The sequence below is a fragment of the Struthio camelus genome, chromosome 1 (assembly GCF_040807025.1).
Source record: "Struthio camelus isolate bStrCam1 chromosome 1, bStrCam1.hap1, whole genome shotgun sequence".
Classification (NCBI taxonomy): Eukaryota; Metazoa; Chordata; class Aves; order Struthioniformes; family Struthionidae; genus Struthio; species Struthio camelus.
This window is the reverse complement of record NC_090942.1, coordinates 2,525,943-3,043,390: the sequence shown is the minus strand read 5'-3', so window position 1 is coordinate 3,043,390 and position 517,448 is coordinate 2,525,943. Positions and strand designations below refer to the sequence as shown.

General features: G+C 43.1%; 2 protein-coding genes across 7 annotated transcripts; both read left to right on the top strand.

Annotated features, from left to right (window-relative positions):
- The first annotated feature begins 52,128 nt into the window (after positions 1–52,128).
- On the top strand, positions 52,129–449,034 carry EXOC4 (exocyst complex component 4). Its single transcript, XM_068953333.1, has 18 exons — positions 52,129–52,245; positions 73,144–73,333; positions 77,215–77,409; positions 95,957–96,141; positions 98,400–98,509; positions 108,704–108,947; positions 115,797–115,974; positions 154,585–154,730; positions 159,133–159,221; positions 228,965–229,061; positions 331,459–331,678; positions 366,988–367,124; positions 374,414–374,569; positions 386,256–386,434; positions 407,710–407,851; positions 411,793–411,971; positions 413,964–414,123; positions 447,661–449,034. The coding sequence occupies exons 1-18, from the start codon at positions 52,160–52,162 to the stop codon at positions 447,896–447,898; spliced, it is 2,931 nt and encodes a 976-aa protein (XP_068809434.1). The 5' UTR covers positions 52,129–52,159; the 3' UTR covers positions 447,899–449,034.
- Positions 449,035–463,178: 14,144 nt separating this feature from the next.
- LRGUK (leucine rich repeats and guanylate kinase domain containing) lies at positions 463,179–517,226 on the top strand. Of its 6 annotated transcripts, XM_068952809.1 has the most exons (21): positions 463,179–463,508; positions 464,678–464,785; positions 465,460–465,541; positions 466,553–466,653; positions 467,413–467,494; positions 470,999–471,123; positions 474,547–474,690; positions 476,729–476,809; positions 478,338–478,424; positions 480,482–480,588; positions 484,805–484,924; positions 488,204–488,300; positions 489,451–489,564; positions 494,028–494,229; positions 495,303–495,416; positions 499,070–499,227; positions 501,944–502,032; positions 509,368–509,502; positions 511,512–511,541; positions 515,811–515,983; positions 516,419–517,226. In XM_068952809.1, the coding sequence occupies exons 1-21, from the start codon at positions 463,305–463,307 to the stop codon at positions 516,568–516,570; spliced, it is 2,505 nt and encodes an 834-aa protein (XP_068808910.1). In that variant the 5' UTR covers positions 463,179–463,304; the 3' UTR covers positions 516,571–517,226. The 6 variants fall into 6 exon arrangements, with proteins under 6 accessions (XP_068808910.1, XP_068809089.1, XP_068808998.1 ...); XM_068952988.1 differs by lacking the exon at positions 511,512–511,541 and having other exon boundaries at positions 515,817–515,983; XM_068952897.1 differs by lacking the exon at positions 511,512–511,541.
- The last annotated feature ends 222 nt before the right edge of the window (positions 517,227–517,448 follow it).

Genomic DNA, 517,448 nt, shown 5'->3' with positions numbered 1-517,448 from the left:
CAAGGGCTGTTGTTTGCCAGGCAGGGACGGCCCAGGGGCAGCCTGTCGCCCTGCGGGTGCTCCCGGCGCTCAGCTCAGGCCAGGTGGGCAGGAGGCCCTTGGCCACCAGACCCTGGTGATCGCAGCAACAACTAGCTCCGGCCACAGCCAGCCCAGAGCAGCCTGACACCCTGCAGTTAGGTCAGTGCAAAACCTGTGACCTTATACTTTTTATATCAAAAATCTTATTTACTGGGCTACAATATAAACATGACAAGGTCTACAGGATGGCAAATTAGACTAGCAAAAATACTTGGAAGAAATGGCAAAGTGTTTGAACATACAAAGCTGTCTTAAAATCTGGCACAGCACAGGACAGAATCTCACCTCATTTCAATTTCTAAAAGCATACAGGCAACAATGTAAATTCATTTTTATCTGTTTTTAATAAATGAGGTTGCTGTTGGTAGTACAGGGCAAAGAAGGAAGCTTTTTGCTTCCACTGTGTGTATTGGTTTTTTCATAGCTTGTCCCTTGAATAGACAGAAATGTCTGCAAAAATCAGTTGCTTACTAGAAGGGGTTTACGACAGAAAGTCAGACAGATTGTAGTGGAAGCCACAAAGAGATCCATGGATTCAGGTGATCGTTGAAGACAGGGGGTTGCCTGTCAGAGGTGGTCTGCTATGCCAGCTGATTGCAGTTGCCTTCGTAAATAAGCCAGTGGCTAGGACTGCAGCACATAGCTGGGTTCCAGCTGCTCTCATACAAAAGCAGGAGAATTTAGTATTTAACATCAATGTCAGCAGCAATGTTTCATGACCTTCAACAGGCCCCTGCCCCCTACCGAGTTATTCATCAGAAAACTTGGCTGGGCTGCAGCATCATCTTGGACACATTCAAGTGCCTCCTGCAGAGAGCATCAAGGGCTCGGGAACTTAGCATTGATAGTCTCTCTAGCCTCACTCCGCTGGGGCCTGAGTCACAAGGGCTGGGAGCTGCTTTCTCAGAAGCAGTTTTTTGATCATTATCTATCCCTTCTGCTCTGCCTGAAGAGAGATTTGAAGTAATCTCAGTTAATATTCGCTTCTCCTTCCACCATATCATTAGCCACCTCCCTCCCCAAACTTTTTCTGGCTGAAATGTACAATTCCTCTCCAGAAAATTAATATCTGATGCTTCTATTTATTATTTATGTTTCCTCGGCACCTAGGAACACTAGTCACGGGGTAGGCCTGCTTAGCGTTCAGAGTGGGCAAATGGGAAGCAGCAGGATGGTTGGTGTGAGCTTCATAGAAATGTGCAAGAGTTGCAGGCTAGGGGGATACACTGTCCACAGGAATCTGGAGAGCTATGAGGTTATATCGCAAGAGACATGTAAATCCTTTATGGCTGAGGAAATCAGCCTCAACCTAGTCCAGCCAGCATGAAAAAGGCACAGGAAAGGAAGAAAAGACAGGGAAGATTAGAAAATGAGCTACTTTTCTACCATGCAATGAGGGAGCAGGGATCTCCATGTGGGAGCACATGGAGAGGAACTCAGAGGTGGTAAAGGATGGGGCAGTCATTTACTGTCTCCCAGCAAGCTAGCAAAGGAGGTCAGAAAAATATAGGGTGATTTTATACAAATATTAACAGTTTCTACTCTTTTGCTGTAATGAAGGTTTCACTGTACCTATTAGTAAGCTGGGGAGATCCTTCTACTCCCACCCTCCTATCGCCCTGTATCCCATCCCCACACCCTCCAGCAGAAAGATTAAAGGGGTCTTCATGTGTTCAGACATACCCTCCACTGCCACCAAAAGGGACTTTGTTCCTTACTTTGATATGGCTTTTCAATTCTAATTGTCCAACATAGTTCAACATAGCATTCTAATAAGGAAACTAAGAAGCAGTAAAATGGTGTAGGATGTATGCAAAACTCTTCCAAGTTGGAAGATCGTTATTAGTAGCTTGATGTTAAAAAGAAAAGGAGATAGTGATCTTGGATATTCACTTCGCTGAAACCCTTCCTACAGTCATTGCATCAGGGAAATTCATACCAAGTGAGCTAGCCTGAATTTTATACTTAAGTTTGAGAGAAAAGCAAAGCTTTGGTTAAATCCAATCGCCTAAGCTTTACTAGAGTGAAAAGGGTCAACGTCACTTTGTTACAAAGTGCTTAAAGCAAGAAATATTTCATTTTTCAAGAGATCTTAATTTCGAGTATCCAAACAGAGAATGGAGTAGCAGTTAGATTATTTCTATATACCATTTTCTTGAAGAACTTCCCCCAGAGATATCATACTTCTTTAATTGAAATGTACCAGTATTTCTTTTATCTCTTTAAAGTAGCTTTAAGAAAGACGTGGTCTGTGGGAATCAATGTGGAAAAGTCTTCTATTTGCCATCTTGGGTATTGCATTTGTGCTGTTTACTTTTCCAATAGTAAATTTTCAAAGAGGCTGTCAGCTAGCTAACTTACTAATGTGCCATAGTAATTAAACAGGGGATTGAACTATCCAGGAGAGTAGCAACTAATTTAAGGAGGTGATTTTACCTCTGAATATAGCATAAGTGACACCAGTAATGGAATTCTGGACCAATTTTTTTTTTAATGTTGTAGAAGTAGGTACAGTGCAGAGAAGAATCCAGGAAATAAATTAATGGCTGAAACAAAGCCTGACAGTGAGTCAGAGGCTTCAGTGTTTCTGTCTTGAAAAAAAGAAGACACATAAGTGATTTGATTATGGTGCTTAAGCACTTTTACAGAGAGAAAATATTGGAGCTTTTCAATCTAATAGAAGAAGGCATAGCAGAGGATGGATGTTAAAGTAAGAGAAATTCTGGTTAAAAGAGCAGCAAGGCATTGGACAAGTCCAAAGGAACTGGTAGATCCTCTCTCTCCTGCCTGGTTGCCTCCTGCAAGGTCTCCTTCAGACAGGCAGAATTTATTGGCAAGCAAATGAAGCTCCATGGCAAGAGGTCAAACTAAATGATCTAATGACTTCCTGTGGTAGTCAAAATAATATACCTAGGACTTCATATTCATCAGCTAATCTGTATGTTGTGGGCGCTTGGAAGACCAAGACAGGGAACAGACTCTCGTACTGCTTTGAAGAGTCAGGACATCTGTTCAGATATGATTGCAGGTATTCTATGGAAACAACGTAGTCTAATTATGAGAGCTGTACTAACTGTATTATTGCCTGTGTTAAACATCTCAGATAGTCTATGCTGAAATTGTGATTTCTAGAAATTCAAGCTGCGTGAGCCTCACATGCCTCAAAGCAACCTGTCAAAGCAATTTCTGTCAAATATTTTTCCTTCCACCAGAGACCAGGACATTCAGTATTAGCTGTTACCACTAGAGCATCTCCAGTCCATTACTGAGTTTGACTCAATCTAATAGAGGGGGAATAATGGTCACAAACTGACCCTTACGTGATGATCTTAAAATAGCAAGAGCTTCAGAACAGAACGTCAGTATGACAGTGTGAGAGAGCTTTAATAATCCCTTTTTTGGCACAGTCTTGAAAAGGCCGATTTGCATTTGCTGGTCATGCTGTTTCCTACATCAATAGATCTATTCACGTGCCTGAAGCTGGGCATGTGCTTCAATGCTTCTTCGAACTGGATTCTTAGGAAGATACAATAAACCAACCTAAAATGAATTCTTCTGTGCGTGGTGGATGTATGTACTGGGGAATTCTTGATCATGTCATGTTTCTGCAGATGTTTGATCCCCTTTGGGAGTACTTTTGTCTCGAATGTATCACTCATGCACCCAGGGGTCTCAAGTACGTGCAGACAGTTTTCTAGCTTCTCCAGAGAGTAATTCTGTTAAATTTGTCAGTTTTCTTTCTGGAAGAGAGCATGCCGTTGACTGCTTGTGTGTGCAACAGAGACAACAATAGCAAAATAAAGAGTACTGCATTATTTGCCAGAACAGACAAGAATAGTAGAATCCCTTGTGAAATAGCAGATTGATTAATTATACATGGCCCAAGCAGATTATTTACTCAGTAAGAGACTAACACAGGATCTTTTGTTTTATTCTGAGTCTTGCTTGTTAATCTGTTTGATTTGGCAGTTTGTAAATAACTGGTTAATAAAATTTGGGAATATTAAACCTGAGTGATGAATAAAGGGCAGCAAATACTCACATAAAGGGCAGTAAAAGATTTTTTTTTTCCTCAGTTGAAATGGGGAGTAGCAGAGGTAACAAAGCAGGGAGAGAGAAACAGAGATAGCCATCAAAAATGCAAGTTATAGCCTGAAAAGCCCTTGACTGACTTATAAATACATCCATGTAACATACTGAGCTTAAATATCCTTTTGCCCATTGCTCGCAAGCAAGTTGAAAAGTTCAGCCCCCTTACCCCTATTTTACAGAGAGAAAAACTGAGGCACACAGCGTGCTCAAGGCAGAGCTGAGGGGACCTCAGAGTTTACACAGTGGGCAGATAAACTCTTTGGAGCATCCTGAACATCTGCATGAGCTCACACCCTCATCCTGGCCCTACTCCATCCCCAAGTGCTTTTGTTTCCAGCTCCATTGTGTACTCCACTAGGTCTCTTGCCCTAAACAACAAGGGGACCACAACTGGAGGCCCACATCAGAGCTCGCCTGCCCTTCCAGCACAGAGTTGGCTGGCAAGGACCCACATCTCCAGGCCCTAAGCCTGTGCTCTGTAGCCTGAGCATTGCCCTCCTTCCACTGTGAGTGAGTACTCTGAGGCTGAAATGAAGTAGTACAAACTATAACGTATCTTCTATCAATGCACTTTTTTTCTAGGAGCTCCAAATACAAAGTTTTCATACAAACTACATTGCTTAAAAAGAATGACGTTGCACAGTCAAGCACTCAAAAGTTAAGAAATGTCAGTAAGCTCGCAGTTCATTGCTCCGTGCATATGCATGATGGTAGAATGTTAATTACATGCTCCCATACTGTTTCTTTCCGCAGGACACCTGCATTCAGGCACAGGATAATGGTGCTCATTTAATGAGCAGCTATGTGATATTTTGTTTTCACATTGTGGTTCCATGTGTGGCCCCATGCTTTGTTTTCTGCGCACTGTTCCAACCCAGCTCTCAAGGCAGTGATTAATGCGCTCAAGGACTTCTCCATGGCAACAATCAATCTGGCATTCCCTAATTTTCGAGTGCTTTAGTTTGCAACATCAACAGTGTTTTCTCTTAAAGTGTTGTGTTGTCTCCTAGATTTTTAATACTAGGTTTTAATCTTGACTGGAAAACTTAAATTTATTTCCTTTGATTTCAAAGATTGCTGAAGTAGTAGTAGTGGGCTACTTTCCACTCAGTATGGTGTGGTTGCCTGTGATAACTGGGAGCCACATTCAGTGATGCAGGAGGAACATTTCTGTCCGGTAGTCCTATTTAGGATTTGTAAATAAATGATTACAAACTACGTGGATGCAGTAGCAGACAAGAATAGTGGGTCCGTTTGTAACTGCAGAAATGAAAGTCAAGAGGCTCAAGCAGAAATGAATGGGAACAGGAAGAAGCAATTGTCTCTTCAGTCATAATATCTATGCCCAGCAGTGTGCCCTCAGTCAGAGCCCTGGGGAGACTGCACAGCCAACCACTATGTAAATTCGGTTTCTATTTTCATTGCTTAGAGGTAACCATCAACAGATGGTGTTTTGAAACACTCATAATTTTGGCTAATAGAGTTACTGTTGCCAACTGTCCTGTCCTCCAAGTAGTGATTAGATTTATTATTATTAATAAATAATACCCAGTAATGCTACAAACAGTTCAAACCCTGAAGTTCTTAGTCCTGAGCAGCTCCCACATACTTCAAGACTTTGTGCTCATATCCTTGGATGAGTAAGTGTTTTACTGCACAGAGCCAAGTCCTGCTTTCTGTTCTGCATTACCAATCCCTTCTTTTTTAATACAGATCCTCATGACATCCTCCACATAAGCTCTCGCCAATGGGAATTCTATATGGTGATTAGAAACAGAATTTTCTCATGCAGGACTCAGGCATAGAAACTTTAATCAAAACTTCCATTAAATTCCTAGAGCAAAGGAGCCAAAATCTCTTGCCTACTTTATGCATTCGTATCCAGATGGCCTCTTCCAACTCCACAGATTCTGAGTGCTCATTTGAAATTAAAAGTGAAATTCCAGCCTTTATGGTTATTGCGATAACCTTCTGTACGTGGTTGGAAGGCAAGCTGATGAATTCTACCTGAGCAAATATGTGAGATGCAAGGCCAAGCTTTCACAGCAAATGAACTTCTTGTACTACTGACTGTTTGGAAACAGTACACAGTACACTGAGAAAACAGCAGAAGGTGGGAGAGGATCCAACCTAAGACCAATCTTCAAAACAGGAAAGAGAAAAACCCTGAAAGCCACTATTCTGTAAGAGTAACTCCTTTACGCAGTGAAATTAAGGGGTAAAATACTGCAAGAAAAAAGTGCAATCAGCATTGTCCTAGAAGATAAGGAAGAGGAGCAGCCAGGTGAAGGGCAAATATATGAGAATGCAGTGGCAGGTGTATTACATGAGCAAAAATAATTAAGCAAATCATATTTCAGGGACTAAGTGGAATACTATTCCAAGAGGAGAGACTGAGGCAAAGAAAGGGACAAATGACTTTTGCAAGGCTGTGAAGCTCATAACAGATCCTGAAGCTCCCCACAATCAGCCGCATGATACAACGAATACGTATTGTCCCTCTCCCAGTCAAAGCAGTGTAATTTAAATTCTATCATATTCAGTATATGCAACATTTTAGGCAACTGCATGAATAAAAAACTGCCTGCTATTTAATTCCTGTATTACTCTTAGTGACCAGGTGGGGCATATTTCCATTTCTTACAAAACTCCTTCTACTGGTATCCAAACTTTGATCATACGGACCAACTTCATTGGCAATTTTGCCAGAGTAAGGACTGATAATTTCAAAACTTGGCCCAGAACTGCAGAGCAGAAGAGACAATAAACATTAGTCGCTATGGTAAACTAATTTGTTTTCCATATGGAATTTCACTGGAGTGTGAAAGATTCACCAGTGAAATAATAATTACAAATGAGGAATATTTTTTTAAATGTGTTTTTCCCCCTGTGCGTCACCTAAAAGGATTTTTAATTAAGTCAATACTTGATTATGCTGGATACGACATTGGCAGCCAAATTATAGTTTGTGGGGTTTTGTCTCAATAAAAGACTGTTCTCAAGGGCAGTAAAATTCCTGCATCGATTCAGCCCTAGGTGCTGCTGTCATGTAGGAGAAGAAAGAGAAGTGCTAATTCCCTTTGGAAAATTGCATGGTGAACATTTTTCTAATAACATTGTCACAGCAGAAAATTTTGCTCAGCGCAATGAGGGGCTGGTATTATGGATGAACCCAAGTCAAAGATAGGTGCTTTAAGACAGCTTTGGATCTGAACCTGGCTAAACTTAAAGCCAAGTCAGAGGCTGAAATTATGCTCCAAGGCAAGACAGAACTACCTTCATGAGATCTCAGGCCTATGGTAAATAACAAAAAAAAAAAAAAATCCAAAATGGCCTATTTTCCTTAAAACATCTTGTTATGGGCAAAAATAAATGGAGCAGACCATATAGAGGGAGCCAAGAATTTGTTAGTCCAATTAATATTTGGAAAGCTTGACAGTCCAAATTATCTAATTAGTATTTTAAAAACCTCATCAGCAGCACAATTTAAATTGTTGTCCAAAAAGCCCTCCTAGTCTGTACCCCTTTTCTCTGGTGTGATGCTCACCCTGCCAGCGTCCTTCTGCCATTGTCAATCCCACGGCTGACAGGTTCAGTTTCCCTCAAACAGAATCAGGGAGAGGGTTGTGACGAGTTGTCACCACCCTGAGGTCTTCACCAGGACAACTGCGATATCCACAGTGAGGTTTCCTCCTCCCCACTGGTGGGTCCCCCGAGGCTGTTTCCAGCCCTCCTCTCCCCACCGCCGGCTCCCTTCTGCCCGGCCCCAGCTCCAGCGGGAGAGTTGCCCAGCGCCCAGCCCGGGTCACACAAGGGCTGTTGTTTGCCAGGCAGGGACGGCCCAGGGGCAGCCTGTCGCCCTGCAGGTGCTCCCGGCGCTCAGCTCAGGCCAGGTGGGCGGGAGGCCCTTGGCCACCAGACCCCTGGTGATCGCAGCTGGAACTAGAGGTTCAGACCGTGGCCAGCCCTGACACCCTGCAGTTAGGTCAGTGCAAAATCTGTGGCCTCTGCTAGTGATGGCAAAAATCTTATTTATCAGACTACTGTTTCAACTGGAAAATAATACAAACTATAAATTTGAAGACGATCTAAGATCTGTTTCAGATTTCAGTTCAGTCTAGTGTTTTAAAAGAACATTTTCTGCAGTGAGTTATGTGAGATTTTATACATGTAAATGGAAAGAAATATGAGACCTATGTGTTCACACTCCTGTAACCAAAGTATTGACTTCTTGTAGTCAAACAGGCCTTCCACATCTCACAAAGCAGTTTAAGGATAGTCCTTCTTTCAGATTTTCACTACCAGCAAATCACAGGGAACTTGCAGAAATGGATGCACTACACCAACAGACTGAGAAAAACAACTGAAAAGAGATCTAGAACCCATGACTACATTTTTTTCATTGGTAGTACAAATAGAGATTTTACTTCATTTTTTAAATGGAACTTAGGTCTTTTCTGTTCAGGTCTTTGTGTAAATTTGGATGATACTTCCCACCTCTTAGTAGCTGTCTAGAATACGCATAGAGTGGCCGTATAAGATCCCTGTTCTGAATGCAGAAAATCCTGCCAAGATTAGGCTCAGAACAGGCCACGGACAGCATTCTTTTTGCGGATGCATCCACTCCGTAGGCAGGTATCACTGGAAGACATGGCCTTTACCCGCCAGATTTGCTGATGTTATTTACATGCTTGATCCCTTACCTGCATAGGAATGATTTATACGACTTTCACCTGTATGTATTTCTTGACACAGAGGCACCCAAGAAAGACACCAAAAAGATACAATACCACTTCACCCGTGAAACGTTCTCTCTCAATCTAGTGCTGTTGGCTGAAAAGGGCTACTCGGAGGTGCTTGCTTGTGGTCTGAACAGGCACATCAGAGCTGTAGCTGACTTCCCAAAGTTGGAGATCAGCACAATTAATGATTCACATGCCATCAAGGGCCTTTCGTCAGAAGTCAGGAGCACCTCAGCTCCACAACAGCTGTTCCCGTTTCATCGAAGTATTAATTCTCCCTCAACATATTTCAGACTTCTTAGATACTGGCTGCAGTCACCTAGTTCTCATCACAACTCAGTCTCACACTGAGGCCCACAGCCTTTTTTCCACTAACACCCACAGCCAGGTGAAGTCCATACACTTTATGATGAACGACTCTGAGGATGAATGTGAAAGTAGTTTCTAGTCTCAGCTAGGACACTGTGCTAGTTTGCTAAACAGCACCACAATGTGGTTCCTTTTCGTGCTTCGCATGACTTCCCTGCTATGCTTTCAGAAGTTTAGGTATTCCTAGGATGCTGATGATATTCTTTCATTTCTTCCTTGGCACTGTTAATACTGACCATTATCAGCTAACAGCTAACGTGCACAGCTTCTGGTGTATGTAACTCCACCTGTTGTGATGTTGCTCAGGTGTGCTGTGAGATCCAGAACAGATCTACTGCGTGGGGATCTTTGCTGACAAGAAGCTGGCTGAGCCAGCCTGGGGGAATTGGTTAGAGTTTCTGCAGTTGAAATAATGTGGTTTATAAATGCCTTAAATGGGTCACAGTCAAACAGTGATACGCTGACATATTTTAGAGGCAAAAGGTGAAGCCCCCATCATAAAGACATAACGGAACTGAAGTGTCTAAGAGCATTTTTAAGGCAAAAGGCTAAACAAGATCACGGAGCTTTCTACACAAATGTGGGCAAAAACCTAAGGCAGGAATGGCTTCTGAGGATTTTGTCCAGCTTACAGAGTCAGACAGCAAAGACAGAGCTTGGCCATTGCCAAAGGCTCTGTTCTGATACCTAAGACAGATGGGTTATCTTTGCTGGAGTAATGAATAAGACAGTGCAGAAATGGATTGAGCACTATACCTCCATGCTCCACCACAAAGACAACAGAGGAAATAGATGCCTGTACAGAGTAACTCATGTAACCATCGGTCTGAGACATCTCTTTTTAGGATGTGATGCATTGTCTGGATGGGCCCGTTTCTCCCCACTGGCTATGAGGGGAACTCCGGGGTGATGAGCTTAGATGTAGACATCTAACATTTGGATACCTAAATCAGGGCAAATAACTACCACCACAGGACACTCATTATCCTTGGCTGCCTTGTATCATATGTTAGCACTGGAGCAGAACACCGCAAAGAAAAGGACACCGAACGAGATGTGAGAGGCCGAGGCGATTTTCCCCTTTTCACCGCATGCCTGGTTTGTATTCTGTGATGTATTAGCCATTCCTTGTGTCTGTAGGGCACGTAGCATGCAGAGGCCTTGATCTCTTACAACAGTTTTAAGTGCTTGGGGAATATAAATAGTAGTAATGGGCTGAGCTGATGCAAAATGGTACCCGTTTATAGAAGGGTTACTGAATGCATTTCCTGTTATGTATGTCTGGTAAAAGACATTGGAGACAGAAGCATGCAGTGTCCTTCTTCAGCATGTAATTCTGATAAACATGCACAGATATTCCTCTCTTGTCTGTGCAATTCAGTTCATGGCCCAAGCGTCTAAGCCAAAACAACTCAATATTAAAGTGATAAATTAGAACTATTAAATATTTAATGATGGGAGAAAAAAAGCTGCTAAAAACATAAAATATCTACAGGGTAATCTCAATTGTATCAGAGAGAAATGTTACATTAGCAAAGATGATTCTGAGCTTTAATATCTTATTTGAGGCTATTTCCTTTTTGAGAACATGCAGTGCAATTGCCATATAAATTTATGAACAAACTCCTAAGGCCACATTTGTTTTCTATCTATTGGTTTTCCTGGACTTTTATGGCACTGTAGGATTGTCAGTGCTGAAGGATAAGTGATTTTGATTTTTATCTTCTGGTGCTGAATCCTCACCATTTCAAACCTACTTTTCTGGTTGATGGAATTCCAGAACTTCATAATACTTGTAGGACATCTTCATCATTGTGGAAAGACAGCATGGTCCTCTAACATGACTGTCAGACATATTATCCATAAGGCATTTCAATCTGCCCCCTGCCCATTATCTTTCACCAAGGATTATGCTGCACATGACAGATTTGGGATATAAAATGCCTGAAGTGCAGCCTGCTCCAGGGAGGAGGAGAGACAAGTGGCCCACGCCAGAATGCATGCCTGTGAGCAGACAGCGAAAAAACCTTGCCCTTAGGACCCCTGGAGAAATAGGCATAATAAAATTAATATACATGTCCAGTTCCTGCTTAAAATAGAAAAAGACTCCCATCAGATTTAAAAGATGTTATAAGAGAATTCAATTGTATCATTGTGCATTTGAAGTCCTCAAAGAACTTTGCCGATGTTGTTAAGACTCACTACAACCTTTAACATTAATTAAGGGAGATAATACAGACAGCATTATGACACTGGTTAGGTTATACCAGGATTTCTGTTTGAAATGGCCCCTGTCAGCTGCTTAAGACCGCGAAAATGTTGCTTTTGGCACAAAATTTTTCACAAAGTTTGTTTCCAGATCAGGGGCAACATGTTGGAGAGCGAAAGAAGATGACATCCTATTATTTCTGGGCATATGTGGAAGCATCCACGAATGAAACAGTGTCACCTGAGAGCCAGCAGAGCAGCTGCTTAACCCTTTGCATCAACAGGACTCGATAATGGTGGAGCTTTGGAAATGAAGGAGAGATTATGTCATGTAACAAACCGCCAGGAGGGGATTTTACATAGAGATTACTCGAGCTGGAATTTGGCCAGGTCACTGAGGTTATCCCCCTTGCTGTTGTGAAATGCCATGGGATCTTTAATGGGTGTAAGTGTTGAGGAGCTTGTCTTTCACATCTCATCTGATGGAAGGAGAGCGGGGAATTAGTTTACTCTCTTTAACACTGGGCTTCTGTGCTGCAAGTGTCACAAAGGATATTTCTTTGCAGGCAGATGTCGGCTGCCAGTGGGAAGCTGAGAAATGCCAGTTTTAATTAAAAGCTTTATTTTCAAATACAATTCAGAGATTATAAGCAGTAAGAAGGACTTCTCCGCTGGGAGGCTTCAATGTGCGGCCCTGAGCAAAACAGCAGTAATTGAAAGACAAGGCCTAATTCCCCTTCTCCCAGCTGGGTCTAACCACGAGGCAGGGACATCAATCCAGCCCTTGAAGGAGGGCTGGGAGCGTCTTGGATTTGTCATTGCCTCTATTGTTGGAGGGAAGGAAGCCAAAGCAAGGCTTTAAGATCTTCCTATCCTTTTTCTCTAAAGTTGCCTTACGAAGGAAAAACAAAACCGCGGGGCAAAGCTGTTAGAAAAGGGTGAAAGGCACCTATCTGAAGGGGCTAACAAACACTGGCTTGTCTTATGCATCTTCATTGCGTGCACAAGCTTTTTCGGATTCAGCTTGCTATAGCAGCCTCACACTTTTTCTACATCAAACAAAGGCATTGCTGAAAATGGGACAACACGAGGCACGAGTGCTCTGTGCTGCCTTACTTAGATGGCTAATCTCAAGGGCTTTTATTGGCCACTTTTAAAGAACTCACAGGCTTTAAACAAAAAAAATCAACTCTTATCAACAGTCCTGTCTGTTCCACAAAATCAGCCTCCTCACATCTGCCCTCCGTCTTTAAGGATTTTTTTCTAGTGTCTGCATATTGGCGTCTACTCTTTTGATGGGTCTGTTTCATTGCTGCTCATCCTTAATAAAAGCAAAAATGATTCCTAGCGATCAGTTATCTCCGTTTTGGATGTAATGTCATTTCAGATTTCAGTTATCCACATATGTGCACAGACACAGATTTACCAGCAACCACAGTTTGCAAACTTTTGCAAAATTGCTATTGCCTTTGCAATTTAGTGTTACCCCATACAGAGCCTTCTCACACATCAATAAAGTCTGGCTGCTGCCTTGTGACTTCCCAGACCCACTTCCTCAACTCAGAGCAGGGTGATGTTCACATTTAGTGTTTCCCTCCTTTCCCTGGCAGTTGAAACTGAGCTTTTGCTGTCTTCTTAATGGCAACCACTGTGCCTTAGCTGCTCCTAGAGCCTTGCAGAGCTGCAGAATCACAGAATCATTCCGGCTGGAGGGGATTCAGGAGGTCTGTAGTCCAACCACCAGCTCAAATCTGAAACAGATTAGGTGGCTCAGGGCTTTATCGATAACAGTCTGGTCTTGAAAACCTCCTTGGAGGGAGGCTGCACAGCCTCGCTGGGCAACCTGTTCTAACGTTTCATGGTACTCATTGCAGAAAAGTTTTTCCATATATCCAATCTGAACCTCTCCTGCTTCAATTTATGCCATTATCTTTCCTCCTCCCGCCACGCACCACTGTGAAGAGCCAGTTTCTCCAGTTCCTCAATAAACTCCCCATAGGTATGGGAAGACTGCTGTTAGGTCTCATCCAAGCTTTCTTCTACCCCGCCTGAGGAAACCCGTCTCCTTCAGCGTAAGGGCAGGTGTTCCAGCCCCCAACCATCTCCATCGCCCTCCACTGAACTCGACCTGGTTGAACAATGTCTTCTATTGGGGGACTCAAAACTGGACGTAGTGTTCTAGACGTGGCCTAACAAATGATGACTAGAGGAAGATAATCACTTCCCTCAATCTGTGGGCAATATTCCTGTCCATACAGCCCAGGATGCTGCTGGCTTTCTTTGCTGCCTGGGCACACTGCTGACTCATCTGCAGCTTGCTGTCTACCGAGGTCCCCTGGCCCTTTTCAGCAGAGCTGCTCCCCAGCCAGGCACTCCCCAGGCGGTACTGTTGCAAGGGGTTGCTCCATCCCAGGTGCAGGACTTTGCTGAATTGCATGAGGTTCCTGTTGGCTCATTCCTCCAGCCTGTCTAGATCCCTTTGAATGGCAGCTGTGCCCTCAAGTGAATTAACTGGGTCTCCCCAATTTGCTAGCAAACTTGATAAGCGTGCACTCCAGCATGTCCACTTCCAGGTCGTTGATAAAGATATTAGACAGGACAAGTCCCAGTACAAACCCCTGGGATACCACACTTGTTACCAGCCTCCAGGTAGAGTACGATCCATCAGCCACGACCTTCTCGCCCCAACCATCCAACCAATTTTTTTAACCCAACTAGTTGTCCAGCGATCCACACTGGCATGTCCTAACTTGGGTACAAGAACATTATGGGAGACAGTGTTGAAAGCCTTCCTAAAGTCAAGGTAAATAACACCCTTTTGTCTACTCTCATCAGTCATTTTATCGCAGAAGGCAGTCAGGTTGGTCAAGCATGATTTATGCTTACTAAATCCATGCTGACTCTTCCCAGTCACTTCATTCTTCTTCCTGCGCCCATAAATATGTTCCAAGAAGAATTGCTCCAAGATTTCCACATACAATCCTGGGTTGTGCTTGCACCACATCACGCATGATGTGCACATGAGCCTTTTTCCTTGGAGCATCAGATCGTGTTCTCAGTTTATAAAGCTACCACTCGTGTGTGCATTTGGAAAGATTCAGTTATGCCAGAATCTAAGGTCTCACCCTGCTGTATCTAAACCTCATGTGCTTTTCCTCCTTTTTCTTCTCCTCCCTGCCTGTTTTTCCTTGTGTCTTCAAGCCCCACTGCTGTTGTACTGTATCAAGTTCTGTACATATATTTAAATGTAATAAGATAGATTACAAGAATTGATTTTCCCCAGGGTCAGGTCGATAAGACTGTATGAGCAGGGAATATACAGTGGTTCAAAAAGAGCTAGCTGTAGTAGATTAATTAATGATATGCAGTATAGAAACATCCACATAACTGTAGCTCTTCTCAGCTCACCCGAGCTATTAGCTGAATCTCTTGCAAGATTGAACGGCTTGCTGCCAACCTAACAATATACAAATTTCTCTTGGAGAAATCACAGCAGTAGCAGAGCTTTTGAAGATCCAAAGGTTACTTTGCCCTTGCTCTTTCAAGGAGAAATCACAGTATGAAGTAAATAAACTTTTGAACAGCACAGCACTGACCTACCTAATCTTTATTGAAATCTAACAGGGGGAAAAAAAAAAAACCTACTGTAAATTCTTATTCACTTTTTATTTTCCATAGATATTCAGCTTTTGGAAACAACAAAAAAAAAAGGGTGATCCTGCTTTCTGGCCATTTTGAAATAAAAATATACTGGATCATCTTTATGAAATAGTATATTTTTACTAAAGTGGTCTGATGGTTAGAAGAGGATTCAGAGACATGAATTCCCTTCCCAGCTCCAGGAGACATGTAATTTACAGCTGGAACCAGAGGAAGGAAGAATGAAATGTAGAGTACATTCAGCATCTCCATCCCTTGAAAACTGAATGGCAGCTTTCTACTTCATGTGGTCAAAGCCAACACTGGAATTTGCATACCTAAATCTCCGTGAACTCATTAAGATTAGGTGCTTAAGTGCGTTTCTGGATCTGACCTAGATACTATGATCTTAGTTTCAATGAAGCAGTCTAAATAACTGTGCAATGGAGATGAGAAGAATATGCATCAGAGGTATGCTTTATGTTTAACTGCATTCTGTAGCTCTGCTGGGCCAAGTTATACAATATATTTAATAGCGTAGATTTTTCTCCAGTGTAAGTGAAAGTAGAATCGGGCCCACTCTTCACAAGGTTCTGCTCAAAGGGGAGCTGAAGAAACTCTTTACAAAAAAAATTATTTTCTAACAAAGACACATATTTAGCAGTCCTGAAATGGTTTGTGAATTCCACTGAATTGTTTGCTTAAGCCCAACAGATTAATCTCAACAGATAATTCATTTCATCATTTTCCCAATGAAAGCGGCAATTTTCTTTGGTTTAGTTTAGTTTTTAGTTTGAAGTAGCTTTGTTTCAACAGCTGTTGAGCATTCAAAAATGTTTAGGATAGCTGGAGTCTGTCAGAAAATGTTTCATGTGATTTGAATTTTTTTTAATCGTGTTTTGATGAAAATAAAATAAAATAATGTAAAATAAAATAAAACAGACCAAACTTGCAACCAAACTTGCCAGTGAACTGAGACGTACAGTTTCCCACTTTCATGTGAGGAAGACTTTTGTGTCTTTTGCCCTTAACTATTTTTTTAAATACATGGTGGAAGATTTTTCGGGATTGATGTTTAGGATTGTATTTTATTTAAACAAATACAACACCGAAGAACTTAAAGGACTTCTGCAAGTTTCAATAAGCGCATCTATAGGAGAACCTAGTCCAGTAGCGGACTGCACTGGTGTTAAAGATCTGGAAAGTAACTTTCGAAATAGTTACAGCAAAGTGTAGGAGCTATAAAAGAGGAGTTAGTTAAACAATAATGAGAGGTGGTTTTGAATAACTATAATGAACGAGAGCTGGGGGTGGTTGTGCAGGGGGCCAAGCTGGCAGAAGTGCAGAACTCCTGGAGAAATCTCCAGCCTTGGGGATGTCACTTAGCTCCTACCAGCCTGGCTCTTAGGAGAGTCTGGAAAGCATCCCAGCATCATTCATTCTCACCTGCACTGCTGCCTGAGAACTGTCACTGGTCTAGAGATGGTTAAATATAGATAAGATCCTTATTTCATTCAAAAAATACCTTTTTTTTTGCAGTTTTCTGGAGTCCTGAAATTCAACATTTTGGTTTTTAAAAAAATAGGAAATGACTACAGCAGATTCCTCCCAATACAGTTGTCTCTCCCAATTCTATCTTTTTAAACTATCTTTTTACCTACTCTTAAAATGTTACTTTAAATGGAAAGATGAAAAAATCAACAAAATCTAATATTTCCTATTTAAATTTTAAACTAGCATTTTTCCAAAAGTTTTCATTTGACTGGGGGGGGGATAGTTCTATATGTTCATCTGTACTGTAGTTTTTTCCTTTCTTTGCTGTTTTTTTCCCCCCTAATAAAGTATTTGTTTTGAAAGTTTTTAAAAGTTTCACATTAAAAGAAAGGTGTGCTTTTTTAACGAATAAAGCATCCTTGTCGAAGAAACAGCTAACATCACCAATAAAAATGATTTAAAAGTTTTGCCTAGCCCAACTCTGACACGCTGTGCAGTCACCTTAGTTTCAAGATCATTTTTGATTGCAGTAAGTACGGTGTTTAGCAGCATGAATTGGGGCAGGTTGGACATAAATGAAACACAAAGCTCTAATACTGGGCTTTCATACTGGCTGTGATTCAGCAAGCTCATTCACTGAACAGTAAGATTTTCCTAACAGGTTGCCTGACCTTTTCATTACTATTATTTATGGGCTAGCAGTGTGCAGCATCTTTTAAACTCTTAAATGAGCACTGCTAGGTGAAAGGTTGATATTTTAAGGGAACTTTCTTCTGCTTAAAGTTTATTATCGCTGAAAGTAATGCTGTCGACATCTGACATTTATAGAGTATGTTTAACCTCTAACAATCCCTGAACACTTGTCAGATGTGTAAGCCAGATCCTCAGCTGCTAAAAGTTTTCATACCTTTACCAGTATCACTGGAGCCATCCCAGTTTACACCAAACGTCTAATGAGGGAAGGTGTATGGCAAGGCGAGGTGGTATCCTCAATCAGAACGGGTGACTGAGCTGGAGAAACCAAATAAACTTTTGGACACATAGCCGTTTTTTATGACTTCTCACACGATCTCCAGGGGAGCTGGGGAACGCCGGAGCTTGCCTGTTTTTCCCAACTTTGTTAGTTTGCCTAATAAAAATTATCGTCACTTCCTCTCCCCCTCACATCCTTCATATCATTAGATTGTCAGAGCAGAATCACAGAATCACAGAATGGTTGAGGTTGGAAGGGACCTCTGGAGACCATCTAGTCCAACTCCTCTGCTCAAGCAGGGTCGTCTAGAGCACGTTGCACAGGATCGCGTCCAGGTCGGTTTTGAAAATCTCCAGAGAAGAGAAGCAGCTGCAACACATCTACTACATGTATCTCCGAAGCTTCTGCAGGAGGTTTATGCTCTAGGAATGGAAGCTGCTCTAGGATCAAGATATTTCTTTAGTGACTGGTCCAAACCAAGAAATAAATATTGTCACGCTCTGGGAATTGTTGGATGTGAATCTGCAGTGGAACTTACCGTTCCAGAATCATCTAATTCATAAAACACCAGAATCCTTTTCCCAAGACTGATATGAAAACACCTCTGTAATCCTATATAGTAGATTTTGGAGAGGACTTAAGCAGTCAGACCAGCTTCAGCTTTGGGAGGACCACTGACTACTCTGGGGTGGGATCTGCAATTAGATTTTCTACTTAAGAGAAAGTAACACCGGCTCCACATCTAGAAGAAAAAGACTAAGGTCCACTACTGTCCAGCTCCTTCACAAATCCTGTCTGTGGATGAGGTTGCAGCTTCCAGCTCCTGTTTTTTAATTCTCTCATTGCCTGCTAGACTAAAAAGTCAGCCACTATCACTTGTAAACTGCGATCAAGTCCTTCTTCACTTTGCGACAACTTGACCTGCCTCACTTTCTGAACAAGCCCTGTTTTGTTGCGGGGCAAACCCACTACTGAATATGCTTCTAGTATACCCTGATATCCTCTGTCTCCAGGTAGGGAATTATCACTGTTCTTCTCTCTTGCTTTAGCAAACAGAACCCTGGGGCTGAATTTTTGTCTCACACCTCTCCTGGTCCGTGCTGTCTGGCTGCTGGGTCTGAGCCATGTGGCCACACTGAAAATTTTAAAGTATCAAGCTCCTAAAATCATTTCAAGTCTCCTAACTAAGTTAAAACCAGTATTCAAAATGCAACAAAGAAGTAGGAAAGAGGGGGGAGATTCTGACTGCACTGGCTTCCCAGGTCCCCTCTGAAGTCAAAATGTAAGGCAACATTTAGAAAACAGGGAATTCATGTAAGGACAATGTGTTAGAAACCTTGAAGACAGGAATTAGAATGAGCTTTTAAAATGTCTCACTGTAAGGCAGGGTTTTTTTGCATCGTTCTTGTTGTTCCCTTTACCCTTATCACTCTTTAACGCTTTTTTCAAAGTGTGGACATCAGAACTGGGTGCAGAATTTCAGTAAAGGTCTTGCTAATGCCGTATGTAGAAGAAGAACTGCCTTTCTTTGGTTTCTGTTCCCTTCTTTGTCCTCTCAGGGATCACATTCTCTCTCTGAGCTACAAAATCACTCTGTGAGCTCACCTTCAGATGATTCTCTGTCATTGCCTCCAAGTCTGCCGCAGCCTCACAGCAGTTTCAGATTCTGTCTCCTATCTTGTCAGTGTGACCTACATTCTTCGGAGCTGGATGTACGACCTGGCGCTGACTCCATTAAAAGGCAGGCTCAGGTGAGCCCATCTCACCAGCTCTCTCCAGCTCTGTCATTATTTACTTCTCCAATTTCTGAGTTATCTGCAGATAATTATTCTGCAGGAATTATTGTACTTTTTCTACCAGATTGCTGATAAGGAGGCTGAACGGTAATAGGTCCAGTAAGTTGTCTCTGAAACTCCAGTGGAAACATCTCCCTGAAACAGCAATTCCTCAGGTACAAACTCTTCTTGTGCTTTGTCGACTAACTAGTTTTTAATACTTTTAAGAAAGGCTGCAGTCGTTCTGCATGCTGTTGTGTTTTTTCATGCTGTCCTTTTTCAACCAGAACTGCATACAGGTAAATGCACATTTAAGTTTGGCAAATGGGTGGCAAAATCTTGGCGCAGGAGTTGAAGACAGTGCAACCTATAACCATCAGTGCTGCCCCTCTGCCAGAGGATAGTCTGCCCCTCGGAAGCTGGAAGAGACATACATCTTCCCTCAGTCGTTGCCCGGCAAAACCCTGGTGCCCAGCTCAAAGCACTGATGAGAATAGGATTGGGCTAAGGTGCAGCACCATGCGCACACGTTGCCTTTGTCAGCTCTGCTCCAGGAGCAGTAACCGTTGCAGAGAGGAGGGAAGCAGACATCCGAGAGGAGTCATGTCCTAAATTGCCACAGCAGGATTGTTCGGAGCCGGTCCGTCAGAGCCTTGAGGTCAAGCCGTTACGTTAACACAGTTACCTTTCACAACCAAACTTGCAGACCTGTAAAAAAATAATAAGTTTACTTGATGAGAGCTGTTTTCCACACAAGCCTACTGATTGCCCTCATTATCCTACCCCCTTAAAAGCCTGTGCTGATTGCAATCCCTACCAGCCTGTCTGTAATTTTATCCCTGGGTGGAGTTAGACTGAGCAGAAGCTTTCTGGGCCATCCCATACTCTCCTGTAGTATATTGGTGCAACATTAACTTTTACCAGTTCCTCTAGAACTTCCCCAGTGCTGCAAGATTTATTACAAATCAACATTTAATGGTTCAGAGAGCTTCTCAGCCAGTTTATTAATACTCTTAGGGGCTAGTTATATGGTCTGTCAGCGTAAGTATGTTTAAGTTTAATAGTTGCTGTTTAATATCCTTCCTAGTTACTCTTAAAATAGAAAGTATTTCCTCGTTACAGGAAGATATGAATACAAAATCTGACTTCTTTCTCTTAAAAAAGAATATTTATGAAACTTTTCAATTTTTCTGCATCTGCAAACCACCAACTTTACCAGCCTTATTTGGTATCATGCATATCCTAAAGGTTTTATTCATTTCTGATATCTTTAGGTTAGTCTTGTCCTTAATACATCTTCTCCTCCTAGGAGCTCCTGGCCATAGCTTTGTTGTTAATATCTTAAAATTCCCTTGCCAGTTGCTTGTATTTCCTAGCTGTTGCTATGTACTGTTGGCTATTAACCTAACCTCTCCAATCATGCTATTGCCCAAAATCCCAAAATAAACAAGGCCTTGCCATGGCTTAGCATGCAGGATTTTGTCTACCCCTAGCTCTTCTTCTCTGTTGTACGTTTACCCTTCCATAGTACCAATGTATGCTGTCCCTATGGCATCAGCAAAACAAAGCAGAGCATCCTAGTGTTCCTGGGGTATCCCCAGTGTGCCATGAACCCCGCGCATGGCACGGGATTCCTCGTCTTAGAAAGGATAAAGTGGAGCAAGTAAAGATTCAGAGAAGGCTGAAAAGTAGTGGAATGGCTTCCACAGCAGGAATGATTATATGGACTACACAGTCTCTTCAATGGGGAAAAATTAAGAGGAGGAGGAGACAAGAGAAAGTGGGAATGTGAATAGGAATCAGTTGTTCACTGACTCTTTTAACTCAGGAACTAAGGGATATCAATGAAGTGAGGAGGTGGCTAGTTCAAAGCAAAGAAGGAAGTATTTCACACAATGCACAGTTAAACTGCAAAATGCATCGCTGCAGGATGTGGGTGCTGAAGTTTTTCATAGACTCAAGCAAGAATTAGTGGATAAAACCCATGAAAGGTTATTAAATACAAAGGTGTCAATTATGGCTCACAAATTTCGTATTATCTGGAGATTTCTAGAGACTGGGAGAACACAGTAAGGACATCTGTACTTGTGTTCACTCTCAGCAGTAGGATATTGGAGGAAGTGGGCCTTTAGCTTGAGTTCGATTATTTGTTCTTTTTTTCTTACGATCCTTTCTATGCACTTGCAAAATTCAGATCTGTGCATGAGTATGAAGAGATCAAACCAACCACCATTTTTTGCAGTGAAACAACTCAGCTTTCCCTGTTCTTCTGTGTCTCATTTATGACAGATACCCGGCAATTGAGATGCATTTCATGTTAGAAGCCAGAGTCAATTCACCATGTAAACTGGAGTAATGGAGGCCACTGGGACAATCTCCTAGTGGGGGGTCATCATAGTGCATTTGATGCAGACCTCAGGTTCTTGATGTAATGTGTTGCTCCAGCTATGAAATGTTCCCTTTGCTTTTCCTCCCAAAGTTGGTGTTTTAATCCTGGATTTTGAAAGCAAACAGTAGTATCATGACATGAAATTTAGCAGCTGGGCATCCACTCAGCTCACTACTTTATTCTGACTAAATGAATTCCCTTCCAATTGCAACTGAAAATAGAAGAAAACAGTGGCTAAAAGAAGAGCTCCATTTTATTTTACTCTTTTTTATTGCTTTGTCTGACTCAGCGCACTGACATATTGCTGCATGTTCCCAGCATGTAGCATTAGGGTAACATGGTCTGTTAAGTTGGAGCACATCAGGTTGGGTCATAATGGCATCTAACATGACGTGTTATGACATAGAGCACTTCATTATACACTGGAGTGGTTAAAGTTTACGCACATACACATCTCTGCTTAGAGCAGACCGCTCTTACAGTTGTGTTATCAACAGGTACTTCTTGAGAGGTATTTGCATCTGCACATTAAACTACATAAGCTGAGAAGCGAGTCTTTGGTTTCTGCTGTGGAGGGGGAGAAGTTTTTCTCTCCGCATGATTCAGAGCACCTAACTCAAGCTCCTGCTCCGCAGTGCTCTTGGAGAAGCCGGTCTCTCTCCAACGCCTATAGAAAGAGGCCAGGCAGGCAAGTCAGCCAATGTAAAAACCCTCCCCACCGGGCTGTCTGATATTTGGAGATAGGTGGCAGAATAGCGTTATCAAGTATTCTATCTAAAGCAGTATTTTCCTGGCTCAGTATCAATGCAATGAATAGGAATACTGTGGGTCGTCCCCCATCCCTCTCCTCATTTCATCTTATTTGTTATACCACTGTTATTCTAGGTATCTTAACTGCTTGGTTTCTACTGCAAGTTTGAGCTTTGCTCATGTACAGTGCACCTGCTGCTTTGCTGAATATATCAAGCATGTCTGTGTAGACTACGCCTGCTGTGCTGGGCTAATGGGAACAGGATACGACTGACTTCTGATCCACTCCAGCTTTTCTTGGCTTGCCTCTGAGAAAAACGGCTTTAATGGGTAGATATGTTAGAAAAATCTGACAAAAAAGACAGTGGCACCTCCCCACCAAAATGTGATACGCTTGTTCAGACCTGACACTTCAGAAACGCAAGCTGATATGGTTGTAAGGTTTGTCTAGGTTTTATCGTTATTACTCAAATTGCCCACTTGTGGAAGCAGCAGAAATAGTTCTGGGAATAATGTGGTCCAGCTGGAATTAAATATGAAACATCTAAAGTTTTACTATTTGGCGGATCCTCATGTTCTCAGAGATAGCTTACTGCATCCGGATTGAGTGCATGCAGGAGCTACTGCTTTCTGCTAGTTGACATTCAAAATTACTACTATTATTTGTCACTCTCTTAGTCATAAAAGAGGTTACTGGATGTTTGCGGGAAAGAGACGTACCTCACCCAAACTAGATGGACTTTGGTCACTTACAATGAAATCAGCAATCCATTAAATGATTGCCTTTACCTGGCTAAGAATACCAAGCAGAACCTCTGCTATAAAATTAAGCACGTCGTAACCTGCTCTATAGCCTTTGACCACCTCAGAAATCATGAAAAGCAACTGAAGCATTTCAGTATGTCTGGAGGATCTAGGTAATATGGGACACAGATCAGGAAGCTTATGACTGATTAGTCACTCAGCATGGGTTTCATACCTCAACATGCTTTTGCTCCAAGAGAGGCACGTGCCTTGTCATCATTGCTACAGTAGCAAATTTTTAAGGACTGATGAAGCAAAGATAGAGGATGGCATGTTGATTTAGGAAAGGTGGGAAGGTAATTTAGCTGTCAGGACAAATAAATGGGGGATGGGGTTTTGCAGCAGTATATGGAGTAGGGGAGAAAAGGGAAGTCAAACATGATCTTCAGTTTAATCAGCCAGAATGAAAGAAAAAGAGTGGTGTTATTAAGTGTACTAGTTAAGAGAGGTAATACAAAGAGTTTAGAGCAAAGTGAGTCCTTTGGGAAGCCTGATCTGAATTCTACAGTTTCTGAAGGGCCGCAGTGGAAATTCAAATGAGCTTGTAAACAACTGCAGCTGAGTGAAAGGTGAAAATGAATGACAGATTAAATACAGCCCTGACCGAAATGAGACCTGCCCAAGCAGATAAATAAGCCACCTGAAGTGTGCTCCCTGGATGAAATAATATTCTGTCGGAGACCCAAAAGATGGTGGAAGTCAGAAGCTTTGGACCGGGGAGCAGAATGCAGATGCCCGCAAGCCACTGGCATACAGGACAGTTTTGATCCTGCCTTAGACTGAAACTATCAGTTGATAGGTTTAAAAAAAAAAAAGGAGAAGGATTATGAAATGCAGGAAGAAGTGGGAGGAAGAAAGCCACAGAGAGAAAAATACTCAGAGAGCACCCAGAGTGGTGACACCAAGTCACAGAGGCCAAGAGAAAGCAAGGACTCAAAAGAGAAAGCTCATAATGGGCTGTGAAAATTAAGCAAAGTTTTGGACGCTCAGCCAGGTAGATATATTCCAAAGCAGTTTCCATGGAGACAGAGAATATAGCATGTAAGTGGGTGAATGGGCAGGACAAAAATGAATACAGGAGATGTACATAGATAAAAGGAAATGAAGAGATATGGAACAATAGCTGGAAGGATAGATGAAGTCTAGGAGATGGTTCTTCATGGAGGCAAAAGTGGTTTTGAAAGTGGAATGAAGGCAGGTGAGGGAGACAAAATTGTTCATAGAGCAGACTCGAGAGAGCCAGGAAAGTTGGAGCTAATTTTAAGATTTGAAAATGAGGAGCGTGCGATGTTAATTCAAACTAATATGGGAGCTGCACAGCTTCAGAAAGAGCATGTTGCATCTGTGTGCTTGTGCTATCCAAAAAATTATGAAAAGCCACATTTGCACATAGAAGATGGCTTTTAAGACCAAACTGTTTTCAGCTTTATTCCCATCTGATCTCCATTCTACAGTAAACCGGACCGTGGCGGTGTCTGCTTGCTGGCAGCCATGGGTCTTTCCAAATCCCTCCATGCTTAAACTATAGTCCAGGTTTCATTTGGACAACCCGAGTTATGAGATGTGTCCAGATGGAAACAATTAGCTCGCCTCCTCTGCCTGCATCAAAAAGCTGGGCAGCGATAGTTCTGCAATGTGGCGGCTCAGTGAGAAACCAAAATCCAGGTGTCTTGAGAAGAGACGTATAAGTTTACTGCTTGATGGAGAGCAGGCAAGGAGGCCGACAGGCAAGGTGCTTTCCAGGGACTGGGAAAAGCCAATGGAGTTGCCAGCAGTTGATTCCCCTGCTCGTCACGGAAGCAGATTGCCTGAGAGATGAGCCCAGACTCTGTAACTCCGACATTTTGACAACGGAAAGGTGTCTACCCTTCCACAGCCTGGATTTTCCTGGTTTGTTTTAGTAAGGGCTCTAGGACACTAGCCAGCGCAAAAAACATTCCTCTTACCCAAAAACTAACACACCAATAGTAACTTAAAGGCGGAGTCCTGCCGCTTGGTGGCTTCCAGCTGGAATGATCTATGCTGGGGCACAGCCAGGATGAAGGATGCAAAAGGAAAAGCATGCCACCACTAAAACACATGATAGGGTCTGTGATTAGGCCCAAGTGCCAGCGATCAGCAGCATGAACATGCCACGCGGCCGGTGCTGCCATGACCAAAGCAAGGTGCTAAATGGCTCTGATTTAGCTGAAATCACTGCTACATCTGACTAAAAAATACATGATTATAACTGCTCCTTTGTGTGTCTTTGCATGTTCATTTGAAAGAAGTATGGCAGATCATAAAACACAGTAACATCCCCCAAACCCAGAGGGCTTAATGAAGAATTAAGGAGATTGTAACTGCATAGCTGAAATAATAGGGAGGAAATTGAATTATTCCACCCATATTAAATGCATACAGTCTTGAGTCTTTCTGCCAAAATTACTTTGCTAACCCACGGCGTGAAATACAGTCTGTTTTCACATGGGTGCATTAAACAAAGCTGCCTGCTACAGTACAACAGCTTTGAAGAGAATGGAAAGGCATCAGGATGAAAAAGCGCTCCCGACGTATGGTTATATCAGCTCTAAATTGTCTCACAGCTGTTTCTAGCTCCATTAGATGGAAGACCGGGTAATTCATAGAAGTCATTTTTAACAATTTGATTGTTGGTATATATCTGCTGAATTGATTGGCTGGGGAGACAGATCTTTATTTTTATAATAGCAATAACATCCTTTGCAGATTACTGCTCAATTTATCGCTGATGTTAACGGTGCTAGCCAGCAACTCTCCATTTATAATATGCTGTTATTTCTTAATTATCAGCCTAATTGTAGAGAAAAGAGAAGCCCAGGATGCATGAGATTGGCTGGGCTGGACAAGAAACGGCAGAAGCTAAGGGTCGGACTTTCTCACTTTAGATAAGCTCACAGCTCCGGCAGAGATCAGTGGGAATTAAACACTCTCGCTTGTGCAGTTTGTTTGAAGTTAGCTAATCATACGTGGAATACAGTGGTATTTCCTACCAAAGTCAATGGGAGTTTGGTCACAGATGAGAATGACTTATATAACGTACCCGCTTTTGCATATCGCGGTGCTGGAGGCAATCATCCTGAAAAAGAATTAGTTTCCTGTTCAAATCAGGAAGCCTTGGATAGGCACATAGGGCCGTTCAGAGATGACCAGCTCAGCGGGCTGTGTGACTCCTGAGGCTGTCTCTGGGAGCAGCCAGGGCCGAGTGCCTCCCAAGGGGCTCAGCTGTGACCTGTTACCTGTCCTGGGTAGGGTTTGTTCCCGGCCCCTGAGAGTCGGCACGTGGCTTATACCTTGAAGCTTGAGCGTATACGCTCTTCTCTAAGCTCTTTTGAAAACATGCATTTATTGCGACTGCATTTTTAGTCTGACACGAATGTTCCCAAACCCCTGACGTGAGTGCTTTGAGTCTCCTGGCCTCAGCACTGTCTGTGGCATTGAGATCCACTGATTAGCTAAGAAGAAATCTCTGATAAAGATTTTTCTTCAACTTGGAATTTGTCACCTCTCGATGTTGTCCCCTGTTCTCGTGCGATGGGAAAGAACTGGATGTCTCACTCTGCCTTCTGGGGGCTTTTTGTTTTTTCACATATTTCTGTCCTCATTAAATATATCTGCTCTATGATTCTCAGGCACAGTCTTCCACCAAGCATTTCCCATCACTTGAGAAGAGATTTAACTCAATGGAACAGATTTAAAGCTCAGGACTTACCAAATACAACGTCAACTTCCTACATCTTGTGCTATTCGAATTACCGTCCTCACTAGCTGAAATTCTTCTCATGGGTGTTAGTTTCTAAAGCCAAATCCCAGGAACGTTATTCAGTTTTTTCCTGACTTCAGTGAGAGTCTTGTTTAAGTGAAAATTTGGTGAGTGATCTGGGGGTCAATCATTGTTCCGGTAGCCAAGGGGCCCTTTGAAATTTTATATTTTTATTGGAATGGAAAGATGGGAGGAGACGGGAGACGGAGGGTCATAGCTGCAGGTAGACAGCAAACGCATGCTGCGGATTAATAGAAAGAGAACATCTCATTCTCATTTGGGTTTCTGAAATTTGTCCTCATGCATAATTTTGAAGCAATAAGGAAAAGCTCCTGAAACAACGGCTAATCATTCTTCGCTTGCTAGAAGGAGTGAGTTAATGCTAGCGTTATGTGAGCACTTAAAAAATCTGGAGTCATTTACCTCCTGTGCTATTTCTGGCTAGGTTTTATCCCTCCCTTTTCATGCCACACCCAAGTTTCTTCCAGTCAGACATTCAGTGACACAATTAATTTCTGTCATACGCTATTCATTGCCTTTCATCTTTTCCTCAAAGAGCCAACTGTATGTGTTGGGAAGTATTTTGTTTTCAAAGGTTTTTATTAACCCTTGGATTGTTTGGGGATAGTTGGAAGCAGGATCAGAGACCTAATTTTTAATAAGCATTTATTCTATACCTATTGAAAAGAATATTATCTATATCACCTAAACACCGCCAAGCCCAGCAGGCTTGCAGTGACATCAATGGCTTGAATGTATACGTGGGCAAGCTCCCCCAGAGTTTATCAGTGCAAATCCAAACAGTCTCCACTCAGCTTGTAATCCATGGCTTGTAAGTGATACTCAAATCCAATTTATTAAAAACACATTTGTTTTTCAAGCACATCAGATTCCTGATTAATTTCCAGCACCACGGGTTATTTAATGCTGTAGGTTTCATTGTCATTTTTGATTTTCCACAGCGTGCTTGATTGATAGAAGCTATTGTGAGCCTGTTCTTTGAGCACATTGTTCTTGTCAAATAACAATACAAATCTTATTGATGAAAAGTCAGCCTGTCTTTTCTATATGGCAAAATCATCATGCAAGCTTTGGGACCATGTGCTGAGCATATGCACAATGAATGAAGGAGTGTTATATTATGCCAAGAAAGTTTAATACCAGTAGAGGAGTTACCGTGCCAGCTGAATAGCCAAATTCAGCTGGCGTAACATACCCCAGCAATCTATGACTCGGATGTTAATCAGTGTTAGATGTTCTTTTTCTTTTTACGCTATTGCTGAACGTTACAAAACCAAGCGTCTGGTACCAAGAGGGCAAATCAATTTTAAATTAAATTAGTCTTTTGTTCGGAGGGCACATGGGATTTGTTTGGTTTCTGATAGCTGCTCCCAACAATGGCTTTGTAAAAAGGCGGTAGAGGTGAAAAGAAACCTGTTCTGCCCGGTCTTTTGGTTTCATCTCTCTTCCAGCCATAGGATTGCACCTCGTATGAGACAATCACCTGTGCACCTCGGAGAGCCCAGCTCTTCTCCTCCTGCTCTCCCCACTGCACGGAGGTGCTGAAGCGCAGGGAGTGCAAATTGCATCTTACGGGCGCAGTAAGATCCTCAAGCATGAAAAACAGAACTGACAGCGTCTCTCTGCTTCTGTCAAAGTAGCCTGGCAACTCTATGGGCTGTGACACTGATTTAACTCATCAAACTGCAGCTATAAAGGTCAGACAAGTTTGAAGCCAAGCTATAGTCTAGAGGAAGAGGTTTTTCACATACAGCAGTGATGCTTTTAATAGGAGGGGAAGTAACCTGTGAATATCAATAGGCACCTTCACAAGTCTTTCAGCTAATGATACTCTAGGAATGACAAAAGTAAATAATTTCCTTTTCTCCTCCTGTTAAGAATAAATACAGATATATATTTTTAAAATTGTTTGTCAACTTTATAGCCGTAAAAGTGGAAGGAATGTCCCACGATATCAGCACGTTAGTCCTAAAACAGGTACAGAGTACACTTACCTCTTCCTCCGCCAGGCTTCTTGCCCCAGTATAAATTTCATAAAAGGATTATTTCTGTTTTCAGATCAAGCTCCAGAGACTGTCATCAAACACTCACCGTTCTTGTCAAGAATAATGGATTCGCACCAAAAAAAACAAGAGAAAGAAAAACAAATTCAGTTTTCCATCTCCATTCAGGTAGCCTCACCTTTCTGCTTCCTGTCTTTGCTCACACAGCCTTTGAGGACGTTCTGCTAAACAAAAGGGGTTGAGAGGCCTAAAAACAATTCTGTCTTAGCCGTTTTATATCAGCCAAGTCTCCCTCGACCTTGTCCTTTTACTGTCCTGCCTCTCACCTAGGCTGGCAAGCAAACTGTCCTCTCTTGGGACAATGCCAAAAAGACTGCCTTACGCAGAAGGAGCTACCAGGCACACGTAGCACCCAGAAGGCCACTTTACTACTGAGCTGCTTTGGCTCAGACCGTGGTGAACTGCCATCATGAGCGTCAAGGCTGTCCCCAGAAGCTTCCATCCATACGAAGCTGTCACTAGAGAAAACGTGATTTAGCTGAGGACAAGGAAACTGAGGGAGCTACTAACATTGATTTTAAAAACACCGAGGGAACAGAAAGACAGATCTATGAGGAAATCTTTCCTAAAATGTGGCATGTTTTAGTCCTGAGCATTTTATTAGTGGGTTTTATTACCTGGCTTGTCTTCTCTCGGTTTATCTGTCTCAGGTTGAAGGCTTTTCAGGAGAGAGACCACATTGCTGATTTTGGAAGGAATACCTCAAATCTATTATGGGCAAATATATAACGATAGCCTCAGGAGACTGCGTTGCCAAAGTCTCCTTAGTTACTTCATCAGGCAATAGCAGAGATGAACAGTCTGTAGACAAATGCCGATACATGTGTTTGTTTAACACATCTGTGCACTTTTGAACTTCAGATGGCCTAAAAGCTCTTCTCACTCTAATCCCGTGTGATCAGATGGAGGACAGGTGACAGATTAGAAGGTGGAGGACAAGAGTTAAGCCTTTCTGTGGCCAGTATCAGATCCGAGGGGCTGTAGAAACCACAGTATTAACTTTTTCTGCAATTAAAAAAGAAAGAAAGCTAGTGGGGAGAGATGTCCTGATTAACACTAACTGAGCCCTCTGGCTCCATGCCTGCTGTTAGCTGAAGGAAAAGTGCAGTCATGCAGGATCTGGCTGGCACCCACCTACCTGTTCTGCAGTCTTTGGGGAGCTGCTGGAAATACCAGTGTGTCCTTCTAGCAGGTCCTCTCTGGAGCATCCTCTGGAGGACCAAGGACTTTGCGGTGAAAGTCAGCACAAAGATGCAAAGACCAGTGTGCCCTGTAGCTGGATACAGCCAAATCCTTTACCGGATTATGCAGTCGTGTGCCTGTGAGAGACGCCAGGCAGGCTGTTCTGAACTGAAAGTATATAAAAAACACCTGGAGTGAGGTGTGGTGGTGAGTGAGAGGGAGCAAGTGCTTTATCCCAGAGATGGGCTGGCTGAAAGAGGAAAACAAATGTGAGTGATGCCTATAAAAGCTGAGTAGATCCATTTTTAGTTATATTCACGCTATGTTGCTATGCTTTCCCACATTTAGGACCAATACAGATTATTTTGTCCGTCTACACCCTTGGAGTGCTGTGAGCAGAATAACGTTTATCAGCGGGCACTGCAGGTGTGCGAATTTCCAACACACTTTCCCACTTCCCTTTCCTCTTTTATTATTGTGATCAAAATTGTTTTTCTCAGGCAAAGTTTTCCCTTTATTACTTTGTGTGTGCTGAGGGAAGAATTTGGAGCGGCGGGGGGAATCCAGGTTATCTTTAATCTGAATCTTTGTCCTTACGTTATAGCAACTCCACTTCATAAGGACTTTGTAATGTTTGGTTTCATTTCCACTGGCAAGTCCATCTTAGCTTGACCTTTGGCAGTTCTCACTTTCTGACCTCCAAGATGAAGCTTTCTTGGCTGATCGAGCCGTCCACAGAGATGACAAAAAGTCTATCGCTTCTACTGCCATCAGCCGGGGAGACATGCATTTTTGGAGCCAAAAAGCAGGGTTCTCCTCCATGCTGTTTGGGTGTGTGAGGGATTTACTGCATCTATTTGCCAAACATGGGTTTGTTAGGAGGGTGTATGAGGCAGAATAAGAAAAATGGCTGGAACAACCCGCAACCTATGGAGGAAAATGGCTTAAACCTCATCAGCTACAGCGCAGCATCCTTGACTCAGGGCTTAGTTCCCGTGCGCGGATTCTAAGCTTGCCCTCGTGAATCACCCCCATTCCACAGCTGCTTGAAGCTTTGACATAAAGTTGTATAAATCTTCCGCTAAAGCCCGTGATTTTTTCCCAGTGCTGGTAAAGGAGGAACATTAATTACCTGAAATTGTCTCTGCTCCACTGAGGCACAGCATTTGCCTACAGCATAGCTGATTTGCCAGTATGAAAGAGATTCCAGCAGATGCCCTCCTTTCCTCTTTACTGTTACCTGAACTTTTTTAAAAAATCCCCCTCGCCCCAGCATAAAATTCCAGAACTTTTTTGATTAATCAAGGTATAAATTGCACTCCTGGGAGAGCAAAATCTCCCCATGCCTAGAAAAAAATCCACTGTTGCTACCGTGCTGCAGTCCACCGCCTAGGCTCCAACGGGCATGCAATGAACTAAGACCCAACAGATTGCCTCCTTTTAAAATGAGACACAGCAATGCATCAAACATGCAAATCTGCTCCGTTGCTGCAGCTCCTTGCTAGGATATTTGCCCAAAGGAGACAAGCAACTATCTGCCAGAGCCTCTGATAGTTTCAGCACAGTAAATCTATTATTCATATGCACACACAGAACCCAGGATTCATTTAGCTTCAGAGTTGTGCAAGGATATTCCGATGTTATTCTAAACGTCAGAGAAATCATCTGCTGAAGTAACAGAGAATGACGAGGGTCAGCTTTTGACGGAGGCGAAGATCGCAGTGCACCAGGTCTGGAGCGTGGCACCTCCCGCTGGATTACCATCTTCCCGAGAAGCCATTCGTGCCAGCGTACTCATCGCCCTGCACTATCACTGTGACTGGGTGAGAGGGAGGGCTGCCCCCTCCTTCCAGCTCTCCAGGCATACGTCCCCTCCTGAGATCCACAAACCTTTCACATGGGGTTTCTCATCCGAGGCACCCTCAGAAGCGCCTTAGTCCAATCTTCACACCAAAGCAGATACAACCGCAGTGTGTCCATCCAGACACAGATTCAAGTTGCAGAGTATGATACCTAGGTGCACACTCCATGCACACTAGGTCCATGCACACTAGGTCCGTGCACTAGGTGCACACTCCAATCATTTTGCGCACTCCGTGGCCTGTCTGCCTGAGTGTCTTGACTTTTAGCCCATCTGTTCATATCACTCCATTGTATCCCTCCATTTTACAAACAGGCACCAGTGAAACGCAAGAAATGGGGTCTTATTTGAAGTCTTTTGCTGAACAGATGACTACATCAATGTATGTTTAGTCACACTAATGGTAGGGCTTCTAAAAGGATGCGCAACTCTATTTTATAAAAATGACTTCTTCATGAAGAATTGGGGGATCGGAATGAAGGTTGTTCTTTCATCCTGTCCCAAGGGTCCCCCAGGAGTGTCCCTGCATTGTCATGCCCCAAAACTCTTGTTCGCCATCCTTCTCCCTCCCACAATACCATTATTTAGCATGCCTCCCATAATGCAACTTACCCTATTCCAATGCCTAAAAAAAAGGTAAAATGATTAACTTTGTTAGTGTTGCTGCAGAGAAAAGTGAATGTGGCAGGTGAGTGGGGAGCAGAGTTATGAGGGCGGGTAGGCTGGGAAATGTGTTTTAACGGTGGGAAGTGTGGAGTAGAGGAGGGAAAAACGTGAGCTGGGACGTGAGAGTATAAGGGTGAGACAGGGAGACTTGCAGTACTACGCACAAGGATGTGGAGGGCTTTTCTTGGAGCTGGGAAGGTGAAGGAGAAGAGCCGCTCCGTCCTGGCAGGAATCCCACTCCATTTGAATGCTGTGAGTTGCTCCGCTGATAACAGAGGGGCGAAACAGGCCATAGTGATGAGATAAAACGGCCGATGCCCTGTCGTACTGATGTCCTGTCTCTCAAATAATCAATGTTCACAGCATGCTCCAGGCCTCCATAAGTCACTTTGGGTATGCAGCACCTCAGGAGGTTATAACAGTGCCACAGCACAAACAAAAATAAATCTTAAAAAAGGCTGTGTTGGGTCCTCTAGCCTCGAGTCCTTCCTAAAGAGGACGGATGAGGCTGGCCTTTTTCTGCAGAAACTTTTTGACATTCTGATGCACCCTTTTTAATTCAGCAGTAAAACCCTATTCATCTGATCATCTGAATTTCCCTGAAATCCTGATTTCCCCAGAGCATCTTGCAAAGAATACAAAAATAAAGGAGGAAAAAAATAGAGGAAGCACCAGTTCTTTTCTCTTTAATGAGTTCATTTGCTGGTGTTCAACTCACAGATTTGCTATTAATGTTAAATTAGCTGGTTAAATTAGCTAATTATGTAAAATATGTACAATACTCTCCATTTGTGACAGAAGGAATCGGCAAAGAAGAGCTACACAGCTAAACCAGTCAAGAAACCACTTTCTGGACCAGATGAATCATAAGTGCTAGAAGTATGCAAATCAGACAGTGGCCTCTGTTTAATATCCTGATGAATGAAAAGGCCAGTGCCCCATGTTTTCGAGGGAGCTGTATTAATATATTACATATTTTTACATTTTTAACACATATAGCTATAGACTGCATATATTTGCATACACATATGTAAATAAGTGGCAGAGTCCCTGTTAGTCCAGCTCCACAGGGTGCTCTGGACCTCTGGATTCTCTCCCGGACTCTGCCACCATCCCAAGGCCCCAACCTGGGAAAGTCATTTTGGTGCTTTGTGCTTCCGCTTCCCCTGGAGCCGGTCTCTTCTGTTTAGACTCTCAGCTGTTTAGGGCCAGGCACGCATCTCTTTTTTAGAGGACATCACCATAGCATGGTACGACGATACAGAGATGCTGAAATGGGCCCCTGTGAAACTAGACAGCACTGCAAGGAGAGCTGCATTAGTTCAGCACAGACAGCTGCTAAGCCTAATTAGCTCTGCAGAGAAAAGCTGTTTAGAGCTGAGTTATGCTTACCTGGCTACACTATGTCATTTAGATATCTATATCTCACCCAACAGCTCAGTAGGGATCTCCATGCACTGCCATTATGTAAACAGTAGTATATGCTGGGCACCCACATTTCCCATCCGTGTCCTACAGATTTTAAACGGGTCTCTCTAAGCTCACAACTTCAGAAAACGTAGACCTAGGTGAATACAATGTACATGGGGGAAAGAGGTCTTCTGAAGAGAAAATGTTTCCCTCTGAAGTGGGCAAAAAGTGTTCAGGAAGCAGCAGAATAAGGCTTTTAGCTTACACATATGTGGCCAAATACAAGTGGATGTCACTCTTGGAGCTGCACGCTGATGACAGTGAGTCACCATATCCCTCTGTGTCTTTTGCATTCAGGCATGATACAGAACTTTGTTTCACTGGCATTTGTTGACATTTTAGCATAAATTTACACTTTTCAAGTCTGCAAAAGCCAGCAAATCTCATTAAAAAACGATATTGATACACCATTGTGCCACCTGTCTCAGGATGCAAATTCCAGGTTTCTCCTTGTTGCCATACCCTGTTGAGCAAACATATGCCATGGCCTTTGAATATGAAACCGGCAGATGCCTAATTGACCTGAATAAATTTCCAGCATATACTAGAATAGGTCAATAGAAGGTCTTAGACTCCCCCACCAAATTGTAATCCAAACTAACGAGATTAACAAGTGAACGAAGACGAGTTATGCGATGCAGAAAACAACGGGAAGCCATGCATCTAGAACCACATGCAAGTAATTCAAATGCAGTTTTCTCTTCTTGAAGGTCTGGAGAACTTTGCCAGCTGTGTGGCAGGGAAGAGGTTAAAGTAGAGCCATTTAGGAAGCGGTCCAGGTGGATCCCATCCCAGCTAAGGGCATAAAAGTTTTCTCTCTCCAGAGGGAATAGCTCTGGTTAGGAAGAAGGTACTGGGGATAAGCCTATCATGAAATAAAGTTTTAATCCAAGATCTGAGCCAGAAAGCCACTAAACCTGTCCTTCAGGACAGAAGTCCTCTGCTGGTAATGAGCTGTCTGCACTAGGAGGAGAGCCAGAACAAGATGTAATCCACGCATTATTGCCAGATCCTGGCTTTCCCTTGCAGCTACCTTCTGGTATGATGGAACGTGTCCTCCCAGCTCAAAAGGAGTTTGAATGCAGATGTACCTGGAATATATTAAAACTTTTTTGAAGAAGCAGGGGACTGTGGAGTCTCAGTATCAGATATGGTAGAAAAACTTACGTGATGCAGTCATACTAGGGTGGAATTTGATCCCTTGCGTGAGTCAGCAATAGGCAATGGCAATAGGCATGAATGTTTTCAGTCACATCCTCAACCAGACAAGGGAGCACCGCCCAGTGTCTGCCCAATGGCTTTATTTTTTAGACCTTTAGGTCTGGGCATTAGCAAGCCCCACAACAGTGCTTGGAGGCTGGTGCAAAGCACACGCCTCAGCTCATGGCGATTTGTGTCGGGTGGTAAAAGCTTGTGAGTGCAACAGTCTGCTCTAGTGTAAGTGCCCACATCTGCTAGATTAGTTGGGCATCATGACTGTTATCAGTGCAATCATCAGCTCTTCCGCAGATGTTTACAGCAATTGAGCAATTGTAACAAAAGACAAACCGGCATGTGCAGACCCGGCACACCACACCATCTTTTCACCACCTCTGTCTACTTACATCCATCAGTTCCAGGTAATTCAGCCATTCATCTTCTTCTTACGGCCACGCTTAGTTGTTCCAGCAGCATTGTGCAAAGCGCTGTACGAACTCAGAACACATTCATTACTTGCCTTGAAGAGTTTACGGTCTGCGTCATTAACTCAAGGAATAAGCTTGGACTTTCCGAAGGTCTTTGTGTGTGAGAATCAATTCGTGCTAGGTGCTGCATAGACTCAGAGAAAGAGAGATTTTTGTGTAAAAATTTGGTCTGTGATACAGACAAAGGGCAGAAAGAAAAATGAGGCCTGTATACACCAAGATGCAGGAATTGCAAGTACGGCACATACAAGGGAAGAAGGTACTAGGAAGAACAAGGCTTCTCTAGCTGTCATGCCCCATCCCTGACATTGTGCATTTGGACTATTGCTACAGCTAGTGGGGGATAGAAGGAAAGAGTAACTGAGCTCAGCACATTCTGCATAACTTTTACGCATGGATCTCTCCAAAAAATGAATTTCCACTCAGTATTTCCATCTGCAGACAGAGGGGTTTTTTGAGATCGGGCTGAAATACCTAAAGGATCAGTAACAGTTTTTATTGCTTTTAGTGCAGACAATGTTTGTGGACCAGGTCCCACTCACACTGAACCTTGAGCACTAAGTAAGTATATAACGAATGTGCCAGACTAGTCATAACTGTGAAACTGCTGAACCTCTGAAGCATTTATTGTCTGGGTATTCTGCAAATGTAAAATTTGTGTTGGAGGTTTACATACTGTTTAAAAAAGTCCTGGTTTGGGACCTTCTAAAGAACTTACTGGGTCCATCACGTTTTACGAGATGTTATGATTTTGGAAGAGGTAGTGTAAAACGTCACAGAGAGAGAGCACGAGGAACAGGAACAGACATTCAGTTCACTTTGAGGTACATTGTTGTGGCCATGACAAACACCAAGCATGTCCATCTGTCTGTCTGACCAGACCTCAGCAGGGGAATATGAGTGCCTGCCTCACAAAAAGTTACTTGCTGTTGCACACAGGAGAGAGATCCTAAGAGAGAAATCCATCCTCAAAGAACTGAGTAATAATTTGGACAAAAGTACAAGATCAGGGAGAAACAGTGGCATAAGACAACGCTCCAGAGCCCAGAAGGCACCAGACCCCAAGTGAGGAAGGGATCCAGGAGTCCTGCACTCTGGGCAATGAAGGATGGACCCTGAAGACCCTGAAGATGTCCCATGAAGCAGGAGGCAACCAGAGGAGCCTCTCAGCTGAAGGCTTGGGCTGCTCTGCATAGAGGAGGACCTCTTTCCAAATCTCGCTAGCTTTTAGTGAAGCTAAATTTGTTATTTCATCAGGGTTTTGCTTTCAGTTGCAGGGTCTTGTGATTTAAGCAAGCAAACACACAGCAAGATGAAATGCCCTTGGAGCCCTCTGGGAAAATTTGCGTCAACTTTTGGACCACAAAGCCTATGCATTGCCATGTGAATTGAATGTGCCTTTGAGAGATTTAATTAGATCATTTTTGTCATGGCTTCCAAAGCAGAAAAAAAAAAAAAAAACAGATGACCGATAGAAATCTGCCAGGTTTGAACAGGGCAGCCAGGAGCTGGAAGAAGGTAAAGCGTATAGATGTAGGTGTTTTCTGTTTCCTGCATTATTGCTGCATTACATGTGTCAATCCAACATAGCAACTCAGAATGCAGAGAGGCAGTATATTCAGATTTAGCAAAGCCCATTACAGCTACAAAGGCTCAGGAGAGATGTCCCAGCAAGGCAGTGATGTAATAACTACAAGAAAATGTATTTTCAAAAAGATAGGCCCTTAGCTAAACTGTATGCACCAGGGGATCTCTCTGCAGAAAGCGTCAGTTATTGCTTTCTTAAAATCCTTATTACATTTCCAGCTCTATAAAAACTGAGTAATTACTGTCTTCAATTACCTCTTGGCGCCAACTCGATTAATGTCCTTTATGCCGATTGCTTTTTGAACTGTTGGAGAGAAAAGATGATCTGGGTCAACTCTATAAATGTGTGTCTTTTCTGTGTCTTGTTAGCTGAAATGTAGTGACCTGTGTTTTCAGGGACGTGTCATCACCTGATTGCTCTGAGTAGGAGCTGGGCTTCACTTAAGGCCTGGTCTGTGGCTGAGAAAAGACCACACACGTCCAGGTGTCTTTCCTCGTGCAGCCTGGGACACAGTTGCTCTGGTGCCAGCTTCCCCCTCGCCCTGGTTGCACAAGAGCTTTTCATTATCCGGATCCAAAACTGAGGTGATGCCTGTGGATCGGCCATTCAAGGTGGTTTGTTCTTTCTCTTTCCCTGCAAGCTGCCTTGCTCTAAGCCCTTGGGGTCTGGGCTGGAGAGGTGGCACTAAGTGGGAGAATCAATGGTTGTCTACACTGGCTTTAATAATTAAAGCTATTGAGCCATTATGTCCTGGATCAACACACAAGGCTAACAGGTCAGTCATCCTGGCCTTGTCAATTGATTATTTCTCAACAGACAATATTAGGGTCAGAGGGATTGATTGACCTGCTCTCCCAGGTTTTGGTATCAACAACAGCTGATTGAGACCATCTGGCCATGATATGGCTCCGGCGATTCATTATTCTCAGCAGGATAATTCTCCTCTCCTCCAGCAGAAGAAAGCAGCGTGTTGGCACTGAGCCTTTGTCTCCCTTGAGCAAGATCCCCCCCCCCTGCACTGTGGAACGAGGTTAGTGTGTGGGATTTGCTGCTGGTAGGGCTCTCTTAGGGCTCAGGATCTAATATTTCTTTAGCATCTTACATTCTGTTTTCTGGGAATGCTTCATTCTGGGAATGAAGTGCTGGGAATAGCCAGGAAAATTCTCTGGGATACTTTATGAGCTGCTCCTCTTTTGCTTCAGCATCCAATGCAGATACTGTTTCTGTCAGGCAAATGCAGGAATTCCTTGAACTGTCAAGGAACGGCCTGGAAAGGGCTGGAAGAAAGGTGGGAGAGGACCGTGGCCATGCACCAGTCTCCAGGATGCTCCTAAATGATAAACCCTATACTTCTACGAAATCTCACGCTGCAACTTGCACTCCTGCTCCTGCAGAGCTCCTTCCCTGGTTCTGTTGGCATTTGGCCAGTTCCTGGGAGGAAACCTGGGCCGAGCTCCTAAAACAGCAAAGGAGTTAGGTCTCCTTGAAGGCTGGTGGCTCCTTCACTCAGCACAGCAGGGAGTGAACCATGGACCACTTCCAGACTTTGAGACTTCCCCTTACATCACAATCTTCTTTCTTCCTTGCAAAATCAGCCAAGCAGCTACCCTTCCTTACTAAACCTGGCTCTGTTTCCCAAAGGTTTCCACACTACTGGCCACTTGCTGCAGCTCCAGGGCGCCATGCAGGGCCTATCTGTCCTCGTAGTGCAGCCACAGGCAGAGGCCTGCAGCTAAGGACCCCACTGTTCTCTACCAGCTGACTTTTGGAGTCACCTGGGTCAAGATCCACAACGAAACCGGGCTGCTGGGCTCCTGTTTTAACCTATACAGCCAAGCATCGCCAGCACTAACTGAAGGGATGCTGCATGTGCTAAACACGCCAGCATTTGCGCTGTTTCTCAGGCAGGTTTTGCATCCAGCACTGAGCTCCACATTGTGGATGCTGCCCTACCCTGTGTCCCCAGGCTAGCTAGTTTAAAGCTCTCTCAGGCATATCTACATGGGCTGTATAAATGTACTGCTTATAATATTCCAAAAACCTTTCTTGTCCTCCTGCCTGTTTCCATGTGGCAGGAGAAGGTTAGCCGAAAAAGTGCTTTGCAATCTTGGAGGATTAAAGTTGTTTTGTAATGCCAAGTCCAGATGTGCGTTGTCAAAGGTCTTCCTTGGGTAAAGGATTTTCAAGCAGAGACAACCTGAAATACGCTCCTTGCGGTACAGTAAAACAATCCCCAACAGAATATTAATCCGTGCTTGGGTTTCATCATTTTATAATTTCCCACCTGCCTGTATTTTGATAGTCGTTTCTTGCTGTTTAACTCAAAGCTCTCTCACGGATTTGCAACGTTCTCATTCCTTCTTCGGGCCCCCAGTGCAACTTTCCTAATCAAGGCTTTCCTCATCCCTCCTCCTTGGCCTGAATTTTCTCTCTTCTCCTTTGATACTTGCTTGAGTTTGGAGCACTGGAATTTTACGTGCAACATCTTGATTTTTTTATTTGTTTTGCTTGTTTTGATTTAGGACCCTGCCAAAGGGATATGCTGCTTGCTTTCTGCTCTCCCAAGCAACCCAGACAGTGTGGGATCCTAACTACAGGGATGTCTATCTGGCACATTTCACTTCAGAGGAAAAATAAATGTCCTTTTTTTTTTTTTAATAGCAAAGTTAAATAGTAAAGAGTCATTGTAACAGAAAAGCTCAGCTGCATAACGAGGACTGCTCGTGTCCTTTCCCTGTTGTTCCTTGCTAACGCGCACGGCACGATTTGCAGCATCACTCTCCAGACTCTGCACCATCTGGCTTCTGCGGCTGCTGAATTCCCTGCTCGAATCCAGACACTGCAGTCGTGGCCATGCGGGCAGCTCGTGTAGACGCTTCCGAGCCAGCTTTAAGTGAGTTAGCGCCGCTGCAGAAGCAATACCCAGAAGGAAGCCTGACGCTGTCCTAGGATTCAGAGCATCTAGCTGGGAGGGATCCAGTCCTGGGGCCCAGGGCAAAACAGATAAACAACCCTGGAAATAGGATTCGGAGCGGAAGATCCCATCTCCTCTGACCAGGGCCCTAGATGTGAGGTTACAGAGTAATCCCCCCGACCCTTGCTTGTCTCTTTCTAGATAAATGGTCCTTGAATTAACTTATGAAATGCAGAAGAGCTTCAGAAGGGGAGTGCACCTTTACCTCCTCTGAGCTTCTACAGATTTTAATCTGTGGCTACATATGTCCCAGGAGGCAGGGGATCTGAACCACCACTTAGGCAGGGCAGGGAGGAGGGCTCTAACCCCTGTGCTGCTGCAGAAGCACCCCTCTTCCTTCGACAGAGGTTCAAGCAGTCAGTAGACAACACCTATGACTGTCTAGATGTGCAAAGGACAACTTAACATCTGATTTTTTAAGTGAGAGAGAGGAAAATGGTTCATTGTGGCTGAGAACAAGGACAGTGAACTGCAAATTCAAAACTTTACATACCAAGGGACAGTCACTGGTGAAAAGGTAGGCACCTCCAGAGCCTGCAGGCATTTGGGGACTTCACATGGGAAAGAGGATTCTACTCACATCCCTGCAGCCCGTCGTCTTGCCCAAGGTCACACCGGGAGACCATAGAGAACAGAGAGCTGAACTTCTTCATATCTTCCTGTCTGCAGAGGTTTCAGGTGCGTAGCGGCCCCCCGGCCTACCTGTCTCATTTACCATGCTGCTACAGAGGTGACTCATTGGTGACTCCAGACCGTTTTCTGTATTCATTGCTCTTCTCCAGCCCAGGAAGAGTTAAGTGTCTGGGAGCATCATGGGAACATGGGGAAAGCGTGAACCCAAACAAAGGAAAAAAAACTCCGAATTTTTGTTTTCATGACTGCAGCATGCTGTTTTACATTTCAAGCTGTGGTGAGTATAAAATGATTGCAGATATCCCAGCCCTATGTTACGTCCATGACAGTAGGGGAGTGTCTTCTTCATAAGGAATAAAGGCAGGAAACGCACTGAGGGATATATATGTCCTCATAGTTTTTCTTGCCGTCACGTCTCAGGGACTTCTGGACCCATTGTGCTAAATACAGCTTAGACAAGTGGTTTCTTATTGAAAATACAGCAGCAATTTTCCAAAGGTTCCAAAATTTACTAAGCTTCTAATGACTGCAGCCAGTTGCTGAGATTGCGATAGAGCGATCAAGATGTTCATAACCCAAGGCTATGCACATATTGCCTTTTTCCTTGGAAAAATTAAAGTCAATATGTGTTATATTATACCTTCCCCAGTTTCTTTTCACCTCGGTGAGAAAAGTACACCCACAAAAGGATGTTTGCTGTTCTGCTCTTTTTGACTGTTTTCTTATTGTATGTTTGAAATCATGGTCTATGACTTCTTTATCTAATGCACTGTGCGCCGACATGCATGGTGGCAGCCTGGCCCCCTAGGCCACTCCCTACAACAGTGTTCCAGCTCAGATTTGCCATGGGGCCATCTTGCTAGGAAAAAGGAGAATTTCCTTCAGCAAGTCGTCCTCTTTATCTTCTAGTCTGGCTGTGTCCTCATATCTAGACATCTAAACAGCAAAGACATCTGTAAGCAGACATTGCACAATGGCAACTTCTGAAGCTCATGGTGGCCACATCATGTACTTTGCAGCTCTTTACAAGATCAGACAGTATTTGCTATAACATCACTCATACTGACTGAAGTTGGATCAGGCCTGCTATGAGATGTACTCCTGAAGACTTCCTGATCAGGACTGATAGCAGAAAAGCACAAATCTAACATGGATGTTTCTTCTCACCATCACGGTTCTCAGCACGATGTACAGGTTCTGAGCATGTGGATAAAGTTCAGAGAGATTCGTAGCCAGATTTGTTGAGCCACATGCATTGGCTACAAGATCAGTTTGCCTCCTGCTTGTTGTTCCTCCAAAGCCAGGTTTACGTTTCATGCAGTTGTAGCACAAGCCCACATTTTCTGTTAATATCTGGGACACCAAAAAAGTCTGCAGCATGCTGGGGATGTGGCATACACAACATGAAGGCCCTCTACTGGGTTGTCCAGACATTTAGCCTGTGATGTTCCTCACATCGCACAGCCTCAGATTACATGATTGCATGAAGAAGTTGCAGCATTGAACAGAAGAAAGTTGTGAAGTCTGGAGATCTTCTGGCACGGTAAGATCTAACAGCCAAAGGCTGTGAAAAGACAAATAAAAATTGGACACATGGAACAGATTTTTAGTAGGGTGTACGAACTTCTATTGAACATTTATGACAGGACTTGGCGAGTTTCCCATCATAAGGTCATCTTGAGTGGTGGGTGTGTGCAGAACTCACTGTGTGAAGCCCTGTGGACCAAGTTATGCAGCAAGTTAGACAAGGTCATCACAACGTTCACCCTCCACCTTAAAAGCAACGAAACCAATGTAAATTACATAACTTACATTTCAACCGCCATGGAGGTGTATTTTATTATCCCACTTCATTATACTAGATAAATCCCCACTATGCTGAGGTTAAGATGTGGCCTCTGTCCTGATGGGTTTATAATCTAAATAGATGAGACATATGAGTTTAGGAAGGAAAGAGACAGAACATAGAAACCAACAGTGTGATGACTTGCAAATTTATACTGTGTCACTATTTTTAAAAATATATTGGTGGTGTTTAGTGGAAGAGATTAGTGAAATGTAAAGGTGAAGGAAGAGCTGAATCAATGGAAAGGCAGGAGATGAGTTGGGGAAGAGCAGGGAGTGGAGGGTAGTAGTGAAGAGATGATGAAAGAGCAAAAGAAACACCTAAACGGTCTTGTCTTCAGCACTTGTTGCAGCAGATATGTATTAGCTGTGCTGACTTAATTTTTTACCAGATCCCTGGAGCTGGCTACTCCTTGAAATGTTCTTCTTCAAACTCACAAAGATCATGGAGAAAAAGAATGTCAGATGAATGGTAGGAGATGTCTTTCCTGAAGGGGAATTATTAGAAAACCAACACTATTCTCACCAATGCCATCTTTTAACTAGACATGATAAGACTTTTGAAAAAATTTTATTGCATTCCATTTCATTTCATGGATGTACAATAGATTACGCTTCATTTTTTTTCTGAGCATTTAATATTGCCTTACCAACCTTGAAATGGGAACTGCAAACACTTTCCTGCATTGTTTGGAAATTACTTAGTTATACCACCATTTCTAGAAACTTTCCTGGTGCACTGATAGCTTTAGTTCCTGCAACACCATAAAGCAGATCTCCAAGAGACCAGGCCTTCTCATGTTTCAAAGGCCACCTGGGCCAAGCTTCTGCAAGTTTCCTATGCTGCACTCAATTGACATCTCTTAATCCACTGCCAGGTCTTTTGCTGACCGCAAAATCATTGAAGAAACACTATAAAATGCGATGATCTTCCATCCTAACTTGTTTGTCTTAAACCCTGCAGCGGTGGCGATGGCGTTGTGGGGTTCATCTGCAAGTATTTGTCTTACTGATTTGTCCTTCTTGCTGACAATAACAGCAAAAATTAAAGACATCCATCTTCAGCCTTATTCAGTGCCCACATAGCACTGCTGTACAATAAAGATGATTTAATTCTGGTCCTGAACATCTGGTGCTTCAGTTAGCTCTTTATCACAATGTTTTCAAAGAATAAAATTGACTGCAGTTCTCTGAGCATCCTCACTCTTTAACTACCCACCAGCACTCTTCACGATACCAAGTATTTGGGAGTTACCACCAGTGGCATCTTACAGATTGGTTACAATTGAACAGTTTCCTCTCTGAACTTGGAGGCTGCTTGATGGTTATGTCCAGAGATTTTAGTTTTGTCCAACCTGAGAGTCAGGCCATGACCACTTCTTGGCTCATCATGTTGTCCACCAAGTTGGAGAGATTCACCAGTATGGAGCAACAAGATAATATCCTGGAAACAAAATGATGTTCAACTGAGCATCACGTGTAGCTGCTTCTTCCACCCATTGGTCAGTATTAAAGCAGAACAAGGAAAGCGGTCTTGAAAGTTTACCTGATACAGTAAATTATAGGCCTTACGGAGGTCTATAAGAAGTTCTGCCAAAGCCACTTTCTCGGAAGGCTATGTCAGATTAGCGATCAGGCCGAAGGTACGCTGCCAACAGCTTCGTTCACTGTTTCTGAATTTGCTGTGGGTGCTTATGTGGAAGCCCCAAAGGTACCTGCCAAAGCCCACTCTGCCCCGAACCTGTAAACAGAGTCTCACTCCCTGTCATCTCAGTGCAGTATTGATAATATTCCTCTCAGAACTGAAATCCTAGAAAATGAGTTATCTATTGTCATCTTTTGAAGGAGTAATTTAGTAGTGATGGGTGGCAACATTTGAATCACTCACTAAAAGGGAAATAAAAAGGCACCGCAGCACTACAGCATCCTGCAATACTACTAAACATTTTGCACCACTGTCATTGGGACTCAGGGAGCTGCAGATGGGGACAGGGTCTTACTTTCTCCGGCTTCCCAGGCAATAGGACTTTGGTAGGGGGTCAGCACCTGCATCTGCGGCACTTTGTAACATGCAAACTGGTGCATGATGTTGCCTACCTGGCATAACCTCTTCATTCACCTACTCCTTTCTTGGACCTTGCTGAGCCGAAAGGAGCTGACCGGTGACTTTCAAGGCATCACAGAGCAAACAATGCCAAAAAACATAGCGGCAACACCCCATAAATTTAGTACCATCAGTATCATGCACATTTGGAACATGATGCTGCCCTCGCATTGCAATATTACGTGGCAGAAAGCCTGCAGGTTTCTTATTAAAGAAACCCTCCCAAAAGAAACTCTTTCTCACTGCTATGTTGTCTTGGTGAAAATGCAGAACAAGAAGGTGCCAGTCAGACTCTGGAGATGCTCAGATTTCTAACACGCAGGACACTGGAAAGCCCTCTCAGAGGCAACACTGACTTTCTGAAATGTCTTTCAAAAGCCCAATAACGTGATCTTCCATCAAATGTATTGAACTACAGAATGAATTTAGATTAATCCAGTTTCCTTTTCCTTCTTGGTAGTAAAACTTTGAGACTGTAAGGTAAATGGGATTTGTTGATTTTTGCTTGATTTTAGTATCACCGGGTCACAGTTTCTGCTGTAAAATGGGATCGCGATGTTTGTCAGTGATATATTTACTTAGTCAAAAGTGCCATGCAAGTGCAACAACTCTCCTATGATCCTTCTCTTATATCGCTGCATAGAAAATTAACTCTGAGGCCAAAAGGACTGCTAGTACTTATGCCCCATTTTCTGCAAAGCCTTGAAATTGGATGTCTAATGTCTCATGTCTGAAGGATTGATATCACCGCTGCTTTTCTTGAAAATACAAGAGCGAATTGCTGGTAATGGAAGTTATGCTTCCTTCAGTTCAATTTTTTTGTTATTTCTGTTATTTCAGCCTGAAGCTGCTAGTTACACAAAATAGAAAATATCCAAAGCTGTATTCAGCAGGATAGAATATTTCTCCGAGCAGCAGAATTTATGAACTCTTATCTCCAATGGGTTTGTATGTCATGGTTGGCTATGTTTAATAAGTGTTTAATAAGGTGGAGCTCTGATCAGAAGTTTCTTTCCTGAGGTTGAGGCGTTCGTTACATCTCCCTCCCATGTGAATTCTCTGAAATAGCCTAGCTGAGCTCACAGCTCCCCTTCTCTCTTGGTGGAGGCAGTAATTTGGATCTTTCTTTTCTATCCAGCCACCTATTTTCCCCCGAAACTGTAGGAACTTAATAGCTCAGATATCACCTGAGACAAGCGTTGTCGACATTGCCCAACAGGTTCGCAAGTCATTACGTGGAGACTGAGAGTCAGCTAGGCACGGGGAACTTAGGGGCTAGGTCAAAATGAGGAGTTTGTGGGCAGGATCTAAGAACTCCCTACAGAAAGGCTGAAACAAATGGGGTAGTTAGGCGTGACAATGTCAGAACGAGTCTTGTTTATGTTCCTTACGGACCTCAGCTTCCCTACCGCAGAGTGGACTAGTTCCAAATGAAGAAAAGGCTTAAAGATTTTAATTTCTGCCAGCCGTCATGCAGCCCGCAGCTGTTCAGCGGAACAAGATGAGGAGAGACAGGCTGAGGAGTTTTAATATCAAAGATATCTGAGGACAAATGGATGTCGGACATCAAACGGGAGGTTTGTCTTAGCCGTAAGATGGAAGAGAACTTTGGTAAATCACGTCTATACTTCCTAAGCCTAAGGTTTGGTGCCTGTGTCTACAATATCCACTAGTGTCAGAAAACCTAATTTCCCCCCTCTATTTATTGCTAATGCCAGAAAATTCTCAGTTTGAGTAAAATCCTCATGCAGACCTCATATAGACATGCTTTGCTGAGAAGGCCAGGGAGTGTGGTCAAGCTCCTGGAAGGCGAATGCTAGAGGGGTTCAAGGTTCACTCTGCTCTGTAACTGTGTTAAGATGTAGCAGATGAGACAGTGGCTCCGAGATGAGGGGACAGCAGCCCCCCCCCCGGGGAATGAGGTCAATTAACAAAAAAAGCCATGATAAAACATTATTCCACAGGATCGATTATGTGATTTCTGTCCTTTTTTCTGACATCTATCATTCTGGCCAGGGCTGAAAGAGGCTACCAGCTGCATGAACGAACTGTTGGGTTCAGTCTGGCCTCACTGGATTGCTATAGGTTGCACAATTGCAAAAACAGAGAATTTCCTTAGTAAAGATTAGAAAAATAAAGAGGAACTCCCTGCCTGGTTTTTTAATAGTTTACAGAAGGAGAACAGCTCATCTTTTTTCACAGTATTTTATCAGCTTCTGAAGAGAAATACCTCACCCTTCTGATCTGATTTCTTTCAGGAATTGCATTACCCTAGGTTCTGTTGCTTTGACATTGGAAAAGCGGCAGTACTTTTCCACTTAGCTTAATCTTAACTACTATTTTTTTCTGCGGCAGCAGTACACAGTACAACTTGGGAAATGGCAGGAGGCAAAAAAACAATAAGAGCACATTTGAATGCGCTCTTATCTCTGCCTTGATTCCCAGCATTGAGCCTGGCGACTTCTTCTTTTCCTGCCCCATGCGTTGCTTACTTCTTATTTGCAAACTGAAACAGAGAGAATGGATGGCAGCTGCGTGCTGGGAAGAGATACTGACTGTTGTCATGCAGGGAATCAAAAAAAAAAAAAAAACCCAAAAGCACCTTTAGCTCAGACTTGCATAATGGTGAATAGGAATAACAAGGTCATCCAGACAAACGACTTACATAGGGCCAAATCCTGATGTCTTTGCACATTTCTATTCAGTTCTTATTCGGACAGCTTTGTAAGGGCTGCTAAAGCTTTATAACAAAAACAGAATTCAGTTTACTGCAAGAAGTGGGGGTCTGGGACCTGATTCTTTGACCATGGACCAGTTTTGGCCAGCTGATGTCAGGGTGACAAGGTCTATAAGAAGAGGTAATATATTGTATTAAATCAACTGATATATGCCAACTGAATTACGCTTGCTTTATACCAGTAAAATTGCTCCTACAGTCTTAAATGGAAACTCTGGCCTTCAGTCTGCTCCCATTTACACTGACGCAAGCCAAAGGTAATTTCATTATAAGTAATATAACCGCGTTATGGACAAGGCAATTACACCTGTAAGATATTGGTGTGAGAGCATCACCCTTTTCCGTGACATTTCTACTAATGTTTGAAATGAAATAACAATGTAAAAATGTGATTTTTTTGAAATGTTAAACCTGTGGATGAAAGACACGTGTACAGCGGCGCTGAGTTTTGGTAAATCCGTTAGATTTCACAATTAACAAATAGCTGGAAAATAGCTGTTAGAAAATACTAGCAGAGGAATTCTGCAGTCAGCTACATCACACAGTGCAAAACATGGTGAAAGACTTTTGTTTCTAAAAAAAGTTCTTGCTTTGCCGAGCACCTAAACCGGGATTTGTAAAATATTGGTGCCGTCTTCCCACTGCTTCCCACATGGAAATGGTGGAATGTGGCTCAGCTGAATCCCAGGCCGTGCTAGATCCTGATGCTTTATTCGCTGAGTCTGTGGCACCGTCAGCCCATGGCAACGCAGTTCTGTGTCCTAGCTGATGAGCACTGTGGATAAGTTAATGCGGTCGTGTGTTTAACTCTGAGCCGGCTCGTCTCCACCGGCTTGGGATGCAGGTGAAGTTGGCTCAGGTCTGCTTCCAATCAGCTGGGTCTCCGCAGCCCTGAAGGAAGCCACTTTGGCTAGTCCCGGGCTGGCAGCGCTGCAGTGAGCTGCCATGCGCCCTTGCTGATGGGGCCACGGATGCAGCGCGCCGTGATACCAAGCTCTGGGGCTTCTCCTAGGCTGATCTGTACTGGGAAGAGATTGCAGATAAAACTGTCTGAGCGAAGAGGCGAAGCAAACCCCCGATATCACACAAGTTAGAGAAAAGAGTTCTCTGGCCAGTAGAGTTCAAAACAGCTTCCCAAAGGGAATGAGTCGTATCGGCCAAAGAACGGGCCTGTCTGTGTGTATTTAGGTTTCTTACTGGCATAGCTCTCTATCACTGTGGTGGGTTCTCCCAGAAAACTGGCCCGGTGATGAGAAATGGCAGGCTGCTGCTGCTCCACGCTCTCCTCCTCACCTCGGCCATTCCTCTCCTTTCCTTAATGATGGGAAGACGGGAAGGAGGGAGTGAAGGCATCTGGGCTTTCCAGTGGTTTTCTGGTTCCTCTGCTGAACTCCTCTGATACTTACAGACATTTTGTGATATTTACAGACACTTTGAGACACTGATTAATTCATTACAAAAGGAAATTTTGCGGTCACTTTGGACTTTATTCGATTTGAGTAGTAATGGAGCCCTGTAGATATACCCTGTAGTACTAAAATGTTGTACAGATATCAAAGAAAATACACATCTCTGTCCCCTCCTTCCAACCCATTGGATTTCAGGTTGAGATCATTTCTGGCAAATCGTATATACAGTAAATGCTGTTTCTTGTAACCTTTCGTCTTCATTGTATCACACATTACTAATGAAGAAAGACCTTGCTATTCATGTGCTGCATCAGCCCCACACTACTTCGATTTTTTTTGTCTTTCACTTAAAGAAAACATAAATTCACACCTATAGTTCTGCTTAGTTTGGGAGTGAAGGGAAATAACTTGTAAGTGGAACAAGGCTGTGGTTTAGCAATTAGAGCCAGGGTTTGAAAATCAGGAAGGTTACAGTTCTGGGGGAGATTTGCTGTTGTTTGTCCTGATGAAGTTCCTACTAAGTGAGGTGATTATTGTAGCCGACAGGAATGAAAAGGTAGGACACATTGATTCCATTCCCACTGCAATCTCTCTAATGTTCCCATACAGAACAGCCAATATGCATTGCCAATTGACCAAAAACCAATATTGGCAAGTTGGCAGTCTGAAAAAACTCCCTCCAGCCAGTGCATAAAACTCCTGCCATTCAAATCACCACTCTCAGGCAAAGGCATTAGCAAACCTGCCCAGAAAGTCAACGAAGATGAGCTATTTTGGGGTAGCTGAATAGCAAATTGTAGAGCTGAGAGCCTATCTGCACGGGGGAAATGGAGCAGAACAGCTATACGGGAATGCACTTCAAGTGGACACCCTATCTTGAGATAAAAATCACTTTACTCTGGAATAATTATTCTGCTCTAAAAACACACCAGTTATTCAGAAATAAAATGTCTCTTATGTCAGACTAAAAGAGTCCATGCTTGAACTTTTTCTGACATCCTGCTAATGATAATAGATACAGCCATTGATAATATATACACATTCTTCCACAATAGCTACTGTGGAATTCTTCCCCTTATAAATAAGCCCTAGGAATACTATGCTTCCAATTGCCTTATATTTCAATTGTAGAAATGGGTTTAAATATACGGTTAACTTCCCTGCAGATTTCAGCAATTTTCCTGCAATTAAAATCGTTCAAGTGCAGCTTTGGCCGGAAGAAACAACTCCGAAATAGCAGCGAGTTGAGCGAGTTGTAGTGTCTGTGACATGACTGAATGAACTTGGTTTAGGAAACACCTAGCAGCTATTAGCGTCTGAATATCTTATACTGCACCTGGTGAGGAATTCCTGCCTTTGCAGCGATAGCCCTAGGTCTTGCATGCATGGTGCTTTCAGCACAAGCTCTCAAAGCGCTCTGCAGGGGAGGTATCATTTTCTCTTCCTCTGCAAATGGGAAAGCAAGACAACAGCTGTAACATGACTTGTTTGGTGTCGCCCAGCCAGCCAGTGAAAAACAACCTAACCCCTGGCCAAGGCAGCCAAAGAAGGATGATCCTGCAGCAAGACGTGGAGCGCTCGGATAATAGGACACAACAAACTTGACTGCAGGCGAGTACGTCGGCTTTCGGTAAATATTGGATTTAGAAGATCTTACGCTTTGCAGCCAGTTAGTGAACTGATGGTCTAATTTGTCACATCCGCCTCTGCAAAGGGGGGCGAGAAACACAGCTCGGAGTAGGTCTACTTTACTTTCCGCACCAACTTTCCATCGCCGTGAATAAAAAGGGAAGTAAAAGATCGCCCGAGACATGTCATCTCACCTCCTGTCACAACTTTCCTGGGGCAACGAGGGGAAATCAACCTGTAAAAAACGCTGCAACTTAAAGAAATGAAACGAAGTCCTGTTTTGGCAACCCCTTGCAGACGTAATTGCTATCAGAGGCTTTTCAAGGCTTTAGGGCACAGTTAGTACTGAACATTAGCCAGCTAATACTATACGTATATAGTGCTCTTATGGTATACTACCTCATAACTGGGTAATACGTTTTTGTTGATTTTGAGTTCCGTATACAACTGTCGCTGCCACGTGAAGTTTGGAGAAGGGCTGAGGCCCGCTTAGCTGAGCCCATCTCGCATCCAGCCCCGGGGCCCGGGCTGACGCCGGCCCTGCCAGGCTCTTGCTCAGGGGCGCGAAGAGGAGGGCGCCCCACCACATGCTGCGACCACGCTCCGCGTGGATCGCGGGCACTCCTCTCCACAGAGTCACGGAAGGGTTGAGGTTGGGCAGGGAGCTCTGGAGGTCGTCTAGTCCAACCCTGCCCTGCTCCAGCAGGGTCACCTAGAGCACAGCGCCCAGGATCGCCTCCAGGCGGGTTTTGAGTGTCTCCAGGGATGGAGACTCCACCACCGCTCTGGGCGAGCTGTGCCAGCGCTCTGTCACCCTCCCGGGAAAGAAGTTTTTCCTCATGTTCAGCCGCTGTTGGTGTCACATGGAAGTATGAGTGTGGAGCGCTACAAATAACTAGCTGGGTGACAAATAAGGACAATAGGGGCGACGCTAGTGGGGAACAAGGTCACTCAATGGCGCCTCACAGCCGGCGGCGGCAGCAGGCCGCAGCCAGCGCCTGAAGACTACAACTCCCAGAAGGCCCCGCGGCGGCGCCCCCGCACGCTGCACAGCAGCTTGCTGCCGCCCGCCCCGCCCTCTCCCGCCTTCTATTGGATCACAACGCCGCCGCCGCTGGGTTCTTTCTTCTGATTGGCTGCGCGGCTGCCAGCAGGGGTGACCGCCCCGGTGGTTGGGGAGGGGGGGAGGCGGAAGATGGCGGCGGGCGAAGCGGCGGGGCGCTACCGGAGCTCCATGAGCAAGAGCAAGGACCCCTCGGGGCTGCTCATCTCTGTGATCAGGTAGGGGCGGCCCCGCTCCGCAGCCTCCCGGCCCGCCCGCCTCTTCCTCCCCCAGCGGGACATCTTGGGGGCCTGGTCCTCCCCCCGGCGGCCTGGGGTGGCCCGGGGCGAGGCGGGAGGCCCGGTGCTGCGGGGCCATCGCGGGCGGCCGCAGCGGCTGGGCCTCCCCCTGGGCCCCGCGGAGCCGAGGAGCCCGGAAGGGTCCCGCAGCCGGTTGCCGCCGGCCCCCGCGCCTCGGCCCGCTGAGCTCGCTCTGTTCTCCGGCTCGCCTGGCAGGAGCAACCGCTGGGTGATGTCCCTGGGCTCGGTTGGGGGTTAAAGGGAGTGAGTCCTGCAGTTAACACTAGCCATAATGCCAGCCTGGGAGACCAGGCACGCCGGTCTGGGTCTCTGCTTGACCTCTGTCCCCATCTGCAGCTACACTAAGTAACATAAGGCTGGGTTGGAAAGCTCTGGGAAGTCCTACGTGCGCGCTCTGCCCTGTGTGAGGGTGCAGCAGGGGGAAAAGTGCTGCCTGGAAAGTGTTTTACGATCTTGCAGTGGATAAGGACCCTAACGAGGACCCCCTAGAGGACCCTGCTTGAGCTGGGAGGTTGAACTAGATCATCTCCAGACGTCCTTTCCAACCTAAACCATTCTGTGATGAAAAGAAAGCACTTGCATCTAGTTGTGTTTGGTCTGTTGAGTTTTTGTCCGCGCTTATTCGCGCGCTCCCCTTAGAGGATAATCCTGTGAGAGGCTTTGGAGCCAGGCAAGCACCTGAGTTCACTTTGCTGTTTTCCCTCTGTGCCTTTCTAAAATGCTTTTAAATCTGTGCTGCTTATAACCAACGAGGGGGCAGCCACTTTCCCACACTAATGCTTCTAAATGCTGGCATTGGGCTCCCTCTGATTGTTTGCTGTCCATGCCCATGTTACTGTGGAGGTGTACATTACAAGCTGCTGTACAAACTTCCATTGCTACTTCAGCATCTTTCCTAGGGTGTACAGTCGTGGTGCTCCTCCAGAGAAATTATACAGTAGTTCAGGATCTAGCACGTGTTACGAACGGATTTTAAAATCCTTTATGATTGATAACGTGTAACGTAACATCCTGTTCTTGGCTGTTTTGAAAACTGTGATGTTTCAGATCTTGCAAAGACTTGAAGTAGATAGTGACTCTGAGAAAAGCTGCTGTTTCGCAGGCTGACCTGTCATACTTAAGTCTTTCTATGCTCCTGGCTTTGATCTCTGTAAAGTATGTCACAATAGGTGACAAAGAATCACACAGAAAAAGGAAGCAAGGTGACGCTTTAAGACAGGTTGTGACTTCTGTCTTTTTCATTTCAAGTACGTCTACCTCATTAGTTTTATAAGAAAAATGGTAATAAAACCAAACTTGTTTTGGTTAGAGTTATATATATAGCGCCAACTATTTTACAGGTGAAGAAATATGTACATAGTTGGTATAGCATCATCTAGACATGAGATATTACAGTGGTAGTAGTGTACTTTGATAGTTATTTATATTTTGTAAAACAAATGTTGAAAGAAAGAGATAGGAAGTTAACGGAAAATACCCAAGTGTGTGACTGTTAAAATGGGCCATGTTCTTCCAAATTCTGTGCCTGGGCCTACACGTATTCAGGAGTGTAACTGTTCATGAATTCACCTGGACTGCTTGCGTAATGAATACATAAATACTTGTAAAAAACTAAAAAAAGTTCGGTCTTCTAACCTGGATCCTTTGTTTTTCCTGGATACTTGCTCCTTACATTTGGGCAAGTATAAACTGTGTAGGTTTAAAGCGTGTTGTGCCTAGTGTTGCTTTAACAGCCTCAAGTCTGAATAACTCAGAGAAGCAAACATGATGGTTTGTAGCTAGATGACAGTAATTTACAAAAACTGCACTAAGTTACTGCGAATGGAGGAATGAGTTGATGTACGTGCATTGTTGCAGCATGTAACTTTCCTGTAGTGTCCCTGTAGTTCAAAGGCTGCAGCAAGAATTTATGTGAAAAAAAGAAGAAAGAGCTACACTGAAATTAAATTTTTGGAAAAACTGAAAAGATCACTGACACATTTTTTCATAACCTGCTGTAATTCTTTAACAGTGGTACTAATGATGCCTTCAGTATCAGTGAGGTCAGCTTTTTGACATCAGTAAGTAAGGATAATAAAAGTGGGTGCCAGTTTTACTTTCTGCTTTTCGTAATTTCTCATTTGTTTCTCAAACAAGCTAGCACATTTGTGATTTCAATATTGCGGTGATTTTTTTATAAATTTTTTTTGCATGTTTTCTATAATTTTCAGTAGAAACTGAAGTAGTATTATAGGGGCCTTTTTGTAAATCTAGACCTCTGTTTTAATAAATCTAAATGTGATTACATTTATAGTAACATTAGTTCACTCTCATTTATACTGTCTTTTCCAAATAAAATATTGTGTTTGTGTAATTATATTTGGCTTACAGACGCTGATACCTCGGGTAATTTAAGTCCAACATTCTGAGGTAACATTGAGCTCGTCAACTTTATGAAATTAAAATTATTCAGTAGAGCAGCTTTATAACTAAAAACCTAAATGTAATTAGAACTTAGTTTGGATCTAAAGGTTCTTCGTGGTGCCTGAAGTGTAGTGTTGAGCTAGACCATGGAAATCTGGAAGGAGAACTGATTGCAAAAGAAGGAAGACGTGTTGTGTTAACGTATTTCTTGGGTTTAGTCAAGTACGAAAAGCACATAGTGTGGAAAGGAAGTTAAATCACTTTCTTCTTTATGTTGTTTCTGTGTTAGTAACTTAGGTGAGGATGAACCTACCAAGCGACAGATTAATTTTTTTGCTATTTTGTATGCTCAGAAAATATCATTGCAAGCAATAATGGAAAAAAACTCTAAACTTACATCTGGGTGATTAAAGTTTATCTTAACTTCAGAAAGGTATTATAAGTCTTAACGTATGCTATCAGTTTGAAAAGTAGCAACCTTTTTTTTGATAGCTTTCTTTCCAAAACACTTGTGTATCGATTCTCCTGCCAGTTCTTGTGGTTTTGTACTTGCATTTTCCTGTTTATTTAAAAGACTGTTTGTCTGTTGTTGCTGTGTGAAAGACCCGTGAAAGGAAACTATGTAAAGGAAGCAGTAAGACTCTGTTTGACTGCGTTTTGCTACTGTAAACAAACAAAACCAGAGGGGCTTCTGCAAGTATCACAATATTTTACTCAATTATAGCAAAGGCAGGATGTTTTAAAAAAAGAAACATTGTTTAGGTCAGCAATATGCATATCAATATCGGCAATATCAAAGCAATAGCTTTGAAAGGTGAAGGTAAACCACATTTTATAAATGTAAATGGTTTTATTAGTAAAAAGGGTTAAATGTTGATATTTACTCGATATTTATTAAGTTGTTCTCAATTCCATGAGACTGAATAATTTCCTTGCCTCTGATTATTAGATTTAGGGAATTGTGACTCTCTTACTTCTCTAGGACTTCGGAGGAGCAAAGAGTGCCTGAGTTTCGGTGAGAGTATTTGGGGACAGATCCTTGTCAGTCTTTAATTTATTATAGCAGCACTGAAATCAAGGGAGAAATGATAATTTGTACAAGCTGAGGCTCTGGTCTAAAACGGGGGTGCTGTTGCTACAGGAAAGCTGCTTGCGTGAATGTCAGTAGAGTAGTGCATGTGTCACCACAATGTTGGGCATCGCTCTTTCACACCAACTGGCCATGAGGTTTCAGAAAGGAGCCTTAGAAAGTTTCTGAGGTCACTGTACGCACCGTAACACTTCTAAGCTTTGTGTCTGTGCCGCCTGGAAATCCTGTGTCATCCCCAGTCTCTGCAGGATTTAAAACTTTTCAGCAGTTGGGATGCAGATAACTCTGAAATGTAGGAAGACCCAACAGGAAAGGCGGTCTCGCTTTCAGTCTCTTTACTGTCCTTGTAAGGTGCCAGTTCATCCTGTTGTGTTGGGAATACGTTTGTTCTTTGGAAGTTGTTTCCTGTTAAAGGATTTGTGTACTGATGGAAATCACCTTGGTTTTTCTGGTTGTTGCCGAGAGTACGGATTAGAGGCAGCCTCAAGTGTTAACTCATTTGAAGCAAGTTGTTTCCTGAGCGTGAGGATACGTGCTGCTCGGTAGCTAGGGTACAGAAATGAAGAATCAAAATCCTGTTGCTTGAGCTGAACCAGGATCCCCTCAGTGTTGATAACGCTGCTAAGGTCATCTGCTCCTGAAGTCTGCCCCTGCTAAGGTCTTCTAGCATCCATAGTCCTCAGGACTAGCCCCCTCTCAAACAGACTGGCTGTATCCACCCAGCGAACGACCCAGCTCGGTCTCCTCTGGGACCCGTGTGGTATCTCACTGGCCCCAAAACCTAACCGTTTCCTTTGCATAGCTATGAGCTGCAGTTCCAAGTGCTCATGGTAATATAAAACCTGTCTGGCGGCCCACTGGTAGGCTGTTTTACAGTGTTTATGCTGAGACTGCATTTCATACCGTAAGCGATGGGAAACAGTCTGAGGTGGACGGAGCTGCACCTGGTGCTTTGTCTGGACTGCCTGTAGGAGTGCTGTGTGGAGGGACTTGCGTGCATCTCTGCCCCGGAGAGAACTGGTCCGCTCGGACGCGGGAGCTCCGTGGGGAGCCGAGTTACGAGGTCGCCTAGTCGTCTTCTCTGCGGTGCTGCTGCTGGGCTGCTTCGTGTTCTTGCAAATCTAAAGAAACCCTAAGGAGAAACAAAGGTTATGCAGCGCCGGTATGTTCATAGCAGTAAGTCTTTAGAAGCAAAGAGTATTTGGGAAGCTTAATGAATGTTTGCAAAGTATGCTAATGAAATCCCCACCTTTGTTGTGGCTTAGGAGATTTTTTTCCTCTCCCTGTGACTTTAGGGCGTATGACGGTATCTTCAGTTTGCTCTTGTCCTCAGGTGGCTGAGAGGAAGTGACCGTTATTTGCTACAGGAACACATGGCCCCTGGGGCTGTGACTTCTAGAGCAGAATACTGGATATCCGGACTCTTCAGGTCCTGTCCCATGTGCATCCGTTGGATGCTCTAAAGCACAGCACTTGCGCTCGTGCCTCTGTATACCTGCTTTCAAAATATGTACTAATTCCTTTACATATGAGAAGGTGCCGTGAAGTTCCTTAAGTACAAGATGCATTGTCAGGTGAAGGTGTTGCCACCAGAGACCAGGACCTTTTGCTATAGAAGTCTAATGCTGGTCATGTGGTCTTTCATATCATTTCCTTAAGAGTAGTGCAGACCCCGGAGAAAATTCGGGTCGTCTGCTGGAGGACAACTTGGAATATTTTCATCTTTCAGAGGACAAACATGTATGTATATTGATTTTTCTTAACCTTTTGTTTTGTTGGTAGCTGGTTGAAGCAGCTTTTATACTGTGAAACAAGCAACCTGGCATTTAGCAAATGCTATTTTTTGGAGAGATCTTGTCACGTTTTTAATTGGTGAATGTGTCTGCCTTTTATTTATCGTTAGGCATTTTTCTTTCCAATTAAAGGTTGCTATTTTTTTAAAACTGGCCTTTAATAGCTGCTTTTAATTGGGAGAAAACAAACTTTAGCAGTGACTCCATAAGACCTTATTGAAATCTTTGTGCTGAGCTTTCACAGAGGCAAACGCACCCGAGACAGATGTCAAGGAGAACTAAAAGTGAGGTAAGATATATAGTGCATTACCTACTTTTATGTCTGTGCAAGTTCGAATTACAGGCAAAAACCTGAACATATTTTATTTCTCACATGTGGAATTCTTCTTTTTCTTTGTAATGCTTTTTGACCATTATTTTCATTACATTTACAGTGAACTTTGTTAAATGGATTCTTTACTAATGACCTAGAATTTGATCTTCTCTTTCCGTCTAAAGCAATGGAACTGATGTCCCAGTTTGTAATGTATAACGAGTAAGACAGATATATAGCTGTTGCCCTCACTGTTACATTTGGGAAAAAGCTGCTGCGAGAAATAAAGCCGAGTTATTCTGATCTGTATGTGCTGTAATGGTCTCTTAAAACCACTTTTATTGCTAATGGTGTTTTGCAGTGTTTTGAAAGTAACAGTTCTTCTGCAAGACAAGTAGCTCAGAAATTCACTGAGAACAAATTCTGTATGGAGTACTATAGTTTTAAACTATTCATTTTCCTGAAATGGTCTTGGGGCACTTGTGTAGAATATATGCATATCTGGTAAGTGTTGTGTTGTAGCTCACATACTGGCACTTATTGTTGCTATTAAGCAATAAACATGTGAAGGATTAGAATGAGACCATGTCTTGTTAAAACTCTAGATACTTTATTCTTCGGCTTTTAGCTGTGTAGAATACAACGTGCAGAGAAGGAGTTTAGCCTACTCTTGTAAAACGAGGAAGCAGAAATAGTTTTGTTAATAAATGGTTACAAGTTCTGTGGTTTCTACTCTTTTAAAGAGCCTCCAACAGCGTGTTGTTCTGCTGAAACCTTCAAGTTAATAGTAAAATTTCCAAAACCATTTCTTAATTCATGGAGAGCTGCCGTTCAGCTGCTGACAGTGTGTAAGCTGGAGGATGGGCTGGTAGCACAGTGGCTCCTGAAAGCTGTTCCATCTCTTAATACTCCCAGTGGCAGGTCTAAGTAGCGTTGTGCAGCTTGTGCTCTAGTAGATTTGAAAATACTGATATTTAGGACTTAAGCGCTCTCTTGTGAGTGTGGTAATTCATGTAACAGCTGTGCTGGTTTTTTGCATCTGAAGTTAATTAAAAAAAGCTACCGAGTCAGTACCTGTGTCCCTCGATATACCAGGATTGTTCTGCAAGAGCAGTAGTTGAGTCACTCTGCCTATGACTGGCAGCATAACTGGTGTTTCATGTGTCTGTCTGCTGTCTGGCATAACTTTTCCGAGATGGAAGATGGTGTGCAGCTGGTGGTATGAGGGTTTGTCTGTGTGGTGGTTCTCTCATCTTAGCATATTGCTGTTGAAGATACCTGAAGAAGTGTGACTTCTTCTATTGAAGTTGCCATCTCCGATGAGTCTTTGTTTTAGAAGTCAATTGATCACTAACTATAACCTGCATCCCTTGTACTACCGTGGTGAAATTTGATTAAAGGCCGATTAATTTGGCAAAGCAAAGAAAGTTCTGATGATATTTATTTAAACGGCTGAAGGCTGCTTTGCCTTTTCACTAAAGCTACCATGTGTAAATCTGCAAATCCTCAATAATAAAAAGATCATCAATTTCTGTTGAAAATGTTCTAAGCAACTGTGTAAGCAGCATGAAAGATTAATAGAATGTAATCAGAAGAGGAAAATGTTTTATAGTGCTTTGTTTGTTTTGTATGTTTAAGAGCAGTTTGAAGAGTTCTGCTGTTTCTCGTACTGAAGGACTGAGTTATTTTTTTCATTTGCAAACCTGAGACCTGCTTATCCAGCGGCTGGGTGTCCCATATTCCCCTTGATGAGGATGGAGATTACTGGTCTCGGGAATTGAGCCTTTGACCCTCTTTTAAGAGGAAGATCTTTTATAACTTTCACAGAATCACAGAAGGCTTGAGGTTGGAAGGGACCTCTGGAGATCTCCTAGGCCAACCCCCCTGCTCAAGCAGGATCATCTAGAGCATATTTCCCAGGATTGCGTCCAGGCAGGTTTTGAGCATCTCCAGGGATAGAGACTCCACCACTGCTCTGGATGACCTGTTCCAGTGCTCTGTCACCCTCCCAGGAAAGAAGTTGTTCCTCAGGTTCAGATGGAACTGCCTGTGGTTCAGAAGAGACTGGCCCCATCCTCTTGACACCCCCTGCAGATACTTGTAGGCATTCATGAGATCGCCTCTCAGTCTTCTCTTCTCCAGGCTGAACAGGCCCAGCTCGGTCAGCCTTTCTTCACAGGAGAGATGCTCCAGTCCCCTCATCATCTTGGTAGCCCTCCGCTGGACTCTCTCCAGGAGTGCCATGTCTCTCTTGTACTGGGGAGCCCAGAACTGGACACAGTACTCCAGGTGAGGCTTCCCCAGGGCTGAGGAGAGGGGCAGGATACCTCCCTCGACCTGCGGGCAGCACTCTGCCTAATGCACCCCAGGATCCCATTGGCCTTCTTGGCCACAAGGGCACACTGCTGCCTCATGCTCAACTTGTTGTCCACCAGCACTCCCAGGTCCTTCTCGGCAGAGCTGCTTTCCAGCAGGTCAGTCCCCAGCCTGTCCTGGTGCCTGGGGTTATTCCTCTCTAGGTGAAAGGCCCTGCACTTGCCTTTGTTGAACTTCAGGAGGTTCCTCTCGGCCCAGCTCTCCAGCCTGTCCAGGTCCCTCTGAAGGGCAGCACAGCCTTCTGGTGTGCCAGACACTCCCCCCAGTTTAGTATCATCAGCAAACTTGCTGAGGGTGCACTCTGTGCCTTCATTTTATAGCCAATTTACAGTTTTGTGATAGTGATACCCCATTTTCCATGTCTGTTGACTTAATATGGTGCATTTTTTGGCTACCTTCTTTCCAGCATCTTATTGTCTCCCTGAATTGTGTGATTTATCTCATGAGCGTTTTGATTCATTTCCTCAAATCAAGAATTTGACAGAAGCAATCATCTAACCTGTGAAAATAATGATAAAACATTTAGCGTGTTGCTACTGAGTTAAAATGTTAAATACCTTTTGGATTTTTTTCTTCTTCCTAGAGTGTGTCAGGCTGCTTTTTATTTCATTAGGAAGCAACTTTTTATGACGATTTCAATAAGACTCTGCGGAGATTTCAAAACATGTATTATCAGACTGTGTTTTGAGGTTAAATAGTGCTGGAAGCTGTAGATCACCCCATTTGGGACTTAAGTTTAAGACAACAGTTTTCAATTATAAAATTCAAATCAGTCCATTTAGTTTAATGAAGCTCTGGAAATTTATAGAGCAGTATAGACAGTGGGCTGGAATACAGCTGTTCTTGTTCCAGGGTGCTTTACAGAATTTGTTCTTTGTGCCCTGTTGAGTTACAGCTGCTTGTGGGGTAAAGCCTACTGGCACATACACCATGGCATAGCCGTGGACAGGAAGAAAATCTGCCTAACTGCTCTGTACGATCTTTTTCTCTTTAGAGTGGTGGGTGTGTGGTTTTTTTATGTCCACAAAAATAAGGATTAGGGCAAAAAAGTTTCAGTTAGCTCACTGCCTTAAATACTAAGTAAATTGTCTCTGGTAAATATCTTCAAAGTGTGTATTTGACCGTAGGTGTTGCTCCGCATTGTCAGTGCAAGGTGGAAACCATCAGAATCCAAACTTCTGTGTAATGTTCTATTTCCCACTGTAGCTAATTATCCTTGGTATGAGGGGAAAAAGGTACTAACAAGTTAGCGTATTTTATCATGAAGCATTTTTTCTTGTAGCACTTGCATGCATCTTCCTTGCATCCATGCTTCCTCTATCCTCCAACAACTTCCAGCTCAAGCACGCTACGGTAATTGCTGTAATAATTTGCAACTTGATGATGTCTGAGTAACTGGCTAGTTTTGATTGCTTCTGCTGGACCACTGTGATGTGGACATCTCATCTTGGTTATTATCTTCTTTTCTCTTGCACCCTGACCTCTTGTCTCTTACTCATCTGTTGTTGTTTCTTGTCTATGAGATTTCCTGCCACGAAGAACTTGTGCTGTCGCTTTGTGCGTCTGAGCAGGGTCTCTCAGTGGGGCTGCTGTGTGGTTTGGCTTTTAGGTCCTAGCGCAGTACAAATGCCTAGTAATGGTTATAAATGATTTAAACTGGTATAATAAACACTGTAGCTGGTTGTCACCATAGTCTTTGGCAACAGATACCTTCTGAAAAGTAACTAGATTCTGATAGTGTTTTGCTTTTCTTTTTGAACACTGAAGTCTCCTTGGAACATTGCAGCTGTTTCCTGCATAGAGGAGACTGGTCTTTCTAGACATCCACAGCGCTCCACTGCAATGATTTTTGCTGCTTCTAGCAACTCCTTTCTTCATTTTATTCCGGGAATCTTTTTGTTGGTCACAAATTAGGTGCCTGTGTTGGCTAAGGCCGAGCTTTGATTTTTTTTTCTTTACCTCACAGAGGCTTGTCATGTTCTGATGTATATTTTAGGTCATTGATACAGTGTAAGTGGCAGGGGGGAACCCAAACACCTCATCTAAGCTTCCTTCCTGGAGGGTAATTTTGATTACTGTTCCAACTTAAGTGTCAACTTAGCCAAATTGTAAGATGTTGAGAGCTTGGTCCAATTTCTTTGAAAGGGGTGGAACCTCCTGTATCGCTTGAACTTCAGATTTTGCCCAAGGCTACAGTATATAGTTAAGAGGCTTATTCATGCAGCACAATTCTTGACGTTGTTTTAACTGAAGAAAAAGGTTACAGCACAAATGGGTCTCCTGAGTTGGCCACGCTTGTAAATGTACTTAGCTTTCACCAAAGAAGCTTTAAGCCAAGCTGTGTTCTGTGTGTGTAGATGATACCACAAGCTGTCTGTATTATCATAGCTTCAAATCTGTTTTGAAGTGAGGAGCGGGGAGGTTTAACAAGGCATCTGATGCATTGCAGAACAATATAGAAACAGGTGGCAGAAAGTTTACCGAGAAACGCTGTTAAAATTGGAGCTTTGCTCTCCTCACTGATTCAGCACACGGCTCAATCACACTTAAGTGTTCATTTTCCTGATCAGGTGAAAAATATTTCAAGTTGATTTGCTTGCTTTTTTTCTTGTTTGGATGGTGTTTCACACTGTCTTTAATGAGTGTTTTCATTTGAATAAGCAACGTTGAGTAGGATCCTCAGTGAAGACAAGTGAATTGCATGCTTAAAGAAACTTGATCCAGAAATAATAGAAGATTCCTCCTAAATTTCTGTATTGCACTTGTGCATTGTATTACACTCTTCTCCTCCTTTAACAACAAACATTTGTATGTGCGTCTGCTCCAGTATTGGGGGACAGAGGAAGAGGGGCTCTACAAGGACTTTCAGATGCTGAGAACCAAAAGCAGCGGGGTATGAATGCTCTTCTCCTGAAAAGTGGGCCTCATCTCCCCACAAGAACTGCTTAGCCTTTTGCAGGTGCTAACTTAATGTTAACTTTCTAAAATGAATATTTGCACACTCAGTATCAATTCTTTCATTGTTGCTAAATTAAAAAGAAAAAAAAAACAAACCACACACACAGAAACATGACGCCCAAATACTGTTACTGCAGTGTTCTTCCTTTGTGGGAGAGACTCCATTTGCTATCCAGAGCTTAGCAGTAATTGTACTTAACAGGGCTGGCTTAATGGGTAGGTAGATTAGGCAGGTGGTCATCCACCCAACCTAGCTGGAGGCATCAGAAAAAGTAAATTCGCAGAAATGGAACGTTTATTATTCATTCATGTTTTCTTGACAATCTAATTTGGTGTTTTATTGGGCAGGAGGAAGCTAACAGTAGGCTGGCAAAAAAAAAAATTACCCATCTGCCCTAGAAAACAGACTAAAGCCTTTGCTAGCACGGGCCATGTGATGAGATGCAAGACTCATCAGTGTAAACACTAATTCATACGCGGTCTCAAATCTGGTTGCGGCTGGAGCAGCACCTTTGTGATTGCTCACTATGTCTGTAAGCAAATAGTCTAAAAGGCTAGTGTTGCCTTCTTTTCCCCGTGGTGCAAAGTGTGGGGTGGGGATGAGCTGGGAGGAAAGGGCAACACGCTTCAGGATTTAGAGAAAAAGCACTATAGTGGTGTGAAGTCTGCGGCAGCAAGCAAGGGTGCAAGGTGAAGCAGGACTGGTGTGGCTTGCACCGTGAATTTGGGTTCAGGAGACTGAGAGCTTCTGTATGCTGTAAGGGCATTCAGCATGTTTTGAAATAAAGGGGTTTGGACTGTGGGCTTTTGGAGTTGAGAAATGTATGAATTTATCTCGAATTGACCTATTTCTCTTATTGGCCCTTGTGGAATAAAGCAGAGAGGATAATAAAACAGAGTTACTTCTCCGATGCCTCAGACTGAGGTATGCTAGTATGATGGTATGTGCTAATACTATATCTTTGCTGTCAAACAGGAAGATTATGCTGATGGAGGATACCAGTTCATTCGTGTATCCTTTTTTTTCCCTGAAGACAAGCAAACTTCTTTAAGCACCCAAATACTTCAGGATTTGCTGGACGTGTTTCTGCGTGGGAACACAGTACTCCACGTTGGTCCCCTGGCGGCTTCGGGGTTTGGTAGCAGGCAGGTCGGTCTGGGCTCTTTGGCAGAGCAGCTGTATAAAGCACCTGCGGTGCTGCTCCAGCTGGTTTTCCAAAGGCTTTTTGCACCAAGCATCCCAGGATGTCCCAAAATAAGCAGTTAGAAACTGCCCTTGCAGATCTCAGTTTGCTCTAAGCTCGGTCATATAGGGACCGAGCAAAGACTGTCAGTTGTGCGTTTCATTCGTATCCAGGCTTATCTTGCAGTAGCTGGTTGGTGTAGATAGGTCCTGCACGCTCGTGGGAACATGGATGTTCTGTGTGCTTGCCTCGGTACTGCGAACTGTGATGTTAAATCTGTTCTGGGTCTGGAGTGCACTTGAAGCTCAAAAACAACGCGTTTCTAAGGCAGGCGCGTTTCTTCGTAGTTCTGCAGCCGATTTCTTCATATCGTTTCTTTACTCCAGTAGTTATCTGTTGTGCCACGTGATGTGTATTACAATAGCGTTTGTTTTCTTCTGCTGCTGAAGAGCTTAGTAAACGTTTTGTTCCTTCAGTTCGCAACAAAGACAGAAATTTATTATCTTGTGAAGAAATTATGGGCTGTTTTCTGTTCTTTTACATCATCTGAATGTGTTCCTTTTTTGCATGGTTCTAATGCTGGAGAGTTGGCCACTCTTTTCTTTCTTTCTTTCTTTCTTTCTTCCCCACCAACCCCCCCTCCCCCCCCCCCCAAAAAAAAAAAATTATTGCAGCGCAGTGCAGGAGTAAGCGCATGGAGGCGATGGGATCCCGTGCTGGTTCTGAAGTCCTGGCGCTGTGAATCTTGGATGGGTCTGTTTAAAAATACTGACTCGTCAAAGCAAAAAGAAATCACCAATATTAAGTTTCTAGTGTGAGAATGACTTGGCATATAGTTTATGGAGTCTGTTGGTGCTAGTTAGCTGCTGCTGGCACTGATTAATGTCATTTCCTCTATCCCTACTTAATGGGTTGCGTGTTCAAAGCACTGTAAATTTTTACTACCATAAATATCCCTATAGTCTGCAGCATTTTCTGCGTTACAGAAATGGGATGTGGCATGACTTTCTCAAAGCTGCTTAGTGTTTTAGTAGCGGAAGCTTTTTGTTTTGTCGCTGAGAGAAAAATGCCGAGGGTCTGAAGTCCATGGAGAAAAAAAGTTTTAGCGACTCAAACGGGTTTTGAAGCTGCTTCTAAATACCATATCGGAGCGCTTACAGACGAACAGAAATTCTGGCTCCCAGTGTTTTGCATTATTTTCAACTTTTGAGGACTACGGTCTGTGGTGGGTCACTGAAGCAACAGATGAAGGTGGACTCAAACGTGCTTTTGGTCCTGGTTGCCCAGGGTGTTTGAGGTGCCCTGTTCCTTCATCTTGCAGTGTTCTGGGAAGGTACAGAAACGGTAGAGGTTGTGTTTGATCAACAGAAATATATATTTATTTTTGGAAAGTAGATATTCCTTTCTGTGAGAAGCTGTTGCAGCGAGTAGTTTAAGCATCTTGCTGAATGATGGTACTTGAGGACGCCGTTAAAAGTCTCTCCACCTACTCCCTCTGCTAGTTATTTGACTTGTGTGCTAGAGAGCAGAGATGAAAAATGCTTGTGATCTAAAGATCAAATTCTACTGAAATGAATAATCCCAATGGACGTTTTTTATTAATCTAATTCCAGTGTAAATTCACTGACCTCAGGGGAAGTAAACAAGGTTTAGTTTCTTCTTCTATGAAATATGGTGTACATCCCATGATAAAAACATTGCAGGGATCATCTCTGATCATCTTCTGTCCTATCTTCCTTATGTGGAAGTGGCTGTAGAGAATTAAGCAATTTGCATTTGTATGTAATCTGTATTTTTAACTATGTAAAATCAAAAGTCAGTGAGATCTGGCTCAATGAATTTTTGCTTTACCGTAGCATAAAAATGTCTCTTAACAGACTAACATCCAGTTGGAGTTATTCTAATCCTATTGAGCTCTTGCTAATGAGAGAGACATCTGCAGCCATCCAGCTGCCAAGTATAAATTACAGGTATCTCACAGGAGGGGCGAATTCTCATTTAGAAAAATGAAAATGGAAAAAAAGTGTGCTAATCAGGGAACTCCACTGCAAATCCTTGCTGCATTCATAACCTGTGCATACGTGGTACCTAGGTTGGCATCTGTTATTTTTGTCATATGTTTTGAATGCTCTTGCTCCTCAGGAAGTTTTAAGAAGCTAATGTATATTTATCGTTGTTTCATAATCCAGTCCTGCTTTGTAATTCCTTCTTCAAAGTTCTTTCTGCAAAGTTCCTTTCCCAATTTTGATCGTTTCTACTTGGCAAACAGTGTGTTGACTTTTCTTCCTTGCCACACATTTTAATAGACCTGAAACAAGCAAAGATGCCCTTGACTTACTTTTCTGCAGCGTTAGCAAGAACTTGTATAATCTCAAGAATATTAAGTATTTCTTGCTTAGCTCTTTGCTGCGCAGAGCAGGAAAGGAATGGCTTCTGCACCGGGGGGCTTAGATAGGGAATTCAGGTGAACAGGGTAATGTTTCAGATTCATAATGACGTTGCTCCGTTTTGGAGTAGATGCTCCTAGTTAATGATTTAATTTTTTTCTGTTTGAAGGAAGAAAAGACATGGTAGTGAATTATTGGAATAGAGAGAGAGTGGTATGTTAATTTTGGTTAAGTAGGTAAAATGAGGGCATAGCCAGTTAATGCAATGACTTGAGAAGAACATGAGCAGAATGCTTTTAGTGGTGGCTGTGAACGGTTGTAAGTACTCATACTTCTTATGGATGCACTGCAAAAATTAAAAAAAAAAAAAAAATCCAGAAAAGGCATTCTCAGTTTTACAGCATGCTTGTTTCTGGTGTTTTGGCCTGAAACAACTTCATTTCATTTTATTTATGTGTTGCCATTCATAGCCATTTAAAAAAATGGGTTGGCCTTTCTGTAAGTGCTCTTTGACAGTTGTTCTGACCATGGGATAGATCACCTGTGTGTTCCTATTTAATTCCCCAGCCATTATTCCAGATTCGTATAATGACTGGAAATAACCATATCTTAAAACGAAAAACATATCCTTCTGAAACTTCATGGCCTTTCAGTAAAGGAAATGAAAACGTGGTCTCTGATGTTGCTTCTTTTTTTGATAAGATCTTGGATGTGACTTTTATTCTATCTATAAGGTATCTTCTACAGGTATTTAAGGCAAACTCATGCAAGTGTGTGTGGGAAACGTGTTAGGCTTGAATTCCTTGTTACACAAAGAATTAGTTATACCTTTTGGCATAGTAAGCAGTCCCTTAATGTTTTGAACTGGAAAAGAGTAAAAGGCTCTAAGTTTTCTGGGCAAAATGGAAATGATATTTTTAGTGATACTTGTTTCCACAATATTTTTCCCCTAACAGGTAATTACAGAAAGCTACAGGTTCCCACTACAGTTGTGAAGTCTAGGAGAATTTCCCAGCTGCCCCATCCAGTAGAGCCGGATGGAAATCTTGGAACATGGCAGTCGGCTTAAATCTCAAACTTCCCCTGAATTCAAGTGAGGCAGCAGTCTTGCAGGTTAGGGTCGCAGCCTGGAAAGATATTTAAGAGACTGTTAAATAATAGCCTTGTCCTCGGTGAGTGCAGTTCTCTGGGCTGTATGAAGCAGTGTTTCACCGCAGTCTGTAACTCTTCCCTTCTTCCACCTCCTGCTGTCGGACAGTACAGTAGTTTAACCTGGAATTCTGCAAGAGTGGATCACTTGCCTTGGTCTTCTTGGAGGTTTGCATGCTGAAATGTCGTGGTAAGATGGAGGGAAGCACTGCGTTGTCACCTACTCTGGGTGTTTGTGTGTACACACACAGGAGTCCAGTGATACTGAAGACTCCCCCAAAATATTACTCAGCTTTAGGTAGTCTAAATCACTGGACTCCTTCTGAGGAAAAGAATGAAAAAAAAAAAAAAAACCTCCTGAGGCATATTAATGATTCATAGAGCTGAACAGTTTGTCTCTAACAGTGGCAGTACAAAATGTTAGAGAGGGAGTGCAGGCCTGGCCACTTGGTATCCAGTCTCTCCATATTTCCCTAGTGTCCAGAGTGAGGAGTTGTTATTTTTCTTGAACCTGCTGATGCCGTGAGCCTCAAAAAACTCATGCAACAACACGTTCCAGGAGTTCACTACCCACAGGATGAGGAACTACTCGCTTTATCCCTTTTTAAAGTGATCTGTTAGTTTTCACAAGTGCCACTCGTTCTAGTACTGCATGATTGGGTGAAGAACTGGTTTGCGTTTTTATTAATCTTCTTTGTGTCTTGTACAGACCTCAGTGATATCCCCTGTTAGCCTTTTCCAAAATGATGAGTCTCAGCCTTCTCAGTGTCTCGTCAGAGAACGATTGCTTCATCTCCTTGGTCATTTTTAGTTGCCTTTCTCCAGGAGACCAGAACTACACACATTACTCAAAATACGGGCATAAAAAGCTTTTAGAGAGCTGAAAAGTGGTTCCTTTGTCTCATTCTCAGCATCCTTTTTGATGACGCCCAACCTGTTGTTGGATTCTAGCTGCCACTGCATATTAAACTAATGTTTTCAGAGAACTGTAAATGTAGAGAAAGAGCATGGCAGCTACGTTCCCGACATCTACATCCCCCGGCTTGCATCTATATCACATCAGCTACATCCCCCGGCCTGCAGCCGCAGCTCTTAAAATGAGGTTGGATGGAGTTGGACTTTGATCCCTCTCTATTTCTGTTATAATTCTTTAATATGCGTTAGTAATGTTTTCATGCTGCTGCTGGTTTTGTTACGGGTTTAGGGTGAGGTCTTTGGACTTTAGACTGTGTGTGAGGAGGTGTGCAGTGCTTGCCAAAATGGGCTGCCTAGGTCCTCTAAAGCTTCTTGATTCTCTTGAAGATGACAGCAAATGTATGCTGTGTATCTAAGCAGAAAAACAACAAAATGACAACTGAAACTAGTATGTTTAGTTAGGCATTGTCGTCATGTATTTCTGGTAGGAACGAGCTTGTAGCATCTCTCAGAAGCCTCTGACTAACAGCTACGCTACCCTGCTCCCTTCTTTTGGCACGTTTTGTGGTTTCTGAGGTATCGGTCCAGTTGTGACCTCTTAGTTTGGGCTGTGCAGATGCCTAGTGGTTTAAGCAAACAATATTTTTTCCCATAGAGGGCAATTTAGATTCAATTACAAGGTCAAAAACAACTGAGCAGCACAGTTTGAACCTACTTAAAAATAAGAATTATGCTGGGAATTTGTTAGGAAGCCTAAGTTGGGCAGGAACTTGCTGGAGCGTTAAAAAAGTTTGTGATGTCCTCTGACGCTACCATCTCTTAGTCTTGCAGAAAAACCTTTAGCTTTTTTAACAAACTCCTCTCATTCTAGACAAATAAGTAAATCCTGAACAGCTTTGGCAGATCAAGAATTTTGAACCTTTTTTTTTGATACAGGTCAATTTGTATCAGCTTCTGTATTGTCTGTACTGATCCACGATTCTCCTGCAATCCATAACTCGGGTTAGAGAGAGTCGATATTTTTGTTAACTACTGAGATGACCAATATCATTCAGTTTCAAACCCAAACAATATGTCAGTTCCTGAAAAGGAAATACGTTAGTCTAGCATGCAACCGTGTCAAAGAAAATTCTTTGAGCAAAGATAAGCAGTTCTTCACAAATAAAGCATGTTCATCTGCAGGAGCTCTTAATGCAGTAAGATTTACTGTTGAACAAATGATTTCACTTGCTTTCTATTCATCTGTTACAGAAAGAACCCAAACTTCACTGTCTCTGTACACGTACTGTATATTTAATACTGTGTTGCCTTAACTCCATGCTTAGTTTTGCTTTCTCACACATCTTCATGCATTAGTTTCCATCAGCAGTGTTTGCATGACCTCCGCTAACACAGTGTTGGAGTATTTCAGTAATACTGTGTGTAATCGCAGCTCACTTGTTTGAGGAGCCAGTGCTGGTTATTTCCCAGGTGAAAAAGGGAAACTGGGGCGCCAGGACACAGATCTGTCTCCTTAGCCTGTTCTGTTGAAATACAGAGATATTTGCATTAGCTTAAGGAGAATCTAGGACTCTGCGGTCTCTAGGAGCGCTGTGTAACTCATGCTCTTTAGGTAGCAGTCTGCAGTGTAGGGGTGCTGTAAGCGCTGCGTCAGAAGTCTGCGGTGAAGCGGAGGCTTTAGCTCAGATTTCTTAATTCCAGGCTTGTTTTCTAACTGCTATACACCTGTTCTTACTTTCTCTACAAGTCCTTTTTGCATGATATTAAAGTTCTTAACATATACTATATAATAACAAAAATACCTTCTTTTATAGAAACCTGATGTAAGGCACAGATAAGACTTTTTGGGCAATAGGACAGTAACGTAACGACAATAGAAAGCGTTCCCGTTTGTGTAGCTACCATGAAACATGGCGTTTAAAACACTGTAAGTTTTATGCCCTGGAGGAAGATTTGATATCGGTCTCAGGCGGCTGGATGGGGCCCCAATACAGCATGTTCTTCATACAAGAAAACAGGTGCACCCACATCCCCTGTAAAACGTGCAGCCCTTGGTATTTGGGAGCGGGGAGGAGAAAATGAGGAGCCTATGCTGACAGTTTGAGGCACAAGCAGAAGAGCTCACTTCTCCTCATCTCCATGTGGTATCTGTTAAGGCCTCCTGCCGCTGCTATATGAAAGTGGAAGGGAACGTGAAAGTCGCTTAACATAAAATACAGGATCGCGCAATAGTTGGGGTTGTCAGGGACCTCTGGAGATCATCTGGTCCAACGCCGCGGCTCAAGCAGGGTCAGCTAGAGCAGGTTGCCCAGGAATTGCGCTTGGGTACTTTGTCCTGTTTCAGGATGTATCGTGGCTTTAATTCCTCTGTCCTCCTTCATAGTTGAGTAGGACAAGTGTCCTCCCATCTTGCCGTGTTCCATATGGTAGTACAGATTTCCCTGCTCATTTGATTTTCTTAGCTGCTCTTTTTGGGATCACGATCCTCTGAAATGGCACTTTGTTTTGTTTTGAAGATGGAGTCCTTGAGTAGGTGGTACAGCCTGCTGTTCCTCTCGGAAGGGAGGAATAATAGTTAACTGGAAGTTTTGGTTATGTCTCTCTTGCTTTTCTGAGAGAGAGGGAGAGTTTTTTGTACGTGTGTGTCAAGTTCTTTGTTTTCATTTATTTGAGAAGAGCTTTTGCAGTTGAGTTCTTACTACTTTCCTTACGGTATTTCAGAATTCAATAAACTCTGTAAAATATCAGCTTTATTAGGGTCCCACTTGTTGTCATTGAAAACAGATAAAACTGTAAGGAAGCATGTTTCTGTCCTTTGGTGTGTGTATGTGTTTTTTTTCTTAATGATGTGCAAGTAATTATCTCTTACCTTCTCTCCTTTACTGTAGATGACAAGTGATGGTTGCTCTAAGGAAACTTGGCATTTTCTTACTTCCTTGACTTCTGGAGATACTGATTTTTAGCTTGACTAGACCTGATTGCTTTAACGAGTCCAAAATGAAAGACAATTTTTTTTCCTATTATTTCCTCACCGTACATTCTTTAAAGTCATTGAGAAGTTGTCAGTAGAGCTACAGAATTTGTCTGTACTGGTTTTTAAGGTTCCAACATAGCAGTGTCTGGGTTGTAACTACAATAAATGATCCTGAATGACATTTTTCTCTTTTCTTACCGTGAATTTTTGTATTGCTGATATAAAACACAACCAGTGTGGCCCATAGCTGCCCGTCTCGCGCATAAAGGAAGAGGAGAATTCAGTGTTTTAACAAACACAGCTTTTTGTGTGCTGTTTACTGTAGGAGGTAAGATGATGTCTTTCTGGCTGTTGATCATCTCCTGGGCTGTTCATCCAAGCGTGCCAGCTCTGGGCTTCAGGATCCCATGGGTGGGTCTCAAGAGAGGGGGGAGGTGAAGAGAGAGGGGGAGAGAGCAAGAAAGAGGAGTGTGGCATTGATCCTTAAGTAAATCTGAGAAATCTGCAGTGGTACCAGGAAACTTTTCTTTTCTGTGTGAGTTTCATGGAATTTTCAGCAGCTATGTTAGAATCACCAACTCCATTGATTTAAGACAAAACAAAACCCCTGCACTACAAAGTAAACCTTGCTTTAGATTATCTTACTTGGAAGTTTAAAAAAAAGCGTGTGGGAGGGAACATGATACTTCCCTGTACTGGCGGCATCTTTGAAAGCAGATTGATTGTTGGAAGGAATGGGTAAGCTTTTACTGGCTTTTCCTATGTACCTGAGCTATTCCTAGGGTACTTTCGGTAGGTAAGTAGTGGTAAGTGCAGTACTCCTATCAGTTGCAAGGGTCTCTCAGTCTAAGATAGAATTTCTTCTTTATAGTTCTTAGTAATAAGTCAGGAGATATATTTCAAGTGTTATGTTCAGGTGGCCATGTTAATGACCATCTAGAAATACGGTAGCTAATAGATAACTTTTCCTCTTTGTAAATCCAGTGATGTAGTAAAAAAGCTCTGAAACATCTGTAAAGCAAGGAAGTAATAAAATGCAGTACTTCTGGTTTGGAGTTTTCTTTTTTGGACTGCATTATTCTCTACTAAACATTAAACACCACATTTGCTAGAAATAAGCTTCGCTCAGTGAAGAGTAGGAATAGTAACTGGTTTCTAGTTGGTAAGCTTGTAAAGCTTGTAAGCTTTTTTTTTTTTTTTTTTTTAAAGGAGAGGCTTCCTGTCCTTGTAGATAACTTCCAAATATTCCAATTTTTGTAATCTTTTTGTCCTTAGGACTCTCTCTACCAGTGATGATGTTGAGGACCGAGAGACTGAGAAAGGCCGCCTGGAAGAAGCTTACGAGAAGTGTGACCGGGATTTGGATGAGCTCATTGTCCAGCACTACACAGAACTCACCACTGCTATCCGCACCTATCAGAGCATCACAGAGCGCATCACCAATTCACGCAACAAGATCAAGCAGGTAAAGACTAACTTTGTATGTGTTGCTGTGTTTGCATCTGACACGTAGGTGCGGTTCTCCCTATTGGGTGGGTAGGGTGAACTCCGGGTACAAAGCTATGCAACTCTTGCATCTTTTCGCTGTCTACTTTCCTTTTACTAGTAGTGTAATGCTGTAAGTTCTCTCCCTTTTTCCAGCTACTTGTAATCAACCTGAACTGAGCTAAAAAGTGAATTGGGGAAGCACAGTTAGCCACCAGCTATGAAGCAGGCCTGCTTTTCAGGTCTGTCTGTATCATGGCTGGGAGCAGACTGTCCGATCCTGAAACTGTGGTCCCAGGCTATGTCTAATTGGCGACATATTTTCCATAGGATCTCTGTGTTGCTTGAGAATACAAGTAATTAATAAGTAAAATGAGAGGTGGATATGAAGAGCAAAGCTTTGTGTTACCCTCTGTTCATTTATTGTATGGGCATGTTGCTATCAAGTTTTTGAAGTCTAAAGGCTGCTAAGCTAACGCCTTTCCATTTAATCTCTTCAGGTCTTTATACGTGGGCCTCCGACTACCTCCTAAATAGATAGTCTGGGTGACTCATTAGCTTGCGTTTTCCACAGGGAATATGAATTTTGGTCTATTTCCATACTCAGTTCTGTTGTGTGAATGCGCATGAACTCTGTGCCACTATATCTTTCTGTATTTTGAGTGCTCACGCTTTAGTAGTGTGCCAGTAAATAGCTCTGGTGCTCTTTGTTGTGGACTTATTCCATCTGCTCTCTCTCTGCAGTTCTGATAACTGTAGCAACAGATTAGCTCTTTTGTCTCCAGTCCTATCATTTACTTCCTCTGTGGTTTGGTATACCCAAACTTTGCAAACGAGGTACAAAAATTATTCCTTTTTGTTTTTTTTTTCTTTCCTTCCCTCCTGGGGAGGGAAGCTTTAGGAGCAGTAGGCTGCAACCCTTCTGGGGCTGGATACTGACCCTTCTGGCTTTTAGAATTCATTTAGCATTTTCAAAAGAGAATGAGACCATTCTGATGCTTTCCAAGGGTAAGAGTTCATTCTAGGATTTATGTACAAAGCTCAGCACTTTGAAAGCAGAGATCAATTGCACTAAATTTGAAATAAACTGTAGCTTGTAACCTATTTTCACCCAGTATACTAAGCTTTGCAGAGGTCAGAACAAACATACAGAGGTGTGACCTTTTTGTCCTACCTAGAAGAATGACTGCAAGGGTGAAAGCCCTCTTGATATTTAAGTTTTTTTATTAGTTTTGGTCAACATGCATTGAAGTAGCTTTGACCTAATCTCACGGGAGGCACCTGATCTGACTTGTCATCAGTCTGTATTACACTATCAGACTTCCTTTTGATGTTCACCTCTAGTGGAAGGTGGATGATCGCATAGATATTAACTCGGATTAGGAATCACTTTTGCAGAAGTGACAAATAGTCCAGATACCCCTATGCATCTACCTTTTCTTTGTATTCAATTCTTGTACGTATTTTTGTTGGGAAAGCTGTGCTAAAGTGTTACCGCTGTAAAACTGAGTTATTGAGGAGAAACAACTGGGCCTGTCAAAAGGGGCTTATTTCTTAAAGACTTACTGGTCAGTCCTTTCCCCCACTCCCTAATGTAAGTATATAGTTGATCCCCTTTCTTGAAAGAGAGGGGTAAGAATGTCTTGTGAGGTTCCTTCTAGCTCGGTGATTGTATGGGTTTTTTCCTTGTTCCATTTGAAAAAAAAAAAAAGTACTTTTCTTCTGGCAATGTTGATGTCCCTAGTCTAGAAAAATACTGTCAATTTTCCATATTCAATTATCAAAAGATAGAAATGAAAAATACTGCACTAGTCAAAACGAACCTTTGGGTCACCTGTCCATTTTGTAGTAGGGAAACATTTCGTTCCCGTGCAAGGACGGCTTTGTCTCTTCAGGTGGCTGAATTTTGCACTATTTAACAGCAGTCAACTGATGATGATATGCTGGGTCAATGAAATATTCTAAATTAAGATATAGGGCTTAAGTCTGAAATGCACTCCATGTTTTTTAGTTTACTTCTGCTTTTATAGCAAGTTATGCCACTCTTAGATTAGCTTTTCTGTTGGCTGAGGACTTTGAGTTTTTCTTTTGAGAAAAACATTTCAGAATAATGTTGTTGTACTGAAATCTTAGTCTCTTCTGACTCTTGATGCAATCTGGCTTGTGTAGCTATTGTTAATCACTAGTCATCTGCGTATTGGTGTGTCTGTGTTTCGGCACTTTTTTTTTCTAAAATGCCTTTAGATGAATAAGGTAGGAGAATGTGTCACTGGAGTAGGATTTTTGAAGTGCTTTAAAGACTCATTATTTAAAAATAAATTGAAGGGCCTACTTCTCTGAATCTCTCTTCATGTGTAATTCAGTGAGAGTTCAGCCTGACAAGAGGTTAGACCCTAAGCATTCATAACTTATCACAAAAACAAGAGTAGTGTGAAAGCAACGTGTGAAGCTTTGTTGTTAATTGCTTCCATATTTTAATATGTGATTATTGATTTGCATTATGCAGGAAGAGCTTGGTTTTACTGACCTTCTTGTAGGATATTTGGAGAACCTGAAAGCAGGGAATGTAGGCTGTAGATTTCATCAGAGAGAAGGGAGAAGAAAAAGCTGTCGATGCCTCTTATTAAGAGTGAGATGGAATAGTATGGACTTTGCTCCGTAGACAAGCAGTTGACAAAGGATGGCGTGAGGCTTGGAAGCAAACTGAACGGTAGACACAAGCTGATGGCTTTGTGTGAGGGAAATGCTGAGGGGAACTGTGTTTTAACTGCTGTTTGTTCCGATGAAACCCTGTCTTATGCAAACAAACTTGGCATTGCTTGAGGTACTAGAGTACTTGAGGTACTGGAGTAGTGTCCAGTTCTGGGCTCCCCAGTGCAAGAGAGACATGGCACTCCTGGAGAGAGTCCAGCGGAGGGCTACCAAGATGAGTAGGGGACTGGAGCATCTCTCCTGTGAAGAAAGGCTGCGAGAGCTGGGCCTGTTGAGCCTGGAGAAGAGAAGACTGAGAGGCGATCTCATGAATGCCTACAAGTATCTGAAGGGAGGGTGTCGAGAGGATGGAGCCAGGCTCTCCTCCGTGGTGCCCAGCGACAGGACGAGAGGCAACGGGCACAAACTGCAACACAGGCAGTTCCATCTGAACCTGAGGAACAACTTCTTTCCTGGGAGGGTGACAGAGCACTGGAACAGGTTGCCCAGAGAGGTAGCGGAGTCTCCTTCGCTGGAGATTTTCAAAACCCCCCTGGACGCGATCCTGGGAAACACGCTCTAGAGGACCCTGCTGGAGCAAGGGGGGTTGGCCTAGGCGATCTCCAGAGGTCCCTTCCAACCTCGACCGTTCTGTGATTCTGTGATACTAAGAGAAAGGTTACACTACTGGATAGTCAGGTTTCATAAAAAGAACACAAAAGTTGGAGCAAGAGGAAGGAGAAATGCCACAGGATTTAATAGGCAGATAGAAGATGTTTACAGCAGAAAACTTACTAGTGGCTTATTTACTTTTGCTGAACAGGATTCTTGCTGTATACCTAAATCCTGAATTGATTGTTGGAGAAGCTACGAATAAGTCGTTGGTCATGGTTAATAGGATCCTACGTTCGTTCATGTTATGCTACTTCAGTTAAATTTTCACTAGCAGTATAAAGCTTATACTAAAATCCATTTCACTTGGAAAGCAGTTCCTGTTTATATATACTGTATGACTTCTCCTAGGTGAAGGAACACTTTACTTGGTTTTAGTTATTGCCTTGTACTGTTCTTAGAATTCCTAAAAAAGCGGATGTGGGAATGGGCCGATTTGTGTTACCGGTTCCAGTACGAGGGACAGATTTAATTGATCTTTTGATGTGTTGCTTTTAGGTGAAGGAGAATCTGCTGTCATGCAAGATGCTGCTGCATTGCAAGCGGGATGAGTTACGCAAGTTGTGGATTGAAGGGATCGAGCACAAACATGTCCTGAATTTGCTGGATGAGATAGAGAACATCAAGCAGGTGCCCCAGAAGTTGGAACAGTGCATGGCCAGCAAGCACTACCTCAATGCAACAGATATGCTGGTAAGATGTGGTACCTCATGCTGGGCAGCTACCCACCAGAAACACACTGGTCAGCTGTCTGATCATCCACAGGCAGATGTGCTGTCTGTTGTTTTTATCATTTGCTTTTTTTTCTTCTGAGTTTCTCTTCTATGTTTTGTTCTGTCACTTGTTGTTTTCTTATTCTGGAACTTCCATTTATGTCTTTACTTTTCTTTGCTCCTTCCTGACCTGAATTTGGGGACACAGTCTCTCATCGTGTTCAGTTATTTCTTATCTTCTACTTTAAAAGCTGTCTTCGTCTGTTTACTTGTCCTGGTCCTGATCCTTTCCATAACGATGTGGTTCCACACCCATTTGGCCTGCACATAGGATTTCTTCCTGCTTTTGCAACCTGGTATTTTTCTCTCTGCTGACCTTCTGTGAACTCTTTCTCTGATCTCTCTCTACTTCTCCTGTCTGAACATCCTCAGGTCTCCTCTTGAACTGGTTTTTATGCTAACACCATCTGAACTGACTGTCCTTTATTTAAAATGATTTTCCCAGACACCTGCTTCTATCATCACCTTTCTCTATTGCTTAGCAATTACCTCAAAACCAATTCACTTTGATGTGGAAGAACTATCCTATTTCTCTCCGATTTCATCTCCCAGCATGCACTCACAAATTTGGTCAACTATTTGGAGGGAGACTCTTTTTTTCACCACTCAGGTATGTTTACCTCTCCTTCCTTTCCTCTATTTACTTTACCAGGATTCTTGATCCTTTTTCCATATCTACAGTTCTTTTTCTCATCTTCTTTCTCCTTCTCTTCAAGTGCTTTCTCTTGTTTTCTTCATTTCCATTTCTTTTACAGCATACCTTTCAATTCCAGCCTTGCGTTGTAGGAAGAAGTTTCCTAAACTTCTCTAATAACTGTCGTTTTCTTTCTCATGTTTTAAACTCACCAAACATGCTTCTTCACCAGTCTTTAGTCTTTTCCTTCCTAAAACTGCCTTCTACCAGTAGCTAAAACCTTTTGAAAGTTAAGGCAAAAGGGATGTGTTTGATGTTCTTTATTTTTGCCAGAGAACGCCTTGGAGGAAATCTTTTCATTGCCTTCTTTTTTTATTGTTATCAACTTTACTGTTCTTTGTATTTCTCACAACTTCAGTCTTAGATATGCGTCTTTACTTCTTTTTAACAAGTCATTATTCAGCAGGATCAAGAGCTGGAAATCTTAATGTTGTCATTCCTAGGGCCAAAGCTTTCCCTTAATTTCCTTCTTTCTGGCTTCCCTCATTTTACCTTAAATGTGATTTTTTTTTTTTTCCACCCACTTTCCTTTGAAACGTCTTCAACAGCTTGATGTCAGTCTTGTCATCCCTTTCTGTGATGGCCCAAGTAACTCTATGTGGTTTTTTTTGTTGTTGTTGCTCTCCTAATCTCTTGCCTGACTTGAGCCTTTCTTCACTTTCCTGTTCTTTGCTGTCACTCATATTCTTTTTTCATGCCACATCTGGTACAATCATCTGTCTCTAATCTAGTCACAACATTCCCTTTCTTCCTTTTTAAACTCATCTTCCAAAACCCTCTCAATCTTATTCTTTTTAGATTTTCACTTTCCTAATTTGAACTATTGTCTTATATCTTTTCCTCCTTATTGTAAGCCCTCTAGGATGGATAATGTATCCATTTCTATTGTGTAATGTAGAGTGGAATTTTATGATATTTTATAATACTTTATAAAATGTTGTGTAAGACCCATTAGAATTACTGATCAGCAATGCAATGACTAAGACAGCATATACGAGAAGAGTGCAGTTAAGTTTTGCCAAGACTCTTGTCACTTTTTGATGTAGGATATTGGAGTGAGTGTTAGTCTGATATTTCCAATTAAGAGAGGTGAAGAAGTGGATGTAAATTTAAGGGTGTTCAGTGTAGGGGAAAAACAATATCCAGAATTAGCAGGACTATCAGTCCACACAGTAACCAGTTGATGCTTCCTTTTACTGATGAACTGCGATCAGCGTGCAAAAGAACTGGTTTGTCCTCCTCTAAAGAAGGGTTGCAGAAAGGCCAAGTACTCTGATTTAGCAGGTTTTTTTTTTTTTGGAAAATAATTTGTTTTTTCAGAAGAAAATTCCAGAGAAATAATTCCATTTCTGTCTGGATTACAGAACATCACTGTAAAAAGTAAAATAACAATACTTAGCAATTCTCAAATAAAAGGTTTTGGGAGTGGCTTGCAAATATAAACTCCTTTTGAGTAGGGTGTGGTGGTGTGTGTGTGTGTGTGTGTCACATGTGCACACATGTATGGAGAGGGGGAGAAGTACACATAAATTTACTTAAGGTCAATAGTAGCCTTCACTAAAGTACAAACTTCTGTAGGATACCATGCATGTTTTTTTTTCCCTCCCTCCAGAAATAACAATGATATAAATAGTTGCTGGTTTTTGAATCAAGGAATGCAGAGAAACCTTTACTGAAGATTGGTTGCATTATTTCAGCCATTCATTGCCACTTTCAATTCTCATTTGAAGACGAGTGCGGCTGTATCATCGCAGCAGTAACTTACCTGCATTTGGAGCTTTTCCATAGACAAAATTTGCTGTGGGCGCGTTGGCTTTTGCCATCTTCTGTTAACGCTGCCTCTGCAATACCACGATGTTGTAATCACTCACTGGCTGCGGGATAATTCCTTTCTCCTTCTTTAGGATATGAACATAGTGTAAAATAAGTCTTAATCTATCAGGGATGCCGGGTGTTTATAGCTCTCTGTCCTTTTGTTTACCTTGAGGAAGGAGACAGCCGCTCATGGCTTATAAAAAGCCCAAAGTGATCTGACGAGGAGCTCATATCCCTCACTTTGAAAATTGGAGAACTGATGGTTTTTTTTTTTTTTTCCTGTAGCTTTGTGATATGTACAGTCCAAGTTAGACCTTTGCAGTCGTCGCGTTGGGTTGATGCAGGCACACTAATGGCATAATTTCTGGTTGCTGCATTGCATTTCTGCAGTCTGTTCTTTGTATTCCACTCACATTAATTGAAGTAATTTTGCCACTGAAGCGTGTTTCAAACCTCTGCATTTAAATTGAAATTTTAATTCCCTTATTGTTTGGAAAAGACAGCTGAAGATGGCTTGTTGCAGGTTTCATTATCACTCAAAACACTCCAGCTGCTAGTTCTAATGTGCAATGACTGAGTAATGCTGGAAAGAATTATTAATATAAGAATGGCAGCTTTTCCCAGTAGTATGAACAAGATGCAAAGATATTTTGTGACAGCTTATATTTGTGTGAAGTTAAAAACCTTAAGTGGCTGGTTTTTTGTTTCTGATTCAGTATCCACCTAGAATAGCCCAGATGAGCTTTGAATATGATTTATTCAAGTTCTGGCATCTTTATAATATGCACTACTGTTAAGTAGGGCCAATAGGATCAGTTTTGCCGTCCTGTAATTGCAGCTTACACAGCCTGTGATTAAAGGAATCTAGTTCCAGTCGTCTTTGAATTGTGAATGCTAGGAGAAATTATGAACTTCTATATATGCCTTTTTTTAAAGAATGAGTTTGTATGGTTGTCTGTAAAGGAGCTGTTTTGTGACCCACCTTGTTGCTAGAAGTAACACGCGCTTGTATGTGATAATTGCGTGTGTGTGCACGTACGTATAGATGTGTGTTTTCTGTTTAATGTGAAACATGCTGAGGTGTTGCTAGAGGAATTCTGACCCAGAAGAACGTTCTTGATGAGAAGGCAGTGGGCAGTCCCAGAAAGGGAGAAGAGTAGAGCTGGATGATAGAGGCAAGCGTGCAGTAAGCTAGCACTTGGTCTAGAAGCATCATCAACTTGGTTGCCAGAAGTCAAGAATCAGCATAATTCGGATCGGCGGTTGGAAGAGAAGATACCGCCTGGCAACACAAGGCTCCAGCCAGGCCGGAAACCAGAAGAAGAAGGTGCAGGAGGATGGGCAGCAGTGGATGGGGCCAGAAGGAATCCTGCTCAGAAAAAATGGACTGATAACGGACATGCTGACAAACGCCTGTCGTGAAGTCCAGCGCTCCTGACTCTGATTCCTCGTGTGTCAGCAAACATTTGTGAAAATCATTAATACAAAGCCTGTGTCTGGTCTCCCCCAGCACTTGGTTATGTACTGCAGGGCGGTACTCTGTAGCTAGCAGTTACTTAATTAACTCAAGTAGCGTAGAGGTCTGTGTTGCTGATCTAACTGTTCTGGCTCTGCTGTTGACCCATGAGGTACCCATAGGGAGGAATTAATATTTTCCATTTGTTTAAATAAACTAAGGGATTAAATGCTAAAAACAGATGAAGGAAGAAATGTTGTTGAATCGAATAATTAAAGGTCACGTCGTAATACAACTGCATGAAAATTGCTTCGGCTACTTTCTTTGCATTTCTTGGCTTTTAAACGTCTAGCTTTGCAATTTTAATGAACTAATATCACTTTGGCAAAATATACAGAGGCCTTTTTTTTTTTTTTTTTTTTTTTTTTTAAATCTAAGAGACCGTGAAGAAAACTCCTATGATGGTGGGATCGATTGTATCAGGTGACAAAACGCAGTAAAGCTGCAGAAAGATCAGTAGGGTAGGAGTGAGAAAGGCTGCCATAGTCAGTTGATTTTTTTTTTTTTTTTTTTTTGGTTGGGAGGAGGGTAGGAAGCAAAAAAGTAAGTAGTATAGACCCCTCTGTCTGTTCTTAACTTAAGTTTAACATCACGCTTAGTTGTTTTACAGAGCTAGAGACTAGCGTGTATCTGTTTTACTCATGGGGGCATCCTTCTCCTGTAGTCTGTGCGTGTCTTTGTCCCAAGAAATAACAAGCTGAAAAGGCAAAAATTCGTTTCTCTCAGAAGTAGGCCAGGGAACCCTCCAACGCCTACTTCTTGTTCTTTATTTTTCAATGTTAAGGACTTCTATTTTGGTTTCGCTCTGTCAGGGGAAGAAGCCTATGTTTCTCCCATTCTGCTTTCCGAAGTGAGTAATAGCTTCGGCATCTTCTCAGAGTTGACTGTCTTAGTGCAAGTTTGCATTGTTGCCAGTTTGTTTGGTTTCTAAAGTTGAGCTCGTAGAGGTTATTGTGGTCATATTCAGTTAAAGATAGGCAGCATAACATCCATCTGTACAGAAAACGACCAGTTTGCAGGTAAATTAGGTCATTTTCAGTTGTGCTGATTCAGCATGCTTAGAGCATACTGCGTTCAGCATTTGCGTTCTTATGGTTTGATATCTGAATTTTCTCCCAGCCGCGTAGATTGCCTTATGAAAATCTGGGTTAATTTTTTTAAGTGTGTTACTTTGTTGTGAAATCTATCCCTTATAGCAGGAAAATTCTAGCTTAAACTAGAGAAGTGTACCGTCTTCAGTGTCTGCGCAGCAAAGCACATCTACAAAAAAGTTATCTTTTTTTTTTTTTTTTTTAAACTGCAGGGTTTTATGACACAACTAGGCTACGATCATAAAGCACCTGTGACAGTCAGAAGGGAGAAGGTGGTGTAGGCAAAGGAAACAGAGGAGAAACTAAGTGCAGATAAGGTATTTCGGAGAGCAGTATATGAGTACGAGGAATTTAACTTGCTGTGGAAAGTGGGAGGGAGTCAAAGAAGCAAGTTAAAACTTTGAGATGTTTCTCTAGGAGCAAAAATTGGATATTGCTGCATATGTGCACCCATGCACATGTATTTGCCCTCTCTTTTCCCATTCCAAAAGGGGGGCATCCTTCTCGATAACATGTTCCCTGTCTTTCTTTGTGTTTTATGCTAATGGTCTACAATTGCAATTGGAGCGATTAACTTCTTCCCAGATAATATTGGATGTTTGTAACCCTGTGCACGGTGGTTGAGGTGAGTTTGATTTTTCTTAACTGGAATGTAGCTGTCACCTATGGCTTTCCTCAGTTGGAGAGTCTTTACATTCAAAAATACCACGTAGTGAACATATTTCTTGGAGTATAAGTAGTCTGGAATAATGACTTAAAAAAAAATTGTAACTCAGTTCTCAGTATGCATTTTATTTACTGTCTGCCTTTCAACTTGAACAATGAAAATCAATAAAAGCAGTCTTTCATTTTGTTTCTGCATTTTTTATTGCAGTACAGGGAGACAAGTAATGCTTTGGGACAGTTTTATATTTTGGAATGAATGTCTTAAGTGAAGATAAGAGACTGCTTGGTTTGGGGTTCCACCGAAATGTTTTTATTACAAAATTTAAATTTGAGGCCTGCTTTAAGGACTTTTATATTACAAAAATAGCAGTATTAAGTCCTTTTTTTTTTTTTTTTTTTTTTTTTTTTGGTGACATCTTTCCCCGGATAACATTGCATCTTCTCAGTGTTGACCCTGGTGATTATAGAGAAGCCCTTAAGAACTGAAGGGGTTGTCTCACTTTAGATTACACTGGTGTGTAAGTTTATGGTTAAAGGAGCTGATTTTTTACTAGTTTTTAATGATTGGCAAACCTCACGATTTCTGATAGCTTTATGGATCTGGTACGGCAGAGGAAGAAGGCATATTTGTTTTCATAAAGTTGATGTACGGATAAGGTATGTTCTAGTGATTAACACACAAATATGGAAAACATGAGCTTTCTTCTGCTTCTGCCGCTGATTCCTTTTGTGCATAACTGAAAATGCTATACCTGTACCCAGATGCTAAGGATTTGATTAATATTAATTGTTTGCCTCAAAGGAGCATTGTAAGACTTAAGTAATTAAGTTTAGGAGGGTGATTAAAGTTCCTTGTATGACAAGCATTGATGCTGTATATTGTTAGAACATTTTTCACCTCGTTTGTCTATCTTTTCTTTCTTTTTTTTTTAAGTTCTGTTTAAAAAAAAATCTTTCTCTTTGAATAAACTTGCTAGGCTGGGTTTGAAACCATTTGAAAGTGGAGGGTTTCTTTCCCTTTGAAACACGTTATCATTTTTTCCCCTTAATGTACGTATCAATAACTTTATCTCATTCTTTTTAGAATGTAATTTCCATTATCTGAGGCAGTCTATTGCATTAAACTGTTAGTGCCTAATATTGCTTCATTTGCATTGACACATGCTTAACCTCAGCCCCTCTGCTCTTAGTTAATGCACCAACAAGCATTGATATCTCTCTAGAGTATTATCATGTGGCTGTTAGCTCAACTGATAACAACCATTCATTTAAGCAGATGAGAGTTTATTAAATAAGAAAACATGCTGTAATGAAGGTGGACTTGGGGTATCTAGCGTCTTTTTATGGTGAGAGTTAGCTGCAGCTACGTAATAGATGCTGCCCTTAATGTAAGGGAGAGCCATCTGTAAAGTTAGGAGCTGCACTTTTGGGAATGAGCATTTCTGCACATTACATTTCGTCTTTCCACGTTAGTGTGTCTACACTGTAATCAGAAGTTCTTTACTCAAGGCAGTTGCTCCTTTCAGTTCATGATGCATCCTTTCTTGGGTGGGTCCTCCAAGCAGCTCGAGAGTTCTGTGGTTTAGTTTAGACTTGCTTCCTTTTTAATTGAGGAACGTAACTCTATTACATAGCTTCAGGTTGATATTTCTTTTGCCATTGAGATCGTTGGTAATCTTTATTATCAAGGTACTTTATGGACTTTACTCTGTGAAACATTTGCATTTTTGTCACTTTAAAATTTGTCTTTGAGTACAGCTCCAGTTTTTCCAGTAATCACCGGTCTTTCTATGAATTGTTTTTTTGAACTCTGGATTGCACAGTGCTAAGTTTACCCGCAGTAAAATACTGGATCACATGCTGAGCGAAACTGTTGAGGATGTAGTGGGTAATGGAACAATATAAAACATAAATCTAGCCAGATAAACTTGATTGCATTTTTAAATGCAAATTTAAAGCTAGTGGATGGTGGGTGGAGAGGTGCAATAAATTTAGTTTTTTAGTAAAGCATTTGAAACACTCGGGATGAGTTTAGCGCAGATGATTTCTGCTAAAGTAGACTGATTTATGGCTGGTGAATTGGCATAATGCTACCAAATAACTTTCAAAATGGTTTGATAGAAGAAAAATTGTCATATAGACAGAGAGGAAGACTTGTGCTGAACAGCTCATAAATGGACTAACACAACATGTTAGCAAATTAACAGGCGAAGAGCTAATTAAAAGGAGTTAAAAATTCCTGTAACAACAGAGAGATGGGACACAGGGAGCTTAAAAGACTTAAAATCTCATCTTGAAAACTGCAGAGAATCAATTTGGGAAACTCCAGGCTTGCATAAAAAAAAAGTCTTATGTTTTACTTTAATGCATTAGGACCCCATTATTTGAGACATCATTCCGGTGGAGAGAAGACCTTTGGGACAGAAGGGGTCTGACTCTTGGAAGAGCACTCTTTTCTTGATGGCAGTAACGACTAAATGAGGATGCAGTGAATCACAGACCAGAAAAAAAAAAGTATGGAAATGAAAAGTGGAAGGAAAAGCTGTTTCTATTATTTTTTCCAGCTTTTGCAGTACCTGCAAGCTGAGTCGCTAGTCCCGGACCGTGCTCCGATGACGATTTTTGTATGAATGGCAGTAAAGGGTCAGGCCAAAGGTCTGCTGGGGCCGAGAGGGTGCTTAAAGGGGAGAGTGAAGACAGAGCGAGCAACAGCAATCCTTCCCCAAACGCTCTGAGCTTCCGACTGTCAGCGATACGGGGCCTCCGAGGCAGAGCTGATGCCTTCTGTGTTGAGTAGCACGCGCACGCGCTCGCTCTCTCTCTCTCTATATATACACATATATATATGTTTTTTTTTTTCCTTCCTCGAATTTGTCCTGTTGCTTTTTGAACCAATTTAAACTTTTGGCTTTAACAGTGCCCTTTGGCGATGAGCTCTGTAGCCGATCTGTCTGCCACGTGAGGTGCCGCTTGTAGGTGACGTTGAATCTTTGATGTGCTAATTTCGACGGGTCACCCCAGAGCTGTTGGGGATTGACGGCGTGCAGCTATCGCAGGTACAGGGGCAGTACTTGTCTCATTCCCATCAGGGTGTTGCTCGAATAGAAGACAACTCGGGCAAGGCCGTGTTGCAGATTGACACACTGACTTTCCGGTTTGGGGGAAGTCATTTACCCATATCACTGTGGAGATTGTTCACGTTTTGCGTTAAAGCCCAAATGAGCGGTTGGGTAATCCTCTCCTGTGGTTTTTAGCCGCTCTGTTCCTTGAGCAGCGCTTTTGGTTTCAACGCTGCGTTGCTAGAAAGGCATTGATGAATTGCAGCAAGCGGAGAAGGAAGTAAAATGATTGATGGGCGACAGCACTAAGGAAAACTTGAAAGAACTAAATTTATGTAGCTGGGATAAAGGACAGCAGGTAAGGAACATAATTCTCTAAGTATTTTAAAGTTTGCAGAGGAAAGTAGTAAGTTGGGATGGGTGACTGCTGTTTAAATAGGCACTTAGGGAAAATAGAGGACGATTGCGCTTTCCGTTAACCTGTTTATAAGAGGTTTGTTCCAGTGTTTTCATAAAGTAGGAGCAGGACTCTTATCGGTAAAAGACATAAAAGTAGGATGTATAAAATAATTAAAGCAATTCCTCAGTGGTATGGAAATTGCTACGTCATCCGGTAGACCTCCTCCATGTCTCTATCTTAAAATACTGAAATTTATTTTATTAAATACAAGGCTGGAGGACTCAGGGTTGACTGATTTAGAAGGTGGAATTGGGGAGTTCAGCTTGCTGGAGTTTGATTCTCTGGAAGACACTCTCTCTGCATTACAGAATCGCAGAATGGTTGAGGTTGGAAGGGACCTCTGGAAACCATCTAGGCCAACCCCCTTGCTCAAGCAGGGTCCTCTAGAGCATGTTTCCCAGGATCGCGTCTAGGTGGGTTTTGAATATCTCCAGGGAAGGAGACTCCACCACCTCTCTGGGCAACCTGTTCCAGTGCTCTGTCACCCTCCCAGGAAAGAAGTTGTTCCTCAGGTTCAGATGGAACTGCCTGTGTTGCAGTTTGTGCCCGTTGCCTCTCGTCCTGTCGCTGGGCACCACGGAGAAGAGCCTGGCCCCATCCTCTCGACACCCTCCCTTCAGATACTTGTAGACATGGATGAGATCGCCTCTCAGTCTTCTCTTCTCCAGGCTCAACAGGCTCAGCTGCCTCAGCCTTTCTTCATAAGAGAGATGCTCCAGTTAACCAAGTCTTATGTTATTTCTTAGCCTTCATATGCGCTTTCTTTCTCAGGGTTGGGCGCTATGCTGTATGCCGGCTGCTTGTTGCCTCCGTCCATAGAAGTGGTTGCGTCTCAGTACTGATAGATAGATGTGAATTGTGGAAATGTTAATGGAAAATGCCGTGTTAAAAGACAAAAATATCCCCCCAAACCCGCAGACTTTATTTGCTTCTGTTAAGTAACCCTTTTTCCCTGTTTATTTGTGTACATATACACCTCCCCTTCTTCACCAATGGTCAGCAAATCCTTTTATCTCAAGACCAGTAGTGACCTCAGCCGTTTCTAAAGTATTACCTAAGCGATTACCTCCTTCAGTCCTCAGTCTCTCATAACTCTTGCTTTTATAACTCTTACTTTGCACTGGCCCTTAGCAATTTGGTAGCAAGGAATTACCAAGTCCTGGATTTCGTAAATACATCTTGAGTGCTAGTTTTTTTGTGTTTATTTGCGTGTACTACCTTCAAGGGCAGCGACTTTCCAGCTTCATTCTAATTCACCTTGCCACCAAAATATTCAACAGATTCACAGATGAAATGCAGGTTTACTTGATAAAACTTATGTCAAGCTTCTAATTAAAAAGTATGAGTGCAGTTTCAAAGTTGGCTTCATCAGTTACTCATTAATTCTTTCCAGCAGTGGAGACTCAGAGCCTCAACAACCTCTTGCTCTGTGGATGATGTCCCCTTCTCTCCATAGTCTGGAAAATACAGGGGTTTTGCAGATAAAAGAGCCTTGTCTCGGGGAATTCTCACTTGATTTGTTGCCAATTAACACAAACTTCTGATCACTGATTTAGGTAGTGGGGAGTGGGAGAGAAGAGGATGCGGTCAAAAGAACAACGCTCAGGTAAACACCTTCCTTCCATCTTCCCCTGCCTCTACGTAAGTCCAACACCTTTCCTTCCCTCCCTGGTCTCAGTTTCCCATATTTTTTCCATGGGTTATGCTCAGTCCATCCTAATTCTTCTGGTGAGGCAATGGGTGGTACAGAAGGTTGGTGTCATACACGTAAGGGTTTCTTTCTGCTGCACTTTATTAGTTTCTTTCTGCTACTCTTTGCTCTTTACTGGTATTCTCAGCTGCTCTTTGGTTCACACTGGTTTCCTCTGCAGCTCTTGTCATCTTCAGGTTTTCCTTGGCTACCTTTCTCCTTAATGCGCCTGCTCTGGTTTGGTCCCTTTGACGTGTTTGAGCGGGGATGCTACGTCTGCTCTTCAAGTGATGAACCGTTATGTTCTCTGAATAGACACCATCATTTTTAGCTATTCTGACTTTTTCCAGATGCAGGATCCCTGCAGCTGGCCCCTGAGTACCCTACGAGTTTTTTATGGGCAGCAGCCTGGCAAACTTTCCATGTTAAATCCTTGTCTCATGCAAGTCAGGTGTAAATCGAATTCAGTGGACCTGCTTGTTTAGATCTGGCCAGACACATTTAAAACCATCTATTAGTCTTTTTCCTTTCCTGTACCTTTTGAAAGTGAGATCGTTGTAAAAGCCGTAGATCAATTCTCTCCCTTGTAAATGTCAACATTGTCTTTATTCATCTAGCTGGGCAGTTGAAATCTTCTAGGCTGCTGCTATTTATTTGCAGTTTTATTCAGAGGTTTTGGGGTTTTTTTTCCTTTTCTCATACTGTGTTTGTGTATGACTTGTTTTTTTTTTTTTTTTCTTCCAATTGTGACCTCTCACGTTGTTTTCTTTTAACCTTTCTCAGTTGTTTGTTCTCCGTGTTTTCTTTATCTGTTGTCTGCACTGAAAATAGGCTGGTATCCCGAATGGCAAGTCCTTCGGCTTCCTAGTCTGAGCAACCATTATTCTATTTTTTTTCCTCCCTGAAGAAGGAGCTAGTTGAGGGCTTTCATTTTATTTCTGTTCAGAGACTTCCAGGATTGTGGAGGTCTAAAATTAAAAACCTATCCTCTCTCTTCACACTTATCTTACAATGCTATTCTGAAGCTTGAAAAACCTTTTAAGGAAACATGTAGCTTAAACTGCAAGCAGACTGAAAAACTTTGAAATTTAGGAAAAAAGAAAAATTTTCACAAATATGTTGCTAGTACTTAGGTTATAATATATTCTAAAATGCTAAATAAAAACCCTCCGAATTGTATGCTAGGCAAACGGGCAAACGTTTAACTACTTTTTAAGGCAATTGAGTTCTGTGTGTGCCATCTTTACAAGCTGCATAATGGTTCTGGTGCCACAATTATTTTCCCATAAACCTGTAATTTTTTTAGATGATGTTATTTTTCAAATTTGTTTGTGTGCTTTGTTGAGCCTTATTTTCTAAAGGACCACTACTTATTATTGTACTTCACAAATGAGCAAATTTTAACTTCAGAGACGGCTATTGGATCATCTCACCTAAGTTCTATTGTAGCAGAGGCAACATTTTTATTATTTCACTAAGTACAGTAATTCTGTACTTATTGAAGTGCAGCTTTCAATGAGAGGTCCAGATTTCTTTCACAGATCACAAAAAAGTGGGAGGGGAGGAGTACCTACGACTTCCTTTGGCCATATTTGCGCTTAGTAAATGGCTTTTTAGTGAAGAGGAACGTAGGGCTGTTTGTTGCCTTCACTTTCCAGCTGCTTTCTCTTGCGGTGTCTCTTTTCCCTGCCCCTACCAAAGGAAGAAGGTTGAGGAGTTCTGTTACCTCAAATTTTCTTTGTGTGCAGGTACTCAAACAGAGTGCAATCACCGCCTCCCCATCACCTTTTCACTTTCATTTTGTTAAAGTAGGCAGGTGGAAGAGCGAGACTTAAAGGATCCTCAGACACTTTTAATGGACACTCGAAGCTCTCGTGCAGTTCTCTTTTGCACGTCTAATTTTCAGGTTCCCTAAAAAAGGCTGCTATTTCATTATCAGTCTTAACCGGAGTGCTGTAGTGATGAGAACGCTTCTCCTCTATATACAGTTCTACATCTATTAGTCCTTTTGTTAATATGAATAATACACAATATGTAATAGGAGTAATAAACCCCATGAAACGATTTTTAAAAATGTAGTTTAAGATGAGAATGAGAACAGGAGAAAGTCTAATTAAATGCGATACTGTTTTATGGCATCCTTAATCTTCATTATCCAACAGGCCTACCACTGCAGTCTGCAAAGAACAAAATGAATTAAATTTGAGGCAGAGTCGCTCTTCCTTGCACATGGTAGTTACTGCCACTGAACTGCATGGCTCAGATACTCTCTTGTGGGAGGTTCAGCCTTGCTTGTACAGTAGGCTTGCAGTGCGCAGCAGGTGGTGGATCCCACGCAGAGGGCTCTGAAGTCAGATTTTGGCCTCTGTTCTTGGCTCTGCTCATCCCACCTTGTGACACTGGCAAGCTTGATTGTCTTCTGTAAGGAGCAAAAAGTACGGGTGGTGTGTGTGTATTGTGCCCTTGGTTTGTCATGTGTGCTGTGTGGCAATGGCTAAGGGAAAACAGCAGCCCGTTTGAGATGAAGGAGAGAGATTTCAAATGGATGTTTACATGCACTGCAGCGGGAAGAAGGAACGCCCAGTCAGTTCACAAAAAAGCTGCGCTGCTTATATGTTAAAAACAAAACAAAAAAACCCCAAACACATTGTGACATCTTCCTCCTTGTGGCTTCACATTTCTCAAACAAGGTTCAGTTTTTCTGCTGACTTCTCAGGTGATACCATGTTGTGCAAAAGTGCACTGTATCGCCATCGTGATCGGTCAGGGTGCCATGGTAGGAACATAGCCAGTGGATCCAGGGAGAAGACTGGACGTTTGTGAGGCTGCATCTGGAGTACCACATCCAGTTGTGGGTTCCCTACTACCGGAAAGGTATTGCACACAGTCCAGTGGAGATCCCCCCAAGGTTGGTAGGGATAAAAGCATATGACGCATGAGGAAGAGGCTGTGGTAATGGGGGTTTATTCAGCCTGTAGAAGAGAAGGGGGAATTTTTATTGTCTTTGATTATCTGAAAGAGTTGCAGGAAAAATGGAGCCAGGCCCCTCTCGCAGGTGCACAGTGAAAGAGTGAGGGGCAACAGCCACACTTTTCAGTGGGGAAACGGGTGGACGTACAGAAAAACTTCTGCCCCGTGAGAGTGGTTAAAGACTAAAAGAGGGGACCAGAGAGGCTGTGAATCTCCATCCTTGCAGATTTACAAAACTTGACCGAAGGCCCTGAACAACCTGATGGAACTTTGAGGTTAGCCCTGCTTCAAGCAGGACGTTGGGCTGGAGACCTCCAGAGGTCCCTGCCAGGCTAAAGTAGTTTATCCTATTGATGACATAAATGCAGATTCTCAAGGAGTGTTTTTCTGACTTACTCTACCAGAAAAATTTGAAGTCTGCGCTTGCTGCCGTTACAAGTCTGCATTTACCCAGTGATCACAGAGCGCTCCAGAGCTATCACAATAATTTTTCATTCAAAATACGTGCAGACCAGGTCGTAGTACCTTTGAGGTCACGTCTTAGTAGTGGCGGATAGCTTTTGGCCTCGTTGCTACCCTGAAGGCAAGTGCTATGCAAAGTGGCTCACATACTTTTTAATTTTGGTGTACACCAAACACTGTGAAGCACAGAAATCTAGTAGAAGATAGCAATGAGAAAAGCTGGACCATCCTAGAAATAGAAAAAAGATGCTCGGTGTAACGTCCTTAAGTTTATTATTCGAGTGGGAAGGGAACAGTTGCCTTTTAAAATGTAAATTTAGAAAGTGGTGCCAGCAATACAAATACATCCACCCTAACACTTGAAGTTTCTTTCTAGAACAGCACCTTTTTGTTGATTTGTTTTTTATACAGTAATCAGGGAAGCATTATCTGCAGTAAAAATAAGAGATCTAGAAAGAAGAGGTTTGTCGCCTAAATGAAAGTTCTGTTTTATTGGAGGAATCAGTGCCAACTTGAGGAACAGCAGTACATTTTTAAGGAGTATTTGTGTTGTGCCGCTACAGGTTGTTACTGTGTGCTGTGCTTTACTGTAAGTCGTCTCACACTCATCTACGTTCTCCTTACCAAAGTCTGAAATGAGAAAAGGTTAAGGACAACTAACTAGTCGAAATGATACACAAGTTGAGTGATGAGTGGATGGAACAGCAGCAAGCAAAGACTCTGAGGTCTTCCAAGTTGAAGGTATTACTTTTATTGTATGTTTGGGTCTCTTGCATAAAGCGAGAGATGGCATGTTCCTAGCTGAGATGGGAGCATAACATTCTGATTTGATTTAAGCCTTGCCGGTGTTGGACAGTAATAGTCCCAGTTGTAAGTTCAGTTAAGAGGTCTGTTATCTGGTCCTGCTCTCGTTCCCCTTGGCTGCTGCCTCGCGTTGAGTGTGCTGGCAGGCGACACCCCAGGGTGAGTTTCCAAGTCCCTTTGTAAACCTTACTGTTTCTCAAGATCATTGTCCGTCTTACAAGTGTCACCTAGATGGACGTTTGGACTTTAAATAAAGGCAACTTTAAGTTACCTCTGCTTGTATTTCCACATAGTCAATAGAGCTAACGTTATTATTGTCCTTCCTCTTCACTTACTGCATCCCCTTCTTGTACATCCACCTGTGTTAACTCTTCATCTCTTCACTTCGGGACAACAAAGTTTTTTTTTTTTTTTTTTTTGGTTTAGAACGCATCAATGACAATTTGGTTATTTGCTGAAAATGAGTAGCAGAGTTGTAAGAACTCATCTTTGCCAGGACAGTAGAGTGAAATATAAATCTGACAGTGTTTTACTCATAGCAGTTACATTTTCAGATCTCTCTTTAGATTATTTTTAATGTTGTGCATGCTTTATAGACATCTTTGCATCATTTTAGTTGCTTATGCTCCCACTTTATGGTAAGTTATACAGCATACAAATTAGAAACAAATGTTATGATCATGTTTTTTTGGTATTTTGAAATATAAACTAGGGTACTATTCTATAGCTTACTTGTTGTCAGGACTTGAGACATCTTTATATAAGTAAAACTGCCCAAGGGAAAAACATTTCTATGTAACGTCTCTGCCAGTTGTCACTTCAGTCAATTCGAGACCTTATCTTCACTTCCATGAACTTGGACTGAGCCGCTAGTTATTTTCCAGACCCAAAATGTTCTAAGCGTAAAAGCTTTTCTCTTGAGCTCTGTCTTGATAATTGGTGGTATTGGGAAATGAAATATCGGGGAAGAAAACAGTGGTTAAGTGAGGGTTTGCTGGAGTGTGGCTGCATTAAGTTAAAAGACTCCAAGTGTGCACAACACGGAAACTAGCCTGTGTTGTTTACCTGTAGAGTTCAGTTGCTGTGAAAGTGGCATTTATCGAGGATGCAACTTCCAGGTTCTCTGGCTGCAAAAACAAAGTGTCGCAAAGGCCTTCCAAAAAAACAAACGAAAAAACCCAAACTGCTTTTTTTTCTGGAAGAAGAAAGTTCAGTCCATAACAAATTTTTTTTATTGGTGCAGTAAATGATTTACTGCTCTATTTATTTTTTCGGAAGGTATTTTTGAGAGCTCTCTCTTGATTTTTAATGATTAGTTTTGAGGATAGCTAACTTTTTAGAAACTGGGAATGTGAAAACAGAGCCTGAGTGATCTGAGTAGAAGGTGGAAGCGCTACGTTTTTGTTGCACGTGTTTTAGATGATACTTCTCCTGGATGTCTCGGAACCATTTTAATGTATTTTTCTTCTTTGCTTTCAGTTCTTTTCTTCTTTCCTCACTGTGTTTTCATCTGTCTGCCTCTCAGTTTAACAAAAGTTGTTCCTAATTTTGTTCGTGCTTTGGTGAGGTTGCTGACCGCTTCCTGGGCAGCGCCGAACGCCTGCAGCTCTCCGGAAGTGGCGGGGGATTATGGATGTAAAGCACCTTTGGGAGGGAGACTTCTGGGGTACACCTCTGCCTGCCGAAGGAGAAGATAAAATTATCGCTTATGCTTACTTCTACCAAATGCAAGCTCTGGTGATCCATGAAGAGAAGTGAATTTCACAGTTAGGGACTTCACAGCATTTTTCAGGCGGAAAGAAGAAATGCAACTTCCTCTTAGAAACTATTTTAATATTAAAAAGTCTGACTAGCCCAAAGCTACTTCAGGGTCATTCTTGACTCCAAGGCAAGCAAAGTAACACAATGTTGATCTATGTTCTTTCAGTATCGTTAATATTTACTGGTATTAAGGGACCAGACCTTAGCTTAGCTGTCTGCTGACTGGATCTACTTGCTTTTCATTTTTATGCTTAGCTGACAGGTTCACTATCAACTTAAATCCTGAAGTGTAAGCAAATGGCTTGTTTCAGTAATAATATCTTCGATTATTAGGGAAATGACTTTTTAAAATAACTTTTTAAATCTCTGCTTCTCTCTCAGTAAAGGATGCTGGTCAGCAAAACAAGTCAGCTTTTATGGTTGTAGCAAGTTTCTTAGAACAGCAACGCTGATGTTTTAGACCCTGCAGGGGAATGGCATATTTCTTAAATAACTCTGGAAGAACTGAAATATTTAGAAAAGCAAGTAAACTAGGAGAGATGCAAGTTGATAATGTTGCTTTGATGCATTAATTTGTCATTCTCAGTGGCTCTTGTCCATGTTCATTTTTAGGATGTAAATGGAAATTATTTAGGTTTTTCGTTCTAGTGCCAGCTAGGTGTCAGCCGGTCACTACTGAAGTACGTCGGTGGAGAACGCTACCTAAGGCCCTTTTACATTACTGCATACCTAGATCCTTGCCTGTTAGTCTGTTGCTTGTGTAAATTTTTTTTCCTCAATTTGAGACTTAATAATCAAACATTTTTAAAAAAAAAAAAAAAAAAAAAAAGCTCTTTAGAGTTGAAAAGTACTTTCAGGTAGCAATAGTACTTTGAACTAGCAAGAGCTTTCATTAATCTGGCTGTGTTTATTTAGATTGTGTAGTTACATGGTACAGCACTTACGTAGGCTAGAAGATGAGGAGTCCTAAGCTTTTTCAGGTATGTCAAAATATCACTTCAGGCAAATAAAACTTAAGCCATTTCTATCCATCTGTAGAAAAGGGAATAATGATGTTGCTGTAATGAAAAAAAATAAGGATGCTCAAACATAATTGCCAATCTCTTTTTCCAACACTTTTCCACTTGATAATCCTCTTTTTTGGTTCTCTGTGCTTTGATTTTATTTAACAAAAGTGTTTAAAATAGCTTACTTTATGCACATATTTAAAATGTTTGAAGAATGCTCATTAAATATGAATTATTTGAATCTCTGAGCCTTTCTATGTGTTAGGTTTTCTTGTAGGAGCATAAACAAAGAAATACTCAAACTTTTTCTACTCTAAAAGGGTGTTTGTTTAGAATCGTCATGGTGTTTAGACGTTCCTCTAACCAGAGAAAAAAAGTCCTGTGGATATATGGAAAGACCAGAAGAGCGGAGCATCAATCAAAGATGAATTAAGTGACCTTTTAAAGTTAACCATGTTTATTTTACTTCCAGGTGTCAGCAGTGGACTCCTTGGAGGGTCCCCTCCTTCAGGTGGAGGGACTAAGTGATCTGAGACTGGAGCTCCACAGTAAGAAAATGAACATGCATTTGGTCCTGATAGATGAGTTACACCGTCATCTTTACATCAAATCAACTAACCGAGTGGGACAACGCAACAGGGAGAAAGGGAGAATAAGGTTGGTGTTGTGTGATGCTTGCTGAAGGCTAGGAAGGTAAGAGGGCAGCACCTCCCCCTTGGCAAGCAGAAAATGCCATTGACTTTATGCCTCAACCTTTCATTTTTGGGTAGGTTGGCAAGCAGCTTCCTAGCATTCGTGTCTGTGAAGAACATAAAAAACAAAGTATGTTGATATGTTTTTGAGCCTGTGAACAGTCTGTTCTAGTTGTGCCTTTGCTCAGTGATTCTGTTTTTGGGTTTTTTTGTTTTTGTTTTTTGCTGCTTCGCACAGAATTATGGCAAGGTCAGTTCCTTTTAGCATTCTTTTCCTTTTGTGATGCATACACCCTCCCTACAGACACCCTGCTCAGGAGGGCTGAGGTCAAGCAAAGGGAAGAACACAGGGAAGAAGTGCTCATCTTATCTAGCAAAGTGCCTGGCTTTAAAAGGCTTCCAGCAAACCATAGGGTTACTAGCCAGAGCTAGTAGTGTCTTACCAGACTTGGTTCTATTTTGAGGGTTTTTAAGGTTTTGAGGCTCCTTATGTGGTTGGTGCCTCTGATCGGTGGAAATTCACCTCAGGTATAGGCATCTGGGGGTTTTTTGGTCTAATCTTGCAAATTCAAAGTTTGAGGGCAGTAGAGGAGCTGTTGGGAAGAAAGACGCTGGCTAGAAAATGGAAACAGCTTTAGGCAGTAACTTTTATAGATGGAAGAGGTAATGAGGGCAGGAAGCAGAAGAGGAGACAGCATATGATAGAGATGCAGAGAAAAGATAAATTGGCATTTTATTTTGAGAAAGACGGAAAAAAAATGTTTATCGCAAAATAAAAGGAGAGATAGTAAGCTGCGTTAAGTAAATTTAGGAAATAAAGGACTGATTGAAGTTAAAATTTCTAGGAAGGAGGGTTGTTAGCAAGTCCTCAGTCTTTTCCTTACTCATGCTGTTAATTAAAAACAGACAAAAAGCTTTGCTGTGCCCATACTCTGCATTTGCTAATTAACTTGCAGTTGCGTATGCCTGCTACAGGGACCCTTATCTTTTCCTTGCTTTCTGTCTTTTCCGCATTCCCTGTTGTGCATCATTTGATATTTTATAATCTGAACTCTTGGATCAAGGACAGTCTTGTTTCTTCATTTTAGTGTGCTGCCCTAGGCTGGCTGAGGACCAGGAAGCAATTATGAGTAAAGTTATTTGTTGTATTCTTTTTAAGTGCGTTGCATTTAACGTTGCTGAAGTGGAATGCCCAGGTAAATTTGGGACTGTAGGTGTGTAGAGAGTATAGGTGGTTCTTCTGCAGGTTAGGAAGTTTAGCTAGCCCTTGACTTTGCAGGTTTTGGTAAGTATTCTGACCTCTAAGGGAACATAGCAAACTCCTTATAGGAGCCCTCTCCACTTTCTCTTTAAAAAAATGATTTCTTGCTTGTATTCCCCTGCCACATTCAGCTTATTGCCTTTCATTATGCAGCCGGGGCAGCATGACACGTTCTTGGCAAATAACACTGTGTGAATTTATTATGGAAACAGCCAAGTAGATAACGTTTCCTTTCTGAGTATGAAGATCCTTTTAGAAAGGGATGCATGTAGGTGTGCACAGAACAGGAATTTGAAGGGGCAGAGAAAGGGTGGAGGTTTTCAGGGGGATCTTGAAGGATTAAGTGGTTGACAGAAGCCACAGAAATGGGAGCATTTCTTCTCCTCGATACGTGTTTTCCCCACAAAGATCTTAACTATTCCATGTCAATTTATCGTCATGCAAGCATAGGTTAATTGTGCTGGAGGTGAATGACATACTTGTGAGATAACTAAGTACTCTCCTTTGTGGAGAGGCTTCATATGTTCTCTTGCATACTTGTTCTGCCCTGCATGTTTGTGAAGGAGATGCACGGACATGCTACGGCAAACTCCAGTGTGTTAGCGCCCCGATCCTGCCGCTGCCACCAGTCAGACAGGCCTGGAGTCCTGTTGAATTTAGAGTGGCCCTGAGCTTCCAGATTTAGTCTTTGATCTGCTAGTGTTGCCTCATCATTGATTTGTGGGTTTTCCCCTCCCCCCGAAATGTATATATACACACCCATAGGCGTATATCCATCTGTGGACTTGCGCTTTAATTTTTTTTTTGTGGAATGTAAACCTGTCTATTCAAACTGTCTGCTATTGATGTGTCTATTTCTAGTGCTTAGGCTGACGAGTTTAAGCAATAAATGCTCTTCTTACGAACTAGGATTGCAAGTAATAGTAAATTGTTTGCTTTACTGTTTTTCCCCCCTTGTTCAGTTCACTTGTGAAAGATGCCGCTCCTGTACCTCTTATGGATGTTACTAACTTGTCTACACCTCGAAAGTTCCTTGATACTTCCCAGTTCGGTACTCCTGGAAGTTCCAGCAGTGAGTATTTAATCACATGCGTTCCTACTATGCCTATATTTTGATTTCCAGCTGCTCTTGTGGAGAGTAGTAGGCATTCATCCCCTTTTCATGAATGGGAGATGATGAGAGGTCCTGAGACAAAAAAGATATGAAGTGATTTGCACGAGGTCATAAAATGCGTGAATGGTATAGCCAGGAGTAGAACTTAGTCAAACTTGCAAGTTTTTCTTGGAAGTCTTTTGGTCTACTTCAATTAAGTTCACTTCATTTTCTGCCTGTCTTGGTGTTGATTACGTTCCTGATATCCTCACCAGGTGGGAGATCTGCAGTCAATTTACTTTGCCTGCAGCGATCCCCTCTATGTTATTTAATGTAAGAACACAGTATATAGAGGTTGCAGCATCGTTTTGTTATGTTAGTGCCGAGAGTGAAGCTTTTCCTTGTGGAAACTTTGTTTGCACAAAAGGTCTGCCTATACACACGATTAACCCTGTGGTGATCTTGGTATACCTGTTACTACAATGGACGCTAATGGGCAAAATACTGAGTTTCCTTGCCTCTTTTGTTTGAGGATTTGAAAACGCTGCACAGATGGGGACTTAAGCCTTGTATTGTTTCAGTGGATTAATAAGTGGGGTTGTCTTGTTTAACAAATGAATAAAATGAAGACTGAAGGAAGTGACCTACATTATAAACATAAAAAAACCTCCTCAAATTATTGCACTTTCCCTCTTCCTCAGATGGAGAGCATCTTTCCTTCCCTTCTTATCCTTATTAACTCTTCTGTCCCTTTTGTGTCTGCTTGTTTCTTTTTTTTTCTTGCCACGTTTGCCTCTTTGTCTCTTTGGTTTGATCATTCTCTGCTTTTGCTGTTGTAGTGGTATTGTCACTTAGCCGTGGTCACGTAGGGCTTGGCTAGCTTCTGAGTCTTATGCCGCATTTCTACGTAGCGGAGGTTTGTGAGAGGTCACTTGTGACATGTCAGCACAAGTTTTCCCAGCTTTGTCATGGAATGCTGGAATAGAAGACCCATGCGAAGATTCTGGGGGAAAAAATTCAGAATTCCTTTTTTTTTTTTCTTCTTCTTTTCCCTTCTGATCAGTGAGAAGTTCATTTTCTTACCAAATGTCACATGATTCAGGAGTCAGGAAAATAAACCGCAAAAAGACCAAGTCCCAGTCCCACCGCTGCAAATGTTAACTTCCTTCTTTTTGAGCAAGTTGTATAGTGTCTGCTATTGTTGATTATTTTCCACCTGAAATATCAATCCTTTGTATAGTTTAAAAAAAAAAAAAGCCTAAAGTTATGGAGCTGATAGGGATGTCCTGTGTCTTCAGAGGGGAATAAACAGCAGGAGATGTACCTAGAAGAGTGGAAGTCTTCTCTTTCTTTGACTATCCTTAGTGTGTGTTTTTTTTTTAATTTTTATTTTTTTTTAAATTACTAGTGTAGTAACAACCTTAAATAGGCTTTGAAAACAATTTTGTTGGCACTTTTCACCTTTGAAGACTTACACATTTTGGCCATTCCTCATCACATCTGAGATTGGTATTGGTTCATATTACCCAAAGCTAGGCAAGAAGTCTTTTTCTACCTGTAGCCAGTGCAAATCTATTTGTCAAGATAAATGCCTTTTTTGGTGTAAATGCTGAACTACTGAAATTTTATCTGTAAAGTTCAAAGAAATCCTGCTTTTTTCAGAGCCCAGGGCTCTATAAGCACTGCTGCCAGCATACCCGTTTATGCCTTTTTGTTTGTGCAGAGTCCAGTTCAAGTTTACTGCACTGTTTTCCACTGGAGAGGTCTTGTATTGAGCTGACTCTGACTATCCATGACAATCTTGCCCATCGTGATTATGACTTTGATAACAATGCTATACAGGAAAAAAACAGTGTCATCCAATATATAGACTCATAGTTTTTGGTTACAGAAATCTTCAGTGGAGCAGAACCAAAAATATGCAAGTTCAGTTTTGAAATAACAAAACTGCTTGTCTTGCTAGAGTTGGAACCAAATCTAAATCCCAGGTTTTGACAAAACTTCTCCAAAATGAGCTGAAAAGAAGTCTGGACTACTGTGGCAGCTATGTTTACAAACTTTTCAAAGATATTTTCTACAAATTATGAGTGACTTGAATTACATGAGACAGGAAGGTAAACCAACATGTGAACGATGCCTCTCCTGTAAGGAAATTTCAAAAAATTCTAAGTTGCAAGATACTTCGTTTGGTTCTTTTTTTTTTTTTTTTTTTTTTTTTTTTGGGCAGAGAGAAGGCCAAGATTTTTGTATTGTTTCTTATTTACAGGAGGATGTGGAACCACTGTTAATATGTTATCTCCAGTTACAATAGGGAGGCTTGGGATTTGCTTTCCCTGGACTGTTCAGACATTTGTTCTTACACAAATAGTAAGACTGTATTTTCAAATAAAAAGGTTATTCCTTTCTTTTTATTTTGATGGTTCTCCCCACAACATGCCAGGTGCTGTTTGCACGTGTAATAAGTGTTTTTAGGCACCTGTGATACCAGAACAAGAAATGGTACTAGTACTCCTAGTACAGAGCGAGGTGTGTGTTTGACTCATTTGAGACCTCTCTAAATCTCCAAATTCTAGTTTTATTTGCTTGATACAGTGTTGATGGTATTGCAGATCACTTGTCTTAAGTTTCCCTGATTTATAGTTATTTCATGCCATGTTTGAAAGAGAGTTTCAGGATACAAGCAGCAAGTAAGACCACAGCAGTGATCTCTAAGAGCTGGGCTCTCTGTGAGCATAAAATAACACAGCTCCTGTGACTCCGCATGCCTGGAAACAAACACTCTGATGGCCTCATCCTCAGTTACTGTAAAGCAGTATAGGTCAGTTGAGGATCACTCATCAAGCTTGTCATTTCTGCAGATCTGTTCTTGCTATTCATGCCCAAAGGACCAGAGCAATCTCTTACCTGCCTCCTGCTTTCACTCTCTTGCCATTCGGGAAAGTGCTGGGCAAGCGTCCCTCAGACTGGGAAAGATGGAAGATGTAATAAGTAACATTTGATCAGTATAAAATATGCATATGGTTTTGTGTCAAGTGCACAATGTACTTATGTATATTTTCTCCAGATAATTTTATTTGGAAGTAGCCTTTTCCAGGACTGTAGACCTACCAGCAAATTTAAAACTTATGTGTATGCATAACTGAAGCTGTTTCTGTCTTTAATTGTTTAAGTTCTTTGGCTTTTTATTGATGAAACAGAAGTGGCCATGCATATTAATGCATGTTATTATAAAGCACTGACTCATTCAACCCATCTCAGCAAAGAAGATACCAAGATTTTGAATCTCTTTCCGTATTCACTTCCCAAGGGAGATGTTACCCTGTGCTGTAGAATCTTTATAAGGAAATTAAAGCAGTTCTTGCTGCACTTAAAATAAACAAAACCTTTGGTAATGTGCATCTGAGGATTGTAGGTATGGCAATTCACCAGTAACGTTTTTCCCTCCTGTCAGTTCAGAGAAATCACGGGGTCACAGGATGGTCGAGGTTGGAAGGGACCTCTGGAGATCGCCTAGGCCAACCGCCCTTGCTCCAGCAGGGTCCTCTAGAGCATGTTTCCCAGGATCGCGTCCAGGGGGGTTTTGAAAATCTCCAGCGAAGAAGACTCCGCCACCTCTCTGGGCAGCCTGTTCCAGTGCTCTGTCACCCTCCCAGGAAAGAAGTTGTTCCTCAGGTTCAGATGGAACTGCCTGTGTTGCAGTTTGTGCCCGTTGCCTCTTGTCCTGTCGCTGGGCACCACGGAGGAGAGCCTGGCTCCATCCTCTCGACACCCTCCCTTCAGATACTTGTAGACATGGATGAGATTGCCTCTCAGTCTTCTCTTCTCCAGGCTCAACAGGCCCAGCTCTCGCAGCCTTTCTTCACAGGAGAGATGCTCCAGTCCCCTCATCATCTTGGTAGCCCTCCGCTGGACTCTCTCCAGGAGTGCCATGTCTCTCTTGTAGTGGGGAGCCCAGAATTGGACACAGGACTCCAGGTGAGGCCTCCCCAGGGCTGAGTAGAGGGGCAGGATCACCTCCCTCGACCTGCGGGCAGCACTCTGCCTAATGCACCCCAGGAGACCATTGGCCTTCTTGGCCACAAGGGCACATTGTTGGCTCATGGTCAACTTGTCCACCAGGACTCCCAGGTCCTTCTCTGCAGAGAGGCCAGAGGCCTCTTCCAGAGGCCAGCCTGCAGCCTGTCCTGGTGCCTGGGGTTATTCCTCCCCAGGGGCAGGACCTTGCACTTGACTATGTTGAATTTCAGGAGGTTCCTCTCCGCCCAGCTCTCCTGTCCAGGTCCCTCTGAATGGCAGCACAGTCTTCTGGTGTGCCAGCCACTCCTCCCAGTTTAGTATCATCAGCAAACTTGCTGAGAGTGCACTCTGTGCCTTTATCCAGGTCATCGAGGAATATGTTGAGCAAGACTGGACCCAGGACTGACCCCTGGGGGACACCGCTAGCTATAGGCCTTCAACTAGACTTTGCACCACTGACCACAACCCTCTGAGCTCTGCCATCCGGCCAGTTCGCAATTCACCTAAATTCACCTTTAAATTATATTTTTCTGCTTGAACTCTGTGTACCCTGACAGGTAATTGTGAAGGTTCCTGTGTTGCCCGGGCCTTGCTGGAACTATAAAATGTGCTCACCTAGTATACCAGGTCCCAGAGCTCCGTTGCCTGAAAAGCTTTTGACAGTTCTTCATAGAAACTCAACAAAAAAAAAAGCTGAACTGGTAACAAGGAATATTGTTACTGATAGGATAAGTAAATTTTATGCTAAATAGAGCAGAGAGTATAATTCAGTTACCCGTACCTCTCAGCTGTTAGAGGAAAAGGTAGCTTCCCGGTCCGAGCAGCATGGTGGCTTCTAAAATCAAGTCCAGTTACTATTCCAGGCTCTGTTTCATTGAGAATATAAGTACTTCTGTGTCAGCAAAAAAATGTGAAGATGTGATGTTAGACCTGTGAAATACTTAAGGATCCAGAGCTTTAAAGTCCAATTTTAAAGGTTGTTGCAAAAATGCCAATGTGGCATTCTCTGTTTATTGTCACAGTTGCTTCCACTTTTAAGTTTTTATTTTTTGTTCCTGTTAACCTCACCTGGGGATCTGATATACCAGTTGGGTGACTTCCTTGATCATAATTCATACTAAAAGTTAAATGATCCCCTCACTAAACCCAAGTTGTCCTGTTAGCCATTTTCCATTTGCATAAGTCCAACTGAGGACTTAATTGGAAGGTGGTGGGAATCCAGCAGTGAATCTAATTCCCTCCCTCCTCTATCCTTGCAGTGCTGCTTAAAAGGGCAAATTTTTTCTAATTGTCTTGAGGTAAATTTTCGTGCCTAGAATATTGAAGAGGAGGCTTGTCTGTGAAATTTAAGAATGTTTTTCAACATAAACGTGATAAACGTGAAAGCCTATGGTGTAACTTTATTTGTTTTTGCAGGGCCAGGCTCTCTCTCACCGGCCCTCGCTCATGGTTCGTGTTCAGGCTCGATGCTAAGCAATGGTTCACGTAGATTGTGTATGTATGTTTTGGGAAGGGAAAATCAAGACCAGGTGCCTGTGATGAAAGCCAAAAGGGACCCTTAGGTGTATCTTTCTGTAGAATTTCTTTAGATGTTCCTATACACAGTCACAAAAGAGGATATTGGGCTACTATGCGTTTTTTGTGTGGAGTTTTTCAGTTTTCATGGTGGCCTGTATCAGGAGAAATTTCAATATGAATAGAGTCAGTTTGTGTAATTTCTTCCAAAGAAACGTTACAGTGGATTTGGAAGAATAGCTATATTGCATTAAAATGTCTCTGCTTTTAAAGAGCTAACATCCTTAAAATTGTAGACAGAACTATCTGAACACAATTTTAGAAAGAGGAAATTTGCCTTGGGCTTGGAGGTTATTGATCTCTGAAACCCATTTTCTTTTGGACTTGGCAGTAAGGCAGATAAAATGACCAGAATCTTTAAAGGACTCGTTTCTTAAATAACTGTTCGTTTGTTGCCCATTGTCTCTGCACATGGGTCACAACAAGGTTTCGGCACCAGAAGTCAGCAGATGAAGTTTCTTCAGAGCTCAAATAATGCCTTTGGGATACTATGAACTTGCATCCTGTTCTCCAAAAGGATTGAAGGAAGGAAGAGAAGGACATAAATCATGAAAAATAGTACATTAAATTTTACTAGTTGCCCATAAAAGCACACAGCTAATGAAATCTTTTGTAATAAGTAGCAGCAAATTTTGGCCATTCATTGGAATGAAAAACAAGGCCCAAGAGCCGTTTCTATAGCTGCTGTGCTTAGATGAGTTATCAACAGTGACTTTTCTGGGGATCAGAATGGAGTTATTAAAATGCCTCTTGCAGCAGGTTTCTTGTGAAATGGCAGAATCATACAAATTAGGGTATCATCAATTGGAGCAGACGTTTTTATAGGGCATCGTCAAACTAGGGAGCCATCGGGGAAATTTCCGTCTTTGTAACTGTGGAGGTTAGTGGAGGTGATGAATCAATGATGAACATGATTCGGCTTTCTAGTGATGTAAATTTAATATAGGTTTTGATTACTTAAACACAATTATGTGTTTTCAGACGCACAGCTGCCATGATATAAAATTCTGAAAATGGCTGCATGTTTCATTGGAGAGGATGTGGCAAAGACAGTGCTCCTGAATAGAGAGCTGCAGGTTGTTGTCTTGGGAAGCTATTGAGAAACCATGTTTAAACGTTTTGCTGCTTGAATGGTTTTCAGAGGTCATTTGATGGAATTAAACCCTAAGAACCCCTTCAGATCATGAAGTGCTACTGAAAACTGCTTGCCCAAGGAGGGCAGTTTAGCTAGAAACATTCAAGTTGTGTATCAGAGTGATTCCCCAAAGCCTCAGTCAAATGACTAGACTTTAGATAGTCTGATGTTTCCATTGGTTTGCATGGGCAAAGAGTTTACATGGTACAAGGGTTTATAGCTGGGATGGGACAATAAGGCAGTATGTTGAACCTGTGTTTTTGACATAGATCTTCAAATCAGAGTTTAAAGTCATGAGTATGAGGGGGAAGAGGAAGGAAATTGTAATAATTTGATTTTTAAAAATATTTATTCAGCATCACATTTCATTTATTATACTCTTAAAGCAGGGGGTAGAAAAATTAACATCTTGGTGTCACTGGAGAAAGTCCTATGGAATTTTTCTTTGGTGTTTACAGCTTTATTATTTTGTGAATAATATGAAGCTGTTTTTAATTAAAATAGGATTTTTTCCCCCTTCTACTCTTTGAACCATAAAGGAGAAGAGGTTAATCAAATCTACTAGCAGAGCCACAGTTTAGAATAATTAAATTATCCTTTGGATGTTTACCGTGGTTATTTTTATGAATTTTTCATGACTTCTCTAGGTAAAGCAAGTGCTTACGGAATGAGCAATGATCTTACCTCTTTAAAGGAACATGTATTTTACAGGTAGAACCTGATGAAGGGAGAAGGCTAGGGATGGAGTCTTGACAGTCTTGATACAAGTGAATGACAAAGTTAATCTAATTCTCAGTTTCAGAGTAAATACAGCTGAAACGTTCAGTTCTGAAAGCCGATCTGCAGAGGCCTGTTCCTTCATCTGTGGAGCTCCTCCACCTGCGTGGAATAGTATGTGGGACTGCAATTTTAAAGATGAACTTTTCTGTAAACGTGTGCCTACTTTGATGCTTTTTTTGAAGGGGGTAAGGGGCTAGGGAAGCTTTGTGGTCAAATAACTCCTTGATGACATTAAGTTTTAGAAGAGGATGTTTGAAGTGGGGGAAAACATGAAAAGAGGTGCATTTCCAGTTGCATTGCAATGGGATCTTGCAGGTCTGAGAGATAAACGGGGCCCAAGAGCTCTCTAGGATACCTATTTAATAGGCAGAACATGCAGGAACCGTCCTTCCTACTGTTTTGCCAAAAGACCAAATCTAACAAAATTTACAAACCATTGTGTTGGTACTAGATATTGAAGTATTCGCTGGATTGTTGTTTGCAAGAGATGTTAATCGAGGTCCTGGCTATTTGAGGGAGTTAAAAATTGGTTTGCTCTCTTTGAAAATGTAAGTGTTCATCTAAGATTGCTGCCTTTAGTCTCCTTAAGTGCAGTCCTCCCATTTGGATGCTTCTTCCCTCTCTGGTTTTCGTTGTGTGGTATTAAGGATAATCTGCAACCCACCTACGAAGGGGCTGCAACGTAACGCCGGGAACTTGGCCTCTAAAAGGTTGTTTAGTCCAAGTTCAGCGCATCAAACTCATAACAACCAGGTTTTTTTTGTTTTTTTTTTTTAGAAACAATAATTTAAAACCTTTCTTCCTCTAGCATTTCCAGTGTCGTCTTTTCCACAGCTCTCATTCCAGAGAGCTCATTTTCGTTGTTTGTGCCTTGCATGCTGTGGCGTTTGGAGAATAACAAGTAGCATTAATGGGGTGGGTGGAGTGCGTATGCAATACACAGCACACAAAGTACTTTGCATGGAAGGTGTGCAAGAGATGAGAGCTCTGCACAGAGACGCGTGTGCATCCCCATGTAGCATTTAATAGCTGTTACGGTTTAGGTGCGTTCTAAACATCTCCTATACTATCATTGCTTTTTTATTTTTCCTTTTTTTCTTAATCAGAGAATTTTGGGTGTTTCTATCTAAGCTAACCCCTGAAGTAGACCGAATTACATGTTTAAATAGGCTTTCTTTATGACCTAATGAAATCCATCCTTATCTCTTTCTTACCTTACTGTGTTGCTTCTGCTATGGGTTGAAATGCATGTGAGCAGTGCATCTGATTTCAGCTAGGGATGCCACGTTTGGGATGATACTGATGGAAGGGAACTAAATCTCTACTAGGGAGATTGGTGCAAGCCTCCACCGAAACAAGCATTATCTGTTTATCATGATGGTATTTATAAACTGGCAGCTTAGGGACTCTTTGGAGCGTTGTTTCCTGTACTCCGGCGTTAACTTTTGCAGTGCCAACGCTCTTCTGTTCTCGGTGTTAGGTATTTCGATCGCTGTAGGCCTTCTGACATGCCGTTTTTCATTTCTACCATGTCATTTAAATCCTTCCGGTGGATCATTTGACGTTTATTCAGGTTCTTGGATGACTTTATATGTTTTGATTTAAGATTAAAAAAAATAATAATACAAAAAACCTGTTGAGCAGTAGAAGCCATGCGAGTCGTCAGTCATCCAGCAGCCCTCATCGGAGTTCAGTACCAGTGGGATGAAACACCCATTGGTTTTTGATTCCTGTGTTAGGAACTGGTCTGGTGGATGGCAGCACTTCAGCCACTGTCCACGTCCTGCTACGCCTGCTGTTAGCAAGCCACGTGACTGCAGATCTTCCAAGATGCTTTAGTTGGCTTTGCCTTGCAAGCATTTACTTCCCGATAATGTTTCAATACAGCTATTAAACGCTCTACCCAGTCTTTAACGTAGACATCCTTTTTCTGTTGCTGGGTGTTATCTGTAAATTAAGAAATGTTGATTAATGAACATACTTAAACATATTCCCTCTCGCCTTCCTATTTCTCATTGCCTAGCAACAGAATTTCTCCTTATGCAGTCCCAGTTATGCAGGAGGGCCCTATCCACAACATCCTTTCTACTTCTTCCAGCTTTTCCTTTCTAGAAGCCTCGCTAACAGATTTGAGTAACTCCATCAACCCCTTGACAGACGTAATAAAGCAAAATAGGATAACATCAAACAATCCTTCACTTTGACAGTGTAAACTTCGCCGAATTCATCAGAAGTCTGTTAAGCTCGATAGTGTTCATAATGAAAATTCCTGTTGTGTGAAGAATGCAGCAAAGAAAAACAGCTGGTTGAGAAATTCAGGGCTTTTAGCTCCGTTGATGTGCGTTCCGTGGATCTGTAGTGATATAATACCTTCACATTCATGGATGTCTAAATTGCAGCAGACTTCTTCAGTTTCCTAACTGATTTCTGAATCAGTCAAATTTTCAGGCTGTTGCATTTATGTAGGGAGAAAACTCCAAGCAAACAAAAACATCCACCTGCACCCAAAAATCTGAGTGCTGATAGTTTCCTTGTTTACTCCTTGGTCGCTCAAAGTAGCGGGAGTTAAGGGAAGGCACATGCGTTTATATCCTTTTCCTGCATGGTGTTAAGTGTTGTTTTTAATAATTTAAACCTTGGATTATGACTGTTTAAATGTATTGCAGTGCGAGAAACGAGCCTTCTGGAAATTAAGGAAGATACGGAACTGGATCCAGAGGAGAACAGCACTGTCTTCATGGGCATACTCATCAAAGGGCTGGCCAAACTGAAAAAAATCCCCGAAACCGTGAAAGCCATCCAGGATCGCCTAGAACAAGAACTCAAGCAGATTGTTAAGCGGTCCACAACTCAGGTGGCAGACAACGGTTACCAGAGAGGGGAGAATCTTTCGCAGGAAAATCAGCCTAGGTAAGGCTATCTCAACCACTGGAACCTGATTGCTGCAAAAGTAAGTCTGAGGGGAGGGTGTCATATCTGTTGATTGCCATTTAAAGGAGTGACAATAATCTTGCAATAGCAGAAATCTGAAATGGCAACATTTTCAGAAATGCCTGTGTCTCGTTGAAAGGCTGATGTTCCTTGAGCACCTGAAAGGCATGGGAATTGAGGAAGTGTATCCAGGAAGGGGAGGTATTGCTGCTTCTCAGCAAAGAATGTGGGAAAGGGAGATGTTTTCCGCTGTGCTTTGACCCTAGAAGAGAATCTGTTGTGTTTAAAACACTAATTGAAGGCGGAAGCGCGGAAGCAGCCAGCATACATTTACTAGTAAGAAGTACATAATGTTAAAGCACTTGATTGTTTTTAACCTAAACCTTTTGTTTTAAGCAGCTTTACAACAGATTGAATTGTAACACTGTCTCAAATTGCTGGTATGCATGGTGTAGAGAATGCTTGGTGCCAAAACAAAGACTCTCTGCCTTCTTGTGTTGCACTGAATCATGACTTTCCACTAGCGTTGATGCCAAAGGAATTTACAGTTCGTACGTAATGTGACTTGGAAAGAGAAGATTCAGCTCAGTTATTTATTTGAAGTGTAGCAGAGTCAAATTCCGCTAATGCAGGAGCAAAGCTTTGAAGTCATGTATGGAACTAATTGTATTGGTAAATATAGGGCTGAGCTTCTAATTGACTTGCAGCCCCATTTACATTAGTAGCAAGGTGGGGAAGCCCGAGAACCAAATTTCTGCTCTTTTTTTTTTTTTTTTTTTAATAAGAGCCTTCAGGAGTTGCTAGAACCGTTTTGTTGCAAATAAAACTCCATAAGGGTTAGCTGTCGCTTTTATCTGAAATCTTAATTTGTGATACTGCATGTTGTGATGATCACTCTCCAAAAATTAATGGTGGAAAAGAACCCCAAACAAAACTGTGCTTCTTCACTCTACGTAATATTTGTAGTGGAAAATCTCTCTCAAAGAAAACTTTATCTTACTGAGGACTTCTTTTTTAATTCCTAGCGTTGCTGTGGAAACAATCATGTGAAGAATTCAAAGAGTTATGGTACTGGTACCTCAGTGAAGTTACAGCAAGCTTTTTGAGAGTGTCTGAATGCAGAATTTTAATCTGTGATGCCAAGATGGTGCATAGCATATATTTGATACCTGTTTTACGAATCAATCTTGAGAGGCTGCATGATGAGAGGGTGCCCATTGAAACTGATAAATAGGATCAGATCATATTTGGTCCAGAGGGCTGGGTGAAGTAAAAAAGCCTGTAACAGGTTTTGACGCATGATTAATAGGACGAACGTGAGCCCTTAAGATGCTTATATAGGAAGTGTCTTGAATTCTTGTCAAGTAAGTAGATAATTAGAACTGTTTCTAAACTAAAACTGCATATGATGTTTGCAGTAAGCAGGCAAATTCATTTATATGGGAAAGAACAAATTACAGTATGGAAAGGTATACCGCCCCTTAAATTAGCTTCAGTTTTAAATCCCAACTAAGCGACTTTTTCCTAGTCTCAAAAACAAAACAAAAAAGAACAAGCGTCTGTTGTTTCAAGAGAACTCTGCGAGACCCCAAATTTGAGCCTGATGTAGCTCCTGAAACTGCTTAACTATTCGTTAGGCTGTCAGCCTCAATAGTTACTTGACCTCAGGATTTGGTGAGTAAACTGTTTTTCAGATCACCTTAAAACTAGTCACACATGAATGCCTCGGTCTCATTCGTATCAGTGAGCTCAGTGCCTGTACTCAGCTACTGTCCTTTAAAGGATATCCATAAAGATTTTCACTTCTGGCAAATGAAATAACTAATAAAAGCTGACAGAGAGGCCTAAAGGGCCTGGGGCTGTATATTGAAGCTTCTGCTGGACAGCTTCCACTCAGCTCATTAGGTGTGCACAGAACAAGTTATATGCATTCTTCTGTCCTGAGTGGTGGCTCTTGAAGGCTGACTTATGTTCTTCCCTTTGGTAAAGGGCGAAGCCTCACTCCCCTTGAGGGTGAGGCTGCTAACCTGCTTGTGGAGGTCCTGATGTGATTCCTTCCAGGAGCTCACAAAAACGAAGTAGAGCCCCCTCATCGTATGAGAGAGAACGTGGCCAGATAAGTTGCAGATCTGATAATGACCATCTGGACTCTAAAGTGGTCACCCACTTGTGTGACCACCTTCTACGTTTGTATAGCAAGGCATTGTGATTTAGTGCCCCCAAATTTCTAAGGCCCAAAGATACAGATCTAAAGTAACTAGTTCTCGGAGAGTAATATGTCTCATGCACAGTTCTGCCATGGGTCTGGATCCTGGATCCATGATCCTGGATCATTGGGTTCAGCACTGCTTTCCTTTAAAAGCAGCCTAGCTTCATGGATAGCTGATGTGAATTTGGAGAGGCTCATTTGCTGGATTGGACACCATGTAGAAGGCGATGGCACTAGCACACCTGAAAGACCTTAACGGAATGGCGAATTGCTGTTTTTCACCAATGGGGCCACAAAGGGAAGACTGGTATGGCACTGGTGATGCACCAGATTTTTAGGTTTTCTTTTCTATGGGGCATGGAAATGGGGGAACGCTCTCACAAAAGGTAGCCCCAGATGCTTGTAGCAGGAATGGCAGGGAGGCTGCAGCATAGATGCACCGATACATAAGGAAAAACTTCTCTCCTGTGAGGATGACTGGAACAGGTTGCCCGGAGAGGTTGTGGAGTCTCCATCCTTGGAGATATTCAAAAGCCGTCTGGAGACGATCCTGGGCAAAGCGCTCTAGATGACCCTGCTTGAGCAGAGGGGTTGGACAATCTCCAGAGGTGCCTTCCAACCTCAACCGTTCTGTGATTTTTGTGATACGGTATAGCTGCCTTAGAAGCAGCCTAACTGGGCACATGATGTTTGGCTGTAAGCGTAGTTTGCCGTGAATGTAAACCCTCCTGAATATGTGTGTTTGCCCCCATGAAAAGTGAATGACGTGAAGGATTAAAACCCAATAGAGAGTGGTAGCAGACTCCTAGCACTGGTGGAAGTGATTAAAACTTAAGGCTACAGTAGATTAGAAAATTATACTTGAATCCCACCAAGTTGCAATTGACCTTGGCTTTAATTGAAGTGTCCTTTTTTTTTAAGAGTCAATTTAATGTATTTCAGAGCAATAGGTAAGTTTTCTAAAGTTTTTGGATATCTGTGCTTGGAACAACTTTGTGAAAAAAAGGCTTAAATGTAGGAATTGCCGTTGCCTTACCATTAATGAGTGGCTCATTAGGGCATGCATAGTATCCACATGTATAGAAATATTTATCTTGGGTTGTGGAGGACAAGATACGGTAGAGGAGGTCATATTTCATGGGTATATGTTAATGAATTTGAGGGCCACTTTTGAATTATGGAAAGTTACTGACTTGAGAAGATTAATAATCTAGAAGCACGTCTACGAAAGGGCCAAATTTAGGGGACAAGATTTTGGTTGGAATAACTTGTCTTAGCTTTATTTTAGTTGAAAATCTGGGCCATGAGGAGGCGTGTTGACTATTTGTTACCAAATCCTGATGTTAGGATTTGATGCGTTTTTTCCCTACATGTTCCTAAGACCTTTACTTGCTTTTTACCAAATCTTGAGGCTGTGAAATAAATATTAAAAAAAAATATATGTGCCAGCACCCCGACCCGGCAAAGGACATTATTGTTGCTAAAATTCATGAATTGTCATCAGCAACCTCATTCCGGTGTTGGCAGTCACTTTGCATCAAGATGTTCTCATTTACTGCCCGGACAACAGTGGTTGCTTCTGGGTGTGTGTCGCTATCTCTCGACGTAACCCCTTCGCCGCAAAATATGGTAACTATGAGACTGCTCTGACAAATTGCCTAAGCCAGTTTTCTGTCATTTTGTTTGTATGTTCTGCTTAGGTCACTTGGTGCTGCAACCCCATATGCATAAAATCTAGGCCATATTATTTTATGCTGCTTTGTCTTCTAGGCTGTCTGACACAGACCGTGTCTGTGTCTCTTTTTGGGTCACCTTGTTTCAAAAATGACCTGACAGATTTAGAAGACGTTTAGAGAAAAGGAAATTAAGAAAAGATGGGAGGCAGCGAGTGATTTTTAAAATGGGGAGAAGTGGAAAACGTTATCACTTTAGGATGGAGAATGTAATGTGATGGTAGTTAGCTGCAGGAAAGGACGTGTTTTGTCAGTCACTAACATGAGAATAGGAAAACACTGGAAACTGAGAACAAATAACTTTAACCTTTTTTTTTTTTTTTTTTTTTAAGTATACTAGTCTAGTAATGGCCTCATAAGCGAGTTGATAACATGCAATAAACTTACTTAGGAACAGTAAAAACTAATTCTCCAAAGTATCCAACTAGTTCAGTTTTGCAAAATTGTGCTTTCCTGGGATAAAGAAGAGGTAGACGGACAGCTAGATTTTCGTTAATAATATGGGATGTTAATAGAAATTGGGCCTGCGCTGATAAATTTCCTCAACAACATATATTTAATTTGATTGCATAAGACATGTTTATAATTAATGTTGTCTTTTGGTGGTCCATTCAAAGCTAGCTGTCAGTTACTCAAACAGGAACTTAGTAGTCTTTCCAAATTCTTGTACATCTGGTTTCCTTCCTTGGTTTTCTGGCTTCTGTCTGACTGCTTGTCCCAGCTTCCTCTCTACCTGTTCCTGTTACCTATTTTTAACAGTTCTATGCATCTCTTATAGGTTGTCAGAGCAATAGTCACCTCTCCCATATCCCGGAATAGGCTGGAGAGGTACTCACTTAACAGCAGTGGAACATGTTTCTCAGGCAGTCTTGTCTGCGTATTGGCCCGTCTCCTTCACTGGAAACGTTAGTCAACATGAGTGAAGGGACAACATTAATCAGGGAAGGGGGAAGATATGCAGCTCTTTCCATGGGAGTAGCTCCTTGGTTTGACTTTGAACAGGCAAGTTATTAGGATTTATTTTAAAGAAAATACCCTAAGCCAGAGAAAAATGGCTTTTCTTCCGCAGCGGACTGCACATACTGAAGTTTAATACTGTTGATACTGATAATAGCTGTCTTTTCTGGTGCTATCTGTATCACCCTATTCTGTCCGCTTATGCTTTACCCTCTACCAGAGTCTTATTTAAATATGTAAAGACCTGTAGAAAGCAGTGTTTGCTTTCATAGTGCTGACAAGGCTTTTCTGTAGGCACCTGGTGCTGATCTGAAATATGGAGGAAATTGATTAAATACACTTGTTCCTTTCAGATTGCTTAAATGCATCTTTTAGTTCTGTAGCCACTTAAGATATAGCAATATTAATGTCTCTCCATACCTTATAACATGGGTATCATGATACCTTAACACATCTTTATTTTTAATATAACATGCATCTGATCGCTTGACCTGTTCTGCTGTGCCTGCTTCTGCCCTCCCAGACATGTGCAATGGCACTTCCGATTGAATCAAGGTGCTCTTCCACTTGGCTATTTGAGCTGTGTGGCTGCCTTGGTTGGTAGGTGAACGCTCCATGCGAGATCCCTGAAAGATTGCTGTATATGTGTATGTAAAACCCTGATATATGAATGAGGCACAATAAGCTGTTATGGTCCTTTTCTGAAAAAAGGACAGCTCTTGTCCTTTGCAGGGCAGAAGTTTGCTCTAGGATTGCTATGGGCTAAGGTAGGTTGGCACTTTTAGTTTTGGCTGCAACGTGATGCCGGTCTACTCTTGCTGTATGATGGCACCAGCAGCAAATGTGCAACAGCTTCTTAATTTTTCCAGATAGCTCTCCAGGGTCTAGCTTGAACAGCTGGTACCCCGCACCCTGAATTGAAGCGGCTGCAGGACGACTGCACACCTCATTAGTGATTTTAACTAATACAAAAGGCGGAAGTGTGGTGGTTGAGGAGTGGCCACAACTCTGCTTCTCCTCCAGGTTGTCCGTCCTGCCGTGGGATAGTAACCTCTGATGGGAAGACACAGCTGCACACTGCAGTTAAATGTGATAGAGCCTGTCTGTCAGAACTGGAGAGTGGCTAACATATGGGTTGGGGAAGCGTTATCTTCACGTTTTGCTGGGGTTGCATCGCTCAGTAAGCGGCAGTGAACTTAATCAGAATTCCCCTTTTTTCCAAATAATAAGATCAAATGTGATGAGTCATTGCCTTATCACAAAATATTTAGGACTTTGCAAAGGTACACTAGTTACAGTAATTCGGCAATAAAGCAGGTAATGTGATGTACGTTTTGATGAGGTTATAGCTGTAGCACCTTATTTGCAATAATAAAAACCTTGGTAATTGACACAGTTGATAAGCCTTTATGTTTTAGGTTTCTGATCTTTCATGATGTTTAAAACCTTCCATACTGCTCATTTCATAATCCAGAATTAATATCTTATACGTGATTTGTACATGTAAGTCAACAACACTCTTATTCTCTCCTGGGGAAAAGGCAGATAGTTTCCCTCCCCGTCTGTTACTCTCGCTGGGAGCTTGGTATGCCCTCTAATATCATGATATAAAGGGCTGGGTAGTTGCTAATGCGTTTATCTTTCCTATCCTCCCAAGTAGAATGCACTGAAGATCAGAAACTCGAATATAGAAGAGAGCATGAAAAGGAAAAGCCCCAGAAATATTTGGGTGCCAAACTTGAGCTGGTTTCTGCTGAAAGTAGTCACCTAAAGGCCATAGACTTGCCTGGTTGTACCCAGCGTCTGTCACAAAACAGGATATGAAATCAAAATCTTCTGAACCCTGGCCCGCTGCTTTGACCTGCTACGTTACACTGTGTTTGCAATATCTTCTGATAACTGAGTGGAGGTTGTCTTGATGGTTTATAGGTTACTTCTGGAATTGCTAGAGCTTCTCTTTGACAAATTCAACGCTGTGGCTGCTGCTCACTCCATAGTCCTTGGGCACCTTCAGCAGACAGTTGCCTCTCCTTCCAGCCAGTATGACGGTGATATCAAGCTCTACGACATGGTTGATGTGTGGGTGAAGATCCAAGACGTCTTGCAGGTAAAGATCCTTGGGACAGCGTTTATAACCAGAATAGCAGAGAAAACAATGCTGTCGTTCTCAAGTGAGAGCTGTGCTGGAATTAGACTTTTTTGATGGTAAGTGACCACATTTATTACAGACAGTTAAACTCCAGAGAGCTTAAATACCATGAATAAACTTTTCTGTGGTTTCATCCATATGGTGTACAGAAAGGTGGTTCCTGGTATCTACCAAGTGATTTATCGGAAGCTTTCAAACAATGACATTTTTGTTCTGTGTTACCATGGCATGCCTGTCTTATAAAGTGTCAGAGCTCTAATCGCTTGTTGTCTCCTGTCTTAGTTATAGTCAGCTGAGACACTCGCACTGAGGCTGCTGCCAGCGTGTTTTCGGGGAAGTCTTATTTGATTCTTCTTGTAAACTGCAACGTATTAAAGCTCTGCCTTGCTTAGGCCGTATTCTGATATCGCCTTAGTATCTGAGACTCGCAGTCAGCAGAGCTATCATCTGTCACATGTTCTGTTGTGGAGATGTGCACATTTGTGGTGTTGTGTTTTTTTTTTTTTTTTTAATTACGTTTGTATATAGTGCACAGATGTACATCTCGCCCATTATTTGATAGAGGAGGTCAAAGAAATGAGCTTGGCATTATTTACGAGAGGGGACAAGATTTATGATGGTCGTTCCACCTCTGGCCTGTTCCTGAAAAATACGCTCTGGCTCCTACGCTAACACGCTTTTCCATTACACGGCACAGGTCTGTTTTGCTTTTTCTCTAAAGCCTTATTTGGCTGTGCAATGATGCACATGGGTTTTTTGCTTGCATGGATATGGCCCGCTGTGTGCATGCTGTATAGATACTTCTTGGACACGGTAAATGTGACATGGTAAACGCGCCCTTTGAACTGGCCCACTGTCTCCTTACCCACACGTTTGTCTTGATAAGGGAGTTAGTGTTTTGTTACAGAAGCCTCGTTTAGTCTTCTCCTTGATATGAATTTTCAACTCCCTTCAGTATTGTTCTTGCAAAAAATTCGAGATTGGGACTATCCAGGCAGAAGTTAATGATGGGCTTTCTAAACAAAGCAATGTCTTAAAATTGAAGCTGACTGGCCCTGTTAAGGGGGAGAGTTGAACTTAAGGACATGAGGAAAGGGCTTGGCATAAGCTATCTGCTTCATGCTCCATGCTTGAGATCCAGAAAACCTTTAAGACCTTTGGGAGTTCAGCAAATCTTGCTCTAGGAGGACAAGGCCTGGAAGTAAGAAATCCACCAAGACATTATCTGCACTGAAGCAAAATCACAAGGCAACTAATTTCCCCTTATCAGCAACAGTTTGTGATGGTCTCACTCCTCGTGAGCGGTGAAGTCGGGAGTGAGTTAGGCTGGCTGTTCTGGACACTGATAAAACTTCTATGCAGAAGCACCTGTAGGTGTGCACATGTAGACAGTAAGCGTGCTTTCCGCATTAGGAAGAAAGTATTTGACCAAGTTTTTTACAAAAAAAACATACCAACAAAATGCAACAACCCACCTGTCTAAAGATTTCGTGGCTTTTGGTCTGACAGCAAAGGTGTCAGAGTCGTAAAAGCTTCCAAAGAAAGAAGCACAGATAGCTTTTTCAGTGCACAAAAAGCAGCACTTCCAGCTCTATAATCTCATACTGCTTTAGGGTAAGGAGCTGAGCAGTGACTGCTATGGAAAGGAGACACTTTTCCCCTTCTCTGTTCAAAATCTTGTGGGTTTTTTATTTTAGTTTCATAAGAATTGATTTAAAAATTCTGACTTTGCAGAATAGGAAAACCTTGGAGCCCAGGGCTAAATTATTTTTGTCCTATTTCTTGAATAAGAATAATTTTTTTGAGGGGGGATCTTACATATGTGGCAAGGGGAGCAGAAACTCAGTTTTAAGGGTTTTTTTTTTTTTTTTTAAAACGTGCCTGAGGGGAAGATGAGATTTCTGAGGAAGTGGGCTAATGGCAGACTGCATCAGAGATTGATGCAATGTATGCAGATCATAAAGAATGCAATTTATTCGTGCTGCTGCAACGTCTTGTGACTCTACAATTTGTCTGGATAAGCTCTTCCACATGTATGTTGTGCAGTTCTGCATGTGTAATATGTTATAGCAAAGTTTATTTCTTTATACTTTCATACATAAGTAATAATGTGCACTCGTGGTGGGTTGTAGATTGTCCTTTTTGGAAAAAGTGAGAAGGTTCCTTGGAGTAGCCTTTTTTTCCTGGATACGTGAATGTTTCCTAATAACAGCACGAAGCACTATGATATAATATTAGATAGGTGGCACGAAGATGTGCGATGTTAAGGTATTGAACATTCAGATATATTATGTTTTGACCTTCTCTGAGCCTGCAAGAAAAGTACTGAACTCATCAGAAGAAAAGCAGTGACATTTTGGAGTTGGGTGCCAGAGGAGTTGGGTGCCAGAGTGCTAGAGAAAAACAGAAATAATCAGTTTGTCAAAATACTAGAGCGGTCTTGTTCAGTAAGACACAGTTTGCAGTACCAGAGCCAGCATGTCCTATAGTTGTATTGCCATACCGACAGGACAGAGCTGAAATTTGTTTAAATTTTGACTTGGCGTTTTATATCTGGAACTAATTTAGTTCTTCAGTGTAGCAGTGGGTGGAACGTCCTTCCGAGGAGCGTAATCGCGACAGATTCCCGTGCTCGGTGGGAAGCACTGCGAGCTGTAGTGTAACTGCAGTTGGTGAGTAGTTGGCTCAGGACAAGAGCAATGGAGTTCTGAGATCTGCTGGCACAATTTAATGTATATGCTGCATCCTCCTATCCAGAATGACCAGGTGCTGGCATTTAGGCTATGTTGTGTAAAAGGCAGAGTGGTATACACTTGGGTACAAAGCAAAAGGTTTTAGGTGCAGCGTAGCCTTTCTGTATAGTTTCACTTTTTCCGTTTAGTGCAAAACTCTCCTAGCTGAGATAAGAGCTCTTCTGTCGTGTTGTATTAGTGTCAGGGGACTGACAGCTGGGTGACGTGCTCTAGCAGTAACTGATGCTTGGTGTGACGGTTCTTCCTTGGTGTTATCTGTAGCACAAAACTTTTAACAGTTCATTCACCTTGTTTTAGCACTGTTTTTGGATACCACGATGAGAGAGCGAGGCATCTGTCCCTGCTGAATAACACCAGCATTCACTCGACTCCTTCAGAAATGTCGTGTTCCCAGTGATGGGATGATCGCCCTGTCAGCCGCGTGGTATCAGTGTGCAATACCCTGCTGCCGGAAAAGTTACCAAAGAAACATGACGCCTCCATGCGTAGGTGGTCCGTGTGGTTGTCTCTTGGATTCGGTATCCCGTTATCAGTGTCGGGTGGTACTGTGTGCCTCCAAGGAAGAGATCTTTGTTCCCTTTTGTAGTAGTAATATTTGTAGCAAATGGATCTCAACTTTTGAAGAAGGTGGCCTGTATCTGTTTTCTTGCTCCTCCAGAAGAAGAAAGGCACGTACGTGTCCCGGGACATCTATCACATCTTTAGTACCACCAGGGAACAGAGCACAAGCGTTCAGGCTGTCTGAGAGTCCATCTACTGAGAAAACACTGTTGATCGCTACTTTCCTTTCATGGGGTCTTCTTTTTAATGCTTTGAGGCATTTTCCAAAAATGGGGTATTTTAGCAGCCTAAGCATTGCTGAAACACCTTAAGGATAAGGAAACTGGGGCTAAGGGAAATTGAAGCCTGCTCTGCCCGCTCTCTGCAGGTCCATTACTGCAGAGCTGGAGAGAGCAGAAAGCATTGGTTGAGGAAGCCTCTGCGTACAACACTGCTGTGTCCTCGAGGCAGTGAGACATTTCTTTCCTCGTAGGGAGGAACGGGATACGAGTTTGTGATTCAGGCAGGGAGATGGAGCAGTCCTGCAATATCCGACTAGGTCTGGTGGCCAGCAATGTGAGCGAGCTCACTGAAGAGCTGCACTTAAATCGTATTTGCGATGCAGTACATCTCAGGGAGTAGTGCTAGAGCGCTTGTGGGAATATCCCATGGCGCTGCTGCAATAAGCTAAGCCCTGTCTGACTCTCTGAGTGAGTTTCGGGAGAAGTTATCGGTCCTCTTAGGGGCACAAGGTCGCAGGGGAAAGGCAGAGGCGTTCAGCAGACAATTTAACCCACTTAAATCCTCATGGAAAAGATGTAGAGGGTTCATTTGCATGGCAGAGCGATGTCAGCTGTGCTGTGATCCCATTTCTTCCTTCTCCGTCTAGGGTGCCTCCCTTGCTCTGGCAGTGTTGCTCAAGCTGCCAAGCAATAAATTAATTTGAGGGAGGTGATTTGGCCAAAAAACGTTTGTGTTTTGTGCTGGCTGGGTTTTCTGCTTGCTCAGGTCCCTGAACTGGGCTGTTTCAGTGCTGACACAAGGGCGAGAGACGGGGAAGGCACCGCAAAGAACGAAGGTACCCGCTCATGCAAAGGCGACAGTTGGGCTTTGCTTTTACCCCAGGTGGCTCAGTACTGATCTGACAGCATTGCAAAATGGTTAGCAAAATGGATTTTGATGTTAAGAGCAGGAGCTTAGGAATGCTGTGCAATCACGAGCACTGAAGAGCTCTGCAGTCATCGTGCTGCTTCTGACTCTTCAGATAAACGTGTGTGTGTGTCCTGGGACAGGTAACCAAATCTCTCTTTGCCGAGGCTTCCTATTCAAAAGATGAATGAACCGTTGTGTGACACCGTTACTATTTGTAAAGCAGAATAAGATTCTTGGATGCGAGACGTTAGCGTTAATGTACCATAAATACTGGTTGAAGTGTCACTGCAGTATGTGAAATTGCTGTAGCATTTGGGAAGCTCGCCGAGTAATATTTTGAACGAAGGTAGCACTATTTTTCAGAAAGTCGCTTTACAGAAATTAATGGTTTTGTGGTTGCCCTCAAAATAAAAGAACGTGTCTGACAGGTCTCTCTGGTTCCTGTGAAACGGTCTTAAACATGTGGAACTGGAGCCCTTGGGACTGTGGCTGGTTCGTCTCGTTAATGTTCTCTCATTTAGCTGAGGACGACGGTTGCAAAAGAGGTTTGCCTGCAGCCTTTGAAAAATACAGTTTCAGTCAATCTGGAGTGTGTGAGGGAGAGCGAGGTGGTATTATACTCTCCAGGATGCTGATATATAAATTGGAATTCAAATAATTACAGAGTATGCCACTCGGCACTTTTTTCCCCCCATTTCTTATTTGAAATACACGTATCGGTTCCAGCGCAGTGAGTGCTACAAAACTTATGCTTTTTGGAAACAGGTACTACTATGAGCATGAAGCTTTCAGGTGACGTTTATAGCCCCAGAAGAATGTTATCTTTCTGAATCGAGGAACGGACAAGCTAACTTGCAGGAAGGTATTTCTCTAAATTTTGGTCTTGCTAAACATACTTCAAGGCGGGATGTAATGCCCTGCCTCCTCTTGGTTTTAAAATGATTTATAGACTTATTGCAGCTTACCTAACGTTTCATGTCCTCCCCTGGCACTTTGCGCAGAAAATAGTTTGGTGCCTTTCTTAAGAGACTGGACCAGGAATTCAGGATGGTGGAAACTGCCTTGATAAAGGTAAAATAGTGAATGAGTGGTCAAGTGCAAAGAAGTTTCGTAGCCTGGCATGTATTACGCAGTCAGAAGGGCACAGAGTAAGATATCAATGGCATGCTTTCCTTCTAAAAATAAAGCACATGGAGGATAAATGCACAAAATTGATCCGTGTGTCTTTAACTGGATGATTCCTGTTGAAGCGGTGTGTTTAAGACCAACTGAATTGCTTTGGTAGCAGGTACGTGGAAGAGGTCCAGAGCTGCGGTGGCTGTGAACGCGGGATTATTGTCTTTCCCGGGACCGCTCCTTGTTAATTGAACTGTGCTTTGTTACCAAGGTGCTAGGACAGAAGTTTGCACGAATGCTACTGTGTTACAGCTTTTATTTCCAAAGTCCTTTTTATCCCAGAGCTGTTCATCCAGTGTGTTTCATAAACACTAACATTTACTTTAAAGTTCAAAGAGATAAAGCCCTGCATAAAAATGAATTGTTTGGATCGTGTACAGTCACTTGTGCAGCTTAGTGCAGAAGAGGTCGCTGCACTTACCTTTTGGGAGATTTAAAGAAGATTAACTCATTTAATGAAATGTTTGCAGGTATGTGAGCAAGAAGGAAAGAACCTCACCCTGCAGCACTCACGCTGCAGAGCCTCGAGTTGCTCTATACTCAACAGGCTCTTCATTTCAGGTGGATTTTTCTTTTAATAGTTGCGCAAGCTGATGAAGTTATAATTTTAGGGTTGTTTCTTCTGGAGTTTATGCCTAAGTATTTAAGTAGCTAAATTCACTTAAGTGAGTTAAAAGCATATATTGATATTTTTCCCTTAGAGACTGTGCTCTAAAAGAGGAGAAAAGTGGAAAATTCTTGTAAAGAGTCCCATCATTAGATAATTTTGAAGTCAACTCTGTTGCTAGGTTGAGGGAAAGTCTTCTCTGAAGAAAATACTGAGAGTACAGAACAGGTTAATGACTTATTCCCTGCTTCGGTATTTGGCAGTCTGAGTGAAACCTGTCCCTTTTGAATCCTTGCCCGCTGTCCAAATGCTTTCTAATTCATATAGTTTGAGAGCCCTGAGTTGTTTTTCAGCCTTTGTTCCAACTGCGTCACCTAGAAGTCTGTCTTTCGCGAGTTGAAAGATCATTGAGAACGACGATGAAGGCTGTGACGTGGCAGTCGCGCTTGATGTGACGTCTGTGTTTCAGATTGCCAGCAGGAATACGGGTATTTTAAATAAAAGTATACAAAATTTCCATCCTGTAAGTTGCCTCTTAGCCTTCATCTTCCAGAACTGTTAATTAATGAGACAGTGTAGTAGAAATGGAAACTGAGCTGCAAATTCGGGCAGATTCCCTAGATTCTTGAGCAGTTGTTTGCTAGGTCTGATGTGCTTTTTTGGTTACTGTCGATATCAACCGCATTTTATTCATACTGTCAGCTAGAATTAGGAGAGACTACGAGTAATTCATCAGCGTTTGTAGACATGTTTTATGGGACTATAAAATCACGTCATCTTTGATGTGCGGAGCTTATTCACACTTAGTCCCTGTGTGACTAGCTTTAAAGTCAGTGAGACGTACTCTTACTAGCGTCGTAAAAATACTGTGAACGGGAAAAGGCCAAATGCTCGTCGCGTCCTCACTGCAAGAAGCCTAATCTGACAGCAGTGCGTGTGGGATTCACGCAGGCAAAATCCTGCTAATGTTAGAGAGTTGCTGCTGTCCTGGGGAAATATTGAGAAACTATTTTGCTTAAAAGCCTTTCCGCTCCTGAGCTGTATGCTTGTCATTTTTAGCATGCGTGCCACTTACAGAACAGGGAGGTGAAAGCTTTTTTTTTTTTTTCTTTTTAACCCCCTTTTCTTTTCCCCTCAAGTTAACCAGCTCTTGCTGTTTCTTTCCTGGTATGAAAGTTAAACTCTGCTTTTTGGGGGGAGGCCTTGCGTGTTTTTCTTCAGCAATTATTTGCGATGTAGCAAACTACTGAATTGCATTAAATTTCTTTCCTAAATTCCTGTCTTCCGTTGACTCATCTGCCTTGTTTTTTTGCGCATAGGCAGGCACGTTTGCTGGTGAGCCCCTAGCAGCGAACTCATCGGAGTGAGGCCACCTGAGGCAACACGCTCCACCCCCTGAGTTACAGACTGCCCGGCTTATATACCTTATGTTCAGAAGGGTACATGTGAACGTTATTTTCTTCTTTTCCTCCTTTCTTCATTCTGCAAGCCGTGTATACGCACCTTCTGCAGCTCTTCGCTCACACACGTCCCTTCGTCCTTTCACCTTTAAGCCTTGCTCCAGGGCTTAAGCCAGAAGAGAAGGTGTAGAATTTACGGAGAGCCATGTGTGAGAACCTAACCGTGTTTGTAGGTGGGACACGAGCAGCTTCTTGTCCCGGGGGAAGGCAACTGCAAGCGTGCACCCATAGAGTGGGAAGTTGTCGCTGCTGCAGCTCTGGACCCACAAGCGACACTTTGAAATGTGTCATATATCGCTAGTAGTACACATAAAACATTTTAGGAACATCTCCTTCACAGCATGCTTTTCATCACCAAAGCAACTTAGTCATCTACTCTCTCCAGGGTAATGCTATTCTGTATTTTACGCACGGGGAAGCTAATGTGTGAACGAGTAAAGGGAAGTGAAACGTGTACAAGTACCTGTTCCTTCGGGTGCCCAGTTTGATTCAGTGGAACAGGGGGAGAGAGGATATTATGTGGGGATTTTTTATTAAGTGTTTCTGAGGTTTGTGTTTCTCTTGATGTTACGGATGCTCTGCCCCACTGAGAATCAGGATGTGAAAATGCAGCGCTCCCAGCGCTTAAGGATTTGGAGATGATTGTCTTGCTGAAGATCGTGAGCTCCAATATTTTGTTTATCTTGCACTTTTTTTTATGGCTTTGCTGACCAGCTGCCTTTTGAAGCGGCTTTATTTAGGATTTCTGCAAATAGCCTGCGGTGATTTTGAATAATATATCATCAGGTTTATATATGGATAAGCTTTTCAATGGGTGGTGCAAACTGATTATAGATAATGAAGACTCGAGTCTGAAGTGGTTGGACTGCTATGCTTGTTTAGGGTACGCGCAGGACTGGGGGGGCCTGGTGAGAAAGTACTTAAACACAAAATCAGCCTGTCTATTTCTTTTTTATTTATCAAACTCACTTTTATACTTTGGCTCCAGCAATTTGCGCTGTAACAGGATTTCACCAAGTTTTGTAAGACACGCTCAGCAGCAAGAGGATATCGGCTCCGTGTCCATATGTGTTGTGCAAATGCGTATGTACAACCACCAGCAAGCGGCTGATGAAACTACCAGTGATTTGTGGCCTGAGAGAGGCCGAAGAGCTCGAAGCCTGTATAGTTCACAGTAAATATCAAACTCCCGATTTCCATTAAGACCAAAACAAACAGCTCCCGTCCACCCCCCAAATCCTTCCCTAACACTCAGAGGCGTTCTGGTCATGGCCTTGTAAGTCAGCATTTTTTGGCATCTAAACATGAATTTGAAAAAAAATTGGCTTGACTTATAAGAAATCAGCATGCAAGAAACTGTTCTCCCCATATATTCCAGGGGTTGAAATGGGAGATCGGACCTACGTTTTCATACCTCTGTTCTATCTTGTTTTCTCTGGGGGAAGTGCTGTTGTAGTACTAAAGAAACGCCAGTAGGACAGACATAGTCTCTGAAATATGCAGGTCTTTGCTATAAATGCTCTGATTTTATTTTTTAAAAGAATGGAAAAGAAAAGCTATTTTAAAAATCTGAACTATAATGAAAATCTAATTTTGTTTCATAAAGTGAGCAGTCTGCAGTCACTTTGATTTTTTTTTTTTTTTTTTTTGTTGGTTTGGGGTGCTTTAAGATCCTTTGGAGAAGGCGATGCGTTTACTAATCAGTAACTCTAGTTTTAGCTCCTGGTACATAAGGGTACAATGTGCCTGTTGATTGGACTCTTGTGTGATTTGCAACACCAAAAATCAAGTGTTAAACGTGAAGTATGCAGTTCTCTGCATTTTGAAGTGGGATACTGATTTGCATGATAATTTAATGGGTATTTCTCTAACCAGATAGCATGTAAATCTAGGTATTTTGATTGGCCGCGAGCCAGCGGTAGCTAATGGAAATTCAGACAAGGATTTGCATAAATTCAAACTGACTGTACAGTGTTTATACAAGCACCTTTTCCCTGGTAGGTTGTACTCTTTGGAATTCCCAACCCGTATGCCCACATGAAAAGTGGGTACCAAGACAGGATTTACAGAAGTCAAGAAAAAAAATAAGCTTGATGGTAACAGAAGTACGCAAACCCTGAACTTGTGGGAGCAGGCAAATGGAATTGATTTAGTCAATGCTACTTAGCTTCAAGGTAAATTATTACTGTAATTCTGAATTTACTCCATGTTGGCCTGACCGATACACCAGAACAAATGCGGAAGTGGGCAAGTAAGCCTGCTTGGTTTCCTGGTGTCGGTGCCCTTACGGGCTTGGTAGGCCAAGGAACAGTGTTATTCAAAGTTAAAATAATTTTGATATTGAAACGCGCACTTCCTCTTTCTGCACTTCGGTTTTGTTAATAGCAAAATGTTCAAATGCAGCTATTAAAAAGCCATGGCACAGGTTACAAAGTCTGAAGATCTTAAAGAAAAATTATGGGTTCTTTTAATTTTCGTTAAGTTTCTTAATGTTTTGTGCTCAAAACTTGAAAGCTTTTCTTCGAAGTCTGACCACTAGAAGTCTGCCACGTCTTTTAAAAGAAAGCTGAGAATCTTCTGTAACCAGCCTGTTTTCCACCAAAGTAATAGCAATAGCATCGATGGCACTTCTCTTTTTGTAGTTGCCATCTTCTGTCCACAGCAAATCTCTCATGTCTTTAAGGAGAAACAGCTTGAAAATGTTTCTTTTTTACTAGCTCTGGCTTTCTTGCCTCCTTCCTGTGTGTTGCTGTTCCACGTCCACGTTTGCCGTGGTGTGCACACGTCAGAGCGGGTGATGACTCTCGCATCGGTTTCACGTGCAAATTTGTTCCACTGGAGTGTACATCGAGCTCCAACCTGCTAAGCTTGGCAAATGGCAAGACAGCGCTTCAGTTGCGCGTTGTAAAATTGGCTTGCTGTGTTTATGGCTGATCAGTCATTTATCAAAGTTGCTAAGATTGGATGTTGAAGCTTCCTGTTTCATGCAGCAGCTACAGGTGGTGGTAGCCCTCTGGAGGGTAGCTGGTGACCGACCCGTGGACGTGCCCTTTGCTTTTCTCTTCCTAGGTCTTCAGCTCTGCGCTGTGGAGCGTCCAATGTTGCAATGCTGAAGATGCGTTTGGGGAACAGGAAAGACACACATCTATAAAAATACACAGTAGATGTAAAAGTAGCAGTATTTGTTCTAGAATCCACGTTAACTGCTGTCCTTAAGCAAATGACTGGAAAAGACATTAACTGTGTCCGTGCCAGGGACCATGGAAACCCATTTTCACCTGAGAAAAGAGGGGAGATGAGGGAATTAGTTAATTAAATGTGGCCTGTATACAGTCATTCTACTCTGAGTATGTAATTAAATGCCTCGTAAAGCTCTTTGGGGTCCCCTTTTACTGGAAGAGGACTAAGAAACGTGTGATTGTTGGTGCTCTCAGTGAAGCTGTGAGCTGGAAGCTGATTAAAATAATAATAAAATGTGTTGCATTGTTAATTCATTCTTTCCAGTAATAAAAGCTTCCCTCTGCTTTCCATTTGTAGCATAGGCTTGAAAAAATATCAAAGAGCAACACCAGGAGAAGAGAATGAAAAATACATGTATGCTTAGCTTAGATGCCGTGGTTTTGAGTGATGTGGCTTTGGTGCTTTTGTTCACTTGGGCATTGCCTTCTATTTTTAGTACTAAGGTGAGACTTAGTGTCACTGATCTTTTTGCCATGGTTGTTGTGGGTGAAATGTTTCCCAGAGCATTTTCGGTGGAAACCTTGGTGGTGGCAGTGTTATTACTCGCTGGGTAGTAGTGGCTGAGGGGCCCGGTAGAGTTCTATAAAAATAACTTTGAAACTATGTACAGCTCAGTATTCATTTTTCTAGAGGTTTTATGGAGCCAGCCTATGAATTTCTGTGATGGACAAGGTTTTCCACAAGAGCTGAAGGCATTTAGGCTCTAACTCCCTTGGTAATCCAGTGGGACTTTGGCATCTAATTACTTTAGATTCTACTGAAAATCCCAGATCTAATTTTGTATTACAATAACATGATTTTGAGGGAGGGGGAGGAGAACCACCAAGAAAAATAGCAGTTCAGGTAACTTTTTTATTTTTTTTAATGGATAGGGGAGCTGCTTGCTCGGTCTTCCTGATAGCTGAGTCTTTTGTGTCAAGCTGCCTTTAGAGGAGGCTAGTATGAGGAGGTCAGGTGGAAGAGTGGAGGTAGAAGAGTGATTTGTCTCTTCTGAAGTCTATGCTATGGCCTTGGTGCAATACCTGAGATGAAAGCGAGAGCAGGACCGTGTCTGCCGCTTGGCAGATACATTCAAATTGCAGAGAGGTTAATCGTGTCATTAATTTTCCCTCCTAGGCTGAAGCAGTCGGAAGTTGTTGCGTATTAAAAGTAGAATAATCCAAATCGGTTAAACCTCCCAGCGGGCTGGTAAATAGATAAATCAGAGTGGTCCCTTAAGCATGATATAAAAAAATCTTTCCCTTTTTTCTTGCAAAGCACAATGAAACAAACAGATAGATTTGCATGTTATTAGCTAGACCACAATAAAAGGATAATCTCACTTTATTTGAATGAGTTCCCTTGCAGTTTTATCTGTATGTCACGCATCTGATGCCCGGTTGGAGAAACTGCATTTCTCAGCTACGTTACCTGCCAAAGTGATAAACGATGGTGCCTTTGAATCATTCTGTCATGCTAACCTCTCTTGATAATTTGCCTTAGTTTGTGATGATGTCTTTCCCTGAGAGCCCGCCTTCATCCTAACGGTGGAAAAATTAAGATGTTACCAAAGATCTGTGAAGGTGAGGACTGCGTGGTTGACAATGTTCTGGAAACTCCTGTGATCTAACAGTCAAAGTGCTGTGACTGTCTTCCTCTTAATGTGTACAGATCCTTGCGTTTAACTAGTGATTTAACTAGTACTGTTGTCCTTGAGTTTGTTTGCAGTATGATACCTGATACGCAGTTGAACTATTCCAATTCCATCCGTGGAAGGCAGCGGCGTAGGTTTGTGTGGTTGGTACGTGCTCCGGAAACCTGTGTTGCTTGTAGCTCTTTAGTATTGTGTAAGACAAGCAGTCCTGTAATTTTTATTTTTCCTTTCCAAGTGAGCCATATTCTCACTCTAGAAGCTCCAACTTCCTTCTGTGCTGCGAGGCGAATTCAGTTGGATATTTCTGTACAGGACACCTTCTTTCAATGTGGCAGACAGACTTTTAAGGTGCCATGTTTCTCGGGCATTCGTCTCAACGTAATGCACACCGTTTCCGTTTCCTCGCTCCTTGCATTCTTCATCACTTAATATCCATTGTTCAGGCAATAAGGCAGTAGGTTCATAAGTACATTTCAGATCATCTGCTCATTTTATTTCTGTGCCATCATGCTCTTAGAATATCTAACAAAATAAATATTGCGGGGGATGGGACTCCTGTATCAACAGTTAAATTATGAAAATAATTTTCATTGCACGGCGAGGTTTTTATTCTGCTGTTGGTAAGGGCCTGGAAAACATCATGTTACAGTCTGAATTTGATGGTCCTTTTGATTCAGCTTTGTTGTGGGAAATAATTTTGAAATGAAAGACTTTGTTGTTAACTTCATGCTTGGGGTATGGTTTGAGAAATGACTGTAATATCAGCAATTAGCATTTTACTTAAAAAAAAAAAAAAAACAAAAAAACTATGATTTTCTTTGTGCATATGCTAATTATTAGTTTATGATTTTTAAATCTTAAGATCTCGGAGATATTTGGAAGGATGAATGAAGCTTCGACATCTCTGGACAACCGTTACTCTAATACGTCTTAGTAAGCTTAGGTTGAGAGAGGTGATTTCTACAAATGTGTACTGTGCCTTACAGGTCATAGTCTTCCCTTAATTACAGCCTCTGTGATTTCTTTAAATTCAGTGATGTTGCACGTTGTATAAAGCAAGCTAGAGGTTGATTCTCGTATTCCCAAATCCTGCCCTCCTTTCTTAACGATGATTCTCTTGCCATAATGTTCTTCAGTTTAGTATTCTTCAGAGACAAGAGTTTGAAAAACCTTCTTTTTTACTTATGCTTCGCATCTACTATTATGCCTATGTTCCCTGTACTTATATATACAGCATTTCCTGAAAACTAGTCAGATATTAATCTGAAAATTTGCGTTGATAGGCTTAAACGTATTCTGTCCTCAAACACCAGCAGAAGCAGAATGATTTCCTTGTTCTTACAGTCCACCTAAACGTGTGTTGACATTCTCTGCAAAGTCATTTCAACGGAAATCCGAACATCAAATACCCAAGTGAAGGGATCTGCAGGTGCAGATGCGAATGAGATTATGAGACTTATCTCCAAGGTCGCAAACCTGTGTTCTGCCGTTCGAGAAGTCTCTATTGGCGTGTTGAGCGGAGCGCTCGTTGCGTGCTGCAACGGGTGCCGAGCCGTTCAGTCTCCTGCGATTAGCTGGAAGCACTAGCTTTGTATCTTCTCTTAGTGCCTTTTTAAGACCAAGGGTTCAGGTTGAAGGTTTTGTTAAGTGTTCTTCTCTTTTGTGTTCGATTTTGCTGTGAGCTGTATAATTAACAGTTTCTTTAAAGATCGAGGGGAAGGTTCACGTATTAATTGATGATACAGAAACACAGTCTCCTGAACAAGTAGTTATTAACTATTTGTGGTCTGTATAAGATTGTGTGATCTGTTAGGGATATGTTCTTTTGGATGCATAATAGTATCCTGTGTTGTTGTTGTTATTATTATTATTATTATTATTTTTGTCAGAAAGGCTGTGTAGGATGAATTGAACCCCCTTAACTTCTCCCAGCCCTCAATCTCTGCAGCCCTCTCAGAATTATAACTGAGTCGCTGCTAAACAGGTGAGTGGTGGAAAGCAGAGTAGTGCAGTGAGCAAATAATGCTGCGTTCAGAGTGCAGCGATGCCGTTAACTTTGGGAGAAATTATATGAATTTAGAATTTTTTTCTTGGCGGGGGAACACCAAGCTTAAAATGCTTGGTTGTGTAGCTTAAAATAAAGACAAAACAGTACCTTTAATGAGAAGTAGCCAACAGGAGCTCAGTTTTAAAAGAATCTAAATGTGAAGATGCATTAAATGGCCCCTACAGCACCAGCTGCACTGTAGACAGTGCAGAGCCGGCTTTAGATGAGCAGTTTCACCTATTGGTCAGGCTAGTTGTTCAGAATAGCCCTATTTTACCAATACCTAAATAACTTTTTTTTTTTAAAATCTGTGCACCAGTCTGCTATGCAGACGTAATTTAGACTTGGGATAGACTACTTAAGTTATGTGCAACCATGTGTGTCTTTTGGCAAGGCAAGAACAAGGGAGTGGGTGGTATTTAAGTGGAGCTTTTTTGTGTGTTTTTAATCTTAGAATAACCTGCTGCTCCGCCGTATCGCGGAATGGTTTAATCACGTATATGTGGTACTGTTTGTAACTCTTCCAGCTTTAAATGCAGAGAGGTAATTTAACAGAAATACAGTTATAATCCCGATTCTGAGTGGGAAGCCCTCCCTAGTCGAAGGGGAGTGGAGAAGCAAACTTGTTTGAAGAATGACATGAATTTGTTGCTATCTAGTGGCCGAAAGGTCTTTTGAAGAGCTCCTCTCCTCTGTTTTCCCGTTCCTTTCTGTATTCAGGAGGGCTCTTTCACTCCTCCTTTCTGGTCACCTTGTATCCATGCCTTCCACGTACTGAAACTTTATCTTTTCATGGTAGTCCTGGCAAAGACGTCGGAAAGACGAGACTTACTTGAAGGGATGCAGGCTATTTACGATACTTCTCTGAGCACAGAATTGAAACTTTTGGATGCTCTGCTTACTATATGTCATTAATCTGCTTGAAAAGGCTCTGCATGGTATTGAAAGAGCTGCAGTGGCCCGGTGAAAACGCTTGTGCCACACTGAGGAGCGGCTGGAAGGGCTGTCGCTCCTTCTTAACTTCACGGTGGCAACGTCGGGGTGTTTTTAGGAGGTTGTATCTGTAGTACCAGGGAAAGGATTTTAAAAAAAAAAAAAAAAAGGGGGAGGAAAAGATTGATCATCTTGGGTGAATGTGTCCTTTTGTTAGATGCATGAGGCCATAATTGATTTCCTAGTTGTCATCTTTTGGCTTACTAAAGCTTCTGATTATGATGGCCGTGGTTTTTTTTTTCTTTTAAAAAAAAACAAAAACAAAACCCAAACCATCAATCACAGCACCTCAGTAAGATCTTGATGATACCAGCGTTTATGCACCTGCTTAATTTGGCTTGCGCAAGTAATCCAGCCAGCGAGACTGCCTGTGAGACTTCACTCAAACACGTGCTGGGTTAGCAGAGTCAAGCCAAGTTGGTATGCCTAATGATTCTGAAAGGAGATTCATGATTCATGAAGGATCATTAAACCTCAGCTTATTTTTACAGTCTTGATAACGATTCATTAATTAACGGGATCCTGACCATCCCTTTGGACAAAAGAGGTTAGGTGCAGGATTTTAGTTTCTCTTAAGCAGAGCTGACTCTCTGATTTTGATCTTCATTAGGGTGCTCCCATTGCCCCAGAGAGCTGTATTTGCTTTGAAGGAGCCTTTGGCTTTGAGACCCCCTTTGCTTTCTCGTCTGCCTCGTTCTGCCTCTGAGTTTCCCCAGCACGCGCCCTTTCTCCCCTGTCCTTCCCCGATTCTGAACCTGTCTGTCCTTTGATTGCGATCAACACGGCTAGTTTAATTTATTCATACTTGCATATTGCATACTTGCGTACTTCCCCTTACTTCTGAGGGGAAGATCATGAAATTGCTGCCATACTCTCTACCTATACATATCCATACATGTTGGAGATGCAGCTTTATGGTGACAGTCAACTTGCTGTGGTTGCTTACTTATGTAGAAGTTCTTCTACAGAATGGGAATATTTTGAATTGAAACCTTAAATGTAAGCTCTGTTAGTGCCATGGAATAACCAGGCAATTTATCGGTGGTTTTAGTCTCTTCTTGCCTGAAGAGGAACTTGCTGCAGTGGGTAGAGACCAGGTTGGAGAGCAGCAGGCATGATTCAGTCCTTAATCTGAAGTTAGTTTTCTCTGCAACCTTGGACGAGTTGCTTGTTTGAAATAAGGTAAACAGTTTGCCTTAAAATAATGTATGCTAAACTGAAGCCTGTAAAAGGCTATAAAAAGGCAACTTGGTTTAATGTTTAGATTCTCCAGTACTTATCTGTAAACTCTTAGTTTTGGGGACTCGATTCTGTAAATGTCCTTTCAAATCATTATTTTCTTATGGTCTGGTTGCTGAAACAAATTCCCGTTTTATTTTTGAGTGTCAGGTAGATGCAGAGTCTGATTAGTAGCTATTTTGTTGTTTAGCTCCCTCGTTTTCTTCATTCCCCAGACTCCTGTCTTTCCAGGATTTACTGTTCTGGTCCTTCCTTGCTACTGCATTGTTTTCTGGAACACTTTCCTATTGGTTTTCTGTTTTGATGATGATTTTCTCTTCTGAGCACCGTTATGAAGAATTGAAAGTAATTTGGTCAGGGAAGGTTTTGTGCTTCCTGAGATCTAGAGGACCATTTTAAATCTTTTCTGTAACCTGATTTGAAGAGGTTTGATATTCTTGTTTGTTTGAGTTGCCGTTTTATTAAGGTCAATCTGTGCATTCCTTTCTCGTTTGACGGCTTTGTTTTCCACAAAGCACGAGAAGCTGGGTTTTTTTAATCAGAAAATTCTCAAAAATCACAAAATATATTTAATATTCTGTTTTGATGCTAAAACCAACTCAGCAGAAGATTCTCAGAACAAATTATAAATAATTTGGTCACGATCTTCTCAGTGAAACCCTTCTTGTACAGATTATAGAGAAAACATTGTGACGTGGATGGATATTTATTGGAGAGTATTGATCTGCCAGTTCTGAATTGTTAAGTGATTAATCTATGCCGTGGCAGAATTTGAATGTGTTCATACCAGAATTCATATCAGAATTTCAATGTGTCCTGATTAGGTGTATCACTCATAGCAGAGAACTAATAGTTTAGAAATTATCTGTTACTATCTTAAGGTTTGCACTGATAGAATAGCAGTTGAGATCAGACGTCAAAGTTGTTTTTTTTTTTTGGTCTGACATTTGCATGTATGGAGATACCGGTGTTGTCAGTAAGTTCTTGATCTACAGTGTGTTGAGTGCTTTGGCCCTGATCCAGAAAAGCAATTAAACGTATGGCTTGAGTGGGACCGTTGACAAGTTTAAAGTTGTGCTGGTGCTTAAGTGCTTTGCTGGCATTTGGCCAGACTGCCCAGCACCTTGCAGGATGAAGACAATATTTTTGTGATAAGCTAAGGTGGAACCTCTTTCAGGAGGTGATTGAAACGTATTTCTGTATGCTTTACTGGGAAATAACCCAGCCTTGAATCTCCAAGATTCAGGATAGCTCAAGGGAATTTGCGTGTTTATTGAATGTCTCTGTCGCTTCTGTGACTTTTGGACTTGGGGACAATTAATAAGGTTGTCATTTATATTCTGCTACGTGCTGACTTACATGGCGTGATCTGTGGATAGCAGTTCATTTTCCATTTAACAAAATCTGTCATGCTGGGGATTAAAAATGTCATCCCCCTAGAAGTGAAGGGCTGGGAGTACTGATGGCGCCAGGCACCTGTGTCAGTGCTCTGTTGTTTCCATCTGTGAATGGATAACATAATTTTCTCCTTTACTTTTCCCTTTACTGATATTAGTATGCAGCGAAAATGGGGACGTGCGTTTTAAGACAGGGGCATCTAATTGCTCCAAGAAGTTGAACGTTGTGTGTTCACGCGTTATCCTCATCAAAAGCTCGGCCGTCCGCACAGAAACGTCAGGAAGTTCCCACGGGACCTGAGCTCCTGTTCTGTTGAACAAATCCCCCCAAAGTCACGGTCCTGCCTGACACCTAAAGTGACTAGACGAGGTGTTGGAGGAGAAACAGCCAAGTTGGTGTGCAACAAGTGCTGAAGTTAAATGAAAGAACACTGAAAAAAGTTTAAAAAATTTAAAAAAAAAATAAATAAATAAAAGTGGAAAGTGGTTCTCCACAGCAGAGGGTTCTCCCCCTGAAAAGGGAAGACTTTTTTGAGCTCAAAAGTTATTCAGCTTCTATGACATTCATTTCTACTGCACTTCAGAAGTACTCAGCTTGAAAAGATGACTTGGAGCACGGTACAGCTGGTGGCAGTTTGATCGAAATGGAACATTTTGCAGAAAATTTGCTACAGAATGTGAGTAGCAATTAAAGAAGGCATAGGGTAACTTCTTTCTAATAAAATCTAAGACAAGACTACTCGGTGGCCAAACAGATTAAGGGCACAGAGTGAAGGGTATTTTCTTTGCTTATTATTTTTTTTAGAGAGAGAAGATGAGGTGTTCATTTAAAGAAAAATGAATAATGAGCCCTTTCAGCAAATATAAATTAAATATATAATCTTAAAGATAGTAGGGCAGTGAAAAAGAAAATGTTGAATTCTAACACTTTTTTTGTATTTTTAAAAATTAAAATGTCTAGAATAGGTGATGACTCTTTAATCACAGGGGTGGATGAAATGCATGTTATATGGATGCATCTAGCTGTCGTGATAATTCAAGGAGGAGTATTTTCTTATCCATATGAAAATGGAGTGGTGATTGAAGCCAAATATTTGCCTTCAGCAGTAAAGTAAATATTTGCTGTTGAAGAATCCCCATCAGTGTACAAATCACTCGCAAACAACAACATACTGCAGGAAGGAGGATGCATGAAATTACACAAAACCTAAAGCTGAAGCAACTGAATGAAAAGCAGGTACCAAATAAGACTAAAAAATAAGTTAAATAACATTTAGGTGGTTGGATTCCTTTGTGAGAAAACCAAGTTATAGAGTGCATTATGCAAAGGTGATGCAATAGCAAATGTCAGTGGAAATCTGCAAAGCTGTTTGCAGACTCTCTATGAAAGACAGACTTTTTGTAGGAGGTGGGGGAACATAGCTTTATTTAAAGAACTTCCCTGTCTAGTGAGATAAAAATTCAGAGTAGCGAGGACCACATCAAGAGACAAAAATATTTTGCTGTAAAAATCTAAGTGTATTAGCATGTTTTACTAGTTGGTGGATTGAGGAACAGAAATACACTCTCTTTTTTGAAAGAGGTCAGCGACTAGCACATTTTAAGAAAGTTATGGGAGCTGACATCCTCTGTTATCGATATTTAAGTTAGTTAAGTGGAAGAGTCAGGCTATGTATCAAATAGTAAAATAGTCCTAAATAGGAAAAGGAAGCCAAATTCTTAGTTTGCCCTTGGTTTTATGTTGTGCAATCTTGAAATCATGTTGCTTTGAAGAGAAAGAAAATTAGGAAAGAGATTGAGATTGTATGGCTGCCAAAGCTGGAGATGGAATCATTTGGCACAAATAACTTTTAAGATTTAAAAATCAAACCTTAGGAGAGCCAGTAAGCTGAAACATATTTTTAGAGTGGGCAGTGAGAAGGAAGTGAAAAAGACCATTATGGGCTTTGGAGAGCAAATATATCCGATATGTCTTTAAGACCATTAAAAGCAAGAAGCCTGTAAAAGAGCTGCTGGTTCTGTTGTATCGCGCCAGATGATATGTTAAAAACAAGAGACATTGTTAAGAAACTGAATGATTTGTCTGCAACCGGTCTTTGCTTTTGAGGACGTAGGAGAGGAACCTATCGTGAAACTCTTCTGATGATCGATGTACAGGCAGAGCAAGAGACTTTAGAAGGAACTTTGAAATTAATTTAAGTTCAAAGACAGTATGTCTCAAGACTTTTCTTAGGGAGGAAAAGTATGAACTCACTGAGATGCCAGAAAGGATGAGCAGTAACAACCAGGGAAAAATGATCATCATAAAGAAAGGCTAACTCTGTTTTGCTGGTAAGCCTTGTGGTGGTGATCATGCTTATTAGTGGCTTTCAAAAAGGTCTGTGTAGGACGACAACAAATCTTACAGGTTAGCTGGGATAAGCGGAGACCGAACTTGTAAGACATGTAAACAAGCTAGCAATGTGTTTTGAAGGGTAAAATAAAATTATTTGTTCAGCTTCCTTGGTTCCAAATGATTTATTTTAGGAAGCTCAGTGGCAGCCTGCTCTTAACGTGCAAACTGTGGTCAAAACTGACAAGACGCTAGGGTGCCTAAGGAGTGCATATCAAATTAAATTTGATATTGGCTCTATAGAAATCAATGCTGCAAGCATCACCTGTAGTACTCTGCCCTGAATAGTCTGTGCTCATCTTAAAGGACGTTGCAGAACTAGAAGGGATTAGGAGAAGGGCAGTGGAAATCATAGCACACATGCAAACTTCTAGCTGAAGAAAGATTTAAAAAAATATTGGGTTTGTTTACCTTAGGAAGACAGTAAATAAGAAGGAAGAAGATAAAATAATGGATGGGATGGTAAGGGTAGGCAGCAGTTCCTGTTTTGTACTGCCCTGTTTTCATAAAACAAGGACTTCTAATGCAGTTGAGAACCTGGAAATACAGGATAGATAAAAAGTAGCAAGATTTTCATGCAACTACAGTTAAGTGGAGGATTTGCTGCTTGAATCGGAGCTCGCCCTGCAGAGGTCCGTGATCATCATCATTCATTATGTCTTTATGGGTTAGAAATTTATCACTAGAAATAGCCTAAAGAACGTGGGCACTTGCAACACGTTTTATGACCCAAGATCTGTCTCCAACAGTCCCTGCTTGCAACAAGCATGCTATGTGCACGTTTGCACATAAGGCAAATTAATGAAACGCATTGTCTACTCTACCTGACAAATGTTAAAGTAAAATAACAAGAGAAATCGGATCCACGTATTTAATATGCTTCTCCATGGATTCCGTTTTCTACTCGCACAGGATTTCATCCAATTCTGTGTGTCAGCCAGACGTCGTCTTACTATCCATTCCTCTTTCTTCAATACCATAAATAAATTTGAGTCTGAGGAATCAATACTGGAGTGAAAAATTGGATAAATCTGTTGAAGCAAATGCAGTGAAACCCAACGTTTGGAAGACCTATAAGTTAATGACTGAATCATTTTTAATGTTAATTTTGCACACACCTTTAATACCACTTGACAGACTGGACTTGAATAAAGATAAATGGGGGAATACTGTACTCTTTATAATCTTAATTCTGGGAGGTTAATACTGAATTAAGTTTGAGAGAAGTGGCCACCATAAATCTGAACTTTCAAAACAAGAAGAAGAAAGAAGAACAAATATATAAAGAAAAGAGGGAGGAGGGGGAACAAAAAACGTGCTGAAATATGCAATGTATTCCGACGAAAGCTGAGAACAGGAAAAATATAGCAGTTTAGATGTGATGTCATTTCTAGCCTGATTGCCCAAGTAGGTGAGAGGTATGCTTTTTGTGTTGCCTGTATTTCAGTCCCCAAACTTTTGAGCCCCTTCATAAGTCACATTTGACTGACAGAGAAAAGTTTAGCCTTGGATTTTTCTACGTCTTTGGTGAAGATACCTTGCCAGGTAGTGCTGCCTCTGAGCAAAAGGCTGTATGATAATAAATGTACAAAAAATATGCAGAGGAGAGTGATAGTGTGAATGACCTCACCACGAGAAAAGCTTCAACCAGAGCTTATGTTTTGCGATATGCATGAGATGAATCAGCCGTGAGAACCAATGCCACAGAAAGCCAGGCTTCTCACACGCCATCTGTTATACAGCCGAGAAAGAAGTGAATTCTGTATTGTCCTGGAAATGTAAGAATATGTTCTGTTGTTAACAAACAGCTAAATATGAGGCACCTCGGATACAAATTACAAAGTTTGCAGATAAAAATGCAAAGCAATAATGGGATGGCTTTTTCTACAGTTCGTTAATTTAAAGGTGAATGATGTTTCATAGCAGAAAATATATAGTCCTGCTAAAATTCATTGATCTAGTTTTTTTTTTCCAATATCTGCATGTGTTTCTTCCCTTCCCGTTCTTTTTTTTTAATTACGTACTGTCCACAACTCTGGTTCTCCTGTGACAGTGGCTTCCCCAAGATCTAACCAAGGATCACGCTGCAGTAGGACTTCACTGGGCTCTGTCACCAGCTCTTGTCCAGTCTCCGTTAAGAACCCTGCTGGATTTATATGGGGGGATTTGTAGGGGTTGGTTTTTTTTTTTTTTTTTCCCCCTCTCTCTCTCCCTTCCTTCCTCCCTTGGTCACCTTCATTGTTCTTCCTTCAACTTTGTGCTAATCATGGCATAAGCAAGATGTTCATTCAAGGAGAATAACTTTAAATGGTCAAGTTCTTTCAGTGTCTCGGGATACGCTGGAAAAGGGAAAACCTGGAAACAGTCTCCTAAAAAGGAGTCAAGGAAGAGGGGAAAGAAGCCCAGAGACTTCTAAAGCAGTTATTCTAACTCTGACTTCTAGAAAAAATGTAAAAACACCTAAACTATCGAAATAATATCCAAAATCAGAGGCTGAGTTGCTGTTGCTGTATGTCAAGCATAAACTGTCAACTGATTTAATTTCCTTCTGCGAGCTGGTGGCAGGGCTTGTGGAGGAAGGAGAAGCAGTGGGTGGCCTGTGTCCTGGCGACAGTAAGCCTTCTGTTAGCGTTTCATATGCTTTTTCTCATAACTGGCTTGGGGAACTATGATGTAGATGAAACTGTAATGGGAGGGGTGAACATCTGGCTGGAAAGTGAGCAGTTATGAAGGCTTTACTATTAAGGGATTCATCTAATGGCTCGTTTGAGTGCTCTGTCTGGGGTTTGGTACTCTTCAGGATTTTTGTTAATGGCTTAGATAATGCACTAGTGAATCGTTCAATGTGCGAATGTCAGGCTGGAAGGAAGGGCTTGGAATTATTTTGAAGGACATGATTAGAAATTTGGAAGATCTTGCTAAACTAAATTTGAAAGGACAGGTATAATGGCACAGTTGGTTATTTCTGTGCAAGTTTATGAACTGAATAGCTGAGCATCATCTTCAGACAAGGACTTGTGGGGTATGCTGGATCAGAAACTGGATGTGAATCAGTATGTCGCAGAATAGTCAAGTATCGCGCTGTTGAGTGCCAAAGGAGCACGGCCTGGATGGAGAGTTGGAAATAATCCTGTTCTAGTCATTGCTGAAAAGATTTCAGCCAGAGTCCTGTTTGGTCGACTCTGGACTGTTGCTTCTCAAGGAGAAAGCCAAAGAATCGGAGAGAATTCAAGGAGAACAAACAGAATGATCAGAGGTCTAGGAAAAAAAGACTTAAATGAGGGAAACACACAGCAACCCATTTATGTAGAGGTGAGAAGAAAAAAGGGTAGAGGGAGGCTGTTGCTTTCAAGTACATCAGGAATGTTGAAAAGAGGAGGGGAATCAACCATTTTTCAGGACATGAGATTTGGAAGTACTTGGCTTAAAGACTGCCAAGGGAGACTTAAACCTTTCTTATGTTAATGTCTAATCTAATGGTCATTGTATGTAAGCGGTGAATGATTTAGGGATGTTATATGTCGCGTAGCATCCTTAAAAACTTCCAAACGTCTGTCAGAAATGACAACAGAACTAGTTCTTTGGGGCATGGAGATGAACTCGGTGATCTCTTGAGGTCTCTCCCAACACTGTTTTCTGCAGCTCTGAGGAAAGCACTGGGATTACAGCCCTGCCATCTAGAATGATGGATGAAATACTGGAGATAGCATCCACCAGGCTGGCTTGGATATCAAGGCTTTGCGATTTTTCACTGTTTGATTTAGCTCTAAATACTGCCTTGCAAGTTGGGATTTGGAAGAACCAGACATTGAAATTAAATGTAGAATTAACGAAAGGGGGGAGGATATGCGTTGCATTTAACTTCACACTTCTGTTTTAAGTGCCAGAATTAAAATCATCAGCTCCCTGTGTGGTCTCCTTATTTGTAAGAATTGAAGTGACATTAAAATTGGATTAGTAATGAGCTTTTGGTTGAAGGACCAATATTAAAATCAAGGGAATCTGAAGGAGGAGGGAGGGGGACTGGTAGTTTCCTTGTGAAATCTTCGTTGGCAGTGGCAAACTGTGTGTGTGTGTGTGTGTGTGTGTTTATATGGATGTGAATATATCTGCATCTTCCTCCGGTTATAAGCTTTATCCTCATTTCAGCTGTGCACCAGAATCTTCTTTGCCTCTTGATTATAAATCATTTACACTTGCGCTGTGATGCATTTAAACTTTTGGAAAATAAAGGTGTATATTAGTCTTCCATCTCTGACTGATAGGATCATGGGGAAAAGCAGCCGACTAATGGAAGAGAATAAAGAAGCACTTGGGAGCTGCTGGCTCATACTTGACAGTGATTTGTATGTCTGTAGGTTATTAAAGTGCACAGTGGTTTTTAAAAATGTGCCTGTTGCCATTTCTTTATTTGACTGTAACCTCCTCTCACCCGGCATTTTCGGCTCGGAGCGTGGATTGCCCTTGTAGGGGTAGCTTGTCTTGGCTTTTCTGCCTTTCCCCGGGGCCGTGTGTACGGTGCGCCTGTTCTTAATGCAGTTTTTGTTATTTGCCTCTCAGTAATACCAAGAGGCTCCAGCAAAGATCAGGCCCCTGATGTACTTGACACTGAGCAGATACTCAGCAAAAATTGCCTCTGTCTGTTGGATGTTGGTTGAGGCAAAGGACCTGGGTAGAGAGAGAGGTACAGGAAAGTCAAAAGTGCTGCAGGCTGATGTATGAAACATGGTCCAGGTCTCTCTGATTCTTCATGCAGGAGCTTATTTCCATCCTGTGTGACCTCTTCTGGGCCTCCTTGTTTTTATCAGTAGTAATTAAAAGTGACAAATCTCGTTGCTATGTTGTCCAGTTGAGTGATATAACACCTGAGCAAGTTCTTCAGATTTCTCCTTCCATCCCTTTTGTCTCATTTCTATCAACGTCTGTGGATTGGTCTTTTTTTTTTTAAATTTTTTACTTATTTTTTTTTATTTGACAAATTCTCCTCCCTGGAAGCTGTGCGCACTATAAAGGGGAGGGAGAACTCTTTTAAGTAACAGCTTCTTTATCCGTTGAAGATAGATTGGTGTCACACATCAATAAATAGGTAACTCTCATAGCTGCCAACATTATTAGATTGCAGAAGACAGTAAATTTACAGACTCCCTTGTGAGTCACAGACGTCTTAAAAAAAAAAAAAACCTCACACGTAATTATCTGAAATGGAGACAAGTTAATGCAGGTTCTGTCTTTTCATTTTTTTCCATCGTTTCTTATAACTCTTGTTCGTGGTTAGAAGCCATTCAGTGCTTTATGCTACGGTTCATTTAACGTATATACCCATTACTTAAAAAATAAATAACTAGAGGCATAGACTCGGTTATCTGTGTTGGCCCTACGGAGTCAGGTTTGCATGGGCAGCTGCGGTTGTGTGCCGTGAACGATGGGCCTTGCAGATGGGAGCAGAAGAGATTTCAAATGAATGCACAGAAGCCGGAAATGGTAGGTGGTACTTTCAACAGCAGAGTTGAATTCGACAGGCATACATTTATGCCGTCTTCTGGGAAGTCCAAGAAGATGGTTTTAATTGTTGCAGTAGCATGCAGTGGTGGCCATAGCATCAATAAATTCACTTTTGATCTCTGCAGTTCAGGAGCAGGAATGGCTGGGTGCAGTGGGTTTGGTGTAATCTCGGAGGACAGGATTTTGCCAGGGTAGCGGCTGCTTTTCTGTTGAGAAAGCCAGCGCTTAAATGGTAGCAATATGGGCAGAGATCTGAAATTTATGTCGCAGCCATCTGCTTTACCTTGGCTCCACCCAGTGGTGTTAGCCTGCCAATTTCTCATGCGTTGCAGCCACTTCCGCAGCAGCGTAGGAGTTTTTTTTGGTGGGGGAGTGATGCTGGTGGCTTTTTTAAGGGTTCAGATGCTGTGCAAACCCGCTCTGCCTTTGTTTTCCTGCCCTGGACAACGTAGCTCCTGTTCTGATTTCATCCATGGTGGTCCATACGCTTGACGTTGTTCATATCTCACTGTGCACCCGGGAAGTGAATGTTCCTAGAGCCAAAGAAAGCAGAGATCCTGCCCTCTGGACCGGTGTATATTGCACTGGTTTCCTTCCAGTTTTCAACCCCTCAAAATCTCCCACCTCTGTTGTGCAATTGCAGTGTAATTGAAGAATATTATCATTAAAAACAGAGTATCCCATAGTACCCTAAGGATGTTCGTATAAGCTGGAATTGCAGCAGCAAGGACCGGGCTCTAGGATTTCTGCTGAGGCTCCTGCCGCCTCTCTCAAGCAGTAAAAGAGAGGACGTTTTGCAGAGCTTCTTCCTTAGTAAGATAGTAAAATGCCGGACAAAGATGTCATGTTTTTGGTCGAGAGGGGCTTCTTTCTGAACAACGGTACCGGTTTATTGTTTGCTTTAGAGAATATAAAAATACGAAGTGGCGGGTATTTTTGTTTGTGTGTTTGGTGTTTTTTTTTTTTTTCCCTGAGCTTTTAGCTTTAAAATGGATTCCTGTTGCTATTGCATTTACTCTTCCTTTTGGTAACCTAAAGGAATGTTTTTACTGAAGGAAACAATGCTGTGCATGATTGGGTTGGATATTGGAAGCCACACAGGGACTCCAGGAGCACTTAGGCTTTTCTGAGTAAACAAAAGCAGTGGTTGCAGGTCTTGCTGGAGAAAATTTATCTAAAATAATTTCTCTCGGTTGAACACTTGCCAAATCAACTGTGTTTCAACAGGGTGCAGAGCGCGTTCAGTGCTGAGAAGTGCTTCGTAAATGAAGCTTTAGGTTCAGCACGTCGCAATTTGGGGCCCGGGATGGATTTCCAGAGAGGAGTCCTAGTGTGTGATTGCCGGTAGTGTTTCTACAAGCAGTTGAATGGCACTACCTTTTGGGATTGTGGAAAAAGCAGAGCTCACGTGGCATCACCTTTTGGTAATCAATTTGCTTTTTTGCATGCCATTAATATAGGAGGAAGACAGGGTCTCCCTGGGAATAGAAAGCCCCTTCCTTCTCCCTGCCCGTTCCTCATTCCTACATAGGAATTCGTGCCGTTGATCGCAGTGTTTCTGTTCGAAGTACAGAGTAAGAAATCTCTTCAAGGTCACATTCCTTCTTGAAACTAATGATGATGTTTTTTCCTCATCCCATTACAAGGTCCCCAGTATCATTAGATGCAAGCATTACTGTTTAGCTTCATTTGATAAGCTGATGAAAGGGGGAGGAAAAGGCTCCCTGATGCAGAAAGATGTTCAAGTATCTCCTGTAATGGAACATGCTCGGAAACGTTATCATCTGCCTAATGCCGGCATTTGAGTGGCCCAGTGCTTTACCTTGTGTAGAGCAGCAAAAAGGCAGAAAGGATAGCGATCCTGAAGGGTACCTTAAAAAGGAGGAATGGCTCATGCACAAGAGCTTTGTACAATTTCAAATTTTTTGTTGTTTTTTTCCCCCCAAACCTTGAAAATGGGCATCTTCTCTATGCCACGAGCTCCCCCCTCTGGCATCAGTATACAAGTAATAACTTCTGAGACTCTGAAGCTTCACAAAAACATATATATCTCTTCCTAGAGTAAGTTGAGGGGCACTTTTTGGTAAAGCGCGATATTCAGCCTCCTGAGCTAGGGAAAAACCTGACCGCTGCTGCCAGCCCTGTGCTGAAACATGTTCCCATCCGTTTAGGGATGGGAGGAATACAAAATCAGACCTATTATAAGGGCGACAAAGAGGGTCTCTAGTTCTGATGTCCTTTCAAAGGCGTGAGCGGCTGGGCTTGAAATGGTGGCTGCTGGGTTGATGTCAAAGGGGAACATGCCCTTTTATCAACGTCTTGGAGGCCGAAGACCTGAGGTTTGCTGTCCCTGGTGTTTAGCTTTTGTGCAAACCTTTCACGCGACTAATTTTATGGGCTGCTTCCGTCTGTTAGGTGCTTCGCTTCTGGGCCACCGGTGTGGTTTCAGATAAAGTTGGATCTTGTAGAAGTTGAGCAATTGGAAAGCACTCACCTGTTTTTAAGGAGTCGGGAAGCATTTTTGGTTAGCGTGGTGCTTATTATCTAGAGTAAGGTCTAAATGTCTTCAAGTTAATTTTGACGAGAGTTAGGGAGAACGTATGAATTTACAAAACGTTGGCTTTTTTCGATGCGACTTCATAGCCGTTCTTGCTGCATCTGTTTGAGCCTTTTCTGTATAGCAGAGCAACAGCGCTAGGTTTAGCTATAGCAGATTTGCTTTTTAAAAATTTTTTATCCTCTTTTACTCCTCCGGATTCCCAAGACTAGTTGGTAAATGAGTTTTGTGGGTAATGCCTCCTATTACAGCCATGTAATATGAAAAGGTGGGTGGAAGCTTCCTTACTCTCCCTCCTTCTTTCAAGTCACCGTGACGAAGCGTGTAATTGGTCTGAAAGAAGATGAAGCAACTGGTGTCTGAACAGTTCTGTTAACACACTTTTATTAACTTTTGTTGTTCCTTACACCATTCCTTTCCCAGTATTTTATAGTGCTTGAAAGCAGAGTCTGTCTCCAGTTCCTATTGCTAAATTTCTCTTACAGGTTTGGGTTGCAAGTTTAATAGACACCGCCACTGTACGTATTTTTTTGTGACCGATTTTTCTATCCCATGTGACGTTGCTATAGCGGACTGGCTGTTGCTATAGCTATTATATAGCTTACTGGAGAAATACTTCCTCCTAGGATCAGGTGCAGCTGGTTAGTAAAAAAACAATTCAGCCCTGAAGTCCACTTCTAAGGATCAATTCTATAAGAAGCAAGTGCAGTTTTGCATCTAGTGATACAAATATTCAGATCCTTCCTTTTTTTTTTTTTCCTTTTTTTTTGAATTATCATGCATGATAGGATATGAAGATGGGCTGCTTTCCTTGCACTGGGGTGAAATTACCATATACGTGAAATACCTGGGTCTGTCCTTCTGGCAGCTCATCCCAGCAGCTTTACAACCCACTGTATGACTAAGCACTGGAGTGGCAGAGGTCTCTGGTTTTTGATCCTGAAGCTCCTTATTCAGGCTCTGAGATAATCCCCTGTGCGGTTGCTGCTCACTGGAATTAGAATTAAATCCTGAGTTGCGTGAAATACTTCTTATTTTATAATATTTTGGCATAAAGTATTTTACGGAGGCTATTGAGGTCTGTTTCTCACGACTATAAAGCCCACTGCGTAACCACAGTGTACCAATAACAGAGCTGGTGGTATCTCCAAAGGGATTTAAATTGGAGACCAGAGTCCTAGTTAATTGGAATGAATTTCGAGTCAGGGGCTAGGACTTCCGTCTGACCCAGGCATTCGGGTTTTGCCTGTAGTGTGCAGAGCCGGTAGGTACGAAAGCGTGAAGTTAGTTGTGGGCAGCGCTGCGGGAGAAAAAGTGACGGGTTGAATAACGGCGTTTCCTACTCCTGAACCTAATCCTAATCCTTCCTGGATTAGGTAATTTTTTTTTTCCTCAGTGGTGGGACAGGTGGCTTGGAGGACTCGTGGGTCTTAGCTAGCAGAGGATTTGGGAGATGCGCAGGTGTTTCTCCAGAGAAGAATCCCCAGGCATTTTTGTTCGTCTGCGCTGTAGGGATATTGCACATTTTTGTCAAGTGCCTGATTAAGTTTGACATTTGAAAATAGAACTTCACGCAGAAATAAGTACTGTACTTCTGAGTATTTAATTAAGATGTTTAGTTCCTGTCAAGTCTGGTAGTTTCTCTTTCCTGTTAAGGGCAATCCGTCTTCAGCTGCTGAAATTTCAGAAACCTGTACTTAACCTTTAATCGTCATTCCATTTACATAGAAATCTGATTAACAACTTTTAAAGTTCAGGAGCTGCGAGTAAATGCAATTAAAGCCCTTTTGGAGTCTGTTATTAAGAGCTGGCATTTAATGAAGACTGAGGGCACACCACTGTTACCAGCTACACTGTAGCAGGATGTCTTAAGCAATTAGTTGAAGGCCTGAAGTACATGAAGTGTGCTGTATTTCCCAGGAGTTAACATGGCTGGTATTTAAACAGCATGCTCCCGCGTCCTCTCTTTGCTGCTGGCTCCCTTGTAGGAGGCAGTTTCTGAAGAGCAGAAGCTCGGACGGGTTGGGTTTAGCTTAGCACTCTTTGGCGGGTGCGTTGGAATTGCACGTTTCTGCCTTGAGGTAGGGGCTGTTCTGCAGGGTGGCTGTACAGCGGGCGCTAAACGCGGCCCAGCCTTCCTTTCTTTGCGCTTTCGACGCCTTTGGCTGTAAACAGCGGTTGCGAACCGGTTCTTCCCCGCCTCCGAAATGTGCCGAGCCGGTCAAGTTTAACTCAAGTATGATCGCAGAGCCGAAACCTGCGCTCACTTAACCTGTTGGGCTGTTCCTCCCCTCCTTGACCTTTTTATGTGCCCCCCTGAACAAAAAGCAAGCCCGCTCGGGTGGGAAGACTGCGTTTGAAACTCGCAGGGAAGTACTTCGTTTGGTATGGTCCGTCAAGCAGGTGGTAATTACGCCCCTCGGATGCAGTTTATTGCTTTTCGGACCGCAGTTGGCTAGTTGTGTGTACCTTAGACGGTACTGGCCCGTATGTATTATACAGCTTGTCATTAATCATATTGGAAGGACCATGCACTAAAGATGGTGATTTTTTTGTTTCTTTGGATATATATTTAGCTCTATATCTAGCTATATCTATATATCCATGGATATAAATATCTATATTTATCTATAGATCTGTATGGATATATAGATGGAGATAGTCTTTAAGCGGTCCCAGGAGATACAAGTTACTGCCCAGAGGCCAATTGGGTTCATTTGTCAAAAATGACCAGTTTTTTTTTTTTTTTTCTCCTAATCGTCGTACAATATTAAGGCCAAACCCCACAAATTATTTAAATGTGTAGCTCTCGCCGACTCTGGTAGTAGTCTTGCGGATGAAACCTCAAGCTTTACTGTGCAAACAAGCCTAAGAATTTTACTTTTCATTAGAGGAAATGAATGATAATGAATAATCCTGACTCATTGCCCCCCCATCCCGTCATTCTGGTGTTTTGTTTTGTTTTGGTGTTAAGGGCCCGACACTGAAACCAGAAAGCAGCCTTATTGCTTGGGTCATTTTTTTTTAGCATAATCTCTATTTGCAGAACGGGGATGTGTCTGGAGAAAATTAAATGCCGTCCATTTGTTTTATGGCCCGGTTTTTCATGTTAAGTATTCACAGCTTAAATATATTTGCCATCAATGTTTGTCCCTCTTCTGTTACAATAAATCAAGCAGCAGAAGCCCAAAGAAAGCGGGAAGAAAAGACAGACTAGCTCCCTTTCTCTTTTGTGGAGGGAAGATAACTAAATTTCGGTGAGAGCATCTTAAAACTTTGTGCATCGATGAACTCAAGACAACCTTCATGGTGTACCTTGGAGTGAACTGGTACCATATTGTTGGTTATATAAATATTAAAGCCGCTAAAGTTAAAAAGCAGTTGCAAAGCACCCTGGAGAAGGCAACTGTTTCAGCATCGTGTGCCCACCCGCGCACATCCTGCAGCAGATCCGGTGACCCCTTGTCGTCCTTTTCAGCAGCTTTCTCCTCCAGCTGTTTATTTTCCGAGTCAAGCTGAAACCTCCAGTATTGATGCAGCACAGGTGAGTGAGGGTGAAGGGGACCTTAAGAGGCCTTTCATCTTGTGTGTTCGTGTCGGTGGTAACGCGCAGGCTCTCGAGCTCTCGGCGCTCAGCGGTTGAGGAAGGCAGCGAGCGCAAACTGCGTCCTTCCCAAGTCAGTGGTGGTTTTCCTGGTGCTTGCAGTGGGAACAGGACTTCACTTAAAGTCTATACAATCGCATAGTGATGTGTCACAGGAGCATTGATACGTCAGAGGGGTCAACGTTTGTAGAGACCGCTGATGTTTAAGTTGCTGTGCCACGCGTTTACTGCTGAAGCCAAGTCCCTCTCTTGATAGGACGCGTAAGCTGTTGTGGCAGCTCGCATAAAGCCTGGGAAAATAAAATGAACGCTGGGCAGTGTTTGCCCGTGCAGAGAACCTGCAGCCTGGTGCTGCTGGTTATGGCAGCACGTAATGGTTCTCCTTTTGCTGTGCTAGCAACCGTGGAGCCCATTATGTTAGTGTACGTATATCTCAAGTGACTTCAGCTCATCCATCCGCCAAGTGTAATCGGAGCCTGTGGTGTTCCCTGCCTTGTGTATAAAGTCCACGCTACGATAAAAGTAACTTGTGAAATGAAAAGATTCTCCTTTAAAACCCTCCAAAGCAATCTGGGCAGGTCTACGGTTCAGTGTCAATTAAAACAGCTTTTAAGAAGTTGTGTTTTCAAAAGTAGTTTGGGGGTTTGTTCCATCCTTCTCTTCCTCCCTGGAGGCGGAAGCACATTTACAGATCTACAGTAATAGTTGTGCTAATTGACAATTAGCATTGATAATGAATGTGGTAGCATTGTCTAAATATTTTCTTGTACTTTTTCCCAAAAATGAAAAACAATAAGAGAGGTTACTTCTTGCACAATAATAGAATTGGGCAATGCCCTGAGAGAATTAATTCTTGGAGGGTTTTTATTATTATGTTTTAGTCAAATTAATTTTACGGGCAATGAGGATTAGATAAAGCAGGTTGTACAGCATTAAACAGTATTCACGGCACCTAAAAAAAAATGTTTATGCTTTCAGAGTTACCTTATTGCATTGTCCTGTCACACGTGCCATACATGTACTCAGCCCCTGTTCTCTTGAGTTCTCTACCTAGCACAGTTTATGCAGAAAGCGCGATGGTCTTAAAATGCAGTTTAACCATAATTCTTTTTGTTAGATTTGACAATTACTATTATTAAGAAACTTGATACTGCAAATTACTAGGTAGTTAGCTATAGATTAGTCTCCTACTGAGTTCCACTGCTTTCTTTGCCTTATTTTGGTGCTTTGCTAGTAGTTATCTCCAGTCTCCAGAGTTTGAAGAACGATATCCTTTTTTATATGTTTACAGAGGGAAAAACGCATGTCACAGTAGTGTATCCTACTTGAACTCCCATTTTTTTTTCGGGATTCATTTACAGTTCCCTTTGTTGCCCCTGAAGTCGTCTGTGGTTGGATATTGCCATTTCTCAGGGCTGTTGCGTCTTTCCCAACGCGCGCACGGTGATTTGCTGTCGTCAAGCACTTCCTCACATCCCCATTGAGCTAGGGAAACCGTAGTAAAATTTGACTGCTGTGGGATGCTCTGTTTTTGCCAACTTTTCACATTGAAAAGCTCATTAGCAAATCTCTCTTCCGCTCTGTAATCTCAGCTTCCCATTCCTCCTGCTACATCTAACGAAAGTGTAACTCTGAGGAAATCTCCGAGGCTGATGCAACTCCGAATGAGTCAACAATATGTCAGTACAGTTGCAATGCCAACATTTCTGCAGCTGCCCAGCGTGTTAGAGCAATAAGCTGAAAATAAAGCACATTTTCTATTGTCACTACCACGCAGCAAAGCACTGGAGACGTTCTCAGACTCTGAGAACGTTATTTCTGGGTGGGTTCTGGGCAACCAGGCCAGCTCAAAGGCGCCCCAGAGGTACGTGCTCGAGGATTGCAAGACGAGAGCTTCCTCCAGTGCAAACCTGTCTACCAAACACAAACGTTAGCAGTGGCTAGTTTTGTTTCAAGTTCCAATGGAAATGGTAATTATAGGAGATGCTCCGTAATAATGCTTTGAACATCAGTAGTTTTTCATCCAGGAACCTGAGAGCTAGCACAGTGTTGCAAGGGCTTATTAAGAGTCAAAGAAGATAAGACCAAAGGGAACTGTTGTGATCTTCTTGTCTGACCTCTTGCATGAAACAAGCCGTAGTAGTTTCTTGAATTAATTTCTATCTGAATGAGGACGCATCCTTTCGAAAGGCATCCAGTCTTCACTGGGGTGAGAGGGAGTCAGTGATAGAGAAGACACTGTAACCTTTGATTTAAGTGGATAATTACACTCTCCAAATGTATGCCTAACTGTTAGTCAAAGCCTGTCCAGCTTCAACTTTCCCCAGGCTTTGGATTTTTTTTAATAAATTCATTAGTGAAGATTTTTTTCATCAGTTTTGTGCTGTGTTATGTGCTTGCGGATTGATTTAGTAACCTCCTAGCCTGCTCTTTGCTAAGCTAATAAGACCGAGCTCATGACTTCTTGCTGTTTTGCTATAAGTCATGCCTTCCAGCCTTTTAATAACTCTCATGCTTCTTCTTGCCTCCTCTTTCTCTGTTTATGAGTGCCAGGTTTCATCCACCATTCCAGGTGTGAGGGCAAAGGCAGAGGCACACTCTAAACTTCACCCCTTTCAAATTTAGCCATTTTTCATAAATTAATTTCCATTGCCACAGCGGGAATCTCTCTGCTGCTGATTATCGTCAGTGTTCCCAAATGTTCGGGAGTTGCTGCTTCCTCCGGTAGTCCCATACGTTTGGCCTTCATTCTTTCGTCCTAGGTGTAGAAATCTAACTCTGTGACGCTGAAATTCTCACAGTAGTTTGATTCCAGCGTGCCAAAAAATTTATATTGTTCTGTTAATGGTCTATTCCCTCTATTTTTTACCGATCTCCCTGCTTCTTCCCCAAAATAGAGACAGGAGCAAGTCTGGTCCATTCAGTTGAGAAAGGGTTGCTGCAGCCACTCGTATGTGTGCTTTCCTTCTCTGATTAAGCTTCTTCAGTAACTATTGTTTTAAAAACTAAGATGGACCAAAGTTGGGCTGAAAATTAGAAGATCTGTAACCAGCAAACGAGAAAGAAAGGTTCTGGAATAGGCTTCCATTTGGAGTATAGAGGACAAAAGGAAAAATATAATCAAGATTTCTGTGACTTTGCATAATCCAATATTGGTGAATTCCTTGTTTCTAGTTGCATGTTAAGGATCTTTTCACTAGCCTGCTGTGTTTTTTTTTTTTTTAGTGGATGCTGTGTGTGCTTCTGTTCTTTTGGCTTTTCTCTCAGATCCTTTGTGGAAACTTTCTCTATTTATTTAAAAGTAAATTTGTCATCTCAAAAATACCTATTAGCTAAGATCTGTTTTCTGTAAATCCATGTTAATGGACATGAATTGTGTTATTCTTCTTTAATTCTTTTTTAATAAAGTCCTCTATCATCTCTTCTGTTATTCTGTCTCTGATCGATGCTAGATTGAGAGGCCAGTAATTACTGGGCCTAGGTCACCTCATACAATTTGGGTACCATGTTAAGTTTTCATTTCATTTCATCTTTTGGTTCTCCCAAAGATCTGAAGGCATACTGAAAATCAACATAAATGGTGCAGAGAGCGTTTTGGACAGGTTTAAAAAATTGCATCGATATTTTTTATATAGCTCTGGAGATGTTGGTAGCTGCTCTTCAATAACTTCCCGAGTTCCTGTTGGAACGCGTCAAAGTTGCAGTCTTCAGCTGTGACTTTGTGGTGGTTGCATATGAGAAACACGTTAAACTAGAGTTTTGTGAATTATGCTGTCTTCCAAATTTTGTCACAGTTCAGATGGTTGTTTTTGACATAAATGACTTGGGACCTGCTTACCTGAAATATTTTTTTTTCCTCGAGGTTCCATTGTTACTGAGATCAGCAGAGGTACCTGAGGTGGAATCGTCTCAAAAGAGTTAATGACAGAATAGTAATGTTTTAGGAAGAGATCTTCGATTTTGAAACTGTCTCGTTTTTTCTAGTGGAGCAAGCAATTCACACCACATCCGTTTTAATGGCGAGTATGTGAGGATGTGGAATATCTTTTAATTGACGGAATGAAGCTTATTCAGAGCTCAGGCCTCCTATCTAAAAACCTCAGAGGAGGCAGAATAATGAATGAATTGAGCTGTCACCCTGTGGCTAGGCATGTTTTATTGTCCCTGTTTCATTCATAGGTCAAACTTGAGTATGATAAGACAAAGTGACTTGGACAGCTTCTCATGGGACTCGGCCAAAAAATGAAGACCGAGATCTGGAGAGTCTCAGCAAGTGCAAGCAGCAGTCAGACGTGTAAGCAAAATTTGCTCCTGCCCCACTGTGGTTCAGAGAAGCCGTGTACTGCAAGCTGTTACTGGGTCAACATGGTAGTCAGACTGCACATGCTCATGTGACCTTTTGAAATTTGAGAATGTAGTTAGGGCTCCAAATCCATAAATACTGCCTTTTTAATACAACATTTTGTCTTAATTTTCCTTTCCAAAGAGCAGTTGGGTAAAGAGTGCTTTGTTCTCTTGCTTTATATACAGCTTGCTATGCTTGACATTGATGTAAATATACTATATGGATGGCAGAATTCAACCACTGAACAGAAAGTCAAAAGTCCTTGTTATAGATGAATCGGATGTTGCAAACTTTGCAGTCACTCATAAATCTTGCCGTACGTGCATGTGATTAATGTCTAACAAGGTTTTTGATTGATGGCTGAGCAACCTCTGCTAAAGTGTTACAGGACCAAATCATGAAATCCCTTACATCGTTGTTAAGGAAAGCTCCTATTTGTTTTGGTAGGCAGAAAAATGCCTAGTTTTTCTTTTAAGTGAATTTTAAAGTTCTAGCTTGCTGTGGCTTTTAATAAGTACATGACCAGGCCACGACTTCTACTAGTGAAACGTGATGCTTATTAAAACCACGTAGGAGGACTGAGAGCAGAGCAACTGGATATCTTGGGCCATGTTGGCACACAGACTAAGTTGAGGTCAGTGAAGTTGGGTGGAAGGCCACGCGTTACACAAACTAATGCGACACTGAAACTTCACGGTATTTTTTCAGGCACGTAGCTGGCAAGAATTTAAGACCTTGCTACATGTTAATAGTATCGCTTAAAAATTATAAGGGTTCGAATCTTCCTGCTGCAGTTGTAAGCCAAATTGCCCTGTGCGTTGAAGGTCTCTCCCTTCGTAACTTCTCTTCCGCTTGGCGGTATATTGTCATGGGTCACCCCTGCTTGTACTTAATGACTTTGTTCTGAAGAAGTGGCGTAAGTGGTGAATACAGGACAGTGGAGCAGAAAGAGCGTTGAACTGGTCTGGTGCAGTTTCCACAAGATGAAATGCGAATATGAGAATACACAGTTGGTAAATCACTGTTAAAAATTAGCGCGACGATTGTTTTTCCTCTTAACGATAAGGTGCATTTAAAAAGCTTGCGGTCAGGTACAGTTTTAATTGAAGTGTTTTAGGAGTTGAAATCAAGTTGTCTTGTGTTTGTGTTTCTTCCAAGCTGTCCAGAATTGTTTCTAATTAGGGGCTTGATAGAGTTTGCCTAGATACGTTTTCCTGTGTAGTTTGTTTAACATAGACAGCATAGTACGGATATATTCTTTTCATTACAGACAGCACTCTTTGACTGGGTTTGACTAGCTCATTATTAATGAGTTGGACACAATACTAGTAGCCTCCAAGTAGGCAGAGTTTTCTGAGAATAACTAATGAATTTCAGAACGTATTAACAGAAGTTATTTTTGAAGGGTTTTCTTTACATCTTGAGAGACGATGAAATTAAAAGCGAATGACTTGGAATCTATCTCTGCATTGCAAAGTTGTTTAAAAAGCACCAGTTTTACCAACTCAACTTAGAAATATTGGTAACCTGTGCATTTTTAAGAACAGTATTACGTGATCTGTAGTCTGTGAAGGCTGGCCAAGTACCCATTATCTTGCTGCTGCTACTGATGACGGGCTGGGACCAGCTTTGGGAGGAGTGGGGAGTCCTTGCAAGGTGCTGTCAGTGTCAGCAGTGTTTTGTGGCAGACTGAATTGGTTAAATAACGCGACAAGTGCTTTTACCACTTTGGTGACCCATAGGCCACTAGGCTCTCATTTCTGAAAACGAAGCTTGGGTTTCTGTGCTAATTACAAATCTTGGAGATTTTTATTAGTTTTCTATATAGATTTCTCTACAGTAGCCTTATAGAGTACATAAAGATCCTTGACTTTTGCATTACGCTACAATGCTGTTTTATTTCAAATGCTGCCTTCCCCTTCCGTTTGCAGATGCTGCTGACAGAGTACCTGGATATGAAGAACACGCGCACCGCCTCGGAGCCGTCGACCCAGCTGAGCTACGCCAGCTCTGGGAGAGAATTTGCAGCCTTCTTTGCAAAGAAGAAACCGCAAAGGCCTAAAAACCCTTTGTTCAAGTAAGTGCGGGGATGGTCTTAAAACCGTCCTTAAGCTGTCTCTGGAACCAGGGGTGTTGCACAGCGCTAGCTGCTAATAGCAGCCTTACAGTGTTTGCGTGTTGTAAGCCTTCGGATGGAGTTGTAGTGCCCAGAGCTGAAGCCTCAGTAAGATCTCTTGTAAGGATTCGTCCTTGTTCTGTAGCGTTTAGCGCTCTTGGTGGCTCCGCTCAGGACTGAAATCCCCTTATACTAGCTCCTGCAAAGCAGGATATGCAGTGATACACTACTTGGATCTTTGTCCAAGTTAAAATCAAGACCTGTTAAAGAGAACAATAAAGAGGACTGGACAAAGAGAATTAAGATAACTGTATAATTGCCAGATAGACTAAGCTGTTAATCCTATCACTAGTTTCTTTAATTTGGAGTGCTAATGGAGTTCAAAGTGGAAGGAATTAAGTGACTGGGAGGAGGGCGTAAGGGAAGGGATGAGAGGCTAGGTGGGCAAGGGAGAGATTCGGAGGAGGTAAGCTGATGTGCAAGAATGAGAAGTGAGGAGTCATCGTTAGTGAGCGGCACTGTTAGGAGAGGAGAGATGGCCTTGTTATTTGGGCACTATACTTAGATTCAGGGAAGCTGTGCTGAATTTTCATCTCTTCTGTTGATTCCCTGTGCTGGTGATTCTCTTTGGCCTCTTAAGGGTTTCGGGGAGTACCTACGTGTGCTATTTTGGCAGCAGGCCCCCAAGTTGAAAGATCACAGCTTCCTCAGATCTGCCAGCAGAACTGCATGTATGCTTGCTCCGTGATGCAATCTGGACAAAATAGTCTTTTTAATGCCTTTTTTTTTTTTCGGTGAGGTTGATCAGGGAACAAGCACATTTGCGGTTTTAAGAGATTTGAGGGAAGAGCAGCAAGTGGAGCAGTGTTCGGGAGGTCAGGAGTGCCAAGGAGCTTGGGGCGGTAACCTTTTAACTGTGTTCGGCTGCAGCTGGACCAGCGTATCTGATGGGTCCTCAGCACCACGCCAGACTAAGCTGCTGCAGGCCTAGACTGTCTTTCACTACAGGTTTGTTCTGTGCATAGCCTTATGAGGCTTTACCCTCAGTTACGGAGAGAATCCAAGTTTAAAAAATAGCGAATGCTTGCTGGATAGGGTGACTGGAGGGCTATGGAAGTGAGAGGCTGTGTTTCCCCCTTTAGTTTACTGGAGATGAGGATCTTTGAAGTCTGAGTGGCCTTTTTAATATGCAAGCCCTCATGTATTATTTGCGGGATCTTTATATGGTAGGAAGAAAATGCAGGAGCCTCGGTAAGGGGAAAGGCTGGGAGTAACTGGCTGTTTTGGGCATGTGGAAGGGCAGCTTTGCACCCTGCAACCTCTTTACCGATCACTTGTGGGTTTCTCCAGCTACAACTTATTTCTTAATTATCCAAAACTTGCCAGTGGCCTCCTGATTCTTTGCCCCATTGACATGGGTATGTAGCGGCTGTATTTTCATAATACCTCAAGGCCCCAATTAGAGATTAAAGCCTCCTGCGCTTCCCTCTCTCGCTCTCGCTGGATTAGCTGTCAATATAATCTTCTGTTACTAGAAGGTTAAGTGTTAGATAGAGGATTCCTGAGGTGTCTCCTGACCCCCAGCCAACCCGTGATTATTCCCCCCACCCCTTTTTTTTAACACTCCCATCACTGTATGGGTTGAGAATTACGCTCTTGGAATTTGCTCTGACTTGCAGATGCACGTTGGAGGAGAACGGAGCTGCTCACCTTTTGTTATTGTGTCTGTTGTTTGGTGTGTTTGGGCCATTTACGATTGAGGAATAAGGATGTTCTGTTTCACCTACAGCAATTTAAGCCTGTATATTAGTTTGTCAGCGGAGAACGAAGATGGGTATAATTGTTTAAAGTAAAGGTGCCTAACCTCATAGGAAAAAGCGTGTCTTGCCACTCCATGTCTCGTCACTGAGTCATTGCCAGCACCTCCGTGACAGCAGCACTTATTGGGATCTCTCATTCGGTTATCTGTCTTCTGTCAGCTGTCACTGTATCTATGGAAATCTCTGTTGAAATGGAATTTCTCAGTCCACTGAAGGACGTGCATGTTTGATGGAGTGTTATTCTTGTCTCCTCTCCCATCTTCAGTGCTTTTCTCGCCAGGCTGCAAGGCTCTTTTTCTTGCCTTTCCATTAGCTACGTCCAAATCGGAGGCGCCACGCACTTGTCATCAGAATATCTGCATTTAGACACCTCGCTTCAGAGGTCTCTTAGGGCAGGGCTCCACCTTGTGTTTTACTCACAGATTGATAAAAGGTGTTTGTCCTGCGATAACTTGTTATAAGCTAATTTTATAAATACCGAGTACTGGTGCTAGTTGTGTGCTTACATGGAAGTATGTGATCTAGCCACGGTGGGAAGAACCAGGGCTCCTGAAATGTGTCCTGCTGTCCAGAAATCAGTAGCGAGCATTTGGAAGAGACTTTGAATCTTTAAAATGGGTATAATGCTCAAAAAAAAAAAAAAAAGTCATGATCTGCTTAAGTGTATCATGCTGGCTTTAATAAAAAGGGGGGGAGGCAAGGGAGGGGGACAAAAAGACTTCAGATGAGGGTTTTCTTGTGAATTCACATAGTTTCTCATAATAAACCTGACTGTTGTCTACTCCAAAAGGTAGCCAAGTGTATGTTTAGGTTGCCATCTCCCTACAGATCAAATTTGCAAGGCAGAAATCAGGCACGCGTGGGAAAGGAGTGGATTGTACGAGCAGATGTTGAACACCCAACGCATTAGTCTCCGTCTTGGTGACAGTTGTGTGTAATTACATGTTAAAAATAATTTGAAGGTTTTCTTGTTGGAGGATCAGCTTGGGGAAAGGAAGGGATGACAGAAGCAGAGGAGTTAAGTGGTAAAGGAGTTGTTACAAGAACAGATTAAGGAAGTGATAGAGGAGGGGAAGATAGAGGAGTGAAATGGATGGTCGTGGGAAAGAGATGGATGTGATGAGATCTAGCATCAAATGCCCGTGCAGTGAATCCGAGGAATAATTTGAATCACTGTACCAAAATAAAGTTGGTGGCAGTAGGAGGAGACTGAAGTTGTTTGCTATATTTTGCCTTGACCTGAAGTTTCTGGTTTTGATGCCTGGAGAAGATCTCTGGGCCGTGGTGATAATGTTACATTTAACATCTTGCTGCGGGCAAAAGGGAGCACCTCATAAATACAGAGCCAAGAATTTATTGTTAGCTTAATTAAAGTCTTAACTGTGTGTTGTGTTTTGATAGATTGTTATTAGTCCAGTTGCAATAACGCTAACACTCATAGTCCAAATTACTACAGAAAAGGCTCATTAATAATAATACCCTTTGGGGGGGAAAAAAAAAAGCTTGCTAATGTCTCTTTCCTTTTCTCTGGTGTGATGCTCACCCTGCCAGTGTCCCTCTGAGTGGGTGCTAAGGCTGAAACAATTCAGTCCTTAGCAGAAGGGCGAGGCAAAAGAGGCTACGGCAAATCATCACCACCCTGAGGTCCTCACCAGGAGGAGTGTGATGTCCAAGATGGAGTTTCTTCCCCAGTCATGGGTCCCCCTGGGGCTGCTTTTACCCCCTTCTCTCTCTACCCCTGCTCCCTTCTGCCCATCCCTCTCTCCAGCGGGAGAGTTGCCCAGCGCCCAGCCCGGGTCACACAAGGGCTGTTGTTTGCCAGGCAGGGACCGCCCAGGGGCAGCCCGTGGCCCTGCAGGTGCTCCCGGCGCTGAGCTGAGGCCAGGCGGGCAGGAGGCCCTTGGCCACCAGACCCTGCTGATCACAGCAACAACCAGCTCCGGCCACGGCCAGCCAGGAGCGGCTGGAGACCCTGTGGTGGCGGCTTAGCACAAAGTCCATGGCCTTCTATTAGCAAGGGCCAAAATCATATCTATTAGGTTACAGAGATGGAAAATACCTGTCTCTTCTCAGATTATTGCTTGTGGCAGATTGGAGCCACAGAATAAATAATCAGTATTTTATCACTCCGTAGTTTCCAGGAGAATATTAATTTTTAATCAGCGGCTGCATTTATATGCCAGCTAACGGTTTAGAAAGTGTTAGTTTATGGCTTTATTTCGGATCTTACCGGGCTTGAGCCATTGCTGCTAAAGCGACTGTGTGCTCCTGGCCGATGGCATGGAGGAGCGTGGCCAGACCTCGTGGGCTGGCACGTGCTGTTGGCAGTCGCTAGCAGAGCTGCCGTGGTCAGAGGTGGCGGAGTGGGGAGCATCAGCGATGGAGTTTTATAGGAAGAACGGGCTTTTGTCTGCCTCACCGTTTTGCTCTGAAATGGCTCCAGCATGCAGGGAAGCGCTGTTTGTTTAGAGCTGACTGGTGCTTACAGGAAAGACACTTTTACAGATGGCTCACTGACTGGAAACTTGCTGTTTTAATTACAGGTTTGAGTCCTCCTCCCATGCTATTAGCATGAGTGCCTATTTGCGGGAGCAGAGAAGGGAGCTCTACAGCAGAAGCGGAGAACTTCAAGGTGGGGGAAGAGAAAGTGTGTGCGTCTGGATAATTCTCTTTTGCAGGAGCTGCGTGTGCTGTCCGTACCGTGTCGAGGTATAAACACCTCTCTCAGTTGACACACAGACTGTCTAAATCGGAACAGGTTGTAACCTCTATTTATTTATTCTTATTATATTGTGAAACAACTGGGTTTCTTTTTATTCCCTCTGAACTTAGAGCTAAAGATCCAGGTCTTAAAAGACACTCATAAAATAGTGGGTTAAAGGAAAGCAGTCTCACCTTAAACATTGCTTTTGGGTACTTGGAAGTAATGTCTGCTTCCTTATCTGCAATTTATTTCCACCCACATATGCTGAATGCGGTACTTCTGCTGGATTTCTTTGGGAACTAAGCTCAAGTCATCTCATCTGAAGGCATAAGTTTCTATTGTATGGATTAAGTGAACAACTTTTTTGTACAACACTAAAAGGTGAAGAGTTACAATGTTTGAAAATGGTGAATTTGAAGGGTTGGGCTACTCTTAATAGTTTGTATTGCTCGTGAGAAGTGCTTTTTGCTGTATTTACACAGAGAAGTGTTCTCTCCTCTGATTGCTGCATCGTCTCTCTTTTTTTTTTTTCCCGCGTGGCCTAATGCACAAATGTGTGGGTTTTGGGAGCAACATCACGGGAGGATCTTAAGACTTTCATGATAACGTATGGCAGGAATAGTTCTTTTCTATGTAATCCTTTTGTTTCTTACCAGGCCTATCATAACAAGGAAAAAAATATGTCTTCTTCCAATACTATAGGGATGAGCAAGGGTAGCACTTTTCTTTGAAACCTTACTCATAATAATTCTGTGCTAGTTTTTAATTGAGGATGTTTAAAATTTTCCAAGTGAATTATTGGATGACTTTGTGTCCCCTGCCACCCTTCTTAGTTGTCCTCAGCAAGAATTAAACCCACAGCAGTGTTGCAAGAAACAGTGAGAGAGATACAGTGTTCTTGTGGATGCTTGCTTGCCTTAGGGAACTGTACAAAGGTGATCTTAGTATCAGTGATCAAGGATATAGGGATACGCTCTATGGGAAATGTTCGGATACTTCTGGATGGCACTGTGAAGGAAGAATCTGTGATAAAAGGACAGGTACTGAAGCTGATAGGTTCTCATGCTATGATCTGAGAGCCTATAGGATTAAAATGGAAGATATCTGTCCTTTAATTTGTCGTGTCCCCATTTAAGCGCGCTGGGAGGGTGTTTATCATGCGGTTCTTCACTTGTGAGAATGAGGTGCTCACCTTCAAAAATCTGTCACGTGTACTTATGACAGAGCACCAAAATCAAGGCACGTGCGTGGCTCTGTGCACCACCGTCGAGCAGCAGGATAAATGAAGCACTTGCCTGCTAGAGAGAGCCGAGGCATTAGGCTCTAAATTGATGGAGAAGTTGGAAGGATTTGCTGTTTTTTTTCGTGGCGGAGGGGAATTGTACAGTTATATTTTTAAGAAGTTTTTCACGTTTCGTTTTAGAATATATAAGTAATAGCATTTATTGGAAGAAGTTACCCAGTTCAGTAGGATGTTGTGTCGTGTAAGGTACTGTACAGCACAGTCGTTTGCTTATACCAGTGGACTGTAGGAGTTGAGTAGTCGCTTCTTCACAGCCGTTAGCTCTGTTCCACAAACCACGTGGAGTAACTGGATCCAACCCCAAAAACTGAGAAGCTCTTGAAGGGCATTTAGGAGTTTAGCCTAATGAAGGGGCCACTGGGCAGCCTGTTATACCTGCCTCAGAAAATGCAGGCGTGTTTGGGATGAATCCCGTTGCCTTCTGTTGACTGTAGCTGCCTCCACACCTGGATTTGGCCGGTTGTCTTTGCCGCTTTAGATGGCACATGGCCGAGAACAGCGTTAAGTCACTCCGCGTGTACGTCCTCTCCCAGATACGTGGCGGTTCGAGGACGTGTTTTCGGACGGCTCTCTTCCTTTCCCCGCGTGCAGACGGGCGCAGCCGGATCTCACGGAGGAGCGGCTCCGTACCGATGCAAGACGAGCCTCGAGCCAACATCGGTGGCGAGCGGGAGGCTGCGAGCGTTTTGAAGAGCGGGTCGAAGCGAGCCGCGCCGGCCGCCCGGGGGTTAGACAGAACAAAGCTTGAGGACTGACAAAGGAGGAGAGGACAAGGCAGAGGAATCAGCGTGCCGAGGGACAAGATTATATCGCCTTTTACGGGTGAATTGGAAGAGCTTGAACGTGACGCAAGAGGTGACAAAAAGTCAACGTAGGGAGTCGGTGGGGACAATAGATGAGATGACTCTGCGAAGAAATCTTTGCCGTTTAACCATCAAGAAAAGTTTCCCTTTGAACTTTATGTTAAAAACGCGCTACCGTCTCTTTCTGTTATAAGCGGCTGCTCCCTTTTAGGTAGCTCATTAATCTTCCTGAATCCCAGGCCACAGCAAGATCTGCATTTTGATTTTATTTTTTTTTTCTTAACCCCTTTTAAAGAAAAATACGATTTAACTGTTCAATCAGCTTACTGCAAGGCAGGCGCGTGACACGCTCGCTCTTCTGTGACCGCGGCGCCAGTTTCGCTTCCTGACGGCCTTATCCACAGGGATGTTTTTTCAGAGGCAGCAGGAGGAGGGTGGCTTATTAGGGAATCTTCCCCTGCAAAGATCTTCAAAGAAACGTATGCATTTACAAAAAAAAAAAAAAAAACTTCTACAAGTTTGGCTCATGCCAACTTTTTGAAATAAGAATTTAATTTAAATAGCCTTAAAAACGTCTGAAGAGCACAGCGATGCTTTGTCATTAACCTCTTTCGCTTGGACTGCGATAGTGCGTCAGGCTCACGTTATCCCTCCGTGGGGGCACGGGGACCTGCTGCAAGCGATTTAGAGATGGAAGGATTAATTCTTGAGTCTTTACTTCACTGAGATCGGAGGAGGAAGACGGCGGCCTTGTGTTTTTCCCTTTGAGCTGGACGCACAAGTCGTTTGGCAGTTGTCATTAAAAAGAAAAGGAAAAAATAAAAGAGCAAGTACATAACTGCAATATCTCCTTCTGAACTAACACAGATGCGGCGCCCCAGGATGTTGTCAGAAGTGCAATGTCGGAGGTGGCATCTTCTGTACAAAACAAAAAATGATTTGCCAGTGAACTTTTCATTTATTCTCTTTTCAGGAGCCCGGCTTGGCCGCGTTCTAGCTGGGGAATTTACACATTCTTTCTTAAGAGCCCTCCTGCCATTTCTTGGATGTGGTATTCTCGATATCCTGTCTTAAATAATAGAGTGATGTTTTTGAAACAAGTAAGTTTATGGCACGAGCAGTGCAATGACTGAAGCCTAGTTGACCTTTAACGCTTCTCCTGCATTAGCCCCACTTGTCAGCGTGTCTCTTCACCAGCTTCGCCCCCTTGCTTCCTTCTTTCCAGCACCCCTCAGCACCTGTCTGCATCCCTGGAAACCCCACTGAAAACCCACAGCGTGTGCTGGATCAAGCTAAGCGTGCCCTGACCAAGCAGCCCCAGCTTTCCCTTCCAGGAGGCCCGCCTTTGCCGCGCATTTGTCTGCGTGGCTGTCTGTGTTCACGAAACAGCCAGTCGGACGGATCAAAGATCAGATAGCTCTTATTTTCTTAAGAAACTAGGCTGAAATGTTGCCTCTTACTGTAGAGGCAGTCGCTTGCCACTGACTGGTGGGACGATTCCCATGCGTGCTCTAACTCATTCCGCTATTGCTTTCCATCACCAAAAAATTCTTGAGAATGAAAGAAAAATGTAGTTTCTTGCTGTTTACAGGGTTTGCAAGAGGGATGCTAGATGGTAGGAGGATGGCACTGGGCCAGTACAGTAAGGCAGAAGATATTCTGCAGGTACCTTGGGTTCATTTCATTAAACTGGATGTGACTGGTCTCTGGAAGACTGTACTGTGTCTTTCTCTTCATTTTGACTCGTAACTTTTCTGTACTTCTGTGAATTTCTGAAGTTGTATTCTGGTAATGCTTAAAAGTGCCAAACCAGATTTTGATTTCGTTGGACTGAACGTAGTACTTGATTCATGATGACAGTGCATGATACGTGCATTGGACATACCTGAAAATGGTTAGTTTTCATGCGATCTGGCTGCCTTCATGAACACAGCTGTGTTGCAGAAATGTCTTATAGCCTATCGTCCAGGGGTTTACATACTTAAATTTTGTGAATCTACGGCTAGGGAGAAGAGGAGGTGGCAGGAGATTCTGGAGAATATGTCAATCATTTAAAAAAAAAAGTCCATGCAAGCTAATAACACAAAACAAAAAGAAGCCGTGAAGAAGCCATATCTGCAAATGTAAAGCTCAGTGGATGATGGTCTTTATTTCAGAAGGAACCTAATCTGAACTAATCTAATCTGTTTTACTAGGATATAGTTGTGTGTGTGCAGGATTCAGAGCAGCCGGGGCAGGAGACCTTGGTGGACACGAGCTGTCTCGCCAGCAGTCACGCACCACGCTGCTTCTTGGTGACTGATAATTTCCAGCACGGTTTTATTTCATCAGCAGTGCTGCCGGTTATGGGCTCCTTCATCAGGTGTTGCTTCAGAGTCCTGTGGCCGTAGGGAATTAATGTAGCTCCCTATCGTGTTCGCAGTAACCGTGGCCCTGGTTCGGTTTATCAGCAGAAAGGGTAGAAGATGGGTTTTCATATATTATAAAAATCTGAAGAGCCTTGAGGGTACTGATAGCATGGAAAATAGCATCCAGCTTCTCTGTTATCTCTGCAAGCGCAGGCCCCCGTAGTTCATATCAAGGTCAACTTTGCTAGCGTTGTACATCGGGGCCGTTTTTAAGAATGAAGTGTTAAGAGCTCCCGAGTAGCTGCTGTTCCCACGGATGCTCATGCAATCCACAGCTGCTCAGCACCTCTTAAAATTTGGGCTTGTTATTTCTTTCACCCTGGAAGCTCGGTGCACTTCAACGTTAATTAAACTTCTCGGTGCCTTCGTGAAGGAGGATTTTAGTTGGATTGTAGCTGTGCAAGCTGAGGTACAAAATAGATCGTCCTAGGAAGGCCTATGGGAGCAGAAATCGAGTCGGAATTCCAGTCTGCTCTTCTGTTAAATCCCATTGTTTTAAGTCTGAATACATTAAAATGAACGCGGAAAACGGTAGTCTGGCCGTGCGTGACCCAGCCGCGTGTCGCACGAGGCGGCTCCGCAGCCGTGCGGTTGCCGCTGGGTTTGGCCAGGTGCTCGTGGTCCCTGGTGATGGCAGGAAATGGAGTGGCGTTGGAAGCTAGGGAGGATGCTACAGTGCGATGCCCCTTGAGAGATCACTGCTGTGAGTATTTCTGTGCAATGTCAGAGCACTGAACATATGTTCTCATATTGTCCTTGTGCCTTTGATTTTTGAGAAACTGTGCCCTCGCTGATCCTACTATTTGGGCATCTTGCAGATTTCCTCAGTTTGCGCTCTTACTGTCACTGTAAGGAAGGAAAGTGCTTGTTTTGCAGGGGAGGCAGAAAAAGGCTAAGTGACTTTGCTGAGGAGGTATTTAGTGGAGCAAAGACTCTGATTCATGCCGAAATGCAGTTTTCCCTGACTAGTGGGCACGTTTTTGAACTGAGCTACCATGGGGAAAATTCTGTATTTCTTCATGAAGTTATTTATCCAGTTTCTGTCCAGAACATGCTTGTGATGGCGTATGCTTGTTTCTGTTCAAATTTTTAAAAATTTTATGTGAGTTCTCTTTGCTTCAATTTTCTTAAGTTTTAGTTTGTCAGAGGCAATTTTAAATTCCGAGGACTCTTCTATAGTTAAACGTTCCTCTTGGTGGGATTAGTGGAGTGTTACATAAACTTATTTTATTAAACTCTAGAATAAAAATTGAATGCAAGATTGTCTTCTAGACTCTACTTAGGCTACACTCAAATATATTAAAGTTGGCTGGTAGCTTAGTTATGTATGTTCTACGTAAGATTTATTTTTTGCCAGCTACCACATGTAGCATCACGTTGATTATCTAAACGTCTCAATGTTGGCCGTGTGATCATCTTCTGAGTTGCAATGGATCTTGCTGGAAGTTTGGACCTTGGCTGAATAGTTTGGGGAAAACTGTTAAGCCATAAAATTTCCCAATTTCTGCAGGTTTCAAGTATCCAGCATAGCACATGTTATGGTCCTGGTGAGTCAGTAGGAGAGTTACAGAAATACGGGCGTATCATGTCCAGCTGTGATGTGGGATGGCAAATTGGGCTGTGGAACAGAGGTCTGTTGTAACGAGGCTATAAATATTAGACTTTTAGGTAGAACCTTATTTCTCATAGGGAGGACCTCTGTGAAATCTTTATTGTCCGCCAGGTGATAGTACAAATCCAGTGCACCAGTGATACAAATTTAAGGTTGGGGACTGGGTTTGGGTTACATGTCAATACACTGTTTAACTATTCTTCATCCAAGGCTGGAAATTTCTTAATGTAAGGTGTTAAGTAATTAACGAAATCCAATTGAAACTCTGCTAATTGAGATTTTGCTGTTGTTGAGACGCCGTGGTGGCACATGGTGTCTGAGATGACAAGTGCACGGTGTAAGGCCGGGTCCGGGGAAAATGCAGTTATTTGTAGGTGCCTTGTTCCATTTGAATTCACCAAAGGGCTGTCGGAGCAAGCCAGCTGTGTTGGCAGATGACGAAAACCAATCTTGACATTTTGGATAATGAAAATTTGGTTCAGCACCTCTTAGATATGTGTATGATAATATGTTGTCAGTCAGAGGCGACGAGGAAGGGGGGAAGCAATATAATCCTTGTCTTATTAAAGGAGACGTTGCGACTAGTGGACAGTGCCGGTTAAAAACACCCTTAAGAAGAAGAAGGGGAAGGAGCCGTTGAAGATGCAGAAAGCTGGTCATGCGAAGGAGGGGGAGATTATTTGATGCTAGGAACCTTGTGTCGCGCAGCTGCTTTTGTCTCCCCGTGATGCAAAGGATCACAGTGTCACTGGAGCTGGGCGGGAGGAGAGGGGAGAGACTCGCTTTTTTGTGGTTTGACAGTATTAATGCAATCATCTAGTTCAGACCGTGTAAGCCCACTTATTATTTCCTCTGCGTGTGTTTTTTCTGGTTTAGCGGATTAGCTACACTGTCTCTTCAAAGGCTATCCAATCAAGAAGGGGTTATTAAAACCGGGGCGCTTTATGACTGAGAATTAATTAGAGCCACATTTTCATGCAAAACATCCAATTTTTTGATTAGCAATGGAGCAGGGCCGCAATTAACACTCTAGGAAGCTTAAATTTCCAGCAATTTGATTCTCAGGAAATGAGATTATCAAACCGGGGTCAGGCACTTGACAGCAAAAGGGGGATTACGTGTAAGAAAATAATTTGTTTCTTGATTTTGCCTCCGAGATTGTTATTAAAGCTGTGGTGAATTCGGGGGGAGGCAAAGCGCGGGAGGAGGAGGGCGATACCCAAAAAGGGAAGCGGGAGAAACCCCTTGCTTTGTTAGCATCTTCCTTGCTGTGCAAAGAGCTTGCCTCATCCCGGTGGTAGCAAGAGCATGCTTTGCCTGTGATTTGCAGCGACAGGCTTTCATTGCATGGTTGGTCTTAGTCCGCCTGTTTGAATAGATGTGTTTTTGGGGAGTCTTCAGTGGTTTTTAAATATTCAAAAAATTTGTATCCTCCAGGAGGAGGAATGGTGATCCTTTCAGCAGGCACTCGGCTTTGTCTCTGCTTTTTAAAGCAAGTACGGGGCACGTACTGTTTTTTTCCTCCAACCATTTTCTGATCGCTAGTTATATCTGAGGAGGTATATTACTGCTTATTAAAGGCTGACCTTCGTCAGACCTCGGGGCCTGTGAAAAGAAACAGGGCATCTCTGTCGCTCTTGTAGAAAACGCTCTGGGTTTGGGGTTTTTTTTTTTTTTTTGAATGTCTCCCACTTAATTGTTCTCACTTCTCAGGAAGACGCAAGGTGCTGAAAGTCAGGCCTGGGCTGCGAAACCTGTTCTCTGGCTTGCGCCTGCGACTTCGAAGAGGCCAAGGAAGCACTAGTCGTTTTTGATAGCTGATCGATATTGGCGGCCTGAGCGGTCAGAGGCTGCCGTTTAGCGTCTCCTCAAGAGAAGGGGAGATTGGAGCCGTCTGGCTGGCTGGTTTTGCTTTTTAAAACGACCATACAATTCTCAGGCCGTTCTTTTCATTGTCTTTGTTTTATTATTTTGGAATGAGGTTGTTCGTGAAAGAGCGCAGTGGGAAGACGCTGTGGTTGCTTGCACTGCGCACGACGTGAAAGGGCATAGCATCAGTTGTAGCCACGTCTCAGTCTTTCCTGCCAGCGTGCGCAGCTATTGCTACGCGTAGGAATGCATAAAAGCTTTTCCGCGTTATTAAGGAATTAATTATTGAGGAAGCTCAGTCCTAGCTTGCAGCATCAATTTATCTTTACAGGTTGGACCAAGTACAAGTCTGGCAGCACACCTTAGTTATGCTGTCTTCCCTAATGTGGCCCTGCCAGTACGATCCAATCTTAGACCATGTTATTCTTCAGTGTCATGTTTTAGATCCCCTTTTAGGGCTTCTGAATAAATCCTCAGGCTTGGCTTCAAGCTTGTCTTGCTTTAGTCTTTGGCCCCAGATACAGCAGAACCAAATGACTTCTAGTACTCTGCTGCGTAGACTGTCAGATATCACGTTATGGTCTTCTATCAGTAGATGAGCTGGTGAAAGGCTGAAAATCAAAGCGGATGGGATCGGTTACGAGGGCCTTCACTAGCTTGGATTCAATCTTCACGACTCTCCCTGCATCAGCTACTAGTGTTTAGCTTTGGTCCCCTCTTGACATGAGGAAAAGCACTGAAAAAAGCTCATTTTAGAAAATAATTAAACAGATGGATGCTTCAGTCCTATTAATATTGCTGGGTGGCTGGTCTGGCCAGATATGTTTTGGGTCTTGTTAGAAGTCTGGCAGAGAGATGTTCTGGTTTGCTGGAGTTGCTCTGTCACCATGTCCCTTGTCTGGAAAGCTGGCATGGATTTTCAAGGTATTTATTTACAGCTGCTTTGCAGCTTTGGGTTTGGGCTTACTAAAGAGTTTGGAGGCTTTGTGGTGAATTTACAAAGATGTTGCAGAATTACTTTGTGCCATGCAGAATAGAGCAGAAAAGGTAGGAAATGTTTAATATCCTGTTTTGTATTTATTCTAGCATTTTTTTTTCCATGAGTCCTAGGCTTTTGGAGGTACTGAGCAATCTCAGTTTAATTCAGTGAGATACGCAAGTTCCTGATACCTGTTAAAACCAGCCCGTAAGTTTTTGTATTTCTAATTGGCTTTAAATTGACTTTATCTGAATTGGTGATATCTTCCCTCCTTTTTCCTTTTATCATCCAGTGCACAACTTTCTAGGGTAGCGTGTGCTGGGCAGTGCCTATGCTGCATCAGTAAGGGTTGAAATGTATAAATAATGCTTTCCTTTTCCGAAGGGTGGTGGAAACATTTCATCAGTACACCCAGCAATAAAATAACTACAATACAATCAGACAGGTCCTCTTCTCACTGTGATCTGAAATAACATGGTCTTCCTTTCTCTCCATATGAGAAGTTCCTGCACTCCTAGAATTTGTGCCTTTGCGTAATGGTCTGTAGTAAACCATTCATTTACAACAGTTTTTGTCTTGCTGCGTGGGATCAAGTTTCCCCCGGTTTTCAAGTTTCCCCCGGTTTGGTCTGAGCAGTTCTGGTTTCTGATAATCCACTCTTCTCTCCTTGAAGAATGTTCAATCCTGCACTGATGGAAGCAGGCTGCAACAAGCTGAAATAATGAAAAAGCATCCATAGGTCATTAAGTGGATAGTGCTGCTGTTGTCTCTTCTGAAGTTTAATCATTTCAAACCAAGATCCTCCTTCTGAGCTCTGGTGTTCCTCAGGACTGTATTTGCTGCAAAGCCATTTCCTTGACTGGTTTAAGAAGAGTTTTTAGATTGCTTCCTTGATTTTTTTTGTTGATACGATGGCGTTCCAGTGCCTTTTTGGTACCGCAGGTTTAGGTTCCTACAGGTATCTCCTGTTATTCTTCACGATAATAGCTTACGTTCATTTGAATCAGAATTTGGTAATTGCTGAAAGCTGTGCAACACCATTGTATGTAGAATGAACTTGGAGAAATGAAAGAATATGGCATCCAGTGGGAAGGCAGATCAGTTAAATTTAATTAACTGCCTTGGAATTTGACTTAGCGAACGTTAACCGGTCATCCTGTTCTTTCGGGACCTTTAGTGACCAGGTTAGCCAGAACTGCGATGTATATCCTTCAAGAGACTTTTTGGAAAAGATTTATATATTAAGAGTAGATATATTAAGATTATGTGTATTAATCTAGAATGATTGCTTTGCGTCAAATATCCGATTCATTCTGCAGCTGTTGTGATGGCGTTATATATCTTCTTTATTTAAATCTGGCTTGCTAAATAGTGTAGAGCTCTGAGGCGTTTACGTTTTGTGTTGAAAACTTGCTGATGTTTGGATTTTTCAGGTTTTTTAGAATCTTGCAGAAGTTTGTCCAAATCCATTCTTAATGCAAGTCAAATTCTCGTTTACTCATCTGCAGTTTCAGGGACTTTGTTTTCACCGACCGAATTAGCAAAACACTAAAATACGTTGCTAAAATGCTGCTTTTCTTTCTCCTACTTGACCGACTTGCTAATCGTAATTAATAATAATAGTCAAATAAAAAGTCGAACTGAGTTATCTGTGGAGACTGAACTGCTACTTGCCTTTTCTGCTAATTTTGTACTCCCCAAACTGAGGTGCCTCAGGAAAGTGGTTAGGTATCACAGGGGACTGGGGATTACAACAAATGCCGTCAGGGTGAGGATAGAGGCAGTAGCGGTTGCTCTTGCCCTGCCTTGGAGGCAAAGGCGTGTTTCGTCTCTGGCCCTGTCATCCTCATGCCTCTAAGCAGCATTTGAAGCCCCTTGAAAATGTGAAACCGTTGTTTTTCAAGTAATATAAAAAATGAAATGCACCGGGGACAGCTCTACTAGCATTTAAATTTTCTCCTTTTGCTTTGACTGATGTGTATATACATTTTTTACACTGAAGAGTTGTTTCTCTTGGTGATGTTGAAATGAAACTTTACAGTGACAGAGTAGTGGGCAGCCTTCGAAAGCCCTGCTTTCAAGGAGGGTTAAAGCCATTTAGGTGAGCATGAATTAACATTTCCCTTGTCTCATAAAGGTCACCCTTTAATTGAGATTCACCACGTTCAGCCCAAAACCTGGGTTCCAGGAGACCGAGACCTCTCTTTGCAGAGAAGGCACAAATTGGCAGCATAATCTCATCAGAGGCTTAGGTTATATAGTAATAAATCATTCAATTCGAAGCTAAAGAAGCTGCCACAGAGCATAAAACATGCCAGCTGCTTGAAAGACTCGTATGGCTTAGAGTTTGAATAACAGTTGGAGGATCTGTAGATGTCTTGAATTCTCCTTAATAAGGACAAACTGTTGGGGGAAGAAAGTAATTCTTACCTAATTAAAGGATGAAAGGATTACATGTTTGGTTTTATGTTAGCTGCTATTCGTTCTGTCCAACATGCGAATTTAAGGTGTAACGTCACAGTCCTGTATATCTGTTTGTGTATGATATTTCAGAATTTATTGCAAAAAAATTCGTATATCCATTATACCTTGTCTTTTCTAGAGAGATAAATGTGTGTTGCGAAGGCTGTTCTGTAGAATTAAGATGTAATGTTAATCAATAAAATATTGTGATTTAGAGTTATGAAGACACAGAGGCTAACACTTTCTGAAGTGCTGTTGGGACTAAGTGCATAAATTGTTGTTGAAGTTTTTACTTAATGTGTCATGTACAGTATTAGAATATTTTATTATTTGAAATTACTAGGAATAATTTTTTCCCCCCCCCACATGAGGAGAGTGTCATAGGAGAAGGTTTTGCATCCAGTAACAATGTGAGTATACAGATAGGCAAAAGTATTTTTGTGGAAGTTGGAGATGGAGAAAGAGAAGTACCTGTGAGAAGCACTAGAACTTTCAAGCCTCCGATCTGTAGGCTTTTAAATCTCCAAATCTCTTTTTCTTTTTCTCGTATCTTTTCCTTTTTGAGCTTGAAAAGAATGAAATTGTCCATTCAGGAGTTTGAGGGTGCTTGCGTGCATCTCACCGAAAGGTTTGAGATAACAGGGTGCTCGCTTTTTGTATGCGTTATGGCACAGACCTGGCACTTGGAATACATTGTGCTTGTTCTGCTCTTGGTTGACTCAAAATCTGCCCTCTTATCACCTTCCCAATTCCCCCCCCCTTTTTTTTCCTTTTCGTAGCCGCTCAGCAGATCAAGAGCTATATCACGTGTAAGAACCTGGCCAGTGAACCGTTACCCCAACGTCATGTTGTGTTTCGATCGGAGGGGATAAATGGCGTGTCTTCTGTCTTCTCTGTTGCGACCATTTTCTTTCAAGTCACTAGAGATGAGATTGTATCATTTCTTGAGTTTAACAGAGGAGTATTATTGTTTTTCTTCTGTTACAAGGGTCATCAGGTGAGGAGATAGTAGGACATGATGTGCATGAGGAGGATCCATCTTTAAAGCTAGGGGTTTCCTTTGGCTATATGGGTTACTCCCATATAGCTGGGACTATAGGGTGAAGCTTATCTTCCCAAGAGTTTGTCACGTGAAAGGACACAGAGTAAAGTTCAGTTACTCTTTATCATTTTTAATAGCCATGTTTGCATCTCATTTCATGAATAAAAGATGGCAGGGAAGGTGACCAAGCCCCATGTTCGAAGTGGAGTTGGTGGTTCCTCACGTGCGTGTTTACCCGAGGGGCTGGAATTGAACTCTGGCTCTATGTATAGTTTTCCCAAACTGTTGCATTTCCCTGGCCAGGTCTCTTGAGCCATCCAGTCACCGTGAATGCTGAGAAGTTGTTGAAACCAGATGTTGTTGGGTATTTTCTCCATATAAGACTTTTACAGCTGCTTGAGAGAAGTTGTTTCAGGTTTTCTGGAGAAATGCAGCCTGTTTTTTTTTTTTTTTTTTTTCCTTCTAAATACCGGGTATGGCAAATACTTTCTGAAGAACTCATTAGTGTTTTCAGATTTCATTGTAATTACTTAATAGTATAATAACAAAGACATGATGCGCAGTAGCTAGTTTCTTTTACGTGGCATCAAAAATATTCGAAGTGATTGGGAGCTTAGAGTGCATCTGTGCTCCTCTTTGGGAATTTTAATTGCGCTGATCGTGTGCTTGTGTTTGACTTAATTATCAGCAGCAGCTATTGGACGGGCTCCCCTGCCTAAGCGCTGTATTCATTGCACCTCTATGGCATCTAGAAATGTGTGAACAAATGGAACAAATGGCACTTTGTGTGTTTAATGAATATGTGAGTGATTTGAAATGGCCTCTTCCCTCAACGCTAACTATCTATTTCTTTGATAATGGGAGATATGTTGATATTATGTGGAAAAGCTTTAATTCCAGTAATAATTGGTTGATAATGTACTCGGTGCTTTTTCCCTCAGCTAGGTAAGATGCCAGTTTGACTTGACTCTTAAGTTAAGTAAGCACATCAGCAGTGTGCGCTTATAAGATAGCAGCAAGCCTGGGGTCACTTGCCGGTCTTGTGAAATAAGAATTACTGATTTTTTAGTTACTGTTGAAGTGTGAGAGTTAAACCATAGTTGGCAAAAAGTTATTTATTTTTAGCTAATGACTGCAGCATAAGCGAGCGTACTCTACAGTCTGTAGGAGTTCAGGGACCACGCTGTCAGATAGTTCATACGGTGTGCCTACACAGAAGGGAGTTACTAGATTTTAAAGATTTTAAAGATTTTTTTCCAATGCAACAGGCAGAAAGCAAGCAAAACCCACTTTGTTTGGAAACATCCCTATTTTTTCCCCATATGTTCAGTTATTTCAGCCTGACAGGACTGTGCAGTATCTCAGAAACCTTGTGGAGTCCTACAAAGGAGACCTACTTGAGCAAAACTGTCGTTTTTAACATTTTTGAAATCCATACTGTGCAAGTATTGAACAAAGTTTGATGAGGAGTTTTACAGCTGGAGAAACTAATATGAAGGATTGAGTTAGAAAAGATAGTGCTCAATCTTCTGTTGTAAATGTCCCAGCCAAGAAACGAACTGTGCGCTGGTATCATCTGTGTGTCCCTTCGGTGGGTCTCTCGTCCTGTTAACACAGTAAAGCCGGATCTGGCATCTGTGCAGAGTGCCTCTTCTGCAGGGTCTTCCAGAAAGCTTTAGGTGTTTTAAAATTGTGCTTATAATAGAGCATGTCTTGGGAAACGTCATATGGAGTCCCTGTACTGAGTCTGTGATTGTGCCTGAAGCTTGATGTTGATGCCTGTGTTGGTAAAGTACCTAAAGACTTTTTTGGAGGATCAGGGCTTATATGCAACAGAGAAACTTCTGAACTGTGAGATTTATAAATATTGGGGGACGGGAGGAGAAAAAGGTGCAGACATGTAAATTAGCCTGCAATAATAAACTATCACACATTGTATGGGAAGCAACCTTATGTTGCCAGAATCGTTCCATGCGTTGTTTTCATCTTTATTTTTTATCTTTCAAATAAATTCGTAAGTGGAGCATTGCGGTATAGCAGGCAAAAATTAAGTAATTCACCAACAGTGGCTTGTTACATTATTCCCTTCTTGGACTTAATCAACCATTAGATATTTCTAAATGCAACCTTCACCTCGGCATCTAGATGCCAATGTACATCCTGCAACCTTTTGCTTTCTAATTAGTTGCATGAAACAGAAGTGCTTAGGACTCTATTACCGTTAATAGCTGGCACGTGTGAATGTAAAAAGGGAAGGATGTATTGCCAGATAGCTTTCCAAACGTGTATCTGGTGCAGTTCTGGTTGTGTTAGCACACATCTGTTGTCCCTAATTGATGGCTGCAGTGCTGTGTTGGGTATTCCACGTATCTGAGGCGGGAAAAAAAAAGACTCAACAAAAGGCCTTTCCGTACTCTGTAAGCGTAGTAGATAACCGAAGAAAGTCAAATGTTTATTTAGAGGTGTGATAAGGAGGTGCACTGTCTCTGAATACCCAGTTGCATTACTCTCACAAACACAGATGTCAGGCTGTAATTTTTAGTTTCAATAGACCAGTTTTGTATTATTACATTAACCATAGCAGATTGAGCACTTATCTATACTGTTATATTGTGTTTGTAATTATATAGTGTCTTACTGCTGTTATATTCTCGGAGAGCCTGTTTGGAATATAGAATAGCGTATTGAAGATAAAAGCCAAGGGAGTTTTGTACTGAGATTCTTTACAGCATTCTCTCTTGTTGTTGTTTTAGGAGCTTATCTCATTTTTTAAAGTTTATATAATTGCTTTAGAGCTTTATCTTGGTTTGTACTGTAGTTAAATGCTTTATATTCTTTCTTATTAATAATCTTCAGGAACTTGATCCTTTCTCAGGGCCGTCGGTCACCCACTGTAACGTGGCCTTCACCTTTACGTGACAAAGGCATTTGCCTAATTTCAGATGCTACGACCGCAGAGGGAAAAAAGAAAATAAATGTTTCTTTGCCCTGTTGAGTAGGGATAGGGATCTGAAATTCAGAAAATACCTCTGTTGAAAGTAGGAGGAAAACAGGAGGTGTCTTGTCTGATGGCTGAAAGAGTGCCCAGTCAAAAGATGCTACAAAAAGTAGGTCAAGAATTGCCTCGTCTCTGATTCCCGTCCCGTGCTGATGATTTTACTCCATTGGAAGTCTGGAGTCCTTGCACAGAAGACGTGGTGTTATGTTAGGAAATGGTATCAAGTACTCTGGACATCTTAGGCACAATGCAAGTAGGTAAGATCTACTTACAAATATAGTTGCAGTGCAGCTGATAGTTGACAGTTTGTCTCTGTAAAATTTCATATGCTGTCTGGGATAAGGTTTGGCCTGTATATGCAATAAGAAAGTTAACATTAAGTGAAGGACTTTGTAATTTATAGCGACAGTCTTGCCTGGTCTGTTCATGGAGGTCCTAACGGTGGGAGAGCGTGATAGACAGGTACTGCTCTGTAGGTCTTGCCCAAGATACTGTTTCTGATGCCTCTTCTCTTACTTTTTCACGCAAATATTCTCGTCAAGACGGAAGTGATGAATTAAATGTTAGTTTTAATATTATGTTCTACTGGTGTAATAATGTATCTTCCGTTACAGTTACTTGTGTTGGCACTGATGTTCGAAGTCTTCCTTATGTCCGGTAACAGGTCCTTTTTTCCATTCTTTAGATCAAACTGTCATAAATTGTGGCTGCTTGTGCCAGGTTGTTACACTAGCTCTTCCGATAGCACGTTGTTTGGGTATTTATCATGTAAGTCTGTTTTCTCTTATGTGTTCCCACTAAGCCATGCTATCCTTGCAATACGTCTTAGACCTGTGCTATTCTTGTGATATGCTGGCTTTTACACGAATGTATGTATTTCAGGCCCTTTTTGATATATAGTAATGGTTAGATGCATTAATGACAAACTTTTGTAATTTCACGGTTAACAGTGTGTGGAAAATGTTACTTTTAGATGGTCCTGAAAAGCCTAGGGAACGGCAAGAGAAACGCCGTTTCTTTTGTATTTCCCAAGGAGTCTGGGTTAACTGACGCATTCTGAAATAATTTTTCAGAGGGGAGAAGTAGCTGTTAGACTAGTGCTTGGACTTGGGAAAGCTTTGGGCTCGCATCTATGTGAAAACTGCACATGGCCAGTTTGGGCCCGCATTATCCGTACTGGTATACGTTGTGCTGCAGGGAGAGGCAGGAGGGCTGTGGAGGACAGTGCTCACATAGCCACACCACTGGGGTATGCTATAATATATTTAAGGTCTTAACTCAATTTTTGTCAGCGCTCGCTTGCTAAGTGCACCTAGGTGTTACGTTTCAGGATCTGAAGTAACAAGCTGAAGCTCCTGAGGGCCGTGGGCAGCACCACACCAAAGTCAGGAGTAACTTTGAAGCCAAGATTCAGTGGACCTGGTCTGCTAATTGCAGAATACACTTTCAGAGCACCAGCTAGTTCCTAACAGAGGAGCAGGTGAAAGAAGTGATCACTTCCTAAATTAGGAGCGCACGCTTCAGATTTGTGACGTTTTGCATATACAGCCTAGGTGGGCTCTCGGTGCGCTTTTAGAAATTTTACATCACCTTGGTGCAGATGCAGTTCTCTGGCTTACTCTAAGTAGAAGAGCAGAACCCAAAGCTGGAAAAACCTGAATTGAGGAAGTACTTTATTAAATATTTAAATTCTCTAGAGATACTCTGAGAGCACTATGAATCCTGTAATAAAACACCAGGAAATAAGAACTTGGAGATTTTAGTTGCAAATTCCGTGTAGGTTTTTGGATTGCCTGATGTTTGTCATAATACAACGATCTCTACTATCTTAAAAGAGATCTTAATATTTAGTTAGTGTAATTTAACCGTGAGACATTTGTTTTATTTCCTTTTCATTACTAGGAAACTGCACCAAGCGTTCTTTGTTAGCTGGTTAAGTAATGCAAAGCCCATTTGTCATGGCTAAACGGAACCAGTCTTTAGGCGAAAACCGTGACCGAGTGTGGTGGGTAGGTTTTTTTTGTTCTTTTGTTTTCAGTAAGGGAAGTGCTTCATTTAATCCCATTTTGTTTATATATTCCTTTTTCCTTTACTGGATGTTGAGGCTTCTGAATTAGTCTAAAAGAAGCATAAACCATGTCTTATACACCCAGAAGAGTCATCGTAACTAAGTAAGACCATACAGTTGAATTAAATATGGGGAAGGAAGATTGAAACCTCTTCCTCTTCATTTTAATATGCAGTTGATGCAAATGGTGGTGGATAAGCACATTACAATACATTTTGATGAAAACGCGGCAAGCAGGAATGATAGGTTTGATCGTCTATATAGGAAGTTAATGACGCGGTTATGAAACTGTGCGAGGGGATGGATGCGGTGAGTTCGATACCAGTGAAATTAAGCAGGTTAATGTCAGGCCTTGCTGCAAGACTCCATTACTCTGAGCCCCAAGTGCAGATTATTACCGTTCTCTAATGTGTTTAACCCGCTTGATGCTTGCTGATCATGCATATGAGGAAAACCAAAGGGTGGAAGTATTTTGATTTCCTTTTTTTTCCCTTTCTTCTCAAAATGTGGATTTTTTTTTAAATTGGAAAATATAAGGTGCACTTGGTGCACAGTTGCTGGTGGAGAGCACAGTCGGGATTCGACCTGAAAAATTTACCCAGAAAAAATTGCTGAGTTTGATCTCCGAACTGTGCTTCTGTACGGTCTTGCTTATTATCTTTGTAGTGAGCTTTTATTTTCTTTTTTATTTATTTTTTAATTAGGAGTATATTGGAGGAATATAAGTGAGCACAGTGCAAAGTCAGCGGCGAGACTCCTATTTTGCTTCATAGGTTTTAGCCCTTCCTACGCACCCTCCGCTGTTAATACCAATGGATAACGTTCAGTCTGCTGCATTGCGTGCCGAGACTGTGAGCAGGAGAGCGAGGCCATGTTGATCCCTCTCTGAGCCTTCACTTAGCTCCTGGCATAAATTAACTCAGCTGCGGGCTCTGCTGCTGAAACTATGCTGTGATTTCCTAGCGTGGCTTGTGACTTTGCACTCGCAGGACTTTTGAAGGTCTGTTGTCCTGGTGACGCTACAGAAACGAGCAGGAACTTTCCTGTTGACCAAACTGTTGGAGCCCATTGCTTTCCAGTTAGGCTGTCAGCGGTAGCTGCGCGGCAGCATTGCTTTGGGGCGGGTTTGCTCAGGTTAAACAGATTGGGAATTAAGGTGGGATTTTCTTGGTGTCCAGAGGAACAGACCATCTGATTTTCTCTTTAGTTGTGCTGTTTCAGCATGGTTAAGTGACAAAACCAGGGACAGTATCGTTTCCTTGGGCGACATCAGTAGGAATCAGAATTTACCAGAGAACAGGAATGTTAAAGCTTTGCTGGGTTTGCCTAAGCACTCCTCAGCGTACGCTTCAACATTTAAAATGTTTTTCCTGTTTCAAGTAGCATCAGTCATATTACATGGAGCAACACTGTGTCAGAGACTATCCGGTTTCTCTGGAGATTGGGGCAAATGGGAAGTCATCTTCTCATCATCCGTTTTCCTTAACTTCTTAGAGAAGTTGACAGTACTGAATCCCGTTGTATTTCTTTTTTATAAAAGATGCTTCTGTTATTTCTAACCTTAAGTATCCTTGAAGTTAACCTTATATAAACTTGCCTATTAGTTTTAATTATTTCCGATTACCATATGTCAGTGGATTCTGATTTGCTTTATTTCCTCCCTTGTGTAACTAGCAAAATGCATTTGTGAATGTTCTCCAGCGCATCTTCTTGGTGGCTATACCAGTCCATAATGTAAAGAAATAGTGATCGCAGATTTTTTCATTTTCTGAATACTGGTGTGGATATATTTTATTCATAATTTATCAATAGTATTCCTTTTATTATGCAACTCCTCTTACTGCGAACAAAAATGAGGTAAATGGACCTAGACCTACTGTTTCTAGTGACAGGAGACTGTTGTTTTAGGAATGACTTTACGCAGACCTTGGCCAAAACTGGACACGACTTTGGTGAAACTATAATCTTTCTATACCCAAGTTATAGTGTTAACAGATAAAAACGTAACTAGTACTGCATGAAGGCAGAAAGCATTATTTTTAAAAAGGCTTGGTTTTTTGTCCCTTAATGGAAGTTAAATAAACAGATGGGAGTAAACTCTTGTAGCACAATTACAGTGCCCTACAGAATAGGCCTTGTTTAATGACTGGCTGCAAAGACATTCCTTTGAAAAGAGAATAAAACCTCATTTTTAATAATACGACAGGCTGCTGGTTGTTGAGGATTTACTTCCAAAAATGCCAATATAAATACTTCCTTCTAGCATTTGATGTAGTCTCTTGTGCTTAGGTTCACCTCATGCGAGCAAGAGGCAGCCCTCAAGCCAGGTGCTCCCGTTATCGCCGCTTAGCCCAGGTTAACTCCTGGCTCGTGCCGTTGCTGGCTTTGGGATACCAGCCTGGAGAGTTGGTCTCTTGAGGTTGATCAGCAGAGCAGATGGACAGACAGAGGAGAAATATTAGGCAACGTGGCACACAACTTATTGAGAGCTAGAGAGAAAGGAAAATGTCTTCAAAGAACATTAGTGCTTAGGACAAAATGCAACTTTCCTTAAATAGTTATGCTGTCAGAGATCTCTTCCGTCATGTTTTTTACTTTTTTGATCAACCAGTCCCTGGTTGACCAACCAGTCCCTGGAGAGCTGTGTATGTTTTAACTGTGCTGTTTTCTGCTTTCAGTAGATACCCCAAAACGGACACTGGGATTCATTAGTTGACTACGGTCTTTGCTTTTCTCCACATATCAAATTAATGGCAGTTTTGGCTTCGTAGGCTCTCTAGCAGAACTTGTCTGCGAGGGTGATCGGCGCTGTGCAGTTTCAGAGATGTCCTTTGCTTTTGGAGTGCAACTGCTGCTGTTCGGTTAATGTTTTCACAGGTCAAATCAACTGTGGAAAGTTATTTCCCTGGTGAGACCAAGACACAGTAGTATTTTTGACTCTTCTTGGAAATTTCAGGGTATTGAATGGGGGGAAGACAAAAAAAGGAAGAGATTTCTGTGCTCGGACCTTTTCTCTTGGATGTTCGCATCTGATTTTGCGGACACTTATGGATGCATTTGCTTTGCCTGGACTTCTAAGGAGACGGCCATGTGGTACCATCAGTGTTATTGTATCACTTTTCCAGAAGGAAAGGGAGACTTTTCTTTTTATCTTCCATTTGAGATAGCTCATTAATTAAAAAAAAAAAATTTAGAAACAAAATACATTAGACTGTAGATGCAATATAGCCTGGATCCTCTGCAGGAGAGCAGTGCTGCTGCAGAAATGAATGAGAGAAGGAAATTCAAACTTCTCTCAGCAGAAAAGTAAGACTACAAAGTCCTGTCAAATGCTCTACATACATACATAGTGCTGGGGAGAGGGGGAAGGGAAGAGAAGAGGAACTTTCCTTCCAGTTCCTTTCACTTATTATCATCTGTACTGTAGCATCAATTCAAACTGGAGGAGTCAAAAAAAAAAAAAACCAACCCGAGACCTCTTCATCTTCCATTTCTCAGACTTTCTTGATGGGTCATCCTACTCAGCTGGTTGCCTTGACAGCTTCTCATCCAACTGATAAATTAGGGTTGCGTTGTTTTTATTATGCTCCAATATGTTGTCTATTGTGCTGCTAATGCTTTGTGGCAGGAGACATTCCTGCTCTGTCTAATGCAGGGAATCATTGAAGTATCCAGGAGGCCCCAGAAGCAGATGTGAGTTATCTGATTTTCTCTGCTTGTTAACTTATATACCAAATAAAAAAAGGAAAATTTTTGCTTCAGAAATTTTTGAGATTAAAGCCGTGTATTCATTCTGACAGCTGGCAGAGAAAGGCTTTGCAAATCATTAATGAAATAGGGAGCCAAGCTCCTCCAGCATCTCTCATCTTATACCTCCAGGGTCACTTACAGGGGAGCTAAGCATGAAAGCTGGTTGCTCTTTTCCTCATCTGGGAAAATGACACTCTTGCAGACGGAAGGATGTTATATGCTTCTCTCCCAGTTTTTAAATGAAAGTTGGGCGCTTGTTTTTCATGGCAAGGCCTAGGTAATGTATTTCTTAACCTTTTGTGTCCTCCTCGCTTTAGTAAGCATCTCAGTCTAACTGGTGACCTTGCTGCTCTTCTGAGCGGTCTAGCACAGCTCAGTTCGCACAAACACATCCCTTTCCACACTGTTCTTTCCTTTTGCTCTTGACGCGATAGTCAGTTATCTCCTATAAATTATGATATATAATGACTTTCAACAAATTGCATCACAAAGATTTGCAAAGCAAAGGTGACGTTATCCCTATTTGATAGGCAGAAAAAATGGGTAAGCATAGTCCGCTTGACCGTTTTAGCAGGGTTAATGTTCCTTAATTGAAGGCGCTGATGGTCTTCAAGCCTTGATAAAACAGAACTTAGCACAGACTTGTTTAGGCTCCTCCCAGGCTAGTTTTGTAGCCCATGGAAGTTCTTGACTTCCAGCTGGTCTTCCGTCGATGGTTAGCTGGAAGTGAGACTTGAATAGGTTTCTATTTTACTACCGCTGTTATCACAGCAGTGTAGCCATACACTGTTTTTAAACCAGAAAAAATTTGCAGATCCAGAAAAAAACTGAATAGCTGTCATTTTGACTTCCAGTCCTTTAGTACCTCCCTTTTCTTTTCTTTTCTTTTTTTTTTTTTTTGATCTGATATGTCTTCTATTGCAGTATATTTACAGGAATACTGAGCTGTCCATCGGCAAAGTCTTGTTCCATCCTCCTTTGAATATTTGCCTTTTAGTTTTCATTGTTCACCTCTGCATATATTGATGTGGGTTACAAAGTATAACCGGTCTTAGGCAAAGGAATTGCTTTAACACTTCCAGAAGACTTGGTGATGAGATGCTGAACCTTCAGTAATGACTTTAGCAGTCTACTTTGCTGTTTAAATACATGTCTCCGTTTTATTCTTATGTCACTTACTGTAACAAGTACAAAGACGTTACTTAGTTCCACTTCAGCTCCTTTGTCAAGTAGGAGTCCTGGAGTCCAGTGTTGGAATCAAATTGGTATCAAAAGATATATTGTTTACATAGCTTGAAGTGTATCGAAAGATATGTTTAGAAATATATTCCTTGTACCACTGAATATATGAGGGACCTTGCTGGGAAGCTCTGTTTTTCCGTTGACAGTGTTCAGTGCAGGGAAACTATTATGTTACGTGTGCCACCGATTTTAAAACAGATTCATTTCTGTCTTAGGTACACCAGATGAACTGGGTCTGTAAATTCGTATCTCTCTAATTACCATCTTGACTCTGTTCACCCCACATCCATTCTGGCCTGGTTTTAGTAGCCACGATCGGAAGAACCGCTAGAGCTTGGACGTGGTGATTTATATCACCTGAAAGCAGCTGGGAAACCCTGTTTTCAGCTATTATAAAGCGTTAACCTCTGACCCTGCAGATTTATGATGTATTAGCTGCTAAAAGCATGCTAGCGGTGACGTATGTAGGGGAAGGAACATAAGAAAGTAACCGGCATGATAAAGCGATCATATTTTACCAGTTGGATGTCAACTGATTTTGAAACAGCAGTGTTCAGGGGTTTATTGGGAGGTTTTCAAAGCTAATAATAGTGAAAAAAATTAAAAGGGTTAAGTGACACCTGTGCTGGTGCGGCTGTTGTACATTTATGTTAGCATGGCATTTCTCATGTTGGAAAAGTCCCGCAGAACGCGGAAGTCACGAAAGCCATACAAGTCTGTAATAAAGACTTGTGTTTGTCAAGCCCTTAAAATCTTCGAAACCCCTCAAAAGCGGTAGAGAATTAGCTTCCTGCTAAACAATAGTTTCTGTCCCCTTGTCTAAGAATCCGAAACAGAAATAAATGCAAAGTCGTTACTGGGGTGGAAGAGTCGGTCACTCGGGTAAAGCGTTGGACTCAGAGTCAAGGATTGATTCTGCTTCCAGCCGGTGCCACTTTAGGGCAAGTTTCTTTATATACCTCCTGCACCCCTTATACCGCTGATTACCATTCAACGATTGTAAGACAATTGAATCCTAGAACTTGGAGCTTCATGAATACCCTGATAGGCAGATGTTGCTTCATTTCACAAGCTACTTCGGGCCTGAAATTTAGTTCTGAATTCATAAAGGACTTTCTGGCGAGGGAGAGCTACGGCTGTATTTCGTTGTGGTGCCAAGCCTGGAAATAGCAATCCTGTAGCGAAGCATTTTTATTAATGCCATGGTGGAAATAGAGGCTTAGCGGCTTGCTGACAATACCATCCGTTCTTACAAAGGGATGGTACAGGGCTAGTGGAGGAAACTTTTAAATGTTGCAAATTCTGTAGTATCTGCTATAAATGGTTTAAAATCTATACCGTGCACTAAAAATGAATCCCTTCGCCGACTTCTAGAAGACAGCTGCCATCTTTAAGCAGTGCGTTATGATATTTGCAATAATACAGTATAGCACAGACAAAGTGTCAAAGAGAAGTAAAGGCTGCTGACACTGTTTTTGGAGGAACAAATTAGATTAGGTTCTTCACTGCCATCAATACTGACTGATGAGTAGAGCTTAAATTTTTGATTCACATTGTGCGCTCTTACTATGTGAGCAATTCAGTGTACATATACACCAAAAATTAGCCTATTCATTTGAAAAACAATATTCAGGCGGAAAAGGTGCTCCATTTACTTGTTCCGTAAGCATGTGCATGTATACGTGTGTATCTTTTTGCATTATGTAGTCCTGTGTTCTGAGACTGTGATTACATTGGGGCCGCTGAAGAAGATCTTGAATGCAGTGAGCGCAAGTCTAATTATTTTGTTCACTAGAGGCAATAATTGGCTTGTTCAGAAGTAATGAGATAATTCAGATGTAAATTCATTTTTGAGAGGGGAATTTTAATAATGGATAATCGAGGAAATTACATCATGAATGAAAGAATATTTTGTTTATAAAAGGAACAAGTAATATGACTACAGAAGGTTAGTGCCGTTTCAACTAATTCACAGCTGGAAACTAAATCTGGAGGTTGCCTTTGACTGCCGTATAAATGCTATATGTTCTGAGATGTTAGCATTGGGCTTTTAACAAGACTATTATCCTATGAATATGTATCTGCAGCGTTCCCAAAACTTCACTAGGGACAAGATTGGTGTTTGTGGAGCGTATAAAGTGGAAGTCTTTGATTAAAGTGCATGAATAGCCTTCTTCAGTGTAAACCTATGGAAATGTGTTTGTGAACAGGATCCAGTTCTGAGCGGGTTGCGTGTTTGGATATTTTTTCCTTGAATTATTTTTAAGCGTTCCTGTGACATCTTCCAGGCATTTTTGGTGAGCCGATTTGCGTTCCGTGTGAGACACGGGGCTGAACATTAGGCGCCAGCTTTTGAAGAGGTGAGGTTGGCTCTGAACTGCTCCGCTCTGTTTCCCGATCCAGCACTGGCTTGCTCTGGAGCCTCTCATAAGTCGTGAGGTCATTTTACCTAAGTTTCAAACGTGGGGTGCTCAAGCTAAGCGCTGATACCTATTGAAGTCCCAGGGAGCTATGAATCTGAGAATGAGGTCATGTTTGTAGATGCCCATGTTCTGCTCTCTGAGCTTATATTTTGACTCAGATTCTTTTTATCTGTTAATTTGTATGCATGAATAGAGGCCTGCGTTCTGAGGTGACAGGCCTTCAAATGACTAGAAGGCACTTTACTGTTTAATGACCATGTTACATGGCAACATGCAGGTGGCCTGCCAGCTGTCGATGGAGTATGGACAGGAGGACAGAGGGACATCTGGCAAGTGGGGACCAACCTCAGAGGATTCCCTTGAGCTTTCAGAAAACAGATTTAAAGAGAAGATACGTGGAATGGTTTTGTTTTCGTAGGAGCCCGCAGACAAATCAAAAATAGGTGAATTGAGCAGTGGGAAGATGATGTGGTTTGAGATGATGAGACTCATTGAAGGACCCTGGATTTACTCTGAGAACACTCTTTCTTGGCTTTCTTTAGTGCTTTTTCCCCCGTGTTCCCCCACCCTCTTGTTTCTTTCTGCTTCAGAAGGATTTGAGCTGCGAGTTATATGTCAAGCCCTTCTGTTTTGTCCTGCGCCGAAGAGCCGTGGCTAATTTTAATCAAGCCTGAACTGTCATTCTGGTTCATCGATGTCACATTAGCGTCATTCCTGTTCATCAATGTCACATTAACAGTAAATCCGAACTCCCTGATTATTAAAGTGGGTGGAAATCACAGCTCCGTGTGTGGCCAAATAGCTACTCATCAACTGGGTTTTTGATGGGGCCTGATAGTTTAATGCAGGCCTTAATCAAGGGCTTGTAGCTGATTTCTCTGCTGTTTTTTTATCCTCACGCGTTAACGCATGCACCTATTCCCCATTTTTCTTTAACGTAATTGATATCAAGACTAAAGCACAAACCTGGTTTTAAGGCTAAAGCGCAGCGCTCATGTTAACCGCTTAGGCCCTCAGTGTTAATGAGGCTAAGTATTTAAGGACTGATATTGAAGATTGGGAAGGTGGGGAATCATTGAAGAGGGAGGGAGCGTGAGCTAGAGTTTAGCAGAGAGAGCCATGTGTCCAAGCACTGCATGTCTTATCCCTGGGGGAAATCTGCATCAGGAGCCCAGGTTTCTTTGTTTATTGCTCTTACTTCTTCCTTTTTTTCTGTGCTTTCTGCCTGCCTATACAACACTTCTGCCAGAGCTGCTAATAGTTTTGACTTGGACTAGCTCTCTGGTGGTATGTGCACACTGTAGTTTATGTGTGGCTTTACGTTTTTCAGGGCGATAACTGTAACACTTTGCGCTGAAGGTCCAGGGTAGAGCGTTGGAGAGTTTCTAGTCCAGCTGTCCCATCGTTGCGTCTGTGGCCTCACAGGACAGACAGGTGCCTCCACCGTTCATCAGGAAAGACGGCAGTTAAATTTTGGTGTAAGGGAGGATAAGGGTGTGTTTTAAGCTCAAGTGATCCTCAGGTGGGTGCAGAGCCCTTGGGAGGACACGGTAACCCAGGACAGGCTTTGAAGGGAGCTGTTTGGAGCAGCCCTTGAGGAGCTCGGGTGCAGCTTTGGTTGTGAGGTGAGAACTGTTTCTGGAATTGAGAGCAGTTGATATAGTTGGGAAGGGAGGAACAAAAAACCCCAAAATTTCTTCGGGTCTGAAACCCAAGTGATAGCAAGTGATGATACTTCTGGTATAACATCACTTGTATCCACAGACCACCATAGCTAAACTAACACTGCCTGTGGAAGTCAGTACTGTGGCCTACAGGCGCGCAGGTGCTTGCAGAGACACAGTGGGTACCTTAGGTGTCATTTGCATTTCATTTTCAAAATTGCATGTGGCTCTGTGCACGTACAGTTCAAGCATCCTCCCTTACCCACGAGAGCCAGGGAACGTCCTCAGACACCGTATTGTGTAGAATGCAAAAAAGTTCTTCTTCTTTTTTTTTTTTTTTTGGAAATTACAAGTGCAAGTGCAAAGTGGTGTTAAATATTGCTACTGTTGTTATCCGTGAAATTATTCAGCGTCCCATGGAATTTCAGAGGAGGCACTTGGATACCTGCCTGCCTGTGGGCTGACCGTATGTCCTTTGAAGAAGAATTTGCTTTTCCCAATTTGACATTTTATTTGTTTAACTGTAAGCACAAAAGGTTCCGGTCCAGTGCTAGGAGCTTTCTGACAATTAGCAATTAGCTCGAATTGCTGCGTTAAGCAGCAGCGGTGCCCAGCAGCGCAACAGCAGGCAGACGTGACTGAACGAAGCTAGCCACGCAGTAATTTAAATGCCTGTGTAAACCCCTAAATCCTCCGCACTGAGAAAAGCATATTTATGCTGGAATTAAAAAGGAAAAAAAAATATTTATTTTATGTATATATTTGTGTGCGTGTGTGTAAGTGATGAGACGAGCATCAGGCAGAGGGGTTCATACTGAAATGCTCTGCTTGGGGTTGTCCACAAGGATTTCTGCATTAGAGACCAGACTTTCCAACTGAGGCGAGTTACGTTAAGCCTTGCTGTGCTGATGCGCGCTATGTATGGGGAAGCACTTATGTAAACAATTGTCATTTGCAAAAGCCTATTTCCCCCGTTTCTCCTGCACCTTCTGCATGCAGTGCTTTCTCAACGATTTTCGCCCAACTGTGTGTTATAACAGAGTCAGTTCCACCATAAACAGGACGTTCCTCCATAGACATATGACCAAAGATGGTCATAAGGTATTTGACAGGGGCAGATCTGCTCTGTCGAGAAGAGTTAGGGTTAACCTTTAACTGACTCCAGTGGCAGCTCCAAGGTGCTTCCATCCCTATAGCTGCCATTAGACCTGCTTAAAGGCTAACATCTTGCCTCTGGCACCCAGGTCCTACCAGGGCACTGTTGCTTCAGCATAGTCTTCCCAAGAGCCCACCTGACCCCCCTTCCAGTTACCTAATTATACTCTCAAAAGACAGTGGGAAAATACAGAAGCAAAATGCAGGCTCACTCTCCCACCAGTGAAGTGTGAAAGCACGTGTGTATTGGGAACAACCAGTTCCTGTGCATGGCCATCGTTAGTGAGTGCTAGATTTAATCAGGGGTCTTAAACTGGAGTGGTCTGATGGCTTCTTTAGCCTAGTGTCTTGCTTCCGATGCTGGCATAGTCCCTTTGTCACAAAGAAACATCTCCTTAGGAGTTAGCTCAGTCCCCTCTATCCTCCTGTGCTTTTTTCCATTTTGGTCTGCGGGTAGCAGCATATTCAACGTCCCATTCAAAGAGATAATTACATGTGATGAGGTTTGTCAAGAGTTTAGGATCTCCTGAATTTATCTGAGGAAGCAGATGGCAATGTCTGAGGCATGGATGACGCTTAGCAGGGCATTGGGCGGCTGAAAGAAAATGAAAAAGGGGATGGTGGGAAGAGACTTTGTGTTTGAGAGCTTGCAGTACTCAACAAAGAGATAGGCTAAATGGACTATAGCGTGAACAGGAATGGCAGGGCTTGTTTTATACTCTGAGATTTCAAATGGCATGGCAAGTATTTGATCTCCAGATCCCCAACAAAGTTAAATTGCAGAAGCTGCCGGCAACACGAGATGGACTTCATAGTACAGCCACATCTTGCAGATGACCGTAGCCGCATTTGCAGATGAGAACATCGCACTGGAGCTCTGCAGATGTAAAGGCTGCTTTTAACTGCAAAGTTGATGTACGGTTCTAAAATTGGCTTAACTTTGGGTTTATTGGTTACCGACCAGCAATTTTAAGGCTGGAAAGGGTAAAAATGAGTGTAACTGTCGGGGAAAAAAAGAGATCAGCAAAGGGAAGATCTGGCACCTTTTTCTTTTGTTGGCATGCATTTTATATCTTTCGTGTTGTGAGGTGCAATGGACTTGTGGTTAAATGGAAGTTGCTACTACCAAAGAAAGATTACTTTTTGTGGAGAAAAAATTGCGTTGGTGCCTGTTTGGTTGTAACCAGAATCCTCGTAGAAGTTCTCTAGCTTCGCAGTTGTGGGGGGGTGGCATTCGGATACGCGTCTCCTTTTTTGTAAGCTGTATCACACTTACGGATTAAAAAAAAAAATCGGAGTTACCTTTTTCTTATTCTATCCACGTATGGTGGGAAAAGTATGGATTTTGAGAGGGTATTATTTATCAGTGAGTTGTTGCTGAAAATTTCGTAGAACCACTCTGCAGGGAGAAAGAAAAGCGATGGCACAGTTTATAAGCAAGAATCATTTCAGCTATTTATACACAATTACATCCCTGCTCCCTAAGGAAAGTGTTGAAGGAACATTGTAAGTTTAAGAACAGCTTTATTTTTATAAATACTTCTTTTAATTGCCGAGTTGAAGTTGTGTTTATTTTCCGAAATTCCCAAGGCTTTTTGCATGCAGTTCAATCTCCTTAACGCAGGCACAATTTAGTTAATGTATTTCCACCCTCCCTGGTTACACTCCATTTTTCTCATCTCTCTTAAACTCCTTTAGTCTCTGAGTTCCAATATATTGTGCTAACTACCCTTTTTTTCCTCTGGACCATTGCCAGCTTTACAAGTTAACAGAGCATTTTCCTTTTAAATGCTTTCTTCTTATAAAGGCTACTCAAGTATTTTACAAATATTACTAGTAAGTCATTGTAATCTCTGCACAACGTATCTTAGTATGAAGTGCATTTTACAGAATATTTAAAGAAAGAGCAGAGAATTCTCTGTTGGGTACGCACCGATCCATGTTGTCCATGAGTCTTGTCCAGAATTCGTGATGAATCATGCAAAACCCACACCTTCTCACTGCGTGGGTTGAACCGCTTCCCTGGTTTGTTGGATACAGAACCGTTTTATTTTCCCAGAGATTACTGTGTACTGCTGAACACCTACTGTTTTTTTTTTCTCCTCTGAGATGATCGCATTATGGATAACAATGAACATTATACTTTTAAAAATATATCTTAATTCTAATGTATGTGATACCATATATCAAAATTATTACCTACTAATGCTAATATGACGCGCCTTACGCTTCATCTTGTGTTATGCTTCTGATTGCTTTTCTTTTGAAAGGTTCCTGCCTTCTATGTCTTTTTTTAGGCTTTTCGCCCTAACTGGAAGGGGATTGAATTGGAAGGAGCCTCCATCCTCTCTCATAGTCGCAGCTAGTAGCATTCCCTGCTCTTGCTGTCCAGCAGTTTGGGGTCAGGGCTTTCCTGTGCGAGGGCTGCAGGTCCCGTATCCCAGGTTAGTAGCAGAGGAGTAGGATAGTCCGGGGCCACCTTGCAGTGTTGCCTTCTCCACTGGGTGAAGTTCCCCAGGTACATCTGATCCAGCAGGCATGAACGGATGTGAAACGACGAACTCCCCTGGTGTAACGTATAATTTCTTGAATTCCCTTTGAAACCTTTCCCGAAGGATTCAGTAGTATTGTGACCTATTTTTGGCAATGCTGTCTTGAAAGAATCGAATGATACTACCCATTGCTGACCTAGGAGCTACTTTATATAAAGCTACTAAAAGCAGTCATGTAGGAAAAGTCAAAAGCTGTGATACGTTTTTCTTCGTTTCTGCTCTGTTGCCCCAAACATTGGGGGGGAGACCGGTTCAGCAGAAACTCGTGTCTGTGCTCAGGTAGGAAATGGGATGCTACCAAGCGTTCAGTTTATTTCAGGACTTGTGGCAATTTCTTCAGTCTTGAGTGACCTGAAAAGCTGGTACAGACTCCTGTGTCTCTTTGTTTTTGCTTCTTTCACCCTAGCCTCTGTAATCCTTCCAACATGTGGATAAATTGATTTCTTGTAAAATGCTTGTTGGCAAGATGACCTATCTTAGTGATTTCCACCATACACTCATTACCCCTTTGTGTGAAAGCCATTTCCCTAAATTCTCTGATTCCAACACCTTGATTTTTGAGTGCATGCCCATTTCATTTTTCTTTTTTCTTCATCATTAGCAGGAATTTCTGAATACATCTCCTTGCAACAAATTAAATGAGGTTACAGCTCAGTGTCCCATCTTTACAAGAGCTTCAGCTCTGCTTTGTGTCTTGAATCTTTGAACTTTGGCTTTGTCCTTTTGGTTGTTGTTCGCTGAATGCTTTGGCACCAGGACAAAATTAAAAAGCACTTTAGTTGCTGCTGAATGGTAGGTGAAGTTGAACCCAGCTCTTGAAATGGAAATTAAAGCCCAGTCTTTTTTACATTCCTTTTCTTAAGCAACAGGATATTGATCCGCTGGGTTGAAGTCTTTAAAAAAGTATTCTGTTATCTTCCCAGTTTACTTTTCTGGAGGAGCATGTCTTAGTTATCTTTCCATTTAGTGGTATGAAAGAACATGGAGATCAGATTTAGGTTATTAGGAGGATAAATCTTATCCTTCATTCTGTGCTTTCCTATTCTGCCTTGTACCAGTGATGAAAGCAAGAGGATCTGAGGCTGAGCTTTGTCTGAAAGTGTTTTTTTTTTTTTTTTAGCCGTGAAAAAGGTTCCCGTTAAATGCCTCTTTGAGATTAAAGTGGGATGCATGAAAACCATTGATGTGTTAAACCCAAGCAAGGGAGTTTAGTTCCTATTTTTGAATTTCAGTGTGGTGTATTACAGTTAGGTACAAATCTTTGTGCAAGATCTTTGTACGAGCCCTATGCCAAATCTTATACATAGTTCTGTTCTAAAGTTAGCTGATACATGGGAGTGAGGTGGGAGCTTGCAAAGCTTGCAGTGCTTGCAAAGTTGGACCCGTTTCATGAATTGTGGAGACTGTGAACAGCGGCTGTTCACAGCCGCAAGCCCGAGGTCCAGTGGCAGGTGTCTGCACAGTATTGCTGCAAAGGGACTGTGCGTGCTTACTGTTAGCAGCATGTTAAAATCCTTAATGATTTGGCTCTTTCACTCCCTGCCCGACTCTGAAACTTTCACATTAGTGAAAGAGAAAAAACTGGCTCCTGTGCACTTGATGTCTTATACAGTATTTTGAATGCTGGATGTAGGATGGGATTAAAATTTAAATGCTTGAGGTCGGTCAGAGAGAGAAGTAGAATACGGAGTGCCTGAGTCGTTCAGAGATCTTACCCCGTGTTCTGTCGCGTGCTGATATAGTGCCAAAGCATATGGAGCTCCATATGGTGGCTCGTTCTGGTTTTACACCACCTGTAGTCAAGCTGATTTTTCAATCGCTGGATTTGCCCAAGAGGTAAGGCAAAGTACGTACAGCAATGAAATAAGATGGCGGTGGTAAAGCACTGAAGTTTTATGTGGCTGCTGTTACAGTAAGTACTTGAAGAAGAAAAAAAAGGTATTTAATGAGTGTGTCAGTAGTACAGCAACAAGTGCTTCCAGCACCTTGTTTGCGGGGTGAAGTGGGCTCCATACACTCCTTGTCTCCAAAAAGACAAAATCTTTTCTCTTTTGATTCAGCTTCTGTGAGTTCGGGTGGCTTTAAAAGTAGTAATGCTAACTGGCTTAAATATGTCTTCACGGTTGAAAAATAATGGATAACATTTACAGTTTCGAATAGCAAAAAAGCAATAGAAACGCAGCCTAGGTATGATTTGCAGTAGTAAGGGAGCTGTCTTTAAAAATAGATATTTTGTGCATAATTTTTTTATTCTTTCTATGTTTTCAAGCAGTTGTGTTTGGATGATGTAAAAGATTATATTTCTTAGGTTTTTGTTCTGATGTCTGGATTGCGGCAAGAGAGATGTGCGACTTTTTGCTACCTTATGGAAGAAGCACCAGGCGTGGGTCCCTGCTTTCCAGGAGCGCTTGGGGCTGGCGTTTAAATTGCGTCGCAGATGCTAACAGTGTGCAGCAGATACTAGTCTAGAGAGATGCTAGTCTAGGTTGTTAATGCGTTTCGGAGGGTGTTCAGATTTTAGACGATGAGGGCAGTTCAAGAAATTTAACGGGCATCGACATCAGGACAAATCAGAAGAGATTGTCCCTTGCTACGTCTGCTCTGTTATTTTGTGAGGGCCTTCCCTACCAAAGTGACTGGATGCGTGAGGGAAAAATTCAGACGGACGTGTGCATTTGTTTTGGTTCTTCTTTATTTTAAAGCCCCAGCTTTTCTGTTCAGACCAGTTACAGGCTGAAAATAAGGTGTTTTCAGCTAACTGAGACATTCTTTACGGCTGGACGTTCCCAAGGTCCTTGTGATCTGGACTAACTGAGAAAAGGAGAAGTCCCACAAAGTTAACGTTTTTTTCCTGTGCTTTCCAACCGGTCTTGCAAATGCGTGTCTGAGCCCGTTTTTCTATGCTCAGCGGTTGGGTATCCTCCCTGTACATGCAGAGAACATGTTTTAATGCAGCCGTACGGCTTTCGGCTACCAGGACATGCTGCTGTGCTGCAGAAAAGGAGCAAGTTGTTAAATTTACTGCATGTTTTAGCTGCTCGTGATGGAAGTGAACACCCCATCTTGGCAGGAAAGTGTGTATGTGTGTACTGCTGCCCATCGTTAAGTCATTAAAATACAGTCGGGCAGTTACCTGCGCTCGTGAGCTCGCCGCCAGATATGTTCTTAATGGATTGTTGTAGCTTTAATGAAATCCAGTCTCCCTAAATTAGTGAACTTGCTTTCTCCTGGAAGGCTCTTTACGGGGGACCTGACAGATCACCTCTCCAGTGCTTCCAGACGTCCTGGCTCTCTAATTCTTCTCCATAACGAGTTTTGTGCTGCACGATAAAATATTCATGTTAAAATAGGTTCTAAACTAATTATCTGCAGCCAGCAGTTGCCGGCGTAGTCATTTGCTGTGAGTTCGGCTCAAGTTAATGGCTTGTATTTCAATACAAATAGTCCCTCCTGGCTGTTTCCCGTCGCTGATTCTTATCCTAAATGGGATTTCCGTACGTATCTGCTAATTCTTCCGACTTCCAAAGGAGCTTTCTCCTTCTACTTGGGCACTCTATTTCTAAAGATGAGGACGGGTTATGTATTATGCAGGTGCTGCAACTGCATTTTTTTTGTCAGAAACAATAGTTTAGCAAGTCTTTTCTCCGCACACGGCGTGCTTATGCTCTAAGCTCGCTTTTACCCCGGCCGTGCGTTTTTAGCAAGAATAGAAAATAGCTGTTCTGCGTACCGTGGCCGTTCCGGTTGGGTATTGAAGTTACACAGGGGGAAGAAGGGAAAAAAAAAAAAAAAGAAGAAGAAGAAGAAAGCTCCTGATTTGTAATGGGAAGGTACAAAAGAAGAATAATTTCAACTTTTATCTGGAGGTATCACATTAAATTGGCTTAATTTAAAAATCTCGACCATGTTGATTGTGAGCTTTTAAAGGGCCCTTACAGAAGAGCGTGATAGAGGGAGGCTGAATACAGTGGAGTTGGGTTTCATAAGGGCTAATAACTTCTTTTGCTCTTCAGCGTTCCGGTTGTATGTGGTAATCGAAGCCTTCAAGTTTTTTCTCCCTCCTTTTCTCAAAGGGACAAGCTTGCATTAAAGACATTAACAGATTTTAATCTCTTATTATTACCATATGTCCGCATGCTGTAAAAATTGAAATGTCGCTAAAGCTATTGAAGTAATTTGGACTAATCGCGTGTCTGTATGCCTAATTGTTTGTGGGATCAAGGCCTTGGACTGTTAACGTGGAAACGATTTGGAAAGCTCTTATTTTATTTTATTTTCTTCTTCTGGTAAATCTTCACATCTACAGCAAGTACATTAAACATCTTGCAGGAAAAAAGTACACGCGCTGTAGTCCACACTGATTCCTTCCCGTATTGATGCTGATGAAACTCTTGTAACCTGAGCCCTTTAGGGAATTCATTCAAATATGTGTTACGTATTTGGGAGTGTACGTGACAGAAGTGAAGGTGCGCTCTGCGGTTGCCCCGCGTTGCGTGAAACGGCCCGTTTTGCTGCTCCGTTACGCTTGTGCTGCGACACCGTGTCGCTGAAGGCAGGTCATGAACTTGGGGGAGCAGGACGCTCTTCAGCTTCCTGCACCCGCGAGAGCCTCTCTAAGCTCTCCAGCTTGTGCAATTTGCGCTTCGGTTTAACATAAATAATGAAGAGGGAGGAAGAAATAAGAGGAAACCAAAGCAGAGCGAGTTAAAACTTGGAACAGCTCAGAAACTCAACTTGCTGGCAGCAGAGTGTTACTTTGAGATGCTTTTGATGGATTTTCATCACTTTACGGGCCTCAGTCGTCAACATAGACGGTCAAATGATAAAAGGCCCCTCTCGCCCCCCAGCTGCCGTGAAAGAGTAAGGGAAGATACGTTAAGATTTCTCAGGTGATTTATTCATTCATCTTGCATGAATTTTAAATCTCGGAGGATTTGGGAGGATGTAAGTAAAACTAACCAGGCTGTTAATTTATACAATTTCCGTGCAACGCAGTCGTAGACATACATTTACTGGGAACATGGAAAAATATTCTTTATCTATACCTTGTAAAGCTGTGAAAGTTAAATGCAGTTTTACATCAGGTAAATCATAACACTGCTGAAATTTTTACTGCCATCAGTCTGTGTTATATGGATGCTGAAGTTTGCATGTCGTCAATATTTATGAAATTAAGGAGTAGCGATTATTAAAGGGAAGCTGTTCTCCGAGCAATGCAAATTAGTGTATGTGTAATTTGCTTCCTGTTCTGCCTGACTCTTTTTTTTTTTTTTTCCAAATAACTCTCATCTCTGTAGAGTGTGAACATGCAAAAAAGCAGTAAGTGATGGGACTTGCATCTGTCGTGCAAGAAACCAGAGGAGAGCTTCCTTGTAGTAGGACTTGGGGGACTGAAAATACAAGTCTTCCCCTTTGTTATTTTGTATTCCTGAGTGCTCTTGTTTCATAAATACTTAGTTTACTGTATGCGCTTTCTGAAACGCGCATCCCTCTCGGAGTGCTCCTAGACCGATGCTTTTCTGCTACGTAAAAGATGACTGATAGAAGGTAGAAACTGATATCGTGATTGTGGTTGTGTTTTCAGGTATTTGATCACCAGCATATCAATGATAACTTCTTCAATATCCTCTTGATTTGGGAAAAAATAACCCTGTCTTTTCAGAAGGCAGTGGCATGAATGTTATCGTACCAAGAGATGAATGTAGACTTAAAATTCAGTTGATAGCAGCTATATTATGGGTTTAGCTTGATTTTCTAGGAAATGACTGCTATCATAAAGGAAATGAGTCCTTTCTGATTGTTCTGTCTATCCCTCCCTGCTACTGCGATTGATATCAGCCAAGCAGGGATGAAGCAGAAGATGCAAAGGCACATTCAAGTCCTGCAAATTTTGTGAAAATCAGCGGCTGCACGGAGGAGGAAGCCAGAGAGGGAAAGGCAGGTGGAGCTGGGCCATTCTGCGCACGGGTTAGCAGAAACCTCATGGAGGGAGACCTGAGGATATTGCGGTGCGGAGCATGGAAAGCTTCAAGGAGAATGGAGACGCGTCGTCTTCTTCCAAGTCTTGATTTTGAACAGATTTTTGGAATGGAAGTGAAATAGCATTTAGTTATTACAAGGCATCTTTATTATAGGCTCTGGGCTTGATTTTTTTCACATGTTGAACGTGCTCTACTAGACTGCAAGCAGACAGAGTAGAGATATTCAGCATGGCCGAAAACCATGTAACGTTATTACCCTCTAATCTCAGTTGGTTCCCTCACACACGCTTTCCCGAAGGAAATTTTTTTTTGATGTAAAATATGAATTTGTTGTCATTTGTTCATGTATGAAGTGAAAACCGTTTGGGGCGTGTTTATAAATCCTGCTTAACCAAACAGAGCTGGATTGTGGTAGTTGGGAATTCGGTGTACAACCATGTTGCGAGAAGCATAGATGTTTCGGTACTTCTTTCTCTTTTCACCCCAGAATGATGATTTCCCATTAGCCTGTCGGGTTTTTTTCCCCATTAGCCTCATTTTCCAAAAGCCTTAAATGTGTTAGTGGAGCATTTTTGTGGACAAATGTGAGATTAACTTTTTGCTTTAAGCAGATATGAGCTTAGCATGGATTGTGGGCAAAAGGAAAGTTGTGTGAACAGCACAGCACGGTACTGAGTCTCGATTACTTAGCTCTGGCGAGAGGCAGAGCGTATTAAACTGGCTTTGGTGTCTTGCTGCATACATGTAAGTAATAACTCACATAATTGTCGTGTAAGGTGACTTAGGCATAACCTAGGTCCTTCAAAGAGTTCTTCCACCTTCATGCTCTCTCTGGTTTTAGGCGTTCAGGTCGTCTGCCCTCCTTCCATGTGCTGTCAATAGTTGTCTTTTTGAAAAAGAGGCTGCGCAAAAATAGCGATGTTGTTTTCTGTAAGGTGAGAGCGGTAGTAGCGCTGCGTAGGAGGCTCACAGGTGCTGCTCAGTCCAGAGCGGGAGAGTCTTTGACTTCTGCAAGTGTGTGGATTTAAGAGGGATGCAAAAAGCTAACGCTGCATTAAACATCCAGCAAACCAAAGCTGCAGCATGGGAAGTACTCTGAGTTTTAAGGAGCATTGGCTTTGATTGGACATCTCATCAGATAATAATGGTTGGAGCAAGTTGAATGTAGGCTACTCTGGTGTTTAAGTCATCGTGTTGTTTGCTGGAAAGCGCCTGCGGTTGGCAGTTGCTGACCTTTTACTTCTTCTTACTGTCTTACTGTTCATCGAAAGAAATTGTTTAAGTATCCTGTGCTACAATTTCCTTATCTGTGAAAGAGCAGTAAGGATGCTAATGATTTGTAAGACCTCACTGATTGTGAAGACTGGTTAGTTGATACTTAGAAATCATGGAAAAGTTGATACTTAGAAATCATGGAAAATGCTCCATAATACAGTATTTATTAATAACAGCCCATTCTCATATATGCAAAAGAGCACTAGTCTCACTTGTAGTGTTTCCCTAAGAGAGTCTTAAGGGGAGAAAAGGAAATTAAACCCAGGCTCCAGCTTTAGAACTGACCCAGTCCTCTGGGTAAGTCAGACAGGCAATGCAGGAAGAATTCCTAGAAATGAATATTTGTACATAGTGCTTAGGGTAGTGCGAGGCGTGATGCATCTCATTTCTCATACTGGCCTAACTTACAAAGTCCAGAGCAAAAAGCAGCTTAGCATGCCGGGATTAATTGTTATGGCTCTTAATGGGGGTCTTTTAACTTTCATTCTTTGAATCATCCCTTTTTGCTTTGCTAATCCCCTGTAGCATAACCAAATACTTTCCTAATTAAATTTAATAATAGAAAGAATCACTAGCGAGGCGTGTTGTTCTGCTGGGAGAGAGCATGATTGAGACTGATATGAAAAAAAAAAGATAAAATTTTTTTGGAATTTCCGTGGAAATTCTCCAAACTCTGATCTGAAGCAGCAGAAGAGGAGCTCGCAGAAGCACTGGCAGGGAAGAGTTAAATGTTAAGTTTGATCTGCTCTGCATTCATTATAGTAAAAGGGACTATAAACTTTATTTTGAGAGCCTGAAAGAAAAGTAAGCTTTGTGTACCAAGTCCCAAGAGTTTTGAAGAAAGTGGATCAATTTGGTTAAATTGTGAATGAGTGTTCTCCTGTGAACATCTGTAAACTGTTGAGTTTAATTGACTTGCAGCTGGCTCTGATTGTAGGTTGGGGGGGATTTTTTTTTTCTTAGTAGCTCATTTCTTTTCCCTATGGTTTCCTGGTGTCATTTGTTTTTTTGGTATGTTAAAATGTAAATAATAACACACATGCGCACACACAACCCTTTCAAAGATCCCTAAAGTGAAGTGGCCTTAGGTGGTGAAGCTTTCTTCCTGTAGGCAACATCTTAATGGTTGAGCATCAATGGGCTCCAGCTGGTGCGAGGGTGGAGGATGGGTGTGAAAGACTTTCTCTGGTCTTGATTTTTTAGTTTATTTGCTTTACATTGGCTTACCCCGTTTTTGATTCTTTTCTAGTATTTTTTTTGTTGGAGAGTGTTTGGTTTTTCTGCAGGGGGTAATGGTTAGTAGACAGTGTTGGATGGTGGAACTTGACTTTGAAAAGCAAGAAGGAAAGGGCAAATGCTTTCAGCTGATTCTTCTTTTGTCAGGCTGAGATCTGAATAGGATAATGTATATTTAGTACTCTTTCGCTCTTCACGGTCCCGTAGAATAAATATAGTCAAAAGAAAGAATTTTTTATGGCCTTGATATTGCCCAGAAGCAGAGATGGCAGAATTAGGTGGCAGTAGGAAGGCACTAGATGTGACTAAGGCCTTAAACTGACCTGCAGAAGACTCGTGAGTTCAGATGAAGTACAACGGCACCTCAGTGGCCTTACTTGTTCTTCTTACTGTTTCCCCCCAACAAAGACCGTTGGTGATTCTTCCTGTCTACCCGTTAACTAACCATTTGTTTATTCATTACCGTTTCTTGAACTCCAAACATTAAAAAAAAACTCTGCAGACTGAGATTAGTTGCAGCTTTTCCAAGATAAAGATGCACTTTATGTTAGAAAAAGGGGTAAGTATATTAACATATATTAACAAACATATTGTTCAAATCACTTTTAATCCTTCCTGAATTCTGCAAAAACTGACTTGGGAAATTTAGCAGGAGGCACCTATCATTATGCGAAATAAAATTTTTAGAGAGGATGAGGAAGAGGAAAAGGTGGGGGAGAGATTATGTAGAGAGCAAGCCAAATATGTATTTACATATTATATGAAAAAATATATATATATTTGATGAAACATCTAGGGAAGGGCATGGTGTTGTTTTGCCAAAGTGTTTACTGTTATGAAATGAAACCCAACTTCTCATATGCATTTCAGAGACTGGAATATAATTGTATCATAAATATCATAAAGCAGAATGTATTATGATATAGTAGTGTTGTTACCTGGCTTCTCTCCTGGGGATTGATATTTTCAATTAAGAACACAGGATTTGGAGGGCTGCCCAAGTTGCCGAATGCAGTTCCCTCCTGTTTGTTGGGCCATTAAATCTTTCAGGTCTGTCCCTAAACTTGTCAACCTCTCCATCGCGGCAGTAATTAGGATGTTTGTCTGTGCTGTTGCATCAGAAGGGTAATCCACATCTTGCTGCTCTTGAAGGCAAGAAGCTATTTTCCGATTTCCAGCTGGAACTTGTTAAAGACCGGTTTAATACCAGCTTGTTCTTCTGCCAGGAAGGATTAAGCCGTTCATGGGAGGAACAAAGAGCAGCTGGTGCTTGTTCTTTGGAAACGGCAGGCGGTGATATAGCGTGGGGTAGCTGAACCAAACTTGAGGGGGAGCTGGCAGTACTTCAGTGGAGAAAAGCAGTTTGAAAGCATTGAGTTAGTTAGATAGTCCAACATGCTTGCAAGACCGTGGACCTAAACAGTCGCTCTTGGCTGAGGTGGGATTGAAGTGACCCATCTGGAAGCTGAGTCACTGCATTTGCCGGTTACTGTGATCTCCTGAAAATTCCTCCCCACCCTGTGCTGGAAGTTCACGCTTAATTTGAGGGCATTTGGGTTGATCCCAACTGGTGTTCATACACCGAGTAGGCTGCTAGCGTGGTTTCGGATCAGGAGGCCAGCGTGGCCCAGTGGCGGTTCGTGGTTTTGAAGCGTGGCAGAGAAGTTATACGAAAATGGAAGAAGCTGAAAAACCGGGGAAAATGATAGATGCTGAGAGTGAAATAATGTCTGGCCGTTTTATGGGCCATGTGTTTCTTTTAATGAGAAAATAAACCAAGGAAAAGTCAGGGTGAAATGGCTGTTGCAAAAGCAGTCAATGGTGAGGCATAGGCTTGTGAAATAAGGTTGAAAGGGAAACGAGAAAGATTAGGGGATGGAGTCAAGAGAATAAAAATGATGCAGAGAAACAGCTCAGAGAAAAGAAGAGAGGCTGTAAATGATGTGTGTTAGCATATAGATGTTTTTCGAGAGCAACCCGTGAACGCTCTGATATCAGTGAAGGAGATGGAGTCTCTTGGCAAAGACGGTAAAGTATCAATAAGAATGAAATTTATATTTAGCAAATGCGTGATCTGGTTTAACATTAGTAAAGGAGAATGGTGGAACAGATGTCAGAGAGAGAAAAATTTCTTGAAGGAGAAAAAAGAAAATGCAGAAAAGGAAGGATACCCCAGAAGAGGTGATCAGATGTTGCAGATTTCTGAAAACCAACTAAACCCCTAATGAACCAAATTCAGAAGTGTGAAATGAGGGAAGGGAGTAGTGCCAGCTGGTGAGAGGGAGAAACTGAGTTTATCCTTCTGTAATAATTAGATTTTCTTGGGTTTGATTTTAAAATTATAACTGTGATGAAACAGAAATTGTAACTTTTAAATGTTCAAACACTGAAGCAAAAGCCAAAAAAAGAAAAAAATTTTAATGAAATGTTTTAACTCCGATTTAATTCCTGGAAGTATCTGCTTTGGCTGTATTTTATTTATTTTTAGTGTAGGGTTTATTTCCTAGCTGCACAGACTGGGGTGTAGGGCCTGGGAGATCACCTGATCCCTGGTAGAGCTACTGGATGCCTCGAAGTGGGCAGGACTCGTCTTCCGTCTTCTCGCCCCGTGGTAAATACCATTATTTTGGGTATAAATACGTGTAAGTTGGAACGGGACTAGTGAAGAAAAGGAGGAATGTCAGAAGACTGTCAGTCAAAACACCCAGATTTATTCAAGATCACTTAAATTCATCCAAAGGCTGTATCGTTCAGATGAACCAGATGTTTGAAGTGAGCGAGAACAGGAAACCGCACCGGGAACTTGGCAGAGGACTGTTTTGTGATGGCTTGTGGTTTAATACCGACGCGGCGCTGTAGCGTCACTGCCGTGAAGGAACATGAAAGTGGCACGTGGTATGAGCTACGCCAGGGTATGGGCCATGAGCGTAATGCGTTCCTGAATGGAGGATGGAAAAAGGCTGGAAATGGAAGGCAGTGACTTGCAAATTAATCGAACTTATTTGTTGTATGTGGTGGTGACCTGGAAATAAGAGGGTTTTATTTTTTATTTTTTCTAGCGTGAATAGGCACAAAGAGACTGCAAGGATATGAATATGAGACCTTTCAGACTCTTTGTCACAACCTGGGCGACTCCTTAAAGTCCACGTTTGTATTTGTGTGTGTATGCCTAGACCTCGAACGTGTCGCACCTGCCCCTGTGGCTTTGCTACCGTTTACACTGGAGTAAGTTACCAAACTGAAAACCGAATCCCACCGAGATCTCGGAGAAAGACAGTTGAGGTTAAAATCTTACCCCTGGGGAATTAAAATGGTCAAAGACTTGAGTTTTGGAAGAGCTATGAGGTTGCTGCTCTAAGCAAAAGGCTGCAGTTTGACTGATGGGAAATGCCTTGAGAAAGAGAGGATCCTCCAGCCGGGGAAGATTATGACCCTTTATTTTTCTAAAGGAGGCAAAATCTGTTTGGACAGTTATTAGCTAATGTGTCTTTGATCTGTTGAGGGCAGTAGTAACAGCAACTAGCATGTTTTGAAAAAACAAACCAAACAAATGCTCTGGATACTGGAGGGGACGGAAAACGTTGCAAATCACAGCAGCATTAACTCAAAGGAGGAGACTGATTTCTAGATGAGCCTGGCTTTGTCCTGAGCTTTTCTCTGTTCCAGTTGAATAAAAAGATGATCCTCGGAGTCCTAACGACCATAGCTTTCTGGAAATGTAAAATTACCAGATCTCATTAATGCTGGGCTATATCATTCATCAAAGCACTTCTTATGCCTCATGCTGGCTCCTTTTCTTTCCCCCTCTTAATCTTTCTCTCATTATAACGATGTGTCTGCCCTTTGGACCTATCTGCTTCCAAGGAGTTGACACCTGCGGAGATATTATTTGGTGAAGATTTGTTAACTCTTTAATAGTTGAAATGTAACGCGCGAGCCTGCGGTGGGAGAAACGGGAGCTGTTGGAAGCAGCTTTGTAGAACGAGCGCTGCCGTAAATACTAGGGTAACAAAGACCAGGCAAATTGCGCACTAATGAAAAGAAATTATTTGTGTAACCGTGCAGTGCACGCTCCTGATAAACTGTTAGTGTAGCTGTCAACTGGTCGTACGAAGGCAATTAATGGCATCAGCTTTTCTGTTGCAACGCTCCGCTTTGGAGGCTTGCTTCCGCCCTACTGCGTTTTTCAGCTGTGCCTTGCGCACTTGGGTAACTGGCGAATGAAGACTTCAAAATAAGCCCACCTTGCCATGAAATTAGATCTCGCTGGGGGCAAATGGCTTTGACACGTTCGTGGAAGCTGGTTCTCCAGATGACACTAATGATTCTGCAGCGCCTTTAATCAGAAGAGCGGAAGCACTTTGCAAACACGCCTCTTACGGAAGCGCTGCGCTGATCAAGTATTTTAGCCAAATAAATACTGTTTATAAAGGAATTTTCAAAAGTGCTTTCAGAAATACCTGTCACTGTTTGAGCAGCTTTATGCAGCGACTGAAGCTCTTACCGCTCTCAGTGGGGGATGCCAATTTAGTGATGTACTTTTCAGTTAGATTCCAAGTTCCATAACGCAGATGAAGAGTGAGAAAATGCAAGTCTTTTTGGAAGTAAGAGTTTGGAAGTTACTTTAAAAGTTGATTCCGTAATAAACCGGCCAATTTAGAAGGTGTATCAGGTGCTACCAAAAAAATCATTGGGAATGGTTAGGCCTGTGTTTTGCTGAGACACCACCCCCCCCACCACCACCACCAATCGTGCTAACCAGTTGAGAGTTACCATGTTTGTCCTTTCTAGTCTGTATCCATCTGTTCTTGTCTTAAATTATACTTGCTTTGTAAACTCAGTGAGGATCATCTGTGTTTTTGTCATTATGCAGTGCCTAGCGCACTGGCATTCTGATCAACATGTAGACTCTGATACTACTCCACTATCATTTTTAGTTACTTAATTAGAAAGCATTATATTTCTCATTTAGTATTTGTCTTAGTACTGACAATATTTTGATAGCAGATATTCATAACTGACTTGTCACCAAGGTTGTCAAAGAAAATCACTGTTGGCTTGGCAAGATGTTGTAATGAAGTTCTACTGGAACAAGACTGGAATAGAGACTGTTTAGTATTGCCATTAATGGTCGCTAAATACAAAGACACAGAACTGCAGAGGATATTTGAGTTACCCGGTTCTGTTCTGTATCATTGCAGTCAGTGAACCACAAAAGAAGAGGAACATACATACCAAGCTGGTTTTCATTTATCCTCCTGCTGAGAAGCAGCCCAGAGCATCACTGCTTTGACACTTATAGGCGTTACTTCCATATCTGATCTGGGTTTTATCATGGTCAAGTTAGATTTCATGTTTTAAATACTGTCTTTAAGTGATTTCTTCTCTTCCCTGGTGTTTACTTCCTTTACTTCCTATACTTCCTTTCATCTTCTTTTTCTTTAATTATGCAGACTATTCATTTTCTCATGTAAGATGTGCTGTTCATTCTCCTCGCATCCTAACAGCCTGTCTGTGTTCTGGTTCCTCCTCTTTTTTGAATTAGTTTTCCAGATGATGTCTCACAAGTTCCTTAAATAACCACAGTGTTCCCCTCCTGTCCGTACTGGAAATAGTACATCTGCTGCATCCTGGATCGTATTTGCTTTTATGGCTGCATCCTCCAGGTGGCTCCTTGTCCTTCTGTGACTGACTGATATACTCACATTTTTCAGAAATGTCATGCCCTTCAGTCCCGACCTAGTGACAAAGATGCTCAGTACCTGAATGCGTTTTCAATACGCAATATCAGGTTATATTCTGTTCTTCCAGTTCTGAAGGGGAACTGCACCTGATTCCTCTGTGTGCTGGTATAGTACCTCCCAACTCTGGTTTCATCAGCAACTGGCTTTGCACGTTACCTTTTGTGTAGCTCTGTTTAAGAATAGGTGAGAATAATCCCTGAACCGGTCCTTAAGGAATTTTATTAGTAACCTTTATCCAGCCGAATAGCTCTTCTTTTAGCATAAATGACTGTTGTTTCCCATTTAGTTCCTTATCGCGTTATCAGCGTTCATCTCCTCCACCTTGGTAGTTTCCCTGATGACTATATATCATATGCTTTATTATATGCATTAGCTGCATTGAATGCATTTTTTAGGAAAAATGGTTATTTGAGCAAGAGGAATAATGAAGTTTGACTTCCTTCAGGTTTGGATCCTTTGCTACCCCAAATTCCCCTTTTGAAAATTCCCATCACTGTAACCTCAGCTGCCGCTTCTGCCCTTCCAAGCAGAGCTGATACCTTCTCCAGAGCCAGGTATGTTCATACGCCAAATAATCAAGGAGAACTTTGATCCTGGGCAAGGTTTTTGTTGGGGATTGTCACAAGGAAGATAAAATCAAGTATGATAGTGATCACTGTGTGTATTTTGTGCTGAGGGTTAATCCGTTAACTGAAGTTACCACATGGCCAGTCCAGTAACCTCGCGAGAACTGGGGTCCTCCGAGAGCCTCATGTCCTTAAAGTCCGGGTCATAGTTCATATAGAGAAGTAATCTGCAGCCTGCAATGGGTTAGCATGTTTTTTTTATATCGTTAGCACGTCGAATTTGGTTACTGCTGAGCAGATTTTGGTTGCAGCAACGCTTATTCCCGGTGTTGCTACGCAGGCACATCGAGGCAGATGAAAACAGCTGATTTACAGTTCCTTTCCCGCTTTTTGGCTATGCTGATTTATGACACCTTTATCATGGGGTTTAAATTTTTAATCATTTGTCTACAGTGTGCTGATATGGCCATCCAGTACTGATGTGCTGCTATATCAGCTGGCTGCTGACAAACAAAATGAGTTGCAGATAGTTATGGCTCCAGCATCCTGTGCACCGCGTGAGCCTCTTGTCTTGATTCAGTATGGCTCTTCTTAGGAGTGTCATCAGCCTTTCTCTCAGAGTTATTTTGGTTGGAAGGGACCTCCAGAGGTCTTTGGTCCTGCCCCTGGCTCATCACAGGGTCAACTTCCAAGTTAGATCGGGTTGCTCAGACCTTCTCCTGTGAAGTTTTAAAAACCTCTGTGGATGGAGATTCCGTGGCCTTTCTGGACCCCTGTTACAGTGCTTCACCACTTTCACAGAGAATTTTTTTTTCCCTTATCCCCAGTGAGAATTTCCATTGCTGCAACTTGTGACGTTGCCCCTCATCCCTTCTCTGTTCACGTTTGGGAGGAGGCATATATAAGGAGAGCAGCAATTAGAAGTTCTCCCAGCTAAGTTTTACACAACTGGTAGCAGTAGGACCTTAATGTTTCTTGAGATTCTTCATCACCTGAACCCATTTCTAGCTTTTGTTGAGTTATCACCAGGGAAAGCTTTTCTGGACGGGCAGATAGTGTGTCCTTAACTGACCTCGTAGGGTCTCTGATAAGATTTTTAACCTCGCTTCTGGGGGAATACAAATTTTTATGTAATTATACATTCTTTAATAATGTTGCTTAGGCAATTTTCTATTTACTCCTATGTCTTTATAAAGTGATTGTTGATAAAAATTGATTGCAGCTCTTCAGATTCAGAGTGGTAGATGGCTACACTGTTGCACAGAATGATCTCGCTCCTTTGTGAACCGTGGTCTATTTAGACATGCTTTATGCAGCCAAAATCAAAGTTTTGCATTTGGGAGGGCTGAGAGTAAACCACCCTTTTCTGAAGAGCTGCAGCTCTGAGGAAGACTAAGTGGTCATACTGATTTTATGCCTAGTCTGGTGCCTGCACTCTTGAAATGATGATGAAAAAATGGACGGGTATGGAGGAGAGCTAATTATGGTTAGAGAATACAGAAAATACTCTTTAAAAGAGGCTTTAAAGCCACAGTCTCTCCGGTGTCTCCAGAAAAAAAGAAATAAAGAGAAGATGAAGTACATTCGAAGGGAGAAAATACCTGGATATGAAAGACTTTTTTTTCTTTGGTGCACAAAGATGTAAGAAAAACCACTCGCTTGAAACCATCTCTGTACTTCTCTGAGTGTATTAGCAAAACTCCACTGAAGGTGGGAACACTGCTCACGGGCAGTGTTTTCAAAGTCCTTAAAACAGGTCCGTGCTAAACCTTTAATGGAGATGGCTCATACCATTTAGGTTCTTTAGATGCTCCTCAGGTGACTTGCCAACACCTTTGTAAACTCGGACTGAGTTCTTAGCGCCACCACCCTTTAAATTGCCTTTAGCTTTGCCGTTGGGTAGTGCATGGTTTGCTTCTCTTCTCTAGCTGCAGAGAACCGGGAATGGAGCGTTAGGCACCTGCATGATCACGTATAAAAATGTGATGCACAACCTGAGGAGCTCCCGGGGACTGTCGAAGGTTTTGGATGACAGTTGCTACCCAGCCACGTTCACCTGCTCAGGTGGACTGGTCCCATTTCCCATAAGGGCACTCTGCTTTCCTGTTCCTCAGCTTGATTTCTCTTGGCAGCCAAACTGGATATGGTTGACAGATTATGTCTGAGAAGGGCTTCAGTAATTGCTCGTTCTGTTCGGTGACTATGTCAATGACAGATGGTCACACTGAATGTTTAAAACGTTCAGGACCTCTGGATGATCCTTAGGCTTATGAGCACCAAACTTTGCCAACATTTCTGTTATCTTTTAGCAGAAGAATGTAAAATATTTCTGTGAATACTATTTTTTCCACATTTTAGGCATACTCTACTCGATTTGTACTTTTCTGATATGTTCTCTCTCTCTCTCTCTCTCTCTCTCTCTCTTTTTTTCCTTATTAAAGAAAGTCTCAAGATGTTACTACAGACTGACATAAGTAAGTGCCAACTGCTCCTGCAGACTTGTTAACAAATTTATTTTTGCCTGGGAATGGCACATATGGCCCAGAACGGAAATATTAGGGTCTGTAATCGTTGTGAGGGCTGGCAGATACTGTCTTAGAAGAAATAGTATTTAGGTTGGTCATAAATTTCATTTTTATTTTTATTGCTGGAAGGGCTTCCCTTTCCCTCCCTGCCCCCCCTCCCCAAGTGATGCTCTTCAGCCATCACAGCCCTGTGACAGCTCTAGAGCTGCAAAAAAGAGGTGTTGGGAAAGCAGCCATTTATTTATGGCTTCTCTTTAGTGCAGTTTAGTAGCTGTAAACAGGGTAAGCCAGCTTATGTGACCAATCTGAATTTCATGGACCACAAACTGCCTACAAACCTTGGTTTAAAATGGGTTGGCTGACCTGCAGAGTAAAAGTTTGGCAGTCTCATGCTACTGAGCAGTACATCACGTTTTATAAGACTTGTAAAACCAACCTGAAACGAAGACGTACTCGCTTTCATACACTTGTTTCTATTTTTTTTCCTTACAGGTGCTTTGAAGTATCTGATGTTTTTGTATTTTCCGGGTAGCTTTTTGATTCCACAAAGTCCGAAAGCAAAATACCATATTCTTGAATTCTCTTTAAAGATGTTTTCACCCCCCTCTTGTTCTGATGAGATAAATAATGTGATTTTGTGGCACATTTTTTTCCCGTGTACAGCTGGATTCACGTACCACTCCTGTATGTCAGTAATATAATGTGTCTTGTGCTTGTAAAGAGGTTCTCATAACCTTTAAAAATGTGTCCAGGTTCTAGCAAAGAGTCTCTGCTACAGCGGTGGGAGTGCGAGCCAACTAGCATGGAGCAGGATGAGCAAACTTTTTTTGCTCCCATCTCCGATATTTTTGCTCTGCAAAACATTGCAGGGTGTGCTATAATAATCTTCAGCGAGCTTATCGCGCTGGATCAGATTTGTGCATTCAGCTAGCGTATGCCCCAAACTGGCTTAAATTGAATTTCTTGCCGTTGCAAGCCATTCTGATGGCTGTCTGCATAATTGTCCTATCTACATATGCGAGAAGGAGAAGGAAATGATTACATCCCCAGCCTTATTTAAAGGAGCGAAGGTTGTTCAGCAGATCTAGAGGGAGGAGATTGATGCAGCTAGGATACATTTAAATCAAATCAGTAAATTAATCAACATCTTGTTATGGTTGCGCAGTGTGCTAGACTTAATTAGGGGAGAAAATTGTAGCAGATGCAAGTATTTGGAGGAATAACTCAATATGGCTGGACTCGCGACTGCCTGAGGTGTGTCGGGGAGCAGGCCAGAGGATGGGTGAGTTTACCACTGTCCGTTCCATCGTGCAGTGAGAGGTGGAGGTGGAATCAAAGCTTGGGACACCTCTGGCCAGAGCACACTACCAGCTCTCACTGCTCTCCTCTGGCTCATCATCTGTGTGTGTGTGTGTTTTGGATTTTGTTCTTTTAAAGAGTCATTTGGCTCCGTTTCTCTGTTTCTTCCTTGATTCCGTTGCTGAATTCCCTGGTGTCGCTCCTGGTCGTTCCTTGCTTGGAATTTCCAAGCTCTGCTTTGTTGTTTTTCGTTTAGTGGGAAACTCCTGGGGCAGGTGGAAGTAATTTTTTCTGTCTCTCGCAACTGCTTTTTTATTTAGCTGATGCTAATTTTTGTGAGTGAAGGACTTAGCTTTCAAAATGGCTCTTAAATGAGTGCCTCGGTCCAGAATTGGGTGCTTAAATCAGCAACTACTGCAGAAGCTAAATAATATCTTGCTGATGGCAGCCTGAAATTAAACGTGCTAAAATAAGTCTCCAGGCAGGAAGTTGAGGATCTTTTTGTGTTTTCTTGCTGTTTCACAGCTTTTCAGCTTCCTTTGATCGGAACAGTTAAAAGTATGAGGGCTCATCCCACACTGCGAGGTGAAGCGTGCTTTTGAGATGCTCTTCAGTAGGCTGGGACTTGCGCACGGCGCAGTGCCGCTTAGGCGGACCTGCCTCCTTAGCCCGTGAGAAGATCTGGAGAACAGTGTGATGTGGATATGGCTGTCCTGCTTCCTCTTCTGGAGCTTGCTTGGTACGTTTTTGGTGATCTCTATGCCCAGCTCACTTGGGTAATATAAATGTGCCATAACCCACTTCTGCTCAGATTCTTTTGATAAAATACTGAATGATTGCTTTCTTTGCTTTCTCCGAGACCTGCATATGTGATGGGATCATCAACGATAATGTTAACCTTCAGGGGAAGAACCGATGTATAAAAATACTCATTTTGAAAAAAACTCTATGCAGGTGGTGAAACCAGTACTTGCTTGATACGTTCAGGGGAGCTGTTATTGTGATACTGATTACGAAAGCTAAACCAGCCTTCTTGATGCTCACCAGGAAACGTTGGAGCATGCCAGCTTCAGCAGCTCGTACAGACATTGGCAAGATGGCACAAAAACGCAGCAGCTGTTAGTCTCTTTCCATGGTATCTAGTTTAGGCATCTTTGTATTGCAGAAGATGTGAAAGCTCTGTGAAAGCCTCTGTGAACCCCCTCTGTGGTATGACTGCCTCAAGCGCTTGGGATGCTCTTTTCTTCCCCAGCGTATCTTCTCCATATTACTTGATCTGCTGCTTTGGATCATCAGTAGTGGGATTGATGGGCTCTGCTATAAAGTGAGACTTCCAGCAAAAGGTGCTCTGTTTCAACAGTCTACTCTTTTATTTTCTAAGGTAATTGAAGAGATTAACTTTTGAAAGTTAGAAGAACATATCCATCTGATGTCGAAGGCTGTCGTGCTCAGCCCAGCTCTGAGAAGTCCAGTGACACCCAACCCAAATTAAAAAATAGAGTGTTTCAGATTTGTAACAGCTTGCATCAACTTTATTTCTTGCATCTAGGTGTCAAAATGGTTTTCTATGGAAAATATTCCACACTGGAAGGTCCTGTTCAGGTGAGCCAAGGGCCAATGTGCATGAAAGTGCTTTTAAACACCTGCCTTTCTCTCCGAGTGCAGGTTAGAGCTCTCTGCTGGAGTGGAGCAGATGCTCCCTTTCCCCAGCAGTCCTGAATTTTGCTGAGTGGTCTGTTCTTAGTGAACTTGCTTGATTTTAGATACAGAAGTACTTTTTGACCATTGCTTGAGCTTTTTTTGCAATGCTAATTGGTTTTTTTTTTTTTTTTTTTTTTTTTTTTGGAATGGTTGCCTTCTGTCAGCAGCTGCCCACTCCTATCTGCCAGGCCAAATCATCCTTCCCCTGCTCTGTCACTCAGGAGTCTCTTATTCTGTGCGGGATCACGTTATGCAAAATCAGGAGAAGTTACAGTGAGCGTTGTTCTCAAATGTTGTCCATATTTAATTGGGTGTCTGTAGCCTGCTGTCTTTCACTGACCTCGGGGACTCTTGCTTTCTCATTATGTTGTTCTTAGGAAGTGTTTTAATGACTGGCATTCCTTAGAGTTATAGCGGCGGCCGCCGTGGTGGTGGTGATGAAATAACGTGCCGAAGCTGGGTGACCTGAGGAACGGGAGTAATAGAAAGGGGATGGAATTCAGTAGCACTAAATGCAGGGTCATGCGCCTGGGGATTAATAAGCGAAATCTCAGCTATCAACTAGGAGCTAATCAATGGGAAATGACAGAGGATAAGAACCTGTACTAGTTGATTACAGAATGACTGCGAGCTGCCAAAGTGATGCAGCTCTGAAAAAGGCAAATGCAATCCAGCAGAGATTGGAACGTATTAATGTCAGTGTACAAGGCTCTGATTAGATGTCATCTGAAATATTGGATGCGGGTTTCTGGCCACCTGTATTGAGGAGGGGAGGGGGAAAAAAAGACTGTTTCCCACTGCGGAAAAGTAGCCTGAAAGGGGATCCAACTGCTTACAGAAGGCATCAGGCACCTGAAGGGATGGTAAAGAGGTGTTGGCTAAAGAATGGTGTTGCCATATGGACAGATAGGAATAGACTGGCTAAAAATAAATTTAATCTGGAAGTTGGGAAAAGGTTTCTAATAAGTAGAGAAATGAGGTCTGAATAGGGAAAAGCTGAAACTTTTGGTATTTGAGCCTGAGCTAGTTGTGAAGGGGGAGATACGGGAGATTGTTCTTAGAGTAGCTGAACGGTGAACTTGATGACCTTGGAAGTCCTTTCCAGTCTTTTCTTTGTCCTCATTTGGCATGCTGCAGGTTTTTAGTTTGGTTTGTGTTTGAATAAGGGCATTTCGATCTAGTTACCGGGAAGAGTAATCCGGAGTTCTTTGTTGTTGGTTGTATCTGCAAGTGGAAGTATTGTTACATTTATTTTAGAGAACATCTAATGCCGTGGTCTGTCATAGAAACCAATGTGTTTTTGATGTTACTGGAATGTTCTTAAAGACTGAGAAATGATGCAATCTTTAATAACTTTGTGCCTGCCTGAGTTCTCCTGGGCTGTGCAAAATATCAAGTGTTCGAGATGCCATTGAAATTAACTTGGAAACAGAAGATGTATCATACTAAAAAAAAAAAAAAAAAACAAACAAATGAAAAAAAGAAAACTTCCCAAACCGCCAAAGTCAGGAGAGGGAGATGACTTTGAAATAGTCCATAATTACTGTGCCTGTAACTCAGAAAGTGCTGTCTGCATTCAAGAGCTCTAGTTAGTCTGGAAGGAAGGAGGAAAAAAAACCCTAAAGAACCAGGATTACATAAATAATGAAAGAGCTAAAAATGCCTTGGTTTTGTAATGTAGATGAAGGCAAGGTGTCATGACAGGAACACATTTACATATTAAAATTATTTAATTATCATATCTTGCCCTCTAAAGAAGCAACGTGATCATGAATATTCATATGTTCAATTAAAATATTAATGGCAGACTGATAGTTTGGTTTTAGGTCTCCGAACACCCATAAACAATTTTATTTACATAAAATAAAGCACGGAGGTCGGAAAGACATTGCCTTTTTGTTTTTAGGGTGCCGCATCTTGCGTTCTTGAAGGCCTCGGACAGTATTTACTCTGCAGTTGCTCAGTGCTAGGTTTTGAGCGGAACCTTTGCTGAAACCCCACGCGTGCTCATGCCTCCAGCCAGAGCTGCTTTGTGCTCTGATGGGATCCTGTAGCCTTGCTGAGGACTTCTAGTGGTTTCTTTACCCTTAAGTAAAGGGGTCAGGTCCTGGTGGCAGGTGACCTGCTCCAACGAGCAGGTCCAGTCTGTTGAGATGGAAGTTGCTCATGCGAGGCTGAAGGAATAGACACCCCGTTTGTACAACACTGCTTTTCCTTACAGCTGTTAGCCACTTTTGATGGCATTCAGCAGCGTCAGCTGTCCTTGTTTCACATATTCTCCTATGCCCTTACAGTGTGTGTGCTTTGGTGTCTTCAAAGAACTTAACTCAAAGCCATCTCCTTGGCTTTACATTAAGGAAATGGAAGTTTTAAGTGGTATCTAAATGTATGACATCATAGGCAACCAGTAAATATTTCCAGCTGGTAAATAGTGCTAAAGAGGGGAATGAAGGTCTCAACATAGTAAGACATATAATAGTAGCTCGGAATTATCCACCTAACCCTTACAGCTGTGTTTTCTAATAATTCTAATTTGTAATAAATTTCTAATGAAGACCGGTTCCTTCAAAGGAGAATAACCAGGCAGAAGAGATGCAGCACTCTTAGAACATGCTTTATTTGTAAACAGGGAGGAGGGTGCATGCTTTGTCCACGTGAAGAAAAAATAACTGAAATGTTCAGCGAGTAAACGGGTAAATGGATACAAGCCTTTTGCTGTTCATTGTGTGGAAGTAAGCATGGAGTAGAAGGAACTGAAAACAAGCTCTCATGTGTTTACGCTAGAGCTTGGGGGTCTCTCTCTCAGGTGTAAATAGTCTTCTCCTGGGTTGGTTGTGGAAGACTCACCTGGCCCCAAATGCAGCAGACTGAATCCGTTTCTCACTCCGATAACGGTTCCCTTCTGGATGCAGAGCTGCCGCAAACTCCGTAGCGGCTCGGTTCAGCGTTACCTCGGTGGCTCGTTTTTCCTCTTGACAGCCAACTCCAGAACTGCAGGTGGGAGAGTTTCATCTTAAATTTTAACAACCAGGGGAAGCCTTCACGTTCCCGTGTTTCCTGGTACAAGGCGTCCTGTGGTGGAAGTACCGGTGGCAGCAACCTGTTGTTTCCAGTGCGCGGTGCTGCTGATGGCACTGCATGTGTTGAGTGGCAACTGTTGTAATACAGAAGATTGGATGTACCACACTGTGTACGCTTGGTTTTCTAAACGCGTTAAGCAGCAGCTCCCCTCGCTGTGTGTTGAACCCGAATCTTGCTCCCTCTGTCTCGAAAGCTGAGATGCTGTGAGGACCGACACACTCAGAGTGCACGTATAAGCAGTCATATCTTCTTGCTTTCATAAGGGAAGCAAATTCTTAGACCTGCTCGATTTAGTGGGGGGTTTTTTCCAGTTCTTGATTTTCTTTGCAAAAGAACGACCTTAATTCTTTCCTGCCTTACACACTGTTACAGGCGTGTGTAGCATTCACAAAGCCACCAAAAGGCAGAAGTTGTTTTCCTACTTGAATTCCACCGAGGCTTTGCTAGTGCTGCTGGGCAGAAGGAAAGGTCCCTTGGGTGAGATCGATTTTCTCAGCTAGTCACGGAAGAGCGACATTGAACTCGAGAAGCTGTAGGGTCAAGCTTTCGGGTTAGACTCGGTTTAACATACAAGTTCTAGACTTCTATGTAAAAACACCCAGAATATTCTAACTTTTGTTTCAGGAGAGCACTGAAGCTTCTTTTCTCAAGAGTTTACATGGAAAATAGAGCTCTGTCTTTATGGATAGAAGTGGGTGATTTTTACAGTCTGCCCGTGCTCCGAGCTGCCTGGAGGCAAGCCGGCGACGGCGCGCTCCCGCACAGCGCGGCTTGGTGCCTGCGCTAATAACCCTCTGCCTCCAGCGATGCCTGCATGAACTCGGCCATGCAGATGTGCCCGTAAAGAAGTACGTTTCAATCCCATCAACACAAACTTCCACAATATCTTGCCTTTTATAAGGGTTTTATGACACGAGCTGATTGAAAACTGAAGCGTTTGCAACATGCTTGCTGTTGTTAGTTCTTTCTTTTTATAGCGTTGTGGCTTCTGATGGAAGTGCGGGTGAGAACTTGGTAGCCACTAACAACCTCCGAGTTTTGTCGGTGAGAGCCTGGCAGTGGCACCACGTAGGGAGATTGCCCAGTCCTACCTCAGAAGATGCAGGAAAGTTGTTGCAAGTGGGTAAAAGTGGAAAACGTTGAGATACTTTGAAGTATCTCGATATTGAGATATGTTACAATTTCTGATGGCGAGATTCTGGAAAAAAAAATATTTCCTTGTAAAGAGTTAAATGAAAGTCTTGACAGCTGGGGCATGAATGCTACATAGACATTCTTGCATTTGTTTTGAACTTTAAAAAAACAACAGTCTGATTTGTTGGAGTAGGTTTTCCCTGGGGGAAGACTATGGAGTGTAATTTCATTACAAAATATAGTGCTTGGAGATGAGCTGAAGTTAGATTTTTTTTTTTTCCCTCCACCCTAAGGGATTTGACATTTCTGTTTCTTGACATTTCTCTCATTGTTAGACTAGCTTCTTTGTGCTGCTTTTTTTTCCCTCCCTGGTGAAATTGTAACTGTCTCCTTGAAGGCTGGAATGTCTTTTCTTGGGGGTAAAGCTGGTAATGGTTTGAATTAGTTCAACAAGCAGATGGTTGGAAAAGAAGGCTACGCTATTGTGCTTAAATGTGTAGCACTGAGACGTGATCCATTGCAAAAATAATAGGAAGGAAATAGTCCCTGAAACACGGATACTTTTAAAACTGCCGTTAGGAAAGCATGTTACACGGCAAAAAGAGATGCAGAAATAGTAATGAGTTTCTCGGCGGTCTGGCTTAAGGCATGTTAAGTTTGTCAAAAGTGGAAGCCGAGCAGTTTTTGCTAGTAAAGCTATTTTATGTTTTATTGGTAAGCGTTGGTAGTCCTTTACTGCTAGAGCTGTTAGAGTACTCCAAGTACACATGTAGCCTTGGTGGCAGAGGCTGAGACCGAGTGGTTCCCAGCCATGGTCTGATTCCTCCTAATATTTCGTCTCAATCAAGCGCTACTAGACGTTTTGCAAATGTGTCCAGGGAAAGCCTTCACGCCAGCAGCTGGCTGGTGGAGAGAGGCACATCATCGTCTTCCGTGCCCAAATCCTTTAAATTTCGCTGCTGTGAAGAAACGCTGGAAAACCGAGCCTCAGCCATGCAAAGAAAGTCCTTATGAAGGATAGAAGCTCCTCCTGAAAAAGCAGAGCAAGCAGCTTTTTGCTGATAGCCTTACCGCGTTTCTTTGCGTCTAACTGCGTAGGTTGGCAGGACGGCGTATCGTCGCGACGGCCACGCGGGTGCTGTTGTCCGGCGGCCGCTCCTTGGCTTCCCACGGTCGCAAGTAGCCCTTGGAGGGGAAAAACGAGGGGCAAAACGTGCTCCCTGAACGCTCCCTCCATCAAACAAGGATTTTTCTTGATGGGGAGGACTTTTCGAAGCAAGTTTCGTGGCTGCTTGAAGCTGAGAGGTTAGGACTGCAGCAGAGGGGACCCGCTGAACGCCATGCTCCCGCACTCCTTTCACATGCGGAACGGCTTGCGTCTGTTTGTAAAGAGAGGATGGTGGATTTCCAGACTTCTCTTATACGCGGAGCTTGGAGATACCCTTCTCCAAGCTTTTCAGGGTTGCTGCCAGAAGAAGCCTCCACGCTTGGGGATTGCACTTTGCGCCATGTTTAATTGTCGCGGTGTCAATTTGTGAGCTGAAAGAAGGACACCCGCGCACGCTTGCACGGGCATCTCGACTGCCATCAGGCTTAGCTCGGTCCTTGGCCGAGTCGGACTTGTACCAGTGGTCAGTAAGGGGACTGCTCTGTACTCGCGGGTGTACTTACTCCTGGGGTTGAACGGAAGAGCACGTATTTCTATTTAGTGTGAAATTATAATTCAAAGTATTGCAAAATGCAGGCAGACGCCCCTGAGCTAGCTAGTTACCAGTGGCAGAGCCTGCTGAGTCAGCAGGAACTCCAAATTTAGTTTTTTTGGTCGAGTAAAGCATCCACATCTTCACCTCTTTAGCCTATGACTTTGAACGTTTGTTGATGAGATTTGGAATAAGCAAATTGTTACTGCTTTGCCTGTTTCCCAGTGGTTTTTTTGGACATGTAACTTTTGAACTTTTTTGTCCGTCATGCCTGTGTAACAGTAGTAGTTAAAAAAAATAAAAATAGTTAATTGAAGAACCTTCTTAAGAGCTTTTGGGAAAACAGAGCCAATAGATATTCTCTGGTCTTCACTTACAAGAAATCTTAAGTTTCATGTCCGTAGAAACATACGGAAACATCTATGGAAAGGACCCGTCGTCGATCTTTCTCGAGTATGGTGTTGCAGAGTCAGCGTGATTCTGACGTACTGACTCCCATGAAATTATATTGCATTAAAGTCTCCCGGTTATTCTTGCGCTAGCAATGGCTTTGATTAAGCACTGTTTTAGGGTCATATCCTCGAATAACAGCGTTTCTGAATCCCTGGCTGCATTTGAAAGAATTGTGAGTAAAGTTCTGGCTGTTTTCCTGCAGTCGCTGATGTCTGTTGAGGGTTGAGTTACCCTCTTTCTTATTGACGCTCGAGTTCGGTTGCGGACCCTCGTGATTGTTCGCCGATATCAGTGAGAGTCTCCAGAGGAAACCCATTTTGCATTCAAATACAAGAAATAAAACCTGTGACAAAATTAATATGGGGGGGGGGGGTCTCGAATTCCCCCCCCCACCCCCCACCCCGGCTTAATAGCCACAGAGTTGGTTGCTTTCGAAAGTCTAATTCATCTTTGATTGAATTTCAGGCAAAACAAAGCAAGGAGGATGAGGAGGTGGAGAAACCCATCTAAAAGAGATTATGGATGAACAGGTTGAAAAATGCTGCCTGACAGGTCGTGTTCTGAGCCAGCGGATAATTTCTGCGGGAGCCGGGAGTTGCTTTGTGCATTTTGTGCACTGGCATGGACAATCTATTTTGAGTTCCCTCGAGGAAAACCCCTCTCATTAGTGGGGATCATTCTGCATATTGCTGGAAAATGAATTAATTCGCACTGCTGTAGGCACAGATGAGGAGTTAAGGACGTTCTTTTGTTGCAAATTTAAAGCGGCGTCATAGCGTTGAATAACCAAGTTGGATGTATTTTGCCGTGTCTGCACGTGGCAGATTTGTAACGTTTTCAAGACTTGTCAAAAGATTGGCAAATTTGTCTTCATTAGAACTGAGGCGTTCATTAATACATAGAAAACAAGTGTATGGCAGCTTTCTTGCACAGCATTGCAAGCATCACAACATTAGTCCCTGTCGCGTACAGATCCTAAATCCTCAATTTCTTTGTTTTTTTTTTTTTAATGGGGAATACTTGGACCTGTTTGCTCTTTAAAAAATAAACAAAAAAATATTTTATATTCCTATATTTGTGTTTCTATAATATCTTCTTCTAGAGGACTGTACAACACTTTATAGTGTTTTTTTTTTTAAATCTCATTGTTTCTCATAACAGCCACAATTCTGTCCCGTTTTAGAAGTGGGTGAGTGGAGGTGCAGCCTTGTCCAGCGTCGCGCCATCAGTGTAGGACCTGGGCAGGACGCTGTGCTGTAACTCCCGATTCCTTCATCTAAAATGGCCACGAGCTTTTAATTGTTAAAAAGGAAGATGAAATTCGGGAGGTTTTTGAGACGAGGTTTAAACGAGTATCAAACAACAAATGACTGTATGTCAAGACGAATCTTTTTCTTATTCCTCTTGCTCTCTCTGCTCACTTTTTTTAGTTCTGACGTTAAAACCAAATAGAAAACGTGTCAGGAATATTAAAAAATAAAAATAAAAAAATCAGATGGGGGCTGTTTGCTGCTACAGGAGATAAGATAAAGCATGAAAGCTTTGAGAAGGAAATAGCTGCAAACAGGATGCAGCGTGTAAGTAATCACAGGACACATTAGCTCGAGCATGTTTCCGAGCTTAGGATAAGGATTTATGCTGCAGCCATGCTTTGGAAGAGCTTACATGTGTACCCAGTAGTTTTGGGGAAAGGGACAAGAATTGTAAATATGCAAGCTGACAAAGGCATTCATCAAAATGCCTGCTACAGAGTCCTGGCCTAAAAAAAGGGAAGAGGAAAAAAAGTGTGCATTTTAAACAAATTCTGCAGCTGAAAGGAGACTTTACATATGTGGCTGACACGCTGATCAAATGATAGAGTAGAGTTAAATTGAACCTCAACCTTTTGTACAGCCTGTGAAAGTGAAGGCACGTTGCGGTTTTTCAAGGCAGATGGAGTGTGAGCAACTAATAAATCAGGTTTTGAAACATTAAAGAGCAACTTATTTAAATGCATATGGTGTTGGATCTCAGACAAGACAGTATAGGAGAAAGTAAAAGGATTGGGCATGGGAACATCAGCAGAACAATATGTCTGTGCCTCAGTTACGTGACTGCATCCAAATCATTTTTTTTTTTTTGTAATAAAGTTTGATGTGCAGTTAAGAAAGGTAATGACCGCTGGTCAAAAGCCGGCAAAAGAAGCTGCTGGAGTTCCAGGCAATGACTGGAATAGGTGGTGGGGTTGTAAGCTGCTCGTGCTCAGTTTTTTAGGTTGTTCCCATCACCTTTCCATTTAATGCAGAGGATAAGTCTGAGCAGTGAGCTTAAAAACAAGAAGAAAACATTGATGTTCCTTTTGTTCCACAGTCTCATAGCTTTAGAAGGGAGGGTTGAAATCGCTATTTCCATCCCCAGCTTGGGAAACTGAACTGTGGTGAACCTCACTGAGGTCACAGGGACCTCAGTAGACCCAGGACTGGAATCCAGGTCTGCAGCTGTGCGCTACTGCTAAATACTGTATGAGTTCTGGCTTGCATGGTTTGCGTTAGCTGCCTGTTGGTTTCTGGATTGGTTTTGAAGGTGTCGATAGCGGTCTGTATCCTCGTGGCTGGGAACTCTTTATCTATATGAAGTAAGGTGCTGTGCTGTTGTCATTGTGGTCAGTAAGATTGTGCTTGAGCTCCTTTTGAGCAGAGAGAGGCAGTATGTGACAACGTCATCTGTCTTGCTTTTGGAAATCACTTCTCCTTCAGCACGGTTTGAAGTGGTAATCCCAGCGCTATGCAAGCTACAGCGCTCGTTCCTTCTTTCCCAGTGTTAGAACTGGAGTGATTCATCATGGTCCAGCCAGAGCCCTTCTTGGAGAGGAGGGGTTTAACTGCATACTTGCCGGAGTGCTACAGTTTGGTATTGACCATCAGCAGCGTGATTCAGTGCTATATTTTAGATGTCTGTGAGGGGTGCCTGGAGTGCTGTCTCCTGGCAGCTGCTATATGCGTGGAATTAAGAAAATAGGTTTAGAAGGGGCCCACAGAGAGGAATATGGTGAAGCCCTGAGACTTGTCTTCAGCCGAGATTTGCTAAGGTCTTTGACTGAAGCTGTCTGGAGCTTACCAGGTCGTGACTGCAATGTTCCAAAGCAAGCAAGGTGGATGTGTATTTTGGAAGCTCTGGGCTCAGTGTGTCTATAAGAGTGCCCCAAACAGAAGAGCGCTGTTGCTCTATGAGAGAAACTCTTAGAGAGCTCGCCAGGAACCCTGCCTCACTTTCTGCACCATGCTTGTCTTCCTCCAGTGAAAGCTTGTTATGTTCGAAAGCTTCTCTTCAACCTGTGTTATAGAGCGTAGCCCCAAACTCTGTTTCTGGGAGAGCTTCTAAGATTTTTTCAGTTAAGGAACTATTACAGAAATGGAACGTACTCCACAACCTTAAAGGTCATCCTTATTTTTGCTATCATCTCCTCCATTTTTCTTGGTAATTTCCACCCCACTGTTAAAGGAGAAAAGTATTTACAAACTAACTGAACAATTCTACGTTTACAGTGCATGTGGATTTGGGGTTTATCTGTACTTGGCCACAGCAGCGTTGGTATCTCCTCTGCAGAGCTTAGTGCCTGTGACAAGTGATGGACAGACTGGAAGCCGGGAATAGTCAACGGCCCTTGAGACAGTTTTAATCATCTCAGTGCTCCTTTCCTAACATCGCAAAGCCCTCGCCCCAAGCACTGTCAGGCAGTATTTTACGAGTAGTTAGCCCCTAATTCTCATTGATTTCTGATCTCTTCTAGCGCCAATGTTGTCTTCCCGCTGATCTCCATTAATTTTTGTGGAAGGTAGGGTGCCTGTCTGTTTTTAAACATCACTCCCTTACTCCTAATGTTCTGGTTCATAAATTTACAGCTGTCGTGATTGAGAGGGTGGCGTGGGGTTAAGAGAAGCAAACAAGAGATGGAATCTTTCCTGTGTCAGAAACCTTTCCTAAATTGCTTCTCCCCTAAAGCAAGCAAGTAATCAAGCATTGGCCAGAGCTTATTCTTATCTATCTTAATAAAGCACAGGGTTTTTTTTTGTCTGATGCAGCTCACCAACCTCCCCCCGTTTGCAAGAGATGGAATAGCAACCCCATGTGCTGTGTCGGTAGGCGGGTAGTTCCCTTTCAGAAACAGCAACTAGGAAGTGCCCTCTCTGCTGCGGTCTGCGGGAGGGGAGGACAGAGGGACATCCTTGCATCTGCCTACGATAATACGCTAGATGCCACTAGAAGATGAGATCTCATCTAGTCCATGGGTGGTAGTTGAGCTTGTTAGAAGAAATATGTGCCCTTCCCTTAAAAATAACCTTTGATGCACTGTACTATTTGGAGTGCTGAGTTTCAACTGCAGTTGTATTGGCGGCCCCATAGCTGCTCCCGTTCCTAGACCACAGGAGTCCAGCAAGAAGGTAATAGAACATGGCTCAGGAACAAAAAAAGCATTAACCCAAGGTTGACCTGTACTAACGGGAATGTGAAAGACTGTCTGTGAAATAGTATTTTAAATAAAACCTTAAGGCTTCGAAGATGGTGCTTGTTTGAAAAAGAAGGTGGTAGGGACTTGAAAATTTAGTGAGCTGGCCCTGGAAAGCTCAGACTTGTTGGAATTTGGGGCTGGACATTTTTGTGGTTTCTAGCAGATGTCTTATATTTGTTCACTTGGATAAACCCATGCAATGGGTTAAGGGAAGGCCTAGATAGGTTCTGTTGCACTGCCTATGTGGCTGCTTTTCCAAGGTCGAGGCACTGAAGCGCTTACAAGAAATAATTTCAGGCTGCAGGCTGTTAAATTCCGTGTTGGTCTTGGTTCCCCAGTGGAACGGTCAAGACATTGCTGTGGGCAGCAGCCCGTTTCCTCCCCCCATCCCTTCCCGCTTCCCTGCTGAGGTCTAGTGATGTGGGGGAGTTTGCTACCGCATTTTGTGATGTGTATGATAGCACAGACCTTCAGCTTCTAGATGTTCCTAATCTGGAACTTGAAGCCATATCATTGCAAGTAACAGATTATTTAGGAAGGAACCAGGGGACCTTGTAAGGAAACTGTTTTTTTTTTTTTTTCTAGGTTCTGTATCCTTCCTCATGGGACATTTAGTTTTAAGACTTATCACAGCTTCCTTAGTCACTGTGCTGTGCACGTTTGAAGATGAAAGCAAAATGTGCTAAGGTCTTCAAGGAAACAATCTGAAGGAAGAGCTTTATAATTGTTTGGTTTCGTGCTGGTCAATGCTGGAGAAACCAAGTCCACGGAGCCTTTTACCCAGGGCCAGCTGCTTGGTGAGCCCTTGTTTCAAGCAGGCACTACATGTTTAGGGCTCTACTATTACAGCAGACGTCTTAGAGCAGCTCACAAAGTAACCCGAATGCAGCTAGGTCTGGTTAGGTGACTGCTCTTAAGACATGCAAAATAATTGTAGAGAAGATCAGTTATATCCATTTCCCGTATAAAAAGAAATTCAGTGTACATGCTAATATGTGGAATTTGATGCCTATGTGGTATGTGCCTTCTTTTAAGGGGTACAGTTGTAAGACAATTGAATCATAAAGCACAAAAACATGAAAAAGCAGAACACTTCTGCTACAAAGCCCTGTATGTAATTTTCCCTAATTGCACAGATCGATCACTCTTTTCTGTTGAACTCTTATAATAACCTGCTTTGCTCTCTTTGAGCAGCTTTTGCTTTTTTCCTATTCGTGCTAAATGGACCTCTGTATTTCCATAGCTCGATGATGAGCCCAGGCATGATGTTCAGGTAACAGCTCCATCGGTGATCTCTAAGTAATCTAGAACTTGTGGGGAAAGACCATATCATTTCACCTGGTTCCTCTTCTCTGTTAAAAGTTTGTTCATGCGTTCAGAACGGAGGGGAATTGATGGATTTGCATGCGATGGTGACCGTTCGATTGCTGTGGCTTAGAAGCCTGTTTCTTCTTTTTATGGTTGCATAGATTAACGTGAAGTGGCTCGCTAGGAAAGCAGCTTTGATCGCAGAGAGGTGCTGGAGAATTGTTCAGGAGGTGCCTGGAACTTGTTTAGCTGAAAAGTTTGTAGTCACTGAAGGAACAAAGAGCTTGTCCTCTCCAGGGAAGAGAACAAATTGGGAAGGTTCCCTTCCACTAGCTAACGGTACTTGGGATATTTGGGTGGTCGTGGTTTCTGTTGAGACCTGATGAAAACCTCCTGGATGTTTGGGAAATGGGGTTACTTATTACCCAAGCACAGTGAAAATATTTGTGTCTGATAGGATTTCAGGGGTATCAGGACTGAAGGCGAAATGGTCTTAGACAAATACAGCATTGAAGCAGTTAATTGGGTAACATGTTACCGTGCTCTGCAGTGACATTGTAGAACACAAGAAGAGTGCTAGAAATCTCACCTTTTTAAAGCACTTTTATTAAAGACTGAGAGCATTCCCTACTTTGTTCTTATTAAAAAAAAAAATCACTTTATTACTTACTATGAGAAGAACTGATTTTAAAAGGTGCGAAGAGCCTCTTACAAGATGCCGAGCTCCCTCCTCTCTGATGTCTTCACGTCCTTCAAGGAGTAGATCAAGAGAGCGAGTAGTGTGTGATTCCTCTTCAAACACGATATTGAAGGGTAGTAACTTCCGTATGAATCTTAGACCTTTACAAAGAAAATTGTTTTGATTTAAAAAAAAAAAAAAGCCAAGGGAAAAATAAACAGTGTTACCTTCTTTGTATTTTTTTTTCCTGCCCAACAGGTTTTTTATTACTTGAACGGTAGAGAGGTTATCTCTACAAATGAGGAAATCGGAGGTTATGTCTCAGTAAGATCTTTTTTGTTACAAATTAGGATCATACTTTTTCTACAGACTCGGCAGTCCTGGTTAGAGGAGATAACCAGTATCACATTAATTGCAGAGATATGGGTTAGCACCAGGGACTGTCCATAAACTCCTTGGGAGATATGACACAGGGAGATATGACTTGTGTGATGTGGGGTATGTAACTGAAAGTCTATTTTTGTTACTGTTTCAGTATGTAAAATATATATTTGAAAAGCGGACTGAGACTCCTTCTGAAGGATGCTGATCTTTAGCATTTCTATACTGTTTCAGTATGTTTTCCATTGTCTAAGTACGGATATACTTCAAGTAGTGGTGGACAACTTTGAACTTGAGTCTCTTCATTGCAGAAGGTGCTCCCAAATCCCAAAAAAAAAAAAAAAGTAAAAACTTGAAAAAATAAAATCTTGATGCTTTAGATTGGCTTTCAATATTTATGTTGATTTAGTGGATCAGCACAGCATAATCTGTGAAATGCAATGACCTGATCAAGAGGGAATTGCAGAATATTGTCAAAGAGAATGATATGGTTTGTTGTCTTCTTCCTTTGCTCTTTTTTAAATAAAAATACCTTCTCTTCCTTCTTTCCCCTCTTTGGTGGATGGAACAAGATGCTGTTTGCTGTCTTTCTCTTCCCCGCTGGGTTCAGAAGATCCCTTGCATTTTTCTGTTACAGGAAAACTTGCTAGTGCTCAGTCAAGTGAACCACTTTGAGACCTGCTTCGTGTGTAGAGATCAGTGTGTTAACAGTAAACGTGGAATAGCCATGGGAGAGTTTCCCCCTCTAAAGTAGTAGGTTTAATGGAAAACTTGAAGCGCTGTTGATGTGATGTTGGTGGTGGTTGTTCAGGTTTTAAATGCGTGCACAGATTCTAGCTTTCTTGATGATCTTATGTTTTTTCATACCCTAGCGTGACATTTCAGGCTCTATTTCAGAAACGCGGAGCAGCGTTACTAATGGACCCATCTTTGACTCCCACTCACAGCAGTATTCAGGTGGGCACACTTCACTGCTAGCACAGCACGAGGATATCGTTAACTATGACAAATTTCACTTCACCTCTAGTTTTTCTTCTTTTTTTGGTCTCCTAATCTATTACTAGTCAGATTAAATCAGCAAGCTGGTGCTCTTGAGAAGGAACTGCTACAACAATAGTCCTTTGTGACAGCTGTGAAACATTTAAGTTTTTTTTTTCCCCCCCAGTGGATAATTTAAGGCAAGAAATTATAATAAAAAAAAATAGCAGTCCGAACAAGAGAGTTCTGTTGTATGACGTTACTGAAATGGTGCCGTATACTCGCTCCAGGTGGTCCTTGGAGGGCTGTGTACGTCTCAACGTTATATGTCAGCATGGATGTACATAAGATGGATGAGGATGGGTGGTTAGTCATAGGGTCAGCACATATAGTTAACTGTTGTGGCAGTAAAGTTGAGCACTTGCCTACAGTTTAAAATCTTCAGGGCTCGCTGGGAATTAGGCTCCACAGCTCCTGTTCCCTCAAGAAGCAGATAGTTCTCTCCCCACTTTTTGAGGCTCCTGGTGGATAATGGCATGCTACTGCCAGTGCGCTTGGACAGCTTGGCAGTATGGTATTTGCCTGCATAGCTCTTGTTTGGTCTAGAGACTCTGCAGACCGCCTCTCGGTAACCAGCTTGATGAGAGGAAAGAGAAAAGAGGGTAGTTTTCTCCGCTTCCTTCATCTCCTACCCCCGTTTCTCTGGAGCTGGCTGGAAGGGAGTCACTGGTTTCTTTGTAGACTGAATGAATGAACATTTGTCTCCCTGCCAGAAATGTTGTTGGTATGAATCAATAAGAATGTTAATTGTGTGTACATGTATGTTTTTTGGAGACGTCTGTTGGATCTCCAGCACAGAACTTGGTCTCAGACATCGTCTGCATGTGAGGTATCAGTCAGGTTGGCCCATATAAATGCGCATTGGAGACCTTTACGTAGTCAGGCAAAGTCCTCCCTTTGAGGAGGACTCATGTGGAGGTTTCCACATGAGTATACAGGCAAAGCCATTGTAAGCTCTCTCTTACTCCAGTTTGAGCTTTTCTCCAGCTGGTATCATTGCAAACTACTGCACTGTGGATTGAGGTCGATGGCAGCATTGCTTGGCCGTGCGCAGGCTACACACAGCGTAGCTGGGCTTAGTATCGGGCGAGAACGACTTAGCTGAGGAGCCGTAAGTGCACAACAGCAACACTGAGAGACATAAAGGCAACAGATTGCAGGTTGCTGATACAAGTAACAGTTGTTGCCCTGGTGGTGGTGGTGGTGGTATGTACAGGGTATCATTGGGAATAAGCATATTTTTCGAGGTAAGATATTTTGCTACAAACAAAATTACTTTTCCTTGTAGCTACATGCAGAGCATTTATTATTATTAATTGAAAGCTAAGAGCAGAGAAGATACAAAAAGCATATTTTTCTCATAGTGCTGGTGTTTTTTTCTTCCCAAATCTTGCGTAATGTGGTCGAGAAGGTGCGGCAGATTGTTTTATTCCTTGCTCTGGAGTTCATCCCAGTCAATAATATTGATTAGTGCAGGGTGACTTGGTGTAACAAGAATAACACCCCTTCCTTAATTTGAGCCTATATTTCCCAGTTCATGCCTCAGTGGTTCATGCTTGGGTGGATTCTTCAATAAGCCAGTCAGTGACAGACCTCACTGGAAATTACAGGGTCTGACATTAATAGAGGAAATGAATAATTTTCTTTTCCTGGAAATTGTGCCTCTTTTTTTCCTCCCCGTGTTTGAATTTTGTCACACTGTGACATTTTAAACTTGAACTGAAATTCCCAAATTTTTTTTGTAAGGTTGACCTCTTTCTCATTACAGTCAGTAAAGATTTATAAACTCTATCCCCAGCTATTTCTTTGTACTTAGTGAATCCTTTTGTTAGTATAGAAAGTATCAAAAAGTTCAGTGTCCTGACTGCGCTTTTGGCAAATGCTGTAGGTGCAAGTATCCGTGGCTGTGTGGGTAGTTCCTCTCTAACCATCTTCCAAATCCAAACATGTATAGTGATCTTGTAATAGATAAGAACAGCATCCAAAATATGTTTGCTAATGCGTCTGTATGGAAATAACTGGAGGGACAGCTTCAAGTGTGGATGTGTTGGCGTCAGTGACCTTGAACAATTCTTGGACTTTGCTCTGGGGTCGCAAACAGGAAGGCCAACAAGATAAGTCGTACAAGAGCTTTTATTTATGCATTGGTTGCAGGTAATGGCCAAAGGCACAAAAACTTCACTTTGAAAAGAAGATTGGAGTTGCTTACTCATTGCTTCTGATCATCCTTTCACTCTTTCCAACTCAAAGATGTTCTCCTTATTTCAAGGTAGACCAATGTCAGGGTCAAAAAATGCAACGATCTGTTGGTAGTGTTTTGATTTCAAGTTCTTTGTCGCTTCCCTGCCTATAAAGCTATCATAATAATGTGATTAGGTCCTGTATTTATTATTATTCAATCGCTAATGGAGATGTCACGTGCAAAAAGGAAAAAAAAAGTATCAGCATTTAGGACACAGATTTTTCCCAAGTTCATATTTGGGGTTATTTTTTAGCCCTGCAAAAACAGGTGATACCACCAGGAAGAGAGTCTGTGCTTTATGACTGGGGGACATGACCAAAATACAGCGGCATTATGTGCTGAATTGTTACTGATTTCAAAATCAGATTTTTTTGATGCTGTCATTTGCTTGAGTGAATGGACTAGCCTATTCTCCCAAAGACCCTTAACACATGTATTAGGAAATACAAGGGATTCAGGAAATTGAGATGTGGAGTATTTGCCTTCCCCCCATTCTTTCTGCCTAAATAGCCTAGCTGAAAATAATGCAGTAACTTTGGTTCAGGTGTAATGACATGAAGGCACGTTTCGTGCCACTTGAAATCCTGCAGTCTGGGCCTCAGTTCTGTGAAATGTGCTATGAAAGTTTGCGTTTTGTTTCCGGTGAACGTGCCCAACTCAGCCAGCTTGTTTTCCCTGCAGCTGAGAAAGTCCGTGTTTGTGTGGAACCGTAACTTGGGCAGCTGTGACTGCTGCTGAGGAAGTACAGGAGTCGGAGTGGGAAATAGACTCGAAGAGATTCAATGATGTTAAATATCACAGAAGGGTTGAGGTTGGCAGGAACCTCTGGAGGTCATGTAGTTCAACCCCTCTGCTCAAGCAGGGTCACCTAGAGCACTTTGCGTAGGATGGTGTCCAGACGGCTTTTGAATGTCTCCAGGGAAGGAGATTCCACCACCTCTGGGCAACCTGTTCCCGTGCTCAGTCACCCTCCCAGTCAGGAAGTTTTTCCTCAGGTTCAGATGGAACTTTTTGTGGTTCAGTTTGTGCCCGTTGCCTCTCGTCCTGTCGCTGGGCACCACGGAGAAGAGACTGGCCTCATCCTCTCGACACCCTCCCTTCAGATACTTGTAGACATTGATCCGATCCCCCCTCAGCCTTCCCTTCTTCAGACTGAACAGGCCCTGAGGCTCCAGAGGAGAGATGCTCCAGTCCCCTCATCATCTTGGTAGCCCTCCGCTGGACTCTCTCCAGGAGTGCCATGTCTCTCTTGTAGTGGGGAGCCCAGAATTGGACACAGGACTCCAGGTGAGGCCTCCCCAGGGCTGAGTAGAGGGGCAGGATACCTCCCTCCACCTGCGGGCAACACTCTGCCTAATGCACCCCAGGAGACCATTGGCCTTCTTGGCCACAAGGGCACACTGCTGCCTCACGGTCAACTTGTTGTCGACCAGCACTCCCAGGTCCTTCTCTGCAGAGCTGCTCTCCAGCAGGTCAGTCCCCAGCCTGTCCTGGTGCCTGGGGTTATTTCTCCCCAGGTGCCAGGACCCTGCACTTGCCTTTGTCATGAGGTTCCTCTTGGCCCAGCTCTCCAGCCTGTCCAGGTCCCTCTGAAGGGCAGCACAGCCTTCTGGTGTGTCAGCCCCTCCTCCTAGTTGTATATCATCAGCAGACTTGCTGAGAGGGCACTCTGTGCCTCCATCCATAATAAAAAAAGAAGCAAGTTCAAATAGCATGCGAGTTAAAAAGAAACTAGCTTGCAAGGAACCGAAGGGTATCATCCTTCAGTAGAGGCGCAGGAGCTTTCTCTGCAGCGGACCACTGTGAAGCAGTACTCTTTAAACCCTTTCCAAGCATTGTGTAGTTAAAAATTGGTTTTATCCACGTTGATAAAACCTTGGGCCTTCAGCTTGTATGGTAGACATTTGTGTGCTTTTGAGAAAAGATGGTTTAAGCATGTACAAATGAAAATTGAGTTGTGGGGTCAGTTTTGTGCTGCTCCAAAGAGCAGCAGCTAAAGTCACTTTACCTTCATGCTAGATGTCCTCATCTGCCAGTGGGGTGGTGCTCTTTAAAAACTGAAGTTCGAATCTCTTAATGGTATCCAGGCATTTCACATCCGTGTGGTGGGTGTTGTGTTAGCACCTCGCAGGTAATAAATTGAAACTTGGACCAACTGAGGAATGTTTGTTGCAGCTAGAGAATTCTTTTGCCGCCAGCGGTGGGTCCTGTAGCTTTTAGGATGTCTGTGCTAAATCTGCTTAATCAGTCTTTCTGCAGTATTGTTGCTAACTATGGAAATAGGAACCTAAAGTAACATATAAATATTATCTGTATTGTTCCTACCTCATTAGAAATGCTTCCTCTGAGCAGCAAGTGGAGAAAGGTTGTATCTTCAGGTTAATTACTGATCTTTCACCAGCAATGAAGAATTTACAGACAGACCGAAATGTTTAATTGTCACTTATTATCCAAAAATCAATGGATGTTCAGGTTTTATTAAGCAGTTTGTTTTATGTTCTTTTCAAGGAGGACCAGATGATAACTTAATTGAAGGCGGCGGATCCAAGTTTGTCTGCAAACCAGGAGCCAGAAACATAACGATCATCTTCCATCCGCTGCTCAGGTAAGTTTTCCTCCATGCTTCTATAAATGCAAATAAGTGGAAGTAACCTAGTTTATTAGTGGACCCATTGCTGCTTCTGAGATAACATCTCATAGCAGTGTGCACGCACGTGTGTTTTTGGGCTTGCTGTAAAATTGCTCTTCACATGCGTAAAAAGTAATCATTAACTGAGCTTGCTGCAGATGCTCGTTTCATCTTTTTCAAAAGTATCACCCCAGGTGGGATTGCTTGCCTGCATGACCCCTTTTCACTGAGCAATGTAATTCATTATTGACCCAAGGTGGGAAAAGTTCAGTTGCCACCTGTCACAAGCAGTTTATCACTTACTGTCCATTATATTTAATAAAAAGGCAGAAAGCTGCTTTATGAACGGCAAGGTAAGTTTAATTCTCTGATAAACAAGTACGGTTTATGGACTGCAAATTAAGGCCCTCATCAAAAGTGCTGTGCCACTTATTACAATGGTAGAAATTCACAGGTCGTCAAGGACTGCTCAAATTTTCCTCTCACCAAGACGCTCACCTCAGATATTGTAATCTTGCTCTTTTCCCATTGTAATCTCCCAATTCGTTTACATAGTTTGGCCGGAGTTAAATAATACAAGATTTTTCTTGGTTGGTGTCCATCTTCTACCTCTACCTTTTCCTTGCAAGATTTTCCTTTAGTTTCAGACAGGACCTTCCAGACATGACCTTCCTCCTTTGCTCTGTTTGTATTACTTACCATTATCAGTCCATTGTGCAACAGGACGTGCTTCACCAGCACTAAATATAAGCAATAAGCAATGGGGATCTGGTCTTGAGGGGAAGGAGTAACTTGCCTGTGATCTTGGTAGCTGAGAACTGTGGCCATTTGTGACTTCTCAGGGCTAAAAGAGGCGGAGGACAAGTGCAATAATTCCTTTGCGAAACCAAAGTTAACGACAGTTGATGTCGTGACACTAGAGATCTGAGTAATCTTCACAAGAGCATGTGTTGTGGGGACATATTAAGACTTGTTATGTTCTTTCAGATCCTTCTTGCAAAAAGGCTACGTACACTGTACAGTCTCCATTTCTTGCTTGATGACCATAATAAATTGGATAATTTCATAACCACATTTTGTTTTACCCTCAGTCTGTCTTAAAATGAAAGCGATGCTGATAACAAATGTATAAGCTTGGGTTTTTTGGAAGGAAGTTTTGCTGCTCATTTAATGAATTAGTAATAATAATTGCTGCGAAAACAAAATTGCAAAAAAAAGTTACTTGCTAGAGTGTAGTTTATTGATTTCTTCCATTTTATTATGAGAAAAGGAAGACAGCGGTTAGGATGCAATGTGCTGTGCAAGATGATCACTATGACATGGATGTTGGTCTGTTCATCTTTAATGACTTTACAGGCAGATGCAAACAGATGGGGCCGTGGGGATGCTGTTGTTTTTATTGATGAGGTGCTTTATATTGATTTAAGAATTGATGAAAATGCTTTTTTCTTTCTCCCTATTCACTTTCCTGCTTTGTTTCCCCCCCCCCTTTTCCCATTCGAGTCAAGCATGAGTACTATGTTTTAAATAGCAGTTTTCACAAGCTCTTCAGTTTCGTTGCCAGCTTGGAAGGTAGGCAGTGGAAATAATTTGTTTCATAAAAAATCGTTGCGTCAGGATTAAGATATCTAAATACAATATGTTTTTCACAGCAACTCTCTGCAACATGTTAATGTGCTTACATCAGTATTTCCTTATATCAATAACGGCTTGAAGAGAAAGAAAATATTCTGTGGCCCAGCTTTCCCTTTTTTCACTCTAGAGTGAGATGAGTTTGGATGCAGGTGAAAACTGTAAAATAAATAAATAAATAAAATAAATAAGCGTGCTATTACCTGCCGTAATGATCAGTAGGATAATATTTTGCAAGAGTCCTGGCTGGTGTAGTTTTAACTCACGCTGCTAAACTTCACTTTGCATCTGAAAGCGCTTTCACCAGCGCTGTAAATCAGTGCTGCCCTAGTCAGAGCAGGGCTGGTTTGTGGGATGCCCATAGGGCTGCATTTCTTTTGGTGTTTGAAAAAAAAAGAAAAAAAGCAGTCCCTGCAGGGAATCGTGCTGATGATGGGAGTTGACGGCAGCGATGTGTCTGTCAGCAAACGGCCTTACCGACTGACGCGTGCTCAAATTGGCCGTATGATGCTGGCCGAGGTGGTAAAATGCTGAATACAGTGGGTTTTGTAAAATGTTGACTTTGCAACAATTTCTAGCGCGTCCTCTCGCGTGTGCCTTGCTTGGTGGTTAGATCTTTTACACCCTTTTCCAGCCTTTGTTGCACGAAGCGTTGAGCTCTCGGGGAGGCGATTGCTGCAGAGATGTGAAGTTTTCACTTGCTTTATTTTCCATCTGTTGGCAAGGCCAGTCTCAATCATCTTTTGTCGACGTTGCACGTATGGGTTGAAAATTAATCTCTTTGGAATTCAACATGATGAATGTTTTATTTAGAAGGGTTTTTTTCCCTTTTTTTTTTTTTGTCAAGTTCCCATAAATACGTTGACAGAGAAGTTTTAACGCGAGACAGGCTAGCTGATTTTATTGGAAAACTAGAAGCTTCTGAAAGTAATAAGCTAACTGGATCATTGAAAAACCCGAGACCGTTGTGATAATTTGAAACCTGAGCGTCGTATTAAGTGACGGCTTTAAAATGTAATTCAGTACAGTAATGCTATGTGGAGGGTTGTAACCAGACTGGCTCACATTCGTCAGTGTGAATTTATGTCTTTTGGTACCACTGATCTGAAATGTGTCGTCTTCTACCACATCAGAGAGTTGGAGAATTAGAGTGTTAAGTTTACTGCTTATAATAGCATTTTTTCTTCTCCCTACATCCTGGCCTGTGGAAAATTAATTTTTTGTTCTTTATTGTTTACATACTGAGATGCAGCTTGAATCGAGAGGCCTTTGAAGAGCCCTGGGGTCAGCAGGCCTTCAGGGGCCTGTAAATTAGCCGCCACATCACCAGTAAGAAGAATTATTTTAGAGAAGGACTTGTTTCTACGACTTGCCTGAGTAGGCCCAGCTAGAACAATTTTGGTAACGGGGCACGAAAGCAAAGAAGATGAAGTCTGTGTGCTTCAAATCAACCCTACAGACCTCCAGAAGTAATGAAAGCAAATTTGTTTAATTAGCCAAGCCAGCAGAAATGGTTGTGGAAGTACTCAAGGAGTAACCTGCTTGGTAGGAAGGTGCCATTTTTCTTTCGTTCTTTGTCAGAGGGAAATCACATTGGAAGCTGCAATTAGTACACCTTTCTTTCTTTTGCTGCCACCCGCTTTGGTGCCGTCGTTGCAAACGCCGCGCTGGCAGCCGTAGCGGATCACAGGACAAATAACGTTGGGGTGGTTTCCAAAGTTTTCCTTTCCTAGAGTTCAGCCAGCGCGGCGAGGCAGGTTCGGGAAGCGAGACGTTACGCCCTTCAAGATGCAGGTCCCTAATTCCCGCTAGGACAGTCGAGATGCACCGAGCCCCCAAGTAATTACCGGGACTTGATGACACCACCACACATGCAATAAATGAATAGGGGCATTTTGGAAGGTATTCTGCTGGAGAGGATTCCTGGAAAAACTAATTGCATTTACAAATTGACAAAGAATACATGTCTCATTTCCCTTCATTACGTATTGCGGGTGGTGGCAAAGTGTAAAAGTCCGGTAGCCTCCATCATCCTTCACCGGCGCCTGCTTGCAGCGGGAAAAGGCCGGCGTCCCCGAGCCGGGAGCTCGTTTCACGCCAGAGGAGGGAACCGCGCTGGAGCCCGCGCGATGTCTGCTGTAACATTTGTTTGGCGGCGGGTGGGAGGGATTTCTTGTTTATTTGTTTCAGCTGGCGTTTGAAAGGCACTTGGCTCTTCGGGGTAATCAGGGTTTTGCATATGCTTTCCGGAGCGTGTTTATTAGCAGACAATTGAAGAGCAGATGTCTGCAGTCTGGAGGCTTCGGGCGAGAGGTGGAGGGGACCGATCGCGTTTTGCATCGCAAAAACGCCGTTGAGCCCGGCTCGGTCGAGCGCCGCTCGGATAGCGGGTGTTAAGGCCACCGGGGTATCCGCTTATTAATATCAGCCCCACTTCATGAAGATCAAGCCGCTGGCAGCGTGCTCGCCGGGTGGGACGTACCGCCACGCGTCGCTGACGCCGGCATCGCTGCCTGCCGCTGCAAAGCCTGGGAAGGAAGGAAGGAAGGAAAAAGCAAAGTGTTACAAGGAAAAAGAAAAAGCGGCGTTTGACTCTACCGACGCTGTTTGCGATGCAAAGAATAAAGTTGAACGCTCGGGTGTGCGCATGGTGCAAGGCATTGCAAAGGCTGCTGGTTTCTTGGTATTCCGGATTGCTCAGAAAAAGGGAAAAGTTTGGCGATTGGATTTAACAATTAAATGATTATGTTCTTCTAAACTGATCCCCACCATCCAAAAGTATTTTTTTTTTTTAACCTATTAGCATTTTTGGAATTTCCTTTATCCTCTTTTTATTTTGAAAATATTGTGAGGGCTCAACAAAGTCGCCACAAGGATCCAGGCACTTGATTCCTATAGAGCATCTAAATCCTTCGGTCGTCCCAAGGCCAGACTCTCCTCTTTGAGTAGAGTTCATAAAAGCCTACCTGTAACTGATACAAAACTGTGACTACAATTAAACTCTACCTCCCTGATAAGCCCTTTTTATTAGTTTAGGATTTGCACAGTTATAGTAACTAATTTCTTTTTAAAATATGCTGTAATATATTGTAGTTGTGTCCTGTAAAATTAATATTAAATATACAGAATGTATTATTTTGGAAACAAAAGGAGTGAAGGAGTGTGCCAATCAAATTAGCTTGTTACTTATATATTGTATGTTTAGAATATGTTATATAGTATCAGGTGTGCTAAGAAAAATATGTGGACTTTTCTTGTATTCATAGGGTAATGCGTTATTATTGAAGAGATGAAAAAACGCAAGCTATCTAATGGCCTAAATAACGCTAAAAAAAGGAGAGCTGTTGTTTTTTAGCTTTTTGAAATCAAACTGAAAACATTTGGTTTCATAGAAATCAGTAAAACCGACTCGAGCTAGGGGACGGAGCGTTTAAGATGATATCGACTATTTCAAGTTTATACTTCAGATTGAGAACTATTCAGAGGATAAAAGATTTAAGTATTAAAAAAAAAAGTAGATTTAAGTCTGAGCCGCTGTTACGTACACAGGAAAACATTATTTGCCGAGTTTCAACGTTAGTGACCCCTGAAAAATATAACCCATCTATATTTCATGGGTACTGTTTCTTAAGTCTTCTAGTCAGACATATCCCTTATCTTCCAAGAGAGGGAAAAAATACCACTTAGCTGATCTAAATCTTGCGTCTCCACGGTAGACAGTACCTCCTAGCGAGTCCCGTGAAGCAAGTTTGGGTTTCAGGAGATTTGGCCTCCTGTTTCTCCTTGTGTTGCCCGTGGTCCCCACCAAGCTCCACGTCCCCATCTTTATTTGGAGATCGCTGATGCTCGTTCCTGCATGTGACGGGTGCTTGCTGCAATTTTCTGTGCCTCGCTGTTTGTTTCAGTTGACCTCAATCGCAACGAAATCTTGTGGGAGCAATTTGGCACCCACCTACTGCGTTTTCCTCCCTGTGGTTTAATGAGCGTTTGCAAGACACTTAGTTGGCGAGTCCCTTGCCGTTGGCGTTTAGTACTTTCTGTCAACAGCGGGGACGAATGTTTCGTGGCGGGCGAATCCTTAACTCTTTTTCCTTTGACAAGCTTTTATAAAGTCTGGGTAGCTGAATTATAAAGACACGTTTCAAAACAGCCCGTTGTTGTGGCACCGCTAAGGAAAGGCTTCGTTCTGCCTGAGACCGTTGCGCACCGGGCTGCGCGCGCGGGGTGGCGATGGGGGGCAGTTTCGCCTTTTGTGCCTTTTTCTTTTTCTTTTTTTTTTTTTTATTAACGCTTTATAAGAACTGACAGTCTTCCTGTGTGTGTCTGATTAAAGATGACAGTTTATACAAACCTTAAGGTAAGGCTGTTCATTTGCTACGACAGAAAATAAAGCAACCCCTCTGCCCCTTCCTCCCACACAAACAAAATCTCTTCTCCACCAAAACCCACCTAATATGCGATGCATTGATTTTATATTGTCTGTCAGCGAATGCACTTCAGCCGATCAGTCAAGTTGTGAGTTTTCAAACACGCTTCATCCGTGCAGGGAATCAACAGCCTGTCAGAAATTTCACATCTCTCCAGCTCCACCTTTCCTTCGGATGAAATACAAGCTGAGGGAACATATCAATTTTGACATTTGTAGGATCTTTATGCCGAATGGCTGAGAACAGTGTTAATTCAATTCCATAGTAATTACTTCTCGACAGCGTTATGTTCATCAAGCGAAAAAAAAAGAGTTTTCCAAAAAAAAAAAAAAGAGGAGTTTTAGTTGATTTCTTAAGGGGAGCATCATTTAAGTTCTCTTCTAGAACCTAACTCATGTTCTCATGGAGTAAGACTGAAGTCCCACAGGAGATCATCTGGTCCCCTCTCAGTCTTCTCTTCTCTGTGCTAAACAGGCCCAGCTCTCTCAGCCTTTCTTCATAAGAGAGATGCTCCAGTCCCCTGATCGCCTTTACAGCCCTTTGCTGGACTCTCTCCAGTAGTGCCATGGCTCTCGTACTGGGGAGCCCAGTTGTAAGTAAAGATTCATGACGGTCTAGTCGTGTGAGTTTTCAGAGACTTGTTTATGGCTTTGGAGGATGCAGCAGGCCACACTCGAATGACTGTTCCCGAGAGTCGCGTACCAACGGCAAGTCTCAAGAGACACCAGCCATCCTGGTGCAGATCTGCTCTGCTGGCTCGCATCCAAAGACAGGCAGAGAAGCCGGGTTCAGAAATGTGCAAAATTTACTGATTTCGTACTGTGGTGAGAATAATCACGGGGTTTCCTCCTGCTAGAGGAGCTGATGTCGGACTGGAAGAGGGCTATTTTTGAGTTCTCCAGCTTGTTGAGTGTTTTCAGCAACATACCTTCTTGCAGTCGTCTCTCTGTAGGAGACCTAAGCAGCTCAGCCAGCCTGGGATCTAAGACACGCTGCTGCAGTAGAAAACAAAGCATTTAAAGTGTTATACACAATTTTAACATGGACTGAGTTGGATGTTGATGGTGGGCCTTCCTTGTTCTTGAGTCTGCTTGTCACTTTTATACGCCGTCAAAGATTCTGTTTCCGGCACTTACTTGTTTTCAGTCCACAGATCCTTCTTTGTGCAACGATCACTGAATTTTGTTATATCTTTGCCGTATATGGGATAAATGTTGGGTTAAAAACACAATTACATAAGGCCAAGCTGAAATTAAAAAAAAAAAATTAGACATTTATCAGGTGGCCATTAGACAACTTTGTTCAAATTACTTCAGCCCAAGACAATGCATGACAAGATCTGGTATTACTAAGTTTGTATGAGACGTGGCAATAGCAATGACAACGCCATATATCCCGTGCTACAAGACTACGCCAGGGTCCAAAAAAATCTGAGAAGCATTGACAAACTGAACCAAATATCCGGGGTGTCATATGCTATGGCATATGCCACCTGCCTTTAATGGAGGAGGTATAGTGGCTCTGCGTCCTTCTGCGGTTGACCTATGTTAAGTTGTAGTGGTAATCTTATAGCAGTTTCTTTATTTTCCTGCATTGATTTTAGAGAATTTTAGGTCCAAATAGGTACCTAGGTAGAGCTGATATAGTTTTTCTGATATATAGTTTTCATGTTCTCCATAGGTTGTCCTTGGTTGAGATGCTGGTCTAGCTCTCTGAAACTCCTGCTGCTTTCGTTCTAGTTCCTATTAACAAAATTCATAGCTTTCAGTATGAGTTCTTGTTAATAGCTGAGGTTAAAAGCCCGGTGTTCACAGCTGTAAACCTCTCTGTTCCAAGTACCTGCTAGAAACACGAAATCACTTTTATGAGTATTTCAGTTTTTTGTAGCTGATGGTAGTGGTGATGACGATTAAGATGTAGAAGCCGCCCTTCCACAGGTTTTACAGATGCCAGCGAATCTTTGGAGCAATCCTGAGAAGAAAGAGGATAAACTGAAGAAATGCGGTTCCTGAGTTTTGTTCGATACCAGACCTGGTAGTAGCCTGGGGTATTTCACTGGACCAAGCGGTCTTACTAAGAGTGCTTTCTTACCCATCAGCCAGCTAGCCAAAGCCTCGAAAGACACATCTACTAGCCTGTTTTCCAGGCCTAAAATGGTATGTTTTTAAAAATATAAGTGTGTGCTTTGCCTTTAGAAAATTTATTATATCTGAAATATAAATTTAATTGCTTTTTTAAACTGAACTCCATTTCCAGTTAAAACTGTGTGTATTACATAGCGTCTGCCTCATTTTAGAATTTTACAAGCGTGCATTCACTTAAAATATCTATTTTAAGGACTCGTGTCTTGGCAAAATTAAAAATGAGTCTGGGAAACAGAGTTATTTCTTTTCCTTTAATGCCCACCTCTCCAACACAGCCGTGCAGGCAGTGGCAGTGACTGACCGATCTGCTGCAAGTGCTTTACCCAGACGGACAAATGAATCAGGTCAGGTTATCCTAACGGGGACCTGCGAGGTGAGACAGGGCTTATAAAACGCGCAGCTTATTTCGAGGGGAACCCGAATCTTCCCTTGTGTGAGCTCAGATTGGATGTAAGTTATAAATCGCCCGGGGATGCCTTGTTAGCAGGATAGGTGCAAGAATTTGATTAGAAATGGTGAGTAACCTTCCTTCGTTACCAGAAGGTCATCTGGGCAGATTGCAGCTGAGGCCGAAGGGAAAGAGCTGATACAGGAGAAGCATGACCCAAGAATCATCTTTTTATTTTTTCCTTTTTTTTCCCTGCGAATCTGTTATACAGAATATTCCACAAGTGTTTGTTGGTGTTGTGAAATATGATGAAATATGGATCTTGCTTGTGTTCAGGTTTACAGATTTTCTTTATTCTTTCAGTTTTTTTCACCCTTCCACCACTTGCAAACCATACAGTGTTAAAAGTGTTTAGCAGATTGGAAGAGGAGAGTGGATCCGTTTAAGTACAGAATGGGTTAATTCTGTACTTTGGAGTATTTTGGGCAGCCTGAGTTACACACTGAGATCTGCTTTTAATGCTTCTGCTGATGGGACACTCTGACACTGTCTAAGCGCAAGGTGAGATTCTCCTGGGCAGGAGTCTTGGCATAGGGGGTTGAATTCCCGCAGAAGCTAAAACTTGCTTAAACGTCACCAGTTTTCATTTAAAATGCAATAAGTACTGCTCTGACGCTGCCAAAAAAAAAAAAATCTGTAAAGCAACAAAAAATATCTCGCAAGGTGTAGCTGGGTGAAGTAGAAAAGGCTCCTCCATTGTTTCCTTTACGGAGGAAAAGGGCAAGAACCTGACAAATTCCAGGGTCCCCATGTATCTGTGGGAACCTTTTGTGCAAATATGTTAGTGAGGGCTTTGTTAAGATTGTGAATAGAATAGGGAAAATCCAAGGAGAAAATGCAGTGAGTGTTAAATGCAAGTTGTAGCGTGAAGGTCCTGAAGAACTTGGGAGAGTCGTAAAGTTCTAGAAATTTTTGATGGAAATACCTGTTTGTTGATGAAAACAGAAATGGAGATTCCTTTGTGTTGTGCCCACGTTTGGCAGCGACCATGTGAAGCACAGAATGGCAGTGGGTTTCCTTCTATAGGGCGATCAAGAGAATGCACGTCTGAAGTGAGAGACTTGTTTTTAAATTATTTTTTTTCTGTAATTTTCAAGTTGTTTGATTTAAAGGATCTTCTAGGAAAGGCCTCTGATAGGGAACTGGAGTTCTCTTAGTGTTGGTCGCTCGTGTCGGAGCTCCCTACTTTGTGTTTTAAGTAGATTGTTCTTGTTTGGTTTTCGCAAACCTATTTAAAACCTTCTTATGTGCAATTGAAAATTTTGCGGTTTGGGGAAAGTCCAGCATTTTACAGCCATTCTCCCAAATAGAGCCCAAAGGTGAATTTTGACGTCCCCCAGGGACAATAGAAAGAAAAAATGGAATTTCCAAACGTGTCTTTGATTTCAAAGAGTGAAATCTGCAAAAAGCTCAAATGCGTATTTCAGTTATTATCATCTTTCCAGTTTGTTGAACAGAGCTAAAAATACCGGTTTTGAAGTAACTTCGCCTTTAAGCTGCATTTTTTCATTCGTTCTGCTAAGTTTCGTCACGGGAATTGAAGTGCGGGACCCGCTTTTGCGCCTTTTTTTTGTTCCTTTGGGTCCCAAGCTTCAGGAATATCAGCTCAATTAGCAGTAATTGCACAATACCACTGTGAAGTTCTTCTGTAGCTGCTTTCGTCTGATAACGTTGAAATTTTTTGCGGACGTCACTGATATTAACACCCCCGCGCGAAGCGTATTGCTGGGCACGCGGACAGCCCGAGCGCGCGAGTCAAGCAGTCGCGGCTGAAGCACCCGGTTGAACCGTCATAAATTCTGTACAGGTTTGCAATGGGCAGGATGTAACTAAAAATTGTAAATTCCCACTGTTACTAGTCAAGGGCCAGATTTTGCGTTTTATTAGAACGTTCTCTCTCCGGTTTATGTTTTTAAAAATGGACTCGCGCCGAGGGGTGCAAGGGGTGACAGCTTAGCTCGGCTCTGAGGGTCCCTCTGTAGCGACGGCTCCGGCAGTCCTTCAGACTGTAACGCGGGGCTGTATCCTGGAGCAACGCGGGAATGATTTTGGTGTGCCGCATAAATGGTGTTATGCGGGACAGATAAATGTGGCTGTCGGGATCTGATTGTACCTGTAAGCTCTGAACAGCTCACGTAGCACTGCGCAAAATACATCTAGTGCAAATGCTGAGCGGTGATTTGATAACTTAGTCTCGTTCAGGTGGGTTTTTTTTAAATTTTTATGCTATTTTATATTTTTATTTTTATTGTAATTTCATCCTTATTGTTTATCATTATCTTTTAAGAAGCTGTTTGAGGGAATGAGGTGAGGTGTGACCTTAACAAAATCAAATAATGTCAAGGGTTAAACTGAGAAAAGCAGCAGGGAAAGGCAGTTCCTCTTCCCCATCCCCTTATCTGTTTTTTTAAGCAAAAAACAAGCTCTCTTCCCCCCGTATCCCTCTGTTTTGACATTCAAAACAGAGCTTAAACTGGGAGGCAGCGTGTTGGGAAGAACTGCATAGGAAACAAAGAGAGGTTTCACCAAACTAAGTTATATAGCAATGACTTAATTCTGAATATACCTCAGTATTTAACGTTTTTATTTGCAGTCTGTAGTAATGGTCATTTGTTTGGCTTTTATTTCCAATGTGTTTTATCCTCACCTTTTTGCTTGTTATTATTGAGATAAAAAATATGATTCTCCACAAATTCATGATTTTGTGAGTTCATGCTTTTCATCGCTCTATCTCTGAGTCTTACTCCTAAGTCTTTAAATGTTCTAATTTTATTTGTATGCAATTTGAGGTGTTTTCACACATTTTTCTCTATTCAAAAAAAAAGTTCAATACCTGTTAGTTGGAGGTGTTTCCTCCAATAAATATCACATTTCATCCTGACGGAGTTATAGCGCATAGATGTTATTTTACCAGATTCTCTCCTCACTCCAGAAACAGCTTGTTGCCATTCTTTCTCCCCTTGTTAGAGGGATATTAGGATCTGATTTTTGCCCCAAGTAGCAATATACATAAGCAAAGCTGTCGCGGTACATTTTTACACACTTAAGCAGCCATAAAACTTGTCTTACTGAGCAGCAAACATGACTGAGCCCCACTTAAGAGTTACGGTTGTGGGTTTTTTTTTCCTAGATTTTTTTTTTCTTTAATTCCTCAAAGTTAGATTATTCTTTGCTGAGACCATAGCTTACATCTGGAGAAGATATTGGGGAGCATCTTAGCACAGGGCTGGCGCAGCCTGGTCCCTTCTGGAGCCGGCAAGGCCAAGCAGAAGTGGTCCTGGCTGGTAGGGGACACCATCAGCTTTGCCTCCGCTCCCTTATCTCTAAATTGGCGATAACACTTAATTCCACCTATCAGTTGAGTTTGTCATCTGTAGATGAAGAGCCCTGTCAGCTATCTGTGCTCTCTAGGTTGCTGGTTTGCGGTAGGGGCTTTTATTGCCTGTTGAGTGCTTCCACTTTCAGGGACAGGGCATGATTTGGCGAGTCCAAAGTTGTATTTCCATCGAAGCAGACCCTGGTGGATCACAGCTTGGCCAAGTACTGTGGATGTTCATTTGAGTATACGGACATCGGTAAACAGTTTTGTTCCTGGAGAAAATCCGGACAGTGAAATATCGCTGAAATTTAATTTGTGGAAGAAATGGACCTGTGAATTCAATTCTTGCTTTTGATAGTGGCAGCTTGAGGTTTCGGGAGCCAGATAGGACCGACCACTTAAGGTTATTGCCTTCGTTCTGTTTGCAGCTGCAGACTGGCGGGTTTCTGCTCTTTTGTTTTTACTTTTTTCCTGTGGAAACACTGAAACAAATGTGACAAAATAGAGGAAGCCAAAAGCTTCGCTTTTTCAATCTTTATAGTGACTTAAGAACCAATCCCTGTAATAACACTTAAAACTAATAGAATGGTGTTACCAGGGCCCCTAAACGATGCGGTAATGCCTCAGAATGGGAAAGCATATCTTTTTATTAAGTTTTTATATTGGCTGCCTCAGAGGGCTTCTCAGAGAGTAAAAAGACGACAGAGAAAGCAAGGGCTAGTAGTGCTGCGCGCACTATAAAATGTAACGATGATCAGATACAGACTGAGGCTCTCAGTGGCTTTAATCATTTTTGGTGACTTTTTTCAATAATCCCATTGTCTCTGCAGAAACAGTAAGAGAGTGTTTTCAAAGTACATTTAAAAAATAAAAAATCAAATGTTTACGCTCTGTAATGTTTAATGACATTGCTAAAAGGAGCCTAGCTCCTCCAGAAATTGCCTGGTACTTGGTTTTGGGATGCCCACTCTTGTAGCCCTCTGGCAGGTAGCTAGTGCAGGGGGCAGGAGATGTTCCACCACCATAACCATTCTGAATGCGAAGCAATAATTGAGACCACCTAGAAATAACATGAAACATGACAAGAAGGGAGCAAGATTTCAGCAAAGCGTCAGATTTGGTTCTCCTCTAATAGGTCTCCAGAGCTCTGAGAAGAAAGTCACCCTCCTGCTTTCTGATGAAGATGAGTGACAGCGATCTGGGAGAGCTGTGGTCTGGTCGATGTCCAGGCAGTAGATAAATCACAGCACAGAAAATCAAAACTGCTACACGGAGTAGGAAAGTTTAAATTCTCTGCACTTTTGTAACACTAGAGGGAGGAAATAAAAACGTCATATTTTGCTTTCATCTTCACAAAAGGTGGAGACCAGCCTTAAGTTCCGGAATTGTTTTTCATTTTGTTGTGTGGGGTTGTGCGGTTTCTTGCTGCAATTCACTCCTCGTTGCGAAAAAGCATCTCTCTTGGTACAGACCACATAATTGATTTTAGCGAAAGGGAATCTTGGGATTCACTCCGAGGATCAGCCTGGGCCCCTATACCACACGTAAATCATTAATCTGAATCAAAAGCAAATTGTTGTTAAAAAGTAATGCCTTGATAAGAATTAATTAATTGCAAGGAACCTCTAGACTATTAGTTGCTATAGTTTCTTAATGTGGGTATTTCTCTCACTCACGCATGTCCACTTCATGTAATGCTCTTCTGCCTGTATCTTCAATTATTGCTCCATCTCCTTCCCAGACAGCGTTCTTCCCAGTTTCTCATAACACTTTAAGTATTTGGGGTTATTTCCTGTTGTTCGTTCATCCAGATCAGTCTTTCTTCTATGCGGGAGGTGCCAGACCCGTCGCCCGTATGCTCCAGCCAGGTGATAAAACAATTCTTCCAACCTCAAAGGCTCAGCTGCTTTTTCCCCGCCGTCCCAGCCGGCCTTTCCTCTGTCGCATAACCGGAAGCGTTTAGCGCACAACTCAACGCGTGTGTTGCCACGTGAAGAGTTGTGTCTGGACGCACGAGGTGCTCCCGTTTTAGCCATGTGAAATGCTCGGTTTTGGGGCTGCGACGAGAGGAGATCTGTCGCGTGCATCCCTCCGCCTCACAAAGAAACTGTTTGGCACCTCTGCCATATTCAAAAAAAATGAGAAGTTGTCAAGGACTGAGGACTATTGTTGGAGGAAGTAAAATGAGTACTTATTATCGGTTTTAGATACGCCCAGGCCAGTAGTTCAGTGTTTTTCTCTGGTTAGGTTGATGAAAGGCGGTAATGGATTTAATTGTTGGTTGTCATTTGTAATGTAGTGTGTGCAGTGTTTCAGTTATTGTGATAATGTGTTGTAATTACCTACCATCAAGCGTTTTACAATGGCGAAAACATGATCTTTGAAGTAATGTAGCTAAGTTCTTTGAATTGAAGGCAATAGCTATTGCGAGTACAATATCAGTTTAAAATGTCAATCAAGTCAGTTAGGTAAACAAAATGAAGGTTTTTTCTTTTTTTCCTTTCATAAATTTTTCCTGTGCCCTTAAGCCTTCCCAAATCTTGCCAGAGTAAGCAAGATGCCTGAAGAGCTGATAAATAAAAGCTATTTCAGAGTTTTGCCTGCACAGCCCCAATCTGAAAAGTGCTGCGTGTTGTCCATAAAGCGCCACTCAGAAAGCCTCTTTGTGTTTAAACCCAAGGGAACTGCGGATCACTTGGGTGCTACCATATTGGCCAGCAGAGAGGAGTTGTCTTGGGTAGTGCTGTCCCTAATTCAGCATGAGAAATGGCCGTACTAAAAATGGTAGCTGGGGTGAAATTTTTCAAAGGCAGAGGTCCCAGTTGGCATTGGCCTTATCACAGAATCACAGAATGGCCAAGGTTAGAAGGGACCTCTGGGAACCATCTAGTCCAACCTCCCTGCTCAAGCAGGGTCATCTAGAGCACGTTGCACAGCATCGCGTCCAGGTGGGTTTTGAGTATCTCCAGGGAAGGAGACTCCACTACCTCTCTGGGCAACCTGTTCCAATGCTCTGTCACCCTCACAGTAGAGAAGTGTTTTCTCATATTCAGATAGAACTTCCTGTGTTTCAGTTTGCACTCTTCCTAATGCATCCCAGGAGACCATTGGCCTTCTTGGCCACAAGGGCACACTGCTGGCTCGTGCTTAACTTGTTGTCCACCAGGACTCCCAGGTCCTTCTCGGCAGAGCTGCTTTCCAGCAGGTCAGTCCCCAGCCTGTCCTGGTGCCTGGGGTTATTCCTCTCTAGGTGAAAGGCCCTGCACTTGTCTTTGTTGAATTTCAGGAGGTTCCTCTCGGCCCAGCTCTCCAGCCTGTCCAGGTCCCTCTGAAGGGCAGCACAGCCTTCTGGTATGTCAGCCCCTCCTCCTAGTTGTATATCATCAGCAGACTTGCTGAGAGTGCAGTCTGTGCCTTGCTCCAGGTCATCGAGGAGTACATTGAACAAGACCGGACCCAGGAGTGACCCCTGGGGGACACCGCTAGCTACAGGCCTCCCACTGGACTCTGTGCCACTAACCACAGCCCTCTGAGCTCTGCCATCCAGTCAGTTCTCAGTTTACCTCACTGTCCACTCGTCTAATCCACACTTCCTGAGTGGGAATCTGTGTGCACAGTTGAATCAACAGATGCAAACTAACCATATGAGATCGAGCTACCAAATTCGTGTGCAGAGTTGCTTTGATTTTGTGCCTAGTCTGGCAAAGAAAGGGAGTGCGAGAGAAATCTCAAGTCTAACGGAAAAACGTGTGGCTCCTCGTGACCTTCACCTCCTGTTGGGTATTCTACATCAAAATTACAAATTCCTGAAGGTGTGTAATCAGCAAAATTGAATTTTGATGAAGCCATGTGCCACGGTCCCATAACCGCTGCAGAAATTGTAGTTCATACCATGCTGCAGATTCGTAAGGATTAACGCAAGTCAACTATCACCTTTTCAAATTCTTTACGTTCTTGGTGTTGCAAATCCTAATATAAAATAGAAGTGTCCCTGCAGGTTCATCAAACTCCACACCCATTCAGATATGAAATCTCTTTGGGCAACGAAGCATCAAATGGAAGATGAATTCAAACGGCACGTGTATATTTTATAATTGTAGCGTAGGTATTTGATTAAGAGGTTTAAGTTAATAAAAAAGGTGAGCCTCTCTTTTCCACAGGGAAGTGTGTGTTCATGTGTAGTCTCATGACTGGATTCATGTCATTGCAAACCCTGTGAAATTATGACCCAGATTTTCCACTAGCCCATGGCATTTAAGAAATGATCGTTCCTCTAATTTAACATGTGTTGCCAAAAAGAAGATAAAAAGACCAATAGCGTGATGATAATGCTATTTTTCTTCATATGAAAAGAAGATGAAATAAAATCTTTCCTACCATCCTTTTAAATTCCTGAGGCTCATGTAGATCTTGTCAAAGACACGTTTCGTGTTGTTCCTACTGTTGGCCTACTGTTCGTGTTGGCCTACTGAATTTTAAAGGCAATTTTAAATATGTTGTCATCTTCTCCTTTTCATTCAAAATCAAACTGGAATAACCAGGGCTGACAGTAGATTTTTACAGAGCCTAATAGGCGTAAGTCCCTCTCCAGATGGGATTAGCATCAGGCACGAAGAACCTGGCTTGGGGAGAGGAGGTTGTCAGCGTTGCTAAAGGGCATCTCCGAAGACTTCGCTGCATCTGGTAGCTAGTCCCAGCAGCTCAACACGGGGAAAAAAGTCAAATTGTCAAAAGTCATTAGTGCTTGTCACTTCATAGACCTTCACACTGGAGATCCCCCTTTGGAACTTTTCTTTTTCTTCTTTTAATAAGTAGGACAATCAGATGGTGTACATAAACAGCTGGGATTTAACCCGTTTGTCGCTTTCCAGGAACGTTTCATCCCACGTTGTCTTCTACAATGTGAAGATTAGGCCTGCCCATACAGGCTCCTCCTGCACAGGTATTTCAGCGGATGGATTTTCATTCCCCTCTCACATAGCCATTCTAGCAAAATCCCACCGGAGCTGTGGCAAGTGGCACAGATTTCCTTTTTGTGTCGTTGCTTCTTCAGTTCAAGGAACATGTTGAAGCCACACTGCAAAACTAATTCTGTCTCTGCTGGTACATTTGCTCCTCTAACATACAGAACCTTTCCAGTGAAGCAGAATTTTAAGAGAGAGACTTTTTTATATATATTAAAATATATATTATGTTCCTTTCTCCAAAATGGATGTTGGGAGCCTTATTTAAACTGTTGTTTCAAGATTCACAGATACGAAGTGCTGCTGCTACTTGAGGGTGTTGAAACTGTGGTTCATATGGAGTTATTTTTATAGATGATTTTTTCTGCAAATAGTCGTACAGAAATAGAAAGATTTCTGCTTATTTTATATGCTCTGAGTCCCCTGAGTCCTCTGAATTTTAAAGAATATGTTAGTAATAGTTTGGTATTCTAATTAAATACCAATTATATGAAAGTATAGTCTTTACCAGTTTCTGCTGAGTCTTATTGTACTTATCTTTGCTGTTCACAACACGTAAAGCATGTTTGAATTCTTCCTTTTCCTGTGCTTTGGGTTTTTTTTTTGCTTTTTTTTTTAAAAGCTGACGTGTAACTTACTCTAAAAATAATTACACAAGTGGTACAATGCCAGTTTTTGAAAGACATCAAACCAGCAAGTATCTCCTGAGACGAGAAATGGAGAGGCATGGAACAGTTGCAAGTGTCCGCAGAATAAGGAAGCAGCTGATTTTGTGAGTAGCACAGTGGTTGGGGCACATAAGCGAGAGTATTGATATTGTAGCTTTTGGTTTTATAATTGTACGTGTAGTATCACCTTGTAGAGGCCAGATTTATCAAGAGCCAGGGAGGAAAAAAGGCTGAAAAAGAACTTTCACGTTGCCTTGGACTTGGCCTGGAGGTGCTTGCTTTTACAGTCTATCTTTTGACATTTTTGATAGCCGTGTCATTACAGTTTGGGGGGAAATTCCCACCTTGTGTGACAAGCCACCTAAGAGAGACCAGTTTTGTCACAGGCCATTAATGTACATCATTATGAAGCGTAACGCGGCTGTCGTCTTCTTTTGTTGAGCTCCCTAGAGATTTGTCTGGGAGGGAGGCAGAAGAGGCCAGGGGGTAGATACTGCCTCTGCCGCGTAGCATCTTCAAGCAGCTCTTGGCCCAGAAGGAGCTTGCTTGAACTGTTGCAAAGAGCACGTGACCTCGGTGTCACTTTGGTTTTAATAGGAAATGCTTTTTTTTTGGAAGCAGATGAAGCCTGCGTGCTTTAAGGGAGACTACTGGGGCAGGAGTTAGGGTTAGCTCATGCTCGGGTGCCCCCGGTGCATGAGGGCAGGGGTACCCTCAGATGGTGAGGTTAGACCTTCACGCTATCACAGCTTCCTTGCGCTGCTGGCAGAGTTGGGCGGCGTTCCTCAGCTGGAAAACTACTGCCTTTCACAATTCCCTCTACTTCCATTTCAAGGCGTGCTTATATATATGTTTTTTCCTTTCTTCAGCTATTTGCTGCCTAACAAATATCATGGCAACCTGTAAACCCAAAAGGCCACCACCGCTTTTGAGGTGTTGCTCTCCTTTTTTTGTGATTTCTGCCCCAAGTTTTCTCACTTGCACAAGGGAAGCTATGAAATCTTTGAAACAAAACATAGGGACTATCAAATTCATTTTGTTGTAATACCAGTTGCTGCAGTAGCTAACTGCTAATATAACCTGTTTGCTCTATTTTTATGAATCTGCAGCAGGACGAATTAGAAAGACGTACACTGAATCCTTCCACTCGTTATGGAGGGTTAACAGGAAGCAGCAGTTCAGCTGTGTGCTAGTTGCTGGAGGAAGGAGCGGGACACAATTTCATCTTCTTCTGAAGCTTGGTGCTGCTTGGTTGAAAGTCCTGATTCATAGGCTATTGATGGGTTACTAGAAGATGCTGATCTTTTGTTAGTGCGAGAATCAAACCAGCTTTTTCCTGAAGTCCTCAAAGAGCAATAACCCTGACGTGTGCATTGCAACAGATCTTTTGACTGTGTGGCCAGCCCTGAAGGAACATTTGAAGTGTACGTAGCGTAGAGGGATGGTTGCAGTGAGAGCACTGCCTGGCAGATGCACAGCTCTGAGGTCCTCTTCCGTTCCCTTGCTGCTGCAGAACTGTAGCAGAAAACCAGCTGAGCAAGAGCAACCACAGAAAGTTAGGTCTTAAGGTGAGAAGGGAAGAGGGAGAGACCCTGGAACAGGTCTGTTTTTAGATCTGCCAGATTTCACAGCTACGTGGAGTGAGTAGGTCTAAGGGCCAGTTCTCTTCTCCCCATTCTCCTTGTGATTTTACTGGCCCTCTTAACATTACAGCCTACAAAGCAAGACCCAGATCTTAAGTTCCTTTCTTCATTTTAGGAGCTTATTACCCAATCCTCCATCAGTTTTCAGTTCTGTCAAACTGTGCCTGTGAATATTATGACAAGTCAGCAGAAAAAACCTTGTTGACGTGTGGTGTTTCCTGCAAAGGTGGACAAAGGGACAGGTTAGGCTCCCAGGAAGGGCAGTTGCATTGAAATATTCTCAGAACGACCTTGTTCAGCCTAAGGAAGGAGGTGGCTATAGCTTTGCAGCACTGCTTTAATTGACTTTTTTAGCTAACTTGTTCAAAATAAACTTGCCTTCATACTCAAAGCTCAATCGGTAATGAAATCTGTACATTTTCCTTTAGTTTATTTACAGCTATGGTGAGAAATTTGCTCTTGCGTTGTACATCAAATAGGTGGGAATATCTGTTCGCACAGTTTAAGTCCATGTACTGGTAAGTACAGTATGAATTTGCTTTTCACTTTCTGAATTGCATAGAAATTAGAGAGCACCATCTGATTCTCTGCTTATTAAAACTAATGTCAGAAAGGACATGACCTAATTTTCTGATTTCCGTTTTTCCCTCGATAGGAAGTCTTTCAGGTTTGTGGGTCTTTTTTTTTTTTTTTTTCTTAACTACTGATTTTGCCATTCATCTTAGAAGTTCCATAATTTCAGTCTTCATGGAAGAGGACAAAGAAGTATGTAGGTATGTGTCTCATAATTGTATGATGACATGCAAATAATGCCTCCTAGGTAAAGAATCAAAGATCCGTTCTCATGACTCCACTGGTACTGATAAACCTTAAGAAAACTTTGGTTAACCTCAGACTGTGTCAGTCCCAGGGCTGGCTAATCATAATTTCTGAAACATTAACAGCTATTTAGCTTTTACCTCAAGCTTAACAGTCCTCTCGTTCCATCACTTCCTTTGTTGCCTGAACACCGAGTTGATGCCTGTAGTTCAAGGGTAAAAAATAAAGCATTTTGATGGGCCTATCTGCAAAGGGCTGAATATTAGAGACTGAAATGTTAATTGTATGCAAAGGAGCTTTGAAAATGTCTAAGAATTTGTGGGAGACCTGAAATTGCTAACGAATCTAATAACATCATCTGGAGATTTTGTGCGTTTTCTTACAGTACATTGAGGTTTTATGTCATATAGTATGTACAGAGTATTCTACGATTCTAGTGTTTATATGGATTTGGATCTCTTGGGCAGTGAATTGCTTGTTTATAAGCTCTTCAAAGGCAGTTGACATCACAAAAAGAAACGGACAATCATCTTTGCTTTTATTACATCATATCACTGTCAACTTTCAATACCCCTGAAAATAGGAGGGCTTTTTTGTTTGTTCTTTTTTTACATCGTTGTATGCATTGTATATCTAGTTGTAATGGAACTTCCGGTCCATTTTCAAGACCACATTGAAGACTTCTCTTAAATTCAATGCCAACTAATCTTTTCATAAGGCATTGAATTATATAGAAGCATGTTTTTCTGTGGAGGAGAGGGAGTTGAAGCACATAGAAGAGGAGAAGGTAAAAATCTCCATTAAGCTTTTTATCTCCTTTTTTAAAGGCAGAAGAGCTGATAGCATTCATGTTCAATTTTCAGATGTTTCTTGGACTTCTCTAGTCAAAGTATGAAAGCATCCACAAATACGAAATGGTTCCAATTTCTAATTACTTTTTATGCCTGAATAAACACGTTTTAAGTGGCATATTAAGGTGGGTGGACAATTATTATTTCTGTTAGCTGCATTTCACAGCAATTAAGAAAATATAAGCCTGCTTTGGGGAAGAGGGTACTGTTGAGCCCTGTAGAGCTGAGGCATCAGCAACTCTTGTATTAAATGGTGTCTGAATGAACCGCGTCCTTGTATCGCTCTTTCCCCTCCATTTGAATCACCCTTTGGAAATCTTCCAAGAGGAGATAATAGGGGACAGAGGGAGAAGGATTTTAGGTTTGAGATCAAATTGTATGTGGCTATTAACAGGCTGGTAGGACGTAAGCTTTGAAAGGATTAACCTATTGTCAAAATGGGCTAAAATGACGGCATCGCCCTATGTCTTACCCTCTCCCCCAATGAAGTGAGTGTCTCAAGCCTTTGAGGTGTCGCTGAGATCTGCACCATACGTTTTCTGCCCTACGAGCTCTGATCGTCGGGTTTAACCAATTTTGGACACCCTCCGTTGACAGTGCATGTCATCTTGGCCCTGGAACAATTGCTGAATGATCAACAAAAATAACTCCCTCATTTAGGATGAATCAGCTCCATAGCAGGGCGAAGGGAGCAATCACAGCCTTTCACTCTGTGGTGTGCAGGTGTGTGGCGACAGAGCCTGAAATCCTGCTACTTGTCCCTCTGTACAGCTGAGCTTCAAAGAATAGGGCAGTTTGATTCCTCACTTTAAACCTACTTGGATAATAAGTCCCTTCCTGCTCTGGCTTCTCTGCCATTGTGCATCGTGCATAAATCACTGGCATTGCTCGACGCTTTAGGTGGTTGCTTACTCTTATTTTTAAGAGCTGTTCCGCTTTCCTTACCTGTCTGACTGTACTGGTGAAGCGGTGCCACAACTATACTGATGGGCCATTACTAAACTTTCTATTTTTTTGCTGCCCCACCAGCATGACCAGGATAAAAAAGAAGGAAAACAAACCCTATCTCAGTTAATTCGTTTGCCATTAGAAAAGTTGCAGTTCCTTTTCTCTTTAATGTCAGTGCTATCCCACCGGGACCTCATGCTGAGATGGATTAGGTTTCCCCCGACATATGTTAAAGGAAATACTGACCTGACCTTTTAAAAATTTTATTAACATTTATAAATTTTGTTTTACTTTGTCATGTTGGGAGAAATTGTTTCAGCTGGATAGGAGTGCTTCGTGCAATAGCATTGCCTTCCTCATTTGTGTAACAAAGTGTTGCAATCGCCTCCTGTGTCCTTTCCAATCTAACCGTCCTCATCTGATCTAGCTCCTTCACGTTTATTTTGTCTATGCTTGCCAGTCTTTGCATTACAGGTTAGTGTTAATAAAGTGCTTTTTATGATATGATCTGCTTCCTGGATGTGATCCTGGGCAATCTGCTCTAGAGGACCCTGCTTGAGCAGGGAGGTTGGACTAGATGATCTCCAGAGGTCCCTTCCAACCTAAACGATTCTGTGATTCTGTGGGCATCATCTAATTTATAACAAAGGTAAGCCTTCCACAGATTTTGCTTGTTTTTTTGTGCTTTTGGGAAGAAGGAAAGGCTTTCCCAACCGTTTCTATCCCCAGGTTTTCCTGGAGTGACTGAGGTCCATATGCCTAGCTGCACTCAGGGCGATCCTGCCTGTCTGGATGACAAAAGTCATCTCCAGCATGATGTGGCTATATTCCTGCTGTAAGTCCCCTCCCGCAAAAGAAATAGGAAGGGCGATCCCACTCTGTAGACGTCTAGCTCACGAGTGGCAAACTGTAAATTCCTCTCCTGCATTTAATTAGGAAACAAAAACAAGTCTGATGTGATTGCTGTCTATAAATACCTCGGGTAAACAAATGCCAAGGAAGGCAAATGGCCAGTGTTGCCTGAGGAATAAATGGTAATCATCTTGCTCTTCATCACTCAGAAAGATGCCGTCTGTTGTCTTCCTTTTTCCCCCTGCTGCTTGCGCAGATATCTGCTGGTGATACGCTTGGCACTTATTATAAGCTGTTTGGTTTCAAAATCCTTCTGATTTAATAGTACAAATAAATAAAAACAGCATACAAGACAAAGCAATGTCATACTGCTGTCTCTGAAGGACAGCTCATTGTATCGCCGGCAGCGGGATGACTATTTTTGTGGAATTAGCTGTTCCCGTCCTTTGGCTATAGAGCGAGCCTAGACAGCTAGCTTAGGTTTAAATGCTTAGCTTTGAGATGTTGAAAATGAAATCAGATAAATCCCACCTGTATGATCTAAATAGGGTTTATTCCCTCAAATAGTGTAGGGGTGAGAGAAATAGGCATCCCGATGCCTAATTCTTGGGACAACAACAGCATTTGCTCGAGTAGTATTTGCTTTAAAGGTGAACGCATTTCATAATCTCTTCCAGCATGATAGGCAGAGCTTTAAATAGTCTGCTGCGAGTATGTATTTTAGGTGGGTGGCTTGTGAAAGTGTAAGTGAAGAAGAGTAATTAAAGAAAACGTTGATGTTACCTTATGGTAAGTCTAGTGTAACAGCAGGACCAAGGCATCGTTGTATCTGGGCTATTGCTTTGGGCCAGTTTAGTTTTGGGAAACCCAAGTTGTTTTTTTCTCTGTAAGAACACATTTTTAAAAAAGACTAATACTTGCTATTGATGAGTTGCTTTAAAGGAAGATGGGGGGCCCTGGTCCTCCAAGACTTTAATCACAGCTCTCCCACCGGTGCCGTCTGGACTGTCGGCATGAATCACCGCCTCTGCTTTGCCTCTGCCCCGCGAAGGTTGTGTTGCTTCCTACCTACTTCACGTGGGAGTCCACGAGGACTAATTGCGTAACAGTTGTGAAACATTTTGAGGTGAAAAAGGTTGTATCGTAGCCTAGCTTTCACCTTGCTCATATTCCCACCCAGCATGCAGGATTTTCTAAGCCCGTCTCTCAGGCAGCCAAGTAATCATTGTTTCATTCGTATTCTGTAATAATGACAGAAATTAATTTCCTAGAAATGACACCGAAATAATTATTACAGCCCTCTTGGGCTGCTTGTGCTAGAAGTGAGCTGAGGGAAGTGGAAATATTAAAATGTCACTGTCCTTCTCCACACGTGTGAAATGTCATCATCGGTCGCAGAGCAGTCTTGCTTTATTACAGCCATATTAGAATGAATGTTTTCCACAACTTTAGAGAGTGCCTATTAACAGTGTTTTCTTGATTCAAGAAATGGCTCTAGTATGCGAATGCAACCCCTTTTGATGAGTAAATTTAGCACTTTAATGCTATTTATTTACTCCACGCTATAAAGTGTAATAAGATAAATAATGGGTCCCACAGGGGTGTGGAGTAAGTTGGTGATCATCTTCTCAGCAGGCAGACGAACACAGCTCGAGTACAGAAATAATGATCAAAATTCACAGCACTCCCTGGGATGCCATTTATATACCTGAATCTAATAAAGAAAGAATTACAATGCTTAGCAATGTGCTCAGCGCTGGGCTCTGAATGTAATGAGCCCAGGAGCGGGGACTATATGTAGCCATATTAGCTAAATCAGGAAGTCGGCAGTTCGGACAGCGAGAGACGTGAGCCATCTCCTGGCCCCTCGGTGGATGACTTGCCGTCAGGTCGCCTATGAGCAAAACCGAGCCCAGGGCTAGCGTTCCCCTGGGTATCTTTAGTCTTCTGCTGCAGGCTGTTTTTGGGTTGCAATTTCAAACCTCCCAAAACACAAGCGAAAACGTGTTGGGATTTTCTATCCTTGTGTGTAGAAATATAGCAGTTACAAAGGCATGGGAAGGCTGTAGTCGGTCAGGACTTAAATGACAAAGCTAAGGGGGTTTCGCACAAGGTTGGCATGTTTTTTTAAGAGAGTTGGTGGATGCTATCCCTGTAATTATCAGAGCCTGAAACCTGGTTGGATCTTTAGGGGGACAGAAGATGACACATGTAGAAATATTCCTACTCCTGGTATCAAAGTTGGGAGCATTGATCGTAGTGTGCTTGGAGTGACCGAGGGGATAACATAGATAGCAGTGCCATCACTGCTGTTGCTACCCTTGCTCTTCACTGTAGATTCCTACTCATAGGGAAATATCTAAGAGTTTTGCGCTCTCTGTTTGGGTTGTAGGCACAGTAAGATTTAAGGAAAAAAAAACCATGAATGAAAGACTTTGTGAATAATAATTTTTAAAAAATCACAATTCTGATATTCTTGGTAGAGTACATGCAGTCATACTTTCTGCCTAAAGGGGTAGAAAATAACCTGTCTGGAAACTCTTCTCCCTGTTTCTTGATCAAGCAAATGAAAAGTGCAAGGATGAATAACAGAATAAAAAGGTGAGCTGCTAATGGAGTAATTTATACTTCCATTTTTAATGTACTTTTAAAGCTGTCAATAATCCAGCACATCTCATATCTTAAAAATAGATATATTTATTTTCTTTTTATAATCACTGGTCTTGCAAATTAACTTCAGAATCCTTTTGCTGCTTTCCGTCTCGACTAGTAACAAATGATTCGGGCCCCAGTTTTAAACTGTTTCAGTTAACTTTGCCTCTACGTTATTTTCTCGGCACTGCCTTTCAGCCTGGTTGGATTCTTTGGGAATATGCAGGTGAAGGAAATAATTCTGTGCTAGAGCGCAAGAGAAAATACTCTCTTGTGTATTCTCTGTAAAGAAATACAGCTTTGTCTCCAGCCTGTTTTGATTCTTCAGGGCTGGGAGGACACCATAAAGTCTCCATACGTTCAACAGACATCACCAGTAGAGTTGGCGAGGTACTAAAACTTTTCTGGGCACGTTGGCTTTTTGAGGGGGGAAACAGGTGAAAAGAGAATTTTTAAAATAGCTATAAACAGTTATTCTAAACTGTTTTCCCATTCTGGTGTGGAAGTAGTTTGGGTGCGTTGTGCCAGGTAGGATTCCTGGTGCAGCTGCATCCCTGTTAATGCTGAGCCTTGTCCTCTGGCCAAGCCACTGTGGAGCATCCTTGAAGGATCTGACGCAACGTGTCCTGGGAGATGTTGTCCGTGCACAGAGACACAGAACGTGTCCTGGCACAGAGAATTAGCAGTGGTGAAGAACGAGGCGTGCTGGCTGAGTTTTCCGTTGGCGGAAATGTTTCTGTTTTCAGGTGCGTGCATTTGCTTGTTTTCAGTAAAATATCAGCTTTTCCGGGAGAAAATGGATGCTTCTAGCGCAAACAAAAACAGCTAGAAGAAAATTAATCCCAGAGAAAAACAACTTGAACGATAATATGTGACCGGTCTTAGTCATCAAATAGAGTTGACTACACATGCACGCACACACAGCAGATGCACTGCATAAGAAGGGGGCTGTTTTTGACTAGGCCCTCTTCCAAGTAGGCCCACACACTAGAAATGAATATAATTTACATATCATTCAGACGGTTGGAATTCCCAGGCGTATGTGAGGGTATCTGTCTTCTGTTCGGTTGCTTTTTCATTGTGGCTAAATAAATCCTTCCCTGCGCGTGAGAATAAAGACTGTATGCTTTGGTATGCAGGAGCTATTTCACATAACCTATTCATGCAGCACATGAAAGGCATCTTGCAGGGGTAGCCTCAACTGGCTATTTTTATGAGGGGGAGGATGGCATTTTAAGTCTCTGTTGAATCCAGTGGGTCTGGAGTCCTCCATATGGTCTGCAGCATCTTACGTAGCACAGTGATGTCTCCTGGTGACCCTGTTTGACAACCTACCTGTTTCCTAGCACTGAGTCCTTAGCTTTAATGCGCGCTCCTCAGAAGAACAGGTGAGGTGTATTCAGGAGTTTGCTGGATTTCACTGCTACGAAAGAAAGCATTTGTCTAGAGTTAGGAGCAAACGTCGCAGTACTTTCTATGTGAACATCGTGTTGTGGAATATGCGTGCTTGGGATGTAGTATGCTACAGCAGAAAACAAAATATTGGGAAATAAAGTCTGTGATGGACTGCAGACTTTGAAGCAGCGTTACATTAGAAGTATTTGGTCTGGGGATTATGTCGCCCTGTACAGATTTCTAGAGAAGCCATAGAAAACACCATTCCTTGGATGCTGAACTTGGTAAATGCACCCTAAACCAGCAGTGACTTGTAATGCCTCCGAAGCAGTTTTCAGGCCCTGTAAGTTTAACTCCCTTTTTATAGAAAGGATAATCTTGGCTCTCCCCCTTATCCTGTGAACAGAAAGTAAGAAATCTTTAACAGGCTTTGTATAGGTTTTGATGAGTATTTCGGTCAGGGAGCCATAGGACACACAATTGTGTGTACAATTCTTATTGTAAAGACTTATTATAAAGTCTCTTCAATTTCCTGACCAACGAGGCATCTGAACGTTTTGTATTTGTACATGTGTTAAAGCATAAACAGATTAACAAGTTTAATATTTTTGATTACTGATGTAGGCCACTGAGCTCTGGCCAGTCTGAGTGTAATAAATGAAAAAAGCGTAAAGGGAGCAGGAAGTGACCGCAAGGAGCAGTTGAATTGATCAGGCCCCTTTGTATGAAGGTAGCTGCTCCTATATGGTTGTGCAGTTATACCGTGTCTCCCAGCATCTAATGTCTTCATCAATTTAACATTTTCGTGCTTTTTACCCCTATTTTTAAATTTAAACTTGCATCATTTCAGGGCTGATGTCTCCTTGGGTAATATTATTGTTTCTAATATGCCATTGGACATATGAATGCTTTCCAGTTTTGAAATCAATCTCTAAGTTTCTGTGTGCATCTCGCTTACACTTTCCCACCTTGATGATTGCTGTTAACTGAATAAGCTACCAGCTATAGAAAAATCATTTTGTGCCATTGATTTGATTTAGCTTTATTTTCTGAAATACTTCACTTGGTTTAGGAAATTATAGTTTCAAAAAAGGCTTCTTTTGGCCTGATGTAAAACTCTTCACAACCTGTGGATGCATAGGGAAGGTGGATCAACTCCTTCTCTACTTGTAGGTATGCAAGGGTGTAGCTGCCCATCACAGCTCCTGATACGCCTTAAGGGGACCTGATTTTAACTAATCATAGTTGGGTATAGCGGCCCTTGTTTCAGTGTTTTCCCCTGCCTTTAGCTGGTGCAGTTCAATCTCAGTATCATTACAACTTCAGTGATAACAGATGTGAACCGGACCTGTTAGTATGAATCGGGAAGATATTTTACTAATGCAAGATGTTTAAATATTGATGCTGGGGGAGGGCTACTCTTTTCACTTATGTTGCTTTGCATTTAGGTGTTTTTCTCTTCTGTTTCTTCCCCTTTGTTTGCTCTCATATTCCATGAAAGAGAGAAAATTTGGAGCCTTATTTGCTGAGGCGTGCCAAACTCTTCATTCCTGAGGCAAAAGCCAAAACGAAGAGATGAGCCTTGACACCCTCCCTAAAATGAAACAAAAGTAGCTCTGATGGATGAGCAAGGGAATGAGAGCCCAATCCAGACCCTCCTATGAAGCATTTGCTGGCATCTGCTTCCTCCTTCCTGATTTAGGAAACTTATCCGGGAACCACCTGTGCTGATTGCTCAGAAGGAGAAAAAACCTTGGTGGTTGCAGGGCTGCACCTACTTAGACCTTCTGAGTTGCATCCAGCCGGGGAAGAGCTGGCTGGAAGAGCACTGTGCAGAGTGACAGAGGAAGCACCACGTCATGTAGCATGAACCCAAGCGGACACAGACTGACAATGGGGTATTTCATAGGTAGGATGTTTTGTGGATTACTTTGAGAAACAGTTTGGTACATAGCTGAGCAGCTCTGCGTGGGGAATGTATTTGAAATGCTAGAGCTACTAATTTCTGAAATGAAGGCTCTGCAAAGAACTTGGCATAGCCATGATAAAGTACTTGGAGATGTTCAGGATTGGGATGGGAGTGTAACCTCACCTTTCCAACACACTTGAAAACCAGAAGAAGGGAATAGTAGCTATAATGAGGAGAGAAGTGCAGGCCGGATTTGTAGCCGAGCGGTCTGTGAAAGGTGCTTGGAGGAAATTGTATTTTCAGGTCCGTTAAGAAAATAGCCCTGTTTTTTACTGGTGCCATTGGTTTTATTGTTAACAATGTTGCTCTGTAGCCCGGGAAATCAGTCTTCCAGCTGTGTGTTTTTATACATACACACACACATAAATACATACGTGTACTATACCTTCACTGCATGACAAAGCAGAAAAACAAGCCTGCACATCTCTGGTGGCATGACAAATCCTTTATGCCAATAGTTAACCCACAACCATTTCTTCCCAATAAAAAGTGGGTTCTGATAGCCAGAGTTGCCTTTAGCTACTCGTTGAATGAATTTGGCTTTCGATATTGCCTCTTGTTTACTAACTCATGGTGGAATGAACGTGGAGGCGGACCCTCATGTAGCTGAAAGAAATGTACTTCCATGAAATTAAAGAAATGTGTACCAGCAGACGATTTGGCCTGAGGGACTATAAGAGGCTGCATGTTGGATCAGGATCTGTGTTGCATTACAGTGAGAGAGAAATGCGTAACGTGGCTGAGTTCAAGAGAAGACCCTTACACCAGGCTCACTTTGTACAACACGCCTAATTTTTCTAATGTTTAACAAGTAGGAAACAAAACAAGTAGGAAACAGATTAACACGCCAGCAAATTGGAGGCTCACAGGCGAAGAAATCAGTGATACGGCTTTGAAACGTTCCTTCGTTTTCAGTGGTAGATGCAGCTTATCCTTTATGTATTTGGTATTTTGGCCTCGTGAAGAAAACATTTCTACGAGGAAAAATAGATCAAAGGATGTTTTCAAAGCCAGCACGTCCACCAAAACCTTTCATTCTCCTGGTTCTTTTTCTGTACACGGTGACCCTCTTGAATGTCATCTGCACGTTTCCAGTTCTGAAGCCTTTCTCCCTCTTCTGCCGTTCCTTTCCCTCGTGGATCTCATCAGTTTTGAGTATCTTTTCTTCCTTTGTGAGGCTTTCCTCCTCCTCCTCCTCCTGCTTGTGCCGCGTGCTTATTGTATTAGCTGGCCCGTTCGAGCTGACACCTTTTGTTAGTGTTATCAGCTAGATTAGAAGACTCGGATTCGTGTGGGTGCTGGTGCCAATTCTTCCAGGTCAACAGATTTGTTTCCGATGATAGCGCTCTTTGATTGCTCAGCAAGAGGGAGGACTGAGCCATAGGGACTTGCAGCTCAGCCCAGCTTTGAATTCTTGTGGGCTTAACTAGCTGAGTCCTGATTTTGAGGGAAGACGGGGTTTGGGGGAACAGGGTAGAGAAGAGTTGGAATTAGGGGTTTTCCCCCTGTAGACCTTTAATTGAGTGTCTTTCTGAGCATAACTAAGTAAAAAAAAAAATCATTAGTATAGTCAGGTCAGATGTCTGGTGATGGAAATCCGTTGGCGCTAACTGGCTTAGCTTTTTTTTTTTTTTTTTAATGCTTCGAAATAACTCTGTCAGTCCATGGCCAATCCATCCCAGGGTGTCTGCTCTCCTCGTGGTTAGGAGATGCCACTGAGTTGTTTCCATCGCATTATTTCGTGCGCTGATTGCTTTTTCTTTTCCTCTTTTGACATTCTCCAGTGTTTGTCCATGTATCATTACTGCGGGTGGTAGCCGTTTGGATGAACATCCCTTGACCTTGCACAAAAGGCAACTTCATTTTTCTTCTTTTTTTTTTTTTGTGTAAGAAAACCAGCTGTTGTAGTGGAATAAACATCATAAAACATATGTGCCTAATCTTTAAGTGTAAAACAAAGACATTACAGCCTAGGTCCCGACTACTCAAAGTTAATCTGTGCGTTTGGGTACGTATATGTCATCACTGAAACGCTGCCTGTTTGCAAAAACTAAGAATCACATCTTTTTATTTGCTTGCTTCATTTAGTGCAGCTTAAAAAAATGAGGCTGTTGAAGAGTATCCCTCATTTGGTTGTACTAATGAACGTTTGAGGCCGTATCAGCTGGGTAAAGCCATCCCTGCTGTATTCACAGGGTCCTGGCTTGGGATTCAATCCGTGCATCGAGCCATACAATACCCTAGCAGTGGCTTCAGGCAGTTGTGCGGTTTCCTAGTCGTTCTCAGCAGAGGAGCGTTGCGTTAGGTCTGCGCCACGGTTAACCTTCAAAAGCAGCTCTGCAGAGCAATGAGGCTCTGTTTATCTGCCTGCCTCATTCATTTCATGTTTCTGTGGCGGTGCGCTTAATAACGTCTCGGAGACTCCTGCAGGAGAGAGATGTATTTTTGCAAAGGGAAGGAAGAAAGGGTGGGCAACAGCAAAACAATCTCCCTGTGTATTTTGCTGCGAGTCCCAGCGGATTAGCGACAGTAGTTTGCATTAGCAGTGACAGTAGCAAGATGATTGCTCTTCCCTGGAGACTGACAGCGATGGGAACGGTGCTCCATTATATTGCTCATTATTATTCTCTGTGCTAAGTGGCACAGTGACTGGGGAGCCAAAGGGCAGAGTTGAGCAATGTTTTTTAAGTTAATAAAGTTGTATGAAGCCGGAGATGGAATTGTTGAAATGAAAGCTTTGTTCCAAGGTGTCTGCAAGTGCCTTTTTGTTTTTCGGTAAGCAGAAACCGTATATAGTCTGCGCTGACTGTACTCAATTTGATGGGAAAATATTTACTTTTCCTTCTATTAGCTATATTGAAATTCTGTGTAGCCAGCTCTGATTGCATTATGTTAGAGGGCATTCTCCTCTCAGAGCCAGATGTCTGGTCTTGTTTCTCCCCCTGTATATAAACTGAAGTTATGGAGAAAGGGCCAGGTCTGAGGATGGGGTTGCTCTAAAAAAGCTCACGGTAGCCCTTTTTCCGTAAGCAAACCAGCATGACTTTCCTCCCACGTCCAAGGCTTAGACGCTGAGTGCTTGTCTATTCTTTCTCTCTAGTTTAATGGTCCTGGCGTTGAGAGCAGGTTTCATGGGCTCTATGCCGTCGTTCTTCACCCACATCGTCGTGCTTCCATGTGGCTTGATTATCCTTCTTTTCCAGTTGTATAAATGACTAGTAATTTAATTCATCTCTGCTGTCGCAAAACTTTACAACTGCTAATAAATCACATCTCACTGGCTTTTTTTTTTTGTTAGGTAGACCCTGTTGTAGATTAGCAAAATGAGACAAAATGGCTAAATCATGAGATCAGATGGCACAACAGCAGCAAAGGCGAAGCGAGCTGTAAAATCTTGCCCATCCGTTGGAAATAGCATCCCTGAATGCACAGGTAGTCTGCATATCTGTCAGTTTGTGAAATATTAGCTAAGAGAGGGAGTCCATTAAAATAAGTTTCTTATTCATGTGTTTGTATTTATCTGAAAGTGTAGTAGGTCACATTATGGTAGATGAAGGGGAGAAAAAAAGCTTACTAATCTGTAAAATCCTACTGATTTTCTAATGTAGATTTTTCAGTTCAAAGTGGAAAAATTTTCTATAACTTGCATGATACCACGACATCATTTCGAATTTATATTACCCTTCACAAGGAAAGGGTAATTTCAGGACCAGGGTTGAAGTGCAATGTAACATACAGTTTAACTCATGCCTTTTTACATGAGAAAGTAATTTTTGCCAAGATCGCACTGCCGTTAGGTCTACGAAGTAACTGATGATTTGCTTCAAGCCACCTGTATGAATGTGATAGTGATTATCTTAATATGTTCTGTGAAAACTGAGAAATTCCCAGACTATTCTGTGCTCTTACAAACATTTTATTAATATAGTGCCCCAGAGATCTGAAAGTCCGTTTTTCCCAAGGGGTTAAGAAGATGAAGAACAAAGGAACTGAGCATTGAATCAACAGCTATCCTTGTGTACAGGTTTCACGTTATCATTCTCATATCCTGTATTGGGGGGTGGTATTTAAAATAAAGAGATGCACGTTAATTTTGCAAGCAGCCGGAGTTCCCAACTGTGTATTTTCTCTCTGATGGGGGTTATTGGAACAGCAGTGCTAACCTCAGCTTATTTGTCGCTGAGCCAGACTAGGGAGCTCTGTGGCCTGTCCGTGCCTTACTGAAGGGTATCTGGTTTGGAAGACACTATCCAGTTTTGTAGTTTGGTGAAACTGTTGCATAGTCACAGAAGGGCTGTCTAGTTTGCGGGCCACTACAATTATTATGTTCCCAGGAGGACTGCAGAGAGCTAGGGGCATGGTCTGTCCGATGAAGCTGCGATGCAGCAAGCATATGTACATGGGACCCTACTGAACCATAATAGCAACAGATTCCCAATAGTAGTAAAAATAATTCACAGTAATACACCCTTGACAGCCAAAAAAGCGCTAAGGTGTCTGCTCCCCTAAGCAAGGCTTCCCATGGCGGGAAGCTGCAATCAAGGTATAGTGCTGCACAGGTTACTTTGGGCGATCTTCTGCAGGTCTAGATAGTGGATACCTAGATATCAGGCAGAAACTGCCTCAAAGCTTAACTTTGTTAACAAAAAAAATGAAAGTAATAGCTGCCTTCCAGGACTGTGGACCTGTAGTAGACTGTATTTTGTTTTTCCTGAGTTTCTTGAGGGTAGAAGTTGCTTTCAGCGAGACGCTCATTGCTTGGTGAAGGCCATGTCTTTTGACTTTCTAATCATTGAATTGAATAAATAGATTTTCTTTCTAGAGAGGTAAGAATAATCCCGATAGGAGAGACCCCCCCCCCCCCTTAACCACCCTCTCCCGTGTATTCCTTTGGTAGATTCATGCCTTCATTCCTCATCGAAGCATGATTTTTTTTTCCTTTAATCCATCTGCTTTTCTCGTTGGATCCTCAGGTTACAGTCCCCTCTCCTACCCTCTCTGTTCTTTTAGCAGGATTTTCAGTCAAGCTGCATGGACTTGCTTCCACAAGTCCTCCGTCTGGAGGAACTCTGGCCACGTGCAGTGGGTCAGGAGACCTGTGGTGGCAACACCAGAGCTTCCCGTCAACTGGGCTTTCGTGGTGCCCTTGGCCTGCCGAGCTCAGCCTCCACCTCCCGTAGAGCAACACGTGCTTGTGTTAAGCTCTCCAAAGCCAGAAAAGGGCTCTCAGTGGTGGTTACTCCTTGGTCTCATTGTTAAGCTTCTCTTTGAAATCATACAAATTAAATCCTCTTTGGTGTAATTAAATAAGAGCTAAAATTTGGATCTAATCAGAGCTGCAGAATCCCAACCTGAGATATGAAACTGTGGTGCTTGTGATTTACTCTTGCGCTATTAAGCAAGCTCCTCTTCCTGGCAGGCTTTGAAGGATCTTCTCAGCCAGATAATTTATAAACACATGATAAATTCTTGCATTTCCTTCCCTTTCTGTTAAATATGCTCCACTCTGGATTTTTAAGCTGACATTGAGCTGTCTTGGCCCTCTGAGCTAGGAAGAAGTTGTCTGAGTTCCAGACTTACAAATCTGTGAACGTTCACTCAATGGTCAGAGTCTTTAGGGGGAAGGGAGCTCCACTATTCTTTGCAAAAGCTCTCAACCTCCTTGCTTATGTGATCTGTCATCAGCTGCTGAGGCTGTGGCTGCATTCCCAGTCCTATCCATAAAGCCTAACAAAGGGTCAGGGTCTGTTTTGCTAGCTCTCTTGGGGTGGCTGGCATTATTCGTCCACCAAAAAAGCTATGAAGGAGCCTCTCGAAGCTACGCCAATTCTTCTCGCCCTAAACTGTGGGACGAGCCACCAAAAGCTTCCTGGGAACTTCCAGGCATGTCAGCTCTGTAAATCCTGAGGGTGTGGAGACTGTGTAACCGAAAGGGCTCTGGGTGTACTTGGCCAGAGCCGGGCAGTGCTCGTGCCCGAAGCACACATTGATGTTTTTATCGTGAATTATAGTCTTTGTTAAGACTGTAACTGCAAAGCAGCAGGTCTCATGAAGCGAATGGGGTCACTTTGCCAACCTTGGAGCATGAATATTTGTTTTATAAGAACAGCCAAACTGAGGTCTGTTTATATAAAGAAATAAAACCCGGGCTAGACATATGTGTTTGTAGAGAACCAAAAAATCAAGTTCTTCAAATATGCTTTAGTCCTGTCCTTTTTCAGTAACATCACCAAGATAGCAGTCGTGAGCAACCCTGGAAAGCAGGGAAACCCTGTCTTTACTTACAAACTTGTGTGGATTTAAGGAGTTTGCATTAAAAGATAAAATAGGAAAAGTTTGCAATTTCTGTCCTCTGCCTTTCTGAAATTCTTTCTGAAGTAACATCCGGCAGCATGTACAAACGCGAAAGTGGAATGCGTTAGACAGTGACTGAGGTTAGAATGACTGTTCTATTTTTTGCTTTCTGTCCTAGCGTGAAGCAGTTAAAGGGAATTACTACCGTATTAAATCTTTTAACTCCTAAACTTTATTCTTTGCTTGCTGCAGGTAACGAAATATATTGCTGCGGTTAAAGTCTTTATCTTGGCTTTTATAATGTACTATATGCCAAGCCACAGCATAGCAAAGTAAACACTTGTGATCTAACTCTTATCCGTGGTGCAGTTTACATGGGAAAAAGTCTGTTGCGGCATTAAATGCTCTCATCTTTATTCATGTTCTGGGATGCTCCAGCCTACGCTGAGTGAATTACTGTGCGAGGAGCACTTTCAAAGCCTGTACTAGCTTATGCTGGTGCCTAGAATAAACAAGGCTTTTGTTTGAAGGTCCGTACAACTTGCTTGTCTTCATTCACCGGGAACGGCCTGTGCACTGGTACGACTGGCTTGCTGTTGGATTTGACAACCACTGGCGAGTGCTAGGAGAAGCACTCAGGTGCTTTGGTAATTACCAAGTAGATGCCGTTAATTCAGAAACCCTACCTGGGTCCCTTCAATCCTATTGAAAAACAGCATTGACTGAACTAAGGTTAGCAACTCTGAGTGTCCATAATAGCACCAGGAAGTCGCTTCTCTCGAACCGTTTGAGCCACGCTAATAGCAATTATTGCGTTAAGTTCTTTGTGTTTGTTCATTCTTACCGTAAATTGAGAAAGGAAGATTAGAGGTTTGTCGAACTTGTAACTTTGATGAGGTTTGCAAATAGACATGTGTCTTTAAAAAGACATTTAGGGCAATTATCTTAGAGTGGTTCTTTGCTGATGGAGACAAAATACATTATTAAAAGTAAAAGATAGGACCAGTGCAGCAGTTATTTTCCTAATGTACTCCAATTTCTTATAACTGATTTTCTATGCTAGCAGTGATGTTGGCGTGCTGCACCCGTTCCCTTCCAGTGCCCTGCTCGCCCCAAACCTTATGGCTCCAGGCTATGGTCTGCTATCAGTCTAAATTTAGATTGTTTTTGCTGATGGCAGGGTAATTACTTGAGATTTTCATCTTAATGTTTGTGTTGGAATTTTTATTCTTAGAAAGTTACCCCAGGTAGCCCTTTGCCTTTTTAAGGAAACTACATTTCTGTGAGTGAAACCTGGGGTATCGTTGTGGCCCGTAAGCGTGAAAGGCGCCGGCGGTGGAGCATACGGATCGTTACATCACGCTTTGATCACAGGCTTGTGCTTCACTAGAAGGAGACTGGATTAGTAGAGGTTCAAGACCCAACACAAAGTAAGGCCAGAGGTAATGTGGTCCCCCAGAAGGAGATAATGAATCTTTGCCAAGAGCCAGTAGCAATTTATTTTCATGTCAACTAAATAAGATAGCAATGTAAATTCCATTTTGTTTGTTGCCCCTTTTATTAGTGAGGCTGTCCACTTGCCTTTAATGCACTTTGGGTAGATCCCCTAGGGTCAATGCCTTCCAGACTCCAGAAACAACTCTCTGCTGCGCCGTGGCTAAGAAGTCATCACTGCTTGAGGTTTGCAGAAAAGCACAAAGTACTCATGAGCTTCCAGGAATCCACAAACTCCCGGTTTGCAAACAGCTCAGTTGTGTTTTGTCATGACTCGTTGCCCTCCAAAGATGACACTAAATCCTCTCTGTAGAGCTGTGAGCATCTGTAGCTTTCTGTGGGAATCTGCTTGCTTTCTCTTTCATAGCTTCGTGCAGTCGCAAAAACCTGCCTTCTGGCTTACCCATCTCAGCTTCCCTGCTTTGCTAGGTGAATGTGCTTAAATTTCCTATTTAACCTCCATGCCCTTTTCCTTGCCAGTTCATCCTCGTTACAATTCGTGTCATCTCCATGTTAATTTCCCTACTAAAGATTTAGAAATAGCGATAGCATAATATTGAGCCAATTTCTCTGCTCGTCCATGCCTTTTTCCTCTCCTGATAGAAACTGGATGCTGATGTGTTTTCAGGGGCACACAAGGAGGGCTGTGCGTGACCATCTCTTTTCTCAGACAGTTTTGTTGTCCTGAGCTGTCCAAGCACCTTCCCGAGATTACAAGAGACCAAGTCTTACAAGGTGATAGAACAAACCTTGAAGGGTGAGGTCAGAGGAAGCAAAGGACTCTGCACCTTTGAGGATCAGTCTGGTGTCTCTTCTGTTGTCTTAACTCAATCTACCTCGTTTACTTGTTGAATACTTTGGGATACCTTTGAGTGTGAGCACCAGCAGATCAAAGTCGATTCTTCTTTGTTATTTGTGTACGACGGAGGAGCGCTGACTCTACTGCGCGCTAGTTGGCTGTTGTACTGCAGGGTTCCCGCAGGGGCTTCGTGGTCCTGCTGCCATCAGGCTCGTACTGAGAGGGAGAAGGAAACAAAATCCCGTATTTTTGAATGCAGAAACAAGAGAAAAATATTTGCTTCCATAGGGAATAATGCAAAAGTCCTGGGGGAAACAGAAGAGATTCTTGCAAATGCCTTTTTCTGCAGATAATGGAGGTGGGCACTTCTGGCCCACTGCCACCCAGCTTGTGCAGCTGCTGGGCAACTAGCTAGGAGTCCACAGAAGAGGTCTGATTTTCCCAAACGGATTTTGAAAGCAAAACTGAAAGCACGCACTTGCACTTTTTGAGAGGTGACTGAAAAACAAAAAAAAGACTTCAGCTGCTCAAATTTATCATCGTTCTGCACTTAAAACAGGACAGGGACTCAAACCGTGAACTGCTTGCTGGCCTCTCTCAAAATGGGAAAGCAACAAAAGCCTTTGGCTGCACAAGAGATTTCTTGCTTCATGTGCTGTACCTTGTATTTCCTGTATTTCTAATGAGGTCTAGAAGGTAATGATATCTTACACCTTCCTTGAATCCTGCTGTTCCACTGCTTTTTATTTAATTACTGAGGCATTCACCTGGGTCTAATGGTATCTGTGGATCATCACAGGAGATCAGGAAGTGGATTGAGAAGTCCATAGATGTTGGATATGGACAGAAAATGCAAGGACTGAACAGGAGAGAAATTATCCTTATGTTGTAGAAACAGAAGATCGAGCTGTTCAGCATCTAAGCACTTTCCTCAGTGTGGTCCCTGGAGGGTTGGGTTTTCTTACTTCTGTTGTTTCTTTAATAAAAATTGTCATAGTAGACTAGTATCCATGTTTCATTGTGATGAGGATCTGGAAGGCTGCTTAGCTTGTGTGTGTGCCACCGGGAGGACAGTGGCTTTTTCTTTAAGCCCTTGCACATTAAAATGCAGGAGCTCTAAAGAAGAGTTTGGCTCCTCGGAAGACTTTGCATGACTCTTCCTTCTGGGAAGAAGCACGTGGCCAAAAGTTGAATTTTAAACTGAAGTGCTAATAAGGTTGATCAGAATTGGGAGGCTTTTTTGCAGCGTACTGATTTTTCCTGCTGCTCTCAGTGCCAGCACTTCCTATCGGGGGCTTTCGATCAGTTGTTTTTGCAACTGGTAATTTGTTCTTTTCCATTTTCCTTTCATCTACATCTAAATTGTAACCTTCTAGCACGCTATGTGTTGGTTAGGTTGAAGCTGGTGAGAGATGTTCAGAGCAGCTGAAGAACCCAGAGGACCTTCCCCTCCAATTCCACCATGTTCCATGGTGTCACCACGCCAGCTCACGTTAAGTTTTGTTGTTAATTAAAACCGTGTTTTGAGATTGTGATCATTGCTTTTCTTGGTTAACTCCCTCCACTCTCCCCCAGATAGTTTTGTTTGCCAATATGTGCATCTAGAAACGTGTGGTGGTGGTACCACAACTGTTTTGTAGAAACACCTTCTGATATTTTACAGACATGGGTTAAAATCCTATTTGAAAGCTTGCGTGCCAGGCCATATTAGTTGTGGCACAGGGCAGCAGGGAGGATTTGAATCCATGGCTGCAGAAACAAAGCTGTGCTCAGTTAAGCCACAGTGACGGCAGTTTAGACACAGGAACAGGTCTGGTGGTTAAGCACAGCAGTTTGGAAGCCTCTCTCCTGCATTACCTGATTTGTATAGCCTTCCCGTGATTGCTGGAGCATTTTGTTTTTCTTTATAAAACGATGCTGAATTGAACACCTCGTCGTGTTACAGGATGTTATCGGGGAGCTTTAAAGATGTACACAATTCTTAAATGGAGGAGTCATCAGTCTAACAACACGATATCAAAAAGGGGGATGAGAAAAAAATATTAGCCATGTTGTTGATGAAACAATGGAAGATATGATATACAGCGACGTATCTGTTGAACAAAAGCAGTAGAAAATGAACTGTATTATTTCTCACTCACTTGTTCTGTCAGTGATTGAGGCATTTCAGAGCACAACCAGGAAAATAATAGGTTGCTTTCACAATGGTAGAAGTTTAACAAATGCTCAATCACTCATCCAGCATCATTGCTGTCGTCGGTGAGAGCTTTAGCGCGCGGTGTTGATACCTGGCTTCATTGTTATTGCCGTATTCTTTTCAGATTCAATCTCCCTGCGCTGGAGGACTGAACGTTTCAATTTGCTGCCTGTAGAGCCGTACTGCAATGCTTGGGCTCAAATGAGAGCGATGATTTTGGGCGAGGCAAAAAACTGGGGCTTTGTGGCAGGCACTTACACATGCAAATCCTCTGACGAGACCTGCATTTACCAGCGCCTCTCCTGTAACTGGATGTGATACCAAGGAAGCAGATGGGGTTTGCGAGTAAAATATCCACAGTGGGGTGCTGATAACCACCTTTGCATTGGGGGGATGTCTAAATCCATGTTAACCCGACGTTTCCTTGAAATTAGACGGTTTGATTGCACAGCCTCTGGGCTTGGCAGAACTTTTTCTTGGACTTACTGCACTTGCAAGAGCTTGCCATAAGCCATTCATTCGGTGGCTGTTACACAAAATCTCTACATTTATTCCAAAGCTAGAAACACCATAGACACCCACTTAATCAGTTGCTAATCGTTCTGCCTTTCAGCTGGTTGGTCTGCTGGCATTGAAAAGCGGGCGGCCTGTTTCTAAGAAGGCTTTTATCTGAAGAATCTGAAACACTTGGCAAGTTGGGAGTTTTGAGTTTTGTCCCTTTATCTGTGGCTAGAAAAGCAGAGGGGTGGGAGAAGCGTAAAATGACCTGGCACAGCCAGAAGTAAAACTCACATCTCCTGGCACCAATCAGGAGCTCCGAGCTCTGTGGACCTTCTCCATGGCCATGTGTCCAAAAGCTTTTCAAGCCTTTGAAAGCAATCGCAGCAACTGGGGAGAAATAACATGTTAGTTTATAGAGTGCGTGAGAGCGAATGCAGTACATTACCTAATTCTTTGTCCAAGGGATGACCTTTTTTATTTATTTTTGAATGTAATGCCCAGAGATTATTTTCTCTGCCTTATCTCCTGTGGGCTCTGCCTGTTAATTTCTCACGCGCTTGCAGGAACACAGAAGCAGGTTTTCTTTCCGAATGCGGCTATTTAACATGGAGAACGGAGTGAATTGGAAACTGCTTTGGCCGCCATCCATGTAATGCTGTCACCAGTCCTGAAGACAGTGTGTTGCTCTAAGGGCAGCAGCAACAGCAGAGAGGCCAAAAAAAAAAAAAATAAGTGAACAAGCGGACGTGAGTGAGGGTCACCTTGATCTTATCTTTTCCCAAACTGTTGGCACAGTACTTCTTTTAGTTGCTTCCACTCTGATCAGACTGCGGAAGCTTCAAATGCCTTTCAGAAAAACCTTCTAAAAGCAGAAGTCCATGTCCGTACAGCGTAACCAGTGCAAGTGCAACGCTTGCAGGTACTGCCGGAGAGCCTGGCCAAGTGTCCCGTCTCTTCAGCCCATCCTTGGCCTTGTCAGGAACTGCCATGGAAGGAGCACAGACGGTAGTGGATACAGCCGTGTGCTTGCAATAAAGCAGACACTTGCACACTAGAAAAATAACTATAAACAGCTTACGCTGGCCATAGAGCCGACCCCATTAGCTACCGAATACTTTCACTCGCCTTCAAGGTGGTTTCAGTCCAGGGTGCAAGAGGGTAAAGGCTTGATCGATTCAAAGCCCGTTCTTTATCAGGCTGGGACACATCCGGTGCTTTGAGGCTTGTAGCCTTAATCACCAGAAGTATAATTTGACCCGTTAGAACAGTAAATATCCAAGCAAGCATATACGGTCCTACTTGGAGTTCATTGGCATTTGGAAACTTTGTCAGTTAGTTAAAAACCAAGGGCTTGCTTGTTTTGGTCAGGAAATGGTAAGAGCATGTCGTTGCCTCTTTGAACTGGAGGTTTTTTATGTTGATTGCCATGGACCCCTGAGAGGAATATCTTACATTGTTAGGAACGTTTTCTCTTGTTCTCTTGTTCTCATTTGTTTCAAATTCCTATGGCTTACTGCGTACAAATCGATATAATAGCTGTTTGGTTCTGATTTAACATTTTTAGCTTTGAATGCAGACATTAAGTTACCTCAGCAAAGCTGCTTCACTCTCAGTGATTTGTAGACTTGTCGCTAATGCTTTGTGAGTACAATTTGTACTTTAATGCTTTGCACTTGGTTGTTTTACCCTCTTTCACGGATCTTTTTCAGTGTTTGGTCTCTTTCCTGTGCGTTTGTGTACCCAAAGTAACGTGGCGTACCGGTGGTCTTCCAGCATTTTTACTCATACAATAATTCCTGAGGAATTGCCCAGTTCTGGATGAGACCCGTGGTGCCTCTCCTCTGGTTTTCTCTTCCTAAGAGTCGTCAGCAGCAGATGCGTTGTGGAAAGGCTGGTGCTCCCTTCTGCAGAAAGCCAGCACCTGGATTTCCTCGCCTTTCTTTGCCCTGTAACTCTTGGCAGCGTTTTGGGAAACTGCGGAGAGCGCTCTACGCGCGAAGCCTGCACTACAGCTGAGATCATGAGTTATATGTCAGGAGACGCTCTGCAGTTCCCGTTGTGTTAACCAATTTTTATGCTTACCTGAAAATCACTCTTGTTCCTTCAGCTGAAGGAATGAGGTGGGTTAAGATGATCCCTGTGAAGGCCCTGTCTCCTACACATAAGGTGGCACTTTTCAGGTGCCTGGGTGTGATGTGGAGGTACACGTTTCAGACAGATCGATGGGTGCAATTAGACCTCCCCTTGTGCCACCTGTAGGTCTTGGGGGAATAATCCTCAAGACTGTCAAGGTTTGGGCCAAGCTTGGTAAGTCTTAGCTGGACTTGCCCCTTCCATAGCAGTATGGGCTAACTCAGAGAAGCAGAGATGCAAGGTTGCGCGTAAAGGCTGTGACAAACGAATGCAGCAAGCTGTCATCCAAAAAACGGCGGCAACAAAAAGTGTAATAACCTTTCGTTTCCTATCCCATCGAATACAGCATAGTAGAATAATCAGTTGACGAAGAAGAATTATGGACTTCCCTCTGATATAATATCTCTAGATTGCTTGCCTCGTTTGTTGTAAGTCAATATTTTGCCCACTTTGTATGGAAGCCTTGCAGAACGTGGGCATTTAATTCTGAAACCATTTCCATTGGCATTTCTTTAATAAGCTCTCATAATTTATAGACTGTGTTTTACATCATCTCCTCATACCCCCAAAGTTTGTTCTAGCCAGCTATGAAGAAATGAGATATTGAGTTGTTACTCTTCTTGATTAAGTCAATAAAATCCATTTGTCTTGTTAAGTGAGTAGCTCCGTTTGGCAAGTTGCGCGGTCTCAGATTCTACAGTTTTTGGGGTGAAAAACAATATCCAAGATGATGATTAATTATCTGAAAATCAGAACTGACCAGCCAGTGCTTCAGATCAGCCGTGCTTCTCAGTAGCTCTGCCTGTACTGTATTACGGCACTGCAGTCAACACGACAGCTCTAGCTGTAATTTCAAGGTGATGATCTGTAATTATTAGACGATGATTGCTGTGAACGCTAAGGAACATTTTGTTATTTTTAGATGATAGAAACTACTTTTTTTTTTTTTTTGTAAAAAAACAGCGTCACTGTGAAAGTTACGCAATGGAAAAAGAAACCAGTTTAGATGAAGCAGTGCTTCTGTTTTCTTTAATATGTCTTTCGTAGCAAGAAGCCTGCTTTCTGCTCCTTGATATGAAATGGTTCCATTCCTCTGCCACAAAGCCAGTGGCTCTTCTGTTGTGATTTGAAGCACTGAGTTTTGGTGAGAGCGTGGTTTGGAAGAGATGGAGCTCAACACCGAGCCGTGCTTGAAGTGCTTGGGGTTCCCCCTCTGCAACTTCACCTGACTCCTAGCCATTCCCACGAGAACTGAATTCAAGCCGCAGAGAAAGCAAGCTAGCCAAATGATAAAATCCTGTTGTGCAGTCATACTCAGTTTCCTAAGTCTTCATGTCTTGAATAATGGCTTTAACTTCAATTCAAAATAAGAGTTGCAGAGGTAGCAACTCTTCCAAGCTTGATGGCAGCAGCCAGTGAGTCACACGCAGTGGATTTTTATGGTATGAGTTTTCTTAACGTTAGGTAGGCTATTTTGGTTATGATAACAACAGAAGTTACCTTCACAATTTTGATCTTCTTTGAATCTCAGATTATTTCATGGCTGGATTGAGTAGACCCCAAGGAATTAGAGAAATATCCTTCTAATTTATCCTGTCGAGTAGATCAGCATTGACTCGCACTGCAAACTGGGGAAATAGAAGCTGAGGAGCTCTCGCAGGAGCCTGAGTGGAAGCCATGCAGGTTAGTCCTGTCCTGGAGAACCCTGGATTAGCATTTTTAAAGTTTGCAAACTTTTTTCTGTCGTAAAAATGGAGTGAGTTAAAAAAGCAAAGACAAAAATACTGGGTAATATTGGAGGTTTTGGATGCTGAGCAGCACTCCATATCTGAAAGGACAGAGAGATGGAGAGCCTGACCAGGATCCATGTGCACCCACTGTCCCCTTCCACAAAAGGTTATGGTGGTTTGGGTTGATTTGGCATGAGCATGAATACCCTATTCCCTTTCTGAAAATGAGCATTTACTCTAAATGTAGTGAGTGGAAGGAGGAGAAGGATGAGTTTAGAGCAAACTAGGGAAACAGCATCCTCTCACCTTGGGAACCCTGCTGCTCCGCTGGTGGTTTGGGTGCCATACCCGCCGGGCGCGCTGGCTTCCTTAACCTCCGACAACCGCATTCAAAGTTAATAGTTTCCCAGTGCTAAAGTGGATTTGCTAAATGAGGACAGAAACATCCACTGCTAGACCTGTAATTCGCCAGGGAGCAAAATAAGGGCCAGCTGCTATTTTAAAGGTAAATAAACTCGCAAGAGAATAAACCCGAGCAACGCTCCGAATGCCTTCCTGTCGCTTCTTCCCCTGTTTTCTGCTGGCCCTGACTTGTAAGTGGATCGAATTAAAAGGCAAGCGGAGGGCGTAGAGGAATAGCAATGCATGAAGCTCATGCTTCCCATCACAGGATGGCTGGTGTAGCCCTACGATGACGCACAAGCCGGTTGCCCCCAGCCTCCCTGTCTCCTTGCACCGGGATTAAGAGAGGCGGCCTCTCTCCGTGCCTTTATCGGCTGCTCTATCACCTTGCAATTCACCCTTTCCCTCAGCTCCCAGGAGCCGATTATAACCCAGCTGTACAATATACCTGATGTCAGGGTTTTTATTATTATTATTATTTTTTTTAACCTGCTGTTAGTCTCAAATTGCACCTTAAAGGGCCACTGTCAAGGACGGTAGTTGCAAATTTAACCTAGCTTAATAATAATAGCCTTTGCCCGCTAACTCTCTTGCGGGTCGTGAAGAACTTCGTAGGCTCCCTGAGGAGAGGAAAGGCATTCATTAAAAGCCATCATCTCCAAAGATCCCTGTCACTGTCCGTTCCTCCTCGAGGGCTGTGTTTTGGGCTTGTTTCAAATAAGGAACTTGCAGAAAGTGCCTCAGAGGTATCCATCTGTGTTTTAGGGCCATTTAACCATTGCTAAATAACTCGAGCAGCGACAGGAGCCTCCAACTTCTACAGTCCAGGGAGGGATCTGCCAGGCTGTGCTTGCTGTCTTAATGTAATTTGGTAGAAATGCTTTTCCTCATTAGCTCGACTTTCTCGTCCTCTCCTGAGCCTTCCTCTCGAGCTCTTTTTCCTAACTAGTTGTATTTTAAATACTAGCAATGATTTCAGTTCCCTCCTGTAAGAAGGTTTTCCTGCCTCTGCATGGACCAGACTCAGTGCCGTTCCCTCTCGAAAGCAAAGCTTTGCGTGCGCTGCCATTTCCGATTTCCTCTGGGATGGCGAGGAGGAGTTAAGCTACAGCCTCCAAGGATTATAGACGCTGATTTAAGGCTCTCCTCTCAAGCCTTACGTTGTGATTTTAAGATGCGTCGTTATCCGGTGGGCGCTTAATGCTGTTCGGTCGGTGCCTCCCTCTGTGCAAACTTAAAGTTTAGCGTCGATCGCCAGCTTTGGCCTCCTTCCTCATTTCCCGGTCCTGCCCGTGGCTAAGGCCCGGCACAAGGACGTCGTCGGAGCTCTCCTGGCTTCTACGAGTTTTACAATCGATGCTTCACAGCTCCTGCCTGCAACACTGAGGATCTAGTAGCTTTTAAATAGTCCCTGATTCTGCATTTCACAAGACGGGCTGTGCCTGTCGGCGTCTCTGCGGTAGCTCTGCAAAGGGATCACCGTCCACCTCTAGCAGCGGAAAGGAGGACAGAGAGGGACGGGAGAAAAACGCATTTATTAGACCCTAGCAGCAGGTCCCTTTGATTCGTGGGGCCGTCCGTTAAGGGAACGTTGTCTCGACTTCACTAAATAGTTTCTAGCCCATTTTGAGCACTGCCAAAACTATTGTGTGCGATTGCCAACATGAGCAAGGATGTTCCTCCCGTGGAGTTACTGCTGCATCTGCTCGGCGGGCTGTGTTGTGCTGCGGTGCTCGCAAGAAAGCCGGCTGGGGAGACGCTCGCCGTTGCTTCACGGCTCTCAAAGCATAACTTTGGCCGTTAGGTATGATCACTTGACGTGAGCAGATACCGACGCCTTGAAATGGAAAGAGTTGCTGAAGAAAAAAGTGTTCAAGAACTTCATTTAACTTTGGAACATCTCTTTCAGTGTAAACTCCTAAATCCCTTCTGGATTATGTTTGCCGCAGAGTCATAATATTTTGCGCTGGCGTCATTTCGCAGCGCAACTGCGGTTGCTGATTCACGGAGCAGTAAAGCCCCAGGAGCTTGACTTGAATCTCTGAAAACAGCACGCACAAGGACTGGCTTTCACCTTGCGATGCTTAGCGCTGGCGAAACGCATGCCGACTTCCCGCTTGGAGTCCAGCTGCGGTCTCCGGGACGGTTCGTCTCCCTTCCCACCGAAGCTGCAGTGCCGCAATTCCCTTGTAAATCGATTTTTAAAAAGTTAGTCTTTTTGCTTCGGTAGGAGATTTCACATCAGATTACGTTTCCGGAGCTGCGTTGGAATAGCCTCTAGGCCTGTCTACTTATTGCATGATCGCTGTAGTGTTTAGCCAGTGTTGGATGGCACAGCAACAGCTGTTAAATTGAGAGAATATCCTGCTTCCCCTGACTAGGGAAGCTACAAAAGAGGTGGAGACAGAGATTATGCAGCCCGTGTTGCCCTTGTTTTTAAGTGTCGTGGTAAGGAGCTGGTGCTTCAACCGCACCGGGGACCCGACGACACATATGCACAGTCAAAGAGGGCCCAGAGAAAATAAAGCAAACAAGGGATGAGGGCAGAGAAAGGGAATTAGTCCCGTTTTACAGATGGGAAACGAAGGCGCAAGAAGACTACGGGGTTGACCATGCAGAGCTTTGGCCAGCTCTCGAGCTAGCAAATGGCTTGAGCTGCCGCTGGTCTTTAGTTACATTTATATTACCCCGTCGCTTTAGGAGGGAAGCAGGAACCGAACCGTCGTTTTCCAGGTCGCTGTTCTGCACTTCAACCGCAAGACGGTCCTCCGCCTGCCGCACTCGGTTTCTCTTGCACTTCCTCTGCCGTTTTGCACGGCTTTGGTAATGCGTTTGGAGGCAGCAATCAAATCTCTTTGGAGCGAGGGGTGCTTATTTCCAAAGGGAGAAAAGCACTATTCTTGAAATTGCATTGAAGTCATTATGTGTTCTTCTCGCTAGCATGTCTTTTAAGAAGTCTTTCAAATTCTGCTTTTATTGATGCAAAAGCCGGTGCGGTAAGCAGAGGTGGTAACTGTTGGACTATTTAACACATTTTGGGATGCTAGGGAACGGGGAAAATCTATGAATTCTCGTCGTGTTGCTCGCATTTTATTTAAAGATCGATGGAGAATTCTGCAGCACATCACAATGCAAAATGGCCCATAATATAACAGTCCCAAATTGTCCCAAATAGAGGCATTTGTAAGCCGAGCCAGCTTTGTTTAAATAATGGCTTTGCCTCATCGACTGTCTCATTGATTGGATTATTTCTGTGTGTCATAGCAAGAAAAATGAATTTGTGTCAGACTGAATTGCGAGTTTACATATATTATTTAAGAGCTGCTCTTAACCTCTCCCTCTGTCAATCACCATCTACTGGGAGCTTGGTCTTTTTTCTTTATTTTTTCCAAATCCGAGTTTATGTTTTTCTCGAGCAGCAGCTTTAAACCAGGTGCTATTTTAGAAACGACGTTAATACTAATTAATAATTAAGGTGGATAGGAAAGTGTGAATTCGTGTGCAGCACACAAATAGACCTGGAGCTGTGTGCAGAGTTGGAAATCAGGGCTTTTCTGCCAGCTGGCCTCCACATCCTCCACTGCTCACCGAGATCTGTTACCATTCCTCATTCCCGTGACATTATGAGGTCCCCAGATATCCCCTTCCGAATCCACTTGGAAGCGTCGCTTCCCGTGCTGGTTAGTGGAGCAGCAGTGCATGGGAGGGAGCCAGAGCAAAAGTCAGTACTTGCAACTTTTTCCTTAGCCCTTTAAACGTTAACACTAAAAATGTGTTGTTTCAGAGGCAGCAGGGAGGAAGGTGCCGTACAGAGGGCAAAGCTTCACTAAATCTTCACTTAACACCTTCCAGACCTTGCGGCTGGGAGAAGCCAATTATTCATTTGTCCACAAAAATGACTGAATTGTGATTTGGGCACAGAGGCATGGCAGTGCGCGTGCACCCACGCGCGAGTGGATGAGAGCGCGTGCTTTTGGGTGCACGAGCGAGAGGGACCCGCTCTGTCTGTGTTTATCTTTTGCCTAGTTTAAAACATTTCTTCCAAATTAATTTCAATAGCTGAGGGACCGGAGCGGACCTGTGAGGCTCTTACTGTGCAATTCCCCTAGCGGGTTTTGGGAGAGGAAGTGCAGAAGAAGTTGCATCTGTTATTCTGTATTTATTATTTGTATTATTTGCTCATCAGTATTGCTTCAGGTATGGCCTGAGAACAGCAGAGTCAATAGGGAGGGTAAGAAATTGGTACCAGGCAACTGCGCAAGCATTTTCGTACGCTTGAATGCACAAACAGATGCAAGTAGCTACGTAACATTTCTGAGGCTTAAATTAGAGCTTGAGTGTCCGGAGTGGAAATTACACTTCAAAGTTTGGCGTTTTTTAAACTGTTGATTTTCTTGGGGTGCTTGTTTGCACGCAAGATTATTTCGAGAAGGCAACCATCAGTTGGTCGGGGGGGTTGTCCAGGAACAGGCGACGTGACTGACTGACGCTGTGTCCCAGCTGGTGGGACTGGTCTTGGATGGGTGTTGAAGTGCCCTGTGGGTCAGGAGGATGCAGGAATTGATCCGAAAGGTCACCTTGTTGTTAACGCATCATTATTTGTGCTTCTGATGCTCATCGTTTTCCTGGTATTCTTGAACGATTTTATTAAATCTGAACTTGAAGACAGATTTTAAAAATAGCAAATATCAGGCCTGTGTGTTGTGTAAACCCCCTCACCTGCGGAGGATTGCAGCGGCCAGGAGGCACTGCTGCCCACCAACTAGTATAAACATTTTGCTTTTATACAATTTCCATCAACTCTATAAATCACCAGAAACATCCTAAGCAAAAAATTGCTTGTGCTGCTACTCCTTTTATTTGCACAAGGTGTGATGAGAGTCAAGAAGCAGAAGATGCCTCCCTACAATTGTTAAGAAGGGTGGAAACCAAGGAATTTAATTGTCTCTTGCAGCTTCCAAACTCTCGATAACTATTGGGAAGATACAGACTTCTTTGGGGGCATTTCAGGAGAATAGGAGAGTCTGGGGAGATGATTTAGCTCTTTGCTAAGGTCGCTCTCATGGATGATTCCCCACCGAGTTGCAGATCCCGCTTATAATAATATCAATTTTATCTACGCTGGAGGCTTTCACTGTTGGATAAAGGGGCCACAAAAAGTGTAACTAGCTCATGGGAGATATTCATCGATGGACAATAGACTTTGAGTTCAGCCCCGACGTTGAAGGAGCAACGGTGAATTCTCTTGTTTTAAATGACGCCTTTGTGAAGACGGGAGCGCAGCACCCCATGGGCTCACATCAAGGCTCCGCTCTTGACCCAGAAAAGCCAGGTTTTTTCTACTGCAGGTTCTTATTAATTCTTGCAAACGGCTGAAGGGGAACAGCGACGCCTCAGCGAGTCCCTGGGGAATTACTGCAATGGGATGCGGCTCTGCCAAACCGTCCCAGTGTCCCAGAGAAAGCAGTATACAGGCTGCAAGCTTAGCAGGTGCCTTCAAAACAATCCGGGCTTTAAAAAAAGAAACTTTGAGAACTATGCCAATCTTCTACAATTGTTAACAACACAGAGTTTTACTTTCTTTAAGCCTATTTATATACAATAAATCTAATTCTAGCCTCACTGATTCTAAAATTTTGGAGTTCTCAAACCAGACTAATGCAGCGAAAGAAGTCACAGTTAAGATGAAGATTGTCTTCTCGTTCTTGAAACCTCAACGTTCCTTTGACTGGAAGCATTAAAAGGTGGGGTGCATTTTTGAAAGCGACTCCCAAGGATAACCTAAATAATCCTTTAATGTCAGACCATCTCTGAGCTAGATAACATCTGTGGCCGTTATGACTAAACACCCATCGCAGAGCTGTATTTTTGTTGGAGAAGCAGCATGGAGGATAAGTAAAAACAATTTTGGAGGCCTAAGTGGTGCAGCGTAATGGTTTCCTCCATCTCTTACGTAACAGGTATCTGCTCTGAGGCTACCAGCTGAGCAGAATCATGCCCAGTAATCAATTTGGGTGGAAAATAGTTTAAAAAAAAGAAAAATTTGGAAGAATGCATGCAGCAAATCACTGCCTCTGAGCCACTGCTGAACACTTGCCTCTATCTAGCATTTGGAGATACTCCGGTATTAGAGATTCTCTCTTTCTAATTGCAGATGCTGTCAAAGTTCACTTTTTTTTGGACTAAGAAACCATTACGCTTTGCACAAGAGCAGGGATCTGAAGTGTAAACTTCCTGCCCAAATTCCAGTTTGAATAGCACTGTGCTCTTTGCTTTAGTCTTTCCTGTGGTTTTGCGGCATGCACTGTGTTTGGTTAGCTAACGCAAATTATAGTGTTGTTTTGCCGTGGCTTGTAAAACTATAGTATTTGCAGAGGGTGAAATTGTTTGTTTGTATTGAGCTTGCGTGTAAGCGCTGGGGGATTTTTTTTTTTTTTTTGCAGGCAAAAAGTCTTAAATTGACTATCCACTTTGCTTGTCTAGTTTCACCCCCCCAAAAAAAAAGTTTGTAATGAGTTATATTTAAATTTATCTTCGTTTTATAACCAAAAACAACAAGTCAATATTTTGTGAAAGAACGGGAAAAAGTCTTTATGGAAGAATTTCTGTATCTCAAAAATGTGTTTTAATGGGAAGCCATCCTAGTTAGAGCTGAATCTAGTGCAAAGTTGCAGAGAGCTCTGACTACCCCTCCCGTCCCATCCTCTGCATTTAATATTGCCAGATAGTCCATTGCACCTTTTAATTACTCCTACACAGTTTATTTAAATATCTCATTATACCTGCTAATATCCCCCCAAAAAGTAATTGGGAATAATCTGCTTTAAGCCTTTTAATATCCTCTTTTTTATTAGCTATATCTTGTTAATGTTCATTCATCCGGGAGACTGGAGTAGTTTATTTGACCTGTAACATATTCAGAGTCTCGCTGCCCCCAAATGTTGTGTCCCTGTCCTGGAAAGCTGAAGTGGGGGTAAAGGATGATTTATTCTGTAATGCAAAATACTGCATTTTCTTAAGTAACTCCGCAGGGAATGTTGATAGCGTTTAGAAACTTGACGTTACCACTTGTACTTTGAGTGTTAAGTGTTGGATGAATGCTAATTATAAAGGAGGATCTTTGCCTCATTAATAGGCTCTCAGACGGTGGGGCGATTCTCGGTGGGAGCCGTGACCTGGGAAGACCTAGGATGGTCTGGTGAATGAACAGCTGTTTGGACAAAGACAAATAAATGTTTCTTGCAACCCTGTTAAAAAACAAAAAAACTAAAAAAAACCCCCAGGGAATCAGTAAAATAAGACTGGCAAATCACATTTGAAAACGCGGCATTTAAATGACGGCAGTGACACTGATTTTTTTCCCCCTCCATGGCAAAAAAAAGGAGCTATGAGAAGTCTGTTACTTGAAAGGTTTAAAAATAGCGTGGCGGTGGAGTGGCTTTTAGTTTTAAGAAGAGTGGTTTTAGTGCAAACATATATTTGTTATAGAGCAACCTGTATGTGTGTGTGCACGCGCATATTTGTGTTCTTTCGGATCATTACCTTAAAGTCAAGTCAAAGGAGCCTGACCCCCACATAACTCTCCTTTTGCTGTGTTGAGACCCAAGGGCACAACAGCAACCGCGGAAAGGATTTTTTGGCTCCCTCTTTCCACTGGGGCGTTTTTGGGTTCATTCTCTAAGTGCAGCTCTGAGACCCGCCCCCCGCCCAATGAGATGTTGAAACCTGGTTTCGTCTGATCTTGGAAATTGCCAAAGTTAACAACTTTCAAAAATAAAAATATGAAAGGGCTGTTTTGCAACCCCCCCCTTCCCCCCCCACCCCGTAATTGATATTCTGTCACAGCTCACGTTTTATTTCATTTCTCGAAATTCAATATATGGATTTTTATCCAAACCATTTACTTAGCGCTGGTGACTTACTCCCTTTGGCTGATCGAAGATGGGCACATGGGGAGGGACAAGGAAGAAGGGCAGTATTTTTATTTATTCACTTTTGTATTATGTGGACTGAACTGTGGCCCTAGGATGATTCCCATCAGCTGCTCAGATAGCACTTCAAACCCTTCCCCGACTCCAGCCATCCTTACAGGTCACGTACGGTTTTCCAAGGAAAGATGAGATTGAAATGACTTTCATCTTCTGTGGTCGTTATTGCATTAGGTGAGATGAGGGCATTGTATAGATTGAGTCGTCCAGTAGGTTTAAATAAGAACTGGCACATTTTTAATGAGATCTTTGGATGGACTGTATTTGATAATAGTTTATCAGCCTTTTTGCATATGTGTGCATTTGAAACAATTGATACTCTCTCTGCACAGCCCTGCCTTCATCTCCTGTGCAAGAGGGCAGACATTAGTCTTGGGCTCATTTTGACTGCAGAGGATGGAAAGATGAGATATTGTAAGTTAATAAGTTTTTTTTTTTTTTTTGGTCATACTCCCAAACTGGTTATCCAGACCCAACCTGACAGCATGGAAATTGCTGGGAACTCTCTGTAATTGTCTTGAAGTCATGCCTGAGTGGTAGGAACTGCACTTATATCTCATTTATTTAACATCATGGATATCTTTCCTTGGCCTTTATCAGCCTTTGTAGTCATCTTAGGACTTGGATCCCTCAACCAGCTGTGCACTCTGTCCTGTGGAAATGAGGCTGTCGAATCTCCGTTGTTCCTCGTCCTTCTCTGACCAGGGTCGCCCTGATGCACTTCTCCGTCCACTGAGTTGCTGACATCGGGTGTCCTTAGACTGCTGGAAAAGAAGATGTAAGAGGACCTGCAGAGAGGAACTTAGTATATTTGAAGATGTTAACGATTTGTTCATAATGGTATTGTATTGTGACTGCACTCAAAATTATTTGTAGAGAGTCATTGTTTTGCTAATAGCTGCACTTTATAATTTAGAAATCACTTTGGACTCAAGGCCTATGAAAATACCTTCTTTTGTCTTTGACCTGCTGTCAAGGGTGTCTTTGAACAGTGTATAGTCAAAGTCCATACTGGTTTAGAAGCCACAATAGCTACAGTAGCGGCCCAGAAGAGAAAGCATAGTATTAGTTTTAAATGCTAAGAATGCATTATTCTTTTAAAAAAAAAAGTCATTATTAGTTCTCAGCTGGAATGGAACAGTGGTGAGGAGTGTCTGCTAACTTGGCAGGTCTTCTCCACTACTTACTCTTATCGTATCTGACAAAAATTAAGAATCCAATTCCAGCAAACCCTAACCACATAAAAATAGTGCTTATCTGTGTAAGCTTCATGGAAATTGCCTTGTCTTTTTAAAAGCATATGGATCTCAGAGGTCAGGATAAAATTTCTTTCTTCCGTTACACTTGTGGATGCTGTTATGGAATAAAGAGTTTCCCCACTGAATGAGTGGGGAAAAAATTACCACTGAGTTGTTCCAGCTGAAGCAGCCTTTTTTCAGTTGTTTCTTGGTAAGGACAGAATCCAACTAGATGGCAACATGCAAGAGCTGGAAACTGAAGAGTTTCCTTTTGCTGTAGTGGTTGAAAGAAAGAAGTGGAGCAGTTCAAAGAACTAAGGTGACGTTATTTGATCTGGGGTGGGAGGAACACCGAAGCCAAAAAACCTGAAAAATCATTTGGCCCCAACACATTTTGGACGGATCTGAATTAATATGGGAATCCTTACTGCCAAAAGGGTCATCAAAGAAATTAAACAACCCAACAAATAAGGACATGTTGCAATCTATGCAATGCATTGCATGTTGCTGGCAACTGCAGAGATCTGAGCTGTAGTTCTGTAAGATAACTGGTTGGGTTGGGGTTTTGGGGGTATTTTTGTCGTTGTTGGGGTTGGTTGGCTGGCTTTTAAGGACTCTGCAGCAAGGTACTGCCAGGCTTATTACCTTTCAAAGCAGACTTTGCTAGGTCTGAAAGTGAGAGATGCCAGTCTCTCTGTCTGAAGATCATTGAAGCCAGTAGGTTATCTACACTGAGCTTGGGATGAAGCCCGGACACTATGGCATTGGTTATAAGCACATTGATAATGAACGAAACAAAACATATTGTCCCTGTTGCTTTCCCTTTGACGAGGACACTGCTCCCATGCGCAAAGAGCAAGCCTGCCGCCGACTGGGGAACGCACAAATGCATGTGTTTTCTATTGGGATATTGGGTTGCCTGAGTGCATTTTCACTGGCTGCTGTTTGTATCGCAGCAGCAGAAGGCTCTGCAAGTTCATTCAATACTTGTGTATTCATGGGAGGTGATCAATAAAAAAAATTAAAAAGGAGTCATGGTAATTAGGCTAAAGCTGCTGCTTATGAGTTTTCAATAGTTACTTTAGCTTCCTCCTTTTCTAGCACCTCAAGAAAATGGGGTCTGATTGAAGGAGTGGATCTTGCTTGACTGAGGACATGTCAAAAAGATGACGGAGCCAAGCGGGAAGTAAAATTAGTGCTTTTTGTTTTTGCACATAAAGGGGGCTTTTCAAGGAGGCAGAGAAAGAATAGTCTTGATTTTAGATGGTGCCAGCTAGCAGCTGCGCCATTCTCTCTTACCTGGTTGTCCTCATTTTCGTGCCCCATAACGTTATCTTCCCTGGCAGTGTCCCAGGGGCTCGTGTTGCTCAGCGGAGCTCTGGGGAGAGGCACCTCTGGAGGAACAGTGCAAGAGTTGAGGAGCTCATTGCTCAATTCCCCTTGACTCGGCTGCAGCCATACGTTTCTGAGAATACTTATTTCCTACAGTCACAGTCGGAAATCCAGGACTGAAGGGCCTTATGGCATGTCCATACAGGGTTTCTGGTGATAAGTGTAGATGGCAAGACTGTAGGCAGCAGAGAAAAACCACATAAAGCCATCTCTGAGTAATAAGCCATCCTTCCGTTAAAAACATGCCTCAGCATTTTCTCTGCTTGGCCATTAAGTCCCTTTGTTTGAGTAGGCCTGAATCCATTGTGACGGAGAAAGGCCTCAGTTCTTTGTCGTGCCATCAACAGAGCACTTTGGAGGTTGCAGAGGGCATGCCGGGGGCCAGGGCCCACAGCCAGGGAAGGGGAAAAGAACAGGAGGCAACCTTTCGCAACCGTGTCCTAAATCGCTTGGAGAGCCAGCACTGAAATAGGAAGAAGGAGGACTGTGCAGCTTGAAGGCTGTCTTAACATGTCAGGTTAACCTAATTATTAAGGGGGGAAAAACAATACTCCAGCCCTTACGGCAGCTGTATTGAAACTCGATGATCGCTTGCGCTAAAAGTGGTGCAAACTGAACAAGTGGGCTGCATGTGCAGATGAATTTTTTGCACCAGGGAAAGTCCTTTTGTGCAAATGAAAGGCATCTCCAGAGCATCCCACGGATCTCTCCCACGGAAGATCTGTTCTATCTTAGGCAAAGTGCTGGAGCAGCCTTTGTATCCACGCTGGTTTGACCATGCAGTAAGTAGTCAAATAACGAGCATCTGAGCCTAGTGTGAAACCTGGGAGCCTCCTGTTTATGGGGCATTTTCTCCAGCCACTAACTAGAGACTCTGTTATTGCTGCTCTCCTTCAGTGTACGAGAGGCACTTAGTGGTCCTTCCCTGGTGATATTGGGTAAGGCTTGCTGTCTTAAACACACACATTTGTAGTCGCACGGAGGAGGGAGGAAAAAAGTTTCATTATCTTGCGCTGTCTTTGCTTTGCTACAGATATTGACTTGTTACTCTGGGCTTCGCAAGCGGGGCTCCTGTCCATGAATCTCATTTTCGGAGCAGGTTGCACTCCGAGAGCACCGCCGCGCTAGAGATGAGCAGGCTGATACCTGAACTAATGTAAAAGGAGCGCCGAGCCCTTTCCGTCCTTTCTCTCCGCTATTTCAAATCCAGGGAGACAGCACTGATGTCTCCTCTGCATTATTCACGCTGGCGGAGCGGCTGGAACAGGTCCCACGTGGTCCTGGTTTGGCCCCGAACAGAATGCTCTCTGCGCAAGATCGTACCACAGTCATTGCAAAGAGCAGAAAGGAGCAAGATTTCTTTTCTTTTCTTTTCTTTTCTTGGTAATAGTTGAATTTATCACACTTTCCTTTACCCCTGTTTCGAAAAGTTCTGCTTCTTTTGTGTGTGTGGGAAGTGTTGGAATTAATTTGAAAGTGTTAGTGAGGAGTACTGGTAGACACAGCTGTAAAAGCACTAGGACCTGCAAAAGCCCCCAAAGATCTGTCAGTGCTTGGCTCTCAGTGGAGAATTTTTTAGATTCCCCCCTCCCCCCAACGTACAGAAGCTTTTTGTCATTTCTCAAGATTCAAGACAGCTTTAAAAATCTCAACTTTCCACGTTTGGGTGCTCTGCTCTTGCTGCGTTGCCATATGGTGGTGACCCAGGCTTTCCTGCTTACTGTCAGTCTTGTAACCTAGCTTGGGTAACTTGTGGGAAAGGAGGTGAAACCACGGCATTGCAATGACTTCGTATCCGAGTAATGGTCCCCTTTCAACCTCCCAGTACGCTCGCCAAGGCAGAGACCACAAACAGACTCAACACTTCACAGGTGGGAGTCAAGATGTTACAGTCGCTGAATGTGATTTGTAGGATTTTCACATGATTCCATCCCTCGATTTTTCCTTTTAATTTGTATCTGGCAGCCTTAATAATCAAGGTCTCAGTGTATTTAGGTGCTTTACAAAGATTGTCCTTTCCCCAAAACCATATAGTTAGGTAGGTATATATAACTTAAGACAAGTAGTTGACAAGTTGTTGGTTGACAAGTAGTTGGACGTTAACACTGCACGTGAGCCGTATGAAGAAATATTGGGCCAATATTTTTCAGTATTATGGCCATTGATCTCAGGATCCTAAAAGTTTCTCCTCCTTTGCTTGGAGATCTTCTTACCTGTATTTGCAGCTGACCGTAAGACCTGAGATTAAAGATCATTCTCCTCTTTAAAATGTACTTGTTGCCAGGTGCGATCTCCAAGACCGAATGGTAGTGATCATTTTTAGAAATGAAGAAGGCAGTGTCAGACTTTGCATTGAGAAAGAAAAGTAAATCTAGACCTTTGTACTGCTTTACTGAGAGAATAGGCTTTGGGTAGGAGAAATGAGTACGCAGAAGACTTCAGGTATAGGTTAAGATGCAGGAACTACTTAGAAAATGTTTTCCCCTGAGATTTAGTGAGTATCTGTAGGGAGGGCACCAGATCTACCTGCAGGAACCCTAGAAAGGATTTAACAAGCAAGCAGAGATTTGGTGCAGAATGGGAAAAGGGCTTGATGAGAAAAGGGAGATAGCAGGAAACATGCTGATAAGGTGAACTTTGCCAAAAATGAAGCCAAGCTGGATCTAGCAAAATGAATTTGCCCCAGACGAGAATACTGAGAGTAAAACTAAAAAAGCAAGCTCCCAAGCCGTATCTAGCTAAAATACAGCATCTGGTTGTATTTCAAATAGCAGGGACCAGATCTAGCAGCCTGGGGAGATCCCTTCGAGTCCTCTGTAGAACTGAGCAGCGCTCTGAGAATAAGCTATTGCATGTTTATCTTCTGGCTTCTCTGGCAGTCCTGCAAGTCATGACAGCCTTGATGAACTTCATACGTGTAGGTAGATTTTGGCAAGGGGGAGAAGGGACGTTTACTAGGTTACCTTGCCGTCCATGTCAGGGAACAGCTCCGCGTGATTCCGATACTCCACTGCATTTGACTGTGAGAAGAGGACTCAAGCAGGACATGTAATACCACCTTGGCGATAGCAAAGGGTGTGATACACGGTCGGGAGAAACGGAGCTGCAAGTTTGTAGTTCTATGACTCGTGATGCTCTTTCAGAAATTAGACCACAGTCCAAAACTGTGCTGTTGCTGTGTAAATAGGTGATGAACAGCTGTCCAGAATCAAATCACCCCAAAGGGCAGGATGACACTTCAGTTCATTTTCAATTGGCTTTTCGTTATTTTCGTGATGTAGCCAATGCACAGGGACTGGAGCAGATGTATAAAAGTTGTGCAAGCTGGAAGAGCATGATTTGAGCCAGGCAGAGCTGGACTTGGGCTTACTTGGCTTTAAAACCATTTGCAAGATGGAGCCGATTTGAAGGTAATCTTTTCACCTATATTAATCTCTGAAAAAAAGATAACAATTCTTCTTGCTCAGTCGGAGAAACAGGGAGCTTTTGCACTGCCCATGAAACTTGGTTCCCTGCAGAGTCTCAGCTGCGCATAATCACATTACACTGTAGTCAGTGAACCACAGGGAAGGTAAAAGCTGTTGGGTAATGGGGATTAGTTACAGATATCTTTCAAAAAGGTAAGCTTTAATCCAGTGGTTCTGGGAAAAATACCATGGCCTGAGTACGCAAGAGGTCGGGTTAGATGGCTCTCGCGGTCTCTTAGAACCTCAATCTGCAAATTTAGGTAAAGGGCTGGGCATTGTTGAAGAAAGCTTGGTTCTGTCCTTAATGATGGACCGTATCCAAGCAGGACTAACCTAGGATTCCTTACAATAAAGCAGCACGGCTGTTTTAAGATGGTAAAACAGGCCAACAGTTATTTTCAACAGCCAGTCTAGGTCTCAGTGGGGTTTACTTATCTCACCTGTGATGGAAGTATCCCATTTTAGACACTTGTAAAATACTACAGTATTTGGCAGTGACAATTTGCAGGTACCCAGAGTTAATGAGCCATCTCTCCACTGCTCGTTTGGGAAGCTGGTTTGGACCCCTCAAGGAAAGTTACTTCCAGGGACCTGAATGATGCTTTGCGAGCCCTTAAGCTGATTAATGCTGCTCGTTAGGAAATGATCTGGCTTTCTGTAAATCACAAGTTTGTTGTACATGGCTGGTGTCTTTCAGAGGGTTTGTCGGTGTCGTGGAGTCGTTGCTTCAAGAGGAACAGGAGAGTTATAGATTTGTCTTATCTAGATGTGTTTTGAGAACAGGCATGATAGAAGCTTGAAAAATAGCAAAATGACGCAAGTTTTTCTTAGCTAGAGATGAATCGGAACTGCTTACATTGTAGGCACCAGTTCAGGTTTTGCCTGCAAATAAATTCTACCTCGATTTTGCCAAGCTCCCAGATGTTGTTACGTCACTCTCATTTCTTGGGGAAATACCCTATTTCATTGTATTCTCCTAGTCTTTGAGGAGCAGCTCCCCAGCACTTCCTTTGTCCTCAACCATGAAACCTTGAATATGCTCGTGCCGCTTCCTGCTGAGCTGACTTCAGAAGAAGTGCTCAGTATAAACCTCAGTAAAAAGTAGTATACTTTGGTAGTCATATACATAGTATGTACTGCCCACGTCCTGGGCATCCAAGTAGTGGACATCTAGTCCATACAGCGAGGGGAACCTGAAGAGCTGTTCACCTCATCAAGTGTGGCTCTCTGCTGTCGAGTGAGCTGAATTTCTCTGTAGGGCCCAGTATTGACTGTAGCATTGAATATAAGGGGAGCCTGGATACTTTGTGGGAGACTCAGGTGCCCAAAACATAGGCACCGAGTGCCGTTTAAGGAACTGCAGATACACACCTCCATGGGACCAGCAGATGTGGTGCAGGACCTACAAAGACGCGTGTCACTCCAGAGTGTAATGCGGAGGCCAGGCAAAGATACCTTAGGGCATCTCAAATAGCAGCGGTCACCCAGGTCTTGGCAACTGCGCTGAGCTTGTAGGTCGTATGTAGACAGCTAAACTAAAGCATCTGAATCTGGAGCTAAATTTACTTCGAGTGACAATTTGGTGTTCCTGAGCTACATTCTCAGATACAGAGTTGGAAACAGTTACGAAAGGAGAAAATGAAACAAGAGATCACACTCTTTCTGTCACTGAAGATCTTCAGGGTTGAAGTAAGTAATTGCCTTTGCTTTTGCAGCTAAGGGTATGTCTGGCTTAGCAAGGAATTCATCTCGATTTGAGTAGATTAGTAAATTAAAACAGTTGGTGCTCGGGTCCCTCCTGCTATGCTACATGTGGGTTGAGAGCTTCATTCTGGACTCTGTTTAGTCTGGTCTTCTCCATCAGAGTTTCTTACCCCTTGCGCTTTGCAGATATCTGAAGGACCAAGCAGTGATCTAGTCCCTGACGTTCTCATTAGCTGTGTGAGTATGTTTCGTGCAAATCTTATAATTTAGTTTCCTCTAAAAGGAATCTGGTTTATGCACATCCAAATAGCTCTGCAGGCAGGACCGGCACACAGTAAAGGGGGACGATGGGGGATTCGCTTCCAAACTACATAATGCTAATATAGCCCCATCGTCTTTCTTACTGCCTTTCAAAATTTACCTCCTTTTGGAGTGGCTATTTGATGCAAATAAGGCTTCAAAGCCCACCTCAAGATGCTGCAGTTTCCCTTTTGATTTAGTGGACGTACTGAACTGCAGCTTTGTTGTGCTCTTCGCATTAGGGAGGACAGAGACGAGCCCTTTTAAGTTCGTCTCCAGCGACTCCCCTTTGATGTGTAAAGAGGTTCTTGCAAGCCTTGTTCCCTTGTCATGTTTACCTTTTCAGGCCAGGAAGGCAGCTGAAATGCAGCTATACCTTGGCACGATAACGTTTCACAAATTGCATGCAACAAAGGCTTTTACAGGCATCACACATGACAGAGTAACAAAACCTAGGATTTAGGAACGTGGTTCCTGAGAGTGAACTTCTCCCCGCTACACACATACTTTGTCACAGCTATCCAGGGAGACGTACCTTTTCTCCACGGAGGCGAAGGAGGAATGATGCTATCAGAAAAGCAAAAAGACAGACATCCTTAGCACACGGTCTTTAAGTGGCAGAGAAAAATGTGATTAAATGCTAGCCCATTGCATTGTGTAATATATTTATTTCCTGTTGAAGGATCAGTGAGTGCCTCAGAAATAAATGTGCAAAAATAGGTGACATCGGAAAAGTTGTGAGTACGTACGCTAGCGTGTGATTTCTTCCCGGTGGGATCTTCTACCTGTTCAGACCATCCGCCAAACTGTCTAGGGCAGGTGCTGGAGGCTGTTGTACTGCCTTGGAAGAGCAGGGGATATTTAGTCACACAAAATGCAGTTAACTCAGACGTTGTGTCGGGTACGGATTATTGCTGCTTCTCTTTCAAAGTGCCATTGTACCTCTAATGCCTCAGTTTTATTCCAGTTTGGTCTGTCAAAATTGGATGGCGAATCAGAGTATGACATCAGGTACCTGACTTAGGTGGGACAGGGGAGTTTGCAAAGCCTTCCTGTGGCAATTGCAGGACATCTTGAGCTCCTCCAAGTCCTTGGATTTCAAAGGGGCATGTCTGTGTTTGAGACGGGCAAAATATGTGCTGAACAGGATACTGCTGTGCAGTAAGGACTTACCTGTGTTCATTCGCTTGCATTTTCCCACACGTGACTGTCCTCCGGCACCTTTGCCATGTGATACGTTGCTCCTTCCACCTGATATTGTTCAACAAACCCTTCAGAGACCTTTGCTTCATCTACAAATGAAACCATGAAAATGTTTGAAGGCCAGCTCGTTTTGCTGCTTACCAAAGCCTCTCTGATACTGCTCCCATGAAGTATTTTCTTGTCTTTCTCCTTCCCAACAAAGTGACATTTATTAGCATTTGTATGGTTGTTACTTGTAATTTCATTGCTGTTCCTGATGCCTGCATGTTATAATTAAATCACTGCAGATTGTAGTTACAGTGTGAAACAGCTGCAGCAAATTACAGTGGAAAACATATGCTGCAAATATGGAGCTCCAATTAGCTAAGTATGTGAGATGCAGTGGGGGCGAAAGACCCAAGAAAACAGGAGGCCTGGAATAGGCTGCAGCTTCCCTGCCTCTGCTCTTCTGCCTAGATGCTATTTGAAGTCCTCATTAGTCGCAGGATGAAGGAAACAGCCTGATTCCTTGCATTATGTGTTATAAAGCAGCTCTCTGCAGTCTTTTCAGTCCAGGCTTTTAACTCTTCCCTCCTGCCGCAGAGAAATGCTGGAAATGGTGTAGAGCCGTTTCCGACTCCTTGGTCAGAGCAACCTTGCACATCAGTGATCGGAGCACGCCGCCAGCTTCTCCGTTTCCTTGTTCTTGCCATTTGTATGAGGAGACGGACGGAGGAGAAAGGATGGCTCAGGGTGCCTGACACCTAGGCTGGCTGGCTGAGCGGTTACTTCACCTCTGTGTGCCTCAGGTACTTGCCCGCAGAAGCGGTTGATACCACTTCTGTGTCGTTCGGGTGTGCTTGGCTCCATCGTCTGCATGTTCATGACCATACTAAGCACTATATAAAGGACCATGGGCAGGTAAATGCTCACCAGCTAGTAACAGTGGGAAATTGAGAAGGAAAGCTGGAAGAAGTTGTGCCTAGGTCTGCAGGACTGGGACAAGTCCAGCACAGAGGTTGAACAGCACAAGTGCTGTTCTAGTCCCTTCATTTTGAAATGATTTCCTGTAGCCACCTTGCGATAACCACAGCTGTGACCCAGCTATAGCCTGATTTCTTCCCTTTCTCCCATACTGACATTGGTAAGTAGACAATGGTTGAAAGTCTTCTTTTTAGCTTCAAATTGCGGCATAGACAGGGTTGCAGGAGCAGGACAGAGTTTCCACAGCCTTGGTGCTTCCTTGGAAATGTGTGGCTTCAGGGGTGGCCACTTCACATCAGGCCTGTGCAGTGCAGGACCGTACTCCAACACACCGTGCAAAGGCGCGAGATTGTAGCTTCCCCGAAATGAAGAGTGTACTGCAGCAGAGATTGCAGCAGGGCTCTTTGTCTCGTCCAGATAATGACTTGTGTCACTGAAAATACGTACGAGTGAAACTGCATGCGTTAGCTAGATTTTTAGATGTCGCCGTTCAGGTTGAGCAAAATTTGCATTGTCCTTTTGATACACTAGTCAGATCTTGTTTAGCCAGATTAATAGTAGTGAAATAGCACAAAAGTTAGGGTATTTTTATTTAATCCATCACACTAGTACGGCATTTACTTGGTAACATCTCTTTCCGTGCTTCCGTGAGAAACTGCAAGCCGAATGTCAAACTGCATTGCTGTGCATTTGTAACGGGCTAAGCGTTTTACTAATCTATTACATGAAAACTTCCACGTTGATGTGGCTGGATTTCATCGGATCGTGTCTCCTGCATCAGTTCAGCAAGCGTGCTTTATCCGCAGACAGCCGTTTATCTCGTTCTGGGATCAGCTGTTTATTTCCAGTAGGTAAAATAAAAGACTAAATGCGTGCCCAGAAATCTTTTGCGCTTTTTCTTAAATGTATCATCATCTCTGTTAAATTGCCTGTCAGAGAGTTCTCCCTGTGCGGGTGAGAGGATGAACAAGTGTTAATATCCCGCTTTAGCGTGGCTGAGGCTGGTCATTTTTCCCGCACGTTGTGCTTTTGCGGGAAAGCTAGACAAATCCTGGCTTTCGAGTTAGATTATTTCTGAGCAAGGATTTGATTCTGCTGTAGGTTATTGAACATAATAACACTTTATGACTCTGCTTAAGCAGCTCAAAACTGCTTTCGGTGTCTTTAACAGAAGGAAAAGAGAGAAGAAAATGGTTTTAGAAAGATGCGGCTGAGGGCTCATCAGGTGGAAACGCTGGAGGAGGAGAAAGCCCTAACGCACGTTAGGTGGTCACAGGATGCCTCTGAGCCGCCGGAGTGGGGCAGCTGTGAAAAAGGCAAATGTGATCTAGGAAATACTTTCATTAGAAAATTAATGAAGTATTAATTAGAAGTGCTAACACTGTTACGCCGGCCGTGTTGGAAACCGTCCCTGTGATAACTGTGACCAATTCTGATTACCCGTCTTCAAAAAAGGTGCCAAGAAAAGGTATGAGCAGGAACAGAAAGCGTCTTCGAGCGGAGCAGACTGGAAGAGGTTAGCTTGCTTTTCTTAGCGAAAGGCTGGCAAGGAGATGCTTGCACGTGCTGTGAAAAGGGGGAGCAGGGTGGAAATCCACCGGTCGTAGGGGAGGTAATAACGGTAGAGGCAGGCTGGTAGGAGCGATAGCTGCTGCTTTCACTTTCTCAAACAGAATTTCAGTTCTCTTCCTAATCCAAATTTAGTCTCTCCTCACCTTTCTGTTCTCTCACCTTTCACAAGAGATGTTTCCCAAGCAGCTGCGCTCTCTGGCTGCTTGAAACCGAGGGGGACCGAAGCTGGCCGAGAGTTGGGCAGAGACGACCTCTCTGCATGTAGGTGGTCATCGTTGCTTATGGAGTGCCCAAAACGTGCAGAATGCCCTGTGCAAGTAGGGATACCTGTCAAAAGTGCTTCAACACAGCTGACAAAGTTAATTCCAATCAGAGGAGATAATTAACATGAACTATAAAGCACCTGTATTTGAGTTTAGAGGCCTAATTTTTAGGCACGTGGTTTTGGAGAGTTTGCTCCTGGACCTTGCTGCCAGCCACTGAGGACATGTGCACAGGGCCAAGAGCTGTGGAGCAGGGCTGTGGGCGATGGGCTCCTACCGGTGAGTCCAACAAGTCCATATCAACAAGGCCCACTATTTTGCCCAATATTTTGCATATTGATTCATCCTGTATCTTGTTCTATGTAATGTTTTCAAATTCTGTTGAATCTTAGATCTGAACTTGAATCTTAGCCTGTGCTTAGAAAGGCTAACGCTAAATAGCCCCCTTGATCTTTTGGAGATCATACCTGGTGGAGATGAAGAAGCATAAATGAGGCTTATATTATGTTTCTGCTGTTATTATACTTTAACTGAGATCTTTCTTTGTGAGGCAGCATTCAGTAGTTATACTTGTGTTTATTTTGTCGAACATACTTCTGCTGTTGAGAAGGTGTGCATACCTTGTGCAGAATCAAAGCTTTCTTTTTTTGTTTTTTATATCTCATTTCCTTAGAAGACTTCATTATTAGATTTTCTTTTTACTCCAGGACCAATTTCCTTTAAGCTTTCCTTCATCAGAAGCTTCCTGTCACAGGTCACCTTCCCCCTTGCCCTTACCCTGAAATATCCATTGAAACCAAAGCCCGAGAATACTTTGCAATGAAATTATTATCTAAGCGTTAAAAAAGAGCTGTGACTCAAGTGTGTGGGTTATGAGACATCCGTATTCAGTGAATGGCTCTAGTTGTGAAGATACGGGAGTATGACGTGGAAGGGATGGTCTAGTGATGAGATGGGACTTTGGAGACCTAGATTGGTTTTTAGAGCTTTGTTTTGTTTTTTCCCTATCCGTTTCCTTTACTAACCTTAATCAGTGGCTCGGTTCCCCAGTAAATAATACTATTTCTCTTCTCCCGAAGTGATACAAGTGTGAGGTCTGTGTAGCATCCGCTCTCCTGCTTGCACCCCTTGACCCACGTGCGGCAGCTGACTTCCCTGCCATGGAGAGATACGCGTGCTTGGCTCTTGATAAAGAGTAAGAGCAGTTACCAGACAGTAGTTAATCCTGCGAATTAGTATTCCAGTTTGCCTCACAGGGTCTTTTCTGGGCGTCTCTACCATAAGAGTGAATTCCTGTGGACCAGCATTGTCTCCTGCGGTTGCAGTGGTTAAGCCCCAGCCTTATTGGGATTCTGTAGGCGCAGCACAACTAAAACAGCAATTTCCAGAGTCTTTGGCTTTCCGATAAGCGTGTCTATCTCTTGCTTCAGTTCTCCAGCGTGCTGTAACTCGGTATGCTTATATTCACGTACAGTAGCCCTTACTGTCAGCAGCTCTTTACGTTTCTTTAAGTTGCCCACAGATTCTCTGATTCTTTTAATCACAGACGAAGATGCTGACATGATACGTGCGGCAATCAAAACATGCGAAACAAGGTTTAAAAAGTAAGCAACAGCAGCTTTCTCTCTGCAGATGTCAATGTCTTTGACATGCAAGCGCTTCCGTTTTGACACGTGGTGATAGAAAATATCCCGTTGTGGTAAAACACCACTAGCGCCTTGCGGAAAGCGCAGTGTCTGCGATACCGAATCGCACGCGGAGTTTCCAGAGCCCTCGTTCCATGAGTTTTATGCCAACGGGAAGTCCAGTCTTTTAGTTTATCAGCAAGGAAAAAAAAAGTGTGTGTGGGGGGGGGGGGGGAGAGATACACAATAAATCATTGCACTCAAAAGCCTCCAGGCACTGCAGTAATACAAATAATAAATTAAGAAATAATAAAGTGCAGAAGAGTGGCTTTCAGCTTTAGGCTCCAAACAGAGCTGATAAGCAGAGAGTTTACCATTAAGACTAAATCCTTTGGGGCTTCAACCTTCACTGACTGTAGAGTGTCGGGAAAGAAATTAGCATTTTGTTGTTGTTGTTGTTTACCTTAGAAATTTAGGAAGAGCCAGAGAATGAACAAAAGATGCCCCAAGGAGCCCTTCTGGAAAAAGTCCAACCGTTGCAAAGTTACACAGATGAATTGATTTAATTAGGCTGTATAATACCCGTTGTGCTGCCGCTTTTGAAACAGACTCGTAAAAGATATTAACTGATGCCGTTTGGGTATTGCAGATCTGTGTCAAAAGTGCCCGTGACTCTTCCCTACTTCCTAGGTCAGAAAGAGCTCTCCAAAACATAGATTTTATGTATATTCTTTTTCTTCCCCTCAGTTTTCTGTTTTTACTGATTAAAATTGTCTGTCCTGGGGCTGAATGTGGAGTTGTGGAACTTCACGAGGGAGAGCGGCAAGAGTCCTTTTTTTTCCACGTGAGTTCAAAATCTTCTGCTTTTCAAATAAAAGCGAACGAACAAAAAAAGCGTCTTCGGCAGATTTTCAGCGCACAGTTGCTGTGGCAGAGCGGAACGATCAGAGTGTTTCCGGATCAGTTTAAAACTCCTCAGCCAGGCCCTGAAAACAGACCAAAAACCCCACGTGAGGCTCCTGCTTTTGTCCCGCGTCCCTGAAAACGTCGCGTTCTCAAAATACAAAACCGTACGGTTTGTACGTTTGGGGGATTGGGTTTAAGTACTAATGATACTAGTCTAAAAAATAATGATGTTGCCTAACGTGTAGCAGAATTCCCGAGCTCCCCGAGGTGCGAGCGAGGGATGCGATTTACGCCAGCTGCTGCCTTCCCACGATGTGGCTTGTAGAAACAGTGTTCAGGAGAAGTAAATCCCTGTCGCTGTGCGCCAGGCGCAAAAGTTTGAGGACGAAACTGGTGTGGAGAAAAGGGATTTTGCTACCTTGGGGTTTCTTCCCGTAGGTGGAGGAGCTGTGCCTGTGCTGATGGCCAAGTTGTCCACCTAAACATTGATAAATATTTACAGAGGAAAGTGTCTTCCTTCGAATGCTTAATTCCCTTCTAGAAATGCTAGACTTCCTGAAACTTGTTTCAGTGGCACAAAAACTTTGTTTCAGAGTATGCTGATCGGTTTTGAGTTATACCAAAAATCCTAATCTTGGTGACAATGTAGTGCTACTCAGATAGTCGTGCAATTGTAGACCTTTTCACGGTTTCATCTAAATGATAGTGAATTCAGTGAAAACGCTCTCATTGACTCCAGGGATCTGCGGATGCTTCATCTAGCAAAGTTGGAGGTAGGTTGCGAAATGGATTTCTGTGCCTTTCTTAAGAAATGAACCGCTTTCAGTTGTCTGCAATGGTCTGCCTTTGTGGGGGAACCGCGTGCAGATTGTGGGGTGTTTAGAGAGACGTTTTGGCAAAGCTTCAACAGTACCTTGAGCAAAGCACCTTGCCAGCAACACTGTAGTAGAAGCGGCGCTTGCAGAACCCCTGTTTGTGCAAACTTGGCAAGCTCACTTGACAGTCGGAGTGAAAATGCTGGGAGAATCCAAGTTGTTCATACTATAGACTTTGTACCCGTGGGTCTGTATCTCTGACAAAAGTATCAATGAATTGAAATGCTTCCTAAACATTAGAAAAAAACTTTTTTACAGTGAGGGCCATCTCAAAACGCTGGACCAGGCTGCCCACAGAGGTTGTAGAGTCTCCATCCTTGGAGATACTCAGAACCCCACTGGACATGGTCCTGGGCAGCCTGCTCTAGGTGACCCCTCAAGCAGGGGTTGGACCGGATGATCTTCAGAGGTCCCTGCCAACCCCACCTATTCTGTGATTTTGCGGCTTTGTATCGCTTTACATTTTCACGACTGGCAAAGCCAGATAAAAGGCCGGAGATGACAGGTGTGACTTTGGGCTTTGTTAATTTAGGGTAACAGGAATTCTCCTTTGTAATCCTCCTGAAGGCCAGCACCGTTCACGTACGTCAAATGTTCACGTACGTCCCCTCCAGGTCGTAGAGGTGACGTTTGGCGATGCAGCAAAGCCGGGAGTTCAGCAGGCAGTGCCATCGTGGTATTTTTGCCATGGAAATCCTGTAAAAGGAACGCATTCAGAAACTTCTGAGACGCTTGGGCTTTTTTGCACGTTTCAGCTGGGCTGCGTAGGGCCTGGCTTTGTAGCTCTTGCGTTGTAAGTCTTTCAGAATTGCTTTATAATCACCGTGTAAAAACTTTGAAGCAGTAAAGCGCATGTTGGCAAGACATAGTACAATTACTTTGTTATGCGTCTCGTTATGTTGGCGTATTTGTTTAATTAAATTCTGTGCTAATTAGAGCTCTATGTACTTGCGTTAATTATTATTTGCTTAACACAATCAACAGTGTAATTCTTTTCGGAGAAGCGGCACACTTTCCAGTTGAATTAAATTACTGATTTTGTGTGCTTTCTGAAAGAATAGTTGCTCCATTTTTTTTTCCCATGATAGGTTGTGTTCCTTAATGTGAATGAAATTCAGTTCGACTAAGTAAAACTTAACATAATCTATTATATTTTTTAATTGGTGATTAAGCAAAGGGAGGAAAAGCCACTTTGATTTGCACCTCATCACAAAGATGTATATTCTTTCTTACTGGATTACAAAATTAGTTGGGTCTGCTATTTATCACCCAGCGAGATCTTTTTTTCCATCTGACAAAGCAAAAGTGCATTTGTTTTACTTGTCACAAGATTTTGGAAGGTAACCACTTTCTCCTGCTAGAAAAATGCAGTCCGGTGGAACATCTGACTTTTTACCCGGCTTTTATTATTTTTTAAAACATGGAATACTAAAAACTGTATTATACAGCCAGGGACCTATTTCAGTTTTTAATGCTATGCCTGTTAGCGCTAATTTTGATCTGTTAGCTTATATTTAGTCCATAAAATAGAAAGGAAAGGGATAACAACTATTTTTATCATGTTAATTAAGGAAACTGATAACCAAGTTTCTAACTGTTTTGTGAAACTAGATGCTATACAACGTGGATAGAGTTTTTGTATACATACACCCACATGCGTATGAATCATCTCGCTGTATATCTGGCAAATGTAACGCTCTAGCTTTGTGGCATTGACCTCGTAGGCGGTTTCTCATTTGAACAGTGAGCCGCTGATTAACGTGGCCAAAATCTGTTTAGTGCTGGGCCATCATCGAACCTCAGTATATGAATGTATTTAAGTTAAGCGCCTCAGGAAGGTGGTAAGAAAGCAGCAGCCGAATGGGCTAATACGGCGGGAGCAGACGGAAGAGTTAATTCTTCTAAAGCAAACTACACACATGGTCAGGATTATTTTGCAAGAAAGGATTTGTTCTCATCCCAGGAAGGTTTAGGAATGTTTCTTTACGTCTTTGAAAAAGAAACGTGCCATCGAGCGCGAACTCTGTCAACTTCAGCAGAAGAGCAGAAGATTAACAAGCGCGGCAAGCCTGCGGCAGAGCCTCTCGGACGCTGTTGTAACAACCAGTTGTGGTTGGTCGTTTTTAAGTATACCACAAAATCCACAGAAAGAAAAGGTTTTTTTTGTTTTTTTGTTTTTTGCTTTTTTTAAAAAGCAAGTGCAGAAATTGGCACATGGTTATGTCCACCCAATTATAGCTTTTTTTTTTTTTTTTAATCTTTCATTTCAATGCTGGCCTGTGACTGACATAGCTTGGGAGTAGAGTAATAAAACTAGTAAGAATTCCAGAGCATTTCAGGGCCATGTGCTTAAATGCTTTGCTGAACACAGCTACGTTTTTCCAAAGTGTATTTCCAAATTTGAACTTGTTGAGGTGCATCTTTTGTGTTAATAATCACCATCACCAGCCTGCTAGGAAACAAGCGTTGTAAAGAAATGAGTGATGTACTCCTCCAGACAGAATTAGGGACACTAGTCCGTTATTAAATATTATAATTGAAGAATCCAAGGGGGAAAAATATAGAAATAGAAGAATCCATAGTAACATTAATGAGAACTGCTGGAAATATCCACCTTTAAAAGGGAATGAGACTATTCCACTGTTTCAGCTTGAAGGAAAAATGATGAAAGAGCTTCTTTAGCATGAACCTGTCAAATTCGCACACAGAAGGTGGTGACCCCAAACAAGTCCCAGAGCATGTAGCAGCCAGGTCAAAACTTCCCATAGTCATCGTTGAGTCTATACATCCGTTGACTTAATTGCTAAAGCAGACATCCCACCTATCCTTGACGTGTCACCAAATTCTCAGGAGGACTGTAAGTTTATTTCTTTTCAAAGTTGGAAGAATAATCATGGCTACTAGTGGCACCACATGTGAGTAAAATTGAGGTCAATAACCAGATTTTGTAGGTTGTCCACTGAAGACCATCACAGCTTTGGTGGGTCTTGATTTTGTGTGGAGTCTTTGAAGAGGAAGGGAAGTGTTCTAGGCCCAGAGTTCTTGCTGATTAAGTGACAGCAGAACAAGGCAGGGGAGTTAAGTATATTAGTAAGGCAACATGTGTCAGGCTTTGCTTTAGTGAACATGGAAGTGTAGAGGTATGTTTTCTTGCAGAGAACAGAAACTAAAGAGGCAGATATAAAGAGGCCGTATTTTCTATTAGTTTCTGCTTACCTTCTAGAAATTAAAAAATCCCACTAAGACTGTAAATGCTTTACATGCTCTTAGGTCCAAACTTCCTGGTTATATTTTTCAAGCCTAACACTTTCTTCCAGGAATAGAACTTTCATAAACATCATTTTACCTTTCAAGCTTTGTTATGTTTTTGCTTTTCTCCTTTTCTTTGACATGGTATGAACAAACATTGTATCATGGAGAGAACACCACCCAGCTCAGCTTTTAAAGAGAGGCCACTTAACGTGAAAGCTTTTAGGCGTACTGCTCCATCTGATGGATTTGGAGGACCTTCGTTTGCAGCGAGCGGTGCTCTTGGCCTTGTCTTAAATACAGACGCATAAAGTGTCCTGCCTGCTGATGGGAGTCTGCATAGCCTAGGGACTTGAACCTGGGTTGGTGACCTAGAAGGTACGTTCGAATCACAGCTCTGGAAGCTAGAAAAGATCTCTGGGCCTATGTCTCAAGAGAACCACGGAGTTTGCAAGGCTCTTTTGAAAGAAAAGATGCGAAAGAAAAGATGCGAAAGGTTTGCACCTGTCATGATATTTTTTGGAACAAGTGTTGATCTGGAGAGAGATTGCTGGTAGGTGGCATCTAGAAAATCAAGCTCTTCAGTTTCAGTGTTAGCCCTTGGAGCACTATAGGCACTTTTTTATATCAAGCCTTAACTGTAGTAAGGTATTGCATTTACAAATAACAAACAGATGTGGAGCAAGGGAACTTCATGCCTTAATGATTAATGGGCTCTCTGATATTCCCGGAGTTGATATTTTTCATAGGTTGGATCTTCCAGCCTGGAGGCTGTGCCTGTATTTCATTCCACTTCTAAAATCAGGCTGCAAACACATGAAACATACTGCTGTGATAAGGCACATTACACCATCCTGTGGATCTGGGGAACAGTGAACAGATATATTTAAAAAAAACAAACAAACAAACAAACTCATTTGGACAGGCTTTTTGCATTTCTATAAGGTGAAGGCTCTGTCTTTCCTCAGGGCAAACACACAAAGTTAGGATGGCTGATTTGTTGGGGAGGGCAATGGTTTGCTATCCTATTTGGTCCCACAGGATGCATGTCATAGACACTTAGGCAGAATTAGAGAAAATCTAGTTATTTGAGGCAATGATCACATAGACCCTTTAGATTATGGTAATAAGACTGTAATACTATGAGCTATTTTCTGTGCATCTTTTGTTTCATCATCACAACATTCTCTAATAACGCTGTTCTCTTTTTGGTCAGTTTTCTACCTCTGGGAAAGAGAAAGAAAGCTGAACTGAGGAATATGCATGGATTATATATTTTTGAGTACTTCAAACTTGATGTCTTTGGCCTGCAATCGCAGCGAAGGGTATTTCTAGCCTTTTACCTAGTGTTAGAGTGACTAATCAGCTCTTCAGTAGGTCCCCCAGAAGCATCTGCATTTATTGGACAGTACGGTGTTACGGGAAAGTGATTGGTTTCTCCAAAAAAAAAAAAAAAAAAAAGGATAGACTAAAATTCCAGAATATGCAATTTGCCTGGGATTCTGGAAGTAATATCCCCTGTTTTGCAGAAGCATCTGTTTCCCCAAACAGGTGGAACCTTTAACACTAAGCTGGGTTCTAACATCAAAATACGTTTCCCAGTTGAGTCAAGCAATGCTGCGACTTGTATATAGGTCCTTTATCCAGCCAAAAAAAAAAAAAAAGCTTCCAAATGGAGTCTGGCCTCTCTTAAGGCATGAATTTTCATCAGGCCATAATTTGCAGTGTCGTATCACTCAGTCATTGCATTCTTGAGGTTGTCTCCAAAAGGCAGTCCGGGCTGAAACGGGACTCGCTACCTTCTGCGCAGAGGCAAGGGAAGGCAGTCTGAACGGGGACAGCAGCTTGCTCACACGTCAAACCACAAACAACTGCTCGCATCACGCTGTGCGAGGAGAGGGATTGCAACCCCGTAGCTGAAAACCTTTCCCTTTTTCCCCGCTGAATTCATGCCCGCTTCCATGTCGACAGAAGTTGTCTTCTCGTGGGTGACTCTGTGCAGCCAAGAGGTGGATGTCACCAGGAATTTAATGAAGAGGTTTTCATCTAGCTCTTACATTGTGTTTCCCCACACAGTTAACACTGACAGAAACACAGATGAATTAACTTACGCTTGCTCTAATTAATAAAAAAGAGAACTAAGGGCTGACTGTACAGGGTACTACTGAAAAAAATAAGCTCCGCAAGTAATTGTCGTGGTTAAGCGTAATTGTTTCATTAGTCATCTGATAGTTTGGCAGACAGCTTTCACTTTCATGTCATATTTGCGTTCCAATCCTTCTCTTGAAGGCCGCCTTGTAAGCGGGAAGAAAAGAAACAGTTTTAATCCATCATTTGTTCTAAATGTGAGTACCAAAGAGGAAAGCGGGCTTAGGAATGGGGGGGGCAGGGGATGTTTAATAAGACAACAGAATTCGTTCACCAGCTTGTTTCAAGGGGATTTTTAATATTCTGGAGCTAAATTAGTGGAGCCAGCATAGGCCCCAGGCTTTGACATGTGTTTTATAATGACAGTTAATTAGAGGCTGTCGGCGGCAATCATAGGCTGTCATTCCTAATACACGTCTTGTGACGTGAAGGACAGAAGAACTTCCTCCCCCCTCCTTGCCCTAATTGAAATCAGTTGCCAGAATGAACAACAAATATATGAGACACTAGTTTGACAGTTAATGTAGACCTTCCCCGCGTGCCATGGAGCGGGACTCTAAACGCTGTCTGTGCACGCTCTCCGCGGTTTGCGTCTGGGTATACTATAGTGAGCAGAGTGACAGGGATGTGATTTCCCAGTAACACTGAGGAACATTGCTCAGTCCCTCCCATCCCCAGCCTCTCTCATAGAGGTGTTACTTGTCAGGGAGCCTTATAACATTCAAGAGATGCCTCATTCCCCGATCTCTTGCAGAGGTGTTCCTCTTCTCCTCCGGCATTGGGCAGTCATTATCTTAGAAGATTTGGGTCAAGCTCTTAGAAGGAGGTAATTCTGTTGCCACTCGTGCAAGCTTTTCTATAACTCAGAAGATCTTAATTCCCTGCAATTTCTAGTGTTCGCTGTGATGCTTCAGGAAAATTGGCTTCAGAGTACTTGTAGAGTAGAGCCAAGCTCTTTTCTTCCCGACATCGCTCCGTCTCTGCGCTCCTCTTCCCACAGCATCCCCTTCAAAAGCTGGCCCAATGAAAGACTTTCTTTTTTCCTGCCAGAAAGACAGCCCATCCTTTGTAATGCAAAAAACTCCCACAATTTTTAGAAGAAGGTCAAGAAGTATTACCTGCATCTTGTAAGCAGATCTAGGGCTTCAGCTCCAGTGGCAGGGAGACAACGCTGGGGTTTTAGGCAGTTGCCGTGAAGGCATCGCTGCTGCAGGTCCCCGTTGAAACAGTGTCAGGTGCAGCTTTGTCGATGCTTTCGCGCCTGCACACAGAGGCTCTGCTGCTTGCAGCTCACAGTTGGACTGTACGTCTTGTCGTGCACTGTTGTGTGGCTGGTTTTGGCCTCCTGCTGCAGCTCACTCCCATCAGAATACATCCAACTGGGGAATTTCTTTACCTGAACTATGCATTCAAAATATGATATATTTTTTTTTAAATTTATTTATTCAATCACATCTAATCGACAGGCACACCATTCAGTTTGGGGATCTGTCATATAGTCATGCTCACAAAATGCAGTGATAGTTGCCTGGAAAAGTTGCTGCATAGTTATTCCCTTCTGTTTAGAAGCACAAGACAAGGGTCTTGTTGTCATATCCGTATTTATGAAGTGGTTACCATTATCTTCTCACGCTCTCTAAGCCACGCAATCAAAGAAGGAAGCGCTCTTCACTCACATAAGTAAGTTCTCGTTTTATACAAAAGATACCAAGTCCAATGCTTGATGCAGTAGTTAAGACTTGGTACTCCATGTTCAGTGCCTATAATAGGCTTTCCTTATGGTCCATCAATGTGGAAGCGCATGAAGTGCATGTTTGCTTCAGTTCTTCCCATGCGAAGATATTAGTTTCCATAGGTCGTGGCATGATTTGAGGCTAAATGTTGTAGGTATTAGGTACTGTTAGGACTCATATAAAGAGCAATGACCACCTAATGCTGGTCCTGGCAGCACTCATAGGAGGCAGCTAAGTGCTGTTCTGCCTTTATTAGTGGAGAACCAGGTACAAATCGATTGAGTTATAGCAATGCTGGAAGAGAAGTCTCTGCTTACGCCTGGGTTAGAGCTCCAGATTGCTGGCCCTGTACACAGACAGTTGTACCACACTGTGTTTCCAAAGCTGATACTCTAATGTAGCACAAGATTTTGGACAAATTTCATTTGTAGTTATTAACATTCAGGAGCTAGGAGCCATTCGTATTGGCATTCAGGAGCTTAGAAAGCATCTTACCGAAACAGCAAATGCCAGTCATCTGTGCCTGTCGCATATCGCTGGCCTTTGCCAGGCGACCAGGAGGTTCCATGTGCAGCCACGTGGTGCTGGACCCCTTATGCTGCCTATCATCTGGTTGTATGAGCAAGACCAGTGACTGACATACCGGAATGGCTCATTAACGGACAAACCGAGCAAAAACATACTGGGATCTCAAGATCATCTTCTTCATGGTTTATAGATTAGTCCCATAATTATCGATGTATTGGCCAATTGCTCAGCTAGCCATTGTACTCGAAAATCTTGGCCTTAAAATGCAGTCTGTCATTAAAAGACCATCATTTAAGGCATTGCCTTGGGTTTAGGAGATATATATATTTGTATATATATCTGGTTTTCCTCCTTGTCTTGCTTGAGCTGAGGGCTCAGAGTTCTTTGGCTATTTAGTTTTTGTATGCTAACTTTGGTAATGAAGGCTTGATGAGGGAGACGTCATCTTCAGTTAGCGTTTGTAAGGTGCCGGTTTGTAAGGAGTCTTTCAGTGCGACTCAGCATTGCTCCGCACAGTGTGTCCATGAGCCGGCATCTCCTTCTCTGCATGCTCTAGAGCTAGATGCTACTCGTGACCTGTTCCTTTCATTGATTCTGCTTGTTTTTCAATTTTACTTATATTAGAGGGATCCCAAAGTGTTTTGTGATAATCACTGAATTAAACCTTTCCTGTAAAGCCAGTTCCTTAATTGCTGTTTTCCAGATGGGAGTAGGCAGGCAAAAAGGCAGGACCTCCCTTGAACTATTTTGTAAACTGCAGAACCCACTGGGGACCTCCAGGTCTTCAGCTGTGGAAAACTCTCTCTTCAGAGGGATGTTATCCTCCTATCTGGCATTTTCCCCAGTGCCAAGGTCACCCTCTTATCCCACATATTAAGCGTGCGCGCGCTCGCGCTCTCTCTCTCTCTCTCTCTCTTTTTACCATAGCGCGTACAGCCACAAAGTGTCTCCTTATCCAGGTTGTTGCACCAAACCCTTTTTTTCATATGTTGACCACTTTCTCTTGTGGGATTCAGCAGGGACACAGTTGTTTGTCTTGACATGGAAGATGCTGCAGTAGTAAGTCTCCGGGAGAGGTGTCTGCTAGGAATTTTAGGACTTTGGGCAGGATAATTAGCCTGGTTGGATTTCTAAACTCGAGACACCATCCACCAAACCACAGCCGTTGGCAGGTGTCATGTCACCTGAGATAATTTGGAACTGTTGCTTCCAAGCAGTGATGCTGACAAGGCTTGTGTGTTTTTGTATCAGAGAAAAAAACAAATCCGTTCCTGTAATTGCTTCATCTAATCCCTTATTAGCCTGTAATATGGTTCCTGTCATGTCAGACTTTTTTTAAATTTATTTATTTAATTTAAATAAAATGCTAACAATGTTTTGCTTCTAATTTATCCCCACCCCAGCTGCTTCGGAGACTTATAATAGATTGTTGTGGCATTAATGATGATTTCATGGTCAGGCCCTGTTCTTCAACAGGAATGATATAACTTTACCCCCACTGCATCTTCAAACAAGGAATCTGCAAGCATCCCTAAGATGTCTCCTACTGCTTTAGAAGATTTGATATAATGGAGGGATGATAAAGCAATCAAACAAATCCTATTTATGTGTCCCTGTGAGTATAATTCATGCATCAGTGAGCACCATCAATGGAAAATTACCTTTAGAGTTGAAATTTTCATTCCAAAGTTGCATTGTAAAGATAATTTTGTTTTCGTAGGGTACAAGCTTTTGCTTTTTCAAAACCGTGACATTTACATCCAGTTACCATTTTCGCCATACAAGCAAAAAGCTTAAATGCAAAGTATTTAATGTCCCTGTCTATAAATTGATATATTTTTAACAGTTTACTCGATGCTGCTGACTTCTGTGTTTTGTCTCTGGCTTCTCGATAGCTCCAACATACAGTCCTTTGTGTGAGAGTTTTTTCCTTAAATCTAAATAATGAAAACAGCAGCTGCAAATTGATTTGCTAGGGGCTTTTCAACAGCAACGGTTTTCTAATGACTGTTACTGTCCCTCTTTAGTCGTTGATTGATTTTTCAGAGCCCAAGAGTCACGGGCTGACCGCAGAGACCGCCCGGTGAAGGTGGTGGTTCCTCATTCTGCTGCGGCAGAAGCACGAAGAACATGACTGCTTCCCTGGGAGCTTGACCTGGGAAAATTTCTGGGCCTTAAATGTGCTTTTGGAGCAGCTCATCAGAGGGTTGCCACAAGGCTGAGGTTACCACTGCGCCGGCAGGCATGGGCTGCCGACCTTTTGTTTCCATCTTTATCAAATAGCCTTTCAAATCAGCGTTAAGATTTGGCCAAATGCTGAGCAGAAACTTTCATTTTTTTCCAGTGCGTCAGCTCTCCTCAGCAGGGAAGAATTAATCGTGTGATTACTTTTATTTCAGGGGATGGAATAATGGAATGGAACTGCTCTTTCTTGTGAGCATGCCTTTTCCTGTATGACTTTAATCATCCTTCTTTTCTCATTAGGTTAATTTTTGGGTCCTTAGTTCTTTAAGGTCATAGAAAAAGAATAAGGTGAAGGAAGAGAGCAGCGAAAGAGATAAAATATGAGGCATGTTATTACTTTTTAATTAACTTTTCTTGACTTCTTTCAGACAGTACCCTACTGTCAACACAAGGCTTTGTAAATCCAAAGAGTGATGAAAATTTTTTTTGGATTGGGATCAAGTGTCGGTGCCTGTTTAATGTCGAATGCGTCTTCCGTTGAGCTATAAATCCTTTACCTTTCAATAGGCAAGCACGGTGATCCTAGTCAAGAGTGAATAAAAAGGGTTAAAAAAAAATGCAGAAAATTCTCTTTTTGATAACTTTTATCTAAAACTCAGATCAAATGCAAATAATTTTCTTAAGAAGCTGAGAGGACCCAAAACAATTTTACCTTGTTTGGATGCTGATGTGTCCAAATGTCAAAGTTGAGAACCGTCAAGAAAGTGCGAGAACGGTGATTTTTCTGTCTTGACCTGGAGATCTGAAAGTCGCAAAAGACAACCTAGCTTTCCTGATAGACCCTTAAATGCCTGTTGCGTGCAGCTCTACCCCACTTTTTAAATATAATAGCGTGCCAGCCCTTTTGGCTGTTGCTTTCGTTGCGCAAGTTTTGCAGAAATGCAGGCTGTAGTAGATGATGCCGGGCCCAGAATTCACTTTTGATTTTCTTGCCGGGAACCTATTTTGGCCTAGCTGAGTTTCCTGCATAGGTCGAGGGTTCACAGTTGGGCTGATTTCCTTTGCTGGCTCTTAAACTTTTGCATCTGGTCTTTTATCAGAGCATCCTTGAGCCACACTTCAGTTTTCAGCTAGTATTGTGAATACTGTAAGGCACCTCTCGGGGGTGGATAGGAAAAATTGAGAATGTACTTGCCACAGCATTTTTCCTCTGTTGCTTTAAATGCCATGTATTATATTCTGTCTCCTTAGCCCCCTTCTCTTAGGCCTAGCATCATGTCCCTGTAATATCTACGTTGGTTTAACACCTGCTGTGCTGGAGGACTGCATTTTGTGCACACTGCAGGATGACGGCACTGGATGTTTAGTAGGTTGTTTCCTTCTGCCATTCATATTATTGTGCAGTGGTGCATCGGGACAAATTTGGGGATACCTCTGACAGGCGATGGATCTATGGGGAGGGATGGGGGACCTACAAATGCACAAATACCTACATCTTTTCCCCAAGCCTTTCCCCCTCTTCCCTTTGTTTTTCCAGTGTAGTTGTTGACCAGCAGTTAAAAATCATATTTTCATTCTGTTATTTCTCCTTTCTCATCACTTTGTGCAGTTTCTTTCCACTTTTGCTTCCGTTTAAGACTCTTACTGAAAACTGCACGTCTTCAGGCTCATGGTCTCGGCTTTTAAAGATAAGCCGATCTGCAGTTACTTAGGTAGAGTCTAACTCAGATAATGTGGGTTTGCAGTACAAAAAACAAATTAATCGGCGGAGACGTAGAATTGGCAGAGTGCTGCATGCATTTAAACTTGGACATAGTGCTGTCTACTTCTGCACATGCACTTCTGCTTTTCTATCTGTGTAATTATATTGGTAAGTACACGTATGTGTGTGTATAGCGAGAGAGAGAGAGAGAGAGAGAGAGAAGAACTGAGAAGAGACTAATCTTAAGCTATGATTTCATCGGGGGCTGAATAAAGCATGTTTAAGGGGGAAGACCAAGGAGAATAGAGCTCTGATTCTTCTTCCCAGGCCCCCCCTTTCCCCTCGCCGGGGTTTACGGCTGAGCAATATGGCAACGCTTGTGGCTCCATCTGGAGAGCTGACAGCCCAGGCTGCTTCTAATAAAGCTTTCCGACTTCTTCCCCAAGTCTGTAATTAAATGACATCACCGAGTCTTAAATGCATCTGCTGGAAAAGTCAGAAGGCTAAAGCATCCCATTAAAGGGAGGAGAGTGTTACCGAGTGTTAGAGACGCTCAAGTGTGGAGCTGCTCCAGGAAAGCTGTTGTAAACCTACTTGAGCATGATGCATTATAGGAAGAGTAGTAGGCTGGTAAGTGGATTGCTGCTTCAAGTTGTTAAGGGGATGCTCTCAGGTCAGATTTGACCCCAAATGTAGTGTTTTTTGTTTTTTTTTAAAAAGCCTGTTACGATCAGGGATATGTACGCGTGTGTATATGTGTATGTACACGTATTTCTCTGTAATCTCTGCATGCTTATTTTAAGCAGTATGTATGGGTGTTTTAAGCATTGTATATACAGCGTTGGGCAGTGGTCCAAAGCAAATAATTGCTTGTGCGTGAGTGCTAAGTGGTGAACTTGCACAGAAATAAGAGTTGAAACTAGTAAATTTATTTTCCTTGCAAAAACGGAGAGGCAGAATTAAGCAGTATGGAGGAGTGATAAGTAATTGCATAGTTAATCTCCCAAACTGAATCGTTGTTGTTGACATCAGAAGCATGACTAAGGACACGTGTATTTTAAAAGTAGATTGCTTTCAATATGACAATATCTCCCCAGTAGATAAATGAAAAATTGTATTATGCAAAAAAAGTGGGAGCGTGGACTATCAAATCCGGTCATCCCACTGGATGAATTCCCTATCAAAGTACCCCAATTTACGTGTCACAGGAACAATTTTTTTTTAACTTCTGGTGCTTCAAAAGCACTTGGAGACCTGAGAATGAAGTTTGTAGTTCCTTCTGTCTCTCTTCTTTTTAACCGGCAGGAATATTGATTCTCCAGCTGTAATTTCTCGTGCTCCTGTAAGCGAGGAGACACCCAGCACATTTTCTAGCTGTGTTGGACCTATTGGGCAGGCAGAAAGAAAAGTTGATTTTCAAAGATCAAGCAGGTTTACGTACTGGGGAGATAAAGACTAGATCTACTGCGTAGGAGAGTGCCCCTTTAGCACGTAGGAAGGTGTGACTGCACTTCAAGTACTGTACTTTAACTTGGGTCAGCACCTTTTGCTCTTTCTCTTCTCTGGTGTCCATTTTACCTGTGGTCCTGGAGACACGCCACTGAAGTAAATAACTTATGAGGGACATCAGAAGTATGTTCTGAATAGCATAGCTCTGCACCTGGCAGAATACTGGAGTGTTTACTCGTGTATTTTTTCTCTCCAGTTACTGTCGGTTCCTCAGCTGCTTCTCTTTCTAAACCATTTCTCTCCTCCTCCTGCCCGATTCATCAGCGAATGCCACAGTCGGAGGTTTCGTCAACTCTGCGTGCACGTCATGATGGTAGGATGGGCCGTGCCGCCCAGGCGCAGGAAGAGTGTCTTTAGGCAGGACTGTAGTTTATATGGAGATAAGCAATGGTAATCTCTGGGAAAGGAGACTGAAAATTGAAAGGTATCTTAATGTGCTTCGTATAGTGTTAAGTAAAGATTTAAGATGTCGCGTGTGCTGCAGCAGTTTTATGCCCCAATATAGATCAGATGCTCTCTGCGGATGCACTGGGGAGATTATCCTTTATAATTTAAAAAAAAAAGAAACCCAAGAGCTAAGCAACCTCAGAAATTGTAAAGATACAAACAGATAGAGGTGTGCTTATTTTCGTCAGAAAAGAATAATCAGGTTCTTAGGAGTGGGAAGGGAATCCTGCCCTGTTGCATTCTGGTGTCTGTGGCAAAGGCACAGTCACTTAAGAAAAGCATCCGATCTGGGGAAACTTTAGGGGAATTCAGGGGGCTGACGGTCTCTGAGAACTTAGGTCCTCTGAATCAGACAGTGTCGACCCAGGCAGGACTGTGTGTGTGCTGGAGCACAGGCTTAGAATAGAAAGAACCTTGTCAGGTGGGAAATACAGATTAAAGGAAAAGTCCGTGGGCAAATCAGCAATACCATGGCGTTTCAGAACGAGGGAATGCAGCGATATGAGGGATCAGCTGGAGACCCATGTCCAGGTGGGGAGCCCTCAAAGAAGGGAATGAAACAGCTGGAAAGAGCGCGGTGAAGAGTAGCAAGAAAAATGGGAGATTTTTCATGTGACCTGGGAGTAAGATGCGAAAGATAAGGATGATTTATCCTTTTTAAAAGCAAACAAAAAAAATGCTCAGATTTGGAAGAGGTTCCTGCAGGAAGAAATGTGCCTGGTGGATAGAGCGAGAGTCTGTGTTGCAGTGAGCAGCGGGGGTCTGAGTTTCGCTCTTCCTGCCAAGGAGACACCAGTTGACGTGCCGGCTTTCGCATTCCACCACCACTTCATCAGCGAGGTATTTGGGAGAGAGAAAGGGATTTTGTGGTTTTTAAGTAGCTTCCTAGTCTTAGTGCCTATGGAAGTCAGCTGGAGAATGTGACTGAGACAATTCGAAAAATAAGAAACATTCTGAATAAGAAAGCAAATGAAAAATGTAAAAAGCCTGTTTTCTAATTCTTACAGTTTTTAGGTTGATTTCATTTGAGTCTGACTCATTCTTTAATGTTTATGACAGGCCGTGTTGTACATCTGTAGAGTTGTCAAGTCCAGCTGTGGTGCTGTGTACATAACATACCTAATAGCAGCATTTATTTTGAGATAAATGTGATAAATATTTAAGAAACAAATGATGATATCACTATGCATGCCTGATCTTCTAGGAAAACTTTTTTTTTTTTTTTTAGTAATGGCTGGAAGGAATGAATGGTGTTAGTTTTTGGTGTGGCTTCTGTTTTATTTGTCAATTACAAATGTTCAAGGAGAGACTGTACAAGATGTGGCAAACTGAAGAAGTGTACTGTCCCACTTCATTTTGCCTATGAAAATTGCAAGGTTGGAAACAGTAGATCAAGTCAGAGATGCTGCAGCCATTGCAGTTATTTGCCATTAGTGGCTAACTAGTTCATTGCTCACCAACGCCTCCCTCACGTGTCTGGGTCTGTGCAGCAGAGGCTGAGAATGGTAGGATCCATCCAGTTTATGAAGTCCTAAGATAAATTAACCAGCTGTTCAGCTTGGGAAACATCATTCAGGTTTCTAGAAGGGAAAAGCTAATTCAGTGCATGGACACGTTGCCTCCCCAGAACTAAAATTCATCTGCGGTGGTGCCACTAAGCCGAAATGAATGGTGAGAAGGAGCATCCCAAGGACTGACTCCTCCACCAGCCTTGGCCTTGATTAACACATGTCTGTGGGGGTGGGGGGAAAGCGTCTTTGAGGTTTCCTTCAGGAAAAAAAACTCATGAGGAAGAGAATCTTGATTTAAAGCCTGTTTGCTGTCAGTATTTCAGGTCAGTGCCACTGCAGATCTGAGGTGAGGCCGAGACAAGCTGTGGGTAACTGAGCCTTGCTTTGCAGTTGTGGTTTTAGCAATGGGGTAGGAGGGTAGTAGGCAACGCAGGGAACTGTGCTCCTCCAGTCGTGTCAGGAGAATAGGTCGACACAGCCTTGATCCTCTGAGACTTCTGGAGCCTCTCTAACACAGGGAGAGCGCTCCTTCCTATCTTTCTGTGTTTACACGAATATTTAAGCGTCGCTCCAGCGTTGCACACAGCTGCTAACGCAGCTCCCGCTGCTTCTTTGCCATCTCCCACAGCGCACATGGGAACTACTGGGTGTAGACCAGCACCACCAGCCCCTGGCGGACTGTAACACGCCATTTGTGTTAAATGAGTGCTGACACTGAACGTCCTGGAAGACTTTGCATGTTATGAGGAATTTTGGCCGTCTGGCTAAATACAGAGCATTTCACAAATACAGCTCTTAAATGTGATACTGCTCTGCTGCAGTGAGAGCAATCCCACCTTGGCTTCTGTATTGTGCTAAATCAAGCAACAGCAGCCATGTGTGCTTGGTTATTACTACTGGAGTGGAAAGAAAGACTTCTAGGAATATGAAATACCTCTTCCAGTACGGATGGGAAGGAATCCGATCAAGGCAGCATTTGAGAAGCGCAAAGGAAAAGCCTTGGGTTAAGGCATCTCCGAGATTACAACTGCCCCCAGTCAAGAGCAGTCCATGAGGTCCACGGCGGTCCATTAGCAGAGAGGATTAGGTAGTTTTGAAAACTGAATTATGCGTTTGCCTGAAGGTGTTCTCTTCAGGTCACAGGTGATGTGTGCTGGCACAGGAACGTAACAAAAGTTCTTCGTCTCATCAGCTCTGCTGGGACAAACAGGAGCCTTCCACCATCAGCGCTCATAATCGGGCTCCCTTCGCTGGAAGAGTAAATTCATGGATATTTTTGCAGAACAATGAGACTTATGGCTGCAGGGGGTGAAACAGAAATGCCATCTTTTCAAACAGAGCTTTCCACGTAAAGCTTTCACTGTCAGAGTGCTTTAACATATGTTTTCAAAAGCAAATGGTGGTTTGGGACATTTCAGTTCGTAGTGTTTTGCACCAAGTGACCAGAAAGCCTCATTCTCAAAAGGGAAGATTTAGGCGCTCTCTGAAAGTAGGGCTCCTTTAAGGTGCCTTCTGTGTGACACCTAAGATCTCTGAAAATGTATTTCTTTACAAGCATACAAGAAGGAATATAGCACCCCCCCCGCCTTGAGGTATTATTCACACCATTCAAGCTCTTTTCACACTATTCTGTAGAGAAGAAGATGAAATATAGAAGGCTAAAATGATTCACACAAGCTGGCTGAGTTAGAATAAGTATTAGGCTCCTGATTCCTACTCCTATTCTTACAATACAGGAAAAGAAAATTGATAGAAGAAAAATCCAAAATAAAACTGCTGTAACATCTACCCTTTTCATGAACTTGTAGAATCTTCATTGTTATGGTTTTCCCTTGGTTGTACTCGCTTTTTTTACCTATTTTTGGTAATTGAAAAAATGTGCGAGTTGCAAGAAAAGAATATGAAGAGACTGAGCATAATTTACAATGCAGGTAGCTGGCATGTTTTATCAGGAAAACACAGCCTTGTTTTGTAAGGATTCTGCTGAATGATATCTTCCTGATTCTCAGTATTTCTTCCACTTACTTCATCTCCCCAAGCGCATTGGACTCGCTTTGAGATATGTCCGGCCCTGCGGGAATTTAAAATACAAGCATGAAACTTCATTTGTGTAGTGACTTAAGGTTCAGGCTCAATGCCTGCCCGTATTGCTGTAAGAAACATCCTTGTAGACCAGTAAATGTGAATTTCTTTTATTTTTTTTTTGCCATCACCGGTAAACGGCTGTGGCAGGCTTTGCACAGCCTCGACTGCAGGGTCTCCAGCTGCTTCAGGCTGGCCATGGCCAGAGCTGGGTGTTGCTGTGATCAGCAGGGTCTGGTGGCCAAGGGCCTCCTGCCCACCTGGCCTGAGCTGAGTGCCGGGAGCACCCACAGGGTCAGGGCTGCCCCTGGGCGGTCCCTGCCTGGCAAACAACAGCCCTTGTGTGACCCGGGCTGGGCGCTGGGCAACTGTCCCGCTGGAGCTGGGGCTGGGCAGAAGGGAGCTGGCGGTGGGGAGAGGGAGGTGGAAACAGCCTCGGGGGGACCCACCAGTGGGGAGGAGGAAACCCCACGGCAAATATCACACTCCTCCCAGGGAAGACCTCCAGGTGGTGACAGCTTGCCAGCAAACTCCCTCCCCTCGCACCCTGGTTCTTCCAGAAGAAGGCTGAAGCCATCAGCCCTAGCACCCAGAGGGACGCTGGAGAGATGAGCATCACGCTGGGTAAAAGGAGTAGGTAGATAGTAGTAAGTTCTTATGTATAACAAATTTCAGGGTATTACTATTATTAATGAGGCTTTTCTTTATTAATTGGACTATGTTAGAGTGTTAGTGTTATTGTAGCTGGACTAAGAAAAACTCTTTGCTGTATTTGGACAGACTGCTGAGATTTAAGGAGGCTGACAGCTGCCTGGCGCTGTGTGTGTGCTCTGTCCCTTTTGCCCGTATTGAGATTTTGAGTGTGACATCACAGGCCCATAGTGATAACGCTTTCTACATGGGAAGATTAGAAACCAGAAAGCTGCCATCCCATCTCAAGCAGAGTGGCACTGGCTGGCAGGGCAGGCTGGGATCGACGTGGATGAAAGCCTGTTCTATCAGCTCATCTGTTACGTGTCGTTAATTAGTGAAATTCCCGTAGAGGCATAATTGGGAGATGCCCTGTCCTTGCTGAAACGTTGCTCTTGCCTGCCTGCAAGGCAAGAACCCTCAGAGGAGGGTTCACCTCTCCTCTCATAAAGTCACAGGAGGCCCTGCAGATCCAGGGAAGCACAGTTTACTTCACCTCGTGCCACCAAAAGTGATTTATCTGGTGCATTTGCCAACATTGATTCACGGGGATAGCGGGAGAACCAAGTCATCCGTAGAACTTGCCATCAACGCTGCTGTGCAGTTGGCATCCCACGTTGCGCGCAGAAAGGCTGTACAACCTCGGTAACATCTTACTGGCGTCTCGCAGCCCTGATTTGGGAGCGCAGCGAAGAGCGCTTCGAATCGATACGCCGCGTTCAGTTCTGCCCTTCTGCGTTTGGGCATAAAGATAGTTTTATCTCGCTCTAAAACGTTGGTCTTTTTGACCTGATAGTCTGTAATCAAGAGTCTTGGTGTTCCTTAAACTGTTCTGACCCCATCATCGTACACAATTATGTGTTTATAGAACCGACTGCTGCTTCTTATGGACTGCATACTAGCAGTGCAAACTAATTATAATATAATTCCCCATATGAACATAAAATGATGTGTACTGGGGTCAGAAAGTAGTTTTCCCAATGGCAGTACAACCCATATATGTTTATTCGGTGTTTTCCAACAGCTTCGCTCACTTTATTAGGCTAATAAATTACGTGTCTTTCCTATGGATCGCTCTAGCTGTGGGCAGAAAGCAGCTGTCCGGGGTGCAACACATCATCTGTCAGCAATTCCTCATGTCCATTTTTTTAAGCTCAAGGGTTAAAACAAAATATTGTGCTCAAATGGAGCTACGCAAGGAATTGGTTTAGTTATGCCGGGAATCACACCCTCGTAAATTGTGGAGGTCATTGAAGCAAGGGTCCTCGCTCTTTTAAGAGAGATCTACTCTTTTAAGAGATCCTTAATAGAGGTACATGGTATAATTTGTCCAAAACGCAGTGCCTCCAGCAGCAGGGCATTGTAGGTCAGGGCTATTAGGATGCAGATCCGTCTTCCTCCTAACCATCAGTTACTGGCTTGGGCCAGACGCTGGATGCTGGAGGAGATGGATGATTGGAGGCAAGTCAAACATGTCTGGTTTTCATCTGTGTTTGCTCTGGATGCTCTTTCTGTTCTCTGCAAACACGTTCTGCAAGCATTTCTCATAAAATGAGCCCACTGCGCCTTGTCCCAGCCCTTCAGAGAAACAGCGGTGGCTCCTGAAATTGTGCTGTAATTTCACTTCTGTAAATATCTTCAAGGGCATGTGGCAAACTTTGCATCATTTCTTTTTCCGCAGCATTGGCTCTGTAGACAAGGTGCGTGCTTATTAATGACTAGAGCCCAGAGCGCAGCTGGTTCTTTGATCACTTTTTCTTGCCTTCCTAAGTAGCAATATTAGTGGGCCCCAATTGAGTTAGGTTTCTCTGCCAACTTCCTAATGAATGTGATTAGGGTGAAACTGCATGTAGCTTAGCGTAGCCTGGCTTGATTTGTAATCTAGATCTCAAATGTGCAATGTGTTTATGCTGGCTGCTATTTATGTGCAGGAACTTTGTGTTCCCATGTAAATAGCTGTAACTCAGCAGTGGGGACATAGCTATGGTTGGCGCCGGGTTCGGCAAGATGCTGAGCCTTCCTCTGTGGTGTCACGTGCCTGGGGCCAATGAGAAGGTAAAGCAGTTGGGCCGGGATTGCACTCTAATATTTATGTGCTTGCTTACCTGGATGTCTTAGAGGAATTTGCATTGTGGATAATCTTGTCTCTTAATTTCAGTATGATTGGGGCTACAGAGTACATTTAAAATCCAGCCCAGCTCAACAGCATCTGAAAGCAACTCTCTCTGCACTCTGTGTGAAAATCTGTAGGGATCCAGTTCTCATTCCTCTAGGTCAGTCAGGCTCATGGCAGGAAAATCATCATTGCTTGGCTTTATTTGATCCCTTAATTGATGAATATCAGGAGCAGAATTAGCTGTAGTAACTGAGGTCTCCTGGGAGGTCAGGATAGAGGAGCGCTGATGGAGCCAGTACATCTCTTTGTGGGGCAAATACGTTAATTCTCTCCCGAAGGCTGTGAGACTGATGTCTTTCTCTGTTTCTCGATTCACTTCGCAGAGCAACAGGTATTCATTACAACAGGGTGATAACAGCAAGCCTTCAGGGGAGGCTTCGTATTTATTTGCGCAATTGTTCCTAATTTTAATGTGGCCCTAGGCTCACAGTGTTTGTCCTCGGAAGAGGGAAAGAATAGGCAAACATGGGCGTACTGCAGAATATAGCTACTCCTTAATCAGTAAGGAACAGGACAATTTAGAAAAGATGGTGCTGTACTTAATGACTGTGTTTTTTTTCCTTCAAACCAAGGCCATAAAATTGTTATCCTCATAAAAGAGCTGTAAAGTTGCCTGCTTAAAGTGGCTGAGCACACTAATGCTTGCCTCCTTCTAGTGCCGTGGCCCTTCTGTTGGCTGCATCCGCCTGTTTTTGAGTCCTGGTGCCCTCGGGGCATTGTTATTCATAATGAGCTGGCAGTGAGTTTCTAGATTCTTTTCAGGCTACCAAGGGAGTTGTTATCCGTGGTGATGAAGAAAGCAGAAGAGGAGCCCAAGTCATTCCGGCATGGGCTCTCTGACTCTTGTCTGATTCCCTCTTTAATAGACCAGACTTTTTAGTAGTCTGCATGTTTCTGAGGTCTCCATGGAAAGACTTTAATGATCTTGTTTCTGGACCTATTGCATGCAGTGCAGCCTCTTCCCATGCGTTCAGTTATCTGCTATGCTTTGCCTCAGTTTCCTTATTTACAAGATTTACCTGTGTTATTCACGTTAATATTTTGTGGAATCAGACTTTCATTGTCAGGGAGTCTGGCTCTTCCTGAAACACAGAACAGCGTTCTTGATTATTCAAACATTTTCCTATCCGGATTCTCAAATTAGGCCATACAGTATGTGGGAACGGTCTAGGGATCTGTTTTAGTCTTCACTTAATGGCAGAGTTTCTTTGAGTTAGGTTTATTGGCAAATGGGTTCTGTAGTATTTATAAGTTCCCTTCCTGTCTACCTTCTCTTTGCTTTTCCTTTCCTCCACTTTGCTTACTAGACAGAAAGCTCTGATTTACTCACTATCAAAATCTACCTCTTTGCAGGATGTAGCAATTTACAGGGGCGGTTACCTTAGTCACATATGACCATTCATCTTCTCCATCTGATGCATTTCAAGACACAAATCTTGGTTGGGACTGGGTTCAGTATTAAAACGTGCCAAGGAAAGTTAAGGGATGAGCCTCTGGGTAGGACGTTCACTGGCATACAGGAAGTCACTGCTCTGCCGCAGATTCCCTGGGTGATGGTACCTTCTGGTATGGAAGGGGCAGTGTTGTAGTCATATGAAGAGAGCAAGGGTGTCCATGAAACTAGGATTCTCAAATAAAGGGAAAGATATAGGGCTATGGGCAGGACAGTGAGCTGTAGCCATCCTACGGTGGGTGGTCAAATGGACCTCCTGGCCATTTCTCCAAGTTGGCTGTATGGAGAGATGGGCACAAGATAGCGGACAGCCTGACCCGCTCATCGGTCTTCTAACTGGAGGAGCCACCACAGTTGCAGTGCCAGAATTAGGTGTCTGTAGCGGGCTGTCTAAATCTAGCCCTGAGACCCCCCTGGAAGCAGTAGCTTCAGGAGGCATCTGAAACCCTGGGGCATCCCAGGTGGAAACCAGAGCTGTGATCTTTTGGAGTGAGCTTTTCATTTGCCCCCACGAGTTTTTGGAGGACCCCCTGATTTAACTGATGGGTTGTACCCATTAACGCGCGCTGGCAGCTACTCAAGCAGTTGGATGATAGTGAAGGATTGTGCCATCTGCCTGCTTATTTAATGGCATGTCAGCACATCCCAAATCAGAAGTAATTGGCTTGACAGACACAAAGCCAGTTGTTAGACTGTTTGCTATCTGATTGGAAAAGCAGGCAGAGGAGCAGAAAACTGTAGCAAAAAAACTAATCTGGTGGTGTGTGTTGTTGCAAGCGCACACAATCTGCCACACACAATTCACGCTCTCTGAAACCTCTGGCTGACTGGAGTTTTTCCTAGTTTCCATCCGTTCCAAATCCATCCTTGCATTCTTATTACAAATCATTGTAATGCAATCTAATAAAACAGTTTGCATAAAGATGGAGCCCATTTATAAAGCTGTCACCACAGCTACTCTATTAATAGAGCCATTTTAAAGATTTATAGTCAGCATATGTTACTTTTTACAGGGGCCAGATTGAGAGCTGTGGGGTTTGAGCACGAGGAATGTGCCACCAGATCAGATTTAAAAATAATACAAATGATAAGTTATTTTTTAAAAAGCTGTTGTGTTCAGAAGAGGACGCAGATTTCTGTGTTGCTTTTATTTCACCACCACATTTGAGAGACGGTCAGCAAACTGAATGTGACGAGACATTAAAAGAAATGGGAGTTAATACTGTGGAAAGTTCATGTTAGTAAACTTCCTATTTCCAATCACTTTGTCTAATAGGACAGCTGTATGTTGTGGTTCTGTTAACATCTCTGTTCATGCGTGATGTTGAAGTGTTTTATATGCGTTTAATGAAACCTCCCGATATTTCGATAAGGTAGGGAGGAATTTGTTTAGAACTGACTGTCAAGTTTGTTTAAAATTATAGTGCCTTTTAAGCGAGGCTGTCTGTATTTTCTACCTTGTAGAGTGCCAAACTCAATCAGTAGTAATGAAATCATGCGACCTGTTATATTGCTGTGGAAAGCGAAGCATTGTTCACACGGGGAGTTAAAACCAGAGCGGCGGCAGGATCGCCCAGGTCTGACTGTTTCTGCCCAACTCCGAACATGAGCCAATGCCTTTAAGCATCCATGTGCCCTGGGTTCACGTAAAATAAATATGCTGCACAACTTCTATAGAGAGGGAGATTGATTGACCGTCAGGAGTACATTTATCTTGTGGCTTGTGCAGGATTGGATTTAAATTACAAATGGATCGACAATGGGTAATTTAGTTCAGTGGTCATTTTGGATTATCATTTCCATCAATGAGGCAATCTTATAACTCGGGGGCAGCTGACAAGCTTTGCTCAACCTCAGTCGCGTTTTGGGCTGGAGGCTTACGGTTAGAGGGACTGGAGCGCAGAGATTGGGCAGCGCCGTCTTGGAAGAGCAGCGGTGTTTGCCCACAGCATTGCTCCAGTTTAGTGCAAACTTAAAACCACAGAATTATTTTTTTTTTCCAGTGACAACTGCTAAAGAAGTAGATCATCAAAGCCGTATTTAAGGTCGAAGGTGAGGTCCAGGGGTGATGGAGCTGTACATCGCTGCTCTTTGCTGTCCCCATGAGCTTGAGGTGCAGAGTGCAGTTTTCTCGTGGTTTGTTGGCAATACCCTTCCTTTCTGCAGCTTTGCGGCTCTCTTTTGCAAACACGGATTACTCTTTGCTGCGCCCCTACAAGTGCATAGCTCTGCTGCTGTTCCACTAATAGGGAAACTGAGGCTCTTGATGCTGAAACAAAGTCCCTCAGCAACGGAGAAGGAGACAAAGCCACCTGAGTGTGGGTTTCCTGCCTCCCAGCCTCACATTGTGAAGAACGTTCACCTGCTCGAAAGGCTGAAAAAGAGATTTGCTGCTCATAGGGAATAAAGCTACTTTATAATTGTTCTCAAAGTGACCTCAGAGGCCTGGCTTTACTCGTGCCGTAGTTATCGGTCCACAGGTGGGCTGAGCAGAAGTGGAACCGGCCCCGCAGAAGCGGCCGCACGCGTTGGGTTGATACGAGAAGCTGCTCTGCAGAGCTGCACGGGCAGGGGCACGCACGAGGCCCTCCGAAACGCGGCCCCGGGGAGGAGAGCAAACAGATGACGCTGGCCAACGGTGACATCGGAAGAAGTGCTATGGATCAAAAACCTCTCTGTTAAGAAAAATACTGCAGGATCTTTAGGATCTGAACGAAGCGCTAATTCTTTTTAGGTCTGATCTGAAAGACCGTCATTAAATATGTGGAAGAAGCTGCATGGAAGTTAATTCGTCTGCCTTGAGGGGGTGACAGGCAGCGTCCAAGGGGCCGCTCTCGTGGGGAGCCGCAGACAGTACAGTGCTTTTATGGCTCATGCTGTGCTAAACGTCCTGAAGTCACAATTTTTCCCTTCCCACTGAGGTGCTCTCGGGGAGAAGGTGTGGGTTTATGCATTTCTCTGATGAGATGAACTCCTCCTAGAATAAATAAATTTCTCCAAAGCCCCGGGTCCCTCCATTTTCTTTATAGAAGGGAAGTTGAGAAGGAAATGAGAAGGCCAAATAACCGTGCATTTTGGTTGTGGAAGACGAGCAAGTCTTCTCTTTGCTCAGTGTTTGATGCTAAGCACTGCCTTCGAATGCACATTTCTTAAAACGTGCTCCCTTGGGGTGTTTTTCAGGCTGGTGCTGAGAGTCGTGCCAGGATTCAGCCGTGTCCCTTGCATTTCGTCACTTGTTAGGATTCTTGCTTGCTGGTTATCGAGAATAATCAAAATGTCAAGCAGGCGTTCTGCCTTGGTAATAAAATAAAATAAAAAATGATGCAGTGCAAAGCAAATTAGACAAATATTACTGGTGGCTTCTTAAGTAGTTATTACCGGACACTTTTTAAGGAGTTGTGGCAGAGGGGCAGCATGATGGGAAAATGCGATGGAGAGAGGATAAAGGGACATCCGCATCAGTGCAGGGTGAGGTAGAGAGGGGTCCGACAGGGAATCCCTTATCTCGGCCTGTGTTTGCAACAACCGAGCTACTGTAACTGAGTTACAGCCTACCAATCGCCTGCTCTGAGCTCTTTCTATGTGCGAAGTAACACATGGTTCATGCGATACTTCCAGCTGGCAAAAGGGGTAAGGGCATGTGCAACCCCATACCGTGTCTCACCTAAGAAGCTCTAACTCAACATCAGGGGTCGTCTCTCCGTACAAAGCAAACAGAAGGAGATTTTGTTCGCAGTGGGGTGCTTGAGCTAAACTGGACAAGCTGCGTTGCGTGATGTCCGAGGTACCACCTAGTACCACCAGGCAACGGGGCCAAGCCCCCGAAACCTTGGCTGAGGACAGCTGCTGCTGCAGCTTTGCTCTGCAGCTCCAGCTTGTCTTGCTGGAGGGGGCTCTGGCTGCACTCATGATTCTTATTTCAGGTCCATCTGCATCAAAGAATGAACTAGCGAGTCTCATACGCGAGTCACTCGTCCTCTTGTGCCTGAAAGAAAAGCAGCTGTATCGCGTTTGCTCTCGGAGGGAGCTGCTCTTGGGTTTTCCACATCTGTAAATGCCATATTCAGACCTGTGGCCCCAATGATTGCCTTGTTTCATCTGCAGAAGGGGAAATAATATCCTTGCAAGAACGGCGTCTAGAGATAGAAAAGGAATAAAGTTAAATTTTCACCACTGTAAATTTGCGGGCCGACAGACTGGTCTTTGACTATGCTGGCAAGGATTTGCAGTAGTGCCATTGAAGCGAATATCTTCACAGATTTACAGGTAGATTCAGGATCTGGCTCGTGACCCTGGGCTTCCTACTGAGTTTACATTTCTAAGTGATGTAATTGTAACTCTGTACAGTATATTTTCCTGTATTTTGCCCGGGACTGTGATGTTTATATCCATTTCATAGCTTTCATTTCACAGTAATGGCTTTGAGTTATGCCGTTTTGTTCCTTTTGAAACTAAATTTCTCAGAGAGGGTCGCAAAACTCTAGGCTGTTGCTCACGTAGATTTACCGCTGTTGGAAAAAGCGCCTCTGAATATTAGCTGAGTTTTGGCAGCTCCCGAATGCGATGGAAATGCAGCCGCTTCCTGAAGCCTGCTCGTGCCCTTGCAAGATATTAGCGGATAGACAACGGCTGTCAGTCAACGGCTTCACCAGAAACTTTTTATCAGGTTGGATCTTGCTAATGTTTGCAGTCCATTAATTACATTGCGCAGGCTTCGTTGAGGAAATCATTACTCCTGTAATGAGATCTACCTCTTGACAAGGTGAAAATAAAAAGCAAGGGGGAGGCTTTCCAGCGGTTCCCCCAGACTGCTGCTACTCGGCTGAAGCGGAGCAGGAAGACGTTTCCATTCATGCTGGCGCCGGTGATTGTTAACGAAGATTTTCGGAGACTGCTGGGACCCGAATGCTGCCTGCAATAGCAAAGCTTTGAGCTTCAGCTTTTCTTCCCCTGGCCATATATTTCTTTTCACCCTTACAGCAAATGAAAGCAGTTTTGCACGCCCGAGGAGGAGAATGGAAATGTGGGGTACTGCTCCAGTTATGCCGTTGGAAAGGTGTAATTAGCATGTTAAAATTCGCCTTCGGCGTTTGACCTGCCCGCCGTCTGAACCGCAAAGCCGATGTGGTTTCGCTAACGCGGCTTGGGCTTCCCTGCTGTGGTCCTGGCCCATTTAGCGGCTCAGCGAGAGGCCCGCGAGCGCGCCGCCTTTAGCTTATGCGTTTGTAGCCCTTTCGAAGCCTTAGATCCAATTAGCTCTGGCTCTGCACCTTGTGGTCCAAATGCTGGCCAACATTTCCCTCTGGAGACATCTGCAGAAATTGCACTTACTCCTAAAATATTGGTACTAACCCAGAAAGTAGCGTTCTTCGCGCGTTAGATGGGCCCTAACCAAGGAACGGTTTTAGCGCAAGCGGCTTGTTAAAGCGTCATTTCTTTGTGGGTGGGTGTACGTGTGCGTTGTTCCGAACAGAAGGTCCGAGAAACTCCGAAGCAATGGCGTACTTATTTTTATATTACACCTGCACGGGGAAGAGATGTTATTTACCTCGATCTCCCAGATGAGCAACTAGAGCACAGAGAGAAAGAAAGTCGGTAAAGCCCGTGGGGTTTTAAGCACTGTGGGTGTTTTTTCCAAGTTCTGGACTCACTTTCATATGCTGGTGCCAAAGCTGTCAACTCTGTGGGGACATACCCAGAAGCCTTTAAACTACCCAAAACAGCTATACCACGTCCATGAAGGTTTTTTTTTTATGAGGTGTTTCTGTTTGTATAGGTAAAGGACTGAAGTGACTGTTGTTGACAGCGTGATCCGACAATTTGCCTAAAACAGCCTGTCAGCCTCCGCCCCGTATCACCGTGCCCTGCGGATCCGCTCGAGCTGGTGCTGCCGGGAAGTTGCGTTGAGCTGAATCCGTGATATTTTAGTGAAGAGTGCCCAAAAGCTGGTGTTCTCAGTTAGCGCTTGTCCTTTTTCTTAGCTCTTACTGTAGAGAACAGCCAGGAAGGTATCTATTAAAATAGGAGGAAGTTAATATTTTTTTGCCTGAGGGGAAGCTGGTCAGATTTTAAATACAGCTAGCATAGCTAAATCTCCATCGAGTGTCTCATAGCTGTTTATAGTAACTTTTTAAAATGCATAACTTAAATATATATGGTTATAATTATTATTTTAATCATATTTTGAGTCACCTAGAGAAGAGCTTAAACCTTCGTTTCTGCTGTTGTCCCCTGCATACAGCCCCCTTGAGACTGACTTCTTACAGAAGCAGCTCTATTAGCGTGTATATAGGCAAGATATTTATCAGCAGCACGCTCCTCCGAGAAATATTGAGTTCTGTGGCAACTGATAATGTAACCAAAAGAACTCCCTGTGGTCAGATTTCTATGCGAAAATACTGTGCATTCTGTTACTTTAGTACCTACTGGATTGATCTTCCGTAACAAACAATCTGTGGTCTATGTGCTGCAGTGGATGTTTTAATTTAATTTTATTTATTGTATTCTATACATATGTAATAATCAGTACCTTTTGGCTCCGCGGGAGCGTTGGTATATCTCACTCTGGCAGAGAAGAAAGAGTCCATGGAATGGATCAGAAAGAGGTTTTATTCCAACTTAGTCCAACTTATTCAATAATTCAGTCATTATGGGAACCAATGGGATACTTGAAATAACTCCTTAAGAGCAAGCCAGCCATGAGAAGAACATCTGCGGCACCGGTATGGTTGGGCATAGCTACTGAAATCACCTAGATGCCCGGCCACATTGTCACAGCTGCAGTAAATACAAACGGAAGAGCTGCAACTTGCAGAGCTGCTATCGAAGAGCTGGGCAAAAGACCGTTGCCTTTGACTGTCCTTTCTGCTGACCCTCTCCCGAAACGCCTTGTGTTTGGTTGTTCGGGCTTCCTACACCAAAAGTGGACAACTTGGGGCCTTCTAGGCATCTATGTGAGCTTGAACGTGTCTTCAGACCTTCAAGAACCTAGAGCTTTGGGTGTTTTCCCTCTATTCAGCTGCCTTGAGTCTAAGCAGCTAGTTTGCGATTGAGGAGCCGATTCAGAGGATTTCTAATATTTTCTTAATGTTTCCTTACTGTGTGTAAGCTCGCCAGAATGTTACTTCTGGCTACTTGACGTTTTAATCACTAAGAGGGGAAGAGAACAGTTTAGAATCATACAAAAATGAAATGAGCTGAACAGTAAATTTAGGCTGAATGTCTGGAAAAAATTTCTTAATAAGGTTTTATAATTTTTTTTTTTTGCTGCCATTCATTTGTTTGAGGAGGGAATTTCAGATGCTATTAACATCATCATTAAAAAAGGAGCAGTTCACGTTATGCGCTTTCAGTGACATGTCTTCAGTTTCTTTTAACGATACTTTGTGAGAGATCTTATAACAGGAAGACAGAAGAAAGCCTAGGGAAGGTGAGATTTGTAGGTTTCTAAATCAATCCATGTAGCTTTTTTAGGTTTTATGTTTTTTATTACATACTTTCAGCCTAGGTAAGACAGTCCTCATAGGCAATTAAGTTGTGAGTTAGAATGAATTAAATTTTCTGAAATAGTTTGCCTTTTTTTTTTCTTTTTTAATCCAAATGACTGTCATTTCCAAAAAGATACTTCATTTCACCAGAAGTGCTTTTCTGTCTAAGGGGAATGCTTAATTGTAGCCACAAATCACCTCGAATGCTTTCACAGGAAGATGAAGCAAGTTAAAAATTGTGCACCGCTTTGAAAATGCAGGTTCTGAATTCAAAATAAGATGCAGATTTCTATCTTTTCCCACCTGCTGTCTTCAAGAACTCCGTCTTGGTCAGACTTTTCATGAACGCGTCCCTTAGGAGCAGTGGTATCCCTTCTAGCCTTTTTAGGATTTCAGACAATTCCCCTGACTTTCTACAGTGGCCGTTATTCAGAATTTGGTGGCACACCTTGCTTTGCGTTTTTATTCAGAGAAAGCCCCTTAGCATTTTGCAGGTCGACAGCTATAGGGGTTGTGTTAAATAAGTGTAATTGCTCTAGCGTTAGGGGAATTTTCTATCCTGAAAGTGCCGTGTGACTCGTTCTCACACATTTAGAGAATACACCCCACAGTGTGTTAACCTTTACGGGTTTTTCTTCAGCTTTCGTATGCCAGTGAGGGATGATTTTAAATGAAGTTGTTGATACAGTTTCGGAAACCGTAGTAAATTACAGCTGAGTGGTTCTAGTAGAATAATCGAAGCAAATGGAACGTGAATCAAAGCTGTTCCTCCAAGGCCGCCTTTATGGCCTGTTTTCACAGTGAACTGTATCTCGAATTTCACTCTTTGGAGAGTAAAAAGAAAATAGTAGGGGATAAAATGGCTCAGTGACACAGCCTTTCACTCTCATGATTTTTTTTTTTTTCGTAATTTGGATTTATGCTCGTGCGTGTAGGCCCAGGAACCCATTTGAAGAGTCGTACGCGCAGCACGTGTTCAGATTTACCTCCCTAAGGTGCTCTGCTTTACTGAAATGCTACGAAGTTTCAATGCTTTTATTTTTACACGTTTTATATAGGTGGATTGTTGACCAAAATGTGATTTCTTATTATGTTCACCTGTTTCACATACAGACATGAATGTTGATACCTAAGATAGTCACGGGTCAGACTGCTTTTCTGACATCTCTACTCATGCTTACATGAGTTAAATGGGAACGTTTTTGGAAAGTATTTTAAGAAGTTTTTTAGATACTGACAGTTAAACCTACAGTCAAACCTTTTTTCCCCTTAGAAAGACTAGATTGTATCTGAATAAGTTAGTTATTTGAAATTTAAGCAAATAAATAGCACAGTGCGTGACTGTGAATGTAAGCACATGTGTCTGTGAAGCAGAAAATGTAGACAATATCTGTTAGGTGAGGCTGATAACCCTTCAGTCTTTAAGGCCTCCCAATACTTCCCATTTATAAAGCCTCATTTTCAGTTTCTTGTAATTTGGCTAGTTTTTAATTGCCAACTCGGGCTAAATTATTTATAGCAATACTTGTTCTTTCTGGCAATGAAATGAAGAAAGAATATATTGTGTCCCTGTTAGCAAATTCTGGTGATACTGTCTTTGAAAAATCTTCAGGCTGGGAATTTGGAGCTTCAGATTTCTCAGTGAGAACAGTCGTTGTATCAAGTATATCCCTTTTGCCATTCCTGTGAAACTACACGAAAATTTGGTATAGTTACACATCTTTGAAGAAATGCACTTCTCACATGCTCATAAGAGACTTTAGTTTATAGCAGCAGAAGTTCCTTGATGGCCATGATTCTGCCCATACTTCAGCAGGACTAAACTAAGGACAAGGATTGAGCAGAGTTCCTAGTTTCTGGAACCAAGGAGTGCCTCACCCTGCTGTCCTTTTGTGGGCTCACGTACCTGTCTGGAGGAGGATGCTGTCTGATTTAAGTGCTAAGAAGAGTGGAGAAGCCTAGGAAGAATGACTGAGACGGGCAGCCAAGGAGAACAGGATAACTGGTGGCCAAATTCACAGAAACGGAAGTCATATGAGGAAATGAGAGGCAAGAAGACTGAGGTTTGTGAGTGGTGCAGTCAGCCCTGAGACTTCTGGCAGAAGCGTCTTGTTCCATTGCAGAGTGGCTCACACAGAGTACAACAATTTTCTATCTCTACCTGTAACCCCATTCACGTGGCAGAGGGTTGCCAAGTTCCAAGTCTGTAAACTACTACACAACTGGCACTGTCTGTCCGAACAGTGACCGTCCCTTCTCCATTCCTAGGAGAAGAGAAGGGTCTGCTGATGATTGCAATAGTGCGTCATTGTGTAATTTGAGAGTGTACCGTAACATCATGCACACTAGGCCAAATTAAGGTGACACAAGTGACTTCAATTCTGTCTGTCCCAAACTTGTCAGTGTTTGACTTTTCATCTTTAATTCTTATAATAAATGTATGTCATTACTGTGTTTTCCATTAGAGTAATCTTTTTTTTTTTAATGGCATTCTGAATAATCCTGCCAATATAGAATGCGTAGGGTGCACCACTATTGCAATGTAATGTGCTAGAAGGATTCTTTTTGGTGACAATTTGCCTAGCATCTGTATTTGAAGTCTTGCGATACTTGCTTGGGCACCCCAGTGATGGTGTGTTCGGAGGGGTTTCCCGCTTGGGGAAATGAAGGCTGGAGCTCCACACTGGCTGCACCACCTCAAGGACTCCACTTACAGAGTAGATTCAAGGACAACCAGCAGTTAGTGCCACCGCACATGCACAGTGTGCGCTTAGGAGCAGTCATTGCTGATAAAGATGTGGTGAGGACAAGTCACCCTTAAACCGTAGCAGCAAATGGAACCCCAGCCTTCCTTCTTTAGGCTGTCCCAGTTGGTAATGTAGTTGTACCTATAGAGTATGAAATTTCTGAACGTGTAGGGCTGTACCCCGTCAGAGATGTTAGGAGGTCCAGACTGAGTTCTTCTTTCCCTTTCCTCAAACAGGACTTCCATTTTCTTCAGCTGAGATCTTTTGATTAAATGAAGACTTCAGAAATTGACTGTCTTTCATTACCATTATCATGTAATCACACTATCCTTGAACATTCAAACTTAAGGTCTCTCTCATCCATATCCTGTACTCTATGCCTTGCACAGTTTCATTCTTAATAACTTTCTCCTGATACCAAGTTTAAATCTGCTTTCCTAAGCTCTTGACCATTTGTTCTTTATCACAAGTGTTGCTGAGCACTCATAAAATCCCCTCTCCCGGGGTCGTTGCTATCTCACAGCTTTCACGTGATCTGTGCTTACCTTATGGTTTGTATAAAATAAAATAAGGATACGCTCTTGATCCTTACCAGTATTAAATGAGCCTATTGTCTTGTTTATGCCAAGAAATTACATCCTATTAGAACATGTCAGCCACCATGATTCAGTTCTCTAATGAAGATAAAGCCTGCTGGAGATTAAGGCACAGGTCTTTAGGAGAGATCTGAGATGGTGATTAATGGCAGGCACTGGGAGTCAAAATTTCTTGATTATACCTCTCTCTAACACTGACCTTTTCTATGGCCTTGTGCAAGCAATTTAGTCGCTAGTGCAGCAAACACTTAGAAATACCGTCAAGCTATTGCAGGATAAGAAGTTACCCCAGGTCAGCAGCTCTGATACCTTCAGAAATGTCCCACCAGCAGGAAGCTCTAGCTTGCTGCTAGTCTGTGGCCGTTCTTCTAACACAAGTGTGAATGTCTTACCAATGTTGTCTTATTAATTTTTAAGCGTGTGCTTAATTTTTGCAAGTGTGAGTTGTTCCCTTCACTGAAAACGCCTGTTTCAAAATGAGATCACTCTGCCTCACTTTTCCCATCTGCAAGAGATATAATGGTATTTGGCTACATAGTGCAGGTATTGTAAGAGTTAATTCCTATTTTTTTAACGTGCTCTATGGATCAGAAGTGCTGGGTAAGTTAACTTAGAGACTTCAGAATATTGCAGATTTATTGGAAGACATAAAAAGATGCAGTAAGTCACAGCTGAATGTGGTCCTGTCAACCTTGACAACATTCCCTTAAGGACATCAGTGGTTGTCAGTCTGCCGAAGCTGATGACATTAGATCTAATATTGCACAGATAAGCTTGGTGGTGGTGTTAGTTCTGCTCTCTTCCTGGATGACTCTGCAGTTTCCCTAGTTGATAAAGCCTGTTCACGATACCGATCTGTGAAAGCCGGGGAGTAAAACTGCCCTCTTTGGCATTTCTCTCCATGCGGTGCCTCTCTTTGGAGAGGCATTTTTCAGGCTTCCTGCGAGTGGGCCTCCCTGCAGAAGCAGTAGCTGCATCTGCCCGAATGCATCATTCGAGACTGAAGAAGTCAGCACCGCAGAGGCTTTGAGGAGCAAATTGTTTAGATTTTAAAGAAATCACGCTACCAGAATTGACCGTAGCTCCTCAGTCAGTCCTCCAAAGGGAAGCTGCCTCTTCTGAAGTGCTGAACGTGGAGGTAGAAAAGTGTGGGCAATTAAACAGACCTCGTTGAAGTGTTTGGGAACATGGTTAGCGCTAAGGCAGCTCTAATAAATGCTAACTGTGCTGAAACTGTTAGAAAAGTCTGAATTGCAGAAAGTCTTTCCCAGTGAGGAAGAAGTGGCTTTCAGGGGTGCAGAAGGTTTTGCTGCGTATATTGAGAGATCTAGATGCAAACACTTGCTTCCACTCCTAATCTGTGAAGCAAGGATGAAAACACTCCCAGCCCGGCCAGGAGTGGGGTTAAAATACTCAAGGTTGCAAGGTACTCGCGTGTAGTGATGAAGAAGGCAATGTAAATGCCATACACATTTTCTCCCTTTTTGGACAGAATATGTCAAGCCGTTATAACTCCTGATACTGAATTCCTGGTTTTTTAAATATGTACAAATTGGAAAGCAAAGCTAACATTGTTGCCTCAGATATAAGTTAAAGAAATAATGAGGTAGTTTCTCAAAGAAACTCCTGTCTGGTAAGCAGATGGCATTACTAAGATAAAGATATTTTGCAGGAGGAGATGGCAAACATTTTGTGTTAAAATATTCCCAGAATCAGCATCCTGTTCTGCATAGGCAGGAATGGGATCGTAGTATGAAACTATAAAATGTAATAAAAATATAATATGAGCCTACATAAAGCAGTACGAAATCAGCATAATATGGATGCATCACTTTCTTTGGTGATATTTCTAGACTTCTAGGCACAATATAGTTTTGTTCATTTTAGAGATGGGGTACCTGCCTATAGGGATTGAGTGAGCAACCCCAAAAGGAAGTTTGCCTCTTCAAAATGATTGCCAGCATCCTGATTTTTTTGTGGGGGCTTTGTTTTAAAAAAGTCAGATCTCTCCAGTGTGCCTCGGATAGAGCATAGTGATATTTGGACAGATAATGCAGGAATCGTGCCTGGACTGTGGATTCTTACACTTCCCCATTTTTATCTTCTATAGTTGACTGTTCTCCTCTTCTAGCAGTCGAGTCTTTGTCTCAGCAGCTATTGGCTTTTTTTTTTTTTCTTAAGGCCATCTTAAAGACCATTTCTACTCTTCATGCCTCGGGTCATAGCAGTCTGCAGGGATTCCATCGCTCTTGGTGCTTAGCTTTGACATGTAGGACCTACAAATGCAACACCAACACGTTTAGAGCCACTACAGCGTTTAACTACATGGGATTCTTCCCTTTTCTGTATTCCAGATTTATCCAAGAGATAGAGCACGCCATGGAGCTTGGCCCAAGCAAACAGTGTCCACTCCGCGAGTTCCTCACCATGTACATCAAGAACATTTTCCTCAATCAGGTCCTAGCTGAGATCAATAAAGAGATAGAAGGAGTCACGAAGGCATCTGATCCGCTGAAAATATTGGCTAATGCAGATACCATGAAGATCCTAGGTGTGCAGCGGCCTCTTTTGCAGGTAAGAGCTGAGCAAACGACCGCAACCTTCACTTACTGTCTGTCTGTCCACAACTGAGCTGTATATCTGATTGGGACCCTCAGGATTTGTCTCCATTGAGTCTGTGACTATGATTTGTTCCAGCGTTTGCTTCTAGTACAGTCTTTTCTCTACTGATCTCAGTGTACACATGTAGAAGCCTCTTACTGGAAGAGCTTCCTTTTTTTCAAGCTGTAATGTGGACTAGTGATAATAGAAATAAGCATATTTCTAATCATAAATATATGGGTAGCAGAATAGTATGGAAGCCTCAAAGAAACTTCTGGTGTCGTACTTGTTGCGTGGGCCTGAAAGGAATGAAAGGTGCTGTGATTTTAACTTTTCAAATTATTCCTTGACGTCTATAAAATGGGGTCCTTGGGGTGAATAAATATTTGTAATGGAAATAATGTGCGTCTCCCGAGATTTATACTGCCACTTCCTATTTCTATATTAGTTTATATCTGTAAAATATATGTATATAATAATAATAGTTAATATTTGGAATAAGTCACTTGAATTTTTGCATGTGTAAATGGTTACTACAGCTGTGTTGATCTGCATGCTCTGGGTATGGGATGGTTCTCTGACAGGCAAAACAAAATCAGATTCCAGGGGAAAATCCTTAAAGCAGGAAACCCAGGTTCTTTAGATGGTTTAGAAAATCTCCTCAAGTTAAAATGGTGTTTTGCAACAACAGGGCTTCTCTGAACTACCATCTTCTCATCAGATATAAAAGTACAGCTTTAACAGCCTTCTCCCAAACTCTGTTGTAAACTGAGAAGTGGAAGAATACAGTGTATTATAAATAATCACCAACATGAAAGTTGTTTCAGCTTTAATGTTCACCGAGCATGCCCAACGTAAGATGAGAACAGGGTATTTCCACAAGAACGACTTATTTCTGGGTGTCTCATATTGAGCCCTCTCGTGAGATAAGGGCATATTTGATGGCGTTTGTCTTTTTTTGCCTTGGAACTGCAAGAGTCTCGTAGAGCAGGTGTAAGATACAATAGCAGAGATGCTGCAGAAGTGGTCGTGAAACATCAACAGAGTATTAAGGGCACCATTAATGAGCGCGGAAGGAGTTTTGCAGATCAAGAACCCCAGTGCATTGGCTGAGCTGGGATGGCAGGAGCACAGCAGAGAACGGCTGCCCTGCTGAAGAATTTACCTAATACTCACTCATTTTACAGTTATCTCCAATGCTAGTAGTTCCTCACTGTTGCAAGAGCCTAACTGGTAAGAAATAGGCCAAATCTGCTACAGTCATAGAAATGCTCCAAGCCTTGACTCCATTGAAGGTGCTACTGCAAGTTCATTTTGAGAGACCTAAAAGAAGAACGGGTATATTCCGTCTTGTATTTTGTATAAGTTTGTCTGTTTTCTGTTTGCTCTTGTGAGGATTAAAATGGGGAAGAACCTGAAATCAGTGTGCCCAGGCACCTGACCTTTCTGGGAGCTGGAAATACTTTATGGTAATCTTAACACAAAAGCGTTGGATCAGGACCACTGAAGCTTTTAACTTTACAAAATCGGTGTGGATGGATTCTTAACGAAATAATGTATTTATGTATGTAGATTGTTGCTTCATTTGCAGCCATGAAAATGTCTTATATCAATACATTTTCTTAAAGTTCATTTGGGGTTGAAAAGACAAAATGGCTTGGAATTTTCTCGTCCAATTCCTATAATTTGCTTCTCATGATGGATGGAAATCATTCTGAGCTGGAATTATTCTTGGTCAAAATGTACATGGTCAGAAGGTCTGCCTGTTCCCGACATTATAGAAGGGTAATTTTGTGAAAGAGAAGAAAAATTGCTGCCTTTTTGAACCAAGTCATCCAAATAGCTCCCTAAAATAATTCTATTGATTTTACATTAAAAAGAAAAAGTCTATTTCTGCATTGACAATGCAGGAGCCTGAAATCTTCACCCTCGTCATAACACGGGTACAATGAAAATACAGTGAACGATTCTTGATCCTCTCTCCCGGTAGTGTGTTGCTTTTTGCTGCCTTGTGTCGTTCGTGGAGGGGCTCGTGGTTGAGCCGCCCCGGTCCTTTCCGTCCTGCATATCTTTCTGAGACTCCCGCCAAAGGAGCCGGAGCTGTGCCTCGAACACGACTCCAGAGTTTATCAGCTACCCCTGCCCAAGCTGGTAATAGTAGCTTTTTGATAACTATCAGCCCATGTTTGAAGTGAACTAGCTCATAGATAAGAGAGTTTTCTAGCACCCTGCACCATCATATCCTTACGGCTGAATCACCCACGTCTGTAAAAGATTGCGCTAAAAAAAAAAAAAAAAAAGTTGTAGCTGCTTCTTGTAAATATTACATTTAACCAGGATGAAGGTCTTATTTTCCATTCTTTTGTCTTAAATGTAAAATACTGTAAATCCTTTCCCTTTAATGGTGACTGAATAAGCATGCAACTGATTTGTTCCAAAATTATTCCACACTAAACTTTATGGTGTAGTTGTTTAAATCAATACTAAATTAGGCTACCAGCGACTTGACAGCTCCTTATAGCCTGTGCTGGTGCAGTTGATGTCAAGGTGATAAATCTTTCCAGCTGCTCCCTGGTCACTGCTGCTGTTGGCCTTGAAAATGTGTTGCCAGTCTCTCTCCAACGCAAGTGCTTCGTGCTTTGCTCTTTCAAAGAGAGCGGTGTAGCGGAGTGGAGGAGCTTTCCTTTACAACATCTCTGCGACTGTTGGTCGTGACAGCAGAGTTGGGTGGGTGACGGCCACGATAGTTTTCTGACGAAGCTCCAGTGGCTGAAAATCTCTCTAAAAAGTCATTCAGAAGTCTGAGGGGGGCAGCTGGCTGCAGGGTAATGACTTGCTGGAGCTAATTACCCTGTTGCCTGCGCTGATTACGCCGCGCACTAAGTCACTTGCTCGTGACTTTCCAGGGAAACGTCACTGGTGGCCGTGGCATGTTTTCTGCCTATCAAATTGCTGCGTATTAAAAAGAAGAGTGGTCACAGCGAGTGGCATTTAAATGGCCCGCTAGTTGCGGTGGTTGCATGCTTTGATAGCCAGTGGATTTTATTGTTTATTGGTGTAAAGAAATGAGTTGTCTTTTCAGGCCGGCTTCCAGTGATCAGAAGCTGTTAAGGTACAGGCAGAGCTGATACAGTTGAACTTTTCCCATTCAGAGACAAGCGTGACTTTTTGAGGAAGCGCCTGTGGCTCTAGTCCCTGTATTTGAACCATTTTGCAATGACACGGTGTCTGGAACAATATTAAGTGCTTTGCAGATGTTTTCATCGCTGCGTGGCCTATTGGTTTCCGTTGCACAAGCGGGAAAGCTGAGATGTCGAGCGGTTAAGGCCGACTGACTGAATCAGCGGCAGCATTTCCAGCTGAACCCAGCAGTCCTGAATCCTAGTTTTCATTTTTAAACGAGAGACAAAATTATCTCTCCTTGGGTGTCTGAATCTCCCTAGCACTTTAATTATTTCTTTAGACAGTTCTTGCTCTGGGGGTGACATTTAGTGTGCCTACTGCCTTTTGCAGAAGGTTTTACAAAGCTAAGCTGCCATGTAAGTCATCAGCAGATCTCCAAGTCCTCCACTGAGGCTGATCGTGGAGTTGTAAGTTATATAAGAGCAATTGCTAGCTGTAGGCACACTGTCATGGCAGCGCTTCAGTTCATTTTAAAACTCAAGTTTTACGTGCACGTTCAGTAAAGCCTGGGTAGGAGATGAGCCTAAGTTGCGTCAGGACGTAATGGAACAGTTTACCTTGCAGGCAGAATTATTTTCTTCCTCTCCAGAAGTGGAAAAGGAAAGACCGGTTCCAGAAACCATCCCACCGATGTGTCTCCTGTTTGACCCAGAGGAAGCAGTTGCAAGACTGAGAAGCAAGCTCAGTCTCTGTGGCCTCTTAGTCTCTGCAGTCGCTGGTTGTGTATTTTATATAGGTAGGTGCAATCTTGTGTCAGAGCGGGCCAAAATCCATATAACCCCTTTTTATTCAGCGCTGAATCCAGGATAATATTCCCTGCCTTTTCTTACCCGAGGCTCAAAACCATGCTAATCTTAGCTCCGTGGCTGCTCCCTAGGGCGTGTTTGAAATTCTCTTCCATGTAAGCAATATCTTTGTGAGAGTGAAAAGGTTTTTCCTAGGTCTAATCTGAACCTCCCACGCCACAGGTTTTGGCCACTGTCCCTCATTGTATCACATTTATGATCTGTAGAACAGAGCAAGCGTCTCCATTTAAATCACGTATTCTTTTTATTTCTGGAACTGGGTAGCCTATAAGCAGTGCATCTGCGTAAAGCACATTAGATGTGAAGCACATACTAATCCAGTGTTCCCACCCTTAATGCTCCTACTTATGGTTATATTTGATATCTAGTTTAAATTATTCCAGCGTTATTAGGTACCTCCCTCTTTTGTGCTCTTAGGGTCAGTCTAGCCACAGTGGTCGTGATAGTACTAGACATGAAAATGAGCATGGAGGGGTTTTATCAATGGGTCTAATAAAAAGATATTATGGGAAAAAATGGACCCGTTCATAAAAAGTTATCACCTGATCTTGTCTCTCTTAGCAATTGCATTGTCCTTTTTCATCAGTAGATCTTAAATGTTTTCAGGAAGGTCAATATTGTCATCCGTATTTATCAAGTGACAAGGTGAAAATGTAATTTAATTGGTAAAACTTGCTATTCAAAGCCTGCCTTTCTAACGCGACTTTCTCTGTAAATCGGTATCTTTGTGGTGCATCAGCCAGCACAGTTTCTAGGGTCCAAGAACTAATGCTTCAAGCATTCATATTGCTTTAATTCATAGCATTGGTTTTACTTGCTGAGGGTGGCACGTACTGGGCTTTTTAGGTGATGGCCCAGTCTGCAGCAGCTGCCTATTTCCAACCCCAAGCTTTGAGTTTGAGTTAAAACGTTGACCACTGCTCCAAACATACTTTTTAACCAGCTGCTTCAGGTTGGAAAAGCACAGCTTGCTGAGTTGCTGCTGTCCTGAAAACCCCGCTGGGAACAGGGTCAAACTTTGCATTTTCAGGGAGTGTTGGAGGGTGTGGATAGGCTGCTGTCTGTTTTGATCTTTCTGCAGCAGGAACCCTTGGTGGACAAGCAGGCGAGAAGTAATGGTTTATGACACATCTGCTGACGGGGACTGAACTGCGTTAGCGCTCTGTCGATCCGGTCTTCCGAGAACTGCCTTTTTTGAAACATATTTGACTTTACTGGCTATCAAAGGCATCTTCAGTTTCTGATCCATGTAGGAAAAGCAGCAGGCAATCAAAGGGGAGACAAATGACTGGATTGCTGACGTGAAGCCGGTGGGATCAGCTTTGTTAGGGAGCTGAACCGGCACTAAGCCTCTGAGGTTACCCTGGGATGAGTGCAAAGAGAGGGCTGCTTTGCCTCTCTGAATTTTCTCTCTCTTCTGTTTTTCCTGGTCATTAGTCTGATACGTGGGACTCTAACCAAAGTGGAAGGAGAAACGTGCTCCAAATCTCACACAGTGGAGATGGCCTGGCAAAAAACAGAGAAATCAGAAAAGCTGATACCGTCTTCTTGACCTTCAAGGTCGACATCTCACCAGCAGGTCCTGCCTGTGTCACTGCGATTCCCTGTGCAGCTTCTTGACTAATCCTTGCTCCATAGGTGCAGCAGACCTTGAGCTGGTAGAATTTTTACCTTGTCTGTTTTGCTCCTGAGTTAATGTGTTTTTTCGAGGGCAAGTAGAGGAACTCTGCCTCGTCTGCTTCATTCTTTCCGAATCTTTTTGATCGACTGATTGATTTTTTTAATTAGCCAAACAACCCAGACCGGCCGCCTTCACCAGTAATATTGCCCCCGTAAATCTTCATTTTGCCGCATCTGCTGAGCCCATGTGGCTGGTGTCAGAAACGGCCCCTGTTACCTCTGTATCTGGAACGGAAGCCGTTTGCCTTGGCCGTGCTCCTGTTTGTTTAAAGATTAAATGACATTTCTCATTTGTAACCTCAAGTGTACCGAATCCTTGCCGAGGAAGACCATGTCACTGGGATGGGGAGGCAGACCTAGGCCTTCTTGTTAAGGGGTCATTTGGGAAAGTAAGTGTTAGAAGAACCACAACAACCACAAAAGCAACATTACACCCAGCTTTCCTTCTTTCCTTCCAGCCCCCTTTTTCTTCAATTTTAAACAAGTGCTTTGACTTAGCGAGGCTTGTTTCTGTGATGGATGGCCGTATCTGCAGTGCCAGCTCTTAGCATTCACTTGTGAGCGGATACAAAAGCAAAGTCTGACAAACTGCACTTAAAGGAGGTGCACGTCATTCTGCAACCAAAAGACCTGCAGGATTGTCTTTCGTAACTCTCTGTTTTCGCTATAAAAGTTTAACCGCTTGCTTTCTGAGACTCAGCTGTGGTGGGGTTTTTCTGGGATGTCCCTGCACCTATTAGCTCACGGTTGTATTTCACTATCACAATAATGCAGAATTTTCTTCTCTTCCCCTTGGCTTGCTTCCTGAATCCCAAAGGCAGTTTGCAGTGCAGTCCACTGCAATGCACTTCACAGAGGACTTCCAGAGAAGAAACTTTCACCAGTTCTTGTTGGGTTCCCCGAAAGCCACATTCATTTTTTTTTTCCCTGCATTTGAAGCCTGGCCCCATTTCACTTGGAAAGAATAACTCTAATTTCCAATTTTTGAAATGTTTTCCTAATCAGAAGTGCTGTATGAGAAGAGCCACAGCATTTTAAATAATTGATGGCTACTTTATTGAATTGTCAGCACTAATTCATCCTCCTTTTGAAGTGCTGGGATGTTCAAAGGAGTAATCCTTCTACGACGCGCTCTTCTTTTGAAGAAAAGTTCATTTTTATAATCACGTTTTTTTCCGCAGCGGTGTGTAATTGTAGCTGTGTGGCGAGGGGGAGGGCTGAAGTACCTTCCAGCTCACGCAGGCTCTAAAATGCCTTTATTACTACTTTTGTGGCTAATTTCTGTGCCTCCTTCCTTTTGCCGAGGTTTAATTATACCTGCTTTAAAAGCGCATTTTGAAATGTGACACCCAGCTCTTGTGGAGAACAAAAGGGAGATTAATCTATTGTGGAAAGGAAAGGTATAGAGGCTGGTTTTTTTGGCAGGGACCACCCCTCCGCTGACAAGACACGTTGGGTGGGAGGGCTGCGGAGAGGCGGGTGCGATTCTGAAGGATTGGGCTTGTCGACAGGAGAATTAAAAGCTGAAAAACAGATGCACAAACGCCGCGCTCGGGGTGTTAATTTTTGCACCGGGGGTTTCCCCCTCCGCGGGCGGATGGAAAGGCTCTCGCTAGACTGTATAAACTTGGCTAGCAGTTTGAAGGCCAATAGCACTCTAAATTGCACCTGAAAGAGTTTAGAGAAGGCAGTAAATTAAAAGTTTCCCCTCTTAATACTAATCTGTAAATAGACCCTTTCTGTTTTTCCAAAAAAAAAAAAAATCACTTCTCGCGCGCACAGGCAATCCTGTTGGAATGGTAATGTTTTGCAAATGATCTGCTTTTGTGCTGTGATTTTTTTGCGTGCCTGAACTTCGCTGTACCGTAGGGTAAAAGCTCTTCCCTTGGGTCACCCACGCGACGGCACCGGCGAGCCGTCGTGTGTTATCCCGTGCAGCAGCCCCCATTCTGACCAGGATGGGCCTGATGCGAGATTTGCTGGTTCATTTGGGCAATTAGGATCGACTCTTCTAGTTACAACGTTTGGGGAACTTGAGTGTCTGTAAAGTGATACATGGAGCGACAGTAGCAGAAGATGATGTGACTCTGCGTTACAGCCCTGCCCTGGGCTCTGTTCTATTTCTGTTAATTAGATCCTGATTATAGCTGTTGAAAAAGCTACAGACAACAGAGACTTGAAGAGCTTTGGGTCTGTAAAGACGGTATCCGAGATTCTGATCTCCGCTGACCTTGAAGTCAAGGGAGTTGCATCGGATTTCTTCCAGTGCGAGCGAGATGAGATCTATCCCATTAACTCTCGATGATGTCTGTAGTCAGTCATTTTAAACATTAAAGGACAGAAAAAGATACCTCCTTCCCTGGAGATATTCAAAAGCCTTCTGGACACAATCCTGGGCACTGTGCTCTAGGTGACCCTACTTGAGCAGGGGGGTTGGGCTAGATGATTTTCAGAGGTCCCTGCCAACCTCAACCATGCTGTGATTCTGAGATTTTATTCATTGAATTGCATCAGACTCCTGTTTGCATTCATAACATCAGCCTCAATACCCTCTTGAGTCACACGCAAGTAAAAGAAGAAGAGGCTTGAAACTGAGGCAAGTAGGACATTCAAGCCTGCGAGGGAGCTGTGCTCCTGGAAAAGGCGCTTCTGGCAAAAGGCACCGAGATTTGTCCACTGAACTGTCCTTTAACTTCCCTCCTTTAATGGTAGCGACAGAAACTGCTGGAAGAAGGGGCAGATTGGTGACGGACTGAACGCGCCTCTTTGGTGCTAACCTCGCATTTTGTATTTAATGCCTGCTCCGTTGTTTTCCACTGTGCTTCAGTAAATGCAACCCCAGATTCCTCCGTCAGCTCCCTCTCCTTGCGCGTCCAGCCACTGTGAGCAGGGACGATGTTTCCGCCCATGGCAGAGGAATCCTACACGCTCTGGACTGGAAATGTCACTTCTGCATTCCTTAGTGTTTGTTGTGTAGATGAAAATACCTGCTTTCCACTCCATTTTCCCCACATTCCTGCAATAGTATTTCTTTGGGATGAGGAGTAATGTACACATTTGCCTATATTTCTTCCAGACTGAAATAACTCCAGATGCCCTACACTAGCTGGTTTGTAGGGGTTTTGTTTGTTTGTTTGTTTTTTAAAGTTGTGTGTCAAAGTCTCTTGAGGGCCATGAAGGACACCTGGTGAAAAGCAAACCTTTTGCCAAAAGTAGGACTAGGCTTGCAGTGCCGGAGTATCCAGACTGTCATCCAGCACTGTTTGGAAGTTGCCACAAACTGAAAAAGAATAGTTAATCAGCTTTCTACTAATTAGGAACTTCAGAATAGTAAAGGTGACCCATTTGCCTAGTGGCATGAGCTGCAAAAAGGCATACAAGCTTTAAAGAGTGCCATCTCTCCGCTCTCTTCTATATGCTGGTCAAATTGTTGATCTCAGAATAAAACCATGTGTATTTTGGATCTCCTTATAGTCCTTATAGTTGAAGAACTGTCTCCCTTTCTGTGCCTACGGCCGTGCAGACTAAATTTAGATGGAGCTCTTGCTCTCCTCCCACAGATCCAAGCATCTGTGCTCTTGGCCGGGTGCTAGGTAGAGGCACCTGGGCTCTGCTGTTGGCATTGCTGTTGCTGGTCTGTTGACCACCAGCAGGGACTGCTGCCGGGTCCGCTTGGGTGCGAAAACGGCGTCATTGTGTAATAGCTGCTCTTCTGGGCTTTTAGAGGCACAGATTTGGAAGAAAGACTTTGAAAAATCCACTTGCAGATTAGCACCACCTCATCAGAGAGACTCTCAAAACAGGGTTGCATCTGAAAGCTGGCTTTTTTGCCCTTGCTCCTCTAACCACCCTTCGGAGACCTTCCAAAGCTACATTTCGCTTCTTAAAGCCCTTTTCCTTGTTCTGAGTTTAAAGGTAGCAGCCAACATTTACCCGTTTATTTTGTGTTGGTGTTGCCCCTTGCACTCCTACTAGGGGTTAAATTTGTGTTTAGACCTTCAGACTGGTTCCTTTTAATACTTGCTTGCTGTTTTTGGATTTTGATTAGATTCATAGTTCTTCCTAATGAATTTGCGTACATGGGCTCAGAGATGTGCTTGCTGGTGACAGGCTCGCTGGTAAAGCTGAAGCGTGGAGTAATCATAACATGCAGGAGTTTGTCTAGGAACAGACAGAACATCATCCAAATTTAGGCTGTAGTGCGTAATCTGAACTCAAGGAAGAGTGGCAAAGCAAATAATAGAAATATTTTTAAAACGTGTAAGGCTTGCCACTTGGCTGGTTGCTGCAAGCCTTAGAAAGGTGGGTGAATTTTCTTACTTTTGCAGGTAGAGAAACTGATACTGTAAAAGGATTGTGTGAACTTCAAAGTGTTGCTCGAAGTTCATTCAAACAGTGACTACGAGAGCTGGGAATATGCCTGTGGCTTCCGAATTATCATTACGTGTTCAAATCAGTGGACCACGCTGCATTTAAGAAATGTTCCTGCTCAGAGCAGCATCAAATGCTGCCAGGCATGATGAAGCTTCTCCTACCTTCCTATGAATCATCTGTCAGTAACCACTGAAGGGGACAAGGACCAGGGCTTACAGTGATTGCCACACCACGAAGCAGAGATGTATTCCAGACTATCCAAAAAAGCAGAGAGGAAGAGCGAGCAGAGATTAAGATTTAGTAGGTGATGCTATGAAAATAAGGACACCCTTGAGAAATGGACTCAGACAAGCAGGATCTACCCACTGTTGCGCGTAAACTAACAAATAACTGAAGGGTATCTGGACTTACTAGGTTGTTTTAGGTTCTTAAAAATAAAGCAATTTGGCAACGCTTGCATGGTTTGTCAAGCCAACAAAATCTCATTTAATTGAAATGAACTGCCTGTGTGTATATAAATGCACATTTAAGTTTCTATATCGCGGCCTCAAACCAGTAGTACAGCCTGAGCATCTCCTAATTGCGCTTGACATTGCATCGCACAGCTGGGCTGAATAGCTGCCAGAAACACTGGCTGCCATCAAGTCAGTTTTAAAATGAGAGGGAATAAGTTCCCCTGCTAAATTTTACATTAATAACTGGCCAGGACCGTAGCAATGGAGATGCCAAGAAGAGCCAGTTCATGTCTTGAAAGAGAGCAGAAGGATTTTCAAATCAAATTTTTGATGTTACAGTGCATGCAGAGAGTTTAACATGGGAGTTAATATTCTCAAGCAGGTATGTTTGGGTGTCTGGAAAGACGTGAGCTTCACAAATACACGCCATTTTTTGATATAATGGGAATAAGAGCTCTGGAACATTAAACAGTCTGGCCTTGAAGAGAGGAAGGCATTTATCAGTAGCTTCACTTTTGCGTCGTTGAACGCTGGTCTCAGCCTGACATGTTTTCATCGATGTTTTTTAAAAAGAAAAAAGAAAAAAAAAAGGAAGAAATTGCCCTAATGGAGCTGAGAAGCGCAAATCCCTTGATAATTGGCAGCTAAGTTAAGTTAATGCTCCGACTCCATTGTACTCGCATCAGAAGGGAAAAGTTTTGTGTATGGCTCAGATGATGATGCCAGGTCTGCAGCAGAGCAAAACCCTCCAAAAAGCGGTTAAACCAAAGTTTATTTAATTTATTGGAGCGCAAGCTGCAGCTCCCAGGCAGTGTAGCTGTGGAAGGTGGTCCTCTTTGTGGTGGCATCACCACTACTAAAACTGCAGGCTTTGGGCATCTTCCCCTTGGGAATTTTCTCTTTCCTGCGGTTTCTGTAGGGTTATACATGGCCACATCTTACCTCTTGAGAAGTGATGGGAAGCCTACATTAACTAGTCCTGTGAATCCCCTCGGGAGCTGACATAAGTATCACAGAATCACAGAATCACAGAATGATTTGGAAGGGCCCTCTGGACATCAGCTGGTCCAACCTCCCTGCTCAGGCAGGGTCCTCTAGAGCATGTTGCCCAGGATCACGTCCAGGCGGGTTTTGAATATCTCCAGGGAAGGAGACTCCACTACCTCTCTGGGCAACCTGTTCCAGATCACCATCCCCAGTATCTTTTTACCCTAGTTCACTTTGGCTGATGTGACGTAGCATTTGGTGGAAGCCAGAGAGTGTCAGGTGTAACAGTGAACCCTGAAAGTCACAGGCAGTTGAAACCCAACTGTGCACCTCAGTGAGGCAGGTTTGGTCTTCTGGTAGTAATATATTTAACAAGGACAATAAGCAGATTTAGCAGTTTTGGTTACACCCTTCTTTGAACCCACTTGGTACAAAAAACTTCTCAGAGAAAGAGGGGAAATTTGTGCTGAAGGTACCGGCAAGTTGTTGGAGTAGATGTGAGGGTTTGCACCTCCTTGAGACCCTCTTCTCGAAAGGTTCGGTGGGGGATTTGTTCATGTGGAGATGAGCCCCATTGGTTTGAGCCTCACTTCTATGCCATGCACCTTTCTTCCGAGCTGTTGGAGCTTCCCTTTCAGTAGGATTGCATGGGTATCAGCCTGGCTTTTTTATTTTAAAGCACATTTTCTCCCTGTATCATTTGGCACTGATCCATATTTGGGTAATGAGAGAGGTTGTTTTCCCTCTGATGAGGAAAATTATTTTAAATGTTTTTTTCCTAATAAGTTAGCAAGTGTTGAAATTGATGTAATGAAATAATGACAGGGGAGCATCTCCCTATGAGCTTACTGCAGTGTGCAGTGGTTAAAAAAAAAAAAAAAAAAAAAAAGACATATTCTTTGACAGACTTCCTTTTTTGCTTCTAATTTTTCTTGTTATTCCCTTGCACTTGGTCTTTTGCTTTGCTCTTAATAGTCAAACAGCTCTTGAAGACATAGGGTGGCCTCAGGGAAATACTCTTAAGTCTGGTCTCACTCCACTAGCTGGTACCAGAAGCTGCAGCCGCAGCCACTCATACCAGTTCTGTACTAGACCGTTTGTATTTGCAGGAGGTGGTACACATTGTTGCCTCTTCTTCCCCCTTTTCCTCCCAAACCCCCCAAACTGGGACCTCAACCCAGTTCTTCCATTTATCCCCCCAGACCTCATGTGAAAATTTGGACACCAACCCCGTCCCTTCATCTATCTGTTCCCTTTTGCACTACTCTAGACCCACTGGTGGTCACATCACCAGTCCCAGGCTCCCTATCCCCTGCTACCTTGGCTTTATTTGCATGCCATGAGCAGAAAGTGTTGTTTGCAGAACTTTAGGGCCTTCCTGAGTGCCATCGAGTAGCATATTGTGGGGAGTTCATGGCAGCTCCTGCCTGGAGCAAGCAGCCACCGCCAACCAGCTTACTGGTGACAACTGCCTGAATTAGAGGTGCAGTTCAAACAGGCATCTCCATATGGAAATTTGGGAACTGTCATGGGCTTGAAGTGATTCCCATAACACCAGCAGGACACGAGTGTTTGGAAGCCTTTGCCCTGGTAGTCATCCCCAAACAGCCCGTCCAGGAGTGGTTTCAGCATCTTCTGGTTATTCACAAGGGAGCTGCTGCCCCTTCCGGTGGCTTTCTGGTCTTGAAGAATGAAGTGTCTTAAAATGTGGGGACGGGAAGGGAAGTGACCACTGTGTGACTGGATTTGATTTGTAGCAGCATGATAATTCAAGGTTATTTATTTATTCCTCGCTTGCATTTTTTCAGTTGCATCATTTCTTGCAAGCATGGTGGTAGCAGGATGCTTCAAGGAGATTTGAATGAGGACAAGGTGACCTTGTTGGCCATCGGAAGATTTTTCACATATAAGAAGTCATGAAAGTCCTGAAGTAATTGTATTGGAGATAGATAAATGGCACGCTCAAGATGCGCAGGGAGACAACGTATAAGCAGGCTTTCTTGCTGGGAGGGAGCAGAGTTTACCTGGCTTAGGAAGCTGTTCAGTCCCCGTCGCTACGGTTGATTCATTTTGTGCATTTAACTTTCTCTGGAGGCTACTAAAACTGAGCTCAAGGTTCTCGCTGTGAGATAACCCTTCCTCTTTTTGCCCTGGATTCTGGATAAGTGGAAGACAAGAGACGGTCAAAAAGTTCACATTAGAGTAGGTATTTGGAGGGTGGCTTGATGGCTCAGTTCGTCATACAAGCTCAGGTGGGAATCAGCTCATCTGGGCTGTTTTCACATCTGCCTCTGCTGCCTTCGAGTTGCACGCGTTGCTGGGAGAAAAGAGCTCGTGTTATTTAGGCCGATGTATCGGCAGCCTTGCGTGCTTTAATGGAGCAGGTCAGTGGAAAGGAGGTTGCCAGTCTACCGCTGAATGAGGCTGGGGCAGAGGTTTGTGAAACAATCCGTAACTCTTCGCTTCTGGAGATTCATATTCATGGGCTGAAGGAGAGGAGTAGGTGAAAATACCTTCCAGAGAGAGCTGTGAATGGAGAAGTGCAGTGCTTGGGAGCTGACAGCCTTCTGCAGGTTGACTTTCGATGAGAACATCCACTCCAGAAAGTGCCTTTAGCTGTCAAAGGCCTTTTCCCTGCCTCATCTTCCGCCTCATTGTACAAATGTCAGACAGCGGTAAGTCCACAACTGCTTGCTAGGGTCATACCCTGCAATAATTTAATATAAAGGTCATTTATTATGAGTGTTAGCTCAAGCCCCAGAATTTTTTTTCATGTAATTGCATAGTAAAACATTTACATGTAGTAGTGGTTCATTTTTAATCACCTTTATTCTCGTAAAAGTAGCAGTCGTGTCACAATTTGAAGCATTTTTGACTTTTGTGATCAGTTCTCTTCACTCAGGTAACTGCCCCTATCAGCTCTCTCTTAGCTTTCCCATAAATTTATGATCACATGTAGCCTCCAGCATCCTTCCTGGTTTGTTTTTGTGTACCACACTTTTCTGAAAGGAAAATGAAAATGGAAGTAGCAGAGAAACTTGAATACTGTAATTGCTTTTTCAATCAATTTCAGAGAGCTGCTGTAGGAAGAAAATGCAAGCACGTTTAAGAATGTGTTTATATTTCCAGTTTATGGCCGGAAAATGCTCGAACATCTTTCCTCTCTCTTCTAACGGAGATATCCTTGGCACAGCAAAAGGATAGGGGGAATAGTTAGGTAAGGCCAGTGAAAATTGGTCACTAAAAGCATGCTTTTCTCTGACCCTTTTGAGACCTTTTGTGTACTTTTCCTGTAAATGGATTAGTACCATTTTTCTTGGCTGACTTTTATGAATTGGTTCAGTGTGAGATATGCGGGGTCGCAACACAGGGTGAAAGCCTCGCTTGCTTTATTCAGAGTTTACCCAGGGCTCGCTCGCTGAACTTGGGGAGAGTTTTCCGAAGCTAAGGTCTGAGAAGCAAACTGTCAGGATTTGTCCCGTTTCCAGCGTTTACAAGCGGCTTTGGGTATTGCCCACGTCAGGAGATTGGGAAATATGTGTGAGTTAGTGATGGGCTGAGGGCTGTGTGGTGCCCGGAGCTGGGAGGAAGACTTTCAAGCTCATGGTTTTAGGTGCAGCATAGGGGAGAGAGAAGAAGGGATCGCTTATAATAAGTATTTGGGACCGACTGCAGCCCCGTTCCATGATGTGTTGGTTGCCGTTCAACTCTTCCCTGCCATAAGGCAATTCCCATGATGGCTCGAAAACCTTTGTGTTGAAAGTACCTTTCCAAAAAGCTGGTTTGAAGCAAAAAAATAAGCCTTCTAAAGCCACAGGTCTGTTTTTTAAGCAAAATAAGTCTTCTAATACCATAAGTGATATGTATTTCTGGGGTCGTTAAATTTCAATTTTAAAAATCTGTCAGCCGAGCGTGCTGGGGACACTTGGGACTCAGTGCTGGTACAGTGGCATGGGCAGCTTAGGGAAGAAGCAGTGTTTCAAGTCCACGTTATTATATTTTGGGACAGCTTAAGGCTCAGGCTCTAGATCTGTAGTCCAGGACTAAGGCACGTTGGCAGAGGAAGGTGAATCTGGCAATGTGTACCATGCAAAGGTTTGCCCCAAGCGTGTCTGTACGTAATAGTTTCATGAGCGCCTGCACCCGCTCTCATTTAATGCAGAGATAATGAGATTCATGTCTCCCCTCTATGTCCTTCATAAGGAAGTGAAACATGTCAGCAAAAGTAGATTGAATATTTTCTAGTTAATGGGGCTATATTTTGGGCAACTACAGCATTACAGAGACAGGTTTTCAGAATTGTGTCATTCTGTGACCGATTATTATTTAATGTTTTTATTAACAGGCAGGTGAAATTTAGGTACAGCTGTTAGAAAACACTTCTATTTTTATGAACCTGTTAATGCTGATTTGGTGTGAAAGAAGGTTAAGGTACAGTTTTGTTTTCAGTTCTTTTGATCTTAAAAAAAATACTCAAAAAAAAAAAATCTAATGTGGGTTTTGTTTGCATCTACCGCAAGGAGTTGTTGCTCTGCTGCGCAGTTCGAACAGGAATAACCTGAGGAAGGGGCAGACAAGAGCTCTTGCTGTAGGTAGGAGGTCCTCTCATCTTCGGCGAGGCCAGGATATCACACAAGGAGTCTCCTGAGCTGGAGGAGCTTGCAAGGAAGCAACAACATGCTGCCTCCGGGAGCAACTTAACCATCCTCCCAAACCCGACTGTGAGTCTGACTAGTGCAGGGTTGTGCCGTAGTCATGAAATTGCTGATCTGCCTGTTCTGGTGTCTCCCACTGAACTGAGGTAATGAGAAAGGTTAAAAAAAACCTGGCATGCTGTGCAATCATATTGATGCTTGAGGGTTTTTTTCTCCTTTGTCCTTCCTCTACTAGAAAGCCCAATTGACCATTGCAGCAACAGTGATTTCCGCAGGCCAGTATAATCTCACGTGCAGAGCTCCCTTTTGGTTTTTCTCACATTTTCTGCCATTCTGACTTTACTTTAGAAAACTGTATGTTTAGTGTTTTCTTATATTATTTCCTATGACAGTTGGGCAAAGAACAAAATACTGGCTTTTCTGCGTCTTGTTACTTGGCAATGGATGCTATTTAAAATTCAGTATCACTTGTGACAGCGTAGATCGGGCCAGGCTAGACCATTGTCTGCTGAGGGCTCTGATAACCGTGTGGCAGCAAATTAAAATTACATGGTTGAACGAGTTACTGCCCCCAGCCATCTGCCCCATCCCTTTGGTGGCTGCTGCCAGAAAGGTGAGGAGAGCAGATCCACTTGTGAGTCCCTTGGTGAAAAACTGTGTTTCACATGACATTTTAAAGCAGACTCACCCTGATCTTGGTTTACCTTAATATGTGATTCAGAGTGCTGTGAAGTCTTGGGAGCAGATTCGCAAGTAGATGAGATATCCCTCAGTCGTGCTATCAAGTGGAGTGAAGGAGATGGCTCAGCCATCGGATTTTAATCCACCACCTCGTCTCTGTCGGAGCCCCTGAAGATTTTGAGAGGATCAGCGCTCCTGCTTGCCATTGGTATGAGCAGAGCACTTGGCACCTCTGCAGATCAGGGCTGTCACACGAAAGATGCCAAAGGTTATCCGAGCAGAGTTCTTGCTTGCTTCTCTTCAGTCTCTGAACTTTTAAGAGAATACTTTTGAATTCTATCTCCGTTACTTGAGTAGCATGACGAACGTAGTGCTGGAAAGATGTGGGGATTTGGCACCCCTCCTAGCTGTGTCTCAGCTTGGACTCTTCTGGAGGTGGACAGTTTGCTACTGTACAGAGGCTTACCCAGTTTTTCCTTCCATCTTAGGAGGGGTCAGCAGAGCTGCTGATGACGTCTGCTGTAAATAAGTAGGCTGGAGAAGATCTTCACTGTTCATCAGACCTCATCAGGGTCTCTACTCACTCAGCTCCATCTCTGCACGCGCTGTGCAGTATCCTTTCCAAATGGCATTAAGCTCTGCATTGCCTTGATAGATGTGTTCAACGTTGAGCCCTATTGCAAAGGCTGCCGAGGTGTTTGCCTCGCTGATCCCTTCCTTTGCTGAATCTAATCACATGTTCTTGTCTGAGTGAATTCCAAGCTCTCATTATACTTTGAATGGAAAGTATTTGCTTGTTCCAGTTTTGCATTGCCAGCAATTAATTTAGAGTCCAACAAGGTGTGCAAATGCCTCAGGTTTTTCCCTCTAGGCTGGATTTAGAAGCAGAGCAGTGAGAGGAACTTCTTGGGTCATGAAGTCCCAATCCCTGCCATATGCGCAGCATCATATAATCACTTTTCATAAACATATTAAGTCTATCTTCAGAGCAGCCAGGGTTTCTTTCCCCATAGCTCTGTTTGAAGTGTGTGTAGAGTCCTGTTGCTTTAGTGCTTTACGATTCCCCTAATTCCTAGCCTAGATAATGTGACTGTTTATCCGTGCTGAATTCAGCTTGCCAACATAGTGCCTGCTCATGCAGGTTGCCGGATTTGATCTATCTGAATTTCCGCATGTTTCCCATGGGACCTCCGTGATCTGTATAACTTGGAGTCATCTGCAGGTTCATCTGCTCAGAGACCCTTTCTGCAGGTCACTAATAATATATGTTAAACAACAACAGATTTGGTACAGAAGCTTGAGGCAATCTTCTTCTCAATGCAGACTGGTCGTTTGTCCTCACTGCTGACTGTCTCTCAGCCAGTTTCTGATTCAAAACTTTGCCTCTTGCTCTGTGAGTTCTGGTAATCTTTTTTTTAGGGAGTGGACCTGTGAAGCTTCCTCAAAGATTTTTTTTGGAAGCCTGTATTTATTTAGCAGAAAGTTGAGCTGTTCTTCAAAGGACTCAGACTTTTAAGCCATTTGCAGCTTCTTTGTCACAAAGCATACTCTTAGCGACCATAAATTAGAAAGTCTTGCAGCTTCAGTGTAAGCAATCCTTTGTCTTTTGTGATAGCTGAACTGCTCGTGACTGCTATGAGTGCTTGACCTCAGCTACCTCCGTCCCCCAGGGTGCATCAGACAACACTCTCCCACCTTCGGATTCGTCAAGCTGAATGTGAATGGATGTGTGAGATGACTCAGAGGAGAAGGGGACACACAAGTGAGGAAGAAATTCATTTGACATTGGTCACAGATGTGTTCGGCAGGTTGTTCTTTTGCCTTTGTTTCCAGATGTCGTTGCTCAGTGCTTTGTAGGCTGGGCTGGCTCCAGCGAATCTGCTCTTCACTGCTTTGCTGTATTCACAGCAAAGAAGGAAGGACATTTAGATTCGATGTGCCATGTTCTGACCAAGGGCAGTAAGACCACGTGGGAAGACCTTTGGAGCTGCAGGATCCAGTTCTGTCCTTGCTTGCAGTGAGCTGGTTGTTTGGGGAGTGAGCAAACTGACTTGTTAAGGTTCTCCTGAGCATCTGAGTCCAAAGACTCTTTGAACATTTAATATTTTTTATCAATCTCATTATTTTCCCTTCATTGGCTGTTTCCGTGGCCTTCTGTGTATTTTTACTCCTCAAACAGCGTCAACCTAGCTTTTTTGGAGGCAGGATAGTATTTTCCTTTTGCTCTGCCCTTTTCCCCTGCACACGTGGTAGAGACCTTTCTTGCAGCTCACCAACCTGTCAGCACGCTGTCAGAGAACAGAACCGGCATGTGCCGCCCCCAGCATGGCACTAGGCACTTTCTCCACGCTCTGCGGTGCTGAGATTACAGCTCCTGCTGAACGTTTAGCCTCATCTCAAGCCTTTGAGTATTGCACTGCTACTTGGCAAAAATGTTCCCCTGTTACTTTTGTAGTTCCCTTGCCAGCTGACACGAGGTGGAAGTCTTTGCTGTGCCATTTGCGCTACTCGATTCAATTCACGGTTGTAAGTTCCTGAATTAAAACAGGGCATAGGCATTCTCATGCTGTCTGAAACGTGGTGATGGAATAATGTTCTTTTTTTTTAACCTATGTATTACGGTGTGTTCAAGCATCACAGTACCCTTCACTGCAGAAAGGCAACCCGGAGAGCATCCTCGCAGCCCATTGAGTGGTACACCAGTGATTTTCAGGAGCAAGAGTCTTGCAGTAGAAGAGGGTTTCATCCCCTGTTTTCAAATCAATCCTGTTCTAACCCTTCAGTGTTAGGCTTCTTTTGACATGAAAGTTGCAGAATTTGACAACTTAAGTGTGGGGTTGGTTTCTTGGAAAGCAGTCAGAGCTTAGCTCTCTCACTTGGGCATGAGAAAATTTCCTCCCTTTTTCAGACATGATGCTCTGTAGCAACAGGCGATGGTTTCACTCAGAGAAGGAAGCTTGTGAATATGTGTTGGTTAAAAAATACATTTCTCAAAGGTATTTGGTCTGTTGTCTGGGGGGAAAACGCTTGGATTTTGGTATCAGTGCCTCTCTGCGTCAGCCTTCCAGGGTCACTGGAAGGAGTCACTGTTGTACAGCAGGATCCAGTGAATCTCCTATCAAGACAGGAATGGAGGATATGTTATTTTTTTTGGCACAGACTTGGTGATCGATATTGCTGCTTTCTCACCTTACCCCCAGAGGAGATTCTTCAAACCATTTAATGTTTCTGTGCTTCTGTTTTCTCATCTGTAAAACAGAGTTAATGAAATTCCTTTCCTTTCGGAGAGATTATATAGTCAAACTCATCAGCCTGCCTTGTGCTTTTTGGATGGAAGATGCATTAATGCAAAATGGCGCTGTCTGTGTTGCAGGAGCACATCTCCCCTTTTCAGCACTTAAAACTTAAGCAGATTGTTCCTGCTCTAAAAATGTTCTCATATTTTTTTGCCCAGTGGCAGGCCCAGCGTATCTAAATACTTCCTGCCCTGTACTAACTCCAAGCTATTACGCCCTGGGGTCCGACTGCTTTTTGCCAACCTCCTCCTCTCCTGATTGCAGCCTGCCCATTTCTGAAGCTCTTGGACCATGTTCACTGCTTCAGCGCCATCGATGCTGCGTTCCCCATCAGGCCAGGCCTCTGCTTGCTCTGGAGAAGAACAAAAGTGTTTCTCCTACCTCAGGATAAAACAAAAAAAAAAACAAAAAAAAAAGCAAGCAGCTAACTAAACTGCTTTAATTGATCCTTAAAAGTGGAAATGAGTCAAATCTGCTCCCATTGTTTGCCACAACGTCTTGATTGATGCCGGAGACCAGTTTCTCCTCTGCTCTCCTTGCATTTGAAGCACTAGTCCCGGAGGTAGAAGAGCAGCAGAACTGGTGTTGAGTGCCACCTGGCTTCCTGATTGAAGCCTTCGTTTCATCTGCTTCCCTTGTCGGGGATGTCGCTCCTCTTATCAGCGCGGCATTGCTAGAGAGTTCTTGCAAATATGACAACATTCAAGAGACAAATTATCTCCATTCAGAGTTAATTTCTGTTTCCCAGCAGGGCTCCGCTGTGACCCTGCTGGGTTTGGAAATGCTGCTGTTTGGTTAATAGACAAATGTTTTGTGGATGACTGTGTCTGTGCTCTGCTGGTGCCAAGTCTGGCTTCTCCCTTGCCTTCTCGCTTGCAGCCAGCATCGCTCGACCTAAATGGATTTATTCACAGGACAATAACTTGACTGTCATTAGCATGGGGGGAATAATGTATGAGCAAGCGATAAAACAAAATGCTCATTCTGCGCCATCCGTAACTGCCTGGGAGGTCTCTTAAAGATGTACTGTAGGGAGCCATCTGCTCAGAAGGGGAGATGGGGCTGTCAGGAAATGATACACACGTTAGAGATGGGAAGGGAAGATCTATAGTGTCCTCCAGCCCATTTCCGAAGAGGGACTGCTCATTACCGCTTTGCCAGCGCTGGTTGGAAATTGAACAATGGCATCTCTGTTGTTATTAGACATCTCTCGTAATGAGCTGACCCAGTGGGTCTTTCATTTCTGATTTTGATTGTTTTTTTCCTCCTACAACATGATTTGGGGGAAAAGGCAACTTCTTATTCATTGCCCTTTTGCTGAGTACCTGTGTTTTGAAAGCGTGATTTTTGTAGCTGCACAGCACTTTGCGTTGCTTTGCTCTGACAGAAATCCTGAGTTATGAGAAGATAGTTGCTAAACTGCAGGGTAGTTCGTTTTGCTCGTTGCAGGAAGCTCAAAGGAGTAAAAATATTCATCTTTTGGTGTGGGAAACTGTGAACTGCAATTGAAGACTTTTTTACTTCTTTGAGCTTGTTTTGGTTTGCTTTTTTTTTTTTTTTGGATTGAAAAAAGGTCCGTGCGTAGACCTTGATAAAATAATATAGCAGCATAGGGTATATCAGCCCTCACGATGAAATTGTGCTGGGTGCAGCAGCAGATGAGGTGGGATCAAGGCAGAGATGCTTGTTACCCTGCGAGATGGGTGTTTCTGCAGCCAGAGGGTGCTAGAAATTGTTTGCCCCTCTAAAAAAGAGACTCAGGACGTCCTCCTTTTTTTTATGTTTGTGGCTTGGCGTCCTGGTTGGTGACCCCAGCCACGTGGCTTACAGTGGTCTTTTGGCCTTTTGCAGCAGATCTGGCTGTTGCTGAGATCCTAGGTAACATCTGGCGCGTCCCTGCCCGGCTCATCCCCCCGGGTAGTGTGGTAGTGAAAGGAGGTGAGAGCAAAGCTGGAGGAAGTAGGAGTTCCCTGATAGATATAATTCAGGGTTTATCTGTAGGAGGGTTTCTCGACATGTGACATTTGGCTTCACTGTGCTGACCATATGGTGCAGGTGACTTTTAACGCATACATTCGCCACAGAGCTTGGCCCCCATCCAGCCTTTGTTTAATGTCTGAAAGAATCACAGAATCACAGAATCGTTTAGGTTGGATGGGACCTCTGGAGATCATCTAGTCCAACCTCCCTGTTCCAGCAGGGTCACCTAGAGCATATTGCCCAGGATCACATCCAGACGGAAAGGGTTAAGTGGAGCCCTACCAAGGTGTCCAGTTTCCACCGCTCTCCACGTGAACAGGACAGTGAGATTTGCTTGGATGTTGTTCCCTGACAACATCCGAATGATCTGACTTCCCTGCTATTTTAAGCTATCGCAGCTGAGCTTTCCTGCTGAAGATGGCTGATCTGAAAGGAAAAGGGCCCTGCGGGGTACCGGCATTTCCCAAAGTCCTCACTGCATCTCTGTCACGGGAGTGGTTAAATGACCCAGACCTGTGTGCGCTTCTCAGGAATAGTCATGCAAAAGGATTTCGTTTGTGTCACGGATTGCCGCCACCAGAAAATTACAGACCTGTTAAAGTATCCCTCAGTCTGTTTTACAAAGTGGGACTTCTCTCCCATGGGCTATCATGAGATAGGTCTGGCATAGTGGTTAGTGAACCATCAAACCTCTGTTCACGTGCTGCCCAGAAAGTAAGGTGCGTGCTCATGGGTGTCTTGATTTCCATCCTCATACCACGGCTCACACATCGAAGCATCCTGCTTTGAAAAGGGTCCCACAGTTGGATCTCTCATCAAGCGCATCTGATTCTTGCCAAGCATGGCAGGAAAAAACAGTATTTACATTTTGCACCCAGCCACAAGTCTCGTTGCAATTGCTAGTTCCCTTTGCAGGAATCAAAGGCTCGTAGTGTCTTTTCTCCCATCTCCTGATCAGAAGAGTTTGTCAGACCTGAATCTCCGGGGTTTTTAAAGTGGTCACTCAGTTTTGATTAATGCAGCGTTAATGCAAACTGTGGGATCCTTGGAGCAAACTGCTCGCAGGCTTTCCATGTGCGTGGCATTTCAAAACAACCCTGTGGGGACATTCAGGGATAGAACTGTGATCTCCTTAAGTCTTTGATGTGTGAAACGCAAGGCTTAATGTAATGGGTAAGTCGCAATTCATATCATCCAGTGCAATGAGTGAGTTTTCTTCCCTCTGTGGTTTTTGGGAAGAGCACTTAATTCCGCAGTGTCCCTGTTGGGTCTGCGCACGCTGTGCAGGAGCACCCGAGCTGCAGGCAAAAGCCCTTGGCTCGAACCCTGCTCCTGCCTCAGGAAGGAGGAGCAGGGAAGCAGTTGTGGAGAGAGGTCTGGCGTGCTGTGGCTTCGTATGGAGCTGGTTGGAAGGCAGTCTTGCAGATCCGTGCTGCAATTTCTCCACATCAGCAATGCATTTGATTGAAATCCCTTGGAAGTGGAGGAAATAGGAGTTAGGGAGCTCGACCTCTCCCTTGTCCTGGAGAGTCTCGTGGTTAGGGCATGGACCTCCATGACAGGGCATCAAAGCTGAAGTCCTTCTGCTGGTTGGATAACCTGGGAGAAAGTTTTTACTCCTTCCTGTTGGTTTCCTAAGGGGTCTATTCTCGTAGAAATGGTGAAAAGGTCTAGATTTTGTTCTAGTCTGGCGGGGGGAACCCCAAATTAGAAATGTCAGAAGTTGCTGTGAAAAAAAAAATTGTCATCCTCGCATCATCTCTAGCACTGGGGTGTAAATTCCACTCAATGATGTTTTTGTTCCCTGTACAATGAAGATCCCCCTTAGGCCTGCAGAATCCAGTAGCTCCAGCTTGAGGGCAGGGCTCTGGGAGCTGGGGCCTGTTGACGTGGCCCATCGGTCACCGCTGTTGGTGGCGCTCTCCATCTTGCTTGCACAGGGCCACGTTGCATGTGGCAGCAAATTCAAATTAAAACAAATGTGGCAAGCTTTTTAGCAAAAGCATAGCTGCTGAGTCGCAGGAACCCACCTCAAGTTTTTTGCTGATAGGTGGCTTTTAAAAGCATTTTAAAGTATTTTTGATTTCTCTTCTGGCTTCCTCTCTAATACCCTCATTCAGGAAAGAATCGTCTGCACATTTGTCCCAAGCCTTTGCACAAAAAAAAGAAAGCTGTACCATCCCTGTGGTTTTAACTGCGTTTTTATCTGTGCTGGCTTTCACATTCAAACCGTGGAAAACCCCACAATTATTTTAACTGCCAATTTTAATATATTTTTGGTTGTCTCGGTAGGAAGTGAATCCATTGCCTGTGGTTAGCTGGCCTCTCCTGTAGAGCTCTGCTCTCTCCCCGGGCTCCCCAAGGACTCCTTGGGAGCGTGCAGAGCACCTAACCACGTTGGATTTAGTTGCGTTAATGAAGATTAAGAGACTCCGAGGACAGAAGTGTGAAGTTCACTGCCCTAACATGCGGCCTGAGTGAGCTGTGCCTTTCCAGGTGCACCCTGTACTGAATGTTACCTTCTCGAAACCCACTAGTGATGTTGGTCTTGTCAGTCTACATAGTAATTGAGCCCTACAAATGAGGCTTTTTGATACTTATTCCGAAATCTGACAAATGGTCTCATAATTTCAGCGAGGTAGCGCCTTTCTGTCCCAGAAACTCAGCCTGCGTAAATTATTTGATTGAGCGGTGTGAAACTGGTAAGCTTTTACCAGTGTGGTTTATTTATTCGGCCTTTTTATTTCACGTGATCTGCACGCTTTGAGTTTTCATTAGTTCTCATTGAATTTAGATAATAGTTTTTCTCTTTCCTGCGAAGCCTTTCCTTTGGCATCCGCATGTGTAGCATAAATCTGGTGGCACGGCATCTAATTCTTTTTGGCTCCATCGTATTAACCCGTTCTCCTTCCGTCCTTCCCATTTGCTGTTATTTCTGCATCAGCCGTTAATCTCATCTATCAAGAGCAAAGCAGTGGGCTGATATTGTCCCTGTGACCAAAATATTGTGTTGGGGGTGTTTTACAGTTATTGTTGCGTGCTTTTGGTCCTTTCATTGTGTGATCTCCGTTTTACGTTTTGCCTGCATCAGGTGGTAGCATCCTCCACCCGGAGTGTCTGTACACCCTTCTGCTCCTGGAAAGACATTTTAAGATGTTTTAATCTTGGGGATCTGAGATCAGAAAAAAGCAGACCTTGGAGCACAGACAGTATTCATAAAAATAATACAGATGTGTCTGGTTCTCTAGGCCAGACTAACCATATGAAAACTTTTTTTTTTTTTTTAGGAGATTCACTAATTCACAGAACTGATGCCCTGCTTTGCGCATCATTAATTGCAGGGTCCATGTTCAACTTATATCAGGTTGCAGCCTGCTAATGATGTTCTAAAGCAGGTGTTACAATGGGAAAAGAAACCTGCCACTCATCAGTTGAAAATAAGTCACCACTTCACCTTGCATTTGCCTGTAATTGGGAGAGTTGTTTTGTTAAATCCTAAGAAGAGCCACTTCTGGGAATATTCAGAGGGGCTGAAAATGTCAGGGACCAACTCTTGAACTCCTGAGCTACAAACTGTGCTCAGAATAACTGGATCTTGTTCTTTTTCACTGTGGTCTCGCACAAACGTCTATTGATTAATAAAGGAGGAGCACGGCTTGTGCTTGGCAGTTCTGGGTGATAAACAGTTATGCAGCAGTAAAGAGGGTGTATTAAGGGGTAAAAGCTAATGACTTTTCTTGTGTATGTAACACATTAAAATCAGCATGAAGCTAGAGCTATTTTATCATGCTGCTAATGTCCCTGACAACATTCACTTGGTGGGAGTGAAAGAATGGAAATCCATTTAGAGAAGTAAATTAAAATACCTTAAAAAATGTCTTTAATAATAGCTACAGAACTCAGCAGGATGAGGGAAGTGAGAGATACAAAAGACCTATTAAGTTATCCAGTCCATCTCCCTGCCAAAGCCATGGTATTCCTTATCGTGCAGTTACTAGTGCATCATTCAGCGTAGATTTAAATGTCTCAAGTGCCAGTTCTTCTGATGGGAGAGTAATCTACGGGCTGGAAGATTGGACTGTCACAAACTTTCCCCTGTGTGCAACCTCATTTTTCCTTCTCGACTTGCCTTCTGTGCCACACGCGGAAATGTGCCTTGGGAATAAATGGAGGAAAATCCTTATACGAGTATTAACTTTGATGTTTCCTAGGTTTTGAGCATTTAAGCTTGTAACAACGCTGAGTTAGCAGGCTGGTATTGGGGGTGCGTGTTTATTTATGTGAAGACTATTGGCACACGTATCCTCATGCCAACATTTCCATCGCTGCGATTAACAGCCTCGTATCTTCAGAGGTCATGAGCCACTTTGGTAGGTGGCTTCTGCTGATGGTTCGTCTTTGGAGGATGGTGGAGACCAGCGTTTGAGAAAAGCATTGCTGACCACCCTAGCATTGGATTAATGGGGTGTTTACTACTGTTGTCCTTGCTGTTTGATGTGGCATCTCCTTAAACAGGTCCCATCCTCTATTCTGCAGCTCTCTAGTGGATGGAGAAAGGCAGAAGATGTCTTAGGGGATGTTTGTTTTGAAACAGCCCTTGGCTTGTGCCACATGATGGCTTTGGAGAGAAGTGGCGTGTGTGAAGCCAGACGTTGCTGGCCAGGCATCCTCCACAAGGTCCCACTTCTTCTCAGAGTGTGATCCTCTGCAATCGCTTCTGCTTAAAAGTGTCTGTTTCCTTTTTTTGCCATGCTCTTGGAGGCAAGCTTCTGGGTATTGGCTAAGAGGTGATGTGCTAAGAATCCCACTTTGGGGGGAATTTTGGAGGTTTGAATTATTACTGTCTGATTCTGGGTGACAGGTTTCTACTACTACTGCTGCAGAGGAAAGAGCCACTGCACTTGGATGATTTCTGTTTCAGAGCTTCTGGGATAGCAGGGGGTTGTTAAGTATACCCCGGGCATCTTTGCCATGGAATTTATTTGAGCTCGAAATGAAAATAAATGCGTGTGATATCCAGTATAGTCAGCCATAGAAGTTATCCCAGTAATTTCTGAACCATATTTGAAGTGTAGTGCATGTTTTAGAAAACCACCTGTGCTTGATTTCAAGCCTTTCCATGAAGGAGAGCGCAGTACGTCCCACTGTAAGTTATTCCAGTGGTTAACTACCTTCCCTGCTACAGAATGTGTGCTGCCTTTCTCCTCTGACATGATCTAGCTTCGGTTTCCATCCACTGGATCTCCTTATGACTTTTTCTGCTGGCTTAAAAGGTTTGAATAAAATAAATAAGGAGCTTTAAAAATATTCTAATGTCATAGCCGTTCAGGAGATTAAAAAAAGTTTTTTTTTCTCCTCTTCCTGTGCAAAGATCTGAACAGTAAAACATAACGATAACCAGCTAGTCTAGTCAATCTGGGCTGCCTAGAGCAGGCCATAGAGCGGGGCATTTTTCATTGGAAAAGACTTTTTTTTAATGTATCTGGTGACATCTTTCTGTCCGGATGCTTGTGTCGTACGTGAGTGTCAGTCTGCAGGGGTCACTAAGGACCGCGAAGGACAGACTAATCACCACCCGACTATTAAGTCCACGTCCCACGTGACATGAGAAAGCCCGCAAGGAGATTTTGACTGATTCTGAAAGGTGCCACCGTAAGGAAGGGCTTTGTTTATGGCACAAATGGTGGAATCTTTCTCTTTTTAAGGAAACTTCTGCTTGCTGCGAAGTGCAATCTGGAGCAGTTTAGATATAGGATACGACGGAGCATCTCATCCAGAGGCACCCCGAGTCCTCATGCTTCCTCTTCGGCCTTCCTCGGCTTTGGGATGTGACCCACGCGTGTAAGAGAAGCGGCACATACGATTCCAGGCTGCGCCGCCTTTTGCTCAAATTGCAGACCTGCCGAGGCATCGCTTGCCTATTTTCTTAAATTGTGAAAGAGTCCGGTTTGAAAATACTTGTGCCTGACTCGTCTTTCTGCACTTCAGATAGCTGGGATTCTGGATCACGTCGTATCAGGTGGAGAAGAGAGTTGTGCAAGAACTTGCCTGTGCACCCGTTCAGCTGTCACCATGTCACATGTAAACGTGGGAGAGAAACGCAGAGTATCCTGGGCCTCCCGTTCACGTCTGTGGGGAAGAGAGTGCTCAGCACCTTGCAGAATAAAGCCCATAAAAAGAAAGCATTCATTTACGAGTGTTTGGAAAGCAAAGCTGTCGTAGGATGTAGTTTAGCCGTAAGGACGGACAGGATCCTGCGGAGCAATGAATTGTGCTGAGAAAATGCTGTATGAGAAGAGCAGCCTGTCAAGATTTCCATCCCGCAAAACCAGGTGTGCGTTTAAACACGCTTTTGAATTGGTATGTACTACAAACCGTAGCCCTTTCCAAACCCTGGATGTAACAGAGAAGAAAACAAATTGCAAAGACCCCTTATCGATAAGCTCAGTATGAAATAACCGCTAATCAGTAAAACAGACAATTTTGACCATCTTCTTTCATCTCTTAGCTAAAAAAGAATTTTTAAGATGGTTCAGTTTTATTTTTTTCTGTCTTGCAGAAGGGGTAACCCAAGGCAGGAATGGAGCTGGGGCTTATGTCGGGTGTTTTCCCAGACCTTGAATGGCCTTAAGCACCCAGCTCGTGCCAATATCCAGGGGCAACTGGGTCCCCTGGCTGCTGGTTTTAAATTTTAAGAAGTTCCCATCTCTGACTTTGCTCTCCCGATGCACAGCAGCGTCCGATGAGATGAGCGAATTGTTCTTTACCGGCCTCACGAGGTATTTGCTAAACGGCTGGAATTTGGGCAAAGGGAGTGAACGCGTCTGTATTGCGAAGTGCATCTCCCATTGCCGTGCAAGGCTCTGCCAACACTTGCTATTTAGCAGCTCCCAAGAGCCTGGCCAGGGATTTAGCAGCTCCCGGGCCTCCCATCCGTGCAGGAAAACCAAAGGCCGTGCTGGGACATCAGCGCAGAGGATATCCGCCGAGGAACGAACTGTTATTAATTGACGGCGGCATATCCAAATTACCGCTGGCAGCCTGGCGCTGCAGAGCGTCGCGGGCCAGCGAGCGGGGCCGCGGGATCCCGGCCGGAGCTGAGGCAGGATGAGTTTCCCGGCTCGAGCCGTTTGCTTCGGGTACGGTTTTGGCCAGGCTCACGCGGCTGCCGGCACCCTGTCCCTCCCTGTAAATGTCATAGTAACATTAGCTGGAGGATTGCAGGAGAACGGACAGGCGCGCGGGTCCTTCAGAAAAAGGAGACTCCAGCGTTTTCCTGCCGCCCTTGGGAAAGTTATTGAATTTTTAGGACTGCTCCTTAATAACCATAAATTGTGACCCATAGTTAGGGGGCAGGCTTGATCCGGACTGCAGCCGCTCCGCAGTGAATCCTCCCTGCTGTAATGGAGAAACCCCCAGATCCTGGATGGCGTTTGGAGGAAACGCAGAAATCTTTACACCGGACTGATATCTAAGAGCGCGTCCAAGCTTAGTCCTGCCCCCTGCAACCCCGCTACGTGCTGGAGTCGCTGAACGGTGTCCGGCGGCGTTGCACCAGCCGGGACCAGAGCGTGGTCGAACGCTGCCCTCCCCTTCTGCCTCCCGCCGTGCTTTTGCTCCGCGGATGGACATGCCGAGCAGCCCCCGCGCCTGGAAGCAGATAAGTCGGGTGCACCGAGCAGAACGGTGCTCCGTTTAAAAGACAACAGAAAAAAACCCAAGAAACACCGTCCCGTATGGCCTGGGACCGCGGGGGGGAGCCTTTTGCCTAAGCCGGCGATGCCTGCCCGAGCCCCCTGCCCTGCACGCTCCCCCGGGCACGGGAGCGGCTGAAGCTGCAGCGATTTGCAGGGAAGTTTGGCGGCGGCGGCGGTTATTACACGGCGTGAACGGGTGAGGTTGCATCGAGCGGAACAAATCTGGACGTGCGGCGCCTTCCCGCTGGGACAGACCCCGGCTTCCCGCTCTGACCCCGTGGTTTATATATTTGCAGCTCTTCCCTGAAGGCTGGTGGCCCGGCGTGGGTCATGGGAGCCCCCTGCTGAATAGACCTTCTCAGCGCTCGGCACGAAGGAGGGGTAAGGTTTTGCAAAGCCAGCTGCGGTGAATTTAACACTTCTCCAGCTGGGGCAGCTGAGAAGCTGCAAAAAACAAGAAAATGCACCAAAAAATATTGCGCGTCCAGATGTCGGCGTGCCTGAAATTTAACCGCCAGTGTGCCTTGAAGCGGTCCCAAGCCCCCCGCTGCGGGTCACCAGTGAGAAAACGGTGAAGACGTTTGAAAACCTTTAATCTCACCTATTATAGCTTTAATTACTGCTGTGCTCCGTAGAGTAGCTTTTAAACTGTGGGGTTTCAGATATAGCCCGGCTCCAAAATTACATTATGTTTGATTTATTTTTTCCCTTAGGTCCCATCCTGCACTCATCTGGTGCGTTCCTCTGCCAAGACTTCTTGAGGAGATGTATAACTGATGGGCAATAATATACTAATAATCTGCAGCCTTCAGATTACCACGGTCCCTTCCTCCATCTGTTGTGTTTGCAAGAGCCCATCACGTGTGGTGGAAAGCCATGCTTGCCCAGGCCGGTTCCCATCTTTGCCCTCGTTCCCCCAAGCAAACGGAGAGTTTGCAAGTGAAGGGGTACGTGAGAAGCTGCTGTTTCTGCACAAAAATAGTCAGGGTGGAGATTGTCCCTCTGTTTTAAAAAATTTTAAAAGCTTATGCAGCGTGGCTCGTGAAAAGAGGCGTGAGAAGGGGAGTTGCTGCGGCGTTGGGTGGTCCTGGTCTCATGGATAAAGTGACCCCGTGTCCTCCTGACCGTCCCTGCGGCCACGCGCCGGGGCACCCTGGGCCAGCGCTCGGTCCGCGCTGCCGTGGCAAAGGAGCCTTCCCCAGATATTGCTACAGAAGCAGAGCGGCCACCGTAACCCATCTTTTTAGGTAGGCCAGGTAATAAATCCGCGCGTGTGTTAATTTTGTCTAATATACTACTATTAAGGAGGGGGCATTACTGAAAAAAAACAGTGTGTATTTTGCAGCGCGAACGCAGAGAAGAGGACGAGCGGTTCCCCCCTTCTTATCTTGGCTCTGATACTAACTTGGGCAAGATCTCATCATTTCTCTGCTTTTTTTTTTTTTTTTTTTGCGCTTCATCTGTCAATGGGGTGATAATACCCTTGGGTCTGCTTACTCTTCTGCGTCGTTCTGGGCTTGTAAAACGGCTGCAGCGTGAGCATGAATTACACCTGCCCTGAAGCTGCTTTACGTTATCCGCGGCTTCGGCACGGCGGCGATTTGGGGCCCAATGAAGGAGCAGCGAGGAGTGTTTGTGCAAACGCATTAGAGAGAAAAACCACAGCATTAATAATAAGTGGCGTTACTCTGTTTTATCATGTTACATCTGCAGTAGCTAATGGTCAGAAGTTCTTAAGGGGGAATTTCTTTTTACTTTTATTAGCCTTAAGACGCTTTTAAAGCCTTCGCCCCGATGGGCTGTAAGAGTAATGAATCGTACCCTTGGCGTGATGTTAGGATTCAGCGCCATGCAGCGTTTGCAGGTGTGAGGAGATGAATATTGTTCTGCCGATGAGCTTCCTTGTTAGCGTAGGCTTTTTGAAAAGGCTTCGCTGAAGTGTCTTGCCATAAAATTAGGCTTTGATCATACCCATTTGCTGTTAATGAATCCAGATGGGTTAGCAGCAACTGGATTGTACCTCTCTGATAGTACGTGCGTTGCCTTTCATTTCCTCGCACGGACTCGCAGAAGATCCTGTGTTGCCCCAGCTAACGAATCCAGCTGTATTAACGTGGCCTCATGCATCCTAATACATGGTGCCCCTAGAGACACAGGCAGATGTGTCAGGATTGCTCTACAAAAGGTTCACATGTTACAGAAAAATAGCCCCTACGTGTCTGGTGCCGTCTTCTTTCATATGGTAATCGCCCTTTTTTTGGTTTTTTTTTTGGTTTTTTTTTAAAGTCACGCAAGGAGCTTAGTATTCCTGTTAAATCAAAAGACTTTATTCTAAAATCCAGATATTGGCAGGAGTTTAGCTGTGGCTTTAGTGTTGTAGAGAGGAGAAAAAAAATCGGAGAAACTATGTAAACACCAGCAATGTTTTCTCTTTTAACATGCAACCATTTGAATTTTAAGCTGTTTAGATTGTTTCCTCAGAGATTGAGTCACTTGGTAAAGGAGAAAGAGGGCAGATTGAGCCCAGGACTGATTCCTCTTCAGGTGTTGCATGTCCAACTCGTGGAATTCGCTGTGACCGGAGGTTGCATGGAAGGGCAGATCCTTCCCCTTGTAAGCCAGGACAGAGCAGTGAATACCGCGGGTCTGGTGAAAATCTCACCTAAAAGTCGCCAGTGAAATACCGGTGGAAAATGAAAGCTGTGATTAGCCATGCAAAGAGAATAATTTATTGTGTTTTCCAGGTTGCCACGTGAGTCAGGACGGATTTTTTTTGTTTCCTTTGCATAAATGTTAACTGTAAGGACCAGGTATAGACAGCCTCCAGGAGGAGACTGTTGGATTTGGGTTGAAGCTGCACGACAAATTCTGTATTCTCCAGGGATGCCGTCAGGGATGGTTTTGTCAGCAGCTTAGAGAGTCGCTTCTTCCTCTGATGAGAGACGATAACTGGCCAAATGGGCGCCTTTTAGCCATTTAGGTGCAAAGCGAACCGAGTTCTGCTCAATCCCCTTGCACCGATTTTAGTCTTTGTCTCAGCTGAGCAGCTGTGGGCAGCACCTGCAGGTTGAGGCACAGCAACACCTTAAAGAGCTCCAATACAATGAAGCAGTGATTACGCCTTGTCTCTAGTCCACCGGATTGGATCAGTAAAATTTCCCCAAATTACAAGGCAGTTTTCAGACCGCGCTTCTCAGCCCAATGGATGTGATTCGGCCCTGAGTTTTTGCCCAAGGGAAAGGTGCCAGATTGATGTCCTGTTTTGGTGGGATTGGGTGGGATTTCGCCCATCGCTCAGGTGTGACTGAGAGGTGCTGGGTGATGCTACCAAAGAGCTTGGGCTACATCTGAAGGCTGAATACAACTAACGAGCTGTGTTCAAACCTCGTAGGCCATCCGTATTAAACCAACAGTTGTTGCTATCGCCATTTGCTCCATGCCATCACCCTGTTCATTCACCTGTGATGACTCCCAGCTGCAGGCTCTTTAACATTGGTTGTTCTGCTCTTCATGCATCCCACCCAGAGTGGGATTGAATATTTATGAAAGTAAAGGTAATTGCAAGACTAGGAAAAGCAGTGTGAAAAAGAGCATCTGAGAGAGAGCGATGCCAAATTGCGTTTGTGTTGAAGGAAAATAATCCCAAATTGTAGCTAATAGAAATAAGAATGGTTAATTCCCGTGATTTGCTTAAGAGCAAACTTGATAAGGTACAGCTGAGGAAAAGTTTTTCATCCAAGTGCAGTAGTGAGCCAAGGACATAGCAGGCATAGCACAGTCGGTGACTAAGCCTTCCCTTAAACCCCCCTGCTGCCCCCTTGCTAAGCAATAATCTATGCTCTGAATGAGGATTGGTTTTTGAATTCTTTTTTTTTTTTTTTTTTTAACCGAATCAGGTTCAAGTAGGTGAGTAGAATCAATTCCTATCACTCATGGGTAAATATGGAGGAGCAGGATTATGGATCAGGGTGATGCTGCTGCACTTTAATTTGGAAATCAATGCAGAAAAGGAAGTTGGGCTTGTGGGGATATTGCAGACACTGTGATTTTGGTTCTGATGAGATTTTACTCTGCAAACAACTGAGTGACTAACTGCTCTTCCCGCCCTGATTCATACAGAGAAAGGGCTAAATTAATCCTTGATGCAGCTCTCTTGAAGTCTGTGGAGCTTCCCCTGGTATAACTGGAGCCCAGAATGTCTCAGAGCAACCACGGCTCACAAATGCTTCAGTCTCCTTCTTTGCCTTTGTGCATAGCTCAGAAATAACACTTTATTTTCACCTCGTCTATGATTAATTCAATTTGTATCAGCCTGGGATTTTGGTAACCTTCCTTCTGTATTGTTCACAGCAATGGAATTAAATGCACCAGGCAGTGTTAAAAATACAAACCACACCAAGTCTCACCTTGGGGTGCATCAGAGCTCCCCAGATTTGTAAGGGCTCTGTAAATCTGTGATGTTAGCAGATACAGAGTACCTCCTTCTCCTGCAGGTTGTCTGTATTTGGTCATCTGCATGGCATGGAGCAGCATTTTTTTTTAGGTTTGCAAACCTGCCCTGCTGTCCAGATGATTGCAGTATGCCGTCTCTCCTAACAGAAGGACTGTACAGCATTGCCTAAACCTCAGCTGCGAGCAAGGCTGGGATTTCCGAGGAGAAGGGTGGTTGTCCCCAGTGCGCACAATTTGTACAAACTTGAGCAGTGGGCCTGATCCCTAATCTTTAGAATACCCTAAAATCTGCAGGTCCAGAATTACTGGTCAGGCTATCTGAAATGCTCAGGGTTCGCAACTCCTACCAGAGCTAAAGGGAACCACAGGTTCTCAGTTCCTCTAAAAATCACACTTTTTGAATGTTGAGGTTTAGTAAACGATCTCCAACTTGAATATCAGCCTGCAGAACATGAAGGACTCGGTGAGCTCTGCGAGGCTTGAGCTACTGGCTCGAAAGAGCCAAACGATTTCAAACCTGATAATCAAATTTCTAAGGCATCTCCTTCCATCTTGCACGATTTCTACTTTTTCCTCTTTCATGCTGTTTTAGAGCACTCATAGCCTGGAGTGCTCCAGGATCTGCTCAGAGCCAGGAGAATCAGCTGTCCAGTTGCATCTGTGACGCTGATTAACAGGACGTAAGGAGGCTGAATAAAATACACGCCGAACTCACTATTCATACTTGTGCTTTTTTTTTTTTTTTTGATTATCAGTGTGCACGTGTAAATTCTGAATGAGGCCAATGAGCAATTGTTTTGCTGATCATTTTTATGATGTAGTTTCTTGCCTACTGACGATTGCAATTAGAATCTGGCGTTCGTTAGCTAAAGCTCTCTAAACAGCCTTTAGGCAGTGGTGAGTTTGGGACAGTCCGCATGCTCTGCAACCTGTAGCTTGGGGTGTTCTTCAACCCTTTATCAGTCATATATTTAGTTTATCGCAGTAGTGTGAAAATAGTGTGTCGTCATTCTGTCTTGGTGTCTTTCTTTTGCAGAGTACGGTAATTGTGGAGAAGACTGTTCAAGACCTTATGAACCTGATGCATGACTTGAGCGCCTATTCAGATCAGTTCCTCAACATGGTGTGCGTGAAACTCCAGGAGTACAAGGACACCTGCACTGTTGCCTACAGGTACATGAACTAGCCGTGCTCACGAAGTGAAGCAAATCAGTCACCTCTATTTCATCACGTGCGGGGGCGGGGGCGGGGGGGGGAGATGGGAGATGGGAGGGATTTAGAGGAGGAAGGAAGGCTTAGAAACCCATGTGTGCTGGAGATGCTGCTGTTGGACTTCTGCTATTTTAAAACGACTAGGAAGGAATTACTTCTAGGAATCATCTCTTCTGGTTGGTCAAGAAAATTTCTCTACAGATGGGAAAGAAATCTGAAATAATGGTCATTGGCATATCAACAATTCTGGCTCCCCAGTGACTTCGTACACTTCGCACTGTGGTTTGTGCTCTTTCACTGTGGATGAAGGTGGTCGTAGAGCTTAGAAACCACATGGCCTTTCTCTTAATCTTGCAAAAGTGATCTCGGCTTGGAGATGGAGAGCATAAGGTGTCATCTTTAATATAAATATCTGTATATAGCAGTAAAGCAAGTCAGATCATTCAAAGTGAGTATTCTCAAGAGATTTAGGGAAAAAAACCAGCTATATTTTAGTTAATTGTACTGAGATTTGGGCATTTGAATCTCGTGGCAATGTAGGAACTCTTAACCACAACACACTGTATAGACAGACTGGATTTTATGGGACTTTCCTAAAACCTTTCTTTCAAAGGGGTCATGAAACGTGCTCCATTCTGGGCTGTCTGTTTTCATCAGCGTTTTTGGGGGCCCTATCTCTAACTGCTTCCTGGACGATAGTGTAGCAGCTAAACGGAGCGTGGTCCCCGTGGGCACAGGGTTGCCATGCAGGGAGCTGGGGTTTGATTCCTTCGGGTGCTTCCTTTGTCAGAGGTTTCCTGGGTGACTTTCGGTAAATAACTTCTTCTCTGAACGTCTCAGTTGCCCGTCTGTTAAATGGCCCTCCCTGGAGAAAGGAGCCGTGAGCGTGTCCCCACCACAGGGATAAATACTTGGAATGAAAGACACTAGAGATGCTGCAGTAATGTGGGCTCTAATAGCTTCTGTACATAATTGCCTTTAAGAGCTAATTTAGGCTGGTGATAGTAGGGGAAGCTGAAGAAGGCCCTTGTGTTTTTTGACCAATAGCTTTAAGAAGTTATTCCCTATTGCCTGATTTCATTCAGAAGAAGCTTTGTCTGTTGAGTGGCTGCATGTGGGATCGTTGTTGTTATTAATAACAACAACAATAGCAGTGAGCACCTATATGGGGTAAACGTTGTCTGAAAGCTCCTGTAATTTGGTAGCTGTGTGTGTGCTGTTGTCCAAAACGTTCGTATTTTATATGAAACTTTACTGACTGGAACCAAACAGTAGATGTAATTTCTTTGGCTTGAACTTAAAGGTCCTTCCTTCCTTCCTTTCCTGATACCATTCCTGGCTTTGGCACCTGCTGAGGAGTAATTAGGGCAGCCCTAATTTGGCAATACCCTGATTACAGCAGGAGGAAAAACAGGAAATGTTCTAGTTTTCCTGCTAGCAAATGACTGACTGAAATAGAAATCTATATCCATTTCAAATGATTCAGAGCAACATAGCAGAGACAGGAGCAATTCTGCAACCTCATCCATAAGGTAGTTGTGCCCTCTGCAGGGATCTCCTGTGCTGGCACAGCTCTGCGTGCTCTTGCCCTCCGGACCACAGTTTTCCTTTGGGGTTTTGGAAGGACAAATCCTCAACTGTCCTCGTATTGATAAAGCAAGTGGAAGGATGATGGTTTACAGCTGCCTAAAATCAGAGTAAAGCTCCGTAGAGCGCTGGCCGGGCTGAGGCAGTGATCCGAAGCTGTTGGTGCATCCACTCTCTCTTGGGCACGCGCAGGGTGATAGGTACCATCATCACTTCTGGAATCCCAGCACGACCCTCGCGTGAGCTGGGCTGCTCCAATGGGCTGGAACAAACGGTGGGATGTCGAGAGAGCGACAGTTTGGGAAGCCAGAGGGACGGTTTGTGCAAGGTCCGTGCCTGGCGTTCGGTCCTTCCCTGCGTGCGGTTTCCTGAAGGAGAACATGAGCTAATGTGGATTAAAAATGTTCAAGTACGGACTCCTCAAAGCACGAGTGTTTTATTCAGAGTTCTTTACAGCACAGATAGCCCTAAGGAATTCACATCTGAGCTTTTTCATGTTTGATTTCCATTTTGCTCTGATTTTTGTCGTGAATACAAAGAAACTAACGGGACTGGATGTGAATGGATTAGATATTTATATAAATAGTAAGTATGAGTTTTCATGTTTTAATGGATGGCGAATTTTGGAAACAAGTTTAATCTGAGCTAGGTGAGCTCTCTCCAGCAAATTAAATGTTTGTAAGAAGTGCAGTCTCAGGTTGACACACGTTATTTGCAGATGTGGATTGTGTTTTCCAAATAGTTCCGGTGGGCCAAGGCGAAGGGGGAATTAAAATGAAAACCAAAATGGGAGATAGAGCCACAAAACCTCCTGCTGTGTCGGCAGTGCTTTTCTGAAGTCTGAGGCTGTCCATCCCACATCTAGCTGCTTTGGCAAATTTCTGTGAAACCGTCTCTACTCGTGAGTTAAGCTGGTAGAGTTAAAGCATTTTTATTAGGCTTTGGGAGGTACTAGAAGACAATATGGGGAGTCTTTGGGGCAGGGGAAAATCTAACCGGTTGAAGGTATCTGCCCTTAATATGAGTCTTTTCTTTTTAGTTTCTCACCACCACTCTTCTCAGACAAACCTTGCTGTCCTCAGCTCTGAAGCTAAACTGTTTCCATATCCTTCTACAACAATTTATCCCATGTTTAATTATGGTCACAGTAAAGTTGTGTGTTCATATTTAGCTGTCCAGCTTTAAGCTCTGTCCTGTATGTCTATCACCTTTCTGTTGTTCTTTCTTCACCCTCTCTCCCTTGAACAACCATCGTTTTGCAATCTGAAGAGCCTGAATTAAGGGACCAGTCACTAGTTACTCTCTCTAGTCTGCAAAAAGAGATGAACATCTCGAGAGAGTGATTCAGCTTTATTAAAATCTGGCTAAACTCTCTGGAGGTACCCAGTTCTCTCCATCAGCTCTGAAGACAACTTGCAGTGACTGGCCTGCTAGCTTAAGTGTCTCTGCTAAATTTGTTCGGGGGGGGGGGGGGGTTAAACTGGGCCTACATTTCTCCAAACATTGCCATAAAAAGAAATTATGGTTCTTGCTTTCCAGCTAGCAAAATACAACTAAGCCGCCTTTTATAGATAAGGAAATGAGGGGCAGATAAATTCATCCAAGGTGCCATGGGGGTGTGCAGTCACCTGGGATTTCCTGAGTCCCAGGGAAGTGCCCTTGCCACTTAGTTCAGTACTGTTATTGGCATCTTCCCCTTTCTCACATTCTCTCTTTGATCTGTGAGTTGTCTTTTTGGCTCTCAAAGCTTTTTGGGGCAGGGATCTGTCCTCCTCAGGCCATAAAGTACCTGGCCCAGGTTGAGCACCTGCTCTTAAACTCTAACCGATATGAGCAAACCTCACCAAGGAGACGTTACCTTGAAGAGAAAAAATGGTTCTTGAATACATTTGGCACACAGCCACAGAGTCCAGTTACCCCTCTGGCCCCCGGGTGTTTTTCTAACAAAAAGTCTTGGCCGTGTCCGGGGTTGGGCTCGCTGTTTGGGATGGGCAGTGGAACTGGGACTGCTACTGCTGGCAGATGTTTGATGACCAAAACTTGCTGAGTGGTGGAGGGGACAACCATCACCTGTGCAAGCATTACACCTTTTCCGTCTCTTCTCCTGGGAGCTGGGTGCCACCAGCCCCGCAGATGGCACTTTCCATGGCCTGTTGAGCTGTGAATTAATGAGTAGCTTATGGCACTGGTGGTAACAAGTTACCTTGTTACAGTGGCAGGAATGATTACAAAGGGCTTGGGAGGGGAGGGGGAAGGTGTTTGAAAGGAAGCATTGTGAGCTATGCTAAAACATGTCATCGTGTCTTGCGATAATTCACTTGAGGACCTGAATTAGACTGACATTGATAGAAAGTTACAGAGGCTGGAGACTGAATGAGGTGTCGTGCAACAACGGGTCATGAAAAGGGAGGGTGTAACTGATGGAGAAAGCTGGGTGTCTGTTGGCTCTGGTGCAGATCGGGGTATGTTCCACCCTCTTTAACGTCTTCATTAACAAGGAGGTGGTTGGAGTAAAACCAGCAACATCAGTAAAAATCAGGAGACGTCACTCTATGGAGTGCCATTCTATCTAATCAGGAGATGTCATTCTATGGGAAAGAATGGGAAAATAATTCAAAGGGACCCATTTGGTTCGAAGCAGTGTCTCAGCATTGATTAAATCCAACTCCCTATTGATATCAGAAAATTCTGCTTAGAGCCCCGGGGGCATATGGTCCGGTGCATGACCTATCATTGAGAACCAAGAAAGGAGGGAACAACGTGAGTTAGGCTCTTGGAAAACGATGACTCTGGAAAAGCAAGGACACTCTAAGCTCAGTCTGAGTTTGCAATTTGTTATAGCAGCAAAACAGCCTCCCCTTTCTCCTCCCTTGACACCCACTCCAAAAAGCAATAGGATTTTGGGGGGCAACAGATATTAAGGGTCATAAAACAGGGAGGTAGCTCTGTCCTCTACATCTCATCAGAAGACTCCCAAAGATGACATTCATTCCTAGGCTTCTGAAGGGCTGTCGTAAGTCTGTAAGTAACTGAAGAGTGTCAACAGTAAGAGCAGGAGGCTGCTGTAGGGAAAATTACCAGGAATAAGAGGAAGAAACTAAGTAAAATGTAGGCACACTATCAGGATTTTTTTTTTTTTTTGTCCAAGAGTTGTGTTTGCTCAACTGTGAAATAGACTCCCAAGGGAAGGAAACTATTACTGTAGTCATTTAAATCTGGACTGGACAAAGCACTGGCTAATACAGTCTATGGAACAGTTGTCCTGCCTCAGCAGAGAAATGGCCAAAAATCATCTAATTCTTTTTTTCTGTCTCATATGTCAAAGATTCTGGTGAAGTTTTTTTTCTTTTCTTTTTTTTTTCCTTTTTTTCTTCGTTTTCACGAGGGTGTTGGGTAGAGCCTTCCTTGTCATAAATGGAAAAGCACTGAGTTCCTAATAGCAGCAGATGCCGAGGTCTTCGGTGACTGGAAACAAAACCCATTTTTTTTGTTTGTGGCAGATTGAACATGAAATTTAAAGATAAGTAAAATTCATATGTAAGTGTATGTGACAAATTCATTTTCACAAATAGCGTGTACTTACTGAGCAGAAGTTGTTTTCTTGGTGGTGGGTGAAAGGAATGATAGGTTGCTCAGCGCTGGCGGGAAAAGAAATAATTTGCTCTATTTCAAGAGAGATCAGTGTTGATTCGTGTCTCAATGCCATTTTCACTGTTCCTTTTTGAACCTCGTATACTCTGTGTGTTGTTACTTTTATTTCTGTTTATTGACCGCAACATACCTTTCAGGAAATTTAAAATGAGACCGGTTAATCCACATAACCGCTTATAAAGGTACAGGGTCTTTATTGTGGTCTTTCATGACCCTTCCCAAATGAATGCTATTGACTGATCTGAGACTGATTTGCCATATGCACCATACTGGCTTGGATGCAGAAGCAGTACGGCCGCACTCTGTGCAGCCCTGGAGAGAGCTCCGCAGGTTGCAGATTGCGCTGGCACGGACTGAATGAGCACAGATAAATCCATACTGCATTATCCAGCAACTCCAATTCTCAGTTAAAAGATCCAGCATCAAGTCTCTGTCTCTTTTTGAAGGACAGAGCGTCTGTCCTTATTGGAGAAACCAGTTCTTCTTCAACGGTAGTTACAGAAATAGATCCGTCTCGCATTTACACCTCTGCAGCCCCTTCCATTGTAGGACACAGCAAATATGGATTACTTCTAGATGCCTTGTAGCCTTGTGAGCAGTGGGTGCTGGGTGTTTAAGGGGTAAATGCACGTCTGGAGTCTTGTCTGTGTTCTCACATAGTAGAAGGTGATGTCTTGTAGAGCATGGAGATCTTGATTCTGTTGTTAATCTGCAGCTAAGCATCTCCATAGGAAGAGGACCGTCTGAGACCTTGTCTTTTTGATACTTCCTTTATCAAGTCACACAGCGCTGTTTTATATGGAGATTTCGTTATGTTTCCATTTAAATGGGCATTAAAAGAGTGAGACCCCGTGGCGCATCAGAGCGGGCAGCACCATCCTCTTAACTCTGACCGGTGTGTGCAGGTGACCTCTGCTTCCTCTTGTGCTGGAGAACCAGTCCAGTTGGTCACCATGCAAGGACTTTGTAGAAGAGCAGAGACACAGAGAGCATCTGAAAGTCTTGCCAGAGAAGGCAGTTGGGGGCAGGATTTAGAAGGAAATGCCTGTATCCTTGACTGCTACTTGCCTTTTTTAAGAGGTAGAAAGGTACTTCCCAGATCCTCGCAGTCTACTGAATAACCAAGAGGGGGAGAGCACTTTCCCCGTCAGCTCACCAGCACCCCAGTGAAATAGGTAACGTTGCCGAGGAGCGTGCTGTGTGCACTGATGGTTGTTCATGAGCAATTCTGACACAAAAAATACGCAGCTAATTGACTCCTCCAAATACAGCATCCGTTTTGTCTCCTGGAGTTGCCAGTGAGGATTTCAGATTAGTTACACTGCCAAAAATATTAAGTGGGGAAAGTCTTCATAACTGGAATGTGCTGTGGTCTTTGATTCCGTTTTACCCGTACATATGACTCAGCTGAAATCTCTGTTATTAGATGTTTTGGATGACTGGAGAGAAGATCGAGGACCCTTCATGTCCTTGCATTGCTTCAGATGTCCTCTCCAAGCAGGGACAGCTGGTGTGCATGGATTTGGTGGCTTCCACCCAGACCTTGCTGGGCAGGTTTCCAGATTGCAGTCACAATGCAATTGGCAGAGGCTGGCAGGCTCAACTGAGATTGCAGAGAGCGAATGAGCCATAGAGAAACTACCTTCTCTCTCTCCTACATACAGAATCACCTCCTCTGTTGTGATTGAGAGTGAAATGATTTCAAGGGAAGGGAGAATCTGGCCCTTTATCCCTGCAGGGACGACCTAACAAAGGTACATCAAGAGAGGTGACAAATTTATAGCGCATCCATCCACATTGCCCTGCCTCACACAGCAGCTTACGTTCTTTGTTGGATTCCTGTTTGGACCCATTGATTACTGCTCTGTGCTTTGCACATTTGTATGTGACGGATTTTATTGAATCCATAGTCATTGAATCCAAATTCGATTTTATTGAATTCCATAGTCATGGAATCACATGACGCGAACAATTTGCCTTGCACTAATGTGATTGTTGCTGATTTCCCCTAGGAGCATCGTGCAGTCAGACGAAAAGCTGGTTATCAGCGCATCTTGGGCTAAGGATGATGATATTAGCAGGCTCCTGAAATCTCTGCCCAACTGGAGCAACATGGCTCAGCCCAAGCAATTGAGACCCAAGAGAGAGGAAGAGGAAGACTTTATAAGGTAAACTGTTTTATAGTGTAAGTTGTAAAAGGGTTTTGGAGCGCATTAACAATGGTGGTAAGACCTGCTGGAAACAAAATAATTCTGGTGTTTGTGTAGTTGTTGTGTATGAGAAGGTGTTGAGACATGTGGTCTCTCCTTCAGTAATGTAATAAAGCCTGAGCCCCTGTGCCATAACGCTATGATTTTTAAAGGCAGGCACCAGTTTTGCTGAACTGAAAACTTACTGTCGAAAGAATTTGTGTGTTGCCTGGATTCAGTTCTCTTGACTGTTACAAGAAATCACTGGGAAAATGTGTTGTTTCTGGGATGTTTCTGGACTGTTGCTTATCAGTGTCTGTCCCATCATGGATTGGGAGATAAACCTGCCTGAAGTTCTCTGTCCTTCAAGAGAAAGGAGAGAGTGGAGCTGCTTCTCTGATCTGGCAAGGAGCGAGGCCATGGTTCAGTACGGACGTTCCAGTGGCATTGCCAGCTTGCTACTTTCCTGCCCTTACTGCTTATTCCTACTCGCTCTGTTGTTCAGACGCGGCTTTTTGAAGAATTGTGACGTGAACGTGGTCAGGGAAGTGGGTGGGGCGGTAGGAGAAAAAAAAAGAATAATTTTTAATTCAGGCAGTTCCTTGCCCTGGTTCGTGGTGCTGCCCTGACCACACCAGTGCCCACGCAATGGAGAGAGCAACAGACTGCAACCTTATGGAAGGGCCAACTGGTTGTACTGGGCAAGAGTTCGAGATCTGGCGTTCTCACCAAAGCTGCCCTGTGTTTGAGCCGTGACCTGATGGCGTTTCGCCTCTGTCCAAGCCCAGGAGCTATGTAAAAAGAGCAAGAGGGTCACAAGTCTTGAAACATAGTGGTACTTCCAGATGGGATTCTTTCAGAGGCAGGTTATTGTATCTGAACAAGGTTGTTTCTACCTATTCCTTTAAGGAAAGCAAAAGCTTAAAACAACTTCTGAAGAGACAAATGGACAGATTGCCTTTCCCCTCACACTGTAAATTGCTTAGTTTCTGAATCATTGGCTCATCCTGAAGAAACCAGTCGTCTTTGCCACTCCAACAAGTCACAAAGCTTGTCTGTGATTCCCATCACTATTCATCACTTCCTTGATTGGCATTTGGCTATAAAACCGTAGGAGTAAGTGAAGCTGTTGAAAATTAAAGTCTAATTTGTGCAGATTGTCATTTTACGTATTCACTGAATGCAGGAATAATAACAAAAAGATGATGCAGTCTAGAGAGGGGAACAGCAGAGAGCGTAAAATACGTCTAGTCACAGAAGAGTTTGCTCATATTGCAGTGGGGAAATCAGCCTGCCAGTGTTTCAGAAATCTTCAGTGTTACTGGAAGAGGGAGAAGCAGGCAAGAGCCTGTGAGGTCTTTGTGCAGTCCTTGACTTTTCTGAGATTTGTGAATTCAGTCCTAGCCTCGATCTCTGCCTTCACGTTTCTCCTTTGCTTCTTCTGTTCAGATTTGCTGGGGGATGTGATCAGGCCTTGGCATGAGCTGGGATGTCTTACCAGCTCGTGATTTCTCAGCAGTCTGCTTGGGACTACAGAGTTTCCGTGGTATACGCTGGGCACTTCTGGCTGAACTTTGTCTGTGAGTGTGAATTCCCAGCTGGGCTACAACTGATGGCCAAGCTTGCATTGGCTTTAGCAGTGCCAAAATCTTGATCCTGATGTCCATTTTTTTTCCAACGTTACTTTGCCATCCATTAATTGAAGCGTTTCCTCCAATTGTATCAGAGATGTTAGAATGGAAAGCCGTATTAGGTCATCTACGTTGACTTCACTGAGAAAAGCTCCTTACCCTGTGCTATTTCTTGTTTTTAGCCTAGACATTGGGATAAAGATCTCTTCTTTGTTCTGTTTTTGCACAGAGCATCGTGTTTTAAGCTCCCGTTCCTCAGAGTGCTGTTTGAATGCTCCTGTAGCATTAATTTAAACGATAATAATTGGTCTGGGCCAGTTTTAGCCATTGATGGTAAGCGACATGGCTTATAAACTTCCTCTGGAATCTGTACCGTGGTTGAATAGGTCTCTCCTGAAAGGTCCAACATAAAATTAATTGCTTGTCCAATTTTTTGTCATCTTCTTTCTATTTAAGCATGTTTTATCAGACTATCTCCTGATACAAAGTAAGACAATTTCTTTGCTGCTGTTACTTCTTTCTCTTCTTCTTGGTGTTGCTGATGAGTTGGGAGGAATGCTGCCATAGCATTCACTGCCTGAACACCACCGCAAAGCCAAAGGGAAACAGGTCCTGCAGATATACTGATTAGGGTTCCCATCGCCGTGATGAGAGAGAGTCTGGGAGAGCTTATTTCGTTCTGACTGTTTAACCATCCAAGATATTGGAAAGAATCTCATTACCTTCATATATGGATACCCACCTGTGTTCATAGACCCTGCTCACCAGCTATCGGGGACAGGACTAACCGTCCTTTCCTGAAGAGGAAGGTTTGAAGGAACAAGGGCAGTCAAGAGAAAAGTGAAGGCATCTTGGGAGGAAAGAGGAGGTCTCCTTTCTCTCTGAGGGAGCATCTGTGAGAAGAGTAGAGGAAAACTGCATTAAGTGGAACCTGCTCTACAATCTCTCCATTGGTTACTAGCCCAGAGAAGAGAGTGAGGCTTGCCGAGGAAGCCCAGTCGTTCTTGAAGAGTGGACCCTTATTCAAAGGGGAATGAAGCTTTGCATTAAAGCGAGTAGTTTTTAATGGACTCCAGAGGACAAACTCTAACTGAAGTCCTCTCAGCCACGTTCCATTTTTAGTGCGAGAGAAGGAAACTGAAACATGGGAGTGTGTTCCGCTCGGACGTAAAACAACACTGACAGCTGTGCTTGAACTACTCGGTAGCATCCCTTTATGAATGCTGCTAAATTAGACATGTCCTGAAAGTTTACCACTTGTTTTTGAACTGCGGCAGGAAGAGATAGCAGTGCACTGTTTTCCTTCTCTTCCCCTCCTCCACTTTCCTGTAACTCATTTGTTTAATTAGAGTGAAGAATCCAACTGCAGTGTCTCTCCAAAAACCTCATGCATATCTGTGTTGACAGTGACTGATTCTGTTGTCTTAACCTGCCACTATCTTTTTTGCCAATAGATGTCAAAAGGCAGGGTAAGATACTAACAGAATCTCCCCATTAATATTCTTGTGTGGTTGGCCAGACAAAGAGACCTGATTGAGCATATTAAAGTAGCTCAAAACTTGGCAAGGGGAGAAAGGAATGAAAAGTCATGCCTCTATTCGTATAATTAGTTTTTAAAGCTCTGAAGGCTATTTGGCACTGGGGCGAGTGTGAAATATGCTGCCCTTACCACTTTATAAAGGTTAGCTTTCAGTTCATTACTGAATCGGATATGTTGGTGATAAAACCCAAGGATGTATCATTTCCAGTTTTGCCTTTGACAAGGGAAAGAAACGTTAAAGAAAAGGATCTCAGATCTGGCCGCACTTGAGTTACAGCAGAAATTTGTGGTCTTCAGTGCAGATCTGCAGCATGAGGGATGGCGAGGGCACATTGCACCCGAGAGGGACTGCTTATTAGGGGAGCTTAGAAAGGGCGTTCTGGCAATCCCCAGGGCAAAACATTTGTCTGGAAACCCCAAGTTAGTGTGAAGAATGCACTGCAGTGCAGATTTGTTCTGATTCCAGATCTCAACTACCTGCTCCTGTTAGGAGCAGGATAGAGTGATTTCATTTCTCCTCTCCTCTTGACACCAGCAAGCTCCTGAACACCTAACTTTATATCAGATTCTCAGGCTAAAGTTCATGGAGCCATCTAAGAAAATTCTCAGCGTCTCCATATATCAAATGACTTTTCCTTTCCCTGCTTCTGTGTGTGTTGTTTTTTTTTTTTTTTTTTTAATGAGAATAACCCTGACCACAGAAGGCACTGGTTGCCTGCTGCTTCCTTCACTGCCTCTGCGCCTCCAGTTTTCCGGCTGATGCCCATCCTCGCTAGCTCTGCATCAAAAGAAGGGGCCACACGCTAGCAACGAGGAAGGACACCTGTGCAACAGCAGATCCTTCACCAAATCATCCCCGACCTTTCTTTTGATCATTTGAAATATCATTTTTCAGGACGGTTACACTGTCCTGACTCCTTACTAGGGATCTCTCATCTTCCCTTCACATAGTTGATGCTGATCCCCTGACAGTACTTCCGAAGCAAAACTAGAGCTTGCATGCAGTGAAAACGTTTCACTGTGGGACAAGACAAAAACATCAGGCTGAAGGAAGAGAGCAGGGAAGGACTAAAGGGAGTCGCTCCAGGATGCACGGAGGGAGCAAGAAATAGACCTTCCAATTCCTGGGCCCAATCCTGAGCACGTGCAAGTGTCTGCTGCATGTCACGTTGCACTGCCAAGTTCCCATAGTAAATGTCTGCTAGCAAGCAGGACACTAAGAGGCCTTTTCTGGCCGTGCAGGCCTTGTCATTGGTTGTAGTTTGAGTCACTGACAGCCAAATGCTAGCGTTTCTAGCATAATGCTAGGTGAGTTTTTCAGTGAGTGATTCTGACCAAGGGAACAGGGAGTCCTGCAGGCTGAGTCGTCCCCGCACTGGAGAGACAACTGTGCGGAGACCAAGAGCCGTGACTTGGCTCTGTGGAGCGCACCCAAAATGAAGAGTTAAGGTAGTTTTAAAAATATATATATATATATATCAAGACTGTATCCTGGGAACCACTAACTCTCCTCAACTGCCTTGTGGCACGCAGTAGATCTCCGCTGTGCTCTGGGAGAGGGCCTGGTCCGTCGGGACCCCACAGGCTTGCCAGCCACAACCACTGCCGCGCTTGGCAGCGATGTGGTTGCATCAGTAAGGTCTCTTCTGAAAGTGCCAACAGCAAAGACGCTGGGGTGTCCCCCCAGACTGCCCTCGGTGGCATTCCAGCTCGGCATGCCGGCAACAAGGATGTTGAGCTGCCCTGCGCACTACTCTTTGTGTGTGAATACGTCCCGATCCACTCAGAGCTCTAAAATGCTCCTAGTCCTGAACGTCACTAGCCTGATTTGACTGACTTGTCGAGAACAATGCTAGCATTGCCGGTGATTATCCGTGCAAGCTGAGGTAGTGATCAAAGCACTCTACTCTCGGAGCCAGTTGAGTGCTTGCTGGGAATGGTTGAGAATGAAATCTCGCCTCCTTTGCTTTTCATCTGGGGCACAGCGCGTAGCTGATGATGTGTAATTAAGTATAGATGTATTGAAAACGCAAAGCTTTGGTTAGTCCTGGGAGCGGGATGCAGATTTAAAGGAAGTAGCGGTTTGAGGCATGTCTGCTTTTGCACTGAAGTGAGTTAGAAGGGCTCCCATGAGCTCTTCCGCAGAGCCTGCTTGGGGGACAGTAAGCTCAGTGGATGGGTCCTACGCTCCAGGCCCAGTGACAGCTTGAATTGCTTCAGCTGCCTCCAAAGGGATCAGCGTGGTCTAAACCTCCCATTGCATAAATCAACAAAGTGTTCAGGCCCGGAAGGCAGAATAGGGAATGAGCTGGGCCAATTTGCATTCTTAAGGCAAAAGCCTTGCTCCGAGGCCTTCAAGTCCTTACCTTGGTTCCATGTGACCTTGGTGATGGCAGCAGCTCTGACTTCAGGTTCTGCCTTTGAGCAGGGGCTTATTCCCTTCCTCCAGCTAGACCTCTGTCTCTCACATCTGCCTCATCACTACCTGAGACATCTCTCTGGGCAGCCTGGAGGCAAAGGTCAAAAGATTAGCTTTTAGTTGAAACCTAATCTTAAGTTGTCCCATCTGCTGTCTGGTAGGTGTATTGTAGCGTTGGGTTCGGTGCTTTCCGTTATTTTTATTCTCTTTTGATGCTTTTGCTGTTGCAAGGTTCTTTTCTGAATCCTTGATGCTTCATGGAAGGCTTCTTCCCTTTCTTTATCTCTGACTTCTCCCTTCCCTTTTCAGTTGTAGGTTTTCTGAATACAAGATCTTTTCAAGAATACAAGATCTTCCTCTCTGGCTTCTCAGGCTCTATTTATTATATTTGCAATATTTTTAGAGGGCGAAAGGATGATTTTTCAGGCTCTGTACCCCTTTTTTCCATCTACTGGGACTATGAATCCAGGTCTGCTGTAGGTGTGAGTCACTTCTGTTTGATGGCGGTCTGCTCCTGTCTCTGAAATGAGCATCCGGATCGCTTTTCAGATCCTGTCGAAAACTGCATCTGTGTGTGCTCATCATGAGCACAACTGACACCAAATCATAGCACTGTTGAGAGGCTCGTTGACACAGGGCACCTCCATACCTGCCACACAGAGGTGGGACATGCAGAAGAAGTTTCCTTCTGCCAGCCCTCGTCTTGTGAAGGCAAAGAAGTGTTTAGGGGTGGGTTTGGGGTTTTTTTTGCTAGTTTGAGGGAATTGAGGATTATATTTTTCTGGACCTGAATCCATGAAGAATCTCTCAGCTTCAGCTTCGTTAAGCCTACAGATTGCATTGTCTGTTGAAATGAACGCAGGAATGCCCCGCTCTGCTGAGGTACGTTTTTTGGTTAACGTGGATGCCTCTAAACTCCTTAGCAAGGATGGCGAGGGGAGGCAGAGGAGGGACGCGGAGATTCTCCGCAAAGCTTTAATAGCAGCTACTGCTTTAACAAGATTTTCTATCGCTAAATCACATCATTAGAGCTACACAAGATACTATAAGACATTTACTTGTCTGCTGTGATAAATTGTGTCATGTAAACTTAAGAAGACTGGAATATTCAACTAAATTTTAGAGGGACAATTTTCTGTGATGTTACAGCTTAAAATTGTCAATTAGCGATGTCTGCTTTTCCACGGTGTTGTGACCTCTCAGCAGAGATTTGGAGCTGCCCAGAAGTGCTGGCGCCAATTGCGCCGTTCCCTCATCGAGATGCACAAATTGTTGTCGAGCCCTTTCAAATCCCAGTAAACCTCAAATCTGGGTCGTTTTTAGGATGGGCTATATCTTAGATTGGCAACGTGAATTTATATCCACCAAGGAGACTCTTCAGAGTCTTTTCTTCGTGACTACAATGCTGTTTGGAAGTGCTGAGAAAAATGTCCTCATGTGTTGAATTTTTAAAATACCTTCAGGTGTTGAATCTTTGAAACAAGTGAAACCACCTCTTCCACAGCAAGATGGCTGGGTCTGGGGTTATTGTTCTTGCTGCAGTGAATCAGTGATTCCTTTTGCAGCAAGTGCCCACGTGGGTTAGTTTGTTTTGCAGCTTGCACAATGTCTTTGTGACTGTTGAACAAATTCTAGAGCAAGGTGAGGCAACAAACCACCTTTTCCCTCTTTATAAATAGGGACGTAATAGTAATGTCTTTGAAATAGTCGAGGGGAAATCTATCTGCCTTGGTTATTTCTGTATACAGCTTTTTAAATGCAGTCTGCAAGCCTGAATTCTAACTCTGTGGCTAAAGCACAGGAATAGAAATCAAATTACATTTGTCGTCTTCACAGTTTAATGGATGGTTTTTGGATATTTGCTATACAGCTACAAAGTGACTCTCAAATCTGCCTTCTCTCTGGACTCTTTGTATGATATGTTCATTAGCATAATAAATACTCTGCCGACGTTGAGTGGTGTTGAAAACGCCACTGTGCAAATCATAGTTATAACTATAAATTTGCTGGGGTGTACATGGTGTTGAGTTCATCTCAGGGTTGGGATGCAGCGGCGTGGAGCTCCAACACATCCTCTGACGCCAACTCGTTATATGGCCTCAGGCAACTCAGATACTCCTGTGTGCTTTAGTGTCCCCACCTGTAAATGGCACTTCAACGCGCTCCCTTGGGGCTCCTCAGGAAGAGGGCTGACAGAGTTTTGTCTAAATATGAAGGGTTTCTTCACAACCATCATACTCCTGTGGCTCCGTACACCCTCCCAGCGAGCTTTTTACTCCACATTGTTTGCCGAAGGGATGTTTGAAGCTAATTTCTTGGCAGTGGAAAGGGAGAGGAGCAGTAAGCGCATGTAAAGCTGCTGCCAAGGGTACATCGGATGCCTCCTTCCCTCGTTGTTTAGTATTGATGTGGACACTTGGCTGCTTTCCAGCCTTGCTCCGACGTGGTCAGCATGCCTTAAATGTAGCATGGGTGATGCTGATTTATCACATATGCCCTTCTCTGGCCTTTCTTCCCCAGTGTACAAATTTCCCATCCTCCTACATATATTATAGAAACCCAGATGGCTTAGCAAAGTGAAACAAACTGATTGGGAGACTTGAGGGGCTTCATTAGTCCAAGGACTTTGCTAGTGCAGCCCATCTTCCGCCAAGCGGGAGACGAAGAGCGAGCCCTACTGAAGTGCATGCAAATCCTATGGGAATCGGGACTAAAAAGGCAATGAAGCTGTGTAGCACTAGCGTCACATGCAATGTAAGGAAGAACGAGCTCCCACAAAGAAGCAGCTGGACGGTGAGGAAATGCACTCGGATTTTCTTTATTCACTGTGTAGTCGATATGCAATATTAATCTCCTTGTTGAGCGTGGGTATATACACACCTGAAGGTCTCTCAGGAGAATGGAGCGTTCCCTTTTGTTCACGTTCTGTAAAACGCGCCATTCTGAGCCACTTCGTTGTGATGTATTCTCGCTGTCTAAAATATTCAGCTCTCTAGGTGGAAATTTCCATCTCTGAGAGCTCACCCTAAGTGGCGGGGGCGGGGGGCGTGTTGTGGCAAAGTCCAAAGGAAACTTCGTGGTTAGAATAGGATGGGTTTTGAATTTTCAAAGCCGTCGTAATTCAAACCAGGGGTACCCGCTGAGCCGTCAAAACCAGAGACCTCAAAAACTAACTACGTTATGTGGTTGCAGATCTTTTTGTACGCAGAGGCTTTATTTCAGAAATCTCTCTTCACTCCCTGTCCTAAGTATACGCTTGCAGGTGTAATTGTGCCAAGAAAAGTATTGACTGAGAAATGGTATGGTCTGAAGATGCTATTTTAATGCAAGTATTCACAAGAAAAAGAGTTAAGATTGCATATTCTACTGTTACTTTTTTATTTCCTTACCTTTAAATGCTTAGCCTTGCAAATTTAGTATGTAAAGAGACAGAAATACATGCAGTGAATAGTCTCTCAGGCAGGTATCCGGAACACTAGCAAAAATTTGCTTCCTGGAAGCGATTGCTAACAGCAGGTTTAAAATGAAATTCCTGGAATCCGTGAGAACTCTTTGAAGTTATCTTCTGAAACAGGAGTTGCTTGTTGCAGGTTGTCTCTATTATAGATTGCAGCTTGCGTGGAGTAGTGAATTAGGGTTTCCACAGCCAGAGATATTTGTTAAAGAAAGCAATCAATTATATTTGCTGTCCTTTTGATGCAAACTTCTGTTGTTGTTTTAGGATGAATGGCAAAGTCACATGCATTCGAACTGTAATTTAGAGTACGGTATCATATAGAGGACCTCATTTGTATTCCTCCCAGGAGTAAAAATAGGAAATACACCATGCTTTGTTTTCTATAGATTTCTGTTTTTCAGCATGACTGAAAGTACTGTATTATTCATGCACAGGCTATCCATCCAAAGCAGTGCCAAAGCCTCGCTGGCTGCGCGGTAAGACAGAAGAGTAGTCCCTGCAATAAACCTGAACTCGTAATCGCTGGTGTGGGTAGAGGCACGCTAGTGACTCCTACTAACGTTACCAGTTCTCAAATTGGACTCTGCAAAGAACTGCTTATTTTAATGCATTTTGTATGGGTAAGCTACAGTAAAGACAGTAGAAATTCACCAAATGCTTCCTTTCCTACTTTTCCATCTGAGCAATTCATGCAGCTGCCTCTGGGATTTGATAGCCTAAATCAAGAGGAGTGGTTCAGCTGAGGGGAAAAAACTTATCCCTGAGATGTCTTCTGCTCCACAAGAACCAGAGAGAGTACTGGCATGTTCATTGTGTGGGTGGAGCTGAAGTTCTCTGCTTGTTACGAAAGTCAAAAATGTGTCTTACCTAAATAGATGATCGTGCATTTCCAAGGAAAGAACGGTCAAGCCTCGGGTACGCGTTTGGACCACCTGGTTCAATGTGGTGTTGAGCTTCAAAAGCCTGTTTTGACTTTGGATGAGTCACTTTGCCTTTCCTCGCTCGCAGGCGCTGTCAGGAAAAACGTGGGGAATGAGCAGATTTAAATAACTATTGCACTAAGAACAAGAAGCTTTACGGCCCCTTATACGAATCTTGTAGAAATACCTGATCAGGAAAGCTTTTTTTGGCTTTCCTGAAGTGCAGAAAGGATTTAATTATTTTGGATAGCCAGAATGGCTCAAAATTAACCTCATCCTATGGAGAAGAGGAACAGCTAAAGTAACACTGCTGTATTCCTTTGCGGTTGGGGACGTTCTTGTGTCTCAGTCCTCAGACGTAGCCTACAGAGAAGGTGTCCTCCCAAACCATAGTACTAGGGATGCAGCCCTGAGGCAACGTATTTTTCATTGTCAAGCAGAAGAAAATCCTCACAGAGATTTTTTTAATGAAGGTTATTTTTATTTTATGCTTTTAATGAATTCAGCTGAGCAATTTTAAACCATTTCAGGGTTGTCTTTTTTTTTCTCCAGTGACAGTGAAGTCTCACAAATCTAGTGAGATGCTGGCAATAAAACTACTTAGAAAGTATATAAAATGCCACTGTTGGAATTATTTTGCTGCAGCGCGTTGCAGCTATTATGCTCAGCAGCATGATTCCTCATTGTAAGTTCATAAAAGATCTAATGACGGGAAGTTGAGGTTTGCAAAGTTGAATGAAAGTGGAATGCAAATTGGTTACCAAAAGAGCAACTAATGATTGGAACAGTGTACCGAGGACCATGGTAAATGTGCCGTCACTTGGAGTCTTTGAATAAAATGTTTCATCCGGAGGCTGTTGTAATTACATGTAGGAAGCGTTGCCCAGCGTTCTCTGCCCTAATGCTACGCACAAAGTCATACCGGAGGAGAGTTGCTCCTGGGATTAGTCTCTTAACCTGCAAAAGAGGTGAGAATGCCACAAAAATCCTTCTGGGACTTTGCCCAACTAGCTCTTCGTGGACACGAGTACTGGGAAAGCTAAATCTGAATGCGGAAGATGGAACACAGCACCGGAGCGAGCATTTACAAGCGTTGAAGGAAGTTTTTCAGATTTTGTTTACAAATCATTGTGTGGTGTAAACCCATTTGTCCTGGTCATCACTTTTCACCAGGTGCGGCATCCGTACTGGTAAAATAATGCGCAGGGTAATATTGAAAACCATTTTTTCTTGTCCCTTTGTCCTTTTAAGCCATCGAGTTTTGTGGTAAATTTCTTTTGATGTAGGTATGAAAAAGATTGACTGAGGGATTGGAAGGAATGACTTACAAGGGAAGATTAAGAGAACTGCATATGCAGTATGTTATTTATACATATAACAAAAAGACCTGGAAATCATCTGCATGTCTCTGAAGGGTGTAAATGCTGGGGGAAAGGGATATTGAAGTTGGTTGGGATGCAATTTGTAATGACGGAGAGTAAAATTAAATTAAGAGACTGTGAGGTAGAGGTGTCGTGAACTGCAGAATTTTTTGTTCTTTGTAACAAGGCGTTTAAAACTCCAGCAGACAAAGTTCTCAAAACCACTCATTGGAGCAGTTCAGCGCAGGCCAGTGTGACGCTGTCGGTGGTATGGCTAATCTCTTCCCCTAGCGACCCTGCGTTGTACTCACGTGGGTGGTTTTGGTTTGCGTTTCAGGGCTGCTTTCGGCAAAGAGTCAGAAGTTCTCATCGGAAACCTGGGAGATAAGCTGATCCCCCAGCAGGAGATCCTGCGCGACGTCAGCGACCTGAAGGCCTTGGCCAACATGCACGAGAGCCTGGAGTGGTTGGCTGGTCGCACGAAGGCGGCCTTCTCCAGTCTTTCAGCCACCCAGAGTAAGTAGCTACCGTGGGTGAGGGCCACACTTGTCTCAGAGGTGGAAACCTAGATAATTATACTGTAGTGGCAGGAGGGGACCTCTTTTGTACTTGATTTCAAAGGGGTTTTCCATCTGTTGACAAAGTTCAGTTCTGCCAGCTTGCAGGTTGCCCAAGGCGTCTGTCCTAGGCACGTTCAGTTCTTCAGGGAGCTCAGAGGAGCGCAGAAAGCAAAGCAGCTCAGTCTCTTTCCTCCTGGTGAACGCTGTGGTGTGGCATCTGCTCTGGCTGCGTAGTGGGCACTGGGTGAGGATGCCAGGAGCATCACTTTTCCCATAAGCTCTGACCACTCTTTAAGGGGGCTTCCTTGAGTTTTTCAGCGGTCCCTGCTGATGGCATTATACAGGAAGGGGTGTCAGTGCTGAGCTGCCAAGAGAGGTTTCATTTTCTTTAAAGCATCACTAGATCACTGAATATTTAAAATAGAGGGAGAGAGAGAGATAAGATAAATTCAGTGGAGAAACTGAGCAGCTCTTAATGAGGAGTGCCCTGGTATACATGTCAGTGGGGCATTGATGTTCACTCTGCGAAGGCAGGAGTAACCGTTGCTGAGCTGAGGTGCAGGGAGGACGGAGAAGCGGGACTCTGGAGACCCCACTTCTGCTCCTGACTGTCAAGGGTTGCCTCCGTTGCCTTTGTGAGATCCTTTCACTTCGCCGTGCTTCAGCTTTCCCTCCTCACTCTGGAGAGTAGCGATTTTTCTGTCTGGCTGGCACTAGAGGTGTGATTAGTGTTACTTCTCGTATCGCCATTATTGGCGTGGTCTGCATTGGGTCATGTTCAGAGCAGGGCTGTGGCTGTGCGCCAGAAACAGAGCTCGGCATAAATGGACTCCGCTCTCTGACCGAACCCTTTGTACCGAAACGTATTAAGCTGTTTTAATAGCACAAAAAGCTTTACGCATAACGTGCCGCTTGCAACGCGATGGCAGTGCTGTTATTTGTACATCGCTGGGTGCCTTGGCGCGATTAATGTCGATAGATTGTGTTTGAAAGGTGCGGCATTGTACAGAAGATGACGTCTTTGACCTAATAGCTGCCTCAATCCCATTCCGTAGTAACAGCAATACGGTCCGCGGGATGCAGCTAAGTGCGATTGTTGCTCTTCTCAGAAGCTGAAAATCGTTGGCTCATCAGCCTTCCAGCAGTGCGCTCTCCCAGCCATGCTCCAATTGCTCAGAATAGCAGACTCGCCTCTCTTTTCTTCTCCTTAAAAAAATGGAGGGATATTCATCCAGTCAGTTAACGCAATTGACAATCTTCCTAACCATCTCTTTTTAAACAGGCTTTTATATAATAGATAGACTTTATCTTGCCAGATCCTTTTATTCTGATCACTTTCGGAAAGAGTTTTGGTTAGGTACTAAGAAACAAATGCTGTAAAGATTTAGACAGTGCGCATTGAATAGTACGACAAAGCTTAATCCATGTCTCTTAGTGCTCCTGCTGTTACTGACTCCTGAGGATTTTACTTTAGCTCAGCTGACGCGGGTCTAAGCTTTTCTTAGGGCCAGAGGCTTTGGTTCTCGCCTGCCTACTGTGCCGTTCCCAAAGTTGCGATGTGCCAGAAGTTGGCCCTAAGGAAGTAGCCGTAAATTTGTTATAACATGTTGTATTGCCCTAGGTCCCTCTAGTGTAACACTGTGCATCTACAAACATAGAGCATCCTCTGTTGTCTCTATGCAAGCAATTTGGGTTATATTAAATGCAGCTGCCCCAGGCGTGGAAGGAAGCATCTGCTTAATTGTAACATGCTGCCGTAGAAGAGGAGTAGAAGAGAAGAAGAGCTTAACAGAGAAAAAAGTTGCACAGCTTGGTAGGACACCAGGGTGCCAGGGGACGTATTGGGGATTGGCTGCATTTTGGCAGTTTGTAGCAGCGTTGTCACACAAAAACACATTGCAGCGGAGCAGAATCCTAGGGGAAGGTAGTCACAGAAGAGCAGGTCTGTGGGCAACCCGCTCTTCTGAACTTTCATGGTAATTTGGCGTTGAAAATCGCCTCGGTCTTGTTTTCGGAGAAAGTGATGGGGGACGTTCACTGGTGCTAAACAGCAAGTTCGTCACTTTATACCTCAGTTAAAGTAATCACCCCTTGAGAGCAGAGCATCTCTATAATAGCACTGGGCTTTATCTGACTCTCTAAGAAAGCCTCCTCTCCTGGTTGAATGGCAATCTTCCCTGGGTTTATAGCTCTACTCTGGAGCAGGGGCCTTTAAGCTCTTTACTCCAGCTCTCTCTGATCACTTTGTCGGGATCCAGAATGATAGCCAAGATTATCCAATCACCTGGCATTTGAAGACCCAAAAAGTTATGGGTAGCTTTAAGATTCCTACCCCTACTTTGAGTTCTGGATAGCTGAGCAACAAGAAGTGCTGGGCTCTCGCAGTGTGTCCTTTGTAAGAATATCAAAACCCCCAAACAAAACAAAACACAATGGTAAATGCTATTAAAAGTCAATAGCCAAATACTTATTCCTAGAACTTTATTTTAGGTATAGGGGGAGTTCTTTTGGCTGAGGAGTTGTACTCTTAACAATCACACTTGTTAGAAACAGAAACATCTTTGATAATTTCAGTTCTAGGCAGAAATTTTTAAAAATCAATATTTTCCAAACATAAAAGGGTATGAGCATGACTTTCAAGCTTCTGGGAGGTTGTTACACACAGCCGTGAATAAACATAAAAGTACGAAGCGTAATATTTTACTTGGCAGCATCCTCCTGACAATAAAAATTCATCTTCCTTTGTAATAACTTTATACCAACTCACTAAAACGTCTGTATACAAATGCCAGGAGGATCTGAAGCAAGAAGAAGAACTAGCAGCGTTAGAAAATGATAGCGACTGTTGACCTCATGGTTATAAATGAAACCTGGTGGAATATTTCTCATAAATGGAACATCAATAGAGCTGACTGCAGTCTATATAGGAGAAAGAAAAAGTGGTGCTGTGGGGCAGAGGTGGTGATATAAGTCAGAAGTATTTACAAATCCAGCAAGCTACAATGATATACAGGGGAGCGCAAGTCTTTCGGGGGAGAATACAAAGAATAAAGAACAGAGGAAAAATGAGATGAGATGTCTGTTTGCTTCCCACCTGGACAGGAGGAGAGCAGCAACACAAATGTGCTTGGAGTGAACTGAGAGGAGGAGAGAATTAAAACCCCCCAGTATTGTTTCAGGGTCATAAAATGTTAATGCCGCACCACTCAACTGTCACACAAGTTACTCTGTCCTCTTCTGTGTTGGTTTGATCACCTGAATTTCTGAGCATCTGATTGCTGCTAGCCACAGCATATTAAGAATCAGGGCGAGAGAGGGAGGGGGGGGGGAAGTAAACCGGCCGAAAGAAAAGCTAAATAAAGGATTTTTTTCTACTATGTACTGAAGCTCACCACATTCGGATTCAGATTGCAGTAAGAGAAGCGGGCTTCCTCAGCTCTGCAACCATTAGAAAGTTGCTCAATTTCAGCACTGGTAACTTTGATTTTAAGACATACAGGTGTGAAACCCAAGTTTAATGCTTGGTCTTTTGTATGCGAGTCAGGAGGCTGTTATTCCCCCAGCTCGCTGTCGGTAGCTGAGTTGGAGCTGTTGGGCAGCTGTTGTCTTCCTTTGAGCAATTCTGTCTTCTGCTTTATGTTACTCTTTGGAATAGATGCTACATTAAGGTATCCATGCCTGAACAAGAGCGATAATCCCATTAATTGGTAAGGTTTTATCATCCGTACTCCCTGCATGTTGGGCCAAAGCGTGAGGAGTAAATGAAAGCATTACTGAAAAAGTAGGAAACCAATCTGAGCTGAGTAACAGTCCGCCTGGTGCCCCCTGTTCCGATAAGATGACAACTCGATTTGCATCTTAACTGTATCACTCTTCAGTCTTGGTATTTGCTCTCCTGCACGCTGGCATCTGTGTCCCGTTTCATAGCTGTAGTTTATTTTCCCAGCATTTGGGGAGTTTTCATCACTTCTGAAAGGTAGGCAAGTGTCAGAAAGAAAGCACAGGTCCAGATTTTTGACCATTTTGTGGAGACTCATTTCTGTCCCAGCACCTTGAGGTTAAATCTTGGCCTCACTCAAGGCACTGTCAAACCTTTCAGTGAGTGTTGGGACCAGAATTTTTGGTGCATTGCCAGAAATACCCTAGGTCCACCAAGTCCGTGACATGGTAGTGGTGGCTTCATTGTCCTTCCTTGGAGAAAGCGTGTAGCTTTTCTGGCAGAGATTCCTTGACTGTAAATGGCCAACCTACGGGCCTAGTTATTATTGATGTTAGGAAACCAGAAGGAAGGGCTGGGCAAGCATGGAAGTCTTTGGGGAAACTTACTGAAAAGGAGGTATATTTGGCGGCTTTGTGGTTGGGCTATCAAAAGGCCCCTATGCCAGATAAAGAATTCAATAACCTTTCGCTGTGGATGTGCCACAATTATCACTCATTTAAAAACAGTCTTGCTAATAGAGCGTTTTATCATACTGGGCAGTCTCTGCCTTCTTCATTATTTAGTGTTTGCTAAGCTGATGGCTCTTCCATGGCTCTCCCCTTATCTGCCTTCCTTCAGAATTGGATTTTGTATTTCCCGAGCCAGTCAGATATGACAAAGTCATTTTCTTCTTCTCTTGTCTTTTAAGGGAATACAAACTTCTTTTTAACAATAACCATTTAAGGATTAAAGTTGCTGGAAGTGGATGAATTAACTGGGGAAGTCGAGTCAATTTTAAATAGGTTATATATGAAAACGGGAGTGAGATTCCCTCTCTGCTTCCTCTGCTGCTTCTTTGCCTTGCCGTATGCAGAAGTGTTTCACACGCGTCCTTTTCCTCTGCCAGAGCTTCAGCCTTCTGAAGCCTTCTGAGTATTTTACAAAAAAAGGAATTATTGTGCACGATGAAGGAGTTGGGACAATCTTTACGTTTTTAAGATGGTTGCGTGCTGTGCATAGGAAGAAAGATGAAAGATTAGCCATTAGCTCAGAAAGCCGTAGATGCCCTTTTGAATTCGGCTGCCTGTTTGGCATCTTAGGACTTTGGATTGCTGCAGTCAGCAGTTAGTGCCTGGCTGACTGAAACACCAAGTTTAAAACGACTCGCTCGCGTAGAGGCAGACTCATCTTTCTCTTCTAGATGGCTTTCTGGAAGAAAAGTGAAGTTTTTACATTGGTACAATGTGTCCGCTTATGCGTATCGATAAGTAGATATCCTTGCATCTGCCCAAAGGTTTGCTGAGTCTGTTATCCTCACTTTCGGTGCATGCTTTCTGTTTCTCGTCTTTAATGAAGAATGTTTTAGAGCTTTAGTACCTTGATAGGTTGATCAAGAATAGGGCTCTAGCAGTTGTCCCAAGAAGGACATGTCCTTTCCTTCCATTTCCTTGCCCACAAAAAGAGCATCTCTTTAAAAATGGATGCTGAGGCGCCACGTAGAGTCAAACTCGGGAAGTGCGTCAAGGAGCCCCGAGAGAAGAAATAATTGGGTGTAGGGTCTTGAAAACAAGGCAGAAATGGAAAAAAGTCCCAAGTGTTGCCACCACCCACCTTTTTATTGCCCGGTATTTGCTGCTTTTCGTAGCGTCCCAACTCCTGGGTTCACATGATTAGCTGAGACCCTTACTGGAAATGGAAACCACGCACATACCCACGCCCCCCTCCTCCCTTTTCTGCAGAGAAAAGCTTGAAAGCAGGAAGGCTGAAGAACTCGAAACATGCTGTTTTTTAAGACCAAACTAAACTGATGATTTCTTTGACTGTTCTCTTAAGATTCATCTTGGCCCCACTCGTGATTTGCGACCCCAGCTCCTCCCTCTCTCCTCCAGCGTCCCTCGGATGTTACCACGAGAAGCAAAAGCTCTTTAAAACGGGAAGGTTCAGAGTCTGCTACATGAGCTTGACTTCAAAGAGGCTTCAGGCTGATCCTGTGCCTGCAGTGGCAGAAAGCAGAAGCTGAACTCTAAATATTTAGGAAAAAAAAAAATGCAAGGACAGGGAATTAAGTTTTGCAGCTCAACTGTAATTGCCTACGGGGGAAACAGCCCCATATTGGAGCTCAGTGCTTGGGGGACCTCCATCGCTTGGACTCGCAGGCCCTTGAGGAGGCATTAGCTCTGCTGCTCCGCACAACGCTGTAGCAGCAGCAAAACAAACGCGGCAGAGCGCCGTTTCTCAGCTACTTGCCTGTCACTTGGCAGACACGAATTGCAGTTGCTCGCTGGAAGTGCGGCATCTCGCAGCACGGCGATTTGCATTAGGCACGAAGCTCATTACTGTGCGCGCTTAAGCCAGTTGCACGTGAGACTTTAATGAGAAATGCGGAAAAGGCCATGCTCTCCCTTGGAAGGGGGGTTTTGCACACGCCGATGACCTGCACGAGGCTTTGCAGCTCTCCCCCTGCCACGTTACACGGGCCCTTTTCGGGGGGAAGGAGAGGCACTTCTCCGTGAAGGCTGCAGACCGTTCCCGCTGACCGGGAGCCTTGCTGCCCACACCTCTGCAATCAGGCCGGCCGCGACAGCCAACAGCAGATTGTTTAAGTGATGTCAATATGTCAAAGCAATGCAGAATCCGATATGCAGATAGCCAGATAAATCGCTCTTGCTCTTGAGGAAGCGGTTTCCCATTGGAGCCTTATCTCTTTCTTCCCCCCCAACCCAAGCAATTCAGGTGGTACCGTAGGACATAAAGGGTGCAGCGTGGCGTTTGTTGCTCTCATGGGCTTCGGTTTGAAACGGGGCAATTTTCCTGCAGGACTAATAATTCCCACTGCCGTGTTTCCAGACTGTAATCCAGAGGTTTCCACATTAGCAGCCTCAGTCTCAAATGGGGTGATGAACCTGCCAGATTCAATTGCAGAAACGCTTAGAAGTGAAATCACAACGAGGACACCAGTAATAAAGCCTAGGAATCGCTGGCTTCATCTGTTTATGTTGAAGGGTGGAAATAACACGGTTATGCCCTGGTAGCTGAGTCCGGTTAGGAATGCTGTCAGAAGGTCTTTTGGTCTGTTAGTGTGTTTTTAAGTTGTTAGCAAACGGGGAGGTTTATTTGGGGTTCGGCAAGGAGAACTGACTGTGCTTTGCGTTGTGATCGGGACAGAGCTTGGCTGAAACTTCGGTGTGAGGAGTTTGCAGTTCTCAGGACCTTTCCTAGTGATTAGCAATCCATATAGCACAGCTCTTTTATCCAGGATGGCCCTAAAGCCGGTTACCTTCTCCAGTTCGTGGGTGCTCCCCCCTGCCCCGCCAGAATCAAAGGGCCACGAGTGGAAGATGCTGTCACCACTCGTTCTGCGGATGGGCAGCACTTCGCCTCGCAACCTTTCTGATGAGCTGTGGCTTTATCCAGACGTGAAGGGGAAAAGAGGTTGGTGTAACAGCTTTTTACCAAAAAGTGCAGATTATCCGTCACTGCCTGGCTCTTATTCGTGATAATACTCAGCGTTTGCGTTGCGTTTTCCAGCCGCAGATCTCAGAATACTTTGAAAAGGTTAGTGAAGGCCATTACGGCATCGGGGCTATTCTGGGCCACCGAGCGTACCGCGTGTCAGCCTTCCCTTTGCCTGGTGCCGTAGGCCTCCCGTTACTGAAACAGGCTTTGATGGCTAATAGAAAGCATCCTGCAACACTCAAGAAAGTGAGGTCTTTAAAAATGGATGATGGAGCCCCTTTATACCACTGTGCCAGAGTGAAGGGGCTATAATTTACAGGTACTTTAAGGCCCCTTTCTGGCAGAGTGCTGTAGAGGGGCCTCAGCACAAATGAAAATCAGGCCCGACGTGGTGTTAAAGTTGATGCCTTGCATTTAGTAGTCAGGCCACACCGCGGCGGCGAACTCGGATGGCTCTTTATGCTTAACCCCAGTGTTTTGAATGAACTGAATTCAGCTCTTAAATGCGGCTGTATTTCTTACAAGTTGCGGCTCGGTTTTCCTCGTTCACTGAATTTGTAACGCATCTTGCTGTATTGATTACTCAGGGGGGACTTTTTTGCAGAGACCTTCTGTTAATAGACAACCTTATTGAAAAGCCAGATGAAAGAGGATCAACAAGTGCCTGACCTCATGCGGCAGAAAGACTTAGTGAATTCTGTTGCTTCGTTATTGCAGCGACAGTGCATTTCTTTGTAAAACAGGAAAACCGGCAGATTTCTTCCCAATTCAAAACATCTGCCATTAACTGAAAAAGATGCGCTTTGAGGGCTTGTATCATCTAATGACGTCCTGTTGCTTCAACTATAACTTGTTCTGCATGCGCACTTTCCATTTTAGCTTCTTAAGCAGTCTCATCATCCAGTTGTTGTTGTGACACTTAAGTCGTGAGACTGAACGGTGAGTGCTTTGTCCTGTAAATGCTAAAAAGTTGGTCAAACCCCTTTCCGTCACTCTGAACCTTCCTAATACAGACAGGTACATCTTTTTCCATCTCAAGGCAGAGCACACGCTGTCTGAAGGGAGAGGCCGGTGTCCCAGGCAGCTCCCTTTCCAGCTCTGCCACCCAGACTGATCACGTGGAGTCAGTTTGTGTCTATGTGATGTGAACACCGGTTCACCCTGCCCGTGCCCTGAGCTGGCGACGTGAACGTGGTTAGTCCTGCAGTAAGCGCGAGGTGTCGAGCCCTGCTCGAGGGCAGAGTGTATTCATTTGGTCTGGGAACCGCTCATTCAAAGCGGTGCTGGATGTGCTCGTTCAGCTATTAGATGACTCAAAGCAGAAGCAGAGGAAACTGATATGGCAAGGTCTTCTTGGGCATCTTACCTGCATTGCAGTGACTCAGATCCACACAGCTCCCTCTTGTCAGTCCCACTGCTCAGCCAGTTCCTCTGCTGATGTCTCTTGGATGTCGCAGAGGTGACCAATGCCATCTCTCTACTACTGCAAGCACCTTTGTTCACAAAGTGCTTTGGTTTGGTGTTTAAATGGGAAATGATAGACGTGCCTCAAGTCGTGGGTTCCCCCATGTGGGAATCCCCTTGGGCAAGGACGGGAGAATTTTGCCATCTTCAAATGCAACAAAATGCAGATCTCTCAAGTCCGAACTGAACCACTGTAATCACCTGCACTGTGATCCCCACTGAATTAATCATTTGATTAATTAAATTACTTAATTAGCAGACCCAAAATACCCATGAAGCTTCCTTAAGAAGCTTTACTAGAAGCTACACGTGTACTTACCTTTTGGAAAGCTGCCACAAATGGGCTGGAAACTCCTAAGATAATAGTTAGACCTTGTATTCAGCAGATATGGCAGGGCATCTGGAGTTACTCTGCACTGAATGGTAAAAGCCTAACGGCACACAAGTGTCAGAGTGCGGAGGCCCTTCAGAAGACATTCAGAGAGGAGATATTAAGTTATCTGGCAGTAGTCTGGCATACAGCATTTATGAGCCTTTTATCAGTGACTCCAAGAGCCATTTCTCTCAAGGAGCTTCTGGACTGAATGGATTGAGCCAAGATATTAAAAGGGGATTTTTTTTTTTTTTCTCCAAGTGCCTAGTCAGCATAATCAGCTTGGGATCCAAAAGCCAAGCTATGTCTCTTGATCTCATAACGTCGCCAACGCTGACCAAGAGCTGAACAGAGCAATTCAGGCAGCGGACAAGAATTCAGCTGGTACCTCCTAGCTGAGTTGGCTTTTGGAGGGCTAGCAGCACTGAACATTTGTTTAGGACAGTAATGCTTCTTTACTGTAGTAACAGTAAAGGCCAGCCTTCAAGACTGGCAGGGAGCTACTAACCTCATGAAGACACAATGGCTATTTTGGTAGGGCCTGAGCTTTAAGAGATTATTTTGATTTGTTTTAATTTTGATAATAAAATTTCGTAGCTCAAATATGGGTCTGCTTTGCTGGATCCCTGGGAGTAAAGCCACACAGGCATCAGTCAACTAAGTTAATGAAGAGACTTTATTTTCTTGTGAAAGTCATCTCCCAGCACCTTTCAGTGCCTTTTTTTCCCTTGAAGGTCTGCAGGGGAGCTATTGTTATGGATTAGTGGTTACTGCTTTCTCCAACCTTAAAGCTTTACATCAAATATTTAATGGTTAGAAAATGAGATGACATTTTTCTGACCTGGATGCTGAGCATTTATAGTTCTTTATCATCTCAGACAATAGGCGCACCGCTGCGATGCAGTCCTGCATGTTGATCTGGTGTGTGGGGTCAGCACGTAGCTTACTGTTATGATTACACTAATTACTCCTGTCCCAGTATCCTTTCCTCCCACCCACCAGCCTTAAACACTGGGGACTGTCATGTAAATAAGTGATCTAATTAGCTGTGCATTGATACCATTTTACAGTGAGGATCCCTCATGAGTAATACCAGGAAATCAAGGTCTTTGTGGAGATAACTCCAAAGAGCCTGCTGTCCACACCAGCCCTCTCTACCACTTGGTTCTTGCATTAAGAGCTGTTTATCTCTTCTGAAGAAAATGACTCATTGGGGTCAAAGATTGGTAGTGGTAGATACACATGCTTCTCCTTTGTTTGTTACAGGTAACAGCTTAACTGTAGTGTGGATGGGTCAAAAGCACTTCCGAACCTGGGTGACCAGACTTGAACTTGTGGCCTCACCATTGACGTCAGAAACTTTCCCACAGTGTATGGGCTGCAGGATTGCTGTCATCTAATTGGAATTTATCTTCATACGGGATTTGGGGCAAATGACTCTTAAAAAAGCAGGAATCGGGGAGAAGTCAGGCTGTGCCTGAGTCTGCTGCAGCTGATGCATAACATAACATTCTGCTGATGTAAGGTAGTCTTTGCGAGGTGCCCGTCTCCTTTCCTCTGAGTAGATTTTGCACTTTTCCCACCCTATGCTTGAAAACAGTCATAGTTCCCACAGATGTTCAGGTTCACACCTTTCTCTGTATTCTGCTGGAAAAGACTCATTCCTTCTAATTTGTCTTCTAGCGTAGACCTCCATGCTACTACTCCTGTTGTTTTGTAAACCAACCTATTTAAAAACAAACAGCCTCCTAAACATTGTTGTATTCGTAAATGTCAACACACACAAAAAATCCTTAAGTTATATACTTAACTGTATTTATTTGCATTATGTTTCCCTCGCCTTGTCTCCACTTATGCAAAGAAGAGTACCGTAGCTCTTCTGCATCAGGACACCAACTGACTTCAGCACTTCCCTTCCTCGCTCTTCCAGTGAGCCCAGAAGACTGTGAGGTTAAAGTCCTTTTAAAAATATATCCCTCTCAGGATGTCTACTAGCCAGAGAGAAGTTTTGTAGTGATGCTAACTCAGGTTTTTCTGGCATTTACTGGCAAGGGGTAGCAAAATATCTTGGAGGGACCTGAGGAGAGAAAGGAGAAAGTCAAGTTTATGCTTGTATTTGCATGGGCAATTTGGTGGCATCTCAACTGGTTTTGAGTGTCTGCCCCTTTCCTGGCCCAGTTAACCAACTCCTTAACAAAATGTCTTGTTCCATCAGTTGTTATGCCAAGGCTCAGTTGTGCTCCGTTCTCACAATGTCCTAATACCAGACACTGATTTTTCTATTCTAGTTCTGAGGAGGCCGTATGTGTAGGCTGACAGCTCTTCATAGGTTTTTTTTTACATTAGCCCAGGTGTGTGGCCAACACTAGTCTTTCATATTCTTTTATCCTGCCAAAGAAATTAATAATTTCAGTTCTTGTAGGTCACAGCCTAACAGCAGTGTGTGGAGACGCTTACATGAGGAAACGTCTGTTGACATTCTCCACTGCTTCGCTTCACATGTTCGTGACTCCTCTAATTTTCAGAAATGCCCAGCGTTCCTGCCCAATGCTCATCAATGAGTTAACAGTGGAGGCAACGGGCTCTGACTCAGATACCATTGAAATGCCATTAATTTTATGCTATGTGTATTATGTTTATTCTTAAGGCTGTGAAGCATTCTTTATTAACAGTTAAGTTAAAATAGTCTCCAGCAGCTCTAAGGATGCAGTACCTTTTGCCAAGCATGTAGTCTTGCGGTTTTCTTGGTTTTCCTTTCACTCACAAATGTTGACATTTTTAATAGGTCTTCTCTGCTTATTGAAAGCAGTGACAAAGCTCCCACTGACTTTAATGGGGAAAGAAATTAGCTTTGGGTGAATTTCTGGCTCCATGTGTATTGATGGAAGTGTCTCCGTTGACTTCGCTGAAGCTGCGGTTTTGCCCTGTCTTTAATGAGAGTTGGTCAGGTGAAGCATGTGGCTGTTTTTGGCTAGCCAAGCACAAAGAAGGGTGGGAAGCATTTATCAGGCAAAAAATACCTTCCGTAACTCCAAAGCACATTAACAGATTTTTACTAAGCCTTCTAACTCAAGTCATTTCTGAGATGATACAGTTCGACCCAAGAAGTAGTATTTCTGAGAGGGGTAGGGAAGGGGAAAGTTACATTAGAAATTACTGAAAATAGGAACATTTAACGTGGAGGAGCCTTCTTAGCTGTGGAGCACTGGGACAGCAAGCCCTGGACTGTACAATGAGAGTCTTCCATATTCAAAGTCTACAGCCATGGTAGCTCTCCGAGTCCTGTCTGCAGCTGCCCAATTTGCATGCTTCAATGAAAAAACCTGCTCTGCAGCCGAACAAGTTGGATTTCTGTTTAGAGATTTGTAAATGAACCTAGGTTTTTTTTTTTTTTAACACCCATTCCAGACTTGAATGCCAAAAAGGGCAGGCAAGCCTTTCAGTGGGTTATTGTACAATGGAGCTAGAACCTCCCACCACGTTTTTTTTCCTGCCCCACTGGCTCTCAGGGACAAGTTTTTCCCTGATAATCCCTTTCTCAAGACTGTATATTTGCAGAAACTGATGGAAAACAAACCACTTTTAGAGGAGTTATTGCCTTTTTAAAAGTGCTAATTTCCTTGTGAAATTTATGCCTGCCAGCAGAGGCAGACGAGGAGCTCCGCAGGCAGCTCTAACGAGACAATTCATTAACTAGCGAGTGTACACACGCCATAAAAAACATTAATTCACAAAATGAAAAACTAATAGAGTGTTTAGCCTGTTCTTTATCACTGGTGACAGTCTGTGCTCTCCTCATCATTAGTGTTTACCGAAGTGATGGGGGCTGCAGCCCGGCCTGCTTATCGCCAGTCATCGCAAATGAGTTTTGATGCTTTTTTTCCAGCATGGAAAAAGTCTGTCCCCTCTCCCGCTCTTGAATTTTAACCTGTAGTTGGAGGCAGAGATGTGTGTCTTCAGTTTTGGCTTGCAATTTGGAGGTTTGCGGTGTAAGTTATCTTTCCTTCATTGTCTTTGTCAGAACCTCAAGGATTTCCACCCCAAAGGGAAACCCTTGCTTTAAAGATCTTCCAGTATGATCCCAGTTCCCTGTGCTAGGGGAAAGGAGTCATTAGAAGGAATTTGCTGTGAGTAATATTAGTGAGAAACTCGCCCTGCCCGGACTGAACATACTTTCTCTTTAGTTCTGCTTGGCCTTTAAGTGTTGGCCTAACTTTGCCCCTTCAGCATCGGTGCGAGGCTTTGCCATCGATCCTAGTAAAAGGTGAGCCAGACCGGTGCTGAGCGCTTAGAAAATGCCATCCTCGCGTCTTTTGTTTGACCTGTTAAAATTTATCCTTGCTTCTTGGTATTTGTTTTGTTTTAACACGACTCCGTGTTCTTTCCTGTGTTTCTGTAGCGGTCGATATGGTCAACTGTGTACACAGCCTGTGTGTGTGCACGCGTGCATTAAGTGTTCTTCGTATCTCAGAGCTTTGCAGAGATCAGGGCCGCTTGCTTTGCTCAAGGATGGGGCTTGAATCCAGGATGTGGGACACAGCGTGTGACTTAGCTAGGCACCGACCCTCATCACCTCTTCTTATCTCTTCCCACACTTGTCTGTAAGCAGCTTTTGCCACTCTTGGAGACAAAGAGTTGGGCAAGCTGGACCTCGGTCCTGACCCCGGGCACTTTCTCATTATCCTTTTCTTAGTGCTTAAGTCCTAGCCAAGGTGAGCAGTGAAAGGTCCTCTTCCCGCAAAACTCTGCCTCTGAACTCGAGGCTCAATCCTCCGTGGCACCTTTTGGTTAAGGCTTGTGGTTTCTCTTTCTCTTGGCATCTGCCGGTTGAAAAACCTGCAAATGGGTGCGCATGCCGCTTTACCCAAGGGAGCTGGCCCTGTTAACCTCACAGGGTTATCGTTTCGGTAAAGCTGTGGATGTGCAAGCATGAGTGTCTGTTTTGTGAGTAGTCACAGTAGATAACCTTATCCAGAGGCCTGGAAATGAAGGTTGGAGAGCCTCGTCTGCAGTGCCATGGCCCTTGCCAGCTGCATGGGCTAGGGAACTGCATTTTGGTTTGCATCCCACGTGAAGACGACAACTGGTGGCATGATGGGTGGAAGAATTTAAGTGCTAGATGAAAGTAATTTGCCAGGTAGGTGACAGAGGGTCTCCTTTTCCTGGAAGTCTTGAGAGATGTCATTGCTCTTATTTATTTTTCTCCGGATTTAAAATCTATAAAGAGAACAATTTAGGCCAGAAGGAGCAATGCAGCAGTATCTGCATAAATATTTAAAGTATTCTGCCGTAGCTAAGAGCCCCAAAGGTTCAATCCACGCTTCTAACAAGGGAGGGAAAGGTTGTCGTAACCAAAATCTAGCTTTGGTTGCCCAGTTCTTGTCGCTCTGAAAGGAATTTCATGAACTTTGGGAGAATCAAAATCCAGTTCCAGATTATGTGCCTCGTTTCCTCCCTTTTCTGTAGAGCTGCAGCTCTGAGATCCCCAAACAGACCAATTTAGAGGTAGAGAGTGAATGATCTACAACTTAGAGCTTCAAATAGTACTCCTGCAGCCGGAAGCCAGTCCACGTGGCCGTATGGGTTGCATACAGTTGTTGTTGTTCATTATTTCTCTAGCACCACAGGTGTGCCGAGCACTTTGCAAGAGGATAAAAAGAGGACGACCCCTGCTCCTCTGAGAGCTTACACTCTAAATTGGATCGAGAGTGCATCCCAAGAGCGATAAGAGATCAAAGTGGGAGGAAAGATGTGTATCCAGAGAAAGAAAAGCAGCTCGAGAGCAGGGTCCTGGTAGTTATTCCTACAGAGAGCAAATCATTTGAGTTGATTTGCTTTGTCTGCTTCTCTTTGGATATTTAGGCTTTTTAATCTTCGACAAGTCCTGGTGCGTATCCAGACTCCCATGGCCGAATCCCGGCGTCGCCATACCCCTGCGTGGAGGCAGTTTTCCAGTGTTTCTCGCATACCCTTTCGGTGGGGTCTCAGCATCCCACTGCTGTTCACCAGTGCCCACTCAAAGCAGGTGTTCACCAGCTTCCCCGAAGCAGTGTCTTTCTTCTACCCAGCTCTGGCCCAGATTGACAGACAAGCCTGGTTTCCCAGCTTTTGCCGTCCCTCAGAAATCTCACTGAAATATATCCTTGATGTTGCATCTAACATGTGCACGCTATGCTCTCTTGCTGCTGCACTCTGTTTGCTTCAAGAAAGCAGTTATGCACAAATCTAGTTCCTCCCAACTTCATCCCGTGCTTTTTCTTTTAAATACTCAGGCGTTCTCATTTATTGTTGGCATTACAGTAGCGAATTTGTCTCCCAGTGGCATCATGACCTTATAGTGCTAAAAGCTGTAAGAACGGGAGTCCTACAGAGCTTATAGTCCAAGTGACAGCGATGGATAAAAATGTTATCCATGTTCTACACACCGGAAACTAAAGCATGGAGAGAGAAAGTGGCATGCCAGAGCTCCCCAGAAAAGTCTCAAGCAGAGACAGAAGTTAACCCCAAGTCTCCAAAAGCGTGGTACAACACTCAACCCAGAGCAATCCCTTTTCGCATGTGTGTATTGGAAATTGTTTTGGGGTTTCATCTCCTGGAGAGCTTAAAGTTTAAACTTAAAGTTTAAAAAGATGTGAGCTGGTCCCTAAGGTGGGGACGGTCCCCCCACGGCTCTCACACTGCATCTCTTTTCCAGCTACTAGTTTTCACCGGGCAGAGCGCTAAAATTTCTATTTTATCTATCCCCCTTCCCGCTGTAAAGCGAGCGTGGGTAGTCCTGTGAAAAGCACGAGCGTTTTGCGGGTTTATTTCACGGGTTCAGGCTGCGCTGTAGCCAAGCCGGAGCCTGTAACCTTAGATTGATTTTTCTCCTCGCGCTATTCAATCATTCAAATGTGCTAGCAGTCGCTGTGCTCAAGCAGGAAGCGGGCCGAGCGCGCTGCTGTAGGCCTCGATTGGTTACAGAGGCTTGTTTATGGCGAGCGCTGCAGGTTTTGTTTAATATTCCAGAGGTCGAGTAGTTTACATCCGTCGATTTACAAGGCACGCTCTGTCGAGAGGCACCAGCCTCGCACCGAATTGCAAAATGATTGAAATCATTGGTGACAACTGGTGTGTTAAGTTTATTTTTGTCAGGTTTGCTGGAATGAAATGTTCCTTCTCCTTTGAGTGAGATGTCTTGGCTGTGCTTACAGCAAACTAAAAAAGAAAAGAAAAACCCTAAGGAAAACCACCGTTTTTATCCAGCGGCACAGGACACCCAGTTAAAACAAACGAAATAAATCTACTTAGGCCGTAAGATGATAAGGGCCTATGGGACAAATTGTTGGCCGCTCCTTACCCACCTGTTAGGTGTTTCGGCTTGGAGAGCTTGTGTTTGATTTTGTGTTTAAATGGGCCAAGGTACTTACAAAGGATGCTAAGGGGAAGAAGAAATGGATAGCTGCCTGTCCTGCTAATATGCAGAGTTCCTCTTCCAGCTGCTCAGCTGGAGACGTCTCCCTCAGCCCTTTGGACAGAGAGCTCAGAGTATATTCTGGTTTGTTAAACGTCCGTGCAGTGCAGGGTCACCCTTTGATCACGTACGCAGTCGCCTGCCGAGCTCAGCACCCTGCACTCTAGAAAGAATCTCCTGCTCCAAAAGCAGCACCGAATTAAAGCCCCTTATTACCATTTTTCATAGCCCCTCGATGTTTTAGGCTCTGGTTATATCACGCTGCTACAGCCCCTTCTCTGGGTTGATATCATCAAGGATGATGGAGTTAAAGCCATTCTGAGCGAATCTTAAGGAAACAAGATTTTCTCGCTGGGTGGCACAGCAGCAGAGTGGTCCTTTCCAGATGGCCGAAGGAGGAGAAAAGCAAGTTGATGGCTCATCTCAAGGTTGGTGGCTATTGCTGGAGAAGTTGCCAAGTGGTGTTACGGGAGCACCTGTGGTTGGGCTCAGATCAGTGGCAGGAAGTCTCGCTCAAAGGATTTCGAGTGAAAGAAAGAATGATCTCATGATTAGTCCGAGGCATCAGTCTGGGGCTGCGTTCAGCTTCCTGCTGTGTTGCAAGTTTGCAACACCTTAGCTCACTGCTTACCCCGCTTTTTCATGTCCACCCCCTATCAGTGTAGCTGAACCTCCATTAATTTGGCAAGGGAAAGAGGAAGCTGTTTTGTTTTGCAGATTCTCTATCCTTTGCCTGCTCATCTTTTATCAATTTTTTCCTTTCCTTGTGGAAATGGAGGGAGGAGGAGGAGGAGGAGGAGGAGGAGGAGGAGGGTGGCCTCTGAAAGGCCCCTTTTGGATCTTGAAAAGCGAGCGTACGCTTCAATGTCCTCACCTCGCATGGGAGAAATCAGAGGATGTCCCCCAAGCCAGCACCTACTAGCTTTGAGTCTTCCTCCACCCTGTGGGCCTATGAACAGCCAGAAAGACTTGTGTGCTCTAGAGTTAAGTAAGCAACAGATTGTCTCTATCTCTCCCCTCTTATCCCCACTGACAAATATAGTTACAGATTCAGTTAAATTGCTGTAGATTAATTCTGGAGAGCAGAAAAATGTGCGTGCATCTCTCCCCTGCAACCAAAATAGCTAAGTCTTGCATTTTGGCGGATGGGTCCATCCATCTCCACCGCTTCCAGGGAGGCACCGCTGGAGCAAGCTGAAATGAACTCAGCTGAGGCTGGTGCTTCGTATCACCGGCACCTTCCTAAAGAGAGCCTATTCCTCTGGGTGCAAAGGCTAGCCGGGCTCCAGGGGCTTCTCAAAGCTTAAGTTTAAGAATGTTATTATCAATCAGTGGACTAAAAATAGATTATTTGTGTTAGTAAAGAGGAGGCTTTCTGCTGTATACCGTGACCAAATAAGCACCCCTAGCCCGGATGCTACATGATCCAGAAGTCCTGCCACCCTCCAGTGAAACAGATGGCACTTGGTGGGGGGAGTCTCATAGCTTAGAGGTGGACGGCAGCTGGACAAAGATCTGCTTCTCTCCCAAAGCACCTTTCCTCTTAGCACAGTTATGTCGAAATAGAGGCTGTGTAAATAAGCCAATCACCCCAGCTGATAATTTCTTTTTCTTTGTGGAAGAGACCTCAGTCAGCAGAGAGAGAGGCTTGGAGAAACGTCTCTCTGTGTTGGGGAGGGAATCCTTATTATTTGCTTTCACCCTCGGCAGACTATCACTGCCATTTCCCTGTTTATTTCTCTTCTACACTTCAGGCCAGTTAATTATGTTCAGCAGTATTTGCCAGGCTCTGAATTTCTTTATCCATTACCGTCTCTTTGTTAAAAAAAAAAGAAAACTTCATAAATTTTTCTGTGATTGGAGGATGGTTTCATCTGTGCACATTTTTCTCTGTTGTAATTCACAGTCAAATAAGATGTACAATTAGGCACTGTGCTTTATGCAATCTTTTCCTTTTGTTATGCTGCTCCCCTGTAATTGTACCAGTCTGTCTTATGTGTTTACCTCTACTTCAGTTTGTTTTGCACAGAATAGACTGGGACTTCCTATTCCATCATTTCTTTTTTTCTTTTCGGACTAGATTTGAAGGTGCATTTAATTTTATGGATGAATCCAAAGATCAGTTAGTTTCCCCTTTCAAAGCAGGTCTTTGGCTATACAAACAGCAGCAAGTGGCATTTATTTAACCAGTCTCCATCAAAATGAAAGTTTATTGTAAACAGCTCCTCACTGATGTACAAGTCCATTGTGTACAGAGTTGAGCTGCCGTCTGGCTAAGTGTTTGTCTGTCGTGTAGCTAACATTAGTGTAAGAAAAGAAAATCAGAGCCATTTATTACTGCCAGCAGATAGCGTTGTCTCCATTACTCAGGTTGATCACCGAACAACTATGAGCTCAAAATGTGAAGAAACCATGAAAAAGGCAGATACAGCAGAGCAGAAGAGATGGGAAAGCCGTAGTCCCATTGCGGCACCAGTCGTACACTGTTCTCAAATACAGCTCTGGTTAGCTGTAGAAAAGTCTTTCAAGAAAAACTAATGGAAAGTGGAAGAGGTGCACAGAAGTGCTCCTAAGGTGCAGAGAGGATGGAAAGCCTCCCTTGGAGGCAGCAATGAGAACAGGTTTGCTTTTTCACCTCTCAGGAAGTGTATTACTGTTCATTATAATGCAGCAGAATCTAAATGCCAGGGATGGGGAGCTATTTATGGTAAAAAAAAAACAAGGTTGGCATATAAAGAACCAAATATAAAACGGGCATGAATAAGTTTGGGATGCAAATTAGGACCTAATCTCTACCCTCACTGTTAGAGAAGTGAAGTTTTGAAGGAGCCACCAAAGGAAGTAAAGAAGGTAGAAACATGAACAGTTTTAATACAGCACACAAGTTTCTACTCGAGACTATGGGACACGATGCTTGCAAGGGCTGGACTTGACGATCCCGGAGCTCTCTTTCAGTCATATTGTTTAATTCAAGAGGAAGATGCCTGAGCGGGGCTGCCAGATTTCAAACATTGTTAATCATCCTGTGCAGGAAGTCATTTCTAAAGTGATACTTGAATGAGGGCTTGAACTCAGATATTTGGGATAAGCTTCCTCTAATTAGGACGGAATATATGATAACAGCATGTTACTCTTATTAGCAAAGCTACTTCTTTGGCTCGAGCGGCAGTGATTTGTGTTGCAGGAGAGAAAGTTCTAGACTCAGGTAGTATTGTTCAAATGCAGGGGTAAAAGCTGTGGGGAGGGGGGGTATATCTTCATTGGCATTATGCCAAAAAGAGACGACGTGCTCCTGTGGTCCAGGTAAACGCAGGGACACCGCTTAATCCTATGAAACAGACTGGCTTTGTCATAGTGATTTGCACTAGTATTTTAAGTGCTTCTCAGTCTGGGATCAGGAAGACTCAAGATGGTGCTGTAGTCAGCTTTGGTTGCAGCGAGGCTAAGAAGCGCTGGAGGATTTGTTCTGACTCTGCTGTAGCGGTGCCATCAGCTCGCAGAACTAGCTTCATCAGACCCCACAAGGTTTGAGATTCTCAAGAGCAAAGGCTTTTTCAAGAGATCTTGGTGGGAGGGACGCAGGCGTAAGCCCTCCCTTAGGTATGTCTGAAGAAGTTAGTCCTGGCTCAATCATAATTTGGCAATGATATCCCCAGGTCTTGGTTGAAGATGGGATGAATCCCATGATGCCACCACCAGGATGTTCATGGGAGGGAGAACAGAGTCAGGAGTTGAGGGAGGCAGAGGTAGGATGTGAGGCTCACCCCATGCAACAGTTCAAATCCAGCATGGCACCCAACTTGTGATGTGCCCTTGGTCAAGTTGCTCTTTTGCTCCGAGTTTACTGCCTGTGAAGCAGAAATACCAGTTGTTTCCTGGCTCGCAGTGGTGATAAATAATGGATGAAAGTGTGTCTGCTCCCCAGGACTTTTGCACATGTTCTGAGTGCTGAATAAAGGGTTTTCTCAGTCGCATTTCTCCTCTGTGCACAAACAGCACCTTTGCTCAGGTACAGCTTTGGAGGCAGGTCCACCATCAGTTCATATCTTTTGCCTGCTCTTCAATCACTTCACTGCCTAAAAGCAGTGAAGCTCTTGTTTTATTAACAAGAACAAAGGTGGCCTCCCAGATGCCTCTGGTGGGATAAGGGCAGGCAAAGAGATTAAATGATTCACTGGAGATTGTGGGGAAGTGTGTGGTGACCAAAACGGAATAGCTTTCCTGTGAGTGCCATGCTTTGCCTCCTGAGCAGCTCTTCTTTTCTTACGCTGAGCAAAGCAAGATAAATGTTCCTGGAATTTGCAGCTACAGAAGTACCCATCACACAGCACTATCTTTCCAAGCAAATGTATTCTGGTGGTTGATTAAACCACTCAGATTCACTTTGGGGTTTAATCAATTGTGGTTTGTTGCCTCATATACTCCCCGATTATAGACGTTACTGCTCAGTCGAAGCTGGGGGAGAGCATGCGTATTTAGGATGGAAGCAGACAAGGTGCTGTAGCTGTTAAAGTAGAGCTGCACTGATTAAACATGTCACAGATTTATCCTCTCTTCTCTTGCTAGCCCTGTCTCCTGGCCAGGATGGCCATGCCAGTATGGAGCACCTTCCTGCGTCCGAACAGATCATGCAAAGCCTTAGCGAGCTGGCCAAGTCTTTTCAAGAGATGGCTGACCGCTGCCTGCTGGTTCTGCATTTGGAAGTCAGGTAAAAGCCCTGAATGCAGGGATTGCGGATGAACTCTGAAGGCTGTGGGCTGAGGTTGTGTCCAGAGGCACCTGTTACGGCACCTAAGGCAGACATATTTATCTGCTGTAGCATCTAAGTTCAAGAGAGCAGGGGTCATTCCGGAAATGCCAGATCTCGTTACCCTGGGAAAACCAAAAGTGAAATGGAGACATGATACCGAAATTGGAAGTTCGTAGGGGGGCTGAGTCCAACACTTGCCTCTCTCCAGCAATTGCGTAGAGACCTATGGATTGGCAGCCCTGACTATTAAGTTTTATGAATCATTACTCTCTGATCTGGACTTGGCTGCTAGGTAGCTGTCTGTCTTAGGCAGCACTGTAATTCATCTATGTATGGACCCAAATAATTAGATTTTCCTGTCCTAGAAGATATTTGACTCTCAGTGAAGTAGAAGTGAGCGTGGCAATACAGGTCGTAACTGCTCTTCAAGTTCCATAAGTGCGGATCTCTTGGTCCTGATGGGGGGGACGGGAACACAAAAAAACTGTTGCTCTTCCCTTGTCCTCTTATGTGTCAGAGACTAGGAAAAATGAGTTTTCTGGGGCTTTGTTCTTAGAAAATTGCACAACGATGTTTTTATAATCTAACAGGTGTCTGCACATTTATCACCCATTGTGCTTTGGATTGCAAATAGGAGCTTTTCTTACTACTTTTTCAAATAGTAACAGACACTGGGGAAGGCGGTGAGTAGCAGCTGGATTTTTTAAAGGGCTGGATAATTTTATGATGTCTCTGACTACACATGCAAAGATCAAAGGCAGCAAATCTCTTTCTTCAGGCTGCCAGCTGTCCACTGTGGGGCTGGGAAGACATTTTTTCCCTCATGCATCATATTGGCCAGGTGTACTTTCATTGCTTCCCTTTCTCTGAAGCATCAAACAAAAGCAAATGTCAGAGGCAGGCAATGAGACTTGATGGCCCATCAGTCTGTTGTGCTGTGACATGTCCTGAGCCATATCGTATAGTGGTGTACATTGGCAGAGCTCTGGTGAAGCCAGTATGTAGCTTTGAAAAAAATACACATTAGTTATTGTCAGCAGCCCTTCAACCTGCTATCCATCATCTGCTGGCCACTTTATCGTAGGCTTTGCAGGTGAGCTGAGGCTTGAAGAACTTGAGAAAGAGATTGTTAAGGTATGGAAATGGAGCAGGTTTCCAGCTGAGATGTATTACCAGGTGATGCCAGAGCTGACCTGGACTCGTGGTATCGGCACCAGCCTGAACAGGTTTCTGCCCTGGGTCTGCTTGGGCTTCCTGTCGCACTGGACGCTTGAGTTGTAAGCAGAAGTAAGCGCAGATGCAGTTCAGGAAGAGTTTTGTCTGTCATTTTGAAACAGCCCATTGCCCATCTCCTCTAGCCTCCCGCTTCTCACAGGAGCCCCAATCTGATGCTGTAAATACACCAAGGCGCGTTACACTGCACAAGGGGAGAAAAGGAGTGAGAAGGAGGTATGCTAATGACCAATAAAATCCCCATTGGGGTTAGAGCTCCCCCCAGTTAGTCACCGTGCTTGCAACCACCTGGAGTAACCGTCAGAAAATCACACTCCCTCCGGTGGTGATTTTCCCTGCAATTACTGTGCCAGCTCCCAGAATCCATGTCATTTCCAAGGTGCATCAAATAGCGTATATTCATTCACAAAACCCCTATGCTTTAAACAAGTGCTCATAGTACGTTTTGTATCAGGCCCCTTGCTGTTGCAGGTGTAGTCTAGGAAAACGCGAGCAAACAGTAAAGCGGGTTTGAAACTACAGAACTATTTGCTTGTTCACGGCTTTGCCAGATGAGGCTTGGCACCTTCCTGGAGCTAGTTTCTCCTTCTCCAGGACCGTGTGAGCATGATCTGGGACCACTGGTCACTGACATTCGGGTTTAACAGAGGGGAGGCAAGCTGGTCCTTGCTTTATATCCACTTCCTTAAGTTAAAATCTTTTGGCACGTTCAGGTCAATAACCATTTCTTCTGTTAGAAATGCATATGGAGTTTTTACTACCAATTCTATGTGTTGTAGCATTTTTCTATAAAAAAAAACTCTATATAAAATTATATAGGAGCAGACGCTGAAGAATAGGAGCAGAGGTAAGCCACTGTATCTTTTGTGCCAGCTAGAAAAGCCTTGGGGTTACCCTAACCTGTTGCTTGTAAAGGTCACCTCAAGGACATTTCCCAAGAGGGCGGGGGTTATCAAAGCCAGGATATGCCCATCATAACTTCTCCCACCCCAACACAGCTCCCCGCTGCTTGGGTCAGTCCTGTGCTAACTTGAAGTCTCAGTGTACAGAGAATCCTCAGTTATGCTTTAAGTGCAGTTGTACAGCTTCACTCCAGCAATGCAAGGGATATCTCACTCGGGCTGTGATTTGGCCCTGTTTCCCAGAGAGATGATATTGAAAAGAACCCAAACCAACCTCCTGCCCTCAATCCCCCGTTGAGCGATGTAGGTGAAATCCAGGCATTACGGAAGTCAGGAGGAGTTTTGCAAGTGGACACCACATTTTCCTTCATAGGTTCTAGAGAAACAATTCAACACCCTCATTGTGGTTTTTTTGCAGAACTCTAGTAGGGGGTGTGAGCGCACAGAATTTTTCCGGTGATGGAAGGGGAGATGGGAGACCACACTGCCTACAGACCTTCTGCTGAGCAGGCAAACTGAAAAGGAAAAAATTGCAGTGGTGTTAAATGCTTGGGAATAAGCACAGCCTTGGCCTGCTAGTTATTGTTTCATGTCCCCTGGCTCACTCTTTTTGCCAGTTATAACTGTTATTAGGGCTTACAGCACATGGAAGGAAATTTCATTCAAGCGCCTGTATTGAAGTGCTTGCTGAACCAGCATGTGTGAGGTTGGAGAACCTGGTGAAAAGGCACTTAGCATTTTACCAGTGATAGCATAGGTCAGATCTAATAATGAAGGGTCTTTTGTATTCATCTCTAAAGCTAGGACAGTGTCATGTTACAAGGAGGATGCATTTAAGGCAGAAATTACCTGCCATTTCTTAAAATCATTGTTATTTTTCACTTGGTGGAACATTAAAAGGAAAATAAGGAGGCAGTGTGTTTAAAACATCACCACAATGTATTCTGCTTGTTCTGTCTTTTTATTATTATTACAAGAAAGATTTACTTCCACAGGAGCTTAACTGTGCTCAGTAGCAGCTGTGTATCCCTACAACATCCCATATATGTGGTTTTCCCACTGTGCAATCAGCAGCGCTTTTAGATGACCTAGTGCCAAAGTCAAGGTCAGCACAAACACGCTAGCGTTTGGAGGGGGAAACAACTGACTTCTGCCGCAACCTTAAACTCTTCTGAGGTGTTAAGGAGGTGCTGTTCGTCAGGTTCGGTTTGAGGACTGGCATGAAAGGCTGAGTTAATTATATAAAAGTTGTAAACGTTGAAGGCCTCCAGGGAGTGGTAATGAGTCGCATCAAAGCAAGCAGAAGAATGTAGGAAAGTTCACGCATCCTCCAGGGATCTTGGAGCCTCATGGTGAGTTGGGAGAAGGCGGTTTTGAGGTTGACATCTAGGCCATGAACAACATTATTCTCACAGAGGAATGGCCCCTGCAATTACCCTCCTCCTTACCAGTCTCAGCCGAGAAAACAAAGACAAAACAAGCAATGGAGGCCTATTCTGCTCCCTCGAAATTGTTTGCTGATACCTCTTGAGACCCCTGTCTTGGGGTTGATGGTTTTTCATCGCCTCCTCCGGAACCTGTGCAGGCTGTAGAGGATCTGAGCGTGTGGAGTTGTCAAGTTGTTGTTGCTGGCATTTCTGTTCATGAAAAAAAGCATCCTACTGCAGCAGTTTTCCCATCTGGAACCATTTTTGAGTATCACCCGCTGTCATTTTAACATGTTAGGGCTGATCTGTTGTGACATTTCTCTCTTCTGTCTCGTAGGGTTCATTGCTTCCACTATCTGATCCCGCTGACTAAACAAGGGAACTATGCCATCATTGCTAATGTGGAGAGTATGGATTATGACCCCCTCGTGGTCCGGCTCAATAAGGACATCAGTGCTATCGAGGAAGCCATGAGCGCCAGCCTCCAGCAGCACAAGTTCCAGTACATCTTTGAAGGTCGGGCATTTGTCAACAGATCTGCGGCTGCCGTTGTCAGAGAGGAGTAATGGGAGGGGAAGAGGGAGGTGCTCTCTAGTGTTTGACACTATCAGGAGTTTGCTTCAGGTGACATGACTTCATTCTTTGCCCAAAGCCGAAAAGTATTCTTTTTTGGGTAAGACAGACCCTGGTAATGTTGCTAGCAACAGCAGATTGATAACTGAGACCCAGGTAAATGCAGGGCACTCAAAAACCCTGTTGCCTCCACACTGTTTCTGAGTGTATCTGGCTGAACAGGAGAAATGGGTTCGTGATGAGCAGGAAAGCAGCAAGCTGATGAACATGCTGGACAGTTCTTCCATGGGAAGCCATAGGGCGTGCGTATATATTGCAAGCACAGCTCTAGTATGGCGCAGTTTATCCAAAGGGTAGCCATTCCGTTTCTAAAGTTAAATTTAGAGAACATTAGCTGTTCGGATGTCTCATCTGTTCTGATTACCTTTGAGAATATAAATCATGTTTTGGTTCATCTCCCCTGTATTTATTTGCGGTGCTGACGCACAGTTCTGCCTATGTGGCAGGATACGTGTCATTTTATGCCTTGGTTATTCAAAGGCGGGAGAGGGTGGGGACTGGAGATGCTCCTATATCATATACCAGCAGGGCAGGAATCAAGGCTTTCATGGCTTGGTTAACCTCATAGTGCACTGCTTACTGGTCTGAGATAAGCTCTTCAGTATCTGTAAACTTCCCCCACATATTCATATAGCTGCCTGATGGTACAATTTTTAGTCCACAAAATACTTGCATTGAACAAGAAGATCTGAAAACGTGCCAAGTGCAAGACTGGAAAATGCATTGCCAAGGGGCAATCACATGTTGGAGGGAGGCAGAGCTGATCTTTTCTGAGCTGTGTAAATCTGTGCTAAACTGAGTGACCACCAGCACATTGCAGAACTCCCTCTTACAGATTAGGTCTACAGTGTCTGACCTGAGCAGAATGGCTCCTCACAGAGCCGTAGGGACCATTAGCCTCTCACCAGGCCAGAAGATTGAAGTTTCTGTACCTGGACTTTGTGAAGTGTAGGCAGCTCTTATGCCAGTTTTGAGATTTACATGTACCCAACCTTGGCTGGCTGTACATGAGCGTATTTTTCTTAATTCAGATTTTTAATCTTGCTTAGTCTTATACCGACCTCTGTGAGTAAATTGGGCTTTTTTTTTTTTCTAATTGTCATGAGGCCTGAGTGGATGCATCATTCTAGGGTGGGCTGTGACCTTTAGCAGCTGGTTGTGACTTTTGGCAGCGGAAGAAAGATGGAGACCTAAGATACTAATTTGTGAAGAGAACTCCTTAACTTCCGTGTTTGTTCTCCCAAAGCAACGTTTCTGTATAAGGTTTACAAGCAAATCCCAAATTTGTCCCCTAATCATTAGTCCTGCAGAAGATGTCCATATGGTATGGAGAGCCCATACCGCTGTCTTCTCAAACTGCTGGAGCACCCATGCTTTCACATTCAGAACTGGTCAGAGATAAGTTGTATGTTAAATGCATTGAAAAGCAGCCTGTATTTTCCCCAAAAGCTGGCTTTTTCTGCTGTCATGGACTGAGTGTTTACCAGGAAAAAATATTACCTTTCCCTTGATAATTGGTTAAAATACTGTAATTTTGTAGAAGTAGTGATCCATCACCCTGCTAGAGAAAGAGGACCAAAAGAGTCATCATCCAAAGCGTCATTATAAATCTAGTGCCTTGTAAATTTCTGAAAGATCAATGACTGTTAATGCAACTTTGAGTTTTCATGGTTATATTTTTACTAATGACGAAAACCTTGAGGAAAGCCTTCTCTAAATGCACAGGGAAGATGTTCCCAAATAGGTCCTATTGTACCTCCTGTTCCAGTTTACATGCACTACTTAACAGCGCTTGTTCACAGCTTTTATGATGAAATATTGTCACTAAATGTCTTCCTCCAGTGACCTTTGGGTTGTTTTCCCCTCCTCTCGCAGGCTTGGGCCACCTTATTTCCTGCATTCTTATCAATGGTGCCCACTATTTCAAGCGCATCAGTGAATCCGGCATCAAGAAAATGTGTAGAAACATCTTCATCCTCCAGCAGAACCTGACGAACATCACCATGTCCCGTGAGGCTGACCTGGACTTTGCAAGGTGAGCTGCAAACCCCATGTCATGTCTGCTACTACTTGGATGTCCGCAAGCGCAGCAGTGACTGCTTTCAGAGGTTTAACCATCCATTGTGCATTCAGCTGGTTGGATCGATAAAATGAAATTAAAATTGCAGAACTGTCAATCGTAGTATTCACATCCCCCTTGTTGTATGGGAGGTTTAGCTGAGATACGTTCGGAATAACAGGCTCTGAGCTCAGAGTGGAGATCCCACCAAAATGCTTAGGGCTTCCTGTTGGTGTGGTTCTCTGAAGACCTAAACCCAGGCAAGGAAAAGCTTCTAGATGTAGGTCTTGGGTGGAATTGAGGCTAGATGGAGCTTGATCTTGGATTCATTCTCAGATGAGTTACACTTTGGCTACATGCTGGTAGTTTGTTGAAGACTTAAACTTTCAGTGACTTATCGGAACAGTGTGCCTAAACCTAAGGGATTCCAGATGCTGTCTACCTTCAAGTTCTGTTGCTCTTAAAAATAATAGCAATACCAAAATAAAAATAAGACTGGACGTGGCATCTCCTCTTGCAAGTTCCTCACCCGTCTTGCTACTTCATTCACAAAAGGGAGATGGTTTGAGGAGTAAGCATGCTGATAAAAGCGAACACTAAACTGTGCCGACTTTGCAAATGGATCTAAGGTGATGAGTGCCAGCAGGGATGTATTGGCTAAGTCTCAGAGGCAGTAGCGGGTTCAGCAATGGGCAGCTGAGCCCAAGAAATCACCAGAGGAAGAGTCTGGAAGTTGCATTTTAAAGCATGTAGGTCAACTGACAAAGTTTTGCATGATGCTTGAGTTTGAATTACTGCAAACACTGGAAATCTTTGGTGTCACTGTTTGGCCATCGCTCGTGGAGACTAAATTACGAGAGAAACTTGACTCCCTCAGATGAGGGGAAGGAGGTATGACTGAGTGCTTCATTTACTTGGGCTCTCATATGGGGAATGATCTCATTATTGAATTAGTCTGTTCATAATAACATTGACATGGGGAAGTTATGAATGCTGAGGCCTGAGGGAGGCAGAAAGAGAGAGAGAGATCCATTACTAATTCTCCAAGGAATATAGTTCCCAAATTCAATCTTTCCCTTCTAAATGATTTTTTTTTTTCCTTTTCAGTTGAAATGTTAAATAAATTAGCCCAGTTTTTCGCAGGCAGAACAGGGCTTGAGCATGTGCTAACAGCAACTGGCACCCAAATAATGAAACGCTGACCAAGCGCTACAGGATGTTGGCAGAGTAAGGCTAGCCATTTTCTGGAGAAATATTTACTGGAAGGGTTGAATAGCAGCGGAGCTGTGACTCCTAGTGCTGCATAATTTGATGTGGAGCTTGAAAGGACGGGCGAGGAGGGAACATGTTCCACCCTCCCGATCTCGCTTCCACTCTGTGATGGATGGTGTGCCAGACCAGCAGTTTTCAGAACATCAAACACGTATACCAGCCCTCTTCATATCCACGTTATATGGCAAATAGATCTTCTCCTGTGCCATTTTAGCTGCTGGGTACCATCATCGAGAGCTGTGGAGCTCACAAGCTGTACCAGAGCTTTTTGCACAGCAGCATCAGCTACCTTATGGTGCCTGTGATGCAGATTTCTCCCCATAATACAAATTCAGCAACCTTTTTTTTGGCTCTTATGACTGCATCGCTTCCCTCTTTCTTTTGGGGCAGATTTCTGTGATATAGGAGTATGTTTTATCCTTTTGTTCTTCAGATGACTCCTGAATGCTTATCCTGTGGATTTCCCTTTTACATAAACAAGTCATCTCTTGCATCTGAACCCTGCCCTGCTCAGCTGAATTTACAATTACCTGAGCAAGTTCTAATGCTACTCCAGGGATCCCAGTTACCAAGGTCTATTCAAACTATAAAATAAACATAACAGTTCACCCCCCAAAGCATAAAATAAGATCAATGTAGGATAAAAGTGATTTGTATTTCTGTGATATCTTTCATATAAGAATCTCTTGAGTGCTTTACGCCGTAGCTGACTATCAGTTTTGCCGTTTTGAAGCTGAAGAACAGAGACAGAGTGATTATTTCACATTTGTAAGCCGTGTCAGAGCTGACTGAGAAGTACTCACCCTCTCCTTCTCTCCTCCTGCCCTCCTGCCGGCCAGGATAACCTCGCTGCCTTGCTTCCAGGTGGGAAGTAGGTGATCATTACTGAATGGGAGAAAATATTTCTGAAGTGGGTGTAAGCCAGCTTGTAACACACTCTGCCATCTCCATGTCTGCTCTTTGTAGGCATCTGTCCTTATGCAAAAGGATTCAACATTTATTCTGATTTCTTTATGAAACTTGATTAAAAGAAGTCATAGGCTCCTTCAGACTGAGAAAGACGTTTCTTTTTTACCCACAGGAAAATAGTTTTTCTCAGGCTTTTATGGAGCTCTTTGCCCTCCGACTGTGATCTAAGTCGCCTTTGAAGCAGATTGACTAGTGCTTCTCCTGGACAGGCAGTTTGGTACCCCTGTTGCTCCCTTGCCCATATTTATTTGTCCATAAGAGTGTGATGCTGGCAGTTCAAGAAGCAAACAGCCACAATTAACAGTCGGTGCATTGGTCTTCTTACATTCTGGGACAGGTACTAGACGGTCCTCTTCTGAAAATGAACGCACTTAAAGTCTGATGTACTCCAGTTTACGGGAAAGACTGGGCCATTTGAGAGAGGAGCACAAGACTTCCAGGATTTTCCTGGGCATTGTGCTTTTGATTTTTTTTTTTCACTTTTGATATATTCTTCAAGGCTTTTTATGGGCTCCAAGGAGCACTGTGCTCCCCTTTCTTCTCTGTTTCACTTAATGGCTTAGGCAATAGAAACCCCAGTCAGGGAAGTCGGACGGTCTTTCTGGTCTTTCTCTTCTGAAGTGAGAATTATGTAGAAGATTCACAGTGAAATCTTAACCCATGTAACAACACTCACTGGTTCTGGTGTGACTCGTGCTGTTTAAACGATGTTTTTCAAAAGATCTGCAACCTGCAGGTGACAGCAGGCTCTTGCGAGGCTTGCTGCTTTGGGAGTGGTACCATGGCAGGGGAAGAGTTTGTTTCAGATGAGTTTTGCTTTTGAGATTCTCAGCTGAAGGTAGAGGTGGGCAGGGAATCTTGACAGAGCATCAAGAAGCAGAGCATGAGCATGTTGCTGTCGGAAAAAAGAAACTGCTAATTTCTGCAAGCTCTAGGAATGAGCTCTCCACTGGCAGGAGGAAGGGTAAAGTACACTGCTTCTGACTGCTGAGTTTGGTGCATTTCTCTGCATTGCAAAGTGGCTTTTGTAACATTTGCAGACTCTCCTGCTAATACTATTAACTTTTCCCCTTACGTGTGTGTACTATATCTAGGGCAGCAGAAATGCAATCAGTCGTTAGGGCTTTTACTACTGTGTTAAAGAAAAAGCAATATTTTCTTCCTGTATGTATTATCCAGGCACATACTGTGAAGTCTGGGATTGAGAATGTTTTCCAGATGCCTCCAAAATTTCAAATTTTCAGCTCCATATGCCATCTGAGGGATAAAATCCAACTCTGAATTTGGATTCCAGTTCAGCTCTTTTATCTTCTGCCTTCTTTCCTGCACCTCCTCTCCTTCCCCCCAAAAATACACCTACGTATTTACGCAGAGATTACGTCAGAGATATTCAAGACCAGTCTAGGTTGCTGGCTGAGACTTATCTTTAAATAAAAAATTTATGCAAGTCTTAGATGTTCATTTTCCATTGAAAAAACACTGTGTTTTTCAGAGACATGGCAGTGATAAAATTGCCTTGTTCTTGAAAGTTAATTGAGTTGGTTGGGAGGGGAAGGGAGAGACCAATGATGAAATGTCTACATTTCATAAAACACAGTGTAATTTTGACCTCTGACATCAACAGTTTTAAGTGTAGCTGCTCTTCGTTATTGGGTCTGAAAGTGTAGTTCATCCCTTTAATGGCTTGCAGCATAGCAAACCAGCTGTGTCTGCATGCGTAAGAGTTTGATCGGAAATCTCCCCACTGCTGCCATTCAAGCTAGCGGTTGCAATGATCACCGTTGAACTGGGTTTGCTCTCCGTCGTTCGTTGTTCAGTATTAATCACTCTGGCTGTGTAAAATACTCTCCACAAGACATTGACTGGAGGCTCTCAGTTCTTCAACTGCAGAAAAGAGAAAAATGACCCAGGACCTTAGAGGCAGAGCTGAAGAGATTTGCACAGGAACGTAGGGGAGCTTGTAAAATATGAGGGGACACTTGGTTAGCATCTGGTGTGTAAATCCACGTGAAAGAGCTCAGTTAAGGCTAACTAAGGAGATGCACAGATTAAAAATGTCTTCTGGGAAGGTAGCAGAACCTCTTCTTATGTGAGAGCCCGATTAACAGGACCTACAAGGACAAATGCTCCCACAGGGATCAGGAAATCGCTTTTCCTGCTGCTAAAGATGTTACCAGGACCCTTGGTTATGAACGTCTCTTTCTAATAGATGTGGCACATACGTTGCCACTGCTGGCAGATCCAGGCGACTCTGGAGAAGCCCCCAGTGAAAAGGGCGCTGGAAAGAGCCCTCAGCATTGCAGACGTTTATTCATACGTTGGCCATGAGTAAGCCCTTGAAGTGTAGTTCAGATGCCTATGATCAAATGTATCTGTCTGTACACAAGGGCCGCCTTGAATTTTTATCATTCACGAAAGATAATGACCTTTGCTCCCGCTTCCCAGCAAAATACAGCTGCAGCTGCTGCTCCTGACCTTGTTTCTCTGTCTGTGTGCTCTCCTGGTGACACACATGAGGCTACAATGTACATGTGCTTGCTTGTATTTTTATATTCTTGGGGCAAGTAGCTTCCCTGCATCCATACAGCCACCTGCAGACAGGAGACAGGAGAGTCAGGAGAGAACCGCACCGGTCATGGTTCTGACTTTAAAGTGAGTGAGAGCTAGCAAGGAATTTGTAGAAAGCCACGGGAAAAATTAAGGCCAGTTCCCCCAAGCAGACCCTGGAAACACTCCTTTTCCTCAGAAAGTGCCTTCCTTGGTTGTATTTAGGTGGGGAGGGTGAGAGAGGAGAGACATGGGAGGATGCATCAGGAGCACGAGCCAGGAGTATGAACTTTCTTCCAGACCGGTGTCAAACTCCTGCATTGTGTAGTGGGGTTGAACACAGAGATCCAGGTGCTGAGGCATCTGCACAGGGCCACACAGTGCGATAGGAAGAGAATAATGTGGGTATTGGAAACAATGTGTGTGCCCCAACTCCATTCTAAACTAGTAGGACCTCTATTTCGGCCAATAAGTTTAAGCTTATCACAGCAGCAGAGCGCATGGAGATGCTCCAATTTTAGGACTAGCTCAGTCAGTGACAAGAGACAGAGAAGGCCTTGTGCTACAGTTGCGTGGGGTGAACAGACCCATCGCTTTCAGTACAAACATCCATGGAGACGGCCGGGTCATCCTGGCTGGGTCTGATTCTCCTTGCATTGAGATAATTGGAAAGTGCCTGTTAACTTCAATGGGAATGATCTCCAAACTGCAATAGTGGGATTTTGGAGGGAGCTTTATTTTGGAGTGCAGTTCTGCTAAGGATGCTGAGTTAGATATTCAGGGCTACTTCCCTGCTAGGACTTTAAGGCAGGGGATTTTTTTGTTAAATTCTACCAGGGCCGGAGAGATTTCTGTCTCTTGCCTGATGCAAGGTTATCCCTGGCAGTAGGAATAAGCAATAACATGCTGCCATCTACTGGGAAACTGTAGAGGGAAGGGGAAGCTAGCGTATGTTAGAGATCCCTCACACATCCCAGTGCTCAGAAAGAGGTCCTTCTTCTTGCTTCTGAGACCGTCCAGATACTATTTCTCTTTCTGATTTTATTCTTGATAGATACATAAGCAGCTGACTGCATTTGCTGCCTGGGTGCCCAAGTTACTGGAGGGAGTAGCTAGTTGAGGGAGGCCTCCTTAGGGAGCTGTTCTTGATACTTTATTTGGGTGCATTCCCCTGCTGATCCCCAGGTCCTCTGGTCCCTGACCTGGATCTCCTTCGTTCAGTGGCAGACTGCTCTTCTGCTGTCAGATGTCAGTGCAGGGCCCCCGTGATGTTCCTAGACTGCCTCTTTTCACTTATGGTTTGGAAACAGATAGCAGTGGTTATCTCAGACACGCTCTCGTGGGTCCGCACACAAGCCAGGAGTAAATTCAAAGGGTCCTATCCTCCTTCAGCTGTTGCCTGAAGTACTGGATCCCTCTTGACCTAAGTCGTGACCTCTTCCAGTGGTCAGGTATAAGGATTTTTGGGTCACACCTGCCACAGAGCCGTTTCCATCACTAAAAAGCCACGACAGTCTCCCAAATGTCCAGTCGCTACCGCTGGGATATCAAGATCAGGGTGACATTTCAACACTTAAGAATTTTGTCTGCATGGCAGTGAAAGCAGATGGCTGTTGAGTGCGCACGACTCCCAATACTGGGTAACTGCACACACATGCATCCTATGATATTTTATCAGGGCTTGACAGTCCTACAGATTGAGCTCCTTCTTTCTGCAGTCAGCTGCCAAGGGAGGTTTCTGGGACCCTGGTGTAGACATGCTGGTCTCTGATCCACCCCCTCTTGGTTCAGTGGAGAGAAGAATTCTCACTTGTTCATAAAACCTGTAGATGTGTTAGTCTGGAGGAATTCCTCTGTCCTCACTGTACATCCAAACGTGCTTAGTGCTGCGGAAGGTAAAAGTGATCAACACTTTGCAGTACCAATTCTAGGAAGATCCTTCCCTGTGGAAGAACTAGAAACACAACAGGCTCTGGAGGAAAAGCTTCCCCTTGGCGGCGTGGGAGAGGCATGTTAGCTCCATCGTGATGCTGGACCCATGTTGTTTATCTATGAAGCGTGCCCTCCTTTTGTTTTTGCCTTTAATTAACAAGACTGCTGTAGATTTAAATTAAGGACTTGGTTACAACAAAATTCGTATTTTCTTTTCCTTTCTTTTCTCTCTTGTTTTCTCCCCCGCTGTAGTTTCCACTGAGCTTTGATCTCAGTGCAGGTTTAATTAGCTGTAATTAGTGGTTTCACTGCATTAACCAAAAATCCTAGCCATAGAGGATTAAGAAACACCCCTCAGCTTCCTGGCTCTCCTCCTCCTTCCTTCACTTTCCCCATGTGATTTGGGTGATCAGAGACTGTGTTCCCATACATTCAGCCATACGGATGCTGCAAGGTGATACCCCCATATTGCCCAAACAGCTGCCTTGTTACGTATGTGTTAAGACTGTGCTGGAACAAGTCATCCATCCATGTAGTCTGATTTCTAGTTAAAAGCTGCAGCTGCTTTCATAGAGCATGTGCTTTTCATGTACTTTTCATAGAGAAAATTCCTCTGGGAGTTTCTGAGTTCTCTCTATAGTGCGTGCAGTATGTTTACAGTGAGGTCCCTGTTCAAGTCCTCCCCTTCTCAAGTCTTCCCAGGACTTCTTGCTCAAATCCTCCCTTCCCAAACTTTTAGCTTCTCCAGTCCTGCACAAGCTTCAGGAAGCCATGGCATGGACGCATCCTTCACTGGGGATGCCCAGCGCCTTACCACAGAAGTGTGAGGCTTTTTTGGAAGAGATGACTATGATCTGGGGAATCCCTCATCACCAATCTGCTCTCTTGGACAGAAGTGCACTGGGAAACATCCCACAGGTGGCTGCATCCTTCTGCTGTCTGGTCACAACAGAGTGGGAAGAAACCAAACAGCTTGTTCAGCCTATGAAGTAACAGCAGTGCTGAGAATCGGGTCGCCCATCAAGATATCCACTCAACACATGTTAGAAGTCAGCGTACCTGTACCAAGCCCTACCAATAATGACCAGTACTTGTGTGTTGGAAAGGACTTGATTCCTCTGATAAGCTCAGAAGCTGTGTGGGTATTTATGGAGACAACACTGGTTGAAAAATGTAGTATTCCCAGATACCTCACACTGCTATCCAAGACTAGAGGTCACAGATGGCTCCCTGCTCATCTTGGATCATGCGTTTCTATTTACCAAGTCTGTGTTGAAATCATGAGTTTTCAGTCCTGTTCATACACTCGACTGGAAGACTCTCCTTGTCCTTCAGTTCTCTGGGGTAAGAGGTTGGTGAGGTTGAGTTCTAAGTTTTAGACACTCCATCAGTGTTTATCTGAGAGAGGAGTTTGGCCAGTCTGTCTTTGAACCAGAAATCACTGATCCATGATGCTAAGATGTACAGGAAAGGGAATACCCCTTATCTTGATGTCTGAAAATGGTTCTGCCTCTGGAGCCCACAGATGCTCCTTGGTCGTCTCTTGAGAGCAAGTGGGACTCATGCTCTGAATCCCGTGTTCCCCCCAGGACACAGAAGCCATCTCTTACTGTCCCTCCAGGTTTGTCATTTTGGGAAGAAAGGTTTTACCAAGGCCTGGAATGCACTCCTCTTAATGAGCCATGGACATTTCCTCCAGGTATTTCCTCTCTGACACAAAACCAGACTTCTTTCTGGAGCCTGGTGTTTCCCGGTGCATTTTGGAGATGGGTTCTTTATGCTCCCTATGGCTTTCTCCAGGTTGCCCTATAGCGCATGGGAGCTTTCTTTTGGCGAGGACAATGAACGCTGTGAGCCACAACCCTCCGTACATCCGCCCACAGGGCAGATGCTCCTGCCTTCATCGCGCTGACTGCTCAGGGAGGTGAGTCTCTCACGGAAGGGTTTACACCCAGTTCTAGCCACAGCAAGACGTCTAGCTACCCAAAATGCCTCCCTGCAAACCATGGCCTCCCAGTCTCCCAGCCTCCCAGCTCCCACATACATTGGCTCCCTGGTCCTGCCCATCCTTGGCTCTCCACTTCTCATCTTCTGCTCCTCTCTCGATTTGGTTCCTCTGCCTCTAGTTTTAACTGTTGGATGTGACTGTCAGCACAGCTGAGCACTCCAGAGAAAAGCGTACAAACCAACATGCGCCCAGCTAAGTGCGCCTCACACCTGGCAAACGTGTATCTTATTGCAAGATACCAATCACCTCATCCCTCCTGAAGATGGAAGGCTTGGAGTACCTTTTAATTTGCTGTTGGTGACTGCAGATGGTACATTTATTCCTGGGATAATTTGTGTTAGGGTTGTATTCTGGCCAGTCCTCTGTCACCTCGATCCTATTCCCTGTTCCGTTCTGCAAGGTCAGTACGCTCAAAGCAGATCAGTTCAATCAGCTACTGGCACTGCTTTATTTCTTCCATTTTTGTGGAGGATCCTGCCAGACATTAAATGTGAATGGTGGTTTATCTGCCTCATCTGGAAAACTACTTTAGAAATGTATTGCATTTTGTTTGCCGTGCAAAATGCGTAACCAGTACCAACAAAAGATCAGCAGCTCCTCACAGTGCACTGTCAAACAGGAGAAAAGCAGCATCCACTTCTGAAGACTCAGTCCAATTTGTGATTGCACTTGCACGTACCCCATGATATCAACAGCTCCAGGAGATAACCACCTTCCTTTTCTCATCCTTCTGGTTGTGTCCGCACAGCAGGCCATGATGCGACTCAGTGAATTAGAGCAGGGGAACAATCCAGCTCAGGGGGAAGGGATATGTTTGGCTTTTTGCATCAGCTTTTTGTCTTTTTTGGCAGGATCAGCTCCCCGGTCTGGTTCACAGCAGGCCTTGCAAACAGCTGTGCTGGCACAACTGAAGGAGAGGGAACAAACAAGGAAATGAGCTGTAATACTCTAAAATAATAGTGTTTCTGAAAATGGGACTTTACCGTAACTTAGGGTAAGACATGAAGGGTGAATAAGCAAATTGCTCAAGGCAGGAGCGGAGGGGAGACAGGAGGAGCAAGCATGTCCTTGCGCAGAAGGCATTACTCTTCTCTCACCGTTCTTAGGCCGTTTGGCCTCACTCCAGTCTGAGGATGGACAACTTTTGTTCTTCAGTTTGCTGAGTAGCACGTTTTTTATTTGTTGTTATAGTCTGGGAAATGCCTTGCCTGCTGCTGATTCTCCATGTTAGGAAAAACTCCAGAATGCCCTACTGGTGATTTACCAGCTGTTCTGAAGCAAAGAACCTGACTCTTGGGGGATGACATTTCTCATGTTTGTCCTTAAGTAATTTTTGTGTAATGAGAGCACTTGAGCACATGAAGATGGAATGAAAGTGGCTTAACCACCGGGTAATGACAGCGCGTCACTCCCCTTCTTTGGTGACTGCATGGATTATAAATTCCTCAAGGAGGGGATTTTGCTGGCTTTTTAATTAAAACACACACCAGGCATTTCACAGATACAGGGTCCATGGCAGCCCGAAGAACATGCAGTCAAGTCCGACATAATATTTAAGCATGAGCTTAACTTTCAGATACATGCATTGGCCCGTTGAAGTTGTTGGGGTTACTCGCGCTATAACTAGAGGTTCGTCACGGTCACGTCTCCATCTGAGCTGGTTGGCCTTGATTCCCCTTACAGCAAGTGGTGAGAAATGAGCATGTTTAGAGGGCGATTTTCTGAATTGGTTTAAATGCTTTCTCCCAAGTGAGATAAGTGGCCTCCTAAGAGTGCCGGTTCCTGTCTCATAAGGTTCGAGAGAGCAGAGGTGACCTGCTCAGGTGGCATTATCCATGACAGACATCTGTGGTTAGACAAGACGAGTCCCGCCTTAGGTGTCTGGGGTCAGGAAGTTACTTTGCATATGGACGGCCTAATCCATAAATGCCTCAATAGGATTTTACAAGCAGTAGCAGCCCCAAATTGACTGGATTAGGGGGCTGAATTCATTTGGCAGGTCCTACATTCCTGATGGCCGAACTGAGGCTGCAGTGCGTGAAATCACATAACATCCACTCCTAACCTGTATCGCTCCATATAGCAAGGGAAGCATCTTAAAAATATGAGTCTGGTACTGGCACACAGCAGTCCTGCTCAGGCTTTCCACTGTTGACTCAAAGGTTTTATTTTGTTCAGCCATTTCATTTTTTCCTGGAGGCGCTTTTAATCTTCGCACTGTAACCTTTACAGGTATAGGTTTTAGTGGCCTCTGTAATGATTTTCATTGCCTGAATGTGGATGTCTGAGTTGTTCTGAGTAAAGAGATTAATTTAATTTTCCTAAACTGGAAATGGACTAAAAAACAGAGGGGCTTCATTGACTTTCGTTGCTTGGCTCTCGGTGTGTTAGTAAAACGATCAATGGAGATGAACTTCTCAGCCAGCAAAAGCCTATGTTCACATTTCCAGGGACAGAAGTTCAGGACGCTGTGAATAAACAATTTTAAGAAATGTTTTCGGCTGTTAGACTTGGCCAGAGCGCATTCCTATGCTGCATTAAAAACATCAGGCTATGTCCTTCTGGAAATGAATTACAAACAAATTCCTCATTTATCCCTGAGGTGACAGTCTTTTGCTGATATGTGCTTTCTCGAGACTAATAAGTTTTGAATGTTGGTGAAAAAAAATCAAAGTAATTACTTTATGTTCCCAAGCTCGTTATTTGTGTAGGTGCATGTGTGTTTATCTCCTTCTGTCATGCTGCATTGCTAATGTTAATTAAAGGGAAAGGATTTTTTCCTTTTAGAAGTTTTTCTTCATAATCTCTACCTTTAGTGACTTTGGCCTCAGTGCCGATACTTAGCCAATGATCAGTTACTTGTAGAACCGCAGTTGCTTTAATTCAAGGTCTAAGTTTAGGAAACTGCTGGCTGTCCAGCTGGAACGGGATCATTCTGTTGAGGCAGATCTGTAACTATTTAGAGTGGTTGTTGATCCTCCTTGCAGACCCAAGTTTTGTAAGCATGTCCTGTAGCTGTAAGTCCCAGTAGTCAGTAGCACCTTGGTGGCGGTGCTTGCAAATCACAGAGCAGTCAGTATTTGCCTTTTCTGGCCAGGCAGAATTTGGTAGTGTGGGGGTTTGTGGCAAAACTGCATCTTTCGATTAGGACAGGGAGAGTACAGAACAAAAAACAAGTTGTATGTTGTCAGCAGTGACAAGCCATGTGATTTACAGTGTACTGATGGCTCCCTGGTAAACTGGCTGAGGACGTGGCATGGGTGGGCCAAGGAGTTCTGCCAGGTGTCCAGCCGTAGGTGTCCATCCCGCACCGTGGGGGCTTCTGTCTCTCCCTGCAACCCCACTTTTACAGGAAACGTGAAATACATGGGCTTGAAAGAGGTCTCGGCACCTTCCCACCGGCTCCCCGGTCTGCGCAGTCTGAGAATCAGGTCTGAATCTGGATCAGGAGACCAAAATGGCTAGTCACACCATGGGGTCCAGAGGCGGCCCAGTTTAAGAGCAGCCTTTCTTACCTTGTAGAAATACGAAATTGCTTCAAGCCTTCCACTGAAGGGTGAACTATGTTGCATTTCAAGCTGATTGTTCATATGTCCTTGTGGAAAGGCACGTGTTCAGGGTCTGCCCATGGTAGTATTTGCTCTGGTTAAGCGTCGTATCATGGTGCTGGTGTGGGATTGAAGGGTCACCTTGTTACTAGCCTGCCCGTTTCTGAAGCCTGTCCATCTGGCAGGTTTTCTCATGTATTCCACATATTTTTCTCTCATTCTTGTATGCTTGACGGTTGGGACTGAGCAGCAGGTATCTTACATGGAGCAGTTTACAGCCAGGGCTGCAATCTAGGCTAAATAAATCTGCGCTGCTGCCCATGTACAAATTCCAGTCTGAAAGCTCATTTCCAGGACCACATAAAGCAGAAAATGCCTGTGATACAGCGCTGGGTTGAGCTACGAAGGAGCTAGACAGACTTTTGTTTGCATAGACAGCAGCTTTGTTGGTCTGCTTGCTTTAAATCTGCCACAGGAGCACTTTATCACTCACTTGAGTCCAAGGACCTTCTCCTCTTACCTCTCACTTGGGCCTCTGAACTTCCATAGCTTCTAGATGGGTAAACAGTCAGGTCTAAACTCATTTTTAACATAGCAAGAGACCGGCTGATGCTGAAGCAGGTCTCTATCTCTGATCCGCTGACAGTGCTGATTCTGGCTGATGGCAGAGTGAAACCGTCTCTGTGTGCATGAAGCAGAGGAGATTGTCTTGCCTCCAGACTAGCCCTGGAGAAAGTTCAGAGAAGGTGGAGTTACTCAGCCCCACGAGCTTTGCGTGGCTTGCTACGTGCAGCAGTGTTAAATCAAGGGAGACTGGCAGGCTGTCGAGCTGAACCTCTAGAGCAAGCTGGAGGATTTGGAAGCTTTGGAAGCAAATTCTGTGCAGCCCCATTAAATACTCCTGGAGCCGTTCAGATCAGAGCTAGGCGAGCTGGGAGGAAAACACGAGCCAGGGAAGAAGAAGGGGCCATCGTCACCGGGATGTGACACATCCTCCCTTTGATCGCCCTCTTCCAGGGACTGATTCCAGCGCTGGGTTCGCCGCCAGCCAAAAGGGCAAGCGACTCGCTGTTGTCTACGCTCCGAGGGACACTTTGAAATGAAAACAAAGCATTTAGATGTTCAGATGTTGGCTCAGCAGGGAGGCTCTGTTCTTTGAGGACAGAGTCCAGCACGACAGCTGCCGGCAGCGCGCGAGAGGTTTCCTGAGCCCAGCAACGCGCTGTCTCCTCAGTGCCTGCTAGTTGGTGACACTTCATCGCTTCCGCACTCCACGCCGTTTGCCTGAGTGACCAGCACAGCAGGAAAAGGTGCTGACTGTGTTTCTCAATGGCTTGATGTCAACGGTTGTAAATAGAGCTGCCCTCAGTGCCTACAACTCGGAGACCACCTGCTCTGTAGAAATGTATGAAGCTGGAGGCTGTGGAAATTGTGTCGAGTCTCCAGGCGTTAGGCTGTGAACGCAACCGCAGCGGTGCTCTCCCCACCCTCCTCCACACAAGCGTTGATGGCCGGCCCTCAAGAGAAAGGACGATCTGCTGAGCAGGCAGATGTGAGCCGTGCGGGGGGAGCGGAGGCATCAAGGCGGCAACGTGCAGGGGTGGCAGTGGCGACCTGTTAACGGAAACATAGCATTTCTCCGTTCTCGCAGCGCCGTGGCACGTGTCCCTGGAATCGCCCGATGACATCCGTTGCATCCTGTGGCTTGACCCGCGCATTTGCGGGAATGGCTGTTCAGTCTCCGCCACTGTCGCTGCTGCCTATGCAGCCTTTGCAGCGTGGAGCTGCTCGGTTCTCCTGCAGAACAAAAGCAGGATGGTTTCTGATACAAGAAGCCAGCAGAATGGCAAAAAAGGAGGATGGGCATATAAAACTCCCTCCAGGAATCCAGGGGGCCAGCAAAGATCAGGAGAACTGATAGCAGAGATTTGCGAGTTAGAAGGAGCAGAGAGGATGGACAGACGGGGACCATTCTAGTATGGGGACTGCCTTCTCTTAGGCCTCGTGGGAGGCCAGTGACATGTTTTTATAACCACGGATGTGACAATAACATCTCTAGATGGAATTCTTTATGAATTTAAATTGCAATTCAGTATTTTATTATTTTAAATTATTGTCACTGTTTTGCAAGTGATTGCTGTCTGGGGAGAAACGAGAGGAATGGGAAGAGGGAACAATAGTGCTTTCACTTTTAATTTAAGATTGTCATTTCCTTTGCAGTAGCAAAGAGTGGCACCTACCAAGCCAGCTACACGGGCAGCAGGTTCAGTGGACCCGCTGCTCGCTTTGGAGCAAGGTCCTCTGGGCCCACCTGTGAACAGTAGCTAGTGTTATGGGGAAGGTTCACCAAGGAGAGGTGGAAAGGGTGGGACAGGGAAAGCCTTTTAAACTCTTAAGTTACCAACCTGATGGGAATGTAACCTGACATCAAGGGGTGGGAGAGAAGCTGGAGGTTTTAACTTTGATGAAGTGCCTGATTAGGAGGAAAAAGGCTGGGATTTCCTGGGGTGAGAAGGAAGCAAATCTCCAGTTGCATCTTACAGTTCCTGAAGGATCACAAAATACCGTGGGGACAGTTTCGGTCTGAGGTGCCAGTCTCCCAGATGGGTGTCTCTCTTGTCTGGCTTCAGGCTGCCCTGGTTGCACTGTTACAAATGAGGCCAGATTCCAGTCCCAGACTCCAGAGTGGGTCTGAATGAGCATCCAGAGTCATCCTACAGGAACAGATAAGCCAGTGAGTGCAAACTCCGTGTTTGAGCTCTCTCATAACCTGCTTGGAGCTCCTATTTGATCCAGGCAGCCAGAAACTGCTTTTAGAAGTTCCTTTCTGCTCCTCTCCTTAAAAACGGGGTCCACCTGTGCGGTCTAAATTCATACACTGAAGGTACGGTAGCCCGTTGGGAGCTTCTGCTTAAACATGCAGCAAACAGAGCTGTTAGAGGAAGGACAGATTTTTTGGAAAGGGAAGTTGGCTTGAGACAAAGAAAAAAAGCACCAGAAAGGGAGGAAAATCAGTGTGTGGAGAACAACCATCCCAGGCATTTGTCTGCAGCTGAAATGAAGGTAAATACTGGATTGTCAGCTGGAAATGTTTCTCTATTGCCTAGCTCCAGCCTGCAAATGGAAGCAATTAGAAAAAATGTCCTGCCTTTTTCACAGTAGGCTGCTTCTTTCTAGCGCAAGCCCCACAGTTAGGAGAGATGTGCACAAGTCCTTAAGTAGCAGATTGGTTTACCCTGTCAGTCAGATCTCATTAGAAACTGCAATGCTTCATACCCAGTAATCTGCTAGGAAGTAACAGATATTGGTGCTGTGTGATACATTTTCAAGAGTCACCACTCATCACTTTTCTACGCCACTAAAGTCTTATCTTTCACAGATCTCTCTCTCTCTCTCTCTCTCTCTCTTAATTAGATAAAGCTAAGTTGCTTAGCATTTTAACCTGCTGATGCAGTGGCATCAGGGCAGAAGTGTTTCACTAGAAAGGTGTAAAAGCAGGCGGTGGACAGCTGATAGGGTGCAAAATATCAGTGTTAGCACCCCAAGGGGACAGGTCGAGAAGTGTCCAGATCTGGAACGGGAGGCTTTAAAGTGTCCCCGTTGAGGACAGGAGTGAGGAGAGAGGAGCAGGCTGGAAGGTAGCAATGGCCCAGGGCCAGTTCCTGCTAGAATGTAGGAAGGGAGAGGAAAAACAAGCCAAGGACGAAAATAGCAGAACTGAGAGGACCAACAGGGTCAAGCCGAGGCACAGTGATAGGGCAGAGGGTGGTGAATAAGATCTGGTGCAGGTACAGCCCAGAAACCGTACAGCAGAGCTGGCCATGTCCCTGCTCCTTTAAGTCATGTATGGAAATCTCTCCGTGAGCAAGAGCTCCAAGACATGTAACACGTACCTCTGGAGGTAAGAGCCCTTCTGGGGGTGTTCCTCGGGCATCCCACTGGCTTGGCAAGCCCCAAATGGCTGGGTGGGTGATCTAGAGAAACATCACTGTCCCATTCTTCTCTAGACAGCTGCTGTTGGCCACAGCCAGAGGTGGGATAGCAGGACACGGGACCTTAGCGTGGCCTAGTCCAACCATCCTTGCATTGCCTGACAGTTCTCTGGGTGCTGGTCTTCCATGGCAGGGAGGAGCATGCTCACAGGATACCCACAGCCAGAAGACCCGAGCGAGCACATGACAGCATACACGGTCAACGCTTGGGCCAGCACATGTGATGTGCTCCAGGCGTGGAAGCCGCACTGAACTGCTTCAGGCCTGCAAGCAGCTTGAGGACCTTTGGCTGGCTATGCCCCATGTTGCCGTCCTAGCGTGGCCTTCAGCCAGCACTAGTCCATCTCCAAGAATCAGTTTGTCATGCTAACGTGGCTGAACTGCTTCTGCTACTTAAACCCGGCTTGAGTATCTCTCTGTTGACCCTGCCCTGAGCATGTTCTATCCCCACATTTACTGTGGGCATGCTAAGGATGTGATTCACTTTCCAAAACAGTGCCATTTGAGACACCCTTGGATAGCTGAGGTATGTGGGCAGGGCAGGCAGGTATGCCACAGGGCCTACAGGAGACCCAAACCAATCTGTAATGGCTGCACTAGACACCAGTGTTTGGGCAAACAGAGATAAGTGCCGCCATTTCCCTCTACAGTTAATTACTCTGTAGCCAACGAGACCATTAATTCATTCACTGTACTGATCTTTTGGTCTGTTCTGGAGTTTTGTGGCCAAATCAAGACTAGTAGTAAATCCTTTTGCCGAGCCAAGTGTCCCTATTGTCCTATGGAAGAAAGAAGGTTTTCCACCAGCTGTACAAAGCTGGGTTTATGCAGCAAGCACTATTGCTGCACCTAGTTAAAGTCAGTGGTACCTGTGGATGTGCAGATCATTCCAAGTAGTGTTTTCTATGTGGCAGGTGCGGTCTGTAACGCCTGTAAGCATAGCATAGTATTGTCATGATTTCTTCCCTTGTATCACCCACTGAATCTGAGTTGGCCAAAGAAAGTTCAGCAGTTGTCATTCAGCATTTCAAATGCTGAGAGCCGGGGCTGAAGCAAAGGTATTTGCTCACTGGGGACAGCTGGGAACCTTCCTTTCTCATTGGTGCTGAAGGACTGATGATGACAGCAATAATTTGCCCTTCTGCTAGGCAGCTCTTCTCACCTCTGGGTGATTTTCTATGGATTTCCACACTGCCTTTCTCTAGAGTAAGGTACCACTGATCAGCACCCAAGGGAGCCACTGCCTCACGTGGAGAGAAGAGACCGCTGATCAAACCATCTTCTGGCTCTGGGCTCTCACGAAGTTCTTGCCGGCTCTGTGGAGCAAGCTGCTTCCATGAGGACAAGTTGCCATTGCTGAGTTTTCAGCAGCTTCTAACCAGTGGAAGAGCAGCTCCCCATCATCCTTTTTTCCCCTCCTTTTCCTCCCTCTTCAAACGCAATGCAGTTAACAGTCCCATTTTTGGTATTCAGCCACCCCAGTGTTTTTACCAGCCCTACCATGAGCTTTCCCAGAAAAGGTTTGGTCCAGCTGAGTTGGATTTTGGATACTAAGGTGTGATCGTTATAAATTATCCTCTGACTTCCCTCCCCTAATAAGAAGAAGATGACACCCCCAAAAGAGGAACTGTGATTTTGTAGCTGAATTGGGAAAGAACTGAGTAAACGGAGAGATGATTCTTCAGCTGTGGAATGCAACTGGCCCCAGGGCACAGAAACACACCAACCTTAATGGGGAATGCAGATCAGGCAATTCCTGTCTGTCCGAGGTAGATCCTCTGGTGAGGCTGACATTAAAAATTCTGACTCAAATGCAGGAAACATGGAGTTAAGGGAGGTGAATTATTGATTGAGCGCAAGTATTACCATATCTGACAGATGGAGACTGTCTGAGAACATTTTGCAGAGTGGCATCTGCACTGCGCCTGATTGGCGTCCCTGAACTTTCGCACATCAGATGTAGAATATCAACACACAAACTCTGATGTAGCAATTAAATGTGTCCCATAATGAACCTGGGCTTCGTAGCCAAGAGAAATCCATACGCTCAGGTAAAGACTGAAAACTTCAATTCTTGTTTTTTAAGCAGGCAGTAAAATAATTACATCCAAACCACTGTTGCAGTATATACGTATGATGTCAATATATATGGATGTGTGTCCTTGTCAGGAAATGATCTGTAATGTCTAATCTCTTACTCACATATTACGGAAGGCTGTAAAGCTTGTCTTGAATTTAAAAATTTTCATTCCAGATTTGAGATCAAATAATATAGAAAGGATGTAAAACTCAAGTGACATTTCACGTCACATAAGCGCGTTGACATCTAAAGCTAAAGTCTGTCCCTCAACTGCATGTTTAAGTCACATATCAGATGCATATTCCGCATTGTCCTATGTGCAAAAACAAAGAGAAGAGGAAAAGAAGTGCAAATAGTAGCAAGTTCCCTGCTTTTATGAAGTACAGCTTTGTACTATGAAGAAGATGCAATGTGTAAAATATATCTTTACTGATAAGTTACAGTGCCTTCATGCTCTAGATTGTTTTCATAAGCCTAATGCAGCTTGGTAAACTATTGTAATCTTTTGCCATCTGTTAACTGTTTGGTGCTCTGTGTGAAATCTGTTCTCCCTTTACTTGTGCTTTTTGTCTCTGGAGGGAGTTCAAAGGTTGAAACCAGTGGGGAAGCTGGTCCTGGGAGGTTACTCATGTAGTACGGTGAGTGACAGCACAGAGATGGCTTTTACTGGGTTGTATTTCATCCGGTTGCGCACACAAAGGACTTCAGCCTAACTCCATAATCTTAGTGGACTTTCATTTTCTCAGCCATAAAGCAGTCATTTGAGAATACGGAGAAGGTTAGTACTTTATGTTTTCTGAAGTGTCTTGAGAAGCATCCATGGGAATTGAGAAAGAAGGTTAATAAATTGGTACAAAAAACTACAGGTTCAGTTCTCACACAATAGTTCTTGGCAGATAATGTGGAAGTTTTGTGGAGTTAGAGGATGTTTTCCTAGAATGAGATGAAAATAGTGGTTCAGAGGGACTTCCTTCGTTTTGATGCCCGTGAAGTACTCTGTCAGTTTAGAAAAAGCGCTAGGAGTCTCCCTTCACTCTGTGTGGACTGACCTTGTTTCTAAGGATCGCTGAGCAAAGGACTGCAGCTCCTAGACACTTCATCAGTAAGATATCAGGCCTTGCTTTTTTGTGCTGTGGAGGATCAAGGTAGAAACCACATCTAGGGCTGTGGTCTTATCCTGTGATCCGTGAGGCCATGGTAAGTGGCCCAAAGCTGGTCCGTTGAACCACACTGAACGGCACATCACTGACATTGCCTTGGTAATGCTTTGATAACGAGTGCTAAGGGTTTGTGCTGTTTTGCAGAAGATATTGTAGTATAGATCTGTTGGTTGAAAAAGTTGAGAGCGTTGAAGCTAAAATTTCACCAGGAATGGCCAGAGGAGACCGCAACTGTACTGCGCACAGCAGCCTCGGTGCTTGCTCTGGCTTAGGTGACTGTTCTTCCTTTCAGGAACAGGATAGTTTAAAAGGGTCCATTAAAAGTGACCTTCTTGCTTAGCCTACTAAAACACTATTTCAGGGAGGCTATGGCTTCTCTTTGTAAATACATTAGCTGCTGCAGATACCTTAGAATTTTTAAACAATTTAAACTAGAGTTATTGCTCTAGATGAGTGAATGAGTATCAGCTTGCCATAAATACATCTAGCTTGCCAAACTGAAGGTTTCTAAGCATCAGAAGTATTGTGAACCGGCGGCATACTAGGTGTGATGGAACTTTCATTTGGCCAGTGGCCAACAGAGGATGCTTGGAGAAGGGTGTTAAAGCTGGGAAGGTTTGGCAGACTGTGGTTCTGAAATAACTTTCCCTGAGGAATCATAGGAGCCAAAAGTTGAACTAGTCTTCAGAGGGAGTTTGATTAAAGTTACTAACAGTCTTATACTGACATGTTTGCCTAGGAGACTGGATTGTGTGTGAATTGCAAAGGCTCCTTCCAGTCCTGTGTTCCTCCACTATTACTGGAACAAGGCATTGCTTTTGCATGTTTTGCGTTGGCTGGAAATCTGACTAGGAATTGTTGGGATATGCACAGCCAGCTTCTCTCTCCCAAATCTTCGCAGTCACCATCACTTCCTGTGAGGCCCTAGAAAATTTCCAGGGTGTTAAACCAACATATTCTGGTTAGTCGGTTAGTCAAAGCTGAACAAAGCCCTTAACTCCTTCATCCAGGAGACCCTGAGGTCCACACTCAAGTCCCCTACTTTTAGCCATTGACAAGTTTGGCATTTGATTCATGCCAGTTCCTGGCTTGCTTTGTGATAACCGTCCTCTGTAGGGCAATACATCCCACTTATATTAGCCACCTATTTTAGTGCAGAAAGAATTGTCTTCTGGGGTTGCCTGTTGCTCTTCATTGACTTCAGAGAGACTCTAGGTGGTTACAGTAGACTAGACTATTGCAGAATCACAGAATGGTTGAGGTTGGAAGGGACCTCTGGAGATCATCTAGTCCAACCTCCCTGCTCAAGCAGGGACCTCTAGAGCACATTGCCCAGGATCACGTCCAGGCGGGTTTTGAATATCTCCAGGGAAGGAGACTCCACCACCTCTCTGGGCAACCTGTTGTAATGCTCTGTCACCCTCACAGGCAAGAATTTTTTTCTCAGGTTTAGGTGGAACTTCCTGTGGTTCAGTTTCTGCCCGTTGCCTCTTGTCCTGTCGCTGGGCACCACGGAGAAGAGGCTGGCCTCATCCTCTTGACACTCCCCCTTCAGATACTTATTCACGTTGATCAGATCACCTCTCAAGTCTTCTATATATCTGTCTAGACTATATATCATATCTAGACTAGATATGCAACTTCTGCATAGCCTCAGAGAGGAAGGTTTTATCCAACTCCTAGTATTTCATTGATTCTCCCTTTGTCATGGCTGTTTTAGGTGCACGTTACTTCACTCCACTTCTTGTACATCCACAGCCAGGAGATCATTGCAGACAATCCCCTTGCTGATGATTCAGGGGGAGCACTTGAGGCTGCTACCTGGCTTTGTTTTGGTCCTGGTTTTGTTAGGCCTGTGTGCAGTGTTCAGCAAGTGTGCAGTCCTCCAGTGGGGTCTGGAGGACACTTCCTCAATCTCAGAGGTTTCTAGACTGGCACAGGGTAATGACAACGGACTGTGGTGCCAGGAGAAGAAACGATACCGCCATGAGGCAGGTGAATCCAAGAAAGCGATCCTCCAGGAGAAACGGCAACTTGTCCGACAAACAGATGATAACGCGCCAATTTTGGTGTCAACAGGGCAACAAAAGCTCTTTTTCCTAATTTTTCAAGCCCCTGGAATATTCAAACCAAATGAATCCAAGACAGTGGGAATCAAACTATAAACTGGGAGTTTCACGAATTTTTGGAGTTTGCCTGACTCCAGTTAGCAGCTCAAACCTCCCGTGAAGGGTCAAATCCTGACCACCTTGTACTACAGGTAGACACTGATTTGATGGACCTAACCATTTCCTGTGGCAGTTCACATGTTGCTGCCTGTTGTGCTCGGGCTGCCCATTAGCAAGCAGATCCAATAGGATGTGTCCTTCACCCCTCAGTAACTACCAAACAGTCCTGTCTGGTTTTATTAAAAACCAGTGAACGTGCACCACTGCGCATCTCCCCGCTTACAGTGACAGGCTTCTGTATACAGTTCCAAACCACTTGATCCTAAATAAGGCTGGGGTTTTGCCATGGTAATTGTAGTTCCCAAAGGGTAGCTAAAATTGTATTATTATTTGCTGACTGGAGCAGTCTTCGCAGTGCTTTCCATCAAACTGCTGACTCTCTCTTCTTTAAGGCTACATTCATTTCCACATCTCCTCTCATTTATGCATGAGGCAAGGGGAAAAATTGTTTAATATTCTTTATAAACCATGGCATATGGTTTAGATAATTTTTTCTTTTTACTATATGCTGTAAAAATGCAAATGTGTGTGGCTTATTTGCAAATGCTGGCATTAATAACTGATATTTAAACAGGACGGATTAGCACTTCTACTGATATATTAAAAAGATTTTTTCCAATCATTTGCACCCTCAAAATCAATTTTAATGCAACATGTAAATTGAATTTAATTTTTTTATATAAAATTGCACTTATCTGCTTGAACCATTAAATTTACTATTTAATATGTACTTTCCAGCTCACTTGGTTAGAATTTCATTGCTCTTTATCTGTATAAATTTAATTAGCCTTGATATCATCAGTATATTATAGAACTAATTAAAGATTTAGATAAGTGCTGAGGGTGCTCATTTAATACCCTATAAAGTTCCATTTGGAGAACACAAAATTCTGTCCTTCATTATGTCAGCCAGTGTGGAGCTACAAGGAGTGTCTCAGACATTGTTTCTGAAAAATTCTTTAATGGGTATTAATGGATTTATCCTTCCTTTGAAAAGCCGTGTAATTACTGTGTTTCGTTGCGCAGTCCAAGGGTGGCTGCAGTCGTTCGTGGAATGGTTTTTTAAAACGAGATGGGAAGAGCGGTGTTCCCCTCCGCGATGACACTGATGCTCAGAGAGAGATTCCCCGTTTGTCACACGTTCCCAGCGAGGCAAAATTGTCCGAGTCATGAGTGATGAACCACAGGAAGAGGCAAAGGGAAATAAGACGGAAGTATTTAAAACATATATATATAGTTAGGGCAGGGCTGAGCAGGTGTCAGGGTGCAAAGGAGGAGAGAGTAAAACAGAGGTCTTTAGGAAGAGTACAGTTAGGTTCTGCACTGATCTTACCTTTTCCTTCACTAATTTTCTCAGGGTTTTACTGGTGTTCTATCATCTATGTTTTACATATAGAGTAGGAATAGAGAGGAAACCAAGTGCTTCAGAGATACGGGCAAAGCTGCACCCAAAGGTGTTTTGTTTTGTTTTGTTTTGTTTTGTTTTCCAAAAATAGCCATTAAAACGAAGCTGCTAAATCATCGTATAGAAGCCAAGATGTAAGTGAGCTGATTTGCCTATGGTGCTTTCTACTCCGAGATTCAGTCAACGCCTGCGTGTTTTATGTTTTAAAAGACAAATGATTGTCCTTTGTAGCAGAGCTTACTTTTTACCCTCCTAAATAAATAAAACGAGATTTCCTGCCTGGCTCTACACCCTGTTCAGAGATCTGCGCTCTGGAGTCAGTGTCCCAGAAGAGGGTAAAGGACTGATCAAGGTGCCAGGACTTCCCATCTCTGTTTTTCACCTTGGGCAAATTACTTAGTTTGTGTCTCAGTTCTTCTGGCTGTAAAAAAAAAAAGCTAATGGTATCCTTACATCACAGCCTTGATTCGTGTGTTTATTGTAGGCTGTGATTTGCAGAGGTACCGCAGGAGTGCCAAGTGTCATCATATTGTAAATTCACTTTTATTTCTTCCTTTTGCATTTTATTGTCTTTAGCAAACCATTTCACATCTCAGATGTTTGCATATGTTAGCTTCTTAAGTGCATACTTCTTATGTTCTCGACACCCTTGTCCTGCAGGAACGCAGCTCACAGTCGGCCGCGTTTCCTGCACTGCATTGTGCCACGCGTTGTAGTGCATTGTTAAAGGAGCTGAGGTTGACAAGCACAGCCATAACATCTGTAACGTAGACACCTAAACCTGTGTGAATTCCCCCAAAGCACTTTGAGTTCTCCTGGAGGCAGAGAACGAACGTCATTGTTTTTGTCCCCAGAACTGGTCCAGGTTAATTAAAAACCAACAAAGAAATTGTAAAAATGATGATCAGGATTTACATTCCCCAGTGGAATAGTCTCCTGAGGGTAATGATATATTGTCTGGTATGTGTTAGTGCTGTAATTGCATGCAACACTTGAAGAACGCAGCTTAAGGGCAGGGGTTGTTGAGTGAATATATGATACAGCAGGTACGTTCCATCCCTAGTTTCTGTATTGTTATCGTTAGCTCCCAGGAGGGAAGAAGAACCAGAATTCGTACTTGTAGACTCTTGCTCGCTTTAAAATGCTGATCACTGACGAATGTATGCAAACATCATTGCAGTCTTTATGAGGTGTAGAAATTACAGTGATTGTTGGTTTCTATGGATTTTCCTTTGCTAGGTATTTCCAGTTTCGAAAACTTGGCTTGCAAAATCTTACATCCTAGGACTCTCTCCTGCTCCATCTCCCATGCCCTGGCTCGGCACTGTCCTCATTGCTTTCCCTTTCCCAGCTCAGCCCCTCATGCTCCACAGACAGAATAGTGCCATGGGGTCCATTTTCTGGCTTTTCTTCTCCTCATTCAGGTTAGTTCTGAAAATCCATTTTGGCTATGTTACAGGAATTGAAGATTGCTCCTTTCTTCTCATATCTATCCTGTCTGCACTCACTCACCTCCTCCACAAATTTAAACGTAGTGTTTCCACCAAGGTCTGCATGTATCATAATTGAGTGACTTTTATAACTGCAACTCTCGTCTTTTTTCCTCTTCACCTGCCTGTTCATTCCTGTGTCTTGTGGGGCTTCTTTGCCTAGATTTAGCTGCTAAGTGCTTCATGCTTAATCTTTTTCTTTCTTATTGGAGTACCTAAGAGATTTTGGGGTATTGTGAAAGTGGCTCCCTAATCTCCAAAAAGGGAGGGAGATAAGGCAAGCGATACTTTCTTTTATTCCCTTTGGATAAGTCATCCCTCACATCTGAGTTCTTGCCATGTGAATCTATGCCTCTGTCTTTGCTAGGCATCCATCTATATAATGTATGAATAACTAAAGTGAGATCCCTTGCTCTGAAACATCACAGTATTCATTGGAAAGTCCTTCTCTTAAGAAGAGATCAAATCATTCTCAGGGAAATCAGAATTTAATTTTGAATTCACCTGACCGTCTTTTGAAAAAACTTTTTTGTGTGCAGGTCCTGGGTTATAGGTGAGCATTAGCATTTAAATGGAGAATGGTATTAATAGCCCTCAGAGGAGCTTGTCTCATCCTGATTACCTTTTCAGAGGTTTTTTCTAAGTGAGAAAGCCTCTTCATTTTTTTCTCTTTCTCCAAGGATAGAGTTCAAGAGACCACAATTTTTTGATATTTTGATATGCTCTGAAAGCACATCCTTGTGAAATGGGTTGCGTCAAGTTTTATTGCTGGCAACTTGATATTTTGTTTTGAAACTGCCATTATTAAAAAAACAATTGTATGTGTTAATTGGCTTCTTCTGTTTTGATTTGCCAATGAGGATGTTTTCTTTGACCTGGAACCACTTCCACCTCTGATATTTATCCTCCCAAATTTTCTCTTACTACAAAGATGTTCTTCATATGACTGCAGAGCCCATTCATGGGCCAGTTAACAGCCTGCCGAAGTCAGCAGAAAGAGTTCAGTTGTCTTTGGGCTTTGGATTAGGCATCATTTGCTCCAAGGCATGTTTTTGTCCTCAGAAGCCTGCCCTAATAATTCAAGGGATAGTTCAGAAACTTTGGACTCGATCGCATTGCACTTAGTCAGAAGAACAGGTCATAGTTGTCTAGGTTGGTTGACCACCAGGAAGTGAGAGAAAGACTAATCCCATGCATGAAAATTGTAGCAGTGAATGAAAAAAGAAAAAAAAAAAAGAGTGAATCTTTGTCATGTGAGCAATCAAAACTAGTTTAGCCTCCTGTATTAACAGGAGAATGAGAATTTCCCTTATGGCATCATCTTCTCTTCGTCTTTGGATACCTACGTCGGTCCTTCAGTCCTCACCCTCCCAAAACAGGGCCATCAGCCCTGAAGCTGAGTGTAAATGGAGGGTCTGGCCAAGCTTTTACAGTCCGAAAGAGCCAAAGCCTCAGAGTCAATTCATGTTTCCTTACCCTTGTAAAACAGCAGTTGCTGGTATTTCTATAGGAAAGCAGGAGAGGGTCTCTGTAAGAACTTGCATCGTGTTTATATGTATAAGATCTGCCATACCAGATCAACTTATCAAGCCTTTTACACTTTTCAACACAATATAAATAAATAAAAACTATGCAGGTAAGCATACAAACACCAACAGCACGAGTACTTCCCTGATGAGCTGAGTCACCCAAACCGCCGTGTTCCCATCAGCGGCTTTCTTGGCTTCATTGTCAGGTGAGCAGAGATTTGTGAGATCAGCTTTGATCCATTCTCTTCTTACCCCAGACGTCTCACCACTGAGAGTTGAGAGGATCTTAAAGCTCAGGCAGTGCTGACAGTCTGTTTAGGATTAATCAGCTTACGTGTGCTTAGCTGCACCCGCATGGAAACAGACTGAAGGGCTGGGAAGCAAGCTTTGTTTTTTGGTTAGGTACGCTAATCCTCTATTATTATTTATTAACCTGTTTGTCAGATGATAGAATCAACTTTTGATAAATATTAATTCTTCTCCCTGGTTTTAAATCTCAAGATTAGAAACCAAAGCAGTTTGCCAGCACTTCACTGAAGAGAGATCTCCCTCACCTGTCATCCATTTATTTCTTCCTCCACCCCTTCCCAACTTGCTTTTCTCAGCCTCCTCCTGATAATCAAAAGAGCATTTATAATGGCAGGGACAAATACACTTCTGAAAGTAAAATGAAGAGCCTAAATAAAAAACCACAGAACAAGAGGCTCATCCCACTCACTCTTTCATATTTCATTATTTGATAACATCAGAAGATGAGTCCATCAGAGCTGCTTGGGCAAAGGCAAACAGGAGTGCGTCTGATCAATATTTATTAATACTTTCAAAGACAAGGGAGGCAAAGTTGAGCAGACTTCGTAATGGAGTGAATAATCACTCATGCAAATAGAGTTTGGCCAAAGGCAATGCCATGCCAAAGCAGCAGTTTTTTAATTGTACTCAATTAAAAATGCATACCTCTTGCTCGCTCGTGGTCTCACTCGCTCTCCTCTTTTTTTATTTCATGGGAAATTTTTAATTAAAAAATAATCTGATCCTGAACAGGGTGACAGGTGAATCCTGTGTTTTTTCTTCTGCAGTAACCCATGATTTGGGACAGGCTAAAAAGGAAGACAGCTGTAAGGACGCGGGGTAAAGAGAGTCTTGCACTGCTGAGCTTAACTGATAGTTGGTCAGTGCTATAAGGAGAGCAGTTTTAGCATCTCAGAAAAGGGATGTAAAGTTAGCTTGGTCACCTGGAGGCCCACTGACGGCTGGCCAGTCCTTGCACTTCATCATCACAGAGCCAGCCGGAAGGAACAGGGAGGAATCTGGAGGAGAGTCATGGACATGCCCAGAATGAGGCACCTAAATGTCATTTAAGCAGTTGAGATGCAGAGTCAGATGGCAAGACGACCAAAGGGGGTGTGGGCAGGTTGTCTCTTCTCCCTCATGGCCCCATGCTGCAAGGGAAAATTAAAGTATGGAGTCTGGGCAGGGGTGGAAATATTCTGGAAAGCTTTCTAAAGGACACTTATCTTGGAGGAACAGGATACTGTTTTGTCATATTATGGGCAAAACTGGTAGCACAGCTACAACCTCAGGTTGTGGGTTTTGTACCCGAAGCACACTGTTTAATTTTGCTGATGTTTGAAATTTTCCGAGTTTTTAATATCTGCCTCAAGAGGAAATAATTAGGAACATTTCACTTACAACAGTTCTTGCATTTCTCAAAATGTGACCGTGGGAAGATAGAAGTAGGAGGGATGTATTCTTGCTCTTTCTTGTGTTAACATGGTCTGTCACCTTGGGAAGGTCAAGAGTCCCATGCCTTGGAGCAGAGACTTGCCCTCTCTCAGAGGGAGATTGCCCTGTCCAAGATATGCCCTTTGCTACTCTGTTGAAAACCCAGCCAAAAGGTTTTTGGCATTTGGCCAAGGTAAAAATCTCCTTTCACATCAGCTCAGCATAAATTCTCTAAAGGTGAGCAATGTTTCCTAAATGTAAGTGTTTGCCTTGGCAACTTTACGGTTTTTTTCTCCACATTGTGTGTATAACTATATTTGAGCTATTGCCAATACTCTCAAGTTAACCTAATATTAGATTTCTGACTGTGCACTGAAGCATCTTTATAAGTGCTCTAATCTTCTAAACCACTGAGGCTAACAGCAGCTTCTGGAAACTCTGGGGTTCAGTTAACATGCCACACATCAAGGTGCCAGAACGATGCTATAGAGCCCGCTGGTAGGTAGCTGCCACTCAAATCTGGGATCTCAGTTTCTGCAGCATCCCGGATACAAGTATTACCTCTGCCAAGTTCAAGCATAAAGGTTACAAGGCTTAATTATGGCCAAAAAGGGAAGCTGAAATTAAAACTCAAGAGACCTATCTTTAGAGCACTGAACCACAGGACTTTATCAGTCCCTGCCTTTGACTAGACGTTCCCTTAACTGCATTAGCTGAAGGAAAAGATCTGCTGTCTGGCTGGGAGAGAGATTGTAGTAGTGCCAGTGTTATCAAAGAGGACAGGTCTGAGTCTGTGCAATGCCTGTTGCCTGCCACTGCATTGCTGCTTCTTGAACTGCATGAGACCGGCTATTTTTTGTGTCTTATGTGCCTACCTGCAAGAGGAGCCAAGATGAAAAGAAAAACGTATCCATCAGCATGGCAGAAAGTGGTTTAGATACAGAGGCCTTTGCTGTGATGTGCTCCTGAGCTAAGCCGTGTTTTTCTGTTTGAGAGCTTTGCTGGGAGTTATCCATGTGTGTCTCAGGAGAGTGCAGGGGTTTTGCAAGTCTGCTGGGATTGCAGTGTTAGCATCGTTAGCAGTTACACTGATAAATCTGTTGCGGCGATTGGCGATGAGGTTTGGTTTAGTCTCCCACTGCCTGAATGCACTAGGGAGAAATATGCTCCCTAAGCTTCTTAGCTTCTCCTAGTGAGGTTTTTTTCAAAGCATCACTTTTTATAAAAAAGAGTCAGTGCCGTGGCTTTCCACGGGACGAGATCAGCCTTGCAAAATGCTTTTTTTCTGAGCTACATTGCGTATTTTCAAACTCTGTGTGAAACACCGGCCTCACTCAGCACCATCAGCGTTGCAGTGTAAAAAAGCAAGAGATGTAAACTCTGAGGGGAGTACAGCAGTACATCATATGATGTCACGTGTTGGCGCAGTAGCTTCTAGGGGACTAAGCTTGTCCATGAAGCATGCTGTTGGGTTCCCATCATAGGCGCAGTACCTGAAATCAGTAGGTGAAGCAGGGTGACTCGGTGTTACCCAAAGCTGATGGAAAGCTTATAGCTGCAAAGCTTGTAGGGATCGCCCGAATGCCTTCTGCAAATAGCAGGGTGTTGTAAGGTCTCCTCATCCTACCTGCCTACTGAGCTGTTCAAACAATCTTGAATCCTCTTCTTACCATGTAGCAAGTCAGGGCATTTGGGGGTTCTCTCAGATCGAAAGTGCTATTGAATGGCCATTAGCAAGCTTGTTTTCAGGCAACCTGAGTGGGTTTCTTTTCTTTGTCAAGGGAAATGTTCTCACCGAGACAGCTGCCTGCCTCATTTGGGCATCGCTTCTGAGGGCAGCAGTTGTCCTTGTACCAGAGACCCATCTTAAACTGCCCTAGGGCTGCCTACGACAGCCGTGAAGCTTAGCTGGTGAGCTGGTCCTCCAGCCCTTAAGCTACAGGAGTTCCACAGCCTGCATCTCAAATGCGTGGAGCCTAACAGCTTATTTGGTTTTTCAGCTTATCATTTCTTCCCAAAAGCTACTTTTTATTTGTTTCTTCTGCCTTCTGTGTCTACATGCACGCTCCCTTCTTTCCTGACTGCTCACCCAAATCCCGTCAGTCCTTGTCCACTGAACTGATGATTCTGGAGTGCCCTCCCTCTACCTAGCCCCTGTTGGTGCAGGCTTTGAACCGCAAGAGCAAGTTCTCAGATCACAGCAGCAGATGTTGCCTTGAAGGACACAGAGGAGATAAAAACGCAGAGCTCCGAAGCACAGTAGCCTGGCCAAGCTGGCACATGAGACTTGAGCCACTCCAAATGTGTAGTTTTGCCACAGCTGGTTACGGTCATTGGTGCAGTGATTTGCAGTTTGTTGGCATGCTGGATGCTGTGGAAAGGTACAGTTACACCAGACCTTGGAGACTAATGAACAGGAGGAATTTAACGTGCAACTTTCCCCTGTTTGCCCTGATTGCTATTTTAATGCATTCAAAGAACAGAGACAGAGAGGGAGGTTATAACTCTTTGTGGAGCCCCTGCTCATGGATTTTAAATAATTTATTCCACCAAGACCTAAGGATTAGATTTCAGTCTGCCCTTGTCCTCTTAGAGGAGGCTGTGGGAGAGATGCATGGACCTTCTCTTTGGCTCCTCTGGCCCATCTCTGCCTTGCCTTGCTCTGCAGCCAAGGAAGTGTTGGAAGTTACCGTACTTGGCTGAAACGAGCCCTTGCTGGCATGTGATGCATGCAAACAGATAGGGATCTTTTAATTTCTCCTTGTCTGAGCTGTTCACACGCTTGTGTCTTCATAAGATTCTGTAACATCTGTGTGAAGTTAGAAAGCTAATCAGTTCCTCTAGAAAAAGGGGTGCTTTCCAGCCTAACACTTTATTTGATACCATTAAACAGACTTAAACCCACAGCCAAGCTTCACTGCTTACATACTGCAGTAGAGCAGGATGTGAGAGCCTTCCCGTTATCCCCGACCGTGAAGGGTCTGCCCAGCTTTGAGAACCAGCTTTACAAAGCTCCTCTGCCTAAAGGACCTTTGTAAAGCATTAATTTTTCACGGCTCCCTCTAGACGGGACACTCTATCTTGCTGTTCTCCAAACCAGAGACCCTTGATACAAGATCTTCCTTCTTGGTACAGATGGGGAAGCTGAGGCACAGAGCACAGTTGTACGAATTGTGAAGGCCTTGCCAAGAATCCACAAAAGTGCTATATACAGGGCACCGGAGTCTGGATTCCCCTTCTGCAGCCTGACCCCTACACAGTGCTTTTCCAAGAGTCGTCCTGCTCTTCCCCTTTGGTTTCAAACTGAATAAAGTACTGTGAAGAAAGGAGAGGGAGAAAAAAATCTCGGAGGACCTCAGCAGCTATTGGTAACTTTATCTCTTCTACCTGGTGTGGGGAGCCAGGGTGAAGAATCCGGTCCCAAGTCCAGTCACCACCCATTTTTTTCTGTGGAGGCTGGATTGGCAGCTCTCAGAATTCCAGTCTTCCAAAAGGGTAAGAAGGAGGAGCCAGGAAACTACAGGCCTGTCAGCCTCACCTCCATCCCAGGAAAGGTGATGGAACAGCTCTTCCTGAAGGTCCTCACTAAGCATCTGGAGGACAAGAAGGTGATCAGGAGTAGTCAGCATGGATTCACCCAAGGGAAATCATGCTTGACCAATCTGATAGCCTTCTAGGATGGGACAACTGGCTGGGTAGATGAGGGGAGAGCAGTGGATGTTGTCTCCCTGGACTTCAACAAGGCTTTTGACACTGTCTTCCACAACATCCTCATAAGCAAGCTCCGGAAGTGTGGCTGGATGAGTAGACAGTGAGGTAGATTAAGAACTGGATGGATGGCAGAGCTCAGAGAGTTGTGATCAGCAACGCAGAGTCTAGTTGGAGGCCTGTAGCTAGCGGTGTCCCCCAGGGGTCAGTCCTGGGTCCAGGCTTGTTCAATGTCTTCATGCATGACCTGGAGGAAGGGACAGAGTGCCCCCTCAGCAAGTTTGCTGCTGATACTAAACTGGGAGGAGTGGCTGACACACCAGAAGACTGTGCTGCCATTCAGAAGGAGCTGGACAGGCTGGAGAGATGAGCAGAGAGGAACCTCCTGAAGCTCAGCAAAGGCAAGCGCAGGGTCCTGCCTCCATAGAGGAATAACGTCATACATCAGTACAGGCTGGGGGTTGACCTGCTGGAAAGCAGCTCTGCCGAGAAGGACCTGGGAGTGCTGGTGGACAAGTTAAGCATGAGCCAGCAGTGTGCCCTTGTGGCCAAGAAGGCCGGTGGGATCCTGGGCTACATGAGGCAGAGTGTTGCCCGCAGGTGGAGGGAGGTGATCCTGCCCCTCTACTCAGCCCTGGTGAGGCCTCACCTGGAGTACTGTGTCCAGTTCTGGGCTCCCCAGTACAAGAGAGACATGGCACTCCTGGAGAGAGTCCAGCGGAGGGCTACCAAGATGAGTAGGGGACTGGAGCATCTCTCCTCTGAAGAAAGGCTAAGAGAACTGGGCCTGTTCAGCCTGGAGAAGAGAAGACCAAGAGGGGATCTCATCAATGTGTACAAGTATCTGAAGGGAGGGTGTCAAGAGGATGGGGCCAGACTCTTCTCTGTGGTGCCCAGCAACAGGACGAGAGGCAACAGGCACAAACTGAACCACAGGAAGTTCCACCTGAACCTGAGAAAAAACTTCTTCACTGTGAGGGTGACAGAGCATTGGACCAGGTTGCCCAGAGAGGTAGTGGAGTCTCCTTCGCTGGAGATTTTCAAAACCCGTCTGGATGTGATCCTGGGCAATATGCTCTAGGTGACCCTGCTTGAGCAGGGAGGTTGGACTAGATGGTCTCCAGAGGTCCCTTCCAACCTAAACAATTCTGTGATTCTGTGAATTGCCCCACTCCTTCCCTGGCCCAGTAGTACACCTCCTCTTGTATTAAGTCGTCGTTTAAATTCCCTTCCTTGGAAATGCATCCGTTCACTCCTGCCACTTAGCATTAATTTAAACCAGCCTGTTCTGCAGCCTCTTTATTATGCTATCACCTCAGATGATTTTTTACTTATTAAAAGAGGCACCTAGGCCCCTGGCTCAAATTTTATTTTACGTTATTTCGTATTTTTCTCTCAGACAGCATGTGTTTCAGTAGCGTTGGCTGTCTCTGGAGTTTTGGGCTTGGAGCTCTTCCATGCTTCATGTTAGCATCTCTCTGCAAGAGGGGTTTGTTGAGGACAAAGCTCTGCTCCCCTTAACCGTTTGACCGCTTTTCTTTCCTGAAGACTCCTGTCCTTACGAGCTGAATGACTAGATAAACACCTGCACATTATCCCATGCATATATCTGTATTTGTTCATGTAGTGCCATCTACATGTTGGTTACCTAGCGGTAACATCTTGGCTGACACTAGCTACTAGGGAAGAGGATCCCTCAGTTCCCTGTAGTCTGTGTTTTAGCCGAGTGTGGAGGAGTGGGGAGAGCAGGGAGAGTGTACCATATCTTCATGCTCTCCTTGTACAGCGCCTGACACAGCATTCTCGGTTCATGCCACTGCTGAATAAAAGGTAATAGTTGATAATATTGTACGGAAATGAGGGGCTGGAGCCTCAAGCACCGGTACTCACCAGAGTGGTTTGTTTTGTTTGCTTGCTTTTCAGGCAGTATTATGAGATGCTCTACAACACAGCCGACGAGCTCTTAAACCTCGTGGTGGATCAAGGGGTGAAGTACACAGAGCTGGAATACATCTATGCCCTGAACTTACTGCACCGGAGCCAGACTGGTGTCGGAGACCAAACCACCCAGAACATGAGGCTGCAGCGGCTGAAAGAGATCATTTGTGAGCAAGCTGCTATCAAACAGGCCACCAAGGACAAGAAAATCACCACTGTGTAATCTGCTCCATCGCTTGTCTTTACCAAGCAGCAGGAGCCGTCAGGCTGCAGGTCCTAGGCTCAGCATTTCTGTTATAGTTAATGGCAAAAGCACGTATCTTCTCGGTGGCATACTAGCGGGAAGGGAAGTGCCATCTGGGATTTGATTTCGGGGTTGTTTTGGGGGTTTCAATGTGTAATCATGCAATGCTTCCTTGACATGTTCTCCCAAGAGTGATGGCATTGCAGGAGGAACCGTCATCCTGGTGGCGATGGGGTGGGGTGTTTGGCTTTGCTCTGCTGCTGCTGTTTTGCCTTGAGATTTGAGGCGAGCTGCTGTCTCTGGCGGGCCGGGTAAAGAGAAGAATTCGTACTGGGTTAGTCCAAGGTCTTCAGCGGAAGTTCAAACCACACTAAAGTAAAAGGCACCGTGATTCTCAAGTGCAGATCCATTGGTACCTTGATGGTTTTGAGGCTGTTTCAATGGTGGTGTTGCATGGGAAGCCTGTTTCAGCTCTGCCAGTACTATTCTCGGTGACAGTTGTAGGTGCATTTATTTTTCTGCTGTTTCCACTGTAAAGAGATCTAGTTGTTCAGTCCTTTGGATAGTGATAAACCAGTTCACATAGTAGCAGGTAACATGGGACCATTTGTTGCCACTTCTGTTTTTTTCACTATGACAGAGCTGTATGGCATCAGTTCTCTAGCTCATACTGTGCTGGATGATGGTAGATGTAAAAATTGCAAATACAATAGCAGAACTTAATTCTGTTTTTCTGAATATATCTTTTGAGCCTTCCCCAGCTCAAAAGATACTAATCCTAATTGTCATTAGATGTACTGGAAGAATACATGGGCTAATGTAGCTCAGCACTAATGATCAAGGAGGGCAGTAGGAGAGCAGATCCCAGCTCTGCAGTGTGAGGCAAGCTCATCACCGCTGCTTCAGTCCTCATTTCGGCCCTGCCTTGACTGTTCACTGAGGCTGATGAGTTTATGCCAACCCTCAAAATCAAGAATACGCTGCACTGACTTACATTTTTAGGGTAAACTGCTAACCCAGCTGGGTTTCATATCCTAAGATAGGTTCTCTCTGATCTGTACAACTGCTTGTGCATCAATCTTGAAACTGCAGAATTAAAGAATGCTTGAAGACTCCTCAAAGGCTCTTGTGTTATTTTTGAGAATTGTTACTCTCATGGTATTTTTGTCACTTGAAAAGATTCCCTTCCAGGTCCAAACTCATATGGTGTCCTCTGCCGTTACATCAGAATGGAAGTGATCTTCTGAATCCTTCAATCTAAGCACCTACCACAGGCCAACTGGGCAAGAAACTTCTCAGCCTCCATATTGAAAGCAGAACCCGGTAGTTCTAGTTGTTAAGAATCTGACTTCAAGTCTGATTTTATTTATGAACCTAGTTTTTCTCTGCAAGTATTGGTCATTAACTACAATAGTTCCTTCTCTTCCCTGTTATATTTGCAGACATTATGTTTATCCCCCTTCAACCTTTAAGCTAAATAAGCCAAGTTCCTTCTACTTCCTATTTGTGTCCATCTAAGGTCTTTTGAAGTAGTATGCTCAGATATCTAGCAGCTCTAAATCCTAGGCCTTACCTCGTACACTGAAGCTCTCTCCCTAAAGAGGAGCTCCTCGCTCATCAAGTCCTTTGGCAGTGGGAAAAAAGCAGTGACAGAGCAACATGGGTGAGACTGGAGAGCGCTGTCACAGTAAGGTGTATGATGATACAGGAGGTTGCCAGGGTCACACCTGCGAGTCACCTGCCCTGGTATCCGAGATGCACTGCAGCCAGGATGCCGTTAAGGCAGGCTGTTCCCTTATCCAGAGATGGGAGGATGGAAAAGAAAGTGCTTGGTACATGGAAGACAGTGATTTAGATTTATTGAGGTATAGAGGTGATGTGTGAGGATCTTTGAATTCAAACTGGGCTAGTGTGGGCTAAAGGCAGACTATTTTTGATTCTTTTTGTCCTTAAAACAATTACTTAATGATCTGAGGCTCTGCCTCGTCTTTACATGGCTAATCTCAAGCTTTGCAGTCCATGTTTTCCGCCCACTGAGCAGCTGTGCTGGTGGGTGCCATGACACATTGCATGAAATCAATAAAATTTCAATCTCAGGACTGTCTTTTCTTCTAGAACAAGTTATTTTAAAGATTCTTCTTTGAACTGCACCTCCCACTGTCCATCACACCACAGATCTGCAGTGTGCTGTGTCCTGAGATGTAATAAGGAATTTGCTGGACTGCATGCACAAACACATCTCCATGGCCATGAGAGAGAAAGGGCAGTGACATGCAGGAACTTACCTTGGTGTAGAGGAAAGAAAAGGTTTTGCAATTGGGGTAACAGTAGCATATAACTAGCTGGCATCTCTCTCCTCAAGCTCTTTGACGCTCAATCGTTTCCAAACCTTTACATGGAAAACTAATATTATTCTCTGTATATTTTTCAGTGGTCAGACTAAGAGCGAAAAGGGAGTGATGTTTGCCTGAGGCCACGGAAAAATGCCTGAGCATGTGGTTTGTAGGAATCCAGACCACGAGCACCTTACTTAGCCACCTGTTGGCATATTCTGCACAGGCTTTCTCACTGCATCACAAGAAGATGCTGCCAAAAATAATCCTCATTAGCCCTAGCAAATCGTTACTGATTTTGTTTTCCCTGAATGGTTGTGTTTGAATGCACCGTGCTTTCTTGCAAATAGGTGGTTCAGAGGTATAACGTACACAGTGGAGGTAATGTTTTTGAAGGGTAGAGGTCTCCAGATAGCTCGTATTTAGGCAATGCACCCAGTTGTGTGTCTTTTTCAGATCAGCAACTGTGCTGCTTTCCAACAGAGAGCTCTAAACAGTCAGCAGGCCCGTCCTCTGTAGTGTACAGTCATGCTTTGTTTGCTAAACCAGCTCCCAGCATGTTTCCCACTCTGCATGCATTTCCAGATAGCACTAATGGCAGGGTAGCAACCCACTTGCTGTAACACACCTGGACAATATGAGCAATGAGGGGCTATTTTGGCCCCAAGCCTGCCTGCAACAAATGAGTTCCCTCGCAGGAGGTCTGCCTGGTGTGTTGGCATTTGTTGCAAATTCCCGTTTGCAAATAGAGGATCGAGTGGGTAGGGGGAAGATGCAGATCACAACCAATGTTCTGGGGACATCTTTTGTTCATTAAGTTGTTATTATTAGTAGAATCAAGCTGTTATATTTAATAGTAAATAACTATTCAGACAACATGTTGGCTTATCCTCTCGCATAGTTCACACGCGTGCTTATTCACTCACAATTATCCATTTGGAGCCACAGTTGGGAGGCCAACCCCAAAGATGGTTGGAAGTAGAGGTTAGTACTGACACACCAGTGGTTTCTAAGTAGGGGTTTGGAAAGTCCTTCCAAGGATGTGTTGTTTCATTGGGCATCAATATAAGCCGATAGTCATCTTCTCCATTTAGCAGCCACCAAGCTGCTGGGTATGGTCCAAATCACACAGCCCGTTGTTGATGCTAGCGTGCACTCATGGTCTTGCACAGATTCGAGCGGCTCTGGGTGTCCTGTGTTTATCAGTTCTTGTGGATTCAACAGAACCACTGGGCCCCTGAGCTTATCAGCCCTTGAGAAACTTTCACACACTGCTTTCTCAGCATTTACTTTTCTTCAGCCTTTTGTTTTCTGGTAGCTCTTTCTCCATCCCAACCTACAGACACCTGTGGAAGCCAGTCACACAAACTCACACGGGAAGGGCACTTGTGACACATTCACAGCAAAAGGTTGCTTCCCAAACGGAACAAACCACGTGAGGGTTTTGCCAACCATGCAAGCAAAGCCTCCCCAGCTTAGATTTGAGCTCTGCACAGCTGCGTAGCACGACTCACCCCACTTGCCCCCCCCCCCCGCCAAAGGAGGGACCAGATGCACAGTCTGGTACCTGCTTAGGAGACCACAGGTAACATCCGTCTCCTCTTCTGCTCTCTGCACCAGTTCTTGCCTGCAGTGATTTTGCGTTGCTGACTCGATCCTGCAGAGACACAATGGTTTATGGACAAGGCTAGAGATTTGGTGTCGTAATGCAACATGAAATGCTGTCAGCTCTGCCAGCAGTTAGCGAGTAATCGTTACATGGATGTGGCCCTTTGGTGCTTAAGGAGACAAGGAAATACTCCTCCAGACCGCAAAATGAAATATTTTCATGGGGGCTGTAAAAGTTCATGAGGGTTTCACAATTTCCTCTTTACAGCATCGTAATCTTTACTGGGTTTTAATTATCCCACTATTTTGAAGCCTGTGCCAGACACAATAGTAGAAGTGGAAGGCAGAGGAAATTGCTTCTGCTTCTTCCAGTTGTGTATCAATTGCCAGCTCTTCATCTCCTGAGTGCCTCTGCCCCTTTGACATCCTCTTAAGGTAACCTGCCTGTTTGACAAATATCCATACACAAACAAATATATATGTGTGTATGCTGATGTATATCAAAATATATATGTAAGCCCTGGGGAAATTGTGGTATGGGTCTCCTCAGTCTCTTAAGTTGTCATATATGTGATGAACACAGCTGTTCAGAGACAGCACTGGCTGCAAACTTTTTACAGAGAAGTCGTTCCACTGAGCCTCTCCTTTTGCCTTTTATTGACTGCGCTTTTATTTTATTAGCACAAGTCATAATTGCAAATTTCATTTTCAATATGGCACATTGCAATAAAGGGGAGGGCACTCAGGGAGCAGGGGAGAACTGCCAAGAGGAAATTACCATCCCAGTAATGTCGCTCTTACTGCTCTTGGACAACAAGTGAGGAGGTTTTGGGGGTTGGGGGGGGGGGGGACATTTCCACCACTGTGTATGTGTACAGCAAGGGGTGGTCTGCCCTGAAGAGTTTACACTCAAAATAGGAGAGATGGACGATCAACTCCAAAGGACGCTGAGCTGCAGGGAAGTCAAATGTTGTGCTCCAGGCCATGCAGGCAGACAGGAGCAGCCTCATGGTCCCCGGAGTACCAGGCCTGCTCTCTCATTACTGGGCAAAGCCATCTTGTCAATCCAAGCTGGAGCTGGCGCTGGCTGTGCCCTGCAGTTCAGGTTTTACCTTTTTGCATCAAATGGGGAGCGTGCTCAGAAATGAAGCTTTTTATTTTATTTTCTGTTCCTTCCTTTGCTGATTGGATCTAATAACTAGGCCAGGAAAAAAAATTGAGGTAGCTGTGGCCAGCATATAATCATTAAATTTGCTTTTGGATGACCTATGTGAAATTCATCAGGAGCCATTTATTGGGAAGTTCATTGCATCGGTGTTCACTATTTACTCTGTTAGGCTTAGGCACAGTGGCAATCAGGGGAGAAAATTGGACTGTTAGGGCCTTGGACTTCAGTGTTTGTAATTTCCTCCGCCGAGTTGCAGCATGAAATATATTTGGCACGGACAGATCACTCCCTCCGCTACTGCAGTTCAGTGTGCTCATCCGGTGGCACCCAGCCATCATTGTGTTCCTGACAATTAGGGAGATGAAAGCGGGTCTGAGGGAAAGAAAAAGAGAAGTGGAAAGCAGCCTGAGTCCTGACCGTGGTGCTGAACACTTCCAAAGGCCTGCGGTGCCTTAAATGAATTTCAAGCGTTTTTTTTTTTTTTTTCTTGCCTCTCCCACCCAGCTGAGGCAAAGCTGCAGCTCTGGCTCTTAGTGAAGCCCCCCCTCCATCTCTGGACCACTGCACCCTGACGATCACAAGCATGCCAGGCCTGAGCTGAGCAGTATAGGGACTAAAATCCGGGCATCTACAAGAGAGAGGTGGCAGAGACTGATGGCAAACCAGTGATGTTTGCATGATACAGCTAGCGTTTTCCTGTTTATTGAAGGAAAGACACAAGAGGAACTGATGCTGTGATGAAATACCTCTCTGCAGATCTCGCCTTCCTTCATAAGCTGTACCGTTTGCCAGCCCGCTGCCCTATAAAAGACACCTTGCAATGACAAGCAGTGATACATGACATTGCAGTAGCTTTGCAATGCTGAATTTCGCCAGCTCCAAGGAGCTCCGTAATAACTAGGCATTCGTTCCCTGGTGTTATCTGCAGTGCTTCTTCAGCAGGATTGCCTGCCAGCATCTTCACCCCCCCAGCCTGGGCTAAGAGACAGTCTGTGAGGTGTCATTGATCCCCCGTGGTGCTTTTTCTGTCCCCTGACCAGTGGCCCATGCCCTGCTAACCAGCAAGTGATCCCAGGAGAGCAGAGCTGGGGGTGTCAGGCAATCCCATCTCCCGGTCCGGATGGACATTAGGAGAAGGGTCTGCTGCCACATTGTACTCATGGGCAACCTCCCCAGTGGGACAGGACTGTCAGCAAGACAAGGAGCTAATGAGAGAGGGCCTCACCTTGAGTTTCCCCAGGGAATTCATTTAGGGAATCTGGCTGTGCTCCCAGCAGGCTGAATGGCTAAGCAATAACTCAGCCACAGGGCTAAGCCAAGGGGCAGGTGGGGAATACACTAACACCTCTTCCCCATCACCATGGAAAATCAGGCCTGCAAACCTGGATAAAGTGTGACTTCAGCAGCATGCATGCTGGCTCTTTTACAGTCTCTTACTCTTCGCTTCTTTTCCTCTTCAGAAGTATGTTGGTAGCATTTCAAGCTTCCCCTTTCTCCGCACATCCAACTGGGACCTTTTATTGCCTGGTGCTTCTAGGTGAACCACCAAGTGAGGCCGCATGAAGCTTTTGCAACTGCAAAGTACTATCAAAGTGCTAGGGCTACCCATAAATCTGCTTTGCATGTGGCATGTATTTGGGAGCTGATTGTTTTTATAATTGAATTGTAAATCAATGTATTTAAGGCCAGCGTTTGCCGTTAACACTTCTGAGTATGAAATGCTCCCTCTGTCGATATTGGGAAGGTTTTATTAGGATAATAACTGCTGATTTAGAGCTTCAATTCTGGATTATTATTTTTTTTTAATTCAATTCAGTGTTTCCTGTTTCAGAGCCAGGAGAATTTGGGGAATGGTTCACACCAAGTGAAGCACAGTTCAAATTGCAGAGACATGCACTTGACTTATCTGGAGGGCATCTCTCACCCTTGCTGCCACATAAGTCCCTTTGGAAACAGATAGGCAACCAGGGAACAGCAGATTAACAAATTCCCATTCATTAGTGGAGCTGTGTGTCAGCTCAGGACCCAGTGGCTCCTTAAATCATGCCAGCTCTTTAACACAAGAGCGTCCTGGGCCTTCCAGAGGCCTTTCGGGTGTCATGCACAAAACCACATTCGTTTTCCCTGTGCTGCTAGGGCAGGTATCGGTGTGGGAGGGTGGCGGGGCTAAACATCTCACACCTCCCTTAGCCTCTTGAAACCACAGTGTCAAGCTGACTTCGTCTCCCAGCTCCACTTCTGCCTTAGCCAAAGATCTGAAAGAGCAGATACCTGAGGAGGAAAAGCTCTCCTTGCCCATTGCTTGCTGGCCATAGCCCAAGCTGTGCTGGGTTCAAGGTGCTGCAGGACTGAAATTGTGACTGACTGACAAGGACCATGGTGAGAGCTAAGACGAATGATCGCTCCAGAGGCGCTTCCTAAAGAGACTTGGACCATGTTTGTTGCTATGGCCCCATCCAAAGTGGTGTTCCTGAGGGCAAAAAGTACCTTTTCCATGTCTGAAATAGTTGTGAGCTATGGCAACAGCCAGCCAGGCCCTGCAGCTGAGGTGTGGGTGATGTTTTCTGACAAGACATCACTTGTACTGTCTCAGAGCGTCTGTGGTCTTTCACCAGCCCTCCATAAAGCACATCAAACCACGTGTCCAGAGCAATCCCTCATGGCTGAGCTGTCGTGTTTCTTCCATAGATCCCCCCTGCTTTTGGAAGCTCCGGCTGTGATGTGAAGGGTCAGGCTGCTGCCAAGTCAATCATTAGCATCACTGTTGGCCAAGGTGGTGTGCATCCTGCTTTTTTGCCAGGCCTAAGATGATGCAAATCTAGTATCTCCATTCAAAAAGAGCATGTCAGGCTGTACTGGGTAAGTAATGCCCAAAGGGCTGATTAGCATAATACATATAGATATAGATATAGATATAGATATAAAAAATGTATTAAGAAAAGGAAAAGTATACAGAGAGCAATTGTTCTTGTTAAGAACATTTTAAGAACACTTTACATTCATGGGGCCACTGATGATTGCATAGATTTCAGTCATATTCTGCAAAGCCCCCGAGGCCTTCCTGTATAGATCCGGCAGTGACAACTTGTGCTTTTAGATCTGGATATCTCCAGTTCAAATACCAGTGCTTGGTGGGAGTTACGCTCACATGACTGTCCTGGTAAATATTGCTTTGTCAGCGACCCGAAGCCCTCCCATGCAGGGCTCATTGCAAACTACTTGTCTTTGTTTCATATGAGGGGAAACCAGGCTGGCCATGTTGTGGATTGCCCTTTCTCTTACCCTGCTTGGCTACCAGGCAGCCATTCTCATTCCTCTCATCAAACACTGGCCCTGAAGATTTATCTCCTCTTTGTGTAGCCAGAAATCCCCCTTCTAACATGAAGAACAAGAACTTGTCAGACCAGGCTATGAATAACTGAGCCTGCATACTGAGATGTTGCTCATTAATCACTGAGAAGAGAAGCCCAGGCATTTAGGGGAACTGCAAAAGTTCCTCATCTGCATGATTAGCTCTTTCCCAGCTGATTACATAAGAAGGACACTCTTTGAACAGCTTCTGTTTTTTTTTTTTAATGATTCTTTAAACATGCATAGATTACCCTGAAAGTGCTGGGCAACCAGAGACAACCGCTTGGACCATCCTCCCCACTTCCTTTAGTAGGTCGAGAGGCCACGTTACTGAACACACAGAGGTGGGATGAGGGGACACTGAGATATGAGAGGACACAACCACTGTCTCCCACTGAGGAGTCACAGACCTAGTTTGCAGGACATGGAGGAGGGAAAGGTTGAATAAGAGTTGTTGGGGCATAGAAATGGCAACATGAGCCAGGAGGGGAAAATAAACCCCTATATAGGTTAACTAGGAGACGAGAGTGATAGCAGCACTGGTTTGGTCAGTAACAGGAGGCCTTGCGAAGGGTTGGTCAGATGTTGAGATAGATGGTGACAGTGAGCTGGACAAATCTTTTGCAGCTCCTTGGGCAGATAGCTCTGTAGATCCACTGGCCACGATGAGACAGTCAGTACTTTGCCCTGTTGTTGCCAGTGTGGTTACTTAGACAAGTAAGGGCTCTTGCTGCTAGGAGCAAAGTCTCAGTGTTACAAGGTGAAGCCTCACAGCCTGAAGACCTGCATGTTCAGAGACAGCTAGTCGGACGCTATGAGATCATGGTGGTCTCGCTTTTCTGTCACATTCCTGTTCTGATCCATCCATGCCTGCTTATCCCAACAGAAAGACAGCTCCTTGTGTGACTCTTTAGCAAATTTGCCTCTCCAAATTTTGACTGATTTATTGAGCCAGGAGAGCTGTTGATGGTTGGAAATAGATGCAGAAGAGCAAGGCAGGTGGCTGTGTAGATCAGGACAGGCACCAAAGGAGTCAAAGAGTTTATAAATTAGCTGAATGAAAAGCTAAACATGGCCACCTCCCCGGAAGCTGCGGCCACCTCATGCTCCAGCACCTGCAACCTCCTCCTTGATGCCACACACGTGGTGAGGTGAGGAGCACGGTCCAATACATGCTGGCCCTGTGGTGGCGAAGGCTGCCTGCACGGCACACAGGCTCCAACTGGACCTAATGCTTGCTGAGGTGTTAATAAAGAGCAGCCCGTGGGAGATGTTTTTAAGATTATTTACATGTGCATAATTACTGCTAAGCCCCTGCACACGCACTTCTTCAAAGACACCATCACAAAACTGAATTCTACAACTTCATGCAGCACTCATCGGCCTCAAGCCCTCTCCGTGGAGGTGTCTGGTGGCGGCCAGTGATGGACTTTTCCGATGTTACCAACCAGTCTTGCTTTCCAGGAGCAGCCAGATCAGTCCAATGTCTGAGCAAAAGGTTGGAATGATGGGGGTAATGTTTTGGGGCTGGGAAACATCAAGCATCACCAGAGAAGTGCAGCATCCACTTGAGAGCTTGGAGAAACTGGAGCTAAAATGTGACTGGCAGTTGTTGGGGGCACAGAGGGATGAATAGAAGACAGAAGGAGGTGCACAAATCCCTGAGAAGGGATGAAACGGATATGGGCCATGACCTAAAACTCATTCTGCCCGGGACTGACGCCTAGAAAAATCAGATCAGGCTCCACTTTGGAAAGTGCTTTGGGCTCTTCCAGGCTAAAGAAGTGCTCCAGAACATCCTACCAGCCCGCTCAGCATTAACCATGGTGTCTCTACGATACCATGCACAAAGGAGAAGGTGGTCCTGTGGCTTGAGCCAGAAGAGGGAAATCCCCTCAGCTTAAAGCAGCCCTGGCCTCATGGCCCGCTGCATGAGCTGCTTCTTGGAGGAAGAAGGAGAGACAGCAAGCCGTTTGGGATGGACAGGCTTAACTTTCTGTGTGTGATTTGCTTTATGCGATTTCTGCATGAAAAGCTCAGTCTTTGTCCTTGGTGCTAGGGAAGGGTAAGATCTGCTGGGTGATCCCTTAGCTGGATGCGCTGCGGTAACGCGGCACTGCAAGACGAAGGTCTGGGGTGACATTTCCCTCACCCCGCCTATTTTCTGCCTCCACTAAAACTGCCATTACCACCTAGGCATCTTTTTTTTCCTCAAGTCTGCCTCTTTTTTAATAGCCCTATTCAGGAACAATCTGTCTCCAGCCCAAAATACATAAGGCTAATTTCACTGCAATTGCCAGCTCCAATGGAGAGGGGTCTTAAAGGAGCCATTTCATCCCAGAGCACATGAGCAGGCAGCGGCTCCCTGCACTGCCAGATGGGGTGGGGGGGACAGTGAAGGAGGATATGTGTGTTTCTGAGGTTTTAATAATCCCTTCTCCTGTCTGAATCATCACAAATCCCAGTGGAAGGGCAGGCACTTTCCAGATGGTAGGAAATAAACTCTGGGAGACTTCCATGCAGAGAACTCATTAGCCCTGCTGGCTGTGCTCCAAGCTCAATGGCAGCCCATGTAAGCTATATTTGGGTCTGCCCTTTTTCTATCATCTGTTCCCATGAAGTCTCCAGCCCCTTCTTGCATGGACAAGCTGCCCAGCTAGCTGTTAATTTGATTATGTGTGGCCTTTACCTCTTGGAGAGCTTGGAGTTTGAGCAAGTATCTCCCAGCAAATCTAGTGCATGCTAACCCGAGTGTCTCAGCTTCCTTCACCCCTCCTTCTGCTCGCCACGCATTTGATGCTACCCTGCCCATGCAGAGTCTGGGGAACAGTGAGGTGTCTGGCTGGCTTCCAGACTGCAAAGGCAGCGTGGTGGACAAAAAAAATACACATATATACATTCATCCAAAGGGATTTAAGCCCAGCCAGATCCAAATACTACCAATGTACTTTGCACAGGTTGCAGTAATGTTTCTGACACATCCCATGTCCCACTTACCAGGCTAGGTAGATTCTGCCAGGCAACATCTGCCCTTGACTTTGCTGCTATCACTGCTGCCCACCACGGCTGCTGGAGCCTCCTGGGCAATCGTGCGTCTACAGCTCACCCCCTTCTCCTCCAAGATCTCCAACACCCCTGAGTGACAGGGAAGTCACATGGGCAGTACCAAGTCCAGACAGCACGCTGCTGCTGTAGGTGTTTCTGGCTGCAATAGCGACCTGGCTCAGCAGGCAGTGTGCTCCTTTTTGTACAGTCACAATCTGTCCCGCTCAGCCAAATTTCTGATGTAGAATAAGAGGTCCTCTGCGGTTTTTCCCTCCAGCACTTCATAGCTTTTCCGTAGCTCAAAGCATTGCTCAGCTTGCAGATAGCTAGAAGCCCTTTAATAGCCCTTTGAACAAGCCCCACTTAAAGACAGATGTTTCTGCAACTCAGCTGAGTAAAAATTGTCCTACCTCTCTTGGGCGTGATCCAATTGCCCCAGCTTAAACACCTAAAAGCTAAAAGTCTACGTCTGAGCTCACCACCCTGGTGCCTGGAGAGTGGTAGCTAGCTCTGGGGGGCGATCCAGCTCACCTTAAATAGGTGAAAATGCCTGTTTTTCTCCATTGCCTATAGACACTCACTCAGATTTAGGGATCTAATATCAAGATGTCCAGTGTTAAGTGTGACAAATCCTGCCCTGAGGTCTCAGTACAATACTGGGTGGCTAAGATGAGGTTCATGAGAACATGTACAGATTTCGGGTACATAAAAAAAAGAAGCCCACTGACGAACTGGCCATCATCAGTCTGGAAAGATAGGTACACAAGTCCAGGTACCTCTCATTTCCCTTTCAAAGAGAAACCCACATGCAGCACCTAGACATTTGCTCCTGTGCAGCAGAGGAATGACAGTATTTGAAATACTCCTTTCTTGTTTTAAAATATGGCATATGCAGTCAAGTTTCTATAAGTGTCCATCAGCCTTCTTGGACTCTGTTGGCCAAATCCAACCCTATGTGGCAAAAGGAGGAGATTTCAAAGATATTAAGTACCTCCAATTAAGTATTTTGAGAAAATCTCAAAGCTGGACAGAGGAGTCACAGCCTGTTCCTATCTTCACGGAGGGAAGGTCTGCAGAACGAGCTCAGCTCTTCTGGACACCAGAGAGCCCACAAGGGACAGAAAGCCTAAAGTGTTCAGAAAAGCAGGAATCAGCTTTCACATGTGAAACACCAGGGAATGCACAAGACACAAAGTCAGAGGAGAAACTGAATTTAGGATTCTTTTTTTCCAGGTTCATGATTTTCAGATTAATCTCATGAGGGCAGGATCTATGATGTTTCGAGACTCTAATATTCGCAAGATAGTAGGGATAAACCTGATTTTATGTGTGTGATGGGCTGGGGGCACCATCAAAGAAAATATCTAGCAAGGGCACCATGTATGTGTTCTGCATAGCCTGCCCTTCTCATTCACAGGGGAAAATGCTGCTGCTGGACTGAAGAGCTCTGGGTATGAGGGAAGCAGTCGTGCCTTGTAGCTTCAGGCAGTCTGTCCTGGGTGGGTTTTAAAACGGGGGAGGCAGTGCATGAAAAATCCTATGTATGTCAGCTGAAGGAGATGGTGGGAGTCTCCTGTTTCATTGCTGGATGAAGCCATGTTTGACACACATGAAGCTATTTCTGAGAGGTTTGTGCAGTATCATCAGGCTCCGCATACCAGCTGGTATGTCACGTTGGTAATGAGCACCGGCCATGCTTGTATGGGCTCAGATTTAGCTGCTTATGTCTCAGCCCTCCAAGCTGATGGTGCTTCTCTGCTTATTGCACGGGGATGGCCGCAGGCTGCAGAGGCAGCCTGGCTGCCAGGTGGAGTTCAGCCCTCCTGCAACATTTGCTGCCCAGTCTGTGACTCTTGACACCACAGGGCTGTGGTAGGGACAGGCAGAGGTCATATCACCACTGTGCTGTGGTGTTGTGTTGCCAGGGCACATGCTGGCTAGAAGGCACGTCCTGTGGTCACAGGGAGTCGCAGGGCAGGAGGGAAGTGGGTGCTGATAATCCTGCGGTCAGGGAGGGTAAGCTTCACGTCAAAACCATGTGGGAGCTGATGACTCTGCTGGTCTCCTGTCTGTGGAGAGAAGATCTGCAGACGTGCACTACAAAATATTGTGTTTTGGAGGAAGGGAATATCCTAGGCATCATGAAAGCTAGAAGCAGAAACGGTAGCCCTGTAGGGAGCAAGTAACTGCTGTCTTCAAGTAGCTCCTGCTTGGCTTTGTAGCTCTGATGCTTCAAAAGTTGCTCTACTAGGTCAGAACAAATCCAAAGGCCTCCCAAAGCCTTAGAGATCCCCAGAGAGGATCCATTCGCCCCTTTCAGGACTGACCATCCTTTTCCAAGATCTCAAGGCCTTGCCTTTGCTGCTGTTCCCTGAACACAGTTCCTAGACATATGCCATCTGGAGAAGAGCCTTCCTAGGGCAGGCCTTGTGCCCAGAGGGCTCGGGGAGGAGGCACAGGGTGCTTAATGGAAAAGGAGTAAATCTCATTAAGGGTTTTAATATTTACGGCCAGTGAGATAATGAAGGAAGGTAATTTGGAGGAGTTTTATTGCAGTTATTATAATGTTTCCCTGAAGCACAGAGATAAAAGTCAGTGGCTGGTGTCCATAAGGAGTTTTTATCTCTTCCTCTTTTTTTTTTTTTTTTTAAGCCCATATATTGGGTTTGGGAGCTGGGGGTGAGGCTGTGCATTTGCAGACAGACGCGACAGATCTTCTCTTCCTCCCTTCCTTTTCTTTATGGCTGCACTTTCTCATTTTACCCTATTCTGTAATACAAGCACAGAGGGTAGACCATGGACTGGGAACTAGGGAGACATAAAATGAGGGAAAATAAATAGCTTCTTGGGTTTTTTTTACGCTGCACATAATGAATTTGTGGAACTCACTGCCACAGGGCATGACCAGACCCAAGAGGTTACTGTGCACAGCTCAACTAATCACAAAGCATGCTTGCGCAAAACTCTAATATCTTTAGTGTCTTTGCTTAGGATTTCTGTTAAGAGTGGATTTAGTAGCTATAAGCCATTTTGTGGTCCAAAAAGTTTGGTGTCTGCCACATTTTATTTTTATTAGTTTTTTTTTTTTAATTTCTTCTTCTGAAACATGGTGCGGTGAGCTTTCGATTTCCTCCAACAGAAATGTTAGAAATAAAAAATTGGTAATTTTAACGCAGTGTACTTTTTTCTTAAGGAAACACCCTCCTTCTACATTCAAAAAAACCCCAAAGCATCACCCCCCACAGGTGGCTGAGCCTCCTAATATGAATGACCAAAGTCACCAGTCCTCCCTTCAACCTCCCAGACAAAAATGCAGATAACCAGAACTGGCCAGTGACCAAAACAGCCGACTGGCAGCCAGGGGCCTCGGGGACAGCGTTCACCACGGCGTTCAGCCATACCACAGGCTTCCTGCACGGCCCTAATTTTTATTATGGTGCCATTGAGCAAAGCCTCCGTCTTTGCACAACGCCAGTTTCGGCTTGTGTGTCTGTGGCCGGAAAACTGTGTTTGTTTGTTTGCCGCCATTGACTTCGTGTCCTCACCCGCACCACAGAAATGGAGTCCTCCTCCTCCTGTGAGGAGGACTACAACTCCCAGCCTGCTCTGCGGCCTGGCTACCGGGCGAGGGGCTTATACTATAGAACTACAACTCCCAGCCTGCACTGCTCCACGAGCCGCTTTCCTATTGGTCCACTGTGCAGGATGGCGCGAACCCTTCCTCCCTACCCGCGGCTCCGCTCATGTCTCCACGGCAACGGAAGCGCAAACAAGATGGCGGCGGCCAGGCTTGAGGGCTGACGGGGCCTGGGCGCGGTGCCTGCTTGCGAAGCGCCGAAACGCGCTGCCCCCGCCGCGTCCTCGCTCCTTGTCACAGCCCATGGCCGGGGGCGAGGAGAAGGGAGGAGAGGGCGGCTCCCTGGAGCTGCCTCCCCCTCCTCATGTGCCCCTGCAGCACCCCTCCCGGGAGGTCGCCCCGGTAGGGCCCGGCGGCAAGGCCGGTCTCCGGCAGCCGCAGCTCAGCCTGCCTCACCGAGAGGACGAGGAGGAGGATGAGGAGGACGAGGAAGAGGAGTCCGTGGAGGTTCAGCTCTGTGGCCCCCAGCTGCTTGGGGAGGGAGGTGTCCGTGGGGAAAGGGCCCTTTTCCCCTTCAGGGCAATGGGGGCACAAGGCAATGATTTCTCACTTGCCTCCAAAGGAGGAACAAAGCTGAGGCTGGTTTGATCTCTGTTCCCCCCTCCACCCCTCATCTCAGCATTTTTTTAGGGGCCCTTCCATCTCTGCGGTAGCCAGGATGGTTCCAGATTGCCTCTCTCTCCCCTTGCTATGCCAAAACTGGGGATGTGCTGGCATATGAATTGCCAAATTAAACCTCTTTGGCGTGCACGTGCCCAACCCTGAGACTCACTAAGTCTGTGGATACAAGTGAATTTGTTCTGCCTGCTCTGCTGGGCTCTGAAGTGCCCAGTGCCACAGCATTATCGCCTAATATTTTTATCTAGTGGAAATATAGCCGTAGTCTCCATTTGCTGTAACATGTAGGTGCTATGATTTGGGTGATTACATTTGAAAAATTATTTATCTTGGTCCCTAGATTAGAGATCGTTGTGTGACTTCTCCCAGCTCATAGGAATTTCACAAGCCGTTGGTTTATTTTCTCATTAAACCTGTGCACTGGTTCATTAGTGCCATCTGTCAACTACCCTCTTTGACAAAGACTTTTCTCTGAAAAGCAGCACTAGCTGCTCATGCAAAAAAAATTTAAAGGGCCACCAGTGACATGGATATCTGCATGTGGGGGTACAGCACTGCAGATGGGTCAGTGGTGATTTGCTGAGATGTTAACATCCATAATCAATGGGAGGGTCATGGCTTAGCATCTCTGAAACTAAGCCCTATTTAAACATGTGCCTGTAAACCACAACGTTTTAAAAAAAAAACAATCAAAAACTGTTGAAAAAATTGACCTCAGCCTTTTAGGAACCTTTTTAAATATTTAGAGCTAGTACATGACACGTTCCTCTTTATCTGTTCTGAGGGCTGTATTCATCATTTTTCCTGTAGTGTAGTGCCTTAGCAGGGTGGGTGAGCACTGAAAGGAGCATTTGATTGAGGTCTTTTGTTAGACCTTTTATTAGGCAACTCTGCTCTGAGTTGCCTTCCAGGCAGCCCCAGCTTCTACAGAGCGTGGAGTTTGGTTTCACAATTCTGCCCTAAATCCACCCCCTCCCCACCTTTTTGGTATTTTATAGGACCAGTTTGGTGGAGTGTTGGATGAAGACACTGTGGCTGAGGGTCTCCACAAGCTGGGGCGCTCAGCCCCTGGTATCGAGTATGTTTATCTTAATCTGTCGCTTCCGGTAAGTATAAGCAGATAACATCATTGTAAAATGTTTCTCTGCTCATAGGTTCCCACTTTTTGACTGCAAATACCTTATCTGGCAAAAAATGTTCAGGAGGCAGATTCTGTCTCAATCTGTCAATGCTGTTGCTTGTATATGGGACCTTTGACAAGACACAACATGGCTTCTGCTGGCAACTGCCATATCAGTACTGTTTTTTTTTTCACTTCTTGTTGGCAACAGCAATAAGATTTTTCCTTACCTAATCATTAGCTGTGAAAAGGAATCTTCTTACTTCAGTGAGCTGGAGTAAGGCCCATGCTAAATCTCTGAGAATGAAGCATTCAGCATCTATTGGGCGGAAAGTTAAAATGGTCGAGTCTAATTAAAGATGAATTCCTGCAGGCACCTTCTAGATGCAATCTTTTTTTGTGGCATTTTCCGTAGCTGTGGCTATCTGTTACGGTTGCGTTTTAAAGTCCGCTTTTGACATTTCCTCCATTCGTCCCTGGTCTGTAGGTCTGACACCTCTCTTTATATGTGTCATCCTGTTCCGGAGCATTAAGAGCCAGCATCCAGATGGAGAGCGCTTCAGGCACCTCTTCAATGTCTCCTGCTACTGTGTATCTCTTGGGAGAGCAGGGTGAGGTTATACAGTTAGGTATTAAAGTCCCTTTGCTTTATTTTTCCAGGGTCGTAAGTTAAGTGACATTAACATTCTCTCCAGATACGTTCACCTACAGAAGTTGGAACTTTCATATAATGAAATTAATGGTATGTAGTAAATACACTAGTAAATTCTTGAGTTGTGAAATCATTTAAGATGAGAAATGCAGTGTACCGTGTAGCTTTAATATCACGAAGCCTGGTCTACATCTTAATGGCACCAGTACTCCCGCTCTACAGACTGTAGCAATGGCTAGATCTTGAATGATGTGTGGACTGTTCATACAGCTGCACCAGCACATGCTACTCAATGGAAATGTGAAGATTATTGTTCAGTTTATTACCCAAAAGTAAAATGCAAGCAAGCATGTTAGTACAAGGTTAATTGAGATTATAACGCATGCATATGTCAGAATGTTTAAAGTTATGCCTGGTACAGTTCGGCCAATCTTAGGCTTTCTTTTGGCAAGGCTTCCTATAGATGACAAAACGTAAGAAATTGTGTCCTGAATTTAGAATGGTCACAAATGGAGACTGAGGTAAAACCCATCTTCTTCTGTTTCTTCTCTCTCCCTCGTACCCCTTGATTAAATTTTTTAATTAACATCATAAAGAATAAGCCTGGGTGACAACCTGTTGCATTGTTTCTTTGAAGTTTTTCATTTCATTTGAATAGCTGGAGTCCTATAATCGCCGCACTATTGTAAGGCAGCACTCCTCTCTGCTCATTTTGCTAACAGTTTGTCTGTGAAAGCTATGTCTGAATAGAACAGGGACTTTTCCATAGCAACTAATCATTCAGTCTTCAGTAGTGTCCTAAATCCTTTTCTCCAGCAATTAATAAATCAGGATAGAGGTATTCTCTTTATCATTATAGAGGTAGCTAGAATATAAAATTCCATTTTGGCTTGTGGGCCAATCAGCTTATATAATGGGGATTTAAAGTATAATTCAAATGTTAATGTATTTGAATTCTGCTTTCTGAACATCACTTTCTGACTGTGTAGTACAAAATTGATTCTTGATTGCTAGTGGACATAATTATCATATTTGACACAATAATATCTGCATTTACCTATGTATTCTTATTCTATGTTTGGCATTTTGCCTTGTTATTAGATCTTTCTTGTATCAGCCAGATGCCACACTTACTGGAACTCAATGCTTCCCACAACAAGTTGACTGCATATTTTGTTTTTAAGCCACCAAAAAATCTCAAGGTAAGTTGCAGACACTGCTTTTTGTTAGGTTTAAATTCAAGATGATCTAAATGAACTTTAGATTTTGTATTTGGACATGTGCAATAGCCAAGTTTTATACTTCCTTATTCTTTTTTCCTACTGTATTTGATATTTTAATAGTTCTCCAGAATGTTTGGACAGCTTACATTGCACATTTAGGTCTTTTTATTTTCTTTCTCATTTTGAGCCCCAGCATGCTGTGGGAAGGTATATTGTACAGCTGACTGTTCTAACCAGAGGTAATCTTAGCCAAGGTTTTTTCCTTGCTGCCAAAGTAATCAAACCTTTCGTAGGATCATTTCCCGCCTTTCAAACTGACTGGTGCCAATTACTGTTGTGTAGTGTGTATTTAAAATGTAGCTGTATGCTATTCTTCCTTTGCTGCTGTCTTCATGTAACCCACTTTGGGTTATAAAAAGTAGGAGGTTGGTTTGAAATACTACCTTATTGTATTTCTCTGTCTTCTCCATCCGTTTTTTAATATACGTATGAATAATTGCCAGGACTGTTAATGAAAATGCTATTGGAAGAAGGTACAACTTTGGAAGTTTCCAAAATTTGAATTATGTGTTTCATAAAAAAGAGCCTTTCTCTTTGTCTCATGGAGTATTAGTATTAGTGATCTTTTTACTTCTTCCTCACCCTTGATCAGAAGTTTAAGGTAGTAGCTGTTTAGTTTCAGAAGGGAGCTGTAAGCGGGAAAAGACAGAAAGTAACTTTGTCTTCCTTTCTCTTTAGGAAGTAGATTTTTCATGCAATCAAATACCTAAAATGCAAGATTTATCAGCATACCAGTCACTTACTAAACTCTTACTGGACTGTATCCTTTCTGGAAACCTGAATGGAAGAAAAGTTGCTTGTTTACTTTTTGAATAACTTTGTTTTAAATAGATACCTGTTTTCTTTGTATTTTTTTCCTTTATCTCAGGTTTTTCTTTAGAAACAGCATCAAACAGTTGTAATTCTGGTGATGAAACTCATCTTAATTTACTAAAACCTGCATGGTGTTGAAGGTGTTTGTGTAAATATGTAAGGTGTTAGCCTGTTAGAGGAACGCACCACCACCGCCACCACCACCCCTGCTTTGCAATCTGTAAAACTAAAAAAGGAACATGTCATACTGTTTTCACGTGCCAAGGATAATAAACAAATGTAGACCTCTTCATAACCCATACTATTGGTATGTGAAGTCTATTTTGAGCTTAACTCCTGAGCGGCCAGATACAGTATTTTTATAAGCTATACACCTTTTAAGATAAATTCAACAGTAATCAGAAGAAAAAATCCCAGTATTTTTATATAAGAAAGGTTCATTGCAAATCGACTTGGAACAGTAAGCTGCTTTAAATGGAAAAGGTGCATGTGGTTTAATCTTAGACATAGCTAGTTGCTGAGGTCCTATAGAGGGTCTGTGGAGAACGAGGCCATTAAATGACAGTGAAGAGAATCGTTAACCAAGAGAAAACTTCCTGGAGTATGCTGTTGTGTGCACACACGTGGAGGGAAGGTGTTGCTGTCAATATGATACCCTGTTTGGGAGGTTAGAAACGTGTTCTAGCAAAAATCAGATTAGGAGCGGAATTGCAGTTTTTTTCTCTATTGCTCTTAGTTTCCCTGAAGTTTCTCTTGTGATTTTTTGAAAAAATCTTCTGTAATTTCATGCTGACATGCTACCTTACTTACAGTCGCTTCCTCAAGGCTTGTATGCCTTTCCTCTTTGCCTCATAAATCACATCTTGATTTTTTTTTTTTTTTTTGCTTTGCAAAAAAAGACGACGGCAGGCTGTTGCAATTTTTTCTGTCTCTTGTCCTCGAAGTAGCCCATTACCAACATATATTAATACAATGTCTTTTTCGTGTAGGAACAGATAATACTTTCGCAGGGCATCCATGTTACATTATTCACACATTTTACAAGGTGTACGGGTGGCAGTATTCTTGTCAGAAAATGACAGTGAGGCTCTAGGCCTTTGCAAGTCTAATTTTCCATTGCAAAAGCAAAAACCGTATGCTAAAATGAAAAGGACAAAAGATGAGAGATTTGGACTGTGGATAACTGTCAGTCTTTTTCATTTGGTTTGAATGCAGCAGCATGCTATCTTCAGTTTCTTCCTTTGCACTGATTCCAGCAAGATGGGGAGAACAACTGTTTCATGCACACAATTGCAATGGGGCCCTCTGAAATTGAGGAAATTGAGTGCAGAATTTAGAACAGCAGCGTGGCACTGTGCCTAACCTATGTCAAGCACTCCTCACAGAAGACATGGCAGACAAAACAAGCTGTTCTTTGTAGTTGTAAATGAAATAACTATTTTAAATAGCATGCAGTGGTGGAAATGTTTGCCGTGTATTTCCTCAATGACAGTAACTAAGCATTTCTTACCATATTTAAGTGAATTATGATGCAGATAGTAAGGTCATTGTTAGTTTTTTCTGACAGGTGCAGACACAAATGCACCTGACAGGATTATAAATTAATTTTCAAGGAAGTCGGGAGACAGCTTGGGCAATAATATCTGACAAAGCATTGTAGTGGGCCATTAAGAGACTAAAATTGATTGCATTAGTTCTTAGTGCTGAGCAATTGGCTGCCTCATATTGATGCTTACAGCTTAAACCTCTTGGACTCAAAACAGGCTGGTGGTGCTTGTGTTTGCTGCCAGTGAACGATTTTTTATCTCATTCATATTGACCCAAATTCTTTGTCCACCAAAATTTTTCCTCTCGGTTGGAAGAGGAACAGGCCTGTTTTTGAATGCAGATCAATGAATATCTGTCAAATATAAGTGCTTGTGGATGGCTTCGGTTTCTTTTCTAAATGTCTGAGACAGCCTAGTGTGAGGTCCTTGGAAAAGACGCAGCTGTGCTGACTAACTCATTTCTCTTCCACTCCTTACCCATCTTGGCCTGTGAGTGTAGAGCTTAGTAATAATGTACAGTTAAGTCCCCATGTAAGAATGCAGTCAGGCAAAAACCATTATTAAAGAGGATTATATTTGCCCTGGCTAAGCTTACGTTTCATTTGGGTTTGCAATACCATTCAGACTGAGGGGGGAAAGAAGAAAAAAAAAAAAAAGATAATTTGTCCACTGCCTAGTAAGACTAGAAATTTTAGTGAAAACTCAGTTGTCCCTCTTTGCAGGTGGAGTTAATTCTCTCAGGTCAATTAAAATGAAATTGTATTTTCTTCTGTGATAGTCTGAATGCACTTCTTTGTATGTCCTGCATGTTGTACTTAAAGGCATTCTGGCTAGGTTTTTTTTTTTTTTTCCAAATATTTTTCTTATTTTTAATGTATCTGTTTCAGATACATTAGTGTCAGTCTAGACCCTTAAAATAGGAGTGAATTTATTCTTACCTACCTTCAGTCACCAAACAATTAGGTACCTAGTCAGAGTTGTCAAAGTTTGCTTTCAGGTCAGTGGAGGGAGACAGGTACCTCTAGAGTACATCCCATTCTGAGACTGATCTGAGGTAGGTTGTCAAAGGAAACGTGCCTTTTTTTAAGGAATCTGTGCAGTTACGTTAAAGCTGGAGTTTGCTGAGAGGAATCCTACCTATTTTTAGTGGTGCTTTTGATTTTCAAGTTAATTTAAAGACACTTTCCCTGTTCTGATAGCCAGTACAGAACAGGTATAACTTACAGTGAAATAACTCCATCTGATACTAGTGTCCATTACTACTTGGAAAATTTCTAGATGATGTTTAGAGGTCAAGGTAATTTTGGAGCCATCTTGTGTTGAGTACTCCATAAACATAAAAAGATGTTGCCCTCCTTGGCCATGTTCCTGTATTCTACAACTGATCTAACGTGATTAGTGCCTAGTTAAATCTGAAGACGTTGTGGCCCTTGTGTTATAGCCTGCACATGTGCGTCTGATGAGAAGACCAGACACTTACAATGTAGCTTTGGAAGATGCTAGCAGAAGTTGTTTTTTCTCCACATTCCTGTTCCTTCATTTTCACCACTTTCTTAGTTTGCCATCTGCCCAGTTATGCCAGCATTACTGTTGCGCTAAACCAGGTCACAAAGATAATCCAGGTTTAAAAGCTCCTTCAGAAAGAAGGGGAGAATGTTTCTGGCTGCATCGGTTGAGTGACTAGTTATTCTGCAGCCCCACAAGAAGTTGTGTCAGTACAAACAAGGAGGCAGCGTGCTTCAGAATAGGGGTGGGTGTGAGCAACTGGGATTTTAAACTCCTTAGCATGAGACATTTGATGTCCAGCTCTCTATACTTCAGCTCCTTTGACTAGTTTAGCTACTATTTATTGCTAAGATTTTTATATTTGGTTATTTTCCTTAACTGCAAAAACCTTTGTGTAGTTAATAACATAGACGAGATAAGAGGACTAGAGAAATGTCGTAGTCTGATTCATCTTAGTTTGTCGCACAACAGACTCAGTGCAATCAGTGGCCTTGAAAACTTACCTATCAAAATACTCAATTTGGTAAGAAAGAATTAATTCCAATTGTTATCCTGTCTGTCTTTTGTCAATATGTTAGTGCCTTAATAAATGCATAGGTGATTGCATAACAATTTTTCAAAATGTGTTTAATAGTGAACATGAAGAAATTGTTATTAATACAAAGTCATAGAATGATGCCAGTTAGGGTGCCCTAGAGGTCCTCTGCTTCCGGACCAGCTTAGAGCAATTTGCAGGGGGCCTCGCACAGCTGAATTTTGAATTTCTCCAAAGATATTTTACATTTGCTATAGATAGGCTTTGTTGCTATGCAAGAAGTTGCATCATCTATATTGTGCAATTCTCAGAATACAAACAGTAAAGATTAAAAAAAAAAAACTTCAGAAAGTTGTATTCATGATAGCAGTGAGCAAGGGTACAAGAGGGAAAAGTGAAGGCTGAGTAGCCTGCATTCATTTTAGAAAACAAGTGAAGTTTAGGCGAATTTCATGTATTATTAAAGGATCTGTAATGAGATTGGAAGCTTTGTTTCGCTAGCTTTGCGGAAAGACTAGCTAGGTAATATTTTTCAAAACATAATGTATCTGAATTATATTTTTAGATTTTTGGTGGGATTTATCTCCTCTGGTTTCAGATATCTGCAATGTAGACAGCTCCGTCTAAGCTAGGTGATCTTTGCTGTCTCAAAAGTCAGTGAAGAAAAATGGACGCTTAACAGCACTGCATTATTCCCATCTGACTGTAGACATCTACATTAACGCAAGATGCATTAGGCCTTGGAAGTGTCTGTTTCTCTCTGTTGACTATAAAGATAGAAAGGATAAGCAGGCCAGATATGGACCTCTGTCTTGTTGATGCCTATGCTTCGTTGATGTATTATGCTCTTTGACAGGTCTTGGGAAGTCATTTATGTCGGTGTTCCACAGTTCCATGCTAGTAAAATGTCCTTAATAATACCTACTCTTGTTTTTAAAAATCATTTTGACATACTTAAATGGGAAGGGCTATCAGTATAGAGGTTGCTGCTGTTAGGAACACAGGGAAAAACTATTTTTAATGCAATTGCATTGCTATAAAATACAATGAACTACTTCTTAATAAGTTTTACTCTGTAATAGTCATTTTAAAAGTATTTAATTGAGTTTTAAAAGTATAGAGTATGAAAACTGCATAGAAACACACTTATATGTGCTACAAGTAGATTTAAGCACATATATAAATGTTTTAGGTAAAACAGATCCCTTACTCAAGAATAGAAGCATTCTTTTTCAATCCTTTTAAAATTTTAAAGATATTTTTCTGTGCTGTAGTAACTGATATAGAAAGGAATATGTAAGGTCTACACACCCGTCAAAGCCTGATTGCCCCTGTGGTTCTTGCGGCTTGCCTTTGGTATTCAGGAAAAAGTAATCTTGTGAAGTGGATAATAGTATGTTTTGAATAATATACTCAAGTAATTCATTATTTGAGTTCATTAATGTATTTTAATATATGTGTATTTCAGTTATATAGTGCCTTCAGTGGCCTTTGGTTATGCCTTTAGTGGCAATAAAACTGAATTCTGTCTCATTTTTAGTGGATAAGATTCACTCAGATTGGCAACATCATTTATAAAAGTTCTGAAATAACTGTAAGTGTGTGAGGATGTAAGCTGAAAGAGGTATAGACTGTCTTTGAGAAGTAGAGTAAGTTGCTTGACCATTCTGTGGTGTGATTTCCTTATCTATTAGAAGGCCTAATAAATCTGTTAGGCTTGGTTATCGGTTTTGTAAAATGCTTTGGAGTTGTATTAACAGCTAAGCCTTATTAATATGTACATGCTTCTCAGTTTTGGTTCTTGCATACGGACATGATTATTTTATATAACTGCTTGTCTTTTTTAATTAGCAAAGTAGATGGTCATGTGGAAATTATGTAAATAGTCAAATTTTAGCATAGCATTTTCTTTCACTAATTAGAGTAAGATGCAATTTCTCTTTTTTCATGGGAGCAGTCATGCCCCCTCACTTCACATTGATTCAGCTTTCTTTTCCATTCCCTTGGGATTTTTAGACTGAAAGAACAGTAAGGCCTGAAGTTTGGAAGAAAGACTTCAGAAACTGTAAATGCTGACTAGTCATACCAAAAAGCCTCTATTCTGCTTGTATTTGTAAAAAATAACAGCTCTAATGAACTGGACTCTTAAGGAATTTTATGCTTTGCAAAAGAGAATCTCCATGCAAATCCCCTTTGTTCACAGAATTTTGTGTGTGCCTATTGCATACTGTTCTGCAACTAGAGCTCTGAGCTGTATCTTATTAAACAGAGGTCTAACGAAAAGCAGGAAGAGAAGAGAGAGCCTCCATGCTATTAATAACCCTAATTAAACATTTAAAAGTCAGGAAAAATGTCAAGGACAGACAACTGGATTAACATGAGAGTCAGCTGCTTTATTTATTTCAATAGTTCCTAAATATTTATTAATAGAATATGAGGCTTCTAAGCTTCCAGCACAAGGTGATGCTGATGGAAAAATATAACTTGCAAGGTTATGCGGAGAGAATCATGTTGAGAGGCCATCTGGGTACGTGTCGTCACTGGGACAAAGATTGGTACAGAATCTAGCATGTTATACCTATTTGGAGTTTATAGCAGGAATGAGTATATGTTTTGTGAGGCTCTGAGAAATGAAGCCATCTGCTGTCCAGTTAGAAATGCAGGTTTTCTGTCTGATACCTTGTGTGGAAAGAATGTAAAACAACGATAGCTGGTTACAAGTTTTCAAAACCTGGAGTCGTTTCTTGTGTTAAGAGTCTAAATGAACTTAAAGGAGTTTTTTTGGAACGTTTCTGTGCATACTGTAACTGACAGTACATAAAGTCTGCCTTCATTGAGTATGCATTGAGATGAACTTATATAGCCTAGAGATATTTTTATAGACTGTCTGCAGACCCAAGAACGTACTCTGTTGTTCTACCTTCGTATTTTCATTATTTATTCCATAATCACAAGTGCAAACATAACTTTATGATTACAGAATGAATGTATATGTATATATATGTATATATATTCTATATTTTTATGTGCATATGTATTTTCTAAATTTTGAATTTTACAGTGGTAAGAGCCGCCTCTAGCTAGTATCAGCTTTGAGGAAAAACTAGAGCTCTTTTTATTGTTGTTGTCTCTCACTACCAGTCTGTATAGTCACTTGAGGAAAGCTGAAGACAAGTTAATCAGAAGACAGTTCGTTTGTTTTTCCCTGAGTGGTATGGGAAGCTGCCAGTGCTGCAGTCTGTCATCTCAAGATGAAGATGGGGGCTAAAGCATAAAAGCTCTATTTATAATAGGATTCTTAATTATCAAATGAACTCAAAATTTAGAGGCAAGGGTGGTGGTGTTCCACAGAAATGTTGTTTCCCACCTGTTAGACTTTATCAAACTTTATATGCTCTGATTTATTCCTAGAGTTCTAACCACATTGAGAAGGTAACTGGTTTGGAAAGCCTGAAAACTCTGCAGAAACTGGACCTATCTAGCAATAAAATAACTAGTTTAAAAGGCATGGAGAGACATGATCTACTAGAGGTGATCAGCCTAGAGGATAATCAGGTATCGTACTTTAATATTAAATCTCAATGTTTTGCTAAGAATGCATCCTTTTTTTCCCCCAAAATTCAGCCCCCTGAAGGCTTAATCGGAAAATCCTACAACACTCAAGGAGTATTAGAAAAGATGACATTTTTCATTTGGTGTTTCACTCTAGTACTGTTTCACATGTTGATTAATACTGTACTCCTCAGGTCTCATTTAATATCTTAGATGGGTTTATCTTTATGTAGGCATTACTTGTGGAGTGTTTAGTGCTTACACAGGTAAAGAAATAACAGCGCTTCCTCGAGTGGTTACGTTAGGGATGAGTATGCAGATTTTTCAGCTTGATTATCCTTGAGGATTTTTACTTATATCACAGCTTTTTTACTGCCAGGCGTCAAGACAGTTTGCTAATATCTCTCAGCCCGATTTTATGACCACAGATTCTTCTTAGCTCTCTGTGGGAGACTTCCTGTCACGCAGAACTGAATGTACTCTATTATTATAAAGTGGCTTTGTTATGCAGCAGTATGTTTACTGGAACTACAATGACACAATCCAACTCATCTGCATTTGAATTTTGAAACCCAAGACATTTATACCTAATCCTTTAGATACTGAGCTTCCAGAGTCTTTAACTGAAGAAAAGATCCTCAATTCATGAATCATTTTGACATCAAAGGCAGATCTGCATATGAGAAATCTAAGAAAATAAGAGATAATAATATAAGCCAAGAATTGAACATTTTCTGTCATTTTCCCTCTTTCAAGATACATTTACAAGAGTTAATACAATACACTGAATACTTTTTCTCACACTGTGTTCAGGTTGACATTTAAAGGTACATCAATGTTTAAAATTGGACTAGGCAGGAAACTAATAGTATGGTTGTCATTAGCATTAATAATGCCACTTTCATTGCCTCATGTAGCTTCCACTGTTCTTTATAGTATGCAAAAGCTATTAATTTTGCCTCATCAAAATTTGTCTCTTTTAATGATGTTATGGAAACTATTTAGTGTGTTGCTCCGTATTGAATATTTCCGTCTGCAGAATAACTTAAAGAGTGTATTAGTAACACTTGTTAAACCTCAAGTTTTCATCTGCCTGGAAAAGCTGCATTAAGCCACTTGATGCCTTGTTGCTATTTTGAAGTTAGGTAGGTCTGCCCAAAGCAGTGGTGGGAGTAAGATGTCAGCTGCTTGGTGTCTTTGGGGGGCTGGGTGGATGTGGTGTTCTGCAGGTCTGAAGGGTTGGTTGTGAACAGACACAGGACAGAACAGCCATTTTTTCCTTGTCTCCACTGAAGGACAGGAGATGCACAAAGGGAAACTGTCCCTCTGGAACCACCCCACGTGCTGTCAGTTGGGCTAGTGTGTTTCTTGTTTTTCTTTTTAATGACGCTACTAAATCATCACGTGGGACAAGACGCCTGTTATGTGGACTTCAGCATGTACATCACAACCTACCAAAAATATCCAAAATAGAATTCCAGTGCTGAAACAGCATGAGTAAGGCAAACATGAAGTCTATGATGAACTAAAATGTCTGAATTCAGAAGGTGTGTGGTTTTTTACTCCCACATAAAGAGAGAAGCTAAGCGTTAGTTTAGGACTTGATATAGAAGGTTCACTGAGCTTTGGGGGAGCATTTTGCATGGGGAAGAAATTTTTCTAACCATCACAGAATGATCTGAATTACTCCCGCTCTCTGCTACCCTCAATCTTAAATGCTTGATTTTTTTCAAAAATGGGCACTATAAGTTTATCTGCAAAGTATCCCTCTCATATATTGACATTTGAAGGAATGGTGGAAAAGCAGATGATTTAAAATTACTGTCTGTACTGCATTGCTTCTCCAGCTAACATCCAAGTTGCATGCCTCTTGTGACTAGAAGTACCTTGTTGAATGCAGTTAACATATATACCCATTTTGTGAGTATAATGAATATTTTTTATGTCCAGATTTTAAGACTAGGGATTAGAAAGCTTTTTTCTCATAGTTGTCATGGATTTTGTTGCTGCTGATTTATGCTCTGTTTCTGTCACTAATTAGATTGCTGAGCTGGGTGAGCTTGAATATATTGAAGATCTGCCTCTCCTCAGAGTTTTAAATCTATTAAAAAATCCTGTACAGGTAAGAAAGAAGGAAAGAGGAAACCAAAAATAAAAACCCAAAACTGCAGTTTTGAGTCAGACCAGCATTCCATTTAGCCTGGTTTTCTATCTCTGAGTGTAACAGACTGTCTGAGGGAATGAGAACAAGAAACAAGACAATAATGGGTGATGGTTCCCTTATCATGGTTACCCAACTTTGTCTGGAAAATTCCTGCACCAAAGCTGCATCTGAATCCTCACGTTTAGTATCCATATAATAGATCTATTAATTTGATTAATTCCATTTGTGAATCCATTTATACTTTGTATTCACACTATGCCATGATTTGATAATATAGTGCTTGAGATAAGATTTCCCTTTCCTTTGCTTTGAAGGTCTGTCCTTGATTGTTCATGGGAAAAGCTCAGAGTAACTTAGCAGTAGCTGAATTAAGTACTTCTTGAACACGTGCCTTTGAAAATAACCTGTCTCTGGAATCTGAATCTTTTTTTTTTTTTTCCTTAGAATTTACTCGGTTCTAATTTAAGGCTCCCATAATATTTGCCCAGTTAATGAATTTAACATCTTTTGTCATCAATGACAACACATTTACTAAATACCAGAAATACTAACTTCAAGTCTGTATTTATAAGTTGTCCTGAATGATGCCAGAGATCAAAGATAATTAGTTTTATCCAAACTTTTGCAATTTTTTCAATTATGTTTGGACTTTACAGTGATTTCCAGTGTAAGGGTTTAACTCTTTCCTGTTTCAAGGTGAATTACCAATTTTTATATTGGCTTTCTTGAGAATATACTGTTGTGGCACACACTGAAGTTTACATGAAAAAATACCTGAAACAGGCTGTCCGTTCCTGACCCTCCATAATCTGAAAGCCTTTTTCTCTTTAGAGGACCTTCTCCCAGGCAGAGTTTGATCCCGGTTAGAGATTACGTATGCCTATTTCTTTCAATTACAGTTTTAATAACTGATAAAGCAACAATTACATAAGCAACAATCATTTTAAGGCAGCTGTTTGAATTTCATTGGTTTAACAGGACCTTACTTTTCTTAGAAGTAATAAGCTTCGTGAATTGTCAGTGTCAGCTTTTTATTTGATTTTTAATTATTCTTTTTTATTGTCTCAGACTCAAAAGCCTATATCATGATGAATTCACAATGCAAATTCTCTTTTAAAGTTCCTACAGTGCCTCTAAGGTTAGAAGTATTAATCACAGTTTATTACTTAATCCCAGTATAGATAATTACTTAAAGTTCTCCAGCTTGGTGTTCAAGTAGGTATGGTGGTATTTTTTAAATTCCTGTCTAAACCTTTTGAACAATGTCATTGCGAACTTTTGAACAAGTGTTAGTTTTTGTTGCAGAGGCAACTAGATTCTGGTGGCAGGGAAGTGGTCAGTTTGTACAGTGTATTGACATTCTTCAGGGTAAAAAGCTTTTTATGTTGCAGTATGTTAAGGTCAATTTAATTTCAGCCAACCGAAATTAAATATTAGATTGATGAAGTTAAATACTTTCAGTCAAAGTGGAAACCTTGTCCTTCAGGAGCAAACAGATTATTGGCTCTTGGTGATTTTCATGTTGCTCCAACTAACAGAACTGGATTGCAAGAAGATTTCAGTGGAAGAAAAGGTATGTAAACATTATATCATTTTGGAATTTTGCCAAAAAAAAGGAATGTAGATACAAGCAACTTTCCTAAAGCTGTATATGCAAATAAAAGTTTGTTGTCATGTAGGTGTGATTAAATCTCCCATGTTTCTGACTACAAGATAAACTGCAAATTCAGAGACTTCTGCTTTTGAATCCAGATGTATATCTACAGAATTTCCAAAGCCGTTTTAGTATGTAAAATGCAAAGCTTACCTAAAAGCTTTGTTCAATGAAGAAGTATTTCTTAGCAGCCTTAGTATTCCTTAGTTAGTAGTTTAGATCCGTTAGCTGTATTCATGAAATACTGTGAAGTAGTAACCACTGTACTACTTCTAAAATACTGTTGGTGGTGGGTTTTTTTTTAGTTGCTGTATACTGCAGAGTAGACTTTGCAAGTTACAACAATGCTTATTTCCAGTTCCACTCCATGCAGCTTTCACTGTAAAATCTTTTCCCGGGTAATAACTGCTGGGACTGGTTACAATAACTTTCTATTGCAATAGAAACCTTCTCCTCTTGTACTACTCTTACCATAATTTCGTTGCTATATATATAGTATTTGGGCCCAAGCCATGCTAGAACTGTTGGGATTAACAGTTGCCAGTTGCGGGGCGGAGGATGGATCAAGGGAAATAGCCTTATAAAATTATTTAAATGAAATTCCTCACACCTAACTTTACCTGCCAGGGTATTAGGAATCTTCTCTAAGGCCAAGCTGTAGCTATGGTGAACACAGACAGAGGATGATGCCAGAGTGTCATTTACCTCAGCTATCTGAGATGTTGATCTTATTCTGTCTTATGTGGCAGTCTGTTTTCCTTCCAGTATTCAAGAAACCACTCTTTCTCCATGAACTGTAAAAGAGAGCCTAGATCGCTAGTCTAGACTAACACTTTACTTTTGGATGGTTAAAGCTATTTCAGAAAATGCTCTCCTTGAGTTATTTTAGACATCTCCTCCAGCCTCATAAATTCTCTTGTCAAACTGAATTTGGAGGCAGCAGCTGTTCTCCCTCCCTAATACACAAGATGTATATACATTAATGTTCTAGTTTAAATGAGAAGTGCAGTTTTGAAGTGAATCTCCCTGTTGTCCCAACCTGCCGTGCTTGATTCCTGTTGCAGAATAGTCTTGCAACATATGAACTGGAATTCTTTTGGACTAAACTAAACCAGATGATGTGCTCTAGGAGTCACCTAATGTGCTCCTAGCCACTAATTCAGGCCGTAGGGCTGGAGTGGAGCTGAAGAGAAACAGGCTGCCTTCCCCAAAAACACGGGCAGTGTGGACGTTGTGTCCTGAATACTAAGCATTTTACTTTAAAGATCTACTCCTGTTGCACTATACTACTTGGTAGTGTGGCTGTCGTCAGGGCTTAACGGCAGTGTTTTCCACTAGAGTTGCCTAGTTGATCTTTGATGGTTAACACAAAGTGACTCAGTAGTTCTTAGTCTGTTTCTGAATGAGTAGTACTGATAATAAAAAACACAGCCCATTACGGGTGAGTACTCTTTGTAGAGCTTTCCACAGAATAGATGGGAGGGTGTCCTTGCAGTGTGAGTATTCTTCTTCCCAGGAAAGACAGAAATGCATTTTCAGGAGAAATTTGCAGTTTGCTTACTTTTTTCATGCCCGTTTTTTTTCCTCTTCTGCGGAATAAATGAATGCCATCAGTCCCTAAGGATTTTAGTTTGCCACCTTCCACCAGCACTGAGAGAAGGCAAATATATGAATAGTTAAAACCTAAGGAAAATTACTTTGTATCTTACATGGCATCCTGTTCTCCTTCCAATAAAAGGTTGAATATATTAAAGGTGGTGAGCTACTCCTGGCTGCCTTCCCTCCACCTATCAAACTGCTTAAATCTCCTGCAAAGATTTATGTAGAGAAGTGTTTATAGGCAAGCCAGATACAAAAACTGACCCTCATAAATATGAATCCATCATTATTCATAGTGATCTGAGTAGTGTATTGAAGCTGGGAACAATTACATCACTGTTCTTCTCTTTTCTTTTGCCCCTGCACTGTGAAAACAGGTTGCTGCTGTGAATAAATATGATCCTCCTCCAGAAGTTGTTGCTGCAAAAGATCATATGACTCATATTATGTATAGCATGCTGCAGCCCCAAAGGATCTTTGACAGGTACGCTTACCTTCACTTTACGTCTGCTCCTGAAGGTGGCACTCAAGTAAAGCAGAATATGTTGTCATATTTAGAGGGACATTTTTTATGTCCCTCTCCCACCGTTAAATTAATCTAAGGAAGAGTAGGGATTCTGTAGTATGCTGTTAGCAGTCTGAAAATTAAGCAAATCTTGTTTGGTTGAATTGATTATGAAATGAAGTTAGTTGTTCACCTCTAAACTCCGAGACAGATTGCCCACAGCTCCATTTCTTTTAAACAATCTGTTGAAACAGATGGCCATTTGCACCATAAATGGAAGATGCAAAATTTCTATCAATACCCAAAGGCACTTGGAAAAATCTCTAGAGGGAGAAAAGAGCTGTAAAATGTTTCTTCCTATTCTATTTACTCCTTCTCTTAACTCTGTTGGCATCCCATTGTGAACAAAATGGCTTTATTTTGTGGCTTTGGGGCACATTTTGTATTCATAAAGCCAAACTTTCAAGTTTGTATTTAACGAAGTCCAGCTACTTCTGCTTTTGGGACAAGATGATGTTGGCTGTCATTCAAAGCACAGAAGGGAGAGGCAAATCAGTGCTCTTTTTCCAGGATTGCCTCTGTCATACCAGGTGACTTCTCCCTGTTTCATTTCTCATCTATAAAATGGAAATAAGCATACTTCACTGCCCTCCAGATGTGTTACCATACTTGCTTGATGAATGTTTGGAACGTACTTGACGTACTCTGGTGGAAGATGCTATGAAATATACAGGGTCTATTATTACTGCTATCTACAGTGAGTATTGAAATCAGATTTTATGCCCCAGATCCTGTTTTAGCACCATTTTGGACCTCTTAATTCATAACTGAGAAACCTGATTTAAGGTCCATGATTTAGTAATTCAGAAATGTACATTTTTAGAATGTAATTATTGTGAGTCTTGTTTCTGGGCTGGACCACAAAAGATAGGAACCATCTTATTGATGCTGATAGTTCTGAGAATTTTCAACAGCCAATTAAAAAAATGAAAAGTGCAAAAGGAAAATCCAAACAGTTATTTACTGTTTGCAATCGTTTTACCTAAACGTATGGATTTCTTCCAATACAGCCACAGGCCCAGTTCAAATACTTGTTTACTGAATTGTGTATGGCTGTCGCTACTGCTGGAAAGAAACAATTCTGTCTTCTGTCAGAGGTATTGTATACACAAATAGCTGAATATGTAGACCAGCATTTGTGGTACTGACCAAAAGTGTTAATAATGCTTTGAATGTTTGCCCATCCTCAGCTGGAAAAGCACACAACACAGTCATTAATAACTTCTTCCTAATGATAATATGTTGCATTCTTCTGCATTATAAAATGCTTATTGGAACCAGACTGGTATAGTTCATTTGCGTTTATCTTTTCAGATGAGATTATAATTAATTCTTTTTAATAGTATCTCTATTAAAAATCAAACCTGAAAGCAAAACAAAAAAGTTATACTGTTGCATTCTCTGCAGTCAGAAAACATCAGCGTAAAGTTTCTTACGCCATTCCCTCTCTGTGCACTTTATGAGTCTATCTGTAATTACATGGTAACACACCATTGAACAATATTATATATATTTTTCCCTACGATAAATGCGTATGACATTTAAAAAGGTGACTTGATCACAGTTAACTGCTACGTGGGGAGGAGAAATTTAATAACAGAGGGCTCTTCAGTCTGTTGGGCAAATACATGATGAGATTTGGTATCTTGCAACTGAAGATAAATTCATTCAGAGAGAAAATAGGGGGTTTTTTTGTTTTTTTTTTTTTTTAACAATGATGGTAATTAACCAGTGGAACAATTTACCAAAGGTACCAAGAATTCTCCACTACTGGAACATTTTTTAATTACAATATGTTCTAGCAGAACTCCAGGTATCAGATGAGAACTAACTCAGGGAAATCCTGTGGCTGGTGTGATAAAGGGGGTCCAACTAAATGATCACAGTAAGTCCCTTCTGGCCTTGAAATCTATTAATCTTGCACAGCAGTGTATTACTATACTTGCCAAAGGCAAAGAAAGCTGAAAGTTGCACACTAAACGAACCAAGGATGCTATATTTTATAAGATGCTGCTTTAAAGTTGTAGCAAAAGCAAAACTTTTAATTTATCTTTTGAGAAACAGTAAGTGGTGATGTATTGAAAGATGGTATTGTAGGCATGTTTTCCATATTCTTCCAGTGAAACAATAAATCCAAGGAATTTGAGGACACGTAAAAGTCCAAGTATAATCACATCAAGCAATGATATATGTTATGGTTACTGGATATGACACTTCTCTGTAAAAGAAAAGATTATAGAGGGAATTCTGCAATGTGCAAGCATGTAACAGGTTCTGTGCAGCTAGAAGGAATGTATTAAAACTATGTTGAAGATAAGGGTTCTGTCTTCTGAAGCTGGCCTTAAGGTCATTAGTAACAAAGGGCGTGACCTTGAGTAGTAATGAGAACCTTTCTTCTGTCTGGAGAATTTTGAATCGCCAGTCGTTAAACATGTTTCATGGAATTCCTATCTTTAAAATGGTTCATTTATAGTTATGCACTTCTTGTAGTATTCACAACTGTCACTGGTATCTCTTGGGGTCATGTTGTTATTAACTGGTCTTTTTCTAACTACAAATGACAGAAAGTGGAAGTACAGTGTAAATAGTTCAAATAACCACGAGGGGAGGAGGGTATTTCTTAAGTTGAACGATAGGTAACGACCTAATGGATTTAGGTAAGGACTGTAAAAATTTATTTTTACCTTAGCGCCAGTATTTTTAATATATTGTGCTAATATTCCCTAATGTTTTGTAAATGTCACCATCCAGCCCAGTAAGTAAAAAGCCTTAAATCTCTCAAGGGTTTTGCTACTATCTATTTTAAAATAGTCTAACGGATGGAACACTGGACCAAGATTTGGGTTCATTCCACAGTTTAGTAACAGCATGTATATGTAGCCTTGGGCCACTCACCTAATTTATTAGATATTTCTTTTTCTTATTTCTTGAGTGAGGACAGTACTTCTCTATTCCATAGGAGAATTAGGAGGCTAAATTACATTATTATCTTAGTGCTTCTGAAGCATCAAGTCCCATTATATACAGATAATCAAGTAGAAAATAGAGCTGTTTTGCTGACCTGAACCTGAAGTAGGAGTGAAGCCATTACTTTGAACTATTTTTCCTTCATGCTTGAGCTGGATGGTTATCATTACTTCATATGAAGTTAGTGACATTTCTTTTACTTCTCTTATAAACCCTATTTTCTGGAATTTATATTCACCTGTTTTAAATCACATTAAATTGAAGATTAACGCACACAGGATTTTTTTTCCACACTTTAATTTTAAAATTGAGATAAAACTATTTATTAGTTGTTTAAAAAGTGTTTTTGAAATTATTTCAGCTATTTCTGACACGTTATCAAATGGCATAATCTTAAGCTCTAGCTGAGATGTAAAAATGAGTCTAAAGTTACATTCCATTTTTAGATGCCTAAATAAATTATTTGGCTTTCAGAAGTGCAGAAATGCCATTCACTCCAGTATTTACAGGTGGAGTGGAAATTTTGGGATCTAACCGTCTGCTCAGCAGGGAAAAAATTGAGCCTAAGTGAAGCCTTTGTATTTTGGCAGCACTTTGCGTTCTTTTGTTGTAGTGTTACTTGTGTTCAGTGGAGTTTAAGATATTAGTGTCTTTCATTGTATTGAATTGAAGAGTACTTTACAAATGGCTGCCTTGTTTTGGCAAAGCCCTGGAAGTCAGCAAGGTTACACGCAGGAGTGCCTAAAGGTTTGTAGAACTGGGTCCAGGTTCATGCTGTGCTCATTATCCTGATTGTTAAAATATTACCATCTTTGCAATAGAATTGGAAAACTCCTAAACAAATCCTAGCAGCACTGTAACTACAGAGGGAGCTTTAGAAAAGAATATAATTTTGGAGAAGATTATACTACACATAACACTATTCCTTTGGCAGAAGAGTCCCTGGGGTCTTTAACACAGTGTTTTATGCGATTTTTACGTTTAGAGCATATCAAAGAGAGCGCACTCTTCTCCTGACTTGTGTGTGTGCTGTGAACAATGTGAATAGCATGATAGACAGATGAGATTAGTTCAAATGATGATAAAGTCTCTGCAGAGACTTTATTCAAAGTTAGTGAAGACTTCGTTAGTAGCTAATGTAATGGCTCCTTGTTTTCCTTTCTTGTAGCACTTTACCTAGTCTTGATGCTCCCTACCCCATGCTGGTGTTAGTTGGCCCTCTAGCTTGTGGTAAGAGAGAGCTTACTCATAAGATCTGCAGACAGTACAACAATTTCTTCAGATACGGGTAAGTTTACTCCGTAAGTTTAAAAGAACCCAAAGTGATGATCATGGGTAAAATTGCTACTGTGTTTTTTTTTTTTTTTTAAAAGAAGTTAAAAGTTAAAGATGACCAACAAATGTTCATTGCTATGCATTTTATCTGTTCCCAGAGCTAGATTGCTTAAAGTCGTCAAATATCTTCTTTAAAAGAAAAGCCATTTCAGTTATCATGTTCTTTTCAAAGGTGAACAGCAAACAAACACACGTCATTTAGTGCTTCTTTCATTGATCTCTTCTATCTATGCTCCCACATCCCCCTCAACCTAAACATCTGCTTATATATGTATACTTTCTTTTAATTTTTGTAACATATCTGCATCTAAACACATTAACATGCATGTGCAGTTTGCATCCAGAAGCTGGGAAAGGAAGCAAGTGCAATTGCTGGACCATTTTATTATCCTGTGGTTAGTAATATCAAAGCAAGTGGCACATTCCAGACTTCACCTGCTGGGACGACTAATTCTCCCTTTCTGAAAGGCCCAAATTTCCTTTCTGGCTTAGGCTCCCTGTGTATTGGTGTAGTGGGGAGAGACTAGCGCTTTCCAGGAGAGATTCAGCCTTTGTGAATCACTTGCCTGAGCCACCTACCTATTTTCGTTGCTTAGATTGCAAGGCTGGCTTTCTAAGTTAGACCACTGCTACCTGTTGCCTAAAATGAGGTGATACAGGCTGTTCTACTTGTCCACCCATTCCATTCTTCATAATATCTAACTTTAATAAGTACTGTAGTAAACAGCATACAGCACTGGTCTGTAATCCTGTATTCCTGTTATATTGTTTCTCCTCCTTTATATATTTTTTTAGTTATGTGATTATTTGTTCATTTTCTTAATGTTATTTTGGCCATAGTTTCACTTGTATAGATAGCACTTGCCACAGTAGGTCTTGGATCCCTGGATTCATGCCTCTGTATTGAAATAGTAAGTGGTAAGAGAAGGGACCATGGGTGTGTGTACATGTGAGAGTGATCCCTTGGCGCTCTCTAGCTCCACAGGACCTTGGTCTGTCTGTCTGATGTGATGTTTGGTAGTAGCTGTCTTCTCTAACTTAATACTCAACAGTGAAGAAGCCTGCTTGCATTGCTGCGTGCTCTGTGCTTGGATTGTAGCTACCTGTTAGATTAAATCATTAAACTAGCAAGTCGCAAGGACATTTTAACAGAAGAATTGTGAAGGTTATGTAACTGGAAAAATGATTTATGCTCTTTAGAGGAAGTACTGTGTTTTCAAAGACTGGGTTGGAATTACAAACTAATTGAAAACCGGCTGGAATTTTCCGAGCGCTATATGTTTTTTTTTAAGAGCATTGTTTTTATACTGTGTATTTTATTTCCTAAAAGTTTTATGCATGAGGAGGGGGAAAAAAGGGAGAGGAACAGAATCTTAACAGAGCAGAAAATTGCAACCATAAAGCAAAGTTGTATTTTAATTATTCAGTGGAGATTTAACCAATTTTATGGCTTGCACTTTTAAATTTCAAACATTCCACTCATTAAAAATGTATTTCACGCAAGATACCGTAGGAGTTTGAATGTAAACATGGCCTTGCAATTAAGAAAGGTTGCAATGTTTAAAAGTGTTTCAAAAATGAAGTGAAATTGGACCCTCAACCATCTGGTTAGTGCTCAGGAATGACCTTTAAAGCTAGATGCATTCATAATATCTTAAAGAAAATCAGACCTTTGAAGTGCAATTTTACAGAGTCCATGTGTAGCACAGTGTTCTCATTTGCCACAGCTTGCTGACTTTAAAAAAAAAAAAAAAAACCTGGCACCCTCTAATATTGTGATATTTAAGATCTGTCAACCTCTGTGTTATAAAGTAAGCTTCTTAGTTGTTAATAACTCAGCTACCTTAAATAAAAGAACAGAAAAATGTGTATATTTCATCACTGGAAGGTTTTCTTTGGAAAGTCTCAGAAAACAAGAAAAAAAGGAAATCGGCTGTATTGTTAGAAGTCCATCACAACGCCTAGGGAACAGGAGAAAGCATTAAATTAAGTCTTTTCAATGTAGCATCATGAGCGATCAAAAAATTTTTTTTTCATTGTTTTTGGCTTAGAAAGTATTTGATATCTGCAGTGAATATCTCCTTAGGTAACAATGGCAGTGGAGAGGAGAGTAACTGTAGACAAGAATCAAGTCTATCAGTATCGGATTTATCACTAATTACATTGAATGGCCAGTGCTCTAGGCCAGTCCTAGGCTAGCAGTGAAAGTGTGGAAGTTAACTCTCAGGCCCATGCACCAGACGGTACTGACTTAGTATGAAGGGGCTTCTCTTTTGTTCTCTAATCGCCGGTGTGCAGCTTTAATCACTAAACCACATCTCCCTGTCTGGTTCTTACTTGTTGTCTTAAAACGTACTAACAGCTTTAACTAGTACTGTACCAACGTGGTGAGCCTGCTAGGTGGTATATTTTTTGCTGTGTTTTCCAGGACAATCTGACAGAAGTCAAAGAGATAGAATGTTGTCAGTGTGAATCAGTGGGAAAGCTCTGCATGACATTTTTGTTCCTGTTGCCCCACCATTTAAAAATTAAAAACAAAATCAAACCAGAAGCAGTTGGCAAAGTGTCATTTCCTAAGATGGAAGGAACATGAGCCACTGAATACTATAATGCAAAAAGTTGCTACATGTCTTGACTTAGCGGTAGGGGGATTTTTTGTTTGTTTGTGTGTTTTAGTATTTTGTCTTAGTAGAAAGCTCACATATCTGGGGTTTATCCTATGTGGGGGCAGGCAATTGCTTTTCCTGCACTGTATGTCCCTGATTATCTCCCTAATTTCAGGGTAGTTTCCACCTTTACTATTAGGGCTCCATTTAATGATCGTTTTTTATATCTCTTAAACTCACCGTTCAGCCTAACTCCCAGCTTCCTTTTCCGTATTTAAGATTCGTCTTTGTATCACGCCTAAGCTGACAAAACTGGAAAAAAAAATGGTTTCATCATTTCTCTATTACAGGGTGCTGTGACAGCTTCAGTTCAGGCCATCCTGCGTTGGGGAGGGATTTATAGCCAAAACATAGTATTACATTTAAACTTTTTTTTTATATTTATGGGTTAATCTTTCAAATATGCAGCATTAGTGGTATGATTTGCACCTCTTTATACTTCTCATATTTCTTTTCTCCTTGAAAATAAAATGATTTATAGGATTCTCTCCTTCCCCCCTCCTGTTCCATAGCTGCTTCCGTGATTGAAAACAGGTTATTTCTTTATTATACCATATATCTTCCAGTCCCTGTCACACCACCAGGGCAGCTTACTTTGGTGAAGAAAACAGACTTGATTACTATTTCGTTTCTCAAGAAGCATTTGACAAAATGTTGAACATGGTGAGTACTGGACTAGTATCATAGTAGGCCAATTTCCTACAGTCAGAGTGAACTCAACTTCTCTGTCCAGGTCTGATTTCTTTCTTTTTTTTTAAGTTTATGTCAGTGTTTGCATATTTATTCACCCACAGTTATATGGCTTACGTGCATACACGGTAACCACAAATTCCTTGAATATGTGTGCTGTCTTTTCGTGTGTGTGTGTGTGTTCATGTGTATATGCACAGTAAGTGGGCATAATGGTCAGCAGGAATCTTTAAACAATAGCATAATGCAGAAATAAACTTATTTGCATATGCCAATACCTAGTGTGGGTGCAGGGAAGAAAACTCCTTGAAATAGCTGCCATCCCTTTTTTCTCCCCCACCAGTCTTCTAGCAGCCCTGCAGGGAATGCAGTCTTTCAGAGTTTAGCAAATTCACCCTAAAGGCAGTCGGTTTTTCTCTGAAGACAGTGTACCTGCAGCTACTGTTTCTGATGCCTTGTGCTGCCCGCAATAAAATTTTGGCTTGAAAAGGCACGGTAGAGCTCATTTATTTGTCCATATGTAAACAGGGAAGCCCACAGAGTCTTAAGCAACCAATCTGGTTCTTAATGATAACTCTCAATAATCAAATAGTTTAATTTTAAAATAATATTATCTGCTAACTTCTCTCTAGACCTACTACTGGGCATCAAAGTTTCAGCTGTCAAGTTTTAGCGTAGAAATTTCTTGGCCAGTTATACATTCTCCTTGGAGGTGTGTTGCTATCCTCTCTTATCTGTGGCATCTTCTGTTTTGTAAGGAATGACCGTATGGTTTGATGTAATGTCAAAAGAAGGATGCTTGTTTTTTTTTTTTAGATCTCAGTTTCTTTACAGTGTGAGTGGAGAACCAATAAAAGTTGTAACCTGTCAGCAGCTTGTTTTCAAGGCACTGGTGCTTTATTATCCATGAACAATGTACAAGCCCGCACCCTGCAGGCCTGGTTACGTGCTCTTCTCTGAAAATTTTGTGCTCCCATTGGCCTTGTTATCATTGATGATTTAGGCATGGAGAAACTTTGTAGGAACAGAAAGCAAGGAAGTCCAGAGTGATTTTGCTCCTTTAGGAAAGCTCTTTTTGATGAAGTGTTTCCTTTGTCATGATACTCACTGTCTTGAATTTCAGGGGAAATTTATAGCAACCTTTAAATACAGTGGCTATTACTATGGACTTGGAAGAGACACTATTGAATCAATTGCCAGAGAGGGTCTTGCAGCCTGTGTTCACTTAGAAATAGAGGTAAGGATTGCTTATTGCTTAACCATTTTTGAATGAGTCATTCTTTGAGAACTATCCTGAAGAGGGGAAGAATTTGTGTAGTCTGACTAAGGGCTTGTTTCAGCTGCCGAGATACAGGCATTTAGTAATAGAAGAGACGTCCTACAGTGTCCTGCCTGGCCGACAGCTGCTGATCCAGAAGGGTGTGGGTCTCCCTTAGTTCTTGCATCCTACCTGCCAGATGTGGATATCTTGGATGCCCTAGCAGGTATCAAATGGCACTGCGACATAGAAGTTTACCTCTGAACTAACTGTGTGCACTGAATTACTGTCATTGGAGATATAGTTGTTTGGTCAGATGAACTGCACCTTAAACTCCACTGCCTGTATCCAGTAGCGCTCCATTGTCTATAAAGGAAGTGTTGGGTGCTGTTTACATATAGATACCCTCATTTAGATAGATCCTACTGTTGCCTTTTTACAATTTCCTAGCCTTTTCTTGGTCTTTAGTAGTCTCATGTCCCCGCCACATCACCAATATTTTCCATTATGGCTTCCTGACTTTTTCATCCGTGTGCTTTCCACCCATCCTCAACCTTATTTGGGCTATTCTAGAACTGCGCACCTACTAGGCACCCCTAAAAAGATGCCAGGCGTCTTATTTGCTGATGGAGCAATGAAGGATACATGGAGCTCTGAGGCAATGATTTGGGCAGAACTGCTAAAAGTTGCAGTCTCTCTGAGGGATTACTTTGCCTTGTCTGAGATTTGTCAGGTGCACACGTACAGATGGCAAAATCTCAGAAGTCTCGCCTAGGAAACTAGGTCACAAATGAAGTGTCAAAACTCATTCACTGGAATCCCAAAAGAATAAGATTTAACCTTTTAGCTAATTTTCTAATTAAATAATTCTCATTATCTTAAAGGGATCAAGATTTACTAGCTAAGGGTTGAGGTGACAAAAAGGAAAGGTGTGCTTCCTTCCAAACTCTTTCAAAATAAGCTTCATCATTATTAGTTTCCAAAATGAGAGAGACCCTACAGAATGCCCCAAATGTGATGCTTATTGTTGCTTGGTTTTGCTGCGGTCCTTGGGCTCAGCTTTACCTCTGTAGGATTATTACAAGTTCACAGATCCTGTTACGCTCCTAGATGGTGGGGGGAGAAGGAGGGGATTAACAGAGATAAGAAGGGAACGTGGGAGACTAGTGCTACCTTAGGACCCTGAGTTGTACGTTTGTAGTTAGGGGGAATGACCAAGGAAATAGAAGCAAAAATTGATGATCAGTTTCATTACTTTTAGGTTGATTATATTCGTGAAAATGATTATCGAAAAACTAGTTACCGGTTAAAAGCCTTAAGTGTCGCTAAGCAGCTTTAGTCCCATTTGCCCCAGATAAATGTGCACCCATTTATTGGCTTGCATATAAAGGTACAAGTAACTGAATAGCAGCATGTCAGCGCTAAAAAGGTTAGTAGCTTCTTGCCCAGATGGTCAGCAGTTTAGTGGTGGAATCCTGCTCTTGAGTGCCTGTTACTTGACTGATATTAAACAGCAATTCAATAACTTAATCTCTCTGCAGTTCCATTTCCTCTTTTTCCTCTGTCTTGCCAGAGCTGTGAATCATCCCCAGTCTCCACGGATTGCAGTAGGTTTTGAGTTTGTTTGTTTGCCAGACAGATCCTAAATTTACAAGGGAAAACAAATAGAAGATGAAATATGATGGAGTGGGATGCCTTTTAAAGCTGTGAATTCTTCAGAAAGTAGATATGTTATGAAATAATTTAGGAGAAAGAACTTACTGGAACTTCATGTCGATTCATAAGGAGATTAACTCCGCCATTTGGGTAGCGACCGTAGCTTTAACTGGGTATTACTGAAGCTACTGTCATGGACAGACATCTAAGAACTTTCTTTGTTGCAGAAGGTTCAAGATCACATAGTAATTATGCACAGTCTTGTTTGGCTGTGCATTCTGCTAGCAGATGAGAAACAATAATGGTGAATTATGTATCTGAATAAAAGTTATCCAAGTCCATTATCTTCTAGTAAGCTCATAACAAATGTGATTTAGCACTATTAAAAGAAATTTTAATTATGGTCCTTGGGCTGAGACAAAAAATTTAGAGCTGTTCATTCCTTTTAATCTAGAGTATATCTTTCACTGGTAAAGGAGACTGATACAAATTTTAACAGTCAAATTTGGCTGAGTCTGTGCTTGCTGTTAATGAAGTTGCTATGATTCCCACACGCAGTATGTACTGGAGCAAGCAGGTATGACACTTGCAGTGCTTTCCCTTTGCTTCTGTAGCTGTCAATACCTACATAGCAGTTGAAGGAGCTACATGTTCAAACCAGGCCTGTAGTGGCAGAGCGGCTAACGTGTCTCATTATGCTTCCAGAAATGTCTGTAACAGCTTGCCTCCTTCCAAAGACCATTCTCTAATGCACTTGTCACCAGTTATCCAGTCATTTAACCAGCGGGATCAAAGGACGTAGCATGTAATGCTAATCTCTTCTTTTCTATAACCACATGCCGTTACCTATAGAAAGGGAGACGCTTTGGCTATGTTTACTAGATGGGAGTCTTCACCTCAAGTAGTCCTTTGAGTCTTGATCTCATATGGAAATAGAGAAAACTCACCTTTTGCCTCTGCCTCCCCCCCCCCCCCCAATATCTCTTTGATTTCAAACTGCATTCTCCTATTCTTCATTTTAAGGTCACTTTCTGTATTCTCCCATTATTTAATACTAGACAGCCACTCACTCTATTGTCTCTGTGTAAAAAAAATGTATTGTGCATACCAGAAGCCCTCTGTATCTCTTCCTTTCTTCTCCGCCCCACTCATCCTAAACTGCTTAGGTACTACTTCCCGTTCCTATCTAGTTCTGGGACATACACATCATTTGTTACGTTGTTTCAACGGGCAGAAACTGAACCACAGGAAGTTCCACCTGAACCTGAGAAAAAACTTCTTCACTGTGAGGGGCACAGAGCATTGGACCAGGTTGCCCAGAGAGGTAGTGGAGTCTCCTTCGCTGGAGATATGCAAAACCCGTCTGGATGTGATCCTGGGCAATATGCTCTAGAGGACCCTGCTTGAGCAGGGAGGTTGGACGAGATGATCTCCAGAGGTCCCTTCCAACCTAAACGATTCTGTGATTCTGTGATTCTTGATCACAGAAGGGAGTCATTCGTGGTGCAACTTGAGATGAAGAAGTTGTTATTAGGGTGGAATGTATTGGGGCTGCCTTCTGCTAGTTGTCTGATCTCTGAATGATTACACGCCTAGCTGAAAGTAGATGGTCATGTAGCCAGATACCAAGCTTTCAATGCCCCAAATTTTCCCTTTTGGTTTTCACCAAAATGAATAGGGTTTTCCCCAGAATTGCACAGGAAAAAAAGCCAGTAAGTGTTCAGCCAATTAATGCTTTTTGCATGATTTTGTTTGTATCTGACTATATTTTAGAATTACGCTGGAGAGCCGCAGTTCTATGGATGCGACTGTCAGTTCTGATTAAGTAATGAACAGTGCTCAGTTTTCACACATTAGTTACTCCGTGTTCCTACCCACTCAGGTCCTGTAGTGAAGAAGGCATATGATGCCTCTCAGCGAAATTGGAGTAAGCTGTTTAGTACAGTGTATTATATTTGATGCTATTCCGTTACATGCATAGCAGATTCATCAAAGTATGAGCTGGTTGAAAGGAGAGCTATCAGAAATTCGAGCTTGGTGCCATTACCTGCGTCACTTAATCTGCTGCACTGCAACTCCCGTTCAAGATAGCTTCCTGCTGATAAAAATGGTTCGAGCTAAGATGGCTGACTGCAATGTAGCAGATGAAGAATGCTCACATCATGTCTCTGCTGGGGAGCTGTGGTTATACCAGTACTGGGAGGGGGTAACATTGCAAGCTGCTCCAGGAAAATAACATATGTCTGTATTTCAATGAAGTTGCTCACTTCCACTCAAAAATTTACCAGTTGAGAAGAAAATTCCCGATTTGTTCGTATTGAAAAGCTAAGGGCCGGAGTGGTGATGTAGGTAAGTTATATTATGTGCCAGTCAGTGAAGGGCTGTAATAGTACAAGAGCGTGACTCGTTGATATGCACAGGTTATCATGTGGTAGAAGAGATGGCAAAGAAGGAGAAGCAGTTAACTGGTGGATGTGTGAAGTATCATGCTTTAAATCACTATGGAATTTGACTGAGAGGATTTCTTTAAAGGTGTACTTAGAATTAAGTTGTTCTATTTTTATACAAAGCTTTCCACATGTTGACTTCAGGGTCCTTCACCTTGAACCTGGCTCCTGTGTAAACTTGATGCCAGATTTTGAAAAGTGTAGACTTGGATTCAGGTTTCCAATACTGCTTTTGCAGTGATTTATGATAAATACAGAGTTGTCCCGAACACAGCTACATGTTCGATAAGCACTCACTTTCAGGAACAAAAAACTTGTGTTTTCTGTTTAATTTTAAAGGGCGTTCGTAGTTTGAAAAACACCTACTTTGAACCTAGATATATGCTGTTAATACCAATGAACAAAGAAAAATATGAGGGGCATCTGCGGAGAAAGGGATTGTTCAGCAGGGCAGAGATTGATGAGGCAGTCTCCCGAGTGGACATGTACATCAAAATAAATCAAGATTTTCCAGGATACTTTGATGCAGTAATTAACACAGGTGAGTTAATGTCTTTCATACTAGAAATCTGAATTCTCATGTCACAGCAAGAGATAGACTGAAACTGCTATGCAAACAAAGCCACTGGTAAACATTAAACTAAGGATGTGGCATGGCATGATACTCAGCATAAAAGTTTAAACTACACCCTAATTGATTTGCCCTGTTAATTTTTGTCCGGGAAACCAAAAGCTCTGGCGATCTGTCAGGACTGAATTACTCTGCTGGGCTCGAGTTGTGTCTGGAGTCCCCCTAGAAAGTGAACCAAATGTTGAACTCATCAGCACGCTGTTTAAGTATTGTCTCTTATGAAAATGTTAAACCGGTGTTCCGTGATCTGTCCTAACTGTTGGTTACTGAGCAGAGTTCAGAGGGTTTTGTGGTCTAACAGACCCAAATGTCTTGGGGCAGGATGGGCTTTTTTTCGTTTGTTAAACTGACAGCTGATGCACAGCCTGGGAATCTCTGTGTAATGGAGAGGCTTCTGCAAAGATGTTCTTTGTAGGACTCTCCTGCTTAGTAATTTGCTCAGTCGCCCAGCCTAAAATAAGGAATGAGTGATTAGTCAAGATTTCATTAAAATAAACATTTACTTCCCTTTTTTTTTTTTTTTTTTAAGAAATTGAGGATAGAAGATAGTGGAGAGGAATCATTTTTCAGAAGATCATTCTTTGTTTGCCCTTTTGTGGAGGTGGTTTTGCGGTTCACCACTTGTGGTGGTGAAATATATTTCATAGGGGTGTGAAGTACAGTATTTCTACTTATTGTCAAGGGTATATGGCACTTACAATTTTAATGTTGTCTTAAACAAATAAAATACAGTAAACCAAGTTGTAGAAGGGGAATGTTTAGGATGAATGCAGAAACTTAGAACTGAATTGAGTCTCAGATTATTTTCCTGAATCCGCTATTCATGAAGACGAGGATTGTACTCCCAAAGAGATGAGCTGGATGAGTTAAGAAGGTATTTCTGTCTCAAGCTTCTGTGTTTCTATAACTTTGTACTGATGAAAGCTTGTTCTTTTGTTATATGTCCTTTCTCTGCACCATGAAATGCATATCCCTTCCCGCAGATGAATTGGATGAGGCATTCACAGAGCTGAGCTTCCTCATAAAGGAGTACCTGGGTCTGGAGCCACCTGCAGTTTTTGATAGCATTCAGGACTTGAATAGCAAAACAGTAACAGGTACTGTTTCTGAGCACATGCTACTGCCTTTATCAGTACAATGTTCCTACTTGTTTGTTAGAAGGCTTAAAATCTGTGAGTGGTGCAACCTGCAAGACTGCTTGTCTCTGAAAACTGTGTACTTGCCTATAATGGGTCTCCTGGGCTGTTTCTACCCTGGGACCCGAGTCTTTAATGGAGCTCTTTCCAGAGGCTTTACATTGCTGTGTGCCCCAAGGCAATAATGTACAGAAAAGTGCATTGCATGACTCTTCTGAGGACCCTCTTGGGCTCAGGATCTCCCACTCGTTAGGGATGAATCACAATCCAGATGAGAGTCCCTGGCTGAGAGGTTTGTGCCCATCCAACTGTTGAGCAACAAGAACTGGGCATAGCATTGAAAGCTTACTTTTCTCTCTCCCCTGCAGACAGCCAAAGGCATAAAGAGGTATATGAAAACTAGGATAGTAAGAGGAGTGAAGACAACTTGTAAACTGACTCCAAGTGCTTCTTGGCCCCCTGTGATTGTCCTGACGGTTACCTGTTTGGCTACAGCTGTGCCAGGACACTATTGCTGGCTTAGGTTCACCTCCCCATGTGTCTTGCTTGGGGCATACCCTGTCATTCTTTGTGGTGCGGCAAGTCGAGCTGCTTTCTGAATGTAAACTGCCTGTGCTTTGGAGTTCTGGGAAGGTGCTGGAAGGCTTCTAGCACTTGAATGACTAAGGCTGGAGCTTTATGATCACTTTAGGCTAATCCAGGTCCATGCTCCTGCAAAAAGTTGTCACGCCCTACTTACCTCTCCTGCCTGTGCATTCCTACCCTCTTTGCTCAGATTCCTCTGGTTGTGTAATCATGTATAATCTGGATCAGGGAACGATTCCAAATGAAAAGTAACCCAGCAAAAAAAAAATCAAAAAAAGAAGAAAAGCAAAAAATATCATTTGCAGACAGATCCGTTCCCTGATCAGACTCGTCATATAGCTATATAATTGGCTCGAGGAAGGAGGAGTGAGGGGCAAGAGATGCATGGTTGCTTATGGAGGAAGAAAGTAAGCTATCCTTGTCAGAGGCAGCACAGCTAGATTGGTTTAAAGTACTTGTGAGAATTCAGCTGTAAGCATTATATTTATTCCAAACAGGGCAGGTTACCAGCTGGGATGAAAGCAGAATGTGGTCTCTGGTATACTGGGGAAAAGAAATAAGAAGCAGATATTACAGTAGTAAGATGTTGCACAACACGGACTAACACGAAGTTCATTTATAGGAGCTCTCTCTTCTGACTCCAAGAGCCTCCGTGGTTTATGGCTGTCTTGGTTAGATCCATTGCAACGGGGGGGTAATTAGTTTCCTACATAGCAAAGAGCCAATATTCGTGACCTTCTGCATGACTCAGAAGGCTGCAAATAAAGTAGCTGAAGGGAGGGCACAAATGTCTCAAAGCGCTAATGAAGGATAGTGTAAAATTCATCACTTCATCATTTCAAGTAATTTTGTATCCTGAAAGAATTAATAAATGCTGATTTCCCAATGGAGAAGAAAAAGCTTCTACACATATTGTGGCATCTCAGTGCTGCAGCAATGGGGACCTTTCTGAAGTTTCTTATTTAATCTTAATCTACGTAGATTTTATTTTCATTTCGAGAGCTTGCATGTTTGTTTGAAATAGAGATGAAAGGATTTTGGAAAAGAAGACTTCTTTGCCTTATTTACTATAATCTTGTTACTTGTTTGTCTTAAAACCCCTGGAGACATTTTGTCCCTAGAGGCAAAGACAGTCACCAAACCCTAACTAGATTATCAGGAAAGAGGAAAAAGGAGGAGGGTTAAAAACAAAAGATTTGTATATAATCACAGCATTTTTGAAGATATACCTGTATTTATCTGGAATTTCTTTAAAAGACTCTCTTCGTATTCCTCAGCAATTCTGAGTTCTTTCAGCTAGTGGTTTGTTGCTAGTTGTAGAAACTTCATTAATAGTATTGGTTTGGGTAATTCTGCTGTCCATAAAGTAACTTTTAAATTTACAACGCACCATTAAATTCATTTAGAGCTTCATTTATAGGTGTTTAAATACATTTAACTCTGCTATTTCTAGAGATCATCTCCTCTTATTGACTGCGTGAAATAATTTATTTTTAAAAACTTGCCTCAGGGTTGTCTTTAATATGGACATTTTTAGTAAGATAATAGCAAGGGGAAGATTGGTTGTGTGAGATCATGATAGGTTGTTCATTCTTTTTTTTAATGAACTGCTCTGCAAGATCTTTTGCTTGTGTATACAGTAAAAATACTGGGAGAAGATAGATCAGCTGTTCTTTAAAAAGTCTTTTTATGGCAGAAATATAATACATTTCAAAGTTGATAATGCCAATGCCATGTTGTGTTAGCAGCTTTCATCCAAGGATTTGGGAGCTTTACAACTGTTAATTACATCTCGCAGCAAGCCTGTGATGTGTGGTGTTAATGCTTGTATTCCACAAATGGGCAAGGGGACACTTTTGTTAAAGAGTGATTATTTGTGATGCTGCGCACCAGAAATCGCACAAAAGTTTTGGCGGTGCTGTGTTCTGCACCTCTGAAGGTTAGGCTTTACTACTTAGTGTCAGTCAAAGTGAGTAATTTGCAGTGCCTGAAACAGAGCTCAGCAGTCTCAAGTCTTGTCTCCTCTGTTTTATCTGATCTTCTGGCAGCTACAAACCAGCAGTATATAATGATGAGGCTGAGAGACATTTGATGACTGTTCCGACTTGTTTGTAAATGCGTATAGTTATAAAAATAACCACGTTTAGAATATGAATGTGCATATAGACTGGATATCTGTTTGCTTCTCGTCCACCCCCTTTGCATGTTTTATGTGTCTTCTGGGTTGTAAGCTCTTTATGAGAGGTGCTTTGATATGACACACAGTAGAATGAAACCTTTCTTAGCATTGGATTTCTCCAAAATTGCCATGTACCAATATTTATAAGAATTTTTCTGCAACTTAAATTAATATTTAGATGTAATTTTATAGACAGGCCAAATCTCAATGCCCTTGTATGGAGATTTTAGAGATTTTTCTAAATTAAAGAAGTGGTTTTGGAAAAAGTGAGTTGGTAGCGGTCTTTAGCTTTCTAGTTTAGGGGCAGGTTTGATTACTTGCAATACAGCGAAGGTGCAAGTATTTGGGTTTGTGTTCGTAGAAATTCAGATACGTAACAGAAGAAAAGGCACCCCACTCAAACTCCCCATCACATTCCAGGAGCTCTGAGCAGGTCAAAGCTTCTAATTAGGTAGGCTCTATTTAGCTTAGAGATCGTACTAGTTGGTCATGTCAGGGCCCCTGTAACAAATTCATTTATACACAGATTTAAGCAGCTCTTCCTAGTCCATTAAGGTAGATTTGGGGTGGGGGGAGGTCAGATCTTTCATAGCTTTCATTTACCTAAGTATTTTGGGAGATAAATCTCTTATACCTGTAAAGTGCTTTGAAGATTTTATGAAAAAGTGTTTTGGAGCTGAATAGTTTATATCGATTATAATTTTCACAGTTATCTTTTGAAAATCCAGAATGGTGTCAAAATCCAGCTGATTATTGTTGAAAAATGTCTAGTTTCTTTTCGAATTTCTGCTTGTTGTAAACAGAGTGCTGTTCAGAACATTTTTGTTGATTGGTGTCTTTCCCATACTAGATTCAAGAATACAGCTCTTACAGGATCAGAGATTGTCACCCAGCAGAGTAACTGCTAGAACTACTCGTTCTTCGTCTGTCAATGGATTCTTGGACTCTTCTGCCAAAAACGATTCAGCAAGCATCTCAGATAGGTTTGCTCCACAACTAGTCCCCGTGGTAAGGAAAATTACCTCTAACCTCAGGATGGAAATGATAAGTTATATGCAAGTATGTGTTGGTCAGACCTTTCTTTCCCTGGAGCAATTTGACTGCTGTTCTGTGGACTTTAATTTTGTTTGTGTTTCCAAGAATTAAAGGCAGATTAACGAGAATGATGCAGGTAAACTCAGCTGAGAGGACAGGCTGTCTTTTCTGCCCAACTTTACACCAGAGTGAATCTGTTGATTGTAATGAATTTTGTCCAGTTGTGTACTGGTATAATGGAGCTGAAGATCATCTCTCTTCTGTTTCAAAAAGATGTAGAAACTACCCTATTCAGAGCAAACAGTGAGATGCAGTTAACAGGACAATGAGGACTACTTATGAGTCTCATCTTGCGGCAGTGGAAAAGCTGCTTCAGCCGAGTGTTTCAGAGCGTATGCTACTCACAACTGCTAGAGATGAAATTTAAGCACGTTTCTCACCTGCCTTTACTTTTTCAGTCTACGAATTCAACAATGAGCTTGGATTTCAAATGACTTCTTGCAACTTCAACTTCATCCCTCTCTCTCTCCCCCTCTTTTTTTTTTTTCTTCTTCTCTTTACTAGTCTGTCCCCTAACGGCATTCATTCTCCTTGCAGGCAGTGGGGGAGTTGGGGCTATGAAGCAGATGTGTCTGATGCTCCTTTTCAATGATAATGACAGGAGAAAGAAAAAAAGAAAAATGGCAGTTTTAAGCTATGTTTCATTCCAGGGTTATGATGTCATACTGATGAACGATGACTTGGCAGGCATGACTTGCTAAACACTTTTGCCACTATTTCTATGTTTAAAACCTGTAATATTTAGAGTTCGTGTTCTAGATAGCAAAGTAAGAGAACCTCCCATCTTATTCTGGGCTTTAAAAAAGGCTCTCCTCAGCGTGAAGATGGGGAACCTCCCATCTTTCAGTTTTCTCCTAGTATGGCTTCTTTTCAAGCCATGCAGAATTCAAAAAGTGTCACAAGTGTTGTTCCTTTTCTTGTTTCTTTCATCCAAAGGTTAGTTAGTTTAAGGTGAGAGAGAAGCCAAAATTTTTCTTACCGTGGAGGTTCTCTGCCTTCACTTCTTTCCCAGAAATACGTTTTTCTCACTTTTTATTCTATCTTTTTATTTTTATTTTGAAAGCTTATATTTTGGCAGAGAGAAGTGGTTTGTGGTGAAGGAGGCTATAATTTACCTTGAATTTAAGTTACTCAGTGGCTGCAAGGCTCCCTTTCTTATTAGCCTTCTTGTTCGGTGCCATTAATACCTTTTTGTTATTTACTGCACTAAGTTCTCAGGATATTTTTACATGCGGATAAAATTTTGCAGCATCAGCTGAAGTGTCAATGTGGTAAAACCTTCAAGGTGAAACACAGGTACCTCTTCGCCCATATTTGATAAGAATATAAATATGTCTGTGGCCTTAAAGTAAAATTGTATTTAAATTGTTACGTTTGGGACTGCAAATGATTTTTTTGTGCTTTTGGCGCCCAGATAATATGGTGTCACTGCAGTAACCACATTCCACTCCCATCATGTAGAAAAAGAAAATAAGAGTATGATCTGAGTTGTCAAGGAACAAGATAAGAGGTAGGGTCTGCTGCTCAGAGAAAGAAAGTAGATCTGATTCCCTGCAGCCTTATCCCTTGTGAGCATGCCAACACTGCACCAATTTTATATAGTTGTAATTAACTATACAAGGTATGAACAGAAAGGAATCTGTATGTCTAATCCACTCAGGGGAAGAAAGGTGCAGACCTGTACCTTTACCAAAAGAAAACAAAACAGAACAGAAGCTCGATGAGCATATGAGCAGACCCTTACTCAGCCTGGATAGTGAAGAAAAGTGAAGTAGTTCACAGTAGTCTTAATGCAAGCAGTCAGCAGATTAACTGTATTCTGCTTCATTGCTCATACCGTGACAACACACCTCTGTTACAAACACGCAGTCTGTCTATCAAACTAACGGTTAGCAAAGCCATGTTTAATAATTGTGCTCTGTGATTTAGCATGTTATTTTTTTACGCGTGCTTTAATTCTGGATTTGTCTGACCTGAGAAATTGCATTGTGCTATAGCACATGTTAATTAGCATGCCCTTAAAACTCAGGATCACGTTTTCCAGTCTACTGAGATCATAATGTGTATTGTACAAAGTCATTTTAAGTAAATGAAATTTGCAAAAGAGAATTCCCTCTCTGAGAGAGGAATATTGATTGATAGAGAGTTGGTAAGGCAGGTGTTTCCTGCATTGCTGGAATAAGGAAGCAAAGGCAGTGTATTGAAGATGCAGCAGAGGCAAATTCTACTATATTCAGTCGATTGCTGGTGAAAAGAAACTTAAGACAATACCATAACTAGAATTATTTCTGCTCTAATATACTGTGAGGTTGGGATGCACCAAAGTGATTCTCCGTAGTCAGTCCTTCCTGCTACATCCTGGCACATTTTGACTGTTATGAAGACATGAGGCTTCACTGGAGATGAAGATTGCCATTTTTCAGCAAGATTTCAGATGAAAATTCAGCTTGTCTAGATTGGTGAATCATATTTAGCACCTTGTTAGTTATAATGTAGCTCTGCTATTTTCCTAGAATGTATAACACATATACTCTAGAGTCTTAGCAAGAAAGAAGAACGTCACAGCCAATTAAGTTACCCTGCATGCCTTTAAGTTACTGTATTAAAGTTGCTCGTATTTCTTTAACAGGAAGAAGCTTCTCTCCAGAGGCGTCATTCTGCAACACGTCAGGCTCTGTCAGGGAAGGCACCTAGTGCATATGTCCAGCTGTTTCAAAGGTAATGTTGAGTGGTTTTTGCAGCAAAGTGAAAAATATCTGCTTTAGATTTCTTCTCCACTGCTTTTAAAGATGAATAATTAGAAACTGTCAGGGACTGCAGATCTCATAGGCAGCTCTCCTTTCTATCATGTTTAAATCTAGCCTTACAAATATATTGCACACAGTCTGTCTTTTGACTTGGGAGTGCAGCAGTCTCAAAGCAAAGATGTATGAAGCAGTGCTACCCACAAGTGACTTGTCTGAAAATTTGAAATTATTTTGTATTTTTTTTCTCTGGGAGAGCAAGAAAGGATCAGTTTTCCAGCAGCTCACAGTCTCGCACATGTTTTTCAGAGCTACTAGCAATTAGTGTTGGAAAATCACAGCCTTGCTCAACACAAGGTTGTTTGCTTCAGTACATCTTTCTGTGGATATCTCTGCTTAAAACAGAATTTCTGAAAGCTAGCTCCACTTCCTGGTTTTTTGAGGAAAATAGATCCTATCTTGATGGTCTCTCTCTTTCTTCTTCTTCCTCACAATCCCAGCCCCACCAAATGATGTTTAAAGTCTCTAAATCTCAGTGTGACTTTTGTAATTGGTCTTTTGTGTAGCCCTACCTTCCCCTGGTAAGTACTGGTGTAAATCCTTCTAATTTGAATCCGTCTTTGCTTGCTTTTCCTACCTGCCCTGAAAGGGCTCACAGTGTTGACATTTGAAATATCGTATGGGCCTATAAATCAGCAGTCCTCAGAGCGAATATAACAGTTCACATCTTGCAGCTCTTGTTTAAGGCCTGCACCAATGCAGGCAGCAGCTATACAAGCCGGGCGTTTTGAAGTAAATCTTTCCAATGACTAAGGCTGGAGACTCACTCTTTGAAGAGAAAGCTCTTGGTGAGCTTCCTCACCAACCACAATTTACAAACAGCAGTATGCCTAGTTGTCAGTTTTGTCCATCTCCAAGGCTTTTGCTCCCTCGGCAGGAATGGCCGAAGCATATTTAAAGTAGTTCTTGGGCTGTAACACTTTATTGTCCAGCATATTGTGGTAACTTGAAATTTGAGCCAATTTATGTTAATTCTTTAGGCTGCAGGATTTCAGGATCTCCATAATAATGAGGTTCAGCCATTTCTTTTGCAGATTAAGACCTCTGTGAAAGGGATAGAGAGGCAATCTGGGGGCCATAGCCCTTCAGCTGCCTTTCTTAATTCACCTTTGTTCTTGAGGCAATGCCCTATCTGTGAAGAACAACTGAGAGGTTGGGCAATTACCGCCTTCTCCCCACACTGAATTAATTAATGTGTCCCTGTACTTTAAAATTCACTAAATTGAACTCTCTCTAGAGAAATCAGCAGCAGAAGCTTCCGGGCAGAGATGCATATTATGATATATTTTCCAGCTCTTTTAGAAAAGAGTTCTTAAAGTAAGTTTTTTAAGTTATGAAGAAGCCGAACTTTTCTCTCCACTCATTCATTTTAAATTCTGTTACACTGAGAAGAGAACGGAAATCGGTGTTTTCTCTTGTTAGATGTTTTGGGTTTATTTTGTGTGGCAGAGAGAACAGTTCATCTAAGCCTGCCTTAGTCTGTTGCTCTTTGCTTCCTTTATTCCGCAGTATTCATTCCATGGAAGCTGATTTTTGGACTTAAGTATCAGACTGTTTTGGCAGAGCTGTCAGGCAGGTGAGAGAAATTCCTGTCACCCCCAATCAGCATTTGCAATTACCAGGCCTCAAGGGATAGATGCGCTCAGTGGAACTGGAGGCAAGAGTAGACAACACACCATTCCATGGAAGAAGTGAAGTCAAGAAATGCCACAAATATGAATGTTATAGAACAGTTGACATTCTGAGAGAGAGTCTGAATCTTGGAATATAGCAACTAGATGGCAAAGAACCTGGTAGGTCATTTAGTGCAGTCCAGTGGCTAAGCACGTGGTTGTTCCGTAGAGCATGTTTATTTGTACAGAATCAGTCGAGTTTTAAATGCCCATTAGAAAGGGACTTTCACCTTGGAAAAGCTTTCCTGTTGTTTAATGGATCTCTCTTTCAATACGAAATCGTGGACCTGGGTCATGCTCACGTTGCAGTAGCTTAAAGGCTTATTGCATGTCCCCCTAGGTGCCGTAGCAGTCCTTGTGCGCACTCTTAGTCCACAGTAAATGCACTGTGATGTAGTTTGGCCTCAGCTTTCGTCGAGGGCTGAGAAAGGAATTTATACACAGACTGTGTGGCTCAGCAGACACATGGTAATTCATTATATCGTTATTCCTATTAATATTAGCTGCATCATCCAAATAATTTTTGCATAGTTCAGGTATATAGACCTTGTTTTATACCTTCCCTTTGTTCTTACTTAAACTATGTATGGTAATCTCTTTTTGTCTTTCTTTGTTAAGCTAAACACAGTAGTGTTACTGAAAATTCTCTCCAATTTGTTAATTAACTGTCAAAATTGACCAGAGTGTTTCAAGGGCCACTACGAAAAGTGCTGGCAAAGCACTTTTGGCCTCCGTCCGAGGCCACAGTACTTCATTGTCTCTGTGTATGTTGCTCAAAAATTGCTCTGACCCTTTCATGCAGTCATATTGCATTAGAAATCCAGGGTAGACTCTCTTCTCAGTGTTAGGTCTAGATCTGTCTTGGCTTTATTGCTTTCTAGAGTTCTCTCCCCTGTGGAATATCCATATTTGATGTAATTTTTCCCTGGTTTTTTTTTTATTTGGAGGGTTTTTTCTCTTTTTACTTGGCTTCATACATTGACAGAAATCATACCTATTTGAAATCTGATTTTAAAAAAGATCTTGCTTTCGATTCTTGTTTTAGTCTTATCAGCATTGTTCTGATGAATTCTTATTTAGAACGAAATATACCTTTTTCTTTATTCTCATTGTCAATGGCAGCGCATAAATGTACTTCATCTGCTTAATCACTCTGCTGTTTATGTAAAAATATGATTCCTTTCACTGATAACACATCTGGCCTTATAGAGGCTTTCAGCTGATTAATCTTGATGTTGCTAGCTTACTTCTGTAGCACTCCTCTCTGGGGGTTGCTGCTTCTATAGAAGAGCTGACCAAAAAAAAAAAAAAAAAAAAAGCTTCAATCGCTCCCAATGCAAAATCTCCTTTTTACCCTAACCTGCCAGTGAGGTTGGACTCGATTGAAGGTGTTGGCCTGTAACTGGGAGAAGCATTTCGTTCTATCTGTTCGCTACTGGAGAGATGACATCTTGGAGCAGGGTGGGGCAGACGGAGAGAGAGGGCGATTCAAAAAAGCAGATTAATTTCCAGTTCCATTTATAAATGCGAAAAGGAGGTCTGCAGCTTGCCATGCTGGGTGAAGTTAGTATAGAATGAAACTTTGTTCCTCCAAAGGCATTGTAGATAGCCTGAAGCAAAATAGAGGAAGTACTTTAAAAAGTAGCTGATTCTAATTTGAAAAGAACAAATTTGGTTATTAAGTATACAGGTGACTGACCATGTATATTTTTAGAACATAGAAATACCGATACTGATCACCTAGAATTTTTTCAGTTTATAACTTGCTTCAATTGAAGGTTTCTTAAACTGTTGGACTAGATTTTCATTCGATATAAACTAAGCGAGTAGCTCCATTAAGATGGTTTTCCACCAAACAGACTAGGGTATTAATGCACAAATCAAAGACTATCAGTGCAAAGTAGACTCTTCTGCATCCAGGCATTTTTTTATTACGTGGCGAGGAAGGGTTCAGTGACATGAGTATTTCTTCAGTGGCTGGCAACGCTGATGACTAAACACCCCTGCCCCTTCCCTTTCTTCCGCTGTCCGCTCTGTGCTGCCTCTGGCTCAAATGTCATATGGCTTAGTGATGTATTAGACTGATCAGGTTTTGCCAAGCAAAAAGGTTATTTTTTTAGCCAGATCAGTTCACGCACTGGTTGAAAAACTGCTTGTGCTGATATCACGCTGAGAGTGCACCAGCAGTGTAAACGGGTGCCTGTGGACGGGAAATGGTAGAGGACAGAGGCAACTCATCTTGCTTTTGAGCAGCACTGCCACAGAGGATGAAGACCCCGCTTCAATTAGCAGTGAACCTAAAGTCTATGAAATTTATGGAACTGATGCCAAAAATGCTATACGCAAAAAAAAAACAAAACCCCATACCTAAGGTAATAGATGTTTTGAATTTTCTGTGTATGTGTAAATATTAAAAGATTCTTTGATGTTTAATCTCAGTCATTACGTGTTTTAACACAAACTAAAATAGATTGCTTAATTTTCCTGAGTATATGCTAGAAGGCTTTAAGAGTGGTGTCAAACAAGTATCTAACTTGTTTTATTTATTGCAGCCCCTCAGGGTTGTCTACATAAATTCAGATTCTTAAATCCAAATTACTAAAAATCTGGCCTCTTTATTTTTTTTGCCTGTGGCTGTGTGCAGGTGTCGTTAAAGTCATTTTGATGTTTCACTGCTTAATACAACGCAGGGGCAACATTTGGTAGTTTAGAATAATTTCACTAGTTGTCTGTGTGTTTGAGGGCAATAAATAAATAAGGGGCTGGGTTGAAGTGTCAGTCAGATCAGGCCTTTAGCTAATGATTAACTTGTTGATTTCATCTGAATATTGTTGAAAGAAACTAGATTGAGTGAGGGGAGACTTCACTGAGAAGAGAATTTACAACATGCAGTCTTGCTTTTCTGAGCTGGGGGAAATTCATATGCTTTACAGCTTCACCAGCGCTTCCTGCCAGAGCTGGGAAGAAATAAGATGATGCATGGTCAACCTGTGATTGATGCAGTCTCTTCTGCTTGGATTTGTTTGCTTGCTTTGCTTGGTTTGCTGTTGCATGCATGTGGTTGTAGGTCTTGAAGGTCTTGAAGACCTTCTTGTCTGACCAGCCTCGCACTTCAATGTAATTTTGCTTTTCAGTTTTGTTTTTATGCCCCTTTTGATGACAGAGCTAAGACATTGTCCTGAAATACATGGATATCCCTTTTCAATGACAGGGTGTCATTTGACTTATCCAGCCAAAATCTCTTTTTTTATTTGACCTGAGGCATCCTAGTGTAATTGGAATTACAAACATTCTGAATCTAAACACCTGTAATGAAACTGCCAGCAAAATCAAAATGATAGGACAAAACTCAAGAGGCAATATAAAGAAGATGTTGGCAGACAGATGGAAGGAAAGCAAGCATGCTTGTCAAGCCTTTTAAAATATATGGGTTTTTTTGTTTTTTTTTTTTAAACTGACTGGCTGGGTGTTTTTAAGTTGTTTATCAGCTGAGATGTAGCTTCTAAACATGGATCATGGGTTCTGAATCTGATCCTTTCCGCCAGGAAGTAGAGCCTGTTTTCCTGTGGTGACCGAGTTCTTAAAGGGGTGACCGTCAATCATCTGTTCAGATTTCTGCTTTGACTCTTTTAGCCTGCATTATCAGGGTGATGTATTTCTGTGTTGTATATTGAGCAGAGATCTTTGTTAGGGGATTTTCATTTGTTAATTTTTTTTTAAATTTATTTTCATGATGCTGATTCACAATGAGCGTTTTCTGAGAGCCCTCAGCAGCTCTGAGGGCCATTAGTGATTCGAATAAGACCCTATATAATAGGTTCAGATTTTGATCCGAGCCAATAATGAGCAAACACCATTACCACTCAGCAGTTACTTGACAATGAAATAATAACAGCTTGAGAACTTACACTAGGGAAGCTTTATTTATAGGTGTTAATAAGAGGATAAAACTAAAGGAAGGAAAATTTAAAGCTAAGTAGTAGGAAAGCCTTGCTTGCGGTGCTGTGTATTGGGCGAGGGAAGATTTCCAAGGACAAGTAGAGAAAGCCTCATCCCTGGAGCACCAGAAGACCAACAAAGGGGAAAAGCCCTGCTTTGACAAGACAGGGAGGTGTGAAGAGAAGTCTTAGAGATCATCTGTGATTTTTAGCCTCTCTGTTTCATGCAGGGGAAATGGTAGTGTTATACTCTTGCTTTAATGGCCTAAGGGTGTGATTGAGAGCTTGATGGACTTAATTGTTTTTCTGTGTTTCCAAACTATAGCAACTGAGCCTTAACAAAAGGTATTACCTCTCCTTACAAAGGTAGCTTCTTCTGTGGGGCAAGCATTCACCAGTTCCTACGGCAATTAAAAATGCTTTTGACAGGCTTCCTAGAAAATCTAAAAAAAAATTAGCATGCACAGAAGTTGAATAGGCTCATTGCCCTTAGAAATACAGATTCCTTCAGTGTTCGCGTGAGGTGTGTCGGTGACAAAGGGTGAGTAGATACATGGAATCTTTCAAGAGTTAAAACCTAAAGTTCAGCATTTCAGTAAGGACCTCTCATGTCTGGCGCTCACCAGGGCTGTTTGTGTTTGGTTTTAGCTCTGCGGTTCCAGGCTATAAATAAAGTGGTGTCGATACTGCAGTTACCAGGAACGATTTTTTTTTTTTTTAGGTGTTATGAGTGGTGGTGACAGAAGGTGTGAAGATGAAGCTTCTCACCTTGTGAGTTAGTCACAAGGGTTGGAATTAATCTCACCTGATTTGGGGTGTCTGTAATATAAATGTCTCCATCTGAAAAAGTTGCCTTACACTCCCCTGTCTCAGTGGAGACAGAGTGATTCATCCAACCTGCTTTAGACCTCTACTTAAGCTGGAGTTTACTTATGCGGTAGCTGAAACTGTTCTTCTCCGCTGGCTATAAAAAGAGCCTGGATTACTACCCCTGGCTGCTTGGTGCTGCTTCTTTCCCAATGGAGATAACTTTGTCCTCGATCTGAATTGGTCTTGTAAACTCACTTCAGGCAAAATGAGCTCTATCAGCGTAGCCAGTTTAAAAGTATATCCTTGCTAGCCAAGTTTATTTTGACTGAAAAAGAGAAGGGCTTAGTAGCATGATCACGTGGCCAACAGATCAGCGGGGTCAGTAGCCTCCCAACTGTAGGCAGTGAAGAGCAGGAGAGAGGAGACTGGAAGTGGTTACCTCTTTCAATAAAACAGCTGCAGCAGAAAAGACAAGGGAAAGAAAACAAAGAAGAAGGAAAAAAAGGAAGAAAAAACCAGAAAACAGAAAAGACTAAGCCAAAAAATATTGTGTCTGGATGCATAAATTTGGGCCCTTTTCTCTGTCCGAGAGATGTGAGTTAACTGTCCTGCTCAAATGCCTGTCAACTTCTCTATAAGCATCTGGGAGATGAAGAAGTTTCAAGATTTGACTTCTCTATGCCTTAGTTTCCTCTGTAGAGTTGGCACGACACTCCTCTGAAAAGCACTCTGCGAGACTCTGAAGGACATGAGTTAAGCACCAACTGTGCTATTATGGTATATGCATGCATGTTAAACACACTTTATTTTCTTTTTGTGTCGTTTCAGGGACTTGGCAGTCACTCCTGCACCAGGCAGCTCCCATCAACAATTATTGGAGCCACCAGCACATGCATCTCTGCCCTCAGGTGGAGGGAATGTCACCCAAGAACAGAGCTTCCCCCCGACTAACCCTGAGAGCCGGTGAGTTCAGTTTCTGAGGGAACAGATTATCGCTGGGTGGAATGAACGTTAGTGTTGCAATGTGCAAGATCTCAAACCATTTCCCAAGCTAATGCAGTTGTCTCATCTGCTACATCAACAACCTTATTAAACATGTGTCACTGCATCATAAAACGATGTCTTGTCATTCATGGGAATGGTTTCGTTTAGACACCGTAACTCACGCACAGAGAAAGAATTTCAAGAGCTTTCTTTCACAGGGATGTCTGAAGGAAGAAATGATGAAAGAAACTTGTCAAAGTATAGAAAAACAGAGCTTGAGTGATAACCATTTTAGACAGATTTAGCAGAAGTTTCTGGTATTGCTATCAGAATGATTTCTCATTCTCACTCTAGAGAATCACCATAGTTACTGTTGAATACCATTTGGGAGGCTCGAGGTAGTATCATGATTTTCAAATTCTGATCTTGTCCATAGTGGCAACAGACCCAAGCAGGATGCTGAGCTCTGCAGTAACCTTTTACTTTCCCTTCCTATCTCTGCTATTGTTGATGCTGTGCTTCTTATCTTGGCCACATCTCTGCTCACCAGTGCTCAATGTCCTCATTTGTATGTATCCCAGCTAAACAGGCTCTGAACTGTCGAAGGGAAACCACTGCTATCTCATGTAAAGCTTTTAGAGAGGTGAGACTGTAAGAAGATTGGAAGGGGCAACATCTTCAATGTCTTTTAGGCTTTCAGCAATGAAGGGGGCTTTAGCCTGTTGCATTTCGTGACCTTGCTCTGCAGGTCCATGTTGCCACCTATAAGATGGCTGCGACTCACTCTAATGGTCCTGTTTCGTAAAGGACAGCTGAGCTCTGGCTGCCAGCAAGTCTGTCTGCTACTGTGGCAAGTGACATTGTGGCCCTTCTGTGAAGAATCCTGGATAAGCTTTTTTCCCATTCTGGCCATCTGTTATAATCCCACGTTCAGATGGAATACATAGAAGCAGCCGGATGCTACACAGCAAGGCCTAGCGAAGCATAAAATGTCCAGTTCCCTCATTCACACTGGAAAAGGGGTTGTACTTGTGGCCCTGCTACAAGCCAGCTAAGTTCAGCTCTCCTCACTCTCCTGTTCTGTGCATAAAGCTTACCTGAAGCCTGCGGCTTAGAATGAGCTGATGTCTATGTCGTATGGTTGTTGGTAAGTTTGGATTTGATTACGGGTTCGGTCCCACGTTTGATATCTTATTCTCATTCTGTACAGACCGGGTCAAACTTGCTGTTGAAAAAAATCTCGCTGCGCCTTTTATATCCTAAAGAGACCTCCAGTTCCCTCTATGTGATGTACTACCTGCCACTGTAATTACTAGTAGTTAATTAGCATGCTGTAAAAAGGTTGAAACCACAAGCCTCTGCAGATTCATTTGTCCTGGCTGTTTGTGCCATGGTGGAGCGCGCTGAAGGAGAACAGAGTGAGCGCGTAAGAGAAACTGAGTGCATAATAGGTTGCAGAGGGATTATGCATCATCTGTCCTTACCAGTAAGAGGCAAGACCTATAACTCGAATGAGTGTGAAGCTATGATGAGTTGTAAAGGTCTCACCCTTCGCATATGGGAATAAATATGTCTTTACACTTCACCACGTTTTGGTGTTTTGAGTTTAGCAGTGTTTTCATTTAGCACTGTTAATAACACAGTGGAAAAACAACTGTGAGGAGAGAAAAGGCAAACTGCTAATCTGATTCATTTTCTGTGCATGCATGAGGCCTACAGCAAAATTATATAGTCATGTTGTCAAATCCACTTGAAAGGAGAATAAGGAAAGCTTGGAAGAAATTTGTTTATAGGCCTGATGGAAATGCTGTTATGTAGATGTATTTAAAGTATTTGTGGAAAAAAACAAAACAAAAAAACAACCCGCACTTCTGAAGCATTGCAGTAAAGCCTGTAGTGATATTATTTGTCTGAATATTGAGGTGATTTAATCTTTTTTTTTTTCCCATTTCTCCCCAATTTTATGCTTTCAATATTTGGAATGGAAGAAAGAGTAAACTAAAAAAAAACATCAAGGGGTAAGAGCATGAAATACAATGTTGACCTCCAGGTGCAGCCAGTGAAGCAAACATTGTTTTTCAGGATCAGGGACCTCAAACTAGTCTGATATCTCATGAGGCAACTCTGTGTCTAGATCCCAAATCATTTGCATAATTTTTTCGCATCTGGCAGTTTCTGTTTAAAGTTGAGCTGTGGTGGAAACTGCACCATTATCCTTCAGGTCACTGAGACTTTAACATGTTGGATCCAAATCCAGCAGTTGTTCTCTTACTGCTGGTCTACAGGTAAAATAGATCGTCCTTGGTGGCATTTATTCCAAAGGTGAAAATTAAAGAATTGTTTAGATGTCTGCTCACTGACCTATAATTTTCAGCAGATCGGTTTCTAAATACATCCATAGCTTCTTTTCATTGCTAAGACCAGAGTTATGGTCTTCTCCTGGGAAGTAGACTCTGAGGCCCTAGTTTTTCCTGATTTCACAAAAGAAAATATCATGCCAGTTGCCAGTGACTTATGGAGTTCTCAGCTGGTGGCTGAACTCTTCCTCACAGAAAAGCGTGTTTTTTTTTTTTTTTTGCCTGGGGCTCCTTTTGTTCTCACTCATAGGCTTAAACAATTTGTCATTGCCTTTGGCAAGTAGCAGTCCTTCAGGGCAGTGTATCTTGCAACTGTACTTTAAAGATGACCACTACTAACGAGAGACAACGATAAGTTCTTTAGGTCCCTGCCCACTGTATTTCCTTACTCATTTTTACCAGTAGGGATGTTTGCAAGGCAGTTCTATAAGCCTGATATTGAAATAATCTGGTTACAGCATGAAAAGAGGGGCAAAATACAAAGCAGAGTTGTGACCTAGAGTTACAGGATGGAAATGAAACTTTTGAAAACTGTTACTATACCTTCAGTGCTTGCAAGTTTGGGGTTGGAGTCAGAACCTTATCTAGTGTTGACCAGGGCATTTAACAAAGAACTACTTCAAATATTTAGTTGTAAGTACTCATTCCTGCCAAATGTCATCACATGAAAATTATCCATCAGCTGAATTATTGTGCCGTCATGTGGAATGGTGCATGTTAGGGTTTGGCAGTCCAGTACAAGGATAATCTAAACAAGACCTGTAGCAGGCCAGTGTTTTAATCCCCAGCTCATTATGTTCTGTATTCAGTGCATGGAGATTCCATTTCTTTTATTCTCCTTATTCCATGGAGTACTCTTGTCCTTTTATAAGGTTCTTTTTTTTTCTTTTTTTACCTCCATTTCTTTTCCATTTAGCTGATTGGGACATTTGAGTAGGGGGAAAACCTTAAAGTCAGGACACAGCTATGCCTACTCCACTTGTAATAGTTATCTTTTCTGTGCTTGGCTCTTCAGGGAAGGACTAGAGATAGGTTATCAGAGCTCTTTTACAAATCACCTGGCAATAGCAGGTGCTAATGAAAGAGATTTTCCAAGAGCACAGAAAAGCACCCTTCCCAAATACCTTGGTTATTTAGATGGTGTAGAGCTCATAAGCTCTAGTTTTCCATTATTTTTGGTATTTGTTTCTTATTCTGAGTCATTTTACAAGAAACCTCCTTTGAAGTAAATGTTTCCTATGCTATTTGTACTGGAAGGCCCCACTATACAACTAAGCACTGAAGTGACTATTGCAGTACAGCCTCATCTCAAGGCTTATTCAAGTTCACAACTTAGCTAAGATCGAAATAACAGTGAGGCATTTAGTGGAACATCTATTCTTCCTCCTACGTTTGTTACAGCTGCTGTCACAACTACTGTACTATAACCCCTTAGTTTAAACTATTAACTCTCCTAGGAAAAATGTGCTGGTTTAGTGCCACAAGTGAACGTGAGTTACACTTGCAAGACTGTACGTATCATTGTAACTTATACTGCTTCTCCACATGGAAGAAGGTACTCCGTCAAAAGCACCTTTTCCTTCCAGAATAATTATATGTATACTTTGGGTCTTACTGAGTAAAAACGTTGTCAGTTGTTCCCATAGCTGCCAGCGTGGTATTGACAGAGATATTTATTGTAACACCGAGTTTTTTGGCATTCTTGTCATTAGACCATCCAAGTGGTTTTCAGGGGAACTTGGGTACTGACCTTCCCTGTACACAAGTCACCTCCTGCCGAGTACTGTATTCGCTAGTTCCCGCAGTCTACCTTGTCTTCTGCCCTTTAACAAAGGGACTACTAGAAGGGAAGCTAATGAAGGTTTCTGTTGAACCCCTTAGGATGCTGGATTTTGAGCCGTTACATTCATGTAGTTGTGCCTAGAGATCCACATAGGGTTAATTCTAACTATGTAATATTTATTGTTCACCTTTATTAGTAGGCAAGCACCTGAATATATGTTCTAAAGCAAAAACGGTAGCAGTCAGCCTTTTAGAAATTGGCATAGATGTTTCTGAAGAGTCCAAGCAGCTCTTTATACTGAGCCTGAATTTACTACGCCTAGTAATTGCTTTCCCCTGCTGCAGTTATGTCTGATGGGTATTACAGGCAGCTAAAATGAGATTACAGCTAGCGTTAAGCACTTGGCTACAGCAAGTACAGTGTTTGGTGATGAGCACCCTTGGATGCAGTGGACCTCAGAGGAAGACACAAGCACTCAGTATATCACAGGATATAATCTTCCTTGCTTTGAAGGCGATGGCAAAATTCTCACTGACTTTCGCAGTGCAGCTAGTGAGACGACAGTTACCTGTTTCTCATGGGAGTACCACACTGTTTTATCTCATTATTCATGATACTGTCTTCTTATAGCTTGGATTTGTTAAAATATTACTGAAATACTTTCGGTCTATTCCCTGGAATGCTGTAATTATAGTATTCTCCTAAGCTAAAATGCTCCTTATAGGAATTTGGGGATGAAATTCTTTGGCCTGCACTGTAGATAAGGTCAGGGTGGATAATATTTGAGATGCCTCCCAGACTCACAAGTCCATTAATCAGAGTTTCTCTCACCTAGACTGGAACAGCCCTTTCTGAACGCAGACAGACGTGAAATGCCTTAAGCACCACTCCAGAAATATATTTTGGTTTTACATTAAATAGGTATTTATTGATCTCTCTGTATTAATCAAGGCCTCTTTCCTTACTTTTCCTTAAATAAATTCAGCGTAGGATAAAGATGGAAACAGAAGGCCTTTGTCATGTCGGAACAAGCTGAAAGCACGATCATCGTTGCTGTTGTGTTCACATATACCTGCCATAATCTGAAGGCCTCTGACCACTCAGGCTTTGTTTTGGTTACTGATGTTCTGCAAGCGACCTAGTGGATGAGAGGTGCTGTGAACACCGCTCACTGGTAAACGGCTACTCATGGTCCGTGTTGTCACAGGAGTACTACAGAAACATTTACTTTCTCCAAATGAATGTAGAATCCACTGTGCTAGGGACTGTGCAAACATATAGGGTAGTAAGAAAGTCCTTTGGGTATGTGACTTTAATAGAGGCAAAGCAGATGAAGATGTTCATGATTTATGAACATTACTTCAAAGAGGAAGTATTGAGACAGATTAAGAAGTGTAGTATTCATAACACCTGTTGCGTCCAACTTAATAATCACTATTATTGCAACACGTCTAGTTCAAGAGAGCAGTGAGCAGCTAACAAAGCCAAGATTCCCGGTTCCTATGTTATCCCTGGAGAACAGGACAGTGACTCCTGGTGAGGGAGGCAGTGGTAATAGGCAGCTTGAACACAGACCTGGGTGACTACCAGTGACCTACAGAGTCTGGCAGAATGGAAGTCGGTTCTGAAGTTCGGATCCTTAACCACTAAACTACCTTTTCCCTCTGTCTAAATATGTCAATGGTACTAAACTCTTATTAGAAGCTTAGCAGATAGCCTGTTAAGTAGACCTCACAACAGCTTCAAGTTCTTGTTTTCAGTCACTCGCTAAGACAGAACATCATTTGAACTGCTGAACTGTAGATTTTAGAAGCAAGAAGCTCTGAGTTCTAATCCCAGATCTGAAGTTGATTCACTATATGGCATGAACCTCTTTGTTGTACCTGTCTGTGACTGATTAATCAAAACAATAAATAAAATGAAAATGAAGAGGGATAGTAATTGTGTTTCCCAACCCCAGAAGTTTTGACAGAATTGTAATGCATGGAAAAGTTTGGAACTGATAAATACTGCAGTTTATTTCTGACTTTTGATTGATTTATGTGACTGCAACATCAATAATACTGTCAGATCAGTAATGCTATCAGACTTGCTGCATATGTTTTTTTTACTGATATTTTAAAGCATAAATCATTTCCCCTTCTCAGCTGCAGAGAATCTGGTCCTGCTAGCGGACTACTTCTGATCTCCTCATCTGGTGCCCCTGCTACTGAAGGTTTGCCCGTTCGGACCCCTCTTCCCCATGCTCGGCTCACTGAAGAAGCCAAAGTTGAGCATCAGGATTCAAGAGGAGCTGAAAACAGAGTGGACAGATTGGAAGGTTTGAGCGATATTCCAAAATAATGGTTTTGCTCAGGCTATGCGTCGTGCTTACTATAATGATAGCAGCTTTATTCGGGTGACAGGGCAGCTTCTTCATGCTTCTGAAAATGGCTGACTTAAATAATCAGCAATGTTATGATTGCAGAATGATCACAGTGTACAGCAGCATGCTTAATGTAGCAGATTTCTCGTAGTGAACTTCTAGAGAAAATCAAAATCTTGACTACATACTTAGGCATAAAGTTACTCTTCTATTCATGTTACGTAGGGTAGCCACTAGACTACCTGGAGATACTTCATCTTTTTTTTTTTTTTTTTCTATGACACACTAGGTTTTCAGCTGGAGACATACTTTGTGGTAAATTTTGACTTTTGTTGAAATAAACCCCTGCTATTGAGTGTTTGTTCACTTATTTATTCATAATTTCTGCAGAGACTGAACTCCCTAGTGAAAGTCTTCAGAGAAAATCCAGCAAGTCCAAGTCTGGTTCTTCTTGTGTGCCTCAACTCACCAACCGGCCAGGCTCCAACTCCAAACCGATCCTACCTCCAATCCCATCTGGGCGGAAGAGAACTAACCCTTGACGGCAGCTACTAGCGAAATCTTTGTCTTGATCGTGCTAAATCTTTCCATCTAACAGGAATACTGATTTTGATATAATTTCTCCTCAACAAACAAAAGTCTATCAAAGATTATTTCTAAATCCATTTCTGATTAACTCTGAATAGCTCTTCCCTCTCCAAAAAAAAGTTATTTATTTATAACTTTATTAAAAAGTAATTTCTGCATTTCCCAAAGCTAGAAATTATTTCCCCAGGCACTCTCAGCTGGGAAGTGGCGTAGAATTTTTCCTGACAGCCACATGACCATATCTTCCATTAATTTCTTTTTTCCTCCCCCTCCCATTTCACAGATTTAATTGAGGTGTGAAGTATGATGGCCTCTGATAATATTGTCTCTATTGCAAGACTAGTGAGTTATTCTGAGGAGGAATGTTGTGAAATGTTCAGGGTTAAGTTAGGATTGAAAACTGCTTCCAAGACTTTTTTGATAAGTGTAATTTCTGAAGAGATGAGACAGTCTTTGATTTGCACATGTATTTAAACAACCAACCTAGTAAGGAACCACCAGAAAAAATATTAATTACTGTGAACTAGCTGAAGCTGTAAGTGCTCTGTGAAGATTTGTTTTTCTATATGTAGAGCAGAACTCTGACAAGTAAATAAAACTCTTAAATTGATGTTGGTCCTGATTAATTTTTATTACTGTCTATTTACAGAACAGATAGTAAGGCCCATGGCCTGAGAAGCCTCCACTGAGGAGGTCTGTTTGCTTTTATATTATAACGTTGGTCCTCAGAGATCTTTGCATGCACAGAAGAAGACGTGACTTATTGCCGCAGCGTGGAGCAATGACTGTAGAGTAGCTCTGGTTTACCTCACTGGGCAAGTTCAGAACGTGG

What these genes read in the sequence shown, in the direction of transcription:
- EXOC4 (XM_068953333.1), top strand. Translation starts at nt 52,160, where the DNA reads ATGGCGGCGGGCGAAGCGGCGGGGCGCTACCGGAGCTCCATGAGCAAG. An exon ending in CAGTCTTTCAGCCACCCAGA is followed by an intron (nt 386,435 to 407,709) that starts GTAAGTAGCTAC and finishes TTCTCTTGCTAG; the next exon opens with CCCTGTCTCCTGGCCAGGAT. An exon ending in GCTGACCTGGACTTTGCAAG is followed by an intron (nt 414,124 to 447,660) that starts GTGAGCTGCAAA and finishes CTTGCTTTTCAG; the next exon opens with GCAGTATTATGAGATGCTCT.
- LRGUK (XM_068952809.1), top strand. Translation starts at nt 463,305, where the DNA reads ATGGCCGGGGGCGAGGAGAAGGGAGGAGAGGGCGGCTCCCTGGAGCTG. An exon ending in TGATGCAGTAATTAACACAG is followed by an intron (nt 494,230 to 495,302) that starts GTGAGTTAATGT and finishes CCCTTCCCGCAG; the next exon opens with ATGAATTGGATGAGGCATTC. An exon ending in CTCCACAACTAGTCCCCGTG is followed by an intron (nt 499,228 to 501,943) that starts GTAAGGAAAATT and finishes TTTCTTTAACAG; the next exon opens with GAAGAAGCTTCTCTCCAGAG.